The sequence below is a fragment of the Watersipora subatra genome, chromosome 10 (assembly GCF_963576615.1).
Source record: "Watersipora subatra chromosome 10, tzWatSuba1.1, whole genome shotgun sequence".
NCBI classification, from domain to species: domain Eukaryota; kingdom Metazoa; phylum Bryozoa; class Gymnolaemata; order Cheilostomatida; family Watersiporidae; genus Watersipora; species Watersipora subatra.
In genome coordinates, this window is record NC_088717.1 from 30,412,661 (window position 1) to 30,897,099 (window position 484,439).

The 484,439-nt window shown below is 37.4% G+C and overlaps 9 protein-coding genes and 1 long non-coding RNA gene across 14 annotated transcripts; 5 read left to right on the plus strand and 5 right to left on the minus strand.

The window, feature by feature from the left end:
* Window positions 1–17,481: 17,481 nt before the first annotated feature.
* On the plus strand, window positions 17,482–135,372 carry LOC137406656 (cilia- and flagella-associated protein 337-like). The gene is made up of 23 exons (XM_068093263.1): window positions 17,482–17,826; window positions 34,844–34,984; window positions 38,732–38,853; window positions 48,171–48,279; window positions 48,764–48,915; window positions 56,070–56,255; window positions 64,014–64,204; window positions 66,105–66,323; window positions 68,530–68,678; window positions 69,551–69,702; window positions 69,976–70,078; window positions 77,815–78,001; window positions 89,191–89,205; window positions 90,550–90,604; window positions 100,638–100,749; window positions 110,062–110,224; window positions 118,598–118,749; window positions 118,870–119,014; window positions 119,160–119,288; window positions 119,487–119,668; window positions 125,076–125,200; window positions 132,612–132,656; window positions 135,191–135,372. The coding sequence occupies exons 1-23, from the start codon at window positions 17,509–17,511 to the stop codon at window positions 135,360–135,362; spliced, it is 3,324 nt and encodes a 1,107-aa protein (XP_067949364.1). The 5' UTR covers window positions 17,482–17,508; the 3' UTR covers window positions 135,363–135,372.
* Window positions 135,373–135,430: 58 nt separating this feature from the next.
* LOC137406657 (uncharacterized) lies at window positions 135,431–173,272 on the minus strand. Of its 5 annotated transcripts, none has more exons than XM_068093267.1 (9): window positions 171,819–171,841; window positions 164,701–164,834; window positions 163,984–164,042; window positions 158,308–158,384; window positions 148,986–149,133; window positions 145,484–145,590; window positions 137,919–137,983; window positions 137,301–137,392; window positions 135,431–136,011 (listed from the first exon to the last, which is right to left on the minus strand). In XM_068093267.1, the coding sequence occupies exons 1-9, from the start codon at window positions 171,831–171,833 to the stop codon at window positions 135,848–135,850; spliced, it is 861 nt and encodes a 286-aa protein (XP_067949368.1). In that variant the 5' UTR covers window positions 171,834–171,841; the 3' UTR covers window positions 135,431–135,847. The 5 variants fall into 5 exon arrangements, with proteins under 5 accessions (XP_067949368.1, XP_067949370.1, XP_067949369.1 ...); XM_068093269.1 differs by lacking the exon at window positions 171,819–171,841 and adding an exon at window positions 172,868–173,272 and having other exon boundaries at window positions 135,433–136,011; XM_068093268.1 differs by lacking the exon at window positions 171,819–171,841 and adding an exon at window positions 170,114–170,228 and having other exon boundaries at window positions 135,433–136,011.
* A 667-nt stretch (window positions 173,273–173,939) lies between these two features.
* LOC137406395 (uncharacterized) lies at window positions 173,940–179,449 on the plus strand. The gene is made up of 3 exons (XR_010979864.1): window positions 173,940–173,990; window positions 175,353–175,510; window positions 178,602–179,449. It is a non-coding gene; the product is annotated as an uncharacterized lncRNA (long non-coding RNA).
* Window positions 179,450–184,855: 5,406 nt separating this feature from the next.
* LOC137406956 (protein FAM200C-like) lies at window positions 184,856–186,365 on the minus strand. Its single transcript, XM_068093556.1, has 2 exons — window positions 186,334–186,365; window positions 184,856–185,396 (listed from the first exon to the last, which is right to left on the minus strand). Exons 1-2 carry the CDS (start codon window positions 186,363–186,365, stop codon window positions 184,856–184,858), a joined length of 573 nt encoding a protein of 190 aa, XP_067949657.1.
* A 5,261-nt stretch (window positions 186,366–191,626) lies between these two features.
* LOC137406957 (uncharacterized) lies at window positions 191,627–193,819 on the plus strand. The gene is made up of 2 exons (XM_068093557.1): window positions 191,627–192,045; window positions 192,241–193,819. The coding sequence occupies exons 1-2, from the start codon at window positions 191,627–191,629 to the stop codon at window positions 193,817–193,819; spliced, it is 1,998 nt and encodes a 665-aa protein (XP_067949658.1).
* An 886-nt stretch (window positions 193,820–194,705) lies between these two features.
* LOC137406958 (protein crumbs-like) lies at window positions 194,706–292,620 on the minus strand. Its single transcript, XM_068093558.1, has 21 exons — window positions 285,972–292,620; window positions 285,693–285,882; window positions 272,638–272,852; window positions 267,106–267,250; window positions 262,298–262,394; window positions 258,318–258,485; window positions 257,980–258,039; window positions 249,066–249,219; window positions 242,201–242,428; window positions 240,342–240,454; window positions 234,195–234,383; window positions 223,534–223,743; window positions 222,684–222,815; window positions 219,976–220,120; window positions 211,414–211,590; window positions 208,506–208,670; window positions 207,519–207,699; window positions 205,714–205,913; window positions 198,998–199,106; window positions 195,081–195,129; window positions 194,706–194,783 (listed from the first exon to the last, which is right to left on the minus strand). Exons 1-21 carry the CDS (start codon window positions 292,618–292,620, stop codon window positions 194,706–194,708), a joined length of 9,654 nt encoding a protein of 3,217 aa, XP_067949659.1.
* A 141-nt stretch (window positions 292,621–292,761) lies between these two features.
* On the minus strand, window positions 292,762–302,049 carry LOC137406960 (fibropellin-1-like). The gene is made up of 7 exons (XM_068093559.1): window positions 301,915–302,049; window positions 299,674–299,838; window positions 299,247–299,362; window positions 298,317–298,500; window positions 295,536–295,618; window positions 295,302–295,441; window positions 292,762–292,775 (listed from the first exon to the last, which is right to left on the minus strand). The coding sequence occupies exons 1-7, from the start codon at window positions 302,047–302,049 to the stop codon at window positions 292,762–292,764; spliced, it is 837 nt and encodes a 278-aa protein (XP_067949660.1).
* Window positions 302,050–308,220: 6,171 nt separating this feature from the next.
* Window positions 308,221–311,322, minus strand: LOC137406961 (uncharacterized). The gene is made up of 3 exons (XM_068093560.1): window positions 310,686–311,322; window positions 309,051–310,599; window positions 308,221–308,980 (listed from the first exon to the last, which is right to left on the minus strand). Exons 1-3 carry the CDS (start codon window positions 311,320–311,322, stop codon window positions 308,221–308,223), a joined length of 2,946 nt encoding a protein of 981 aa, XP_067949661.1.
* Window positions 311,323–315,499: 4,177 nt separating this feature from the next.
* On the plus strand, window positions 315,500–318,655 carry LOC137406962 (uncharacterized). The gene is made up of 2 exons (XM_068093561.1): window positions 315,500–318,316; window positions 318,422–318,655. The coding sequence occupies exons 1-2, from the start codon at window positions 315,500–315,502 to the stop codon at window positions 318,653–318,655; spliced, it is 3,051 nt and encodes a 1,016-aa protein (XP_067949662.1).
* A 114,352-nt stretch (window positions 318,656–433,007) lies between these two features.
* LOC137406963 (general transcription factor II-I repeat domain-containing protein 2-like) lies at window positions 433,008–433,589 on the plus strand. The gene has a single exon (XM_068093563.1). The coding sequence runs from the start codon at window positions 433,008–433,010 to the stop codon at window positions 433,587–433,589; it is 582 nt and encodes a 193-aa protein (XP_067949664.1).
* Window positions 433,590–484,439: the final 50,850 nt, after the last annotated feature.

Here is a 484,439-nt window from a genome sequence, read left to right on the forward strand (position 1 = left end):
GTGGGATCACCTAATACCACAACTGCTGCAAAACATTGCAGCAAGCACTGTGATGCATCAATAAGCAGACATGAAATATATGGCAATTGCTATGCTGCTGGAAATATCAAGCATGGGAGTTGTCCAACTATCACAGCTGATGCAATGTGAATATATGGGACACCATTTCGATTGGGAGTTGTCTGATCATTATAATGAAAAGCTTAATGAATGAAAAACAGCATAAAACTGTTACTAAATCACGATTATTATTGATCAACACCACTTAATATGAAAGAGACTAACTAGTTACAACAATTATTAATGGATATTCAGCGAAGCAAACAACTCTATAGAGTATCAGGCAAAAATGGAGGTATATCGCCAATATTACAGGAGCCAGCCACATTAATGACTTGTTGGAGCGAAGAAGCAGCCGGCGTGCACCAGATCAGCAACCAGCCATCAATGAAAGAATCATCTACAACTCTTTATTTAGTATATTTAGTTATAGCTTATAACATCATTATAGTCTAGAAAATGTTGTATTGTAGAGCAGTAGAAAAATATAGCATAATTATTCATTAACTCAGATATTGTATTTTATGAGAAAATATCGACGAAATGGTTGTACAAAGAATGGCATAATATTATCATAGTTTCTCTTGCTTCATATAAATTAGCTAGCTAATAGCGTCTTAGAACGAGGATTACTGTAAAATTAATTTTATAATGCTGCCATTGTTAGTTTTTGAGTTATGGCCAGTTTTGTACAATTTGTTACCCGACTTAGAATATTTTTCACTTCTCATTCGCTTGTCGTCATGGAATCCCAACCACAGTAAGGAATTTTAGCTCACCGCAAGGAATCTGAAATAGAAATTACACAAAAGCTTACGCAAAGACCGCAAGTAAAACACAACCAACCAATGACATTCGACAATGGCTCAAGGACAAGTATAAAAGAGGGGCAAAATCAAGGGAAGAGAGGAGAAGCTGGCAGCGAGCCAGACGGCAAAGGGGAGCCGCAAAGGAGAAGCTGGCAGCGAGCCAGACGACAAAGGGGCGCCGCAAGGAAGAGCCAAGATAGGAGGATTAACATAAGCCCAAGATAGCCAAGGAGCCAGCAGCAACCAGCTCGCCGAGGATAGACTCAACAAACACGATTCACCCAAGAGGTGGCAAGCCAGGAAGCCATAAAGCCCTGAGAGAAGAGAGTTAACTCAGCAGCCCCTGTTTACAGTAAGAGCTACTGCTACACGCCTAACAGATACGTACTCATTTAACCTAGTAAGGCCATAACAAATAGGGCTAAGCATATTGTTATTTTTGCTTGAGCTAGTAAGCCTTGACAGAATAATTGTTATTTTGACCTTTAGAGGAAAATAGAGTTTGCAGACACTTAGAAACAAACCACTGGCGTGTTATTGTCAATTATAAGATAATTACCTGCAGATAGTTGCCTACAAAAGATAGTAGGCCTCATAATCTCAATAATACTTGATACTTGGGCTCATCGATACAGCAACGCCTTACTATCAAAACAAATTGCAAGGATAACTATAGTAGTGCCCATCTCCATTGATTGAGTTGGTATTTCAATTTTGCTTTATAGCAACGGTCTGATTTTCTGGGGCAGAAGTGCCACTTTGTCTGCGGTCAAAATTTGTCTTGGGAGAAATTGAACTCAAGGTCCAGAGGCTAACCATTACACATAGAACCATAGAACCATTGTAGTATTTCACTCAAAGGAAACTCACAAAAACGATACATTTCATATTATTATTTAAATATCAAATTATTATTATTAGCCTACTTTTTATATTCATTATTATAATAAACTTTAAATAAATATAATAAATTAAATTAAATAACAAATTTCTCCCTTGACAGTTGTCGGTCAATATATCATTGCATAACTTTGGAGTTATTTCATATCTCCTAATGCATACCATTATGTTCCATTTTTACATAGAGCCTCCCTCACAGCCAGTTCAGATCACCCTTGAGTACATATGCATATATACAGAGTAAATTACAAATACAAGTTATGATTTACAATAGTGTCATCCATCATAAATGAGCAAAAGAAGGCTCTCATAAAAATCTGATTTTTCTGCATATAACCTGTTATTTCACTTTGATACAAAACATCTTAATTACTAAACAATAATATTTTAGCAAGAAAAAAATATGACATAAAAATGAGCCAACTCTAAATTAACAAAAAGACCACAAAACAATTAAGCACATTTGATAAAATTATGCTAGTGACCATAGCTTCAACCACTTTGTAATGCTGTAGCAAATATCTTTAAAATGAAGTAAAAACCCACATCTCCTTGCATAGCTACTATAACTGACTATAACTGCTCCTTCTCTTTAGCTTTGCTATATAACAAGTATAGATTAAAAGACTATTTAGAATTGAATATCATTTAGACTGATACAAAATTGCTCACTTTTGTATAATTTGGAGGAATTGGGCTACTTTTGTACACACAACAGTTCATATGCTAAGTACACATCCTTGTAGTATTTTTACTTGCTGAAGTTTTCCTATTTCATCAACTGAATCAATAGATATATTATAAGTTTAGGATTTATTCTGCAAAAAAGTACAAACATCCAGTTACAGATTTATTTGCTTCATTTTCTCATTCATCACATATAAGCACCATCATGTCAGTGATACATCTTGAAATGGTAGTATCTGTACTTGTACTAGTATTTGTTCAATAACGTATGTATCGTCATATGACCCTATCTTCTGACTGTCATCATTCTTTCTCAATCAACTTTCAATGTTCTACAAAGTAGAGTAGAAGGTCATGAAAAAGCAATATGTTTTTTGAGAATATTAGAAAGTATGATCATGCAATTTACTTTCTCTAGCTCGATACATTAAAAATCCAACACTGAGCGTATAAGAAAATTTGCACAGAGAGACGAGGAGAAAAATGGCAGCAATTATAAACAAGTATTGTAAGTGTTTTGGCTCACCATAAATCAATAAGTTAACTTTATATGAGATACAAAAACAATTTGTAAAATTGGTTTCTCTGTAAATACAAATTTGGTAAAATTAACTCAAAAGAACCTTAACCGTAGAGCACTAAGTACTAGAGTACGGGTTGTTCATCTGTGACTGGTTGCCTACAGATTGGTTGTGTAATATGTTTAAGGTGAAAGCACTGCAAAAACAACAAAAATTGTCAATGGGATTGACAGCCTGTTTGATATTGAGTGATAATACTGAACCATGATAATCATGAAATCATAGGCGCAATCATAATCAAAGTATATACGCAGTAAGTTCGATACACCTTAATAAGGAATTTGGAACACTAATTATTAGATTTTTCTAACTGGCATTAATACAGTGTGATTGTATGTGTATCAATTCTTTGGTAATTGCATAAAAAAATGAAGCATTCAAATGAAAACCTGTTCTATTTTTTCAAAATTTGCTATTGACATTTCATCTATGGAAATGGCTTGATGATATTTTACGAATTAGAAGTAAAAACTTGACATTCAATGGAGCCAGCGGTATACTGCATTTTAAAAAAATCATGCGATGAAGTTTATTATTTACAACCGAATCCAAGGATGTGCGGAAGACGCGGTTTAGATGAAAATGACATACAATGAAGATTGATGAGTGAACAAGAGCAGATGACTTCTGTTGATTTCGCATGACAGAGAGGGGCTGGCCCACAGTTGTCACTATTTTTCTGCAAGCTTTGTAATGCTCTAATAATATTAGTAGCTCTAGACCGATGTTAAAGGAATAAAATTACCAAGCCCTCATACACCAACACTGTCACGGGTGATGCCTGTTTAGAGTAGCAATTTTATGTTGTTGAGAATACCATGGTTTAGATCATTAAAAATGTTTGAGTTTATAAATTTTTGACTTTAGATATAAATAAATTGTACTTATAGTTAATATTTACTAATATCAAATCGAATATCTTTATACTTTGTAAAATTAGAATAAAATATTATATAAAATAAACATAAAATACTGTTTATATATTCATAAAAAATATAAATACATAAATATATTTATATTCGCTATAAACTTTTGAATTTATACCAAATATAAATATTTGTTATAATTTTTTGAATTTATAACAAATATTTATGCTACTGTAATGATAACGCACTACTTTTTGATTCATATGCCAATCACCCGCATTAATAATATTATTTTATACTACAGAAAGAAAGATTGTATACCCATACCTCTGGCAGAGTCACCTGTCACTGGAATGATCGCCACAGCTGCACCTCTCATTGACAACGTACCACCTCAGATGGAGCAAAATAGAGCACATAGCAGCCATCAAGATATCTCTGAGAGGTATAAAAACAGTAACATAGCAGTTTAATCGGTAAATTTTAGATGAAATTTTCGGAGTAGAAATAGGTAGGACTTTTCACTAGCACCAGACTTGACAAAATAACTACAAGTATCTACAAACTAGGAATTCACTGATTTAAGTTATCAATTAGTTTTGATGTTGGAAATAAATTGTCCTAATGTACATAACATAGAATTAATGGTTAATGCACATAATTTTTGCAAGATACAGAACAAATCAACCTAAGCTAGGTTATAAGTATAATATTCTAAAATGTTCAAACAGTAATATAATGATTAAACTTTTGCTTCATATTTTGTGATCCAAAAGCCCTGCTAATCATTGTATGAGCTAGTTTAACCTGTTTAGACTAGCTTTAAGAAAGGAGTCATGTGTTCAACAACAGCAAAACTCTAACAGACAACTCCCAAACAGCTTGTTGAGAGAGTCTCGAGCTATTTTTGTGCCTGCTACATATTACGTACGAAGAAAAAGCGGATGACGGATTATATTTATGACGATGGACCACATTATAAATGGGAGTAGCTTACAGTATCCAGCTCTACACGTATATCAACACATATTAAAAGAAAACTACATAAAAATGTTACAAAAAGAAGAACATATACTTTACAGCTTGATCCTAGAGCAAATACACAACTAGATATTTATCGACAATTGAGGACTTACAGACGGCAGTAATTATAAGCAACTTACGTAAAATAATAAGCAAGTGTATATATATATCCAATACGGTTGACTGTCACGATGATACGGCGAGCGCAATATATTTTCCGAATGACCTGCTCAAAATTGATAGAGCAGTGATCGACAGTCTTCAACCTGAAGCAAATTGGCTATGCGATGGAGAGTCATCTAATGAGGATTCAGAAACTGCAATACGACACGCCCATAGAGCCTACTTAATCAAAACAAAGACAGCATACAGAAGTACGTAATGAATGTTAATGAACTGAGATGATGATCATTGTTGTGACATGCAGATAAAGACCAAAAACTAAACAGCATATAGATAGGAGATGATCAAAACAGATTCCTGCAAATGTTTAAGCCAGGGTCTGGCTTCACCTGAGGGCCGGTATGTGTCAGAGTTGGAAACGGTGAAAGTTAGAGTCTGTTGCAAACAGTGTAACAAAAGGCAGCAACCACGCTAGCATTAGTGTTGGAAGCACTGACAAGCCAGCTTGGGAGTCAATGTGAGAGTCAGCGGAGATAGGAATGTAGGTCAGCATGAGAAGCTACAGAGATAGGAGGCCGAAGCATCAGATATGACAGCTAGGAATGCATGATTGATTGAAGCGCTGACAGGTCAGCGTGAGAAACAGCGGGGATAGGAATGCATCAGCGTTAGATGAACTGGAGCGTTACGAGGACAGCATAATAGTAGCTTTGAAGCATTGCCACCCAGCTGCCACAAACAGCATACTAAATCATGTGCTGATAAAAATATCAAGCATATGAGCCCTTTAACGTATTCAACCATTACAACTGATGAGAGGCATTAACAAGCGTGATAGATGTACTCCCAATTATGATTATCACCATTACGCATGAAGGAGATGTATGACCATCTACGAATCAATTATAATTGTCACCACCACATACGAAGGAGAACAGTACATCACATAACTACTTGGTATTATTTTGCAGAGTGACAACAAGCACAAGCAGAGACAGATATACATCAAACCATCAACCGATAGAGTATTTACAACACTTTTATATGTATAGCTTATCTCATCATTTATTATAGATAAAATGACTTTGTGAAATCATAATATAATTGCGCATGAATTTTAATGTTATGAAAAACAAAAAAAGTTATGTAATAACTGTAGAATGCATCACATGAAATATAAATATCTCTTTTGCCTTATGTTAGATAGATAACTATACGTGTAGCTGTCTCAGGATGAGTATTATAGCAAAAGCCATTCTTTTTAATCAGCTAGTGATGGTTTTCAGGTTATGGTCATTTTTGTAGAAAATATCCACTTAGTCTCTTAGCTTATTGACTTGTTAGCTTATTGGGATTTCAACATCGTCATGGAATCCCAAAAAGATGATGTCAGATATCAGCTGTCAGAAAGGAATGCTGGTTGACATCGAAGTTGCTAAAAATAGACATTACAGGAATGTTGTGAGATACGCAAGAATGAACTCAAGCAGCCAATGACTATTGTCAACAATCAGAGAATGAGTATACCGTACAGGATGAAAATATCCGATGGATATAAAAATTCGCGATTTCGCGAGCAGTCAACTCCGCGAATTATTAAATTCCGTGAATAATTAGTTCTATGTTTTATCGCAAGGGAGAATAACTACTGCATCAAATTGAAAACTAGTCGCTAGGCTAGTTTTTCATGTAACTACTAAACGTAGGTGAGTTCCAAAACACTTTTAAAATCATTGCCTAGGCTTTGAGCTATCACCATTGCCAATGCATCACATTTATTTACAAAATTATTCAAGGTTGTCACAAGATAGGCAGAATGGCGTCATAGCGAAAATAGCCACTAGGCAGAAGTACTAAACGTAGCCGAGTTCCAAAACTTCTTTAAAATCATTGCCGGAGTTTCGAGTTTTATTGCCATTGCAGCAAACTTTACAAAATTATTCAAGGTTTTTACAAGTTATTCGGCATGGCTTCATCATCGCAAAACAGCTCTCCTAGTCTTTATACATTGAAATCAACTCGATCAATCTCGAATACCGAAGTTGAGGACGACCATGATTCTGATCTGGACATTATGGTATGTATTTGACGTGCTGTGCAGATACGTTTTTCCATTATTAACTGCATTAGTTAATTCTTTTGTTTAAAAACTGATCGCTTTCATTAAATACTTCAGCTATTGTTTTTGTACTTCCTTGACACTTGTTAAGATCTTTTTCTTTTTTGTGTGTACTGCAGATTGAGAATAAAACAACCTACTCCGATTACGAAAACTAGAGACAAGTAGTAATATTCATCAAGGCAGGAATATTGGCAGAGAAGCAACCAGTCAACCTAGACCCCTTCATTGACAACAGCTCCTTGATATCGCTGCAGCAAACATGATTAAATTATATATTTTATTTCATGTATAGATATATTATAATTTATTACAAACTTGAGTGTGCAAATAAAATTTTACAAACGATGAATGGAGTAAATATAAACAGTTTAGTCTATACTGCGGTTGTCTAGAGCAAAAAAATTAAACTGATACTCTTGATAAGTGAATACTAGCGTGTAATGGCGCTCTCTGACTAGTTATTTTGGTAATAGCAGCTCTACATCGCTGTTACTGTCTTGGGTAGATGTTAAAGACGATTCTCTTGCTACTACATGGCTGGTAAGGAAATTATCATCAGAACTCTCCTCGTAGCTTACTATTGCAAAGTTCTGCCGGCTGGCCAAAGATTTGTGCTCGTAAAGGCGTTTTTGCTCTTTTTTTTAAATCAGATATATTCTCCTCGTAAGTAGCTGCGGTCACTTCTATCTGAATTTCCAGACTTCCCTGAATGATTCGTGATCTTCTAAAAATGACATACACCACCCTTGCAATCATTGTTCTTCCGTGTATGATGAAAAATCTCTCTCTCACACTAAAACAAATAATGAATTGGTAGGGATGGAAAACATGAATATTGCGTTTTACCGAAGAACCAAAGTAAGATTCAACTAATTTAGTAAATGTGAAAAACTCATTACTTACCACAAATTGTTGGTTCATCAAAGGCCTCCAAATCTGTGAATATTCGTGAAAACTTCTGAACGCAACAAAGAATTTATAGCTTAGTACGATCCACCCGCAGTTGTAAGCTAAATAGAAAACGGAACGCGCAATGCGCACAGTCGCGCATGCGTAATGTTAACTCTATTGCTAGACGTAATAGAGTTAACTTTTCCTAGAGAGTGGCAGTTTTTAGCCGCGAATAAATTCATCCGCGAATATGCATGAAAAGACAATTTTCGCGAAATATAACTCCGCGAATAAATTCATCCTGTACGGTATAAGGAGGAGCTGGCCGCAAGCCAAGGCATGGGGAACTGGCAGCGAGCCAGAGAAAGGCAGAGCGCAACTGGCAGCAAGCCAGAGAAAGACAGAGCGCAACTGGCAGCGAGCCAGAGAAAGGCAGAGCGCAACTGGCAGCGAGCCAGAGAAAGGCAGAGCGCAACTGGCAGCGAGCCAGAGAAAAGGCAGAGCGCATCCAGCAGCGAGCCAGAGACAGTAACTTGGCAGTGAGCCAAGCAGCGAAAAGCAGAGCTCAATTGGCAGCAAGCCAAATAGAAGAAGGGGCGCATAGAAAGAGGCTAATATAAGCCCTATTAGCCTGCAGCAGATAGCCTGCAGAGGATAACCCTAATGAGGTGAATAAATTTACAACAGAGCAATTTTCCCCAGGAGTTGGGAAGCCAGGAAAACTACTAAGCCCGGAGAAGATAGAATACATTCAGCCCCCCCCCCCCTGCCAGCAGAAGGAGCCATCGCTACACGCTGCTTCACTACACACATCGCAGACACGTAACTATTAAACTTAGAAAGGCCATAACCAATAGAGCTAATTACATTTACACAAGCGTACTGTTATTTTTGCTTGCTTTGGCTAGTTAGAATTGACAGCATTGTTATTTTTGATCTGCTAAAGAAAATAGAGTTTGCAGACACTAGAGAACAAACCACTGGCACATTTTTGTTGTTATTAGATAATTGCCTACAATCAGTAGTAGGCCGTGCATCTCAATACTACTCGTGTTGAACTTTGATACTTGGGGCTCATCATTGCAATAACGAGCTACTGTCAAAACAAATTGCAACTAGGACTAAAAGGAGTGCCCATCTTCATTGATTGAGTTGTTATTTCTATTTGGCCTTATAGCAGCAGTCTGATTTTTGTGGGGCAGAAGTGCCACTTTGTCTGCGGTCAAAATTTGTCGTGGGAGAAATTTAACTCAAGGTCCAGAGGCTAACCATTACACATAGAACCATAGAACCATAATATTATTACTATCAGAGAAACACAAAAAAAACAATAGTTTTTTTTATTCTCATTTCTGAAATTAAAAATTTAAAAATTTTAAATGTTATCAACATAATTTTAATTTTGTTGATAATAAGATTAATATTTAATCTTATTTCTTAAATTTCTCCCCTGACAGTTGTCACCTGTAGCGTAAGACGTCTCGTACGCCGCTGCGTGTTAGTGATTCAGTCCAACGCAGTGCTCCCTGAATTAGGGATTGTTTTGTTACCTGTAGTGTAAAGGTGTAAGGTATAAACACACTAGGCGATATTCAGAGCGATATCGCGCTGCGTGGCGCTAATCTGCGCTAGAATTCACCCAGCATGCTCATCCAGAGCGATAACGTTAGACTTTCTCTGCACAACTTTATCGCTAGCGAGATGCATTTCGATTGGTTGGATTTTACCAGAATGCAATTTTATGGCGGGTAATTATTTCTTATCGATGTTCACCAACGTACAGCAGCAACAATTTGCTATTTTGTTAATATTGAAACATCTTCAGAACGAGCACTGAATTGTTTATAAATTTAATAATAGCACTCCCAGTCATGTGCACCATAACAAACAAAAATTACAAAAAATCCAAGTTGAAAACCAACATTTGGAATCAATCGTTGCACAGGTTGACCATCTTGAGAACGGTAAATATTTAATACATTAGGCCTAAATATAAAAAACCACTACAAAATAAATTATGTATAAAAATAGTGAAAAATATTGCAGTTAAAAATGCAATAATCGTTTTTCTTATGTCTCCTTGTAGTGTAGGCAGTGTACAATCCGTGAAAGTGAGATAGGTTTAATAACAAATGCGTAAGTTGTTTACGTTGTCGCCTAGACGGCGCCATATTGACTGACCTAAGTTTATTAACAACTCCGAAGAAACTAATGATACGGAATTTTATTGGCAGCTTGTGGGCATGCCCATTATATCGCTTGCTAGTGAATCGCTCAAGTGTGTTTATGCCATAGAGTTATCTCCCCCTAGAGTGATTACTGTGCCTTCAACTGTAACATTTTATGTATATTCTATGCATCCGCGGCTTCTAACTCTACTAATCACGTGGCTCTAATTATAATATTATGTGTTAGCTTTATCAGCTTTGTATAATATTATGAGTTAGCTTTATTAGCCTTGTATTATACTGTGTGTTAGCTTTATCAGCTTTGCTTTATCAGCTTTGTTTATAACTACGTGTCTTGTACTGAAACTTTCTCTTCTGGTCTAGACCTGCGAACAATAAACTGCGTTTCAATTCTCCAAGCAATATTCCTTACTTGAGCAACTAAGAACCAACATATTACATGGTGTCAAGAGTCTGCCTACTAGTCAATCATGGACAGTGGACTGAGGAGGCCACAGCAGCTATCATTCGAGGGAAATGTGTCCGAAAACTGGAGGATATTTGAGCAAGAATATGACATTTATGTCAATGCCATATATAATGACAAACCAGAGGCTGCCAGGGCGTATATGCTGCTCAACTTGGCAGGGCCAGAAGCAATAGAGAGAGAACGGTCGTTCACGTACAATGAAGCTATAACAGAAGATGCGGAGCATGGGATTGTAGCTGTACCTCAAGAAACAAGGGAGCAGGTAGCAACTTTAAAGCGGAAGTTCAGAGAGATCTGCAGGCCGATCACCAATGTAATCCTAGAACGCCATCGATTTAATGCGCGCAGCCAAAAGGAAGGTGAGCCGTTCCAAACTTTCTTAGCAGACATTAGAACTAAAGCTGCGCAATGTTATTTTGGAGACTTACAAGATGAGTTGTTACGTGACAGAATCGTATCCGGTATTCGTAATGATAATGTACGTAAGCAACTACTCAGAAACAGTGACCTAACACTAGCCAAAGCTATACAAACTTGTCAGATATACGAGTCTTCAGAGCAGAACGCAGCCGAGTTCAGTAAACCAATCGTAGACGTAGTAAAACGCAAATCGTATGCGCAACACCTGAGTAACAGTAACACTAACTGTAGTAGTAATCACGCTAAATCATCAACGCGACCCGGAACTGCAAGTAGTCATAACACTTCGTCATGCCGTAACTGTGGGAAACGGCACCCACCGAAACAGTGTCCAGCATATGGTCGTAAATGTAACAATTGTGGTAAACTCAATCACTATGCAAAGCTGTGCAGGTCAGGTGCAAAGCAGCCAAGAACTGTAGATGAACTCACAGAATCGTGTCATGAAGAGTTCCGCATCGAAACAGTATCACTGCCGGGTAACAATCGTGGAGATATACGAACTCATTTTACTGTCAATGACACCACGCTAGAGGTTAAGATTGACACAGGTGCAAAAGTAAATGTAATCTCGCTCGATCAAGTACGCCGTATAGGACTACACAGTAAAATTGACCGATCACGTACTAGCACGCTACTAGGCTTTGGAGGTGCTCAGACAGTAACAGTAGGATCTGTAGTTATACCGCACCCTCAGGCGAAATTGCGATTCGAAGTAGTCGATAGTGATGCCAGATGCCTACTAGGACTTAGTGATAGTATACGATTAGGACTTGTAACACTTAGTCAGGAGGTATTCGAAGTAGAGCAAAAGCCGCAGGCTCCAGCCAAGCTACTAGAAGACTATCCAGAGTTATTTGATGGCAAACTAGGTACACTGCCATGTAACTACAAGATAACGATAGATCCGGAAGTAGCACCAGTCATTCGACCTGTCCGCTCTGTACCAGCGCCTCTACATGACAAAGTAGAAGCAGCTCTAAACCGACTAGAGGATCGCGGGATTATCACCAAGGTAACCGAACCTACCGACTGGGTATCCGCACTCGTAGTAACCGCCAAGAAGGACAGTAAAGACGTACGTATCTGTATCGACCCGGGTGACCTGAACAAGGCTATCAAACGACCTCATCACCCACTTAAGACAATCGAACAGGTAGCGGCAAACATACCTGGAGCTAAGCATTTTACGGTAGTTGACGCGAAAGAAGCTTTCTACCATATACCACTAGAAGAGAGCTCGTCATACCTTACCACGTTTGGTACACCGTTTGGCAGATACCGATATCTGCGTATGCCGATGGGACTCTGCTCGTCCTCAGACGTATATCAGCGCGCTATAGAACAGCTGCTGACCGACTATCCGTGCCAAATAATAATGGATGACATTCTTATAGCTGGTAAGACTGAGGATGAACACGACTCCAACGTCAGCAGAGTAATGACACGACTGCAGGAGATAAACCTCAAACTGTCGCCACGTAAATGCAAGTACAAGACGACAGAAGTCCGATATGTAGGGCACGTACTAACTGATCAGGGACTGAAACCTGACCCTGCTAAGGTCAAGGCAATCACCGACATGCCAAGCCCAACTAATGTAGAAGAACTACAGAGATTCATGGGCATGGTCAAGTATCTCGCCAAGTTTATACCGCACCTGAGTGAGAAGACTGCCGTACTAAATGACCTACTCCGTAAAGACACAGCGTGGACCTGGGAGTCACAGCAGGCACAAGCGCTGAAAGCCATAAAAGATGAGATCGCTAATGCAACGACTCTTACCTACTATGACGTCAATAAGCCAGTGACACTTACCTGCGATGCCTCGCAATCTGGGCTGGGGGCAGCCTGTCTTCAGGACAACAGGGTCGTCAGTTTCGCTTCTCGAGCTATGACGGATACCGAGAAACGCTACTCTCAGATAGAAAAAGAACTGCTGGCCGTAAGATTTGCCTGCAACCGATTCAGAGACTATGTATTCAGAGACTTTACCGTAGAAACCGACCATCAGCCGCTCGTATCGATTATGAATAAGCCGTTATCCGCAGCGCCTAAGAGACTTCAGAGTATGTTACTACAGCTGAAGCCATATCGTCTAAACATCATATACAAGAAGGGCAAGACACTATACCTCGCTGATACAATGTCTCGCGCTTATCTACCGGACAATGACAATAACGAACACATAGACTTTGACGTACTCGCAGTAACACCGATAACCGACCAGAAGTATCTCGAGCTACAGCAAGCCACAACCAGTGATCCCGTACTCAGTAAGATAAGTGAACTCATACTGGCTAGATGGCCCAGAAAGGAGGCCAGTGTAGCCGAAGATATCAAGCCGTATTTCGCATTTCGTGATGAACTCGCTGTTGAGAATGGTGTAGTCTACAAAGGTGAGCGTGCTATTGTACCTCAATCGCTTAAAGACGACTATATCCAGCAGCTCCATCGAGGACATATTGGCATCGAAGCAACCAAGCGACGTGCCAACGACATTGTATTCTGGCCAGGCATGAGTAGTGACATCGACAAAGCACTAGCTCTCTGCAGTATATGCCAGACATCTAGAAATCACCAGCCGAGAGAACCGTTACTATCGTATCCTGTACCGTCGCAACCGTGGAGCATCGTAGCCACTGACATGTTCTACTGGAGATCGATTACGTATTTGGTGACTGTAGACTCATACTCAGGCTGGTATGAAATCGACACACTTCGTGACACCTCTGCAGCGACTGTGATTAAGAAACTTAAAGCCCATTTCGCAAGATTTGGTAGACCAGTGACTCTAATATCAGATTGTGGTCAGCCGTACAGCTCAGAGGAGTTCAGAAAGTTCATGCGAGCGTGGAATATCGAACACGTAAGATCTAGCCCCTACCACGCATCCAGCAATGGTCTGGCAGAGAAATCTGTTCAGACAGCCAAACGCCTGCTTGAAAAGACGTTCAAGGAGGGTGGAGACATCTACATGGCTCTACTTAACCAACGCAACACGCCGAGAAAGGATATGGGCTCGCCAGCTCAGAGAAACATATCTCGCCGAACTCGCACACCGATACCGACAGCCGAGACGCTCCTACGACCCACAATCATAGACTCTGAGGCAGTACAACATAAGCTGTCACAAGAGCGTGCTCGTCAGAAATCATACGCTGATCACTCTGCTGTTACACTCCCGACACTCACACCAGGTGATACCGTGCGTATGCAGACCGACAAAGGCTTCTGTGACACCACCGCCACTATTGTCGGAACAGCCAACCCCCGATCGTATGTTGTGCAGCAGAACGGCAAAACATACAGACGTAACCGTCGCCACCTGCTACACGTACCGACTCCTGATCTCGCTGATACTGTGGTTCCGCCACCACCTACTATGTCTACTACCTCAGATGACAAGCCAGGTGACCCGCCAGCTCGCTCGACACCCGCCGACTCCGCCGTCGCAACTGACACTCCTGTGACAGTGACTAGATCAGGGCGTGCAGTTGTTAAACCAGTTCGATATCGCGACTAGGGGAAGGATGTAACATTTTATGTATATTCTATGCATCCGCGGCTTCTAACTCTACTAATCACGTGGCTCTAATTATAATATTATGTGTTAGCTTTATCAGCTTTGTATAATATTATGAGTTAGCTTTATTAGCCTTGTATTATACTGTGTGTTAGCTTTATCAGCTTTGCTTTATCAGCTTTGTTTATAACTACGTGTCTTGTACTGAAACTTTCTCTTCTGGTCTAGACCTGCGAACAATAAACTGCGTTTCAATTCTCCAAGCAATATTCCTTACTTGAGCAACTAAGAACCAACATATTACACGAGCGTTTCCGGTGCCAACAAGGAGCGTTTAGGCCACGCCCCTTTTTTGTGCTAGTCAATCGTAGTGATTGACAAAACAATAACATCAGCCATGAGAATGATCATGAATTTCCACAGTTAAGATAGTAATTATTGCTCATATTAAAGAAATGATGATTATAGTTTATTACTCTAATATATGCTTATTATTTAAAGCAATTCAATACCTACATGCCTTGCAAAGGCACTGAATAGATAGTGTAAGTACATTGAGTTAGTGAGTTACTCATAGATAAGATAGAGAGTCATACTGGGGTTGTATTACATTGGTGTGATGGGAAGCTAATCGACTGCCATCCACTGAAAGTATTGACATTGTATGGTGATAGAGTGATTCATTGACACCACAGTCCACAAACAGCCCTTGCATGTAATATTAGATTTTGATACATATCAATCAAATGCATAGACTAGCTTGAAAGGATGTCCACTAGCTAGTGGTCATCCTTGCTTGATGTAAGCAAGCAAAAAGTTTGAAAGTTAGAGTGGCAAATGTTGTTATATGTTAAATAAAAATAAATCATACTTAATTATACTAAATTATAATTATTTAAAAATAAAATAGACTTTTTTATTACTTTATTTATTAAATCATTTTTTTATTGTAATCATAGCTAAACAGATTATATTTAGCCATTACTTGCTAATTATTTCACATTTAAACACTTTTGCAGTTTCATTTTTTTCCTAATTCATTTCAACGAAAAACTTCTTTCATGATATGAAATTTTAAAGTTGTAGTTGTTTGAAAAAGCTTGAAAACATTTACAGTTGTTTTTGTTTTCTCTCTTCTCTCCATTTATTTCAATTACACAAAACACTTCTCATAATATGTAGTTTGAAAGTTAAAGTGGCAAATGTTAAATATGTTAAATAAAAATAAATTATACTTAATTATACCAAATTATAATTATATGAAAATAAAATAGACTTTTTTATTACCTTATTTATTAGATAATTTTTCATTGTAATCACAGCTAAACAGATTATATTTAGTCTTTACTTGCTAATTATTTTACATTTAAACACATTTACAGTTTTATTTTTCTTCCTAATTTACATGTATTTCAACAAAACACTTCTATCATGATATTAAATTTTAAAGTTGTAGTTGTTTGAAAAAGCTTGAAAACCTTTACAGTTGTTTTCTTTTTCCTCTTAATTCTTTTAAACTGCTTAAAAATATTTTCTCATGTTATGAAGTTTAAAAGTTAGAATGGTAAATAAATGTTATATAAAAATAAATTTTCTGTCCAAAGACTTTTTTATAACTCAGGTAGTACAGCTCACAGTTGATGGCAGTCGATTAGCTTCCCATCACACTAATGTAATACAACCCCAGTATGACTATCTATCTTATCTATGAGTAACTGATTGCATTAACTCACTTACTTAACACTATCTATTCAGTGCCTTTGCAAGTCATGTAGGTATCAGGGATTACGTGTATGTCACAATTTCCGTTTCCATAATTCATTTCCATATTATTTCTATTTCCATAAAATTTCAATAATTTATTTCCATATTAATTCAATTTCCATAACATTTCCATAATTCATTTCCATATTATTTCCATTTCCATAAAATTTGCATAATTCATTTCCATAATTCATTTCCATAATTCATTTCCATAACATTTCCCTACTTCATTTCCATAGTATTTCCATAATTCGTTTCCATATTATTTCCATTACATTTCCCTACTTCATTTCCATATTATTTCCATTTCCATACCATTTCCATATTTCTAAAATAAAATTTCCATACCCATTTCCCTAAAATTATGGAAATATTTATGTTTATGCAATGATATACAGCCCCAATGGGGCTGTATATCATTGGTTTATGGAAATGGATATGGAAAAGTAAACATTTCCATAATATGTTTAGCGATTCCTGGTAGGTATTGAATTGCTTTAAATAATAAGCATATATTAGAGTAATAAACTATAATCATCATTTCTTTAATATAAACATTAATTACTATCTTAACTGGAAATGCATGATCCTTGTTTAACCCTTTTCATGGCTGATGTTATTGATCTAGTCAATCACTACGACTGACTAGCACAAAAAAGGGGCGTGGCCTAAACGCTCCTTGTTGGCACCGGAAACCCTCGTGTAGTTATCACTCTAGGGGGAGATAACTCTATGGTTTATGCACACGCTAGCGATATCTCCGCCCTCCTCATGACGCTCGCGATAAAATCGCCTAGTGTGTTTGGACCTTGATAGTGATAGGGGGAGATAACTCTATGGGCGCAACTATCCATATAAAACACTGGTTCACACTACAGAAGTTATTTTTGCGCAGCCCGCCATTTGCTTTTCCATAAAACTATTTATAGACTTAACAAAGACTTTTGCTAACACTAGTTGAAACCGTTAAATCTTCGAAACTCTTACCGGGTTTCAAAAGCGGAAACAGATTATTGAAAAAGATTGCATCTGCGGGTCAGAAGTAGTGATTGTATAGTGTAAGCATCGTTTGCTTACGATGCCACCTGGAGGAGATGCAATACCAACTAGGAGGCCAGTACGGCCAAGTTCTGCATCTGCTAATCTACAAAGCCACGAATCATTTAAAAGTGGATTGTTCGATAACAAAAGACCATCAACAGCCGCACCTGTTGAGAGACCAAAAACAGGTGTACCAAAAGCACATCACTGGCGCGGTGGATCTGAAACAGCTGACATTGAAAAAATCAAGTTGCAACGTCGTCCGACTTTGTCAACATTAGAAGGATTAGATGAATCAGATGTTCCAAGAACTGGTACAAATAATGCAAGTGCTGGAGATTTGCTCAAAAGCAAGGTTAGTATCAAAGCTCTTGACTACAGTGCGATATTAACGTATCGTTGCCTAGCAACGGTGCTAATTTCGGTCTATACCAATTACCACAGTTAATGATTAGAACAATATTAAAGAGGTACGTGTAGAATGTAGATCCTAATTGCTAGTTTTGCTTTGTCTTGTGCAAAGACGTTGAGCTATTATGTAATTAGTGAAAAATGAACTAAAGTAAATCAAGTAAATATCGAAATGTTTATTTTTGGAGAGATTCCTGCGCAAACATCCCAATAAACATTAATACATACATAAATAAATCAAATTATAGTCCAATCTCGCTCACTAGCATTCCTTGTAAAATGCTAGAGCATATTGTTCCCCACTATCTAAATGTTGCTCATGATAAAGTACTGCACAATCGCCAGCATGGTTTCCGCTCAGGTTTCTCATGTGAGACACAGCTCTACTCTACTTATCATGACTTGGTTAAGATCGCTGAGACTCGGTCCTGTACCCATGCTGTTGTCCTTGCTTTCAAAAAGGCGTTTGATAAGGTGCCACGCCGACTGATTGTTTAAAAAACGACAAATCGAAGGACTTAATCCCCAAATAGCAAATTGGGTTCAAGATTTTCTAACAAACCGCAACCAAGCTGTAGTGCTTCGAGGAACATCATCTTCTCAGCTCCCAGTAACTTTAGGAGTCCGGCAGGGCTCTGTCCTGGGACCCACACTGTTTCTTATTTATATCAACGACCTGCCTGCAGCTGTGAAATGCAGAGTCAGTCTGTATGTGGATGATACGCTGCTTTACTCGGAAGTAAATTTTGCAGAAGACCAAAGAAATTTTCAATCTGATATTGATGCAGTCTATGATTGGTCAACTAAATGGAAAATGCCTTTTAACTCAGCCAAGTGTGAACTGATAGTATTTGAAAACTTGGAGCAACAGCAGCCACAATATTTACTGGGTGATAGGACTCTTACATGTGTTGATACTGTAAAATATTTTGGTGTCACCTTACAGTCTAGCCTACGCTTTGATGCACACATTACTGAGAAAACCAACCAAGCTTCCAAGGTTTTTAGATGCATCAAACACACTATATGATGCACTATCACAGTCTAAACAACTTGCTTATACAGACTTGTGTCGTCCTGTGCTGGAATATGCTTGTACAGTATGGGATCCGAGTGACAGACATACAGTACATAACTTGGAAATGGTTCAAAACCGAGCAACACGGTTCATAGCCAATCTTAAAGGTGGAGATAGTGTCAGCAATGCCCGCGAAAAGTTAGGTTTACAATCGCTTGAATCCAGAAGAAGACATCAGAGAGTAGCTTTACTGATGAAGATTCTATCACATAAAAGTGAGCATGATGTGTTAGCTTCTGCTTATGATGAGCTTACTACTGACAGAACGGATACTGCCATAATCACACGTGCTGCTGCCCGTGGTAAACCAACATCAATATATGCCGTGACTCGTCTTTTTCATAACAGTTTCTTACCCAAAACCGTTAGACACTTAAGACTTAAATCTCAGACTGAAACAACTCAGCCTAATGCTGGAATCTAGGTGAACCACATTTTTACTTCTGATGCACTTTCTCAAGGCCCCTGGGGCTAATTACAAGTGTACTATTACTATCAAGTAAGTATCGAGTAAGTACAATAAATGTCGGCCTTCTTGGAGTTTCTCTCGCAGCTGCATTGATAAACAAGTCAGTTTATACCTTACCATCAACTTAATAATGTTTATTGTTTAATAAATTTAGCTGTAGTATTGGCAATTAATATAGTGAAGATTAAAGAAATATGTAATACGTGCAAGTTGGTTCAATTTAGCCATTATAAGATGTTTACAAGCAAATGTCAATAATTTAGATACATAATCGCTTCATTGAATATATGAAGACGGCTTTTCATCATTTTCTTAACCATCGAAAATATATAAGGTTGATTAAAGTCACGCACCTTTTAGCAAGTATAACACATTGCAAATCAATATTGCTGACTGAAATGCACCATAACATAAGGTATTGCGATGTAGTAAAAGGCCTACCACCACTTAGGTGAAAGAACAACTTTTGATCAGATGGGGGCTCCCTGAAAAGGGCCTGGGGATAAGAGCACAGGCTACAGCTGTACATGCACTGGCGAGTCAAGCAGCCCTAGTTGATTGGTATGGCTAAAATGTGGTGAGGGTTTTCGGAGTGGTGCCTTGGGGCAAGCCACAACAGCCTCTATAGAACAGCGGAGTGTAGGCGCTTAATCTAGAGGCCAAGATGCCTTTAAGACTAGAGGCTAGATGGCATTCTGGCCATCTAGCCTGGATTATGGCTGGCGATCTTGTACAAAATGAGGCTCTGGGTTGCCATTTGTAGGGAGGCGGAGTACAGCTCTCCCTCAACTCTGTTTCGGTGCGGATGGACCTTCGCTGAATAGAGTCATTGTGTGTAGCTAGCTTGTCATGCTAGTTGACATAGCAGCCACAATGGGTGCACCAATGAACACGCGTATGTTGGTGACAGCGGAGTGCACGCGTCTTGCTGCTAGTAAAGTTGCAATGCTTACAATTGAGTGCCATGTTGAGTAGTGCATATTAGTGAGTTAACACGGGCTTATATATGCGACCAGGTTATTCAAGTTATGATGTAAGCCAACTGATATCGGAAGCTAAAGTGCTTGCTAGAATAAGGCCAGAATGCACCAGCTGAAAGGATTATAAGGCACCCCCTGCTCTGGAATCACAAGCAGAAAATTCCACAAAAGTAGAGAAGGAATATTTATTAATTGTTTGTTTTGTTATTAAATTTCTTCTCCTATTGATTAATGTATTACAATTTATGTATTACAAGTTTACAACAATGTATTATAACAATGTATTACAACAATGTAGTACAACAATGTAGTACAACAATGTAGTACAACAATGTATTACAACAATGTATTACAACAATGTAGTACAACAATGTAGTACAACAATGAATTATAACAATGAATTACAACAATATATTACAACAATGTAGTACAACAATGTATTACAACAATGTATTACAACAATGTATTACAACAATGTATTACCACAATGTATTACAACAATGTAGTACAACAATGTAGTACCACAATGTAGTACAACAATGAATTACAACAATGAGTTACAACAATATATTACAACAATGTAGTACAACAATGTAGCCAAACTTTTAAATTGCATATTTACCTGTAAATAACGTCTGTTATTTTAAAAAATGACCGTCATTTCGACCTAGATTGTTGACCTAAATGTTTCAACTACTTGTACCATATGTTGAGTTTGTTTCTGCTCACTTTTATAAACAGATGTTCTTACGTTTGAGTCAGTCAGAGACATTTGGTTAGCATGATGAGCAATACTATGATATTATAACAAATTTATTCAAGTATAACACACCTTCTTTAGTAACTTAGTTTGAATCAAAGGGTTGTGCTGGTTTATAAACAGTCTGCTATCGGCTGCGATACAAAGAGTCTGTACTGTGCTGGCTGTGATGTAGAGTCTGAATTGTCGGCAACAGCCAGGATTGCGCTGTTATATATATATACAGTTGGCTATCAACTGTGATGTATAGATTCTGTATCAATGGCTCTTGCTGGTGTTGCGCAGGTATATATACAGTATGCTATCGACTCTCACTCTGGTCATGCCAAAGTGTGGTTAATCATTGAAGGTGTCTCGGCTAGTAGAACCAAGCATCAGTTTCTGCTTGGCATGGTTCGGGAGTTGCCCTGATTTTATTTTAGCAGCAACTTATGCTTTTACCAATGAAACATGCTCTCTTCTCAGCTCTATTCATCGGTGATGGTTGTGGAACTCCAACAACAACAATTCAATAAAAGTGAGATGTAGTTAATATAATACTTTATGTATCTTCTAGTTTCATGGTTTCTTTCATCCTTTCCTCAAATAGTTTTTATTCCATGGGCACTGTAGGAAATTAAAATTAGGAAACCTAGGATTTGCTAATTGATCAGTTGCTTCTAAGGGTTCTATTAAAAATGTGCACATATATAGTAAGTAGTATGCTACAGGGGGGTTCTGGGCCACTGTAAACTTGATGACCTTTGCACTCATTAACCCCATTTTTATTGGGTTCAAAAAGATAAAATATAAATTATAAGCAAAAATTTGCAGCAAAAATCTGACAACAGGGGACACACCTATCACTTTGTATTGCGGGCTCAAGATGAATAAATTACAATAAATGATAAAGATCCCATCAACGCCTGAATTTATATCAATGGACTTGGGTGAACGAGAAGTCTTAATGATGTTTATGTATTTTTTTACTGAAGCTTTTTTTTTTAACTGCAAGATCGTGAACTGAGACTAGGAGAGCAAAATTATGAACCCAATGAAAGTCGGTTCATTTTAGAAAATGAGCCTAAAAGTTTTTGTAAATGGAGCACACCTTGACCCGCAGTACTTCTTTTAAGATATGAAAGAGAATGTCATTTACCGCCTGAACTTACAGATCAGTGTGTACTAGTGTTGAGAGAGATCGCTAAAAGCTGTGGTATAAATAATTATAAAAAGATGAAGCCACCCGACTCAGGCTATTGCTAGTTTTAGACGAGGATGTACAACCTCATCACTTGGTTGAAAAAATATATAGATTAAGTAAAACTGAATTGGAAACAATCTTTTTAAAAAACACAGGCTATATAACACTTGATCAAATAAGACTTTATAGACGATTAATAGACGATTATGGGATGAAAAAAGTATTAAAGTTGAAACATTTATAAAAATTGTGTAAATATAAAGAATATTTACGTAAATTTAAAGAAAATTGTGTAAATTTAAAAAATATTTACGTAAATTCAAAGAAAATTGTGTAAATTTAAAAAATATTTATGTAAATTCAAAGAAAATGTGTAAATTCAAAGGATATTTACGTAAATTTAAAAAATATTTGCAGTAAATAGAGAAACTGCAAAAATTTTATTACAGCCCCGCTGGCTATGAAAAGGGTGTTTTAGCCTCTAGCAAGCTACGCAAAAAGTTTCCTGAATTTTCAAAACAACAAATGCAGCATTGATTAGATAGACAACCGATATATCAAATTTATAAACCTAAACCAAAGACTGTTAAATATCCTCATTATAATCAAAACAAACCAAATCATACTCATCAGTTGGATACTTTATATGTACCCAACGACGGAAAGTACTAATAGGCTTTAACTATAATAAATATCACTTCTCGCTATAAAGAAGCCAAACCTATAAAAACAAAAACTGCCAACGAAGCTTCAAATGATATACAAAAAATATACTCTAGATCTCCGCTAAAATATCCAAAAACTATCATGTGTGATAATGGTAGAGAATTTATGGTCTCGTTTATTAAGTTGACGAAAGAACACGACACTAAAATTCAAAGGTCTTTAGACAAGAAAATAATAGCATTTGCAGAGAGATTTAATAAGACTTAATCAGAAAAATTGTTCGCTCACCAATAACATGAAGAAGTCAAAACTAAACAAACTAATCACGAGCGGGTCTATTGACCCGCTCGCGATTAGTTGATTAGACCCGATGTTGTGGATGCTATTAACAAAGAAGAAACTAGAATGATACATATGAAACCAGTTGATGCTATAAAACTGGAGAGTGTGCAACAACCCGAATATAAAGATGAAGATTTTGAACACGATGAGCTACCTATGGATTCGATTGTTCGATATTTATAGAAACCCGGAGAAGAAGCTAGAGATAACAGATATTACATATAGAGCAACCGATCAAATTTGGTCTACAGATGCGTATTTGATTGATAAAATAAGACCTGTTGATGATCAACCCCCATTTTATACCTTACAAGGTATTGAAGACAACACATTTGCGAGAGAACAACTTCAAATCATACCTCACGTTACAGAAGATCTCAAAATTGAACTACAGTAATTTTGTATTTTAAAATATAAAATTATATAATTTATAATATATAAATTATTAATAACACTCGGTAGTCCATTGTTTTGCAACTATTTATTACAAAGGTACTTGCCGCCATTTCTGAACCCGACATCGCGAGGCTTTCTGGTTTAAACTCAATGGGCCCATTTTTAAAACCCATTTTTGTCAACGCGTGATGAGATCCTTCTACTCCCACCGCCATTAAAACTCCATTATATAAAACATTAACGCCATCTTTTAACATATCTTTCGCCGTCATTTATTATACTATATCACATTATTTTCTGTTTTGCTGTCGTGACTGGAGGATGTGAGACTTGTGGTTGCATAGGTTGTGAGACTTGGGGTTGTGGTGTTATCATTTTAAAACTTTGCCGTAGTGTATACGCTATGCCAGCTACAATTACTCCTTGTAAAATATACATTTTGTATGTTGGCTCATCCTCACTAGGATTGGACGCGAGATCTTTAAGCTCATCACTAGTATTTTTGAGTTTCACCCGATTCGGTTTTTTTTTTCTATTTTTTGATGCTTTATTTTGCAACTTTTGGTAGTCTGTATCAGAGGTGGGCAAAGTTTTTTCTCAAAGAGCCAATTTTCAAAGTTGCAAGATTTTTGGGAGCCGCATAACATCTGTATTACAGTATAACATTTCATACTGATAATACAAGCTTGGTGGTGGTATTGTAATTAAATTTATTAGAATACTTTTACAATAGTATTGAATAATGCTGAAGTAAGCCTAAAGAGCTTTGTATAACTTGAAGTTTAGTGAGATTTATAGAATTGTTGATGGCTGCTCATTATCTCTTGGTAGTCTGGCTCTCTACTGCAGCATGCTATTCTTAGGAGCCGACACAAATGATTTTGGGTCTAAGTGGATCTCAACTTGCTCTTGATATTATTCATGTATGAAATTGCTGATTTACATATATATGTGGCAGCAAACACAGTGTACAACCATCTTCCTAGTTGAGCAAGCTGTGGATATTCAGCTTTTGTTGAAGCTTTCAAGTAGAACCCCTTCTCAATTTCATCTATATCTGTACCTTTGAGGTTACACAACTCCAGTTGCAGAGATGAAGCATTAACACTTTTCAATGGCAAATGAGTAACCCACTCTCCATTAGGCTTTGCTTTCTGAGGTGCTTTTATGAGTTGTATGATATGTTTCAAAGATTGAAACTGACTAAATCGATTGCTAAACTCTTGTTGCAGCTTTTCTATAAAGTGAAAGTACTCAGCTGTACAAGACGCCATTTCTTCATTGTCATCTAAAAATGCTTTTAGAGCAGGAGGTTGAAGCGTATCACCTTGCACATCCACCAGAAACAACTCCAACTTATGGGAGAAGGCTTGAACAGCTGGTAGTGTATTAATGATAGTCTTGTTCTTCTCTTGAAGCTTGAGGTTCAAATCATTCAAATGGCGACAGATGTCAACAAGGAAGGCGAGGTCACTCATATCTTTAGAAGAGCTCATCATCTCATGAAACTGTCTTGCAATTAGGCTTTTGCATGTATTTAAAAATGAGGTTAGCTCCTGCCGAATACTCCACAACCTTGACAGAACATTTCCCTTTCTTAGCCATCTAATGTTATTTTATGTTAGCAAATCTTCACTAGTGGCATCGCTTTCTTTGAGAAACTTTCTTAAGTTTCTGTGTCTGAGTGCTGATCGACTTCTAAGGAATTTGATCATCTTCATAGCCTTACACTTTAGTTGTTGAAAGTGATCATTTAGTTTTCGGCATAGAACAGTTTGGTTGATGATGCAATGGAATGCTAGCATTGATGGCATATCCTTCTTCAATCTAGCTATGACACCTTGCGCTCTTCCAACCATGGTTGGAGCGCTATCTGTTGTTACAGATATGCATTTGTGGAGAGTTATCTTCATATTATCAAGTCCTTTAACGAGGGCATCATAGATAGCCTGGCCATTGGTTCTCCTTCTAATTCAACCAAATTAAGGAGCCCCTCCTTCCTTTCTTTACTGTCAAAGAATATGTAACACAGGGTATAGGACTAAAGAATTATACTATGCTTTATAAAGAAACATGCTGATGCTGTATAAAGAAGCATGTAGTATAAATGTATGGGTTAGTATTTTGGAAACAAGTATCACAAAATAGGTGCATCGTTTTATACTTGGAGTTATGTTTTCTTTTTACTGTCTTTTAGAATGCACTTGTATGATTTCAGCTTGCAACTGCATGGTAAAACGACATTACCAGTTGTTAGTGTACACACAGTAGCCTACATACCTTACAGAAACTGCTAATTGAACTAAACCCATTATATCAGCAGATTCATCAATAGCGATTGGAAAGGAATCTGCCTGGTCTATATGGTTTAGGAAAGTCATACTGAGATAATCATAAATGCTTTTAATTCTACTAGTAGCAGCTTTCTTAGAAAGTGGTATTGCCTTGACTTTACTAATCACATCACGTTTATCTGGAAAAAGTAGTTCCATAGCCTCAACCATGCATTATTTACAATTTCAGCATGAGAATAAGGAAGCATTTCTTTTGCTGGAATCTTTGACACTCGTAGAGGAGCTTCTGTAGCACGTTTATCAGCAGCTATGAAATAAGCTAGTATATTTTCTAAAAAATTTAGTGATTTCCAAAGTTTACTTAATTTTTGATGTCTAGCTACAGATCCCAATAGAAATGTAGTAGTAAACTCTCTATGTTTCGTCTCATGATGTCGTTTGACGTTGCACAATAGACATTGCGGTTTGCCATGCCTAAAAATGAACCCATATTCCAGGGTCCACTCATCTTGGAATTATCTTGTAGATTCGTTTAGATTTCGTTTACTTTGTGAAGTTCCCATTGTAAGTCTGGAAATGGTTCGTTTTGTTAAAGATGTCATTGTGACTCCCACTGCATTAATTGGCTTAATTGCAAATGACATGTTCGACTAATGGTGCGTTTACACTGGCCGATTTTGTCACCGATTTTGTCGTGCACAGACAAATTTGATGAGTCGGTGTCGGTAGGTGTGAACAGAAAAATCGGTGTCGGCACCGATCTGAAAGTCGGTGTCGGAGCTACCCAGCAGTGCCCGGTTGCACCGACAAGTCGGACGCTCATCAGCCAATCAGAAGCTAGGAGCCTCTAGTTAAATGAGCCTAGGCTTTAATGACAGTGCTAAGTTTATGAAACGAAAGGGCTAGGTTTAATGAGAGGCTAGAAGACTGTCATTAAACTTTCCATCGTTCTCTTTTTAATAGTGAACCAGCATGGCTAGCAACGATGTGAACGCGAGAGTACAAAAAAATCAAGTTTTTTTCTTTAATTTAAATTAATTAAAAGTGAATAGCCAGTTGTACGACTACTACTAGTTCTACTACTAGTACTACTGTAAATACAACTGGGGGTCCTCCCATGTTTTGTGACGATTCTGACGACCCGACGACAGGGATATTTAAAAAGTGACAGACGAGACGACCATTTACCAATGTAGGTGACGAGGATTGCGTAAATAGGATTACTAAAGGTACGGCTGCACGTAACGAATTTTTCGTTGGTTCGGAGTTCTGGCCGAAATCACGAAAAACGCAGAATTAATCGGTCAAAATTCACAGAATTATTTGAGCTGTGCATGCCCACCAAGTTCGTCGACGAACGCTTTTAACAGATTAAACAAATTATTAGCGAGCACAATTCTAGCGGCTTTAGCAATTAGTATAGTCCAAGACATGTACCGTGACACACAATAAAAATACGAAAGCATTTCAACATAGAACACACGATAAAACTGTCTAAGTCGCGCTATTTTTAGTTAGCGAACACGACTTAATCAAATTTTAAGATATATGTAGTCCGAAAACATAATGCGACACACAAGAAAATTATTACAGAAAGTTATCATAGTAAATACGATGCAACTGACTTGTTTGCGCTAGAGATGTCGACATTCTCTACCGCAAAACTTTTGCTGCTAAAAAGGAAATATAATTAAAAAATAAACAAATTGTAGCTATAGCGTCCAAACAATAAATGCATTCAATAACGCAATCTAAGCAGTTGCATCGTGTGTACTATGTTGATTTGCACTTATACTTTTACTATTGTGTGTCATTATACGTCTCTTGGACTATACTAATTGCAAAAGCTGCTGAGATCGTGCTCGCTAGCACGATTCTAGCAGCGCAGAATAATCCTGTGTGTTTCAATCATTTCGTGATTTTGGTTAGAACCAACGGAAATTTTGTTACGTGTTGCCGTACCGTTACTAACTTATTATTTGTTCATAAATCACCACGGTCAACCGAAACTTCACTAGTTTTGGTTTGAAGCATCTGGCCCAGCATTTATAGACTGCCAAATAATTAAAGCAATGAAATGCCACGACATTGACAGCAAATCCGTTTCCAAGTCTGTGACTGACAGTGATTATTAAAGGCAATCTCGGTCTATTTTCAGTACAAGAAATATAGCTCTAAAAACCTAAGACGGCTGTCACTCTTCGCGGAGTAATCAGCAACGCTCCCAAACATCACTAATATGTTTGTGAAGGTCGCTGGTTGAGCCATGCTTTTGGTTAGCAGAAGTTTAAACCTAGCGAGTTTCAGATTTTTAACGCAACCCAGTGCCACCAGTATAGATATTTGTATTAAAATAACGAATGTGAAGAAAGAGGTTGTTTTGGTTACCAATTTGAAAAAGGTGACAGTGATTTTAAAAGTGACGACAGTGATTTTAAAAGTGACGACAGTGATTTTTAAAGTGACTATTCTGACGACAGCTTTGTGTGGTAGGACCCCCACAACTGTAAAGAAATTTGCCGGTCCTTACTTGGCACGATTTAGATTATGTCATACAGAAATACATTGCGTGTGATTTCATTCAATGTTTTATTAGCGAAGGAAATTCACTAGCTGAGGAGCGTACGGCCATTTGCTCTGTCTACTAAGTGAGCGTTGCTCCCTTATATACAATAAAATTGCCCGTTCCGGCCAACGGGACCGAGTGAGAACACCAGCTAGCAATGTTTAAATGGCCAATAATTAGGCCCGCTAGTGCGTTGATATGACAACATAAACGACGACAATTGATAGCATAACGAGTAACAAGGCCAACAATAAAAAGGCAATAAAGAGAGAATAAAAAGGACAACTCATATAATAAAATATTTACAGACATATAAAATATATACAAACAAATAATTACAAGAAGTGTAAAGTGTTGGCCCGGCGTCCATCACACTACTACTACCACAAATATACATTCACCATTCAATCTTCTTCATTATTCATTTTATTTATTATAATTACTCGAACGAAAGAACTGTACGTACAGTTCTTTGCTCGGATTTTCATTGCCTCATCATTCATTCATTGCTTGGCATTCAGTAGTTGCTTCTAGCAGTAGTAGTAGGAGCAGTAGTAGTAGTGTAGTACTAGTATATAATTTTCCACATCAAGCGCGTTGATTTTTATGTGTACTCGTCTTCGTGTGGTCGGGTGAAGGTCAGAACGGTGAAACGCTGTGATTGGCTGTTGGTACCGACAAAAATCGTTTGATCGTTGCAATGTAAAGTGGGAGTCGGTGTCGGCACCCATACGTGAAATGTCGGAGGTACCTGTCTGAGTCGGGGTATTGGCACCTAATCGGAGTCGGTGTCGGCCAGTGTAAACGCACCATAAGAGATAGCATCTCATGTAAGCCAGCATTATGAAATCATGATGAAATTACTTACTGATGAACATTTCTAAAGCATTCTAATTTTGTCCTCATTAGGTCAGCAACAGACGTTATTACAACGGAAAAGCTACATGTGCATGATGCCATGAACTATGACTCATAATGCATGTGTAGGCTATATATAATGCAGTAATAGTGCACATTTAAATAAGCCTAATATGTCACAATGCATGTAGTTTTTGTACAATATATTATAAGAATATTTTATACACGTCAAAAAATTTGAATTTTCAGAGTTGAAAGAGCTGCAACAAAATTTGCAAAGGGCTGCATGTAGCTCTAGAGCCGCACTTTGGCCAGCCCTTTTCTATATGAGTAGTCATGTAAAGTTACATTTGTCTCCGCCATTTTATTATACCATGAAAAACCAAAAACAAAAAAAGATTGAAATCCAGCCGTATAGCGAGCAGTTTTCGATGCGAGATTAAAACTCCCATGGCGTTCTAGATATGATCCTGCCAAAGATATGACTGAAAATCAAGGACTAAATTTAACCGTAGAAGATTATTATGAATCGCAAGAAGTTGATCATGTAGCGTCTGGAGTTAGTTACGAAAAATGGAAGATGAAGGGTACTGCTGATTGAGAAATGCAATATTAGCAGTCAAATGGCGCGGCAGTAGTAAAAAGGCTAGTATACATGTTAGTAGTAGTAAAAAGACTAGTATATATAATAGTAGTAGTAAAAAGACTAGTATATATGTTAGTAGTGGTAAAAAGACTAGTATATATGATAGTAGTAGTAAAAAGACTAGTATATATGATTGTAGTAGTAAAAAGACTAGTATATATGATAGTAGTATTAAAAAGACTATTAAATATGATATCAGTAGTAAAAAGACTAGTATATCTGATAGTAGTAGTAAAAAGACTAGTATATATAATAGTAGTAGTAAAAAGACTAGTATACATGTTAGTAGTAGTAAAAAGACTACTATATATGATAGTAGTATTAAAAAGACTAGTAAATATGATATCAGTAGTAAAAAGACTAGTATATATGATAGCAGTAGTAAAAAGACTAGTATATATGATAGTAGTAGTAAAAAGACTAGTATATATGTTAGTAGTAGTAAAAAGACTAGTATATCTGATAGTAGTAGTAAAAAGACTAGTAAATATGATAGCAGTAGTAAAAAGACTAGTATATATGTTAGTAGTGGTAAAAAGACTAGTATATATGATAGTAGTAGTAAAAAGACTAGTATATATGTTAGTAGTGGTAAAAAGACTAGTATATATGATAGTAGTAGTAAAAAGACTAGTATATATGATTGTAGTAGTAAAAAGTAAAAAGGTTTTTCATTGCACAAATCTGTATATTACCTGTGTATCACATACTGAAATTCGAAAATGATTGGCAAAAAAGAAGTTAGAAATGATTTGAAATCGAAACTCAACCTGCCAATTACAAACAACACATAAAGGTAAGCTGGGTTTATTTACAGACATGGCAGCTTACATCATACTAACACTCTCTCTATTTTTCCCTTTACTCCTGCACAGGTCATTTCCTATATTGGTAAAGGTTCATGACATTTCACATGTTTTTAACCCCATGAAAACGTGACATTACATATACAATATATATTACATATATATTTTAGTATTTTTTATTTTATTTAGTTTTTTCAAATCAATCCTTATTTTGTTTAGTTTTAAATAGGGCATTAGCTTTAATTGCACTATTTGCTGAACTAGCTAACATCAGGTGACCCTAGAAGGGGTCGGTGGCCCTAGAAGGGGTCGGTGACCCTAGACGGGGTCGGTGGCCCTAGAAGGGGTCGGTGACCCTAGAAGGAGTCGGTGACCCTAGAAGGGGTCGGTGACCCTAGAAGGAGTCGGTGACCTTAGAAGGGGTCGGTGACCCTAGAAGGGGTCGGCGCCCCTAGAAGGGGTCGGCGACCCTAGAAGGGGTCGGCGACCCTAGAAGGGGTCGGCGACCCTAGAAGGGGTCGGCGACCCTAGAAGGGGTCGGCGACCCTGGAAAGGGTTAGCGACCTTCGAAGGGGTCGGCGACCTTAGAAGGGTTCGGCGACCCTAGAAGGGGTCGGTGACCCTAGAAGGGGTCGGTGACCCTAGAAGGGGTCGGTGACCCTAGAAGGGGTCGGTGAAATAGGATGTGTTAATATTTTGGTTTTGAAAAGTAAATGTTGGAACGAGTTAGCTTCGTGTGTCAGCTTTGATTGCACATTAAAAATACCTTTTTCATGTGAATATTTATTTGTTTAATTAGGTTTTTATATTATTCACGATTCACATAGTTCTACTACAAAAGCATTCACCATACCCTACACTCGCTCTACTGTACGTGCAGTGGCAAGTGTGCCTTCGGCAGCACATGCACCGCTTGGAAAGATGAGAGAAAGAATTCTAACTTAGATAACGGTCAGTCAGAGAGCCGGAGCATTCGGCCATTGTCTGCATTGGATTGTGTGACTCCTAACCAGTCTGTGAGCAGCTGCTACAGTGCTACAGTTTCCTATTGCTTATCTGCTTGTTTTGTTTGCAATCGCTTATTCCTCGTAATCATCTCTTCTATCCTACAAACAGGCAAAGAGTACAGTCAGTCATGTACTCCTGCATCAAATACAAGTCTTTGAAATATTTCTAAAAAATGAGTCACAAGCAATGCAGCAGATTTTACTCTTTTTGCATAAGAGTAAAATAGCTTCATTTTTTGTCTGATATATTTTTAGTAATTCAGAAGTGAAAGCATGCTAATACATGATAATAAAATTGTCTGTCCCACAATGCATTGGATAAATAAAGTCGTACAGTAGACACTCCTACTACGTACTGTCATAGATAATCCATTCCAGGAAGGTTTAGTTTATAAGAATTGTACGTTATATGAACAGTAAAGTACATGTATATTGTCTAATCCGTTCTAAGATCTTCCAAAATGTACTCCTTGGGCCATGCAAAGAAAACTACACTTGACTTTTTAATTCAAATCATGAACAGTAACTGTAGTATTAATGGTTTGTATCGACAAGTTTTTTATTTTTTTTATTACTTTTGCTCAGTTTATGGGTTCATTCATGATAACCGTAATTTTACAAAATGTCAAGGGGAGCGCACACCTTTAATGTCCTTTTACTCCGTTTCTCTTCATTTTCCCTAGACACCGAGGCCTATTCTGCAAGGAAAAAATATTGCAAGATATTTCATGTCTAAAAGTAAAAGAAAAGAATGGCTTTACTACACGTATTAAGAGCGGGTGTCTTTCTGGCCGTCCGTCGTCAGGGTTCGAGGTTAGGATGAAGGATAAGATTGCTTTCGACAAAACTAAAACCCGTGATATCAAGCTTGGTATATCGACACTCGGACACCTACACCGATATATAGCCTTTAAGTATTTATGAATAATTGCGCAGCTACTATTGTCTGTGCTTTTTCAACACACCTGTTGATCTCTAACGATGAACTAGATCGTCAGGTACTACATAGTATATATAATAGAAAAAGCCCTACGCATACGTCGTTTTTCTCTTTGAGTGTGGAAAAAGATCAATATTTTTAGGGCGAATGAGATTCTCACTGTTTGAATTGAATTTGAGAGTTTGCATCGACTCGACACTTTACTTTATGTGAAGTTTTATACGTTGTGTGAAGCAAAAACTTTACATAAATTCTTTACGCTATGTGGAATTTACTTCATAGAAGGTAGCCTATAAGTTAGATATAGGTAAATGTAGGAGGTATATGTATGTTATAGGAGGTATATGTATGTTATAGGAGGTATATGTATGTTATAGGAGGTATATGTATATTATAGGAGGTATATGTATATTATAGGAGGTATATATATATGTTATAGGAGGTATATGTACGTTATAGGAGGTATATGTATGTTATAGGAGGTATATGTATGTTATAGGAGGTATATATATATATATATATATATATATATATGTGTTATAGGAGGTATATGTACGTTATAGGAGGTATATGTATGTTATAGGAGGTATATGTATGTTATAGGAGCCGCTATTGTACATCCATTGCTTGATTTACTAGTTGCCCTACAGCAGACAATATTTTTAAAATATAATCCTTAGCTGCTGTATTGTTTAAAATATAATCCTTAGCTGCTGTAATGTTTAAAATATAATCCTTAGCTGCTGTATTGTTTAAAATATAATCCTTAGCTGCTGTAATGTTTAAAATATAATCCTTAGCTGCTGTAATGTTTAAAATATAATCCTTAGCTGCTGTAATGTTTAAAATATAATCCTTAGCTGCTGTAATGTTTAAAGGTTTCACAGTTCTGATTGGATGACCAATAATCTTTCTGCATCATTTTGGTGTTGCTGCCTAAATGGCAGCGCTCGGTGTTGTGTCCCTTGGAAATTGTGTCACGACAGCCTTAGACCCACATAAAATGTTTTCTAGGACTTTACAAAAGCGTTATAACTTCTTTTCTTCATGAAATGGCTTCTCTCCCCTAACACTATATACTATTAAAGCGTGGTCTCACGAGCACCGAACCGACGTAGAATCGGTTCGGAGGCTGTTTCGGTTTGGTTTGTGGCACATGTCACACGGCATCCGAAGTCACTTCGCTTCCTAGATACCATACGTATAGAAACAGGACACTGTTTCATTGAAAGTTTTTATGTATTTGAGTTAAATATTTCTATTGTAAACAAAAGACTTTGAGGAACAATTATAAATTATAATAACACAGCAGATTTATCAGAAAATCATTCAGCTGCTAAAAATAAATCACTCGATGCAAAGATTTTGCCATCCCTTCCCATCAACATAATCATATTTTTTATTAACATATGAATGTTTTTCTATGCTGAGTACATAACAAACAAAAACGGTCCTTATCATAGCACTGTGGTTTTACATAAATAAATCAGTCAACGATACTTCATCAAAATGAATATGACACATTACTTATATTCTATACAAAAGAAAATCACAACCATTATCTTACATTTATGCAAAACTTAAGTGCAACATCTTACATTTATGCAACACAATCACAAGTCCGTGTAACCTTGTCGTAAATTGTTTCATGTTGTTTATTTAACGAAATAAAAGTATCGTCCCATATCTTTTTTAACTTTGCTCACACGCATGTAAGGAGAAATGTGATGCGTGCTCGCTAGAATTTTAACCAGCCAATAAGAGCAAGGGTTCGGTCAAGAAATTTCGAGCAGGATTAAAATGGTTCGTTTCGGCCAGAAATGTTTTTGGCCGAACAGTTTACAGCTGACAGCGACGTCGTTTTGCGCCATTTAGTTCGTTTCGGCTCTCGTGGGACCACCCCTTTAGGGTCTCTCGTATATAAGAGACACCGGCGATTTTACTAATTGCTATTTTATTTTTGACTGCAGATAGAGGAGAAGATAAATATTGACACTCTAGAGCTGCTCAAGCAAGCCTTCCAGGAAGCTGATGAAGATGGCTCAGGAGAACTCGACCTTGATGAGTTTAAGATACTGTTGAAGAGCAAGCTGAATCTCGCTGGAACAAAAGTTAGTAGTTAGTAGTAGTTACGGCTTCTTATAAGTTAGTAGTTCGTTATAATAGTTTTGATTCATCAGCTCCAATGTGGATTATACAAATGGGCACATGGGTGACACATGTGCACATGTGTCACACATTTGTGACACTAAATATCACATGTGTGACATCAAGTATCACACAAGTGACATCAAGTATCACACATGTGACATCAAGTATGCACATGTGTGACATCAAGTATCACCTTGTGACATCAAGTAGGCCCATTTGTGAAATCAAGTATGCACATGTGTGACACCGAGTATCACACGTGTGACACTGAGTATCACACATGTGACATCAAGTATGCACATGTGTGACACTGGGTGTGCACAGGTGGGAAACCAAGTATGCACTTATGTGACACCAATGAAACGCATGTGCGTTGTCAATGAGGATATGTGCCAAGTCAAGTCCGCTTATGCCGACATCAAGAAATGCTTAATTAACTTCTCTATAATGAGCCACAATAAAATTGAGTATCACAAGGTTTTCATAAGAAGAAATAGTTTGTGTATTGGTCCAATGTATATAGTGAAATTAAATCAGTGATTTAAAGGGTATCTTGTGGTGTGTAGCAGCATTCCTCGTGTTTTATCATAGATCTATTAACAGTTGGTGGTGTATTGCAAAAAGCTCTGAACATGAAATAAAGAAGGGAGCTAAACTCCGGCTTTTTATAGGAACTCGGTCTACAACAGCTCGATTCCAATCTAGCTGTTTCTTTGTGAACTAATCAGCAAAAAGAAAAATAATGCGCATAAAAATGTAATGTTTATATATTTTTAATTGCTTTAGATACCACATTAACTAAATAATGAACATAATATTTTGCAGCGCTGGCTAACAATAGGTTTGAGAGTGAAATAGGTGAGTTTCAATCAAAATCCTTTTATACCAACAATTAAAAAAAGTGAGAATTCATATTATATAACGATACTTGCATTTTTACGTATTAATTTATTTACAAAAGTTTGTAGGTGTTATTATAGTGTCTTGTGGTAATAGTTAACAAAATTGGTCGACCTGGGTTATGGGATATTTATATCATATGTAGACTACTACGTATATCACTTGAATATGCATGTTATCTGTCTGGCAGCAGGGGACTCTACCCGATGGCTCACTGAGTCTTAGCATGAAACATTGTCAGGTATTTGTCCTCTCTTTGTTCTCATCTAAAGAATATGGACATTTTTATTTTAGATAGTACCCTTGGTGGTGACAAACCGGTTGACCGTGTGATTTTTTTTCATAGACTAATTGGTGTTATTGCTATTCCTACAACTGATTGGTTGTCACTTTTCGGCAGCAAATACTGTTGCTCATTGTTGGTAGTAGTGTGGTGTGGAGTTAGAAGGTTGTAGTCTGCAATCCGACTCTCTGGTCTCATTGTGGTATCTATTCATCGACCCTGTCATGGTTTTAGCCCTGCGCTTGCTCGAGGAGTGCTGACAGACATTTGGGGGTCCTCCCATGTTTTGTGACGATTCTGACGACCCGACGACAGGGATATTTAAAAAGTGACAGACGAGACGACCATTTACCAATGTAGGTGACGAGGATTGCGTAAATAGGATTACTAAAGGTACGGCTGCACGTAACGAATTTTTCGTTGGTTCGGAGTTCTGGCCGAAATCACGAAAAACGCAGAATTAATCGGTCAAAATTCACAGAATTATTTGAGCTGTGCATGCCCACCAAGTTCGTCGACGAACGCTTTTAACAGATTAAACAAATTATTAGCGAGCACAATTCTAGCGGCTTTAGCAATTAGTATAGTCCAAGACATGTACCGTGACACACAATAAAAATACGAAAGCATTTCAACATAGAACACACGATAAAACTGTCTAAGTCGCGCTATTTTTAGTTAGCGAACACGACTTAATCAAATTTTAAGATATATGTAGTCCGAAAACATAATGCGACACACAAGAAAATTATTACAGAAAGTTATCATAGTAAATACGATGCAACTGACTTGTTTGCGCTAGAGATGTCGACATTCTCTACCGCAAAACTTTTGCTGCTAAAAAGGAAATATAATTAAAAAATAAACAAATTGTAGCTATAGCGTCCAAACAATAAATGCATTCAATAACGCAATCTAAGCAGTTGCATCGTGTGTACTATGTTGATTTGCACTTATACTTTTACTATTGTGTGTCATTATACGTCTCTTGGACTATACTAATTGCAAAAGCTGCTGAGATCGTGCTCGCTAGCACGATTCTAGCAGCGCAGAATAATCCTGTGTGTTTCAATCATTTCGTGATTTTGGTTAGAACCAACGGAAATTTTGTTACGTGTTGCCGTACCGTTACTAACTTATTATTTGTTCATAAATCACCACGGTCAACCGAAACTTCACTAGTTTTGGTTTGAAGCATCTGGCCCAGCATTTATAGACTGCCAAATAATTAAAGCAATGAAATGCCACGACATTGACAGCAAATCCGTTTCCAAGTCTGTGACTGACAGTGATTATTAAAGGCAATCTCGGTCTATTTTCAGTACAAGAAATATAGCTCTAAAAACCTAAGACGGCTGTCACTCTTCGCGGAGTAATCAGCAACGCTCCCAAACATCACTAATATGTTTGTGAAGGTCGCTGGTTGAGCCATGCTTTTGGTTAGCAGAAGTTTAAACCTAGCGAGTTTCAGATTTTTAACGCAACCCAGTGCCACCAGTATAGATATTTGTATTAAAATAACGAATGTGAAGAAAGAGGTTGTTTTGGTTACCAATTTGAAAAAGGTGACAGTGATTTTAAAAGTGACGACAGTGATTTTAAAAGTGACGACAGTGATTTTTAAAGTGACTATTCTGACGACAGCTTTGTGTGGTAGGACCCCCACATTTAACCTTTTCACGGCCACCCATGTACAAATTTAGCTATCGGCCTAGTGCCAGCCATTTTACTGAAAGTTGCTGATATTGCTTCATATGCTGATATGTATACATTATTTTTTTCTATTTCAAACTCTAAAACATTTTCGTTACATTATTTATTTTTTCAACATTTTTACCAAAACTGCTATGCAAAGAATTCAATGGAACTATACTTTGTGCGATGATAAACCTATGTAAAGCTACGGTCGCGTCGGAGTTAAAATGATCTTCCACAATGTTCCTTACCCTTACAAAACTATTACTTTCACCCCTATCAGAGTCAGTGCTGCTACTTTAATTATTTGTATAATCACAAAAATCTGCATCTGAATTGGCTATAATGTCATCAACATAAGTAATTACATGTCTTCTGACTCGCGTAGTACTTAACAAAACTTACACAAAAAATGTTCGTTTTTATGTTGGAAATTCTCAAACAAAGATTTTAAATTTCTTCCATTATTTTAGGCTAATTTTGTAGTTTGAATCTTCGGACAACACTGTCAATATCATATAAGCCCTAAAGACCGTGGGTTATGTTGTCAACGAATAATAAAATTAAGTTACTACGCAATTGCTGGGAAAGTCGCAAAAATGTGTCTATGGCACTCGACCATAGAAAACGCATAAATGCGTCTAAGGCATCGAAAGGGTTAATGACCTTGCATTGGAAGGGGTGCTTGAAGTTGTTCCAAGTAAATATAATAGGCTTCCATAGTTTATTTTCTAGTAACTGCAGATATGTGCTAACTCACACTAAGATTGTTGAGCCATTACACCTTCTGACACGTTCCTAGGACTAATTTTCTGTGGGGTATATTTAGGATCAGCAGATTGATGCACTATTTTACAAGATAGACTGGTCGTCCGATGGCAACATCACTTGGGATGAGTTTTGTACATACATGCAGCTCGAATATGCCGAGAAAGAAGACTCATACCAAAGGTTAGGTTTGTTTGGAAATATATTTAACAACACATGTAGGCGTGTGAAAAGCAATTATTTAGTCCATAAGCTGGAAATGATCTTCCACATACAGCTTTCAATGCCTTGTATGGCTTAATCGATTAGCAGTTGGTTCAAAGACGAATCCTATGAAAGTATATACTGGCGACATATTGTTAGTGTTACCCGAGTGCATCCTCGAGTTACTAAGACCCTGCTATATGATTCTTTACAATGTTTCACGATCTTACAATTGCTTTACAATGTAGAACACAATGTTTTGGCCCTCTCCATACAACATACCGTAAAACCTTGTAAAAATTGAACGCCACCTCAAATTGAACGCCACCTCTATTTGCCCGCCTCTATTTGACCGCCGCCATGAGAGAAGGGTTGAAAAATAGAGCGCCACCCTCTACTTGAACGCCACATCCATTTGACCCCCACTTTTACTATCTTTGATCTTTATGAAGCCATAATATCAAGTTATTAGTAGAACTGTCCACAACACCGTAATAGTAATGATTCGTTTACATTAATAACAATCAACTCTGTTGTTGTTCAACTCCAAAGCTATTCGCTTTTTTGTTAAAACTCTGAAAGAAAACCATGAAATTAAGTAATAAATGTCTCAAGCTAATAGTAGATTTATGTTTAACGCGGTGTTGATACCTCGAAGTACATATGTAAAAAATGGTTTGCAAGTTTTGGACCAAAAGTTACGTTTAGCGAGCAAAGCATTTACGCCCGTTGCATTTGTGCTAAAGCCAATGAGTCAAGGTTTTGCTCTGCCAAAAATCGTTGTGACGCTAATATCGACTAGTTCAGCAGTGCAAAAGAAGAGTTGAGGTCAGATGACATTGTGGACAGTATTGGCCAACCAGAAGATGTTCGGTCAATCGAAAGCAACAATCAGAATGCAGCTATTTGAGCAAACGATGCAAATATTTACGTTTTAAAAACATTAATTTCTGTTCCTGCATGTAATAAAAGGATGGTTTGTTTATGTTACTTGTTCATACCTGTATTTGTATCATCTGATAGATTGTCATATAACCATAGATATATATATACCTAAATTGGCCAATAATAGCTATTCCCATCGGTTGCCTTGTCAGACTTAAATAGCACGACGTAATGTCACTGTATTGAACCTCACGCTTGACTGCACTGCTGTTTACAATGAATCTAATGGGAAGAAGGTAACAAAATTACATTTATTTTCACATAAAAACCTTCTTGGATACATAATCCAGTAAACTAAAGCAATTCTATGATAATATCTTATAACCACCATAGATTAAAACTATAAAAGCTATGAATTGTTGCACACAAATCATGAGCCATCAGGGCTTTATTTGCAACCCTCTCCTATCCCCATTCTCTCTTTTCCCCTTTTCCGAAGAAGAAGTGAGAAAGGAAAAAGAGAGAAGGGGAAAGGAGAGGGGGGGCAAATAGCCAACCCACCCAAAGAGCCAGACCCTGGCTAGGTCAAAGACTAATATCATGTTGAACTAAACATTACTAAGTACAGTAATACTTCAACTTACGAGTGCTCCAACGTACGAGAAACTTGAGATACGAGCCAGCCTTTAAGCAAGTTTCAGTACTAACATACGAGCCATGTTTGAGATACGAGCACATGATTCAGTTGCCAAATATGCCGAAGGTGTTTTATGAGAATAGCATCACTCTGTATTTTTCAACTACTCAGGTTTATACTTTGATACTGCATTTTTGTGCGCGATTTTCAGTGCAGAATTACACTGTATGTGAATTAAAAGTACTCTGCGTTGACTGAAAGTTTGTCAGTAAAATGAAAGATGATGCAAAGAAAAAGCAAATGATAACAGTTGATATTAAACAGAAAATTATTGAAAAATATGCGAAATGTGTATGCGTGATTGAGCTAGCTCAGCAATATGACAGAAATACATCCACAATTATCAAACAGAAGGATTATATTCAGGGCATTTAGTTCGCAAAAGGACTAACCATAGTTTCTAAACGGCGCAGTGATCTTCACGACCGCTGATGGAGAGACTGCTCAGGCATTTAATTGGATAAAAGATAAACAATTGTTTGGTGACAGCGTAACTGAAACGATGCTACGTGAAAAGGCTGGTGCTATCTATCAAAACTATAAAAATAGACATTCGGACAAGTTGGCTAGTGGTCGTGCATTAATCTTTTGTGACGACACCTGTGTTCGTCCTAATCGCAACATGTTGAAAGGGTGACAAAGGCGAACGTATTTAGATAGATTTATTTTAAGACGGCCGGCTAGTCGTGAAAGCAAAACAAAGGAAAAATTAGCTAACCAGCGAGAAACTTTAAACTACGAACGCCAAAGAAATTTTAATTACGTCAAGTTAAAAATGAAAGTTTGCTTTTAGGTTTGCTTCTGAGTTTGTCTTTTAAGACATTGATAAAATTCAAATTTATCAAAGACAACTGTTGTAAGGAAGGATAACTTATATCTCCCTCCCTCGCAAATGCTAGCATTAGCTGCTATTGTATGTATTTAATTTTACATTTTAAATAATCACATTTCCTTGTATTATTTTTTAATTGTTGCTTTTTGAAAGCATGTGGTAAATTATGACAATAACCAACATGTTCTTTCTGTTACAATATCTTGTTTTGAGTGTTTTATTTGCATTTTTAGAGTATGGAAACCAAGCAATATATATTTAATTGTTCAATATATAAATAAATTGCACCAACATGCGAGTATATTAATATACGAGCTCAGTCTCGGAACGCATTAAAGATGTAGTTGCGTCAAAATTTAAGTTGATCTTAAAAGAAAGCATTTTTTTTTCTCTATCAGTTGATATGTTGTTTGTTGTGTTACGCGATCGCATTGCCAAGATATTTGAAGATTAAAACCGAAAAAATCTGATCACCGTAAAAACGCTCAGGCCACAAAAACGTGCCCAGCCTCGCCAAAAATGATGTCACGCGTTTGGCAACCTCTCTCTATCTCTCGTATTCACATCGGCTATTTGCGATAAAAGTCTAGTCTTACGCGGCTCTATTGGCATATATCTTATTTTGTATTTGCTCGTGTTGGCTAGAATAAAATTTTAAATCCTGCTACAGATGCATTATTATGAATGTTTAAAAGGCCTCAAATAACGAAAATTGAAAGTTTGTTCTACTTACTTTCTCCAAATGTTGTGTAAACATTTGGGTACCGACTACCAATTCTACCGGTCTACGGTAATTCTGTCTAGTCACTTTATGTAAAACGCGATCTTTGTATCAGCACAGTTCTGCAGCTACCCATATAAACGATATACAGCCTCCCATAAGCCCCGCCCACATTATGTCGCCTATTACCTATTGCCTACGTACTAGTTTCTTACTACTAGCAAGCCACCTCTTTGAAAAGAATATAGACAGGGATAGAGTTTTAAGGATGAGAAGTCTGCTGCAAACTGGATTTGAACTCACATTCTCCAGTTCTGCGGACACCCATATACCATATCCGATTCACTACAATATTCTGCAAATCATGTTTTGCGTTATCTTCAACAATATTATTTTATTATATAATTTTTACAAGCAAAAATATTTTCATCTCGGCATAAAGCTTTTATTAAAAATATTCATCAAGTCGTGGCCACTCACAAAGTATTAGCTGATACAATAAGACAAATTCATCTACTGCAACAAACTCAAACAAAACATCATCCAGCACGCATTCAAGTCTTGCTTTCTCCTTTATAGCAGTTTCCACACTGACAAAGCTTCTTCGGCTGGTGGGACGACATAAACATTCTGTAATCAGTAAAACAAGTAAATGTAAACAAAGTAGATGCAATAAATATGTCATTCATAGATATGTCATTCTAAAGCGTATCTATTGACAGCTTCCAAATTGGGAGTTAAATAGATTGCGAGTGTAATTTTAAAAACGAATAAACATTTAATAAAGGCAAAAGTACGCCAAGCCAACGATTCGAAGCTTTGGTTCTGGAAATTAAAGATTTGCAATGATCAATCGATTTTACCCACTTCCTACGTGTGAAAATAATTTGTAATCATGACTCTAATTTACCAAAGAAAATTCGAAAAAAATATTATAGCTAGGTAAAACGGCAGATAAGCTATGAAACGATGATTGGAGATAGCAAAGAATTATCATTTTATTAATTAGTATATGTATTTATGACTATAAAAAATATTACATTTACTAAAGTATAGAAGACTCTAAGTTAATTTACCTCCATTCTGTCTTCTTCTGCAGCAAAACGCTGCTGACGCCTGTCAGCTTTGGCCATAGGCTGTCTACTCTAATCTTTTACTAAACGTTGCTCAGATAACTCTGAGTAGCGGTCGCTCGAACTTGAAGCCATTTTAAAACTATGTATAACTTAGTAATTGTTGAAACGCGTTGAATCAGTAACGATGAGCATGAATTCTCTAGCGATGAGAATCTTCGAGATCACAGACAACGCGTTTTACGAGTGATAACATTTATTACGGTCTATATAAAAATTTCGCGATCGTGATTGGCTAACGAAGCGACCTCATATTTATCGCTCGTGGTTTCGTTTCAGAAAACAAGCTAGTGACGTCACGAAATTGGCACCCGCTGGAACGTGAGCTTTTTAAAAGAGGGCCTCATTCAAACGCATATATCTCTGGACAGGGTTGGTCTACAAAGACAAAAATGGCATCAAATTGTAGCTGATGTTTTAGCCTTTTATGGGTCCTAATTTCATTTTTGACGCAACTACATCTTTAAGCTCGTAAGTTGAAGTATGACTGTATAAGTTTTTAGCTTTTAAGAGCTTGTAATCACCTTCTCATATATTTCACACCTACAACACAACAGAGTAAGACATGGTGAATCTTATGATGCCAAATAACTGCAATTCGAATTTTGTTGCAAGTCAACCTTTAACTTGCTTTTGCATATTGCACAAATAACTTGGTATTGTCCTTTCGTGACTGGCTTCTTAGTGGTGGCAATTAGTGCTAGCCTGGGAAAGTTTTTCACCAATCCAGCACTACTAAGCAACACTCTTGTCGCTTTCTCGCTGTGGTTGCAAACCTCAATCACCACAGGCGAAGACAAAGTCAAGCCACCCTGATTCTTACCTGTGATTAGGGAATTCGTTGCTTGGTTTACATCAATGTTGGTAACATCCACGATGCAAGTGATACAATCATTACACTTCAGCTTTGGTGACCTAGCCAGTTACATAGCCAGCTGTAAAATAATCATTCTGTCTCATTTTTTGACTTCAGACATACTTGTATACTCATCATAGTTAGTCATGTTTAGTTCAACATATTAGTCTATTTACCTAGCCAAGGTCTGGCTCTTTGAGTGGGTGGGCTATTTCCCCTCCCCTCTCCATTCCCCTTCTCTCGTTTCCCCTTCTAACTTATTCTTTGGAGAAGGGGAAAAGAGAGAATGGGGATAAGAGAGAGTTGCAAATAAAGCCATGATGGCTCATGATTTGTGTGCAACAATTCATAGCTTTTATAGTTTTAATCTATGGTGGTTATCAGATATCACAGAATTGCTTTAGTTTACTGGATTATGTATCCAAGAAGGTTTTTATGTGAAAATAAATGTAATTTTGTTACCTTCTTCCCATTAGATTCATTGTAAACAGCAGTGCAGTCAAGCGTGAGGTACAATACAGTGACGTTCCGTCGTGCTATTTAAGTCTGACAGGCTTTTTCCCTATTGGCCAATCTAGGTATATATATCTATGCATATAACTCATTAATTTGCAGATTTATAGCCTATTGTTTGATAGCATCATTGTAATCTGATCTTACAATTGGTCCACGCTCGTAACTCCTCTTCTATTTATAGCCTATTGTTTGATAGCATCATTGTAATCTGATCTTACAATTGGTCCACGCTCGTAACTCCTCTTCTATTTATAGCCTATTGTTTGATAGCATCATTGTAATCTGATCTTACAATTGGTCCACGCTCGTAACTCCTCTTCTATTGCGCATAAAACTTAGTTTTGGCTGCAGCTTGTAGCAAATATATCAATGAGTTTTTATGCAACATTGTTAATTCTAGACAGCATAAAAATATGTCTTGAAATTTAAAAGGAAATAAAAATTGAAAGCTCTAACAAATTGCAAAGCAAGGCACAGGCTATATCATAGCAGATTAATTGCAAGCAATAGATACCAACTGGTAAATAGATACATTTTATCAACTGGTAAAGATATTTCCCGGTTTTTCGCATATTTATTAAGAGTTCACTGACGAGTTGGAGGTAAGTTAGCAGATTTATTGCATCCAAAAGGTTTAATATCGCTCCACGGAAAAGAGAGGGAAAATATACATGTATTTGACATTCCCTTCACCCATAATAGAGCTAAATTTATTTTCCGAAAATTCTGACGAGCCATTTGAAAAAATACTCCGCCAGCCTCTATTTGAACGCTGCCTCCAATTGACTGCCGCTACAGAAGAAGGGCTGAAACATTAGAGGTTTTACAGTATTTTTCTCCATATATTAACAAAAAGTTTTCTCGAAATTCAATTTGGCAGTCGATGTGCTGAATACATTGGAATAATGAATATGCTAATATGCTATTCATCAAAATCCCTCCCACAATGCATGAAAGAGATACGATGCTCGATCTCTTTTTCAGTTCAGCGTTATTCGTTGTTAGTTGTAGTGAAAACGAGACTGGAAACAGATCGGTGATGAAATTTTAGCCGTTGAAAAAATTGAAGTTCAAAAAAATAGTTAAAAATACTAAAAATTAGCTTTAAGAATAGTTTAAGCAGTAAGCTAAATTTATTTCAGTTGAGTTCAACGTTTATGTCATACGTCTGCCTCAAAGGTAAGAGACCCCTGCAGTACGTACTGCACATCGTACATTGTAATGATACATTTTATTGCAGATCATAACCACTAGATATTATAAAGTTACTGTAGGTGACTAGTTACTAAGGTCAACATATTATTTTGTTGTTTTAATATGTACAGTACGTATATAAACTTTCGAAGATTTTTATGAGGGAGTGTTTGCATTAGATAATTCCTATGGGTGGCAAGACCTTTCTATACAATGTTTGCGTCTTACCATGCCAACACTGAAATGAATTAAAATCATATGGCAAGGCTTGACTCTATGTTTAGCAGTTGATCGCAGTTCCTGACTGTCACTATCACTGCGTTTCCATGACCCGCATAATTCGCAAATTAGAGCCAATCCGCAAGTTATCCGCGTCATGGAAACGGCATAAATCCGCAAGCTATCCGCATAAATTCGCAAGCTAAGCGAGTTTTGCGATCCTCAAAACTTGATCGAATCCATCGTGCTTGCGAATCATGGAAACGGTACTTGCGGCCTCTTCAGTTGGTTTCACACACTCATTCTGTAAGTGCTACTGTAATTCTTCTACAATTGCCAGTTGTGCATGATGAGTATCTGGGTTCTTCAGACATACCTCATTTGCATGCCTTGAGAAGGGAAACCAATCATAATTGTGGGATGATCATTATCTTTCTTACATTAGCAACAGTCGTGTATATAAAATCTCTGTATTACCTTATAGGCACATCATACGAATAATAAAATCTCTGCATTACCTTATAGGCACACCATACTAGTATTAGAATCCCTGTATTACCTTATAGGCACATCATACGAATAATAAAATTCCTGTATTACCTTATAGGCACATCATACGAATAATAAAATCCCTCTATTACCTTATAGGCACATCATACGAATAATAAAATCCCTGTATTACCTTATAAGCACATCATACGAATAATAAAATCCCTGTATTACCTTATAGACACATCATACGAATAATAAAATTTCTGTATTACCTTATAGGCATATCATACGAATAATAAAATCCCTGTATTACCTTATAGGCACATCATACAAATAATAAAATCCCTGTATTACCTTATAGGCACATCATACGAATAATAAAATCCCTGTATTACCTTATAAACACATCATACGAATAATAAAATCTCTGTATTACTTTATAGACACATCATACGAATAATAAAATCTCTGTATTACCTTATAGACACATCATACGAATAATAAAATCCCAGTACTACCTTATAGGCACATCATACGAATAATAAAATTCCTGTAAATTATCTAATTCATTCCAAGATCTTCCCAAACTCACCCGTTTGGTCCTTTAAAAAGGAAAAAGAGTAGACTTAACTTTTTAATCCAATGACTGTATCATAACTGCGGTATTATTGGTTTGTATCAACAACTTCTCCTTATCGCTCTCACTCGGTTTACGGTCCATGATTACAGTAAATTTACAATAACTTAAGGAGAATGCACACTTTCCATGTCAATTTACATCAAGTTTTTTTGTTATTCTAGAAAGCAGAGCATATTTTGTTTTTCTGTTATTTTAAACAGCAAGGCCTATTTTGTAAAAGGAAAGCAGTAAAGATGCTTTAAGTAAAACAAAAATATAGCTTTTCTATAACCAAATTGGTGTCTACCTATTCGTCCCGCTATCCGTTGAAAATGTCGACGGTTATGCTGAAATATAGCTTTTGACGATACTCCAACTCGTGACATTCAGGTCAGTAGATCGGCTTTGTAATATCTGCACCGGTCAATCGCCTGAATAATTGTGCAGTTGCCGGTACTTTTCTGTGCTAGACTGTCTCAACTAACTCAACTAGACTGTCAAGGTACTGGTGTGGATAATAGAGATAACACTACAATGTTTTCTCTCAATTGCGGCAAGATGAAAAGCGATATTTGAGAGCTGTAACTTTGAATTTTTCTCGTTGCACAAAAAAGTTACATGAATTCTTTACTTAATGTGGAATTTACATTGTAGGAGGCATACGTTATAGGAGGCATACATTATAGGAGGCATGCGTTATAGGAGGCATACATTATAGGAGGCATACGTTATAGGAGGCATACGTTATAGGAGGCATACATTATAGGAGACATACGTTGTAGGAGGCATATGTTATAGGAGACATATGTTATAGGAGGCATACGTTATAGGAGGCATACGTTATAGGAGACATATGTTATAGGAGACATATGTTATAGGAGGCATATGTTATAGGAGGCTTACGTTATAGGAGGCATATGTACGTCATAGCAGGCATACGTTATAGGAGGCATACATTATTGGAGGCATACGTTTTAGGAGAGTCTACTATTTGTATTGACAAAATCTATAATGGTCATAAAATACATTTTGAAGCGCTTTCATTATTTGCTGCCTTAAACCGCTTGAGTGCGTCAAGTTGAGTCAAGAGCAGCACTGCAGGTCACTATAGGTGTTCACATGTTTCTTTTAGGTCTAAAGATGTCATGTTTCACCTTCCAGCGAAGACAGAAACCATGCCTCATAGAGACACCATACTCAAGATTACAGACACCGATGGAACCTTCATAGCATGCAGCCAGGTTTGCTCTCAGTTAGTCTTTGTTCATGATGAAACTAGACAAAAATTCTAAAACCTTTGTCACGATTAGCTGTAAAGTTATTATATTTGTCTGCTGGCCGTCCGCTCTCCATGATGTCAACCTTAGATCAGATCAGTAACATTTCATGCGTTTGGTTTTGTTATTGACAGAAACAAACGGTTGCAGGAAATTTATAGTTTGTCTATTTATTGCCGTCTGATGCTAGTTTTTGATAACGAGTAGAATATTTCGGCACTGACTTTCTTCCATGAGCAACATTTGAGAATAGGATCAGCATCCTGCTGGTGCAGTATCTCTTCCTCTTCATAACTGTATGCTCATGTGTTGACATTTCAGCTGTTAAGTATCTACAATTAGATGTTTTTTACTAGTCTACCCGGATGAACCTATGAACTATGGCTGACAACCTTACATCAGCCAGTTACATTTGCTTGTGTGTAATCATATGGAATTTTAATTACAGGATGGGATTGTGTCATTCTGGGACGAGGGCTTGAGGCTAAAAAGAACGCGTAGCGTGGTTCCCAGTGACCTTGCTGTCAAACAGACCAAACAAAAATGGATTACTGACTTTTCTATTATGAGCCAGTATAACAAAATCATCATAGGAACAGGGTGCGTCCTTGTCTTAACTAATAATGCAGGTGGCAGACAAATCATCATTTTTACCTTACACTGGTCCTTTACTTCTATTCCTTCCTAAGGAAAAGTATTGGTTATTGATCTCGAGGGGTAATGGTTATTGATCTCGAACCTGAGAGAAGCCCATAAAACTGTAACTATGTGGTTTGCTAGCCTGTCTAGTGTAAAGGTACTGTTTATATTTGTCCATTGGTCTATAAAATAATACTTTTGCAGCAAGTTCACCTTTCCTTGAAAACTTTGCTAATAGCAGATTATAATTCCTCTCATATATCTTACCACGTAAGAGTTGTCTTCCCCTCATACCTATCACTAATACTGAGTTGTCTTCCGCTCATTAGCCTTACTAATGAGGAGTAGGGGATTATATTCTTACTACTGTATTCCATTCCTCACATGCTCACTAATGTGGTGCTACTTTTTTCCTACACCATTCTAAAAAGAAGATAGATTTTTTTCATAGAACTATAGATCTTACTTTCTCACTTACTTCTAATACGAAACTATTTTTTGTAACGATCATACTGATTACCTTCGGCTGATAAACTGACTGTCAGACTTTTAGTTTTTGTTGCCGAACTTGTGGACATGCTAAATCTCTCTAACTAGTAGGCTCGCCTGAATTATTTCTACTAGCTCTACCATCGGTGCTTTCTACTTGCTCTACCATCAGTGCTTTCCACTAGCTCTACCTTCAGTGCTTTCCATTAGCTCTACCATCAGTGCTTTCCACCAGCTCTACCACGAGTGCTTTCCACTAGCTCTACCATCAGTGCTTTCCACTAGCTCTACCATCAGTGCTTTCCACTAGCTCTACCATCAGTGCTTTTCACTAGCTCTACTATCAGTGCTTTCCACTAGCTCTACCATCGGTGCTTTCCACTAGCTCTACCATCGGTGCTTTTCATTAGCTTTACTATCAATGCATTCCACTAGCTCTACCATCAGTCTTTTCTATTAGCTCCACCATCTGTGCTTTCTACTTGCTCTACCATCAGTTCTTTCCACTAGCTCTACCATCAATGCTTTTCACTTGCAATACCATCAGTGCTTTCCATTAGCTCTACCATCGGTGCTTTCCACTAGCTCTACCATCAGTGCTTTCCGCTAGTTCTACCATCAGTGCTTTCCACTAGCTCTACTTTCAGTATTTTTTCACTAGATCTATCTTCAGTGCTTTCTCCTAGCTCTACCATCAGTCCTTTCTACTAGCTCCACCATCTGTGCTTTCTACTTGCTCTACCATCAGTTCTTTCCACTGGCCCTACCATCAGTTCTTTCCACTGGCCCTACCATCAATGCTTTTCACTTGCTATACCATCAGTGCTTTCCACTAGCTCTACCTTTAGTGATTTACACTAGCTCCACCATCAGCGCTTTCCATTAGCTTTACCATCGGTGCCTGCCATTAGCTCTACCATCGGTGCTTGCCATTAGCTCTACCATTGGTGCTTTTCATTAGCTTTACCATCGGTGCTTGCCATTAGCTCCACCATCAGTCCTTTCCATTAGCTCTACCATCAGTTCCTTCCACTAGTTCTACCATCAGTGCTTTCCACTAGCTCTACTATCATTGCTTTCCATTAGCTCTACTATCATTGCTTTCCACTAGCCCTACCATCAGTCCTTTCCATTAGCTTTACCATCAGTGCTTTCCACTAGCTCTACCATCAGTCCTTTCCTCAAGCTCTACCATCAATGCTTTCCACTTGCTCTACCATCAGTGCTTTCCTCTTGCTATACCATCAGTGCTTTCCTCTAGCTCTACTATCAGTGCGTTCCACTAGCTCTGCCATCAGTGATTTCCACTAGCTCTGTCTTCAGTGCCTTCCACCAGCTCTACCATCAGTGCTTTCCACTAGCTCTACCTTTAGTGATTTCCAGTAGCTCCACCTTCAGTGCGTTCCACTAGCTTTACCATCAGTGCTTTCCACTAGCTCTATTTTCAGTATTTTTTCACTAGATCTATCTTCAGTGCTTTCTCCTAGCTCTACCATCAGTGCTTTTCACTAGATCTATCTTCAGTGCTTTCTCCTAGCTCTACCTTCAGTGCTTTCCACTAGCTCTACCTTCAGTGCTTTCCATTAACTCTACCATCCGTGCTTTTCTGACCTTTTTTGCAAACTGGCTTAAGGAGTGCAAAACATTACCTTTTCAAGCTGTAAATTAAACATCTCATTTGAAACCAGAAACGTTTGATTTTTTGTGGAGCCATATCGCTGGCCTAAAGCAACAATGACTATTATTTTTTTAGTGTTTTCGTTTTTTAAACACGTTTTCAATTGCTCAAGGCTGTCAAACCTGATCACGGATGTTAGTTTAGGCTACGCTTTTAGCAAAAGATATACGATCATTTGGTATTTCTGTTATGTTCCTGTATGAGTAATAGCACAAAATGTGGTTTATTCACTCTCATAGTATGTATTGCACTGTTGCCTTCCAGACCTAGTTTATATAAGCCTGAGCTATGGCTATGTAATAAATAGCTAAACAAAAGCATTACTTGTATTGGAATATTTAGCTATATTAGAATAGATAGCGCAAAGTTAGCTTGACTTAAGCTTTATGATGGCAATCTAACACCTCCTTACTAGTCTGGAGATAATATGAACAGACGAAACGTTACGGATAAAATTGTGTTTGCTGTCTCCTTCTAGATGATCTATGTGGATTATTTGGTTCATAATCACTGAGTAGAGGATGTCTAAGATGTCTAGGATTTGGTCTCTTTGGTTGACGCACTGGTTCTTCGGGAGGTACCGGGATAGGTAGCCTCTCACTATTTTTATCTGATGTTTGAAATACATGTATATCTCCAGAGTGTAGGTCTTCTTCTGTGCTAAATCTAGGTTGTAGTTGTTCTACATGTCTTTTCCATGTAGGTCCGCGTGGCCATACTCTAACATTAACACTTCGCTGGCCGTAGACTTTAGTCACTAATGCTGGAACCCATCGAGGCTGATTAGATCTTCTAGGCCCACAGTATAACGCATAGTATGGATCTCCAGCTTGATACCTGTGAATCTTGTTTACTGTGTCATTCAGAAGCTGTGTATTTTTATATTGTTTTCCTTGAGCCAAATGGGCTGGTGATGGAATAATTGTGAAAATTTTGCATCGGATTTGCCTTTCATGTAGCAGTTGGCTTGGTGAATATCCAGTCTCTAAAGGTGTTCTTCTATAATGCATCAGGAATTCTAATAATGCTGCATTAGGTGGTAGGGTAGACTTCCTCAAAGCTTGTTTAAATGATTGCACCATTCTCTCAGCAGCTCCATTTGTTGCAAGATGATAAGGAGCTCCTGATAAATGTGTAATTCCTCTTTCTTTGCACCACTGGTGAAACTCTTCTGATTTAAAGGTAGTAGCATTGTCTGTAACTAATGTGTGTGGATAGCCAAAGTGTGAAAAATCTTGTTCTAAAAGATCAGTAGTTGATTTGGTCGATGTAGAACTGGTCCTGTGAATGCAAGGATATTTAGTGTCAGCATCTGTGAGAACTAGCCAGTTACTTCCCATAAAGTTGATAGCATGATCTAAGTGTAAACGACTCTATGGTTTCTCTGGTAGCATCCACGGATGTACATGATACTTTGAAGGCAGTCTCTGATTTTCAGCACACGATGTACACAACTTGCTTGTCTCCGCAATGTCAGCATCAATTCTAGGCCAGTATACTGCTGTGCGTGCTAGCTGCTTCATCCTTTGTATCCCAAAATGTCCGAGATGCAATATCTTCAGTACTTCTTTTTGTAAGCTGGTAGGAATTACTACTCTGTTTCCATAGAGTAGACAACCATTACACACATATAGTGAGTTTTCTAACTTTTTAAATTCTTTGATTTCAGAAGTATTTGAAGTTGCTTCCTCTCGGTGTGGCCATCCTTCTGTTGTATATCTCATGACTGTAGAGATATCAATGTCTTTAAAATATTCCTTGACTATTACTCCTGGATCTGTAGGGTTAAGTTGAGCTCCAATAGTTTTAATAGTGCAAATGATGTCTACGTCAGCATCGTCTTCCTCTCTGTCAAACTCAACATCTGGTCCAACAGGTAGCCGACTAAGAGCATCTGCATTCCCATGTTTGTTAGTCTTTCTATATTCAATTTCATATTCATATTGACTGAGTAAGAAAGCCCATCTTGCTAGTCGGTTAGCAGCAGGTGCAGGAGTTCCTTTGTTAGGTGCAAACATAGATGTCAATGCTCGATGGTCAGTAACGATGGTGAATTTTCTGCCATAAAGAAGTTGGTGAAACTTCTTCAACGCAAATATGATAGCTAGTGCCTCTTTTCGAATCTGACCATATTTTTTTTGGGTCGCCGTCAATGTTTTAAAAGCATGCATAATAGGTCTTTCACTATTATCCTCATATCTGTGAAATAAGACAGCTCCAATTCCTTTTTCGAAAGCATCACATGCTATTCCTATAGGCAGCTTCGAGTTGAAATGTGTAAGAACTGTGTCAGCAGTCAGCAGTTGCTTTAGTTGAAGAAAACTGGTTTCCTGTTCTGCACTCAACTTCCACTGCACATTTTTTCTAGTTAGCTGATGTAATGGTTCTGTAATCGTTGATAGGTTAGGTAGGAATTTGCTGTAGAACTGTACTGATCCAAGGAATGAACGTAAACTGTTTATGTTAGTAGGTGCAGGCATCTGTTTAACAGCATCTGCCTTTAGTCTTTTAGAAATTCCTTTTCTGAAAGGTTATGACCAAGATATTCTACCGAGGGTTGAGCAGAATGGCATTTTTCTTTACGACATCGTAAACCTTTCTCATTCAGTCTTGCAAGTAGTTGTCGCAAATTCTGTAAATGACTTGTAGCATCAGTACCACTAACCAGTATATCATCTAAATATACAGCTACTCCTGGTAGATCAGCTGTCAATTGTTCCATTATCTCCTGAAAATATCCAAGTGCTGAACTGATTCCAAACGGAAGTCTCATCTGTAGTAGTACTCCTTTTTGAGTGCTAAGAGCAAGCTTTTTCTGACTGTTTGGTCCCAGGGGAATTTGGTTGTATGCATCAGCTAGATCAATTTTAGTATATCCGTATCCTCCTCTTAACTTGTTCATCAGGTCTTCGTGTAGAGGTATAGGCTGTCGGTGAGTCTCTAATTGTGGATTGACTGTTTGCGAGTAGTCTCCACATACTCAGATTGATTTTTGATGACTGTTAGAAAGTTGTGCTTTCCTGACCGGAACTACAGGCGTACCAAATTGATTAAACTGTACTGGTTTCCAAGTTCCTCTTTGAATTCCAGTTTCATAGGCTAGATTTAATTCATCTTGAATAGCAAATGGCACAGGTCGAGCTTTGTGAAACACTGGTTTTTCATCTGCTTTGAATCTTATTTCTAGCTCGTAATCCTTTAGACTGCCTAGATCGTTGTTAAATAGATCAGGAAATTCATTGCAGAGTTGCTTGCAAGATTGTTGTAGACTTGTGTCAGCTGTTTCCTGGTCTACTACTTTACAAGTCGTAGTAGTTTGTTGACTGAGCAGGTTGTCTATTGATATCCCCAATAGTTTGATTGCTCCTCTTCCTATCAGGTTGAGATTTGGAACCCGGCTAACTACAAAGTTTAAAGCAATATGATTTCCCTTTACGGTTTTAGTATTCAGCTGGCACTGTCCAATTACTTCAATCGGTTGTTTTGAAGCAGATTCGTAGTTTGTCGTTGTTGTAGAGAGTACAGGTTTTCCAAGTGTACACCAAACTTCCTCAGTGGTGAAGTTGTCACAGGCTCCTGTATCTAACTCCATCTCTACGATCTGTTCCTCTATCTCAATACTCTTTTGAAGTTGTTCCATATGTATTCTTCGAATAGTTTTAAGCTATTGTTTTGCTGTAGATTTCTGTGCTATAGGCCTTTTATTAGTAGTTGCTTTTTTTTGGCAGGCAACTCCTAGATGTCCTAACTTCTGGCGAAAATTACATGTAGCAGATCTGTATGGACATTCCTTAGCAGTATGTGTAGTTTATTGCATCTGTAGCAATTGAAAGTTGTCTGTCTTGCTTCTTTGTATTTTGAAGTTCCTGTTGGTGTCTTAGTTCTATGATCTGGTTGTACCTTGTTGACTTTTTGTTGCTCTCTATATACGGTTTCCTTGGCTATTTTGGCTGCATCCTCTGTTTCTGTCGCAATTTCAATAGCTCTTCTAAAAGATAGCTCAGTTTCTTTTACTTTGGACAGTGCTTTGAGCACTGCTTCATTATTTACTGAGCAGACAAACCGTGTTCTCATAGCTTCATCTAATGGATCATCAATATTAGAAAAGTCACATGTGGTCGCTTCCTGTCTAATTCTATTCGCTAATTCATGAATAGTTTCTCCAGGTTTCCTTTTCATAGTACTCCAGAATTTATATGGCTCGCGCACTAAAAATCGTGTGGGATCATATTGTTCTTTTAAGAAGTTATCTACTTCCTCCATGGTAACTTCATTTATAAGTTTTTGAGTCTCCAGTTGGCCAGCCATGTTGCTTATCTGTTTGTAGAGAACAGGTGACTGATTAATTAAGAACACGTTAGCTTTTCTCTCTTCAGGTATTGAGTGAGCTGCTACAAAAGTGTCATATCGCTTCATGTAATCAGTCAATAGTTCGGTAGCTGGATCATCTTCTGAAAACTTGGGTAAGGCTGCCGATGGTGCTACCTTACCTGCTGTTTCGGTTTGACCTTTCACCAGTAGTTCCATGAGTTTCCTATTTTCTTCCAGATAAGCTTGTTGTTGTTCTTGATGAGTTGTAATTACTTCAATTAACTTATCCACTTCCGAAGACATACTTGTATACACTGAGAATGCTGTATAGGTTCCGGGTTATATTCTTGTAAGAGTCTCAGTTGTACTGCTCAAGAATATCCCGTCCTTGTCGCCAATAACTTCTGCTATGTTCCTGTATGAATAATAGCAGAAGATGTGGTTTATTCACTCTCATAGTATGTATTGCACTGTTGCCTTCCAGACCTAGTTTATATAAGCCTGAGCTATGGCTATGTAATAAATAGCTAAACAAAAGCATTACTTGTATTAGAATTTTTAGCTATATTAGAATAGATAGCGCAAAGTTAGCTTGACTTAAGTTTTATGATGGCAATCTAACAATTTCCTTTTACAGAGACAGAGAAATACAGTTTTTTGAGTTGTCTTCCTTTGAACCTTACTGTCAGATCAGTCTTCTTGAGACTGTTCCTCTCCACATGGACTTCTGCTCGACTGGTACAGAAGAGTGCATCATTCTTTATGGAGACACTCATGGATGCGTCAACATTCTGTCTATACGAGGTGCTGGCGAGTGTCTCAGGTTGGTGTCACATTGTTTTGTTGTTTTCTAATACCATTGCCTGGAAGGTCTACGTGACCAAACACAAATTCGATTCTTTCTTGGAATAACAATTCACAAAGAAGCTTCGATCAACTCTGTGGAGTATGTTATGAAGCAACAAAATTCATCAGTTTATCAGGAGCTTTGGCCATGAAGTCATGTTAAATGAATAGTAACAATAGTAATAATAATGATGTAGCTAAGGTTATTGAGGCTAATGCTGACATGGAAACACAGACTACCGTAAAACTTCTAACTGAACGCCACCCTTTTTTTGAACCCCACCTCTGTTTGACTGCCACTTCGACATTCTGTGATCTTTACGAACTCATAATAGAAGGTGATCAGTAAAAAAGTGTCCATGAAATCGTACTAACAATGACTCATTTATATCAATAAAAATTAATTCTTTCTTTGTTTCTGTTCGTATCGAACTCTGTTTTTAACTTCAAAGGTTTTTGCTTTTTTTTGTTAAACTCAGACAGCAAGGCCATAAAATAATTAGTCCTTACCTCAGGCTTATGTAGTTCTTTGTTTAATTAGCGCGGTCTTGATACTTCGGCATATGTGCAAAAAATTTTCATTCACAATGGGCTGTAGCCTGTAGCTTTGCCAGTTTATTATGACCACGAGCCAGGGGCCTGTAGCCATCATATACCGCGCCATTGCCACCGGAAGCGAAGTACCAGCTAAACAGCTGGAGATATGGGACAGGGAGCTGGACATTCTGAACCGCATGCGACAATCTCTCCAAATCCCACCAGATTTAGTACTGGAAGCTTGAGTGGCCCCTCAAAACTATCCAAGATGGTGTGCCATCGGCTGTGCGGGAAACCACCGTGTGGCAGACACATGCCCACTTTGGGGTGGGTAGGACAACAAGCTGCTTCCACCTTACTTAGTACTGGCCAGACCTGACAACTGTCAGGAGGCAAGTAAAAAGCTGTGAGGTGTGCCAGGCTGGCAAATACGGTAAAACTAGGGCAGCCGGTTGGAAAAAGGCTATGCGCAGGCAGGCCCTGGCAAAAGGAAGCCATCGATTTGGTCGGACCTCTCTCCACCACCTGAGATGCAATAATTGGTTGTTGGTACTCATCGACCACTTCACTCATTGGCAGGATGTCCAGGCTCTGCCGGATGCCACAGCACCGGTGGTGACAAGCGCACTTGATGAGAGGGCGTTTAGCTACCTGGGTTTTCTAGAACAGATTCACAGAGATCAGGGAGCACAGTTTAAAAGCCGAATAATGATTGAACTGTGCCAACTCTGGAATGTGGTGAAAACGCACATCACTCCGTACCATTTTTAGGCAAATATGATAGGAAAGAGGAATAACCTCCGACTAAGGGATCTGCTACCAGCATTGCTGTTCGCTCGAGGACAAGACGAATAGGACACACTGCTTCTCCAGCTGATGAAAGCATACTGAGGCGTTGTCCACTCTGCTAGCGGTGAAACAGCAAGTATGCTGGTGCTGAAGGGAACTGAGGTTTCCAAACCAGTTGGAGTTGGTTTCCTCACCAGCTGAGTTTTTCCCAACCAGTGAGCAAGCAGTAGGAGTTCAGAAAAAAAACTGCACAAGGTCTTATGGCAAAACCAAATAGAACCTCAACAAGAAGACAGGTAAGAGCACATTCTGTATTCGCCAGGCGAACCGGTCTAGTTCATGAAAAAATGCAGGAAATAGGGAGAGAACACCAAGCTGCAAGCAAAGTTTTTGGGGCTGTGCCAGATCCTTAAAGCCTGGGCCAAGCATATGCGTATATTAGAAAGACAGGGGAAACCATTCATACAGAGTGAGGCAAGACTGAAACCCTACCTCGCCTGCCCCGAAAAAACTTGGGCAAGCTGCAGCCACATTAGAATCCGGAGGGAGTCATGCCAAACCGATATGTTGCATGGCAACATGTCTCATGGAAGCAAGTGCTGCAGTAGCAAACCACATCTCCACCAAGTGAGGTCGACGTGGTGGTATACCTAGTAGACCGGATGAAGTTGGAACAACTCAAACAGGAGCAAGGGTGAGACCCTCAGTGACAGATGGTCAACTGCTCTCTGACCCTCACCACTGAGGAACGATTGAGTCTCAGTCAGCGAGGAGAGAATTTACGGCCTATGCTAGGATCGCGACAAAATGCGAAAGCATGTTCCTCTTCCGCCTCAACTCGCAGGATCCCCACGAATTAGCCAGGTTTTAGAATTTTGGTCCCAGTGGTGGGGCACGCACCAGCTAGCCATTCATTACTGGGGCGACAGCATGATAGAGCTCGACAGCTGGCTTAAGATGCAAATGATTCGCATAGGGCAGCCAATGATACGCTGGTTTTTTGAAAGAAGAAACAATAGACACAGTGGGATTCATCTCCCACTGTGTCAATAGACACAGACACTCATCTCGAGGGAGAGCCAATTGGCATTCCCCCGAGATGAGATCGGAGATGATGATCGCCAATTGGGAGGAGTATGTGATAGAGACCAACCCGAGCCAGAACAATCCAAGCTGACCATAGCCAGCCCGGCCCACCTGGAAGGCGGTCTTGCTACCTAAAAAAGGCACCGCTCGCAAGCTATCCAGCAGAGCGCATTTGCGCCTGTTTGTATATTGTTGCATGCTTTATATTGTAACCATATAAACTAAGCAGATCTTTGTATGTAAATCTCAATGTTTGTCTGACTGTTCGTTCGTCTATCTTGCTATGGCGATAGTTGTAAGAATGATAAATCTGCTGCGAACTTGATTTGAATTCACAACCTCCAGTTCTTCGAACAACTATTTATTTAAAACTTTACACTGTCTGACTTGCTACACCATGGAATAAATTTTGCACATACTTGGAACACCTGGCAATCTTTCATGGTGTCACACTAAACAACGCAGTTAGCTTAGTGTGTAAAGCCATACCAGAAACAAAATCTGTGAATCCTTACCAGAAGAAAAATACATGCCTATAAGTTAAGAAAATGTTTTAATTCAGATAACCAACAAGACAATTGCAATCAGTATAGATGTGTAGTAAGCACTGCAGCTGGTACAGTATAAATTAAACAGAAATAAACACAATAAACATAAATAGCACAGATCACAGAAATAAACAAACACCTTGATTTAAAAGTTAGAATGGTAAATGTTGATGTTGATTTAAAGTAAATTTTCTGTACAAAAGTCTTTTTTAATTACTCGTGCAACGCCGAGCATCCAGCTAGTAGTATATACAGTGAAACATGGATAACTCGCCCTCGGATATAGCGAACACATGGTTAACTCGACTGGATTTGCTTGGTCCGTTCCCACGCAATGATAAATGGCTCTATATAACTCGAATTCAACACTGTTATAACGAACTGTTTTTTGCCCAACGGCTACCGAAACGGTTGCTATCGCTTTAGAAAATCACTTTATTCCAAGCCATAGAGGTAAACCTCAACTTTTCGTAATTCATAAGCGTCGTTATTACCTCCATCGGCAAAATATTTTTGTCAACGACTGTTCTAAAGGTTTGGTGAAATTTGATTTATACTGCTATACGATGAATACCACGGGCTAGCCGGGTCACGAGCGCAAGGATTTTCGCCACGCACATACAAAACAAAAACAGCATGTTGTTTTTGTTTTGTATTTGCGTGGCGAAAATCCTTGACCCGGTTAGCCCGTGATGAATAGTTTTCCGACGTTGATTCCGTGTTGAATTAACGTCGGAATGTTGAATGTTCAAAACGTCTTAAAAATGGTTGAAATCAAACGTATACTTTGTCTTAGCTAAAAAAACTATTCATCGTTTGACCTAAACACAAAATACGTGTGTACATTCAATAAGTATCCATTCAAAAAGCGTGAGTGATATACAATGTACCGTAAAACCTCGTAAAACTTTTAATTGAACTGCCTCGGAGTGTTGCTCTTAACGAATCCCAGGTAAAGTAAGGTAATCTTTCCATAAACTTCAAGAAAGATCGGCAAAATTGATCGTGGGTAAAATGCTCAAAAGAAAAAGATGTCTTTTCTTTGAGCGTTTCAGCAACGATCAAGTTTTGCCAATGTCAATCTAAAAACGTCCTGGCAATAACATCACCTCAAACAACAAACCAATCTCAAGTGATAGAAAAATCTCTATACTTTTTGATAAAAACGTTTTAAACTTTACATTAGAAGCATTTAATTTGAAACAAGCCATTTGTGCTTTTGATTTATATTATAGTTTGTATATGTTCATGTATCTACTAATAAATAAGTAAATACATGGACTTGTGACAGTGTTCTGATAACTTGAACACTCTGATAATTCGAACACTTTTGCTCGGTCCCTTGAAGTTTGAGTTATCCGAGTTTCACTGTATTTAGAAACTCAGAGTGCATTGAGTTGTTTATTCATGTGGATCTACTAAAGGTGACCACACAAAAGGTGACCACACTAAAGGTGACCGCACTAAAGGTGACCGCACTAAAGGTGACCGCACTAAAGGTGACCACACTAAAGGTGACCACACTAAAGGTGACCATACAAAAGGTGACCACACTAAAGGGGACCACACAAAAGGTGACCACACAAAAGGTGACCACACAAAAAGTGACCACACTAAAGGTGACCACACTAAAGGTGACTACACTAAAGGTGACCACACTAAAGGTGACCACAGGAAAGGTGACCACACTAATGGTGAGCACACAAAAGGTGAGCACACAAAAGGTGAACACACAAAAGGGGACCACACTAAAGGTGACCACACAAAAGGTGACCACACAAAAGGTGACCACACTAAATATGACCACACTAAAGGTGACCACACTAAAGGTGACCACACTAAAGGTGACCACACTAAAGGTGACCACATAAAAAATGACCACACAAAAGGTGTGACCACACAAAAGGTGACCACACAAAAGGTGACCACACAAAAGGTGACCACACGACAGGTGACCACACTACAGGTGACCACACTAAAGGTGACGACACTAAAGGTGACGACACTAAAGGTGACCTCACAAAAGGTGACCACACAAAGGTGACCACACTAAAGATGACCACACTAAAGGTGACTACACTAAAGGTGACTACACTAAAGGTGACCACACTAAAGTTGACCACACTAAAGGTGACCGCACAAATTCTTTACAATACTCTGGTGCGCTGTTTGGGCTATTATTGATATTTAAAAACTAATTTAGGGGTACACAGAACCTGGCCAGTTCTTGCAGATTCAGAGTAATCATGATGGTTCTATTTTGATGCAGTTATGTTGCCTTTCATTTAGAGTGCAGCTGAAAAGGATTATGATCGTTGTTAAATTTTTGAATTCAATTTATGAATAGCATTTTCCCCTTGTATGTCAGCTCGTGCGATTGAAATGAATATCGGTGATATTTTCTTATCACTGAAGTTGCATATTGTACTATTTATTGTGCATGGTTATTTAGGATCTATTTATCTGCAGGTGTGATTACTGCCATTAAAGATGTGGTTGCGTCAATTTTGAGTTGATCTTAAAAGAAAGCATTTTTTTTCTCTATCAGTTGATATGTTGTTTGTTGTGTTACGTGATCGCATTGCCTAGATATTTGAAAATTAAATCGAAAAAATCTGATCGCCGTAAAAACGCGCAAGCCACAAAAACGTGCCCAGACTTGCCCAAAAAGATGTCACGCGTTATACAACCTGTCTCTATCTCTCGTATTCACATCAGCTATTTGCGATAAAAGTCTAGTCCTACGCGGCTCTATTGGCATATATCTTATTTTGTATTTGCTGAAGTTCGCTAGAATAAAATTTTAAATCCAGCTGCAGATGCATTATTATAAATGTTTCAAAAGCATCAAATAACGAAAATTAAAAAGTTGTTCTACTCACTTTCCCCAAATGTTGTGTAAACGTTTGAGTACCGACTACCAATTCTACCGGTCTACGGTAATTCTGTCAAGCTAACTATGTTGAATAAGGTCTTTGTATCAGCACAGTTCCGCCGCTACCCATACTAACGATATACGTACAGCCTCCCATAAGTCCCGTCCACCTTATGTCCGTCGCCTATCCTTGGGGCGGGGCTGTATATCATTGCCTACACTTGCTACTAGTTTCTTACTACTAGTTTCTTACTACCGTAAGTAAGCAAAGGAAAGGATATACATAGGGATAGTGTTTTAAGGATGAGAAGTCTGCTGCAAACTGAATTTGAACTCACATTCTCCAGTTCTGCGGACATCCATATACCATATCCAATTCACTACTATATTCTGCAAATCATGTTTTGCATTATCTTCAACAATATTATTTTATTATATAATTTTTACAAGCAAAAATATTTTCATCTCGGCATAAAGCTTTTATTAAAAATATTTATCAAGTCGTGGCCACTCACATAGTGTTAGCTGATACAATAAGACAAATTCATCTACTGCAACAAACTCAAACAAAACATCATGGTTTATGCAGCACAGCTTCAAGTCTCTCTTTCCCATTTATGGCAGTTTCCACACTGACAAAGCTGCTTCGGCTGGTGGGACGACATAAACATTCTGTAATCAATAAAACAAATGCAATAAATATATGTCATTCATAGATATGTCATTCTAAAGCGTATCTATTGAAAGCTTTCAAATTGGGAGTTAAATAGACTGCGAGTGTAATTTTAAAAACGAATAAATGTTTAACAAAGGCACAAGTACGCCAAGCCAACGATTCTGGAAATTAAAGATTTGCATTGATCAATCGATTTTCTTCACTTTCTACAAGTGAAAAGTGAACACCTAAAGTCAAATCATAAATCTAATTTACTAGATAAAACTGCCACAGAAAATTTGAAGCAAATGTAGCTAGGTTAACCAATAAAAAATTATAAAACGATGATTAGTGATAGCAAAAAGTTATAATTTTATTAATTAGTACATGTATTAATGAGTACTAAAATATTACCTTTAGTATATTCATCAATCTAAGCCATTGTATAGCTAGATGCTAAAGATTAAAAAGAAGCTGTCAAGAACTCACTGTACATACGTATTTCTCATGCGCAGGAAATTACATTTTAGCCTCAAACATGGAAATATAATCTGAATGTAAACTCAACAGGAAACTCTATAGGAGACTCAAAGTAAAAGATAAGTTTATCTCCATTCTCCGATCTTCCTCCGTAGAACTTTAACAACCTGATGCCAAGAAAACTCGAAGTCACCTTCGCAGTAACTTTACAGCAATTTTACAATTACATGTATGTTGTTCGCCAATAAAACGTGTCGATCGAGTAATTCATTAAAGTAACGATGTTAATTAATTTAGTAAATATCGATGTCCATGCGATTTAATAATAGAGTAAAATCCCTAAATTTGAGATCACAGGCAACATGTTTTACGAGTGATAACATTTATTACGGCCTATATAAAAATTTCGCGCTGATAATTGAGGAAGCAACCTCATATTTATCGCTCGTGGTTTCTTTTCAGATATATTGCTTGTGACGTCACGAAAGAAGCACCCGCTGGAACGTGAGCTTTTTAAAAGAGGGCCTCATTCAAACGCATATATCTCTGGACAGGGTTGGTCTACAAAGACAAAAATGGCATCAAACTGTAGCTGATGTTTTAGCCTTTTATGGGTCTTAATTTCATTAAATCGAATTTTTTGACACAACCACATCTTTAACTGCAAAGCATTTTCAGCCTAACTTCCTCTCACATGAACCGTTTAGTTTCTATTCAAAGTCTAAACATTGTCGGTGATTTCCTATTCAACTTTTACATCTACAGGACTTGGAAGAAAAGACCAAAACAAAATGGAATTGCTACAATAAGTTTAAATGATGCAGCGAGAGGCAACCCCAATGTAGACTTTATCAGCTGGAAAGTGCATGGGGACTGGGTACAGGAGTTGCGCTACTACCATGACATTAGACAAGTCATCTCCTGTTCTAACAGCACAAATACAGCCTTTGTTATTGGTCAGTCACTACATTCTAGAAGATGTTGTTGCTCAGGCTAATTCCTACCTCTTTGTATAAAGTTACAGTTGACCCTCTACATACAAAGTTACAGTCAAACCTGTACATACAAAGTTACAGTTAAACCTCTACATACAAAGTTACAGTCAAACCTCTACATACAATGTTACAGTCAAGCCTTTGCATACAAAGTTACAGTCCAACCTCCTCACACTTTTACAGCCAAGCCTCTACATACAAAGTTATTTTGGTCGGCTTTATATGTTGAAAGTATTGTATGCTGGATGAAATCTTCTTAGACATCACTGTACCTTTACCTAGACATCACTGTACCTTTACTTAGACATCACTGTACCTTTACTTTGGCATCACTGTACCTTGTAAACTTGCTCTTTGGTATTATTTCATATTTTTCCGTACTTTTTATTTTAGTTTATAAAATTGATAAATTTTGAGATTCTTCGAACGTCGTTCGTTGGAAGTTGCTCGATGTTGGCATCATACGTTCAAATAGTCGAATTAACCTGGTCGTAACTCGAGGTGTAGCTGTAATATTAGTGTTCGATATCAGCAGACTATGGCTAGAGTGCCTCACAACGCTACTTCTGAGGAATTAATTTGTCTTGGCCGATTCCCCATACTGCATTGTCTGCAAATATGCACATCAAGTACAAGTACAGTTACTTTCACTAGCTAGAAATCAGAACAGGTAAAATGCAACTCTTCATTTGGTACAGAAGCCAAAAACATATCAATACATTCAAAATTCAACAATAATTCGTCATACGCAAAAGATTCAATAAAATCTGACACCTTGAAGCTGTGAACACAGACAATCACCTTGATTTATGAGCCTATTCTAAAAAAAACCATTGAACCTAATGTTGATAACACGAACATCGAGACTAGACCATTGAATCTCATGTAGATAACACGAACATCGATACTAAACCGTTGACCTCATGTAGATATTACGAAAATTGAGACTAGACCATTCGGCATACAGACATTTATATTTCCTGTTTATTACAATCTGTAATTCTTAACTCTCTTGCAGATGCCAATTTCTTGCCAGTGCTATGATTTTAGTGGCTACTACAAAGTTGCCACATTTGATCTACCAAATACAACCGTTTTTAAATATGTACATTGTAAACATTCGATTGTATATATAATGTGTTAGTCTAGTCAGGCCTAACTAGTAGTTAGTTAGTCTTATAGCCACCAGTAGTCTCTTAAACAGTTTCTAGTTTTGTAGCAGTATTGACCTTTATGTTGACCTTTACGGTTATTGATCAAAGAAGTTGGTTTCTGTTGGGCAGAACTGCGCATCTATTTGATTGATTTTGGCTCAAACTGTTGTTATTGTTCATTTTTTAGAAACAATGATACGCGTGGTAAAATATAATGATGTAGTTATGTAAATGCCAGAATTATGACTAACTATCCAGGTTTCATTCAAAAGAGCATCACTGAAATTTATAAGACGTTGAAATCCTCACCAAGTCTGCCCCTTTATTTGACCAAGTCAAATTTTTATTGGTCAATTTATTAATCATCATTATACTCGGTTGATCTGCCATAGCCGTATGCTGCCAATGTTAGGGTTTCAAGTCAATTACTGACTTTATTAGCGTGCCTGCCTACAATTTATCTATGTTGGAGTTGTTGTTCCAGCTGTTGAATGCTGGAGGCTTCAATGCCTAACTCTTGTCTAATAAACATTACCTTCTTTCATGCTCCACTTCCATTTTAGCCCTAGTTTGCTTTTTTCTTGCCTGTAAACGTGTGCATCTGTTGACAGGGTGCACCTCAGGCAGCACCAATGTAGAAGGTGTGCATCTGTTGACAGGCAGCACCTCAGGCAGCACCAATGTAGAACGTGTGCATCTGTTGACAGGCAGCACCTCAGGCAGCACCAATGTAGAAGGCTCGTTAAAAGATATCAAAGATCAAGGCCCCCAGTCGAAATCAGACCAGACTCGGTTGATAAAAAAAGATGATGCGTCATACTTTAGCCCTAGGCACCGTCTAGAAACTGATCAGAGTGCATTCAAAGTCTATAAAGGAGTAAAGACATTTGCTTTCTCTAAGTCTAGGAATGTCATTGTAACGGGAGGTGAGTCAGTAGAAACTTGGAATAAGATTTATGACCGTTCTGTCCATCTATCCTTTTGATTTTCGCTTACACGTATATTTTTAGTTACTCATTATATGTAATAAGTCAATTGCTCATAGCTACAGTGAATGGCTGGCTGTAAGGGTGTTTATAGCTACAATGCATGACTGGCTGTAAGAGTGTTCATAGCTACAGTGCATGGCTGGCTGTAAGGGTGTTTATAGCTACAGTGCGTGGCTGGCTGTAAGGGTGTTCATAGCTACAGTGCATGGCTGGCTGTTAGGGTGTTTATAGCTACAGTGCGTGGCTGGCTGTAAGAGTGTTCATAGCTACAGTGCATGACTGGCTGTAAGGGTGTTCATAGCTACAGTGCATGGCTGGCTGTTAGGGTGTTTGTAGTTACAGTTTTATACACTAGCTAGATTATAATCAAGGACACCTTTAGAGTGTTGGCTAGGTCAGGGGCTGACCTGAAGCTGCACTCAGTCAGCAGTGCTTTTATATTACAAGCTCATAAGTTTTCATGATGCCAATGCTAGGAGAGCCCATGTATTTCAGTTATGAGGCCATTCTTTGTCATTATGCTCAAGGAATTTTATTGCGTATAGTCATTGGGTTACTATGTTTTTAGAATTAGATTCGTAATAGTTTGTATTCCCTTCAAATAATATTTCTCAATTTGTTTCCGTAAAACTAGGTGTCAGTTTGTCTTCATAAAGTTGGGTGTTGGCTTGTTTCCATAAAGCTAGGTGTTGGCTTGTTCCCCTAAAGCTAGGTGTTGGCTTGTGTCCATAAAGCTAGGTGCTGGCTTGTTTCCATAAAGCTAGGTGTTGGCTTGTTTCCATAAAGATAGGTGTTAAAAGAGAGAAAGAGCTAGAGTAAAAAGATTTTCACCTAGTTTCTTAGTTTCACAAAAATCACAATTCACTCAATATTTATATCTGAGGTATTAAGACTTTCATTGTATTAGGATGGTTGTAGCCTGTCTTGACAAACTGTTGTCTTTGCGGAGTTGTTCCCCCATCGAGCCGGCGAGCAACATAACAGCTTGTCACAAGACGTACTGCACCTGACGTATCAGCTGCACTGAAAGGGAGTTGTTTTCTTCTGTCTATGCAGCTTGGCTGCGATGTTATCGCGGTCGCTCCATTGGTAATCATAACGGATTTTGCGCAAAAATGTATGTATAAAAAAAAAGATTACAACGCTTAACCAAAGACCAGTCTTTGTTGTAAACATTAGTAAAATTTAAAAATAAAATAAATTGAAAATAAAATCCATAAGAACAAATAAAACTGACTGATACAAAAATAGAAATAAAACTGACTGAGCGCACAAATAACGACATGTTTAGTCGCTGTTGTTGCCCAAGTTCTCAAGTTCTACTAAAGTTTACCGCAGAGACTGGTCGCTGGTTAAACGTTGCACTCTTATTTTTTTCTACGTCAATTTTTGCGCTAAATCCGTTATGAGTACCAATAGAGCGGCCGCCATAACATTGCAGCCAAGCCGCATAGACGGAAGAGAACAACTCCCTTTCAGTGCAGCTGATGCATCAGTTGCAGTACATCTTGTGACAAGCTGTTGTGTTGCTCGCCCACTCGACGGGGGAACAACTCCGCAAAAGCAACAGTTTGTCAAGACAGGCTAGGATGGTTGGTGTATTAGGCTGAGATACTACTAGCATGACTACTACCTGCTGAGATACTACTACCATGACTACTACCTGCTGAGATACTACCACCATGTGTGCTACCTGCTGAGATACTATTACCATGACTAAGCCTACTACCTGCCGAGATACTACTACCATGACTACTGAAGTACTACTGCCATGACTACTACCTTGATAAATAGCGGGGTAGTAGGAACTCTCCAGTTTCATATTGGTTTATGAGCATATTAAGTGATACTGACTTTGATACTTGAACGCCATATTACTGTCGACACCGATGTCAAAAACTGTTTAGAATTAGAATTTCACTTTTGCCTTCTGCCTTCATCTTATTTTTAAATTACTGTAAGAGGCTGTATGTTTGCGTTGAAGCTATTCTGTTATGTTATTTAGTGTTCACACGAAAGATCAAATCTGTTTAACATAAAACATTGAAGATGGTAAAAGATATTTTGTAGTCATCAAAAAATGAGTTAATTAGCGTAAAAACAACAAAACCATCCTGCCATCTCTTAATCATGTCTTATGCAGGAATGGACAGGATCGTGCGTATGTGGAACCCTTATGTGTCCAACAAGCCAGTTGCACTACTACGGGGCCACAATGCGCCCATTTTCTACCTTTTCATTGCTTCTGAAGAGAATCGTGTCTTCAGTATTTCTACTGATAAATGTGTCAAGGTTAGACAATCCATCAGTAATCACTCTTCGGATTTCTAGGTGATGATTCACTTATGATCTTGAGGTACACAAATCCCTTTTTGGTGACTTTTGTTAATTGGTAGAAGCTATTATCTTGTCTCCTGGTTCATGTTGCTTATAAGGTAAGTTTTCTTTTTCCTGTGATATACACAAATTAACTTGAGTTTACCATTGATAAATTTATATCAAGTGAGTGTCTCAATTGCGTGCAGGAAAATACTTGTTGTATAGAGTCTTTGTATCATCACGGACACATTGTACTTGATGTATAGTCTTTTTATAATCACGGACACATTGTACTTGTTGTCTAGAGTCTTTGTATCATCATGGACACATTTTACTTGTTGTATAGAGTCTTTGTATCATCACGGACACATTGTACTTGATGTATAGAGTCTTTGTATAATCACGGACACATTGTACTTGTTGTATAGAGTCTTTGTACCATCATGGATATATTGTACTTGTTGTATAGAGTCAGGTATGTTGAACCTGCACAACTAGATAACAATTCAGATAACAATGAATTAGCAATTTAAAAGTATGCAGTAATCTTTCTTTCTCTAACGAAAATTAGAGAACAATTTGCGTTAGAAATTTCGTTTTGTAATTCGTTAGAATTTTCGTTCTTTAATTTGTTCTAACAAGTTTTTTAACGAAAATTTTAACGAATTTTCATTAAAAAATTTGGTGAAATTTTCGTTCAATTGCAGTTTTCTCTATTTTAATAGATCCGAGAAGGGTAATTAGTTCACCATAAATTAGACAACTAGAAATAGCTGTAGTATAGACCGTAGTACAAAGATTACCAATATGTATTTCACTGATGATAGACTGTTTTGCTGTTGTAGATCTGGGACATACAGGACCAGAATTGCCTGCTGACTGTTAGACCAAAAGGTCATAAGATACGGGGAGATCTTCAGGCGTGCCATTACTCTCCATCTAATAAGTCTCTTGCTGTGGCAACAGATCAGATGGCTTTGCTCAATCTCAAACTCAAGTATGCTGAGTTGATATGTCTTCTAGCCTAATCATAAAAACTTCTATAATTTCATTACAATTATCATGAAGGGGCTCACCATTGTGAGTCAAATACTCCATGTCTACCCTTTATGCATACCTCTATGCACACCTCCACGCTTACGGACTTTGAAGACACCCATGGTAATGGACATATTTATGTATTTGCTGTAGACAAGCATGGTGAGTTACTTTGTCGTATGGCTGTTGTGCGGCTATTTTGAGCTTAATGTCACCTGTTTTCTATTGTCAGGCCTGTCTTACACGCTGACATTGTCACCACACACAAAGAGCCTGTAACTTCTGCCAAGTACAATGATGCGTTCAGACAAGTTTTGACATGCTCAGAGGGTTCGGTATGTAATCTGAGTTCTATCTATCCATCTCCGTTTTGCTGAGTGTTTTCTCTTCAATATATTTCTAGGAACTTTAAAAACTGGTAGTATGCGTTGGGCATCGCTTGTTCCGATTAAATGGAAGGCTTCAGGTTGTAGTTCAACTTCAAATGGATTGTTGATGATAATCCATAACTTCACATGAAGTGATTCATGATAATCCATAACTTCGCATGAAGTTATACATGATAATCCACGTGAAGTGAACAACTGCTCATTCAGCCTCATCAAGCGCTGAGAAATGAAAATCCATTGCTTACTTATTGCCTCTCAACTAGCCAGACCTAATCATAAAATTTACATTGTAATTTTTGGCATGTTTTTTAAATACTAACAATTATGCTAGTACTAGCTGAATTCTTGGCCGTTACCCGGGTAATGAAAAAGTCTTTGGACATTACGACATTTACCATTTTAACTTTTAAACTTATCATGAGAAAAGTGTTTTTTTGTGCAGTTCAAATGATTTAAGAGAAAAAATTTATTTTACAATTTGAAATAATTTAAAATTTCGTATCACGAAAAAAGCGTTTTGTTGAAATAAATTAGGAGACAAAATAAAACTGTAAAGGTGTTTAATTGTAAATGTGAAATCATTCGCAAGTAATAGCTAAATATAGTCTTTTTGCTATGATTAAAATCGTTTTAGTGTTGGCATCATAAGGCAAAAATATCGCATAGACGTGTAGAGTGGTGTAAAAACCCATAGTAATTATCTAATGCAATCACTGCCTGGTAAAATTCATCAAAATCATCATAAGTAAAAATAGTAACAAAACAATACGTTAACCTTAGTAACTATAGTTACCTACAATAACTTTAGTGCATTTTGAGGATATGATCTGCAAGAAAATGTAACATTGCAATGTACTACGTGCAGAGTTCATACCTTCGAGAGAGACGTATAACATAAACACTGACTCAGGGCTGATACTCCCCCCTAAAAGACCCATTAGGTTCGGCCCAAAATCACGTTTTAGGAGGGGTTTTCAGACCATGGGGCACTGTCAGCGAATTTGCTACTTTAGCGAGTTTTCCACAGCCAAGCTAGTAAAAGGGCCCATGCTCATTAAGGATTTATTCAGCCAAAGTAATACCAAGAACTTGCACTGAAATTCCAGTCTTCATTTTAATGCAGATTGCATTAAAATCTGCATGCTTGCTGACGGGAAAGGAAGGGAAAAGAGACAGTCGACACTGCATTATCTTAGCAACCCTTTAGCAGTATACTCAGAATGAATCATATGATATTTCTTTCATTGATATTCATTGTTTTCCTTTGTAAATGAAAATGATGATCTGATGGTTGATGTTTGGAATCAGTTTTATTAACCATTTAGCAAGCATAGCGACAATTTGTCGTTTTGCGATACTGACGCTAGTGGGCAGAGCGACTATAATGTCTCTACACGAACGGTTGTTATAAATTGATTTATGGTTAGCTAATTGCCTCTTTTAGTTTAATTTTTTACGAATAGTAAACTACAATATATTGGTCTCTGTTAGCAACAAAAAATAAGCCATTTGCCAAAGAAAGAACGATCGTTTTTGCAATACTAAACAAACGAAAAATCAGAAATAAAAACGTATTTAAATAAAATTGGAAATTTTGTTTGTAGGTGTTTTCTGCTTCATTTATGCATGAATCATAAATCATATTGGATGTGTAGCAGGGCGTGGAACCTGGGCGCCCTTTAGGTAACTCCCAGTGTTTAGGGGGTGTATTTCAAATTGACCAATCAGGTGATTGGGGGTACAATATCTAAATTCAAATTGACCAACCAGGTGATTGGAGGTACAATATCCAAGTCTGGACCTATCCAGGTGGGTGTTTCTTTCAGAGTATCAGCCCTGGGTACGCTGAATCTAATTTATATGCATTTAGTTTATTAAAACATACTTGAAGGAAGTTTCAGCATATATTTTTGTAAACATCAAGCTTTTATATAACATTTTATCCCTTATCTGTTTGCGAATCTATTTTTACCTTAGCGGATAAAGCTGAACTGAGATAGCGGCAAAATAGCATATTGATATTTTTGTTTATTTTGTCGTAATCAGTACAACAGTCGCCAAATTTTAACATTGAGAAAAATGATTGTTGATATCGTATGGCGGCAAATAAATTTGCCCTAGTATGGCAAAGACAAAAGAAGCATCGTACATGTATTTCATTGTTTGCACAATCTAGCAGGAAATATGGATCACATGATCAGATTACGACTAGATGATTAGACCAGGCTGAAATGAAACTGTAAAGTAGCGAGCATTTTATATTTGATACGGGCTTTTCGGTAGAACCCAAAGTGTCTGTCATAAACTAGTGCTACTATACATTTTATATTAAGCCTTTTATTGGCCTTTAATTTCACCTGATGACATCACATGCCAAAACAATAACCACAATGTTTGAGTACGTCATCGAAATAAAAAAATTCCAAACTACAGCGTTTTTAAAATTGCTGCGATTAACTGTTCGTTTTTGAGCTTTGAATAGCTTGTAATTAGAAGTGCCTCGATTCTAAATTCACCAGCCGATTCACATACCGATCCGATATACCGATCCGATATACCGATTCTTATTGAATAATAATGCGGTTCAGATACCGATTCAGATTTTCTGTGTTGCATAGATAATTGCTCATTTTATTTTGCAAATACAATACAAAGAAAATATAAATATTAACGTTTTGATTTGTTTGTATTTATAGAAAAAAGATATATATATATATATATCTCTTATATATTTATATATCTCTTAGATATATATATTCACAAACTGACATACCGTGCACGCAGTAACAAAACAGTCCATGTTTCCTGTAATTTGCAATTACATTTAATAATTGTAGTTACTGTTAATGGCACAGCTCTCTTTCTGTGATAATGAACTCTCTCTTCTATTGCTGAACGAACTGCTGCGCCTGTAAAAGTTCAGAGCAAATTAATGTTTCTTTTAATCACCGTTAGTGATTAAATTCTCTCAGTGAGAAGTCTCTTTCTTCTATCACTATCAATGTAGCCAATTGTACTGAAGAGTGACTCACTTGCCACAGACGATGGAGGACAGGCTAAAAACCGATAGGCCACTAGGGTTATTTTGTATGATACATTGTAGCGTCAGGATGATAAAGAGAGAGAGATAGATAACGTTACGCATCAACTGCTTAAATTACTTTTGAAATGCTAGTAAATAGAACTATTACACTGCATTCTCATTTTCCATTTTCATTATTTTGTTCGTGATTGGCCACAATTAATCTTATCGCCCTAATTGGAAAATACCACACTTTGTGATTACGTCCTGACTAAAGCAAAAAGGTTCCTCAGCTGTGTTGATGTAGATCAGACTATAGTATGAAATAAATTGTGTGACAGGCCCGGAATTCATTAGGTAAAAGTAAGGAATTTGCAGTTGAGGATTTTTATTAATGTACATGTAGCAGGCTAAAATACTGTTTTCTGTTAAATAGTTGATCTGTAAAAAGTATTTGAAATTCCAGACTTTTTAAAAAAAGGTCGGCCGATACTGATTCAGATACTTAATACCCATATCGGCACCGATTCCGATACCAAAATCGGGGCAACTCTGCTTGTAATCACATTTCCACATATTTTGCCCCTACAACATAGCAGAGTAAGACATGGCGAGCCTTTTAATAGCAAATAACTGTAATGTGAATTTTGTTGCAAATAATCCTTCAACTATTATGCTGAATTTCAACTTTTTATCACTAAAGTTTTATCACTTATCAGTTTCTCTCTTCGCTTTCACTATAACTTTTAACATACCTGTTTAAAACTTTGTTCAACCTAATTCGGCAAAAAATCCCGAATGATGCTGTTTTTGCAATAAAGTGGATTTTTGTTAGCAAGTTAAAGGTTGACTTGCAACAAAATTCACATTACAGTTATTTGGTATCAAAAGATTCACCATGTCTTACTCTGTTGTGCTGTAGGTGCAAAATATGTGGAAATGTGATTACAAGCTCTTAAAAGCTCAAAAACGAAAAGCGGCCGTAGATTGGAATCTCATTATTTCGATGACGTAACCACGAAATTTGGTTATCGTCTTGTCACGTATGTTCTCACGTGAATTGAAAGGCCAATACAAAGCTCAATATAAAACTTATCGTATTACTAGTTTATGACAAACACTTCGGGTTTTACCGAAGACCCCGTATCAAATATAGATGCTCGCTACTTTACAGTTTTGCTTCGGCATTATTCAATTGTCAGGTCGTTCTCTGATCATGTGACCCAATACTTCGCAAATAATTTTTGCAGCATTTTTCGATTATCACAGGTGACCAACAAGCTCATCATGATTATCAGACAATGATATGTACTCCTTCGAGCTAAGGTTGAAAAATTTAAGGATTTTTTACGGTAAATTATAAGATATCACTGCTAAAAGTGACAGCATTACAATGACGATAAAACAGACGCATAATATCAATAGACGTAGTTTTATTGAATGCGTGAAGTATATTTGTGAAAATACTTTGATGAATAAGGTTGCAAGAAAGTGTAAACAGAAACCATCTCTCACAACTACATCACATTTGAGCCGTTTTGGAAAGGGAATCCAAACTATGGCGGTCTCGTTTGGCTGCGATTTTCTGTTTGTTTTTGAGCTTTTGAAAGCTTGTAACCACCTTTCCACATATTTGGCACCTACAACACAACAGAGTAAGACATGGCAAATCTTTTCATTTCAGATAACGGTAATGTGAATTTTGTTGCAAGTCAACCTTTAAGGAAAGTTGTCTGACCACCTACTTTCTGTTTGAAGGGATTGCAACTCCAACTTTGCTGCTAGTTAAAGAAAAAAGATTACTGTTTTTTTATACATGGTCATCGTGTCTCTTTCAGGCATGAAAATATTTTTGGTGAACAGCATTTCGGTGTCTTTGCTATTTTGTCGTATGTAATAAGCACATTGACTGCCAAATTTGAACTCTAGCAAAAAATTTATGAGTTCGTCTGGTGAAATAAAATTCGTATGGTGAGGTGAAAAGATCGTCACGTTCCACTTGGTAAGGTGAAAAAGATCTGGGTAATATATCAGGGTAATCGTATCTTGAGGGTGCGCTGTATAGATAAACAAACATGAGGAATATGTTTAGCACATAATAATTGACTAGATATGAATCAACAACAGTTCTCATGAACAGTGAGTGATTGACTGCCTACATACCTGTTGTAAATGATGGATCATGCTCATGCCTTGCTTTTCATCACATAATAATGATGTCATCGACTGTTAACCGGAACTTACAATATGGCTTGGGGCTCAGAATCTAAGTTTAGCGTAGCTAAGTATCTTTATTGACTGTTTGTTTTCTGGAGTATCATTAGCCTATACATACACTAGCTGCATTACCCGTGTTCAGGAACAGATTTACGTAAAGCAATAGTTTTATTGGGAGTTGTCTTTCATATTGTAAAACAACTCCAAATATGCAATCTACTGAAATTTTTGTGCTGATCAGACTGCATACACATATGCAGTTGTGCATGTCAATAATGTTGGAGAGACCAATGGAAATATGCAATGTGTTCTACAGGTAGTCTACAATACATCAGTCTCGAACCACTCAAATCGGAGTTGTCCTAATTTTGTACAGAACTGATAATGAAATGGAAAAGTTTTACATATTTTAAAAAATTCTAGAAAATATTTTGCTGTTGCACTGCTTAGCTATCGCCAGCTTTTATTGAATTGAGACTTCTGTATGCTTGAAACACTAATCATGACTCACCAGTTCTTCGTCTATAGCCTGTGTTTTGACATGGTATATACAAACTGTGCAGCAGTAATGCGGTTGTGTTGATAAATTTATTATCAATAAAATCTACTATATAAACTACATATATGGCCTCTCGCCTTTTCAACGTAAGGCGTTACATCTTGAGCATTTTTGGACATTCGTCCCATAAACCCCCTGCTCGGAGGTTTCTGCACGTCTGGCCGATGTAGCGGCTGCTCTGAGCCGTTGGAGTAACTGCTGGGGTCGGTTTAGTAATCCTGCATTTCTAGCGGCTGCAGCATCTATTCTGGCCTGCTCTCGATGTACCCGTGTTTGTTCGGCGGTTTCTGCTCTTCTAGCAGCTGCAGTTCCGTTTCGTTGTGGGCGTAGCTGCGTTTGCTCTGCAGTTTCTGCTCGTCTTGCTGCTGCTTCGCAAATTCGATCTCTCTCTACGGGAATCAATCTGTTTTTGCGTTTGGGCAATAGGCTTTTTGGAAGGCATCGTACTGCTTCAAGCATTTCTAACATCGAATGAGATGGTGTGCTTTTTGTAATATACGCTGCTCGCTTTCTTCTCACTGCTGTCTATCGCCAGGCTCGGAGTGCCCGTGCAAGTTCTGTAGTTTCTGTAGTTCTCGTAGCTGGAGAAAAAAGTAAAAGTAACTCAGCTGCGGAAGGAAATGAACATGTTTATTATCACAAACAGTGGCAAATCCAACGTTTTCAACCCTTTCACTGAAGTAGACTCCCTCATGCGTTTTCTATGGTCGACCGCCATAGACACATTTTTGCGACTTTCCCAGCAGTTGCTAGTAACTGAATTTTATTATTCGTTGATAACATAACCAACGATTTTTAAAACTTGTATGAAGTGACAGTGTTGTCCAAAGATTTCTCTATAAAATTAGCCTAAAATTTAATTTTAATTCTTTGTTTGAGAATTTCCAACTTAAAAACGAAGATTTTTTGTGCGAGTTCAGTAAATGCGTCCGAGTTAAAAAACAAATAACTACTTATGTTGATGACACATGACAGATAATTAAAATGCACAAAATATAGATACAACGATTTTTTGTATAGCAGTGCTTGTTAACGTGTTGGCAAAATGAAATATATAACCAAAACAAACAGTATAGATGGAGATTGAAATTGAAAAAATATCGTATACATATTAAGCAATATCGACAAAATGCCTGGCAGTAGGCCGATAGCTAAATTTGTACACGGACGCAAGTGAAAGGTTTATGTAGTGGAAGTGTGACAATTCATGGACAATACAACATTGATTAAGAAATACCTACCTTTTTTTATGTAGAAAGTAGAAATGTAGTGGGTGAGAACTGAGTATTATTGTGTAAAACCGATGAATAGGTTATGTATAGAGGCATGTATTAACCGTCGATTCCCGTTGCCGCGCCCTAGATACCTAGTAGCGGGTAATAGTCGGAAAAGTACGGTACTCTATAAGGCGGACACACAATCAATCACACACACACACAGACAACGATTGCCGTTTATATAGTAGATGTGTTTCTTTCTGCAATATCATTAGCCTATATGTACACCTGCGTTTCTTTCTGCAATATCATTAGCCTATACATACATGTGTTTCTTTCTGCAATATCATTGACATATATGTACATGTGTTTGCTTCTGTTTTTGTTGATTTGTGGCTATTAGACTGGACGCAGGCAAAATTGGCCACTTTTCTCTTAATGGCTGTCAAATTTTGTATTTCGCAACGAAGAGGTCCTGCTAGGATTATCTTCAAATAGAATCTCAACAGATTTTGGCCATTCCCCTATCCTTTGGTCATCCTCCAGTTGCCACGGATCCACAATTTTCCTTTACACCCACTTTTATTAATTAACCAATTCACCGACCTCACATTATCTGTTGACAAACAATTATTGGTAAGGTATATTCATTGGCATCAACATTTAGATTGTGAAACTTTGGGACTTCGAGACTGGAAACAGCGTTTTTGACTTTGGTGAAGCACATGGAGATGCTGCCATAACATGTTTAGACTTTGATACGACTGGCAGACGATGTCTCACGGGAGGTCGTGACGGTGCTATCAAAATATGGAACTATAACAACGGGCACTGCCTCATGACTTTACGCAACCGTAAGTTTCCTCCTTGCTAACTTTAGAGCCAGTCCTGTCTTTACTTGACCTGTAGTGGAGTCATTCTTTCATGTGTTACTAAACAAGAAATACAAAGTACATATATTATATATCACTTATGATCAAATGACAGGAAATAATTGGCGAGGTTTCATCGCATTCTTATTGGTTATCTTGGTACTTGCCACACAAATTTACAGGTAGATAGCTAGCTTCATATTCATTATTATCATATTAAGTGCTGGAGTTATTTGATGATATCCAACACTAAAATTTATTCATCTTCATAATGGATGGTAATTGAGAGAGTTGATGCTGATTGTCTATCAGCATCCCTCAAACCGCAGTCTTGCTTCAAAGTCTTTGTCTAATGACCGAGCTACTGTTGTCTAAACCCTAGCCTGTTTTGACAAACTGTTGTTTTTGCGGAGTTGTTCCCCCGTCCGCGGGCGAGCAACACAACAGCTTGTCACAAGACGTATTGCACCTGATGCATCAGGTGCACTTATAGGGAGTTGTTCTCTTCCGTCTATGCGGCTTGGTTGCGATGTTATGTCGGTCGCTCCATTGGTAATCATAACGGATTTCGCGTAAAGGTTCATGCAGGAAAAAAAAAGATTACAACGTTTAACCAACGACCAGTCTCTGTTGTAAACGTTAGTAGAATTTAGGAATAAAATAAATTGAAAATAAAATCTACAAGAACAAATAAAACTGACTGATACAAAAATAGAATTAAAACTGACTGAGCGCACAAATAACGACATGTTTAGTCGCTGTTGTTGCCTAAGTTCTCAAGTTCTACTAAAGTTTACCGCAAAGACTGGTCGCTGGTTAAACGTTATAATCTTATTTTTTCTGCTTAAATTTTTGCGCAAAATTCGTTATGATTACCAATGGAGCGACCGACATAACATCGCAACCAAGCCGCATAGACAGACGAGAACAACTCCCTATAAGTGCAGCTGAGGCATCAGGTGCAGTACGTCTTGCGACAAGCTGTTGTGTTGCTCGCCCGCGGACGGGGGAACAACTCCGCAAAACCAACAGTTTGTCAAGACAGGCTTTCTAACCCCTCACATGTCATTTTATTAGTATCACAGATTAGATGGTTCATTAACCGTGCATCATTAAGCGTGTATCATTAAAGATGTAGTTGCGTCAAATTTAAGTTGATCTTAAAAGAAAGCATTTTTTTTTCTCTATCAGTTGATATGTTGTTTGTTGTGTTACGCGATCGCATTGCCGAGATATTTAAGGATTAAAACCGAAAGAATCTGATCGCCGTAAAAACGCTCAGGCCACCAAAACGTGCCCAGACTTGCCCAAAATGATGTCACGTGTTAGGCAACCTGTCTCTATCTCTCGTATTCACATCGGGTATTTGCGATAAAAGTCTAGTCTTACGCGGCTCTATTGGCATATATCTTATTTTGTATTTGCTCATGTTGGCTTGAATAAAATTTTAAATCCTGCTACAGATGCATTATTATGAATGTTTTAAAGGCCTCAAATAACGAAAATTGAAAATTTGTTCTACTCACTTTCTCCAAATGTTGTGTAGACATTTGGGTACCGACTACCAATTCTACCGGTCTACGGTAAATCTGTCAAGTCACTTATGTAGAACGCGATCTTTGTATCAGCACAGTTCAGCAGCTACCCATACTAACGATATACAGCCTCCCATAAGCCCCGCCCACATTATGTCGCCTATCCTTGGGGCGGAGCTGTATATCATTGCCTACACCGTCTACGTACTAGTTTCTTACTAGTAGTATTCTTACCGAATACTACCTAAGTGAAATAAGCAAGCCACGTCTTTGAAAAGAATATAGACAGGGATAGAGTTTTAAGGATGAGAAGTCTGCTGCAAACTGGATTTGAACTCACATTCTCCAGTTTTGCGGACATCCATATACCATATCAAATTCACTACAATATTCTGCAAATCATGTTTTGCATCATCTTCAACAATATTATTTTATTATATAACTTTTACAAGCAAAAATATTTTCATCTCGGCATAAAGCTTTTATTAAAAATATTCATCAAGTCGTGGCCACTCACATAGTATTAGCTGATACAATAAGACAAATTCATCTACTGCAACAAACTCAAACAAAACATCATGGCTTATGCAGCACGCATTCAAGTCTCTCTTTCCCCTTTATGGCAGTTTCCACACTGACAAAGCTTCTTCGGCTGGTGGGACGATATAAACATTCTGTAATCAGTAAAACAAATGCAAAAAATATGTCATTCATAGATATGTCATTCTAAAGCATATCTATTGACAGCTTCCAAATTGGGAGTTGGATTGCAAGTTGAATTGGAGATTGCGAGTGTAATTTTTAAAAAACGAATAAACATTTAATAAAGGCACAAGTACGCCAAGCCAATGATTCGAAGCTTTGGTTCTGGAGATTAAAGATTTGCAATGATCAATCGATTTTACCCACTTCCTACGAGTGAAAATAATTTGTAATCATGACTCTAATTTACCAAAGAAAATTTGAAAAAAAATTTATAGCTAGGTAAAACGGCGGATAAACTATGAAACGATGATTGGAGATAGCAAAGAATTATCATTTTATTAATTGGTATATGTATTTATGACTAAAAAAATATTACATTTACTTAGGTATAGAAGACTCTAAGTTAATTTACCTCCATTCTGTCTTCCTCTGCAGCAAAACGCTGCTGACGCCTGTCAGCTTTGACCATAGGCTGTCTACTCCAATCTTTTACTAAAAGTTTCTCAGATAACTTTGAGTAGCGGTCGCTCGAACTTGAAGCCATTTTAAAACTATGTATAACTTAGTAATTGTTGAAACGCGTTGAATCAGTAACTATGAGAATGAATTATCTAATTACGAGAATCTTCGAGATCACAGACAACGCGTTTTACGAGTGATAACATTTATGACGGCCTATATAAAAATTTTGCGCGCATGATTGGCTAACGAAGCGACCTCATATTTATTGCTCGTGGTTTCGTTTCAGATACCTTGCTTGTGACGTCACGAAAAAGGCACCCGCTGGAACGTGAGCTTTTTAAAAGAGGGCCTCATTCAAACGCATATATCTCTGGACAGGGTCGGTCTACAAAGACAAAAATGGCATCAAATTGTAGCTGATGTTTTAGCCTTTAATGGGTCTTAATTTCATTAAATGGAATTTTTTGACGCAACTACATCTTTAAGCGTGTATCATTAAGCGTGTATCATTAAGCGTGTATCATTAAGCGTGTATCATTAAGCGTGTATCATTAAGCGTGTATCATTAAGCGTGTATCATTAAGCGTGTATCATTAACCGTGTATCATTAACCTGTATCATTAACCGTGTATCATTAACCGTGCATCATTAACCGTGCATCATTAACCGTGCATCATTAACCGTGTATCATTAACCGTGTATCATTAACCGTGTATCATTAACCGTGTATCATTAACCTGTATCATTAACCGTGTATCATTAACCGTGTATCATTAACCGTGTATCATTAACCGTGTATCATTAACCTGTATCATTAACCGTGTATCATTAACCGTGTATCATTAACCGTGCATCATTAAGCGTGTATCATTAACCGTGTATCATTAACCGTGCATCATTAACCGTGCATCATTAAGCGTGTATCATTAACCGTGTATCATTAACCGTGTATCATTAACCGTGTATCTTGCTTTCGGCAACCTTTTCAGTTGTTTATGGTGGATCACACGTGACCATGGTAATGCCTTACTGAAACTCTAATTTTTGTTATGTAGCTGTTTTTAGTATAAAATAATCACCTATTCTTTATACAATCGTTGAACACATAGCTGAAGAGCCTACAGTTTACAACATTAAAAACTAGTCAAGACTATTTCCTGTTGACCTGAAGCATTTTAAGAATAAAACTCGCGGAATGTCTACAATAGATGTATGAGAAAGATAATATTACAATTAGCTGCCATATTGATGTCTACAATAGATGTATGAGAAAGATAACGTTACAATTAGCTGCCATATTGATGTCTACAATAGATGTATGAGAAAGATAATGCTACAAGTAGCTTTCTTAATTAGCGCCATATTGGCAGAGAAATGTCAAAAGCCACATTTATGTAATTAAAATAAAAAGTAATCAAAATGAAAAACAAGCTTATAAGTATTCATGATAACACTAATTATAATGATACTAATAGTAATATTACTAATAATAATCTTTCCTATAAAAAGAACCGTGCGCGTTCATCTATCAGAAGCCAGAAGAGGATGTTGGGAAAAAGACTATCATTAGTGCCTCTGATGTTAGTGCCCCTGATGTTAGTGCCCCTGATGTTAGTGCCCCTGATGTTAGTGCCCTGATGTTAGTGCCCCTGATGTTAGTGCCCCTGATGTTCGTGCCCCTGATGTTAGTGCGCCTAATGTTAGTGCCCCTGATGTTAGTGCCCCTGATGTTAGTGCCCCTGATGTTAGTGTCCCTGATGTTAGTGCTCCTGATGTTAGTGTCCCTGATGTTAGTGCTCCTGATGTTAGTGCCCCTGATGTTAGTGCCCCCGATTATCTGTCATGGCACATTGGATTTCCAGGGTATTATGATTAATCGTCTTTGCTATAAAAATGTAGTGTCCGTCCATCTGATGCCATGCTTAGAGGTGAAGACAAATATTGCATCACCTAGGGATTGAACTCAAACATTAGGCTTAGCAGCCAGAATATGTAATATGCGCGCTGCTATCTGCCTATCTGCTATCTGCCCCGCTCGTCCACCTTGCCGTACCCTAGGACACTTATGTATTCGCGGCATCTAACTTTCGCGTTTTCGCGGTGTCATCCTCTCGCGAAAGTTTCATGTGCGAAACTAAACTATCATAACAAACGAGCGAAAAAGCGAAACTAAATAGCTTTGTTCATTGATACTGTATAATTGAATTTTATAACGACATTTATTTTAACGTTTTTAACGACCACTATAGCATCGTTAAAATATAAACCGACAAAATAATTTGACTGTCAAAATTTATTATGGTATTATTTTGCAATTATTTAGGATTATTTTCCCATTAGGAATGATTTATAATGATAGGAATTTGATGTCAATGCACATGCATTAGTTAGCGTTATCGTTTGCTGGGGACATCAATCAATTCAGTGAGCACCGTGTGTTGAAAGAAAATAAGACACATGCACTGACACTCGCAGTACTACACAAGCAGCATGACTCTGGAAAGGTTTGGATTCACCACTGACACCTCTTCAATAACTTGTAATTTTTTGAGATTTGTTTTGTTTTAAGTGATGTGACTGACGAGGCGTTTTTAAATTAAAATAGGCAAAACATGACCGCAGTTAATACGCTCAGAAAAAAAAACATCTTTTCCTTTTGAGCGTTTTAACAAAGATCAATTTTGCGGATTTTATTTTAAGTTGATTCGGAGGCTTTTACGCTTTCGATGGGACACGGCCAAGCGGGTGATTGATAAAACTTAATCTTTTGCAAACCTTTATAAAAGTCATTAAAGAATAGAGAAAGCATAATATTATTATGCTTTATTAGTTATCTTGAGGTGTTGACTGATGTTCTAAAAAAAGAATCAAGGAGATTGACCCCCTAGAAGCTGAGATATAGACAGCCAAACACAGGTCTACCTAATAAAGAATCAGAGGAAAACCCTTCGAAAATCCCGAAAACTGTGACGTATAAAATCGACTTAATGGTCATGTGCCGGAGTTGCGCACCCTTACCGCCGTTACTTATAATGATTGTTTTGGCTACGAGATGTGAAACGCTTCTCGCGATAGTAAATAATTTACATACTAGCTCTGGTTTCTCAGGAAAATCATCCAAACATTGTGTGGTAAAGGCATTTGCCCACAACCCCTCGCCATGATTTTTTAAAGCAGAAGAGCAGATTTTGACTATTGTGCTTCAAATTTTAACTCGATCTCCACGGATATGCTCCGAAGATCATCTGTTCAACGAACGGCGCGTGTATAGTCTATATGCGATATCCGCGATTGCAGTTTGTTTAGAATAAGAAATAGGAATGGGACTTTTTGTTCCCTTCATCATTTTTCTACTGTGTATCTACTGCAGCATTCAGTTGATTTTCATGATTATCGTCACTATTAACAGACTGGAAGTTCACTACAGCCATAATCTTAAAAAGACTAACTTGACCGTGCTGCTCTTGCTATAAGAAAAGAAAACGATAACTTTTGCTTTGATTTTTCTATTGATCTATTATCTTATCTATGATTATTTTTTATGATTTATATAATATTCATAATGCATATTATACAAAATAATAATATAACTGCGTATAGAATAAATGATGTAACTAATATAATTTGTAGAAAATTCCAAATGATAACCGAGATTGATGATTGATTTAATTGATTCTATTTATTAGCTATAGTTAAAAAATCTGAACAACGCTAAAGATGAGTCTGAATAGGGAAGCTAAGTAGGAGAACAACAAAACTGAGCTGAACTAGCAAGATAGCGAAATGTTGCGAAATAATAGATGCGTGTAGTTATTTTATGCTAAAACTAATCTACACGTCAGAGGGACTGGTTCGGTATTCTAGGAGCGATGATTGTTAGGCCCAATTTGATTGTTCTATACTTCCAGGGATTAAACCAATTAAAACGCCGTGATTGTTATAGGAGAGCGTATTAGTTGGCTTAATTGACCAATGACACACAAGTCGATTTCATACGTCATATATTGATGATTACCAAAACACTTTTGTTTTTTGGTAGACCTGTGTTTGGCTGGCTATATCTCAGCTTCTGGTTGGTCAATCTCCTTGATTCTTCTTTTAGAACATCAGTCAACACCTCAAGATGAATAATAAAGCATAATAATATTATGCTTTCTCTATTCTTTAACAAAAATATTTTGCCTCTGATGATGATGATAATAATGATGCCTAAGAACTACTAGAAGTTGATGTTTGTCTCTATGGCTTGGAATGAAGTGATATTCTACAGCGATAAAAATCGCGTCCATGGCCGTTGGGCAAATAACTTTTCGAATAAATGATGTTGAGGTCGAGTTATCTGAAGGAATTTATCATTGCGTTGGAACTGACCAAACAAATCCGTTTGAGTTGACCTTGTGTTTGAGATTAAATGTTACATTTTATCTGAGGGCGAGTTTTTCGAGTTGGACTGTACTTACCGTAAATAATTTCCAAAAAGTTGGGGCGGCTCAGCCGGCCAGCTGCCCCAGTGAAAACTGGCCTGTTGATAGTCCAAGAAACAAATGGCAGCAAGCGATCAAATTGCATTATTGACCTTGCCCACACCATTCTACCTGCGGTTCACAATTACAAACTAGTCGCAAATTGAATTTTTTTATTGGTGAACCGAACCTGAGGAATATAATTATGTTTGTTCCACTGCATTTATTTTCACATCACTATATTTTCGCACTCATCAGAGCTGCGAAATTAAGTTGCTTCGAAATTTTACTCTGTGAGCTACTCACGAAACTAAATACTAGCGAAATATAAGTGTCCTAGGGTATGTAAGAATAATTAGGCAGATATTCACTACACTTGCTGATCTATCTCGGTGTACTGGGCTGCCAGGGTATGAGGGCTAATCTTAACTATAGTAATATACCCTACAGGATAAAAATATTCGTTGGTTATAAAAATTCGCGATTTCGCGAACAGTCAAATCCGCGAATTATTAAATTCCGTGAATAATTAGTTCTATTTTTAATCACAAGGGAGAATAACTATTGGATCAAATTAAAAACTAGCTGCTAGGCTAGTTTTTAATATAAATACTAAACGTAGTTGAGTTTCAAAACATTTTTAAAGTAATTGCCTGGGCTTTGAGTTAACACCATTGCCAATGCATCACATTTCTTTACAAAATTATTCAAGGTTGTCACAAGATATGCAGAATGGCGTCATCGCAAAAACAGCCGCTAGGCAGAAGTACTAAACGTAGCCGAGTTCCAAAACTTCTTTAAAATCATCGCCGGGCTTCGAGTTTTATTGCCATTGCATCAAACTTTACAAAATTATTCAAGGTTTTCACAAGTTATTCGGCATGACTTCGTCATCGCAAAAAAAATCTCTTCGAGTCTTTTTACATTGAAATTAACTCTATCAACCTCTAATACCGAAGTTGAGGACGATCATGATTTTGATCTGGACATTATGGTATGTATTTGATTTGCAGTGCAAATACGTTTTTCCATAATTAACTGCATTAGTTAGTTCTTTTGTTTAAAAACCGATCGCTTTCATTAAATACTTCAGCTATCGTTTTTGTACTTCCTTAACACTTATTATTATTTTTTCTTTTTTGTATTTACTGCAGATGGAGAATGAAACAACCTACTCCAATTACGAAAACTAGAGACAAGTAGTTATATTCATCAAGGCAGGAATATCGGCAGAGAAGCAACCAGTCAACCTAGAGCCCTTCATCGACAACTCCTTGATATCGCTGCACCAAACATAATTAAATTATATATTTTATTTCATGTATAGATATATTATAACTTATTACAAACTTTAGTGTACAAATAAAATATTTCAAATACAAATAAAATTTTACAAACGATGAATGGAGTAAATATAAACAGTTTAATCTATATGGCGGTTGTCGAGAGCAATAAAATTAAACTGATACTCTTGATAAGTGAATACTAGCGTGTAATGGTGCATGCTCTCTGACTAGTTATTTTGGTAATAGCGGCTCTATATCCCTTTCACTGTCTTGGGTAGATGTTAAAGGCGATTCTCTCGCTACTACATGGCTGGTAAGGAAGTTATCATCAGAACTCTCCTCGTGGCTTACTATTGCAAAGTTCTGCCGGTTGACCAAAGATTTGTGCTCGTAAAGGCTTTTTTGTTCCTTTTTTCAAAACAGATATATTCTCCTCGTAAGTAGCTGCGGTCACTTCTACCTCAATTTCCAGACCTCCCTGAATGATTGGTGATCTTCTAAGAATGACATCTACCACCCTTGCAGTCATTGTGCTTGCCTGTATGATGAAAAATCTCTCTCACACTAAAACAAATAATGAAGCTGTAGGGATGGAAAAAATAAATATTGCGTTTTACCGAAGAACCAAAGTAAAATTCAAGGAAGTTAGTAAATGGTTTTGAAAAAACTCATTACTTACTGCAAATTGTTGGTTCATCAGAGGCCTCCCATCTATGAATATTCGTGAAAACCTCTGAACGCAGCAAAAAATTTATAGCTTAGCACTATCGACCCGTAGTTGTAAGCTAAATAGAAAATGAAACACGGAATGCGTGCATGCATAGGGTTAACTCTATTGCTAGACGTAATAGAGTTAACTCTTCATAGAGAGTGACAGTTTTCAACCGCGAATAAATTAATCCGCGAATATTCATGAAATGGCAATTTTTGCGAAATTTAACTCTGCGAATAAATTCATCCTGTAGTGTATAATTACAATATGTAATAATACTATAACTCAAAACGTTTGTCCGAAGCCATCATTGACAGTTGGGGAAAAAAATTGCGCTGTTTGACGATTCAAACAAGATTCAAATTCGCAACTTTCAGACTGATAAATTGCGACTAGCAACTGCATCGCTCAACTGCGTGCTGAAATCTCTGAACAATTGTATGTAGTTATTACGTTAAACAATCACTCACGGCGTACCTACTGCCTGGGTGCGAGTTATTTTTGCTATAATGAAAGCTGCATTATAGCAAAAATCGCTGCACCAAACATAATTAAATTATATATTTTATTTCATGTATAGATATATTATAACTTATTACAAACTTTAGTGTAAAAATAAAATGCCTACACCGATTCATGAGTTCGGAGGATTCATGAGTTCGCCTAGGATTCATGAGTTCTTCTGTCGGAAATCACAGCTGATGGCTGGGAAAGAGATTGAATACTAATTGCACCATTCATCTTGCTGCATCATGAAATAATTACGCATTTAGTTACACATTCAGGGCTGCCTTTATATTACAAGCTCATAAGTTTTCATGATGCCAATGATAGGGGAGCCCATGTATTTGAGTTATGAGGCCATTTTTAGTCATGATGCTCAAGGAATTTTATCTATTGATTTATTTATTTATTTAAGGAATGATATTTATTGCGTATGGTCATTGGGTTACTATGTTTTTTAGAATTAGATTCGTAATAGTTTGTATTCCCTTCAAATAACATTTCTCAGCTTGTTTCCGTAAAACTAGGTGCCAGTTTGTCTTCATAAAGCTAGGTGTTGGCTTGTTTCCGTAAAGATAGGTGTCGGCATGGCTCCGTAAAGCTAGGTGTCTGCTTGTTTTCGTAAAGCTAGGTGTCGGTTTGTTTCCGTAAATTATTATTACACATGCGGACCTCCTGTATACTCTGTATACTTATAATAATGCTAAAGTTTACACTGCATTTATCCATTTACCTTCTATAGATAACTCTCAGTGTTTGTCTGTCTGTCATTCGTGTGTCTGGTTATATTGACAAAATTATTGGAACAAATAATCCACTTCACACTGAAATTGAACTCACTACCTCCAGTTCTGCAGCAGGCGTACTATCCATTATACTACGCATTAAACTGGTGGTACGATGGAATAATGGTCCAAATCGTATTTATAACACCTGCCAATCTTTAATGCTGATTGGTTAAAATAGCACGCTTCAATCTTGACGCGATCTTTTTTCCCAACGCTTGCTTCAGAAGGATGGACACGGCTCTTATTATAGTAGAGGTTTAGTCTGGCTTAAGTTACTAGCTTCAGCTACTAGCTTAAGTTACTAGCTTAAGTTACTAGCTTAAGTTACTAGCTTAAGCTACTAGCTTAAGTTACTAGCTTAAGCTAGTAGCTTAAGTTACTAGCTTAAGCTACTAGCTTAAGTTTCTAGCTTAGGTTACTAGCTTAGGTTACTAGCTTAAGCTACTAGCTTAAGTTGCTAGCTTAAGTTGCTAGCTTAAGTTAGCCAAATTTATTGAGTAAAGGAACTTAGCTTATTAAGAATTACTTTTCTATGCACAACCATTTTTATAACCTGTGCAACGCCGGGCATTCACCTGGTTATTCATATATTGAAGTTAAGGAATGTCTCAAGCTGGTAATATATGAAAGCACTCGTACGTCAAGAGATAGGAGAGTGGCTAGTACTGTTTCATGTCATTACTTGATAGTCATATTACAGTGTCTTTCTCTTTCAGCCTCCAGTTCACGAGGTTTGTGCTTTTTCATGCTTGCAGCTATTATAAAAAAGCTTCATAACTTTGGCTTTTGCCCTTAGCTAACAGTCTTTAAATTCTATTCAGTTTCACGTCTAGCATCTAGAGACAATAATATGCGTTGTTGCATGTCATCTGTGCACAGCTTGCGCAGGGATGACATTTCTTACAAGCAGCTTTTTCTTACCTTAGCTGCTTTGAGTGATACAGTACCTGTAGTTAATAGTGATGCAGTGACTGTAGGTAATAGTTATACAGTGACTGTAGTTAATAGTGATACAGTACCTGTAGTTAATAGTTATACAGTGACTGTAAGTAATAGTGATACAGTGACTGTAGTTAATAGTGATACAGCGAATATAGTTAATAGTGATACAGTGAATGTAGTTAATAGTGATACAGTGACTACAGTTAATAGTGATACAGTGACTGTAGATAATAGTTATACAGTGACTAGTTAATAGTGATGGTGACTGCAGCTAATAGTTATACAGTGAATGTAGTTAATAGTTATACAGTGACTGTAGTTAATAGTGATACAGCGACTGTAATTAATAGTAATACAGTGAATGCAGTTAATAGTTATACAGTGACTGTAAGTAATAGTGATACAGTGACTGTAGTTAATAGTGATACAGCGAATGTAGTTAATAGTGATACAGTGAATGTAGTTAATAGTTATACAGTGACTGTAGTTAATAGTGATACAGTGACTGTAGTTAATAGTGATACAGCGAATGTAGTTAATAGTGATACAGTGAATGTAGTTAATAGTGATACAGTGACTGTAGATAATAGTTATACAGTGACTGTAGTTAATAGTGATAGTGACTGCAGCTAATAGTTATACAGTGAATGTAGTTAATAGTTATACAGTGACTGTAGTTAATAGTGATACAGCGTCTGTAGTTGATAGTGATACAGTGACTGTAGTTAACAGTTCAACAGTGACTGTAGTTAATAGTGATACAGTGGCTGCAGTTAACAGTGATACAGTGACTGCAGTTAATAGTTACACTGCATGTGACTTAGATATAATCTAAGTCACACTTAGAACAATTATGTGCTTACATATAGAGAAGAAATAGATAGAATAAAGTTGATTTGCATTCGCATCTGTATAGCAACCCATATATTCCATTACTCAGCATAGATGTATCAGCTCTCCTAACAGCATGCTATTAGTACATGTAATTACTTCATGCCATTACCCGCATTTATCAGCCAGTTTTGGCTTGTTGACCTCCACACCCTCTTCTCATTGCTCTTACTATTTTATGTTGGACAGAATTTTTCTTTGTTGACTCATCTTCATCTTCTGAGGAATTTGTTTTCTTTCAGGTGAAGGGAATGATGAGATCTGTGGCCTGACTTATGTGGAAATGAACAAAAACAGGTAAATAATGGTTCCTGGTTATCTACCGATGATGAGTTCTCTAACAACTTCACTTGTTCTCAGTATTTAAATCATGCACACTCTCTTGTATCGGCATACACTCTCGACATACACTCTCGGCATACACTCTCGACATACACTCTCGACATACACTCTCGACATACACTCTCGGCATACACTCTCGACATACACTCTCAGCATACACTCTCGACATACACTCTCGACATACACTCTCGACATACACTCTCAGCATACACTCTCGACATACACTCTCGACATACACTTTCGGCATACACTCTCGGCATACACTCTCGGCACACACTTTCGGCATACACTATTGGTGTCGGTGTCAGTATCGGTGTCGGCCAACTGTAACTGTGTTGGTCAGTCAAGTTTCATGTAATAAAATTTGTGTCACATGGTGTAATGAACATCGTGTCACTTGGTGTAATGAACATTGTGTCACATGGTGTGATGAACATTGTGTCACATGGTGTAATAAACATTGCGTCACATAGTGAAATGAATATTGTGTCACATGGTTTAATAAACATTGTTTTACATGGTGTAATAAACATTGTGTCACATGGTGTAATAAACATTGTGTCACAGGGTGTAATAAACATTGTGTCACATGTGTAATAAACATTGTGTCACATGGTGTAATAAACATTGTGTCACATGGTGTAATAAACATTGTGTCACAACTCGTCTATCCGGTAAGGTTTATCTGGTAAAGTTGAAAACTCTGTCAACTCTACCAGATAAACAAGAACCGTTTAAGATAAATATATGATCCATTATAGCGTCTAATCCGGACACCATAAGAAGCTCAAATCTACATATCAATTGTTTGCGCAATCCCTTGAAGATGGAGTGTTATTTCTGCGTAGTGTGTTTTTAATATCATTGTCGAACAAGCAGCAGTGTTCCTGCCACTATTGTGAGTTTGAGTTACAGGCGGTGCTTGTTTAGTAATGATAATTTGTTTCAAAAACCTCGTCGATAAACGAATTTGTCATTAAACAGGTTAGGCCATTTTGTCATCATTCAGCCAAAAGGTGACTTTAACTTTTTCTTTTATTTATACATTAAAGCGCTATTTACTGTTTAGGTAGTATATTAAAGTCTTATTTAATATTTTAGACAATTTTCAAGATTTTAAATCTTAGGTTAGACTAACATGTCGGAAGAGAATGGGCCTGGCCATTTTGTCATTATTCGACAAAACTTACAGGAGTGTACTATCATATGCACAGTAGTGCACTATCATACGTACAGTAGTGTACTACCGTACATACAGTAGTGTACTACCTACCATACAGTAGTGTACTACCGTACGTACAGTAGTGTACTACCGTACGCACAGTAGTGTACTACCGTGTGTACAGTAGTGTACTATCATATGTATAGTTGTTTACTACCATACATACAGTAGTGTACTACCGTGTGTACAGTAGTGTACTATCATATGTATAGTTGTTTACTACCATACATACAGTAGTGTACTACCGTATGTACAGTAGTGTACTATTGTATGTACAGTATTGTACTATTGTATGTACAGAAGTGTACTACCGTAGGTACAGTAGTTTACTACTGTACGTACAGTAGTGTACTATCGTACATACAGTAATGTACTTCTGTACGTACAGTAGTACACTACTGTATATATGATAGTGTACTACCGTACATACGGTAGTGTACTACCGTACGTACGGTAGTGTACTACCGTACGTACGGTAGTGTACTACCGTACGCACGGTAGTGTACTATCATACGTATGGTAGTACACTACTGTTTGTACGGTAGTACACTACTATACATATGATAGTACACTACTGTAAACACGGTAGTACACTACTGTATGTACAGTAGTACACTCTTGTATGTTCTACACTACTTTCTTTACAGTAATACACTACTGTACGTACAGTAGTTTACTACTGTATGTATGGTAGTACGCTGCTGTACGTACAGTAGATTACTACCCTATGTGCAGTATTTTTAATGAAGTTAAAGCTGATTCAGCTACTTTAGCTACTTTGGACGTACTTGTAGTTAGGGGTAATATCGAGGCTAGCTAACAAGTGTAGCCTGGTGAAGGGCAAAAACCACTCATCAGGTATCTATGCTATATTACTGTATGGTTTTTGCAGATAATAGTTGGTAGCCCTTTTACCTAATCTTTGCAAGTAACACCCTAATCCTTCCTACAGTATTACTCCATATTTATCTCAATAGACACACTGAATCATATCTGCAGGTCATATCCTATAATTAGATAATGCTTTATAACCATTCGACTTAACGACATATCTCTTTCTCTATCTTCCCTCTTTTATTTCCACTTACTATCACTCTCTCAACGTGTACACTCTGTCGACCTACTATCTATCACTTGCAGCTTTCTATCATCTTTAATTAGATATTCATGGACTTTTGATCTTGGCCCTTTAACATAATTAATAAAATCATTTCACTATCTGTCTTGGCCCATTGACGTTGTTGATAAAATCATTAAACCAAATGGTATAAAATAAAGGTATGAGTATATGGCTAAACAAATTTTTGTCACTGGCAGGAAGTCAGTAAGGAGTTCATGTTTTGGAAGTGCACAGTGTTCCGTAAATCCCAAACTATGGAACAGTCTCACTCTCTTTTCTGCTTCTCGCCTCTCAATCCACTGTTGTCTCTCTTTCCTTAGTCTATTCTTTTTATCCTCTCTATTCTGTCTGATCAAATCCAACTCTTGCCGATATGCCTCCTCATTTTCCCGCTTCAACTCTCACTTATCTACCACTTGAAGTACCTCAAAAATCTGGCCTCTATTGCATCCTCTTTCGGTCTTCCACCTTAGACCTCATTATTTGCCACATTACCTTTTCCTTCTGCGCTTAAGAATCCAACATATCGTGTCCGTCCACCTCCATTCCTATTACTCTCTTGAATACCTGAATGTCCCTCTATGTGATTTTGAAGGATGTAACTGAGTCCACCATGCTCATTTTGTACATGTGCTTTTGCTGGCAACTAATCGCCCTTGCTCGGCTTCTACATTCTCTGTCAGGTCCCTTCTGCCATCACTCTGCACACCTTCATCATCCTCAACTATCACTCAGGTGTTATGGTGAAAGGGTATCACTGATGCCCTCTGCATCTTCCAGAAAGGAAGATGGCAAAATATCTGACATTTCACTTGCTAACTGTGGTTTAAGGTAAGCATCGTCCTTTAGTCTTTCAAAGTTGAAGAATGGTCTCCCACTAGAGGCTCATCCAATTACCTTCCTAGATAAAGGTACATCATTTTTTGCATTCAGTTAACATATTCGCCTATTTGGTCGCAATATAATTGGCTACTAGTGGTACGTTGTAATATGAACATAGTTTGAGGGCTGGTATTTGTAACATGACCATAGTGTGAGTGCTGGTACTTGTAATATGAACATAGTGTAAATGCTCGTATTTGTAACATGAACATAGTATGAGGGCTGGTACTTTTAACATGACCATTGTGTGAGCGCTGGTACTTGTAATATGAACATAGCGTTAATGCTGGTACTGCTCACATCAACATAGTGTGAGGGCTGGTACTTGTGATATGAACATAGTGTGAGTGCTGGTATTTGTAACATGAACATAGTATGAGGGCTGGTACTTGAAACATGGCCAGTGTGAGTGCTGGTACATGTAAAATGAATGTAGTGTGAGTGCTGGTATACTTGTAACCAGTGCTGGGTAATTGGCCAATTTGGCGAACCAATTAGAATACCAAATACTGGAAAATATCATAACCAAATACCAAATAAAATGCCAAATACTTGAAAAGCTCAGAGCCAAATACCAAATAAAATATCAAATACTCACAATTTTGTAAATCAAATAGTACCACTGGGAAATTTGAGAACCAAATACCAAGTGAAATACCAAATACCGGCAATTGTTCAGACCAAATGTCAAATCAAATATTTATACGTGAAATTCACAAGACAAAATACCAAATACTGGCAATTCTTGAAACCAATTTCTAAATCAAATAGTAATTCTTGGAAATTTCAAAACAAAATACCAAACAAAATATCAAATACTTGGAAATCTCAGTACCAAATACCAAATAAAATAGGGATAATGGGAAATTTTATATTAAAATACCAAATACATTACCAAACACTGCAATTTCTCAACATCAAATATCAAATCAAATAGTTATATTGTGAAATTTCCGAATCAAATACCAAATAAAATACCAAATACTGGAAATTTTAGAAACCAAATATCAAATCAAATAACAGTAGGCTACTGGGAAATTTCAGAATCAAATGATGTAAAATCTTACGGAGCCGACTTTAAATTGAATAATGGGAAATGTCAATTCAATATCAACATCATTGCTAACTATGCTAAATATTAAATACTGGAAAGTATCAAGACCAAATTAACTTTTTTTGCAGACTGAATTATCAAATTTTTTGAAAATCACTGATCACGTTCACATCCAACAACTCTGCCCATATAAAAATGTATACATTATTTATTACGTATTTATGTTACATTCAAATTGAAGCAATATAATGTAGACAAAAAATCATTTATGGTTGACAGTAATTTTAAAGGTACTACATTATTCATAGTATGTTCAAATTTAATAAAGATAATATTGAGAGAAAATCGAGACAAATACAAAATGGCTTATTGTGATTGCGAGTTCTAAAGAATAAAATACACTATTATATCAAGGTACCAAAAACATTGGAAACAAATAAAATATTTAAAATCAATTAAAATTCTTGTATGCCAAATAAAATATCAGATACTCACAATTTTGTAAATCAAATACCAAATCAAATAGTACCACTGGGAAATTTGAGAACCAAATACCAAGTGAAATACCAAATACTGGCAATTGTTCAAACCAAATACCAAATCAAATAGTAAATACTAGGAAGTCACAGAACCAAATATCAAATAAAATAGTAATACCGGGAAATCTCAGGACCAGATATCAAATAAAATACCAATTACTAAAAATTCTTGAAACTAAATACCAAATCAAATAGTAATACTGGGAAATTTCAAAATCAAATACAAAATCAAATACTAAATACTGAGAAATCTAAGAAGCAATTACCAAATAAAATACTAAATACTGATAATTCTCGAAACTATATACCAAAGCAAATAGTAATACTGGGAAAGTTCAAAATCAAATACAAAATCAAATACTAAATACTGAGAAATCTACGAACCAAATAACAAATAAAATACCAAATACTGGAAATTCTCAAAACCAAATACCAAGTCAAATAAATATAGTAATTAGTATTTGAATTTGCAAATAGATCTATTTGGAATAAAATCAATTACCCAACCCTGCTTGTAACATGAATGTATTGTTAGTGCTGGTACTTGTAACATGAATGTACTGTGAGTGCTGGTACTTGTAACATGAACATAGTGTGAGTGATGGTTCATCTTTTAACATGAACATAGTGTGAGTGCTGGTATTTGTAACATGAACATAGTGTGAGAGCTGGCACTTGTAACATGAACATAGTGTGAGTGCTGGTACTTGTAACATGAACATAGTGTGAGTGCTGGTACTTGCAACATGAACATAGTGTGAGTGCTGGTACTTGTAACATGAACATAGTGAAGCTGTATCATAGTTTTTGTGAGGAAAGAAATTGAAGGTGGTGCAAACAAATTTGACTTGAACTGGAAATGTTTCTGTTTGTCTGTTCGCTCTTCTAGCTCTAGAAATGAAATTTTAAGAATGAAAATTCTGCTTCGAACTAGATTTGAACTCACCAACTTCAGTTCTGCAGACAGGTATTTATTCAATTCACTATGCTGTCGAACCGGCTATACTATGAAGTATATTGGGCACATCCTTATTACACATTCTAATCTTTCATGGCTTTATGTTCAACACTTCTGCTAGCGTTATGCTACCTGAAGTGTTGAACTAGAAGTGTTGAACTAGCGTTATGCCAAAAGAAAATGTGGTCCATACACGAAGAAAAATTCTTAAACTCACATGGCCAAGACTATTGCAATCAGTATAGAGCTGTAGTAGACACTGCAGCCGGTACAGTATGAATTACACAGAAATAAACATGGTACACCAAAATAAACACAGTCTACAGAAATACACATGGTACACAGAAATAAACATGGTACACAGAAATAAACATGGTACACAGAAATAAACAGGGTCCACAGAAATAAACATGGTACACAGAAATAAACATGGTTCACAGAAATAAACATGGTACACAGAAATAAACATGGTACACAGAAATAAACATGGTACACAGAAATAAACACAGTCCACAGAAATAAACATGGTACACAGAAATAAACTCAGTCCACAGAAATAAACACAGTCCACAGAAATAAACACAGTACACAGAAATAAACATGGTACACAGAAATAAACTCAGTCCACAGAAATAAACACAGTCCACAGAAATAAACACAGTCCACAGAAATAAACATGGTACACAGAAATAAACACAGTCCACAGAAGTAAACATTGTACACAGAAATAAACACAGTTCACTGAAATAAACACGGTACACAGAAATAAACATGGTGCACAGAAATAATCACAGTCCACAGAAATAAACATGGTACACAGAAATAAACACAGTCCACAGAAATAAACACAGTCCACAGAAATAAACACAGTCCACAGAAATAAACACAGTCTACAGAAATAAACATGGTACACAGAAATAAACACAGTCCACAGAAATAAACACAGTCCACAGAATTAAACACAGTCCACAGAAATAAACATGGTACACAAAAATAAACACAGTCCACAGAAATAAACACAGTCCACAGAAATAAACATGGTACACAGAAATAAACTCAGTCCACAGAAATAAACACGGTACACAGAAATAAACACAGTCCACAGAAATAAACACAGTCCACAGAAATAAACATGGTACACAGAAATAAACTCAGTCCACAGAAATAAACACAGTCCACAGAAATAAACACAGTACACAGAAATAAACAAAACACCTTCATTTAAAAGTTAGTATTTAATAAATCTTGTATATGTTGATTAAAGAAAATTATCTGTGCAAATTTTTTTTTACTACTCATGCAACACTGTACATTCAGTAGTTGAAGATAAATTATAAAAATATCAAATACTGTATAAAAGTTTAAAAAAAAACAAGTTGTGCTGCTTCAGGTCACGTAATCTAAACAAGACTAGCTCTGTATCATTATCGCTGCCTCTACCCTCGCACTATTCATTTCCTGTCATGTCAAAGCAATACTTCATCTCACCTGCATCTAATCTTAAGGCCATTTGACAATAAGACATATTTTACTGATTGCTAGTTCATTCACTTTGTATCTTACATGTAATTATTTATAATACGTTGTAGTATACATAGTTAGTGACTATGTATTATATGATTCTGTGTAACTATTAGTTACACACAATCATATAATACATTTGTTTTTATGTTATATGTACATACTTGAAGGGTCATTGTTAGTGGCTGTGTAACAGGCTGTGTATCATTGTTAGTGGCTGTGTAACAGGCTGTGTATCATTGTTAGTCGCTGTGTAACAGGCTGTGTATCATTGTTAGTGGCTGTGTAACAGGCTGTGTATCATTGTTAGTGGCTGTGTAACAGGCTGTGTATCATTGTTAGTGGCTGTGTAACAAGCTGTGTATCATTGTTAGTGGCTGTGTAGCAGTAACAGTGTAGCAGGTTACAAAATACTGTACTTTATATTTCCATAAGAACCTTTACATCAACATTGTCAGTCTCGAAATACCCAGCCATTATGGGAATGAATTGACTTGGTATGATTGAACATATTTAACACATAGTGGTAGTATTTCCTGCTAAGAGTCTGTGATTAACCGAGTGCTAGCTGGGCATTCCTTGCGCAACTGAGTTATATATTTTAGCTAGCTGAATGCCTGGCATTGCCCGAGTAATAAAGTCTAGACAAATAATTTATTTTTGTTCAACGTAAACAGCATTTACCATTTTCATTTTTAAACTTCAGATCATTGGAAAAGTGTTTTATGTGCAGTTCAAATGAGTTAAGAGAAAAAAGAAAACAACTGTAAAGGTTTTTAAACTTTTTCAAACAACTGTAACTTTTAGATTTCTTATCAGAAAGAAGTGCTTTGTTTAAATATAGGAGGAAAATATTAAACTGTGACATATTTCTAGTGAACTTTTAATCAAAGTTTTATCACTTACGGTATCTGTTTGCGAACCCGCTTTTACCATAGCTGATGACGATGAACTGAGATAGATTCACCAAATTTTAATTTTGAGAGAAATTAGTACGGCGAGGATGAAAAGGCATCGCGTTTTATGGAGGTAATAGAGTTTATGGAGTTTCAATTAATACGCCATTTAACACGTGCAATCGAGAACAGGGTGTATACAGTATATAGTAAGAGCTTTGAATCGTAAGAGCCTTCATAGACTTGTGGTTAGACAATTGGATTACCAACCATTGGTCTGGTTATTTGTGAGTTCAAATCCTGCAGAATGCGAGCTTTTAATTCCAAGTTTTTATATCTACAACTGGACATATGGAAGTTCATACAGACACACAAACTTTGAGATTTACATACATAGGTGGCCAGTTTTATTCAAGTAACTCGCTGTTGGTAGTTTAGTTGAATCTCTTAGTTAATCAATTTATCCAGTTGTTGAAATTGTAAACTGTGAGGGTCTCTCTTGTTCCCAAATTACCAAGGTATAGACACAGCATGCTGTATGATAACAAGGTATAGTAATACACAGCATGTCGTATGATAACAAGGTATAGACACAACATGCTGTATGGTAACAAGGTATAGACACAGCATGCTGTATGATAACAAGGTATAGACACAGCAGGCCGTATGATAACAAGGTATAGACACAGCATGCCATATGATAACAAGGTATAGACACAGCATGCCGTATGATAACAAGGTATAGAAACGGCATGCCATATGGTAAAAGACATCAGTATAATAGAAGATTGTTGTGTGATAACATCATTTCTATTTTTTTAAATCAAGTGGCCGTGAAAGGTAATGTTTTCACTGCACTTTCTATGCAACTACATGTTTGACACGTCTCTAGGTGCTACGATAAATCCCTAAATGTTAGAATATGAGTCATTTTGACAGCTTGCTGCCACTATATGGGGTTTAAGGTAGCATCTAGTGTGACTACATAGCTACGCACAGGTGTCCCATGACTAGCTATGCTGCGAATGCACAGTTTTATTATTTGTACACAAGACCCTTATGAGCTCGCTGCGTGTCCATGTTTTATGAGATATTTCTGTTCGCTCAACTTTTGTGCTTTCGAAGCCCACATGTACTTCTTATCACCCTCCGGGCCCTGACAGTTTGTCACTGACAGAACTGTCCAATCACAAATTTTTAGCTTCTCATCTTTTTATTTTAGTTCAGGAGGCATTGAAAGGTTAAATAACTTCTTATCTTTGTGTTTGTTTTCCACTGGCAAACCCTTTGTCTATCAGCTCTTGCAGACAGTAGATTCTGTTAAACTTATTCGCCTTTCGTTTCTTTCTTTGCTTGTACTTTTGCATCATGTTTGACCCTTGACCCTTAGCTTGACTCTAAGCTAATCTTGTCTTTTACTAATACTCATACCTGCGAGTTTTTTATTAGCTATTTAGATAGAAAATCTTCATTTTACACATAGCATGTTTCAATGTCTTAGGAGTTGTCAGCTCTTAAGTTAGATAACTCCTTTCTGTAAAACGATGATTTTGTTTTGATTTCGTTACTATGAAGCCTAACCCTTGCCATGTAAAAAAAATTGTCGAGCCTCAGACATTTAATCACTTCTTGCTTTTATTTTCACCAATTAAATAGTTAAATTGTTGACTAAAACTTGAATTAATTTGGAAGGTGATACAATCATTAAAGGGCTATATGAAATACAGCTACTGGAAAAAAAGACCATTGTGTAATGACACCATTTAATAGCTGGCAATTTGTAATGCTTTCTGTAGGTATGTTGTGGGTGTTGGTTGGGATCGATGCATCAATATATATATTGACGAGCCTAATGACACTGGACTCCATCAGCTCGTTGATCCTCAAGATCGCTGGGAAGATGATAAGGTAATACTCGTTTACCTTAAGTCATCGTTACTTTTGACAATGTTGCTGAAACATACCGCAAAACCTCTATTTGAATGCCATAGCACTGTATTTTTTAACCCTTTCCTTATAGTGACGTTGTATTAGAGGGCACGTTCAAGTAAAGGGTGGCACTTTATTTTTTGACTAGCTTTTCAGATTTTTGGGAAGATAAATTTAACCCTTTTGCAGGTGCCAGTATTTTTTCTAATCCGTTTTTCATATATGTCGACGTATCAGACCAAACTAAACAAAGAACTACATTACCTAAAATATATTAGCCGGATATAGTTATTAATTATTTTGATTGTGTTGCTTTCAGAGTTTTAAAGAAAAAAAGCATATATCTTTGGAGTTATTAAACGGACTTCGACACGCCATATAAATGACCGCTATAATGTCGTACAGTGTTACTGAGAAGTCTTCTAATCGTTCATCAAAACGCTTTAATTCTTCAGATCAGGTTTTAAACCACATTATGGACAAATCTTAAGACAATGGATCGAATTTAGACCTTAGTAACTCTGAATCAGAGGGTAGTTCTGATGATTGTGATGATCGATCTTCTCAGGTACACCGTCACGTAAACCATCTAAATCACAACAGCGAAAACGAAGTAATTGATCGTTATTGATGTAACCGGGTCATTATTAGCATGATTTTGTGGAAACTTCTACTGATCATTTTCTATTATTGGTTTGCAAAGATGAAAGAATGTTAAAGCACATCAATTACATAAATTTTTTTTCATATATTTCAATACATCAGTCTTGGCTTTCGAATGAGCTATTGTTTGACATTGTGATACAGACGTTGGTCGGTGCTTATAGGAGTTCCCCAGAGCTCTACCGCCGAAATGTTCAACAGTATAGACTCGAAAATTGTGACGTCACAATTTTCATATACGGTGTTGTGTGCTCTTACCCCTTATTTTATTGCTTACCGCTTATATTTATCAACTGCGATAATGACACTAGTGTCAGGCGAAGGTAGGACAACTCCAGAGAACCAATGAAGATGACAAATGAATCAGTGTCATTAGTTCTCCATGTACAGATTATTTCTGTGATGAATAACTCAGATTCCAAGCGCCATATTATGTTTCCCGATGATGATATTATGCACTAGCCCTCTTATTTTATTGTGATGTTGAGGGTCGCGACTGAGGCTAATTAGTTTCAAGCATTGTGTGATCTCGCGAAAGTGCGATTGACATATAGTCCAAGGCCATGCAACCGCAGGTCACAGTTTAATCGATGCGATTTCATTACCTTCATAGATATATAAACCTAGATTGGCCATTAGGGAAAAAGCCTGTCAGACTTAAATAGCATGACATAACATCATTGTATTGTACCTCATGCTTGACTGCACTGTGGAGCCAATGAGGAGAAGGTGACAAAATCACATTTATTTTCACATAAAAACCTTGTATACATAATCCAGTAAACTAAAGCAATTATGTGATAATATCTGATAACCACCATAGATTAAAAGTATAAAAGCTATGAAATGTTGCACACAAATCATGAGCCATCAGGGCTTTATTTGCCACCCTCTCCTATCCCCATTTTCTCTTTTCCCCTTCTCCAACGAAGAAGTGAGAAGGGAAAAAGAGAGAAGGGGGAAAGGAGAGGAGGGGTGGCAAATAGCCAACCCAACCGAAGAGCCAGACCCTGGCTAGGTAAAAGACTAATATCATGTTGAACTAAACATGACTAAATATGATGAGCCTGTGAAGTTTTGATCTGATCAGGGAAATGGAATCAATGGCTTTCTTAGCTAGAGCTGGAACGAGACCAAGGAATGCAGGGTCGGACCAGACTCAGGGTCAGCAATGAGGGCCAAGATCTGGTCAGACCGGGTCAGCACGCTCGATTTTTTGATTCATTTAAGTTTAAGAGATAGTTCTATTACAGCCTAATGTTGTGACATCTATGACCTAAGATAAAAGAAACCATTATCACACCAATCATTATATTTTTTGGCTTAGTTTATAGATGCAATTTACATTTTATGGCTAGACATTGGTGGATCAATGCTATTCAATGGTTGATAGATTAATGGCATGATTTGGCTAGTGTTTTTATTACAGATTTTATTTTCAACTGCTATTATAAGAACAACAAGAAAAGATTAGTTAAGAAATACTTTACAAATATAGAAATAGATAACCCAGCATAGCGGAAAGCAAAAATCCATCACTTCCCTAAAACTTCTGGTATTAGTGAAAAAACTAAAAGTAAAATAAATTTGCTGTAAATGCCTCAATAGTATTGCGGTGAACCCTTCTTTGTAGCTTAAAGGTTGACTTGCAACAAAATTCACATTACAGTTATTTGGTATCAAAAGATTCACCATGTCTTACTATGTTGTGTTGTAGGTGCCAAATACGTGGAAATGTGATTGCAAGCTCTTAAAAGCTGAAAAACGAAAAGCCGCCGTGGATTGGAATCTGTTTATTTCTCTGACGTAGTCATTACAGTTTGGTTATCGTCTTGTCACGTGATATTCTCACGTGAATTGAAAAGCCATTAAAAGCTCAATATAAAACTTATCGTAGCACTAGTTTATGACAAACACTTTGGGTTTTACCGAATACCCCGTATCAAATATAGATGCTCGCTACTTTACAGTTTTGTTTCGGCATTATTCAATCGTCAAGTCGTAATCTGATCACACGACCCAATACTTTGAAAATGATTTTTGCAGCGCTTTTCGATTATCACAGGTGACCAACAGGCTTGTCATGATTATCAGACATGATTATCAGACATCAGACTCCTTCGAGCTAAGGTTAAAAAGTTTAACGATTTTTTACGGTAAGTTATAAGATATCAGTGCTAAAAGTGACAGCATTACAATGACGATAAAACGGAAGCGTTAGAACAATAGACATGGTTTTATTGAATGCGTGAAGTATATTTGTGAAAATATTTTGACGAATGAGGTTGCATGAAAGTGTAAACAGAAACCATCCTGTAACAACTACTTCCCATTTGAGCCATTTTGGAAAGCGAATCCAAACTATGGCGGTTTCGTGTGGCTGCGATTAACTGTTCGTTTTTTAGCTTTTAAGAGCTTGTAATCACATTCCCATATATTTCACACCTACAACACAACAGAGTAAGACATGGTGAATCTTATGATACCAAATAACTGTAATGTGAATTTTGTTGCAAATAAACCTTTAACTTGCTTTTGCATATTGTACAAATAACTTGGTATTTTCCTTTTGTGACTGGCTTCTTTATGAACTTCCAGACCACCGACATGTTGATTATTTCTTGCCGAAAAACGTTGTGAAACCTATAGTCCAAAGACTATTGTCGCAGACGTAAAAATATAGTCTTGACTCACCTTGTTTTATTTCGCCTGGTTTTTCCGTGCTTGAACTATATGCGACTCCATTTCAATCGCACTTAAAAAGCGATATACAGCCGCTGTTGTTTAGCCATAAACCTACCCATGTCTTTGTATAGGAAGACCCGAGGGTCGGGTAGCCCGACCCGGGCACTTTTGACCCGGTGGGTAGAGACCAGACGAGTTACCCGTGCCAGCTCTATTCTTAGCTTCATAATGCGCCCTAATCGAAATATATTCCTTTGCTATCTCACAAGCTAGGCTACTAGCTTGATGATTACACTTAAACAATAGCATGATGTTGAATCTCAGCAACTTCTCCATGGTGGCAATTAGTGCTATCCTGGGAAAGTTTTTCACCAATCTAGCACTACTATGCAACACTCTCGTTGCTTTCTCACTGTGGTTGCAAACCTCAATCACCACAGGCGAAGACAACGTCAAGCCACCACGATTCTTAACTGTGATTAGGGAATTCGTTGCTTGATTTACATTAAAGTTGGCAACATCCACGATGCTAGTGATACAATCATTACACTTCAGCTCTGGTGACCTAGCCAGCTACATAGCCAGCTGTAAATAATCATTGTCTCATTTTTGACTTATGACATACTTGCATACTCATCATATTTAGTCACATTTAGTTCAGCATGATATTAGTCAATTTACCTAGCCAGGGTCTGGCTCTTTGAGTGGGTGGGCTATTTGCCCACCTCTCCTTTCCCCCCCCCCTTCTCTCTTTTCCCCTTCTCACTTCTTCTTTGGAGAAGGGGAAAAGAGAGAATGGGGATAGGAGAGGGTGGCAAATAAAGCCCTGATGGCTCATGATTTGTGTACAACAATTCATAGCTTTTAAAGTATTAATCTATGGTGTTTATTAGATATTATCACATAATTGCTTTATTTTACTAGATTATGTATCCAAGAAGGTTTTTATGTGAAAATAAATGTAATTTTGCCGCCTTCTTCTCATTAGCTCCATTGTAAACAACAGTGCAGTCAAGCATGAGGTACAATACAATGACGATACTTCGTGCTATTTAAGTCTGACAAGGCAAACGATGGGAATAGCTATTATTGGCCAATCTAGGTTTATATATCTATGATTACCTTTATCAACGACAGTACATTTATTGAAGCATAATTAATTAACCCAGAATGTGTGTTTGTATTGGTCGGCGTTAACACGATCACGGGCATTGTTGATTATCTAGAATCTTAGTTTATTATTAGCGCTCTCTGGGTTTAACAGTACCGACTGTCACAAAAAAGCGCAGCCTCAATGGCAGCGAAAGGGATCGACTACCTAAGACTAAATAATAATTGTGACATCACATTGTGGGAATGTGGGAACCACAACCAATTGTTTTTATTGCAGGACATACTTTTAGCACTCTGTTTTTCATAGTTCTATTATTCTTTGTGTATTGAGTATAGGCTCATTCGAAAGCCAAGACTCTGATGTATTGAACTATATAATAAAAAAAATTATGCAATTTATGTGCTTTAAAGTGGCAGTCAAATAGAAGTGGCATTCCATTAAAGGGTGGGCGCTGCGTTTTTCAACCTTCATTTTCTTATAACGGCATTCTATTAGAGGTGGTGTTCAAGTAAAGGTGGTGTTCACGTAGTGATTTTATGGTAGTTTATTAGCATTGCCGGCTCACTTTCAAGTGTAAAAGAAAAAAGAATGTGTAAATCAGCCAGCACAGTGTTTTGTAATCATAGAGAACTTCACAGTCATTGGCTACCGGTACATGATGCCTGCCATGTGATCATGGGGAACTCCACAGTCCCTCGCCACTGGTACATGATGCCTGTCATGTGATCATAGGGAACTCTGCAGTCCCTGGCCACTGGTACATGATGCTTGTCAGGTGATCATTGGGAACTCCACAGTCCCTGGCCACTGGTACATGATGCCTGTCATGTGATTATAGGTAACTCTAGTTCCTGGTCACTGGTACATGATGCCTGTCATGTGATCATAGGGAACTCTACAGTCCCTTGCCACTGGTACATGATGCCTGTCATGTGATCATAGGGAACTCTACAGTCCCTGGCCACTGGTACATGATGTTTGTCAGGTGATCATAGGGAACTCCACAGTCCCTGGCCACTGGTACATGATGCCGTCATGTGATTATAGGGAACTCTAGTCCCTGGCCACTGGTACATGATGCCTGTCATGTGATCAAAGGGAACTCCACAGTGCCTGGCCACTGGTACATGATGCCTGTCAGGTGATCATAAGGAACTCCACAGTCCCTGGCCACTGGTACATGATGCCGTCAAGTGATTATAGGGAACTCTAGTCCCTGGCCACTGGTACATGATGCCTGTCATGTGATCAAAGGGAACTCCACAGTCCCTGGCCACTGGTACATGATGCCTGTCATGTGATCATAGGGAACTCTACAGCCCCTTGCCACTGGTACATGATGCCTGTCATGTCATGCAATTCATTTTGGCCTTCCTTAATTATTTGTGCCCTCATACACAGCTGACTTGCTGAAAGTACACTACAACACGCGCATGACCTGTAGGAGCTCATAGCTGTAGGGCCATTGAACTCTGCGCGTTGTTTGTGATAAACATTTGAGAACATTTTAAGTTGCACAGACACCAAAATCTTTCATTTTCTCTGATATTCTACTGAGTTAACTATTATGGTTAGCCTATGTTCTTAAAGATAATGGTGATAATCATCATGTCTAAAGGTAGGGCCACACGAGACAAAATTCTCTTGAAATTGGCGAAATTTGGACGAAACGATTCGTACGAATTGACATTTGGACGAATTCGTCCATCGTTGGTTGCGCACGATGAACGAATCCTGAATTGAACGAAACGTCAGAAATTCTTATGAATCGTTGTTTGATTGGTCGGTTGAAAAGGTTAGTTGAATGTTGAAGGCCGTTTTCTTTTGCACATGTTTGGTCAGATCTAAAAAAGATAACGATTTGCGAGTTTCTAGCCCACAGTTCCTAACTCGGTTTGAAAACTGTGTACTGTGTTGGCGATTATATGTAATCAGTAGTACCATGGACGTAATGGATTTATTTAATAGAAATATAACTGTTTTGTAGCTAGACTAATATTTGCTGAAAAGTCAGGTTCCAATATGTATTTAATAGAAATATAACAGTTTTGTAGCTAGGCTGATAATTGCTGAAAAGTCAGGTTCAAATTTGTATTGTAATTAGGAGAAAAAGTAAAACGGTTTTGTGGGCAAGCCAAAACTTGCTGTAGTCATACAAAATAACCGTTTTGCAATGTAGTACATACGTAATAGTTCGTAATAATATTATCAATGTACAAGCTTTATTCAAAAGTATACTAAAAACCATTTACAACAACAGCCTACTGCAACTACTCAGTGCAACTAGCATTAGCAGTTTTGTAGTTGCGTAGAAACGACCTTATTAACGCGCAGTTATATTGTAGGCCCCGAAATTAATTTACGTGTACATTCCGCAACCGATTTTAGGAATTAGGAATTGCGACTAGAAACTCACAAATCGTTATCTTTTTTAGATCTGACCCGCATGTTTGTACTGAAGCAAATGATTGAAACGGAATCGGCTTCAATTTATCACCGCGTTATGATTGGCTAGTTAAAAGTTAGTTTCGTACGAATCCGTGGTGGGGAAACTCCGTGTGGCAGGTCAGAAATTTCGTACGAATGGAATTTCCCAGATTAGTTGAAATTACACGATTCGTGTGGCCCGGCCTTTACTCTGCTGTGTTGTAGGTGCAAAATATGTGGAAATGTGATTAAAAGCTTTTAAAAGCTCAAAAACAAACAGTTAATCGCCGCCATCACAAGAGCGCCGTAGATTAGAATCTCTTTCCAAAATGGCTCAAATGGGACGTAGTATTACAAGATGGCTTCTGTTTACAATTTCATGCAACCTCATTCGTCGAAATATTTTCACAAATATACTTCACGCATTCAATTAAACCATGTCTATTGTTCTTACGCGTCTATTTTATCGTCATTGCAATGCTGTCACTTCCACCACTGATATCCTATAACCTACCGTAAAAATTAGTTTAAATTTTCAACCTTAGCTCGAAGGAGTACATATCATTGTCTGATTAACGTGACGAGCTTGTTGGTCACCTGTGATAATCGAAAAATACTGCAGAAACTATTACTGAAGTATGGGTCACATGATCAGATTACGACTAGACGATTAGACCAAGCCGAAACAAAACTGTTAACTAGCGAGCATCTATGTTTGGTAAGGGCTCTTTGGTATAACCTGAAATGTTTGTCATAAACTAGTTTCTACGATAAATTTTATATTGAGCTTTTTATTGGCCTTTCAATTTACGTGAGAACATCACATGACAAAACAATAACCAAACGTACTGACTAAGTCAGAGAAATAAACTTAATGATATATTTGGGTTTGTATGCTGACATATCTACAGCAATAGATGTATGCTGATATATCTACAACGATAGATGTATGCTGACATATCTACAGCAATTGATGTATGTTGACATATCTACAGCGATAGATGTATGCTGACATATCTACAGTAATATATGTATGCTGACATATCTCCAGCGAAAGATGTATGCTGACATATCTACAGCAATTGATGTATGCTGACATATCTACAGTAATAGATGTATGCTGACATATCTACAGTAATAGATGTATGCTGACATATCTACAGCAATACATGTATGCTGACATATCTACAGTAATATATGTATGCTGACATATCTACAGCGATAGATGTATGCTGACATATCTACAGCAATAGATGTATGCTGACATATCTACAGTAATATATGTATGCTGACATATCTACAGCGATAGATGTATGCTGACATATCTACAGCAATAGATGTATGCTGACATATCTACAGTAATATATGTATGCTGACATATCTACAACGGTAGATGTATGCTGACATATCTACAGCAATATATGTATGGTGACAATTTACAGCGATAGATGTATGCTGACATATCTACAGTAATATATGTATGCTGACATATCTACAGCGATAGATGTATGCTGACATATCTACAGCGATAGATGTATGCTGACATATCTACAGTAATATATGTATGCTGACATATCTACAGCGACAGATGTATGCTGACATATCTACAGCAATAGATTTATTTTGACATATTTACAGTAATAGATGCATGCTGACATATTTACAGTAATAGATGCATGCTGACATATTTACAGTAATAGATGCATGCTGACATATCTACAGTAATAGATGCATGCTGACATATCAATCAAATCAACGCAGCAAATTTCCTGTTTAAGAAACACTGGTGGACAGAGTATGTATCTAGCATACTAATCACTTTTTATTGATGAAAAAAGATGTCTCAATTTCATGATATTTGTTTGCTAAGTTTCGAGCAGTGTGTGACTGTTTTAAGTTTATCATTGACTTTTTATTAAGGGTTTTCATGTTGAGAAGAAGCGAATACATGGCCAATTTCAAACAGCCGAAAAACGTAAGAGATTTTTATTGTAATTCGACAGAGATTGTTCTTTAAGAGGATTGGAGTAGCTAAAATCATTGATTCAAGTGTGCTTACATACATGTAAATACAACTATAGCCCCCCGTGGCATTGGGTAGGCAAATCCAAATTTAGAGCAAGGTATCATGTTACATTAAACAGGTTGAAGGTTTCGGTTTCTATCATTACTTGTGTCGTGATAGATTGTTACGCCTGCCAATGAAGCGCAGAGAATAACGATTTGCACAATTATTCCTGAATATTTATTGCAGTCGATTTGTTTGCCGACTGTCACAAGTTTGAATCTCATAAAAATCACCTTTTTTATCTCAACCAATGATGCGGCCTTTAAGCAGATGAACGAACACCTCTCTTGTTATCGTGAAGATGAGCTTGTACACCCTTTCCCTGTCTTTGCAGCGGAATGGACACAATGAAGACATATTATCCATAGCCTTCTGCCCACCCAACCTTCTAGCGACCTCAAGCTATGATGGTGAAGTTATAATATGGAACATGGTGTCCGGCCACATCTTTTGTCACCTCTGGTCACCAGCAGACCCAACCTATGTCACGGATGCATGTGGGTTTATCTTCGTTAATACATTGTTTTTAATGTGCGAAACATTACGTTACATTCAAGTTGAAGATTCATCAATAGTTTTCCAATCGTCAAATATGTCTGATGGCACTTTGTGTGAAAGTAGATACTGTAAAATCTCTATCTGAGCATCACCTTTATTTGAACACCACCTCCAATAAACCGCCACTTGGACATTCTTTAATCTTTAATTGACTCACAATAGAAAGTGATAGAAGTGTTCGAAAATGGTCATAATAATGACATTCAAATAGAGGTTTTGTGGTAACTTATTTTGTGAAGTAGTAAACTTTGCAGTTAGTGCGCGGCTGTTGCCGAAACTAGAACTTTGTTTGATGATTTATAACGGCTATTTATTGTTAACCTCCTGCATGCTCTTTGTCGATAAATCTTTCTTCTTGTCCCTATAATAATATAGTTATAATATACGTATGTCGCTATCTATATAGCCCTACCTAAATTTACTTTAGCCTATGCTCCCTCACGTTTCACTCATTAGACTGTTAGTTCACGCTTGTTCTCATCACTTGCTGCTGTTGAATCCTTTAAATTAAATATGTTGACACTTGCTTTAGCTGCCGGCCGAAGTCAGTCGTATTGTAAGTACTCACCCGCGGGTATAAAGCCTGACTGGCTTTTCTTGTTTTCTAACACACTATGTCTAGTCTATACTCTTATTCTTTAGCCATTGTGGGAGATGATAACTCTTTATGCAACTGTCTCCTCAGGTTCTTTGCATTATTTACACTAAAGATAATTCGGCATCACTGATGAGCTGATACACCATCCTACTCAAACCGCAAATTCGTGAATGGCTGTTTCATGGTCATAGTGGTGATATCTATCTATCTAATGGCTGTTTCATGGTCATAGTGGCGATATCTACATATCTATCTAATGGCTGTTTCATGGTCATAGTGGCGATATCTACATATCTATCTAATAGCTGTTTCATGGTCATAGTGGCGATATCTACATATCTATCTAATGGCTGTTTCATGGTCATAGTGGCGATATCTACATATCTATCTAATGGCTGTTTCATGGTCATAGTGGCGATATCTACATATCTATCTAATGGCTGTTTCATGGTCATAGTGGCGATACCTACATATCTATCTAATGGCTGTTTCATGGTCATAGTGGCGATATCTACATATCTATCTAATGGCTGTTTCATGGTCATAGTGGCGATATCTATCTATCTATCTAATGGCTGTTTCATGGTCATAGTGGCGATATCTACATATCTATCTAATGGCTGTTTCATGGTCATAGTGGCGATATCTACATATCTATCTAATGGCTGTTTCATGGTCATAGTGGCGATATCTACATATCTATCTAATGGCTGTTTCATGGTCATAGTGGTGATATCTACATATCTATCTAATGGCTGTTTCATGGTCATAGTGGCGATATCTACATATCTATCTAATGGCTGTTTCATGGTCATAGTGGCGATATCTATCTATCTATCTATCTAATGGCTGTTTCATGGTCATAGTGGCGATATCTACATATCTATCTAATGGCTGTTTCATGGTCATAGTGGCGATATCTACATATCTATCTAATGGCTGTTTCATGGTCATAGTGGCGATATCTACATATCTATCTAATGGCTGTTTCATGGTCATAGTGGCGATATCTATCTATCTAATCTTCTTTCTTTTATTTTCTTTTTACACATACAGATAACTCTATATGTGTAATATATACATGATTGTATATGTTTATAATATACTGATACTCTATATGTGTAATATATACATGATTGTATATGTTTATAATATACTGATACTCTATATGTGTAATATATACATGATTGTATATGTTTATAATATACAGATAACTCTATATGTGTAATATATACATGATTGTATATGTTTATAATATACTGATAACTCTATATGTGTAATATATACATGATTGTATATGTTTATAATATACTGATAACTCTATATGTGTAATATATACATGATTGTATATGTTTATAATATACAGATAACTCTATATGTGTAATATATACATGATTGTATATGTTTATAATATACTGATAACTCTATATGTGTAATATATACATGATTGTATATGTTTATAATATACTGATAACTCTATATGTGTAATATATACATGATTGTATATGTTTATAATATACATATAACTTTATATGTGTAATATATACATGATTGTATATGTTTATAATATACTGATAATTCTCTATGTCTAATATATTCATGATTAGACGTTTATAATATACTGATAATTCTCTATGTGTAATACAGTCAAACATGGATAACTCGAACTTCAAGGGACCGAGCAAAAGTGTTCGAATTATCAGAGCATTCAAGTTATCAGAGCACTGTCACAAGTCCATATATTTACTTATTTATTAGTAGATACATGTACATATACAAACTATAATATAAATCAAAAGCACAAATGGCTTGTTTCAAATTAAATGCTTCTAATGTAAAGTTTAAAACGTTTTCATGAAAAAGTATAGAGATTTTTCTATCACTTGAGATTGGTTTGTTGTTTGAGGTGATGTTATTGCCAGGACGTTTTTCAGATTGACATTGGCAAAACTTGATCGTTGTTGAAATGCTCAAAAGAAAAGACATTTTTTTCTTTTGGGGTTTTACCTACGATCAATTTTGCCGTTTTTTCTTGAAGTTTATGCAGATTACCTTACTTTACCTGGGATTCGTTAAGAGCAACACTCCGAGGCAGTTCAATTAGAAGTTTTACGAGGTTTTACGGTACATTCTATATCACTCACGCTTTTTTAATAGATACTTATTGAATGTACACACGTATTCTGTGTTTAGGTCAAACGATGAATAGTTTTTTGTAGCTCAGACAACGTATACGTTTAATTACAACATTTTTTAAGACGTTTTAAACATTCAACATTCCGACGTTGATTCAACACGGAATCAACGTCGGAAAACTATTCATCACGGGTTAGCCGAGTCACGCACTCAAGGATTTTTGCCACGCACATACAAAACAACATGCGATTTTTGTTTTGTATGTGCGTGGCGAAAATTCTTGCGCGCGTGACCCGGCTAGCCCGTGCTATTCATCGTATCGCAGTATAAATCAAATTTCACTAAACTTTTAGAAAAGTCGTTGACAAAAATATTTTGCCGATGGTGGTAATAACGACGCTTATGAGTTACGAAAAGATGAAGTTTACCTCTATGGCTTTGAATAAAGTGATTTTCTAAAGCGAAAACAACCGTTTTGGTAGCTGTTGGGCAAAAAAACAGTTCGAATTAACAGTGTTGAGTTCGAGTTATCTATAGCAATTTATCATTACGTGGGAACGGACCAAAGGAAATGTTCGAATTAACCATGTGTTCGAGCTATCCGTGGACGAGTTATCCATGTTTGACTGTATATACATGATTGTATTTGTTTATAATATACTGATAACTATCTATGTGTAATATATTCATGATTAGACGTTTATAATATACTGGTACCTCTTTATGTGTAATATATACGTGATTAGACGTTTATAATATACCTGTGATTTTATGTTTGCTGTTTCTTTAAATATAGACTTACAAAAAATTTCAGTAAATTTTACCAGAAAGTGTCAGTATCTTTCTATCATTTGCGATTGCCTCTGATGTAATTTGACTGCCAGGATGTTTCAATATTAAAATTGATAAATCTTGAATGCACTCAAAATGCTCAGATGAAACACAAGTGTAGCTACAACATGTATAGCTGCAAAGCAACAGACAGAATAGAGACGTGCAATGCATCAACCTGAATTCAGTAGCCATAGCAGAGCTGTCAACACTCCCCGATTTTGTTGGACCCTCCCGGAATTGAGATTACCCTCCCGCAAAAATAAAACCTCCTGTAAAACTTCCGGATTTATGTTTTGTGCTCTAGAACACATGTGTCATCATGTCACGGGCTAGCGGGCCACATGTGGCCCACCACATCATTTTATGTGGCCCGCAAGAGCTCAACTCATTCACACCCGACGGAGTTAACTCCCGTATTTATAACGTTGCTAGGTTATAACCCATCGTGAGTTAACTTGCCTCTGAATTTTATCTATTCCTTGTATCGCTATTTTTAAATTACAGAAGAATATTTGTGATTAGTTAGAAAAAAAATTTTTGGCTAATCAAACAAACGTACAAATATGCGTCAATGATGTCTATAGCAAAAGTTATAACTAAAACACTACACCTTTTTTTACATCTAACTAAACCGAAAATCATCGAGGTCACTTTAAATTTTATCGTTCGTGATCAATTTTTTCAACTTCAGAAGTGAATATGCCAATTCAGAAAGGGTAAGACAGTGAAAAACTGCATAAATCAGATTAGAACATTATTTTTAATGTTTCAAAGTTCATATTAACTTTTAATTTTGTCAATTTGAATCGTTATGCTCGAATGAAAATGCATTTTTTAGGCTGTCAGCCGTAGTCAGACTAAAGCTGTCATTCAATCTCGATAGGATCATATTGATTCTTAGAGCTGCCTATGAAGTCTGAAAAGTCAAGAACAGAGTTACTGAACATATTTTTATTATTTGAAACATGTTTATGACAGTTTCTTTGAGTTATATTGGCATGTAGATTTGCTATGCTTTGGCTTGAAGACCATTTCATAGAAGACTACTCGTCTCCTACACCATTCAGCATTGTACCTGGTGATAATTCTACCTCATGCTAGCTCTGGCCAACCCCTTTAGCAGCTTTCATTGACATTATATTTTTAATAAGTGTTGTTAAAGACAATCTTAAGAAACAGTTTTATATTTAGAAAACTGATTTATAATGTCAAATTTGCTGTTAGAACATGGGCCCCATCGGGAGCCAAGTGTGCTAGATTTGCACCATTTTTACTAGTTACACTATAAAATTTCCCAGGGGAGAACCCCCGGACTGTTACTGAATTTGTATATGGCTGTGCTTGAGCTAGTATTAGCTCAAGCACAGCCATAATTATACAAACAAAACAAACTATGTTTACTAGAAAAATACTTCATAATATGCAAACCACACTTAGGCACATTGAATAAAAGAAATGAATTGACTTCTAATTGCAGACATGCTAGGAGTTATCTTCTAGGTTACACTTAACATTAAATTACATGATTAACACAGTGAGCCCATTTCTGACATTTCAGTACATTCGGTAAAGCTTTTCGTTTCAGTACAACCGCGTTTGATGAGTGCATCGCACGAAATAAATTTGTAGCGCAATTACTAAAAGTTTACTTTCTTCGTAATATTTTTTCAAAAATATATATATAGATTGTTACATATAGAGTTAGTACAAAATAAATCTACATGTTTGTAACAATAGAAATATAACAAGTACGTAATAAGCGCTAACTCTATATTAATAACTGGTTAAAGATGTAGTTGCGTCAAAATTTAAGTTGATCTTAAAAGAAAGCATTTTTTTTTTCTCTATCAGTTGATATGTTGTTTGTTGTGTTACGCGATCGCATTGCCAAGATATTTGAAGATTAAAACCGAAAAAATCTGATCACCGTAAAAACGCTCAGGCCACAAAAACGTGCCCAGCCTCGCCAAAAATGATGTCACGCGTTTGGCAACCTCTCTCTATCTCTCGTATTCACATCGGCTATTTGCGATAAAAGTCTAGTCTTACGCGGCTCTATTGGCATATATCTTATTTTGTATTTGCTCGTGTTGGCTAGAATAAATTTTAAATCCTGCTACAGATGCATTATTATGAATGTTTAAAAGGCCTCAAATAACGAAAATTGAAAGTTTGTTCTACTCACTTTCTCCAAATCTTGTGTAAACATTTGGGTACCGACTACCAATTCTACCGGTCTACGGTAATTCTGTCTAGTCACTTTATGCAGAACGCGGTCTTTGTATCAGCACAGTTCTGCAGCTACCCATATAAACGATATACAGCCTCCCATAAGCCCCGCCCACATTATGTCGCCTATTACCTATTGCCTACGTACTAGTTTTTTACTACTAGCAAGCCACCTCTTTGAAAAGAATATAGACAGGGATAGAGTTTTAAGGATGAGAAGTCTGCTGCAAACTGGATTTGAACTCACATTCTCCAGTTCTGCGGACACCCATATACCATATCCGATTCACTACAATATTCTGCAAATCATGTTTTGCATTATCTTCAACAATATTATTTTATTATATAATTTTTACAAGCAAAAATATTTTCATCTCGGCATAAAGCTTTTATTAAAAATATTCATCAAGTCGTGGCCACTCACATAGTATTAGCTGATACAATAAGACAAATTCATCTACTGCAACAAACTCAAACAAAACATCATCCAGCACGCATTCAAGTCTTGCTTTCTCCTTTATAGCAGTTTCCACACTGACAAAGCTTCTTCGGCTGGTGGGACGACATAAACATTCTGTAATCAGTAAAACAAGTAAATGTAAACAAAGTAGATGCAATAAATATGTCATTCATAGATATGTCATTCTAAAGCGTATCTATTGACAGCTTCCAAATTGGGAGTTAAATAGATTGCGAGTGTAATTTTAAAAACGAATAAACATTTAATAAAGGCACAAGTACGCCAAGCCAACGATTCGAAGCTTTGGTTCTGGAAATTAAAGATTTGCCATGATCAATCGATTTTACCCACTTCCTACGTGTGAAAATAATTTGTAATCATGACTCTAATTTACCAAAGAAAATTCGAAAAAATATTATAGCTAGGTAAAACGGCGGATAAGCTATGAAACGATGATTGGAGATAGCAAAGAATTATTATTTTATTAATTAGTATATGTATTTATGACTATAAAAATATTACATTTACTAAAGTATAGAAGACTAAGTTAATTTACCTCCATTCTGTCTTCTTCTGCAGCAAAACGCTGCTGACGCCTGTCAGCTTTGGCCATAGGCTGTCTACTCTAATATTTTACTAAACGTTGCTCAGATAACTCTGGGTAGCGGTCGCTCGAACTTGAAGCCATTTTAAAACTATGTATAACTTAGTAATTGTTGAAACGCGTTGAATCAATAACGATGAGCATGAATTCTCTAGCGATGAGAATCTTCGAGATCACAGACAACGCGTTTTACGAGTGATAACATTTATTACGGTCTATATAAAAATTTCGCGATCGTGATTTGCTAACGAAGCGACCTCATATTTATCGCTCGTGGTTTCGTTTCAGAAAACAAGCTAGTGACGTCACGAAATTGGCACCCGCTGGAACGTGAGCTTTTTAAAAGAGGGCCTCATTCAAACGCATATATCTCTGGACAGGGTTGGTCTACAAAGACAAAAATGGCATCAAATTGTAGCTGATGTTTTAGCCTTTTATGGGTCCTAATTGACTTTTTGACGCAACTACATCTTTAAATCATCGAATTAGACCAATTATTTATATTTAAACTACATTTGATTGGCCAAGCTTTCCATATCTTGCCATGACATATTACGCTCTAGAGATATTTGTCATTTGGCTTATCAAGCTAGCACAGGAAGATTTTAGGCCGGACAAATGCTGCTTGACAAGACCTTCCTACCCACCTCTCTCTATGTCAATTTCACTCTGTCTTTTTGAGTTTAAATCTCAAACATTTCAAACCACAAAGACAGCCTGCTGACTCTGGAAACATATAGTGCTGAGATATACTGCTGACATATACTGCTGACAGATGCTGCTGACATACTGCTGACATATACTGCTGAAATAAACTGCTGACATATACTGTTGACATGTACTGCTGACATATACTGCTGACATGCACTGTTGACATATACTGTTGACATACACTGTTGACATATACTGCTGACATATACTGCTGACATATACTGCTGATGTATGCTGTTAACATGTATTGCTGAAATATACTGCTGACATATATTGCTGACACACTCTGCTGACCTACACTACTGACATATACTGTTGACACGTACTGCTGACATACACTGCTGACATATACAGCTGACCTACACTACTGACATACACTGTTGACATATACTGTTGACATATACTGTTTACATACACTGCTGACTTATATTGCTGACGTACTGCTGAAATATACTGCTGACATACACCGTTGACATATACTGCTGACATATACAGCTGACATATACTGTTGACATATACTGTTGGCGTAGACTGTTGTCATATACTGCTGACAAATACTGCTGACATATGCTGCTGACGTATACTGTGACATATACTGCTGACATACACTGTTGACATACACTGTTGACGTATACCGTTGGCGTATACTGTTGACGTATACTGCTGACGTATGCTGCTGATGTATATTGCCGACATACTGTTTACATTTACTGTTGACATATTCTGATACCATATTCTAGTGAATGGAGATGGCACGGTAAATCAAGTCATATTCATGAAGACTCGTGCATACAACAAGGATGCCGCATCTCTCATAGCCTCAGGACCAAGTGGTTCCATACACTTTTGGAATGTTTTCCAAGGAGGTCATCTTTTAGCCAAATTCAAAGGAGTAAGTAGCAAGAAGCTCATTTGAGAATGATTTTTGAGAATAGAGGTTTTGAGAGACGCAGTCTAGCAAGTATATGGTTATCAAGATGCATATTCTTTCTCTTCACCTGGTTTCTTACAGAGCAAGCACTCGGCTGTCATGATTACCACCCTTATACTGAATGGTGGAGACCAGGTATTATACAGCGGAGACAGTTATGGCTTTGTGCACTGTTGGAACGTCAGCAGCTATGCCTTATTTGATAAAGAAACCAGCCCCCCAGAGTGTAAGCCTTCTGTTCCATCTGTTACAGTTATAGCTTTGCATCCTGTTATAAACCACTACTGGATGAGCCACTACTAACCTTGGACATACAGTATCTTCTGCTATAGTCACCATATGATTCTAGTCTTCTATGTTATCCGTTGCAGTGATCACCATGTGGCGGGCTCATGTGGAAAACATAAACTCTCTAGACTTCATAGATGAACATAAATTGCTAATAACTGCTTCAAGTGACTGCTCCGTTCGTCTATGGAACAAGGATGGTGACTACATAGGTAGGACAGCTATAAAACCATTGGTGTTATTGAAAAAGAGAAATTAGTTGCAAGATATTATGTTTGTGGATAGCGCAATCAGACTCTTTTGAATGTTTGTATCAGCTAGCTGGTTTGGAATTTGGATATCAACCTTAAAAATTTTCTTGTTTTCGTCTCTCGAATCATTCTAGTAGTTGTCAACTTATGCCACCCTAGGAACTTTTGGGCAGCCCGAACCATGGGATATTTACAACATGAGCACCTGGCAGCACCCGATGGCGCCATTCGATGTGCTTGTTGATCCTATGTCCATGCCTGAGCATGAAGTCATTAAGAAAAAGGCGAATACTCATCAAGTCGTACATGAGGACTCTGCTGCCAACTCTGATGGAGAGGAGGTCTGTCACATTGCACCAAACACTAAGAGATTGCAAGCTCTCTGCTTTAAATCTATTTTTCCTCACCATGTCTTCTCTAGCAACTCTAATCTCGTCTCTAGCTCTTTCGCTACGCAATAGTTTTCTCGTTCTGATAGAATTAATTTATGCTGAGACATTCTTGCTAATGTACACTAGTTAATTTATGCTGAGACATTCTTGCTAATGTACACTAGTTAATTTATGCTGAGACATGCTAATGTACACTAGTTAATGTACACTAGTTAATTTATGCTGAGACATTCTTGCTAATGTACACTAGTTAATGTACACTAGTTAATGTACACTAGTTAATGTACACTAGTTAATGTACACTAGTTAATGTACACTAGTTAATGTACACTAGTTAATGTACACTAGTTAATGTACACTAGTTAATGTACACTAGTTAATGTACACTAGTTAATGTACACTAGTTAATGTACACTAGTTAATTAGTTAATTTATGCTGTAAAAGATAGACTTTCTGTTACAAAGTTTCAATGTAAAGGTTTTTGGAATCAGCAGAAAATTCTGCACAAGAATCGTTGCATTTGACAAACTAAAGCCACAACTTCTGTTCTGTCTAGTTTAGTGAAGCCACAAAAGAAAAACGCTGTCGTTTTCGCAGTTTGACCAGAATGCAAACCCTCATTCTATAATATAAAAATATAGATATCAGAGATATCTGAGGCCCAATGTTGAAAAATTTTCATCTGCAGAAATAGGTTTAGGTCGCTGCTCATAATTTTTTATCTCATCCATCCTAAACCAACAATTAAAAAAACTATTGACTTCAATAATAGGCTGTGAATTGACTTCAATAATAGGCTGTGAATTGACTGCAATAATAGGCTGTGAATTGACTGCAATAATAGGCTGTGAATTGACTGCAATAATAGGCTGTGAATTGACTGCAATAATAGGCTGTGAATTGACTGCAATAATAGGCTGTGAATTGACTGCAATAATAGGCTGTGAATTGACTGCAATAATAGGCTGTGAATAGGCTTCAATAATAGGCTGTGAATAGACTTCAATAATAGGCTGTGAATTGACTGCAATAATAGGCTGTGAATTGACTTCAATAATAGGCTGTGAATAGACTGCGATAATAGGCTGTGAATTGACATCAATAATAGGCTGTGAATTGACTTCAATAATAGGCTGTGAATTGACTGCGATAATAGGCTGTGAATAGACTGCGATATCAGGCTGTGAATTCTGAGTAAAAATAAAAATAACTGGCTAGTTTTTCTGTTACAATGATAACCCAATATTCTAACATTGGTGTGATAAAATTTTGAGGGCGATTTCTGTGATTCATAATTAATGTTTTGTATAGGTACTGAGGTCAGCCGTTATAAAGGCTTTATTGGCGAAAGGGTTGATATGACAGATTGGTTAGGATATTCAAAATTGCTAAGATGGCATTGTCTGCACTATCACAGAGCTCTTAGGTACAGTGGGACCCTGATATACGGCGTTACCATATACGTTACGCATATAAATTACATTTTTTTAATTATATATTTCAATACATCAGAGTCTTGGCTTTCGAATGAGCCTATATTCAATACACAAAGAATAATAGAACTATGAAAAACAGGGTGTCAAAAGCACGTCCTACAAAAAAAACCACTTGATTTAGGTTCTCAAAATGTGATGTCACAATTATTATTTAGCCTTAGGTAGTCGATCCATTTCGCTGCCATTGAGGCTGCGCTTTTCTGTGACAATCGGTGCTGTTAAACTCAGAGAGCGCTAATAATAAACTAGGATTCTAGATAATCACCAAAGATCGTGCTAACGCCCGACCAATACAAACACATGTTCTGGGTTAATTAATTATGCTTTAATAAATGTACCGTCGTTGATAATGGTAATGAAATCACATCGATTAAGTTGTGACCTGCAGTTGCGTGGCCCTAGGACTACATGTCAATCGCACGTTCGCAAGATCACACAATGCTTGAAACTAATTAGTCTCAGTCCGCGACCCTCAACATCACAATAAAATGAGAGGGCTAGTGCATAATATCATCGGGAAAACATAGTATGGTGCTTGGAATCTGAGTTATTTATCATAGAAATAATCTGTACTTGGAGAACTAATGACACTGATTCATTTGTCATCTTCATTTGTTCTCTGGAGTTGTCCTATCTTCGCCTGACATTAGCGTCATTATTGTAGTTGATAAATATAAGCGGTAAGCAATAAAATAGGCAGTAAGAGCACACAACACCGGACCTCTTCCTGACCTCTGACCTGACGTCTGACCTCTTCCTAGGTGTAAAGTATATTCACCGCTATCGGTATCAACTAGTCCGACCTCTTCATAGGTGTAAAGTATATTCACCTCAATGGGTTTCAACTAGTATGACCTTTTCATAGGTGTAAAGTATATTCACCTCAATTGGTCTCAACTAGTCTGACCTCTTCATAGGTGTAAAGTATATTCACCTCAATCGGTCTCAACTAGTCTGACTTCTTCATAGGTGTAAAGTATATTCACCTCAGTTGGTCTCAACTAGTCTGACCTCTTCATAGGTGTAAAGTATATTCACCTCAATGGGTTTCAACTAGTCTGACCTCTTCATAGGTGTAAAGTATATTCACCTCAATTGGTCTCAACTAGTCTGACCTCTTCATAGGTGTAAAGTATATTCACCGCTATCGGTATCAACTAGTCCGACCTCTTCATAGGTGTAAAGTATATTCACCTCAATGGGTTTCAACTAGTCTGACCTCTTCATAGGTGTAAAGTATATTCACCTCAATTGGTCTCAACTAGTCTGACCTCTTCATAGGTGTAAAGTATATTCACCTCAATGGGTTTCAACTAGTCTGACCTCTTCATAGGTGTAAAGTATATTCACCTCAATTGGTCTCAACTAGTCCGACCTTTTCATAGGTGTAAAGTATATTCACCTCAATTGGTCTCAACTAGTCTGACCTCTTCATAGGTGTAAAGTATATTCACCTCAATTGGTCTCAACTAGTCTGACCTCTTCATAGGTGTAAAGTATATTCACCTCAATTGGTCTCAACTAGTCTGACCTCTTCATAGGTGTAAAGTATATTCACCTCAATGGGTTTCAACTAGTCTGACTTCTTCATAGGTGTAAAGTATATTCACCTCAATGGGTTTCAACTAGTATGACCTTTTCATAGGTGTAAAGTATATTCACCTCAATTGGTCTCAACTAGTCTGACCTCTTCATAGGTGTAAAGTATATTCACCTCAATTGGTCTCAACTAGTCTGACCTCTTCATAGGTGTAAAGTATATTCACCTCAATTGGTATCAACTAGTCTGACCTCTTCATAGGTGTAAAGTATATTCACCTCAATTGGTCTCAACTAGTCTGACCTCTTCATAGGTGTAAAGTATATTCACCTCAATTGGTCTCAACTAGTCTGACCTCTTCATAGGTGTAAAGTATATTCACCTCAATGGGTTTCAACTAGTCTGACCTCTTCATAGGTGTAAAGTATATTCACCTCAATTGGTCTCAACTAGTCTGACCTCTTCATAGGTGTAAAGTATATTCACCTCAATGGGTCTCAACTAGTCTGACCTCTTCATAGGTGTAAAGTATATTCACCTCAATTGGTCTCAACTAGTCTGACCTCTTCATAGGTGTAAAGTATATTCACCTCAATTGGTCTCAACTAGTCTGACCTCTTCATAGGTGTAAAGTATATTCACCTCAATGGGTTTCAACTAGTCTGACTTCTTCATAGGTGTAAAGTATATTCACCTCAATGGTTTTCAACTAGTCTGACCTCTTCATAGGTGTAAAGTATATTCACCTCAATGGGTTTCAACTAGTCTGACCTCTTCATAGGTGTAAAGTATATTCACCTCAATTGGTCTCAACTAGTCTGACCTCTTCATAGGTGTAAAGTATATTCACCTCAATTGGTCTCAACCAGTCTGACCTCTTCATAGGTGTAAAGTATATTCACCTCAATTGGTATCAACTAGTCTGACCTCTTCATAGGTGTAAAGTATATTCACCTCAATGGGTTTCAACTAGTCTGACTTCTTCATAGGTGTAAAGTATATTCACCTCAATGGTTTTCAACTAGTCCGACCTCTTCATAGGTGTAAAGTATATTCACCTCAATGGGTTTCAACTAGTCTGACCTCTTCATAGGTGTAAAGTATATTCACCTCAATTGGTCTCAACTAGTCTGACCTCTTCATAGGTGTAAAGTATATTCACCTCAATTGGTATCAACTAGTCTGACCTCTTCATAGGTGTAAAGTATATTCACCTCAATTGGTCTCAACTAGTCTGACCTCTTCATAGGTGTAAAGTATATTCACCTCAATGGGTCTCAACTAGTCTGACCTCTTCATAGGTGTAAAGTATATTCACCTCAATTGGTCTCAACTAGTTTGACCTCTTCATAGGTGTAAAGTATATTCACCTCAATTGGTCTCAACTAGTCTGACCTCTTCATAGGTGTAAAGTATATTCACCTCAATTGGTCTCAACCAGTCTGACCTCTTCATAGGTGTAAAGTATATTCACCTCAATTGGTTTCAACTAGTCTGACCTTTTTTGGTTTTATCACACATATATTTTCCCTCTTGGCTAGTCTATCATTACACCTAGGTACCCAATTCTGTGGGTGGTTATCTGTGCCTGTCTCTCTACAAGCTTGAGAGTTTTAATACTCAGAACCCAGTAATTTTAACCAAACATGAGTAAGGTCAGCAGTATCATGATGAAACTGGTCAAAACATGGTTATCTGCAGGTTAAACTTTAGTCACTTCAGATAGCAATATGGAAAACTGGTCAATATATTAGTGTGTGTTAAGAAACACACTATAGGATATATAATGTATGCATATGGATGCTTCATAATATTGTGTTACTACCCGTGTTGCCCGGGTAATAAAAAATTCTTTGGACAAAAAATTGATTTGTATTTAATATATAACAACATTTTCCATTTTAATTTTCAAATTACATATCATGAGAGAAGCGTGTCGTGTAGTTGAACTACATATCATGAGAGAAGTATTTTGTGTAGTTGAAATAAATTAAGAGAAAAATCAAAACAACTGTAAAAGTTTTAAAGTTTGATCAAACAACTGTACCTTTCATGCTAGTAGCCTGGCATATTGCCAATGGAACATTTTGGCATATTGCCAATAGAACATACTACTAAACAGCTTAATAAAATGGGCTTCCAATGGCGGTAAGCAATGACTTTTCATCTGCATTGTTTTCCGGCTTCAGCTATTCTAATAATAGCTATAGCCGGAACGACAGAAAGATATACGACCTACGACACAGGAACATACTTTAAGAAGTATATATATAGATTCATGAGTAAATGGCTAGTTTGATTCTGAGTATTGTATCCTAGGAGATCCAAAGGGAGATTCAAGCAAGACTTAATCATGCTCAGCAAACATTCCATGTTGATGATAATACAATAGCCCAGCAGCTCAAGGAGAGGTCCTTTTCCGCTCCCAAGAATATTGGAAAAAGGTAATTAATTACACAGACCCTTTTTATTCTCATCAGACATCCTCATGTAGTATCACAGCATTTGTTGTAGTCGTTATTATAAGTAAATTGTTTCAGATTTTTTATATCAAACATTTTAGTAATCTACGAAAGCTGAGTTCTGTTCTATCTAGAGACAGCAATGAGCATCTAGAGACATCAATGAGTAGTATATCCACAGTTAAAATGAGAACCATTTTGAATAAACATTTTTCTTAAAATTTTTTTGATTTGCAAAGATGCTGGATTTAGGAAAGTTTGTTGTACTTTAAAGTATTAGAACAGTTTGTAAGAAGTTTGAGATAATAACAGGGACATTGTAAACCTGTGACAAAATAGCAGAACGTTAAAAAAATCTAAATTTTGGTTTATTTACTGAGTTTCCTTTTTAGTCTGGTGGCCAGAGGGCATTATCGTGTCTACAGGTGGCAGACGACAGACAATGGGGTCTATGGTAGCTTGACACTTTTAACATGTTTCTAATTTATTCATTATTAATTTAGTTTCCTACCGCTATTTTAGTTGATATGCTAAGAGTAATTGGCCATTAAATGGTTAGTAGTTATACAAAAATAAATTTTTTCTTACGCCGTGTGCAGTCAGTCGGACCAGCTAATCAGAGCCGTAGACCAACATTTACATCATGTTGTAGTTCGGGGTATTAAATCACCCCGATATCAATTAGGTTTGTAGACAGTTTCCTGTCTCGCCGAGCGACCATGGGCGTTTGTAGTAATGATCGAAAACTTTAATTTACTAATTATACCGATTTCCAAAACTAGCTGTCATGGATTACTTATAATTCAATATAATCAACTACCACATTCTAATAGATAAAAGGTTGTTCAACACACTAACACGTTCAACACTGCATCTTTATGGCACGTCTGATTCTACAAGTGAAGCCGATGCCAGATACAGGTTGTTTTTATCAAGGGCATCTAATGCAAAAAAACCTTCAGCCAAGAGGGTTCTCTCCGTTGGCATTTAATGAGGGTCAATTACTAAGCAGCAATACAGCAGTGGGAAATTCAACCATTAATGGTGCTCCCAGATCCCACAAACCATGTCTGGAGTAAAGACGATGATGAGATTTCTGGGCAATACTTTCCTGATGGGCAAAGAGCTATTCCTAGGCAGCTTGTCCACTGGACCAGTTGCTCATGCGAAAGGAGTTTGCACAAATCTATGCGGCTTTGTAGAGTGCAGTAATTAGACCTGCACGATGTTTCGGTTTGATTCGGTGGTTGCCGTTAGTTTATATTTAATTGAGCCGAATGTTTAATTTTCTGACATCGGACAAAACCGAAAACACTGGTTAACCGGTATGAGTTCGAGGTGCGGTTTCGGTTTCCATATCATAAAAACTGTGCCTGCGTGCTTGGGCAGTTACACGGAATCTTCCATGGAAATTGACACTACTTTCTCTCGAAAAGTTTTTTAATCTTTACATATGCGTAGATATCACATCCATTCTCGAAAGCTATTTATCCCTCCCGCTGCCATAAACGCTTTTATGCGTTTTCTAGGGTCCACTGCCATAGATGCATTATTGCGACTTTCCCAGCAATTACGTAGTAACCTGTTTTTATTATTCGTTGACAACATAACCCACCGTCTTTAAGACTTGTACAAAGATGACATTGTTGTCCGAAAACTTCTCTAGAAGAATCAGCCTAAAACAACGAAGCAATTTTAAACTTTCTAACCTAAAAACAAACATTTTTTGTGTGAGTTCATTTTTGTGTACCGCAGGTGAGTCAGAAAACAGGTAATTAGTTATGTTGATCACATTATAGCCAATTCAGATTTTCGTGATCATACTGATAATTAAATTAGCAGCATTGTATCTGATAGTGGTGAAAGTAATAGTTTTGTAAAAGTAAGGAACATTGTGGAGAATCGTTTTAGCTTCGCATCAATCGTAGCTTCACATAGCTTTATCATCGCACGAAGTATAGATCCATTAAATTTTTGAATAGCAATGTTGGTTAAAATGTTGTCAAAATAAAATATGTACTATAACAAACATGTTCTCGATAAAGATTGAAAAAAAATACTGTATACATATCATGAAGCAATGTCGGCAGCTTTCGGTAAAATGGCTGGCACTGGGTAGATACTTGAATTTGTACATGGTTGGCAGTGAAAGAGTTAAATTTCATTACAAAAATTTGAAGTTAAGGTTCATGAAATGAGGATGTTCATGTTGCCTCGGTGTCAGGTTAACCGCAATCAATTGTGACATCGTTTGACACCGTGGTGAGTCCTCATGGGTTTCGGTTATAAACGGTGTTCGATTGAAGTTGAGGTCGATAACCGAATTGGCATGGGGAGACAAATCGTGCAGGTCTAGCAGTAATGAAATGACTGACGAGATTGAGAATGGTAATCAATTAGATGGTGATGATGAGCTTTAAGATTATAATTATGTAATAGTTTTATTAAATACTTTGCAATATGATTTCTAGAATCAGTTAACAGTTTTTGGTGTATCATGATAAACAGACTATGTACTTTGGTAAACATGCTATATAATAATCATACAAAGTACTAAGACACCCATACAAAGACATGATATTAATTAATCATCCAGAAAGGTGGTTGTCATCGAACATACTGCACCATACATTCCATCATACTGGTTACATTCAACTATTCAACCATACATGGTTTCAAATTACCGCATGGTTTTAACATGCTACTAGTACAATAAATCTAAAGTTAAGCCAGAAGTTTCGCATATAAATTTCAGATAAATAAAAAAGAAATAACATGTATCAACGGAAAGTACTAAGATAAGCATAATAAATACTTTATGCTTGTCACGTGCTGCCCAGCAATATGATAATTTCATTTAAAAGATTAAGTTTACATTACATTCGTTAGTTAGTCTGCGCGTCACAACCAGTGTACCCAAGGAGGTATACAGTATAGCCTGTCAATCAGTAGTTGTACAGGTATCACTGTAATGTGTATGAAGAAGGTTTCTGGCAGATCAGTGGCTAAGGTGATGGCAAGAAATGTTTGTCATATCGAGTCCCTGGCGGCCGACTACAATGTAAAGAATCACATCCATTACAGACAGTGAGTTCAAAATACAAAATGATCATATAGACATATAAGAGCTGACATACATTTATGGTGCAATATTTATTGATCATACCCTTCCCGAAAAACGATCTATCAAAGCATATAGCAATAAATTTAAAACTTGAATATAGGAAGAGCTACAAGACTGATTTGAACGTGTACGCAATGTGCATAGCCCTACATAAAAGTAATAGATGTACCCCCTTTAGCTTTAACCACAACAACACTTAGTTAACTCATACATCGCATACTTCTGTAAGGTAATAATTGATATGTGAGCGCTATAACAATACAATATAATACAATTAATTAAAATACAACAAAATATGTATTAATATATATAATATCACACAACATAATGCAATGTATCAATTCGATAACACAATTCAAATCAGTTCAATACAACATAATACAGCTATTATAATACAAAACACCAGAATATAGTGTAATAACACAATAATACAGTACTGATAAGTTCTGCATGACAAAATATAGTAACTGACCAAACCATCAGTTAAATAACAATCATACAGTTGCATGAAGGTACTACACTTTGTGTTGATATTGGTTTGACGTTTCAAAGAGCAACACAGTCTCTCCAATTTTGTAAATAGGCGAGCTAAGTCTTAATAAAAATCAGCAGAGGCATGCTTTATTACAAATAGTCCAGTATTACTGGTTTATTAAAAAAATACCCAATCTAGGTATTCTATTTATGAAGCCCAATAATATAAGTAGCTTATAATGTCATGTAGCGCTACCGTCTTAGCCTAAAAATTAAACAAATTGAATTAAGCTATTGAGTGTATGAAACACTGAGTGGCTAAAGACACAGCAACAATACCTACGACAGAGAGTAGTTTATTGTATAGTTTGTAACCAATATGTAAAATATAGACTGAGAAGTTTGACTTGAGAGTTTGATTCATTATCAACACCTATCATTCATTGACCCAACTGACTACATTGAACAGTGAAGGAAACGCAAGATTTTCAATAAAGCGATGCATTTAATCTTTGATTGATAAATCGTTTGATTATTTATCGAAGTATTAAGTAAATGAGTTTGCTATCATCTCACCTTAGTTTTTTGTCAGGGGTTTGATATTCTTTGCAACTTGAGAAGCTCTTAGTTATTTCGACTCACTAGCAATCTTCCTCAAGCATTCAGTGTGGCATTTACATACGACTAACACTGCGAGTTGCGATCTGACTGTAGATGGTGCTCTACATCTCATAAAAACTTTGGATTATCGCTTCTTTCCCTTAGTAAAGCTTCGTTGACTTCTTAGCATGTAAAACTTGATTATAATGAATTATGTAACCGATAATAGCTAGCAGTGGTAATCAATTTAAATAGAACATAATAAATTTGCGCTACTACTAACCAACGTAGACGGCAGTTTCTAACAGGGAACAGCGGAAAAAGACTAAGGGCACAAATCGGTCAAAGCAAATACGCCGTATTAAACAAATGCATAGATTTATGCTTACCTAGCTGATTGGCTGATTTGGCTAAGCGCGCATGGCGCAAGGGAAATCTCATTTATGTATTTCTACCCATCTTTTAATGGCAAATAATCACTGCTTGACAAGAATAATTCCAGTAGGTATGGTAAAAAGGTTATGAGATGCTTTATTCTATCCATTAAACCTAAGATTCGTTTTACCACATTGTCGTCCCACCTTGGCAAAAAATGACACAAAAATGCCCTGTGGCCACCAGACTATTTAGCGGTAGTGTAACGACACACCTACATATTAGAGTTGCCCCGATTTTGGTATCGGAATCGGTATCGGTGCCGATATGAGCGTCAAGTATCTGAATCGGTATCGGCCGATCTTTTCTTAAAAAATCTGAACCTGCCGATACTTTTTACAGATCAACCATTTAGCAGAAAACTGTATTTTAACCTGCTATACTAATAAAAATTCATCAGCTGTAAGCTTCTTACTTTTACTTAATGAATTTCAGGCCTGCCACACAATTTATTTCATGTCTATAGCCTGATCGACACAGCGAAGGAAACTTTTTAGCCAGAACGTAAACAAAAAGTGTGGTATTTCCCAATTACAGCGATAGGTTTTATTGCAAGCAATCACAAACAAGATAACAAAAATGGGAAACAAGAACACAGTGTAATATTTCTATTTACTAGCATTACGAAATTAATTTAAACAGTCGACGCATAAAGTTATCTATCACTCTCTTGATCCTGACGATACAATGAATCGTTTGTATTGTACAAAAAATGGTAACCCCAGTGGCGTATCGGTATGTAGCCTGTCCTCCAACGTCTGTTGCAAGGGAATCCCCCTTCAGGACGCTTGGCTACATTGATAATGATGGAAGAAAAGAGACGTCTTACTGAGATCATTGAATCACTAACGGTTTTTAAAGGAAACATTGATTTGCTATGAACTTGTACAGGCACAGCAGTTCATCTAACAATAGAAGTGGGACTTCGTTATCACAGATAGAACTGTACCACTAACAGTAATTACCTTTATTTACAAATTACAAGAAACATGGACTGTTTTGTTACTACATGCACGGTATGTCAGTATGTGAATATGTATATATTTTGTTCCATAAATGCAAACAAATAAATACAATAATATTCATGTTTTCTTTGCATTATGTTTGTATTTGCATAATAAAATGAGCTACTCTCTATGCAACACAAAAGATCTGAATCGGTATCTGAATCGGATTATTTTTCAATTACGATCGGTATATCGGATCGGTATCTGAATCGGCTGGTGAATTTAGAATCGGGGCATCTCTACTACATATGGTACTGCAATGTCATATTGGCAACATTATGGAGACAGTCGTCTCGCTCTTACTCTTTCGTGATTCAGTGGCACCGTTTGGAATTGAAATACTGGTCCAATGCACTATCTTTATGCTATGGAAATGGCTTTAGCGACCAATAGTGGCGCATTTGTGCATCTACGTATGTTAAGGACACAACCTTGACATAAGGTGATGCACGACCATCGCTCAATCATAGCGCCCTATGGAAATATCTGCTTGTCGGCCCAGTGCATTATTTTGCTCGAGCACACCAAAGTGAGGATGACACAACTGTTTGCCAGAGTGAGGGTGATACAACAGTTGGCCAGAGTGAGGGTGATACAACAGTTTGCCAGAGTGAGGGTGATACGACTGTTTGCCAGAGTGAGGGTGTTACGACTGTTTGCCAGAGTGAGGGTGATACGACTGTTTGCCAGAGTGAGGGTGATACGACTGTTTGCCAGAGTGAGGGTTACACGACTGTTTGCCAGAGTGAGGGTGATATGACTGTTTGCCAGAGTGAGGGTGATACGACAGTTTGCCAGAGTGAGGGTGACACGACTGTTTGCCAGGGTGAGGATGACACGACTGTTTGTCAGAGTGAGGGTGTTACGACTGTTTGCCAGAGTGAGGGTGATACGACAGTTTGCCAGAGTGAGGGTGACACGACTGTTTGCCAAAGTGAGGGTGAGACGACTGTTTGCCAGAGTGAGGGTGACACGACTGTTTGCCAGAGTGAAGGCGTTACGACTGTTTGCCAGAGTGAGGGTGTTACGACTATTTGCCAGAGTGAGGGTGATACAACTGTTTGCTTAAGGGCATTGCTGCGTCATATGGAAGTGTGTCGCTACACTACTGCTGTACGGAAACTTCTTGGTGTTTTTTTGTATTGAAAGTGTTATTTAATCTCATAAATAAAATTCTGCAATGTTAGTGCACAAATACCAGGCGATATGTGACAAACATTTATCGTTAGTTCTGTTTTATTCATTCGAAGATGTGTCAGAGAGTATTTGTAGTTGTGATATCCTGTTATTTATACCTTCTGCTTCTTACAAATATGCGCATCATCCTATGACTTTTGTTTCTACACGGAGAGCTGTCAAGCTGCAGTGGTTGACCCTGTGTTGAAATAGAAATGAGAGTGTAACTCGACGGTTTCCAAGAGATTCAGGGTTGCTGTGTCAGACATTGATTATTCATGTTTAGAGTCACTCAACAAGAGAGTTACCTTATTGTTTCTCATGCCTGTCAACTTTATTAATACCTGATCCGAACACCTATAGACTGGTAGGGTATCTCATGGTATGCTGGGATATGATATGGGTTATGGTATGCTTGTCAAGGGTTATCGTATGCTTGTCAAGGGTTATCGTATGCTTGTCAAGGGTTATCGTATGCTTGTCCAGGGTTATCATATGTTTTTAAAGAGTTTTAAACTTGTTATCATTGATTGGAATTACACAAATTGATATCTTTCTATTGGCATTGTTTCTTCAGTCGCAGAGCCACCAGCGCATATGACCCAAGACACGGGGGTATCAGGTAACTCTCTTTATAAATGATTTCTATCAAATTTTCCACTTAATGCTCCTGTCTTTCAGCACCGTTAAGTTTGTTAGACCTTTACCTTCTTTTGAATTGGGTAGCATCACTCTTTCTCACATCTCTCTTGTTTCTACATCTTCATACCTCTTGCTTCTCTGACTCTCATATTCTTATCGTCAACCTCTACCTTTTAATACCTCATGTTTCTCTTTCCGCAATGTAATCAACCCTTCTAAATCAGGTGAACTACTAACCTTTATCTACTGTAAAACCTCTAATTGAACGCCACCTCTATTTGAATGCCACCTCTAACCGCCACTACAGGAGAAGAGTTGAAAAATAGAGCGCCACCCTCTATTTAAATGTCACCTCCATTTGACCGCTACTTTTACTATCTTTGATGTTTATTGATCCATAATATCAAATGATCAGTAGAAAAGCGTCCACAAAATCATATTAATAATAAATCGTTTACATTAATAACAATCAATTCTCTCATTGTCCAACTCTTGTCCAAGCTTTTCGCTTTTTTCGCTAAAACTTTGAAAGCAACACCATAGAAATAATCAATAACGGTCTCAGGCTAATGGTAGTTCTTTGCTGGATGCGGTATGTCTACTTCGAAGTCGCCTACATATATAAAAAATGACTCAAATTCACGATGGTAGATGAACTTTCAAAGCAACGCTATAGTAGTAATAATTGTCTCAGGCTAATAGTGGTTCCTTGTTTAATGCGGTCCTGATACTTCGAAGTACAAGTAATTGTTTTGTTGCCGATTTTACTGGACTCTAACATTTTGGACACTTACAAGGAACACTTTGGTATTCCAAATGATGTCCGAAGCGGTGAAAGTAAAGGAAATGGCGACGATATTTTTCTAATGATTCTTATAAAATTATTACAATATTTAATTGTAAGAATAGTTATTCGATTTTATAAGATTTAGTTATAGGAATAATCATTCGAATTTACAAGATCGAAGTGTATAGTGACCGATGGTGTGCAATATGTTACTGTTATTTCTTTTCTAAAGTATTTGTTGATGGTACTACGGCTGTGCCCAATTTTGCGGTACTGCTAAGCCGTTTTTAATATCTGCAAAATTAAGTAATAGGCCTACATTTTCTTATAGATACACATTTATTTCTATGACAACCAGCTAAAATCTGTTTAGATTTTTAAATTCAGCATAATTCTTTTAGGTATAAATACAGAAATATAAATATCACGACATCTTGATATTGGTTGCTATGACCTGGTATGCTTTGGTTGCTATATACAGCCCCTAGCTATATATTTATATATTTACATGTATATACCGTGCTGTTGAAAACGCTCGTGTTGTTGGAGGTACTGTTATTACTCTAGGGGAAGATAACTCTATGGATGGAACTTTGAAAGCAACGCCATAGAAATAACTACTAACTGTCTCAGGCTAATAGTAGTTTCCTTGTTTAACGTGGTCCTAATACTTCAAAGGACATGCATATAAAAACCGGTTGGCAAGTTTTGGACCAAAGATTACGTTTAACGAGCTAACTTTTACGCGTTGAATTGGTGCTAAATGCACCGCATGAAGGTTCTGCTCTGTCAAAAGAATTGTTTGAACACTAATATAGACTTGTTCAGCAGTGAAGAATAAGAGTTGAGATATTGTGGAAGGTATTGGACAACTAGAAGACGTTTGTTCCATCGACAGCAACAAACAGAACGCAACTATCCGACCAAATATTTTTGTTTCTGCATGTAATATAAGTATGGCTAGTTTGTCACTTGTTAATGGTTATATATCTGTATCATTTGATAGATTATTGTTGTATAACTTATAAATATGCAGATTTATAGTACATGTAGTATGTTATTTAATGGCATCCTTGCGACTGTCTTAACACCGCTTACAATGGGTCGATGCTCATAACTCCACTTGTATTGCACATGAAAAGCTAGTTTTGGCTGCAAACTGTAGCAAACATCAATGAGTGCAAACAGCTCTCATGCAACATTGTTAAATATAGATAGGTCAGTCCCTCTTCCGCTTCTTGTCAAGTCTGGACATAAATTAATTTTCAAAGTTCAGACAGGATGTACCCAAATCCTGACGGAAAGTAACATCCTATATATAACACAAATAATACAGTCTGCACTGCAGTCATATAGGCCTACCAATCTTTTTATTTTGACACGATTGTCATGTTTCCTCTCTCTCTCTCTCTCTTGGGTTGTGGTTTCTGTAGAGATTATCTATGATTACTCCGATTATTCTGTTTCTTGACTAGCATATTGGTTCGCATGATGTCCACTAGCCTTTTGCCCCATGATTTTCATGGCACTGTGTATGTTGACCACACAAACAATATATTATTTTAGATGTATGAATAAAAAAGCAAACTGTGATTTCCATATGTTAAACAATTTTAAAGATCTCACTATCTCGCATGCTGTAACAAGGCTGTTAGATGTATTCATCGTTTGAGAGCATCACCTCGGCACCTATTCAGCTACATTTATTATATCTTTTCTTTATTCAGACTGAGACACGAAAAGCTGAAGCACACTGCGGTGGACAGAGGAGGCCCGAGTGAATACCAAATGCTCCGATGCTACGACCTTGCCAACTGCCCACAGCCTGATCCTCCACAACTTAAAATTAACAAAAGCAATCCATTTGATTTTTATGCCGCTGAAGATGTCGGGGCTTAGTAAGGTTTCCGTCTAACCATCTCGGCTACTCGATAAATATCATAGATCAAGATAAAACAAGACTTGCATCACTCCATATCTGCGTACACTTTCACAAACGACAAGTGCTGAATGAAATGTTTTTTGTCACATGTTTAAATGTTTGTAGTATTTATTTTTCTGACAAAGTTATGTAACATTGCTGCTGCCAGATACCTTTATGAATAGTAACTCCATAGACATCATTGGCAATGAAATTCCAGAACACCTGACCGTCCAACCAACTGTGATACAAATGTTTAATACTGTTATACCCAATACCCATTTCTGTGCATTGGATTTTGCTATATTTATTTTTGATATTTGTGCTATTGTGAGCCGCGTGACAAAAACATTGAGAAGAACTGCAAGTATAAAATAAACTTGATGTTAGAAAAGAGTGTTTGTACCAAAGCTTCTAATTTGTTAGCTGGAAGCTTATAACGTTTAGGCTTTTAAGCATGCGATTACTTGGTAACAACCAAGTTTTGGGTGAAACTTCTCTCTTCCTGTGGCTGTAGAATAACTCGCTCAACGACAAAGCCTGGTTCCACACATATCATCTTCTTATATCCATCATCATCAAAGTCAGACATATTTCTTGCCTTCTCCGCCCAAGGATTCCACACAACTAAAATAATAAAAGTAATCGTAAAATAAAGCTAGTCAATTCGGTGTTGAAGGTTTGCAGAACATGCAGATAGAGCAATCTTGAACCTGCCTACAACTTAGCAAAGATGCATGCATGTGCTGCAGCTCGTGAATGTATAAAATTAGCATATCACTGTCTACATGACATACTGCGTATCTGGTATCTGATAAGCTTCAACAACCTGTGTGTGAATGGGAGCCAACAAGGAATATTTGCTATGGGATTCCATATTTATGGAAACAGCGAGTTCCCATAACCAGGTACCCTGGTAGTATAGTGTGACGTGAGAGATCGGCAAGTGTGATGATAAAGCACAGCGACTCATGACATCTTGCTTAGTAGACTCGGAGCCGTACAGCTTCACAGAGTAATCAGAGATGCTTCACAGAGTCCCACGCCTAATGTAAGTATGCGGGAGCCCATTCATTTCCAAACAAACAGGCCACACCCACTATTTTTATATAAATTATAATGGAGAGATCCACAACATTGACAAACTGTTGTTTTTGTGGAGTTGAGAGCAAGGTAAGAATATCACATCAAAGATCAGTATTTCGATTAGGTTTGTTTGAAAACGAGTGTTTACGTTTCCAGTTGTTGTCGCAGGACTCTTAAGCTATATGGTTCTGGGTAGACTGACTTGCCATTACCCGCACTAATCGACCGCTTTTTAGCTTACTGCCAGCTTAGCAGTATGCCGGAAGGTAATGCTGGAAGGTGATGCCGGAAGGTGATGCCAGGGGTTTCTTTCATTCTCAACCAGATCTAATCATTTTCAATAGCTGGGCGTTTAACAGGCTCCTCAGGAGCCAGAGAAAAATTTGAGCTAGCTGGCAGAAGGCACGGAGCATGTATGTGCCAGGTTTGGATGAACTCTAACAAAACAAGTAGAAACAGCGGTCAAGTCGGCTATTAGGCAGACATACAATGAAAAAGTGAGTCATTATTATAGACTTAATAGCTACTGAAGTACACTCATGGAAAAAGACATCAATTAATTCTTGTCACTTATGACTTCATAAAATAATTCTTGCGTTACAGAAATAAAAATGGTACGATCCCTGGTGTTTCCTTGATTCAAATTACCACTTGTATGAAATTTTCATATATTAAAACCTTCATGTGTTGCAGTAAACCTATACATACCGTAAAACCTCTATTTTAGTGACATGGCGCTCTATTTTTTAAGCATTCCCTTTTGTGGGATTCTACTAGAGGCTACGTTCAAAGAGAGTTCAGTGAGAGAGAGATAGATGAGAGAGACATACCGGTATCAGGTAGACCATTCTTGCTCACAATAACCGTAGATCCATCAACACACCCGAAGACTTCTTGAGTTGCTGGAGTTGACTTGTATATCCTGGAAGAAAGAAAAAGCATTATAAATTTCCGCTAGTCATCATTAATGATATTCAAAACAAGCTTGTCATGTTGCGGCTGAGGATGCAGGATATTACCTAGAAGATATGCTGTCCTTGGGCACTGCAATCGCGAGGAAAATACTTTAGCATAAGAACATTATTAGAGAGTATTATAGTTATTTGCTGAGTAAACTGAGTAAACATGGACAAATGAATGTAGTGAGTTGATATGAGAGATATATAAGAAAGAGGCAGCAAGACAGTCAGTAAACTCAGATAAATGGACAGAACGCAAACCCGCTGAGTCATCCTGCAGGAGGCAAAATGAGAAGGAAGGAAGCAATATGAGAGTTGTCGTCCGAATAGCTGAGCAAAGCTGCATTTGAGTAATATTGAAATGCTCAGCAGGAATAGAGGCCAAGAGTATTACAAATAGAAGATAAAGAAATGGATAAAAAAAAACGAAAATGTCAGTGAAGCAAATATGAGAAATGGCACAGTAAAATAAAATGTGATGAATCTTACCTGTCTATTCCATTCACCACCTTGAGAAGTGAGTCACTTTCAGTGAACTCCTCGCCATTCTTCAGCTAAAATGATTCAAACCATCCTGTTCATCAACAGCTAGTTCGTTGTAGGATGCTTAGTAACTATTGATACTGAACTGATATGACTGAACTGATATGACTGAACTGATATGACTGTACTGATATGACTGAACTGATATGACTGAACTGATATGACTACTGATATGACTGTACCGATATGACTGTACCGACATGACTGTACCGATATGACTGTACCGATATGACTGTACCGATATGACTGTACCGATATGACTGTACCGATATGACTGTACCGATATGACTGTACCGATATGACTGTACCGATATGACTGTACCGATATGACTGTACCGATATGACTGTACCGATATGACTGTACCGATATGACTGTACCGATATGACTGTACCGTTATGACTGTACCGTTATGATTGTACCGTTATGACTGTACCGTTATGACTGTACCGTTATGACTGTACCGTTATGACTGTAATGATATGACTGTACCGATATGACTGTACCGATATGACTGTACCGTTATGACTGTACCGTTATGACTGTACCGTTATGACTGTACCGATATGACTGTACCATTATGACTGTACTGATATGACTGTACCATAGATATATAAACCTAGATTGGCCAATAAGAGCTATTCCTACCCGTTGCCTTGTCAGACTTAAATAGCACTACGTAACGTCATTGTATTGTACCTCACGCTTGACTGCACTGATGGTAACAATGAAGCTTATGAGGAGAATTTGACAAAATTACATTTATTTTCACATAAAAACCTTCTTGGATACATAATCCAGTAAACTAAAGCAATTCTATGATAATATCTGATAACCACTATAGATTAAAACTATAAAAGGTATGAATTGTTGCACACAAATCATGAGCCATCAGGGCTTTATTTTCCACCCTCTCCTATCCCCATTCTCTCTTTTCCCCTTCTTCAAAGAAGAAGTGAGAAGGGGAAAAGAGAGAAGGGAGAAAGGAAATGGGGGGGGGGGGCAAATATCCCACTTACTCAAAGAGCCAGACCCTGGCTAGGTAAATAGACTAATATCATGCTGAACTAAACATGACTAAATATGAAGAGTATGCAAGTATGTCTTAAGTCAAAAATGAGACAGAAAGATTATTTCACAGCTGGCTATGTAGCTGGCTAGGTCACCAAAGCTGAAATGTAATGATTGTATCCCTAGCATCGTAGATGTTACTAACTATGATGTCAACCAAGCAACAAATTCCTTAATCACAGTTAAGAATCGTGGTGGCTTGACTTTGTGTTCCCCTGTGGTGATGGAGGTTTGCAACCACAGTGAGAAAGCGACGAGAGTGTTGCTTAGTAGTGCTGGATTAGTGAAAAACTTTCCCAGGCTAGCACTAAGTGCTACCATGGAGAAGTTGCTGAGGTTCAACATCATGCTATTGTTTAAAGGTTGACTTGCATTAAAATTCACATTAAAGTTAATTGGTATCAAAAGATTCACCATGTCTTACTCTGTTGTGTTGTAGGTGCCAAATGTGTGGAAATGTGATTACAATCTCTTAAAAGTTAAAAAAACGAACAGTTAATCGCAGCCACACGAGAACGCCGTAGTTTGGATTCGCTTTCCCAAACAGCTCAAATAGGACGTAGTTGTTACAAGATGGTTTCTGTTTACACTTTCATGCAACCTCAATCGTCAAAATATTTTTATAAATATACTTCACACATTCAATAAAACCATGTCTATTGCTCTTACGCATCTGTTTTATCGTCATTGTAGTGCTGTCACTTTTAGCACTGATATCTTATAACTTACCTTAAAAATCGTTAAACTTTTTAACCATAGCTCGAAGGAGTACATATCATTGTCTGATAATCATGGCGAGCCTGTTGGTCACCTGTGATAATCGAAAAATGCTGCAAAAATTATTTTCGAAATATTGGGACACGCGATCAGATGACGACTTGACGATTTAATAATGCCGAAACAAAACTGTAAAGTAGCGAGCGTCTATACGAGGGGCGATCGTAAAGTTCCAGGAATTGTCTCAGTACACAAAAACCGTTAATCGTAATTACCTAATTTAAACTGTCCCCTTCAAAGTAATTGCCTGAGCTTGCTATGCAGTTGTCCCATTTGTGTTTCCACTGATCCATGCAATGCTGGAAATCACTTTCGGTGAGGCTTCGGAGTTGTCTCGTCACATTTTCTTGAATAGTTGGTATGTCGTCAAATCTTTCACCTTTCATTGTCAATTTGATTTTGGGGAATAGGTAGAAGTCACTGTTGTATAATCGAGCTGGTGGGCCGCAGGCTACGCTAATGCCCGAGGTCATGGTAGTTACAGGTAGTTACGAGAGGTCACGGGAAGTACGAGAGGTTACGGGAAGCACGAGAGGTTACGGGAAGTACGAGAGGTTACGGGAGTATAAAGGAGTCGGAGGATTGAGAGAGCTTCCTTCTTTGCATCAACCGCATGTGAGTACACACCACCGTTTATATAACAGTCACATGGTGCTAAATCAGGTGAATAAGGGGGATGGTCAAGCACAGTCACCTTATTTTTTGCCAAATACTGACGTACCATCAATGAGGTGTGAGCTGGAGCATTGTCATGGTGTAGGTACCAGTCACCTGAGAGCCACAAATCTCGACATTTCCTTCTGATACTGTCTCTAAGTCTTATCAGAATGTCTTTGTACACATGCTGATTCACAGTTTGACTATGTGGCAGAAATTCAGAGTGTACCACACCTCAAATGTCAAAAAATGTTATCAGCAGCGTTTTTACATTTGAGCGAGACATTCTAGCTTTTTTAGGCCTAGGAGAGCCAGGGGATTTTCATTGAGAACTTTGTGATTTGGTTTCTGGGTCATATCCATAAACCCAACTTTCATCCCCCGTCACAACTTTTGAAATAAAGTCAGGATCTTGTGTTAAAGCATATTTTAGTTCGATACAACAGCTAACTCTTTTTTCTTTTTGGTCGTCAGTGAGCAGTTTGGGTACCATCTTTGCAGAGATCCTTCTCATGCCTAAATCTTCAGTGAGAATAAGATGACATGTACCATAAGAAAGCCCACTTTCTGCTGATATTTCCCGTATAGTCAATAGCCTATCTCCCATCACCTGCTGCCTCACAAGGTCTGTGGCAGTTGTGGTCCTTGAAGTTGCCGGTCTGCCCATGCGGTCATCATCTTTAGTACTTGTTCTTCCCTCTCTAAATCTTTTGTCACATTCATAACAGGCTGCTTTCTTAAGGGCAGAGTCTCCATAAGCTGTCCGTAACATTTGGAGAGTCTCAGCACCGGACTTTCCAAGTTTTACACAAAATTTTACAAAAACGCGTTGCTCTTCTACTTCGTTCATTTTCGAAAAATCCGACAAACGATAAAAAATGACCTTGACATTGCCTACTATAACTTCATTGCGGGTGCTCTGACAAGCGTAAAACTTTGGCTATGGCGAAATCCCATGCTGCTTAGCAACATGGAACAATCAAAACAACTGCACTTATATTTGTCTTATCAAAGCAACTGGTCTTATATTTGACTAGGAAAACGATTCCGGGAACTTTATGATCACCCCTCGTATTTGATACAGGGTATTCGGTAAAACCCGAAGTGTTTGTCATAAACTAGTGCTACGATAAGTTTTATATTTAGCTTTTTATTGGCTTTTCAATTCACGTGAGAACATCACGTGACAAAACGATAACCAAACTGTAATGACTATGTCATCGAAATAAAGAGATTCCAATCTACGGCGGCTTTTCGTTTTTGAGCTTTTAATTGCTTGTAATCATCTTTCCACGTATTTGGCACCTACAACACAACAGAGTAAAACATGGTGAATATTTTGATACCAAATAACTGTAATGTGAATTTTGTTGCAAGTCAACCTTTAAGCTACAAAAATAGTCCACCTCAATACTATTGAGGCATTTACAACGAGGGCATCCTGAGGAACTTAAAAGCGCGTCTAAGAACCTTCAATCCAGCAAATTTATTTTATTTTTAGTTTCTTTCACTAATACCAGAAGTTTTAGGGAAGTGATGGATTTTTGCTTTCCACTATGCTGGGTTATCTATTTCTATATTTGTAAAGTATTTTTTAACTAATCTCTTGTTGATTATAATAGCAGTTGAAAATAAAATCTGTAATAAAAACACTAGCCATTAATATGCCATTAATCTATCACCCAATTGAATAGCATTGATCCACCAATGTCTAGCCATAAATTGTAGATTGCATCTATAAACCAAGCCACAAAATATAATGATTGATGTGATGAGGGTTTCTTCTATCTCAGTTTATTGATGTAACAACATTAGGCTGTAATAGAACTATCTCTTAACCTTAAATGAATAAAAAATCGTGCTGACCCGGTCCGACCCGATCTTGGCCCACAATGCTGACCCCGAGTCAGGTCCGACCCTGCATTCCTTGGTCTTGTTCCAGCTCTAGCTAAGAAAGCCGTTGGTTCAATTTCCATGATCAGATCAAAACTCCGCAGGCTCATCATATTTTGTCATGTTTAGTTCAACATGATATTAGCCTATTCACCTAGCCAGGATCTGGATATTTGAGTGGGTGGGCTATTTGCCCCCCTCTCTTTTCTCCCTTCTCTCTTTTCCCCTTCTCACTTCTTCTTTGGAGAAGGGGAAAAGAGAGAATGGGGATAGGAGAGGGTGGCAAATAAAGCCCTGAAGGCTCATGACTTGTTCGCAACAATTCATAACTCTTATAGTTTTAATCTAAGGTGGTTATCAGATATTATCATAGAATTGCTTTAGTTTACTGGATTATGTATCCAAGAAGGTTTTTATGTGAAAATAAACGTAATTTTGTCAAATTCTCCTCATAAGCTTCATTGTTACCAGCAGTGCAGTCAAGCGTGAGGTACAATACAATGACGTTACGTCATGCTATTTAAGTCTGACAGGCTTTTTCCCTATCGGCCAATCTAGGTATATATATCTATGGACTGTACAGATATGACTGTACTGATGTGACTGTACTGATATGACTGTACTGATATGACTGTACTGATATGACTGTACTGTTATGACTGTACTGATATGACTGTACTGATATGACTGTACTGATATGACTGTACTGATATGACTGTACTGATATGACTGTACTGATATGACTGTACTGATATGACTGTACTGATATGACTGTACTGATATGACTGTACTGATATGACTACTGATATGACTGTACTGATATGACTGTACTGATATGACTGTACTGATATGACTGTACTGATATGACTGTACTGATATGACTGTACTGATATGACTGTACTGATATGACTGTACTGATATGACTGTACTGATATGACTGTACTGATATGACTGTACTGATATGACTACTGATATGACTGTACTGATATGACTGTACTGATATGACTGTACTGATATGACTGTACTGATATGACTGTACTGATATGACTGTACTGATATGACTGTACTGATATGACTGTACTGATATGACTGTACTGATATGACTGTACTGTTATGACTGTACTGATATGACTGTACTGATATGACTGTACTGATATGACTGTACTGATATGACTGTACTGATATGACTGTACTGATATGACTGTACTGATATGACTGTACTGATATGACTGTACTGATATGACTGTACTGATATGACTGTACTGATATGACTGTACTGATATGACTGTACTGATATGACTGTACTGATATGACTGTACTGATATGACTGTACTGATATGACTGTACTGATATGACTGTACTGATATGACTGTACTGATATGACTGTACTGATATGACTGTACTGATATGACTGTACTGATATGACTGTACTGATATGACTGTACTGATATGACTGTACTGATATGACTGTACTGAAATGACTACTGATATGACTGTACTGATATGACTGTACTGATATGACTGTACTGATATGACTGTACTGATATGACTGTACTGATATGACTGTACTGATATGACTGTACTGATATGACTGTACTGATATGACTGTACTGATATGACTGTACTGATATGACTGTACTGATATGACTGTACTGATATGACTGTACTGATATGACTGTACTGTTATGACTGTACTGATATGACTGTACTGATATGACTGTACTGATATGACTGTACTGATATGACTGTACTGATATGACTGTACTGATATGACTGTACTGATATGACTGTACTGATATGACTGTACTGTTATGACTGTACTGATATGACTGTACTGATATGACTGTACTGATATGACTGTACTGATATGACTGTACTGATATGACTGTACTGATATGACTGTACTGATATGACTGTACTGATATGACTGTACTGATATGACTGTACTGATATGACTGTACTGATATGACTGTACTGATATGACTGTACTGATATGACTGTACTGATATGACTGTACTGATATGACTGTACTGATATGACTGTACTGATATGACTGTACTGATATGACTGTACTGATATGACTGTACTGATATGACTGTACTGATATGACTGTACTGATATGACTGTACTGATATGACTGTACTGATATGACTGTACTGATATGACTGTACTGATATGACTATCTTGATCTGAGTGTACTGAACTGATTATATGTATATTGAACGTCAATTTTCAAATCTTAACCAGTGTTACTCGTAGAGCAGTGTAATAGCAAGTGTTTGTATAAATAGAGATGATGCACTGAAGCTTAGAATGTAAAACTGAAAAAACTAAACATTCAGACATACACAACAGAAAAATGTTGATATTAATTGTTAGGCTTATATAATGCTTACACTAAAACACAGTTTGCCTATTTTTACTAAAACTTGAATCTCAGTAGTCTTAATTTTGGTTTGTCATATTTTGATCTAGTACTTTCAGTCACTGCTTCTCAATGGAATATTTGTCAAAGATGCATTACATAGTTATATGTAAATGCATTACATAGTTATATGTAGATGCATTACATAGTTATATGTAGATGCATTACATAGTTATATGTAGGTGCATTACATAGTTATATGTAGATGTATTACATAGTTATATGTAGGTGCATTACATAGTTATATATAGCTGCATTACATAGATATATGTAGATGCATTACATAATTATATGTAGATGCATTACATAGTTATATGTAGATGCATTACATAGTTATATGTAGGTGCATTACATAGTTATATGTAGATGTACCACATAGATATATGTAGATGCATTACATAGTTATATGTAGATGCATTACATAGTTATATGTAGATGCATTACATAGTTATATTTAGATGCATTACATAGTTATATGTAGATGCATTACATAGTTATATGTAGATGCATTACATAGTTATATGTAGAGGGCAAAGGCTAAACATTATGAATTAAGAAATGAAGTGGCATAGCAACCTTAACAACACAGAATAACTTGGACAGCCATACCATCCTGGTAATATCAAGGCGATGATGATGTAAATTAAAAAGAAAACGGTGTTATGAGGTAGTACGAGGCACGAGACATACCTTATCAATGTACTTGAGACTTTGAAGGTTAGATACAGTGACAGTCTCAGCATCGTCCACTTTGAGATAAGTGTGCAGCAGAGTGGTAAAATCAAACACTTTGCTATCTGTAAAATAACATTTTACACAAACTCCGGTTATGGTGGTGGCGGTTGATTCAAAACCCAAATACTTTGAAATCTAATGTGAAGTGAAACATCTTATTACACATTTTATTTACGCAAATGATTATGAAATTTACAAAGGTGAAACGCGCTTGATGAGACTTTTGAGCCCCACAGAATCAACAGTCACTGAAATATCGACATATTTAGCTGTTGGCGCTCATCATATAAGAGAGTTCCAGCCATAGAATTATCTCCCTTTAGAGTGATAACAACACAAGCGTTTCCGGTGCCAACAAGGAGCGTTTAGGCCACGCCCCTTTTTTGTGATAGTCAATCGTAGTGATTGACTAGATCAATAACATCAGCCATGAGAATGGTTGGACAAGGATCATGAATTTCCAGTTAAGATAGTAATATGGAAATGAATTATGGAAATATCATGGAAATGAATTATGGAAATGTTATAGAAATAAAAATTGTGACATACACGTAATCCCTGGTACTTACATGACTTGCAAAGGCACTGAATAAATATTGTTAAGTAAGTGAGTTAATGCAATCAGTTACTCATAGATAAGATAGATAGTCATACTGGGGTTGTATTACATTAGTGTGATGGGAAGTTAATCGACTGCCATCAACTATGAGCTGTACTACCCGAGTTGCCCAAGTAATAAAAAAGTCTTTGGACAGAAAATTTAGTTTTATATAACATTTACCATTCTAACTTTTAAACTTCATATTATGAGAAATTATTTTTAAGCAGCTCAAATGAACTAAGAGGAAAAAGAAAACAATTGTAAACGTTTTCAAACTTTTTCAAACAACTACAACTTTTAAATTTCATATCATGAAATAAGTGTTTTGTTGAAGTAAATTAGGAAGAAAAATAAAACTGTAAATGTGTTTAAATGTAAAATAATTAGCAATTAATGGCTAAATATAATCTGTTTAGCTATGATTACAATAAAAAATTATTTAATAACTAAAGTAATAAAAAGTCTATTTTATTTTTAAATAGTAATAATTTAGTATAATTAAGTATAATTTATTTTTATTTAACATATAACAACTTTCAAACCTTTTGCTTGCTTACATCAAGCAAAGATGTCCACTAACTAGTGGACATCTTTGCTTCAAGTTAGTCTATGTATTTGATTGATATGTATTGAAATCTAATATTACATGCAAGGGCTGTTTGTGGACTGTGGTGTCAATGAATCACTCTATCACCATACAATGTCAATACATTGTATGGTATATCATTATATCATCAGTATATCATTGGAGTAACTGATTGCATTAACTCACTTACTTAACACTATATATTCAGTGCCTTTGCCAGTCATGTACATGTAGGTATTGAATTGCTTTAAATAATAAGCATACCCTACAGGATGAATTTATTCGCGGAGTTATATTTCGCGAAAATTGTCTTTTTATGCATATTCGCGGATGAATTTATTCGCGGCTGAAAACTGCCGCTCTCTAGGAAAAGTTAACTCTATTGCGGCTGGTACTAGTTATCCCTACGCATGCGCACACCGCGTGTTCCAGTGTATATTTAGCTTACAACTGCGAGGCGATCATGCTATTCTACGGTAAACTATTTTTGCTGCGTCCAGAGGTTTTCACGAATATTCATCGCTTTGGAGGCCTTTGATAAGCCAACAACTTGTGGTAAGTATGAGTTTTTACATTTACTAATTTAGTTGAATTTTACTTTGGTTATTCGGTGAAACGCAATACTACCGTATTTTTTTCATCCCTACTGCTTCATTATTTGTTTTAGTGTGAGAGAGATTTTTCATCATACACCGAAGAACAATGATTGCAAGAGTGGTAGATGTCATTCTTAGAAGATCACCAATCATTCAGGGAGGTCTTGAAATTGAAGTAGAAGTGGCTGCAGCTGCTAACGAGGAGAATATATCTGTTTTAAAAAAGGAACAAAAACGTCTTTACGAGCACAAATCTTTGGCCAACCGGCAGAACTTTACAATAGTAAGCCACGAGGAGAGTTCTGATGATAACTTTCTTACCAGTCATGTAGTAGCGAGAGAATCGCCTTTAACATCTACCCAAGAAAATGACAGAGCTGCTATTACCAAAATAACTAGTCAGAGAGCACCATTACACGCTAGTATTCACTTATCAAAAGTAGCAGTTTAATATTATTGCTAGATAACCGCCATAATGACTAAACTGTTCATATTTACTCCATTCATCGTTTGTAAAATTTTATTTGCATTTGAAATATTATATTTGTACACTCAAGTTTGTAATAAAGTATAATATATCTATACATGAAAGGAAATATATAATTTAATCATGTTTGCTGCAGCGATATCAATGAGTTGTTGTCGATGAAGGGGTCTAAGTTGACTGGTTGTTTCTCTGCCAATATTCCTGCCTTGATGAATATTACTACTTGTCTCTAGTTTTCGTACTCGAAGTAGGTTGTTTCATTCTCAATCTGCAGTAAACACAAAAAAGAAAAAAATATTAACAAGTGTTAAGGAAGTACAAAAACAATAGCTGAGGTATTTAATGAAAGCGATCAGTTTTTAAACAAAAGAATTAACTAATGCAGTTAATTATGGAAAAACCTATCTGCACTGCAAATCAATTACATACCAAAATGTCCAGATCAGAATCATGATCGTCCTCAACTTCGGTATTAGAGATTGATGGAGTTGATTTCAATGTAAAAAGACTAGGAGAGATTTTTTGCGATAACGAAGCCATGCCGAATAACTTGTGAAAACCTTGAATAATTTTGTAAAGTTTGATGCAATGGCAATAAAACTCGAAGCCCGGCGATGATTTTAAAAAAGTTTTGGAACTAGACTCTGTTTAGTACTTCTGCCTAGTGGCTATTTTTGCGATGACGCCATTCTGCATATCTTGTGACAACCTTGAATAATTTTGTAAAGAAATGTGATGCATTGGCAATAATGTTAGCTCAAAGCCAAGGCAATGATTTTAAAAATGTTTTGAAACTCAACTACGTTTAGTATTTATATTAAAAACCAGCCTAGCGGCTAGTTTTTAATTTGATGCAGTAGTTATTCTCCCTTGTGATTAAAAATAGAACTAATTATTCACGGAATTTTATAATTCACGGAGTTGTCTGTTCGCGAAATTGCGAATTTTTATAACCAACGAATATTTTCATTCTGTACGGTACTGAGCTTTTTATTGGCCTTTCAATTCACGTGAGAACATCACGTGACAAAACAATAACCAAATGGATTGACTACATCAGAAAAATAAACAGATTCCAATCTACGGCGACTTTTCGTTTTTGAGCTTTTAAGAGCTTGTAATCACATTTCCACATACTTTGCACTTACATGTACAACACAGCACAGCAAACTGTTGAGTTGTCCTACCTTGATTAGTGACTGAGAGTGAACAACTCAGACCATTGGTTTTGGAAATTGTAACATCATAAATGAGCTTGAATTTATAATTCCACATAGCCTCAGAGATCTCATTGTTGATGAGAATGAAACGTGCACTGCATCTGCCATCTGCAATCTATAAAAAATAACCAGTTTGTTTTTAACAACATTGAAATTGGAACAAAGGCACATAAATGATGACAGTAAAATGGTATTAACCGTATTATACATGATCTATACATAAATCATAACCAAACTACGCATTTAGTTTTTGTCAGATGCACCTTGGCTAAGTAGCGACAACTTAAAAATACACAATGTAATACAGTAGACACTGTCACAGCGTAAATACAGTAGACACTCTTACGGCGTAAATACAATAGACACTCCTAAAATGTAAATACAGACGACACCCCTACAATGTAAATACAGTAGACACTCCTACAATGTAAATACAGAAGACACCCTTCAATGTAAATACAGAAAACACCCCTACAATGTAAATACTGAAGACACCCCTACAATGTAAATACTGAAGACACCCCTACAATGTAAATACAGTAGACATTCCTACGGAGTAAATAATCCGTTCCGAAAATGTTTACATTATAGGGAACTGGTGGTGCTTTCCGGCTTTGCCCGGACATTAACAATCAGCTTATAAACAATGAAAAGTAATGATAGTTGCCTGCCACTTGCTATTAGCCTGGCTCGATGACAATGGAAAATTTGAGTAAGCTTACTAAAGAGAGCTATTTGTCTCCGTGATGTTACACAATCACCCTGCGTTGTACGTAAAGCCAATGGGCAATTGCTCCCATATACCAACAAATATCAGCTAGCAATCAAACCAATATCTGTGGCCTAATTAGTACGGCCTCGAACTGGCGCACGGGAGGGTCTGAGATTAATCTTCTTCGATACGGATTCGTTATTCCAAGATTTTTATAACTATCACCTGAGGGACACACACACCAACATTGAAAAACATATATATAAATATATATATATATATATACAGTCAAACATGGATAACTCGAACTTCAAGGGACCGAGCAAAAGTGTTCGAATTATCAGAGCATTCAAGTTATCAGAGCACTGTCACAAGTCCATATATTTACTTATTTATTAGTAGATACATGTACATATACAAACTATAATATAAATCAAAAGCGCAAATGGCTTGTTTCAAATTAAATGCTTCTAATGTAAAGTTTAAAACGTTTTCATGAAAAAGTATAGAGATTTTTCTATCACTTGAGATTGGTTTGTTGTTTGAGGTGATGTTATTGCCAGGACGTTTTTCAGATTGACATTGGCAAAACTTGATCGTTGTTGAAATGCTCAAAAGAAAAGACATTTTTTTCTTTTGGGGTTTTACCTACAATCAATTTTGCCGTTTTTTCTTGAAGTTTATGCAGATTACCTTACTTTACTTGGGATTCGTTAAGAGCAACACTCCGAGGCAGTTCAATTAGAACTTTTACGAGGTTTTACGGTACATTCTATATCACTCACGCTTTTTTAATAGATACTTATTGAATGTACACACGTATTCTGTGTTTAGGTCAAACGATGAATAGTTTTTTGTAGCTCAGACAATGTATACGTTTAATTACAACATTTTTTAAGACGTTTTAAACATTCAACATTCCGACGTTGATTCAACACGGAATCAACGTCGGAAAACTATTCATCACGGGCTAGCCAAGTCACACACTCAAGGATTTTCGCCAAGCACATACAAAACAACATGCGATTTTTGTTTTGTATGCGCGTGGCGAAAATTCTTGCGCGCGTGACCCGGCTAGCCCGTGCTATTCATCGTATCGCAGTATAAATCAAATTTCACCAAACTTTTAGAAAAGTTGTTGACAAAACTATTTTGCCGATGGTGGTAATAACGACGCTTATGAATTACGAAAAGATGAAGTTTACCTCTATGGCTTTGAATAAAGTGATTTTCTAAAGCGAAAACAACCGTTTCGGTAGCTGTTAGGCAAAAAAACAGTTCGAATTAACAGTGTTGAGTTCGAGTTATCTATAGCAATTTATCATTACGTGAGAACGGACCAAAGGAAATGTTCGAATTAACCATGTGTTCGTGCTATCCGTGGACGAGTTATCCATGTTTGACTGTATATATATATAGACTACCCTAGGACACTTTCTTTTCGCTAGTATTTAGCTTTGTGAGTAGCACACAGAGTAAAATTTCGCTGCAACTTAATTTCGCGGCTCTGATGAGTGCGAAAATATAGTGAATATAGCTGTAAAAATAAATGCAGTGGAAAAAAACAGATTACATTTCTCAGGTCCAGTTCGCTAATAAGAAAAAAAATTCAATTTGGGACTAGTTCGTATTTGTAAACCGCAGGTTGAAATGTGTGGTGAGATCAGTAATTCAAGTTGATCACTTGCTGCCATTTGTTTCTTGGACTATCAATGACATCTAAGTCCCTCCCGCCGTGACTTTCACACTCGAGTCCGAGAAGAAGAAAATAGATAGGTAACAACCAACTTCACAACCAAAACTGTATAACCCTTTCGCTGCCATAAAGGCATTTATGCCGTCTTCTAGGGGCCACTGCCATAAACGCATTTTTGGACTTTCTCAACAATTGTGGGGTAACCTGATTTTATTATTCGTTGACCACATAACCCACGGTCTTTAAGTTTAATGAGGTTGACAGTGTTGTTCGAAGATTTCTCTATAAAATCAGCCTAAAACAACAAAGCAATTTTAAACTTTTGTTTGAGAATTTATAATCTAAAAACAAACATTTTTGTGTGAGTTCATTAACTACCGCCCGTGCGAGTCATAAAACAGGTAATTAGTTTATGATGACATTATAGCCAATTAGGATTTAGATTTTCGTGATTATACAGAAAATTAAAGTAGCAGCACTGTCTCTGACAGTGGTGAAAGTAATAGTTTTGTAAGATTGTTCTTCAATTTTATGACTTCACCTACCAGACTTTCATCCTCATCAGTTACAAATTCGGTGACTAAACTGGTATCATCTTAATTTGCTTTGCCATGCTGCTCAGTCAGTGTATTAGCTATAATGAGTTTACCAGAAATTTCCCATTGAGCCCAACCACAGACAAAAATTGCCTGCATTTCTAATATTACGATTTTATTGCGGTTATCAATGAACAAAGCTATTTAACTTCGCGTTTTCCCTCGTTCGTTATGATAGTTTAGTTTCGCTCATGAAATTTTCGCGAGAGGATGACACCGCGAAAATGCGAAAGTTAGATGACGTGAATACATAAGTGTCCTAGGGTAGCTGTGATTCTAGCGCTGCCCTAGGTATTAAAATCAGTTTAGAAGTAATACGAGTTGCCTGGCACATTGCCAATTGAAAATTTGAGTAAGCTTACTAATGAGAGCTATTTGTGAAGTTACGCAAAGCTGTTGGATATTTGCTCCCATATAGCGACATGTATCAGGTAGATAACAAATCAATCTCTGTGGCCTAATTGGTACGGTGTTAGATTGGTCAACGGGAGGGTCCATGATCCAATCTTTTTTGGTACGAATTCTTTATTCCAAAATTTTAATAGCTATAGCCGGAGGGACACATGCACACAAAATTTGAGAAATATATATATAGATTTACATTATACGAACAGCAAAGTACACTGTACATGCAAACTGCCTAATATGTTTCCAGATCTTCTTAAAATCACCTTTGGCACTTACAATTGAAAAAAATAAATTAAAGTTTTCAATTTATTTAATTTAATGGCTGTACAGTAACTGTGGTATTATTGAGTTATTTATATTGACAGCTTTTCTATTTTTTATCAGTTTCACAGGGATCATCATAATGGCAATTTTAAATAAAATTTAATGGGAGCGCACACCTTCAATGTCAACTCACACCAAATTTTCATATAATTAGCAAAGCTTACTCTTCAAAAAAATCATTAAAAACATTTTATATGATAGAAATAAAGTAAAACAAAAATATATTTTTACTATAGTAAGAACAGGATCTGTCTGTTTGTCTATCCATTGCCATGGTTAGATAGTTGAATAAAAGATAACTTCCAACTCATGACATTTAGATTTGTGCAGCAACACTGCACCAGTCAATCGCCCTTAAAGGTTGACTTGCAACAAAATTCACAGTTCAGTTATTTAGGATCAGAAAGTTCACCGAGTCTTACTCTGCTGTGTTTTAGGTACAAAATATGTAAAAATGTGATTACAAACTCTTAAAAGATCAAAAACGAACAGTTAATCGCAGCCATCACAAAAACGCTGTAGTTTTGGAATCTCTTTATTTCGAAGATGCACTCAAACATTGTGGTTGTTTGACACGTGATAACGTGACATTATCACGTTATCACGTTATCAATTTCACGTTATCACGTGAAATTAAAAGCCAATAAAAGGCTCAAAATAAAACGTCAATAGCACTAGTTTATGCTAGTACTAGTTATGCTAGTACTAGTTTAGCACTAGTATCAAATATACATGTAGACGCTCGCTACTTGACAGTTTCGTTTCAGCCTGGTCTAATGAGCTAGTTTAAATCTGATCATGTGACCCATACTTCTTGCCAAACCGCGTGAACAATTTCTGCAGCATTTTTCGACTATCACAGGTGACCAACAGGCTTGTCATGTTGATCAGAAGATGATATGCACTTTTTCGAGCTAAGGTTAAAAAATTAAACGATTTTTACGGTAGGCTTTGAAATATCAGTTCTCAAAGTGACAGCATTACAATGATGATGAAATAGACACGCATATGGACAAAAGACTTGGTTTTATTGTATACGTGAAGTATATTTGTGGAAATATTTTGACGAATGAGGATGCATGAAAGTGTAAACAGAAGCCATCGAGCTCAAATACGTCCCATTTGCGCCGTTCTGGAAAGGGATTCCAATCTATGGCGTTTTCGTGAAGGCTGCGATTAACCGTTCGTTTTTTAGCTTTTAAGAGCTTGCAATCACATTTCCACATATTTTCCACCTACAACACAGCAGAGTAAGACATGGTGGGCCTTTTGATACCAAATAATCGTAATGTGAATTTTATTGCAAGTAAACCTTCAAGTGCTTCCAGGAGATGTGCAGCAACTGATTCTCTGTGCTTTATTGACACCTGAAAATCTCTCTCAGCGAATTTGACTGCAGGGTACTTGTGCATATATAGTAGACTAGCTAGATGCCCTGGTGTTAAAAATCAATGTATAAACAATGAGAGGTAATGAAAGTTGTCTGCCACTTGTTATTAGCCTGGCAATAGACAGGCTAATAGCAAATTATCCATTGCCAATGGATGTTTTGAGTAAACGTACTAATAAGAGCCAGCTCTTCTCATGATGTTACACCATCACGTTGCGTTGTGATGGAGAGCAGTAGCGTATAGAGACATACATGGATAACATAGAAACATGGATAACTCGCCCTCGGATATATCGAACACATGGTTAACTCGAATGGATTTGCTTGGTCCGTTCCCACGCAATGATAAATGGCTTTATATAACTCGACCTCGGCAACGTTAACTCGAACAGTTTTTTGCTGAATTCACAAACGTGGTTTCCGTTCAATTTATTTCGAACAAGTTTCCACTAGTCGCGGAGCTGAGTCTACTCTGCTTTCATAATGAACGTGCTTTTTATACGCGTATAGTGTACATATAATTTCCCCCGTACCGTATAATGGAACCGAAAAAGAAATCGTATAAAAATGATTGATAGGGTCGCTAAGACGTTCGCTTAGTTACAGCCAAGCTATAAACGTTAGAAGGTATTAGCGATAAAAATTTAATAAAGATAGACACAGCATGCAAAAGACATATTGTAACAGTGATTATATGCGGATACATAAAGATAAAATGTCACAAATAGGCTCGTGGCTTGGCATCCGCTACAACAGACATCCGCTTTACGATGGCATCAAAAGCTATCAGCATTATCAAAAAGAGAAAATCTTCCAAAAAGTACAGTGTCAACATGGATTAAACAAAAAGAAAGAATAAGATCGTTATGTGACCAAAATTCATCAAGGCTAAAAGATCGTTCAACGTCGCACGATGATTTGGATGGTGTATTATTGACTTGGTTTAGACAAGTACGCAGTGAAGGCGTACCTATCGATGGGCCAATTTTGTTACAAAAGGCTAACAAGTTTTTAAGGACTAAAATAACTGTTTAAAATCTATTTCTACAATAAGTCACACTGTTGATCTTTGTCAAAAAAATACCTTGTCACAGACAACACTCGATAAGTTTTTTAAATGAAACAACTGATCAGATGCAAAGCATGCTTTTTTGCATTGGTCATAAATGTTTACTTATGTCCAGTTTTAAAAATTATCAGAAAGAATAGATATTTTTCTATTGGGCTGAGATTTGTTTGCAGTTTTAGGTGATGTGACTGACAAAACGTTTTAAGATTAAAATTGGCAAAATTGATCTCGAGTAAAACACTCAGAAGAAAAAATGTCTTCTGAGCGTTTTAACCGCGATTAGATTTTGCCAATTTTGATCTGAAAAAGTTCTGGCAGTCATATCACCTAAAACAACATACAAATCTCAAGTGTATAAAAATATCTATTTTTTCTGATAAATCCTTTAAAACTCTACATCAGATGCCTTTTAACTTACAACAAACAACCTATACTTTAGTTTTATATATATACATGTAGTTTGTATATGTATCTACTGATAAATACATTCACTTGTGACTGTGCTCTGATAACTTGAACGCTCTGATAACTCAAACACTTTCGCTCGGTCCTGTGAAGTTTGAGTTATCCACGTTTCACTGTATATCGCCTAATTCATTCATCAAACTTGTGTGGCTGAATTTGTAAGGTATCGAAAAGCGAATTGGAGGCTCCAAGATCAAATTTTCTGCAATATGGATTCTTTATTCCAAGGTATTAATAATGGCTATAGCTGGACAGACACACATACACAAATTTTGAGAAATATAGATATAACCCTATAATGCATGTTGTTTTCTATCCCCAGTGCTGCAGGAGAGAAAGGGATGTTTTCTATCCCCAGTGCTGCAGGACAGAAAGGGATATTTTCTATCCCCAGTGCTGCAGGACAGAAAGGGATATTTTCTATCCCCAGTGCTGCAGGACAGAAAGGGATATTTTCTATCCCCAGTGCTGCAGGAGAGAAAGGGATATTTTCTATCCCCAGTGCTGCAGGAGAGAAAGGGATGTTTTCTATCCCCAGTGCTGCAGGAGAGAAAGGGATATTTTCAAAACTGACTGCGAAAAATGTGGTTATTCAAATTAAATTTGGGATCTTACACCAACTTGACACTTTACGCTATATGGATTTTTTACGTAGTACAAAGCAAATATTGTATGCAAATTTTTTATACTATGTAGAATTTAGGTTAGAGGAAGTCTACTTTTTAGGAATGTCGGCTGTACCTTATATGCATACACACTACCAGGTTTTAATATTAAGGCATTCTGAAAATCAGGGTTGCAACGCATTAGAACTATACTGCGCCATTGCAGTGCAATACGCTGTAACTTTACAGTGCATTACAACTTTCTAATGTACTGTAGGCATTTACTGTTACTGCAGATCCACTCCTACTGCTAATTGCCCACTGTGACCACTGCATATTGTCAACAGCATTCACTTTTCATTACCTGAGACTCAACAATTTATGCAAACTGTTACTGCACATTACTTCAAACACTTGCAGTTTCGTGTAATGCAACTGCACATTAGTATGAGGCTGATACTGTGGATCAACTGACACTTTCTAAAGTACACACTTGTCAGATGTTATGTTTAACAGCTCATGAATTTGTGCCAAAACTGAATTTAAACCAAAACTGTCATGTGCAATTTTTATCGTTTTTATTAGGTAAATCAGCCACGCTGATTCCGATTTTTTAATCAACATAAAGATTGGTCCACTAACCTTTGAAGTCATTTAGGCTTCTTTAAAGTGTTTCAATATCCGTTTCGAAAACAACACAATTGGCATTACAAGCTCCGCCCATAAATATATAACAAAACCTAGCTTTTTCAGGAACGGAAATTAGGAATGTTTAGTCCGATTTAGAATAATAGAGATGGGTGTCTTAAAACCCAATATTATCTAAATCCAGCCTGTAAAATAATCTGTCTTTTATGAAAGGTGTATAAACTATTTAAAATTGCTCGTAGTTTGTTACATGATGCTTGAATAGGCTGAACGCCGAGAAAAATGAGCTCAAAAAGCGAGGTTTTATCAGCGTTATTATCGTTATTATTAGCGTTATTATTAGCGTTATTATTAGCGTTGTTATCGCGCTTTTTTAAATATGCAATGATAAATAGCTTATCTACCTTTCAAAAAAGACAGATTATTTTTAAGGCTGAATTTAGATATTGATGGATTTTAAAATACCCATCTCTATTATTCTAAATCAATTTAAACATCCCTACATAACTTCTGTTCCTAAAAAGCTAGGTTACGTCACGTATTTATGGGCAGAGCTTGTTGTGCCCACATCGTGTTGTTTTCGAGACCGATATTAAAATGCTGTAAAAAAGCCTTCATTACTCTGAAAGTTAGTGGACTAATCTTCATTTTGAATACAAAATCGGAATCAGCGTGTCTGATTTACCTAGTAAATACGATAAAAGTTGTACGGGACAGCTATGGTTTAACTTCCTCATAATTTCAGAATAGGGCGTAAGACATTAACTTTCTGATGAAATTGGGGCCACTCTATTGTATGCTCATTAACATTATATTTCAAATCACAATTGATTATCATCTCAATCATATACAACATGCTAATCAATGTTTGCCCACTCATACTCAAGGTTGAGCAGCATTACCGCCTTACAATTGTGTTGTGGTTGCATCAAAGTCAACTCAACACTTGATTCTGTGATGAGTTTTCACAAAAAAGTGCTGTGCATGTATGTACAGTGTAATGCAGAAGTTCCTACTGAATTTAGCACTGTGAAATGTACACTGTGCAGTAGGTAATACCGTCACAGTACCGATACTGCCTACCGTATATCGAAAAATACTGTAGTTGTACTGCATGTATACTGCATAATGCACAGTATTAAAAGAAAGCACGGTAATTATATGCATGGCTATGACTCGCTTTCTACTGCACTGCTAATGCAACTAATAGATATTCCAACAAGAGGCTGCTGCATCTGTAATGCATTTTATTTGTGTGCCTCGGTGAGTACTTATTACTGACCAGTTATGATTTTTTGTGATAGTCACAGCCCTGCTAGAAACTAGACGTTTGACTAGCGGATTGTATAGTTTGGAGCAGCTGCTAAGAAACAGACCTTTTTAGAGTACAAGTCCCACATAGAGATTCTCGCAAAGCCGTGTTGAGGACCAAGTTTCCACGGTCCGAACTGAGCTGGTCAAAAGAAATGTGAGCAAAATTAATCAGAGCTAGAATCCTGCTAGATAAAGAAGCGGCCTCTGCTCTATAGAAGCACAGCAACAAGGACAAGTACAAAGTATGGTACTGAACACTAATCTAGTATGGTACTGGACACTAATCTAGTATGGTACTGGACACTAATCTAGTATGGTACTGGACACTAATCTAGTATGGTACTGGACACTAATCTAGTATGGTACTGGACACTAATCTAGTATGGTACTGGACACTAATCTGGTGCCGTCACTAATCATTGAACCGTAATTACTAATTACTATATATAATCTAAGTTATGTTTATTCTGACCTGTTTATTCTGTACAAAAAACAATCTTTTAAATATTGTAACTGTTGCAGCATTGACATACTCAGACGGGTGGTAATCGCAATAAAAAACATTGTCATTAATGTAGAGAGCTTTTGGAAAGCTAGGCAAACCACTGAGTCCATTGTATGCCTTAAGCCTGGTTCCCATATACGTCACAAAGCACCAGCAATAGCGCCGCAAGCTATTAGCGATGAAATGGAAACCTATGGGCCGGGTGCCGCCGACGACGGCCGGTAGTTGCCGGCAGCAATGTAATAGTTTAGCGCTGTTCAAATTTTGCAAAAGGCCGAAGGCAAAACCTTCCCGAAATGCACTGTACGTGTGAAGGTCACCATTATAGAAACGGCATGGCAAGTGAAAATTTTATTTGATTACGGAATTATGTTTAGCGATGTAGCTTTTATGTGAACAGATGCCGCCAAACCTAGCGTCGCAAGCGTTTTGCTGCGTAAGTTACTGCCGGAGTCTCGCAATCAATATGGGAACAAGCAGGGCCGTATCCTCCTAGGGGCAGTACCATTTTTTGAGGCTAAAAATCCTGGAATTCACGTCATTTTTACTTGATTTTAACGCATTGGCTGGGGAAATGACCAAAATGTTGTTTATCGGTTGCGTGGGGAAACGACATTTATGACGCTTTCGGTAGACGTTTATAAAGCTGCCATCTAGTAACGTTAAACAAAGGATATGAATGCTAGTAAGTTTTAAATATCATCAACAAGATATCAGTCGATAAATTACAATATGAAACGATTATCCGAAAGGCATTGCTTTGTGCTAAAAGCTAAAGAAATCGTGCCTCCTTGGAAAAAAATAAAAGTTGGAAAAACCAGTCAACAGCGGCTTGACTTTACGGTAAAATAAAAGATTATTTGATCCTGCGATCGTTAGTGATTTTGTGTGTGATCAGAATAAAAATAATTTAGATGATAGAAGTGATGTAAACTTTTTAGACTTTTATTATACTTGGAATATACAGAGAAAAACTATCGTTATGGTTGCTCGACCGACAACGTTATAGCGTTGGACTCTACCAAAAAGAATGCTTCCAAGCATTTCATACAGAGACAATTGTACATGGTTGCATTGTTTGTAGTAGATACGTAAATGAATGCTTATGTACAAAATATTTTGGTCATAAAATAAATTTATGTTTGAGCTATGCATGTAACATGCATGATTTAAGTTTGTGCTATGCATGTAACATGCATAGCTCCAACTTAAATCTACTACTATTTGCTCAGTATTATAGACTATAGTATAAGTGCGTTATTTTTAACATGGTGCTCTATTAGTTTTACTTTTTAACTCTACAATATTATTAAATTAAATTATTTCATAGGAGACTACTCGTCTCATACACCATTCAGCATTGTACCCAGTGATAATTCTACTCCATGCTCATGCTAGCTGTGGCCAACTCCTTTAGCAGCTATCATTCACATTATATTTTAAATGAGCGTTGTTAAAGACAATATCAGCAAACAGTTTTATGTTTAGAAAACTAGATTATAATGTGAAATTTGCTGCTAGAACATGTGCCCCATCAGGAGCCAAGTGTGCTAGAATTGCACCATTTTGACTACTTATACTAAAAATTTTCCAGAGGAGGGCCCCCAGACCCACTCTCACCAAGAGGGCGCTCGGCACCCGTCCCGGACTCTACCCGCAGTGCCATTCTCAAACAGTGGATACGACCCTGGGAACCAGGCTTTACTTAATCTGCTAAAATGTACACGAATGTCACATCAATCAATTAGTGCTGATTGGCTACAACTGTAGGGTACCACAGTTTGATTGGCTATAACTGTAGGGTACCGCAGTTCAAGGTTCGCAGACAAATAGAACTGCCGATTAATTATCCTTTGGTAATTCAGCTTACTTCAGCATAAAAGGCAAAATTTTACAGAAACTGCTCTCTACCACAGCATCACATCATTGCATTTATACGTACAGATGAACTATCTTTAGGGAGCCTGATCATTGCACTTATACATACAGATGAACTATCTTTAGGGAGCCTGGTCATTGCATTTATAAGGACAGATGAACTATCTTTAGGGAGCCTGATCATTGCATTTATACGTACACGATGAACTATCTTTAGGGAGCCTGGTCATTGCATTTATAAGGACAGATGAACTATCTTTAGGGAGCCTGATCATTGCATTTATACGTACAGATAAACTATCTTTAGGGAGCCTGGTCATTGCATTTATAAGGACAGATGAACTATCTTTAGGGAGCCTGATCATTGCATTTATACGTACACGATGAACTATCTTTAGGGAGCCTGGTCATTGCATTTATAAGGACAGATGAACTATCTTTAGGGAGCCTGATCATTGCATTTATACGTACACGATGAACTATCTTTTGGGAGCCTGATCATTGCATTTATACGTACAGATAAACTATCTTTTAGGAGCCTGATCATTGCATTTATACGTACAGATGAACTATCTTTAGGGAACCTGATCATTGCATTTATACGTACAGATGAACTATCTTTAGGGAGCCTGATCATTGCATTTATACGTACACGATGAATTATTTTTAGGGAGCCTGATCATTGCATTTATACGTACAGATGAACTATCTTTAGGGAGCCTGATCATTGCATTTATACGTACACGATGAACTACCTTTAGGGAGCCTGATCATTGCATTTATAAGGACAGATGAACTATCCTTAGGGAGCCTGATCATTGCATTTATACGTACACGATGAACTATCTTTAGGGAGCCTGATCATTGCATTTATACGTACAGATAAACTATCTTTTGGGAGCCTGATTATTGCATTTATACGTACAGATGAACTATCTTTAGGGAGCCTGATCATTGCATTTATACGTACAGATGAACTATCTTTAGGGAGCCTGATCATTGCATTTATACGTACACGATGAATTATTTTTAGGGAGCCTGATCATTGCATTTATACGTACAGATGAACTATCTTTAGGGAGCCTGATCATTGCATTTATACGTACACGATGAACTACCTTTAGGGAGCCTGATCATTGCATTTATACGTACACGATGAACTATCTTTAGGGAGCCTGATTATTGCATTTATACGTACAGATGAACTATCTTTAGGGAGCCTGATCATTGAATTTATATGGACAAACGAACTATCTTTAGGGAGCCTGATCATTGCATTTATACGTACAGATGAACTATCTTTAGGGAGCCTGATCATTGCATTTATACGTACAGATGAACTATCTTTAGGGAGTCTGATCATTGCATTTATACGTACAGATGAACTATCTTTAGGGAGCCTAATCATTGCATTTATACGTACACGATGAACTATCTTTAGGGAGCCTGATCATTGCATTTATGCGTACATGATGAACTATCTTTAGGGAGTCTGATCATTGCATTTATACGTACAGATGAACTATCTTTAGAGAGCCTAATCATTGCATTTATACGTACACGATGAACTATCTTTAGGGAGCCTAATCATTGCATTTATACGTACACGATGAACTATCTTTAGGGAGCCTGATCATTGCATTTATACGTACACGATGAACTATCTTTAGGGAGCCTGATCATTGCATTTATACGTACACGATGAACTATCTTTAGGGAGCCTGATCATTGCATTTATACGTACACGATGAACTATCTTTTGGGAGCCTGATCATTGCATTTATACGTACACGATGAACTATCTTTAGAGAGCCTGATCATTGCATTTATACGTACACGATGAACTATCTTTAGGGAGCCTGATCATTGCATTTATACGTACACGATGAACTATCTTTAGGGCGCCTGATCATTGCATTTATACGTACAGATGAACTATCTTCTGGGAGCCTGATCATTGCATTTATACGTACAGATGAACTATCTTTAGGGAGCCTGATCATTGCATTTATACGTACACGATGAACTATCTTTAGGGAGCCTGATCATTGCATTTATACGTACACGATGAACTATCTTTTGGGAGCCTGATCATTGCATTTATACGTACACGATGAACAATCTTTAGAGAGCCTGATCATTGCATTTATACGTACAGATGAACTATCTTTAGGGAGCCTAATCATTGCATTTATACGTACACGATGAACTATCTTTAGGGAGCCTGATCATTGCATTTATACGTACACGATGAACTATCTTTAGGGAGCCTGATCATTGCATTTATACATACACGATGAACTATCTTTTGGGAGCCTGATCATTGCATTTATACGTACACGATGAACTATCTTTAGAGAGCCTGATCATTGCATTTATACGTACACGATGAACTATCTTTAGGGAGCCTGATCATTGCATTTATACGTACACGATGAACTATCTTTAGGGCGCCTGATCATTGCATTTATACGTACAGATGAACTATCTTCTGGGAGCCTGATCATTGCATTTATACGTACAGATGAACTATCTTTAGGGAGCCTGATCATTGCATTTATACGTACACGATGAACTATCTTTAGGGAGCCTGATCATTGCATTTATACGTACACGATGAACTATCTTTTGGGAGCCTGATCATTGCATTTATACGTACACGATGAACAATCTTTAGAGAGCCTGATCATTGCATTTATACGTACAGATGAACTATCTTTAGGGAGCCTAATCATTGCATTTATACGTACACGATGAACTATCTTTAGGGAGCCTGATCATTGCATTTATACGTACACGATGAACTATCTTTAGGGAGCCTGATCATTGCATTTATACGTACACGATGAACTATCTTTAGGGCGCCTGATCATTGCATTTATACGTACAGATGAACTATCTTCTGGGAGCCTGATCATTGCATTTATACGTACAGATGAACTATCTTTAGGGAGCCTGATCATTGCATTTATACATACAGATGAACTATCTTTAGGGAGTCTGATCATTGCATTTATACGTACACGATGAACTATCTTTAGAGAGCCTAATCATTGCATTTATACGTACATGATGAACTATCTTTAGGGAGCCTGATCATTGCATTTATACGTACACGATGGACTATCTTTAGAGAACCTGATCATTGCATTTATACGTACACGATGAACTATCTTTAGGGAGCCTGATCATTGCACTTAAGATAATCAGATTACAGTTTTGCTGATTGTCTCTAGACAAATGTTTGTATCTAGTGTATGTACAACATTATTTCTAGGTTTCTATATGCACTGAATTTATACTTCATCTATATAATATTATATAGACAGGAGAGTTTAATTAGGTAACTACTTACGGAAAACCACAGGAATTCCACCTCTGATAGCTTTTCCGTTCTCAAAGAGCGACGTTGAGCTGCGAGACACATGAGAGTAAAAGAATGTACATGGAAGTAAGAGAAGGGGGAGGTAGCAGAGTAATTAGCTTGCTCACCCTTTAAAGGATGTTTTGTTCCTATTTGAGTTGAAATACCTACTGAATCATCATATGCACATAACCATGACCCCACATGACCCTATATCCTTTGTAAACAGTAATGGCTTTCTAGAATTCCCCATAGCTTTCCTATAATGTTTTGGGGAAATAGCCCCATAACGTTATAGGGCTATAGCCCTATAACGTTATGGGGCTATAGCAATGACAATCAAAATGAGCTTGTGATCAGACAGCACGATAATTCTAAGATGTCATGAAACATCTCTTGTTACACTCTCATCTCAGCAAATTTTACCATTTAGAAAAAATATACAAATTTTATAGCAAAGTAACGGTATTATAAGCTGAGAGCAAACATGAATGGTAAAATAGATACATTTGACTTTTAACCACACAGACTGCAGATACCAAAATACATTGAAATGGTGAATCGCCACAGCCATAAAAACCCGGCATTCATGGCCATATGAAAAGAATTACTTTGAGGATATGCATACACAGCAAAACTAACTTTTCGTTACTTTTCCGAAGGCTGTAGCAAACTGAAGGTGTAACTCTCAACAAGAAAAAAATATACCTGAGAAAAAGTCGCTCTTTTCCCCCACATATCCATGATATGACTGTTGCCCCAAACATGTGTATCACAACTCTGTTGTCATCATCTAAGTTAAGAGTTACCATGTCTACCTCATCAGCCATGGTACAGGCTTCCTACAGCCGATCAGAAAACACGGTCATTTATAAGCATTATACAGTGATTACATAAACAAAAGCATTATACCTCCTTGCGTGATCAAAAACTTGCTTAAAGGCATCAATGAACAACTAACAGATTGAGGCTGTAAGACTGGCAATGATACTGGCTGTCTTTACCTACATGTATATTGCAAAAATTATCATTGCAGAAATTTAAAGAACAGAAACCATCAGTACAACTTCAAGCGAACAGCAGGATCTGAACATTTCCAAACATGTATTATGCAATCAATTTAAAAAGACATTAGAAGTGCACAAGCAAAATTGAGTACAGATCTTTTGAAATTACTAATGACCTAGAACTTATAAACTGATTATACAAAGAAAACAATAAAACGAAAATAAAGAGCTTACTTAAAAGGCAAGAGTTGATCAGTAATTTTAATTACCATGATGACAATGGAATCGGTGATAAAATAAGTGTTGAACTTTAGTACAGGAAAAATCGATCAACATCTTCGTTTTGTTTTATACTTATCAGTAAGCTCTTGAATAAACTCTTGGTATAAATTTGCGTTATTATTCAATTCTTTGTCCTTCTCAGCATGAAATCCTTCTTCCACTTTGAGCCCATCATGAATGAGAAACATTCTGTCAAGAACATGAAAGGTAGCACCAGACATGTAAAGTTCACATATTAAACTCATACGATTGTAGCCAAACTGTTTGAACCGTTCATCATACTTGGGATGAGAGTCAGTTCTCAGAATAATGAAAGGCTCCCAACCAGGTACATATGGAACCTGATGTGCATCTACTGCCCGATCATTGTCTTTTTTTTGCCGCTCAAGCCAACTGGTATACTGTGTTGGACCTTGGCATTGAGGACATAACATAACATAAAACGGTCTTACTTGATTAGCTTGAATTTCTTTCTGCAAACGCTCCATTGTCCATTGATTTACACGAACATGATTGCTTTCAAACACTGGCACAACTAAAGCTGAATTTCTTGATTTCGCAATTTTCGGATGATTGTGTGCATAGTTCATAAAGATCTCATCCAAATTGAGAGAAGGCAATATGTCAATGTCTACCACAAATGAATGGGAGGTAGTCACTCGAGAAAGTGCGATATTCCGCAAATAGTTGTTAGGGTATGGCAAGTCAGAAAGAGCATAGTTCAATTCGGGTTGTTGAGCTCGGAGCTCATACAGTCTATTATGTATGCTTCGCTGACTGCAGGTTGTAGCAGTTGGATACAGTATTTGATCATAATTAATGTTGTTGATGTGAACTGTATGCAATACAGAGGTTGGTACTACGATGAATATTGAAATAGATTGGTGACCAGCACATGGACCCGTAAGAATATGCGCGAGTTCGACCAGAGGAGTGATGTCACCATGGGTCCAGATTGCTACCGAAATAGGAGATTGCCATACAATGAGAGTCATCTGTAAGTGGTAAAGATTCTTCAACGACGTATGCGTGACAAGAGAGATGCTGTGATCTGACTGAACTGTTCCATATTCTTGGGATACAAAGGGTCCGTAAATGACAATATTTCCACCAAGTGCAAAAACCTTCCGTAAGATGGGAATGTGTTTGTCTCTTACGCTTGAGCTCAACAGTTTGTAGAATATGAATACCACAATAGCACTAGCTATCAACACATAGATCCGTTTTCTAAGCATAGTTAATAGCTTCATGGTCATTGTAAGATGGTCTTTAGCAGTCTTGACAACACTAAGTAATCGTTCAACATGATGAGCTGCAAAATTATTAGACGTTTATGGGAAGTTTACAAAATGAGATATTAGAATATTTGGTATATGGGTTTGTACCATTAGACAGCAGATTTAGTTCTACAACAATAAAAAAACAGATTGTCAATATTGGGCTGACAGAGCTATTTGATATTCTTAACAGTATGTTACGTGATGATACTACAGCTACATTTTTTTCAATAGTTTTTGTCTTAATTAACATGTTAAAAAAGAACTTTCTGCCATTATTCAGTTTGTGAACCAGAAGACAACAAGGATAATTAAACCATACCTGGCGTTTAAAAACATCAAAAATAAGCTCCTTACTTCATACAAATATTTATTGAATACATAACATTTTAATAATATTTACTTTTTGTTTGTCTAGAGCGAGAGCATATTGCTGTAAAATACTTACAGCCGCCAGCAACAGCAAACGTAATAATAATAATACTAACAGCAAACGTAATAGTTCAACGTAATAGTAATAGTCGACGTAATAGTTGACAAAATAATAGGGTTACAGTTTATGTAACTGAAGCTGAAGAATGATGTTTACCAACATCCACATGATGCATTAGAGTCTACACTACAGAAGATCTTACAACGCATAAATTACCAGCTTTGTGTTATGAAATCAAGTATCGATACATTATGACAAATAATTAAAAATGAAAATCTAAAGTAGGATTGATAGCAATTCTTGCAATATCTTGCATTACCCGAATAAAGAGGCAATAACCCAGAATGCCACTAAACAAATTAAGGGACCATTTTATTACAATTAGCCAACACACAATTTTGATAGCATGCGACAAATAATTGAAGAAAGTGGTATTATTTCAAATACGAAATGTCACAATAAAAAGGTTTGGTAACACGGACGGCATTTGGAGATTCATTTATAAAAGACATGAAAGAATCAAAGATAAAGAGCATGACGAAGGCTGTAAAGAATTGGATCCTAAGGCATAATTATAGCCTATTCATAAGGCATAATTGACTAGTTATAATTATAGCTTATTCATAAGGCATAATTGACTAGTTATAATTATAGCCTATTCATAAGGCATAACTGACCAGTTATAATATTAGCCTATTCATAAGGCATAATTGACTTGTTATAATTATAGCCTATTCATAAGGCATAATTGACTAGTTATAATTATAGCCTATTCATGAGGCATAATTGACTAGTTATAATTATAGCCTATTCATAAAGCATAATTGACTAGTTATAATTATAGCCTATTCATAAGGCATAATTGACTAGTTATAATTATAGCTTATTCATAAGGCATAATTGACTAGTTATAATTATAGCCTATTCATAAGGCATAATTGACTAGTTATAATTATAGCCTATTCATAAGGCATAACTGACTAGTTATAATTATAGCCTATTCATGAGGCATAATTGACTAGTTATAGTTATACCCTATTCATAAGGCATAATTGACTAGTTATAATTATAGCCTATTCATAAGGCGCAATCGACTAGTTATAATTATAGCCTATTCATAAGACATAATTGACTAGTTATAATTATAGCTTATTCATGAGGCATAATTGACTAGTTATAATTATAGCCTATTCATAAGACATAATTGACTAGTTATAATTATAGCCTATTCATAAGGCATAATTGACTAGTTATAATTATAGCCTATTCATAAGGCATAATTGACTAGTTATAATTATAGCCTATTCATAAGGCATAATTGACTAGTTATAATTATAGCTTATTCATAAGGCATAATTGACTAGTTATAATTATAGCTTATTCATAAGGCATAATTGACTAGTTATAATTATAGCCTATTCATAAGGCATAATTGACTAGTTGTAATAATAGCCTATTCATAAGGCATAATTGACTAGTTATAATTATAGCCTATTCATGAGGCATAATTGACTAGTTATAATTATAGCCTATTCATAAGGTATAATTGACTAGTTATAATTATAGCCTATTCATAAGGCATAATTGACTAGTTATAATTATAGCCTATTCATAAGGCATAATTGACTAGTTATAATTATAGCCTATTCATAAGGCATAATTGACTAGTTATAATTTAAGCCTATTCATAAGGCATAATTGACTAGTTATAATTATAGCCTATTCTATTCATAAGGCATAATTGACTAGTTATAATTATAGCCTATTCATAAGGCATAATTGACTAGTTATAATTATAGCCTATTCATAAGGCATAATTGACTAGTTATAATTATAGCCTATTCATGAGGCATAATTGACTAGTTATAATTATAGCCTATTCATAAGGCATAATTGACTAGTTATAATTATAGCCTATTCATAAGGCATAATTGACTAGTTATAATTATAGCCTATTCATAAGGCATAATTGACTAGTTATAATTATAGCCTATTCATGAGGCATAATTGACTAGTTATAATTATAGCCTATTCATAAGGCATAATTGACTAGTTATAATTATAGCCTATTCATAAGGCATAATTGACTAGTTATAATTATAGCCTATTCATGAGGCATAATTGACTAGTTATAATTATAGCCTATTCGTAAGGCATAATTGACTAGTTGTAATTATAGCCTATTCATAAGGCATAATTGACTAGTTATAATTATAGCCTATTCATAAGGCATAATTGACTAGTTATAATTATAGCCTATTCATAAGGCATAATTGACTAGTTATAATTATAGCCTATTGGAAACTGGGTAAGCAACTGCTTTACAGACTAACTTTGGCAACTCATCAGTCACGGCTAGTTGTATGCAAGTGTCATGGCCTTTGCTTTATTAAACTTTTATGTAGATACAAGAACAGGCAATATTAAAAAACCGACCGAAATAAAATAATATGTACATGTAATGTATAATATTGATGTTTTTTTTAAAAACTATAATAGGTTGACTGTGTGACTGGTGACTGTGTTGACTACTTTAGCTCAGCTGCAAGCATCTCAGCTAAAGTAGTCAACACAGTCACCATTGGTGGGCTGAGCATTTTTAGTTGAAAAATTGAAATTGGTACAAAAGGAAGAGTATAAACCTCATTGTTCCAGCTTCTAAACATTTGCTCATGAGAGGTCCACAGCGGCTATTGAAAAAACAGCTATAGAAGATAAGTCAAGTTCAGTTGCAATGAAAAAATTCATTCCTGCGATAAGAACCACCAGCAAGATGTTTTTCCTCTTTGCAATATCTATGAACATTGAAGATAGGCAAAAGTGGTTTTACGTTTGCAAAAGGACTGTTATGCGGTTTACTTGAGGAATTACTAGAACAATTACTGTACAGTGCCCTAGCCAATGTATTAGCATTGCATCAGCCTTGTAGCAGCCTTGCATCAGCTAACACAGTCATTATAGAATTAAATCACATCACTCGTCGCACCATAACGCACACTTGATTGTGTAAAAATTTTCTTTAAAGAATGGTGTGCCGTTTAATATGGTGCATACTGTGTGTGCACTAAGTCACGCACAGGGTGACACCGAGTCACAAACAGCTTTTACTAACTTTTACCAACCGAGTCACCAAGGCTTTTATTTCAACTGCCGTTCAGGCCGTTCGTTATTTCAGGCCGTTCCATCTATGGACTGCCTGATTCTTGTTTGACTGTCGAGACTTACAGCAGTGCGGGACTGAGAAAAGAACAAGGCGATGAGAGTTTATTTTAACTTGAGTTATTTTAACTTTGTCATTAATATTGTTTTATGATTTTGTTAATTGTGTATTTTAATGGTTGACAAAGAATTTTTTAGTGAAAAATATCAGTATTGCTTGTAATAATGTAATGGCTTTGATAAGCCCGGCTTTTCTAATCGCTATGTGTTGCTGTATGGAAATATCATGAAAACAACATACCTACAGGGAATGCAGCCAGATCACAAGATAAGCAAACAATACATACAAGCAGAAAAATGCTCAGACATCAAAAGATCCAATAATTAGAAACGGCAGAAAAAATTAAATTAAAGCCTTCAAAATTGAAGGAGCACCAAGAAACTACCAAAGAAACATTAGAGGCGAATCAAATGATTACACCTATACATATCTGTCCTTCTCTGCCAGACATGACCTAGATACCAAAAGTAAGTCACGAGCTCCACCCTACACGTCTACATCATTTACACTAGCTGAAGATTTACGCAAACAAAATATCTTCGCACAACTGACAAAGCATTGAACCTGAACACTCAACCTACTGCACAGACTAGCCTTCCCGCATGCTAGATATCTATAAAAAAAAACAGCCCGATGACTCCGCCTCCTTCCAAGGGCCTGCTTAGGCGCTTTTCACTCTAGCTGCTGAAGAGCCTCTCTCCATCGCCTGCCTGTGGAATCTTTTTCCTCCACCACATGCCAAAACTGTTTAGCTATGTCACAACTCTCATTTGACTGTCGTGACTCCAAGCCATACACAGGCCTGCCAACTCTCACGCATTGCGTGTGAGACTCGCGCAATCACATCAGAGAAAAAATGAAAATGAGTGAGAAATGCGTGAGATTCTTGCCCCAATTTCCACAATTTTATATATACTATCATTGATACAGCAAATGCCCTAAAACCAAATCTCAAACATTGCCTTACTCTTGGGTTGGCAGGCCTGGCCATACAAGACTAAGCAAACAAACATGGACGACTGTTCGAACAAGGATGTAATTTTCCTTACCTATTCTAACCTTTTGTCATTAATATTGTTTAGAATTTTCTTAGTTGATTATTTTAATTGTTTGGCTTACAGAATAAAGAAGTAACTTTTACTGGTAAATACCAGTATTGCTTACAATAGCTTAACACCTTCACTAGTACCTGAACCAGTAATAATCAAATTAGTTTTCACAAGCAATACCAAAAATGCACAAACTGAACATACGATAGTCGAAATAAAATAACATGACAAACCAATTTTAACAATGGTGTAGAGTGTGGATTCGGATTCGTTATGCATAACATACTATATCCATATCTACCCATCCAGCTATCATCTAACTACCCATCACATTGTTCAGCTATCATCAAATCAGCCTAGTAATATGGAAGCCAACTTTCATGGAAAACCAATGCAATGAAGCAAGGATCGGCCAACTACGAAGTCAAGAACTACAATGGAGCGTGGAGACATTGGTTTTAACCTCAGCGCAACTTTATATATATAAATATTTAATATATAAATAGCTTAAACCCTTCATTAGTGCCCGAATCAGTTCTAATCAAATTAATTACGGACCATTACGTATAACATAATTTCTTCCCTAACCACCTAGGATAACTGGTGGGCTAGTACGGATGATATATCGACTGAATGAAGTTTGTATAGCCAAACCGACGCATAGCTCGACCACGGGCTAACCGAGTCACGCTCTCATGGATTTTCGCCACGCACATTCAAAACAAAACAACAGTTGTTTTTGTTTTGTATGTGCGTGGCGAAAATCCTTGAGTACGTGACCCGGCTAACCCGTGTGCTCGACGCAGTTTGCCAACGATAGTCTTATCCGGACGAGTATAACTGGAGTGGCTCAGAACCTAGTCACGTGACGGGGAAATTTTCTGTTTTTGTCTAATATTTAATCTCATGCCAAATCTTACTAATTTTTTCGCGATTTATATTTTTTTTTACATTTCTCTATTTTTCTATACATTTTCCAAATACCTCTCTGTGTACAATAATCTTATGCAAGATTCTGCAACTATTTATGCACATTTTTGCATAATAATAAAAACCATCGGTTGTCACTTCACAACCATAGCTGACATAAGAATAGTAGAGTATTGTGTCACCCGCGTTAAATTTTTTTAAAAAATGACCATACTAATAATTACTAACTTGGAATCTAAATACTCAATCAATTCAGCTTGCATATATATATACACTATATATATATATATACTCAGCTCAATCAACGATCTTATTATCCTCTTATAGAAATCATATTATTGTAGCCACTATCAATTTTATTCTCAATTATCATATTATACCACATTATATTAGCTTTAATTTTTAATTATGAGGTCAACAGAACAGTATTTTCTCATGAAAACCTCAATAAATAATATTCACAAACAAACAATATCTTATCTTATATTTCTTAACAGTGTTGTATGGAAATACTTCGAAAACAAGATACCAGCAGGGAATGTAAAGATACATTAAAAGATTAAACATCAATCTTGGAAACTGCTGCGTCAACACCACGTCAAGACCGCCAAAGGAATTTGGGATACAATTACATCTACCAACCATGACCAAGCACAACCAAAGATAACTGAGCTTACCCTGAGTCAGCACTTTTCCATTACATAACACAGCGCCAATCAATGTTATGCAATCCCAGTTTCAAGACACAGATATAGCGCTAATCAGATGACGGCTCAGAGACAGCGTTCCCTCCAATGGACTTACTCCTACAACACAAAGATATAATACGAACATTATACGTACCGTCCTCAGGCTATCCTGAATGCCTATAAAAGCTAACAATTTCTAGTAGCTCATCCTCTTTTGACAGTGACACTTGTAGACGTACAAGCCGAGCTTAAGAGCAGATACAGCTAGCTGTTGGCGTAAGAGATTATTTTATTTAGTTTTCACCGCTTGCTATCTATCTTATATTCTAGAATTTTGCTACTTGTGTATTAGGCTTTGGTTCATAATAATAAAAGATATTCTGATTGCTATACCAAACATCTGAGAGTTAGCATAGTTGAGGCTTGCACAAAGATCTGGGTCAGGTACCATACTCACGCTCTTTGCAACCATTGAATAAGCAAGGCTGCTTGCCTAGCCTAATTAACCACAACAAGCATAGTTTAGATTGAAGTAGAACTTGTGGTTATTAATCATTGATGTTAGTGTGGTATTCAGGTAAGGCAAATTACCTAAAAAACCATATAACAACAGTATTGGGTTATTAGTAGTGGGTTATTGCAATATTGCTGTGATAGAATATAGCATTGTGGCCAGTGTCTAATATTAATCATGATACATGATTAAATCCAACTGGGCATGTGCAAGACATGTGACAAAAACAGAAAATTCCCCGTCAAGTGACCAGGTTCTGAGCCACTCCAGTTATACTCGTCCGTCTTATCCATTTAACTAAAAATCCTTGGAAGGGCAAAGGTCATTCGCGAGTACAGAAATCCGGCCGACGCCATTTTCAGGTAGCGTATGAGTTAATTTCATTGTGTTCAATGTGAGAAAGAAATCTAATTTCAGATTTAACAGCTATGGAAGATCACGAATACACTGCTAAATCAAAGGAACAGACTACTGAGATTACTACTAATAATTTATGTAAGAGAGAGAAGGGTGTAGGCGCACAGTGCTATTGCTATTCCATGAACTGCAAAAACTGCAATAATGGACTTTTAAAGGAAAAAGCATGACATTTCACAAGTGAGTCACTTCTACTACTAGTTATATTACTATTGCTCAAGTCTACGACTACTACTAGTTGTGCTACTATTAGTTAGTACTGCCACTAGTTAGTTCTAATACACTAGTCACTGGGTGAGTGAGAGCCGATCAATGTCACTACTGAGTGTACGAGTTTGACTGTATTTTGTCGGTGATTAGATAAATTTATAAGCTAGTGAGTGAAATGTTCTTCTTTCAGAACGAAGGTTTTTTATTATTCAAATTTGGAATTTTTTTTATATTAATTATCTTGGAATTTCAAACCATTAGGTTATTTCTAAATACATGTATTTATATTTGAAGGAAATGTCTGTCGTGCCTATAATATTGTGATGTGTGGAGTTTAAAGAATTTACTCACTTGAACACCACACTAACATCAGTGATTAGTAATTACCCTGTCTCACTTTATCCAGACTATGCGTTTATGATTAATGTCTCAGAAGGCAAGCCGCCTTATTATGGATATCAAGAGTTGCAAGTTCAATTTATAAGACTTGACCCAGATTTTAGTGCAGGTCTAAATATGCTGATAATCAGATGTCAGTGTAGCAATAGAAGTACTCTTTATTCTCATAAACCAAAACCTTAATACACAAAAAGCACAATTCTAAAATAAAGCAAAGCAACAATAAGTAATAAAGCTAAGTAATAAAGTATATCTTAAGTCGACATCTAGTTGAATCTGCTCTTAAGCTCTGTCTTGTACGTCTACAAGAGGTCACAGTCAAAAGAGAAAGAGAAAAGGGATGAACTACTATAAGTGTTCCTATTTATAGGCATTTGATTAGCCTGAGAGTAGATGTATAAGGGTTAAGGGTTGTGTCTTTCGGTTACTGTGGTTGGTCATTGAGAGATCACTGTCTTCTAGTACGTCGATGGAAATTCAGCAGATTAATGAGATGGTATATTCAAATTATTTTGTCAATGTCCGGCGTTTAGCTGGAAGGAGAATGAATTTCAGCTTCACTTGGCGGTTGATTCTTCTAAGTTTAGAGTTCTTAATTAGCTGGTTGCTGCATTTGAATTATTGAACTTTGGATGCCTTCAGGAGTCTTGTTGTTGGTGTGGCTTGCTATCTGTACATCCCGTTGTGTGTATTGTGTGTACAACTTCTTGGCTTAATCCATTCTTTAGCAGTGTCTTCGTATTTCCAAGCAACAGCATAATGTATGTAAATCCAGTAATCTGTTCCATTCCGTGTCCGTATCCAGTTTTAGTGAAATGTCAATATATAACAATATCATTTATTGTTGTACCTGGATATAACTAGCAGTAAGGAGATAAGGGTAATAATACTATTGTTATTAACTAACTACTACAGTTTCTTTTTAATTTTTAGATTTCCAAAAAAGCAACTAAAAACTCTCGTTATTTACATTGGCATCGCAACCGCAGAAGAGTGAATAAGCCTGATCCTTGAGCACTTATCTGCAACGAACATTTCAATGATCCATGTTTTGACAGCAGGTTAAAACGTTCGACTGAAGTCATTTAAAGGTAATATTTTTTAATGTTGAATGATACTTTTCAATGATTGAATTTTAAACCATATTGTCAAGCACAGTGCTGCTAGGTTGCTCAACTTAAGTAGATATATCTAAAAAGAATTTAGAGACCTCAAACAGCACGCAAAACAGTTCTGGGACATCCTCGTTTTTGGGATTTAAAGATGTGGTTGCCTCAAATTTGAGTTGATCTTAAAAGAAAGCATTTTTTTCTCTATCAGTTGATATGTTGTTTGTTGTGTTAGGCAATCTCATTGCCAAGATATTTGAAGATTAAAATCGAAAAAATCTGTTCGTCGTAAAGACGCGCAGGCCAAAAAACATGCCCAGACTTGCCCAAAATGATGTCACGGGTGAATTTATCTGTCAATATATCTCGTATTCACATCGGCTATTTGCGATAAAAGTCTAGTCCTACACGGCTCTATTGGCATATATTTTATTTTGTATTTGCTCATGTTGGTTAGAATAAAATTTTAAATCCAGCTACAGATACATTATTGTGAATGTTTCAAAGGCCTCAAATAACGAAAATTGAAAATTTGTCTTACTCACTTTCTCTAAATGCTGTGTAAACATGTGAGTACCGACTACCAATTCTACCGGTCTACGGTAATTCTGTCAAGTTAACTGTAGAATAAGGTCTTTGTATCAGCACACTTCCGCGCTACCCACACTAACGATATACAGCCTCCCAAAAGCCCCGCCCACATTATGTCCGTCGCCTATCCTTGGGGCGGGGCTGTATATCATTGCCAACACTGAAAACTAGTTTCTTACTACCTTTGAAAATAATATACATAGGGATAGTGTTTTAAGGATGAGAAGTCTGCTGCAAACTGGATTTGAACTCACATTCTCCAGTTCTGCGGACATCCATATACCATATCCAATTCACTACAATATTTTGCAAATCAAGTTTTGCATTATCTTCAACAATATTATTTTATTATATAACTTTTACAAGCAAAAACATTTTCATCTCAGCATAAAGCTTTTATTAAAAATATTCATCAAGTCGTGGCCACTCACATAGTTTTAGCTGATACAATAAGATAAATTCATCTACTGCAACAAACTCAAACAAAACATCATGGTTTATGCAGCACACATTCAAGTCTCTCTTTCCCCTTTATGGCAGTTTCCACACTGACAAAGCTGCTTCGGCTGGTGGGACGACATAAACATTCTGTAATCAGTAAAACAAATGCAATAAATATATGTCATTCATAGATATGTCATTCTAAAGCGTATCTACTGAAAGCTTTCAAATTGAGAGTTTCATAGATTGCGAGTGTAATTTTAAAAACGATTAAACGTTTAACAAAGGCACAAGTACGCCAAGCCAACGACTCGGAGCTTTGGTTCTGGAAATTAAAGATTTGCATTGATCAATCGATTTTCTTCACTTTCTACAAGTGAAAAGTGAACATCTAAAGTCAAATCATAAATCTAATTTACTAGATAAAACTGCCACAGAAAATTTGAAGCAAATGTAGCTAGGAGAACCGATAAAAACCCATAAAACGATGATTAGTGATAGCAAAAAGTTATAATTTTATTAATTATTACATGTATTAATGAGTACTAAAATATTACCTTTAGTATATTCATCAATCTAAGCCATTGTATTGCTAGATGCTAAAGATTAAAAAGAAGCCATCAAGAACTCACTGTACATACGTATCTCGCACGCGCAGGAAATTACATTTTAGCCTCAAACAGGAAAATATAATCTGAATGTAAACTCAACAGGAAACTCTATAGGAAAGTCAAAGTAAAAAATAAATTTACCTCCATTCTCCGATCTTCCTCCGATCATTGGTAGAACTTTTGCTACCTGATGCCAAGAAAACTCGGAGTCACCTTCGCAGCAATTTTTACAATTATATTGTTCGCCAATAAAACGTGTCGATCGAGTAATTCATTAAAGTAACGATGTTAATTAATTTAGTAAATATCGATGTCCATGCGATTTAATAATAGAGTAAAATTCCTAAATTTGAGATCACAGCCAAAGCGTCTTACGAGTGATAACATTTATTACGGCCCATATGAAAATTTCGCGCTGATGATTGGCTAAAGAAGTGACCTCATATTTATCGCTCGTGGTTTCTTTTCAGATACATTGCTTGTGACGTCACGAAAGAAGCACCCGCTGGAACGTGAGCTTTTTAAAAGAGGGCCCCATTCAAACGCATATATCTCTGGACAGGATTGGTCTACAAAGGCAAAAATGGCATCAAATTGTACCTGATGTTTAAGCCTTTTATGGGTCTTAATTTCATTAAATCGAATTTTTTTACGCAACCACATCTTTAATGTCAAACGCATAAATTATGCTGTCCTTTTTATCGTGTGTTAACTGTGTAAATGTTTTTTTCATTTCCTAATTGTTGTAATAAAACTACATAATACCCCTGCAAATCATAAATTCCAAATTGATAGCAATAACTTGCAATTTAGAACACAAAACATCTTTTTGAAACAAAAAAAATCAAAAACATCGATTTAAATTAAAAAAATTCAAATAAATCAATATAAATCGATTTTTTTGATTTAAAAAAAATCATCGATTTTTAACAACCCTGCCTACAACACAACAGAGTAAGACATGGTGAATCTTTTTATATCAAATAACGGTAGTGTGAATCTTGTTGCAAGTCAACCTTTAAGTCTTATGCCTAAGATGGGTTATGAATGACTTCCAGTGAAAATTGCCACATTTTCATTTTACATAGCGATATGGTAGCATTTTGAGCTGTTTTATTTTCGCTTATTTTATTAGTTGTATTGTTGTATATTGAGGGTACTATTGTTTATGTGAATAAGACATTCATTTTTGTTGATTTTATGTAATTGTTATTATTGATGCTTTTGTTTAGATGGTTGGAATAATAATCCTACTGTTGCTCAGTTTAAGGCTACCTTTCGCAAACTTATCAGCAAATGTGGTGCAGAATCAAATGCTAGTAAGACAGGTAATGTTACTGCTCAACACGAGATTCTCATCATACAGGCTACTCCAGAAGTTGATCAGTTTGTGGAGCTCAATGATTTCAGATGTCAAATTTCTGTTATAGGTAACAGTAATGTCTATATATGTAGCCGGCTACATTGTGCAAAAGCTAACTTAAGTGCTGTCATGACATTGGCCGTCAGTTGCTGGTTACCACTAAGTCAAGTATCCAGTACCGACATCTCTATACTCTACTCAAGCTACAAAACAATGGAGGATTGGTGCGTCCATCAGATGGTGTCATCAGGATCCTGGTAGTTGCAGATCAATACTTTCGTATTAATACAAAGCCAGATTCACTCCATTGTTTGGTGTATTTTATCAGTAGTGTAGGATCTAGTGATGTGTTATGCTTTGGGAAACACCTTACGGATACGGCAGATGGCATATCCAACCACTGCGTCATTGATGAAAAACCTTATTCAGTCGTTTTATGATCTCCGACAGCATCATTATGCTAAAATCCTACACTCAAACTGCAAGGTGCATCTTTGTGGCATACAATACTAAAGTAGTACTTTTTAAAGGCCGGTAACAATGTAATCACTGTAATATTCGTCTGCAGCTGTTGTTGTGTTGTTATTCCTAATCTGATTTAGTTCTAAGAAACTCTGATGCACCTTGGCTCAATATCCAGTGCTATACAAATCTCATTTTACCCAGTTTTTGTATGTATAAGATTAATCATCTGATTACACTAATTCCTGCATTTCCTTGTTTGCATTATTTTGATTATCCTCAAATACAACTGTTTTAAATTTCCGTTTAGTTGTTGCAGTAGTTCATTCCATATTTTACAGATACTGTATTATACATATCATACATTCATAAGCTATTATCACTTAAATCTTGAAAACAGTTTCTGTTTTGGCAGCATACCTACCTATGTATTGTTTTTATCGAAATACTTCATGTGCTAAGTTTTTCCTTATGCATTTATGCATATGTAATATAAATTTTAATATAATGGAACAACTGTTATTTGCCTGAATATATCATTTGCTGGGTTTATGCATTTGTAATACAACAGTTTGTATGAATAACATGGTCCACGAAAATCTATTTTACATCTACTTATCATTTGATATATCCCACTCCATATGTTATAAATAGGTTTTCTTCTATAAGGGCACTCTAAACGTTGTGTAGGAGGAGTTTTCATTAACACCCAGCTGGAAAATAACTATTCAACATGTAAATTTCTGTCACTTTTCACCATTTGTTTGCAAACGAAACTAGTATTCGATTAGCTCTCCAATATGGCGCATACGTTACGTATTATTATTAACGTAAAAGTCACGTGATTGCCATTCCAGAGGTTTTAAGTTCAATGGCCTTATCAAACGTAATTTTCCTTTTTAAGTCCGAACGCATTGCGTTGAAAAAAAGATTACACGGTAGTTGCTAAAAATTTAAGTTGAAAGCATAGCGATGAAGATCTATGAAAGGGATATAGTAGCTTGATAAATAAAGATACTGAAGCAGTCCTGCCAACCCAAGAGTGGGCAATGCGTGAGATTTGGTTTTGGGGCAATCGATGTATCAATGATGGTAAAAGCTAATTCCCATCAGAAAAGTCGTGCGCCCTAGGCATGCGGTATATACGGTAGAAATATCCCATCAGAAAAATCTTGCTGTTGTATATGCAAGCGTCTCTCGGGTACCTGACTATGTTACAGGAACTTAGGTTAACGACGGTGGCTACTCCATTACAATGTATGCTGTATATTCGTTCGGCAATTTAGGCGATCTCTAAGAGTACATAGAAGAATATGAGCTGAGACAGACGGTGAAATATGTGGTCAAGCAGCAAGACAAGAGCTTTACTGTTCTACTCAATGCCGGTACGCTTTAAAACTGTGGTTACTTACAAGTTTAAACATGTATACAAACATATATATACACATGTATATATATATACACATGTGTATATATATATGTACGACGCAAATACTAAAAGTTTACTTTTTCCGCAATAATTTTTCAAATATATATGTATATATATTGATAATGGTCATCAGGCCTATTCGGGATGTCAGTGAAGCTTTAGTGACGATTTTCTTGCATGTATAGCAAGCGCGATTGATCAGCTTTTTGTTTTTATTTAGTGATACTACACTAGGTTTTTCAGTCTAGGTTCTAATAGCGTAGGAATCATTGGACCCTTGAAGGATGACGCAAAGTAATGTATATATATAAATAGTTATATATATATCAAGGTTTATATAATGGCTTATATATAAACAAACTTTGCTTGTTTGCGGTGCTCTAATTTTCTGTTTAATCAATCTTTTCAGCGCAGAAAGTTTTGCGAAGAGGTCAAGGCCTTTCATTGGCAATATCCTAGGTACGATTGTTGGTTTGAAGATAATGTTATGCAAACATGGCCAAGATATCGACATAAGGAAGAAATAGCCATACAAAGTTCAAGCGAGTGACAGCAGATCTACGTGTACCAGGGTATGGCGTACTGCACTCAAGATAGATGTCAATAGCAATGCTAATTTTCTACATGTATCAGACTAGTCTGTTATTCTCGCCAAAATTTTATGTACTGCGTTAATATAGGAAATCAATTCCTACTTTTTGTTGTATCGGCGTAATCTTGATATCTGCTTTACTCAGTAAAGCAATATTTAAAGCAAGGAATATTTATTTAACTGTGTTGCAGATGGGATTTGTGGCTCATGTGCAGAACAACAGGTTGAGTGAGCACCAGGAACCTATGATATCGTTATCAACAACTACATCTTCTTACTGGACAATATCTACAAATGTGTTTTTTTGCATATACATATACAAAATCAATTACTTTGAAAAGAATATGCAGGTTAGGCCAGCATAACTGACACAAGATCTGTTTTATATTCACGTTGTCTTAGATATCAAGAGGAAGAGCTCATTTATTACCTCACTCATACAAAAGCTTAAAATAAATTAAATTGTCAATAAATCTATAAACAAGTATTGGTATATCTCTCAACATGTGTAACACTAGAAAAACATGAAAAATATTAAACATATCACCCTGATGGCTTCTGGTGCTAATCGGCCATGATAAAAACATAAAAAAGCACCTTCGTTATCACACAAATACAAAATATATACAGAAACAATACGTGTTGACACAAGCAGATTGAAAACTTCATCGTGATCATATATAACAAGTTTTTACATATGCCATATAAATTTTGCATCATGTATGTAAATAAAAAAACCTAACCTAAAGGATCACACCTTCTACGTTGCCATTCGTGATCCACAGCGCCAGTGAAAGGGTCCAAATCTGTGCGTTTCATAATGCACCGACGGTGAAACCACTCATTGCAATTGCTACACAGAACCATCTCTCCACCGGGTGAGTCCAAATCGATGTTGTCATGAGGCCTTCGACATGTGCAGAATAGCTAAAATGAACAGTTTGGCTTTCTAACAGAACGCATTAAAATGAAAAAAATTACTTTATTCTAAATTATATTATTCACTATAAATCATAAACTACTACCTACGAGGTTTTAACAATTGCAATTGTTTTACCAATTTTTAACAATTTTAACAAACCTCGCTATTCTCTCATAAAACTCAAAACTGATAGCGGCACCTCCAGACCAGCTATTGACTTTTCCACAAACCAATACATTGTGTATATAAAGTTTTTATTTGTAGTCCAATTGAAACACCCCTTCCACCAAGAACATGCAGTAAACAGCTGAGTGGAAGTTTTTAAGGATAATTGAAACACCCAGGTGTTTTGTCAAGTTTGCCATTTATACCAAGGAGTTTGTTGGAGTTGGCGAAAATTAGATGTGATTGTTCGCATGGCTGTATCAATGATTTCTTACCTTGTCACGGATGGTGTGGGTCCTGGTACATCTGACCTTTGGTGGCAGTTGTAATCGAGGGAACCGGGTCCAATCATTCTGCTGGAGGCAGGTCACAACATGTGCCCTGAGTTTCTGCTGATCGAAAGCAGTTATGCGGAGGTTAGTTCCAAATAAGGTTTCAACCAAGTACATAACTGCAAATAGGCCACAATCGGTGGAGCCGTTTTCTGCTTGACCTGATTCAACCATCACTGCCAACTCCTCGCCAGGATGTTTCCTAAGCTTTCAAAGAGACAATCGTTAAGCAGTTAGACATTTTCCTCCACAAACTGTAGTGGTAGACTTGGTTGTTATCCAACAGAAACAATGGTTTTCATACGACATTTCATTTATTGCAAGTAAAAATTTCAATGGGTAAAAATTATAATGAAAGAAAAACATAATGAGACCCATTACCTAGACCAAGAAATTATTTTGGACAGTACCCAGAAATTATTTAAAGCATAATAAAAATGGCAAATATTTATTAGCTGACGGTGCTATTTTGTTTATTAAGGCAGCATTCCTCTATTTTACTTACTGGCTATGGCGCATTTGCGCCATAGCCAGTAAGCAAGATCTTTTATAGCCCCAAAGATTGTCAGAATTTTCTGATATTTTAATGAATAGCACTAGCATATTATCCGTGGTTAGTTAGCTTTACACCAAGCTGAAAGCAAACTTCCATTTATCTGTCAGCTTGATATTAAAGGAATTATTTCAATCTTTGCATTAACACCTTTCCACTTTAATAGCCTAATGGCTTTATCTTGTTGTATATTCACTCACCACAACTTTACTCACCCATAGCATGAAAAAAAATCCTCTCATTTACACCCTTCTCCATCTTTATTTAGCTTTTCCTTAGCTTTATCAATGAGCTGAGAAAGCTACATAATCCTGCAAGCTTGTGGAATCTGGCTTTCTTAGCCCAAGTTCCTGTAACATAGTCAGACGCACAAGAGACATCTGCATATACAACAGATCTAAACACAAACTGTATGCTGATGCTCAATAATTTCTTGATGATTTTATACAGATAGTTCAGTCAATGCAGATAGGAGCCAAGTATGCATGGAAGCCAGTCCAAGCTTGTATTCACCTATCTACACGATCCGTACTCAACATTTGTGATGACGTGCTTGACAACATGTAGTTCTTACTCACTTCCAGGTTGACACAAGTCTGTTTCGTGAACCTTTTCAGCTCGGTAAGATGTGAAATTCCTGTGCCAACAGCTAGAGAATTTAAATATGCTCTAAAACTGATCACTGTGGCACAGTATCTCAAACCGACCAAAACATTTAACTATGTAGAAGATAAACAAAAGTACTTCGGAGATTTATTGCCACCTACCATAGAAGTACCAACTGCCGATCCTCAGCTCATAGATATACCTCAGCCTTCACGTGAGGAATTCAGCGCCGCAGAAAAAGAGTCGTTATTATATGTAGCTGGCTATTGTCTACAGAGTTTGCTAAAGTTGAAGCAAGTATGTGAAGATTGTTGCGCCCGCCGATGTAACACATATGGTGCTCTACACAAAGGGTGGGCAAAGTTTTTTCTCAAAGAGCCAAATTTCAAAGTTGCAAGATTTTTGGGAGCTGCATAATATGGTATCAGTATAACAATTCATACTGATAATACAAGTTTGGTAGTGGTTGTAATAAAACTTATTTATTAGAATACTTTTACAATAGCATTGAATAATGTTGAAGTGAGCCTAAAGAGCTTTGTATAACTTAAAGTTTAGTGAGATACATGGAATTGTTTATGGCTGCTCATTATCTCTTGGTAGTCTGACTCTCTACTGCAGCATGCTATTCTTAGGAGCTGACACAAGTGATCTTGGGTCAAAGTGGATCTCATCTTGCTTTTGAAATTATGTATGAAAATGCTGATTCACATATATATGTGGCAGCAAACACAGTGTACAACCATCTTCCTAGTTGAGCAAGCTGTGGATATTCAGCCTTTGTTGAAGCTTTCAAGTAGAACCCCTCCTCAATTTCACCTATATCTGTACCCTTGAGGTTACACAACTCCAGTTGCAGTGATGAGACATTACCACTTTTCAATGGCAACTGAGTAACCCACTCTTCATTAGGCTTTGGCTTCTGAGGTGCTTTTATGAGTTGTATGATATGTTTCAAAGATTGAAACTGACTAAATCGATTGCTAAACTATTGTTGCAGCTTTTCTATAAAGTGAGTGTACTCAGCTGTACAAGACGCCATTTCTTCATTGTCATCTAAAAATGCTTTTAGAGTAGGAAAGTGAAGCGTATCACCTTGCACATCCACCAAAAACAACTCCAACTTATGGGAGAAGGCTTGAACAGCTGGTAGTATATTAATGATAGTCTTGTTCTTCCCTTGAAGCTTGAGGTTCAAATCATTCAAATGGCGACAGATGTCAACAGATGTCAACAAGGAAGACAAAGTCACTCATATCTTTAGAAGAGCTCATCATCTCTTGAAACTGTCATGCATTCAGGCTTGTGCATGAGTATTCGGCAGGAGGTTAGCTCCTGCCGAATACTCCACAATCTCGACAGAGCATTTCCCTTACTTAGCCATCTAATGTTATTGTATGTTAGTAAATCTTCACAAGTGACATCACTTTCTTTGAGAAACTTCTTCAAGTTTCTGCGTCTGAGAGCTGGTTGACTTGTGAGGAAGTTGATCATGTTCATAGCTTTACACATTAGTTGTTGAAAGTGATCATTTAGTTCTCGGCATAAAACAGTTTGGTGAATGATGCAATGGAAGGCTAGCATTGATGGCATATCCTTCTTCAATCTAGCTATGAGCCCTTGATCTCTTCCAACCATGGCTGGTGCGCCATCTGTTGTTACAGATATGCATTTGTGGAGAGGTATCTTCATCTTGTCAAGTCTTTTAACGAGGGCATCATAGGTAGCCTGACCGGTGGTTTCTCCTTCTAATCCAACCAAACTAAGAAGCTCCTCCTTCATTTCTTCACCATCAAAGAATCTGCAACACAGGGTATATGACTAAAGCACAATCCTATGCTTTATAAAGAAACATACTGATGCTTCATAAAGAAGCATGTAATATAAATGTGTGGGTAGGTCACTTTGAAACAATTAGTATAAAACTAGAAATTCCACTGTCATACAGCCCACGACCAAAGAGATATTGGAAAAAAAAGGGTACTGATGGTTAAGAAATGCAATATTAGCAGTCAAATGGCGCTGCAGTGCAGTAGGATAACTGCAATGGTAGCTGTAATGTACTGGGCGTGGGTGATATTGTATACAACAAACAGCAATAACGAAAGGAAAAGATTATATATGTTTATATTTTTCCACCTGCAATAGGAGAAATGCGATATTGACCACTATTAGAAGTAAAATGCACTGATATTATTAGAATGCGCGTTATTTTTTCGTAAAATGCGCACGACTTAATGGTTCTATTCTCTGTCGCTCGGCGTTTCGTTTGCCGGTCTTAATTTTGATAAAAGTGAGGCTTGGCCAGTTTTAATAACGATTTTCGGCCAAATTAATCTGTTTATTTGTGAATAATCCAATCAGATGGGTAAGTTTTAAGATACTGTCGACAATTTACAAAGACTTGATAACATATTTAAATAGGCTTATATGTGTTTTGTATCGTTATTATACTTAAACGACTCTACAAAACGATGGTTAAATTTGTTGATGAGATTTCAAACAAGGGTTTGCGACGTTATTGATGAATAATTTTCGTAAGTTGAGTGCACATGCATTTATCATAAAAACTCTCAAACGTTCGTTTCGCTCGTTTGGTCGTGGGATAAGAGAACATTTTCTACTTGGAGTTGTGTTCTCTCCTTCTTGTCTTTAAAACGCACTTGTATGGCTTCAGCTTGCAAATGCATGGTAAAAATGATTACCAGTTGTTAGTGTACACACAGTAGCCTACATACCTTACGAAAACTGGTAATTGAGCTACATCCATTATATCAGTAGATTCATTATTGGCAATTGAAAATTAATCCGCCTGGTCCATATGGGTTAGCAAAGTCATTCTGAGATGATCATTAATGCTTTCAATTCTACCAGTGGCAGTTTTCCTAGAAAGTAGTATTGCCTTGACTTTATCAATCACATCATGCTTATCTGGAAAAAGTGTTTCCATAGCCTCAACCATGTTTTCTTTTACAATCTCAGCATGAGAATAGGGAAGCATTGCTTTTGCTAGAATCTTTGAGACTCGTAGAGAAGCTTCTGTAGCGCGTTTATCAGTAGCTGTGAAAGAAACTAGCATATTTTATGAAGAAATTAGTGATTTTTGAAGTTTATTTAGCTTTTGATGTCTAGCTAAAGATCCCAGTGGAAATGTTGCAGTAAACTCTCTGTGCTTCGTCGCATGATGTCTTATCATATTCGTCTTTTTGTTAGCGGAGGTCGTTTCCTGGCACAATAGACATTGCGGTTTGCCATGCCTAAAAATGAATGCATTTTCTAGGGTCCACTCATCTTGGAATTCTCTTGTAGATTCGTTTCTATTTCGTTTACTTTGTGAGGCTTCCATTGTAACTCTGGAAATGGTTCGTTTCGTTGAAGATGCCATTGCTACCCCCACTGCATTAATTGGTTCTATTGCAAATGACATGTTCAACTAAGGCACAGCATCTTATATAAGCCAGCATTATGAAATCATGATGAAATGTTTTCCTGATAAATTCTGTAGCATTCTATTTTTGTCCTCATTAGGTCACAATGGACGTTATTACATCAGAAAAGCTACATGTACATGATGTCATTATGACTCACAATGCATGTGTAGGCTATATATATAACGCAGTAATAGTCCACTTTGAGATAAGCCTAATATGTCACAATGCATGTAATTTTGACATATTTGGAAGTGATAGTTTCAACTCACGCTGTGCTGTAGATTGAGCATGAAAATGCCTGATACAAATTTGTTACATTTCTGTATGAATAATAACCCAAGATGTGGTTTATTCACTCTCATAGTAGGTATTGCACTGTTGCCTTCCAGACCTAGTTTATATAGGCATTACCTATGGCTATTTAATAAATAGCTAAACAAAAGCATAACTTGTATTAAAATATTTAGCTATAGTAGAATAGATGGTGCAAAGTTAGCTTGATTTAAGCTTTATGATGGCAATCTAACAAAACAATGGTTTTGTAAAACCATTATTGTAAATGTTTCTGATTTGCAGGCATTTGCACTGGCATGGTACAATAAAATTAGGTAACAAGCTGTGTGCATTACGCAAATGTTGACTGCAGATCTGTCTGTGGTCTGCCTGATCGCATTAGCACTTCTCTGGTTATTGTCAGATCATGGGTGTGTGTTTGGATAGGGTTGGGCTCTTAAGGCCAGTTTTCTTGACCAATGGGACGTGACTTTATGGTGTACTGACACATTTTAAACTCTTACCGCCTTGAACCATCCACTCAGCCTGCTCAGTCAGTTTGGACTATTCAGTTAGGCAACAAGCATTTTGCTGTCTGTTGAAAATGTGTTTGACTAAATATTTTTGCTTATAGTGCGATTCATTTTATGGTCATTTTGAGAGTCAAGATTTAATAGTAAAGGAGGCAAAGGTGAGTAGTGCATATGTCTCTTTACATTTTATATTTCAACTGCATACACTCATCTACATTTTTGCTTGTATTGAATGTTGTTTTAAAAGTTTTGCATGTGTGATTTTGCATAAGTGTGATTTTTGCAATGTAATTTTAGACTTCACGGTGACGTTGGTGTGGTGTTAGTGTCAGTAACATTGTGAAGTAAAGTACCCCACACTCCTCAGTAGAGATCCAAGCCTTCTTAGTTGCAAACAGTTTAACAGTTAGTCAAAGTCTAGCGAATACCAATTCGGTATATCAATGAAAGAGTCTTAGTTACCATTTGGAAGTTTGAACAGCGTTCTAAGATAAGCATATGCTTTTGGAGAATAGTAATACACGGTAATAGCAAATTCTTTGATTTTTTTACTGTAGACGACTTGGATTTTTGTTTTTGGCTTTCATTTTCTTCTAGCTCTTGCAAGCAACCATCTATTAAGTCAAGCTTAGCGCTTTCGACTTTATTTGGTTTTTCAGTAATGCAAACAATTTCTTCTGAATTCGTGTGGTGTTTTGAAGCCTTTGAAGCTTATGGCAAGCTGCTGGTAAGCTACTTAAAATTATGGCCTGGACTAGCAATGAACAAAGCATTAACATTGCGTCGCAAAGAATGTGACTATTTGAGTAGGACACAAAACTGACCTGTGATGCATTAGATTGCCCAGTGTAGTATATTTCATAGGTCTATGGTATGAGCTCGGAGTATGAGCTAAGATTGCGTTCCAAACACTGGGTAGCTTTTTGTGGTACTGATTTGTTATCAGACAAATCCTTACCTTTTCTTTATTATCAACACTCATGGCCACACTTCTAACACAGATCTTGTAAGGAAATCAACTAACGATTACAAGTGTGTGTTGATAAGTGCTTTTGAAAGAGACACAATGTGATAAAGCCATATCATCTAATGAACATGGGAAAAGCCATGTCTGCTACTGATTAGAAAGCTTGCCAGCAAAGAGCTTCTACATATCTTGGTAAGGGTAATTTGGTCGTGGATATGTAGAAATGCTGCAGCAACAAAAGAAGGTCACTCCTAAAAGGGGAAAACTCAAAAAGAAAAAGTCTGTGTCAGCATTACAGGCATGCCAAGTCAGATAAATTGCTGGTAAGCTTTACCAACAGCGTGAAAAAGGACCAAACTTGTTTTAAAGTAACAAGGCCAAAAAGCTCATCAAAAAATAGGGGTTAAAGCTAAAAAAAGAAGGTTCATAAAATTGACAGCTGAAGAAAATTTTGATTACACTGTGTGGATTTGAAGTGTGGGGGTACAAAAGTTACATAAAGGATTGATGGAGGCAAATGTGACTTACACGTGTGTTCTAATCAGGTGTATCTAGTTAAATGAGCTATTGTTTTTATCTTCCTCTGTGCATATGTGTTGCTTGTGTGTGCGTGTGTGCATGCACGCATGTGTATGCGTCTGTGTGTGTATGCGTACGTGTTTGAATGCGTGTGTGTACATGCATTCATGTGATCTTGTGTACGCGCTTGTGTATGTGTGTGCGCATGTGGATGTATGTACGCGTGTGTGTGCACTGTGGGTTTATGCTAATGTATGTGTATATGCTTGCGTGTGTGGGTAACTGTGTTTTAGAGCCTCTGCAAAGAGACGATCGACTAAGAAAGTTGCAAGTCGAGTTAATAATGGACAACTATACACTATTATCATATTGCGGTGGATGTCAGCAGAACACTAGCATCAAGTGTTTTGGCTAAGAGGTCAACAGTAAGTTGCATACACGATCAAAGGATATCCAGTAAATCAAAGGAAGCTATTCTAGTCATATGGATATCCAGTAAGTCAAAGGAAGCTATTCTAGCCGTATGGATATTCAGTAAGTCAAAGGAAGCTATTCAAGTCATTGATATCCAGTAAGACAAAGGAAGCTATTCTAGTCATATGGATATCCAGAAAGTCAAAGGAAGCTATTCTAGTCGTATGGATATTCAGTAAGTCAAAGAAAGCTATTCTAGTCATATTGATAACCAGTAAGTCAAAGGAAGCTATTCTAGTCATATTGATATCCAGGATGTCAAAAAAGCTATTTTAGTCATATGGATGTCCAGTAAGTCAAAGGAAGCGATTCTAGTCGTATTGATATCCAGTAAGTCAAATGAAGCTATTCCAGTCGTAAGGATATCCAGTAAGTCAAAGGAAGCTGTTGTAGTCGTATGGATATCCAGTAAGTCAAAGGAAGCTACTCTAGTCATATTGATATCCAGTAAGTCAAAAAAAGCTATTCTAGTCGTAGTGATATCCAGTAAGTCAAATGAAGCTATTCTAATCGTATTGATATCCAGTAAGTCAAAGGAAGCTATTCTAGTCATATGGATATTCAGTAAGTCAAAGGAAGCTATTCTACTTGTATGGATATCGAGTAAGTCAAATGAAGCTATTCTAGTCGTATTGATATCCAGTAAGTCAAAGGAAGCTATTCTAGTCATATTGATATCCGATAAGTCCAAGGGAGTTATTGTAGTCGTATGGATATCCGGTAAATCAAAGGAAGCTGTTCTACTTGTGTGAATATCCACTAAGTGAAATGAAGCTATTTTAGTCGTATTGTTATCCAGCAAGTCAAAAGAAGCTATTCTACTTGTATGAATATCCAGTAAGTCAAAGGAAGCTGTTCTACTTGTATGGATATCCAGCAATACAAAGGAAGCTATTCTAGTCGTATTGATATCCAGTAAGTCAAATGAAGCTATTCTAATCGTATTGATATCCAGTAAGTCAAAGGAAGCTATTCAAGTTGTTTTGATATCAAGAAATTGAAAGGAAATTTTTATATTATAATATCCAGTAAGTCAATGTACGTTATTGCAAACATACAAATATCCAGTAAATCAGAAAAACCCTTGCAGTTGCAAGGATGTTTTGTGAGTCAATTGACGCTATTGCAGTTTTGTGGTTATCCAATTCGTCAAAGAAAGCTAATCCAGTTGGAAGGATATCCAATAAGTTGAAATAAACTATTGCATTGCCATTCCTGTACCGATTGTTATTTAGGTAGGCCAATAGAAGCAGGGGTCTCAACTACTCGGATTTAATCCGAATTGGTCGGATTTGAAGTTCAAAAGCAGTCACTCGGACGGATTTTGTCCAATAAAGGTTTATGCTCGGATTCCTTATAATCTGCTAGGATTTTTCAACCACTTACTCGGATTTTCTTGTTTACATTTCTTATCAGCTTAATCCCTGTGTTAAAAGAGATAGAAATTCATCAAAAATTTTATTTAAAGAAGTTTAATTAATTAGCAAGACGTCTTTGTCTTTGACAAATAAAGAGAAATGATTATTTGAATCGCTAAATTTTATAACCTAACTTCTGTAACTGATAAAGGGTGAATCAGGAAGGTTTAATCTTAATATACCCGTATGATACGAATGTGGGTAACTCGTTGTTGAATCGATAGTTATATATAGTAATAATCACACAGTTCAAATGAAATCTTACGTCTTTGGCATACGCTAAATGCTCATTTTTTACGATCGCAAGCTAAAGCTAGTCTGAGAAATACATGCAGCAGAATTAATGCTCAACGTAAGATGAAATCTATCATGCGTAACATGCATGTTATCTACAAAGCAACTTAGTGTGCAGAAAAATGGCTGCTGCTTCTCCCTTAGCGGTCAGCAGCGATAGTGAAGAAGGGGTTGTTGTTGAGGCTGCCCCACCATCTAAAAAACCTAAGAAGCTTGCTGGCAGCAAAGCATCTGCCAATTTACTTGCTGAGCTCAATGAAAGTTGTCCTAACACGTTTAAAAAGCACTCTGAATATGAACTGTGTTGTTTGGAATGCCGATCAGTTATTAACATTCGAAGAGGGGGAGCCAAAGATGCTAGGAAACATACCAATACCACCAAACATATCAAGGCAGTAGAACGAAATAAAAAGCAGAATTCTTTGGATATGTATGGCTTGAAAAACAAAGAAGATAACAATGTAATAGAATCCGAGGTCATGCTAATTCAGATGCTTACCATGAAGAATGTCAGCTTTGTTGCTTGTGCTGAGGTTGCTAGGTAGGTACAACATAGTTTATCTGAGAGTAGTTAGTAAGCACTCTTACATGACAGTGATTCTTTCCTCACGAGTTGTATATAGTCTAGGTAGCTTATTATTTTTCATAATATATTTTCTTTTTCACTTGTAGTATTGATGGAATATTATTCTAACAATAATAGACTACATACTGTACATTGTTATACATTTTACAGGGGATTAAAATCTGTATGCTCTGACAGCAAGATAGCCAAGTCAATGATGTGTGGAGCTACTAAAGTGGCACAAATCACAAAGTGCATTGGAAATGATTATAATACTCAGGTCATTGCAGAGCTGAAGCTTAAGCCTTTTACTCTTATGATCGACGAAAGCAACGATTCTGGTGAAAAGGTATTAGCAATTCTGGCATCTTTATATGATGAACCTACCAAGACAAATTCCACAAGGTTTGTTCAGCTGGTCAAATGCTCAGATGCCTCTGCTAATGGCATATTCAAGCTCGTGGACTCATTCTTTAAAACTCATGGTGTGATAAAATGGACTAATGTTGTTGCCTTCCAGAGCGACAATTGCAATGTGATGAAAGGCAAACACAAAGGTGTGATAAGACTCATTAGAGACCAAAATCCAAATGTGGTAGACATGGGTTGTATTTGTCATCTCTGCAATCTCTGTGTTAAAAAGGCCAGTCAAGCTCTACCATTTTCCGTAGACGACCTTTTGGTAGATATTCATTACCACTTTGACAACAGCATGCCCAGAACAGAAGAACTGAAAAGCTATTTTGCAGCATACCCAGATCTTGAATATAAGAGGATGCTAAAGCATTGTTCTACTCGCTGGTTGTCAATAAGGCCCTGTCTAGAACGGCTGCTGGTATTCTATGAACCCATAATGAAGTACTTCATAGATTGTAAGGAGGCCGAGAAGCGAGGAAAGGCAAAGAATATAAAAGAGATCCTCACTGACCCGGTGACAAAGCCACTGCTGTTCTTTTTGAGTGATACGCTGAAAACTGTTGACAAGTACAATGTACTCTTCCAGAATGAGCAGTTTATACTTGATAGAGGTTATGAGGCAACCCTGTCTCTGATCAAGGACTTACTGGGTCGCATTCTCCCTCCAGAAAAGATTCGACCATATCTGCGACATGATCTCTCCCAGATTGATTTGAGTAGTTTCCTAGAACCATCAGAGTTTGCCATCAGTACTGATTGTAGGATAGAATTGGAACGTATCTATGATGAAGACACCGAGACCGAACACAAGGTACTAAATTACTGCAAGGATTGGATACTTGCATTTTTTACCAAGCTCCGAACCACCTTTCCAGTTGACCTACTAAAAGCCTTCAGTGTCCTCAACCCACAAACCATTTCTGAGAATCGCAATGTCATTAAACTATTTATTGATCTGTGTAAGCTGATAGGAGCACCAGTGCCAGAAGACCTTAAAACACAGCTGAGGATGATGCTTTGTGATGAGTTTGACACAGCCAAGGATTGTATACCGTTCTGGATTCACATGGCAGAGAAGTATCCAGCTGTGCAGTTAGCCATGAGCTATATTCTAGCTTTTCCCAATAGCAACGCAGGTACTGAAAGGCTATTTAGTCTATTAAAGGCTGTACACACACCAGTACGCAATAGTCTTGCTATAGAGACAATAAATGCGATCCTACAAATGAAGGTCAACAAACGATCTCCAGCCACGGAAATTGACAATAAAGATGAATTGTTGAAACGTTGCAAAAAAGCTACAATGGACTATAACAGATTGCACAGTTCCTAAATTTCTTTGCCTGTATAGCGATTGTTCTTATTGTTCATACGTCATTAAGTGCTACATCCCACTCACTTTCTGTTCTTCATCAAGTTGAAAGCCTTCATACCAATAAAGCTTTTGAACTCAGGTAAGAAGTTCCTTACCAAAAAAATGTGAAGTATTTGCTTGGATTTTTTTTCTGGACAGGTTGAGACCCCTGATAGAAGCGATGTCGAGCACATGGATAGATACAGACCGCACTCACGCGAAGCTTTTGGCTCCCCTTTCGTCACGCACGTAAGCTCACAACTTCAGATAGAATTCTGGGAGGAGTACACCACCTGGTTTTTTCAATCAATCTGCTCTCTTCATCAAACCGCTTTTGACATATACTAACACCATTCTACACATGTCTTTTCGCTCTGTCGATGGAGGTAAAAAATTTTACAAGAACATCGGTACAAGGTCATCTAGTAGTACTATTAATTTCTATAGTTCCATTAGTTGGTAGCTCAGTTTGTTTCTAATTCTTACCACATTTTTTAACTTAATACATATTTCGATTGTTAACAAATTTTGAACTTAGTATATGATTTGATTGCTAACAATTTTCTTACCTACCTACGCATGCCAATGGTCACGGCTTTGTAAATTGAATACAACTAAAAGCATTTAATTTCTACCATTTTAGATAGATTAATAAATTATTTATTGCCAAACAAACTTGACATCGTTTGGTAACAATATAACAGAACGATTCTGATGATTGATTTGATTGAGTATTGGCTTGATTATTATTGCTGGTTTTGTATTGCTATACTAAAGAAAATAACCAATTATTTAATAAAAATATGAATGAACATAGAATGCATTAACGTAACGGCATAAGGATAAATAAAACATCACATTCATTTCACTCAGGAAAAGAGAGTAGCCTTCGTTTATCTTCAGCCTGTTTGTTATGTTTGTAGAAATAAAACGGGTTCCGTGCCTGAAAAAAAGCCAACTGTGGTCAACATTCATACAATCAACAATAAGTATGACAATAATCATCATATTAAATTAATGTTTGAGTAGGATCAATAATTTATATAGCAAGCGGCTCCGGTCTTTAAATTTGATCAACAGTTGAAAATAATGGCAGACATTTGGAGTTGGACATTTTTTGGCAAAGAAAATTCTGAAGAAGCTGTTATAACCACATTAGTAGGCATAGTGTACTTTCATGCGTGTTTAATATGAGTGAGCTCTCAGTAATTTACATATCTTAGCATATCATGTGACAAACCTTGGCCTTATGAAGAGTTGGCTCCTGCTTCCAAGTTAGATTTCTTTTGCTACAAACCGATAGCACATTGCAGAATAACGACTTGGATATGAAAGCTACAATCACCAGCCAATATAAACGCTATAGAGTATGACGCACATGCAGAAATAAACGAAATCTTATAGATTACAACACAAAATTTTGGCAATGTCAACAAGAATATTTACAATCAATTTTTGACGTTGTAGTTTTATGTATACTTCCAAGTGAGGTTGCTGTAAATAATTACTACGTAATTATGATGTACTACGCTAGCTTTGACCAAATGGTTTGAGTTTCCGTACAGGTCACTGGCAGTCGTAGTAAGGGCTTACAATCTTAAACTGTTTTCTTTAGAAAATGAATACTGCAGATTAATTGGCTTCGACTACTGAAACACGTATCTGCCAAAAGATAACGAAAAGACCATTACGCTTATTTAGTATAAAAGACAAAATGTCTACCTCATTAAACTCATTACGACCTGTTACATGATCTGTTACATGTAGCCCCAAGGATCGAGTTACTTCACCCTATGGCGCCTTACAGTGCCTCGCGTTGCGCGTTCACAACTCGAGTTGTACAACTCGAGTTGCCGTGTTGTCCAACTCGAGTTGCCGAATTGTACAACTCGGCCTGGGTTTATGACCTGGAGTTGTGTTACCTATACGCAAAACTAACACGGGTTCGTAAAGAAAGCAAAGCGAGTAATTAGGGTGTCTCATTTACAGAAATTTAATAATAATTTAAATATGTATACATATTTAAATTATATATATTGGCGAGATTTGCGCATATTCATTTCTATAAATATAAAGAGACAAAAACAATTGTAGAACGTAAAAAGCAAACTAAGAACAATCTATATGAGAACCGAGCAGCGAAATTTTTTTCCCAAACAGGTTTACAAACGGCAGTAAAATTTTGGCTCATGATTGGCTTTAGTAATTGAGTTTTAGTAATCAAAACTTACATCATTACATGGAAAGTCAATAATTATAATTAGAGAAATACACAAAATTTCAAAATTTTATTCAAAATGGCTTAAATTAATGAGTTTTAAGTGAGCGCCTCTTACGTTTAAACAGCACTTTTTGAATGATAACATCAGTTTTGCTACGTTATTTAGAATTTTGTGTTTCTTTCTAATTATAACTATTGATTTCTATTGTAATGATGTAAGTTTTGGTTACTAAAACTCAATTACTAAAGCCAATCATGAGCCAGAATTTTACTGCCGTATGTAAACCTGTTTGGGAAAAAGAAATTCGCAGCCAGCCGGGCAACTTCTTTTTCAAATGAAAAAGAGTCATCTCTCTAGAATCTGACAAGAAACTGAATGAACACCGAAAATGAACATAGAAATTATTTCAACGGCGTTTAATGATGCACAAAAAAAATTCCATATAGCTAGAGAAAATAAAATGATGAGATGTTCTCAAGCCGAGTTGTTGAACTCGAGTTACTGTTGAAAGAACTCGGCTTGGGTTTTGGTGAACTCGAGTTGTGCAACTCGAGTTGTACAACTCGAGTTATATTTACAAACTCGAGTTGTACAACTCGAGTTGCACAACTCGAGTTGTGCAACTCGAGTTGCAAACTCGGCACAGTATAATTCTAATAATTCGCTATTAGCTCTAGTTTTACAGTACATACAGATCAATTTCTATTAGCTAACGGGTGCCTATTGATATACCATTGTTAATATAACCAGATCTACGGTTATTCTACCGTAATACCACTATATTGCACCTTACTTTTGAAAAGTCGTGTTGCGCGTTCACAACTCGAGTTGTGCAACTCGAGTTGATCAACTCGAGTTGCGAACACGCAACGCGAGGCACTGTAAGGCGCCATATTCACCCTAATACTAGTCATTCACTTGTACTGCACTACACTAGTCATGTACTCATAATGCACTACACTAGTCATACACTCGAAATGCACTACACTAGTCATACAGTCGTAATGCACTGAACTAGTCCTACACTCGTAATGCACTGCACTAGTCATACACTCGTAATGCACTACACTAGTCATACACTCGTAATGCACTACACTAGTCATACACTCGTACTGCACTAGTCATACACTGGTACTGCATTACACTAATCATACACTCGTAATGCACTACACTAGTCATATACTTGTACTGCACTACACTAGTCATATACTCGTAATGCACTACACTAGTCATACACTCGTACTGCACTAGTCATACACTGGTACTGCATTACACTAATCATACACTCGTAATGCACTACACTAGTCATATACTTGTACTGCACTACACTAGTCATATACTCGTAATGCACTACACTAGTCATACACTCGTACTGCACTGCACTAGTCCTACACTCGTAATGCACTACACTAGTCATATACTCGTAATGCACTACACTAGTCATACACTCGTACTGCACTGCACTAGTCCTACACTCGTAATGCACTACACTAGTCATATACTCGTAATGCACTACATTAGTCCTACACTTGTAATGCATTGCCTCCAGGCTCCTTGTTTTCTTAATTCTATTTTCAATGCCTCTCCTATCGCTAATGTTACATGTTACAAACTTTTGTGGTACTTTTCATCTCTATAGCATTGAAATAAATGGTTTCAATTGTAGCATGTTCAATTTTTCAAAGCAACTCAAACTTCCGATTCAAGGGAGGTATTTTGGAAAAATCGTATCAACAGCGGAGTACTGCGTAGGATGTAAACATCAATATTGGTATTATTGCGTTAATCTTTGCAATTGGAGGTTGGATTTTCTTCGTCTTTATTTGTGACATCCTTACAGCAGTCCTACGCAGCTCTGGTTTCAGCGAGCGTGTTTTAAAAATATTTTAAAACACATTTATTTTAAAATGGCAAAGCATATAAATACTTTATAAGTTTTAAAACACAATATTTTAAAATGTCATAAGGTGTGGGAAATTTTTCTTTCAAACTCGGAGTTATTTTCTAAAATGATGAACGCTCTGTTCGCAGACGAGTTAGTTATCACAATGCTCAACCTAGTAATAATGGTCAAATTTTTTAAACATTTTTTAAAGATAGATGACCAAAGAGAAAAGAACACGGCTGCGTACAACCATGGCAGAGGCCGCAAATAATCATTGTGAATTTGAAGGGACCGACATCAACTTCGAATTTGAAAGAACAATTTCCCACACCAATTGACATTTGACCTTGGACGCATTTAAATAGTCTCAGCTGCGATACAAAATATGCGTCCTGCTGTAGAAAAAAGCCCAACAGGCTGGTATCGAAAACGCGGAGTTGTGCGACAACAGCTTCGTAGCATGTAAACTCGTCAGCTACGAGCAATTGGGAGTTGTTTGACCACTCCTGCGTATGATGTAATTACGTCCTCCTTATTCCTATGATCACAACCACAACGTCGAAGCTCAGAAATTCGTAGCATGTAACACTAGTGTATGACTTGGAGAAAGCTCCAGCAAATGAAGATTTTCGTCAATGAAAGGACCAAATGAGCATAATTTTGCAGTCATTCGCTATAATATGACAAGATTTTTTTTATTGCCAGGTGTTGAGAAATCGTTCACCGATGAAAGTTACAAAGTCATTCATTTAAAAAACATTTTAGATTTACTAAACCTTTCGAAATCTTGCAAATGTGGCATGAAGCTGCATGGCCAAAGCTGCATGACCAAAGCTGCATGGCCAAAGCTGCATGGCCAAAGCTGCATGGCCAAAGCTGCATGGCCAAAACTGCATGGCCAAAACTGCATGGCCAAAACTGCATGAGTAATTACAAATGAATGTGCAATGCGTCTCACCTAAAATCTTCAGTATACCCTCATTAACAAGCACACGAATGTTAGCTAGAAGCTGTAAAATAATAATCTGGAGAAGGGGAATTGAGGCAAACCTGTCAAGAACAAAAGCTATAATAACCCCAATCATCAGTAGAAAAACTGCGAGAGCGCTGGCGATGGCAGCTATGACTGATCCAGGAAGCCTATGATGATGTGATAAATCTACAAGAGAAAAAGCTTACAAATAAAAATGACTAAAATTAGTTTTGCAAGAAAATTGTTTCTCTGTGAACCGCTCCGCACAAAACACTAAAAAGCTTATGTAAGTACACAAATATGTTAATATACAATGGGAATTACCCTCTCCTGTACATATAAATATTTACTCGACAATATTATCGTCACAGCGACTACATACTATATAAGGACAATCATCCTGGTTGGATAACAACATTTATATTAACCAATTATACTCAACGGATATTAACCAATCAGAAATATTATACCTAACTACATCCCTTTTTCACACACACACGCGCACTGAGGAATGGCGCCACGATAATCTACTACGTACATTTATTATATCCTGGATTATATGGTTTAATCACACTACTTCACATCATCATGACTGAAGGTGAGCAAACATCAACAAAAATACATATATATATATATATATATATATATGTGTAAACTGTGAAGCTTAAAGTTCCTGTTGGACCGTTTGAGGTCAGAAACAATTTGGTAACACCATGTTGTTAAGCAGAATCTTTCATGCTGAAACAGAATGTTTTAGATTTTTTAAAACCTCAATTTTCTTTCAACTGATAAAAATGTAAATGAATATTTGGCCACAGCTAGAAAAAGCTATGATCTGGACCAGCCATTTCATGACAGATAAATGTGTGTAATTGTTTAAGGCAGCTGATTGAAATAATGGTGTTCGATACTTACTTTTAGAATACTAATGCAAAAACTTATAGCGAAATCTCTCAGTAAGCCTACTTAATAAGGTTGAATCATTGTTGAGGCAGATGAAGGACCCCTTCACTAAAGTTTCCTTTTATCATTTCTAATAATCACTTGCTCAATGAACTTATACACTTTTGAAAATATAAAATATTTTTGCAGTGTGCAGACGAACATTAGCATTTAAGGTCAAACCATGAACTAGTTCTACTACATCATTTTCTGCTCTCGTGCGTGATTGTTGATTAAAAAGTACTTCACAGCAAAAAAAATTATAAAGAAGTCTATTGCAAAAGTTCTTAACATTTGTACAGCTGGACAAATCCTGAAACGTATTCAGCTCATCACTTTACATAGAGGAAGTTTGTAAACGCTGCTATTATTGTCTTTACATTAAGGGCCATACCGAATTTGTATTCCATCTATAAGCTTTCTGAAGAATGCCGTTTTACTAGTTTAATTTGTGTAGGTATAGAACTGGAACAGACCAATGGTAAGTACTAATACCTGCTATCTACCTGCTATCTAACTGCTATCTACCTGCTATCTACCTGCTATCTACCAGCTATCTAACTGCTATCTACCTACTATCTAACTGCTATCTACCTGCTATCTACCTGCTATCTACCTGCTATCTACCTGCTATCTAACTGCTATCTACCTGCTATCTAACTGCTATCTAAATGCTATCTACCTGCTATCTACCTGCTATCTACCTGCTATCTAACTGCTATCTACCTGCTATCTAACTGCTATCTACCTGCTATCTACCTGCTATCTAACTGCTATCTACCTGCTATCTAACTGCTATCTACCTGCTATCTACCTGCTATCTACCTGCTATCTAACTGCTATCTAAATGCTATCTACCTGCTATCTACCTGCTATCTAACTGCTATCTACCTGCTATCTAACTGCTATCTACCTGCTATCTAACTGCTATCTAAATGCTATCTACCTGCTATCTAACTGCTATCTACCTGCTATCTACCTGCTATCTAAATGCTATCTAACTGCTATCTACAACTACTGTAAATGAATATCTGCTGGTATAATTTCAACCTACTAGCATAAGTTTACTCAACTTTATTATAGTATGTTATTCTTAACGCGAACACAGTTGTTATGTTTGTGTAGAGCACTATGGTGAATTTAATACTTTTAATTTATTCTGCTCGAATTTATTGCTAGTGGTTATGATAGTTACTGATAATTTGAGACATCTACTCACACATATATGATTTATAGTTTTAGACATCTACTCCACATGTATATAATTTATAGTTTAAGACATCTACTCCACACGTATATAATTTATAGTTTAAGATATCTACTCCACACATATATAATTTATAGTTTAAGACATCTACTCCACACATATATAATTTATAGTTTAAGACATCTACTCCACACATATATAATTTATAGTTTAAGACAACTACTCTCACAGCGTTTTCTCCTAAACAGATTATTATTGCGAGTTGGTTATGTAAGAGCTGATTACCTTAGGACACTTAAGTATTCGCGGCATCTAACTTTCGCGTTTTCGCGGAGTCATCATCACGCGAAAAATTCATGCGCGAAACTAAACTATCATAACGAACTAGCGAAAATTCGAAATTAAATAGCTATGTTCTACACAGGCCTGTATTCACTGGTTTCAAGTTGGGGGGCTAATGTTAGATGACTAGTTATGAACATCTGGGGTGTGGAGAAGGAAGGGGGGGGGGGTGCTGTAAGCTCCCAACAGGTTTCTCTTATGTAAGGCCTCAGCCGGGCCTCTCACATGAAGTTTTAAAAAATTTTATTGGCAAGTATCAACATTTTTCTATTTTTTGAGATTTGCTTTGTTTTAGCTGATGTGACTGACAAAACGTTTTAAAATTAAAACAGGCAAAACTTGTATGCAGTTAAAAAGCTCAGAAAGAAGACATCTTTTTCTTTTAAGCGTTTTAACAAAGATCATTTTTGCCGATTTTATTTCAAGTTCATTAAGTAGGATATGGGCAAGCAGATGTTTGCTAAAACTTGATATTTTGCAAACCTTTATAAAAGTCGTTAACAAGAATATTTTGCCGCTGATGAAGATAATAATGACGCCTAAGAACTACTAAAAGTTGATGTTTGTATCTATGGCTTCGAATAAAGTGATATTCTACAGCGATAAAAACCTTTCTATAGCCGTTGGACTATGAAATTCCTAAAAAGTTGGGGCGTCTTAGCCGGCCAGCTGTCCAAGGGAATACGGCCCTGTAGTTCATTGATATCCACAACAAAATCGTGATATTAGAAATGCAGATAATTTTGTGTGTGATTGAGCTCATTGGGAAATTTCTAGTAAATTCGTTAATACACCGAATGAGCAGCATGGCAAAGCAAATTAAGATAACAATTTTTTTTGGAAAAGCCAAGACAAACGAAGAAGATGATGATATCAGTTTAGTCACCGAATTTGTAACTGATGAGGATGAAAGTCTGGTAGGTGAAGTCATACAATTAAATAATACTTATTGTAGTGATGAATTTTACTGCCAACCAAAAACGATAACAACCCTCACCAGGTCCAACCATGTTATACAGTTCTGGTTGTGATGTTGGTTGTTATCTATTTTCTTTTTTATGAGACATGTACTGTATTTGATTTTTTTTTAAATTTGAAATATTGTGAACTCAAAACGTGCCATGGCCATCGCTTGCTATAAATACTTGAGATCTAATATTGGTACTATATCGGTCACGACGGAAAGGACCGAGACGTCATTGATAGTCCAAGAAACAAATGGCAGCAAGCGATCACGTTGAATTATCGATTTCTGCCATACATTTATACCTGCGGGTTACAAATACAAACTAGTCGCAAATATAAAAACTTTTTTTACTAGAGGACCGGACCTGAGGAATCTAATTTGTTTGTTCCACTGTATTTATTTTCACATCACTATATTTTCGCACTCATCAGAGCTGCGAAAATAAGTTGCAGCGAAATTTTACTCTGTGTGCTACTCACGAAACTAAATACTAGCGAAATATAAGTGTCCTAGGGTATGTAGACATTTTGTTATCCATATCAGATTTAGGTTCAAAAGTTTAAACAATCAAAAGCTCTTTATCAGGCTCCGATCTAAATAGTTGAATACATGCTGCTGCATCTGTAGAAAGCTACTGCAAGGTGAAAGGTCAGAAAAAGCTGGACGATGATAAAGACATCTGTAACAGCAGGTACTATGTAAATACTCGGCATTGCAATGGTAATAAAAGTTTTTGCACAAAAAATCATTTTATTTGGCATACAACATTTTCCAATCTAACTTTTATATGAAGGTGTTTATTTATTTATATCTTTGATTATTTGTATATTTGGCCAGTGTGTTTGAGCTGGCTAACACCTACTTTTGTCTTTTCCACACCATCAGTACATAGAAAAATGGCGCATTACCCATTTTTTAGGGTCACAGGTTTCCAGTAGACATATCAAACAGAAATTTTAAACAATTTGCAATATATAAAGAATTTGGTTGCTGTACACAGCACTTATTATATGAAAATGAAAATAGAAATTCTCTAAAACTTCATACCATAAAAAATGTTTTGCGTAGTAAAAACTAACTTGGAGATAAAATAAGACAACAGTAAATGTGTTTAGATGTGAAATAGAAAGTAATGGCTAGATAAAGTCGGTTCTACTACGATTATTATAATATATAATAATCTTTTGTAATAATTTTTGTAATATATATATATTACAAAAAGCACACCATCTCATTCAATGTTAGAAATGCTTGAAGCAGTACGATGCCTTCCAAAAAGCCTATTGCCCAAACGATAAAACAGATTGATTCCCATAGAGAGAGATCAAATTTGCGAAGCAGCAGCAAGACGAGCAGAAACTGCAGAGCAAACGCAGCTACACCCACAACGAAACGAAACTGCTGCTGCAGCTGCTAGAAAAGCAGAAACCGCCAAACAAACATGGGTACATCGAGAACAGAATAGATGCTGCAGCCGCTAGAAGTGCAGAGACTACTAGACCGACCCCAGCAGTAACTCAAACGGCTCAGAGCAGCCGCTACATCGGCCAGACGTGGAGAAACCTCCGAGCGGATGCAGCGGCGACAAGAACATGATGCACTAGCTACAACAGCTGCTCACCGAGCTGAATTTTCGGAGCGGATGAAACGGAGACAACAGCGAGATGCACTAACTACAGCAGCTGCTACCAGGCGCCGTGTATGGACAGAAAACTTTGCGCTTGACTACAGTCATGCAACACAGTATAGGGTTGAATTTTTTTTATGGGACGAATGTCCAAAAATGCTCCGGATGTAACGCCTTACGTTGAAAAGGCGAGAGGCCATATATGTAGTTTATATAGTAGATTTTATTGATAATAAATTTTATCAACACAACCACATTACTGCTGCACAGTTTGTATATACCATGTCAAAACACAGGCTATAGACGAAGAACTGGTGAGTCATGATTAGTGTTTCAAGCATACAGAAGTCTCAATTCAATAAAAGCTGGCGATAGCTAAGCGGTGCAACAGCAAAATATTTTCTAGAATTTCTTAAAATATGTAAAACTTTTCCATACTGCCAGTTTGAACGGCGTCAGTTACGACTGATGCATTGTAGACTAGCTGTAAAACACATTGCATATCTCCAATGGGCTCTCCAACATTATTGACATGTACAACTGCATATGTGTATGCAGTCAGATCAGCACAAAAATTTCAGAAGATTGCATATTTGGAGTTGTTTTACGGTATGAAAGACAACTCTCAATAAAACTATTGCTTTACGTAAATCTGTTCCCGAACACGGGTAATACAGCTAGTCGTGGTCTATAAATACAATGAGATTAATCATAAAAAAGAAAGGTTGTGGATGCAAACCAATAATAATGAAGTTATGTTTAAGCCCACAAATAAAAAATTAATTCAAGTTTTTCCTTTTTGCATGGCCAAAAGGGGTGAGTTTGGATAAATTTTTGAGCAGACTAGGCAATTTACATGTATTTTACTGTTCTTATAACATAAATTCCCTATAATGTAAACCTTCCTGGAATGGATTATTTACGTTGGAGCGCCTGTATTTTAGACTCACTATGATGTAATGGTAATGAATAACGAGTTTATTTTAAACTCTTTGACAAATAAAGCTTAGCGCTGCGTTTAACTTGGCAACATATTTCAGCAGCGGGCTGCCGAATTTTGGAAATTCAAATCTTACCGCACGCGTATGCAAAGAAAGAGTTGTCGTTCCCAGATTAAAATACAGAGTTAATTTTCAATGGTGCAAATGGCAATGAAAGCGATGTGTTGCGAAAGGAACTCGTATTGAGGCCGATCACGGATGTGGCTCACTGCACAAAGAACTACATAACACTGAGGCAGTCCGATCCGTAATACTTTAAAATAAATGTAACTGTATTGTGCGATGACTATCTAGCTGTGCTCATAGGCAGCATATGTGTATACGAATGTAGAAGTAATTATTTGAAGAATTATATAACGGAAACAATTTGAATGAACATATACAAAGCTTTCTAAGTAGTGTGACTTTTAACTAAACTAAATGTACATAAATACTGGGCAGTCTTGTAGCCTCAAACATAGCGTTCATTGATACTTGCATTAAAAAATAACTCTATTTGAGTACTGACATTGCTCAGCATGTTTACCCGCAGGAAAGTTTATTGGAATTATGACAGAGATCGGGCATCATGATACGGTGTTGCAGAGTTAACCTTAATAAATAGTCATTCGCATAGAAAAAAACTCATAGAAGTGTCTTCAATATTCAGTAAAAACGACACGTGTGTGGATGGAAAAATGCGAATACAATGTTGTAAAACTGCCTACCTGGACTTGTGTCTAAACTCTCACAGTTCGGACCAGATGCATACTCAGGACATCTACACTCATAATGCGCGACCTTGTCAATACAGGCTCCACCGTTATAACAAGGCTGATTTGCGCAATCATCAACATCTACTTCACATAAGAGTCCTTTGTAGCCTTGCTCGCATATGCAATGAAAGTCTTCACCTTCATCTACGCATCTAAATATCAGAAAACCAGGTATGGCAATCAGATTTTATATTTTCTCAAAGATGCTATCTTGTTCGTAACCTACATCATGTACATCTAGAACGGTCTGTTCACATGTATAACAACAAAGTCTAGTATATAAGGTCAAAGAACTTGAAGTTTGGGTAAAATTTGGAAATTTCGTTGAACTGTAGAACAGCATTAATTCTTGCAGAACTTTTGGAAACACATGTGCATATTTATTTGATGAATGGCTGATATGGAATTTCCCTTTAAATTACATAATTCATAAATGATGTTGTGTTTAACTATAAAATATGGAGTAAGGTTAGTCATGTCTATAAAATGGTACTTATATGTAAGCGTTTGAATAAAAATGTTTCACCCTAACAAGTGTGAAAGTATTTTTTTCCTATGTTAACTGCATGAACTTTATTTAATAAAGGTCATGTTTGAGGTTAATAAAATATTAACAGCATATCAAGCAGGAGTACTTTACAAACACTATTCCATGTATTTGCGAGATTCCACCTCCAATTTCAGAAAGACCAACATTTTAAAAGAAAACTAAAAGGATTATAAAAAACAAATACACAACAACAGGACTAAATAAATCCAAAAAAGGTTACTGAATTTACTAATTTACCGAATTCTGTGGGTATATATTTGTACCCGCTCTCCTTGAATTTACTGAATCTTACGGTTATATATTTGTACCCGCTGTCCTTGGGAGTTACTGAATCTTATGGTTATATATTTGTACCCGCTGTCCTTAGACTTACTGAATCTTATGATTACATATTTGTACCCGCTGTCCTTGGATTTACTGAATCTGAAGATTATATATTTGTACCCACCCTCCTTGGATTTACTGAATCTTATGGTTATATATTTGTAACAACTGTCCTAAGATTAACTGAATCTTATGGTTATATATTTGTACCCACTGTCCTTGGATTTACTGAATCTTATGATTGTATATTTGTACCCACCCTCCTTGGATTTACTGAAACTTATGGTTATATATTTGTACCCACTGTCCTTAGATTTACTGAATCTTATGGTTATATATTTGTATTATATATACAAATATATAACCATAAGATTCAGTAAATCCAAAGACAGCGGGTACAAATATATAATATAATATATAACCATAAATATATAATGTAATACATAACCATAAGATTCAGTAAATCAATGGACAGAAGGTACAAATATATAACTATAAGATTCAGTAAATCTACGGAGAGTGGGTACAAATATATAACCATACTATTCAGTAAATCCAAGTACAGTGTGTACAAATCTATAACCATAAGATTCAGTAAATCCAAGGACAGTAGGTACAAATATATAACCATAAGATTCAGTAAATCCAAAGTCAGCGGGTACAAATATATAATCATAAGATTCAGTAAGTGCAAGGACAGCGGGTGCAAAAACGTGCAAAAGTTTGAAAGCTATAGTCTAACTTAGTCAACACTGGACCCGTATCACAGCCACTAGCACTGCTCATATTATAGACAAGAAAAAACATGCCAATTTGATTAAAGTGCGGGCTCAAGCACATGTTTGCCAGTTGTCCGCGTACGCACTAATAGACTAGCACTCACTTTCCATGCATGCAAGGCGCACTTTTACAAGACCTTATGTGCTTCTGGCAGAATACTCCAAAGTATCTCTCAGAGCACTCGCATGTAAACTTGTTGACACGGTTAATACAAATGCCAAGATTCTGACAAGGGTGGCTGCTACATTCATCAACATCATCCTCACATAAGTCTCCTTGGTAACCTGGTGAGTATTGAATGATATTTATAGAGAAATAGATTAAGAAATTCCAAAGTCAATAGCCTTTTTTATTATCATCATCGCCATCTTCATCAATACTAACAAAGCAGTTATGATAACACTGATGATAACACTTATGGTAACGCTTATGATAACGCTTATGATAACGCTTATGATAACGCTTATGATAACGCTTATGATAACGCTTATGATAACGCTTATGATAACACTTATGATAACACTTATGATCACACTTATGGTAACGCTCATGATAACACTTATGATGGAACTTATGATAACCCTTATGATAACACTTATGATAACACTTATAAAAACACTTATGATAACACTCATGATAACGCTTATGATAACGCTTATTATAACACTTATGATTACACTTACGATAACACTTATGACAACGCCTATGATAACGCTTACGATAACACTTATGATGGAACTTATGATAACCCTTATGATAACACTCATGATAACTTTTATGAAAACACTTATGATAACGCTTATGCTAACACTTATGATGGAAGTTATGATAACACTTATGATAACACTCATGATAACTCTTATGATAAAACTTATGAAAACACTTATGGAAACACTTATGATAACACTCATGATAACACTAACACTTATGGCACACACAGAGATAAGCTTTGTAAAATAAAACAAAGCGTTCAATGCATGTGAGACATAAGGTTGTCGATAAATAAAATGCAACTTTTCATTTATGAATATATAAATATTGATATATATAAATATGTATATAGTATCGGAGTTCAAAGCTACAAATGTACCTTCTGTGCATATGCACTCAAAACTCCCTAGATCCACATCTATGCACTCAGCATTATTTTTGCATGGTGCACTTTTGCATGAATGCACTTCATGCTCGCAATGATGGCCAATGAAATGCCTCGGACAATGACACTGGTACGAGTCTTTCGAGAGTTTGCATATACCTGTGCATATATAAAAAGAAGAATGAAAAAAGATTCAGTCACCATAACCCAGAATAAAAAATTTATGGATAGCCAATGTGACCATAAAAAGCTAATATGACCGCAGACAGCTAATGTGACCACAAAAAACCAATGTGACCACAGACAGCTAATGTGACCACAAAAAACCAATGTGACCACAGACATCTAATGTGACCATAGAAAGCTAATGCGATAATAGATAGCAAATGCGACCATGAAAGCCTACAAAGCATTATTATAACTTAGTTTTGGGCCTCAATAGTCGGCTAACAATAAATAATAATTCTTGGCTTATTTGCTAAACTTGACAGGCTTTTGCTCCTTGCCTTGTGTCAGGTTGTCTTGTGTCAGGTTGTCTTGTGTCAGGTTGTCTTGTGTCAGATTGTCTTGTGTCAGGTTGTCTTGTGTCAGGTTGTCTTGTGTCAGGTTGTCTTGCGTCAGGTTGTCTTGCGTCAGGTTGCCAACAGTATATTGTTTCAAGACTCATTATGGTTTCAAAGAACAACTGCCTTTCAAACACCCACCTTTGAGCATCTGCACCTTCGAGCATCTGATTTCATCCCCCCAGCAGTTTATGTCTCTGTTTTACAGGAAGCGCTAACATTAAAGATTTAACATTAAAATGCCAGCGGCTGACAACCAACAAATTGCCAATATATATATAATATATATATATAATATATATATAATATATATATATATACTAATATATCTAGTGGAAATTTTCTGACCAAAGAAGTCTCAATGCCGAGAAGGCAGTGCATATAGAATTTAAAAGAAGATAAGAATTTTGACTATTATATTTACACTACTAATAGTTTTGTGTTGAAAAACATTCATCAGGTGACATTCATTTATGCGCAGAAGCTTATATATACGTAGGAACATACAAGCTAGGTAGTGATCTTATAATGAGGCATGCAAGCACTGTAAATTCACAAATTGACTGCAGTAGTAAAAGTGCGAAGGCTTGTATTAAAATTCTAAACAATAAAAATGGGGTGAGAAAAGCTGATCTAATGGACACTCGGTAGGTTGTCTGCAATCACAGCAATTACTGCAATTATTAGTTGTAAGTTGCTCAAACCATACCAAGAAGCAATAAACAAAAGTGGATATAGCCACCGACTGATATATAGAAAGAATAACAACAACAATAAGCAAAAGACAAGAAAACGAAACATCACTTGGTATAATCCTCCGTTTAATAAAGAAGTCAGAACCAACATAGGGAGACAATTTCTTAAACTAATAGCAACATGCTTTCCTCCAACGAGCAACTTACACAAGATCTTTAACAAAAACACTGTGAAGATTAGTTATAGTTGCATGGAAAGCGGTAAAGGTATCATTAACAACTGCAATAGCAAGACAATACCATCAACCAAGACTGGGAACAATATAAACCCAGGCTGTGATTGCAGACAACCTACCGAGTGTCCATTAAATGGTCAATGCTTTACTGAGCAAACTATATATCAAACTACAGTCAGCACAAATAACAATAAAGAGACTTACATCGGATTAACTGAAAATACGTTTAAGAAGAGGTATGCGAACCACAAGTCTTCCTTCATCAATACCAACATAAGATCAGCAACCAGGTTAAGCGAACATGTATGGTCCCTCAAAGAGAAAAACACATCATGCATACCATCAAATGAAATATTATCCACAGATCAGCAGCTTACAATAATGCTGCAAAGAAGTGCGAACTGTGCCTGTAGGAAAAACTCTACACTATATACAAGCCACATATGGCAACACTGAACAAGAAATCTGAAATGGTATCTGGGTGTAGAAACTCAAGTACATTTTTACTAATAAACAGTTAATAGATTAGCTTTTCTCACCCCATTTTTATTGTTTAGAATTTTAATACAAGCCTTCGCACTTTTACTACTGCAGTCAATTTGTGAATTTACAGTGCTTGCATGCCTCATTATAAGATCACTACCTAGCTTGTATGTTCCTACGTATATATAAGCTTCTGCGCATAAATGAATGTCACCTGATGAATGTTTTTCAACACGAAACTATTAGTAGTGTAAATATAATAGTCAAAATTCTTATCTTCTTTTAAATTATGCTATATATATTATATATTTATTTCATATATATATATATCATATATATATTAATGAAACTAATAAATATATATATAAATACATACATTATGTATCTATATATATATTTCTCAAAGTCCGTCTGAAAATCGTCTGTTGGAAATCCGGCTATAGCTATTATTAAAAAACCTGAGCTGGACAACAATGCAGACTCAAAGTCATGGCTTACCGTCATTAGAAGCCTAACCTTATTAACTAGCTTAGTGGAGTTTTCCATTGGCAATATGACAGGCTACTAGCTTGAAAGGTACAGTTGTTTGACAAAGTTTTAAAAACTTTACAGTTGTTTTTATTTTTCTCATGATATCTAGTTTGAAAGTTAGAATGGCAAATGTTATAACCAATACAAATCAATTTTATAAATACAAATTAATTTTCAGTCCAAATATTCTTCTATTACACGGCAACGCCGAGTGGTACAGCTAGTATGATTATACAATTGAAATATAGATCTATATTTTTCAATGTATGTGGATATGTGGATATGTGTGCATGTGTATCCCTCCAGCTGGCACCTCCAAAAAAGTACACCTAATCGAGATTCAGTCAAATATAGGAATCTCTAAGAAACAAACAGCAGAAGTCAACTGGCTTACCTCCATTTTGGCAAAGATCTTCAACACACATTATGTTATTTTGGCAGTGGTGACCATCCCAGCCAGCAATACATTCACACCTGTAAGCGTTGACCAGATCTACACACTTGGAGCCATGTAAGCATGGATCACTTTCACATTCGTCTATGTTCATGTGGCAATGATGCCCAACAAACCCTGAAAAACACCGTAAATATCAACTGGTGCAACATGGAAAGGTTGCAGTATTAAGCCTTAAATTTTATGGTACACATGCATTTGATATGAGATCTATTAAATATCATAACATCAAGAATGTGCCAAGAAAAAAAGGAAAACAACCAGAAGATGATAGACGATTACCAATTTACAAAAATGTTTAAAGACTGGATCATCAAGACTTACCATGAACAGTGAAAGTTGAACCTTAAAATGATGAAGGCCAAATGACTTACGCAGTTGCCTGTTTTTAAAGGTTTACTTCCAACAAAATTTGCATTACAGTTATTTAGTATCAAAAGATTCACCATGTGTGTTGTGGCCACTTGTGGGTGCAAAATATGTGGAAATGTGATTACAAACTCTTAAGAGCTCAAAAATGAACAGTTATTTGCCGCGATCACGAAACTGCTGTAGATTGGAATAAATTTATTTCTCTGATGTAGTCAATTCATTTGGTTATTGTTTTGTCACGTGATGCTCTCACGTGAATTGAAAGGCCAATAAGAAACTCAATATAAAACTTCTCGTAGCACTCTTTTATGACAAACACTTTGGGTTTTACCAAAAAGCCCGTATCAAATTTAGATGCTTGCTACTTTAGTCTTGTTTCGGCTTGGTCTAATTGTTTAGTTGTAATCTGATCATGTGACCCATACTTCCTGCCAAACAGCACAAACAATTTTTGCAGCATTTTTTGACTATCACAGGTGGGGGTCCTCCCATGTTTTGTGACGATTCTGACGACCCGACGACAGGGATATTTGAAAAGTGACAGACGAGACGACCATTTACCAATGTAGGTGACGAGGATTGCGTAAATAGGATTACTAAAGGTACGGCTGCACGTAGCGAATTTTTCGTTGGTTCGGAGTTCTGGCCGAAATCACGAAAAACGCAGAATTAATCGATCAAAATTCACAGAATTATTTGAGCTGTGCATGCCCACCGAGTTCGTCGACGAAACGCTTTTAACAGATTAAACAAATTATTAGCGAGCACGATTCTAGCAGCTTTAGCAATTAGTATAGTCCAAGACATGTACCGTGACACACAATAAAAATACGGAAGCATCTCAACATAGAACACACGATGTAACTGTTTAAGTCGCGCTATTATTAGTTAGCAAACACGACTTAAGCAAATTTTAAGATATACGTAGTCCGTAAACATAATGCGACACACAAAAAAATTATTACAGAAAGTTATCATAGTAAATACGATGCAACTGACTTGTTTGCGCTAGAGATGTCGACATTTTCTACCATAAAACTTTTGCTGCTAAAAAGGAAATATAATTAAAAAATAAACAAATTGTAGCTATAGCGTTCAAACAATAAATACATTCAATAACGCAATTTAAGCAATGGCATCGTGTGTACTATGTTGAATTGCACTTATACTTTTACTATTGTGTGTCATTATACGTCTCTTTGACTATACTAATTGCAAAAGCTGCTGAGATCGTGCTCGTTAGCACGATTCTAGCAGCGCAGAATAATTCTGTGTGTTTCAATCATTTCGTGATTTTGGTTAGAACCAACGGAAATTTTGTTACGTGTTGCCGTACCGTTACTAACTTATTATTTGTTCATAAATCACCACGGTCAACCGAAACTTCACTAGTTTTGGTTTGAAGCGTCTGGCCCAGCATTTATAGACTGCCAAATAATTAAAGCAATGAAATGCCACGACATTGACAGCAAATCCGTTTCCAAGTCTGTGACTGACAGTGATTATTAAAGGCAATCTCGGTCTATTTTCCGTACAAGAAATATAGCTCTAAAAACCTAAGACGGCTGTCACTCTTCGCGGAGTAATCAGCAACGCTCCCAAACATCACTAATATGTTTGTGAAGGTCGCTGGTTGAGCCATGCTTTTGGTTAGCAGAAGTTCAAACCTAGCGAGTTTCAGATTTTTAACGCAACCCAGTGCCACCAGTATAGATATTTGTATTAAAATAACGAATGTGAAGAAAGAGGTTGTTTTGGTTACCAATTTGAAAAAGGTGACAGTGATTTTAAAAGTGACGACAGTGATTTTAAAAGTGACGACAGTGATTTTAAAAGTGACTATTCTGACGACAGCTTTGTGTGGTAGGACCCCCACAGGTGACCAACAGGCTTGTCATGTTTATTAGAGGATGATATGCACTCCTTCAAGCAAAGGTTAAACGAATTACACAAATTTTTACGGTAGGTTTTGAGATATCAGCGCTCGAGTAAGAGCATTACAATGATGATGAAATAGACGTGTAAGAACAATAGACATGGTTTATTGAATGCGTGAAGTATATTTGTAAAAATATTTCGACGAATAAGGTTGCATAAAAGTGTGAACAGAAGCCATCTTTTTGTGCTACGTCCTATTTGAGTCGTTTTAGAAAGGGATTCTAATCTATGGCAGTTTTGTGATGGCGGCGATTAACTGTTCGTTTTTGAGCTTTTAAGAGCATTTAATCACATTTCCGCATACTTTGCACCCACAAGTGACCACAAAACACATGGTGAATCTTTTGATACTACAACACAGCAGAGTAAGACATGGTGAATTTTTTGATACCAAATAACTGTAATGTGAATTTTGTTGCTATTCAACCTTTAAATAAACAAGAAAGCGCAATTGTATAAAGTCATTAGCTAGAAAAACTATTTCCATGAAGGAGATTTCAACAATCGTAACATTCCTTGTAGGCTAGGTGGATTTCACAAGCTTCATCTAGCAAATGCAGTTTTGGTGCTGCAGTAGGTGCTCTCAGAATATAAACCTCCTATAATGTAAATTCCCCAAAACGTAAATAATTTATGTAAAGCTTTTGTTTCGTATTATGTAGGAAATTCCATGTAACATAAAGTATGAAGTCAGTGCAAGTGCTGAAATTTGGTTTAAATATCAATAATCTCGTAATTAGCCTCAAAATATCACTTTCTCTCTATTATATATACTAGTATCTTGGCAGCCTAAACCATCGTGAGAGATCGGTAGGTGTCGGCAGGCGTGCTGATAAAGCATGACAAATAATTAGCTGCACAATTATACATAAATACGTAAAGGCAATCGATTGGTGCGGGTGTTAGAGTGTCGGTATACTAATCCAAATGTCACGAGTTTTGCGTATAGAAAATGATAGTGAACTGACATAAAAGGTGTGCGCTCTCCTTAACTTATTGGCATAAAAGGTGTGCGCTCTCCTTAACTTATTGACATAAAAGGTGTGCGCTCTCCTTAACTTATTGACATAAAAGGTGTCTGCTCTCCTTAACTTATTGACATAAAAGGTGTGTGCTCTCCTTAACTTATTGACATAAAAGGTGTGTGCTCTCCTTAACTTATTGACATAAAAGGTGTGTGCTCTCCTTAACTTATTGACATAAAAGGTGTCTGCTCTCCTTAACTTATTGACATAAAAGGTGTGTGCTCTCCTTAACTTATTGACATAAAAGGTGTGTGCTCTCCTTAACTTATTGACATAAAAGGTGTCTGCTCTCCTTAACTTATTGACATAAAAGGTGTCTGCTCTCCTTAACTTATTGACATAAAAGGTGTCTGCTCTCCTTAACTTATTGACATAAAAGGTGTGCGCTCTCCTTAACTTATTGACATAAAAGGTGTGTGCTCTCCTTAACTTATTGACATAAAAGGTGTGTGCTCTCCTTAACTTATTGACATAAAAGGTGTGCGCTCTCCTTAACTTATTGACATAAAAGGTGTGTGCTCTCCTTAACTTATTGACATAAAAGGTGTCTGCTCTCCTTAACTTATTGACATAAAAGGTGTCTGCTCTCCTTAACTTATTGACATAAAAGGTGTCTGCTCTCCTTAACTTATTGTAAAATTACCTGAACCATAAAGTGAGTGATAATAAAAAGAAAAAGGAGAAAAGCTGTTGATACAAACCAATAATACTACAGTTACCATACAGTCATTAAATTAAAATGTAAAATTAGTTTTTTTCATTTCAAAGGGGTGAGTTTGGAACGGATTAGGCTATTTCCATGTATTTTAATGTTCATATTACGTAAAATACCTATAAAACCCTATAACGTAAACGTTCTTAGATTAGATTGTTTACATTTAGGAGCGTCTACTGTAGCTATGTTTATGTTGGCTTATATTACCTTTGAGTCCCCTACCATCATCTTTCTTATCAAGATACAATCTACTAGTATCAGATTTTTAGTAGAGTGCTCCATGCATGGTCAGTAGTTTATGAGTTGCTATATCTGTTTCCTTTATTATGCCTGCTGAGTATCTTATTACTGGCAGTGTGTAGGTATTTATTGCCATGACTTGATTCCTGGCATTGAGCGGCTTCGTAGGACCTGCCAAACGCGTTTCTTGTATTCGGTAATGGCTTTGTGACTTACCTCGGCTTCATGATTGATGTTACTTTGCATAATCCTTAAATACTTGCACCTCTCACAGAGTGCTCAGTCAAACCGAAGTAAGGAAGTAATAAGTATTACTACTTACCCTACAGGACGCGGAGTTAAGTTTCGTGCAAATCGCCTTTTTTATGTACATTCGCGGGTTAATTTATTCGCAGATTAACGCAATCACTTTCTATTAAGAATTAACTCTTTTGCAGCTAGCAATAGAATTAACCCTTCGCAGGCGTACATCACGTGTTTAGGTTTCTATTTAGCTTGCAACTGTGAGTCGATCATGCTAAGCTATAAACTTCTTGCTGCGTCCAGAAGTTTTCATGAATACTCATCGGTTTGGAGGCCTTCGATGAACCAACAACTTGTGGTAAGTAATGAGTTTTTGCAAAACCATTTACTAAATTAATAATTGGACTTTACTTTGGTAAAACGCTATATTAACTTTTTCCATTCCTACCATTTCGTTATTCATTTTAGCGTGAGAGAGGAGCCCAATAATCTGCACAACCCATTTGCAGTAAAGCTAATAAACGCAGACTGCGCAATGGTTGGTCATCTGCCCTGTGAAATAAGTAGAGTAAGCAGCTTTTTCATCCTACACAGAGGCACAATGACTGCATGGGTGGTGGATGTCATTCCTAGAAGATAACCAATCATTCAGGGAGGTCTTGAATATGAGGTAGAAGTGACCGCAGATGCTAACAAGGAGAATATATCTGCTTTAAAAAAGGAACATGAACGTCTTTGCGATCAAAAATTTTTAGTCAACTGGCAGAGCGTTGCAATAGTAAGTCACAAGAAGAGTTCTGATGAGCTAGTATTTACTTATCAAGAGTATCAGTTTAATTTCATCGCCAGACAACCGCTATATGGGATAAACTGTTTTTATTTACTCCATTGATTGTTTGTAAAATTTTATTTGTATTTGAAATATTGTATTTGTACACTCAAGTTTGTAATTAATTATAATATAACTATACATAACTAGAAGTTCCCCTGTCATACAGCCCACAACCAAAGTGATAATGGATAAAGAAAGGGTACTGCTGGTTGAGAAATGCAATATTAGCAGTCAAATGGCACTGCAGCGCAATAGAACTGCAATGGTAGCTGCAATGGCAGCTGTAATGTATATGGTCTTATTATGTACAACAAACAGCAATAATGAAAGGAAAAATAATGCAATAGTGCAATAATGCAATAGGAGAAATGCAATATTAGAAGTAAAATGGCAAGCTGCTGTGTAATATACACAGGTGGGGGAAGGGACTGTATATCAATGGTCATAGCAACCAATATTAAGAAGTTGTGATATTTATCTAGATTTCTGTGTTTACATGTATATCTAAAAGAAAGTATGCAGAATTTAAAAATCTAACAGATTTTAGCTGGTTGTCATGGAAACAGATGTATACCTATAAGAAAATGTAGGCCTATTACTTATTTTTGCAGATATTAAAAACGGCTTGGCCGTACCGCGATATTGGGCACAGCGGCAGTATCATCAACAACATATTTAGAAAAATAATAACAGTAACATATTGCACACCACCGGTCACTATATACTTCGATCTTGTAAATTCGAATGCTTATTCTTATAACTAAATCTTATAATAATCTTATTAAATCGAATAATTATTCTTACAAATAAATATTGTAATAATCTTATAAGAAACGTTAGAAAAATATCATCGTCATTTCCTTTACTTTCACTGCTGTGAACATCAGTTGGAATACCAGAGTACTCATTATAAGTGTCCAAAAAGTCAGAGTTCGGTAGACTCGGCAAAAAAGAAACAATTACTTGTCAGTACTTCTACGTTTATTACAGAAACCTTCGGCAATTGGACAATGCAATAGACTGGTAAAATGTGCACGTTTTTCTCGTGAAATGTGCTAGTAAAGTTCTAGTATCTGTGTCGCACAGCTTTATTGGCGTTTTGCTTACCGGTCTTGATTTTGATTAAAAAAGGCTTGTCAGGTTTTAATGGCGATTTCAGGCCAAATTAATCTGTCTAGTTATGTATTATCCACTCAGATGGGTAAGTTTTAGGATATTGTCTCAACTTTTGCAAGACTTGGTAACATATTTAAATTGGTTTATATGTGTTTTGTGTCATTATTATACTTAAACAACTCTACACAGAAGTGGTTAAATTTTTTGATGGGATTTCGGTACAAGGGTTTGGTTACGGCCATTGATGGATAATTTTTCGGGAGTTGTGCGCGCATATGCATTTATCATAAAGCTACCAAACAATCGCTTCACTCATGTTTTGTCTTGGGAAAATATCTCTATATAAATATCTCTAAAAATCCTTAAGGATGCTAAGCTATAAAATTTTGGCTTCATCTAGAGATTTTTATGAATGTTCATCGATTTGGAGGCTTTTGGTGAATCAACAACTTGTGGTAAGTCGTGAGTTTTTTCAACGTAAAGAACTACAGGAGATTTCTTTCGATGGTGATTCCGTGCACAATTCCGTATAAATTGTGACAACCTTGAATAATTTAGTGAAGAATGGTGCATTGGCAATGGGGTTAACTCAAAGCCCCGGCGATGATTTTAAAAAAGTTGGAACTCGGCTACGTTTACTACTTCTGCTTGGCGACTAATTTTTAATTTGAGGCAGTAGTTATGCTCCCTTGTGTTTAAAAATAGAACTAATTATTCACGAAACTTAATAATTTGCGGAATCGTCTGCTCGCGAAATCGCGAATTATTAAATCCATTGAAAATTTTCATCCTGTAGGTTATTTCTTCCTTGAGTTAGTTTGGTTGAGCACTCTGTGAGAGGTGCGACAATATTAGCTGTACTGCAGAGCTCATCACATTTGTGATTTGACAACTTTGGTATCAGCACATTGACTTTAGGTGCAGGTCAAGTCTGTGAGGCAACTTAGTGGTTTCATGGCAGAAAGTCAACTCTCATTGACAATGGGACTTGTCTCCCTTGCCGGCTCTGAGTTTCACTGAAGAGGCTTCAAGAGCCAAAACAGCACTGTCTGTAGCATGAGTATTTATATCTATACTAGCTGTGCTACCCGGCGTTGCACGGGTAATAAAAAGTCTTTGGACAGAAATTGATTTGTATTTAACAGATAACAACATTTGCCATTTTAATTTTCAAGCTACATATCATGAGAGAAGTGGAGCTGAAACGAATTGAGAGCGAAAATAAAAACCACTGTTAAGGTTTTCAAACTTTGTCAAACAATTGCAACTTTCAAACTTCGTATCATGAGAAAAAGGTTTTGTACAGGACAACTGAATTAAAGATAAATAAAACAACTGGAAAGGTTTTCAAACAACTATAGGTTTAAAATTTCATAACGCATAACAAAAAAGAAGTGTTTTGTTGAAATAAGTTACAAGGAAAAATAAAAATGTAAAAGCGTTTAAATGTAAAATCATTAGGAAGTAACGGCTAAAAACAGGTATATAGTTTCGCTCTGACTACAATAAAAAATTATTCGGTATACAATAATGATTACAGATCGTTTCAGTGTTGGCATGCGAAAATATTGCAAGCTATAGACGTACATAGAGTGGTATAGAAACCCATAGTTCATTGAACGTTACGAAAAACCGAAAACAGAAAAGTTATTGTAACAGTTGCCATAAGCCTTTGCTATAAGCCTTTGCTATAAGCCTTTGCTATAAGCCTTTGCTATAAGCCTTTGCTATAAGCCTTTGCTATAAGCCTTTGCTATAAGCCTTTGCTATAAGCCTTTGCTATAAGCCTTTGCTATAAGCCTTTGCTATAAGCCTTTGCTATAAGCCTTTGCTATAAGCCTTTGCTATAAGCCTTTGCTATAAGCCTTTGCTATAAGCCTTTTTATAAGCCTTTGCTATAAGCCTTTGCTATAAGCCTTTGCTATAAGCCTTTGCTATAAGCCTTTGCTATAAGCCTTTGTTATAAGCCTTTGTTATAAGGTTATGAGACTGTTAATAAGACAATAATATTATCTGCTGACCTGGAGGACACCTACAGATGTAGCCATTGATTTTATCATGACAAACGCCACCGTGTTCACAAGGTCCACTGTAGCACTCGTTTATGTTGACCTCGCAGTAAACTCCCTCAAAACCCGCCAAACATTGGCAGTTGTGTGAGTTTACCTGAAAAGAGTGGATCCCAAATTATCCCTCTTAGCTATGAGTTTTGTTAGTGCAAAATGAACAGCTACATCAAATTATTTTATTACATGTTCATTTGACTCATTTTACATTGTATACAGATGCTCCCCAACTTACGAATGAGATACGTTCCAGACGGTCGTTTATATTTATACATAAGTTGTCTCAGACTATCTCAGACTGTCTCAGACTACAGCTTGCGCAGTGCTCATGGGTAAAAAGTTATCATTATTTTCACAAAAATCTTGTTTTTCAAATAGGTAAGCGTAAAAGTTTTGCAAAAATTGTTGGGATGCTAATATCAACCAGTTCAACAGTGCAGAAAAAGAGTTGAGGTCAGCAAACACTTTGGAAGGTATTGGACAGCCAAAAAAAATGACATCGTTAAATACGAAAGCAACAATCAGAATGCAACCTGCCTAGCAAATGATGCAAACATAGGTATTGGTTTCAAAAATTTTAACTTTTTTTCTGCATGTATCATAATTATGGGTTGTTTATGTAACTTACATGCATGTTTGAATATATATATTTGTAGCATTTGATAGATTGTTGTGATTATATCTATACTAGCTGTACCACCCGGCGTTGCCGGTGTAATAGAAGAGTATTTGGACAGAAAATTGATTTGTATTTAATATATAACAACATTTGCCATTCTAACTTTCAAACTACATATCACGAGAAAAATAAAAACAACTGTAAAGGTTTTAAAACTTTGTCAAACAACTGTACCTTTCAAGCTAGTAGCCTGGCATACTGCCAATGGAAAATTCTACTAAGCTAGTTAATAAGGTTAGGCTTCTAATGACAGTAAGCCGTGACTTCGAGTCTGCATTGTTGTCTACCTCAGGTGTTCTAATAATAACTATAACCGGAAAACCTACTGACGGATCCACAGACGGACTTTGAAAAATATAGATATAAGATATATATTTCACAAATTATGTTTTGTGTATGTATGTCGTATGTCTGACTGCATTCCGGCTATAGCTATTATTAGAACACCTGAGCTGGACAACAATGCAGACTCAAAGTCATGGCTTACTGTCATTGGAAGCCTAACCTTATTAACTAGCTTAGTGGAATTTTCCATTGACAATGTGCCAGGCCACTTGGCAATGGCCAGCCACTTGCTGGAGAGTTGCCTGCCAGCAAGTAATAAGCAAATCTCATCACTTCTCATTGTTTATAAGCTGATTTTTAATACCTGGGCAACACCGGGAGGCACAACTATTAACTTATAAACTTGCAGCTTTATGGCATATTACTTGATAGCATTCTTTCGGTTATGGTATATAGACTCTGCTTACAAATAATCGACGCTCATAACTCCTTTTCTATTGGACATAAAAAGGAAGTTTAACTGCAAGTTATAGCAAACATCAAAAAGGGTGATGAGCTTTAATGCGACATTGTTAAATATATAAATAAATAAAAAGCCAGTTATAGGGTAGCGTCTGTACGCACAACTCAATTCGTATCCACCGTTGTTCCTAACACAAATTTTCGTAAGTAGAGTAGCATCTGCATACTAAGTGAATACTTTAAAAGCCACAGCTAGCATTAAACACAGTGAACACAATTGCCATCAGCAGATGCTAGAACCTGTTTACAGATTACCGAAGAATAAAATTTGGCTTGAAAAAAGAGCAAAAAAGAGTTCCTGTAATACAGATTTTCTGAACATCACTATATACTTCTAAAATTAAATAAAATATTGTAAACAGCAAGTAGAAATCTTTTTTGCCTGTTCACAGCAGTGGCAAAACACCGATAGTATGGTCATGCGCATGACATCTGTAATAAACGATAGCACCGTCAAGCCCATGACATCCGTAATAACCAATAGTACCGTCGTGCGCATGACATCCGTAATAACCAATAGTACCGTCATGCTCATGACATTCGTAATAACCAATAGTACCGTCATGCTCATGACATCCGTAATAACCGATAGTACCGTCATGCTCATGACATCGGTAATAACCAATAGTACCGTCATGCCCATGACATCGGTAATAACCAATAGTACCGTCTTGGGCATGACATCCGTAATAACCAATAGTACCGTCGTGGGCATGACATCCGTAATAACCAATAGTACCGTCATGCTCATGACATCCGTAATAACCAATAGTACCGTCATGCCCATGACATCCGTAATAACCAATAGTACCGTCGTGGGCATGACATCTGTAATAACCAATAGTACCGTCATGCCCATGACATCCGTAATAACCGATAGTACCGTCATGCCCATGACATCGGTAATAACCAATAGTACCGTCATGCCCATGACATCGGTAATAACCAATAGTACCGTCTTGGGCATGACATCCGTAATAACCAATAGTACCGTCTTGGACATGACATCCGTAATAGCCAAATGTACCATCATGCGCATGACGTCCGTAATAACCAATCTGATGCATTTACGTGAGCAGCAACGAAATATTAAAGTCTAGCAAGCTAAATTAATGGTACCAAACACTTGCCTTCCTATATCGACAAAAAAAACTTCAAATGGCTAAATCAAGCTTACCTTATCCAAGCAATCAGCTCCATTGAGGCAAGGTTGGCTCTCGCACTCATTGATATCTATCTCACAATTTAGACCCGTGTAGCCATCCAAACATAGGCACATGTACTCATTTATGTCATCGATGCATGTACCCTACTCAAATGAGAAAAAGTAAAGTATTGAGTATAACACTGAATGAATATTAAGAGTTTTTTATTCATTTGCCAAGGACTGCAATGAGGAAGTTTTTCAATTTAACTAATTTTTTATTAGCCAGTAAGATTGTTTATCAGTACAAAGTTCAACTCAAACTATATTCCTGAAAAAAATTTGACAAACTGTCAGAGAGAGTTTCACAAATTAACATTAAACCACCCAATCTATTTACTAGTCAGCTACGTATGAATGACACATAGTATCTCTACTAACCAGCTATGAATGACACAGAGTATCTCTACTAACCAGCTATGAATGACACATAGTATCTCTACTAACCAGCTATGAATGACACATAGTATCTCTACTAACCAGTTATGAATGACACATAGTATCTCTACTAACCAGCTATGAATGACACAGAGTATCTCTACTAACCAGTTATGAATGACACATAGTATCTCTACTAACCAGCTATGAATGACACATAGTATCTCTACTAACCAGCTATGAATGACACATAGTATCTCCACTAACCAGCTATGAATGACACATAGTATCTCTACTAACCAGCTATGAATGACACAGAGTATCTCTACTAACCAGCTATGAATTACACACATTAAAATAAATAAGAATGTTGATGAACCAAATATCTCTTGGTTGAAGAATTTGGAGTGTACATAAATAACACGTAGGGTTTATTGAGTTTTACCTTGTTAACACAGGGTTTAATCTGACACTCATCACTGTTAGTGTGACAGCTGCTACCTTCGAATCCAGGCGCGCATTCACAGGTGAAACCATCTATTAAATCTGTGCATATTCCATGGTTTTCACAGGGTAAGGAATAGCACTCATTGATGTTAATCTCACATAACAGCCCATCAAACCCTGGATTGCAGTGACATTCAAAGCTGTTTACCTAAACAAGTAATAATTGGTGTAGGTATAATCATCTAAAATTGTTGAGTACATATGGTATGCTAATACTAAACATTCAGGAGAGAGTTAGCACTAGACCAAAATTACTAGAGTTACAAACCCTAGTTTTTCTAGTTAAGAAACAAGGTCATTTTTCTGGATCTCCACAATTTCAGCCTGTTAGTGGCAGTTGGTGAGTTTACAAACCAATTGCCACTAATAGTGATTGCCAATGACAAGCCATGCTCACTACTCTGATGACTACTCTTGTGTTCGAGAACATAAAACACGAAAGTAAATGCTGTGCAGAAATTTCCAAATCGGCATGAAAATGGGCCATTGCTGAATAAACAGTCAGGCTTCTGGGCAAAAATTGAAACATCTGTTGTTGTCCAGAAGCCTGCCCTTGCCTGTCCTTGCCTGCCCTGGTAAACATACTCTCAATTACTCTAGCCTACTACAATCCTTTATCATAATTTTATCAGCTACACTGAAATGCCACATTTGTACAACTGGACTGACTGATAGATAGACTATTATAGAACTAAGCCCATAGTAACAAAATAACACTAAAATTTGACACAAAAGGTCTGTCCGGGCACATAATGAAACATTGTACGTAGTAGCCAGTAATGGTTACATATATTTTTACAGCAAACTTAAGATATGATTGCTTCTCCCTTGAACCTCTCTAGATTGTTCTACCGTACCCTGATAGTTGTCAGCTAATGTTACCGCATCTTTATTTCATTGTTGAGACAAGTCACAGAAATCAAAGGCTGGAGTTTATTTTCAGGTTATTTACATGTATAGTCAACTATTGTTTTCTACTGAGCCTCCAGTAGTTGACAAAAAGATATCATTTTTAATAGCGCAAATATCACTCTAGAATACTTGTATTCCAAGGAAAATATCAAATACAGGCATACCACATTTTGCTTGTTTTATGGAGTCCAGACTACACTCTAAATCACAAATATACATGTACATGTACTAGCTGTGCTGCCCGGCAGTGCCCGGGTAATAAAAAAGTCTTTGGTCAGAAAATTGATTTGTATTTAATATATAACAATATTTGCCATTCTAAATTTCAAACTGCATATAATGAGAAGTGTTTGGTGTAATTAAAATAAATTAATAGAGAAAATAAAACCAACTGTCAAACCAGTTGTCAAACAACTGTAACTTTCAAACTTCATACCATGAAGAAAATGTTTTGTGCAGGTCAAATAAATTAAAAAAAATTAAACAACTATAAAAAGGTTTAGATGTAAATGTGAAATAATTAGCAAGTAATAGCTAAATTAAGTCTGTTTTGCTACGATTACAATAAAATATGATTTGGTAATGATGCAATTAATATGAACTGAGAGAACAAAATAAAAATCCTGAATATGTTGAATTAATAATAATAATTCTTGCATGGAAGTGCGTGTATATAAAAGGTTACTGTTGCACTAGAAGCTATCAATTAAAACTTTGAATGCGACGATACTAGCAATAAAAAGTCTGCACAGAAAATTGATTTGTATTTAACATATAACAGCATTTGCCATTCTAACTGTCAAACTACATATCATGAGAAAAGTGTTTTGAGTATTTGAAAGAAATTAAAAGAGAAAATAAAACAACTGTGAAGGTTTTCAAACTTTGTCAAACAACTGTAACTTTTATACTTCATATCGCGAGGAAAATGTTTCGTGCTGGTCAATAAAATAAAATGGTCATAAAAGGGTTTAGATGTAAAAGTGAAATAACTAGTAACATGTAATAGCTAAATTAAATCTGTTTTGCTATGATTACAATAAGAGATGATTTGGTAATGATACAGCTAATAAAAAATGAGAAATAAAAATAAAAATTATGAATATTTTGAATTAATAATAAAAATTCTTGCATAGAAGTGTGTGTATAAATAAGTTACTGTTCCACCGGCAGTTATTCATCAAAACTATGAATACGACGATACTGGTACGAGGATATGTAAAGATGAGACGTTGTGTCTTTGTCTGACCAAACAGTGAGTGAATCACTGATTCACTTTCTACTCTACTGATCACCTTTGTACTCGAGATAATACAAGTGTCCTTTGAAAAGTATTAGCCTTTGCCGCAGATTTAACAATTGAAGTCGAAAATAGAAGTTCACAAGAACGCAAAAAAAGCATCGTGTTTCATAGAGTTAATAGATTTTAATCGCCAAATTTTAATTTCACGAAATTCTATAGTTGATATTTTTTGCCAAAAACAAATTAGCCCTAATACGGAGAGCACAGAAAAGCATCCCATTTCATAGAGCGTAGAAGAGTTCATAGAGTTGTAATTAACACATCATTTTTGGTGTGAAAACGGAAAACGATATATACATTATGTACAAAGAGAGAACAATTGCATGAGCTTCCGTGGTCTTGTGGTTAAAGTGTCCAATTGTAAATCCGCGATCGCGACTTCGAGAGTTGAAGTTCAGCGTAGGGTGGAATTTTAAATCAAGGGTTTAATAGCTATAACTGGACATGTCGAAAACCAATAGACATACTTTAGAAATCTATTATAAAAATGGCAAAAAGTGTGTGTGCTAGTCCACCTTATACAGTGTCTTTACCTTTTCTCGATTCGGTCGTACGAAGCAAAGTGAATTATTTTAAGTGGTAAATAAATTATAGAGCGATTTTTCCTTTTTTTGATTCCGTCATACATGTACAAAGCGAACTAAATTAATATGAGTAGTAAATAAATCAATAAAATTGAAACTTTTTTACTACTCATTAAATAAACTAATGAGTATTAAATTACATGTAATTAATATTTACTGCCAACGCATACGAGAAAGGTCACGTGAACGTTTGTTTTTCCGGCCACATTGACAAGTTGTTTTTGCGTCAAAAATTACCTACTAAATTTCTACTTCAAAAAGGTAGAAATTCTCATTCAATGGTGAATCTACTATATAAATGGCAATCGTTATGTGTGTGTGCGTGTGATTGTGTGTCCGCCTCATAGAGTACCGTACTTTTCGGACTATTAGCCGCTACTAGGTATCTAGGGCGCATTAATGGGAATCTCCGGTTAGTAAACGCCTTTATACATAACCTATTCATCGTTTTACACAAAACACGTCATCTCTGGTTAGGGCGCGCCTCTTTACGGTGCCCAACGACACTGGTGCGTTTGAAACAGCAAAGTTGCTGCCGTGTTAAAAAGCACCGTCTTGAGTTCTGCGGCCTATACAAAGGTGCCTATACAGCTATACAAATGCACTAATCATTAAATAAAATAAATTAATGAATAGTAATTTACATGCGATTAATATTTAGTGCCAATGTGTACCGAGAAGGTCATGCGAATGTTGGTTTCTGGCGGTCACTGGAAAAAACACAGTTCTCATCTAATAAATTTCTACATAAAAAAGGTAAGTGCTTCTTATTCAATGTTATATTATCTATGAGTTGCCACACTTTCATTACCCTAGGACATTTATGTATTCGCGGCATCTAACTTTCGCGTTTTCGCGGCGACATATTCTCGCAAAAATTTCATGGGCGAAACTAAACTATCATAACGAACAAGCGAAAACGCGAAAATAAATGGCTTTCTTCATTGATATTCACAATAAAATCGTCATATTAGAAATACAGGCAATTTTCGTGTGTGGTTGGCTCAATGGGCAATTTTTGCTAAACTCATTATAGCTAATACACCGACTGAGCAGCATGGCAAAACAAATTAAGATAATAAGTTTTTTTGGAAAAGCCTAAACAAATGAGGAAGATGATGGTATTAGTTTAGTCATTGAATTTTTAACTGATGAGGATGACAGTCTGGTAGGGAAAATCATAAAATTGAATAATAATTATTGTAGTGATGAATTTTATTACCAACCAAAAGCAATAACAACCCGGGGCCATGGCCACCGCGGCACCGCGTGCTATAAATACTTGAATTCTAATATTGGTACCACATCAGTCACTGCGACAGGGACCTTGACGTCATTGATAGTCCAGGAGACAAACTGCAGCAAGCGATCAAATTGTATTATTGATCTCGCCTACACGTTTCTACCTGCGGTTCACAAATACAAACTACCGTACTTTTCGGACTATTTGAGCCATGCAGCTTATAGGTAAGCCTACAAGGGTGCGGTTAATCACTGTGGCTTATTCTGTGGCTTTTTCTTTCACCGCTAGGGCGCACTAACAGGAATCTCCAATTAGTGCGCTTCTAGCGGTGAAAGAAAATACGAAACAATGCCTCACGGTACTGTCCCGTTAGGCACTAAGTTAAAAAGCGTCGGATAATACGAAACTGTGCCAGTGTGCACTGTTCCGTTTTAAATGCACAGTACTTAGTTCTGCGGCCTATAGTAAGGTGGGGCTTATGTATTGTTTTATTATCGTTTTTTTGGAAAATAAAGCAGATGCAGCTTATATAGAGGTGCGATTTATAGTCCGAACAGTACGGTAGTCCCAAATTGAAAAATATTTCGTACCAGTGAACTGGACCTGAGGAATCTAATGATGTTTGTTCCACTGTATTTATTTTCACATCACTATATTTTCGCACTCATCAGAGCTGCGAAATTAAGTTGCAGTGAAATTTTACTCTGTATGCTACTCACGAAACTAAATACTAGCGAAATGTAAGTGTCCTAGGGTACATAATAACCTTTTCACTTGCGTCCATGTACAAATTTAGCTATCGGCCTACTGCCAGCCATTTTGCCAATATTGCTTAATATGTATACAATATTTTTTCAATTTCAAACTCCATCCAGAACGTTTGTTTTGGTTATGAATTTCATTTTGCTAACATGTTAACAAGCACTGCTATGCAAAAGATTTGTTGCATCTATACTTTGTGCATTGATAAAGCGATGTGAAGCTACAAAGCAAAACGATCCTCTACAATGTTCCTTATTCTTACAAAACCATTACATTCATCGCCATCGGAGTCAGTGCTGCTATTGCTATTTTAATTAGCTGTGTAATCACAAAAATCTGAATCGGCTATAATGTCATCAACATAAGTAGTTATTTGTTTTCTAACTCGGACGCCTTTGATGAACTTACACAAAGATGTTCATTTTTAAGTTGGAAATCGCCAAACAAAGATTAAAATATTAATCTTTAGGCTAATTTTATAGAGAAATCTTAGGACAACACTGTCACTACCATAAAATTCCTATAGATCGTTGGTTATGCTATCAACGAATAATAAAATTCAGTTACTAGCAATTGCTGAGAAAGTCGCAAAAATGTGTCTACGGCGGTCAACCATAGAAAATGCATAAATGAGTCTACTTCGGTGAAAGGGTTGAAAACATTGGATTTGCCACTGTTTGTGATAGTAAACATGTTCATTTCCTTTTGAGTTACTTTTGTTTTTTTTTCCAGCTTCGAGTACTACAGAACTACAGCTACTACAAGACTTGCATGGGTACTGCTACTGCGTTTTATCTACTAAATTTTTACATCGAAAAGGTTAGTACGTTTTATTCAATGTTGTATTGCCTATGAATTGCTACACCTGAACTACTTAATAACGTTGGATTTGCCACTGTTTGTGATAGTTCGACAAGTTCATTTCCTTCAGCAGCTGAGTTACTAATTTTTTTCCAACTACGAGTAGGCCTACTGTAACTTACTACTACAGAACTTGCCTGAGTACTCCGAGGGTTGCGATAGGCAATGGTGAAAAGAAAGAGAGCAGCCGGTATCGACTTACTGTCACCCTACTTTAGCCATGACCAGCTGTACGTCGCCTGCTAAAAAGTAGGCACAAGCCGAAAACTGTTTGTTCATACACCCGACAGAAAAACAAAAGATGTCTATCCGCAAGTGTTGCGTTGAACTAACAGTGTGTTATTGTTATGTCATGCTATGTTCTTAATGTTCTGTTATATCACATGCAGCATTTTCTAACATATTTTTCAGTATATATATATTTTCATGCAGTCGCTCTTCTTATTGTATCTCATACAAAGGCTATCATGTTGACGTTATGTTTTATTATTGTAAGATGCTAATGCTGTATCTGTCTTGACATTATACTGTCTGTGCTGTTATACCCATAAATTTTATCAACACAACTACATTACTGTTGCACTGTTTGTATATGCCATATTAAAACACAGGCTATAGACAAAGAACTGGTGAGCCATGATTAGTGTTTTAAGCATGTAAAAGTCTCCATTCAATTAATGCTGGCGATAGCAAAATATTTTGTAGAATTTTTTAAAAGATGCAAATTTTTTAATACTGCAAGTTTGAAGAACTTCAGTTTGCCTAGCAATGTCAATTTCATTATCAGTTCTCTGTACAAAAATAGGACAACACCAATTTGAGTGGTTTGAGGCTGATGCATTGTAGATTAGCTGTAAAACACATTGCAGATTTCTATTGTTCTCCCAAACATTATTGACATGTATGACTGCATATGTGATTTAGTTGTTATTATCTGTATCAGGGGGATTTACTAAGGTTAAACAGTTGTTATCTGTAACAGGAAAAATGACTAAGGTTGAGCTGTCCGGTTGTGGTACTTGAATCAAATCTTTACAGTTGCATCTAATTGTGCTACCACACTTATTCCTAACTTTATATGATTTTGGTACATTGTCAATTGGGGTGATAGCTTCAGCATCTGTCTTTGTGTCTCTTACCAAAACTTTCTGAGCTACTGATAGAAGTAGAAACTCGCATACACGATGGCACTGATCAAAGTCGGCTTTACTACCTATTCTAATTTGGGCTTCTTTTGTCATAAGCACTGCTGGATTGGGGAATTTGGTCCTTAGAACCGATGGAAGTTTAGGCACAGTTGCATAAAGTTTACGACCCATCAGAAGTTTTGCAGGTGAGGACCTATTTTCTCATGGTGATGATCTATCGGCAAGCAAAACTAGATAAGGATTCCTCTCCTAACAGCATAGCTTTTACAGTTTGGATGGCATGTTCAGCAGCGCCATTGGCTGAGGCATGTTTTGGGAAGCTGATGACAAGAGTAAATGTGTACTTTACTACATGTACAAAACACGTCATCTCTGGTTAGCGCGCGCCTCTTTACGGTGCCCAACGACACTGGTGCGTTTGAAACAGCAAAGTTGCTGCCGTGTTAAAAAACACCGTCTTGAGTTCTGCGGCCTATACAAAGGTGCCTATACAGCTATACAAATGCACTAATCATTAAATAAAATAAATTAATGAATAGTAATTTACATGCGATTAATATCTACTGCCAACGTGTACCGAAAAGGTCATGCGAATGTTGGTTTCTGGCGGTCACTGGAAAAAACACAGTTCTCATCTAATAAATTTCTACATAAAAAAGGTAAGTGCTTCTTATTCAATGTTATATTATCTATGAGTTGCCACACTTTCACTACATAATAACCCTTTCACTTATGAGTAAAGTTGTACTTTACTCATGTCATCAGCTTCCCATCATGGTAGTTTACGAATACCTGTTCGACTTTTGTGAACTAAGAGTTCATCAACCAGAGATAAGTTTGATCTGTTCTCAAAATATGGGCGTAAAAGTTTTTTCTTGGCTTAAATATGTTGGCCACAATGTTTTCATATAAGACATTACCTGTGACAACACCTCATCCGCAATTTGCTGTTTTCTCAGCTCACCTAAGTTGCCAGATAAAGCATACTTTCTCAAGGCCTCTACAGTATGCATTTCAACATCAGCGTCAAACACAGCATCACAGGCAACGAGCGAGGAACTCGAGCGAGACAGAGTGTCTGCAACATGATTGGACTTTCCACTTATATGTTCAACTTGTATGAAAATCTCCAAAGTCGTATCTTAAATCGCTGAATGCGTGCAGGCATTTTGTCAAGTTCAATATCATTTAATAGTGGTACTAAAGGTTTATGATCCGTTTATACTGTTACTGCTATTTCGATCATATAATCTCGAAGCTTTTCGCATGCCCACACAATACGAAGAGCCCCTTGCTCAATGGTTGCATAGCAATTTTTTGGTATCTGAGAGTGATCGAGATGCTGCGGAGACTAAACACATTTCGCCTGTAGGTTGGAGTTGTAGCAACACAGCTCCTAAGCCATTTTGACTGGTATCAGTTTGGAGCACTGTAGGGTATGTAGGATTATAGATGGCAAGCTCTACTGATTTGCTAAGTTCAGCTTTTATAGACCTTTCTTGAGCCTCGTCCTAGTAATATGAGGTGTTTTTACACATTAAGTCACATATTGGTTGTCTCAATTCCCCTAGTAGTGTCATAAACTTGATAACCTGATTTGCCACATCCAAGAAACTACATACATCACTGACATTTCTGAGGTTTTTGAAGTCACGAGCTCTCTGCACCGAGACTGGGTTTCCTCTTATTCTGTTAGCAAATATGATATACCCTAAAACTTAATACTTCTACAAGAAAATTCCCGTTTTGTTTCACTTAGTGTCCAGCATTACACATTCGTCTCAATACGCTGCGAACACGGCGATCATGTTCAGCCATGCATACAGCATCCATATGTACAATGACTCCACTCAGGCCTTTATACACTTTAGTTACTACTTTGCAATAAATTTCATGGCTTGAAAAAAGACTGAATGGCTACCTGTTGAAGGTGAAACAGCCAAATGACGTGAGAAACAAGGTTAGCAATTTAGTGTTTTCTTCTGGTAGATAAAAGCACAGTTTTCTGCCAATGAAATTTGGTAAAACCACGAGTTCGCATCTAGTTTTGTAAGCGCTGCGCCTCGACCCAACTTTATTAGGCTTGCTTTTACATAAGACATAGGGTAAACCTCATGACGTATGACCTTATTCATCGGCGTGTAATCCAGACATACATGCACGGTACCATTGGGCTTAAGGATCACTACCGTAGGTGATACCCAATCTGTCGGCTTGTCAACACGAAAGATCATCCCTTTATGTACCATTTCATGCAGTTCAGTTTCAACTTTATCTATTAGCAAGTAAGGTACTGAACATGGCACGTGTATCGCATATGGTGAATTACAATTGCACTGAAGCTCAATCTCAACCTCCTGAGTAATTTTTCCAAGGCCTTCAAATAATACTTAAGACCACATTTTAATTTATTAGTATCTGACAAAATTTTATCTAACTCACACGTACGTTGCAGCAAGCCTAGGTTGACACATGCGCCTCTAATAAATTAGGCTTTAGGCTGATCTACCACATAAAAAAATTTCCTTACCCTTAACTGATAAATAAGTATCAAAGCAACCTACTACACTTATGCTAGAATTCCCTAACTAAAAATTCATCTGATGGTTCTAACACATTGTTATGGCACAGGGCCTTAGGAATTATTGAAACGTCTGCACCTGAATCCTGTTTGGACTTGACTTTGTGTATCTTACTTATTCTGATGGGTTTCATACATGTCTTGTTGTTTTGACTGTCACCCACTTCTCCTAGAAAAACTTTATCTATGTCGCCCACTACAGAAGCATCCATATCAACTGCATACACAAATTTTGGCTTACTCAAGCAACACTGAGCAAAACTTCCTATTTTGTTGTACTTCTTACAGCTGGCATGCAGAGCAAGGCATTCGCCTCTTGCGTGTAGACGGTAACCACGTTTACATAAACTGTCATTGTGACTGCTACGCTGAACCGACTTTTTCACCTCATCTGTGGAAGAAAGTCTTCTGCTCGCTAAGCTCCTTAATGTTTTGTCAACTTGTTCAGCTTGAGGAGCCATGTGAATAGCAGCTTTCTCTGTTAACACATCAATGTCCATTTTTTTGAATTTCTTGGCTCACAGATTTATCTAGGATTCCAACAACAATACGATCCCTCATTTGTTCTGATTGGTTTGATCTGAACTCACATTTACTGGCAATCTCATTTAGGACAGGTACATACTGTTCAACTGATTGTTCATAAATAATACACCGATGGGGTGAAAAGTATTTGTCGAGAGCTTCCTTTACTGACGCATAACTGTCTTTCTGCTGTTCACCGAGGCTTAAACTGTTAAATATCCTTTCACTATGTATGATTCCCCATGCAATAAAGCAAACTGTTAACCTGGTAACATCCAGACTCATCTCTGAGCTTACTGATTACTCCCATAACTTCTCTTAATGCTTTATCCACTCCGACCAATTTTCTGGTACAAAGTTAAACTCTGCAGGTGAGTTAAACTTGGCCATACTGATACAAAAACCAGCCGCTGTCTTGCGTGAAGTATATCTAATTTGTACTGAACACCGTGTTGTAAGATTTTGATAGTGATATACAGACAAGTATGAGCAACGTTTATCTCTTAACAAGTTTACAACATAAACAGATAAAGGCAAAGGAAACTAGTGCAACAGCATTCTCCTAACGAATAACGATAACTTCAAAGATAATTTGGAGGCAATAGATACAGTAACTTGACTCCCTACTGCCATAACCTCTTGAGAGAATGATAGCAATGACCAGCATAATTGACACTGACCTGATCTATGCATTTGGAGTTGTGTTCACAAGGCAGACTAGCGCACTCGTCTAGATCCACCTCACAATTGATACCAGTATACCCAGCTCGACACTCACACGTATAGGAATCTATGCCATCAATGCAGTGGGAGTCATGCTTACATGGCTGATCTAAGCAGTCATCAATATTGTCTTCACAGACCTCTCCCTACATAATTCTCAAACATTAATATAATCTCTGCAGAGTAAACCCTCTAATGTGGTAGACGCAAATATCATCAGGCATTTAGTGCTTGGCCCGTCTGGCTGGCATAGCTATTAAGAGAATTGAGTTTTCGATTATAACTCAAACAAAATTAGGTTGCACTACTTATTGTGACACTGCATTGGAATCTGCATCATTTTTGTACATTACAGGATTCTTTAAATTTCTTTCGATTTGTTTGGGTAATTGCTTGAAAATATAAAAAACCTTGTTGTTGTTGAGTGTTGATGTTTTAGCTGACAAGATCGATTTATCTTTCTTGATTTGCCAACAACAACATATTTGCTCAAAAACAATGATTTCATTGATGTTTACATGCAGTCGAATTAAAAAGTTTTGATTGAACTACAACAAACATTGGCAGAGTGGCAAGATGCCTTCATTTTTATTTATCTAAACGCTTACGAACGCCTAAACAAATTGCTTCCTCTATCATGCCTGTAGGGGCAGATGAAAAGTCTTTATAATGCCACTGTCTATAGGGCCAAATGAAAAGTCTTTATTATTCCACTGTTCATAGGACCATATAATAAATCTTTATAATGCCACTGTCCATAGGGCCAAATGAAAAGTCTTTATAATGCCACTGTCCATAGGGCCATATAATAAGTCTTTATAATGCCACTGTTTATAGGACCATATAATAAGTCGTTATAATGCCATTGTTCATAGGGCCATGTAATATATGTTTATAATGCCACTGTCCATAGGTCCATGTAATAAATCACTAGGTACATTTGTGTGTGTGTGTGTGTGTGTGTGCGTGCGTGTCAGTTTGTCCAGCTTTAGCTATTGAAATTAATAAATAAAACATCCATTTCATGCTGGATTCGACCTCAGAACCTTTCGTTCGCCAAGCAGATATTTACCAATTAAAGACGTGGTTGTGTAAAATTTGAGTTGATTTAAAAAAAAGCGTTTTTCTTTTTCTATCAGTTGATACATTGTTTGTTGCATTAGGCGATCTCTTTGTCGAAATATTTGAAAATTGAAACCGAAAAAATTTGATCGCTGTTAATACGCTCAGGCCAAAAAAACATGCCCAGACTTGCCCAAAATGATGTAACGGGTGATACAACCTGTCTCTATCTCTCGTATTCACATTGGCTATTGCGATAAAAGTCTAGTCCTACGCGGCTCTATTAGCATATATTTTATCTTGTATTTGCTCATGTTGGCTAGAATAAAACTTTACATCCAGCTACAGATACATTTTTATTAATGTCTCAAGTGCTTCAAATAAGGGAAATTAAAACGTGTCATATTAGCTTCTTCTAAATGCCGTGTAAACATGTTAGTACCGACTACCAATCCTACCAGTCTACAGTAATTATGTCAAGCAAACTATGTAGAATATGGTCTTTGTATCGGCACAGTTCCATCGCTATCCACACTAATGATATACAGCCCCCAAAAGCCCTGCCTACATTATGTCCATTACCTATCCGGGGGAGTAGGACTGTATATCATTGCCCACACTAAACACTAGTTTCTTACTAAGCAAGCTGCGTCTTTGAAAAGAATATCTGGTGAAACCAACTACATCCCTAACAGTCATGTACATTGTATAGTCGACTGTCAACATTGTCGAGTCATTATTGGTATCAATTTATAGAAAAAAATTCACTGGTCACATTTGATTAGTTGATTCAAGTACTAAACAAATGGTTGATTTATGAAAAATTGCTTGTTCATGCACCTCTGATTACACTTCATAAATCCATCAATCAGACAAGATTTCAGCACAGGTTGCAACGGGGCTATGATATATTCAATGTTCTGAAAATCATGTTTTGCATTATCTTCAACAATATTATTTTATTATATAATTTTTACAAGTAAAAATTTTTTCATCTCATCTAAAGTTTTTATTAAAAATATCCATCCAAGTCGTGCCCATTCACATAGTTTCAGGTCATATAATAGGACAAAATCATCTACTGCAGCCAAATCAAACAAAACATGGTTTATGCAGCAAACATTCAAGTCTCTCTTTCCCATTTATGGCAGTTTCCACACTGACAAAGCTGCTTCGGCTCGTGGGACCACATAAACATCCTGTAATCAATAAAACAAATGCATTAAATATATGTCATTCATATATATGTCATTCTAACGTGTATCTACTAAAAGCTTTCAAATTGGGAGTTGGATAGATTGCGAGTGTAATTTTAAAAATGAATAAATGTTTAACACAATGTTTAAGCATAAGCATGCCAAGCCAACGATTCGAAGCTTTGGTTCTGGAAGTTAAAGATGTGTATTGATCAATCGATTTTCTTCACTTTTTAAAAGTGAGAAATGAACATCTAAGGTCATAAGGTCATAAGGTCTAAGGTCAAATCATAGATCTAATTTACTAGCTAAAACTGCCAAAGAAATGTTGAAGCAAATATAGCTAGGTGAAATGATAAAAAACTATAAAATGATGATTGGTGATAGCAAAAAGTTATAATTCTATTAATTAGTAAATGTTTCCATGTGTACTAAAATTACTACATGCAGTATATTCATCAATCTAAGCCATTGTATTGCTAGATGCTATGGAATGAAAAGAAGCCGTCAAGAACTCACTGTACATACGTATCTCGCATGCACAGGAAATTGCATTATAACCTCAAACAAGGAAATATATTATGAATGTAAACACAACAGTATATCTATAGGAGACTCAAAGTAAAAGATAAATTTACCTCTATTCTCCTATCTTCCTCTGTAGCACTTTAACCACCTGATGCTCAGAAAACTCGGAGTCACCTTCACAGTAACTTTACAGTAATTTTTAAAATTCTGTTGTTCGTCAATAAAACATGTCGATCGAGTAATTCATAAAAGTGCTGATGATAATTAATTTAGTAAATATCGATGTCCACGCGATTTAATAATAGAGTAAAATTCCTAAATTTGATATCACAAACAACGCGTTTGACAAATGATAATAATTATTACGACCTATACAAATGTTTCGTGCTGATGATTGGCTAATGAAGTGATCTTATATTTATTGCTCGTGGACTCTTTTCAGATGTATCACTAGTTACGTCACAAATAAAGCACCCGCTGGAATTTGAGCTTTTTAAAAGATGGCCTCATTCAAATGCATACATTTCTGGACAGGCTTAGTCTACAAAAACAAAGATATCATCAAATTGTAGCTGATGTTTTAGCCTTTTATTGGTCTCAATTTCATTAAATCGACTTTTTTGACGCAGCCACATCATTAAGCTACGCAATGGGCATTGGGCGATGTATGTCACTATGTGGGTAAAAATATGCATACTGTGCTGCATTACACAAGTCATTAAAGCTTGCTCTCACAGCTTTTATTAGTAAGTTCACTAATAAGTTTACTAACCAGTTTACTCAAGTTAGCCATCGGCAATGTGCCAGGCTAATGGCAAGTGGCAGGCAACTACTTCACCCATAACTGTTTCTAAGCTGATTTTTGATACCTGTGCAATGCCAGGCATTCCGCTAATAGAAATATGAAGCTAGTGAAACTTGGATTAGATTTCTTCAACTCATTTTGGTTGATATAACTTATTTAAATATTTGTATTTATATTGTGAGCCAAAAAACAAAATCTATATTTAAAATTTTATTGTTAATTAGCACAACTGGCCTTACCACAACACAACCATCCTTACCATTTTTATTCTTCCTCCTCTTTGTATTGTCTTTACAATCTTCATCTGATAACTATTGGATAGCATATATTTATTATCTGTTGTCTTAATTCGATTAAAACAATGCATTTTTCTTTTCTTCCCTCGCAATACTACCTCTATATCTTGTTTTTAACAAATCTAGATACAGTAAAACCTCTAATTGAATGCTATGGCGCTTTATTTTTCAACCCTTCTTCTGGCGGCGGTCTATTTTTAAATGGCTCATAAGAATTTTCCGAAGATAAATTTAATCCTATTATGGGCAAAGTGAATGTCTATATTCTGCTCCCTTTTTTTGGTGGAGCGATATTAAACCTTTTAGATGCAATAAATCTGCTAACTTACCTCTAACTTGTCAAATATCTTTTAATAAATGTGCATCGAGAAACCGACAAATACTTCTACCAGTTGATATCTATTGCTTGCAATTGACCTGCGATGATATTATAGCCTGTGTCCTTCTTTGCAATTTGTTGAAAATGTCAATTTTTATTTCAATCTAAATTTAGAGGCACAATTTTGTTTTACATTGTTGGATAAAAGCTCATTGCACTCTTTGATATGTTTGCTACAGTTTGCAGCCAAAACTAGCTTTTAATGTGCAATAGAAGTCGAGTTATGAACATCGATCTATTGTAAGCCGTGTTAAGATAGCTGCATTAAGGATGCAATTAAATAACATGCCATCAATCTGCATTTTTATAAGTTATACAATAATAATTTATCAAATGATACAAATATATATTCATGAGCAAGTGACATAGACGAACCAAACTTGTATTATATGCAGAAACAAAAAATATCGTTTTAACAAAACTTTAAACAAAACTAACAAAAATATTGCTATCAATTGCTCGGATAGCTGCGTTCTGATTGTTGCTTTTGATGGAACAAACATCTTCTAGTTGTCCAATACCTTCTACAATATCTTCTGGCTTTAACTCTTTGTCTGCACCGCTGAACTAGTCGAAATTAGCATCTAAACAATTTTTCGGCAGACGAAACTTTCACGTGCTGTATTTAGCACCAATGCAACGCGTAAAAGTTTGCTCGCCAAACCATAACCTTTGGTCCAAAAAATTTTAACCTGTTTTTTATGCATTGCCTTCAAAATATTAGGACCGCGTTAAACAACGAACTACTATTAGCCCAAGACAGTTAGTAATTATTTTTATGGCGTTGTTTTGAAAGTTTCAATGAAAAAAACCAAAGCTTTAGAATTGGACAACAAGAGAATTAATTGTTATCGATATAAACAATTTATTATCAATACAATTCTGTGAACACTTTTTTACTGATCAGTTAATACTATGGGCTCGTAAAGATCAAATAATGTCGAAGTGGTGGTTAAATGGAGGTGGCGTTCAATTGGAGAGTGGCGGTCTATTTTTCAACCCTTTTCTCAGGGTGGCGGTCAATTGGAGGAGGCATTCAAATAGAGGTGGCGTTCAAATAGAGGTTGCGTTCAATTAGAGGTTGCGTTCAATTAGAGGTTTTTCGGTAAACAGTTTTTACCTTTATCTTTAGTCTTTATCAAATCCAAACAAACGATTGTTACCTGCATCTCTAGTTTCTATGAAATCCAGATATACGATTGCTACCTATTCCAGTTAGCCGACTAAGGTCATGAATAACTCCCTTCATGTTACGAAGGTACTTGTTTAAGTAGGTGCCACTGTCATGACACCAAATAATGATTACCAAGAATATAAGATAAGCTTTCCATGTTAGACATCGGCACACAAACAGCCTAGTGAGCCCAGCCTGCAATTGACAACCCGGCATGACCCACAACATTGGAATTATCTCTTTCTGACCAGCCTGGATGTTTGTAAGTTATCACAAAGTTTGTGCGTCTTGACAACACACCACACCATGTGGTAGAATACCTCACACGCTTATGGCTTATTTGGCAGCCATTCTAATGAAATTGCTGCCAAATACGCAGTAATTTCATTAGCATTATTTGTTCAGCTTATGAGTTTATAAAGTTTATAAAGCTCATTTTCTTTCACACCACATTTTTATCTGTACTTCATAAGATTCCATTCTAATTTTTATGTTTTAGATTAAACCTAATGGTTTGTACTAATGTTCTTACTCTAATTGTAATGCCAAGTTCTCAAGTTAATTTATGACTAGAACATTGTTGATAATATTATCGGTTATTCACAGGAAAAAAACAATAAATATGAAATTAAATCCATAAAAGAGCAATAAGACGTAGACTTACAGTGAATCCAGCAGAGCATTCACATTGGAAATGGTTTATTCCATCAAAGCAGAGGCCTCTGTTGAGACAGGGGTTGCTGGCGCACTCATCCGTATTTACATCGCACTGCACACCTGTTTATTAACATACAAAAAATTATGGTATGGTGGGTACATGTATGTTGTGGATGCCTAATGAATTTGACTAGTCATTATGGTAAAAGCAACAATTGGCTATAAAAAGTACTGAGTCACTGAGTACTGCATGACTATGGCCATGCATGAATGAGACTGAATAACTACAGTGCATGAACACAAAGAATGCATGAGTGAGACTGAATAACTACAGTGTATGAACACAAATAATGCATGAGTGAGACTGAATAACTACAGTGTATGAACACAAAGAATGCATGAGTGAGACTGAATAACTACAGTGTATGAACACAAACAATGCATGAGTGAGACTGAATAACTACAGTGTATGAACACAAAGAATGCCTGAGTGAGACTGAATAACTACAGTGTATAAACACAAAGAAAGCAGGAGTGAGACTGAATAACTACAGTGTATGAACACAAAGAATGCCTGAGTGAGACTGAATAACTACAGTGTATGAACACAAACAATGCATGAGTGAGACTGAATAACTACAGTGTATAAACACAAACAATGCATGAGTGAGACTGAATAACTACAGTGTATGAACACAAAGAAAGCATGAGTGAGACTGAATAACTACAGTGTATGAACACAAAGAACGCATGAGTAAGACTGAATAACTACAGTATATGAACACAAAGAACGCATGAGTGAGACTGAATAACTACAGTGTATAAACACAAACAATGCATGAGTGAGACTGAATAACTACAGTGTATGAACACAAAGAAAGCATGAGTGAGACTGAATAACTACAGTGTATGAACACAAAGAACGCATGAGTAAGACTGAATAACTACAGTATATGAACACAAAGAACGCATGAGTGAGACTGAATAACTACAGTGTATGAACACATAGAAAGCATGAATGAGATTGAGTAGCTATAATGTATGAACACAAATAATGAGGGAGAGTGAGAGAGAGTCGAATATGCAATATTACCTAATCATTTGCCGTGAATACGCAGGCAAGTAGCCCATCAATAGCTGATCATTAGTTTCGGTCATTTTGGTCTTCGTATTTTTTGACATAGTATTTAAATGCGTTTTGAAATGTTTGGCTGTAGTTGATGCCAATTATATAAACTGAAAATCATTTTTAACAGTTTTCTTTTCATAATTCCTTAGCAAAAACTCTTATCAGCCTTTTTCTGAGTAGCAGTGGAATCATTTTTGGCCAGCATAGAATTGCATAAATTTTACCACACTATTTTACAACCCAGAAAATTGCATGAATGACAGGTTAGAGTACCTGAGTCTTAAGGAACAAGTCTTAAGGAACAAGTCTTAAGGAACAAGTCTTAAGGAACAAGTCTTAAGGAACAAGTCTTAAGGAACAAGTCTTAAGGAACAAGTCTTAAGGAACAAGTCTTAAGGAACAAGTCTTAAGGAACAAGTCTTAAGGAACAAGTCTTAAGGAACAAGTCTTAAGGAACAAGTCTTAAGGAACAAGTCTTAAGGAACAAGTCTTAAGGAACAAGTCTTAAGGAACAAGTCTTAAGGAACAAGTCTTAAGGAACAAGTCTTAAGGAACAAGTCTTAAGGAACAAGTCTTAAGGAACAAGGCTCACTCAAGTTAGGAAATGTGCAAAAAACTATTGGAACAAGTTCAATAAGGTCACATTAAATTGCTCAAATTGCAACAGGTTTAATAATTGTCCTGCAAAGCGATACAATAGGCAGTGCAATAATTAGAAACTAACATTAAACAAATACCTACAAATCCAGGTGAACATTTGCAGTTATACCCATTGATCTCATCAATACAGACAGCCAGGTTATCACAGGGCATGCTGCCACACTCATCCATATCTATCTCACAGTTGTAACCCTCAAAGCCTGGCAAGCACTGGCAGGCATATGAATCAATGCCGTCTATACACTCTGCCTTGTTCTCACATGGCCATGAGAAACACTCATCTATGTTGACTTCACAGTCATTTCCTAAATACAAACATGAAAATAAGCATTTTTGGCCATTAAATTATGCTGAAACATTATAGGTTGGGTGAAATGATAAATGAGAATCAAAGTAGTATACCAAGTACAATTTAAATGATGAAGCGGAACATTAAAAAATAGTACTCCTGTTAGGTTGTTGGATGTCGAGCGGTGGGCGACTGACGCTTATCATCTAGCTTAAATGTTATATGCTGTGACTGGTGCTTTACATAGGTTTAACGGTAACACGTTGTAATTTATTGCTTGCCCTTTATCTAGTAAACCAAACGTCTGCTACTCAAAATAGTTCTCTTACTGCAGTTCCTGTAGTAGTAAGGCTGCGCCGTACATGGTTGCACACAGAATGTATACTTCTATACTTTTTTTTAACATGATATGAAATAATATATACTAGAAATTCCACTGTCATACAGCCCACGACCAAAGTGATATTGGAAAAAAGAAAGGTTACTGATGGTGGAGAAATGCAATATTAGCAGTCAAATGGCACTGCAGTGCAATAGGATAACTGCAATGGTAGCTGTAATGTTATGGCGCCTTAAAGTGCCTCGCGTTGCGTGTTCACAACTTGAGTTGTACGACTCGAGTTGCACAACTCGAGTTGTGAACACGCAACGCGACTTTGTGAAAGTAAGGTGCAATATATTGGTATTACGGTAGCATAACCGTAGATCTGGTTATGTTAACAATGGTACATCAATAGGCACCCATTAGCTAATAGAAATTAAACTATGTATGTATGTACTGTAAAACTAGAGCTAATGGCGAATTATAGTGTGCTGAGTTTGCCACTCGAGTTATAAAACTCGAGTGGCAAACTCAGTTTGCCACTCGAGTTATAAAACTCGAGTTATATTTACACAACTCGAGTTTGTAAATGTAACTCGAGTTACACAACTCGAGTTCATCAAATATCCAGGCCGAGTTCTTTCAACAGCAACTCGAGTTCAACAACTCAGCTTGAGAACATGGAACAAGAAGCGCTGTAAGGGGCCATACTAAACAACTCATCATTTCATTTTCTCTAGCTACCTATTTTTCTATTTGGAATTTTTTTTGGTGCATCATTAAACGCCGTTGAAATAATTTCTATGTTCATTTTCGGTGTTCATTTAGTTTCTTGTCAGGCTCTAGAGAGATAACTCTTTTTTTATTTGAAAAAGAAGCTGCCCGGCTCCAACATAGATTGTTTTTTAGTTTGCTTTTTACATTCTACAATTGTTGTTGTCTCGTTATATTTATAGAAATAAATATGCACAAATATCGCCAATATATATAATTTAAATGTGTCTATATACTTAAATTATTATTATTAACTTTCTGTAAATGTTCTGTAAATGAGACCCCCCAATTACTCACATTGCTTTTTTTTACAAACCCGTGTTAGTTTTGCGTATAACACAACTCGAGTTCATCAAAAACCCAGGCCGAGTTGTACAACTCGGCAACTCGAGTTGTACAACTCGAGTTGCGAACACACAACGTGAGGCACTGTAAGGCGCCATAGTAATGTACTGGGTGTGGGTGTTATTATATACAACAAACAGCAATAATGAAAAGAAAAGATTATGTTTATATCTCTCCCCCTGCAATAGGAGAAATGCAATATTGGCCAATATTAGAAGTAAAATGCACTGATATTATTAGAATAACCAATATTATTAATATAGTAATAATAGAAAACCAATGCACAATTTTCTTTACATTTCAAAACGTCATAGCTAACAATATCAAGAAGTTGTGATATTTATATAGATTTTTAGAAAATCTATTTAAAAAAGTGTTTGGTCATGACAAACAGCAATAATGAAACGAAAAGATTATATGTTTATATCTCTCTCCCTGCAATAGGAGAAATGCAATATTATAAGTAAAATGCACTGATATTATTAGAATGGGCAAGGCCAAGCATGGTGTCACACACAAAGGCAATTTTTTTTTTGCCTTTTGCAACTTAGCGAGTAAACATGTTCAGACATGTGGAAACACAAAAGTTTTCATAATGAAATCTTCTCTCATGAAGATATTGGGCATGCAAGTAGGATTTTACTGTATGATGTGTGACGCGCGGGACAATTGATCATATCCTCTCAAACTTTGCAATTCATTCTGAAATAAATTTTGGTTTCATTTTATAATCAATACAAGAGTGGATTTTCTAGCCCAGGTGTTTTTTCCGAGCAAATGCAAATTTCTCCTTATAATTCAGGCGAGCAAAAATTAGTTTGTCCCGCGCGTCACAATTTTAGTGCATTTAGTTGCAGCCTGTTCTCCCTAAGCTATCTGAGATGAAAAATTCTTATCAATAATTCGATTTTAGGCTGCTATAGCTTAGCCAAAGTCACCAATTTGCTGAAAATACTGCAAGTTTCTGTTTTATAGGTACAAGGAAGTATTTGTGACGCGCGGGACATTTTTAATAACATGGTGATGTCTGGCTTTGTTTGGGAGTTCTCTTTGATACCCTGGCATGTGAAAGTAATGCTAGATACTCCAAGTTTAAAAGCCAGTTTCTTTGAGAAAAATAATGAATTAGAATTATTTTATGATCTTTTGTAACTCAGAATCTGGAGCGTGTCAATATTAGCCTACACTTCTGATACACACACCTAGTGTGCAAATCACGAGGTAATCTTTGAACCGAATGTTTATTTTTAAAGCACCGTCACAAAAATTCTCTTTCACTCACGCATTGAATTTTCAGTCAGAGAAAGTAGGTTTCTCTTCTAGATATGGTAAGACTTTTGTCTGAACTGGCATGTATTCTAATGACGGCCAAACTTCTGTTAACATCAAACCACACTTCCTGTCCACAAGCAACGAAAGCTTCGGAAACACCTGCTGAACTACATGTTGAGTGACGTCTTTGAGATTTTCAGTAAGGAATATCTAGATGTCAAGGTGAGCCCTAGTAAATTTTAAAAGTTGGGCCCAGTAAATTGCAAGCCAGTTTCTAGACATGATCAAATTGTCTGTGCTTACAAATACTGCGAAAATGCGGAATCAGCTCTACTGGGACTACGGCAGACCAGTGTCTGTTCTTTGGAAATGCCTACTACTGTTCACAAGCTACTGAAAAGAACTGTGTGTAACATGGAAAATGAATCATGTGTAAAGAGGGAATGTGACTCTTGTGGCGCCAATCCAATCAATAGTTTGGTTGTTAGCGCTAAAGAACATTTGAATTTCTATCAGTGGAGAGATGGTGAAAACGGCTTCCTAAGCAAGCTCGAAGATCTGATGCCATCGTCTGACTTGCTTATGCTGCTGAAATACCAACAGACATCACTTTCCCTTCATATGTACACTTCCAACCGTCAACACTAATCAATCAGTTACCTCAAACAGAAATTGAAGAATGGGGCAGTGATTATTCACAAAAATATCAGTGAGAACTTCAACTGTAAGCAAGCAACCAAAATCTAAAGCACCTACTAAACTACAATAGGGGTGACAGTATTTACTGTCATGATTTATTATAAGCTAATAGAGTCCTAGCCCAAAAATGCTGTGCAATAGCTAGTAATAGCCTAGAACACACTAAGGATGCTGTTTACACGTTCAATAGAGAACTTGTGAAATTTCTGAAAGCAGAAAATATTAATTGGCAACATATTCATTATGTAAGTGATGGACCCGCTTCGCAAATCAAAAATCGGCTCACAGTTCAAAACTTGATTGGCCATAAGGAAGAAATGGGTATGCCAGCTGACTGGAGTTTTTTTGAGACATCGCATGGCAAAGATACAGTAGATGGTGTTGGGGAAAGCATCAAACCACAGGTTCTAATGACAGTATATCGAGGAAGGTTTGTCGTAAACTCGGCAAAGTCATTTGCAGAAGCTGCAACAATAATAACTTCAAATCAGTGAAACCAATGATGATTTTATACATCTCAGAAAATATGATCACTAAAACAGCAAAAATCTGCAAAAAACGCTGGTCCACTGCAACTCCAATTCATGGCATTCGATCTTGCCATCACACAGCAATTAAAGAAGATGGTGATTTTACTCTGATTGAATGGTGTTCTTCCACTTGGCAGCCAGTTCCATTCACACCGAGCAGCAAACCTAATCAAAAGGTGACCACAGGAGATACTTCACAAACATTGACTCAGTTCTTACCACAGACCCTGGTCGCAGTGGCCTATGCCTCTGAAGTCAGCATTGGAGAAATTCTCACAGGGGAAGCTAATGAAGGTAGCTACACTATAAAGTACATACACCGTGCATGCAAGCCGTTCACATGGCCAAACCTCGACGACATAAGAACCACCCACAGGAATTTTCTTCTTAAAGTATTTCCAGTTATTGTGCCAGCAGCAACTACCAGGTCACTGAAACACTTTGTACTAGAAAATAAGGCAATCATAATAGCAGAATATTTTTTCAAGAAAAAATAGTTTACTGCATGAAAGTCTGACAATCTTCAAGTTATATGTGTTTTATGTTTAGATAAAATAAATACCATATGTAGCAATTTTAAACTATTGGTTGGTTTAGCACGAGTATATTCAATGTTACAACTGCAACTCATAACAATTTGTGGTACAACAACTACAAAACATAGAAGAACGCTTAATTTTTCATAGTTGTTACTTTTGTCCCGCGCGTCACAGTCCCGCGTGTCACAGGTGGTAGTCTTCTTTCAAACTTTACAGAATCACTAAACTTTGGCCTGAAAACAAAATGGTATGCATTCCTAATAGAAGGACAATAGAGCTTTGATCCTGTCAAATAATAATGTTGTGAGTCCAAAATTTCAGAAGATTTTTCCAATTGCACAACGAGTAGTTTTTTATGCAAAATTATGGTCCAGCTTTAATGGTTCATAATTTGTTAATGCAATGCATGACAAAGATGAAATCTCCTTCAGTGATAGTTGATGTCAAGTGCTTTCTCAAACAGTATGAATGGCACCAGAATTTCGCATTTGAGCTGAGAAGTATGCGAGGAAGCGTTCAAATGTCCCGCGCGTCACAATCCTGCCAAAAACGGCCTTACCCAAATAACCAATATTATTAATATAGTAATACAGTAATAATAGAAAACCAATGCACAATTTTGTGTACATTTCAAAACGTCATAGCTAACAATATCTAGAAGTTGTGATATTTATATAGATTTTCAGAAAATCTTTTTAACAAACCTATTTAGAAAAAATAATAACAGTAACATATTGCCCGTCATCGATGTTGCTAGTGTGACTATAACACTTCAATAGTCATCCAAACTTATAATTAAATATTGTAATAATCTCATAAGAATCGTTAGAAAAAAATATCATTGTCATTTCCTTTACTTTCACTGCTTTGGACATCAGTTAGAATACCAAAGTACTCAAAAGTTTCCAAAATGTCAGTTACTTTGAGATCGGTAAAAAAGAAACGACTTTAGTACTCCTACGTTAATTACAGAAATCTTCGGCAATTCGCCAATGCTATAGACTGGTGAAATGTGCATGTTATCCTTTCGTAAAATGCGCACGACTTAATGGTTCTATTCTCTGTCGCTCGGCGGTTCGTTTGCCGGTCTTAAATTTGATAAAAGCAAGGGTTCGCAAGTTTTAATAACCATTTTTGGCCAAATAAATCTGTCTATTTGTGTATAATCCTCTCAGATGGGTAAGGTTTAGGAAACTTGTCGACAATTTTTAAAGACTTAATAACATATTTAAATATGTTTTTATGTGTTTTGTATCGTTATTATACTTAAACGACTCTACACAAAAATGGTTAAATTTGTTGATGAGATTTCGGTACGAAGGTTGCGACGTTGTTGATAAATAATTTTCGTGAGTTGAGTGCACATTCATTTATCATAAAAACTCTCAAACATTCGCTCTGCGCGTTTGGTCATGGGATAATATTTAAAAATATATGTTTTTTCCGGTTAGGGATTATGCCTCTAGAAGTGCTCCTTCCTGCCGCAGCTGCAGCAGAGAGAGGGTCTGCGTAAAGCTGCTTCTTTGGTAGGGCTAGTTTATTCTCGAAACCATTTGACTTTCTGGATCGGTAATTCTTTGTTCATGACCCTGACAGAAGTGTGGATGGGCTGGTATCATCCTACTCTTATTTGTAGGTACTCGTTGCCAGCCCTCGTTGCCAGCCCTTGTAATATAATTTAGTAAAAACTGGTTAGCTGATAAAATGAGTAATCTTTACTAAAATAAGAGCAGCATCCAACCGTATGTCCGTATGACCGTATGTCTAAAACATTCTAAAAACTCCGTCTAAAGATTGCTCCCCACAAGAGTTGAATTTGGAGACTCCAAGTTACAGTCCTGCACTTTAACCACTACACCTCTCAGCCACTTCATACATTGATTATGCATATGCTGTTTACTCATTATGATCTCTCACTGTGCATACGACTGCAAAGTGTACTAGGATTTATGATAGAACATATTAATTACATGTATCTGCGGTATACAAAATCAGTCAGGATGCTCAAAATTCAACAACCCTCATTGACATCCAACTAATCGTCAAGCAAAATGGTGTTCTTCCAATGTACTCTGATGTACTGTAATTGATATTACTAGAGAAACAAATGCACCTACTTTAGAGGTACATGGTTTAACAACACATGCTAAAACATATGACCTGGTCGCATACCTTCAAAGCCACTTCGACAGATACATTTCCATTCATTTTCACCATTCTTGCAAAGAGCGCCATTATGACAAGGTATGCTCAAGCATTCATCTATGTCCTGCTCACAGTGGACACCATCGTACCCTGCTCTGCAGTGACATTTGTAGCCACCAACCTAAGCACATACATATCATGAAAAAGGATTATATTTCAACTTTTGAAAGCACATGCAACTATATGCATATCGTGTGGCCAATTTCCTAGTCTCTCCTTCTTTTTCAAGTCATGTTAGAAAAGATGAGAGATGACCCTGCCATCCAGTTAACTTTAAACAAACAACTTCTAAAAAATAGGAATTATTTAAGTATTGATAACACTTTCCACCACTTGAAGCCCAATTCATTCACCTAAATGCAATGGTTACTTTGATCCCTTTCTGTAGACAGACTAGTGGACAGCGCATAATGTCACCTTAATGCTTCTTATGAAAAGTGATACTACTCACACAGATTTATCGAGCATATATCTTCAAGTTACACAATTCAACAGTACATTGCACTAGTTTTTGCACTATCTCAAAGACACTGGCTACGGTTTGCGCTGTGTGATGACTACCGTTTCATATGTAACACCGTTGCTCTTATGAACTAGTGCTTTGTAATATGTTTCTTCATTTCCGCTGGAATATCCTTCAAAAATTATAAAAGGATTTTTCAAAACAACAAATAAAACAATTTTGCCAAAAAAACTTAGCAAGTCAAGTACACATGAAAGGCTAAAATTGCAAACTAATTAATAACTAGGTTAATGATTAACGGGAGACCAACATTAAGATATAAGCCCGTAAATACATTGAGTATAAACTGATGTATAGGATTTGTCCATGCATATTAATGAAACGGCTCTCTATTTGTCATTACCTATGTACACTACGACACTTGTACAACTCATTACAACACTACTAGCTCACTGTTGAGTAGTGTGACCTGATTGAAGGTTTGTTTAATCGAGTTTAACCAGTATTGGCAAACAGCATATCAGAACAAAATAAAATATTAAAACCTTTGGTTAAAAAATAATTGGGAAGCAAAGTTTTAACCCAACTCTTACAAAACAAAAGCGTTGTGTTATAAGACTTGATGATTTGTATTTTGAAATTACTAATTTAAAAAAATGAGTGCTATTTTAAGTTTTGTAGAGAAAAGTGACCAGGATTAAAAACTACTCCTGTTGTCAAAAGACAGCAACAGCGCTATTGGCTTTAAATGTTTTTTGCATATCTCAAGTGACATGAGAAATGTGAAAAAACAAATAGAGATAATAATCACCTATAATAATAATCAAGATAACAATCTTATAAAGATAACAGTAACATATAATAATACTTATAATAATACTTATCAAGATAATGATCACATATAATAATACTTATAATAATACTTATCAAGATAACAATAACATATAATAATACTTATAATAATACTTATCAAGATAATAATAACATATAATAATACTTATAATAATACTTATCAAGATAACAATAACATATAATAATACTTATAATAATACTTATCAAGATAATAATAACATATAATAATACTTATAATAATACTTATCAAGATAATGATCACATATAATAATACTTATAATAATACTTATCAAGATAACAATAACATACAATCACTCTACAGAGCTCCTAAAAGCGAGACTCTGTAGAGTGACTATATGCAAAAATTGCAGTTCTGCATCGAATTTCCAATAAAAAACTAAAAATGCCAAGTGGTAAAGGTTACTACGAGTAGTTTTAACCACGATTCAGGTTATCAATTTCAATCTTGAAACATCCTGGCCATAAGATATCCATCAAAATTATAATATAAAAAACAATCGTAGATGATAGAAAAAAATGGATACTTTGTAATAAAGTTTATTAAAATTTCGTGCAAGTTCATCTTTAACGAATAAACTTTTCAAAACAGATGGAAGCTTGGTTCAGTATCACCAACATCAGTATTATCAATAGTATTATCAATAGCCCACCCACTTCCACTATCACCAAAACAGATGGAAGCTTGGTTCAGTATCACCAACATCAGTATTATCTATAGTATTATGAATAGCCCACCCACTTCCACTATCACCAAAACAGATGGAAGCTTGGTTCAGTATCACCAACATCAGTATTATCTATAGTATTATCTATAGCCCACCCACTTCCTCTATCACCAAAACAGATGGAAGCTTGGTTCAGTATCACCAACATCAGTATTATCTATAGCTCACCCACTTCCTCTATCACCATTTATAAAAGAACCTGCTGGTTCTCTTTATTGCTCCACAAGATTAAAGACAGTGAGTGCAAAGCAATAAGATAAATATATATATATTGATAATATATATGAATACATGTGATCAGTGGGTGCGCATGCAACGGAACAACATGCAGGAAACCGCCAGCACTCTCTGCCTTTTGCATTTTTCTTGCCTCTTTTGTAGATACGCTCTGTAGTTAGGCTCCGTCCCTCGATTTTATTGGTCCATCAATCAACTTGTCTGTTCTTCTGCTCCTCAGTGGAGGCTCTGGGGCAAGAGCAGTTGAGATCAGAGCCGGTGGTGTTGTGTTCTAAACTCCCGCTGCTACAACCCAAACATGGCGAAGGCTCAATCTTTTCTAGATAGCTTATGGGCCCATATCAGAATGGCAGTGATAGGACCAACTCTTGCCAGCAACGATTATTCTCCAACAGCTAGCGGGCTCTTTCCTTCTACAGCTGATAGAGGGCTTTGTTGGCTGTTGGCACACCTAAGTGACGGGTCAACCTGTCGGTGCAGGACTCAGCTCGTGTCGGAATTTCCTCGCTCGATCTCTCAGTTGAAGCGGGTGACACTCGGTCCAGACCATAGATGTCTTCTTCTTAGAAGGCAAACTTGCAGCTCATTTCTTGGGCAATCCAGGCTGGCGTACAGGTCGTACAGAAGTGAACTGCAATAACTGAGTTGGCTTAAGCTCCGATAAATCAACTCTTCTTTTCTTTTTCTCTTCTTTCTTTGCAGTCTTCATTGGGTACAGGCCTGTTCACACTGACCAACTTAGCTGCCGGCTTTCAAGGTTAGAGTGGGGGAAATCTTCATAAAAAAGAGGTCAGTCAGCCATTCCCTGACCTACAGAAAGGTAATTTACTTGGCTTCATCCAATAGGTAGAGCACATCTTCACACCCAGCGTTGTCATGTGTCTTTTGATGTGACACGACCAACTCACAGAAAATAGGTTACATAGCCTCCGAGTTGGTTTCATGGCTGAGACCGTTGTCCCAATGAGCTCGGTCTCTGATAAGAAATAGATACAGGCCGGCTCAAACAACTCAGTTCTCTCCCCTTTTTTACCCAGTCTAAACACTTGTGAATATTGAGGAGTATCTCTCTCAGTTCACTCGGCGGGTTGCTCAACATCTCCTTGAAGGAAGTGTTCCGAGCATGCATCATCTGGTTGTTCACAGACAGAGTGTCAACCAGATGTATCGACAAAAATGTCTTTGTGTGAAATAGATTCCCTCATGGAAGCAGATCAACTAGAGCACCTCGTCCAAGCTAGACGAGACACTGATCTGACACACAGATGTACACTCCTCATTTGAGCAAAACAAACCCACCAAGCGTTCCTTCTCCCTTGTTTCCCTAAACTCTAACAAGCTCAGAGTGTTTACTGTCTTACTGGTTGAGCCATGTTAACAGGTTTGTTAGAAAGTAGATCAGTATCTGTGGCTTTGGGATAGAGATCAGTGTATCTCCAAGAGACCGAGCTCGCTGTAAGGGGCAGAAGCAAATGGCCCTGGTAATCTCCTGAGATTGCTGCCTTTTCTCGGCAACTCTAGTCCTACGCTATGGGCTCACTGGATTGGCTGCCAATGCTGATAACCTACCCAATCTCCACGCCGATCTGGATACCATGTGATCTGAGCTGGTCGAGGTTTGTGCTGAGTAACTTTGGGTGCTTTTTGCTTAAGAGCCAGACCAACGAGGAGACTCACAGGCAGAACTTACTCCCACAGAACATCGCACTTCTATCCTTCCAGCTGCCTTTGAAGCTCTTTTAGCCAGGTCTGAAGTTCTGGGCTAAACTTTAGGCATGTGGTAACTTTTTTCTTACGTTTTGCCAACTCTAACTCAATAGTTAACTTGGCTTGAACCTCCTGCCTCTTGGACATGGCCTCTTTCCTATTAGTGCCTCTCCGAGGTTCCATGCTAGCCTGTGCCATCCCTAGCCTTTTTAAGCAAGCGTGAATAGGTTTCAGCCGACTCTCGTTCGGCACAGAAAACTGGCCCTGATGCCCTATCAGAAAATTGAGATTGAACCAGGCATTGATGACGGGGTACAGCGCTACTAACTTGGCCTGGAGCTTCGGGCCATCTCCCCTCTTCCATCTTTTATGCAGGAGCCAAACCTAGTCCCCTGTTGCAAATAGTGAAAGTTCATCTTTGTCGAACTGCATGTACCTTTTCCAGCTTCTTCAGCATCACCACCACATTCTCATATGAGATCTAGGCCTCATTTGATGGTGAGCTGAACACCAGCTGGGGAGGCAGGCGCAGCTCTCGTCCGAGCAGCAACATATTTGCTGTCTCCCCTGTTCTAAAATGCGGTGTACCCGGACTCGCGCTTATCAGTTGAAGTGGTAAGACGCTATGTAAGTTTTCTACACTCGCCAGAGTTGGCACAGCTCGGTCATCAGCTGACTCTCGAACTGTGTTCATTTGTTGGTGTGGATCTGCAGTAGCAGAACACCTGTTCATCCAACGAACCAATGGGCGTGGCCTCCAGGAAGACCAGAGCATCTTGCCATGGCCTGATGGCTGTTGGACAGACCGGGCAACACAGAAGCTGGCTATAGGGAGATGTTCCGTCTACACTACCCCAATTGGTCATAGCCTAAGAAATGACCGAGTTTTGTGTAACTGCTCAGGTTCCTGTCTTCCCTGCTTCAGCTGAGTCAATTCCTCTGCTCGAGCGATCGCATGGAACATGGCAAACTTGATGACGACGACAAGTACATGGTAAGCAGTTTACATTCACGCCAGCTCCTTGTCGTGAATGCATGGGCCCATGTAACTGACGACCTCGCACGCGGTTTTGGCTACCCCTGACACAGCCATTGGGCTATCCTCAAGTCTTTCCAACAAGGTCTGACCCTCTATGGCAAGCTCCCTAAGAGTCGATCCTTCAGCCCTCATCTTGCACTGCTGGCAGTCCTTACAGGTCAGTCGGTTGAGCTTATTAGCATTCAGTACTAAAGTCGGACTCGGTGTTCCAGTGTACTGAAATTCGTCTGGGATTTCTAGTCACCTGGTTTCAAGGCTCCTTCCGCCGGCAACGCCATTGGAAAAAAGCATTGGCCAACTCAGCCCAGGGTATGGCTCAGCTCAGTACAGATGCCGAAGTTACGTGCTTCTTAAGTTTTTTATGGTTGTCTGCTTTTCTTTGCACCAAGTCCTCTTCTCATTTTTGCCAGGTAACAGTTGCAAAGACATGCTGCAGTAATGAAACTACGTATATACTGCTGGTAGTAACTTACTGTACCTAGAAATCTACTGTTCTCAGAGTCCTTTGAGGGTCAGCCATTCCCAGACCTTCTGTGTCTTTTCTGGGTCAGTAGATACACCCTTAGCACTAAAGACACAGCCTAATAACAAACCTTTAGCTGGAGTAGCTCACATTTGGACGGATTCAGCTTCAGCCCAACTTACTTCAAACACTAGAACACTTCCTTTAACTGCTGCAGATGAGTGTCGAAGTCAAGAGTAATGACGATGCTGTCATCTAAGTAGAGCAGCAACATCTTCAAATGCAAACCATGTAGCGTACATTCCATTAGCTTCTAGAAAGTGGCCAGTGTAGAGGTAAGACCAAATGGCAAAAGCCTTTCACTTTCAAAGGGTAGCAAACGCCGATTTCTCCTGTGCATCGGTGTACAAGGACACTTGCTAATAGACACTGACCAGGTCTAGTAGCCTAGTATATTTACTGAAACGCTTCCTGCTAGACAAAGCATTAAGGCTGTCATTGATTTGAAGAAGGGGTAAACGCCATGCTTGGTGAAGACCTTCAAGTAGTAGCTGCAGAACAGCCACTTCTTCAACCATTCTTTTTCTTAACCAAAAACAACGGAGAGATCCAGACACCTGCAATTGGTTCGATGAGGCCTGGCATTTGCCTCTTTCTTTGGTCCCAACCTGTGTGGAGGCCAAACCAAAAGGGTCGGGTTCTCTCCTTCAGTAGGATAGAATGCTCCAACTTGGAGGTCCATTCCACATCTCAATCGCTGGTGCTGAATGTACCTTGGTAGTGTGTCAGCAATCGTGCTCGCTACTCCGCCTATCCCGGCTTTGTGCAGTTCCTCCGAGCTGCCACAAACAGGTCCTCTAGATGGGCTGGCACTCCTAACTCCAGCGTACTCTTACTCGGAAGAACCACATCCAAGCCAAAAGGTGGTGGTCCACGTCATCCATCTAGTGATCCTCTACTCCCAATAAGTGCCAATTGTGATGTCGGCGCAGAAGTGTAGATGATGGTCCTGAAGGTTGAAGTACCACGTGAATACACCTGTTTTCAGGCCAAGCCATGTTAAGATTGTAGCATTTTGTGACCCATCCGAACAGCCCTCTATCATCTTTAACAGACAGTATATCCTTGTAGTCACTCGAAATCCACCATACACCTGTGCAGACACCATCATGACCCATAGTACCTGGACTTTATTGAGCAACAACGGGCTGTCTCTGTCATTACAGGTCAAAAGCCAACTATTCATGCAGACCACGGGCTACTGAAACTCCATCCCGCACTGATGCGCCACCACAAAGGGCATACCTAAAATGGCATACTTGCTGATGTGATCGACCACAAACACCTTCACGGTCTTTACATCACAGAGCCATATGGGCAGTCACATGACAACGTAAAATATCAGCCGGGTCCTACCGGCCATGAAACTGGGACTGTCATTCTCCTTCAACAAGACCCTCACGTTTTGAGAGAGCTTGTCAAACATTTGCTTATTCAGCAAGCTCATTGCTCCCCCGATGTCAATCACGAACTGGACAGGCTACCCTTTCAATTTCCAGAGAAGAAGTAACTGATAAAGTGGGGCCTGTCCAGCGCTTGTACCCTGATCCGTTCTGAAAAAATCATGGTCACAACACTCCTGAATCTGCCGGAACTTCTTTCTGAAATGTCCTCTGAGTCTGACAGGCAGGTGAGCAGCGAGTCGACTCTATGGCCTTTGAGGCAGGTTTCCGACTACGTGCTAGCCGGTCCCTCCAGACTCAGTTCTGAGGCTAACCTCCTAGATTTGATTCAGATTTTAGAGTCACCCTCCAATTTAATACAGGGCATGTTGCCATATCGGACTCGTCCTCCAGGCGCTCGAGGTTCAGTTTCTCCAGAGCCTTATAGCAATTTCAAAAAGCTATGATTGGAGTCTACTCCACCGCCCTCTCAGCCAGTGTGGTAAGTGCAGACTTTCTCAGTCCCGGCTCTCTATTACTCCTCGAGCTTTTCCAGGATGAAGCAATTCTGGGCTGAACATCTTCAACCGGCAACATGTCAAGCTAACCTTGAAGACAGGCTTCCAACACGGCACAGGCAGAGTTCCTTTTGCTGGAGAGAGATTGGTTCGGAGGCCTTACTGCAATCAGTGGTCAGCCCTAATGTTGATGCCTATCACCATTCTCCGGTGTTGAGGCATTTTTGCTGGGGCAGTCCCTACAGTCGTGCCCCAGGCATCCACACTCCAGCATTGTAGGGGTTTCTTCTCGGTGACCTTCTGAGGCTGACCCTTCTCTTATGGCAGCTGCTGGACCTGCTTTGTTAGTTGCTGCGTGAGCAGTGATGGCTGACAGTCAGTTTGGTTCTGGACCGCTGCAGTTCACTCTTTCGAAACCTCTTCCATTGACCTCATGTCTGCAAACTATTGTCCGGCTTCACCTGGAGGAACTCCCTCCCAGCTCGGACCCCATCGGTCAATGTGAGAGTCGACACTGCTAGCAGGTGTTGCTGTAGCCCTGCGTGATGCATGGTGCTGCAGAACAGCTTCTTGACATGTCTAGTCTATACAGCTTGGGCAAGTCTCCATAAGCTACACAGACTAGGCGCTCTACCTGACAGGTATGTTCCTATTCATCTGGCGTTAGTCTCAAGACTGCTCGTGAGAGAGCTTGCAAATCGATGGAGGGCAGCATAGCACTTGGTCAGTTATGGCTCACCATGATCAGAGTTGCCTCGCATTGAACACTCTGTCCTAAGTGCTCTCCCTCTCCCGGAGGTCTGTCACTGCTTATGGAGCTAGAACCCATGATTCCACTGCTGCCACTAATGTAAAGGAAACTGCTGGTTCTCTTTACTACTCCACAAGAGTAAAGACATCGAACGCAGAGCAATAAAATATATATATATTTCAAGAATATATATGAATACATGTGATTAATGTGTGGGCGCATGCAACAGAATAACACGCAAGAGACCATCAGCGATCTCTGCCTCTTGCATTCTTCACATCTCCTTTCATATATACGTTCTTTAGCTAGGCTCCATCCCTCGCTCTTATCAGCCCACTAGTCGCTTTGTCCGTACGCCGAGTTGGCTCACCTACGGCTGAGTCTCCTGCTGTGTAGGAACTTGGCCTGGCTATAACGACAATCCTGGAGTTGGCTAGGCAGTCGGCCCTGTTTTCTGTGCTTGTGCTCTGCCATTACACAATGTTACACCTTGATGAGCATGGCTTTGTCATAAAGTATTAAACTCTTATGTTGAAGCTTGTCTGTAGTGACTCTAGTATCTCTGTATATTAATTAGGTTAGTCTGCTTACAATACTCTGTTTTCACCATCAAATCAAATGAACATGAAACTGACAAATACAAACTGTGTTCATGTTACCGACCTGATCCTCACAAGAGGCAGCATTACGACAGGGAGCACTCTGACACTCATCAATGTTCACCTATAACATGAACACTAACATTTAAGAAGATGAGATTAACAGATTGATAATAAACACAGACAGATGCAACTTGACAACAAAATCAAGCTAAATAATTTAATTTCTTGTCAAGACTTCACAATGCAAATTAATGGGTTACGTATCTCTGCATAAAATCTCACTTTGCGACATCATACATTGTAAATATGAAAAATTTTGCGTTGCTATATGTAAAAGAAGAGGTGAAAAGTGTAGGAGCTATAAAAGAATAAAACTACAAATAATGTAGACATACTGACCTCACAGTATATATCCTGAAAACCATGCATGCAGTCACAATGATAGCCATTGACACCGTCAATGCAAAGTCCATCATTTTGACATGGATTGGATGAGCACTCATCAATGTTGACTTCACAGAATGAACCTTTAAAGCCAGGCACACACTTGCAGTAGAAGGTGTTCTCCTGCATACACAGTCATGCAATTGATAGTTTTAAATAACTTTGCAACAACAGCAAAACAACAAGAGCGCTAGTATTAACCTGTAAAATTCAGATACATATTTATTTTAATAAATCCCAGTTGTCTTGGTGCGTGTGGGTTTGGTAGTCTGCAAAGACGCTGTTATTTTATCCAAATTTCACACACAAATGCGCCATGCCATCTGCTACATTAGGTCGCTAAAAATATTTGGTTTCACAACATCATCTGGTTTCTGAGAGCCAGCTTTTTAAGCACGTGGGGTGGCTGATTGAATATAAAAAAATACTGGGAATAGCTAGATGCGTAGCGATGTTTATGCTAAACCAGCTGATCAGATCTGCAAACCTAAATCTAGAATATTTTTAATACAGAGACATTTTGTGGCAGCAATAGCAGTTGCGTCAGTCTGTTTCTAGTAGCGCTCAGTAAGAAGCTGTCGTTAATGATGGTAGCAGCAGTGAATATTTCTACACCTAGTACCTTTATATAAGTTGATTTTAACGGCTTGCTATAATCGATTGCATAATTTATTATATTGGAGTATCCTATCTTAATAAGCCGATAAGCCTTGCTAATGGAAAACATCCTATAATTGAACGTTTTTGTGATCTGTGAGGCACTATTTACAAAGAGCCTGAGTGGTCCATTGCAAACAAATCAAAGACATCGCAACAACTTTGCATTGTTAAATCATTTAAATATGACAATGAATGCTGATTGAGGTTTGGTAGTGAACCAAAATATCATAATGCTTCGCTAGTAGAAATCTCACGCCATAATGTAGAAACCAAGGTGAGACAATAGAAAACTGACTCCAACCTTCAATAAATAGTTCAACAATTAACCAATCAAGAAGTAAATGCATTGCTTCATTAAAAATTCTGCATTATCTACAAGAAACCATTTATCTGCCAAGACGATGTAGTTTGTCGTTTGATTACTGTTTGTTGGTGTGTAATGTAGCCTACTATATGATTTGAGTACTATCACCACAATTAGGTTGCTTGAAACAGCTTAGTTGAAAAACTATTCAGCCATAATAACACTGCTGCAGAAAACTGTAAAGGAAGTCCACTACTACCGCTCCTTTAAAAAGGATAACTGTAACATAGTACATACACAAACCGCTTCCATCATAATTAAAAATCAGTAAATCGAGCTCCCGATATTGTTTAAGCTATGCAGAGCAAAACTGAATCTTTCGGAGACTTTTTTCAGTATGATAAGTGTGGTGATGATCTCCAATAAGCACGCAGCACGACTTACATGAATGAGCAAATGTGTTAAAATGAATTCACTCAACTCATGCAATACAAATATTTAAAAAAAAGGTGAAGAAAGTTATGCAATTCAGAGAATCATCAGAGAGAGAAAGAGGGAGAACTCAGAGAAAGATAGGGAGAACTCAGAGAAAGGGAGAGAACGCAGAGAGAGGGAGAGAACTCAGAGAGAACGCAGAGAGAGGGAGAGAACTCATAGAGAACGCAAAGAAAGGGAGAAAACTCAGAGAGAGGGAGAGAACTCAGAGAGAACACAGAGAGAGGGAGAGAACTCAGAGAGAGAGAGAAAACACAGAGAGAGGGAGAGAACTCAGAGAGAACTCAGAGAGAACGCAGAAAGAGGGAGAGAGAGGGGGAGAGGAGGGAGAGAGAGGGGGGAGAGGGAGGGAGAGAGCGAGAAAGGGAAATAGAGAGGGAGGGAGTGGGAGAGAGAGAACTCAAAGAGAGGGAGAGAGAACTCAGAAAAAGAGAGAAAAAACTGAGAGAGAGGAGAGCTCAAAGAGAGAGACAGAACTCAGAGGGAGAGAGAGATAACTCAGAGAGAGAGAGAGAGAGAGAGAGAGAGCTCAGAAAGAGGGAGGGAGAAAAAGGAGAGAGAGGGAGAAAGAGGAATAGAGAGAGGGGGAGGGGAGAAAGTATTACATCACAGTAACTTAGGAATCGAACTAGAGAGAGAAAGTATTACATCACAATTACTCAAGGTATCGAACTAGAGGGAGAAGGTATTACATCACAATTACTCAAGGTATCGAACTAGAGAGAGAAGGTATTACATCACAGTTACTCAAGGTATCGAACTAGAGAGAGAAGGTATTACATCACAATTACTCAAGGTATCGAACTAGAGGGAGAAGGTATTACATCACAATTACTCAAGGTATCGAACTAGAGAGAGAAGGTATTACATCACAGTTACTCAAGGAATCGAACTAGAGAGAGAAGGTATTACATCACAATTACTCAAGGTATCGAACTAGAGGGAGAAGGTATTACATCACAATTACTCAAGGTATCGAACTAGAGAGAGAAGGTATTACATCACAGTTACTCAAGGTATCGAACTAGAGAGAGAAGGTATTACATCACAATTACTCAAGGTATCGAACTAGAGAGAGAAGGTATTACATCACAATTACTCAAGGTATCGAACTAGAGGGAGAAGGTATTACATCACAATTACTCAAGGTATCGAACTAGAGAGAGAAGGTATTACATCACAGTTACTCAAGGTATCGAACTAGAGAGAGAAGGTATTACATCACAATTACTCAAGGTATCGAACTAGAGGGAGAAGGTATTACATCACAATTACTCAAGGTATCGAACTAGAGAGAGAAGGTATTACATCACAGTTACTCAAGGTATCGAACTAGAGAGAGAAGGTATTACATCACATTTACTCAAGGTATCGAACTATAGAGAGAAGGTATTACATCACAATTACTCAAGGTATCGAACTAGAGAGAGAAGGTATTACATCACAATTACTCAAGGTATCGAACTAGAGAGAGAAGGTATTACATCACAATTACTCAAGGTATCTAACATGACAAAGAAGCAATTACAATGCACAGAAACCAATGAGACTTACATGACACATTTACTCACGAGTTTCTCTTACGCGCAAATGATAGTAACCTCATAAGTTGAGACAAGTCACAATAACAGAATTATAATATGACACACAATTATGGATGCACATGACTACAAGGAGTGCAGTTTAATGTCTTGTCCTTGAATGAAGAAAATTATAATTTCTATTTATAAAAAGCTTAATTTCCCCAGTTTAAATTCAGATGTGATAGGCGCATTCCAGGCAAGAATGTTCCAGATGTGATAGGCAAAAAACCATCAACTATTTTTATTGATTGTATATAGCTGCCAGTGTGAAAGTAATTATGTAATGTTTGTAGGCATTTCTAGGTACAGTTGAGTGAGTCTCATAAACGATACAAATCATAAACATTACCTAATCTTCTTCATGAAGCCCACTTGCTTAAGAAAACCCTGTCTGACTATTCTATGTTACCAAAGGAGTCCCAAAAATGTTATGCGACAATAATAAATTATAAAATGACATGTTAACATATTTGCACTCACAAGCAACACAAATATAGAATGTCATGTTTACATATTTGCACTCACAATCAACATAGGTATAGAAAGTCATGTTTACATATTTGCACTCACAAGCAACACGAGTATAGAATGACATGTTTACATATTTGCACTCACAAGCAACACAAGTATAGAATGTCATGTTTACATATTTGCACTCACAAGCAACACAAGTATAGAATGTCATGGTTACATATTTGCACTCACAAGCAACAAGAGTATAGAAAGTCATGTTTACATATTTGCACTCACAAACAGCACAAGTATGGCATGTCATTTTTACATATTTGCGCTGGCAAGCAGCGCAGGTATACGTGTAGAATGTCATGATATGTAGAGCTGTCCTCAAATGTAGGCCCATCAGGAACACTATTTATGGAGCAAGTTTTACTTACTCCATCTAGGCAGGTACCATTGTGACAATCTGCCTCTTCACAATCATCAATGTTCACTTCACACACATCGCCAAGCCAACCAGCTTGACATTCACACCTACAGAAAATTGAAATAGGGAAATCTTATCCCTGTGCGCCTCAGCAAGGATGGAGTCTCCTTATGGCTAACATGATAGTGAGCTAACCGATAGATAGCAAACCAGAAACGATTATTAATGATGCTTGTCAAAAGATCTTCTTAAGATGCAAGTTTCAGTGTTAATTAACTTGATAAGTGAATACTACGTCTAAACATGGCCTAAAAATTACTTTTTACCCAATATCATTCTATAATATTCAGTATTGGTCATGGCCTAAACATTACTTTTTACTCAATAGCATTCTATAATATTAAGTATTGGTCATGGCCTAAACATTACTTTTGACTCAATAGCATTCTATAATATTAAGTATTGGTCATGGCCTAAACATTACTTTTTACTCAATAGCATTCTATAATATTAAGTATTGGTCATGGCCTAAACATTACTTTTTACCCAATAGCATTTTATAATATTAAGTATCGGTCATGGCCTAAACATTACTTTTTACTCAATAGCATTCTATAATATTAAGTATTGGTCATGGCCTAAACATTACTTTTTACTCAATAGCATTCTATAATATTAAGTATTGGTCATGGCCTAAACATTACTTTTGACTCAATAGCATTCTATAATATTAAGTATCGGTCATGGCCTAAACATTACTTTTTACTCAATAGCATTCTATAATATTAAGTATCGGTCATGGCCTAAACATTACTTTTTACTCAATAGCATTCTATAATATTAAGTATCGGTCATGGCCTAAACATTACTTTTTACTCAATAGCATTCTATAATATTAAGTATTGGTCATGGCCTAAACATTACTTTTGACTCAATAGCATTCTATAATATTAAGTATCGGTCATGGCCTAAACATTACTTTTTACTCAATAGCATTCTATAATATTAAGTATCGGTCATGGCCTAAACATTACTTTTTACTCAATAGCATTCTATAATATTAAGTATTGGTCATGGCTAAACATTACTTTTGACTCAATAGCATTCTATAATATTAAGTATCGGTCATGGCCTAAACATTACTTTTTACTCAATAGCATTCTATAATATTAAGTATCGGTCATGGCCTAAACATTACTTTTTACTCAATAGCATTCTATAATATTAAGTATTGGTCATGGCTAAACATTACTTTTGACTCAATAGCATTCTATAATATTAAGTATTGGTCATGGCTAAACATTACTTTTTACTCAATAGCATTCTATAATATTAAGTATTGGTCATGGCCTAAACATTACTTTTTACTCAATAGCATTCTATTATATTAAGTTTTGGTCATGGACTAAACATTACTTTTTACTCAATAGCATTCTATAATATTAAGTTTTGGTCATGGACTAAACATTACTTTTTACTCAATAGCATTCTATAATATTAAATATTGGTCATGGCCTAAACATTACTTTTTACCCAATAGCATTCTATAATATTAAGTATTGGTCATGGCCTAAACATTACTTTTTACTCAATAGCATTTTATAATATGAAGTATCGGTCATGGCCTAAACATTACTTTTTACTCAATAGCATTCTATAATATTAAGTATTGGTCATGGCCTAAACATTACTTTTTACTCAATAGCATTCTATAATATTAAGTATTGGTCATGGCCTAAACATTACTTTTGACTCAATAGCATTCTATAATATTAAGTATTGGTCATGGCCTAAACACTACTTTTTACTCAATAGCATTCTATAATATTAAGTATTGGTCATGGCCTAAACATTACTTTTTACTCAATAGCATTCTATAATATTAAGTATTGGTCATGGCCTAAACATTACTTTTGACTCAATAGCATTCTATTATATTAAGTATTGGTCATGGACTAAACATTACTTTTCACTCAATAGCATTCTATTATATTAAGTATCGGTCATGGCCTAAACATTACTTTTTACTCAATAGCATTCTATTATATTAAGTTTTGGTCATGGACTAAACATTACTTTTACTCAATAGCATTCTATAATATTACGTACTGGTCTTTTCACTCAATGAAAATTGCATCTATTTATTACAATATAATCGTGATATTTTATTATTTTTAAGATTTGGATGCGTGAAGAATAAAAACGAACTTGGACACCAAAGTATTCTTGATACAAGTTCCAAGCTGTGACAGATGGCCGTGAGCTTTTTTTTAGCAAAACAGACACTATATATGGCCAGTCTGGCTATTGGCCAACATGTAAACACCAGACAAAGGGTGCTGTTGCTAGACATTTTTGCGCGTAGTTTGTGTAGTTGTGTAGTACCATGGAATGATTAGCAGCCTTGGTAGGTAACCATGCAAGGCTGCTAATCATGGTTGTAATCATGATTAGCTGCCTTGCTAGGTAACATACAAGATAAGCGGGACAACTTTTTGTACTAATTTATGGCCCTTGATGGATCTGCCTTCACAGCATGAGAGCTTTGCGCAGCCACTGCACAATTGCTGTTTCCTTGCTGCGAATCTGCACTGGCTTTGCACTGATGAGTGTTCAGTGATTTCAGTGCGAAGACGCCGTTTCCATGATTCGGAGATAAGGCAACTCCAAAGTACTGCGCATCATTGAGACATAGTGCATGTATGGCTGTTAATTATGATTAAAGCCATGATTAGCACACTTGCTGGGTAACCATGTATGGCTGTTAATTATGATTGCAGCCATGATTAGCAGCCTTGCTGGGTAACCATGTATGGCTGTTAATTATGATTACAGCCATGATTGGCACCCTTGCTGGGTAACCATGTATGGCTGCTAATCATGATTACAGCCATGATTAGCAGCCTTGCTGGGTAACCATGTATGGCTGCTAATTATGATTACAGCCATGATTAGCACCCTTGCTGGGTAACCATGTATGGCTGCTAATCATGATTACAGCCATGATTAGCAGCCTTGCTGGGTAACCATGTATGGCTGTTAATTATGATTACAGCCATGATTAGCACCCTTGCTGGGTAACCATGTATGACTGTTAATTATGATTACAGCCATGATTAGCACCTTTTCTGGGTAACCATGTATGGCTGCTAATTATGATTACAGCCATGATTAGCAGCCTCGCTGGGTAACCATGTATGGCTGCTAATTATGATTACAGCAATGATTAGCACCCTTGCTGGGTAACCATGTATGGCTGCTAATCATGATTACAGCCATGATTAGCAGCCTTGCTGGGTAACCATGTATGGCTGTTAATTATGATTACAGCCATGATTAGCACCCTTGCTGGGTAACCATGTATGACTGTTAATTATGATTACAGCCATGATTAGCACCTTTTCTGGGTAACCATGTATGGCTGCTAATTATGATTACAGCCATGATTAGCAGCCTCGCTGGGTAACCATGTATGGCTGCTAATTATGATTACAGCCATGATTAGCAGCCTCGCTGGGTAACCATGTATGACTGTTAATTATGATTACAGCCATGATTAGCACCCTTTCTGGGTAACCATGTATGGCTGCTAATCATAATTACAGCCATGATTAGCACCCTTGCTGGGTAACCATGTAAGGCTGCTAATTATGATTACAGCCATGATTAGCAGCCTTGCTGGGTAACCATGTATGACTGTTAATTATGATTACAGCCATGATTAGCACCCTTGCTGGGTAACCATGTATGGCTGCTAATCATGATTACATCCATGATTAGCACCCTTGCTGGGTAACCATGTATGACTGTTAATTATGATTACAGCCATGATTAGCACCCTTGCTGGGTAACCATGTATGGCTGCTAATCATAATTACAGCCATGATTAGCACCCTTGCTGGGCAACCATGTATGGCTGCTAATTATGATTACAGCCATGATTAGCACCCTTGCTGGGTAACCATGTATGGCTGCTAATTATGATTACAGCCATGATTAGCAGCCTTGCTGGGTAACCATGTATGGCTGCTAATTATGATTACAGCCATGATTAGCGCCCTTGCTGGGTAACCATGTATGGCTGCTAATTATGATTACAGCCATGATTAGCAGCCTTGCTGGGTAACCATGTATGGCTGCTAATTATGATTACAGCCATGATTAGCACCCTTGCTGGGTAACCATGTATGGCTGCTAATTACGATTACAGCCATGATTAGCAGCCTTGCTGGGTAACCATGTATGGCTGCTAATCATACCGCAGTCAAAGCGGTTTCCACAAGTACTGTAAAAGTCTGCGCCACATTTATGCATGCTTCATCAAGATTCAAGCAGCGGTGGTATAGTATTACATTAATCGCCTTGTACCAACATCTTGTAAAGTGTGCTAGCATAAACTTTTTCTTTCCTACCAAAAAACTATTCGTTAAATTTATCTATTTTCAGTGTCATTTGTAAAAAACCTAATAATGCATGCTTAGCTTTTCGAAAAAGGACTTTGAAATAATAATTTTTAGACCATCAAGTTCAAAAGGTAAGTGATGTTAAACTAGTTGTATAGCGGCATAGCTGTTTTCCGTAAATATTTTGTAAAGATCGCAAACCTGTTTGCAACTTTTCATTTCTTCAGAATATTGATCAAACCTGGTATTTGATTTCAATTGCACAAAAATGTTATTAAAACACAAATATGTAAGACTATCTACTACAGTTGATGCAATAGAATTGTGTTCGCAGTTAACCTTTAAATATACATGTATTACAAGATCTTCTTATGGATATATTAGATAAATACTCATGGAGGCTAGCAAAGCTCACCTAAATTCATCTACTCCATCGATGCAGAGGGCTCTGTTCCGACATGGGTGGCTGTGGCATTCATTAAAGTTTATTTGACATCGTTTGCCAACCCAGCCGGGTCTACAGTTACACAGCCAACCATTTACTTCATCATCACAAATGCCTACAAACAGACATCTACTGGATTGTCATGCTTTGAATAGATTCAGGGTTTTTCCTGTCAAAATCATAGAAACAGTAAACTGCGGACTGATTCGTTTCGCAAAACTTGTGCAAATGCATTCGCAGCGAGACTTCTATTTGAAGTCACAGAAATGCTCACTGCTGATGCCTTCGCAGCGAGACTCCTATATGAAGTCACAGAAACGCTCACTGCTGATGCCTTCGCAGTGAGACTTCTATTTGAAGTCACAAAAACGCTGATTGCCGATGGATTCGCAGCGAGACTCCTATTTGAAGACACAAAAACGCTCACTGCTGATGCCTTCGCAGCGAGACTCCTATTTGAAGTCACAAAAACGCTCACTGCTGATGCCTTCGCAGCGAGACTCCTAATTGAAGTCACAGAAACGCTCATTGCCGATGGATTTGCAGCAAGACTCCTATTTGAAGTCACAGAAACGCTGATTGCCGATGCATTCGCAGCGAGACTCCCATTTGAAGTCACAGAAACGCTCACTGCCGATGGATTTGCAGCGAGACTCCTATTTGAAGTCACAGAAATGCTCACTGCCAATGGATTCAAATCGATAATACCTAGTTAAGCTCTCCCCAGTGGATATAAAAAAATTCAGTGCATCTCAATACACCACGCAAGTGTATTCTAACCCAGGTGTGTTAGAATTGCCAATGATAGGTTGCTCATATGACAATGTTGAAATAATTATATACTTTTTTATTAATTTTATTACATTGTTAATTGAATAAATAATGAAATGTTAATTAAATAATTGAAATTGCTGTGCGCTATTAAGCTTATTCGGTTTTATTTATAGCTTTGACCTTATATCTTGAATACTTTCTTTATGAGCAATCTTTATGAAAGCAGACACTCATCAAACTGTCTATTCATTAAAACTTTGTCTTATTAATCAACATATTATATACCGATTGTACAAATTCCCATTACACTAGTTTCGACCTCTTCCTAGACTTGACTCTTCCAGCATAGAAAGTTGTGTTTACTAAAAGTGATTGTCATTTATGTGACCTTTGAAGTAATAACTGTATAGCGAGTACAGTAGTAAGTTCTGTCAGTCGCTGTTTTGCAATATTGGGAGATATTAGTATTATTAACAATAAAGAAAAATCTGTTCAGGTATCCTGGCTGACTTAGTGCAACAAGTGTTTCAAGGTTTGAAGCATGAATTGAAAAATGATGGTGAGCCGGAGGCGAGTCTCCTTTAACAAGTTCTGTTTTGAGGAGTACATCGCTAGTCTTGGAAAAAGCGATCAAGTGCAATTCCGAACGGTTAACACATTCGTCGGCAGAGGTTTGCTCTGAATGTAATTGAAGCATTGAAATCCAGTGATTATGAATGCTTTTAACCAGCAGAATTATGTGCAATGGCTTGTTCATAAATCTATAACAAAAACAAAAGCAAGTCATAAAGCTGCCTAAACAATTTATGAGGTAAAGTAAAAAGCCTACCATAAAAAAACCTATTTTAACGCCATGGTGCTCTATTTTCCAATCCTTCCCCTATAATGGCGTTTAATTAGGACAGTCGTTCAAACAAAGGGTAGAGCTGTATTTTTCGACAAGCTCGACAGAATATCGGGAAGATAAATTTAACCCTTTCACGTACGATGTAATGCTAATATCGCATATACATGTACTTTACACTTTCCTTCGGGTGGATCGATATTAATGGCGTAAGCCTTAGCATTTTTGCTAAACTGTTTTTCATATACGTCAACATATCAGATCGAGTTAAACAAAGCACCACTTTATTTATAAAATGTTAGCATGGTACTGTTATTAATAATTTTGATGGTGTTGCTTTCAAAGTTTAAAAGAAAAGGGCTGTAAAGTTTTGAAGTTAAAAATGGCCATTACGCTTTTGATTTTTAAAGAGATTTTTAACGTTTTAACATTACAATATGCCAACAGCTGCTAATATGTCATATGGCATTTCTGAAAAGGTTTATCAGACACTTTGCAGTCTTCAGGTAAGATTGTACACCACACCATGGATAAATCTGAAAACAATGGATGTGATTCAGACCTTAGAGACTTCGACTAAGAGTGTAGTTCTGATGATTGTAAGGATCGATCTTCTCAGGCATGTCACTAAACTCATGACAACCAATACAGCAAGAATGAAAAAAATAATTGTTATTGATGCAACAAAGTCATTATTAGTACTATGTAGTGGATTCTACGCTTTTTTATTATGAGTTCTTAAAAATAAAAAACTGTCAAAGTGGCGGCAAATAGAGATGGCGTTCAAATAAGGGTGGCGTTGTATTTTTCAACCCTTTTTCTATACTGGCATTTTATTAGAGGTGGCGTTCAAGTAAAGATGACGTTCAGATAGAGGTTTTACGATAATTTTTTAAGTGCAACAATATCTCATGAGTTGTTCAGAAGAATTACATGTATTTACTATAAGAAACAGTTAAGTATTGTCAAAAATACTAGTTTTTTTATTCTATGCACTATATAGAGGCAACACACATGCAATATACATCTGTTATGCAGCTAAATAGCAGGCTGGATAAAAAGCAGTTTTATATATCACTAGCTGCATTACCCGCCTACAGTAACAGATTCACGGGCAGCATAAGGTTTATTGAGAGTTGGCTTTCATACTGTAAAACAACTCCAAATATGCAGTTACATCTCCCTCTCTCCATCTCTCCGTCTCTCCCCTCTCTCTCTCCCCCCTCTCCCTCTCTCTCCCCTTCTCTCCCTCCCTCTCCCCCTCTCCCTCTCTCCCCCCTCTCCCTCTTTCTCCCTTTCTCTCCCTCTCTCTCTCCCTTAGTTCAACGCAACACTTGCGGATAGACAACATTTTTGGTTTTTCTGTCGGGCGTATGAAGAAACAGTTTTTGGCGCGTGCCTACTTTTGAGCAGGTGACGCATAGCTGGTCATGGCTGATGCAGAGTGACAGTAAGTCGATAGCAGCTGCTCTCTTTCTTTTCACAATAGCGTATCGCAACCCTCGGAGTACTCGTGAAAGTTCTGTAATAGTAAGTTACAGTAAGCCTACTCGTAGCTGGAAAAAAATTAGTAACTCGGCTGCTGAAGGAAATGAACATGACCCACAATCACGAACAGCGGCAAATCCAACGTTATTAAGTAGTGGAGATGTGGCAATTCATATACAATACAACATCGTATAAGAAACACTTACCTTTTTGATGTGGAAATTTAGTAGGTGAGAAATGCGTTTTTCCAGTGGCTCCAAGAAACAAACGTTTACGTGACCTTCTCGGTACACGTTGGCAGTAAATATTAATTGCATGTAAATAACTACTCGTTAATTTATTTTATTTAATAAATAGTACATTTGTATAGCTGTATAAACACCTTTGTATAGGCCGCAGAACTCAGGAAGGCGCTTTTTAACACGGCAGAAAATTTGCTGTTTAAAAAGCGTGCTAACCGGGGATTTCGGTTAATGCACCCGAGCGGTGAAAGAAAAACAACAGAATCGCCACACCTTTATATAAGCCGCTTGGCTCAAATCGTCAGAGAAAAGTAGCGGCTAATAGTCCATATTACGAAATTACGATATTTAGTATTCATATTAGTTCGGTTGGCTTCGTTCGACCGAATGGAAAAAGAAAGACCGCTCTATAATTTATTTACTGTTACTACACATATTAATTCAGCTCGCTTCGTACGACCAAAATTCGTACGACGATAAAAGGAAAGACCGCTCTATAAGGCGGACAATCAATCAGATACACAGACAACGATTGCCGTTTATATAGTAGATAGAGAACAGCGTTTTTCTAGTGGTTGCAAGAAACAAATGTTCACATGACCTTCCCGGTACACGTTGGCAGTAAATATTAATTAGATGTAATTTATTACTCATTAATTTATTTAAAGAGTAGTAAATTTTATTTAATTTACTACTAATATTTACTACTAATTTAATTTTACTACTTACTCGTATTAATTAAGTTTGCTTCGTACGATCGAATCGAAAAAAAGACCGCCATATAATTTATTTATACTGCTCATATTTGGGAGTTATCGGTGACTCAATATATCGAGAAGACAACTCATACTATTAGCATATCAGTATTTATCGTCCATCCCTACGATGAATAGCGGGTTACGTATTATAATAGAGGCGTGTACTAACCGGAGATTCCCGTTAATGCGCCCTAGCGGTGAAAAAAACCACAGAATAGACACGCCCTTATATAAATGTAGCGGCTAATAGTCCAAAAAGTACTGTACTCTATAAAGCGGACAGACAGATAGACAACGATTGCCGTTTATATAGTAGATGTGTAAACTGAACTGCAGGAACCAAAGAAAGATCAAATATACAGTTGGCTCTATGGATAACAGTTTACTAGAGCAAAGTTTTAGCTGCACCCAAGCTCTAGAGCTGCCAGTTTTACATAGCAGATTTAAAGCTTGTTCAAGGCTATATAAATACCAGTTCTAGAAAGCTTACAAAAACTTAACCTAAGAAAGGCCCCGAATATACAAATACAGATTCAGAGAATGCATATAAAACTCAATCAAAGGCTCCTAGATGCAAGTTTTATTTAGTATAAAGCTGGCCGCAGACTTTTCGCATGACACACCTCAGATTAATAGGGAAGATACTGTAAACTTTAGAATATAAAGGAATCTAAGTTCAAACTATTTTCTCAGCCCTTTGACCTTTGACATGGTAGCTGAAGACGGTCCTGACCATGAGAAGTCTTATCAAGTAGAGCTGATAGAATTACAATAAAATGCTGATTTGATGAGAGCATATACTAATAATGATTCAGTAACTTTTTATGAGAAATATTTGAAAAGTATCCAAATCTAGATCTGCATGCTAGAAACATGCTAGTCGTTAGCTACTCGTTTAACCGAACTGGCTACTTTTGACAGAGCATGTTTCCTTTTTGATAAGATAAGCTTTTGAAATTGGTATTCCCTTATAATACAGAAAAAATTTCTAGAAAATTGCCAGCCGACTATTTTTCCTTGAAATATTTTATACAAGGAAACAAAACAAGCAACTTTTCATCTGCTCGGCATGAGAACTAATGAAGCAGCTCCCAGTGAAATCACTTTAGTTTACAAGTTGGTATATACATCTAGTTGAAAGATTGAAGAGGTTAAGATAAGAATTCACTCATAAAAATTGTTCTTTGTCTTTCAAGTCTTGTTCTAATTATTATGTTAAATTAGACCAAACCATATTTTTTGTTTTATTATATTATATTCATCTAATAAATCATTCAAGTAGGTTCCAGAATTGTTTTTTGATTATTCTAATGCATAAATTTTTACATTGCGGTTGTGATGATGTCACAGCTTCTAACATAAAATGACAAAAGACCTGAATAGTTGCACTTCATACCGTCATTGAGACAAGGAGTGCTGATGCACTCATCAATGTTCCGTTCACAGTTAACTCCAACATATCCTTCTAAGCATATACATGTATAATCGTTCACTCCATCCACACATTCTCCATTGAGACATGGGGAGCTGCCACATTCTTCTATGTTAAACTGGCAGTGAGATCCCTCAAATCCTAGTTTGCAATCACACTCGAATCCATCTATAAGGTCCCTGCATAATCAACCCAAAATATTCAGTAAGAGAACATTTACCAAGGCTCAGGTGACCCTGACTTATGTTACTAAGGCTCAGGTGACCCTGGTCTATGTTACTAAGGCTCAGGTGACCCTGACTTATGTTACTAAGGCTCAGGTGACCCTGGTCTATGTTACTAAGGCTCAGGTGACCCTGACCTATGTTACCAAGGCTCAGGTAACCTTGACCTGCGACACCAAAGGTCAGCTGACCCTGACTTACATATATGTTACTAAGGCTTGGATGACCCTGAGCTATGTATTCATCAACTCGAGCTTGTTAAGCGGCGATCTATATTTCTTGTTCTTTCCATGCCTCAAGCACTTGCAAGCACATTCAAGCACGTGCAAGCACATGCAAGCACGTGCAAGCACATGCAAGCACATGCAAGCACATGCAAGCACAAGCGAGCACGTGCAAGCAAGCACATGCAAGCAAGCACATGCAAGCATGCACATTCAAGCACGTGCAAGCACATGCAAGCACAAGCGAGCATGTGCAAGCACATGCAAGCAAAAGCGAGCACGTGCAAGCAAGCACATGCAAGCAAGCACATGCAAGCATGCACATGCAAGCACATGCAAGCAAGCACATGCAAGCAAGCACATGCAAGCACAAGCGAGCTTGTGCAAGCAAGCACATGCAAGCAAGCACATGCAAGCATGCACATGCAAGCAAGCACATGCAAGCAAGCACATGCAAGCAAGCACATGCAAGCACATGCAAGCAAGCACATGCAAGCACAAGCGAGCACGTGCAAGCAAGCACATGCAAGCAAGCACATGCAAGCATGCACATGCAAGCAAGCACATGCAAGCAAGCACATGCAAGCAAGCACATGCAAGCATGCACATGCAAGCAAGCACATGCAAGCAAGCACATGCAAGCAAGCACATGCAAGCAAGCACATGCAAGCAATCACATGCAAGTCTGACAAGTTTGTGTATTCTCTTGAACCCTGGTATACCAGCTATATCAATGTAAAACAAACAATACTGAAGGAATATGCAAATATTTGGGTTTAATGTGTTTTCTATAGATCCTTCTTCCAAAGGTAATCCAAACACTTTTATCTTAAACAAACTCAACCAAATTTGTATGTATGACCTTTGTATAATGAAATTATTGAATCCTAAAATGCAAACATATTCAACATATAACTTAGTTCGAACAAGTCAATGGCGGTGCACATACAGCAGTGTTTACTCAATCATCAATATGCCTAGTTCTTTTAATTAAACATGCCTTGCTTTGTAGTGGTTGCTGTATCCGCAAACACCCATGATAAGGAGTTGCCTTTTGTCAATTGTTTTTTAACAAGTGAAATTATTCTATTTGAAAATTAATCTACTTAGAAGTGCAATGAAAGGTCCCAAACTAAATGGCCTGTACAGCAGATATGTTCATGTATAGAAATTAATGTGAATATTTGCTATTTGACTGAAGTTATCCTAATGAAATCATAACAGAAATTGATTACCCATGAACATTGTTATGGTATGGATACCAAAAACACATCTGTTAAAGAAGAGGAATAATGAAACAATGATCGTGGGAGAATTGAAAATGCAGTGTTCATTGCTTAAAGAAACAGATGAAATATGTTTTATTAATGAGAGAAGAATAATTCAATGGTAGACCTCATGCTGTGGTACTAACGAGAGGTAGATCTCATGCTATAGTGTAGTGGAACTCACGCTATAGTAGCACCACGAAAATTGTCATAGCGTGTTTTTTCATCATGATGTATTGGGTTAGCTTAAAGTTAGAAAATAAATGATCATAAGATCATATTCCCTATGCAAACAAAGAGTTGCCTGATTCATGCCTTTGTAAATAAATTTATGGATAAAATTTACAAATTTTACTTATGAGCACAACTCGATGTTAATGTGAGCTTCATATTTTTGCAAAAACCATGCGTTATAAAGAAACTATATAGTGGTTAACGAAATAACTGCGCTCTTCCGAACATGCGTATTAGCCATGAACCAACTTGTGCCAGACTTTTACAGCGTTAATTTAGATAAGTACAATTTGAGATTGAAATCTGTAAATTACAGTCTCTACTTGCCGCATTTGCTATCAATTATACAGGGCAAACTTCGATTGTTTTTTCTACACGGGCCAGAATGCATAGATGCAATTTGCATAGAGGCAAAAGGCATCTATGCATAGATGCATAGGTGTATGAGTTATCAGGATTAGCAAACTTAGCAGAAGCAACTTAATCAATTTCTTGCTAAGTATCATGGTGATTTTTGATGATAAATGAAAGATGAGAATGAAACAACCCCCTGTTCTGAATTTTTATAGTGTTAACGTGTGCGATAAGTTCTCTAAGAACTCATTTTTTATACCATGTAGTAATTGCTAGTTGGAACAACATTCTTGGAGTAATATCAGGTCGAGCTGTAGTTGCCTGGCCAATTGAAAGTCAAACAGCAACAGGTATTTGGCTGAAAATAAACTGATTAACTACATAGGTGAGACGAATGGGTTAAACAGCAACTGACTAACTACATAGATGAGACAAGTGAGCTAAACAGCAACTGACTAACTACATAAATGAGAAAAGTGAGCTAAACAACAACTGACTAACTACATAGATGAGACAAGTGAGCTAAACAACAACTGACTAACTACATAGATGGGACAATTGAGCTAAACAGCAACTGCCTAATTAAATAAATGAGACAAGTGGGCTAAACAGCAACTGACTAACTAAATAGACGAGACAAGAGGGCTAAACAGCTACTGACAAACTACATAGATGAGACAAGTGGGCTAAACAGCAACTGACTAACTACATAGATGAGACAAGTAGGCTAAACAGCAACTGACTAACTACATAGATGAGACAAGAGGGCTAAACAGCTACTGACAAACTACATAGATGAGACAAGTGGGCTAAACGGCTACTGACAAACTACATAGATGAGACAAGAGGACTAAACAGCTACTGACAAACTACATAGATGAGACAAGAGGGCTAAACGGCTACTGACAAACTACATAGATGAGACAAGAGGGCTAAACGGCTACTGACAAACTACATAGATGAGACAATTGGGCTAAACAACAACTGACTAACTACATAGATGAGACAAGAGGGCTAAACAGCTACTGACAAACTACATAGATGAGACAAGAGGGCTAAACAGCTACTGACAAACTACATAGATGAGACAAGTGGGCTAAACGGCTACTGACAAACTACATAGATGAGACAAGAGGGCTAAACAGCTACTGACAAACTACATAGATGAGACAAGAGGGCTAAACAGCTACTGACAAACTACATAGATGAGACAAGTAGGCTAAACAGCAACTGACTAACTACATAGATGAGACAAGAGGGCTAAACAGCTACTGACAAACTACATAGATGAGACAATTGGGCTAAACAACAACTGACTAACTACATAGATGAGACAAGAGGGCTAAACGGCTACTGACAAACTACATAGATGAGACAAGAGGGCTAAACAGCTACTGACAAACTACATAGATGAGACAAGAGAGCTAAACAGCTACTGACAAACTACATAGATGAGACAAGAGGGCTAAACAGCTACTGACAAACTACATAGATGAGACAAGTGGGCTAAACAGCAACTGACTAACTACATAGATGAGACAAGTAGGCTAAACAGCAACTGACTAACTACATAGATGAGACAAGAGGGCTAAACAGCTACTGACAAACTACATAGATGAGACAAGTGGGCTAAACGGCTACTGACAAACTACATAGATGAGACAAGAGGACTAAACAGCTACTGACAAACTACATAGATGAGACAAGAGGGCTAAACGGCTACTGACAAACTACATAGATGAGACAAGAGGACTAAACAGCTACTGACAAACTACATAGATGAGACAAGAGGGCTAAACAGCTACTGACAAACTACATAGATGAGACAAGAGGGCTAAACAGCTACTGACAAACTACATAGATGAGACAAGAGGGCTAAACAGCTACTGACAAACTACATAGATGAGACAAGAGGGCTAAACAGCTACTGACAAACTACATAGATGAGACAAGTGGGCTAAACGGCTACTGACAAACTACATAGATGAGACAAGAGGGCTAAACAGCTACTGACAAACTACATAGATGAGACAAGAGGGCTAAACAGCTACTGACAAACTACATAGATGAGACAAGAGGGCTAAACGGCTACTGACAAACTACATAGATGAGACAAGTAGGCTAAACAGCAACTGACTAACTACATAGATGAGACAAGAGGGCTAAACGGCTACTGACAAACTACATAGATGAGACAATTGGGCTAAACAACAACTGACTAACTACATAGATGAGACAAGAGGGCTAAACGGCTACTGACAAACTACATAGATGAGACAAGAGGGCTAAACAGCTACTGACAAACTACATAGATGAGACAAGAGGGCTAAACAGCTACTGACAAACTACATAGATGAGACAATTGGGCTAAACAACAACTGACTAACTACATAGATGAGACAAGAGGGCTAAACGGCTACTGACAAACTACATAGATGAGACAAGAGGGCTAAACAGCTACTGACAAACTACATAGATGAGACAAGAGGGCTAAACAGCTACTGACAAACTACATAGATGAGACAAGAGGGCTAAACAGCTACTGACAAACTACATAGATGAGACAAGTAGGCTAAACAGCAACTGACTAACTACATAGATGAGACAAGAGGGCTAAACAGCTACTGACAAACTACATAGATGAGACAAGTGGGCTAAATAGCAACTGACTAACTACATAGATGAGACAAGTGAGCTAAATAGCAACTGACTAACTAAATAAATGAGACAATTGGGCTGAACAGCAACTGACTAACTACATAGATGAGACAAGTGGGCTAAATAGCAACTGACTAACTAAATAAATGAGACAATTGAGCTAAACAGCAACTGCCTAATTAAATAAATGAGACAAGTGGGTTAAACAGCAGCTGACTAACTACATAGATGAGACAATTGAGCTAAACAGCAACTGCCTAACTAAATAGATGAGACAAGTGGGCTAAACAGCAACTGACTAACTAAATAGATGAGACAAGAGGGCTAAACAACAACTGACTAACTAAATAAATGAGACAATTGGGCTAAACAGCAACTGACTAACTACATAGATGAGACAAGTAGGCTAAACAGCAACTGACTAACTACATAGATGAGACAAGAGGGCTAAACAGCTACTGACAAACTACATAGATGAGACAAGTGGGCTAAACAGCAACTGACTAACTAAATAAATGAGACAAGTGGGCTAAACAACAACTGACTAACTACATAGATGAGACAAGTGGGCTAAATAGCAACTGACTAACTACATAGATGAGACAAATGGGCTAAACAGCAACTGACTAACTACATAGATGAGACAAGTGAGCTAAACAACAACTGACTAACTACATAGATGAGACAAGTGGGCTAAACAGCAACTGACTAACTAAATAGATGAGACAATAAGGCAAAACAGCAACTGACTAACTACATAGATGAGACAAGTGAGCTAAATAGCAACTGACTAACTACATAGATGAGACAAATGGGCTAAACAGCAACTGACTAACTACATAGATGAGACAAGTGGGCTAAACAACAACTGACTAACTACATAGATGAGACAAGCAGGCTAAACAGCAACTGACTAACTACATAAATGAGACAAGTGGGCTAAACAACAACTGACTAACTACATAGATGAGACAAGTTGGCTAAACAGCAACTGACTAACTACATAGATGAGACAAGTGGGCTAAACAACAACTGACTAACTACATAGATGAGACAAGTGGGCTAAACAACAACTGACTAACTCCATAGATGAGACAAGCAGGCTAAACAGCAACTGGCTAACTACATAGATGAGACAAGTGAGCTAAATAGCAACTGACTAACTACATAGATGAGACAAGTGGGCTAAATAGCAACTGACTAACTACATAGATGAGACAAGTGGGCTAAACAACAACTGACTAACTACATAGATGAGACAAGCAAGCTAAACAACAACTGACTAACTACATAAATGAGACAAGCAGGCTAAACAGCAACTGACTAACTAAATAAATGAGACAAGTGGGCTAAACAACAACTGACTAACTACATAGATGAGACAAGTTGGCTAAACAGCAACTGACTAACTACATAGATGAGACAAGTGGGCTAAACAACAACTGACTAACTACATAGATGAGACAAGTGAGCTAAACAACAACTGACTAACTACATAGATGGGACAATTGAGCTAAACAGCAACTGCCTAATTAAATAAATGAGACAAGTGGGCTAAACAGCAACTGACTAACTAAATAGACGAGACAAGAGGGCTAAACAGCTACTGACAAACTACATAGATGAGACAAGTGGGCTAAACAGCAACTGACTAACTACATAGATGAGACAAGTAGGCTAAACAGCAACTGACTAACTACATAGATGAGACAAGAGGGCTAAACAGCTACTGACAAACTACATAGATGAGACAAGTGGGCTAAACGGCTACTGACAAACTACATAGATGAGACAAGAGGACTAAACAGCTACTGACAAACTACATAGATGAGACAAGAGGGCTAAACGGCTACTGACAAACTACATAGATGAGACAAGAGGGCTAAACGGCTACTGACAAACTACATAGATGAGACAATTGGGCTAAACAACAACTGACTAACTACATAGATGAGACAAGAGGGCTAAACAGCTACTGACAAACTACATAGATGAGACAAGAGGGCTAAACAGCTACTGACAAACTACATAGATGAGACAAGTGGGCTAAACGGCTACTGACAAACTACATAGATGAGACAAGAGGGCTAAACAGCTACTGACAAACTACATAGATGAGACAAGAGGGCTAAACAGCTACTGACAAACTACATAGATGAGACAAGTAGGCTAAACAGCAACTGACTAACTACATAGATGAGACAAGAGGGCTAAACAGCTACTGACAAACTACATAGATGAGACAAGAGGGCTAAACAGCTACTGACAAACTACATAGATGAGACAAGAGGGCTAAACAGCTACTGACAAACTACATAGATGAGACAAGAGGGCTAAACAGCTACTGACAAACTACATAGATGAGACAAGTGGGCTAAACGGCTACTGACAAACTACATAGATGAGACAAGAGGGCTAAACAGCTACTGACAAACTACATAGATGAGACAAGAGGGCTAAACAGCTACTGACAAACTACATAGATGAGACAAGAGGGCTAAACGGCTACTGACAAACTACATAGATGAGACAAGTAGGCTAAACAGCAACTGACTAACTACATAGATGAGACAAGAGGGCTAAACGGCTACTGACAAACTACATAGATGAGACAATTGGGCTAAACAACAACTGACTAACTACATAGATGAGACAAGAGGGCTAAACGGCTACTGACAAACTACATAGATGAGACAAGAGGGCTAAACAGCTACTGACAAACTACATAGATGAGACAAGAGGGCTAAACAGCTACTGACAAACTACATAGATGAGACAATTGGGCTAAACAACAACTGACTAACTACATAGATGAGACAAGAGGGCTAAACGGCTACTGACAAACTACATAGATGAGACAAGAGGGCTAAACAGCTACTGACAAACTACATAGATGAGACAAGAGGGCTAAACAGCTACTGACAAACTACATAGATGAGACAAGAGGGCTAAACAGCTACTGACAAACTACATAGATGAGACAAGTAGGCTAAACAGCAACTGACTAACTACATAGATGAGACAAGAGGGCTAAACAGCTACTGACAAACTACATAGATGAGACATGTGGGCTAAATAGCAACTGACTAACTACATAGATGAGACAAGTGAGCTAAATAGCAACTGACTAACTAAATAAATGAGACAATTGGGCTGAACAGCAACTGACTAACTACATAGATGAGACAAGTGGGCTAAATAGCAACTGACTAACTAAATAAATGAGACAATTGAGCTAAACAGCAACTGCCTAATTAAATAAATGAGACAAGTGGGTTAAACAGCAGCTGACTAACTACATAGATGAGACAATTGAGCTAAACAGCAACTGCCTAACTAAATAGATGAGACAAGTGGGCTAAACAGCAACTGACTAACTAAATAGATGAGACAAGAGGGCTAAACAACAACTGACTAACTAAATAAATGAGACAATTGGGCTAAACAGCAACTGACTAACTACATAGATGAGACAAGTAGGCTAAACAGCAACTGACTAACTACATAGATGAGACAAGAGGGCTAAACAGCTACTGACAAACTACATAGATGAGACAAGTGGGCTAAACAGCAACTGACTAACTAAATAAATGAGACAAGTGGGCTAAACAACAACTGACTAACTACATAGATGAGACAAGTGGGCTAAATAGCAACTGACTAACTACATAGATGAGACAAATGGGCTAAACAGCAACTGACTAACTACATAGATGAGACAAGTGAGCTAAACAACAACTGACTAACTACATAGATGAGACAAGTGGGCTAAACAGCAACTGACTAACTAAATAGATGAGACAATAAGGCAAAACAGCAACTGACTAACTACATAGATGAGACAAGTGAGCTAAATAGCAACTGACTAACTACATAGATGAGACAAATGGGCTAAACAGCAACTGACTAACTACATAGATGAGACAAGTGGGCTAAACAACAACTGACTAACTACATAGATGAGACAAGCAGGCTAAACAGCAACTGACTAACTACATAAATGAGACAAGTGGGCTAAACAACAACTGACTAACTACATAGATGAGACAAGTTGGCTAAACAGCAACTGACTAACTACATAGATGAGACAAGTGGGCTAAACAACAACTGACTAACTACATAGATGAGACAAGTGGGCTAAACAACAACTGACTAACTCCATAGATGAGACAAGCAGGCTAAACAGCAACTGGCTAACTACATAGATGAGACAAGTGAGCTAAATAGCAACTGACTAACTACATAGATGAGACAAGTGGGCTAAACAACAACTGACTAACTACATAGATGAGACAAGCAAGCTAAACAACAACTGACTAACTACATAAATGAGACAAGCAGGCTAAACAGCAACTGACTAACTAAATAAATGAGACAAGTGGGCTAAACAACAACTGACTAACTACATAGATGAGACAAGTTGGCTAAACAGCAACTGACTAACTACATAGATGAGACAAGAGGGCTAAACAGCTACTGACAAACTACATAGATGAGACAAGTGGGCTAAACGGCTACTGACAAACTACATAGATGAGACAAGAGGACTAAACAGCTACTGACAAACTACATAGATGAGACAAGAGGGCTAAACGGCTACTGACAAACTACATAGATGAGACAAGAGGGCTAAACGGCTACTGACAAACTACATAGATGAGACAATTGGGCTAAACAACAACTGACTAACTACATAGATGAGACAAGAGGGCTAAACAGCTACTGACAAACTACATAGATGAGACAAGAGGGCTAAACAGCTACTGACAAACTACATAGATGAGACAAGTGGGCTAAACGGCTACTGACAAACTACATAGATGAGACAAGAGGGCTAAACAGCTACTGACAAACTACATAGATGAGACAAGAGGGCTAAACAGCTACTGACAAACTACATAGATGAGACAAGTAGGCTAAACAGCAACTGACTAACTACATAGATGAGACAAGAGGGCTAAACAGCTACTGACAAACTACATAGATGAGACAAGAGGGCTAAACAGCTACTGACAAACTACATAGATGAGACAAGAGGGCTAAACAGCTACTGACAAACTACATAGATGAGACAAGAGGGCTAAACAGCTACTGACAAACTACATAGATGAGACAAGTGGGCTAAACGGCTACTGACAAACTACATAGATGAGACAAGAGGGCTAAACAGCTACTGACAAACTACATAGATGAGACAAGAGGGCTAAACAGCTACTGACAAACTACATAGATGAGACAAGAGGGCTAAACGGCTACTGACAAACTACATAGATGAGACAAGTAGGCTAAACAGCAACTGACTAACTACATAGATGAGACAAGAGGGCTAAACGGCTACTGACAAACTACATAGATGAGACAATTGGGCTAAACAACAACTGACTAACTACATAGATGAGACAAGAGGGCTAAACGGCTACTGACAAACTACATAGATGAGACAAGAGGGCTAAACAGCTACTGACAAACTACATAGATGAGACAAGAGGGCTAAACAGCTACTGACAAACTACATAGATGAGACAATTGGGCTAAACAACAACTGACTAACTACATAGATGAGACAAGAGGGCTAAACGGCTACTGACAAACTACATAGATGAGACAAGAGGGCTAAACAGCTACTGACAAACTACATAGATGAGACAAGAGGGCTAAACAGCTACTGACAAACTACATAGATGAGACAAGAGGGCTAAACAGCTACTGACAAACTACATAGATGAGACAAGTAGGCTAAACAGCAACTGACTAACTACATAGATGAGACAAGAGGGCTAAACAGCTACTGACAAACTACATAGATGAGACATGTGGGCTAAATAGCAACTGACTAACTACATAGATGAGACAAGTGAGCTAAATAGCAACTGACTAACTAAATAAATGAGACAATTGGGCTGAACAGCAACTGACTAACTACATAGATGAGACAAGTGGGCTAAATAGCAACTGACTAACTAAATAAATGAGACAATTGAGCTAAACAGCAACTGCCTAATTAAATAAATGAGACAAGTGGGTTAAACAGCAGCTGACTAACTACATAGATGAGACAATTGAGCTAAACAGCAACTGCCTAACTAAATAGATGAGACAAGTGGGCTAAACAGCAACTGACTAACTAAATAGATGAGACAAGAGGGCTAAACAACAACTGACTAACTAAATAAATGAGACAATTGGGCTAAACAGCAACTGACTAACTACATAGATGAGACAAGTAGGCTAAACAGCAACTGACTAACTACATAGATGAGACAAGAGGGCTAAACAGCTACTGACAAACTACATAGATGAGACAAGTGGGCTAAACAGCAACTGACTAACTAAATAAATGAGACAAGTGGGCTAAACAACAACTGACTAACTACATAGATGAGACAAGTGGGCTAAATAGCAACTGACTAACTACATAGATGAGACAAATGGGCTAAACAGCAACTGACTAACTACATAGATGAGACAAGTGAGCTAAACAACAACTGACTAACTACATAGATGAGACAAGTGGGCTAAACAGCAACTGACTAACTAAATAGATGAGACAATAAGGCAAAACAGCAACTGACTAACTACATAGATGAGACAAGTGAGCTAAATAGCAACTGACTAACTACATAGATGAGACAAATGGGCTAAACAGCAACTGACTAACTACATAGATGAGACAAGTGGGCTAAACAACAACTGACTAACTACATAGATGAGACAAGCAGGCTAAACAGCAACTGACTAACTACATAAATGAGACAAGTGGGCTAAACAACAACTGACTAACTACATAGATGAGACAAGTTGGCTAAACAGCAACTGACTAACTACATAGATGAGACAAGTGGGCTAAACAACAACTGACTAACTACATAGATGAGACAAGTGGGCTAAACAACAACTGACTAACTCCATAGATGAGACAAGCAGGCTAAACAGCAACTGGCTAACTACATAGATGAGACAAGTGAGCTAAATAGCAACTGACTAACTACATAGATGAGACAAGTGGGCTAAACAACAACTGACTAACTACATAGATGAGACAAGCAAGCTAAACAACAACTGACTAACTACATAAATGAGACAAGCAGGCTAAACAGCAACTGACTAACTAAATAAATGAGACAAGTGGGCTAAACAACAACTGACTAACTACATAGATGAGACAAGTTGGCTAAACAGCAACTGACTAACTACATAGATGAGACAAGTTGGCTAAACAACAACTGACTAACTACATAGATGAGACAAGTGGGCTAAACAACAACTGACTAACTCCATAGATGAGACAAGCAGGCTAAACAGCAACTGACTAACTACATAGATGAGACAAGTGAGCTAAATAGCAACTGACTAACTACATAGATGAGACAAGTGGGCTAAATAGCAACTGACTAACTACATAGATGAGACAAGCAAGCTAAACAACAACTGACTAACTACATAGATGAGACAAGAGGGCTAAACAGCTACTGACAAACTACATAGATGAGACAAGTTAGCTAAACAACAACTGACTAACTACATAGATGAGACAAGTGAGCTAAACAACAACTAACTAACTACATAGATGAGTAGTATTTTTCCCCCTAATTTATTTCAACGAAACACTTTTTTATGATATGAAATTTAAAAGTTACAGTTGTTTAAAAAGGTTTGAAGACCTTTACAGTTGCTTTATTTTTCCTTTCGATTCATCATGAGACAAATCTTTAAAGTTAGAATGGTAGATGTTGCTATATGTTAAAAGTAATTTTTTTCTGTCCAGACTTTTATTACATAGGCAACGCTGGGCATTCACCTAGTAGACTTATATATACATGTATGTCTTTGGACTACCTCTACCATCATTAGTCATAATGGCTTATGCACAGTTATCATGATTCTTGATTGACATTTTAAGGTATAGTAGCGTTACAGAACAGACAGGAATCAATACAGGTGGAGGCTGGGCTGTCAAAGCCAAGGCCTTTAGTTCAGCATTACTAATTGGCCACACAAATGTAAGAGATTCACTTTAAAAAGCCTAAATATAATGAATCAGCATTTCAAAAACCAACCTGCAGTGTGCTCTATTTTTACAAGGGCTGGGTGCACAATCATCGACATTTTTTTCGCATCTCTCCCCGATAAAGCCATCAATGCATTCACAATGAAAGGCGTTGTCAGCATCCTCACAAATGCCTCCGTTTACACAAGGCTCTTCCTTACAATCATCAATATTTATTTCACATGTGTCACCTGTCCAACCTGTCAAATAACACATCAATAAATATTTTTGGCTATCAGTCATAAGTGTCTCAGAATTTGAGAAGTTCATCGGCGTAATAATCACGTACCAGCAGAGCAATGGCATCTGAACTCATTGGGCATATCAATACACACTCCACTGTTTTGGCAGGGTTTCGATACACATTCATTGGTGTCTTTCTCACATAGGGACCCCTCGTATCCAGCTGAACACTGACATTCAAAATTCTCTTCACTGTTCAAGCAAACTCCGTGAAAGCAAGGATAAGATTCACAGTAATCATTGATGAGCTCACAATATTGGCCATGAAAATCTGTTGCGCAGTCGCAAAAGAAACCAATTACACTGTCCTTACATTTTCCATTGTTTAAACATGGCTTGCTTTCACATTCATTTATATCCGTTTCACATCGTTTTCCAGTGTATCCTTCAAGGCATTCACACAAATAGGAATTAAGCCTATCAATACATCGTCCTTTTTCTTTGCACGGAGAACTATCGCATTCATTGATTTCAATGCTGCAGTGACTACCAGTCCAGCCACCTACGCATTGGCACTGCCACCCATTTGGAAGATCTATGCAGTCTCCAAAGTTTTCGCAAGGTTGACTTAGACATTCATTTACCACAATATTACATTGAATGCCTGACCATCCAGGAGAACAATGGCAGGTGTAATGATTCACTGCATCGTAACATGTTGCACCATTACTGCATGGGACTGAGTCACACTCATTGATGTTATGTTCACAGAGCACCCCATCAAAACCTTCAGCACATGTGCATTGGAATCTATTTATATTATCAATGCAAGTACCATTATTTTTACATGGATAGCAAATGCACTCATCAACATTAGTTTGGCAATACTCGCCACTCCATCCTGATGCACATATGCATTCAAAGCTAGCGAGTTTATCAATACAAGTCGCTCCATTTTGACACTTTTGCATGTCGCCATCATTTTCACAATCATCAATGTTGAATTCGCAAAACCTTCCGGTAAATCCTAAAATGCATACACAGCTGTATCCATTATCTTTGTCAATGCATTGGCCGCCATGCTCACATGGATTGCTTAAACAATCGTTGAGGTTAATTTGACAGAAGACTCCAGCAAAACCGGTAACACATGAACAGATGTAGTACGCAATATTATCTTGACATGCTGCACCATTTAAACATGGATTAGATGAACAGTCATCAATATTTATCTCACAGTGTGTGCCAGCAAATCCATTAGAACAAAGGCAATAAAAGTCATCAAAAAGATCTCTACAAGTTGCTCCATTGAGACAAGGTTTTTTTTCGCATTCATCAATGTTTACTTCACAATGTTGTCCGGTATAACCGTTCATACATTCACAAAAAAAAGTGTTTTGAAAACTTGTGCATGTAGCACCATTTAAGCAAGGAACTGAAGAACATTGAGGGTATAATACTTCACAATTGTTGCCCATAGTGGCAGCATTGCACTCACAATTGTAACTATTTACTAAATTTGTACAAGTCCCACCATTGGTGCATGGATTACTCTCGCACTCATTAATTTCAACTTCACAGTTTATTCCTTCAAATCCAGCATCGCACTGGCATTCATATGCTCCTACCTTGTTGATGCATTGACCTCTGTGAGAACATGGCTCTGAATCACACATCACTATTCTTAGAGTACAAGTGGAACCAATCCACCCAGGCTGGCAAGTGCATTTGAAAGCGTCACCAATGAGATCCGTACAATTTCCACCATTTTGGCATGGATATGATTCACAACTATTGATATTGGCTGTGCAGTTAATTCCCTGCCAGCCTCTATTGCAATGACACAATCCATCAATACATGTTCCATGTTTGCATGCATGAATAGCACAAGGGTCAACTCTCATGTCACATATAAGACCAAAGTAACCAGCTGGGCACACGCATTCTGGGAGGTTACTTTCATTTATTTGGCATCTGCCATTGTGTTGGCAATGCAAATAGCCTTGAAGACGATTGTGCTGATTACATGGTTTAATTGATATCTCACAGTTTGGGCCTGCAAAAAATTCTGTACATTCACAATGATACTGCCCAATGTCTTGGTGACAAATCCCATTATTTTGACAAGGATTACATGAACAGAAATCAATCTCAATCTCACATCTAGATCCTTTAAAATTTTTATGACAACTACATTGATAGCCAGCAAGCAAATCGTAACAACTGCCTTCATTCAAACATGGTGAAACTGCACACTCATCAATGTTATATTGGCAATGAGAACCAGTCCAACCTTGCTGACAAGTGCATTGATATCCTGCAAGTTGTCTCTCACACTCACCGTTGTTGAAACAAGGCTCTGACTGGCAATAGTCAATTTGACGCTCACAAAACCTTCCGGTCCAATGAAGATCACAATGGCAAAAAAAATTTTCATTGTCAGCAAAACATTTTCCATGTTCTGTGCAAGAATGTTCACTGCATGGATCTAGCACAATTTCACAGATTGTTCCAGAAAATCCTGCAGAGCAGAAGCACTCAAAGCGATTCAACATATCGATGCAAGTTGCACCATGACTACAAGGTTCCGATTCACATTCATTTATCTGGATACTGCAATCTCTACCAGTCCAACCCAATTTGCAAAAGCAGGCGAAGCTTGCATGTAAATCTATGCAATCGCCATTGTTCATACAAGGTTTATTTTCACAATCATTAATTTCTTCCTGGCAGTAGATACCTTGATATCCAAGATCACAATGGCATTTAAACCCATATTCCAAATTTTCACACTTTCCCTTAGGCGAGCATGGTGAACTGAGGCATTTATTGGTTGCAGTAGCGCAGTTATGACCAGAAAAGCCATTTTGGCAATAGCATCTGTAAGTCTGTCCTAAATCTTGACACGTTCCATCATACTCACAAGGTGAGCTTTCACAAAGATCTATGTCAATACTACAATCATCACCTGTGAACCCATCTACACATTCACATACAAAAGCTGCATGTTTACTTTGAGGTAAAATAGCCTGTCTGGGGAGCAAAGAATTAAAATCTAAAATATTATTTATAGAAGCATTATGCATTTGAGTGTGTGAGTAGCTACTACCACTTTCCAGTAATTGAGATGGCTGAGAATAATTTGAAAGAGACATGCTTCGTTTCTTATTAGGATGACTTAGCCCAAGTGAGTCTGCAAGCATAGTTGAGATGCATAGGCCTTTATTATTACACAGTGATTGATTTGAATCCATGCATTCACTGCCTTCACAATGCTTCCCAATAAAACCTGATAAACATCTACAAGCATACGAACCAAATGTGTTTTCACAAACAGCATAATTTTTACAGGGATTCCCTGAATTGCATTCATTTATATCTGCTTCGCAGTAAATTCCAGTATATCCAGAACTACAGAGACAACTGAAGCCTGCCACATTGTTTTTGCAGCTCGCCCCATTTACACAAGGCCAACTTATGCATTCATTGATGTCAACTTCGCAGCGGGGTCCATCATATCCTAGTTGGCATTCGCATTTGAATCCATCTATCAAATCTAAACACACCCCTTCATGGTCACAGGGGAAATTTTCACAATTGTCAATGTTGATCTCACATTGGTTACCAGTGAAACCTTTCTGGCAAAGGCAATAAAAAGCATTAATTCTGTCAAGACATGTGCCATTGTTGTGGCAAGGACTACTATCACACTCCATTATCATGACTTCACAATATTCTCCCAGCCAGCCAGGGGCACATTTACAGCTAAACATAGCTACACCATCAATACATGTTGAGCCATGTTGACATTGATTGTGGTGGCAATCATCTATGTTGTGTTGACAAAGTCTTCCAGAATAACCATCTAAGCATCGACAGTGGTAGACATTAATTCCATCAACACATGCCCCTCCATTTTCACACTGATGATCTACACAGTCATTTATATTTTCACTGCAAAAGTATTGTTTGAATCCATCTTGACATTTGCAAGTAACTTTTGTGCCATCCATGGTACATAAACCATTGTTCATGCAAGGTTTAGAAACGCATCCATCAAATAGCATCTCGCATTTGCTACCGTAGTACATAGAGAGACATGAACAACGAAACCCATTAACAGTATCAGTGCATTTGCCGCCATTGAGACATGGATGGTCATCGCATTCATTGATTTTGAACTCGCATTCATTTCCGGAATAACCATGATCACAAATACAATGGTAAGAATTAATTTCATCAATACAAAATCCCTGAGCGCCACATGGGTCACTTATGCATTCATCAATTTCGTCCTCGCAATAGGTTCCTGCAAAACCAGAGTCACAAAAGCAGCTAAGGCGAAGGCCTTTGGATGAACAACGACCACCATTTTGACAAGGATATAATTGGCATTCATCAAAATCAAGCTCACAAAGCTGTCCGACAAACCCAGGCTCGCATATGCATTCGAATTCAATGTTAGACAATGTATGGCAATGACCATATTTGCAGCGGTTAGGCACACACGGGTCCTCCTCAACATCGCAATACCAGCCTAAATACCCTGTAGGACACAGGCATGTCTCATAAAAAAAATCCTCTTTCTTAACAAGTGAACACATTCCTCTGTTAACACAATGCTGATTGGATATGTGTTCACATGCTGAAAGCCTAGTTTCACAATGGGGTCCATAGAAACCACCTTGACAGTGGCATGTGTAGCCATTGACAAGGTCACGACAGTGACCATTATTCAAGCAGGGACTTGAAATACAATCATCCATGTTGATTTCACAGAGGCTTCCAGTCCAACCTGAACGACAAAAACACTGGTAGCTGTTAATTCCATCAACACATATGCCATGACTACATTTATGAACAATGCAATCATTAATATTATTCTGACAATTCGAACCAGTGTAACCATCCGGACAATTACAGAGCCATGATGCTGAAGCTTCTTTTTCGGCTTGTAATACTTTACAAAAGCCACCATTATTACAAAAAATGCCATAACATGGATCAACATTGTCAGAACAATAAGTTCCAGTAAAACCTACCGTACAATTGCAGATGTAAAAACCAATCATATCAATACATTGAGAGTTATGTGCACATGGTTCTGAGCTACACTCATTTATTTCTAACTCGCACGAGGCTCCTGTATACCCTGTAGAGCAAAGACACAAGTAGCTGTCCAGCATACTGATACAAAAAGAAGCGTGATGACAGGGAGAATGCAAACAATAATCTACTCGAAAATGGCAATGCCTTCCAGTGAATCCTATAGAGCACATACAACTGTATTCATTAATGCCATCAACACAACTACCAGAATTATAGCAAGGCTGGGAGTTGCATTCATCGATGTTGGATTCACAATGCTTTCCAGCAAATCCATCAGTGCAATGACAGATGTAACGGCCTACGAGATCTTCGCAATCACCTCCATAGAGGCAGGGGCTACTTTCACACTCATTAGTATTAAGATCACACTTTTTGCCTGAAAACCCATGCTTACAAATACATTTAAAGTCAGCAACCAAGTCAATGCAGCGAAAAGCATTTTGACAAGGCTCTCCCAAGCAATCATTTATGTTGCTATGACAGCGTTTTCCTTGCCAGCCAGTTTCACAAATGCATTTGAAATCATTTACAAGATCTAGGCAGGTTCCATCATTCAAACATGGCTTCGAGCTGCATTCATCGATATCTAGCTCACAACGTCTACCTGTGTAACCGGCGAGACATTCACAAACAAACTGATTTACTTGATCAAAACATTGCCCACCATGAGAACAAGGAGCGCTCTCACATTCGTCGATATTCTCTTCACATTGAAACCCACTAAAACCATTTAAACACTTGCAAAAAAATTGGTTAACTTCATCTAAACAATCGGCAGCATTTAGACATGGTGCAGATGCACACTCATCTTCTTCAACCTCGCACCAATCTCCAGCAAAGCCATCAAGACAAATGCACTCAAATGCATTGATCATGTCTTTGCATATGCCATCATTGCGGCAAGGAGTGGATAGACATTCATCTATGTCTTCTGAACACCTTACACCAACAAAACCAGGTGTACAGAGGCAGTGATATCCATTGACAAAATCATCACAATCACCCCCATTCATACAGGGCTGAGACACGCATTCATCAAAGTTGACTTCACATAATTTTCCAGTGAATCCTGCAGGACAATCACACTTGAACTGACCAACAAGGTTTCGGCACACACCATGATTACTGCAAGGTGTGCTAGCACAGAGATCTACAATTGCATTACAATGCTTGCCAGTGTAGCCTGATTCGCATTGGCATCTGTAACTTGCCACCAGATCTATGCAAAAAGCTTGATTAAGACAGGGTGTACTCGAACATTCATCAATGTTGATTTCACACAAGCGACCAGTAAAGCCAGCTTTACAATGACATTTGAAGTCATCTATGTGGTCTTGGCATGTTCCTCCATTAGCACATGGCTGGCTGAAGCATTCATTGATGTTGACATCACAAAATAGACCTGAATACCCGTGAAGACATTCACATGTGAAGCCAGAAGGAGAATTTGTGCAATGCCCGGTAATTCCACATGGATTGGGAAAGCAGTGATTAATTTCATCCTGACATAAATGATTAGTGAATCCAGGTTGGCAAACACAAATGAGGCCATCATCTGAGCTGACGCAGATGCCCTTGTTCTGACAAGGACTGCTGGCACACCAGTTGATGGATTTCTCACAGAGGATACCTATGAAAACAAACATGTTTTTGTATTCCACAGAATTTAATAAATAATCTGGATTACTATTCATTTAACTGTTCCAAATTAATGAGCAATGTAAACTTGCTAGCAAAATTTGTTGATAGACCAAGCTAATAAAAATACCATATCTAATTAAAGGGAGTCAATGATAGCACTCTAAAAAACAGCATTGCAGTCTTGCAAAAGGAATTGCTTATGAGTGTATTGTAAGAGGTGAATGATGCTAAAAATACTCTGTCAGTTAGATGCTGCTTGTTATGCAGTGCTGGATGCTGCTTGTTATGCAGTGCTGGATGCAGTGGTAGTATCGCTAGTGCAAATTTTGCAGTGATAGCTGCGGTAGGAACTCTTGAGAATATATTGCGGTTTTACGATACAACTTTAAAGGTCGACTTGCAAAAAAATTTAAAGGCTCAAAAACGAAAAGCCGCCGCAGATTGGAATCTGTTTATTTATCTGACGTAGTCATTACAGTTTGGTTATTGTCTTGTCACGTGATGCTCTCACATGAATTGAAAGGCCAATAAAAAGCTCGATATAAAACTTATCGTAGCACTAGTTTATGACAAACACTTCGGGTTTTACCGAAGACTTCGTATCAAATATAGATGCTTGCTACTTTACAGTTTTGTTTCGGCTTGATCAAATCGTCAAATCGTAATCTGATCAGGTGACCAAATACTTTGCAAATAATTTTTGCAGCACTTTACGATTATCACAGGTGACCAACAGGCTGGTCATGATTATCAGACAATGATATATACTCCTTCGAGGTAAGGTTAAACAATTAAATGAATTTTTACGGTAAATTATAAGATATCACTGCTAAAAGTGACAGCATTACAATGACGATAAAACAGACACATAAGAACAATAGACATGGTTTTATTGAATGCATTAAGTATATTTGTGAAAATATTTCGACGAATAAGGTTGCATGAAAGTGTAAACAGAAACCATCTACCACAACTACATCACATCTGAGCCGTTTTGGAAAAAGAATCAAAACTATGGCGGTCTCGTGTGGCTGCGATTAACTGTTCGTTTTTTAGCTTTTAAGAACTTTTAATCACATTTCCACATATTTTGCGCCTACAACACAACAGAGTAAGACATGGTGAATCTTTTAATATCAAATAACTGTAATGTGAATTTTGTTGCAAGTCAACCTTTAATGAGAACACAATAAAAAAAGCATAATTTCATAGAGATGGTAATAATGTCTGACTCCCGCGAAGAGAGTTAGAGCACGAGTTTGATTAATTGATGATAATTAATGGAGCTGAAATGCTGAATCAATGCTGAAGCTCTCAATGTAATCCAGTTATGTTTTCAAATTTCTAACACCAAATGCAGTGAGATTTTTGGACAATGTGCAGTACAGACACTTGGAAAGCCAGCAGAGTCAGTTAATGCACAGTATCAGGTTTGTACTAATTTGCAGTTGCAGTACACATGCGGTTTGAAGTTTTGAAGAATCTCCATTCACAGTATGCATGAAGTGTTGAGTTTCAGGTAATGTGCATCATGGGCAATTCGCAGTAGATGCACAGTTGCAGTAACAGTAACTGCCTACTGTGCAAAAATTCAAATGCACTGCTAAAATACTGCATACTGCACTGCAATGGCACGTCACAGTTCTAACATGCAACAATTCAAACAGGCACACAGTGAACACAACCCTAGCAGACACACGGTGAACACAACCCTAACAGACACACAGTGAACACAACCCTAACATACATGCAGTGAACACAACCCTAACATACATGCAGTGAACACAACCCTAACAGACACACAGTGAACACAACCCTAACATACATGCAGTGAACACAACCCTAACAGACACACAGTGAACACAACCCTAACATACATGCAGTGAACACAACCGTAACAGACACACGGTGAACACAACCCTAACAGACACACAGTGAACACAACCCTAACAGACACACAGTGAACACAACCCTAACATACATGCAGTGAACACAACCCTAACATACATGCAGTGAACACAACCCTAACAGACACACAGTGAACACAACCCTAACATACATGCAGTGAACACAACCCTAACATACATGCAGTGAACACAACCCTAACAGACACACAGTGAACACAACCCTAACATACATGCAGTGAACACAACCCTAACAGACACACAGTGAACACAACCCTAACATACATGCAGTGAACACAACCCTAACAGACACACAGTGAACACAACCCTAACAGACACACAGTGAACACAACCCAAACAGACACACGGTGAACACAACCCTAACAGACACACAGTGAACACAACCCTAACATACATGCAGTGAACACAACTCTAACATACACACAGTGAACACAACCCTAACAGACACACAGTGAACACAACCCTAACATACATGCAGTGAACACAACCCTAACATACATGCAGTGAACACAACCCTAACAGACACACAGTGAACACAACCCTAACATACATGCAGTGAACACAACCCTAACATACATGCAGTGAACACAACCCTAACAGACACACGGTGAACACAACCCTAACATACATGCAGTGAACACAACTCTAACATACATGCAGTGAACACAACTCTAACAGACAGAGTGAATAAGAATTAGGACTAAAAAAATACAGAATAGTACTTTCTCGCTCTAAATTACCAATGGTAGAAAATCACTTACCTGTTTTGGAGGAAAGACATTGGCAGGAAAAAAAGTCGACTCCATCAATGCACACACCCCCGTTCAAACAAGGACTACTGGCGCAGTCATCAATGTCAACTTCACACAGTTCTCCGGAATAACCATAATCACAGATGCAGCTACCAATCAGAAGGTACATGTATATAGCTATTATACTTGTCAGAAAAAGTTGATATTTGAAAGATGATGAATAATCAGGAGCAACCTGCTCACCTGTATCCTCCAGACAAGTCTTCACATACAGCACCATTCTGGCAAGGGTGACTTTCACATTCATCAATATCAACTTCACATTTCTGCAAATAAATACAGCATTATTTATATTATTTATATTGAAATTTAAAACAAGCGCGTGTGTGTTTATATGTAATATACATGTAATATATACTAGGTAAATACCGGTGTTGCCCAGGTAATTAGTCTTTGTACAGAAAATTTATTTTTATTTATCATATAGCAACAGTTACCATTCTCATGATAAAAGTGTTTTGTGCAATTTAAAAAAATTAAGAGAAAAATAAAACTGTAAAAATTTTCAAACTTTGTCTAACAACTGTAACTTTCAAACTTCGTATTATAAGGAAAATGTTTTGTGCCGGTCAAATAAACTAGGATACAAAATAAAACAACTATAAAAGTGTTTAAATGTAAATGTGAAATACTTAGCAAGTAATAGCTAAATTAAGTCTGTTTTGTTACAATTACCATAAAATTATATATTATATTTGGTAATGATACAATTATTACAATCTGAATAAAAAGCAAAATAAAAATCCTGAATATGTCAAAGTAATAATAACAATTCGTGCATAGAAGTGTGTGTGTATAAAAAGGTTACTGATTCAGCAGAAGCTATCCATCAAAACTTTGAATACGACGATACTGGTGCCTTTCGATACTGGAGAAAAATGAGATATCGGACATCTTTGTCTGGTACTTTGTCTGACCAAACGGAAAAGAATGTAGAATGTGTTTTATATATATATATATATATATATATAAAACACATTCTACATTCTTTTCCGTTTGGTCAGACAAAGTACCAGACAAAGATGTCCGATATATATATATAAAACACATTCTACATTCTTGTGGAATTTCACAAGAATGTAGAATATACAATCCGTATTCTACAAAGTGGATTGTATATATATATATATATATATATATATATATATATATATATATATATATATATATACTCATGCTACAGACAGTACTGTTTCGGCTATTGAAGCCTCATCAGTGCAGCTCAGAGCTTAGGCAAGGGACACAAATCCCATTACCAATGAGAGTTGACTTCCTGCCACAAAACAACTAAGTTGCCTCGCAGACTTTAAGAAAGTCAATGTGCTGGCACCAGAGTGCTCAAATCACAAAAGTGATGAGCTTTGCACAAAGGCTAATAGTGCCGCACCTCTCACAGAGTGCTCAACCAAACCGAAGTAAGGGAGCATATATATATATATATATATATATATATATATATATATACATATATATATATATGTATATATGTATATATATATGTATATATGTATATATATATATATATATATATATATATATATATATATATATATATATATATATATATATATATATACGAGCCCATTTCTGATATTTTGGCACATTCGGTAAAGCTTTTCATTTTAGTACAATTGCGTCTGAGGAGTGCTTCGCACGAAACAAATTTGTAACGCAAATACTAAAAGTTTACTTTTTTCGCAATAATTTTTCAAATATATATATATATATATATATATACAATCCACTTTCTTTCACCTGTTAGCCCCGGAGATTTCAAAAGCTATGTGTGGTGATGCTGGACCATGTTGGGTACAAACCAGCTGTGGATGTTAACAATGCAATGATATTTGTGTGAATCTTTGTGAATCTAAAACTAATCTAGCAGTTGCGCAGCCAAGCTGATGAAATGAATAACAGAAAAGGTTTATTCACAGCTTTTAGAAATAACTGAAGGAAGTGAGGGCTGAAACTTCTCTTACGACTGTAAAGTGCACAATAACATAAATATTATTCAATGAATAGAAAAAACATACTATATGCATGCGTAAGCCTCACACAACCAACCAATAGCTAATACTAATGAGAAAGACACTCCAAGGGCCCAGCAGTATCTTCCTTTACTACATATTGTATTTAATTATATGTGTATTAAATGTTTATCTCTCCAGAGCTCGGATATTCTTTGTAATTTTATATGTAATTGATATTCTTCACTTTTTCAGGTCTATATGTGACAGCAATAGCGCAGCGCCAGATAAATGCTGATTAGGAATACTTTGCTCTTGTGCTTAAATGTGCTTAAGGAAACGGACAAAAGAGACAGTCAACTAATAGTACCAAAATACACAGTCAACTAAAAGTACCAAAATACACAGTCAACTAAAAGTACTAAAATACACAGTCAACTAAAAGTACCAAAATACACAGTCAACTAAAAGTACCAAAATACACAGTCAACCGAAAGTACCAAAATACACAGTCAACTAAAAGTACCAAAATACACAGTCAACTAAAAGTACCAAAATACACAGTCAACCGAAAGTACCAAAATACACAGTCAACTAAAAGTACCAAAATACACAGTCAACTAAAAGTACCAAAATAGAACGTCAACTAAAAGTACCAAAACACACAGTCAGCTAAAAGTACCAAAACACACAGTCAACTAAAAGTACCAATTCATAGTTCAGTTTAATAGTTCAGTTGCTCAAGTATTAGCTTAGAAAAATAACTAATGAATCAAAAGATGTTGAAATAACAGGGCTCTAAAAAGTATGCTTAATGATATCCTTTTACAATGTTCATGGTAAATATGTGATCAAAAAATAAATAGTAAGCTCAAGGTTGAAATAAATGATAAAAACAACTCAAAAACAAAACATTACAATAAAGACTACTTTATTCAAATAAAGACTACCTAAGTACCCTCACCTTCTCAAAGAAAGACTACCTAAGTATCCTCACCTTCCCAATGAAACCATTATGGCAAACACAGATGAAGAGACCCACTTCGTTGATGCAAGTACCAGCATTCTCACAAGGAGTGGAAAAGCACTCATCGATGTCATGGTCACATATAACACCATCAAAACCGACCTGAAAATACAGATATGCACATGCATTAACAAGTTTACAAAACAATAACAAACTTGCATAATGTAATTTCAACATATCAAGAAAAGGCTGATCAATGACAAACCACAATGTTTTTTGTGAAAAGAGAGAAATCTAATGCGAATGACTCTTCAAACTAAATTATGCTTCCACGAAAGTAAATGTTTATTTTTCTTGTAATATAATGCAACGAACTTGGTAGGTAATTATGTATTATACATTTGCATAATATATGGGCATGTAGTCATCTTGTGAAGCTGCTGCTGCCAAGCACAACAATAGTAAAACAATAGTATTAATTGTATCATTACTAAATCAGCTTTTATTGTAATCGTAGCAAAAGACTTAATTTAGCAATTTCTTGCTAATTATTTCACATTTATATTTAAACACTTTTATATTTGTTTTAATTTGTTTCTTAATTTATTTGACCTGAACAAAACAGTTTCTTCTTGATATTAAGTTTGAAAGTTAGAGTTGTTGGACAAAGTTTGAAAACCTATGCAGTTGTTTTATTTTTTCTCTCAATTTGTTCAAACTGCACTAAACACTTTTCTCATGGCATGAGGTTGGAAAGTTAGAATGGTACCTGTTGTTATATGTTAAATAAAAATCAACGTTTTGTGCAAAGACTTTAAGTACCCGAGCAACACCCGACGTTCACCTAGTACAGCTATAAATTTTTCAAAACCAAAGGTACAATAAATATATTAAATTTATAAAACTGTATTTGCTTTTAGTTTAAATTATTTTCATATGCTTCTCTATAAATAGACTAACCTCACACTGGCAGTCCCAGTATGGAGCCTCATCAATGTCATGACATATTCCATGAGCTGAACAAGGCCTTCTTTCGCAAAGACTATATGTTTCCTGACAGGCTGGTCCTCTATATCCTGTGTCGTAAAATGATGAAAAAGATGGACTGACAGCCTCATGAAAGGTCTTGCTCAAAAAACCTGGGGTTTATCGTTGTGTGAAAAAATCAAGATTAAAAGCACAAATTCTGAAAAGCTCTTTTCAACGTTATGCAGCATCCGATCAGTTCTTAAACAAAATATAATTGAAATAAGGATATCATCCAACAGACTACACAGAAAAAGCAACAAGGATTGAAAATTGATGGCAAATAGATGGGAGAGTAAGATATAGCTCAAATACATATAAAGCCTAAAAAATTTGCTAATTTGGTAACATTAATTATAACCACAAGAGTAAGAATATTGTAGAAACCTGGAGGGCATGTGCATAGATATCCAACATCCATTGCGATATGACAGGTACCCCCATTTTTGCACGGCTTAGAGTCACATATGTGTTTTTTACAGCCAGCCATTGTCCATCCGGCTTCACATTCACAGTGGTAACCACCCTATCGACAAACAGGAAAGTGCTGCAGCACCAGCAGCGATATTCATGTTTTTGCACCAAGGAATCTACTTGAATGGTTTGAATACTTGAATAAAGTTCTGCTCAGGCCTTTTTTTATCCAGCAATAATGATTGCAAAGCTTGTCGTAAAGCTAGCAAAGCTTTCCCAAAGCTAGCAATGTACTCCTCAAACAGAACAGGTTAAAGTGGACTCGCTTTCAGGCCCCAGTAGCTTTTTCACTCACACTTCATATGTTTGTTGCACTAACTCAACTAGGATACCTGATCCAAATTTTCTTTATTATTAACGATATTAATATCCCTCTCTATTTCAAAACAGCAACATAATTTACTATTTGCTATACAATTATTACTTCAAAGATCACATGAATGACCATCGCTTTTAGTAAAAACCTTTTGTTCAAGTAGAGGTGAGTCTAAAAAGAGGTGGGAAACAGTGCAGTGGAAATCTGTATTCAGTTATTTAATGAATAATGTAATAAAATAAATAAATATGTACATATAACTATCTCATCATTTTAATTTGAGTAACTTATTGTTGGCAATAGTAGTTAGTATATATCGGCATGGAAGTGTGATGGAATGCACTGAAGTTCTTTACCTCCACAGGAGCATTTAGTTTGATATTTATTATCAATTTGAATCTATCCGCAGTGAGTTTTTCTGTGACCTCAAATAGCGGTCTCACAGCAAATTCCTTCGCACAAGTTGAGCGAAACAATATGGCGTCGAATCCTTTTGGAATTTACCATTTCTATGATTCAGAGTAGAAAAAACTCGGCATCCATTCAAAGCATCAAAATCCGAGCTATCTATGATACGCTTAGAGAAGCTTTATATAAATATTCAGCTAGTGCCTTCAACTACCAAATCAAAAATATAAATGATTGAATTTTTTAAAAGATGAAATAATCTGTATATGAAGGATCAAAAACTGTTGAGTTTGACGACTTAAAGGCTGATTAGCTTTTATTTATTATCCTTGCCCAACTTTTTGAATTTAATTTTTTAAATTTTGCAAAATGTTTACTTTCAAAGACCATCTTTCTGGAATTGATGAAAATGCATGAACTAATTATTGTAAGCTGCTGTTTATTTTTTACAGATTATCAACCAGTAGTTAGTTTCAATAAGTGAGTGATATTAGAATACTATTTAATTTGACTAAAATAGTAAAGAGGAAAAAGTAGGAAAGAGACTAGCTATTGTAGATCAGTAAGCAATTCTATCATGCAGTATCTGTAAAAATATATTTTAGAGAGACAATACAATGCCGGGAAGAAACTATTAACTCTATAATTAGAATTCATTATATAGAGATAACACCCAAAATGACATGGATTAACCAAAGTATAAAGAAAATTTCTTCAACTTTCTCATATCTTTGAAGTTAAAAGCACCTGGTAGAGATGTGCTTTTTGGCTTACCTTTTCAACAAAGAGACATAATTGCCAAAGTCTATCTGTTTTTCTCTCATACTCAATTAAGTTGAGTGTCAACTACCTTGAAATTATTTCTGATTTTCAAAAAACTGTATCCTGGATTAAGTTTGCAGTTATGTGGTATTTTCGATTTCTTGGACCAATACACTAAAAATCTAACCATGTTGATGTATTTGATTATGTTTACCCTGAAGAAGAACCTAGTCTTTGTAGTTGCTGTATGTACAAAAATAATACCGTGGCTCTGCTCAATGATACTGGTTTGCCAGATAAGCCAGTGTTATTCATGTCGTCAAGGAAGCATTGAATGATTCATGTGATGTTTTTGCCAGCATCGTTGAGTTAGAGTGTGAATGATATTGACAAAACAAACTTACCGACATGTGGATATTATAACTTTAATTTCTGGTGTTTTGAAATACCTCAATTTTTACTTTACTCATATTCATTTGAAAACTATTTAATGTCTCTTTCGCTCTTCTTCACTCTCTCTTTCCGATCTCTCTCTCTCCCTCCCTCTCTTTTCCAGTTATGTGACAGTTCCTTCTTCTCCCATATATTTTTAATTAGGTTTGATTAGTGTCTTGTGCAGCCCTGACCACCATATTTCCCTACCTTGGCTGGGATTCCACATTGCCCAGGTGCGCTGCTTTCTTTTATTATAGTAACAACAACAATAAATTCCGTGTCATTCAGACAGTTCATGATAGGTCTGTGCATGAGGGGATCTAAAGGACACTGTTCTGTCATCCCTGAGAAATCTTGTTAGCTGGTTACAATGCTCGATAAAGCGCTCCAAATCCGATTCTTATCCTGTATAACTGGGTCTCTATCAAATGTTTTTAGCTAGACTGTTGTAACCGTCTGTGGGTCATATACCTCGCTGAGATCATGGTAGAATTCCTTCATAATATTGCGATCAGCAGCAAATTGTACATTTCTTGTGTTTTCTTCCTATCAATGTAACTTCAGGTTTCTGGTACATTGCTGGAGCTTGTTCCTTGCTGTTGAAAGTTTTCCCTTGTTTGCTCTGGTGCAAACAATTTTCTGAACCTATATTGGTGTCTCCTGGATGGTCTGCCAAAAACCTCACATGCTGCATTGAAAGTCTTTGAAGATGTGATTGTGCCAAATCTTAGTTGATTTTAATAAAGTATCGATGTTTTTCTATCATTCGAAACGTTGTTTGTTGTTTCAGTCAATCTCACTGTCAAAATATTTGAAGAATAAAATCACCAAGAATTGATCGCAGTAAAAATGTTCCAAAAAAGATGTGCCCAGACTTGTCTAAAATGATGTATATAATGAGACAGCCTGTCTCTATCTCTCGTATTCACATTGGCTATTGCGATAAAAGTCGAGTCCTACACAACTTTTTTGGCATATATTTTATTCTGTATTTTTTCAAGATTGCTACAATAAATTTTTAAATCTAGCTACAGATACATTATTACCAATATCTCAAATGCCTTAAGAGTCATTACACATTTGTCATACCAGTTTCCTCTATATGCTGTGTAAACATCTGAGTACTGACTACGGTTCTGCCAGTCTACGGTAATTAGGTCGAGTTAAATTATTTTATTGCCGCTTTTGTATCAGCCAAGTTTTCAGTTGCTACCCATGTCAGAAGCTAATTACAAAATAAAATAAGCAGGCCGCATCTTTGAAAAAACATGTTTGAATATATGGCGAAACCAACCGCATCCCTAGAAAAGTCATTCATAGTCAATGTTAGCTAGTCATTATTAGTATCAATTTGTAGAAAAAAAGGTCACATTTGATTAATTGATATGAGTACATAACAAATGGTTTTTTGAGTTGACCAAAATAGCTAACGCAAAACAATGTCAATATGTTTGAAATAAATTAACGCACCTATTCTGACAAAGGGTTAATAAAGCCATTCTTGCACCTGGTTGACATTTTGCGACGTGGACTCACTCGTATTCAATTGGTAGTCTGAAGCAGAATTTTTTTGAGTAGCTCTTAATATTTGGTCCATTGGAATGGGGTCAAGCTATGAAAAATTACCCGTCAATACAGCTCTGATTACACTTCATAAACCTATCTATCAGAAAAGATTTTGGAACAGGTGGCAACAGGCTTATGATGTATTCAATATGTTCTGCAAATCATGTTTTGCATTATCTTCAGCATTATTATTTTATTATATAATTATAACCAGCCAAAAACTTTCATCTCAGCAAAACATTTTCATTAAAAACATCCATTCAAGTCGTGGCCACTCCCTTAGTTTCAGCACATATGATAGGACAGATTACTTTACTGCAGTAAAACTCAAACTTTTTACGTCTCGTATCTGGATATTCCTCTTCAATTTTGGTCCTAAAACAACAACTCTCACTATGTTGTGTATGCAGGTTGGTAGTGATCTCCACTCTGCTCTTGCAAAGCCTTCGGAGTATGTCCAGAATACCAATGATTTGTAGGGGCATTAGTTCCTCTGTTTTTTCATACCATGTTGTATATCACATAAACCTGCAGCTTTTCAGATGGTTTCACACACTCCACATCTGGATACTTGGGTACTAACAAATATTATTAAACTTTTATTATCTTCAGATAATTTATTGAATGCCGCTTGGAAGCGATATGACATCTAGTAAAGTTATCAGCAATAAAAATACAATTAGCCACAAAACTTACTTTATAAGGTCTGTAATCTCCTGCACGTCTGCAACACACTTTAGAACAGCCAGAAAAAAAAATGCCACATATTATACATGTAGTTTGTGCAGCACACATTCACATCTCTCCTTTCCGTGTAAAGCAGTTTTTGAACTAACACAACTGTCCCACTGGTGACACCACAAAAACATCCTGTAATCGATGAAACGAATGTAACAAATATCTGTCATTCACAGAGATGTCATTCTATCGTGTTCTATTCTACTGTATGCTTAGTTAGATAGATTGAGAGTGTAAAATTACAAAAAAAAAACAATTGTTTAAAGAAGCATTAGTACGCCAAGTCAACCACTTGAAACTTTTTTCTGGGAGTCAAAGATGAGCATTGATCAACCCATTTTTCTCACTTTTTACAAGTGAAAAGTGAACATAAATTCTAATCATAAATCAAATTTATTAGCTAAAACTGCAAAAGAAAATTTGAAGTGAATATTATAAGTGAAATGATAAAAAATATATAAAACGATGATTGGTGATAGCAGAAAATTTTAATTTTATTAATTGATACTCATGATTAGTGAAATTATTATTTTTAGTTTAGTATATATATAGGAAACTCAAAGCTAAAAATGAATTTACCTCCATTTCCCTATCTTCCTCTGCAGCATAACGCTGCTGATGCCTGTCAGCTCTGACAATAAGCTGTCAGCCCCAATATTTAACCACCTGATGCTAAAAAAAACTCTGAGTCACCTTCGCTGGAACGGGAAGCAATGTTAAAATTCTGTTGTTTGTTAATTCAGTAAATCAATGTCAATTAATTCCGTAAATCAAATAACGACGTCGATGCCCGATCTCGTAATTTAGTAAAATATTCAATGACGAGAATCTTCGAGATTACGGACAAAGCGTTCTTTTGGCAATAATATTTATTATGACCTATATAAAAATTTCGTGCTTATGATTGGCTAAAGGAGAAATAGTATATTTATTGCTCATGAACACTTTCACATACGCTGACTGACTACACACGTCATGAATAAAGCACCCGTTTGAATCTGATCCCATCATAAAATTATCTCATTCAAACGCTTATCTTTCTGAACATGGCTAGTCTACAAAAACAAAAATGACTTCAAACTGTAGCTGTTGTTTTAGCCTTATACTGATTTTAGTTTCATTGAAATGACCTAAATGGTGCAATCACATCTTTAAAGTCTCCCATTAACCAGTTATATCCCCTATTACCTTGTGCCCATCCAACTTTTCGTTTATGTTTTCTCCTAGGCCTTCTTGAATTTTGTCTATTAGTTGTCTTCCCACATTTCCTTTAAATTTTCCCTGTGGTCATAGAACAGACCATGTTGTGGTCTGCACAGCAGCATGCACCCTTGTGAACACAGTTGTCCAAAAAATTTCACCAGTTCACTTGCTTTGTAATTACATAGACCAGTATGCGTCAATGCTTGAACTTTGGATGCAGCCATGTCTGTGTATGTTGATCCTATGTTCGAAGATGATGTTGGTGATGGTGAGATCATGATCTGAGCAGAAAAGAAGTAGAAGTTCACTATTAGAATTGCATTTTCTTAGACCTTGACATCCGATAGCTCTTTGTCAACTCAGGAGATCACATCCAACTCTTGCATTAAGGTCACCTGCAAAGAGTAGTTCATTTGCGACAGGGATGTTTTCCATCATGCATCTGAACTGATAGTAAAAGTTTTTGGTTTCATTAGAATTTGTTTTAGTGGGAGTATGGACGCTTATGATAGACAAGTACGCATTTCTTTTTAGTGGCGGGCACAGAGCATCATCCTTTCGCTCCCTGCGATTGGGTCTGGTCCATCCTTTTAACAATATCAAAGCTAACTTCTGCCTCTCTTTGCGCATGGTTCTTCTCTGCCACTCCAGTAGAATGTGTAGCCACTGTCCACCAAACTCCCTGAAAGCGCTTAGACGGGTCCCACAGATGCTATTATATCAACCTGGTATTTTTTGCCAATGGTGCATCTGTCATTTTTGGTCGATTTGAGCAATCTCTAACATGAAGTATCCTTAACATTTTATTCTGCATCTTTTAAAATGGGCTTTTCATACTTCTGGTTGCTTTCTAGCTGACTTTTCATTGGGAGCCAGAGTGTGAGCTCTCAATTGCGAACCTTTTCAATCCGTGCGACGTTAGAGACGGTATTATTATTGATTTGTGCCGTTTCAATAAAACTGCACGCAAAATTTATCAAAGAACACTAGCTTTTGCATTAATGGAATCCTTCTCTAGGCAGTACAGAGATGTAATCCAGCGGGTAAAAAGGAGTTCACACATGCTGGCATCTTTGGTCTGCTGCAACAGCTATAACTAGAAGATAAGTTCACTCATCCCCGCCTTTGAGTGTGGCTAGTGCCAACATTCTAGGAAGTTTATTCAGACTCTTTGTCGGGTATTTCAAGTTGTTTCAGTAAGATATCTTATTAGATACACTTTCTCTAATATGATACTGTTCTCATCTATGACAGATGCCACTTTTGGATTACTTTTGTATTTTTCTGTAAAAAATGAGTTTTATTCTTGTAAAAATCTGAACAGCTGAACATTATTGATGTCACCAAACTAAATTCTGACTGATTAATACTTAAACTTTACTTTTTCAATTAATGCAGTAAAGGCTTAATTGTAAGATGTAAAAATTGGTGTACCTACAAAAACCATCAGATTTAAGAACAAATAAATTCATTTTGAGTGCAAATGAACAAACTCTAAACTAGTTTAACAATTTGAAATGCATGTCAAAATCAGAGGTGTACAGTATGAAATTATAAATACAATTAAAACAATTATACAGGTAGAATCACCTGGTAGGTTTGACGAATCTCACATGTGGAAGCAACCAATTTGAATGTCTTCTACCTCTCATCAAAAGAGCGAAGCAAATAGACAGACAATCACAATAGCCTTTGCCAGGTGCATTAAGCATTAATATTGACAAAATTGATAAAAAATGAATGTCTTTTTAAAGAGACTCATGATCTCCAAGAAAGAATTTCTAGAAAAACTATCAATGCTCGACTCTGATGCGAGCGTTGGCATTAATATTGCATCAAGCAACAACTGTCACTAATCGTCGTTTTTTACTTTAACAATGGGACATATACATGTCATCTACTATATAAACGGCAATCGTTGTCTATCTGTGTATCTGTCTGTCCGCTTTATAGAGTACCGTACTTTTCCGACTATTAGCCGCTACTTTTATATAAGGGCGTGTCTATTCTGTGGTTCTTTTCACTGCTAGGGCGCATTAACGAGAATCTCCGGTTAGTACACACCTCTATTATAATACGTAACCCGCTATTCATCGTAGGGATGGATGATAAATACTGATATGCTAATAGTACGAGTTGTCTTCTCGATATATTGAGTCACCGATAACTCCCAAATATGAGCAGTATAAATAAATTATATGGCGGTCTTTTCTTCGATTCGATCGTACGAAGCAAACTTAATTAATATGTGTAAGTAGTAAAATTAAATTAGTAGTAAATATTAGTAGTGAATTAAATAAAATTTACTACTCTTGAAATAAATTAATGAGTAGTAAATTACATCTAATTAATATTTACTGCCAACGTGTATCGGGAAAGTCATGTGAAGGTTGTTTCTTGCAACCACTAGAAAAACGCTGTTCTCTATATAGTAGATAGTTGAAATTGAACATAAGACGGAGTCTATATATTCTGAACAATAGAATGTTGCGGAGGTTGACTCACAACATTCATAGGAAGAGGAACCGTCAATAACATTGATTTATGGGCTGCAACCACGTCAACATGAACTAAGCTATATTTAGAAAGCGGAGGTAGTCTAGAATCTTGATATTCTACCAAACGACATTGTCAGTCTAATTCAACATCTTTTCTGTAAGTTACTAAGTAAAATAACGCAGTACCAGACTGCCAGCCGTGACACTCCAAAACCTCCCCTTATGTCACCCTTACTCCACCTGCACGTTTTACCAGAAAACACCGTAGTGCCAGACTACACCAGTAGGGTTACTCACGAGTCACCAAGACTCAGAAAGATTCTTAACAATCCTTTCTCTCTACGACAGCACAGAGTCACAAGCTACGCGAACGGAGCTTGGATTCCCAATGACAACATGGCCGTTTTTTACTCGTCCGGTGGCGCATGCCCACGAACCCTTCCGAGCTATCGGCGGGCACCACGTGACTACTAACTCACATTTCCCCCAGCTTTTAAGAAGCTACCAGCTATCCCTCATAGTCATCCAAATACTGGGGACGCCGTCGCTCTCGCTGCGACCGCCTGAGCATAAACGGTTGAAGCTCAGGTTCATCAGGATCTAAATCCCTGGACGGAACCCCAGCAGTCTGAGGCTGCCCATCCATGTTTTGAACTTCATCCTCGGCAGTCTGAGGACCGTCCTCCACATCCCCCTCCGAGACCTCAGCCACCTCACAGGGATGCAGCTGAGGCGGTGGGGGAGCAGCAGAACCGCGTAATCTATCTAGATTAGGCCGGCCGTCTTCGACCAGTTCACGGATGCCGTTTTCCCTACTACGGTCAGTGCCAAACCGCCGTTTGCGGACATCCCTCACATGCCTCGGCATGCCATCCATGCACACGTTGTGCTTTGAAACGACTCCGGTAATCACTCCCGGTGCCCACTGCCTAGTGCACGACGGAGTCGAGGGTTTCACCCACACCTCATCGCCGACAGCAAACTTGCCTTGACTGACCTCATCTAACCCGCGTAGATTCACGTCAAAAGGCACTCGCCATGAGTATCGATACAGATTATTCGAGGGTACCGAACCCCCATCTGTACCCTTGCGAGGCGTGACATTATACCAGAACGTCGCCTCCTCGGGGCTAATTCTTCCCCTCTCGGCAATCCGCTTGATTGTCCGGTGATTCCTCTCAACGATTTCGTTGCCACTCGGGGCGTAAGCGGCACGACGTCTCAGAGAAATCCCCCACTCGTCAACGAACTGTGCAACAGTTGCTGACCTAAAACGCCATGGAATTGTCCATTAACAATTCGTCACACGGCCCTCGCTCAATTACGATCGTGCGTAACTGAGCCACGATGTGCGCTGCCGTCTCACTTGGCAAGCGGCGCCAGATAGCGAAACGTGACGGCCCGCAATCAACCATGGACAGGAACACCTGGCCGCCATAGTGAGTCACGTCTATGGCCACCCGGCACCAGTTCCCCTCGACAGCCAAGCTGCCTGTTTCCACGAGGTTCTCACCTCTCGGAGCCGGGTCAATGCGCTGACAGGCCTCACAGCCAGCCAGCTCGCGTTTGACCTGCTCCTGTGTCAAGTCACTGCGTACTTGCTGAGCAAGGTACAGTGTTCTCTCGACACCCAGATGGTGAGGCAAATGAGCCGCCCACACAGCATCCCCGAGGGTCTCGCCGGTGAAGATGGCAGCAGCCATGCTCTCGGCCTCGCCTCCACTCATCCCACGATGCCCGAGCCACTTCTTGGGCACCCTCGTCATCCTATCCGCCTTGTTTTCCACAGTAGGTACAAGACGCATAGTGACCGATAAGCCGTACTCGGTGATCGTATCACGGATCACCCCCAGCCGACGCTTCACCAGCATCTCTGCAGCACCTTTCGTGCGAACACGATTGCGCCCGTCAATTGTATTTGACATCCAATTGACAACTGTGAGAGAGTCAACCGCCAAGGTGAAGGTCTTGAACACCCACGCAATAGCCAGGTTAACACCTCGTCCCACAGCTTCCAATTCGGCAACATTGATGTGCGAATGGTCTGACTCCTTCCTCAGCCACGACGCATCCTCAACAATGCTGCGATCAACCTCGATTGCCACACCGAGGCCCAGAGAGCTAGCATCTGTCCACACAACGACCAAACCGTCCGGTCTTACGTGCCACGGACCCCTAACAGGGTCCTCCTGGCATACCCTTGTGTAAAGCTCACTAGCTAGCGAGCTGACCTCTTTTTCAACAGGGGCATCCCAGGCTCCGTTGCATCCCAGCCGCTTCAAGAAGCTGCAATAGGGCCGCAACCACCCAGCCACTGGGTAATGACCGACAAGTCGGCCACAAAACGAGAAAAGCTCTCTCTTAGTCAGCCCAGCTGGCTCAAGATGAATTTCGGAGAGTGCAGTTCCCCTCGACATCTGCAAATGTCCACGAGCATTTCCTTTCAGAGAAATGCCCAACAACCGACCTCCATCAAGGCCCTCCGGCTCTTTCGTCACCAGTCCATACTTAGCAAGGTGCTTCCTCAGCTCCTCCACGCCAAGCACAGACTCCTGCACCACTATATCGTCGATATAGTGGTCAGTCCCTCGTCGAACCCGCTCGTCGAGCGAAAGAACCTTGCCTAGGATTTTGGTCATGATCCTAGGCGCACACGAAAGCCCGAAGCCTAAACGTGTCAGCGCATAAGGGACCCCCTTATACTTCACGACCTGGTATTTCCACAGGTCCTCCGAAACATGGATTTGTAGGTACGCGGACTTGAGGTCAACTACCCCAAGTCTGCCACGCAACTGTCTCCACTTTCGGATTTTCTCGCCGCACACAGCGACCGCGTCACCTCCCGTGTGACTCTCGACAAACGCGTTCAGCTCACGGTAGTCCATGACTGGCCGCACCTTGTCCTTCGTTGGTTGGAACACAGCCAAAAGGGGATAATACCCTCAATGGGCCGACTCCACCTTTTCAACCAACCTTTTGAGATCCAGCTCTCAATATCAGCACAGTACCGCTCATGCAGGTTAGGTGCCCGAGTACACTTGTACTCCGCGACCCGGGTCTGCAATCCTTTCGGAGATTCCCCGGACCACCGCCAGCTAACGGTCCATCGGCCTTGGGCAAAAGTGACAACAAAATCGGGGTCGTCGACTCGCAGTGACACCAGATCACCACCCAACCCCGACAACGGTGCCACCCCTGCCACCCCGCATGCGCCGCCAGCCCCAGTATCCTGCCGAGCAGGTACTCCACAGCATCCATTCTGATAGGGTTTCCCCCACCTGACCGAATACTTCGCATCACTTCCTCTACGGACAGTGACGCCTCCCATGTGGTCAATGACGTCGCCACCCAGCAAGCAGTCAACTCCAAGATTGCACAGCTTGTCCATAACGAGTGCCGTAACGCCGAAACAGTGTCCCTGTACACCGACGACCACCCGACACTGACCCTTCACATGAGACGCCTTACCATCCGCTGTCAACAGCGGGTGGCTCGGCCTAAGTTGGGTTGAGCCTGTCAACACCTGCGGACTTACCAGAGTCCTCTCGCTTCCAGTGTCAACCAGACACTGAAAACCGCAACCATTCAGAATTGCTTGAACGACCGGCATACGACTGCTCGTCGTAGGCTCGCCAGTCGCCCCGGACAGCCAAGGACTGTCCCGCAGTACACTCTTACTGCTTGCATGTGACCTCCAGCCTCCCCCTGTCACGCCAACGCCACCTCGGGTCCCCCTGATGTTATGGGACCCCTCGTAAGCCTGGCTTACACGGTGTCCATATGAGAGGATGCGGCGCCCCGAGTTGCATCCTCCTGATGAAAACCCGGCTCATCCTCCGTGAGCCCTGCCGCCGCCCCAGGCGGTGGCCGTACAGGACAATCCCGTACAAAGTGCTCCGTGCTGCCGCACCGGAAACACCCGACCCTCTTGCCAGAAGAGGTCTTTTTCGCCCCCGTACCAGACGAAGGCCGCTTAATACGTGGGCAGTCCTTCACCCGGTGTGGACCCCCACATCGAAAGCAACTGTCTTTGCTTCTCGGCTGCTTGCTAGAAGCAGCCCCCAACTGCTTGCCAGAAGCAGTCACCGGCCAGTTACCAGAACTGGCCGCTGAGCTAATTGTTGAGGGGCGACCCTCAACAGCTCTCCGGGAAACCAACTTTCCCCTCACTCGGTTCAGCACTGAACCAAAGTCAGCAGTATACGCCTGATCGTGCGTAACTGCCCACTCGTAGACTGACTCAGGCAGCCCTTCATAGAACTTGGTCCTAAAAACCAGGTCCTCCAGCGTCACCCCCAGTCTACCGCCGAGCCGCTCCAAGCGGTCCAGGAACACGTCAACTGTCTCCCCGGATTCGAGTCGACAGCTGACAAAGCGACGCCATGCCTCCTGTCGAGGCATGGCGTACTCGGCAGTCAAAACTGCCTTCACGACATCCCACTGGGATGCGTTGCCCACCCTCATGCGTCCATGCACTCTGGCAGCAGTGCCATCGAGCATGTACGCAATCAGCGTGCACGGAGCAATGTGCTCCAACTCACACAGTCGCTCGTACTGCGAGAGCCATGCGGTTACCTCAACCGCACCATCACCGGCAAATGGCTGCATCTGCCGGCTCAGCCTTTCTAAAATAGGCCCTCGTGCCTGGTTCATCAGATTCGCTAAAAAAGCGGCATCTAAAACCAGCGGCACTGTTACAGCGCCCGCGGCGCCCTCGGGTGGCTGACCACCTCCGCCATCAGTAGATGGCTCAGCCTTTTGGCTGCTCCCGGGCGCGCTCATGGCCCGCTCGTGCTCACCTCAGCCCAGCTGAGTGGCACCACCTAACAACAAGGCAAAGTAAATACAAATATATAGGCCGAAATAGCTTGTAAGTTACTAAGTAAAATAACGCAATACCAGACTGCCAGCCGTGACACTCCAAAACCTCCCCTTATGTCACCCTTACTCCACCTGCACGTTTTACCAGAAAACACCGTAGTGCCAGACTACACCAGTAGGGTTACTCACGAGTCACCAAGACTCAGAAAGACTCTTAACAATCCTTTCTCGCTACGACAGCACAGAGTCACAAGCTACGCGAACGGAGCTTGGATTCCCAATGACAACATGGCCGTTTTTTACTCGTCCGGTGGCGCATGCCCACGAACCCTTCCGAGCTATCGGCGGGCACCACGTGACTACTAACTCACATTTTCTACTATTGCATCTCAGGCTAGAACTTCCAGGTTTAAGGAAAGATCCAATAAGATTGTTACCACTGGCAGGGCGTCTCTAACTAAACTGAGGTGGGAGATTCGGAGGACAAAAAGGTATTCTTTTGGAGTTCGGACTTCCAACGCGGTGGACGCACTGGGATCGAGATCAACTCAATAACGCTATTTGAATTATAGGAAATTTGAACTCAAGGTACTTTGAATAATTACATTGATTGCATTTATCAGTAATGTGATTGATTGAGATAGCTACGCTAGGTTTGATATAGTGTTGTTATAGCATTGCCTTAGTTATAAAAGCAGTAAAAGGAGCTATAACAATATCATAGACTTTGCCAACATGTTAACAAAACACTGCTATTCAAAAAATTAATTGTATCTATACTCTGTGCATTGATAAAGCGATGTGAGGCTACGAAGCGATCCCCTACTATGTTCCTTATTTTTACAAAACCAATACTTTCACCACCATCAATCAGAGTTAGTGCTGCTATTGCTATTTTATTGCTAATTGCTATTTTTGCGTAATCACAAAAATCTGAATCGGCTATAATAACATCAACATAAGTAATTATTTGTTTTAAACTGTAATTAAACTGTTTGCTTTTAAGTTGGAAGTGCTCAACCAAAATATTAAAATTAAATTTTAGGCAAATTTTATAGAGAAATCTTTGGACAACACTGTCACTACTATAAAACGCCCTAAAGATCGTTGGTTATGTTATCAACGAATAATAAAATTAAGTTACTAGCAATTGCTGGGAAAGTCGCAAATATGCGTCTACGGCGGTCGACCATAGAAAACGCATAAATGAGTCTACTTCAGTGAAAGGGTTAAAAACGTTGGATTTGCCACTGTTTGTGATAGTAAACATGTACATTTCCTTCCGCAGCTGAGTTACTTTTACTTATTTTTCAGCTACAAGTACTGCAGAACTCCAGCTACTACAGAACTTGCACGGGTACAGTTACTGCGTTTTACCTACTAAAGTTCTACAGCGAAAAGGTTAGTACGTCTTATTCAATGTTGTATTGTCTATGAATTGCCACACATCCACTACTTAAAAACGTTGGATTTGCCACTGTTCGTGATAGTAAACATGTTCATTTCCTTCCGCAGCTGAGTTACTTTTACTTTTTTCCAGCTACGATTATTACAGAACTACAGAACTTGCACGGGTACAGCTACTGCGTTTTACCTACTAAAGTTCTACAGCGAAAAGGTTAGTACGTCTTATTCAATGTTGTATTGTCTATGAATTGCCACACATCCACTACTTGAAAACGTTGGATTTGCCACTGTTCGTGATAGGAAACATGTTCATTACCTTCCGCAGCTGACTTAGTTTTACTTTTTTTTCAGCTAGGAGTACTACAGCTACTACAGAACTTGCACGGGTACTCCGAGCGTTGCGATAGGTGACGGTGAGAAGAAAGCGAGCAGCATATATTACAAAAAAAGCACACCATCTTATTCACTTTTAGAAACGGTTGAAGCAGTACAATGCCTCCCAAAAAGCCTACCGCTCAAACGCAAGAACAGATTGATTCCCATAGAGAAAGAGACCGAGTTCGCAAAGCAGCAGCTAGACGAGCAGAAACTGCAGAGCAAACACAACTACGCCTACAACGAGACAGAATAGCTACTGCATCTGCTAGAAGTGCAGAAACTGCAGAGCAAACACAGCTACGCCTACAACGAGACAGAATAGCTACTGCATCTGCTAGAAGTGCAGAAACTGCAGAGCAAACACAGCTACGCCTACAGCGAAACAGAATAGCTACTGTATCTGCTAGAAGTGCAGAAACTGCAGAGCAAACACAGCTACGCCTACAACGAGACAGAATAGCTACTGCATCTGCTAGAAGTGCAGAAACTGCAGAGCAAACACAGCTACGCCTACAGCGAAACAGAATAGCTACTGTATCTGCTAGAAGTGCAGAAACTGCAGAGCAAACACAGCTACGCCTACAACGAAACAGAATAGCAGCTGCTAGAAGAGCAGAAACCGCTGAACAAACACAGGTACATCGAGAGCAGGCCAGAATAGATGCTGCAGCTGCTAGAAGTGCAGAGACTGCTGAGCCGACCCAGCAGTGACTCCCACGGCAAGATACACTAACTACAGCAGCTGCTTGGCCGCCAAAACCTACCAGGCGCCGTGCATGGGCAGAAAACTTTGCACTTGACTACAATCCTACAACGCAGTATAGGGCCCATCAGAAATTTTTTATGGGACGAATGTCTAAAAAATGTTCCAGATGTAATGCCTTACGTTGGAAAGACGAGAGGCCAGGCATATGTTGCAACAATGGGAAAGTTCGCCTATGACCACTCTCTGAGGATATTCCACCTGTATTGACTCACCTATTCCAAGGCGCAAATCCTGATTCTGAACATTTTTTGGGGAATTTACGAAAATATAACAGCTGTTTTCAAATGACATCATTTGGAGCTAAAACCATTGATGAGCCTGGATTTAACCCAAGTTTCAAGGTCAAGTCTACCATCTGATTGGATCCTTGCTTCAGATACCGGGTGAGCAACCACAGTTCCTGCAAATCTATTTCATGGGTGACCAGCAGGCAGAGGCAGAACGTCGGCGTGGTATTGTTGAAGGAGTGCGATTAAATGTAATCCGTGAGCTGCAGGATGTTCTACACGAGCAAAATAAATATGTGCGTGATTTCAAAACTGCTCGGGAGAGGCTGCCTGAAAACACGGATGACTTGCGAATTGTCATTCATGCTGACAAACACTCTGTTGGAGAGCATGAAAGGAGATTCAATGCTCCTGTCATAGATGAAGTTGCCATTCAAATAGTTGGACAGCAGTTTGAAAGGTGGGATATTGTTCTGCAGTTACGTAGCAATGAACTGCAGAGGATATCTGAGACGCACAGAGCATATGACGCCCTGCAGTATCCACTCATTTTCTGGCGAGGTGACGATGGCTACAACTTTCAGCTGCGACAGACTGACATTCGCACAGGAGAGCCAGGTACACGAAAGGTTTCTGCTATGGATTTTTATGCTAGCAGACTGATGGTTCGTGATGGTAGCTTCAACTACATTCACAGGTGCCGAAAGCTGTTTTTGCAGTTTGCAGTAGATATGTACGCTAAAATTGAAGCTGAAAGACTTAGCTTTATCCGCCACCATCAGAGACGGCTAAGAGCTGATGACTACATCCACCAGCGTGATGCAGTGACTGATGATCACAATGCAAACCAACTAGGTAACATGGTGATTTTACCTTCATCTTTTACTGGTAGCCCGCGCTACATGCATGAGCGTACACAGGAGGCCATGACATATGTGCGACATTACGGCAGACCAGACCTCTTCATCACAATTACCTGCAACAGCAAATGGGATGAGATTTCCAATGAATTGCTGCCTGGTCAGCAAAGCTATGACAGACACGATGTGGTTGCAAGAGTGTTTCACCTAAAACTAAAGCAACTAATGGATTACATCACCACTGGTGCAATATTTGGCGCTGTGAGATGCCATATGTACACCATTGAATGGCAAAAACGTGGACTCCCTCATGCACACATTCTAATTTGGTTATGCGATCGCATCAGGCCAGAACAGGTTGATTGTGTCATTTCTGCAGAAATACCAAATCGAGTGGAAGACCCTGAGCTGTTCGAAATTGTCACCAAGCACATGGTACATGGTCCATGTGGCCAGCTAAACCCCGGTTCACCCTGCATGAAAGATGGCACATGTACCAAAAAGTACCCTAAGGCTCTCATTAAAGACACAGTTACTGGCATAGATGGGTATCCATTGTATTGTCGTCGTTCCGCTGATGATGGAGGTTTCACCAAACAACACACATTGCGAGCTGTTGGAGAGGCCTACGACATCACTTTAGACAATAGATGGATAGTGCCTTACTGCCCTTTGCTGTCCAAAGTATTCAATGCACACATCAATGTCGAATTTTGCAACTCAGTGAAATCTATCAAATACATTTGCAAATATGTCAATAAGGGTAGTGATCAAGCAGTGTTTGGCTTGGAAAGAGATGGAGCACAGGTTGATGAAGTAGCTCGCTATGAGAGTGGACGGTACATCAGTGCAAATGAAGCAATGTGGCGCATCTTCAGTCTCCCTATTCATGCACGACACCCGACTGTCCAGCATCTGAGTGTCCATCTTGAGAATGGCCAGAGAGTGTATTTCACTGAAGCAAATCTTCAGCAACAACTTCAAGAACCACGTGACACTACCCTTACCGCCTTTTTCAAGCTTTGTACACTTGATGATTTTGCCAAGACGCTTCTCTACTGCCAATTGCAAGCCTATTACACCTTTGACGCATCCACAAAATGCTGGAAGAGACGAGTTCATGGAGCTGCTGTGCCTGATCATCCTGGCATATATCAAACTGATGCCCTAGCACGGGTATACACTGTTCACCCTAACAATCGTGAATGTTTTTTTCTTCAAATCATGCTGCATCACGTAGTTGGCCCAATGTCCTTTCAGCATTTGAGAACTGTTGAAGGTCATGTCTGTGCCACTTTCCATGAAGCATGCAGACGTTTGGGGCTATCGGAAGATGATGTACAGTGGAGGGAGGCCTTTGAAGAAGCTGCAACTGTACGGTCACCTGCCCAACTGCGCAAGTTGTTTGCTATTATGTTGAGCACCTGCCAGATTTCTCACCCTCTTCAGCTGTGGCAAGAGTTTAAGGAACATTTGGCTGAAGACATCCTGTTTCATGAGCGACAACGGCTTCAGGATCAACAACTGCAGTTCACAGATAGAATGTTCAATATTGCTCTTATATTTATTGAGGACCAAGTGCTTGAGGTCACAAACAACAACCTCTCAGTTTATGGACTTCCCAGGCTTGTTAGAGTGGAGCAACCTGTTGTTTGCAGGGAAATATTACGCGAAACAGCATATGACCGTGAAGAGCTCCGTCGCCATGTTGAAACCAATGAACCGCTGCTGCTGGAAGAGCAAAGAGCTGCATATAACACAGTTTTGGAGAAAATTGAACAAAACAGTGGCGGTATGGTGTTTCTTCACGCACCAGGTGGGACCGGCAAAACCTTTGTCACTAATCTTATATTGGCGAAAGTACGAGAGTCTGGAAAAATTGCTTTAGCTGTAGCTTCATCTGGCATTGCAGCTACCTTACTCCCTAATGGCTGCACTGCCCATTCAGCACTGAAACTGCCTCTTAATTTGGCCAGAACTGAGAATCCTGTTTGCAATGTCAAAAAGAACAGCGGAACTGCCCAACCTCTGCAACGATGCGTTCTTATTGTGTGGGATGAGTGCACAATGTCGCACAAGCTCGCATTTGAAGCTCTAAACCTTACCCTAAAGGACTTGCGTGAAAATAATAGACTTTTCGGTGGGGTAACTCTTTTACTTTCTGGAGATTTTTGCCAAACATTGCCTGTCATACAAAGAGGCACACCTGCTGATGAGATAAATGCATGTATCAAATCATCATTTTTGTAGCCGTCTGTTGTGCAGCTGCATTTGACACGAAACATGCGTGCCGCTATTCATGGTGACGAAACAAGTGCACATTTTGCTGCTGGACTGCTGCGTATTGGTGAAGGGCGTTTGCCAGTCAGTGCTGAGGATGGTTTGGTGTCACTTGATGGCTACAGCACTTTTGTGGATTCAACCGAGCAACTTCAGGAGAACGTTTACCCTAATCTGCGACAGAGGTTCCAAGATGTTGATTGATTATCTGAGTGAGCTATTCTTTGCCCCCGGAATGATGCAGCTGCTGCCATAAACTCACAGCTTTTAGCCCAACTACCTGGCAATTCAAAAACCTTCACTTCTGTTGATACGTCGTTGACTGATGACGCTGCTGTAGAATATCCTGTAGAATTCTTAAATTCACTGGACTTGCCCGGACTTCCTACTCATAAATTGCAGCCAAAGATAGGAACACCGATCATGCTTCTTCGCAACCTCAATCCTCCAAAGTTATGTAATGGCACTCGGCTAATTGTTACGCAAATGTTTTCGCACGTAATTCAGAACCAAAATCATTTCAGCATCTGGTAGAGGAGAATACGTTTTTATTCCAAGGATCCCAATTATTCCAACCGATCTACCATTTGAATTTAAAAGGATTCAGTTCCTCATCAGAGTCTGCTGTGCTATGACCATCAACAAGTCGCAAGGTCAATCCCTCAAAGTAGCTGGTATCGACTTACTGTCCCCTTGGTTTAGCCATGGCCAGCTGTATGTTGCCTGCTCAAGAGTAGGCACAAGCCGAAAACTGTATGTTCATACACCCGACAGAAAAACAAAAAATGTTGTCTATCCACAAGTGTTGCGTTGATTAACATTGTCTTATTGTTATGTCATGCTTGCATTAAATTAACATTATGTTATTATTGTGTCATGCTATGTTCTTCATGTACTGCTATACCTACCTATTATCTACATGCAGCATTTTCTAGCATATTTTTCAGTATATATATATATATATTTTCATGCATTTGTTTTGCTTATTGTGTCTCATAAAAAGGCTATTGTGTTGGAGTTATGTTTTATTATTGTAAGGTGCTAATGCTGTATCTGCCTTGACATCGTACTGTCTGTCCTGTTACACATGTAAATTTTACTGATAAATTTTATTAACACAACCACATTACTGCAGCACTGTTTGTATATACCATGTCAAAACACAGGCTATAGACGAAGAACTGGTGAGCCATGATTAGTGTTAGAAGTCTACATTCGATGTAGAACTGTAGAAGACATGTATAGTGCATGTAGAAGTCTCAATTCAATAAATGCTGGCGATAGCTTAGCAGTGCAAAAGCAAAATATTTTCTACATTTTCTTAAAATATGTAAAACTTTTCAATACTGCCAGTTTGAACAACTTCAGTTTGCCTGGCAATGTCAATTTCATTATCACTTCTGTACAAAATTAGGACAACTCCGATTTGAGTGGCTTGAGACTGATGCATTGTAGACTACCTGTAGAACACATTGCATATTTCCGCATGCATGACTTATTGCATGCACGACTGCATATGTGTATGCAGTCTGATCAGCACCAAAAATTCAGTAGATTGCATATTTGGAGTTGTTTTACAGTATGAAAGACAACTACCAATAAAACTTGCTTTACGTAAATCTGTTCCCGAACACGGGTAATGCAGCTAGTTGAAGTATATATAGCACTAGCTGCATTACCCGCCTACAGTAACAGATTCACGGGCAGCATAAGGTTTATTGAGAGTTGGCTTTCATACTGTAAAACAACTCCAAATATGCAGCTACATTTCCCTCTCCCCATCTCTCCCTTTTTCCCCTCTCTCCCTCTCTCCCCTCTCTCTCTCTCTCCCTCCCTTTTCCCCATCTCCCCCTCTCTCTCCCTCTCTCTCTCTCCCCCCTCTCCTCCTCGCTCTCCCTCTCTCTCCCCCTCCCTCTCTCTCTCCCTCCCTCTTCCTCTCTCCCTCTCTCTCTGTCTCTCTCTCTACCCCCTCTCCTCCTCGCTCTCCCCTTCCCTCCCTCTCTCTCTCCCTCTCTCCCCCCTCTCCCTTTTTCTCCCTCTCTCTCCCCCCTCTCCTCTCTCTCCCCTTCTCTCACTCTCTCTCCCTCTCTCCTCCTCCCTCTCCCTCTCCCCCTCTTTCTCTCCCTCTCTCTCTCCCCGCCCCCCTCTCCCTCTTTCTCTCCTTTAGTTCAACGCAACACATGCGGATAGACAACATTTTTGATTTTTCTGTCGGGCGTATGAAGAAACAGTTTTCGGCGTGTGCCTACTTTTGAGCAGGCGACGTATAGCTGGTCATGGCTGATGCAGGGTGACAGTAAGTCGATAGCAGCTGCTCTCTTTCTTTTCACAATAGCGTATCGCAACCCTCGGAGTACTCGTGAAAGTTCTGTAATAGTAAGTTACAGTAGGCCTACTCGTAGCTGGAAAAAATTAGTAACTCGGCTGCTGAAGGAAATGAACATGACTCACGAACAGCGGCAAATCCAACGTTATTAAGTAGTGGAGATGTGGCAATTCATAGACAATACAACATCGTATAAGAAACACTTACCTTTTTGATGTGGAAATTTAGTAGGTGAGAAATGCGTTTTTCCAGTGGCTCCAAGAAACGAACGTTTACGTGACCTTCTCGGTACACGTTGGCAGTAAATATTAATTGCATGTAAATAACTACTCGTTAATTTATTTTATTTAATGAATAGTACATTTGTATAGCTGTATAGACACCTTTGTATAGGCCGCAGAACTCAGAAAAAGTGCTTTTTAACACGGCAGAAAATTTCCCGATCAAAAAGCGTGCTAACCGGGGATTTCGGTTAATGCGCCCTAGCGGTGAAAGAAAAACAACAGAATCGCCACTCCTTTATATAAGCCGCTTGGCTCAAATCGTCAAAGAAAAGTAGCGGCTAATAGTCCATATTACGAAATTACGATATTACGATTTCAACTATCTGCTATATAGAGAACAGCGTTTTTCTAGTGGTTGCAAGAAACAACCTTCACATGACCTCCCCGGTACACGTTGGCAGTAAATATTAATTAGATGTAATTTACTACTCATTAATTTATTTAAAGAGCAGTAAATTTTATTTAATTCACTACTAATATATATATTAATTTAATTTTACTACTTACACATATTAATTTAAGTTTGCTTCGTACGATCGAATCGAAAAAAAAAGACTGCCATATAATTTATTTATACTGCTCATATTTGGGAGTTATCGGTGACTCAATATATCGACAAGACAACTCATACTATGAGCATATCAGTATTTATCGTCCATCCCTACGATGAATAGTAGGTTACGTATTATAATAGAGGCGTGTACTAACCGGAGATTCCCGTTAATGCGCCCTAGCGGTGAAAAAAACCACAGAATAGACACGCCCTAATATAAAAGTAGCGGCTAATAGTCGGAAAAGTACGGTACTCTATAAAGCGGACAGACAGATACACAGATAGATAGACAACGATTGCCGTTTATATAGTTGATAGAGAACAGCGTTTTTCTAGTGGTTGCAAGAAACAAATGTTCACATGACCTTCCCGGTACACGTTGGCAGTAAATATTAATTAGATGTAATTTACTACTCATTAATTTATTTAAAGAGTAGTAAATTTTATTTAATTCACTACTAATATTTACTACTAATTTATTATTACTACTTACTCATATTAATTAAGTTTGCTTCGAACGATCGAATATGTTAAAATCTTGCCACAATCAATACTCATAGAGGATCTATTCTTCAGCCCTGAACCCTTGTATATAGTACATATCAATCAATTTATCTTTGTATAAGCTATCCTGCATTACTTATTTAAAGTCATCCTCTCATGTAAATTTTCTTTTAACTTTTACACAAATAATCTCAAACTAAATATGAATTGTTCACTACTATCTTGCATTCAGGATTCTTCTACAGTTTCCGTTTTATTGGATAATATGCCTGCAAATAGAGGCTTTTTGTTATCAGCAAAATAAAAGATTACTAACTAACTAACGATCGAATCGAAAAAAAAGACCGCCATATAATTTATTTATACTGCTCATCTCATATTTGGGAGTTATCGGTGACTCAATATATCGAGAAGACAACTCATACTATTAGCATATCAGTATTTATCGTCCATCCCTACGATGAATAATAGTAGGTTACGTATTATAATAGAGGCGTATAATAATAATGCGCCCTAGCGGTGAAAAAAAACACAGAATAGACACGCCCTTATATAAAAGTAGCGGCTAATAGTCGGAAAAGTACGGTACTCTATAAAGCGGACAGACAGATACACAGATAGACAACGACTGCCGTTTATATAGTAGATATATACTTGCAATATAAAGCATATATTGAGTGTGATGTGATGAATTGACAATGCAAATATACCTCAGTATTTATACAGATCCCATGTGGTTCACATGAGCTACGTATTTGCTCATTGTCACACTCATCCACGTCCTCTGTGCAACGTTCTCCCATCCATTGTGCCTTACACACACACACGTGGACCAATGGCCTCAGCCTATAACATACCAAATTGACCAAGTACAAAATGTAAAGGTTTACATTTGGAACCATACACATATACATGTACTGTAGTTATGTTTGAGTTACAATAGGTAAAATATATGTATAATTGCTGTTAAGAAGAAGCTGTGATGGCAGCTTGTAATTTTTCACATGTAAACTGTGGTGCACGGTGTGTGGCGCAAAAGAGGAAGATATTGTGGATTTAATAAAAATGATTATATCCTGAGCTCTATTTCGTTAGCATTTATTAATAGCAATATCATAGGATTGCTGCTTAGAGCAATAATTACTATCCAATGCTAGCTATCACCAATGGTAGCCATCACCAATGCTAGCTATCACCAATGCTAGCTATCACCAATGGTAGCCATCACCAATGCTAGCTATCACCAATGCTATCTATCACCAATGGTAGCCATCACCAATGGTAGCTATCACCAATGGTAGCTATCATCAATACTAGCCATCACCAATGGTAGCTATCACCAATGCTAGCTATCACCAATGGTGGCCATCACCAATGCTAGCTATCACCAATGCTAGCTATCACCAATGCTAGCTATCACCAATGGTAGCCATCACCAATGGTAGCTATCACCAATGGTAGCTATCATCAATACTAGCCATCACCAATGCTAGCTATAACCAATGCTAGTTACCACCAATAGTAGCTATCACCAATGCTAGCCAACACCAATGCTAGCTATCACCAATGCTAGCCATCACCAATGCTAGCTATCACCAATGCTAGCCATCACCAATGCTAGCGATCACCAAAACTAGCCATCACCAATGGTAGCTATCACCAATGCTAGCGATCACCAATAGTAGCTATCACAAATGATAGCCAACACCAATGCTAGCTATCACCAATGCTAGCTATCACCAATGCTAGCTATCACCAATGCTAGCTATCACCAATGGTAGCCATCACCAATGGTAGCTATCACCAATGCTAGCTATCACCAATACTAGCCATCACCAATGGTAGCTATCACCAATACTAGCTATCACCAATGCTAGCTATCACCAGTGCTAGCCAACACCAATGCTAGCTATCACCAATGCTAGCTATCACCAATGGTAGCCATCACCAATGCTAGCTATCACCAATGCTATCTATCACCAATGGTAGCCATCACTTATGGTAGCTATCACCAATGGTAGCTATCATCAATACTAGCCATCACCAATGGTAGCTATCACCAATGCTAGCTATCATCAATGGTAGCCATCACCAATGCTAGCTATCACCAATGCTAGCTATCACCAATGCTAGCTATCACCAATGGTAGCCATCACCAATGGTAGCTATCACCAATGGTAGCTATCATCAATACTAGCCATCACCAATGCTAGCTATAACCAATGCTAGTTACCACCAATAGTAGCTATCACCAATGCTAGCCAACACCAATGCTAGCTATCACCAATGCTAGCCAACACCAATGCTAGCTATCACCAATGCTAGCCATCACCAATGCTAGCGATCACCAAAACTAGCCATCACCAATGGTAGCTATCACCAATGCTAGCGATCACCAATAGTAGCTATCACAAATGATAGCCAACACCAATGCTAGCTATCACCAATGCTAGCTATCACCAATGCTAGTCATGCCAAATGTTATCAAAAACGTAGTTTCAAGAATCACTAACAATATAAACCAATTCGTACATCTCAGTGTTTCGGAGTAATCAAGTGTTCTAGGTTAACTGACAGCAAAAAATATAACATTAACAGTAGAAGATAACGTTACAGGTTGCGGCTTGAATATTATTTTTGTGTAACTTTGAGCAACCATTGGGTTTATCAACATTTTTAAATTCTTAAAATGGGCGGAAATATTTGTGAGTTTTACAAAATATCAACCAGATACAGATATGACGCTTGTAATTATATTAAAATTGCTTGTCTTTTGAAAGAGATTGTCTAAATATTTTCCATTTAATTTTCTTATTCACAAAAGCAAAAGCATGTGTTAATACATTAATATTAGTTGAGACAATTTCAACTCCTACTAAGAATTGTTACAGACATTTTTAAAAATCTCCAATTTGTGTAAAGGAGGAATTTCTTGCTAGTGCATTCCGCAACTTTTACACACAAGCCAGTTTATATAATTTTATACATGGTGTTAGCATGTATAAAATTGGTAATAGAATAGTGTTTATCCTAGTCATACCACACGGCACAACATCTCTAATTTGGGATTTCCTCTGGAAAAGCCCACATCCAGACACCACTTATTTGGGTTCTAATGAACCTCTAATGCCTGGTTTTCATATCGATTGCAAGACATCCGTGGTAATCTTGCGCAACAAAACATTTGCGACACAAAGCTCGGCGGCTTCTGCTTGCATAAAGCTGCATTGCTAATAATGGGATAAAATATTTGTGCTCACCATCCCGTTTCGAGAATGCTGAATTTTACCTGTACAGGGCATTTCGAGAAGGTTTTGCTTGCGGCTCTTTGCGAAAGTTGAACAGCGCTGAAATTTTGCGTTGACCGCCGGCAACTGCCGAGGATGTAAGTTCACATTTCGCTGCTGATAGCCCTGCGATGTTGTCACCAGTGTTTGCGGCGTGTTTGAGAACCAAGCTCAAAGGTCAGGAACCCAAAACCAACTGAGTGCAGAGCTAGAGAGAAACTTATTTTAGCCCAAATACTGCGACTTCACCAAGTATGAGTCTTCGTCTCCAATAAACTGCTTTATATAACATCTATCCCAAATATAATCCTATACAGGGTTGTTAAAACTGTTCAATGGGAGCTTGGCCGTGTAAGCATATGTCGTAGCAACGGACATTATAAACTCGCTTTCTACTTTTTCCATGATCCCTGATACTTTAATATACAACAATATAAAAAGCCATATAATAAATTGAGCATGTTTATACTAATTACGAGCCAAATGCTCGGCCTTGCATGGATAATAAAAAACAGTGGTATGTAAAGCCTGGTTCCCATTTCGATTGGAAGACTCCGGCGGTAACTTGCACAGCAAAACGCTTGCGACGCTAGGTGGCGTCTGTCCACATACAAAACTGCATCACTAAACATAATCTCGTAATCAAATAAAATGTTCGCTCGCCATGCCGTTTCTATAATGGTGACCTTCACCAGTACAGTGCATTTTGGGAAGGTTTTGCCTGCGACCTTTTGCAAAATTTGAACAACGCTAAACTATTGCGCTGCCGCCGGCAACTACTGGCGGTCCACGGCGGTAACCGGCGCGTAGGTTCCCATTTTACCGCTAATAACCTGCAGTGCTGTCGCTGGTGCTTTGCGACATATATGAGAACCAGGCTTTAGGTAGTTGCCACTGACTAAGCTGAATAATTCAGCATTAGAAAAATTAGCGAATTGGCTTATTAGTAGTGATATAAGCTAGTAAAGTAACTTAAGCTTGCTTATATTGCTAAACTTTCTATAATAAAAGCCATGAAGCCAGATCATGTGACGTCACGTATCACACAATGTTGTTATGCGTATTTTAAACCAATTTAATAAATATGTGCACAATTATTCCATTGTATAGCAAGTAGGTATTGTGGCTTAGTGAGTTAGCTCACCTGTTTGCAGACCTGGAGGTTTGAAAAGAGAGAAATAGATTTATTGTTCATAAAACTATATAGCTATAACTGAATATAAAACAATAGACCAACAAACAGACAAACGACAAACATTAATATTTGTATATACAGAAAAATTAATTAATAAAAGCATTATAGATAAGCGCTAAATATAACTAACGACTTCAAATGTCAAACCCATTGGCTAATTGAGATTTGGCTGATAAGTTCATTATTGAGAAATCGAATGTGTTGTCAGAAAAAAAGTTAATTTATTGTTGTGACATTTCAAAATGTTGATTTCATTAGTTTACAACAGTGCCTTGAATTTTTTCCGTGTGATATATAAAATTTTTAAGGATGTGTTTGAAAAACCAAAAATTTCTTTTTTCTTAATGTCATTAAATATTAGGAAAAATTTACATAAGAACATTTGCCGTTGCTTTTCTATTGATAAAATTAATTGAATTTAAGACTTTATCTATCATGGAATATTGTGACGAACTGTATGTGTGAGCCGAACCAAGTCGAACTCGGTCCAATCAAGTAGAACAAGAGGCAGGGCTACCCGCTATATAAACCTGAACATTTGCAGTAAAGAGTCACAGCTGCCTGCGCCTATATCATTGACTGTTGCATGATTTTCACTAGGACCACTTATGATTAAAGCAGAATACATGTATATATTGTTCACACTGAGTCTTATGTTGGAGTAGTAAAGAGCAGTTGGATTAAGACGATCCCAAACAAACCCCACCACGAGACTCATACTAGATTACTGGATGAACTTTCTGCGGCCTTCAAAGTAGCAGTAGACAGAAACCCAGATGACACGGGTTAGGGCCTGCCTGAAAAACGGCAGCACTTCTCCTACTGGAAGAACTTCCTGGCAAAAGGAAGAAACCGAGAAAGAGCTGTGTAAAACCCTGCCTGCAACGACGAATTCAGTAAAAGAACTGCCCTAGAAAAAGGGTGGAAACCTACTGAAAACCCTGCCAGAAAACATGGCCAATAGAAGGGCTTGAAGCACTGAGCAAGGATCCATCCGGCTAGTTGAGGTACTAAAACGGGAAACCTCAGGAGCCGGCACCACGATTTAAGACTCCCCAGTACACAAAAAAAGGGAAACGTGAAATATGTTATTGCTCGCTTCCTGGATGTGGCCGACGCTAACCAGTACACAGGAGCAACGCTGTTGCACCTCCGAGAGGCACTGGGTGAACAGGCCGAGGACTGTCAGCGGGCCAAGAATCTGGAAGCCGTATTCAATGCCCCTTGGGCAAAATTCCGACTGTCTGCCAGACAGGTGCTAAGCCGGCTCAACGCCCTCAGACGGGATGAAAAACGTTGCTTCAGGAGCATGCCATAGAGGTGGAAAGGCAGGTGCGCATCGCATACGAAGACCTACCAAACCCCCGCCAAAACATTATGGCCTTGGAAACATTCTGCAGATCACTAGAGGACATGTTGGCCGTACATACACCCGCACTAGCAGACCCTGTACGGGCCGAGATTGATTACCTCCAAATCCAAGGAGGCAAACGCAAACCTGCCGCATCTTCGGTGCAAGCCCTAAAGGGAGAACCTCCTGGCCAAGTGAACTCGGCCGAAACCGACATCATTGGCCGACTAACCAGGCTAGTTCAATCTCTTACGGAAAAAGTGGCACCGCTTCAAGAGCAAGTCCACACTTGAACAGAGCAAAAACCAGCCAACTACCCTTTGCTGGGGTTGTGGCTGTCCAGGGCACGTTCGGAAGAACTGCCCTCGCTAAACAAAACGGGTTTCAAGAAACGAGGGGGGCCACAGCAGTAGCTCCGGCTGTGCCAAGGCCAAACAACCCCGGAGATGTACCTAAGCCACCTGGGATTTGGTGAACACTGTTGGATGGTCTTAACCAGCAAGGACTAAACTGAGAGAATTTCATACACAGGAAAAGTCTGTGAAAACACAAAGTTATTATCAGTCCTTATGCGAGGCCAGTTCCAACGCTTTTCCGATTCATGATGCCGTCTACGCCTCTCTGTGCAAACAACAAGGACACAGCCAAAAACATAGGGGAGTCACTACCAAATCCCCCTGCCAAAGACTAGCAAATTAGTTCCACAGGGCGAGACCATCAAAAGCCTGCCTTCAAAGCTGCAGGGCCGATACCTCCTCTACCTCAAGAACAACAACTGATGGGGCCACCAGTCAACTCAGGACGACCCCAAGGACCAACTACGGCCCGCTACAAGGAGATGATACTCCAGAAGACAACCCGGAGGATGCCATTATGGTGCAAGCTCTCAGCCGACCTCACTCAACCAGCTATTTCCTTTCAGGAAGAGTGGAGGTTGGCCCGGCCAGGGACAGAGGAAGTTTTTGTAGTCAGTCGCCTGAGTGAGGATGCCATATTGGGTATGCCATTCCTCATGGCCCACTAATGCTCCTCAAGTTTGAACTGAGTGGTTCGAGTGGATGGCAGGCAACTAGTCTGAACAGACCGGCACGGACGGCTGTTACAGAGCAAAGTGCAGGTGGTCAGGGGAGTGGTGGTGCCAGCCTGGACAGAGATGGCATAACATTGTCCCATCACTGCAAGATATTACAGTCCCATGGGGCTAATCGAATGATTCACATATGAACCCGCAGAGGCAAGTAGCCTAAATTAGCCCGGACCCAGAAGACAGGTTATCACCCAATGTTCAAAGAAGACGACCCTTTATTGTGTGAAGCTGGTCCAACTTCAACCAATGGAGTGCCGGTTAACCTTGAGGAGATATTTCAGGCAGCGCGGCCGAACTACAAAGGAAAAGGCCAAACTGCGAGGTTGGCCTCCATGCTGAGTCGATATGCCACCGTGTTTAGCACAGCCGACGACGACGTAGGGAGTACCTCCAAAGTGGAACACTCCATTCCGCTTAGAGAGGGTACTCGACTGATCGGACAACCACCCCACAGACTAGGACCAGAAAAGGAGGCGGAGGCCGAAAGGCAGGTTCAGAACTTACTCAAGAGAGGTCTTATCGAGCCAGCTGGAGGGGCTTGGAGATCCCCCGTAGTATTCGTTCGAAAGAAATAGAAGTGGCACTTCTGCATAGACTACCGGGGCATGAACGCCGTCACCGAGCAGGATGCCTACCCCCTACCCAGGATCAAAGACAGCCTAAATGCTCTGTCTGGCAGACGATACTTCAGTACGCTCGGCCTGGTGAGTGGGTATTGGCAAGTGCCCCTGGATGCAGAGGCCCAAAAGAGATCGGCTTTCTCGACCCCATCTGGGCTGTGGAAATAGAAGATGTTGTCCTTCGGGCTGAACTTCCAAAGGCTCATAGAACGCGTCTAACACGGTCTCCACTAAAGGACGCTGTTGTTATACCTCAACGACATCATAGTCATTGCATCAGATTTCAACATTCTCCTGCACCGACTCGATTAGGCCTTTCAGAGTCTCCGCAGGGTTGAACTGAAGTTGAAACCCTCTAAATGCGAGTTACTACAGTCCCAGGTACGCTACCTGAGCCACATAGTAAGCAAAGACGGAGTCTCCTCAAACCCTGATAAAGTCCAAGCAGTCGCAAAGTGGCCAAACCCGTGCAGAATTAAGGAGCTCCAAGGGTTCCTCAGGACAGTCAGCTACTACCAACAATATATTCCAGAGTTTGCCATGATAGCACACTCCTTGCACCGGTTGACGGCGAAGGGAGAAACCTTGAGATGGATGAAGGAGGAACAGATCGCCTTCAGCAAACTGAAGGACAGCATCAGCTCCGCCCCAATCTTGGTCTATCTGGTCCCCAAATACAGTACATTCTAGATACAAATGCTAGTGAATGCGGGATAGAGGCCGTGCTGTCTCAAGTGCAAGAGGGCTGCAAGAAAGTCATCGCCTTCTACAGCAAAACTCTCAACCCCTCAGAACGCAATTACTGCGTCACTCGACGAGAGTTGCTCGTAGTTGTCAAGGCAGTAAAGCACTTCCGGCCCTACCTGTATGGACAAGAGTTCCTTCTACGGACTGATCATGCATCTCTCCTGTGATTGTGTAGGAGGAAAGAACCCTCGAACCAGGTGGCCCTGTGGCTCGAGATCCTGGCGGAGTTTCGATATACCCTGGAGCACCGGTCAGGAACCAGGCACGGGAACGCAGACAGACTGAGTAGGCAAACCTGCGACGACTGCCGACAATGCGTGAGCATTGAACAGAGAGACGGAGGCCCATCACAAAAAGAGTTGGCTTAGGAACAGGGGCCGTTGGCCACATGGGTACAAACCAGTTGCCGAGATAAAACTCCCGCTCTAGACGGAGCGGGATTGACCTTGGACAATGTCGCACACCCCGAGGCGCCAACTGGTAGCTCGCACTGGACTCTCGCCCCAACCGTGGAGGCTCTACGCCAGAAGACCCTGACAGAAGGCGGCCGTAGATCTGGTCAGGCCACTCTCGGCCACTCCAAGAAGAAACAAGTGGCTGCTGATCCTCACAGACCACTTCACTCGATGACAGGATGCACTGGCACTGCCCGACGCCACGACACCGGTGGTCGCAAACGCTCTGGACAAACAGGTGTTCTGTTACCTAGGGCTACTAGAGCAGATCAACATGGACCAGGGGTCACAGTTCGAGAGCCAATTAATGGCCAAGCTGTGCCAACTCTGGAATGTAGGGAAAACACATACTACCCCATAACACCCACAGGCTGCAGAATCGTAGAACCGAACAACCGTGGGCTTGGCAATTCCCTGTAGGCATTACTGCTAACCCGAAGGCAGAACGAGTGGGACCTGTTGCTCCCTCAACTGATGAGGGCATACCAAGGCACCCCACTTCGCAATCAGAGAAACAGCCAATATGCTGATGTTGGGACGGGAGCTGAGGTTGCCGGACCAGCTAGAAAGTCACCCTCCATCAGCTGAGTTTTTCCCTACCCACGGGCGTGCACTAAGAGTACAGTCATACTTCAACTTACGAGGTTAATGCGTTCCGAGACTGAGCTCGTATGTCAATTTACTCGCATGTTGGTGCAATTTATTTATATATAGAACAATTAAATATATATTGATTGGTTTCCATACTCTAAAAAAGCAAATAAAACACTCAAAACAAGATATTGTAACAGAAAAAACATGTTGGTTATTGTCCTTACGTACTACATGCTTTCAAAAAGCAACAAATAAAAAATAATGCAAGGAAATGTGATTAATTAAAATGTAAAATTAGATACATACAATAGCAGTTAACACTCGCATTTGCCAGGGAGGGAGATATAAGTTATCCTTCGTTACAACATTTGATTTTGATAAATTTGGATTTTATCAAAGTTTTAAAAGAAAGACAAACTGAGAAGCAAACCTAAAAGCAAACCTTCATTTTCAACTAAACGTAATTAAAGTTTCTTCGGCGTTCATAGTTTGAAGTTTCTCGCTGGTTAGCGAGAAATTTTTCCTTTTTTTCGCTTTCACGACTAGCCGGCCGTTTTAAGATAAACCTATCTAAGAACGTTTGCCTTTCTCGCCCTTGCAACATGTTGCGATTAGGACGAAAACAGGTGTCATCACAAATGGTTAACGCACGACCATTAGCCAGCTTGTCCGAATGTCTATTAAACAGTTTGGATAGATAGCGCCGGCCTTTTCACATAGCATCGTTTCAGTTACGCTGTCACCGGCCAATTGTTTGTCCAATGCCATCAGCGGCCGTGAAGATTGCTGCACCGTTTAGAAACTATGGTTAGTCCTTTTGCGAACTAAATGCCCTGAATATAATCCTTCTGTTTGATCATTATGAATGTATTTCTGTCATATTGCCGAGCTAGGCAATCATGCATACACATTTCGCATATTTTTCAATATTTTTCCGTTAAATATCAATTGTTATCATTTGCTTTTTCTTTGTATTATCTTTCATTTTACTGGCAAACTTTTGGTCTACGCACAGTACGTTTAATTCACATAATTCTGCACAGAAGATCGTGCACAAAAAACACGGTACAACAGTATAACCTGAGCAGTTGAAAAATACAGAGTAATGCTGTTCTCATAAAACACCTCCGGCATACTTGGCAACTGACTCAAGTGCTCGTATCTCAAACATGGCTCGTATGTTAGTGCTAAAACTTGCTTAAAAGCTGGCTCGTATCTCAAGTTTCTCGTACGTTGGAGCACTCGTAAGTTGAAGTATTACTGTACAGCGAACCAGATGGAAGTGAGACAGGAGGACCGAGAGGAGTTCCGCTGTAAGACCCAGGCAACTTGGTATGCCTCACGAACAACCGTCGATGACGGGGGAGAACCACAAGCTACAAGCGGAGTTTGTGGAACCATACCAGGTCCTGAAGGTCTGGGACAACCACACCTATCTGGTAGAGAGGCAGGGCCAGTCTTAGCCTGTCTTGACAAGCTGTTGTTTTTGCGTAGTTGTCCCCCCGTCGAGCGGCGAGCAACAACAGCTTGTCACAAGACGTACTGCACCTGATGCATCAGCTGCACTTATAAGGATTTATTCTCTTCCATCTATGCGGCTTGGTTGCGATGTTATGTCGGTCGCTCCATTGGTAATCATAACGAATTTTGCGCAAAAATTTATGTAGAAAAAATAAGATTATAACGTTTAACCAGCGACCAGTCTCTGCGGTAAACTTTAGTAGAACTTGAGAACTCAGGCAACAACAGCGGCTAAACATTTCGTTATTTGTGCGCTCAGTCAGTTTTATTTCTATTTTTGTATCAGTCAGTTTTATTTGTTCTAATGGATTTTATTTTAAGTTTATTTCATTCTTAAGTTCTACTAAAGTTTATCACAAAAACTGGTCTTCGATTAAACGTTGTAATCTTGTGTTTTTTTTTTACATAAATTTTTGCGTGAAATCCGTTATGATTACCAATGGAGCGACCGACATAACATCGCGGCCAAGCCGCGTAGACGGAAGAGAACAACTCCCTATAAGTGCAGCTGATGCATCAGGTGCAGTACGTCTTGTGACAAGCTGTTGTTGCTCGTCGCTCGACGGGGGGACAACTACGCAAAAACAACAGCTTGTCAAAACAGGCTAGGCCAGTCCTCAATCCAGAGTGAAGAGAGACTTGAGCCCTACCATGCCTGTCCAGAGAGGCTGGGGCAGGCCCCAGCCACCTTGGAGCCAAAAAGGGGCCCTAACATGAAGGGAGCCCAACCTAGCAGGCCACTCGGAACCCGCCGTATTGAAACTGACTGACACGGGGGTCTAAGCGCTATTAGAGAAGACTTTAACGGAAGACGAGGACGAGGTATGCTGGGTGGCTGCCGAGAGAACGAAAAGAAAAAGGATCGAGCCACCCTCTCCAGACTTGCTCTTTTCTCACGGCTAGGGCACTCAGCGCGAGCAGGCCCATCGGAGAGATAGAAACAGAGGGAGAGTCCTTCCACCAAAAAACCTATAATAAGGACAATCAAATATCTGTCTGCCCGGACTATTGTGCAAGTAGAAGAGCAGGCGCAGAGAGGAAGTTGCAGAATTTGCTGGTATACAACAAGCAACCAGCGGATCAAATTCCCCATGATTCAACACTATGCAGTGTTTGTGTGCCCTTGCGATTGGCTACACATGTCACGAGACCAAGTGCTGAGCCACCACGCAACACACTAGCCGAGAGACATCGACCTAGTGGTCTACCTGGTCGATCAGGATCAAATCTATCAGTAGAATATGCGAGGCTCCATACCAATAGCCGCATGCACCCCTACTACCAAAGGGAAAATGTGACGCAGCCCACGCAGAGAAGCACAGCGGCCCGCGATACGGCCCCGTTCACCAGCCAAGACACGTCCTGTTGTGACAAGACTAGGTCAGAGAACTCAAGACCAACCCACCCACCGCCTTCTGGCCGAGGTGGTGGGCAAAGCACTCGCTAGCCAGGCGCTACTGCAAACCCAGCGTAGCAGAGCCCGGTTGTTATCGCAGGATGCCCAGAACTGGAGGAAGGTCACACAGGGAGAAGTTAGAGGGCCAAGAATGCCAGCTTCTCCTAGCGGAAGTGGAGCACCTCCGCTATGGTGCCCGCCATAGCTGAGGCGCTCCATAGAAGTGTGTTTAGTTTACTAAACACATACTTGAAAAAAGTTTTATTATGTATTTTAGTAAACTTCCAACTTTCAACAAAATCGTTAAAATTGTGAATCATGTTTATTATAACGAAGACCGGATACAGATAACTCGCCTTGGCAAGCTCAGCAATTTGTAATAACATATATGATCAGCTTGAGATAAATTAGTGTTGATATCGTGGGGCGGAACAAATTTACCTGAATGAAAAAAAGACTAAGAAAGGCCATGTTACATATACTTAGTTCGTAAAATATTCCTTAACAGAGGTATCGTAACGCGTGGACGCAATGCTAAAATAATAGCTAAAGCTGGACACTCATACACACATATACACAAACTTTGAGAAATATATATATATAGATACAGTCAGTTGAAATAATTATTACAAATATCAGAAATATAAATGCTTTCAATCAAAGCATAAAGTTTTAGAATTATTAAGCAGACTGTTTGGAAGTATTGCAACATATGCAATGCTAGAATACTTAGCTTTGGCTTCGTGATATTTCCAAACAATATTCTATATATTATTAGTTTGGTTTTTTATTGCAGCCAAAATCAATGTCATATAAATGTATGCAACCTATTTGTTTTTTGAGCTTTCATTAGTAGAAAACGAGAATTTGTTCAAATTACTTCATAGCAGTTGTAAATGTAATTGCTACTGGCATATCCAATATTTGCCGTGTACTTCTCATCAATTAATACTTCTCACCAAAAGCTCTTATTGTACCCTTAATACCTAGTCGTACAATTACTACAAAATCACAATTGTAACTGTTCACATGGTTAACTAATCACATGGTTATGATTACCAAAAAGTTTACACATTCTCTTAATCGATCAGATTAGACCAAAAATCTATAAATGTGAGTGTAGCAAAAGTATACAGTATCACTCACACTTGAATACACACAAAAGTATAGAGTATCCCTCACACTTGTATACACACAAAAGTATACAGTATCACTCACACTTGTATACACACGAAAGTATACAGTATCACTCACACTTGTATACACACAAAGGTATACAGGACCACTCACACTTGTATACACACAAAGGTATACAGTATCACTCACACTTGTATACACATAAAGGTATACAGTACCACTCACACTTGCAATAAAATTAGTACTGTACTGCCAAATTAGCTTCTCATTAACTCTTTCGCTACTGCAAGCCGATGTATCGGCTTTCGCAGTCTTATAAGTGCTGACCGTAAGTCGATGTATCGGCTTATCAATAGGGTTTCCCTTTTCTTTTCAGTACGAAGTCCAAACCTTAGATAGACCAATCAAATTTTGTCTTCAAAGAAGCAACCTTGTTGCCAATCACGTGCAACCAATAAAAAAAAATTTGGTTCAGCAGTTCCATTTCTAATTATTTTTCAAAACAGTAAAAAGATAATATCGTTGTCGTCATGGCAATGAGAAAAACACCGCGTTCGTTCAACGCAAATAAAGCGTCAGAAACTTTGTGAAAGCAAAATTCACTAAACACTTTCATAGTTATCTTGTAGAGAAATTTGTTTTGAACAAGATACATTTTCTAGTAAAATAATATCTGTTTTGATTCTTGAGATATTGCTTAAATACGAACATTATATCGGCCTTTCAAAAATCTGTTTGAATTAATTTGGGCAGATTAATCGTTCAGCCAGAATTTAATGCAGTAGTGAAAGAGTTAATACTTAAAGAAGCACTTTCAAGATATTTTACAAATAGATCTTACAACCGAATTGTACAGCAAACAAACAGCAAACTCGGTAACGTTAATAAATAGATTAATCTTTCATGGAAACAGTTGACATACTTTATGTCAGTATCCTGATTGTCTTTGAGGCATATGTAGAATTCATTTCGGTGTTGTCCAACACACTTTCCATTTTCACACTCGTCATTACAATCAAATGTTTCGGCATCTACATGAATAATTTGCAATATCAATGTAGAGGAAAACTAGAAAACGCATGACCAAAGTCTTTAGCAAAGTATGTAACCTATTTTGTATCGGGAAGCCTTAATCAGATATTGCATAATACATGAGGAAGCTTTCAGCAACAATGGCTGAGATTGTTTATAAAGCTAATGCAAACCACGACAAACCATGACATGTTCTATACGATGATTCAACTTTTTAAGTTACCTCTCAGCTTCCCTTCGAAGAAGTAATATCGGTCATCATTGTTGACATCATTCCCTGACATCTTCAGCAAATGTTTCTCAATGTCATGCGGTCCATAGCTGCACCTAGGCTCAACAAAAAGACTTGAAAGTCTCACAAGTTCATTGAAACCTTCTGACTGGATCAATATGCTTGAACATAAACCGATGTAATTGCAATTTTTCTATCCAAAACCAAAGAAAATTTTGTTGACTGGCTATACTGCTGGTCAACTGATATTACATAATATGAGTTAAAATAGTGTCTAGAATGCCTGTAGGGGTTCTTGGCTAGCACCACGCTTTAACTCTAAAACAGCTCTGCTAAGATATTAAGATAATTATCTCAATATATCTTAACAAAACTGGTCTTTGCTTTCTCTAACTGAAAACAAAATATTATGATGAGATAGTTATAAATAGATGTGAAATTAAAATGCCATCAGTCAACCTTTAAAGCTCTGGTTAAAAACCTGAAACATGCTGTAAAGTGATCATTCAACTTTATGATTTAAAACTTTAGCATACAACTTCACATTTGTTTAGTCATTAGCTAGCAAAAAATACTAAATTATTGGACAATGCAGTTGTAGTTTAAGATTAATAACAAGTTTGGAATCTTCGCTCCATATCATTACTTTTTGACCCTCATCTAAAAAGCTTCCACCATCTTCCGCTGATTTTAAAAGCAATCTTTGTTCAGTGCTAAAACTAGTGAGACACTATAAGTTTGGAACAGAAAACAGAAACTGCTGAAACTGTGAGTTTATGGTTAAATGTAAAACTAGAATTACAACGTAGGCTCAATGACTGTTATTGAAATTATTTAGTTCTTTTAACAACAAAATTGGAAAAGTGATTCATTATTGCATCTGCCCAAATGTTAAGACAAGTTTAAAAATGGCCCACAAACTAAATGGAGCTGACATAAGCAAGTTGCTATTGAACACCTGCGCAATATAGACAGTCACACATATTCAGCATTCAGAAAATCGCTTGCACAGGTACAAAAATCCAGTTTGATGACGTACTACCCTGAAGTTTATGCATCTGTCCATAAAAAACAAGTAGACATTGTTGTAAGCCTCCCTAAAATAGGTGACTGTACATGTAGAATATGTAGAATACTACCGATCGCTCAGGAGAATCCTTCTCAAACTATTTGAGTCATTTTCCCAACCTCTTTTTCTGTGGCAAGTCGGGTCACCTGGTAAACATCTAGAATAATCATCGCATTTTGACGAATCTTTTACATCCACATCAGTCAAATCATCTGCGCATTGGCATTCATACCTAACAGGGAAACAATGAATATTAATGTTAATACTACCTGATCAGGAAACTAATCAACAAGGTCACTTATAATTATAATTGTTTAACAGCAAACAACATTATTTTTCAGCCTTGTGTTTTCTAGATAAATGATAACTTCAAATTTGCTTTTTTCTGACGTAAATAAAAAATACTATACTCTGCTGTTGGAAATCCAAAATTTGAAATTTTTTCCTTAGTAAAAGGTGTTTTCCTAGAGATAACTGCTACCCGGAAACAATTCCCTTTTCAGAAATTTCTGTTCGACAAAAAGCTTTGTTCTACTAAACTACCTGATTAACCTAATCTGCATATATAAATCTCAGGGTTTGGGAGTGATTAACCTAATCTACATACATAAATCTCAGTGTTTGAAAGTGATTAAACTAATCTACATATATAAATCTCAGTGTTTGAAAGTGATTAAACTAATCTACATATATAAATCTCAGTGTTTGAAAGTGATTAACTTAATCTACATATATAAATCTCAGTGTTTGTGGGTGATTAAACTAATCTACATATATAAATCTCAGTGTTTGGGGGTGATTAACCTAATCTACATATATAAATCTCAGTGTTTGTGGGTGATTAAACTAATCTACATATATAAATCTCAGTGTTTGAAAGTGATTAACTTAATCTACATATATAAATCTCAGTGTTTGAGGGTGATTAACCTAATCTACATATATAAATCTCAGTGTTTGGGGGGTGATTAAACTAATCTACATATATAAATCTCAGTGTTTGAAAGTGATTAACCTAATCTACATATATAAATCTCAGTGTTTGGGGGTGATTAACCTAATCTACATACATAAATCTCAGTGTTTGTGGGTGATTAAACTAATCTGCATATATAAATCTCAGTGTTTGAAAGTGATTAACTTAATCTACATATATAAATCTCAGTGTTTGAGGGTGATTAACCTAATCTACATATATAAATCTCAGTGTTTGGGGGTGATTAACCTAATCTACATATATAAATCTCAGTGTTTGTGGGTGATTAAACTAATCTACATATATAAATCTCAGTGTTTGGGGGTGATTAACCTAATCTACATATATAAATCTCAGTGTTTGAGGGTGATTAAACTAATCTACATATATAAATCTCAGTGTTTGAAAGTGATTAACCTAATCTACATATATAAATCTCAGGGTTTGGGAGTGATTAACCTAATCTACATATATAAATCTCAGGGTTTGGGAGTGATTAACCTAATCTACATATATAAATCTCAGGGTTTGGGAGTGATTAACCTAATCTACATATATAAATCTCAGTGTTTGAAAGTGATTAACCTAATTTACATATATAAATCTCAGTGTTTGTGGGTGATTAACCTAATCTACATATATAAATCTCAGTGTTTGTGGGTGATTAAACTAATCTACATATATAAATCTCAGTGTTTGAAAGTGATTAACCTAATCTACATATATAAATCTCAGTGTTTGGGGGTGATTAACCTAATCTACATACATAAATCTCAGTGTTTGTGGGTGATTAAACTAATCTGCATATATAAATCTTAGTGTTTGAAAGTGATTAACTTAATCTACATATATAAATCTCAGGGTTTGGGAGTGATTAACCTAATCTACTTATATAAATCTCAGTGTTTGAAAGTGATTAACCTAATTTACATATATAAATCTCAGTGTTTGTGGGTGATTAAACTAATCTACATATATAAATCTCAGTGTTTGGGGGTGATTAACCTAATCTACATACATAAATCTCAGTGTTTGTGGGTGATTAAACTAATCTACATATATAAATCTCAGGGTTTGAAAGTGATTAACCTAATCTACATATATAAATCTCAGTGTTTGAAAGTGATTAACCTAATCTACATATATAAATCTCAGGGTTTGTGGGTGATTAACCTAATCTACATATATAAATCTCAGGGTTTGTGGGTGATTAACCTAATTTACATATATAAATCTCAGTGTTTGTGGGTGATTAAACTAATCTACATATATAAATCTCAGTGTTTGGGGGTGATTAACCTAATCTACATATATAAATCTCAGTGTTTGTGGGTGATTAACCTAATCTACATATATAAATCTCAGTGTTTGGGGGTGATTAACCTAATCTACATATATAAATCTCAGTATTTGGGGGTGATTAACCTAATCTACATATATAAATCTCAGTGTTTGTGAGCCTATTATTCTGTGAATAATTGTTTCCAGCTATAGCTATTAAAATCTTGGACTAAAAAGCTCACATCAAGCTGGATTTGAACTCGAGGATTGCATACGCAAGTTTGTAAACCAAACATCAAACCAAACATCTAACCACAAATCTAGGAGAGCTCTTATGATTCCATCACTATTACTATATGTTGTATACAATTTTCCCAATTTCATACACTGAATGCAGTATTAATAGATACTTTGTGCTTACGGGTTACGATGGCCCCGCTATTTTGCCCTCGCCATACTAAGCCGAATTTGTTTCTTGCCATACGATATCAACAACAAAATTTCTCGAAATAAAAGTTTGGCGTTTTTTGTGTACTGATTATATACATGTATGTTGTTAAGAGATATACATCATTCGCCATCTCCGTGCTGCGTTGTCCGTTACAGTAAAAATAGATTGGCAGTTCAATAATAAAATTGTAATTAAAAGTTTGAAGTTTACTAAAATACATACTAAAACTTCTTTTAAATATGTGTTTAGTAAGCTAAATTGATTTAAGTTAGATCCTGTGTTTATGTTACAAGTCTGTCTCGAAGGTAAGAGCTCTACACAGTATGTTCTTCGTGTAGTACATTGTAATGTTACATTTTCTTACAGACCATAACCACGAAATGCCCTAAAGTTATTGTAGGTAAACTACTGGATAGCTACCAAGGTTAATATATCGTTTTGTTACTATTTTCTAATGGTGATGATTTTGATGATTTTTACCAGGTTTATGATATTAGACTAGCTGTGCTACCCGGCATTGCCCGGGTAAAAAAAGTCTTTGCACAGAAAATTTATTTGTATTTAACATACATATAATAACATTTGCCATTCTAACTTTCAAACTATATATCATGAAAAAAGTGTTTTGTGTAGTTGAAATAATTTGAGAGAAAATAAAAACAACTGTTAATTTTTTCAAACTTTGTCAAACAACTGTAACTTTTGAACTTGATATCATGAAGAAAATGTTTTGTGCTGGTCAAATAAATTGAAAAAAGAAACAATTGTAAAAGGGATTAGATGTAAATGTAAAATAATTAGCAAGTAATAGCTAAATTAAGTCAGTTTTGCTAAAATTAAAATAAAAGATGATTTGGTAATGATACCGTTAATACAAACTGAGAAAACAAAATAAAATTCTTGAATATGTTGAACTAATAATGGCAATTCTTGCATAAAAGTGTGTAAGTATAAAACGGTTACTGTTCCACCAGAAGCTTTCCATCGAAACATTGAATACGATGATACTAAAAAAGTATAACAGAATATAGTAGTATTTTGTAGTTGAAATTTTATTAGAATGATCAGTCCGCAAAGAATGGTTGAATAAAAAATAATATTGATAATAAAGATTGGAAACTAATCAAGTAATATTAACAGTGATAGGAAAATGAATAATGTTTAAACTTCAAACACGATACTCAAATTGAGTTTAAAAGAATGCAAGTTGAAATAATAACGACGATGAAACAAACCTTAAAAACATATTATAAACATCCAAAGTTATAAGAAGTTTATGAATATAATAAGATAATGTAAATTTATATATCTATCTATATCTATCTATCTATCTATCTATATATCTATCTATATATCTATATACAGTCAAACATGGATAACTCGAACTTCAAGGGACCGAGCAAAAGTGTTCGAATTATCAAAGTGTTCAAGTTATCAGAGCACTGTCACAAGTCCATGTATTTACTTATTTATTAGTAAATACATGTACATATACAAACTATAATATAAATCAAAAGCACAAATGGCTTGTTTCGAATTAAATGCTTCTAATGTAAAGTTTAAAACGTTTTTATCAAAAAGTATAGAGATTTTTCTATCACTTGAGATTGGTTCATTGTTTGAGGTGATGTTATTGCCAGGACGTTTTTAGATTGACATTGGCAAAACTTGATCGTTGTTGAAATGCTCAAAAGAAAAGACATTTTTTTCTTTTGGGGGTTTACCCACGATCAATTTTGCCGTTTTTTCTTGAAGTTTATGCAAAGATTACCTTACTTTACCTGGGATTCGTTAAGAGCAACACTCCGAGGCAGTTCAATTAGAAGTTTTACGAGGTTTTACGTACATTCTATATCACTCACGCTTTTTTAATAGATACTTATTGAATGTACACACGTATTCTGTGTTTAGGTCAAACGATGAATAGTGTTTTGTAGCTAAGACAACGTGTACGTTTAATTACAACCATTTTTAAGACGTTTTAAACATTCAATATTCCAACGTTGATTCAACATGGAATCAACGTGGGAAAACTATTCATCACGGGCTAACTGGGTTACGCCACGCACTCAAGGATTTTCGCCACGCTCATACAAAACAACTTGCGATTTTTGTTTTGTATGTGCGTGGCGAAAATCCTTGCACGCGTGTCCCGGCTAGCCCGTGCTATTCATCGTATAGCAGTATAAATCAAATTTCACCAAACCTTTAGAAAAGTCATTGACAAAAATATTTTGCCGAAAGTGGTAATAACGACGATTATGAATTACGAAAAGATGAGGTTTAGCTCTATGGCTTTGAATAAAGTGATTTTCTAAAGTGATAACAATCGTTTCGGTAACCGTTGGGCAAAAAAACAGTTCGAATTAACAGTGTTGAGTTCGAGTTATATATAGCAATTTATCATTACGTGGGAACGGACCAAAGAAACCGTTCGAATTAACCATGTGTTCGAGCTATCCGTGCGCGAGTTATCCATGTTTGACTGTATATATATATATATATATTTCTCAAAGTGTGTAAATGTATGTAAATATAAAAGTGAGGAATAACTGATACTTGTAATCTTACACGATAAATCTTACAGTAATCTTACAAATTCTTGTTGTAAAATGTGAAATTAATTATGAATTACTAATTAGTTAGGTTTAGAGGGAAATATGTGTAAGCTAATACACCTAGCTGTACAACCCGGCGTTGCCCGGATGATAAAAAAGTCTGTGGACAGAAATTTGATTGGTATTTAACATATAACAACAGTTGCCATTCTACCTAAAACAACTGTAAAAGTTTTCAAACTTTGTCAAACAACTTTTAAATTTCATATCATTAAAAAACATTTTTGTGCAAGTCAAATAAATTAAAAAAAATAAAATGACTATAAAAGTGAAATAATTAGCAAGTAATAGCTAAATTAAGTGTTTTGCTACAATTACAATATGAGATGATACAATTAATACAAACTGAGAAAACATAATAAAAATTCTGAATATGTTGAATTAAAAATAACAATTTTTGCATAGAAATGTGTGTATAAAAGAGTTACTGCTCCAACAACAGCTATCCATCAAAACTCTGAATACGGCGATACCGGTGTGACAATATGTAAAAATGAGATAGTGTAGTGTCTTTGTCTGATCGTGACATAAGGTGAGAGAATTTAGATTCTAGAGGCTATTCCTACTCGAGATAATACAATTGTCCGCATGAAAAAGTATTAACCTTTACAGCAATTTAGCAATTGAAGCCGGAAATGTAGGTTCACAAAACGCAAAAACAGGCATCATGTTTCATAGAGTTTATAGAATTTAGTCGCCAAATTCTAATATCGAGAGAGTCTTTTGTTGATATCGTTTTGCCAACAAAAGTTAGCCCTAATACGACGAGGGCAAAAAAGCATCGCGTGTCATAGAGCTAAAAAAATTCATAGAGTTGTAATGATTACGCCATTTTTGTGTGAAAATGGAAAACGATGATCAGCTTATGAATTGAGGTGCACTAACCCGAGTTTCCAGTTAATGCGCCCTAGTTGTGGAAGAAAAAACTACAAAATAGTCGCAACCTTATATAAGCCGCATGGCTCAAACCATCAGAAAAAAATAGCGGCTAATAGTCCGAAAAGTGTGTTGCTCATATTAATTCAGTTCGCTTTGTACAACCGAATCTAAAAAAGGTAAGACCGCTCTATTATAAGGTGGACAAATATCTACACACACACAAATATACCGACAGATTTTTTGCTGTTTATATAGTACTACTAATTACTATAGGTTTCTATACCACTCTATACGATATTTTGACTTATGATGCCAACACTGAATGCAACATACATTTAAACACCTTTACAGTTTTACTTTTACCTCTAATTTATTTCACCAAAACACTTTTTTTATGATATGAAATTTAAAAGTTACAGCTGTTTGAAAACTTTTACAGTTGTTTTAGTTTTTGCTCTTAATTCATTTGAAATGCACAAAAACACTTTTCTCATGATATGAAGTGTAAAAGTTGGAATGATGAACGTGGTACATGTTAAATAAAAATAAGTTTTTCGTCAAAACGTTTTTAATACCCGGGCAACGCTGGGCATTTAGCAACTTTAATATATTTGTCAATCTTTGGCAAGAGGAAGAGTATCTTGTACATCAAGAGCTCATAAGTTGCTAAGGAAAACAGTAAATGTCAAATAAATTATTTGCAGGCCTTTAAATGTTATCTATAAAAACAACCAATAATTACCAGAAATTAAATTATCATACATTTACATTGCAGCTTACAATGTTGGATGTCTGAATGATAGTACCAGATACCACATAGTAGTTATTTCTTAGTTGGTTACCCAGTGCAGCAGCCCATTGATGAACTATCTATACTAGAAGAACTTGTGAGCCTGATGTGTTTTCTTTGATGGCTAAGTTGTTGATTTTTCTTTCAGTTGATATATGCAGCTAGACCAGGGCATTTTTGCAAATATTTTGCTGAATATTCTAACAATGCAAAAACTAGCGTTCAATATTAATTGTGCATATTTTCCACCACCAAAAGCTATACGGTCTGTTGCAGCATTAAGAGCATCTGAATACTAGGCTGATAGTTACAAGCTGATATATCATATTCTTCAATTCATCGCTAACAGAATATACCCTTTTAAAGAAGACAACTCCAATATAGCCATGGGGGAAATTTATGTGAGGAAAAAGGTCTATTAGGTTTTAAGTCTGATCTGCAATCCATTTTTTGTAGTGATGTCACATTAAAAATTCATTGCTCAACACACCTCAGCTGGCGTGGAAGAATGGGCTTGTAATATAGTATAGCTAAGACTTTCATCCAACAGGACGCTAACATTAACTCAAACTGCTCAACACACCTCAGCTGACGTGGAAGAATGGGCTTGTAATATAGTATAGCTAAGACTTTTATCCAACAGGACGCTAACATTTACTCAAACTGCTCAACACACCTCAGCTGGCGTGGAAGAATGGGCTTGTAATATAGTAAAGCTAAGACTTTCATCCAACAGGACGCTAACATTAACTCAAATTGCTCAACACACCTCAGCTGGCGTGGAAGAATGGGCTTGTAATATAGTATAGCTAAGACTTTCATCCAACAGGACGCTAACATTTACTCAAACTGCTCAACACACCTCAGCTGGCGTGGAAGAATGGGCTTGTAATATAGTATAGCTAAGACTTTCATCCAACAGGACGCTAACATTAACTCAAATTACTCAACACACCTCAGCTGGCGTGGAAGAATGGGCTGGTAATATAGTATAGCTAAGACTTTCATCCAACAGGACGCTAACATTTACTCAAACTGCTCAACACACCTCAGCTGGCGTGGAAGAATGGGCTTGTAATATAGTAAAGCTAAGACTTTCATCCAACAGTTATTAGGACGCTAACATTTACTCAAACTGCTCAACACACCTCAGCTGGCGTTGGAGAATGGGCTTGTAATATAGTATAGCTAAGACTTTCATCCAACAGGACGCTAACATTAACTCAAACTGCTCAACACACCTCAGCTGACGTGGAAGAATGGGCTTGTAATATAGTATAGCTAAGACTTTCATCCAACAGGACGCTAACATTAACTCAAACTGCTCAACACACCTCAGCTGACGTGGAAGAATGGGCTTGTAATATAGTATAGCTAAGACTTTCATCCAACAGGACGCTAACATTAACTCAAACTGCTCAACACACCTCAGCTGACGTGGAAGAATGGGCTTGTAATATAGTATAGCTAAGACTTTCATCCAACAGGACGCTAACATTTACTCAAACTGCTCAACACACCTCAGCTGGCGTGGAAGAATGGGCTTGTAATATAGTATAGCTAAGACTTTCATCCAACAGGACGCTAACATTAACTCAAACTGCTCAACACACCTCAGCTGACGTGGAAGAATGGGCTTGTAATATAGTATAGCTAAGACTTTCATCCAACAGGACGCTAACATTTACTCAAACTGCTCAACACACCTCAGCTGGCGTGGAAGAATGGGCTTGTAATATAGTATAGCTAAGACTTTCATCCAACAGTTATTAGGACGCTAACATTTACTCAAACTGCTCAACACACCCCAGCTGGCGTGGAAGAATGGGCTTGTAATATAGTATAGCTAAGACTTTCATCCAACAGGACGCTAACATTTACTCAAACTGCTCAACACACCTCAGCTGGCGTGGAAGAATGGGCTTGTAATATAGTACAGCTAAGACTTTCATCCAACAGTAGGACGCTAACATTTACTCAAACTGCTCAACACACCTCAGCTGACGTGGAAGAATGGGCTTGTAATATAGTATAGCTAAGACTTTCATCCAACAGGATGCTAACATTTACTCAAACTGCTCAACACACCTCAGCTGGCGTGGAAGAATGGGCTTGTAATATAGTATAGCTGAGACTTTCATCTAACAGGACGCTAACATTTACTCAAACTGCTCAACACACCTCAGCTGACGTGGAAGAATGGGCTTGTAATATAGTATAGCTAAGACTTTCATCCAACAGGACGCTAACATTTACTCAAACTGCTCAACACACCTCAGCTGGCGTGGAAGAATGGGCTTGTAATATAGTATAGCTAAGACTTTTATCCAACAGGACGCTAACATTTACTCAAACTGCTCAACACACCTCAGCTGGCGTGGAAGAATGGGCTTGTAATATAGTAAAGCTAAGACTTTCATCCAACAGGACGCTAACATTAACTCAAATTGCTCAACACACCTCAGCTGGCGTGGAAGAATGGGCTTGTAATATAGTATAGCTAAGACTTTCATCCAACAGGACGCTAACATTTACTCAAACTGCTCAACACACCTCAGCTGGCGTGGAAGAATGGGCTTGTAATATAGTATAGCTAAGACTTTCATCCAACAGGACGCTAACATTAACTCAAATTACTCAACACACCTCAGCTGGCGTGGAAGAATGGGCTGGTAATATAGTATAGCTAAGACTTTCATCCAACAGGACGCTAACATTTACTCAAACTGCTCAACACACCTCAGCTGGCGTGGAAGAATGGGCTTGTAATATAGTAAAGCTAAGACTTTCATCCAACAGTTATTAGGACGCTAACATTTACTCAAACTGCTCAACACACCTCAGCTGGCGTTGGAGAATGGGCTTGTAATATAGTATAGCTAAGACTTTCATCCAACAGGACGCTAACATTAACTCAAACTGCTCAACACACCTCAGCTGACGTGGAAGAATGGGCTTGTAATATAGTATAGCTAAGACTTTCATCCAACAGGACGCTAACATTAACTCAAACTGCTCAACACACCTCAGCTGGCGTGGAAGAATGGGCTTGTAATATAGTATAGCTAAGACTTTCATCCAACAGGACGCTAACATTAACTCAAATTACTCAACACACCTCAGCTGGCGTGGAAGAATGGGCTGGTAATATAGTATAGCTAAGACTTTCATCCAACAGGACGCTAACATTAACTCAAACTGCTCAACACACCTCAGCTGACGTGGAAGAATGGGCTTGTAATATAGTATAGCTAAGACTTTCATCCAACAGGACGCTAACATTAACTCAAACTGCTCAACACACCTCAGCTGACGTGGAAGAATGGGCTTGTAATATAGTATAGCTAAGACTTTCATCCAACAGGACGCTAACATTAACTCAAACTGCTCAACACACCTCAGCTGGCGTGGAAGAATGGGCTTGTAATATAGTATAGCTAAGACTTTCATCCAACAGGACGCTAACATTTACTCAAACTGCTCAACACACCTCAGCTGGCGTGGAAGAATGGGCTTGTAATATAGTATAGCTAAGACTTTCATCCAACAGGACGCTAACATTTACTCAAACTGCTCAACACACCTCAGCTGGCGTGGAAGAATGGGCTTGTAATATAGTACAGCTAAGACTTTCATCCAACAGTAGGACGCTAACATTTACTCAAACTGCTCAACACACCTCAGCTGGCGTGGAAGAATGGGCTTGTAATATAGTATAGCTAAGACTTTCATCCAACAGGACGCCAACATTAACTCAAACTGCTCAACACACCTCAGCTGGCGTGGAAGAATGGGCTTGTAATATAGTATAGCTGAGACTTTCATCTAACAGGACGCTAACATTTACTCAAACTGCTCAACACACCTCAGCTGACGTGGAAGAATGGGCTTGTAATATAGTATAGCTAAGACTTTCATCCAACAGGACGCTAACATTTACTCAAACTGCTCAACACACCTCAGCTGGCGTGGAAGAATGGGCTTGTAATATAGTATAGCTAAGACTTTCATCCAACAGGACGCTAACATTTACTCAAACTGCTCAACACACCTCAGCTGGCGTGGAAGAATGGGCTTGTAATATAGTATAGCTAAGACTTTCATCCAACAGGACGCTAACATTTACTCAAACTCAAAAGATGATCACAAACAAATTTTTACATGGTTGGAAAATTCTTTAAAATTTGATACCAAATTATGCAAATAGATCACACCGCAATTTCAGCAATTTGAAATATACATTGTTCAACTTTTTGTAACTACAGCTTTTAAAAAATGGAAAAGCTAACACAAATTGATAGTATAGCATATAGGGAGGATATTTAATAAAAATGTATAAACCGTGTCAGTTTGACCTTTACTCACTTTAAAGTGGTATCATTATCTTCTAACTTATGCATCAGCGGCAAAAAATCTCAAGGAGCAATAAAAACTCCTTTCAAAGAATTATTTCGTTATTGATTTAGCATTTCTACATACAATAATAGTTTTGATGTTCAGGCGACTCACTATATTAGTGACTGCTTTAGATAGGATAGCAACTGGTAAATCTAAAGGTTTATGGAAATGTAATCATCTGTCTTCGATATTCATAGAAAGGTAATTTATATTATGACCGTTACAACATAAATTACTAGAGTAGACAGATGTCAAGCGAGACAAGGGTACAGGAAGGCAAGTTCTGCAGCTACAATTACCCTAACAGTTTTTCAAAACTCTTTGCATTTGAATGAAGAAAAAGTGCTAACTTCCTTTTTTATGAACATAAAAGACTGCAACAGATGTGTTGGAGATAGGAGAATTTTCGACTCTTAGAAGAGCTTCTTAACTAATGACAATGCCATATTAAACTTGGGTGAGGTGAAAATACTTGGCTTGGCTTGAAAATAGTCATAGCACAGGATTATGAACAAGTAGTTTCTGCCACTTTTTATGCATACATTTCAATCACAAAAGCCACTGATAGCAGGCTTATACGGTGTCCTTAAAATAACATATTCAGTTATCCCACGAACAAACGAGCAGAAGCGAACTATGAGAGTTTTCATGATAAATGCATGTGACACAACTTGCAAAAATTATTCATCAACAATGAGACAAACCCTTGCCTTGAAATTTCATCAACAAATTTAACCATCGTTTTGTAGATTAGTTTAAGTATAATAACGATACAAAACACATATAAGCCTATTTAAATATGTTATCAAGTCTTTGTAAATTATCGAAATTCTCTTAAAACTTACCCATCTGTTCGGATTATACACAAATAGACAGATTAATTTGGCCGTAAATCGTCACAAAATGCTTGAAAAGCTTGGTTTAAGTAAAGTTAAGACCGGAAATTGGAACGCCGAGCGACAGAGAATAGAACGATAAAGTCGTGCGCATTTTGCGAAAGAATAATGTGCACATTTCACCAGTCTATAGCATTGTCGAAGGTTTCTGTCACTAACGTAGGAGTACTGAAATCGTTTCATCTTTGCCGCTTTCAAAGTATCTGACTTTTTAGAAACATTCGAGTACTTTGGTATTCTAACTGATGTCCAACGCAGTGTAAGTAAAGGAAATGACGATTATATTTTTTCTAACGATTCTTATGAGATTACGATATTTAATTATAAGTTTGGATATTATTCTTGATATTGTTAGCTATGACGTTTTTAAATGTAAACAAAATTGTTTATTGGTTTTCTATTATTAATGTATTACTATATTAATAATATTCATTTGGTTATTCAAATAATATCAGTGCATTTTACTTCTAATATTGCATTTCTCCTATTGTGGAGGGAGAGATGGAAACATATAATCTTTTCCTTTCATTATTGCTGTTTGTCATGACCAAACACTTTTTTAAATAGATTTTCTAAAAATCTATATAAATATCACTTCTTGATATTGATAGCTATGACGTTTTGAAATGTAAACAAAACTGTACATTGGTTTAATATACTATTACTATATTAATAATATTGGTTATTCTAATAATATCAGTGCATTTTACTTCTAATATTGGCCAATATTGCATTTCTCCTATTGCTGGGGGAGAGATATAAACATATAATATTTTCCTTTCATTATTGCTGTTTGTTGTATATAATGACACCCACACCCAGTACGTTACAGCTACCATTGCAGTTATCCTATTGCACTGCAGTGCCATTTGACTGCTAATATTGCATTTCTCAACCATCAGTACCCTTTCTTTTTTCCAATATCACTTTGGTCGTGGGCTGTATGACAGCGGAATTTCTAGTTTTAGATATGTTAGAAAGCAAAAACTTAACCCTTTCGTGGGCGAATTTTCAAAACTAAATCAGACTCCCATGGGCAAATTAATTTTCCAAAAAATCAATTTTTTTCCAAAAGGTTCATACACTTTTCTGTGTGTTATTATGTGCATATCTCTATGTTTAAAGGTCCATATGTATACATGTTAATGTCCATAGGCATATATATATACAGTATATTATAAACAAATAAAAATGTATAACATAAAATATATGCTTTTCATAATAATTGTCTATTTACGAATGATATTTTCGAAAGCATTCTTTTTTACAAAGGCCCACATCACAGTCTTTGCACCATGTACTTATTCGTTTAACAAAGAGCTCCCACAAAAATGTACTTCCTGGATTGACAGGCTCAAAAAACTTTTCAAAATACTCTACTGGTTGAGCATCTACTGGAGTAAATACTGGGCCTGTCACTGCTACAACCTGCTGAATTGTAGGAGATTTATCTCTGTTTATGTTGGTTATATTCTTCTAAGCACTGGCATCACTTCTACTCACATCCTCATCATTACTGCTACCAGCCTTTTCATCACTGTCACTTCCAGATGTAAAGTCATTACAATCACAATTAAATCCTGATTCACTGTCATCTCTTGCTACTAAATCTAAAAAGTCACAGTCATCTCTGAATCTCTTAGTAATTTCGGTACTAGTACTTGCTTTATGAGAATAATCCCGGGAGGTTCTTTTAGAAGTCGCCATGACGGTAAACTAAAGTCAAACTCTCAAAAAATTCGGTAAATAAAAGTTAAAACCGAAGCAAGAAAAATAAAAGTTGATAAATTATTTAGAACAATTTTCTAATTTTTTTCGAAAGTTTATTTATTCATCACTGCTAAAAACGATCGTTTTTTTTTTAACCTTGAAGTCAATTTTTGAGGCTAACTGAAACTACTATATCTTAGCTTGCTATTGGTAAAAAAAGTAAACAAAAAACGGCATTTAGCTAACCAGAAACGGCAATAATAAAATACGTTACCGAAACGACAAAAACGTCGCACTGCCCATTAGCAGCCGTATCGCAAAGCGACAAAAACGTCGCACTGCCCACGAAAGGGTTAAGGTAATATGATCTGGATGCTGAACTGCCATACCAGACAGATGATGAACATACAGTGGTGATAAAGATAATGATGAACATACAGTGGTGATAAAGATGATGATGAACATGCAGTGGTGATAAAGATGATGATGAACATACTGTGGTAATAAAGATGATAATGAACATACAGTGGTGATAAAGATGATGATGAACATACAGTGATGATAAGGATAATGATGAACATACAGTGGTGATAAATATAATGATGAACATACAGTGGTGATAAAGATGATGATGAACATAGAGTGGTGATAAAGATGATAATGAACATACAGTGGTGATGAAGATGATGATGAACATACAGTGGTGATAAAGATGATGATGAACATACAGTGGTGATAAAGATGATGATGAACATACAGTGGTGATAAATATAAGGATGAACATACAGTGGTGATAAAGATGATGATGAACATACTGTGGTGATAAAAGAACTAGAAGAACACCCAATAAAGTAAACACTACAATGAACACTACACTGTCTACAATGACACACACCAGATCTTCTCTTTTAATTGGTGATGGCGAACAAACTGAAGGTTCCCCATAGCTGATTGTATAGATTCTATGGATGTAGTTATATAAGTAAAACATCTAATCATTAGACTGATGTATTACTCAGTTGTGTAAATATTCTTTTATCGCATTCACCCTTTAATATTATAATGCTCTTGTTATATTTCAGAACTAAATTTGTAATAGCTATGCTGTACTCTACATAATACATACGTGTATATATATTCAATAATCTGTTGAAACGATGTCCATGCTCAATGGTAACTTCCGTGAAGGTTGTCTATAACGTCCATGAGTTACAATATTAAAATGTATTAATTTCCTTCAGTTATAAAAAAGAGTTTAAAAAGGTTCTACTCGTCCACCCAGAAGCCAGCTGGAAAGTGGGCTTAGAAAACTACTTGCATGGCTTTTGGATTCCAACAGGTTTCAGCTACTTGCACCATTTACTTATTAGGTGCGAATAGTGGGCTAGTTTCTGTAATCTCAAATGTAATGTCCATAGGCTGGAAAATCGCTGTTTTTAAAAACTTTTGTTCATGAGCACTTTGCTGAAGATATTGTCCATGAAGAAGGCGGGATTTGGCAGATACAACAACTTTTTGATAACTTTTGCAAAACATTTATTGCTAGGCAGTTTGATTTTAAAAGATTAAATAATCAAAACTATTTAAAATGGCAATACCTTAGGGTTCTGTTCAAAATATACGAGGTCTGATCCAAAAGTTCCCGGAATGGAGTATACACTTGCTTAGTTGCACGATGGGAAAACCCATTGCAGCGTTTGCTGGGAAACATCTTCGGAGTGTTGTCACAAAACTTCAGGTTGCTATGACAACGTGTTCTCACATGAGCCGACGATATGTCAAGGTCTGTCAGGCGCTTTCAGTGACTTTTTAAAAAATGTATCGTCATGTCTAATCAATCGGAACCGTGTATTTGCATTTAATTTTGTGTGAAATTAGAGAAAAAAAGTACTCAGACAGTTGAAATGTTAAATATTGCTTTTGGAGATGCTGCTCTAAAGAAAACACAAATTTTTGAGTGGCACAAATGTTTTTGTGAATGTAGAGACAGCACTGAAGATGATGCGAGGTCTGGCAGACTAGCGTCGGCAAGAACTTGCTCGTCAATCGACATTGTGAGCTCACTAGTCATGCCAGATCGATGTTTAACCATTAGAGAGATATCTGGAGAGACTGGACTTGGTTTTGGAACTGTCCATAAAGCTTAAACTGACAATTTAAACATGAGATGAGTCGCAGCAAGATTCGTGCTACGCTTGCTAACTGATGAACAAAAGGAGCTCAGGATGCACGCTTGCAACGATTTTAAGAAAGCTCTCAGGAATGATCAAAACTTCATTTCGAAGGTCATAACATCCTTGTTTTGCTTGATTTCACACAAAATTTATGGCTAATACGCTGTCCGGTTTATTAGACATAACTATAAATTTTTTTAAAACACCGGAAGCACTTGACAGACCTTGACATATCGTTGGTTCACACGAGAACGCGTTGTCATAGTAACCTGAACTTTGTCACCACGCTCCGGAGATGTTTCCCAGCATACGATGCAATGGGTTTTTCCATCGTGTGAATATCCACCTGTATTTATCTCCAATCTGGGAGTTTTTGGATCAAACCTCAGATAAGAAATTACATTGATGTGAGTTCTTGCAATGAAACCAATTGCAGAATGGCAGGAATCTCTAACATCAGCTGCTCTATGCATATTAGCGCAAGTAACTATGTGCAAGTAACTAACTTGCTTTCTTGAACATGTTATAATATTTGCAGCTAGCATGAGTGCTATCGATGTCCAAAAAGCTCTGGTTCGACCAAAAGGCTTTTAGGTGCTATTGCAATGGCAAGACATGTAGCTACATCAGAGTTGGAATTAGTGCTGGGCATGGGTAGTAATACTCGTTGAACTCGCGGGTTTATCTTCTCTCGAGTATCGGGTAATAGAGATTTTGGGTATTCCGGTCCTTCGGGTTCGGGTTTTGACTGTCGAGTTCGGGTTTTGGTACACGGATCCATCGGGTAGTGTGAACAAAAACTCGGTCTACTGCACCCTACGGTCTTAGTCTGGGTCCACAGGGCATTTCTGTGTCATTTTTGCTAAGGAGGCACGACAATGGGGTATAACGAGTGTTTAATTTAATAGATAGAATAAAGCATCTCATACCTTATTTACCATACCTACCGAAGATATTGTATTCAAGCAGTGATTGCTTGTCATTAAAAGGTGAGTAGAAATACTTCAATCACATTTTATTTGCGCAATTAGCCAAATCGGCTTCGTAAACAAATCTATGCCTTTTTTAATATGGTGCAGGTTTGCTTTCACCAATAACACATAGGTCCTTAGCCTGTTTCCGCTATCGCCTTGTTAGAAACTGCCATCAGCTTCGGGTAGTAGCAGTGAAAATTTAATAACTCTGTTTAAATTGATTACCACAGCTAGCTATTATGGACTACATAATTCATTATAATCAAGTTTTACTAAGCCAACAAGCCTTACTAACAGAAAAAGCCGATAATGTAGTTTTTTATGAGATTTGGAGCACCATCTACAAAAAAATCAGAGAGGTTAATATAACATGCTTAAGTATTAAGCTACCATAGACCCTATCTTCTGCCACCTTTTGACACGAAAATTCCTGTGGCCCTAGACTATCTTGACTGTTTAACAATCTGCCTGTTAACGCTGCGAGTACGAATGTCAGTCGATAAAAACTGAAAAATGATAAATAAATTGAAAAGAAGTATAATCGCTTTGTAAATTTGAAAATACATCTGTTTAGAAAATTTAAACATAAAATCCATATCAACAAACCCGATACCCGAAAAACCCGTAGGCAAAGAAATACCCGAGCCTAGCACTACTAGCTACCCGATACTCGAAAAACTCGAACAGAAGGGGGTGGGTCTAAACCCGTTGACAAAGAAGTACTCGTGCCCAGCACTAGTTGGAATCCTTTCAAGCAGTGGTTAATAGAACGGGCTCCAAAAATGGAGAGCTTTAGTTATAGCATATGGGTCGAGATCACTGAAACCATGGTGAAGTCGCAAACCACGAAATTGAGTTATCCGACTTTGAAGTTGCACTAACTGAATTTATAATATTGGTAACGATTTTTGTAACACGTGCATCTGGACCAATCAAAGAGTCATCTTTCTGAATCTGAAGTCAGTTTAGCCAATAGCAGTCTTTACCTTCGGAAAAAAAACCTTAGAACCGTTGCTATGCTAAACAGGAAGTACTGAAAAATGCCGTCCAATAAAAGTAATCGTTTCCTTTTTGCTGATGTTAAATATAACTCTGACATTTTGGACACTTATAATGAGTAATTTGGTATTCCAACTGATGTAAAAAGCAGTGAAAGTATAAAGGGAATGAGGATGATATTTTCCTAACGATTCTTATAAGATTATTACAATATTTAATTACAAAAATAATTATTCGAATTTACAAAATCGTAGTATATAGTGACCGACGGTGTGCAATATGTTACTGTTATTATTTTTCTAAATATTTTGTTGATGATACTACGGCTGTGCCCAACTTTGTGGTACTGTCAAGCCATTTTTAATATCTGGAAAATTAGGTAATACAATTTTTTATAGATATACTTCTATTTACATGTATATGACAACCAAGTAAAATCTGTTTAGATTTTTAAATTCAGCATAATATTTTGGATATAAATACAGAAATCTAAATAAATATCACAACTTCTTAATATTGGTTGTTATGACGTTTTGAAATGTAAACAAAATTGTGCATTGGTTCTTGTTTCTCAAACTTTAACACCAGTTTTCTCAGAACTCTGTTTTTGCACTAATGGTAAACGTGCATTCAGTTTATTGACCATAAAATCTGCTGTAATTAAGCTAGAATCAACATTTCCTTTGCAAAATAACTGAGAATTTTATCTTTTTGCTAGTGTAGATAACTCTAAATCTTACAATCTTGACATAACCATGGTTTCTGTGATCATGAGCCATATTGCTTTTTAGGTATCAAACCATACAAAAGATTATCATTTAACGTTTGAATCTAATAACCAATCAAACAAACATAATGCATATACATGTATTATTTCATGATCCCTTAGAATTCATTATACAGCTTTGAAGACAAAAGTAGAGTTCAGCGTACCACTATGCACATGATAAGAGTAGCCAGAGAAATAAATATAGAGCAAAATGCAATTAAGGAATAGCAAGCCCCTTGTGGTGTTCACATGAGGAGAGATTCAACATTCACTAAGTTTCCCTATACGGTTGTAGCATTGTGATAAGTTTTGTGTTTATATAGTACTTTGCAAGCCAGATTCAGTATGCTGTAGTCTAGTTATAGATCATATCAGTGCTCTTTAGCTTCACGCAACTTTTTAAACTTGGTAAGCAAACCATTTAAGATTTCCAGGGCGAGATGATGTTTGGTTACATGGCCACTATTTACCATAGTAGCAGTTTGCATGTTTTTTCTATATATTTATATATGTTTCATTTGTATATGTTTTATTTATATATATATATATCTATATATATATTTCTCAATGTATGTGTGTTGGTACGCATTCCGGCTAGATATCTCAAAACTTTGAAATTAAAATCACTCGCTGTGACGGATTTGAACTCAAGATATATCCAGATGAAAATCTTTTTCGAATGCCCTACCACTGAGCTAGAACACCATAGCAATAAGTAAGTTTTCATATAACACATATATCTTGCGTGTGGTAATCATTTTAGCTTTGCGTCCATGAATTTTGATGCTCATTTTCAGAAATATTTTGGGACCTGAATATATGCAACGCGATGTTTATTCCTATTTTTCGTTAAAGCTAATACCGTATTTTATCTCAAACTTAAATTTTTTGTTTGATTATATACGTTACCAAAATATATACATTGAATCGAAATTTCGTAGTTTACATGCTTTCTATTTACAGTCATACTTCAACTTACGAGCTTATTGCGTTCCGAGACTGAGCTCGTATGTCAATTTACTCGCATGTTGGTGCAATTTATTTATATATAGAACAATTAAATATATATTTATTGGTTTCCATACTCTGTAAAATGCAAATAAAACACTCAAAACAAGATATTGTAACAGAAAGAACATGTTGGTTATTGTCCTAACTTACCACATGCTTTCAAAAAGCAACAAATAAAAAATAATGCAAGGAAATGTGATTAATTAAATTGTAAAATTAAATACATACAATAGCAGCTAACACTAGCATTTGCCAGAGAGAGAGAGAGAGAGAGAGATATATATAAGTTATCCTTCATTACAACAGTTGACTTTGATAAATTTGAATTTTATCAAAGTTATAAAAGACAAACTTGGAAGCAAATCTAAAAGCAAACTTTAATCTTTAACTTAACATAATTAAAATTTCTTTGGAGTTCATAGTTTGAAGTTTCTCGCTAGTTAGCTAATTTTTCCTTTGTTTCGCTTTCACGACTAGCGGCCGTTTTAAGATGAACCTATCTAAGGACATTTGCCTTTGTCACCCTTTCAACATGTTGCGATTAGGACGAACACAGGTGTCGTCACAAAGGTTTAATGCACGACTACTAGCCAACTTGTCCGAATGTCTATTTTTATAGTTTTGATAGATAGCAACGGCCTTTTCAAATAGCGTCGTTTCAATTACGCTGTCACCGGCCAATTGTTTATCTTACATCCAATGCTTGAGAGGTCTCTCCATCAGCGGTGGTGAAGATCGCCGCGCCGTTTAGAAACTACGGTTAGTACTTTTGCGAGCTAAATGCCCTGAATATAATCCTTCTGTTTGATAATTGTGGATATATTTCTGTCATATTGCTGAGCTAGCTCAATCATGCATACAAATTTCGCACATTTTTCAATAATTTTTCGTTTAATATCAATTGTTATCATTTGCTTTTTCTTTGCATTATTTTTCATTTTACTGGCAAACTTTCGGTCTACCCACAGTACTTTTAATTCACATAATTCTGCACTGAAAAGCGTGCACAAAAACACGGTACAAAAGTATAACCTGTGCAGTTGAAAAATACAGATTGACGCTGTTGTCATAAAACACCTCCGGCATACTTGGCAACTGACTCACGTGCTCGTATCTCAAATATGGCTCGTGTGTTAGTGCTAAAACTTGCTTAAAAGCTGGCTCGTATCTCAAGTTTCTCGTACGTTGGAGCACTCGTAAGTTGAAGTATTACTGTATTTTACATCTACATTTATGTTGCTACTAAGTTATTCCAGCTGCTCATAAGACTTTTCCAGCTAAATTTTGTTTTTTGGATATTTATTTAGTACGTTACATTCCACAATCATTAAATACGAACAAAGATTTTGTTCATATTTTATGATTTTATCTCGTTTACAGACATAATTTACGCTATTTCTTTTAGTTAAAATTAAACCATCTTTTGTCTATAAGAATGTTTTTCAATTTAATGTTTATTTAATGTTATTTAATGTTTATTTTAACAGCGATATAGTATATTAACAATCACAGTTTCCTTCTCTCAACAGGCGATCAAGGCGAACTTCGCTTATCACGCGTTCCACAAAATTTGCTATCAGTGCTCACTTTGCGTATTAGCTTTCACATCTATCCTTCTAAACCTAACCAATTACATTATCTTATTACATCTATAAACTTCTTATAACTTTTGAAGTTTATAATATAAGTTTTGAAAGTTTGTTTCATTATCGTAATTATTTCAACTTGCAATTTTGAAACACAATTTTAGTATCGTGTTTGAAGTTTAAACATTCATTTTCCAACACTGTTATTATCACTTAGTTTCCAATTTTTATTATTACAATTTGTAATAATAATTTTTCAATCCACCATTTTTGGCAGACATTGTTCTAATAATACTTTAACAACAAAATACTACCATATTCTGTCATATTCTCTTTTTAATCCGTTAAATACATGTATTCTCTAAAGTTACACATTGCCTAATGCCTGCAAAGAGAAGATCCTACAATGATTCAACAGAGGAAAGAGAAGAAAGACTTAGAAAATACAGGCTGAGGGAAGCGGCTGCTAAAGTCTTGGAAGCTGAACAGCAAAAAAACGAACGTTAATGAAAATGCTAGGGAAAGAAGAGCACAACTTCAAGCATCACAGACTGAAGAAGGTGGGGCGGCGACAGACTGAAGCGCGTGATCGAGAGAGGATTGCAACTGTAAGATATTTGGAGACTGACGAAAAACGCGCTCGAAGACAAGCGTGTAATAGAGAGAATTGCAACTGTAAAATCTTTGGGGCTGACGAACAACGTGCACAAAGACAAGCATGTAATCGAAAAAGGATTGCTGCAAGAAGATGTACATCTTGGCAAGAAAAGTTAAATGCAGGATTTTTTATGACTGCTCCTTTAACTATGACAGTAATTTTTTTGCTTATTAGAAAAAATGAATAAAATTTGTCGCCATTGCCAAGCATTCAAGTGGAAAGATGAAGCTCCAGCCATGTGTTACGCCAATGGAAAAGTCAAAACAATGATTACTTGCTGAACACCCTGAAACATTGAAAAGTTTAATACTTGGAAATAGTGCATCATCTCGCCACTTTCTTTCTAATATTCGGAAATATAACAATTGTTTTCAAATGACATCTTTTGGAGCCTCAAGAGAAATTCGGGAGCAAGGTTTTATGCCCACTTTCAAAGTGCAAGGACAGATTTATTATTTGCACGGATCTCTTTTGCCAGCTGAAAACGAAAGCAACAAGTTTTTGCAAATTTTCTTCATGGGCAATTCTGATGACGGAAGTGAATCAAATATGTCAAAATGTCTCAGGTATCAGGCATAACATTTTCCAGGATTTTCAAGACTTTTCACCGTTACAACTTCATTCAGGAATTTAAACCATCCATGGAAAATCTAACAGATGACAGTTTGAAAATTGTAATTTGTGCAGACAGGCGGCCAGCTGGCGAACATGAACGAAGATATAATGCACCCGAATTAGTCCAACCATCAATTGTTATTGTAGGACAGGACTTTGATAAGAGATATCATGTTGCACAAAAAGCAATCAGGACTTCCAAGAGTTTCTGAAACACATATAGGTATATCCTACGATGCGCTACAGTACCCAATCATATACTGTCAAGGACAAGATTGATATCATCTTACAATTAGGCAGGTGGACCCAAACACAGGTAATGAAGTACAAAGGAAGACAGCATCTGCCATGAATTTTCATGTTTTTAGGATAATGATACAAAACACAGGATCAAACCACTTATACAGATGCAGACACCTGCTCCATCAATTTCTGACAGACATGCACTCAAAAAGTGAAAGTGAAAGATTGGCTTCTTTGGTTATGTCTAATATAAGCCAATATTTCACTTTCAATTTTGGTTGTCTAATATAACACTTGGAGCTGACAGTTACATTCACCTAAGAAACGCTATGCTAAATGATGACGCACAGAACATTGGCCAATTAGTCATTCTTCCTTCTTTCTTTACTGGTAGCCCTCAATACTTGCATGAGTATGTCCAGGATGCTATGACGTACCCTAGGACACTTATATTTCGCTAGTATTTAGTTTTGTGAGTAGCTCACAGAGTAAAATTTCGAAGCAACTTAATTTCGCAGCTCTGATGAGTGCGAAAATATAGTGATGTGAAAATAAATGCAGTGGAACAAACACAATTATATTCCTCAGGTTCGGTTCACCGATAAAAAAATTCAATTTGCGACTAGTTTGTAATTGTGAACCGCAAGTAGAATGATGTGGGCAAGGTTGATAATGCAATTTGATCGCTTGCTGCCATTTGTTTCTTGGACTATCAACAGGCCAGTTTTCACTGGGGCAGCTGGCCGGCTGAGCCGCCCTAACTTTTTGGGAATTTTTTACGGTAAGTACAGTCCAACTTGAAAAACTCGCCCTCAGATAAAATGTAACATTTCATCTCAAACACAAGGTCAACTCAAACGGATTTGTTTGGTCAGTTCCAACGCAATGATAAATTCCTTCAGATAACTCGACCTCAACATCCTTTATTCGAAAAGTTATTTGCCCAACGGCCACGATCGCGGTTTTTATCGCTGTAGAATGTCACTTCATTCCAAGCCATAAAGACAAACATCAACTTCTAGTAGTTCTTAGGCATCATTATTATCATCATCAGAAGCAAAATATTTTTTGTTAACGACTTTTATAAAGGTTTGCAAAAGATTCAGATTCAAAATCACCCACTTGGCCGTGTCCCATCGAAAGCGTAAAAGCTTCCGAATGAACTTAAAATAAAATCCGCAAAATTGATCTTTGTTAAAACACTCAAAAAGAAAAGATGTTTTTTTTCTGAGCGTATTAACTGTGGTCATGTTTTGCCTATTTTAATTTAAAAACGTCTCGTCAGTCCCATCACTTAAAACAAAACAAATCTAAAAAAAACTACAAGTTATTGAAGAGGTGTCAGTGGTGAATCCAAACCTTTCCAGAGCCATGCTGCTTGTGTAGTACTGCGAGTGTCAGTGCATGTGTCTTATTTTCTTTCAACACACGGTGCTCACTGCATTGATTGACGTCCCCAGAAAACGATAACGCTAACTAATGCATGTGCATTGACATCAAATTCCTATCATTACAAATCATTCCTAATGGGAAAATAATCCTAAATAATTGCAAAATAATAACGTAATAAATTTTGACAGTCAAATTATTTTGTCGGTTTATATTTTAACGATGTTATAGTGGTCGTTAAAAACGTTAAAATAAATGTCGTTATAAAATTCAATTACACAGTATCAATGAACAAAGCTATTTAGTTTCGCTTTTTCGCTCGCTTTTTCGCTCGGTTGTTATGATAGTTTAGTTTCGCACATGAAACTTTCGCGAGAGGATGACACCGCGAAAACGCGAAAGTTAGATGCCGCGAATACATAAGTGTCCTAGGGTATGTCAGACAACAAGGAAGGCCAAAATCTATTAATAACATTAACATGCGATCCAAAATGGACGGATATCAAAGAAGCTCTCATAGATGGATAAGCATTAAGCGGCTCATGACAGACATGACATTGTAGCCAGAGTGTTTGGACTAAAATTTAAACTACTGCTCAACTTGCTAACAAAGGTAACAAATTTTGGCGATGCGCAATGTTTCCTTTATTCAATTGAATATCAAAAATGAGGTCTGCCTCATTGTCATCTTCTTCTATAGCTGGTAACTTTTGCTAGAAGTCAGTTATAGAGCGGTTAATTATCACATGCTGGTAATATCTGCCCATGCCTCGTTGTAGAAAAAACAACTTATAGATCTAGAACATTGAACTAAATATAGAAGCGGCCATCCTTGACTTAATCGACAAATAAAGCACACTATTACCACCATTACCTTGATGCTGAGTATAGAAATGACAGAAGAAGCACTTGTGACTAAAAATGAACAGTATCGACTCTGTGTATGCAAAAGCAACATACAAAGAATAGAACCAATACTCGTAATACTGCTGTCTAGCATCTACATGTACACATTTGTCAGGGCAAAGTTTCCAAGAACATATGATGAAGATAACATGTGCATATATACATGTATGCTAATAAGATTGAGCCATGTGTTTGCAACCTATTGTGCGTGTGACTATGTAAAAATTTACACATTCTCGTAGTCCTTACATTGGTCCTGTTGAAAACGAGGTCTATGGCTTCATATATTCCAATGATGACATTTTCTTGTTTAAGATATATTTTGATATATACATAGTATATAGTTCATAGTACATAGTATATGGTACATAGTATAGTGAGACTAGCTGTACTACCCGGCATTGTTCAAGAAATGAAAATTTTTTAATATTTTTGGACATAGGTCATTTCATAACATTCAGATTGGTAAACCGACGCTGATCGATCACCTTTATGCATTTATGAACAATTGCGCGGCTACCGATTCTCTGTTTTGTCAACACATCTGACGATCTATCATGATGAACTAGAATGTCATGGAAGTTGTACGTATAATAGATATAACGCTGTACGCGCGTCATTTTTGTCTCACTAGTGTGGCAAGATAGGTTATCATTCAAATTGAATTTGAGAACTCGCCCCGACTTGACACTTTACGTTGTATATGGAATTGTTTACGTAGTACAAAGCCAAAACTTAACATAAACTCTTTACGTTATCTGAAATTTACATTATAGGAGGTATGCATTATAGAAGCGTCTAATATACCCCATGATCATACAATTAACAATCTTTGGTAGGTATTCTGTAGATGTATCTTGGAAATTCAGAGTACTTCTACACTTGATGTTTTACTAGACTACAGTAGTTAAGTAGTTAAGAGAAAATTGAGGTGACACCTTGATAGCTAAGAGGAAAAACAACTAAGCATTCGTCTCTTATACAATACTTAAATATAATACATAAAGATAATAGTATAAATACAGTTGTATCTTGGGATATGAATTTAATTCGCTCCAGACCAGAGTTCAAATTCCAAAAGACTTAAATTGTACGCTATTACATTGTATTTAAAAAAGGAACTAAATGTAATCCATTCAAAGGATTTACGACACTCCGAACCCACTCCATAATAACTCCAAAACTATTATAATGTACGTACACAGTACATTATAGTTTTGAATTTAATGGAAATACAAGAGACAGGGCTCATGTCTAAAGGTATCACTCAGTAAATAAAAACAATTGATAATGACTCTTGATTATTGATACGTCACAAGCACAAGCATAAGTGTAATGTGTAAAATGGGCGATAAAAGGTACTCACATTGAGGTGAGGGCATAAGTGGCATAGTTATGCCACTCTCTCTCGCAAGCAACCTTGCATATCTTAGTAGTAGCAGGAACTGGAAGGTGTAGAGTAAAGGGAAGCTTTGATTTGTTGACACAACCCATGACCATACCTTCCTCATCACTAGTAGAAAGCAAGGTGGACCTATTCAGCAGTTCTGAAATGGTAATACAAAAAGAACAATGAAACGAACTGATGCATTGAATTTAAACAAGTCGACAGTGATGTAGAACATAGGTACAATAACAAAAACCGATTGATAATAGTAAATGAATAAATCTATTTAAGGCTACCATATCAAAAGCACTATAAGTAGAGTTCAGATTAAAACAGGTATCCCCATGCAAGTACTAAACCATTAAATCATATTCTGGTACTAGTTAAAATTAATGCCCTGCACTCCATGAGTAATAAAGGAACAACTCATAAACCCTACTAAATTGCCTTAGACTACACTACCTGCAACTGTTTAAAAGCTGTTTTCATTAAGCATGTAATGTCGAGCAGTCACCTAGTGAGACCAGCTTCTAAGCGTTGCATGTGACGCAACAACGCTCAGCACATTTTAACCGATGTAATGAATATATTCACCATTGTTGACCATTATGCTCGGTTGAATGTCATATTCTAATGGATAAGCTCAATGCCCTCAAAGCCCCTCAATGCCCTCATAGCCCTTCAATGCCACTCATAGCCCCTCAATGCCCTCATAGCCCCTCAATGCCCCTCATAGCCCTTCAATGCCACTCATAGCCCCTCAATGCCCTCATAGCCCTTCAATGCCACTCATAGCCCCTCAATGCCCTCATAGCCCCTCAATGCCCCTCAATGCCCCTCAATGCCCCTCATAGCCCTTCAATGCCACTCATAGCCCCTCAATGCCCTCATAGCCCCTCAATGCCCTCATAGCCCCTCAATGCCCTTCATAGCCCTTCAATGCCACTCATAGCCCCTCAATAGCCCTTCAATGCCACTCATAGCCCCTCAATGCCCTCATAGCCCATCAGAGCGGGTCCGATCAAGTCTTCTGCATAGAGGACTTTTATTTTATATATATATAAATATATATATACATGTATATTTGAGAAATATATATATATATATATACATGTATTTCTCAAAGTCTGTTCGTGTGTCGTGGTTCCGATCAAATCCTCTGCATTAAGGATTTTTATTTTATATATATATATTTCTCAAAGTTTGTCCGTGTGTCGTCGTCGGAAATCTGGCTATAGATCTTAAAATCTTGGAATAAATATTCCATACCGATGAGGACTCAATCTCGGACCAAGCCGTTCACCAGTCTGACGCCTTGACCACTAGACTACGGAAGTCGAATTGCTAGCCTGCCAATATAAGTCATTATATCAGAGCAAAACCTAACTGCTTTGCGTATGACGCGGGTCATAGCATAACGACACGAGCTGTTCGCTCACATTATTAAACTGGCTAATAGCAAAACTCTCACTACTTCTCATTGTTTATAAGACAAAAACTTTTCTCATGATATGTAGTTTGAAAGTTAAAATGGCAAATGTTGTCATATGTTAAATACAAATCAATTTTCTGTCCAAATACTCCTCTATTACACGGGCAACGCTGGGTGGCACAGCTAGTGTATATATATATGAAAAAGTAGAGAAATATCTCTCTCTTGGAGAAGCGATTGAAAAATGCTGGGATGTAAGAACAACTGTAATCCCAATAGTCATTGGGGCACTGGGCGCAATAACACCGGCGCATAAAATGTGGCTTGCCCAGATACTGACGGCATTCAACTCAGATGAGTTGCAGAAAAGTGTGCTATTGGAAACAGCTAAGATCTTGAGGCGAGTGCTCAAACGCCCAGGTCTTTGGTAGGAGACCCGAGTTAGAGAAGAAACTACCACCCATACGGTTTAACCGGGGTGAGAAAACAATACTTACATATATACTTACATATATACTTACATATATATATCGTATATATATATACATGTATATATATATTTCAATCGGCTATGTATGAATTTCAATCGGCTGCTCTTACAATGGACCTTCGCCCTGATGATGAGGAAATGGATTGGCACACGAAACCTCTTCATGGTGCTTACCACCAACAAATATCTAAGGTTGGCGATCTTCACCAGACATATATGCGGCTGAGCAAAAGAAACCTAACGGCCAATACAGAGTCGCTAATCATGGCAGCCCAGGAGCAAGGGCTCCAAACAAGGCAACTCCGAACAAAAATCTATCACACTAGAGACGATCCTAGATGAAGCCTGTGCAAAGATTCATCTGAGACCATCCAACACATCATCAGTGGATGCAAACAGCTAGCAGGAAATGCATACACTGATCGGCATAATCATGTCGCAGGTGTTGTGTATAGAAGTCTATGTGACGAGTATGGCCTTAATAAACAACACTAATGGGAAACTCCTAGTAAGGTCAATGAAAATGACCGCGCTAAGATCCTCTGTGACTTCTACATCTGGACTGACAAGCATGTCCTACCAAACCAACCAGATATAGTGATGGTGGACAAGGAGAACAAGAGGGCTACTATAATAGATATAGCAGTACCCAATGACTACAATATAGACAACAAAGAAAAAGAAAAGGTAGAGAAATATCTCCCTCTTGGAGAAGAGATTGAAAAATGCTGGGATGTAAGAACAACTGTAATCCCAGTAGTCATTGGGGCACTGGAGGCAGTAACACCAGAACACGGAGTAACAGCAGTAACACCAAAATGTGGCTTGCTCAAATACCAACAGCAATCAACTCAGGTGAGTTGCAGAAAAGTGCGCTACTGGGAACAGCTAAAACCTTGAGGCGGGTGCTCAAACTCCCAGGTCTCTGGTAGGAGACCCGAGTTAGAGCAGAAACTACAACTCATACGGGTTAACCGGGGTGAGAAAACAATTTTTTTATATATATATGAACAAAGTTATTAAAAGTTGAAGGCTTATAAGCTGATGTTTGTGTAGTCCTAAATAATTGAACTGAGTTATCATCTTTTTAAAGGTTTTTAATATGTAGGGATACAGAGACTCTAGGATACCCTATCAGGATCTAAAAGTATTGGTAGAAATTAAAGCCATAAAACCTCTATGTGAGCGGCACCTTTATTTAAATGCCACAATATAGGAATAGTTGACAAATGAGTGTGACCTTTTAATTGAATGTCCCCTCTAATAGGACCCCGCTTTGACATTTTTATGTTGGATTGTTACGAACCCATAATTGATAGTGATCAGTGGCTATCAGTGGAAAATTCTCCACAAAATGGTACAAATAACGAGTAGCTTGCATCAATAACAATGGATTATTTCGTTGTTGTCGTGGTTGCCTTGATTATAGTGACAGTATGCCAGAGAGAATCGATCCTCAGAATCATCATAACACTCTGATTTGAAGTTACTAAGGTATAAATCTGACTCATTATACTCCAATTTATTCATAATGTGGTTTAAAAACTGACCTGAAAACATTAAAACGTTTTGAAAAATGATGAGAATACTCCTCAGTAGCAGCTTATGACATAATAGCAGTCACTGTTATGACATATCAAAGTCTATTTTCTAACTCGTTTTTCGGTTTCTCCCTCAAAACTCTGGAAGCAACACGATGGCAATAAGTAATAATTGTATCAGTTTAATGATTTACTCAATGTAGTTTCTTGTATAACTTGGTCTAATACTTTGGTCTGATACTTTGGTCTGATACTTTGGTCGGATACTTTGGTCGGATACTTTGGTCGGATACTTTGGTCTGATACTTTGGTCTGATAATTTGGTCTGATACTTTGGTCTGATACTTTGGTCTGATACTTTGGTCTGATACTTTGGTCTGATAGTCTGGTCTGATACTCTGGTCTGATACTCTGGTCTGATACTTTGGTCTGATACTTTGGTCTGATACTTTTGTCTGATATTTTGGTCTGATGCTTTGGTCTGATACTTTGGTCTGATACTTTGGTCTGATACTTTAGTCTGATACTTTGGTCTGACACTTTGGTCTGATACTTTGGTCTGATACTTTGGTCTGATACTCTGGTCTGATACTTTGGTCTGATACTTTGGTCTGATACTTTGGTCTGATACTTTGGTCTGATACTTTGGTCTGATACTTTGGCGTACATAAAAAACTGCTCACCAAAAATGCTGATGCTGACAGCATTAATGTGGCTTTGCCCAAAGGAGAGTTCAAAATATAGGCAACATTAGCATCATTTTACGCATAAATTTATCTTTCCAAAATGCTGACCAGCAAGTTGAAAAATAAAGTACCAAACTCTATTTGAACGCCACCTCTATGTAAAACACCACTATAGTAAGAGGGTTGAAAAATACAGCACCATGGCACTCAAATAGAGGTTTCATGGTAAGATTTAAAGCAATATAAAATGATGCATGGATCAATTCACTAGAAATGAACGAAGCTTTTGAACAATCGATTGTCAGACCATAAGGAGGACAAACCATGCAATGCGATAATACCTAAACAGAATACCATATTTTGCAGACTATTTATACTAATTCTATTTTTTGTGAACTGTGAGAGAAAAAGGAGCAGACCATCCCTAAGAGCACTAAGTTGTATCCATTTATGGTGTCAAAGCAATCTAAAAATAAAATAATAATTGGAATGATATTCATAGTTATTTTGAGAAGAGATAAGCAGCTGAATGTATATATTTATAGAAAGAAACAGGCCAAGAAGACATCATTACATGTAGGCAAAACAACAGGAAAGTCCTGGTAAAAGAAACAGGCCAAGAACACATCTTTACCTGTAGTCAAAACAACAAGAAAAGTGAAATACCAAAACAGAGACTATGAAAATGAACTGCATAGTTTAAATCCCTACATATTGACATGAAGTAATCTACATATTTAGGGTGAAATTTAAAAACTGAAATACAAAATTTTACACTTGTATCTGTCAAACTTTCACAGTACTAAGTGAACTTGTTTAGACATGGTTAGCAAGTATACTTACCAAATGGCTTGATTTGAATGTGACCCTCATAAGTCTCTGCCCTACCTCACTACTATTACTACGGCTACAAAGCACCAAGCCAATTTTTGCAGTTAACTTTTGTTAGGTTGATCATGCCAACATGTCGGTTACAGGTGAATGCTCAATTTTTAAATTATACATAGCAACTCAATGTAGTGATTATTAACAAATTACTAACGGTCACACCTTCTGGGAATTAACTCATATGTCAGTTTACTCGTGTCTCAAGGCACTATTTCCTATATAAAATAACCAAGTACAAATTTATCTGTTACCTTACTATGAAAAAACCTCATAAAACAGGATATTACGGCAGAAACCATGTTATTATTTTATTTTAATAATATTATATATTGTCATTATGTAATATATATTGTCTATATAATATAGATTAATCTATATAATATATATTATATTATCGAAAAACTTGTTTTTATTGTTGTAATTCAGAACAAAAAGTAACAAATACTTATTTAGTTATTAAAATCTGCATTAAAATGTAATATTACTATGTACACTACAGTAAGTTATTACCTTCAAGACAGACGTAGTGAGGAATGTTAGTCTGAGAGCAACTTCAACAGGTTTGCGTCTACACTAAACTTTTGTGACGTTATGTAACAGAAACTTTGAATTTAACATAAACGAATTTAGTTTGCTAAACATATACTTGAAGCTGAGTTTTAATCTATTACTAAATTTACTTTAATTTTGCCGTTTTGATTTGCTATTATCCGTTTCTGGTTTGGCGCTTTTTGCCTCGTGTTCACTATACATTTTAGCCAACCTTCTAAAAACCTTTTTAAATTGATTCAAGGGGAAGGACTGAGCGACGCTGTTAAAAAAATCTACCTTTCGCATACTTAGCTATATAGTGGCCATCAAGAACTTGCTCGCATGCTCGTATCTCAACGATTACGTGTATGTCAAGGACGAAACTTGCTCCAAACCATGCTCATATCTTGATTTTCTCATATATAGGGATACTCATATGTCAAGGTATGACTGAAGTAGTTTCGTTGAAACTCACATATCTTAATTAAATGATAAAATTATCTCTCTGATCCATTTATACTGAAGAACTGAGGTACACCAAAGCAAGGGAAACAGTCAATAAAAATGACTATTCATTCTTGTAATCAAATAAATTTACCAAAATTAGCAATGCTCAGGCTATGCTCCGGTTAGGTGAGGTTGTTGTTGCTGATAATACTGAAGTTTGCAGCAAATACTAAAGATTCTATTGTCCTCAGGTACCATGTTAGAAATATCTAAACGCTTTTGCCACATTCTCATGTTTTTAGATGCAAGTAGTCACCAAGTTGCATTTGAATGTCCTTGAGGAATATATACTGGGGATTTGACATAAGTAGACAGTAAAATGATATGATCAAGTTTTACATACTAATCCACATCGTCATATTTGAATACGTGTATGCGTTGCTTCTCAATAGCTCAATAACTAACCAATGCGAATACATTATTATTTATGATCTAGAACTTTCAGTAATTGGCAACTCTTTTCATATTTCCCTAGTATTTTATGCAATCTTACAAACAAAATAGTAATGACTAACAAGTGTCAATTTACCTGTAACTTTGTAGACGGCGAGTGCATTTCGACCACCACATGTTTGTGTATGATCATCAGAACAATGGCTACTGCAAGCTCCATTTTCAACCTTAGGATATAGACCATAATGGTAGTCACAGTGACACTCATCCCTGGCAATTAACATAGTGGTGTTACACAACTCTGGACTTATTCAAGGTAATTAGATTGACTATTTTAAAATGTGGAAAACTTTTCTAATGCAAACTAGGAATTGTATTCTAGTACTAGCTGTGCCTCCCGGCATTGCCCGAGTATTAAAAATCATACGAATGAGAAGTGATGAAAGTTGCCCACCACTTGCTATTAGCCTGGCAAATTATCAATGAAAAATTCCAGTCAGCTAGCTCTAGGGTTCTAATATCAGTAAGCCATGACATCGCGTAAGCATTGTCCAGCTAAGCTATTCTACGGTATTAATAGCTACAGCTGGAAGGACACACATACACACATACTTTGAGAAATATATATATAGATTGAAAATCAGCAAAAACATTTGCAACTACCAAAAAGTAGTTGAAAATGTTTGTTTTTTACTAGACGTGATTGACTAAGGAGCCTAGATATCAATTTAAATGCATTTGTATATATATTATATATTCACGACATATAATATATATATATATATATTAGATCTAACATATATTATATATAAAATATACCCTACAGGATGAATTTATTCGCGAAGTTAAGTTTGGCGCAAATTGCCTTTTTCATGCATATTCGCGGATTAATTTATTCGCGGCTGAACACTGTCACTCTCCATTAAGAGTTAATTATATTGTGGCTAGCAATAGAGTTAACCCTACGCATGTGCACACCACATAAATTAAAATTCATAAAATTTAGTAAATGAGCTTTTTCAAACCCATTTACTAAATTAGTTGAATTTTACTTTGGTTCTTCGGTAAAACGCAATATTTATTTTTTCCATCCCCACCGCTTCATTATTTGCTTTAGTGTGAGAGGGAGATTTTTCATTATAAACGGAGGCACAATGACTGCGAGGGTGGTAGATGTCATTCTTAGAAGATCACCAATCATTCAGGGAGGTGTTGAAATTGAGGTAGAACTACCCGCAGTTGCTAACGAAAAGAATATATCTGTTTTAAAAAAGGAACAAAAACCTTTTTACGAGCACAAATTTTTGGCCAACCGGCAGAACTTTGCAATAGTAAGCCATGAGGAGAGTTCTGATGACAACTCCCTTACCAGCCATGTAGTAGCGAGAAAATCACCTTGAACATCTACCCAAGACAGTGACAGCGCTATAGAGCTGCTATTACCAAAATAACTAGTCAGAGAGCATTATTACACGCTAGTATTCTCTTATCAAGAGTACCAGTTTAATTCTATTGCTAGACAACCGCCATATGGACTAAACTGTTTATATTTACTCCATTCATTGTCTGTAAAATATTATTTGTATTTGAAATATTTTATTTGGACACTCAAGTTTGTAATAAATTATAATATATATATACATGTACATGAAATGAAATATATAATATAATCATGTTTGCTGCAGCGATATCAAGGAGTTGTTGTCGATGAAGGGGTCTAGGCTGACGGCTTGCTTCTCTGCCAATATTCCTGCCTTGATGAATATTACTACTTTATCTCTAGTTTTCGTAATCGGAGTTTGTTGTTTTATTCTCAACTTGCAGTAAACACAAAAAAAAAAAATATTAATAAATGTTAAGGAAGTACAAAAACAATAGCTGAAGAATTTAATGAAAGCGATCAATTTTTAAACAAAAGAATTAACTAACGCAGTTAATTATGGAAAAACGCATCTGCACTGCAAATCAAATACATACCATAATGTCCAGATCAGAATCATTATCGTCTTCAACTTTGGTATTAAAGATTAATGGAGTTGATTTCAATGTAAAAAGACTAAGAAAGTTTTTTGCGATGACGACCCCATGCCGAATAACTTGTTTAAACCTTGAATAATTTTGTAAAGAAGTTTGATGCAATGGCAATAAAACTCAAAGCCCCGGCGATGATTTTAAAGAAGTTTTGGAGCTTGGCTACGTTTAGTACTTCTGCCTAACGGCTATTTTGGCGATGACGTCATTCTGCATATCTTGTGACAACCTTGAATAATTTTGTAAAGAAATGTGATGCATTGGCAATGGTGTTAAATCAAAGCCCCGGCAATGATTTTAAAAAGGTTTTGGAACTCAACTACATTTAGTATTTATGCCTAGCGGCTAGTTTTTAATTTGAGGCAGTAGTTATTCTCCCTTGTGATTAAAAATAGAACTAATTATTCGCGAAATTAAATAATTCGCTGAACTGACTGTTTGCGAAATCGCGAATTTTTATATTCATCTAATATCATTCTGTAGGGTATTATATAATATATTATTCATACACCCTAAGACACTTATATTTCCCTAGTATTTAGTTTCGTGAGTAGCACACAGAGTAAAATTTCGCAGCAACTTAATTTCGCAACTCTGATGAGTGCTAAAATATAGTAATGTGAAAATAAATGCAGTGGAACAAACATAATTAGATTTCTCAGGTTCGGTTCACCGATAAAAAATTTTTCAATTTGCGACTAGTTTGTAATTGTAAACCGCAGGTAGAATGGTGTGGGCAAGGTCGATAATGCAGTTTGATCACTTGCTGTCATTTGTTTCTTGGACTATCAAGTGGCCCGTATTCTCTGGGGCGGCTGGCCGGCTGAGCCGCCCCAACTTTTTGGGAATTTTTTACGGCTAAGTACAGTCCAACTCGGATAACTCGCCCTCGGATAAGATGTAACATTTCATCTCAAACACAAGGTTAACTCGAACGGATTTGTTTGATCAGTTCCAAAGTAATGATAAATTGCTTCAGATAACTCGACCTCAACATCATTTATTCGAAAAGTTATGTGCCCAATGGCCATGGACATGGTTTTTATCGATGTAGAATGTCACTTCATTCCAAGCCATAGAGACAAACATTAATTTTTAGCAGTTCTTAAGTGTCATTATTATCATCATCAGCGGCAAAATATCCTTGTTAACGACTTTTATAAAGGTTTGCAAAAGATCAAGTTTTACCAAACACCCGCTTGGCCATGTCTCATCGAAAGCGTAAAAACCTCCGAATGAACTTAAATTAAAATCCGCAAAATTGATTTTTGTTAAAACGCTAAAAAGAAAAAGATGTCTTTGTTTTAGCGTTTTAACTGCGGTCAAGTCTCGCCTATTTTAATTTAAAAACATCTTGTCAGTCGCATCACAAACAAAACAAATCTCAAAAAAATAGAAAAATTTTGATACTTTCCGATAAAATTTTTTAAAACTTCACACGAGAGGCCCGGCTGAGGGCCTACATGAACGAAACCTGTTGGGGGCTTACACCGCCCCCCTCCACACCCTAGGTGTTCATAACTAGTTGCCTAACATTAGCCACCCCAACTCACAACCAGTGAATACAGGCCTGACTATCAATGAACAAAGCTATTTAATTTCGCGCTTTCGCTCGTTCGTTATGATAGTTTAGTTTCGCTCATGAAATTTTCGTAAGAGGATGACTCCGCGAAACCGCGAAGGTTAGATGAGGCAAATAAATAAGTGTCCTAGGGAATTATGAATGTATATATGAATATATCTTGTATGAATAATTAATATATCTTCATATATTGAAAATGTCATCAAATGAGAAAAATACATGAGTAAAAAGGTGGAAGGTTTACAGGATTATCAGAAATAATATCCTATATATCACATTGTAATCATTTACTGTCATCATTTGCTAGAATAAGGAATGTGTTAGTAGTCCAAACGTAACGCTCACCCAGCAGACAGGCCAAAATATAAATAGCCTTTTTTCTTACAGAGCTCGTAGCACACAAGTGGAGTCATGAGTCCCTTGGCTATCATGTGTTCCATATGATGAAGTTGCATGTAATCACGATAGCAGCCAACATATGCATGAGCAATTTCCTGGGCCAAATCTATCACGAGACACATGCAATTCAGTTTGTAACCTTAAAATATTAAAGTTGGCGAAAATGAATATGTATATAAGCAGCACATGAAAGTTTATATACAGTCTATATACAGCCTATATGCCTATACATATACAGTAGTATTTCAAACTTTTCGTCATGAATCATAATCTAAGGTTTTAGCATCATCCCTGAGTAAATCTATTTGATACTTACTATTATCCCAGTTTGAGGTATTTGTTTGGAAATTTAAACAGCACCTTCACTGAAGTGTATGTGTTCCATTACAAACTGTTAATGAAAAGTACCTGTGTATATTGTATAAGGGCATCATACTCGGCAAGGAATTTAAAGTTATGTGACTGTTAGTGACATCTTGAATGCCTTAGTTTTAATATGCATTCCTAGAAAGACTAATACTGCAATGTGCAAGTCAAATTGAATAGAGAAATAGCAGTCTCATAGGTGATTTATTCACTTTTTGGAAATAACTAATACTGTCATTGATGCAAGTTAGCTGTGTATGTCGCTGATTTACCTTGACATAAGCGTACAGATAAATGCAGTGTAATACTGCCAAGACTATTGTAGTTGTCCGCCGTGTAGAACCTGTCTGAGGAAGCCACTGACTTTAGCAATTCTTCGTTGATATCGTCTCCTACTCCGATCACCATTAATTTTATACCACTGCTTTTAAGCACTTGCGCTTCCCTTGTTAGTCTATCAGGGTTTTGAGGTACTCCATCATCAGTTAACAGGACTGCTGCAATAATTATTTGCACATTCAGGAACTTTAAAGGTAGACTTGCAACAAAATTTACATTACAGTTATTTGCTATCAAAAGATTCATCATGTTTTATTCTGCTGTGTTGTAAGTGCAAAATATCTGGAAATGTGATTACAAGCTCTTAAATGCTAAAAACGAACAGTTAATCGCAGTCATCACAAAAACGCTGTAGTTGGAATCCCTCATTAAAACGGTTCAAATGGGAGTGGGTGGTTGAACACATTGTGCTTCTGTTTACACCTTCATGCAACCTCATTCATTGAAATATTTTCACAAATATATGTAACACATTCAATAAAACCTTGTCTATTGTCCTTATGCGCATCTATTTCATCATCATTGTAATGCTGTCACTCTGAGCACTGATATCTCAAAACCTAGCATAAAAAATAGTTTAATTTTTTAACCTTAGTTCGAAAAAGGGCATATCATCCTCTGAATTACATGATGAGCCTGTTGGTCCCCTGTGATAGTCAAAAAATGTTGCAGAAGTTGTTCCCGCCATTTGGCAGGAAGTATGGGTTACATGATCAGATTACAACTAGATGATTAGACCAAGCTGAAACGAAACACTAAAGTAGCGAGCATCTTATATTTGATACAGGCTTTCCGGTAGAACCCAAAGTGTTTGTAATAAACTAGTGCTACGAGACATTTTATATTGAGCCTTTAATTGGCCTTTCACTTCACCTGATAACATCACGTGTCAAAACAGTAACCACGATGGGTTGAATACGTCATTGAAATAAAGGGATTCTAACCTTTGGCATTTTTATCACGGCTACGGTCAACTGTTCGTTTTTGAGCGGTTAAAGATGTGGCTGCGTCAATGAATGCGTCAACGTTTAATGAAGTTAAGACCAATAAAAAACTAAAACAGCTACAATTTTATGTCATTTTTGTCTTTGTAGACTAACTTTGTCCAGAGATATATGAGTTTGAATGAGGCAATCTTTTAAAAAGCTCAAATTCCAGCGGGTGCTCCATCCGTGACGTAACGAGTGATACATGTAAAAAAACTCCACGAGTCCAATATATAAATTTTTATATAGGTCATAGTAAATGTTATCATTCGTAAAACGCGTTGTCTGTGATCTCGAAGTTAAGGATTATACTCTATTAATAGATCGCATCGACATCGATATTTACTAAATTAATTAACTTCATTAGTTTAATGAATTACTCGATGGACACGGTTTATTGACGAACAACAGAATTGTAAAGATGCTTTATGTTACTGCGGGGGTGACTCTTGAGTTTTCTGAGCATCAGGTGGTTAAAGTTTAGGACAGACAGGTTATAGTTAGAGCTGAAATGCGTCAGCAGCTTTATGCTACAGAAGAAGATAGGAGAATGGAGGTGAATTTGTCTTTTACTTTGAGTCTCCTAGTATAGATATACTGCTGTGTTTACATTCAGATTATATTTCCCTGTTTGAGGCTAAAATGTAATTTCCTGTACAGGCTTGCAAGATACGGATGCACAGTGAGTTCTCGATGGCTTCTTTTTAATCCACAGCATCTAGCAATACAATGACTTAGATTGATGAATATACTAAAGGTAATGACTTTAGTACTCAAAAATACATTTACTAAATAATGTAATTATAACTTTTTGCAATCACTAATCGTTTCATAAGTTTTTATCTTTTCACCGAGCTATGTAGAAAGTGAAGAAAATTGAATGATTAATGCACATCTTTAACTTCCAGAACCAAAGCTTGGAATCGTTGGCATACTTATGCTTTTGTCAAACATTTATTCATTTTTAAAATTACACTCACAATCTATCCAACTCCCACTTTGAAAGCTTTCAGTAGTTATGCGCTAAAATGACATATCTATGAATTACATATATGTATTGCAATTGCTTTATTTATTAGAGGATGTTTATGTGGTCCCATCAACGAAGCAGCTTTGTCTGTGTGGAAACTGCCATAAATAGGAAAGAGAGGCTTGAATGTGTGCTGCATAAATCATGACGTTTTGTTTGAGTTTGCTGCAGTAAATGAATTTGCCCTATTGTATGGGCTGAAACTATGTGAGTGGCAACGACTTGGATGGATATTTTTATTAGTTTTATGCTGAGATGAAAAATATATTGCTTGTAAAAAATTATATAAAATAATATTGTTGAAGATAATGCAAAACATGATTTTCAGAACATAGAATACATCATAGCCCCGTTGACACCTGTGCTGAAATCTTGTCTGATAGATGGATTTATGAAGTGTAATCAGAGCTGTATTGACAGGTACTTTTGCATCGCTCGACCATTTGTTTAGTACTTGAACCAATTAATCAAATGTGACCAGTGAATTTTTTTCTACAAATTGATACCAATAATGACTCGATAACGTTGACTTCACAATGTACATGACTTTTAGGTATGCAGTTGGTTTTGCCAAATATTCTTTTAAAAGACGCAGCTTGCTTATTTTACTTAGTAACTAGTTTCTATTGTGGGGGGCGACGGAACTGTGCCGATACACAGACTTTATACTACACTAGCTGCATTACCTGTGTTCGGGAACAGATTTACGTAAAGCAATAGTTTTATTGAGAGTTGTCTTTCATACCGTAAAACAACTCCAAATATGCAATCTACTGAAATTTTTGTGCTGATCTGACTGCATACACATACGTATGCAGTTACACATATGCAGTTGTACATGTCAATAATGTTGGAGAGCCCATTGGAGATATGCAATGTGTTTTACAGCTAATCTACAATGCACCAGTCTCGAACTACTCAAATCGGCATTGTCCTAATTTTGTACACAGAACTGATAATGAAATTGACATTGCTAGGCAAAGTGGCGCTCTTCAAACTGGCAGTATGGAAAAGTTTTACATATTTTAAGAAATTCTAGAAAATATTTTGCTGTTGCACCGCTTAGCTATCGCCAGCTTTTATTGAATTGAGACTTCTGCATGCTTGAAACACTAATCATGACTCACCAGTTCTTCGTCTATAGCCTGTGTTTTGACATGGTATATACAAACTGTGCAGCAGTAATGCGGTTGTTGATAAATTTATTATCAATAAAATCTACTATATCAACTACATACAGTCAAACATGGATAACTCGTCCACGGATAGCTCGAACACATGGTTAATTCGAACATTTCCTTTGGTCCGTTCCCACGTAATGATAAATTGCTATAGATAACTCGAACTCAACACTGTTAATTCGAACTGTTTTTTTGCCCAACAGCTACCGAAACGGTTGGTTTCGCTTTAGAAAATCACTTTATTCAAAGCCATAGAGGTAAACTTCATCTTTCGTAATTCATAAGCGTCGTTATTACCACCATCGGCAAAATATTTTTGTCAACGACTTTTCTAAAAGTTTGGTAAAATTTGATTTATACTGCGATACGATGAATAGCACGGGTTAGCCGGGTCACGCGCGCAAGAATTTTCGCCACGCACATACAAAACAAAAATCGCATGTTGTTTTGTATGTGCGTGGCGAAAATCCTTGAGTGCGTGACTCGGCTAGCCCGTGATGAATAGTTTTCCGACGTTGATTCCGTGTTGAATCAACGTCGCAATGTTGAATGTTTAAAACGTCTTAAAAAATGTTGTAATTAAACGTATACGTTGTCTGAGCTACAAAAAACTATTCATCGTTTGACCTAAACACAGAATACGTGTGTACATTCAATAAGTATCTATTAAAAAAGCGTGAGTGATATAGAATGTACCGTAAAACCTCGTAAAACTTTTAATTGAGCTGCCTCGGAGTGTTGCTCTTAACGAATCCCAGGTAAAGTAAGGTAATCTGCATAAACTTCAAGAAAAAACGGCAAAATTGATCGTGGGTAAAACCCCAAAAGAAAAAAATGTCTTTTCTTTTGAGCATTTCAACAACGATCAAGTTTTGCCAATGTCAATCTGAAAAACGTCCTGGCAATAACATCACCTCAAACAACAAACCAATCTCAACTGATAGAAAAATTTCTATACTTTTTCATGAAAACGTTTTAAACTTTACATTAGAAGCCTTTAATTTGAAACAAGCCATTTGTGTTTTTGATTTATGTTATAGTTTGTATATGTACATGTATCTACTAGTAAATAAGTAAATATATGGACTTGTGACAGTGCTCTGATAACTTGAATGCTCTGATAATTCGAACACTTTTGCTCGATCCCTTGAAGTTCGAGTTATCCATGTTTGACTGTATATGGCCTCTCGCCTTTTCAACGTAAGGCGTTACATCTGGAGCATTTTTGGACATTCGTCCCATAAAAAAAATTCAACCCTATACTGTGTTGCATGACTGTAGTCAAGCGCGAAGTTTTCTGTCCATACACGACGCCTGGTAGCAGCTGCTGTAGTTAGTGCATCTCGCTGTTGTCGCCGTTTCATCCGCTCCGAAAATTCAGCTCGGTGAGCAGCTGTTGTAGCTAGTGCATCATGTTCTTGTCGCCGCTGCATCCGCTCGGAGGTTTCTCCACGTCTGGCCGATGTAGCGGCTGCTCTGAGCCGTTTGAATTACTGCTGGGGTCGGTTTAGTAGTCTCTGCACTTCTAGCGGCTGCAGCATCTATTCTGGCCTGCTCTCGATGTACCCGTGTTTGTTCGACGGTTTCTGCTCTTCTAGCAGCTGCAGCAGCAGTTCCGTTTCGTTGTGGGCGTAGCTGCGTTTGCTCTGCAGTTTCTGCTCGTCTTGCTGCTGCTTCGCAAATTCGATCACTCTCTACGGGAATCCATCTGTTTTTGCGTTTGGGCAGTAGGCTTTTTGGAAGGCGTTGTACTGCTTCAAGCATTTCTAACATTGAATGAGATGCTTTTTGTAATATACGCTGCTCGCTTTCTTCTCACCGCTGCCTATCGCCAGGCTCGGAGTGCCCGTGCAAGTTCTGTAGTTTCTGTAGTTCTCGTAGCTGGAAAAAAAATGTAAAAGTAACTCAGCTGCGGAAGGAAATGAACATGTTTATTGTCACAAACAGTGGCAAATCCAATGTTTTCAACCCTTTTACTGAAGTAGACTCCCTCATGCGTTTTCTATGGTCGACCGCCATAGACACATTTTTGCGACTTTTCCAGCAATTGCTAGTAACTGAATTTTATTATTCGTTGATAACATAACCAACGGTCTTTAAGACTGTTATAGTAGAGACAGTGTTGTCCAAAGATTTCTCTATAAAATTAGCCTAAAATTTAATTTTAAATCTTCGTTCGAGAATTTCTAACTTAGAAACGAAGATTTTTTGTGCGAGTTCATTAAATGCGTCCGAGTTAAAAAAAAACAAATAACTACTTATGTTGATGACACATGACATATAATAAAAATGCACAAAATATAGATACAACAATTTTTTGTATAGCAGTGCTTGTTAACATGTTGGCAAAATGAAATATATAACCAAAACAAACAGTATAGATGGAGTTTGAAATTGAAAAAATATCGTATATATATTAAGCAATATCGGCAAAATGGCTGGCAGTAGGCCGATAGCTAAATTTGTACACGGACGCAAGTGAAAGGTTTATGTAGTGGAAGTGTGGCAATTCATAGACAATACAACATTGATTAAGAAATACCTACCTTTTTTATGTAGAAATGTAGTAGGTGAGAACTGCGTTTTCCCGTGACCGCAAGAAATCAACGTTCGCGTGACCTTCTCGGTACACGTTGGCAGTAAATATTAATCGCATGTAAATTACTATTCATTAATTTATTTTGTTTAATGATTAGTACATTTGTATAGTTGTATATGCTGCCGAGTTCAGAACGGTGCTTTTTCACACGGCCGCAATTTTACTGTTCCGAACGCACCAATGTCGTTGGGCGCCGTAAAGAGGCGCGCTAACCAGATATGACGTGCTCTGTGTAAAACTATGAATAGGTTATGTATAGAGGCGTGTAGTAACCGAAGACTCCCAGTAATGCGCCCTAGATACCTAGTAGCGGCTAATAGTCCGAAAAGTACGGTACTCTATAAAGCGGACAGACAGATAGACAGATAGATAGACAGACAGACAACGATTGCCGTTTATATAGTAGATAGTTTGCTTGACATAATTACCATAGACCGGTAGAATTGGTAGTCGGTACTAAGATATTTACACAGCATTTAGAGGAAGTTAATACGAAACAAGTTTTTAATTTCCCTTATTTGAGGCATTAGAGACATTGATACTAACGTGTCTGTTGCTGGATTTAAAATTTTATTCTAGCCAACATAAGCAAATACAAGATAAAATATATGCCAAAAGAGCCGCATAAGACTAGACTTTTATCGCAATAGCCGATGCGCATATGAGAGATAGAGACAGGTTGTATCACGCCTTGTACCATTTTGGGCAAGTCTGGGCATGTTCTTTTGGCCTGAGCGTTTTTACCGTGATCAACTTTTTCCGATTTTAATCTTCAAATATCTTGACAATGAGATCGCCTAACACAACAAACAACATATCAACTGATAGACATAAAAATACTTTTGTTAAAAATCAACTCAAATTTGAGGCAACCACATCTTTAAGAGCTTGTAATCACATTTCTACATATTCTGCACCTACAACACAGCAGAGTAAGACATGGTGAACGTTTTGATACAAAAAGAACTGTAATATAAATTTTTTTGCAAGTCAACCTTTAAAGGGAGCAAAAATAAAATTCAAAAAAAAAATTACCAGAGACTAGACATCAACTTTGACAGCAGTGAGACATGAATTTTACCATCTAACAATATCTAGTGATTACATTAACATTTTTATGCAATGAAATCTGCTTCAATGTTTTATTTGACCTGACATAAATATCTGATTTCAACACACACTTTTATGCAGTTATCACAACTTTTAAAGAAAGCAATTAAATGATACACAGCTTGGTTTGGATTTCCATATCATAGTTTGCCAATTGATTGTTTCATAGCCTACATTGGAACCTCTGTTCACAGCCTACATGCGGCGGAACCTCTGTTCACAGCCTACATACGGTGGAACCTCTGTTCACAGCCTACATGCGGCGGAACCTCTGTTCACAGCCTACATACGGTGGAACCTCTGTTCACAGACTACATACAGTGGAACCTCAGTTTAGAAGTTTAGCGATTCATTCTTGAAGCCATTTCGTAAGTAGAAAATGTAATAACTAGAAACTGGTTTTACCGTACGAATGCTCAAATGTTTCAAACCTCTGCAGAACTCAGATATAGCATTTTTGCAAATTATACATACATGTAAATGTGAAAATCGGTAACAAATACATGTTAGTACTATAGAATTATATGCGCTAGAATAATATTACTACATAATAAATAGAAAAAGTTAACAAAAAATAACGAATAAAAGCTATGAACTAAGCGAAAGATAATAAACTAATAAAAACTAAGTTTCTTTATTTACCTTTGGCGTTGGCCGTCTAGACGAGGCTATGAGAAGACCACCAGAAGGTGGAGGATGGCGGTTAAAAGAGGTGATTGTTTTATTGTTGTTTTGGTTTTACTTCACTCAGAACACATGGTTTATAGACATAAGTAGAAAGATTTATTTACATCAGAACGCACGTATAAACTTTCATTCTACAGAAAACATAACTTGAATTGGTAGAAAAGAAGGTTGTCCCAAGTCTGTACCGCAATATATAATAACTCAAACTTATACACCAAGCGAAAACAAAACAGTTATTGTCAGTTAATGATTTTCACTAGCAAGAAAACTGAATGGCCTTTTGCATTTAGAAACATCTTTTGTAAGTCGATGCAAAATTTTACCAAAAAAACTTTCATAGCTTGAAAACTTTGTATGTAATCGTAATCTTTGTATATAGAGGTTTCATTGTACTTGTGTTAAATATTCAGATTTTGTGGTGGTTGAGCTTACCAATATGAGGCACATCTTTGCGGGCGCCATTGCGTTCCATAAACACTTCTTGTTGAAGCCGAATGAGGGCACTAAACAAGTTATCTCTCTTGTCAGCTGAGGGGTCAAACTCATAGTCCAACATCACCAATTTTAGCAGATCAACAAAAGACTCTTTATGTGGATAGATTACATAGTCATCAAATTCGACGATGTGCTCTACCTGATAAAGAATGCATGGTCTAATACATAATATGATGCATTCTTCATAAAGTATTCAGAGGTGTACAAAATATATTTGCGTGTACATGCATGCAGTATTGTTAAAAGAATTACACCAGAAGTAATAACTGAAATGCTACTAAAGAATGTGCAAAAACATGTCATATGAAATGCTACTAAAGAATGTGCTAAAACATGTCATATGAAATGCTACTAAAGAATGTGCTAAAACATATCATATGAAATGCTACTAAAGAATGTGCTAAAACATGTAATTTGAAATGCTTTATCAATAAAGTCAAACCATCTTTTTCAACCTGAAGCATGGATCATGCCTGTTGTAATAAAACTTTAGCTTTTTTCAAACTAGCCAGAAACCTTAAAATATATAAAATAATAACAGTCCCAATGCAATAGTCCATCATATATAATTTTACGCGCACACAAGTATGCACGCGCACACACATGTATGCATAAGGACACGCACGCATACGCATAAGTACACGCGCACAAATGTATGCACGCACACACATATGCATAGGTCCACGCGCACACATGTATGCACTCACATACATGTACATACGCATAAATACACGCGCGCACATGTATGCACGCACACACGCGTACACATACAGACACACACATGTATGCACACACATACACACACATACACGCATGAACACAAACACACACATGCACACACGTGTACACATACAGACACACACATGTATGCACACATGTATGCACACAGACACACGCGCATGCGCACACGCATACACATACAGAGACACACACATGTATGCACACACGCATGCACACAGACACACATGCATGCACACAGACACACACGAAGACACAATGATGAAGCCCAGTCCAATAATGACCTAAGATTACTTATACATACCAATTTTTTGACCCATAACATAACATTTGAGTGAATAATTATCTCGGAATAAGATGTAACTTCCAAAAAATAACGCCTGAAAGTTCTCGAAACATAAACGATTTCTGTAAACATAACAGTTTGTAAACATTTCCGTTTTGTAAACATTATAGTTTTGTAAGTAAAAATAATCATCACGATAAAAGCAAAGATAAAACACAAAGACAATAAAAATACATAGATATTAAGTAGATGAAAAAATATTCAACGCAAGTTTAAAGTATGTTACTCTGCTGATTTCCATAACTCACTCTAGCAACAAAGCTGACCTCAAGCTAAGAAAAACTGACCTCTTACACTTCTATTCAAATGTCTCTTTCTCGTAAAGTAAGAATAAAAACCTCATTTTACTAATTATAACTTCATTAAGCTTTACATATAATTTAGAATTTTATATTTTGTTTGCCACAGTTTTTTAAATAATGCTTCTGTTTTAATGCTACATGTATTTGTAATTGCTTGCTAAACAACAAATTGCAAAAGAAAATGCAGCAAACTGATAAAAGATACAATGTATTCTTGCAAGAATATTTGCTCTAACATAGTAGATGGTTTTGACATACGACAGAAATATCAGAAAAAGATTAACTCTGCATGTTAATGTTCGACTGAATATTCTTTGACTACAAAAAAGCACCAGTGAATCATAACAGGAAATGAGTTGTGATTATTTCACTTCTCTGACTACTTTAAAGGTTGACTTGCAAGGCAACACAGCACCTACAACACATCCCCTACATACGACACAGCACCTACAACACAGCACTTACAACACAGCACCTACAACACAGCACCTACAACACAGCACCTACAACACAGCACCTACAACACAGCACCTACAACACAGCACCTACAACACAGCACCTGCAACACAGCACCTGCAACACAGCACCTACAACACAGCACCTACAACATAGCACCTACAACACAGCAGAGTAAGACATGATGAGTCTTTTCATACCAAATAACTGCAATGTGAATTTCGTTGCAAGTCAACCTTTAAATAACATTGGCTGCTAAGGCTATCTATAAAAATAAGGCCTACGTTGACCACTATATCACAGTATGTTAGTTTACATACTGTGATATAGTGGCGTATATTGTTATCACAAACAAGCACCAATGTATCGCGGTACGTACCATGATGCATTGGTACTTGTTTGTGATAACAGTATTCAAACTATCACAAATCAACATGTTTACATTGGTAAGTAGTCCGCGACGTAGTGTTATCAAGATGAACATTGTGAAATACTAGTCCCATATATGCATAAGATATTACCTACCATAATATGTCTAAGATATTACCTACCATAATATGTCTAAGATATTACCTACCATAAAATGCCTAAGATATTACCTACCATAATATGCCTAAGATATTACCTACCATAAAATGCATAAGATATTACCTACCATACTATGTCTAAGATATTACCTACGATAATATGCGTAAGATATTACCTACCATAAAATGCATAAGATATTACCTACCATAAAATGCCTAAGATATTACCTACCATAAAATGCATAAGATATTACCTACCATAATATGTCTAAGATATTACCTACGATAATATGCCTAAGATATTACCTACCATAATATGTCTAAGATATTACCTACCATAAAATGCATAAGATATTACCTACCATAAAATGCCTAAGCAATAACTTAAGATATAAACTAACCTCGAACTTCTCTAAAGTAGTGATTCATAAACCTACTTGTGTATATGACAAAAAGCTGAGGCTTAGTCTAACGCTGTGCTCTCCATAGCTGAGTGAGTTGATGATATCAGCTATGAACTTCATCTTCACCCGAAACTGATGACTCACTTCAGAAGATGCGACCCGATTGTATGGATTAATATCAATGACAAAAGCTACATCTCCTCTTAGATTGTGGCAATCTGCATGTACATATTACCATGTATATAGAAAAAGATTAATGCAATATCTACAAAAGACATGTTAGTTGTAATTTATTCAAGGGAAATCAAAAGTCCTTCAGCTAACCTTTATAAAACTTAAAATGTTAGAAAAGAACTGAGTGTATCTGGTTGATACTGGACATTCTCAGATTAGACAGCTGAGCAACTCAAAGGTGACAAAAATAAGGTGGATACAACGCTGCTATACGAAAATCTTCATCAGCTAAACATCATAGGCAACAAGAATAAAATGCTAAAACTGATGTCAGACACAATATAACTGCTGAATATGCCTGGATTGAACTAACCAAAATGCCCAACTCCAGTGTCATATACTGCAGAGCTGACTTCATTTCCACAGTGTAAGTAGCGCTGATCGACTGCCTGAAAAAAATTGCTATGCCAGCATTAGAATGTGTTAGAATATAAAGATAGAAAAGCTAATTTATCAATAAATGGTGATAAAGGTCAACCGAACCCTGCATAAATGACCTGAACTCAACTTTGAATGTTCTACATTTTGCTTAAAACCTCTAACAGCTGCAATCACGAATGCCATGTAAAAGTTAAGCTATAAAATGCTTGCAGAAATTTGTAAGGTTTCAAGAACTGACTCGGTTAGCAAAAACCAATGTTGTTAAGATTATAGATGCAGCTGAAAAAGGGAATGATAAGAATGCATAAGAATGCATGTGTGATAAGAATGCATCAGCAACTAAGTACAATTGATGCATGATTGATGGAAGGGTGTATATTACATGTATTAAAATGCAAATGGTTATCTGGGTAAACCTTAGTTTTATGACAAAGAGATTTACAGTTTGCATAGATATTTCTGTGGCCCTAATTAACTTATCCAAACCAAACTTTCGGATATGTTATGTTTTTTTATTAGTTCAACTCTATATTCAAAAACAATTTTTATTACATAGGTTTGGGTATATTTAGTGAAGTAAAGCCGCATAATAAAAATTACAATAAACTGTATATTGCTGAGTTAAGATTGATTATATTTTTATTAAAACTGCTAATAAAATGTTAAGGTGTACATTTCAGGCATTAATCGCAGTAATATTTTTCGTGTAGGTGAAGTCTGCTCCATTCATATACTTTATCATTGATACAAGGTCAAGTTGAGATTTAGTGATGCCTTCTGACCAGTTAGTTTGGCCTGGTGGTGGTACTTGCATCGCCACTCCGTTTGTCGGGATGACTTGTTTTAAAGATGTGGTTGCGTAAAAAAAGGTCAATCAAATGAAATTAAGGCCAATAAAAGGCTAAACATAGGCTACAATTTGATCTCATTTTTGCCTTTGTAGACAAACACTGTCCAGAGATATAGGCATTTGAATAAGGCCATCTTTTAAAATGCTCAGATTCGAACAGGTGCTTCATTTGTTATGTATATAGTGATACATTAGAAAAGAGACCACGAGTGATAAATAAAATTATCTGCACGAAATTTTCATATAGGTCATAATAAATGTTATTGCTAGTAAAATGCGTTCTCTGTGATCTCGAAGTAAGGGAAGTTACTCACTTACTAGATCGCTCATAGACTTCGATATTTACTGATCTAATTGACATCGTTAATTTACTGGAATCACTGCCGTGACACGTTTTATTGACAAACAACAAAGTTGTAACAATGCTTCCAACTCCTGTGAAAGCCACTCAGAGTTTTTTAAGCATCTGGTGGTTAAAGTTTTGGGCAGACAGCATATGGTTAGAGCAGACAGGCATCAGCAGCGTTGTGCTACAGAGGAAGATAGGAAAATGGAGGTATATTTATCTTCAACTGAAGTCTCCTATATATATACTGTTGTGTTTACATTCAGATTATATTTTCCTGTTTGAGAATATAATGTAACTTCGAAAGTGGGTGGAGTGAAACGGATGCACAGTGAGTTCTTGAAACAAAATGAACAATGATGATTGTTAAATTAACGGCATCTTAATCAATCTATAGCATCCAGCAATCTAATGGATTAGATTGATGAACAAGTGTTAAATATACTAAAGGTAATAATTTAAGTACTCATGAATACATTTGCTAATTACCAAAACTACAACTTCTTGATATCACCAATACGCATTTCATAACTTTTTTATCGTTTCACCTAGCTATAATATTTGCTTCAAGTTTTCTTTGGCAATTTTATCTAGTAAATTAGATTTACATGTATGATTAGAATTTATTTCCACTTCTCACTTGTAGAAAGTGAAGAAAGTCGATTGATCAAAGCTCATCTTCAACTCCCAAAAACAAAACTTCGAATTGTTGGCTTGGCGTACTTATGCTTTTGTCAAACATTTGTTCATTTTATAATTTTACACTCTAAATCTATCTTGCCTCCAAATTGAAAGCTTTCAACAGATACACGTTAGAACTAGAGATGCCCTGATTCTAATTTCACCAGCCGATTCAGATACCGATTCGATATACCGATTCTTATTGAAAAATAATCCGATTCAGATACCGATCCAGATCTTTGGCATTGCACAGATAATTGTTAATTTTATAATGCAAATATAAATATAATGCAAAGAAAACATAAATATTGATGTATTATTTGTTTGTATTTATGGAAAAAAGATGTACATGTATATACATTCACATACGTACTGCCATACCGTGCATCTAGAAACAAAACAGTCCATATTTTTTTTAATCTGTTATTAATAATGGTAATTACTGTTAGTGGTACAGCTTTATCTGTGATAATGAAGTCTCTCTTCTACTGCTGAATAAACTGCTGCGCCTGTACATGTTTAGAGCAGATAAATGTTTCATTTAATTACCGTTCAATTGTCTCAGTAAGACGTCTTTATCTTCTATCACTATCGATGTAGCCAGTCGTACTGAAGAAGGACTCACTTGCCACAAATGATGGAGGACAGGCTAAATACCGATAAGCCATTGAGTTTATTTTAAGCAATACAAACGATACATCATATCGTCAGTATCAAGAGAGGGATAGATAACTTTATGCATCGACTGCTCAAATTACTTCCGTAATCCTAGTAAATAGAAGCATTACACCGCATACTTGTTTCTCATCATTGTTCTTTTGTTCGTGATTGGCTGCAATAAATCATATCGCTGTAATTGGGAAATACCACACTTTGTGATTACGTCCTGACTAAAGCCAAAAGATTTTTCAGTTGTGTGGATGTTTATTAGGCTATAGACATGAAATAGATTGTGTGACAGGCCCGGAATTCATTAGGTAAAAGTAAGGAACTTGCAGCTGATAATTTTTTATTAGTGTAACAAGCTAAAATACGGTTTTCTGTTAAATAGTTGATCTGTAAAAAGTATCTGAAGTTTCCGATTTTTTAAGAAAAGATTGGCCGATACCGATTCAGATACTTAACACCCATATCGGCACCGAAACCGATATTAAAATCGGGGCAACTCTAGTTAGAACGACAGCTATGAATGGCATATACTTATCACATTTTTTTATTTATTATAGGATGTTTATGTGGCGTCACCAGTGGAGCAGTTGTGGCAGTGTGAAAACTGCCATACACAGACAAGAAAGACATGAATGGCGCTGCACAAACCATGATATGTTTTATTTAAGTTTGCTGCAATAGATTAATTTGTCCTATTGCATGAGCTGAAACTACGCGAGTAGCCACGACTTAGATGGATGTTTTTAATAAAAACAGTATGCCACGATGAAAGTTGGTTTGCTTGTAAAAAATATATAACAAAATAATATTGTTGAAAATAATGCAAAACATGATTTGCAGAACAGATTGAATAGCACCTTTGCTGAAATCTTGTCTGATAGTTGAATTTATTAAGTGTAATCAGAGCTGTATTGACAGTTAATTTTGCATAGCTCGGCTCAATTCCAACGGACCAAACAATAAAACCTCAAAGATTTTTATGCTCCACATTACTGAGTGAAAACAGGTAAACCTATATATCCGCCGCAAACTGACAACCAGGTGCAAGAATAGCTTTATTAACCCAGATTGCCTAGGGGTTGATTGATTTCAACGAAATCATGTTCTGATAGCTAAAAGAACTAGTAAAAATAATTATACCACATACTTTCACGAGTTCAGAAAGGCTTTGCCAATCTATAAGCATTGACTCCATGTGCAACTCAGGATTTTAGCGAAGTTTAAATTTATGTATAGGGCACAAAATATAAACGACGCATGATCAAAATATTTGTTATGGAAGAGAAACCAATTGTATGTTGAAACAGATACATTTGAGTTGTTGAAAGCGTACAGCGATTTGATGGTAATGCTGTATGTTAGGCATGATGCAGCATATGTTATTGTAGAGTACATTAATTACCTGTACTGGAGGACAAGCTTGCATACAATTGACGTCAGAGACCATGCCATAAGATCCAATAGTAGATGTACAATAGCAATCCAGTGTAGGTATAGAACTTGAAATCGGACTGATAGCAGCTAGCCTATAAATGTGAAACAGTCAGTATATATCTTTATAAAACTTTAAAAGAGAACTGTCTGCGGTCAGAATAGAAATTTTGCCTAAATAAGCTGTACAATCACAATGACTACAAGTAAAATACTCCTGGTTGAGGTTGTATTTCCTCAGTTTCTGAAAACAAGTTTACAAGTTGAGAAAAATACTTAGCATAACTGAACAACACAATAACTTATGGTAAAATGTGAGTTTGCTGTTTTACATATCATTGCATTTGGTAATGATATGTAGAAAGGTTCAAACAAAGTTGAGCTATCCCAAAACACACAAAGGAGAAGAAAAGTGGAATGAGTTTGGTGAATAAGTCAGAAGCAGCTTCTACATAATGTAATGGCAGTGTTGCAAACCCTTACATAAAAGCTGTTAAAGCAGCTGTAAGCTGTCTTTTGCTGTACTCTAACTTAGCAACTAGGTTGCATGAGTTCATGGTTTGTAAGGTCTGAAGGAGAAAGCAACTTTCATTTTGACTTGGTTTCCTGTTTGAGTTTTTGCTTGCATGTTCTCTTGCATTTGCGGAACAGAGCAACAGTCTATTATAACTTATGACCCTAAGTCACTCCAGTGATGTCACTCTACTGGCTGCATCATTACCTTTAACTCATATTTGCCAACTATCTATTGCTGACTATGTTTTGCTATCAGCAGGCTTGCTGATTGCTTGCATAAGTTGCAAATAGGTTTTGATGCTAAAAATTTATGCAAACAAAATTCTTTGAAAAAAGTTGTTTGCATCTAATTCTCATTGGGTTAGTTGCAACAAATTACAGCTTATCCGTGAAATCAATGACTAGGTGAAAGTTATTGCTAAAAGCACTTTTCAAAGCAACACTTACCACCCAGCAAGTCTTTGAAATGTTTATAGCCAACAATAATGGCGATTATGAGCAATTAATCTGATTCGTCCTTTTGAACCTTTACTTTGTTAATGCAAAAACCTGCTAGTGTGGAACCTAAATACCTAATTGAAAAAAACAATTTGGAAAAAATAATACTGAGATGAGATATATACAGGTAAAAATATTGCATCGATGGAAAAATAAAAAAAGCAATATTAGCAGTCATTATACATTGTGATGAGAGCCAGCCAGTCCTGTGTCCAAGGCGATTCATCGGCAAGGCTGGGCATCACTCAGCTCGGCCCACCTCCACCAGGAAACCAACAAAGAACCAGACACAAAAGGGTGGCTCGTAACTAACCAGAAAACCTATATAAAGGGACACGAAGCACGAAACAAGCGGAATATTGTGCCTTATACGTGGAGATGTATGAGCTTTGTTGTACTCATTACCATATGCAAATACATATACTATTCTTGATTACAACTGCAGTTGATAGAGTTTAGTGTTGTGTGTCGTAAGAGAGTCTTTCAGGCTTCCTTTACAGCATGGGTTCCTAACCAGGAAGGAATTCTCTCAGAAGGAAATTTGAATATACATGTACAATGGGGAATAGAGAGGTGTCTGATGTGATGAATTTTTAATTTATGTTCTGCAGTGCCTAGTAGTATGCTATCAGGGCTGTATTGTTCATTTTTAGGATGCCTCTGCCAATATCTTGAGTAGCCTCCTTAGGCTAATTATGAGGGCTGTAGGCCCGAACGGCCGGCAGGGTGGGTTCGGAAGGAGTGCAACGCCCTACCGAATATCGAAAAGATTTTACAGAACAAGCACAAGAAACCATATTTGAGAGCAGTTTCAATTGTATTAATGCAACTTATACAAGCAAGCATAATACTAAAAATATTTTTCAAAAATCATGAAAATTGTTGTGTATCACCTTCCATACAAATTATTGAATACATGTCATGTGGTATGTAAACTTGTGCCCGGGGTAAGAAAGAAAAATATTATGATTATTGATTAAGATTTGATGATAAACACTAAACAGCAAATCTATAAATAAAGGACTAAAGATTATTTAAAATTGAATATTAGAAGGTTTGTGATTCTACTGAGAAAAAATAATGGTAGAAAAATGAAACTAACTTAAGCTATCTAGATCTATAATTAGAGCACCAGTCACTGAGTGACTCAAAGTTCAATGTGATATCCGAGTTCTTTCCTAAAGATTATCTAAATTTGAAGATGGAAGATTTTGAATATAACAAAGTTAGAGATTCTTCTCACGCCTTGGATGATCAGGTTTGGTGCTGATGGTACTTCCCTTACCCATGGATAAACAGATTCAACGGGTGAGCATAAAATAAAAACTATGCAATAAATATTTCCATGCAAATATAGATAATAACATACGAGCTCAACTAACGAGCTCAATACGAGCTCGTAGCTCACTAAACAAACAAATCATAGACATATAATACGTGACTAGAGCTTGTCAAGCAGATATTGAAAAAAGAATACAAAATCACGAAATATTTAAATCAGCTGTTACATGTATGCAGCCTCAGGAAATCCTGAGTTGATTTTTTTGCAATGAAGTAGATGTTTTCACATAAAGATAGTGTGAAAAAAATTAGCAAGCTACTCGATATATGAGCAATAAGAAGAAAGTTCGCCGCAAATTTCTTGTTTTCTTGAAAGTTTCAAGATAGTTCTAAACACGTCTGCTTCGCACAGCGTCGATATAACAATAATAATAAAGAAAACATTTCAGATATCATTTGCAAATTGTAATCAGTCCAGAGACTATCGTCAGAATATTTCGTAAAACTGCAATAAGGCTAGTAAAGCCAACCAAGAATTACCCTACATGATCCCATAAGTAATTGGCTTCCCATAACTATCAAAATATTCATCTAAAGTGGAAGTAAATATTTTGAAGATCAGAATTTGTGGTAGTCGTCAAAGTCAAAACTCTTCTTCAGTTCAACAGCGTCTAGCACATTTAAACTTAATCGTTATCTTGTGGATATATATGTTAAATATGTGGGTCCAGAACAGACAAAAACGAAACGTCTGTTTTCCGTTCCCTTCTCAGCACTAAAAAATGGTGTCAAAATGGATTCGCTAGGTTTGCAACCACTAGTAATATCCTGAAAATGGGCTCCGTACGATACGTTTGCACCTTTCGTCCGAACATTGTCGACACTAAACAACAAAAAAATCACCGTTTGGCCGTTTTGGGTGCTGAAATTTTGCCCCTGCACAGCAGAGGCTGCCCCATAGAACAATACGGCCCTGTATAGTATATAGGGGTTCAGGCACACTTTGCACTCAGTGACCTTTGCACCCATTGACCCCTAGTTTTACCCCGAGTTTGAAAAAATATAAAGTGAGATTGCTCATTAAACAAGTTTTGTAATAAACAAGCATGGATAGCAAGATTGTAAATGGCACAGAATTTAAAGCAACCACCGAGTCAATAAGCGAACTAGCTACATTAAATCAAACAACTCTTTATACCATCATATCAGTCAACCCCGAGCCAACTGAATACAATTTGTATATAGTCACAATTTGTAATGATAATACTAACGAAGAACTAAAAGTTTTTATGCCAAAATATATACATGTAGCTGACAACGCTACGCCTGACAAGAGATTTGTATACAACAAGTTGCAACAAAAATCTAATAACAGCTGACACACTTATCACTCTGTATTATGGGCTAAAGACTGAGTTAGAAATTTTTTTGAAGATTTATTGTTATTATTAATAGGACATGCCAACAATCAATCATATGTTATATCCAAATCCATTTCCTCCGTCACACATGAGTGTATAGCAGACTCTATACTCCGTTCTTCATCCATTAGATCCGACTCTTCTCTCCTTAGAGTCCTTAGTTCAGAGATATTCCTAGTTTCTTAACATAAGTTCAGAAATATGCTTTCTGATAGTCATCCCTTTTTTGCTATGAAAGCACATTTCTCCATGAGTTGTGCTCTCTTTTACGCCTTTCTAAGGAATCTATACTTATACCTGTAGCTGAAGCTTCATGTGATAGAAACTCTGATTCTTTTTCTATACGGGCTAGTCGATATTGTTTATCCCCCTCTCCTTTCCCCCTTCTCTCTTTTCCTCTTCCCCCTTCTCTCTTTTCCCGTTCCCCCTTCTTCCTTCCCACTTCTTCTTGGGAGAAGAGGAAAGGAGAGAGGGATAGGAGAGGGCAGGGGTAAATAAAGCCCTGATGGCTCATGATTTGTGTGCAACATTTCATAACTTTTATAGTTTTAATCTATGGTGGTTATCAGATATCACAAAATTGCTATAGTTTACTGGATTATGTATCCAAAAAGGTTGTTGTTTCTGGATACAACATTAAGTGCTCATTTGTAAGTAGATAGAGTAATATAGTATACTTAAAGATGTAGTTGCGTCAAAAATGAAATTAGGACCCATAAAAGGCTAAAACATCAGCTACAATTTGATGCCATTTTTGTCTTTGTAGACCAACTCTGTCCAGAGATATATGCGTTTGAATGAGGCCCTCTTTTAAAAAGCTCACGTTCCAGCGGGTGCCAATTTCGTGACGTCACTAGCTTGTTTTCTGAAACGAAACCACGAGCGATAAATATGAGGTCGCTTCGTTAGCCAATCACGATCGCGAAATTTTTATATAGACCGTAATAAATGTTATCACTCGTAAAACGCGTTGTCTGTGATCTCGAAGATTCTCATCGCTAGAGAATTCATGCTCATCGTTACTGATTCAACGCGTTTCAACAATTACTAAGTTATACATGGTTTTAAAATAGCTTCAAGTTCGAGCGACCGCTACTCAGAGTTATCTGAGCAACGTTTAGTAAAAGATTAGAGTAGACAGCCTATGGCCAAAGCTGACAGGCGTCAGCAGCGTTTTGCTGCAGAAGAAGACAGAATGGAGGTAAATTAACTTAGAGTCTTCTATACTTTAGTAAATGTAATATTTTTTATAGTCATAAATACATATACTAATTAATAAAATGATAATTCTTTGCTATCTCCAATCATCGTTTCATAGCTTATCTGCCGTTTTACCTAGCTATAATATTTTTTTCGAATTTTCTTTGGTAAATTAGAGTCATGATTACAAATTATTTTCACTCGTAGGAAGTGGGTAAAATCGATTGATCATTGCAAATCTTTAATTTCCAGAACCAAAGCTTCGAATCGTTGGCTTGGCGTACTTGTGCCTTTATTAAATGTTTATTCGTTTTTAAAATTACACTCGCAATCTATTTAACTCCCAATTTGGAAGCTGTCAATAGATACGCTTTAGAATGACATATCTATGAATGACATATTTATTGCATCTACTTTGTTTACATTTACTTGTTTTACTGATTACAGAATGTTTATGTCGTCCCACCAGCCGAAGAAGCTTTGTCAGTGTGGAAACTGCTATAAAGGAGAAAGCAAGACTTGAATGTGTGCTGGATGATGTTTTGTTTGAGTTTGTTGCAGTAGATGAATTTGTCTTATTGTATCAGCTAATACTATGTGAGTGGCCACGACTTGATGAATATTTTTAATAAAAGCTTTATGCCGAGATGAAAATATTTTTGCTTGTAAAAATTATATAATAAAATAATATTGTTGAAGATAATGCAAAACATGATTTGCAGAATATTGTAGTGAATCGGATATGGTATATGGGTATCCGCAGAACTGGAGAATGTGAGTTCAAATCCAGTTTGCAGCAGACTTCTCATCCTTAAAACTCTATCCCTGTCTATATTCTTTTCAAAGAGGTGGCTTGCTAGTAGTAAGAAACTAGTAAGAAACTAGTACGTAGGCAATAGGTGATAGGCGACATAATGTGGGCGGGGCTTATGGGAGGCTGTATATCGTTTATATGGGTAGCTGCAGAACTGTGCTGATACAAAGACTGCGTTCTACATAAAGTGACTAGACAGAATTACCGTAGACCGGTAGAATTGGTAGTCGGTACCCAAATGTTTACACAACATTTGGAGAAAGTGAGTAGAACAAACTTTCAATTTTCGTTATTTGAGGCCTTTTAAACATTCATAATAATGCATCTGTAGCAGGATTTAAAATTTTATTCTAGCCAACACGAGCAAATACAAAATAAGATATATGCCAATAGAGCCGCGTAAGACTAGACTTTTATCGCAAATAGCCGATGTGAATACGAGAGATAGAGACAGGTTGCCAAACGCGTGACATCATTTTTGGCGAGGCTGGGCACGTTTTTGTGGCCTGAGCGTTTTTACGGTGATCAGATTTTTTCGGTTTTAATCTTCAAATATCTTGGCAATGCGATCGCGTAACACAACAAACAACATATCAACTGATAGAGAAAAAAAAATGCTTTCTTTTAAGATCAACTTAAATTTTGACGCAACTACATCTTTAATAGGATTTGTGCGCAACATCTCATAACTTTTATATTTTTAATATACTGTACGGTGGTTATCAGATATTATAACAGAATTGCTTTAGTTTACTGGATTATGTATCCAAAAAGGTTTTTATGTGAAAATAAATGTCGTTTTGTCACCTTCTCCTCATTAGCTACATCGTTAAAGGTGGACTTGCAACAAAATTCACATTACATTTATTTGGTATCAAAAAATTCACCATGTCTTACTCTGTTGTGTTGTAGGTGCAAAATATGTGGAAATGTGATTACAAGCTCTTAAAAGCTAAAAAACCGAACAGTTAATCGCAGCCACGCGAGATTGCCGTCGCTTGCATTCTCTTTCCAAAACGGCTCAAATGTGACGTAGCTGTGGTAGATGGTTTCTGTTTACACTTTCATGCAGCATTATTCGTCGAAATATTTTCACAAATACACTTCACGCATTCAATAAAACCATGTCTATTGTTTTTACACGTCCAATTTATTGTCATTGTAATACTGTCACTTTTAACAGTGATATCTCATAACTTACCGTAAAAAAATCGTTTAATTTTTTAACCTTAGCTCGAAGGAGTAAATATCATAGTCTGATAATCATGACGAGCCTGTTGGTCACCTGTGATAATCGAAAAGTGCTGCAGAAATTATTTGCGAAGTATTGGGTCACATGATCAGATTACGACTTGCCGATTAGACTAGGCCGAAACAAAACTGTAAAGTAGCAAGCATCTATATTTGAACGGGGTCTTTGGTAAAACCTGAAGTGTTTGTAATAAACTAGTGCGACAATAATTTTATATCGAGCTTTTTATCGGCCTTTCAATTCACGTGAGAACATCAGGTGACAAGAGAATAACCAAACTGTAATGACAACGTCAGAGAAATAAACAGATTCCAATATGCGGCGGCTTTTTTGTTTTTGAGCTTTTAAGAGCTTGTAATCACATTACCACATACAGTGAAACTCGGCTAACTCGACCTTCACGGGATCGAGAGAAAGTGTCCGAGTTACCAGAGCGTTCAAGTTATGAGAACACTGTCACAAGTGCATGTATTATTATATTTATCAGTACATATACAAACTATATATAAAGCAAAAGCATTGATTGCTTGTTGCAAGTTAATGGACTTCTTATGTAATGTTTTAACAATTTTTATCAGAAAGTATAAATATTTTCCTTTTATTACTTGAGATTCGTTTGTTTGTTTTAAGTGATGTGATTGCCAGGACGTTTTAAAATTAAAATAGGCAAAACCTGATCACGGTTGAAACTCTCAGAAAAAAAGACATTTTTCTTTTGAGCGTTTTAACAAAAACCAGTTTTGCTGATTTTTCTTAAAGTTTATCTGAAGGTTACCTTGCTTCTCCTTGCTTGCGGAGGGGTATTCCCAAGCGGATGGTCGATCAAATTTGATTTTTTGCAAACCTATAGAAAAGTTGTTAACAAAAACATTTTGCCGATAGTGGTAATAATGACGCCTAAGAACGACTAAAAGTTGTTGTTTATCTCTATGGCTTGGAATAAAGTGATATTCTAAAGCGATAACAACCGTCCAGCCGTTGGGCAAACAAACTGTTCGAGTTAACCAAGTTATGGTCGAGTTATCTAAAGCAACTCATCATTGCGTGGGAACAGACCATGTGTAACCATGTGTTTGAGCTATCTGAGGGCGAGTTATCCGAATTCCACTGTATTTGGCACTTACAACACAACAGAGTAAGACATGGTGAATCTTTTGATACCTAGTCTTTTGTTCAGACATGTGGAAACACAAACTTTTCATATTGAAATCTTCTCTCATGAAGATATTGGTCATGCAAGTAGGTTTTTCCTGTATGGTGTGTGACGCGCGGGGCAATGGACCATATCCTCACAAACTTCTCAATTAATTCTGAAATAATTTTGCTTTCATTTTATAATCAATACAAGAGTGGATTTTCTAGCCCAAGTGTTTTTTCCAGGGAAACGCAAATTTCTCCTTATAATTCAAGCGAGCAAAAATTAGTTTGTCCCGCGCATCCCAATTTTAGCGCATTTAGTTGCAGCCTGTTCTTCCTAAGCTCTTTAATAAAAAAAATTTCCTATCTAAAATTCGAATTTGGGCTGCTATAGTTTAGCCGAACTCGCCAATTTGCTGAAAATATGGCAAGTTTCAGTTTTATAGCTACATGGAAGTATTTGTGACGCGCGGGACATTTTTAATAATATGGTGATGTCTGCCTTTGTTTAGGATTTCTCTTTGATACCCTGGCATGTGAAAGCAATGCTAGATATTCCAAGTCTAAAAAGCCAGTTTCTTTGAGAAAAGTAATGAATTAGAATTATTTTATGATGCTTTGTAACTCAGAATATGAAGCTTGTCAATATTAACCTACTTTTCTGATACACATACCTATAGTGTGCAAATCAGGAGGTAATCCTTGAACCAAATGTGTACTTTTAAAGTACGGTTACAAAAATTCTCTTTCACCCAATGCATTGACTTTTCAGTCAGTAGAGAAAGTAGGCTTCCCCTTATAGATACTGTAAGAATTTATTTCTGAACTGCATGTATTCTAATGACTGCCAAACTGCTGTTAACGTCATGCCACACTTCCTGTCTACAAGCGACAGAAAGCTTTAAAAACATATGCTGAACTACATGCTTAGTGACACCTTTGAGATTTTTAATGAGAACTATCCAGATTTCAAGGTGAGCCCTAGTAAATTTAAAGAGTTGGGCCCAGTAAATTGCAAGCCAGTTTCTAGACATGATCAAGTTGTCTGTGCTTGCAAATACTGCGAAAATGCGCAGTTAGCTCTACTGGGACTGCCGCAGGCCAGTGTCTGTTCTTTGGAAATGCTTACTACTGTTCACCAGCTACTGAAAAGAACTGTGTGTAACATGGAAAATGAATCATGTGCAAAGAGGGCATGTGACTCTTGTGGCTGTTTCAATCGATAGTTTGGTTGTCAGCGCTAAAAACATGTGAATTTCTATCAGTAGAGAGATGGTGAAAACGGCTTCCTAAACAAGCTCGAAGATCAGATGCCATCATCTGACTTGCTTGTCCTGCTGAAATACCAACCGACATCCCTTTCCTTTCATATGTACATGTACACTTCCAAACATCAACACAAATCAATCAGTTACCTCAAACAGAGTTTAAAAAATGGGGCAGTGATCAATCACAAAGACTTAAGTGAAATCTTTAACCGTAAGCAAGCAACCAAAATCCAAAGCACCTATTACACCACAATAGGGTGACAGTAAAATTTCACTGTCATGATTCATTATAAGCTGGATAGAGCCCTAGCCCACAAATGCCGTGCAATAGTTAGTGATAGCCTAGAACACACTAAGGATGCTGTTCACACGTTTAATAGAGAACTTGTGAAATTTCTGAAAACAGAAAATATTAAGTTGCAACATATTCATTATGTAAGTGATGGGTCTGTATCGCAAATCAAATATCGGTTCACAGTTCAGAACTTGATTGGCGATAAGGAAGAAATGGGTATTCCAACTGACTGGAGTTTTTGTGAGACATTGCATGGCAAAGGTGCAGTAGATAGAGCTGGGGGAAGCATCAAACAACAGGTTTTAATGGCAGTATATCGAGGATGGTATGTAGTAAACTCGGCAAAGTCATTTGCAGAAGCTGCAACAATAAATTTCAAATCTGTGAAACCAATGAAGATTTTATAGTCTCACAATATATGATCACTAAAACCGCAAGGATCCGCAAAGAACGCTGTTCCACTGCACTTCCAATACATGGCATTCGATTTTGCCATCACATAGCAAAAAAAGTGTACTGTGTTTTTAGCATAACTAAAAAAGGGGATGATGTTACTCTGACGGAATGGTGTTCTTCCACTTGGCAGCCAGTTATATCCACACCGAACAGCGAACCTAATCAAAAGGTAACCAACCACAGGAGATACTTCACAAACAGTGACTCAGTTCTTAAGACAAATGCTGGCTACAGTGGCCTATTACTCGGAAGGCAGCATTGGAGAAATTCTCACAGGGGAAGCTAATGAAGGTAGCTACACTATAAAGTACATACACCGTGCACACAAGCAGTTCATGTGGCCAAACCCCGAGGACATAAGAACCACATACAGAAATTTTCTTCTCAAAGTATTTCCAGTTATTGTAGCAGCGGCAACTACCAGGTCACTGAGATACTTTGTACTAAAAATGAGCCAATAATAATGGCAGATAATGATGTTTCTAAGAAAAAAAGGTCAACTGAATGAAAGTCTGACAATCTTTAAGTTTTATGTGTTTTATGTTTAAATAAAATAAATGCAATATATAGTTATGTTCAACTATTGGTTGGTTTAACACAATTATATTCAATGTTCCAACTACAACTCACAACAATTTGTGGTCCAACAACCACAAAACATAGAAAAATGCTCAAATTTTCATAGTGTTATTTTCGTCCAGCGCGTCACAGTCCCGCGCGTCACAGGTAGTAGTCTTCTTTCAAAACTTACAGAGTCATTAAACTTTGCCCTGAAAACAAAATGGTATGTATTCCTAATAGAAGGACAATAAAGTTTTGAGCTCGACAAATAATAATGTTATGAGTCCAAAAATTCAGAAAATTTGTCTAATTGACCAAAGAGTAGTTTTTCATGTCAAACTATGGTCCCGCGCGTCACATCAGCTTAAATGGTTCATAATTTGTTAATACATTGCATGACGCAGATGAAATCTCATTCAGTGATAGTTGATGTCAAGTGCTTTCTAAAACTGTATAAATGACACCAGAATTTCACATCTGAGCTGAGAAGTGTATGCGAGGAAGCGTTCAAATGTCCCATGCATCACAACCTTGCCAAAAACTGCCTTACCCTCAAGCATTAAGTACAATTCAATGACATAAGTCATGCTATTTAAGTCTGACAGGCTTTTTCCCTATTGGCCAATCTAGTTTTATATATCTACTAGCTGCATTACCCGCCTACAGTAACAGATTCACGTGCAGCATAAGGTTTATTGAGAGTCGGCTTTCATACTGTAAAACAACTCCAAATATGCAGTTACATCTCCCTCTCTCCATCTCTCCCTCTCTCCCTCTTTCCCCTCTCTCTCTCCCTCCCTCTTCCCCCTCTCTCCCTCTCTCTCCCCCTCTCTCTCCCTCTTTCTCTCCCTCTCTCTCCCCCCCTCTCCTCCTCGCTCTCCCTCTCTCTCCTTTTCTCCCTCTCTCTCTCTCTCTCCCTCTCTCCCCCCTCTCCCTCTCTCTCCCTTTCTCTCTCTCTCCCTTAGTTCAACGCAACAATTGCGGATAGACAACATTTTTTGTTTTTCTGTCGGGCGTATGAAGAAACAGTTTTCGGCGTGGGCCTACTTTTGAGCAGGCGACGTATAGCTGGTCATGGCTGATGCAGGGTGACAGTAAGTCGATAGCAGCTGCTCTCTTTCTTTTCACAATAGCGTATCGCAACCCTCGGAGTACTCGAGAAAGTTCTGTAATAGTAAGTTACAGTAGGCCTACTCGTAGCTGGAAAAAATTAGTAACTCGGCTGCTGAAGGAAATGAACATGACCCACTATCACGAACAGCGGCAAATCCAACGTTATTCGGTAGTGGAGATGTAGATGTGGCAATTCATAGACGATACAACATCGTATAAGAAACACTTACCTTTTTGATGTGGAAATTTAGTAGGTGAGAAATGCGTTTTTCCTGTGGCTCCAAGAAACAAACGTTTACGTGACCTTCTCGGTACACGTTGGCAGTAAATATTAATTGCATGTAAATAACTACTCGTTAATTTATTTTATTTAATGAATACTACATTTGTATAGCTGTATAGACACCTTTGTATAGGCCGCAGAACTCAGGAAAGGTGCTTTTTAACACGGCAGAAAATTTGCCGTTTAAAAAGCGCGCTAACCGGGGATTTCGGTTAATGCGCCCGAGCGGTGAAAGAAAAACAACTTAATCGCCACACCTTTATATAAGCCGTTTGGCTCAAATCGTCAGAGAAAAGTAGCGGCTAATAGTCCATATTACAAAATTACGATATTATGAAGTTACGATAACTAGTACTCATATTAATTCGGTTGGCTTCGTTCGACCGAATGGAAAAAGAAAGACCGTTACTACACATATTAATTCAGTTCGCTTCGTACGACCGAAATTCGTACGACGATAAAAGGAAAGACCGCTCTATAAGGCGGTCAATCAATCAATCAATCACACAGACAACGATTGCCGTTTATATAGTAGATGATTATAAAAGATAACGCTCACGTACCTTGTGGGTTTGTGACTCACTTGGTAAAGTCACAAGGTAAATCTTTGAGATTTCAACTTAACAGAGGGAGAGACTGTATGAAACAATTTTATAAAGAACTAAACGAAATTGATTGTCTAGTAAAATCCATCCCAGAAACCCATATTATAATAACTCGGCAACGAAAACAAGAATTTCACAAAGCTACCACTTGTTGGGTATGTAGAACATCTTTCGACAGAGATAAGGCTGATATGATTAGAGACCATGATCATGTGTCTGGTATTTACCGAGGACTGGCTTACTCCAAATGCAATGTGAAACTTAAAGTTTTAAATAAAATTGTAGTTGTATTTAACAATTTTAGAGGCTATGATTCTCGTCTCATAACCAAAGGTTACAATGGAAAAGAGGCTGTAGATGTCCATAGTCAATACGGATAAAAAGTGTAGGTCAATGACCATTAACAAGAGATTTAAGTATATCGACTCGCTACAATTTTTAAACAATAGTCTCGAAGGATTGGTAGCTAATATCAAAGACTTGCCCCATTTGAAAGCGGCTTTCCCAATTATTTATACGCGTATATGAACTCTTTTGATAGATTTAAAGAAACGTCTCTATCTCCCGAAAAAGCCTTTCAATCTTCTCTAAACGGATACACCAAAGTTAAAAAATCTGATTATATACACGCTCACAAAGTATGGTAACAATTAAATGTTAAAGATTTGGGTGAGTATCACGACTTGTATTTAAAACTGATGTTGCTTACAAATGTGTTTGAAAGCTTTCGAAAGCTAGCATTGGACGATTATAAACTCGACCCTTGCCATTACATCACATCTCCTTCTCTAAGGTGGGATGCTTTGTTAAAAAGGACTAGAGCTGTTGGATGATGTAGACATGTACAACTTTTTCGAGTCGGGTATTAGAGGAAGGGTATCAACTTGTGAATCTCTATGATATGTCAAAGCTAATAATCCTTATCCTTAACCCTTTTGTTGCCAAAGATGCATTTATGCGTTTTCTAGGGTCAAGTGCCACAGACGCATAATTGCGACTTTTTCAGAAATTGCGTAGCAACTTCATTTTATTATTTGTTGACGACATAACCCACGGTCTTTAGGACTTTCAAGATATTGACAATGTTGTCCGAAGATATCTTTATTAAATTAGTCTATAATAACAAAGCAGTTTTAAACTTTTTTTTGAGACTTTGGTGAAACTTTTTACTAACCTAAAAATGAACACTTTTTGTGTGAGTTCATTAAGAACCATGCGCGAGTCAGAGAAGGGTAATTACTTATGATGATGACGTTACAGCCCATTCAGATTTAGATTTTCATTATTATACAAACAATTAAAGTAGCAGCAGTGACTCTGATAGTAGTAAAAGTAATAGTTTTGTAAGTGTAAGGAACATTGTGGAGGATCGACTTAGCTTCGTAGCGATCGCTTCACATAGCTTTATCATCGTACAAAGTATAGATACATTGAATTTTTTGCATAGCAATGTTAGTTAAAATGTTGGCAAAATAAAATATGTTACGAAAAATGTTCTGTATAGTTTGAAATTGAAAAAATGTTGTATACATATCATGAAGCAATATCGGCAATGTTCGGTAAAATGGCTTGCACTAGGCAGATAACTAAACTTGTACATGGATGGCAGTGAAAGGGTTAAAGACTATGACCCAATGCAGTTAAACAACTATATATTGTACGTAGATATGAACAAATTGTACGGAGGGGCAATGTCTAAAATGCTTCTTACTCATGGATTTTAATGGGTCAAGTCGCTAGAAAAAGTTGGTGATAATGAAAGTTATGTCGCTGAAATAGATTTGGAGTATCCTAAAGAATTACAAAATGAATGCAATGACTTTTCAGCGGCCCAAGGAACGATAATCCCCACAGAGTATTCCAATTATATGACATCACTAGCTGAACAATATGAAATTCCAATGGGTAAAATTGAAAAGCTTATACCCAATCTAGCAAATAAAAAGAATTATGTGGTATATCACTCAGCTCTCAGAACTTACCTAGACATGGGTTTAATAATAACAACAATACATAAAATACTAAAGTTTAAAGAATCGGCGTGGATGGAGCCGTATAATAAACTTAATACCTGTAGGCCTTAAAAGAGAAGCCAAGTCGGATTTTGAAAAGGATTATTTTAAATTGATGAATAAGTCGATATTTGGCAAATCTATGGAAAATATTATAAATAGAATAGAGGTGAAGTTGGAGACTGATACTAAACGAAAAGAAAGGTGGATTAAAAACCTTCGGTTCAAGTGCACCAAAGAGTTTAATAATAAACTATCATTTGTACTACTCAACAAATCTGTTGTAATATTAGACAAGCCCGTATACGTTGGTCAGGCAATATTAGGCATTTCAAAACTCTAATGTACGATTATTTGCATAACAATATTCAAAAGCGATATCCAAAAGCGAACCTGTTGTATACGGATACCGATAGTTCTGTAATATTCGTACAAACTAAAGACTTTTATCAGGAACTAAACTTGACTGAACACGATACGAGCAATTATCTGAGCGATCACCCTCAAAATGGTTTGGAAAATAAAAATGTGATAGGTCTGCCAAAAGACGAGGGAGGTGGTAAACCAATTTCAGAATTTGTAGCTTTAAGATCTAAATCGTATTGTGAAAAGTATGAGGATCAAGACATGAAAAAGCATAAAGGGGTAAAAAGTACATTATCAAAAATTGGAATTTTAACAAATATAAAGACTGCCTAGTTTCCGGAATACCCGGTAGCTCCTGTCGTATAACTTCAACACAACAAAAACTACATTCTATTGCTACCAAAACTATAACGAAAAAGACTGTGTCAGCTTTGATAATAAAAGATATTATACAAACTCTATAAACAGTTGGGCTCATGGACATTGCAGAATATAATAAATGATGATACTTGCGCTAATAACAATGCATCTGCTAATGCATAAAAAAGAAACTCTAGATGAGTGAGTCGCGATTGGATGCAAACGTATAGTAAACGGCAGAAGCGATAAATAAGCAATATCCTAGTCTCGAAGGAACGGCTCCTCCGGATCCACTCTTTAGAATGGACGAATCGCTTTTCAAAGAGAATTAAAAACTATAATGAGTGAGAGAAGGTCTTTATACAAAAAATACACTAAAGCGGTTAACGCGTGTAAAGGAATTACAAAAGTATCTAGTATGATATTTGTAGGTAGTTCAACAGCTGGTGTTGTTTTAGCTAGTACAGGTATAGTGATATTGCCCGCTATACCCCTAGGTATTGTAGGGGCTATATTTGCAGCTGGAACAGCAGCTATGGAAGTCCCAAAAAAGGGGCTAGAAAAAAATGAGACAAACGATCAGCCATCTATCAAGGAACGAGTGCTACCTATATATAATTCAGCGCTTTCTAGGGTTTCTAGCACTATAAACGATGGTGTTATATGTAAAAAGGATTCACAGAGATTATGAAAGATAAAGATGTGGTACATCAGTCAATTAGATATGCTAGAAAAATGCATTACCTAGCGAAACTTTGGGTATTTTAGAAGAAAAAAAAGGAAGAACTTTTAATAGCTGTAAGTAAAATGTAGTTTTATCCTATAATTTTTAATTATAAAAATTTTAAATTCCCCCAGTCAGTAATAACTTTTTAATTTCATGGACCTGTGGCGCAGCTACAACTTGAGGTTTTGGAGCTACAACTTGGGGCTTTGGAGCTACAACTTGGGGTTTTGGAGCTACAACTTGGGGTTTTGGAGCTAAAGCTTGAAGTTTTGGAGCCACACCTTGGTGTTTTCAAGCCTGAGGATCAGATTTTCTACCAACCCCATCAAAATCTTTGGCTATTCATAATTTACCATTAAAACCCGCTACGCTGTTGCTAACCGCGTCTAAATTCATACCAGAAGGTATCATGTACAAGCCTTTAGCCTTTACAAGCCATAACAAAATTAATTTTTCCTCTTGTTTTACTCAACCCGTTTTCAAAGTTTTTTATTGAATCGTGCAGCGACTGCTTCTCGTAAATGAGATTTTTGACTAATGTTAAAAACTCCTTTTGCGATTCCAGAAATGAACCGTCTTGTTTAGCCTGTACCTGCGCGTTCAATAAACAATAAACGTAAGGTCTAATGCTATCATTAAGTCTAACTATTGCAGGCGATGTGAATCACTTACTATGGTCAGGGACAACTCGGTTATAATCAAATGGGTCTTGAGTTACCGAAATCATTTTAGCACCCACACTTGAATTCCACTCCGGAAACTGATAAAAGTTCCCTCATACACCCCCACTCCGACGCACATACATATTAGTCTTATCTCTACTACTTGATGGATATTTTGGATACGGTTTGTGGCTCCCGCCTAGATCAGCCAACTGTTTTTGTAGAGAACCTAGTTTACTATCACCATCTAAAATGATAAATCCAAGACCTCTGGCGAGTTGATCAATCTCAGGAATATCTTGAGCTCTAACATTAAACTCGTCTAATAACTTTTAACATTCCATCTTATTATAAGGATTGCTATAAGGATCAAAATTATTGTCACCGGGATTTATTATCTCCATTTGTGCCAAATTCTTTTTAGTTTGGTACAAGACATGAAAGTTCATGACGGCTTTGGTTAATTCTAAACCTCTAGTTAATTGATCTTTGCTCACTCCTCACAAAGCAGTAGCGCAATATAACGCAAACTTGTATTGTTGAAGGTAGTATAACATGTTATCTTTGTACATACTATTAACATCATTAAAACTTTGTATAGACACAGGCCTCGGAGTAATGTCTACAAATTTTCTTTTAAAGCTTTAAAGCTATATTTTATTGTGGTTATCAACTACGGTGACAATATTTAAATCGTACATGTGAATAGGATAATTACTAGATAGTTGTCTCATTTATTTAATAAATGACTACAGTAACCTTACATAAAACAGGTTTACTAGATTTGGATGTTCCTATAAATGCGCATGAAATAAGTTTATGATACATTACTTTGTTCCAAAATGTCTACAATATTATGCAGACTACAGAATTTGAACCTGTCGGCGAAAACAAAATTACGATACCACCTAGATATTATACTCATCAAAACCTCAGAGGACTTACAAATGGTAAATTTAAAATTGATCCAAACACTTTGAAGGTTACGTATGTGGGAACCCTGACTACTGGGTTGACCAAATTGATCAAAAATGACTTTATTTAGCTAACTCCATTGACATTGTATATGTACATAGATGGAATCGATACTTCAATACATCGTCTTTGGTTTAGGTTTATAAATTTGATATATCGGTTGTCTATCTAACCAATGCTGTATTTGTTGTTTTGTCGATTCAGTAAACCTTTTGCGCAGCATACTAGAGGCTAAAATACTCTTTTGACGCTGATAGTGCTAGTGATTAGTGCTGGTGATTTGTGCTTGTGATTAGTGCTGGACTTAGTGCTGGAAATTCGAGCTCGCGATTAATGCTAGAATTAGTGCTAGGGATTGGTGCTTGTGATTAGTGCTGGTGATTAGGGCTGGTGATTATTGCTGGGGATTAGTGCTAGGATTAGTGCTGATGATCAGTGCTGGTGAATAGTGCTGGTGATTAGTGCTGATGATTAGTGCTGGTGATTAGTGCTGGTGATTAGTGCTGAGGATTAGTGCTGGGGATTAGTGCTGGGGATTAGTGCTGGGATCAGTGCTAAGGATTAGTGATGGGAATTAGTGCTGCTGGTGTTGGTCTACTAAGCTGAATGTTAAGAGCTTAAGTCTTGTTGAAAGCAATATTTCATCTTCAAATCTACCCCTGGCTTCTGACGAATGAAAAAACAGTGACCACTCTTATTATAGTAAATATATATATTTTATTTTACTTCATTTTAGATACATTGAAAATTTTTTGCTTTCTTTGTTTCAGCATATAGAGCATGATGTGTATGAAAAATAAACAAATTGATTTACATTGAGATTGTGCTCCCAATAACTTAATGTAAAATTATCGTAAACATTGACAATAAGCCAAGTGAACGTGATAAGAAAAGAGCTCACCTAAAATTGAGTGCAGCCATAGGTGCGTTCTCCTTTTTACAGGCTTCTATACAACTGATAATAGTGACTGTATTCTCTTTCATGTCAAAAGGCTTTTCAAGCTCCCTGCTATAAGGCAACTCCCTAAAGCAACCTATGTAAGGAGTTCTATCCAAATCTGTAAAGAGCAGACAAGCAAGTAAATGGTACGCAATGGACAATGCTTGGGCATTTCATATTAAGCACATGATTAGGGTTGAAAAAGATTCAAAGAGTATGTTTTAGTATTTTCTACTCTTTGCCATATTATAATTGTTTCTCCTTGAGCTTTCATGGATTTTTTGACATATATATATATGTATATTTATTTATACTTTTGTTTCATTTTAGATTTAAAGACATATTTTCTTTTTATAATTATATTTAATGATGCTGCATTAAAGCTCATTGCACTTATTGATATATATGTTTGTTACAGTTTGCAGTCAAAACTGGCTTTTCATGTGCAATAAAAGAGTTGTTATGAGTGTCAATGCATTGTAAGCCGTGTTGAGATGACAGCAAAGATACTATCAAATAATATGCTATAAATCTGCAAACTTATTTCTTATATAATAATACTCTATCAAATGCTACAAATATATATATATATATATATTCAAGAACAACTTTCATAAATGAACCACACTTATCATACATGTACATGCAGAAACAAAAATGTTTGCATCGTTTGCTAGGCCAATTGCCTTCTGATTGTTGCTTTGAGGGAAACGAACATCTTCTGGCTGTCCAATACCTCCCACAATGTCTTCTGACCTCAATTCTTCTTCAGCACCGCTGAACTAGTCGATATTAGCATCTAAACTAGTTTTTAGTGGAGCAAAACTTTTACGAATTAAAGTTCGCGCAAGAAATGATAAACTTTTAGTCGCATGCGCACTAAGCACATCTTTTAGCCTAAAACTAGTTGATTATATACTATCGTGAATGTAAACTATTTTTCACATATGTATCGAGACCAAGTTAGACAAAAAAACTACTATTAGCCCTATACAGTTTTTAATTATTTTTATGGTGTTGCTTTCAATGTTTTAACGAAAAAACCGAAAAGCTTTAAAGTTGGAAAACAGACTTCGATACAAACAGAAACAACAAAAGAATTAATTGTTACTGATGTAAACCGAGTCATTGTTAGTACGATTTTGTGGACACTTTTCTATTGATCATTTTCTATTACGGGTTCCTAACGAGCAAATAACGTCATAGTGGCAGTCAAAAAAGAGGTGCCATTTCATTAAAGGTGGCGTTCAGCTAACGGTTTAAAGGTAATTACATTATGTACATTTACATGTATATTAATTTTGAGGTGAGGCATACATTAATAGCTACATTTTAGTATGTGGCGATTCAAGGTTCAAGGGTCCTTAGACAAGACCCTTGCTTGTATAATGTCTACAACCTCTATGATGAGTGCAATAACCAAAGCCATGCCGGCTCGGATGTCGCCTGGTCAAACAAGGTCCGCGCTGCCTGTAGCTGAACCAGGATAAGGCAGTGAAAAATGGGCTACTGGTTCAAAACGGATGAAATGGACTCGAACTGATAACACGGACCTCATGCAGTGCTACTTTATGAGTGAACCTCAAAAGTGGGGCTACATGGGAAGGATGCGTCAACTGTGAATAAACATGCGCCCTGAATTGCCACTAACCGCTAAGCAACTTGTAGCCCAAAGGAGTAACATAATCAAGCGGCACCTCTAATCGGAACTTGAGGTAGATGAAATTAGGGCACAGTTCACCCAGGTAACCTCGACCAACGAGGAGTGCATATCAACACACACTGTCACACATACACGATCATGTGTTGATTCACAGGTTGAAGAAAACATGCACTTGGACCTTGACCCAAGGGTGAAAGAGCTTGCGGAAAATATCATCAACAAGATGCCAGCTGCTAATAATTATGGAAACAGGGTACCACTACGAAGAGTTAGCAAGGCCATACCTAAGAAGCTGTTAGAAGACATTAACTTGGCACTGGAGTCGATTTCAACTGGATCAATCAGTGAGACTAATGCCCTAATCTACAGTACAGCAACTGTCATCTTGGAGGTGATGGGTATTAAGCCACTGCCAACAAGGCTTCAAGCAACTCCATCCTGGCAGCTGAGGTTACAAAATAAGATCAAAGACTTGCGCAAGAAAGTTAGTAGGCTCAGTGAGAGATCTAACCACAGTTTGGAGTGTCCAAAAAGGGAAGCCACAATAGAAGCTCTAGAATCTGCCAACCAGCAGCTAGTAACACTCTCGGCACAACTGAAGCGGTACACCAAAGAACGGGATAGCAAGAGAATGAACAAACTGTTCACCAATAATCCGTCTAGAGTGTATTCCCAGTTCGAAGGTGAACTGCAGAGGCCAATGTCTGAGCCTCCCCGATCCAGCACTTCAAAGTTCTGGAAGGACATCTGGGAGAAAGAGACTACTCATAACACCACTGCATATTGACTGAAGAGGCTTAAAGAGAGCCATCAACACACTGTAGCTCAGCAAGGACTCACCATCAGCGAACAAGACATCAATTGCAGAGTGCAGCGCATGAAGAACTGGGCAGCACCTGGCCATGACATGATTCAAGCCTTCTGGTTAAAGAAATTGACATCACTTCACACTAGAATGGCTAAGCAGATGGAATGCCTAATAAAACAAGGTGACCATCCAGAATGGCTGACCAAAGGACGAACTGTACTTCTGATAAAAGATCCAAAGCAGGGGCCGATTCCCAAGAACTATCGTCCAATAACGTGCTTGCCCACCACCTGGAAATTGCTCTCAGGAATAGTTGCAGACAAACTGGAAGAGCACATGAGTCACTATATGACCAGCGCTCAGAAAGGAATTGGGCGCAACACCCGAGGAGCCAAACATCAGTTACTGGTGGATCGGACGGTCTGTCAAGACAGCAGAAGGCAAACCAATCTTGCCATGGCTTGGATTGACTACAAAAAGGCGTATGACTCAATTCCCGATAGTTGCATACTTGAGTGCCTCAGTATGTGCAATGTTCACCCTGCTCTTGTGGCATTCATCAAGATGTCAATGACCAAATTGAAGACGGAACTGGAGGCTAATGGCAAAAAAGCTGGCGAGTGTAAAAATCAAGCGAGGCATCTATCAAGGTGACTCCTTATCACCGCTGCACTTCTGCATATGCCTAAACCCTCTAAACATTGATTCGCTAATACACCTCACTCAGGTATACAGCAAGAACATTGGAATGACCTTCGGTATTGAGAAATGTGAAAGGCTAATTCTTAAGAAAGGCCATTCTATGCTCACAGATGGCCTAAGAATGCCAAATGGTACCATCAAAGATATAGAAGAAGGGTACAAGTACTTAGGGATTATGCAAAGCAACATCAACCACGAAGCCGAGGTATGTCACAAAGCAATTACCGAATACAAGAAACGCCTTCGGCAGGTCTTACGGAGCCAGCTCAATGCCAAGAACCAAGTCATGGCAATAAATACCTACGCACTGCCAGTAATTAGATATCCATCAGGCAAAATAAAGTAGACTGAGGAAACCATCAAAGAGACAGATATAGCAACTCGTAAACTGCTGACCATGCATGGAGCACTCCACCCAAAATCTAATACTACTAGTTTGTATCTCGATAGGAAATATGTTGGTAGGGGACTCAAAAGTGTGCAGCAGACAGTGAAAGAGGAGGAGCAAAGCGTCAAAGCATATGCAGCCTCCATGGCCACTTCAGATAAGTTGCTAGCTGAATTTTAATCGGCTGCTCTTACAACGGACCTACACCCTGATGATGAGGAAATTGACTGGCACACGAAACCTCTTCATGGTGCTTACCACCGACAAATATCTAAGGTTGGCGATCTTCACCAGACATATATGTGGCTGAACAAAGGAAACCTAACGGCCAATACAGAGTCACTAATCATGGCAGCCCAGGAGCAAGTGCTCCCAACAAGGCAACTCCAAACAAAAATCTATCACAATAGAGACGATTCTAGATGCAGACTGTGCAAAGATGCACCTGAGACCATCCAACACATCATCAGTGGATGCAAGCAGCTAGCAGGAAACGCATACACTGAGTGGCATAATCATGTCGCAGGTGTTGTGTATAGAAGTCTATGTGATGAGTATGGCCTTAATAAACCACAACACTGGTGGGAAGCTCCTGGTAAGGTCAATGAAAATGACCGCGCTAAGATCCTCTGGGACTTCTACATCCGAACTGACAAGCATGTCCTAGCAAACAAACCAGATATAGTGGTGATAGACAAGAAGAACAAGAGGGCTACTATAATAGATATAGCAGTACCCAATGACTACAATATAGCCAGCAAAGAAAAAGAAAAGGTAGAGAAATATCTCCCTCTTGGAGAAGAAATTGAAAAATGCTGGAATGTAAGAACAACTGTAATCCCAGTAGTTATTGGGGCACTGGGCGCAATAACACCGGCGCATAAAATGTGGCTTGCCCAAATACCAACAGCAATCAACTCAGATGAGTTGCAGAAAAGTGCGCTATTGGGAACAGCTAAGATCTTGAGGCGAGTGCTCAAACTCCCATGTCTCTGGTAGGAGACCCGAGTTAGAGCAGAATTTACCACCCATACGGTGTATTCGGGGCGAGGAAACAATTTATATATATATATATATATATATATATATATACTGTTATGCTTACATTCAGATTATATCAGCACCTGTTTGAGACTATTATAGTGTGATTTCCTGTGCCCGCCGTGCTTGATACGAAATAAAACGATGTTGATTGTTAAATTGAATGCTTCATAATTAATTTATAGCATCTAGCAATATAATGGCTTAGATCAAGGGTCCAAATCTGCTGAAATCTTGTCTGATAGATGGATCTATTAAGTATAATCAAAGCTGTATTGACAAGTACTTTTGCATAGGTCGACCTAAATCCAATGGACAAAATAGTAAAAGCTCAAAAAATTTTATGCTTCATGCTACTAAGTGAAAACAGGTAAGTCCGCAAACCATCAACCAGGTGCAAAAATGGCTTTATTAACCCTTTGCCAGGATCGGTGGGTTAATTGATTTAATAGAAATTGGCGTTTTGTGTTCACTATTTCGGTCAACTCATGACACCATTTGCTTAGTACTCGAATCAACTAATCAAATGCAACCAGTAACTTTTTGTTCTACAAATTGATACTAATAATGACTAGATAACAATGACTATACATCTCTTTTTTAGGGATGCAGTGTGTTTCGACATATATTCGAACATAATATTTTCAAAAAGTTTATTTAGTGCAGTGCATCCTCAGAATACGATTACCCGGATATATGATTTTTTCACCTTACGAAGTTGAACATGGTAAAATTTTCACCTCATTATATGACTTTTATTTCGCTATATGAATTCAAGAGAATCTTCCATAAGTTCAAATTTGGCAGTCGGTGTGCTCATTATGTACATCACAATAACAAAGTGGTCAAAATGTGGTTTGCCAAAATCATTTTCACAACGTTTAGAAGAGACACGTGACACTGTGTGAAAAGTACAAAAGCAAGAGAAAGTATTCAATTTTAGCGTTATATCCCCTTTTACCATAAACTTTTATTCAGCCTACATATACATGTATAACTAAAAATATTTATATTTAATTCGTTAGCTATGGAATCTGAGACCGATACAAACGTTACAAGATGAAGGAAAAATGGTTTCCTATCAACAAAGTTGGAGGTCACAAATAAATAGAAAAAAGGCACCCGTATTGTTTATATTGCCGAAGAATATGGTCGCAACCAATCAACAATTGCAATTATTAATAAAAACAAGAACTCCATTAAAGCAAGCACAAGGAGGAGCTTTCGACTGACCACTTGAAGGAGTTGAAGGCCAAGCACGGGATCAGCATTTAAGAGGAGCAACCACTTAGTGGTGTCGAGGAGGTAGAAAAGACAGAAAAACCTACACTGGCAGAAAAATTTCAAGTGTTTAATTTACTAATGTGGACTGGTACAGGAAAACAATACTGTACAATGCATGTGTGGTGTGTTTTTCGTGTTTTAATCATTTCATTTATGTTTTATTTTGTTTTGATTATGTCATTTTGACTTTGTTTTATTTTCTTGTTTAACCATGCCTTTGCAGGCGGGCCTGTTTTCTAATACGTAAATACAAATCTTCATATATATGTGACTCATATGTAATTAACTAGCTACTCAAAATAGTTGACGCATCCACATTACTTTCTAGAACTTACTAAAGCCCTGTCCTCTAGGGTATACATATGTACAAACTTCTGCATGTATGGTTACATTGATTTTTGTGCACATTTCATACATGATAAACTAATGTACAACCTTCTTTAGATCCTTTTACAAACATTACCTAGCTAGCAAAGTTTTGCGTTAACCAGCATTTATGGTGCACCAGCAAGCATCATCTTAAGTAAGGGATCAAGTAGGCTATATTCTATATTGCACCAAGTTAGCTTACTTTCTCAGAGCACTCTCTGCACCAGTAGGAAAGCTGTGTCTTCCTGGCCATTACTGCTTCTCAGGACCTGAAAAGGGCCTTTTCAGGATGTTTGCATTGTATAATTACAATGGTCTCTATTATATCCCTACATACAAATTTTTTACTATGCGATGCCAAACCTGGAACGGATCAACATCGTATCCTGAGGATGCACTCTAACTAGTTTCCGGTGTGGGTAGCAACTGATAGCTTTGCCGGTACAAAGGCCGCGATGAAATAAGTTAACTAGATGACCTGTAATTACCATAGACTGGCAGAATCGTAGTCGGTTGGCACTCAAATGTTTACACAGCATTTAAAGGAAACTGATATGACAAATTTTCAATTCCATCATTCGAGGCGTTTGAGACATCTACAATGAAGCATCTGTAGCTAGATTCAAAAATCTACCGTAAAAATAATGAGCAAATACAAAATAAGATGTATGCCAATAGAGCCACAAAGGACAAAACTTCTATTGCAATAGCCGATGTGAATACGAGAGAGAGACAGATTGTTTCACGATATACATCATATGTGCATCTTTTTTGTCTGAGCGTTTTTACCGCGACCGATTTGGTTGATTTTAATTTTCAAATAGCTTGAAAATGAGGTCGCCTAAAACAACAAACAACTCAACTGATACAAAAAACGATACTTTCTGTTAAATTCAACTAAAATTTGACGCAATCACATATTTAGATTAGACTTGCTAATTATCCTTATCACAAACTTAGTCACCTACACATTGTCCATTTGCTGTATTGTAGTATTGGGATTTATTGCCAAGGCTACATCGCAATTAGCCTGTCCTTAGCATAATGACAATGTAACTACAAAAACGTCCTGTTAGTGAGTATTGCTCTATTGTTTAGTTTATTAACTGTTTACTACGTTAAAAATTGAACATGGTTTTATATAAGGCAATTGTTTCACTGCCATATGTACGAACTTGAAATATGCATCATTAAATTTTAGAGCCATGGAGTGAAATAAACAAAAGAAGTCTTCTTGTAAGAGTATTTGCACCAGTGTACCCTACAGGATGAAAATATTTGATGGTTATAAAAATTCAGGATTTCGCGAACAGTCTATTCTGCGAATTATTGAATTCTGCAAAAAAATTAGTTTTATTTTTAATCACAAGGGAGAATAACTACTGCCTCAAAATTAAAAACTAGCCGCTAGGCATACATCATACTAATCATAGTTGAGTTCCAAAACCTTTTTAAAATCATTGCTGGGACTTTGAGTTAACCCCATTGCTAATGCATCACGTTTCTTTACAAAATTATTCAAGGTTGTCACAAAATATGCCGAAAAGTAGCCGCTAGGCAGAAGTACTAAACGTACCCGAGCTCCAAAACTTTTTTAAAATCATCGCCGGAGCTTCGAGTTTTATTGCCATCGCATCGAACCTCTTCACAAAATTATTCAAGGTTTTCACAAGTGATTCGGCATGGCTTCGTCATCGCAAAAATCTCTCCTACAGTCTTTTGACATTGAAATACATTCCATCAATCTCTAATACCGTAGTTGAGGACGATAATGATTCTGATCTGGACATTATGGTATGTATTTGATTTGCAGTGCAGATACATTTTTCCATAATTATCTGCATTAGTTAATTCTTTGTTTAAAAACTAATCGCTTTCATTAAATACTTCAGCTATTGTTTTTGTACTTTCTTAACACTTATTATTATTTTTTCTTTTTTGTGTTTACTGCAGATTGAGAATGAAATATAACCTATTCCGATTACAAAAACTAGAGATAAAGTAGTAATATTCATCAAGGCAGGAATATTGGCAGAGAAGCAAGCAGTCAGTCTAGACCCCTTCATCAACAACAACTCCTTAATATCGCTGCAGCAAACATGATTATATTATATATTTCATTTCATGTATAAATATATTATAATTTATTACAAACTTGAGTGTACAAATAAAATATTTCAAATACAAATAATATTTTACAGACAATGAATGGAGTAAATATAAAGTTTAGTCCATATGGCGGTTGTCTAGCAATAAAATTAAACTGGTACTCTTGATAAGAGAATACTAGCGTGTAATAATGCTCTCTGACTAGTTATTTTGGTAATAGCAGCTCTATATCGCTGTCACAGTCTTGGGTAAATGTTAAAGGTTGACTTGCAACAAAATTCACATTACAGTTATTTGGTATCAAAAGATTTGACATGTCTTACTCTGTTGTGTTGTAGGTGCCAAATACATGTATGTGGAAATGTGATTACAAGCTCTTAAAAGCTCAAAAACGAAAAGCCGCCATAGATTGGAATCTCTTGATTTCGATAACGTATCCGCGGAGTTTGGTTATGGTCTTGTCACGTGATGTTCTCGCGTGAATTGAAAGGCCAATAAAACGCTCAATATAAAACTTATCGTAGCAATAGTTTATGACAAACACTTCAGGTTTTACCTAAGACCCCGTATCAAATATAGATGCTTGCTACTTTACAGTTTCAGCTTGGCCATTCCGTCCGACAAGTCAACATATGTGTACATGTCCGAGTTGCGATCATAAAAAATGTCAAATTCTGAAGAGTTAAGACCCTAGCGTTTCGAGCCTGACGCTCTATCTGAAGAAGATCCTCAACAGAATCAAACCTCCCAGCAAGTAAGCACCGCCACTAGCCAGCTCTTATGTGCCTAGCTAGCTAGTAGTAATAGTTTTAGCTATAGAGTGATAGAACGAATATTATTATATATACCTGCATATGATTTTAATGATGATAATTATCGCTTCATATTGCGAAAAAATAATTACAGATTTTTCTCAAATGACAACATTAACAATTTTAATATTTAAATCTAGTGCTGCACTGATATACTGTTGGATAACATCGACCTGATGTATTAGCTATGGTTGCATAGACATATCTGTTTATTTCTTTAGGAGCTAATACCACCGGCTACAGAGTGGTGTGTCTGCAAGCGTTGTCAAGACATCCCATCTCTTCCTGAATGTTTGTGCTGCCATGATGCTGAGTTTGCGCATCGTCTCCATGACCGCGGGGAGCATGAATGCCTGTGTATGCATGCTGGTGTGGACGAACTTGTGGCGCCTGCACCCCTTGAGTTGGGGGGAATAATTGCCTACGATATCATAGTTAGTTGGATTTTCATCTAATGCCAACAACTCCAAAGCAATGCTAATGTGTCAAGCTTTATCTACAATTCTTGTGTTACACATTTAACGCATCGGTTGAACACACATATTCTGATCTCGTGGAACACAAGGAGAATTGTTATATTCGGCTTGTACACTTACTACAGTAGAGAGTGTATTAGTTTTATGATTTTATTAAATAAAGATCGAGATTATTTTGATGATCAGCAATTATTGTTTTTCAATAATTGTTTTGGTAGCTAATCTATTCCGATTTGGAGAGCCATTGCCAAATGCTCGGAAAAGGTTGTGTGCATACCGCAATCTTGTGTTTTGGTTTATGCCGCAAATCTTGTTTGCAAGTCTGCAAACTTTTCTTCATCATCCGTTGGTGGGAAAAGAGCCCGAATCTTAAAAACCAAGCAGGCAGGCAGAGGCCGTCGCTCACCGCAACAAATTTGCGGCATAAGCCAAAACACGAGCTTGTGGTATGCACACAACCTTTGTAACAACATCCGTTGTAATGGACCTCGCCCTCAGGCCGTGGGAAATTAGATTGGACTGGCATCGCTTGAATCCTTCCAGCTCCATGGCGTTAGAGCTGGTGGTCTCCGTTGACTGCAAAGTAAAAAAATTTATGACCAACAATCACTTTCACATTATTTGAATGAATTATTTAGCTAGATCAGCAACTTCATGTTTATGTATTGATAACTACTAAAAATTTGGGTTTCTGTCAGGCTGTGAAGTAAAAACTGTCAGTTTTACCTTGACAAAATGGCTGCTGACTATTAAACCGCAGCTCTGAACCATCATAGTGTAGGCCCCGTATAGTGTGCAATGCCCCGGACTATCGCATCTACCGTCACCTGCCAAATCAAGCTCCCAATCGATTGCTGCCATCAATCCCTTGTTATGCAGGGTGTACTGCTCAGGAATACACTGTAAAATATTGTAAAAATTCATTATACAAGATTAATTTGTATCATTATCATTAGTCTAAGAATGTAGAATCCTCTTCCCCCTTTTTGTGTTATATTATGATGAGGATCACAATTTTAAATTATAATATATTTCGCTTGAAGGATGACATATTTTCTTTTCAAGAAAAAAATTGTTTCTAAATGTTGTTATTCAATTAGAGTGCCTAGCTTTTACTCACATTTTCCAAGTTTATGGGTAAATATTAACACTCACACCATGTAAGTATTCTCTTTGTTGGTAGAGGCAAACGCTGTGGCTTGGTATCGCGATGTACAGGAGCGACAGAAAACGGAGGTTCTGCGTAAGGCATCCGCCAGAAAAGTGTGATGCAGCTGCCAGCAGGGGGTTGATACGTGAGCTCTGTTCACCCTGGCAGTTGTTTCCCAAGTGTACGATTGGTGACTGGAGGCACATGTAACCTTGAACTCTACCCATCCGCCTACACGCACCATCGTGAATGAGCAGGGGAGGGCGCAGGCGTGGCAGTGAAATAGTCGCTGGAGTGCTGTCACACTTACTATTATTTTCTCCACTTTGAAGGAGGATTCGGGTCTGAAATCACAACACAATAGTTAACTTGCAATAAGATTTGTACAACATCGTTTCCTGTTATTATATCATATTTGCTTGATCAGAAAAATAATAAATATATAGCCATGCAATCATGAAACAGATTTTACAAAACCTTATCAGAATCCATGATATTGTAAACATAAAAATGTGAGTAATAACTCTATGGATATTCTTTATATTTTGTCAAGTTTGGTTAAGTTCAGCTCTATATTACATATAGTTGGAGAGCGTTTGACGCTGGCCAACATAGCGCTCAAACTCTTCCCAGTCTTCAGTGGTTGGCACAAACTCTTCATTGTCTAATACTAATAATAATCATCTAATAATATTAATATGCTATTACCGATGATACCAGAAAATGACAACAACTATTTTATATAACATATCTATAAGTGAGTGGGGTTAAGAAATTTGGCGAAATTAATCGTGAAACTTATAACATTATTTTATCTATTATAGATTAATATATTACGTTTTGCAGATAGATATGCAGTATGAAATAGTTTTGTTATTATAACAAAAATAACATACGTAATTAAAAAGATAAAATACTAATAATATCATTGTCACAGATTCTGAGTACTGTATATAGTATACATGTAGTATAGTAAACAAAGTAATAGCATGACAATAGCTATTGCACAATACACTGATGAATCATACAGTAGTAGTTCAGTGGATTATGAGTAGCCCTCTATATATGTAAATGTACATGTTTTGACGAGTAATGATCATAAATTTAGAATATTGCTTTATTACTAGATTTTTCCTGAATGGATTTTCTGGAATTTTCTAGAATAATTGTAAAAAGGTATAAATAGTCTGACTGCAGCTAATACAGGGGAGTTCATAACAATTCAGTTTACAGTGTACATGCCTACAAGTTAGCAATAAAGGATTATTTTATACTCTCACAGCAATCTTCGGCATATAGACACTATATTACTTATACATAGTTAGCTGCAATATTACACCCGGACGTCTTAACTCTTAGCCTTGTGCAGACATCAGGATACAATCACAACACCAGATATCTCGAACTTGTCACATTGCATCACCACTTTGTGACAATCATATTACAATTAAATGACATTAATATTGTAATATTAAATATAGATCAGTACAGTAGTATTAGGAGAATATTAGAAAATAGCCCGAGTTACTACTACTAATACAAGTAGTTCATAAAATAAATTACTCACGTGCTTTGGTGACATGTGGAGTATGCAAACAGGTTAGAAAACATGTCGTCTTTGAAATGGTGAAAACAAAGGTAAGAGTAAGCAGGCGAATAAATAAAGTTTGTCGCTTCCAGCTTCACCCAGTTGCTCCACGCCTGGTGATGATCTGGTCTTTTCTCTGCTCTTGGCCAAGAAAAAAGGTGCTACTCAGCTTGCCAGCTGCACAAACACGATGTGGCGCGTTAGACATTATGACGAATTGAAATTAACAAGTTTAATACGAGAAAGTGTGTCTGTTATTTGCGATAGATCAAACTTGAACTGAAACTAACATTATCTGATCATGTGACTTACAATTCCCGCCATATGGCGCGAACAATTTCTACAGCATTTTTTGACCATCATAGCAGACCAAAAGGCTCATCATGTTTGTCAGAGGATGATATGCAATCGTTCAAGCTAAGTTTAAAAAATTAAACATATTTTTATGCTAGGTTTTGAAATATCACTGCTCAAAGTTGCAGCATTACGATGCCGATAAATTAGACGCGTAAGAACAATAGACATGGATTTTATTGCAAGCGTGAAGTATATTTGTGAAAATATTTCGACGAATAAGGTTGCATGAAAGTGTGATAACCTGTTGCTAATGTCCTTCTTAGCAATGTTACCCTTAGGGGGCTTGTTCTGTTTAAGCCAAAGTTTGTTGAACTGTTCTTCTACTACAAGATTTAATACCGCGATAACGAGACAGAGGTTGTATTTAAGAACAGTATATTTAACGATCTATATTACTTAGCGAAAATGTATAATAAAATATGAGCGTAAGAGTATCAGTATGAATGTTTGAACGAAAGACTCCTCACAAACAAGATGGGGTTCCCTTATATAGGAGAATATGACTTGCATAAAATATGTGTGGCATGAGTCAAACACAAGATACAAAAAGGATGCAGAATAATATTTACACAATTAATGTTGTTCCAGGCGCACAGACAAAGATAAGCAAGCGGATGCGAACAGATCATTAGCGTAGTTGGAATGTTTATGGAGGCTGACACGAATGGTGACACAGACAGTCTTGGCAGCAAAAGATGTTGGTCTTGTAGTAATTGTCAAATTTCAAATGATGAAATGTTATAGAAATGTGTTACGTTCTTATCTTTTGTGTATAGTAAAATAACAACTTGATGTATAAAAGATATGTAGCTCTGACATGAGAGTTGTTCTGACATCGGTATGTAGAAACCGCAGCTAGGCAGAGGCAAGATGAAACTAGGTCATAGTCAAGATCTTACAAAAGTGTAAACAGAAACCATCTCGCACAACTACGCCACATTTTAGCCGTTTTGGAAAACGAATCCAAACTAAGGCGGTCTCGTGTGGCTGCAATTTTCTGTTCGTTTTTGAGCTTTTAAGAGCTTTTAATCACATTCCCACATATTTGGCACCTACAAAACAACAGAGTAAGACATGGGGAATCTTTTTATACCAAATAACTGTAATGTGAATTTTATTGCAAGTCAACCTTTAAAGGCGATTCTCTCGCTACTAATGGCTGGTAAGGAAGTTATCATCAGAACTCTCCTCGTGGCTTCCTATTGCAAAGTTCTGCAGGTTAGCCAAAAATTTGTGCTCGTAAAGGCATTTTTGTTCCATTTTTAAAACATATATTTTTTTTCTCCTTAACAGCTGCGGTCACTTCTATCTCAATTTAAAGACCTTCCGGAATGATTGGTGATCTTCTAAGAATGATGTCTACCACCCTTGCAGTCATTATGCCTCCGAGTATAATGAAAAATGTCTCTCTCACACTAAAACAAATAACGAAGCAGTAGGGATGGAAAAAATAAATATTGCGTTTTACCAAAAAACTAAAGTAAAATTAGACTAATTTAGTAAATGGTTTTGAAAAAAACTCATTACTTACCACAAATTGTTGGTTCATCAAATGCCTCAAAATCTATGAATATTTGTGAAAATCTCTGAACGCAGCAAAAAATTTATAGCTTAGCAAGATGGTCCCGTAGTTGTAAGCTAAATAGAAACCGAAACACGCAATGTGCGCATGTGTAGGGTTAACTCTATTGCTAGACGCAATGGAGTTAACTCTTTATGGAGAGTGACAGTTTTCAGCCGCGAATAAATTAATCCGCGAATATGCAAGAAATGGCAATTTTCGCGAAATTTAACTCCGTGAAAAAATTCATCCTGTAGGATATATGCGTTCCATCAATCAAAGCAAGTATTAGAATGAATCACCACTTTGGGCCCGAGTTTATTCAGGGAAATGTTTTTCCACAAGATTTTTTTCGTATCACTTTCACTTAGTTAATGGTTAATGATTACGAAAATTTTACATAAAGTTAAAGAGAGCACACACCTTAATGTCAATTTAAATCACTATTTTTTAGCTTTTTCTAGACAGCAAGGTCAATGCTGGAAAGAAAGAAATATATATATTTAGTATTATAAAACTGATGTCTGTTGGTTCATCCATTTTTCTCGAAGATAATGTCATAGGTACAAAAAATGAAATATTGATTTCAATGAGACAACTGGTAACATTCAGAATGGTAGACCGACACCTGCACCAATTGACCGCCTCAAAGTATTTTTAAAAAATTGTGCAGCTACTTACTCTGTGTGCAAGACTGCGAGGGTACCGGTATAAATAATAGATACCCCAATACATCATTTTTCCTGTCCCAAGTGCGACAAGATTGAAAGTAGTATTTTTAAGAGAACGGTTGTACCCTTGTTATTCAAATCAAATTTAGGAACTTGCACCGACTTGGCGATTCACATTATAGGAAATTTCTCACATCACAAGAAGCAAAAATTTTACACAAATTCTTCACACCAAGTGGAATTTACGTTATAGGAGTGCCCACTGTAGTGGTAAATAGTCTAAACGTTCCTCTTATACCTTAAATAACAGTTTGTGCCCAAGTGGTGGATTGCTAAATATAATTGTTAGCAATTATTGTAGTAACAAAACAAGAAGTAGCAGTCTACCTTTGCATATATTTTGGGATGTAGGACATTGCGCAGGAAAACAAGCTTGAGCTGGTTGATGTTGATAAATTGTGGTTTACACCACCAGCTTTTAAATGTTTTAACTAGTAGCAATTGCTCAGTAGGTAACAAAATCGCAATACTCCATATGATAGATCCATAATAACAAATAAATACCAACCTAAAAGCTCACGATGTGTCTGTTCGTGTTCCGGCATCACGAGTCTAATATAACCTTTACATGTGCTTGATCTAGTGACACATGACTGTAAAATGTCATCATAGACCAAATCTGTATTGCAGAATACCTCTATTTCTGAATTCTCATCACAAAGCATATACCTAAATGTAAACCAAATGCAAATAAATGTAAAGTATCGCCGGATATAAAAATGCCTAATACAGTACAACCTCCACTCTGATATTCTTTGATCTTTTCGAACCCATTACAGCAAGTGATCAGTAAAAAGCATCCTCAAAATCATACTAATAATTAATCGGTTAGGTCAATAACAGTTAATCATTGTATGGCTTCTGTTCGTATCGAAGTCCGTTTTTCAACTGCAAAGTTTTTCAGTTTTTTTTGTTAAAACTTTGAAAGTAACAACATAGAAATAATTAATAACGGTCTCAGAATAATAGTAGGTCCTAACGTGTTTAACGCGGTCCTGATACTTCGATGTATGTAAAAAATGGTACGTATTTACCACGGTGTATGAATGACTAGATTTAGACTAAAAGTTGTGCTTAGCAATGCAATTAAAAGCTTATCATTTGTGCAAAATGCAATGCATAAGTTTTGCTCTGCTCCAACGATTGTTTGAACGCCAATATCAACTAGTTAGCAGTGCAGAAGAAGAGTTGCGGGCAGAAAACATTGTAGAATGTATTGAACAGCCAGGAGATGTTCGTTCGTTTCCCCAAAAGCAACAATCAGAAAGCAATTGGCCTAGCAAACGACGCAAACATCTTTGATTCTGCATGTATTATAAGTATCTTTCATTTATGTCACTTGTTCTTGAATATATATATTTGCAGCATTTGATAGAGTATTATTATATAACTAAAAAGTTTGCAGATTTATAGCATATTATTTGATAGTATCTTTGCTGTCATCTCAACCCGGCTTACAACGGATTGATGCTCACATCTCTTCTTCTGTCACACATAAAAAGCCAGTTTTGGCTGCAAACTGTAGCAAACATATCAATGAGTGCCATGAGCTTTTATGCAACATCGTTAAACATAGTTATAAAGTTTAGAGTGAAATAAAAAGATTAAAAGCACCGACAAATTGCAAATCAGGGCACAGGGCCACAGGCTTAAATATCATCATAGGTTAATAGCAAGCAATAAATATCAACTGGTAAAGGTATTTCCCAACACATACTTATTCAGAGATCCTTGACAAGTTAGCAGATTTATTGTATTCAAAGGGTTAATGTTGCTCCGCTCGTAGGTAAGGGCAAAACATAAGCGACATTCGCTTCGCCTGTAAAAAGTCTAAATTTAACTTCCATAAAATTCTGACGAGCTATTTAAAAAATATAATACCAGCCTCTATTTGGACTTGGGAATTCATTTGACGCCACTATAGGGAAAGGTTTGAAAGGGTAGAGTGCCATGGCGTTCAAATATAGGTTATACAGTAAATTTGCAAATGCAATGCATAAGTTAACAGATATCGTATCCTACCTATCACAATGGCAACAGTGTTGAAATCTGTGTAGGCCATCTACTGGCAAGAATGACGGGCACTTCCTCATACCGTGAATTCCGGTAGGACATCCTTAAAAAAGGAATCAACAATGTAGGTACTGCACTTCTAGTAATTCATTGTACGATATCATGCAACTATAATTTATATCTTCAAAATTTACCTTAATTTTTAATCTTACCTCGATCTTGTGCAACTTCACAGGCTAGAAAACACTTGATTATGATGACAATAGACAACAAGGAATGGCTCGTCTCCATGTCTACAAGATTCAGGATTGGAGTTACAACCACAATATATCGTGTTACAACCATAAGAAATCGTGGTCGAAATCAGCCAACCCTGCATTCGAGCCGGCCCTTAAACTGGGCAAAGCTCAACTCAACTCGACCAAGCTAGCAACCAAGCTCTGGACACAGAAAGGGACACAGCTTGCCTAATGAAGACATATCAGAAGCATAAAAGTGAGGATCATCTTTTCACCTTGTACAAGTAAGAGCTTCGCTGTCTTTACACTGCATGCAAATCATAGATCTATAAACCTAGATTGGCCAATAGGGAAAAAACCTGTCAGACTTAAAAAGGATGATGTAACGTCATTGTATTGTACCTCACGCTTGACTGCACTATTGCGAACAATGAAGCTAATGAGGAGAATTTGAAAAAATCACTTATTTTCACATAAAAACCTTCTTTGATACATAATCCAGTAAACTAAAGCAATTCTGTGATAATATCTGATAACCACCTTAGATTAAAACTGTAAAAGCTATGAATTGTTGCGAACAAATCATGAGCCATCAGGGCTTTATTTGCCACCATCTCCTATCCCCATTCTCTCTTTTCCCCTTCTCCAAAGAAGAAGTGAGAAGGGGAAAAGAGAGAAGGGAGAAAAGAGAGGGGGGCAAATAGCCCACCCACTCAGAGAGCCAGACCCTGGCTAGGTAAATAGGCTAATATCATGTTGAGCTAAACATGACTAAATATGATGAGCCTGTGAAGTTTTGATCTGATCAGGGAAATAGAACCAATGGCTTTCTTAGCTAGAGCTGGAACGAGACCAAGGAATGCAGGGTCAGACCAGACTCAGGGTCAGCAATGAGGGCCAAGATTGGGTCGGACCGGGTCAGCGCGCGTGATTTTTTATTCATTTAAGGTTAAAAGATAGTTCCATTACAGCCTAATGTTGTGACATCAATAATCTGAGATAAAAGAAACTATTATCACACCAATCATTATATTTTGTGGCTTGGTTTATAGATGAAATCTACAATTTATGGCTAGACATTGGTGGATCAATGCTATTCAATGGGTGATAGATTAATGGCATGATTTGGCTAGTGTTTTTATTACAGATTTTATTTTCAACTGCTATTATAATCAACAAGAGATTAGTTAAGAAATACTTTACAAATATAGAAATAGATAACTCAGCGTAGTGGAAAGCAAAAATCCATCACTTCTCTAAAACTTTTGGTATTAGTGAAAGAAACTAAAAATAAAATAAATTTGCTGGATTGAAAGTTCTTAGACGCGCTTTTAAGTTCCTCAGGATGCCCTCGTTGTAAATGCCTCAATAGTATTGAGGTGGATTGTTTTTGTGGCTTAAAGGTTGACTTGCAACAAAACTCACATTACAGTTATTTGGTATCAAAATAATCACCATGTTTTACTCTGTTGTGTTGTAGGTGCCAAATACGTGGAAATGTGATTACAAGCATTTAAAAGCTCAAAAACGAAAAGCCGCCGTAGATTAGAATCTCTTTATTTCGATGACGTAGTCATTACAGTTTGGTTATCGTCTTGTCACGTGATGTTCTCACGTGAATTGAAAAGCCAATAAAAAGCTAAATATAAAACCTATCGTAGCACTAGTTTATGAGAAACACTTCGGGTTTTACCGAATACCCCGTATCAAATATAGATGCTCGCTACCTTACAGTTTTGTTTCGGCATTATTCAATCATCAAGCCGTTATCTGATCACATGACCCAGTACTTCGAAAATAATTTTTGCAGCACTTTTCGATTATCACAGGTGACCAACAGGCTCGTCATGATTATCAGGCATTGATATGTACTCCTTCGAGCTAAGGTTAAAAAGTTTAACGATTTTTTACGGTAGGTTATAAGATATCAGTGCTAAAAGTGACAGCATTACAATGACGATAAAACAGACGCATAAAATAGACATGGTTTTATCGAATGTGTGAAGTATATTTATGAAAATATTTCGACGAATGAGGTTGCTTTAAAGTGTAAACAGAAACCATCCTGAAACAACTACATCCCATTTGAGCCGTTTTGGAAAGCGAATCCAAACTATCGCGGTCTCGTGTGGCTGCGATTAACTGTTCGTTTTTGAGCTTTCAACTCATTCGCACCCGATTAATTTCTAGGCGATTAGCCGCAGATATCGATAATTTTTCAGGAAGCTGCCGTAATTCAAATTACTACTACAAGAGGCAGATTTGAGATAATTTACTCATTCACATTTCACAAGAACCAGCCAAGTCTCTTCTTTCAAAGTACATTAAATTAATATAGACAACTCATATCCCTTTTATGTAGATTCGTGTCTCAAAGAAGGTAGTTTCAGGAAATCTCCAATTTCGAAAAAATTCTCACTTGCTGAAACAAAGTTAGATTTGCACCATAAAAGTTGCAAAATATACAAAGTTTGACTGAAATTACTTATTTATCACATAAAATACATAGTTATGAGTATTATTGATACATATGCAGTTAGTCATGAACATGAAAATCATGAAACTCTAACTTTTCCTCTCGAGTATCATCATTCAAACAAAAGCATAGCAAATCTACAGTATATGTCAATATAACTCAAATAAAACGTCATGAAAATGTTTCAAATAATAAAAATATGTTCAACAACTCTGTTCTTGACTTTTCAGAATTCATAGCCAGCTCTAAGAATCAATTTGATCCTATCGAAACTGAAGGATAACGTTAGTCTGACTGCGGCTGGCAGCCTGAAGATTGCATTTTTATTTGAGCATAATGAATCAATTTGGCAAAATTAAAAGTTGATAAAAACTTTGAAACATTACAAATAATGTTTTCATTTAATTTATGCAGTCTTTCAATGTCTTACCACTTCTGAATCTGCATATTTACTACTGAAGTTGAAAAAAATTATTGCGAACGATAGAATTTCAAGTCAGCGTGGTGTTTTCCAGTTTTGGTAGATATTGAGATGGGTGTACTAACTTGGTTATAACTTTTGCCAGGGACGTCATAGAGGCATAATTTAACGTTTGTCTGATTGGCCAGAAATTTTTCTTTCTAACTAATCAGAAACTATTTTTGATAACTTGAAAATAACGATGCAAGGATACGTTAGATTTCAGACGCGAGTTAACTCGCATTGGGTGCTCAGCAACGTTATAAACAGGCGAGTTAACTCGCGCCTGGGTGCGAATGAGTTAAGAGCTTGTAATCACATTTCCACATATTTGGCACCTACAACACAACAGAGTAAGACATGGTGAATATTTTGATACCGAATAACTGTAATGTGAATTTTATTGCAAGTCAACCTTTAGACAATAGCATGATGTTGAACCTCAGCAACTTCTCCATGGTAGCAATTAGTGCTAGCCTAGAAAAGTTTTTCACCAATCCAGCACTACTAAGCAACACTCCCGTCGCTTTCTCACTGTGGTTGCAAACCTCAATCACCACAGGCAAAGACAAAGTCAAGCCACCACGATATTTAACTGTGATTAGGGAAATCGTTGCTTGGTATACATCATAGTTAGTAACATCCACAATACTAGTGATACAATCATCACATTTCAGCTTTGGTGACCTAACCAGCTACATAGCCAGCTGTAAATTACTCATTCTGTCTCATTTTGGACATAGACATACTTGCATACTCATCATATTCAGTCATGTTTACTTCAGCATGATATTAGTCTATTTACCTAGCCAAGGTCTGGCTCTTTGGGTTGGTGGGCTATTTGCCTCCACCTCTCCCTTCTCTCTTTTTCCCTTCTCACTTCTTCTTTGGAGAAGGGGAAAAGAGAGAATGGGGATAGGAGAGAGTGGCAAATAAAGCCCTGATGGCTCATGATTTGTTCGAAACAATTCATAGCTTTTATAGTTTTAATCTAAGGTAGTTATCAGATATTATCAAAGAATTGCTTTAGTTTACTGGATTATGTATCCAAGAAGGTTTTTATGTGAAAATAAATGTGATTTTGTCAAATTCTCCTCATTAGCTTCATTGTTCACAACAGTGCAGTCAAGCGTGAGGTACAATACAATGACCTTACGTCATGCTATTTAAGTCTGACAAGGCAACCGATGGGAATAGCAATTATTGGCCAATCTAGGTTTATATATCTATGATGCAAATACATATTATTATTATTGACTACAACTGTGCAGTGAATCGAGACTGGTGTGCTACATCTTAAAGATGTGGGTGCGTCAAAAAGATCGGTTTAATGAAATTAAGACCAATAAAAGGCTAAAACATCAGCTACAATTTTATGTCATTTTTGTCTTTGTAGACTAACCCTGTCCAGAGGTATATGCATTTGAATGAGGCCATCTTTTAAAAACCTTAGATTCCAGCGGGTGCTTCATTTGTAACGTAACGAGTGATACATGCGAAAAGAGCCCACGAGCGATAAATATAAGATCTCTTCTTTAGCCAATCATCAGCACGAAATATTTATATAGGTCATATTAAATATGTGATTGCGTCAAAAAGGTCGATTTAATGAAATTAAGACCAATAAAAGGCTAAAACATCAGATACAATTCGATGTCATTTTTGTCTTTGTAGACCAATCCTGTCCAGAGATATATGCGTTTGAATGAGGCCATCTTTTAAAAAGGTCAAATTCCAGCGGGTGCTTCATTCGTGACGTAACTAGTGATACATCTGAACACAGTCCATTAGCCAATCATCAGCACAAAATTTTTATATAGGTCGTAATAATTGTTATCACTCGTAAACCGCGTAGTCTGCGATCTCGGATTTAGGGATTTTACTTTATTAAATCGCATGGATATTTACTAAATTAATTAACATCGTTACTTTAATGCAGGGGTGGGCAACGTGCGGCCCGTGGGCCACGTGTGGCCCGCAACCTCATTATATGTGGCCCACTTGACCTTTCAGGATATCTGGAAATTTTTGCATATTATTTCACATTGTGCTCAACATACCAGCATAGAGCAAATAAATGTTTCGTTTAATTACCGTTAGTGATTCAATTATCTCAGTGAGACGTCTTTATCTTCTATCACTATCGATGAAGCCAGTAGTACTGAAGGCTCACTTGCCGCAGATGACGTGGACAGGCTAAATACCGATAAACCACTGAGGTTAATTTATGCGATACAAACGATACATCATATAGTCAGGATCAAGAGACAGATAGATAACTTTATGGGTTTATGCATCGGCTGCTCAAACTACTTTCGTAATGCTAGTAAATAGAAACATTACACCGCATTCATGTTTCTCATGATTGTTCTTTTGTTCGTGATTGGCTGCAATAAATCATATCGCTGTAATTGGGAAATACCGCACTTTGTGATTTTGTCCTGACTAATTTCGATATTAGAATCAGGGCAACTCTAAAAATAATTATAATCATTCTGGTTCGTAATACTTACTATGACACACATACAGCCAGAGGTCAAAAAAAGGAAAGTAGATTTACAGAACAAACAGTTCAATCCAGACTGGGAATGGAAATATTTTGTGGCTGATGTAAGCGATAATGCCATTGCTTGATATGTAAAGACAAGATAAGTGTGAAGAAGGAATATAATGTCCGAAGACACTACAACAGCCGCCACAATGACTATGATCGAATGCAAATGCCAGAGGGGAGAAAAACTAGAGCAAAAACTCTTAAAAGCTCTCTTTTTCAACAACAGCAATTCTTTACCAAGCATAATTTGGAAGCTAAGGCAGCTACCTAGGCTAACATTTCAGTATGCAACATCATGGCAAAACGTGGAAAGCCATATCTTGATGGTGAAATGGTTAAGGAAGCTATTCTTGCTGCTGTTGAAAATATATGTCCAGACAAAGTTAGCCAGTTTCAATCAATCAGCCTTTCAAGAAGAACTGTAACACGACGCATAGAACATATCTCAGACGACTTACATGCACAACTAATGAAAGAGCTTACAAAAGCAAGCTATTTTTCACTAGCGCTTGACGAATCGACTGACTCAGCCGACACAGCACAGCTTGCTGTATTTATTCGGGCTTACACTGAAGATGGTTCTATAATAGAAGAACTTGCAAAGCTCTGCTCCATGCATGGCACTACTACCGGAAAGGATATATTTGAAGAAGTTAAAAAATGTATTACAGAACTGCAATTACAATGGAAGAAGTTAGTAAGTGCAACTACTGATGGTGCACCCTCCATGACTGGGTTCTGTGGTTTACTCAAGGAAAAGTTGCAAAAAGAAGGATTGCCCATGCCAATGACTTTCCACTGCATTATACACCAGCAGAATTTATGTGCCAAAACACTGCAGATGGCTGATGTTATGGCTACTATAAAAAAGCAGTGAATTTCATTAGATCTAAAGGGCTCAAACATCACCAGTTTCAAAGCTTCCTGGCATCAATTAACAGAGAACATGAAGACATACCCTACTTCACTGAGGTCAGATGGTTAAGATGTGGTGAAATGCTGAGAAAAGCTTATGCATTACAAACGGAGATGAAGATATTTCTATTGGAAAAGAATTACCCAATAGACCACTTTGGCGATCACGATTTCATAAATGATTTTGCATTTTTGGTTGACATGACTGATAAGCTTAATACACTCAACATGAAGCTTCAAGGGCAAGATATGTTAATTTCTGATCAGTACCATTGTGTTTCAACCTTCCAAACCGATCTTAAACTGATCATGCAGCCGATGAAAAAAAGGAGAGACCCCTCACTTTTTAACATTGTCCAAAAGAGTTGGTATTGATCACAGTAGGTACCTGGAAAATTTGAATATTTTCCTTGACAGAATTCCTTGACAGGTTTGGTGATTTCAAAAAGTATGCGGATGAAATTGTATTTTTTAGCCACCCTCGACTTGCCAAACCTATTGATATGCCAATTCCTTTGCAGAAAAAACTTATTTCATTGAAAACAGATCCGATAACAATGGAATGTTTCAGAATAGAATCTGGCTTATCCATTTTACAGAGCTACACACGTCTGCCAAAGGACACCTACCCTAACCTCAAAGAACATGGAATGAAATTTCTGTCAATGTTTGGTAGCACCTACCTCTGTGAGTCCTTATTTAGCCAAACGACATACATCAAAAATAAATACCGGACCAGGCTGACAGACAGTCATCTATGTGATATCTTACGCACATCCATAACAAACTTCAGGCCAAGATTGAAAGAAATAGCTGCCAAAAGCCAATGCCAAATTTCCCACTGAACATTAACTCATTAAGCATATTATTACTCATTCTTGTACGTTTTTCATTCACATATTGTATTAAAATATTAAATATTTCGTAATAAAATATAGTATTAAATACAAATATTCTGTCATAGTATTCTGGTATTTATGGTAATTACAGCGCATGTGTGCTTTGGCAACAATAATAATTGGCCCTATCATATCATTGCAAGATGTGGCCCACCATATATTTCTTAGGTTGAATGTGGCCCACAGCCGAAAAAGGTTGCCCACCCCTGCTTTAATGAATTGCTCGATCGACACATTTTATTGACACACAACAGAATTGTAAAAATTGATGTAAACATACTGCGAAGGTGACTCCGAGTTTTCTGGACATCAGGTAGTTAAAGTGCTATGGGGAAGATAGGAGAATGGAGGTTAATTTATCTTTTACTTTGAGTCTCCTATAGATATACTGTTGAGTTTACATTCAGATTATATTTCCCTGTTTGAGGTTATAATGTAATTTCCTGCACGTGCGAGATACGTACAGTGAGTTTTTGACGGCTTCTTTTTAATCCATAGCATCTAGCAATACAATGGCTTAGATTGATGAATATGCTAAAAGTAATAATTTAAGTACTCAAGAATACATTTACTAATTAATAGAATTATAAATTTTCGCTATCACCAATCATCGGTTTATAATTTTTTATCGTTCCACCTAGCTATATTTGCTTTAAAGTTTTCTTTGATAGTTTTAGATAGTAAATTAGATTTATGATTTGACTTTAGATGTTCACTTCTCATTTGTAGAAAGTGAAAAAAATCGATTGATCAATGCATATCTTTAACTTCCAGAACCAAAGCTTCGAATCGTTTTTTGACGTACTTATGCTTTTGTAAAGATTTATTCATTTTTAAAATTACACTCGCAATCTATCTAACGCCCAATTTGAAAGCTTTCAGTAGATACGCGTTAGAATGACATATTCATGAATGACATATATTTATTGCATTTGTTTTACTGATTACAGAATGTTTATGTAGTCCCACCAGCCGAAGCAGCTTTATCGGTGTGGAAACTGCCATAAATGGGAAAGAGAGAATTGAATGTGTGCTGCATAAACCATGATGTTTTGTTTGAGTTTGCTGTAGATTAAGCTGTCTTATTGTGTCAGCTGAAACCTGTGCAGAAATCTTTTCTGATAGATGGATTTATGAAGTGCAATCAGAGATGCATGGACAGGCACTTTTGCATAGCTCGACCATTTGTTTAGTAATTGAATCAACTAATCAAATGTGACCAGTGATTTTTGTTTCTACAAATTGATACCAATAATGTCTCGATAACATTGACAGTCGACTATACAATGTACAGGAATTTTAGGGATATAGTTGGTTTCGCCACATATTCTTTTCAACGACAGCTTGCTTATTTTACTTACGGTAGTAAGAAACAAGTTTTTAGTGTGGGCAATGATATACAGCCCCACTCCCCAGGATAGGTGATGGGCATAATGTGGGCGAGGCTTCTGGGGGCTGTATATCACTAGTGTGGGTGGCGATGGAACTGTGCCGATACAAAAACCTTATTCTACATAGTTCGCTTGAAAAGTTTTTTGTAGACCGGTAGAATTGGTAGTCGGTAGTAAGTTTTAATTTTCTTTGCTTGAGACCTTTGAGACATTGGTAATAATGTATCTGTAGCTGGATTTAAAATTTTATTCTATCCAACACGAGCAGATACAAGCCAAAATATATGCCAGAGCCGCGTAGGACTAGACTTTTATCGCAATAGCCGATGGGAATACGAGATATATAGACAGGTTGTATCACGCGTTACATCATTTTGGGTAAGTCTGGGCATGTTTTTTTTGCCGGAGCATTTTTACCGCAATAGAACTTTTTCGATTTTAATCTTCAAATATTTTGACAATGAGATTGCCTAACACAACAAACAACATATCAACTGATAGACAAAGAAAAATACTTTCTTTTAAAATCAACTCAAACTTGACGCAACACCATCTTTAAAATTTATTGCTCGTAAAACGAGTTGTCTGTGATTTCGAAGATTCTCGTTGTTAGGGAGATTAATCTAATACTAGTTACGCACATCGACTACTAGTAGATTCTAGTAGCTACATGTATCAACATATTTATTTTACATTAATCATCAGACACGCAGACAGGTTATGGTTAGAGCTGATAGACGCCAGCAGCGTTATGCTGCAGAGGAAGATAGGAGAATAAAAGAAGATTTATCTTGAACTTTGATTATCCTATACATTATTCTAAGCTAACAGTAATAATTTTAGGAGTCATGAATACATCTACTAAGAGTTAAAATTATAACTTTTTGCTATCACTAATCATCGCTGCATAACTTTTCATTTGTTTCACAGCTTTTTATCATTTCTCTTAGCTGTAGCACTTTAGCTAGTAAACTCGATTTATGATTAGAATTTATGTTCAGTGTGTAAAAGTGAGGAGAATCGATTGATCAATGCTCATCTTCAACTCTCAGAAACAAAGCTTCGAATTGTTGGCTTGGCGTATTTATGCTTTTGTTAAACATTTATTTGTTTTAAAAATTACACTTGGAATATATTTAACTCTCAAATTGAAAACTTTCAGTAGATAGGCGCTAGAATGATATATATATATATATATATATATATATATATATATGAATGACATTAATTACATGTTTTAATTTTGCTGGATGCTTATGTTTACAGGTTATCTAACAGAGCAGTCGTGTCGGTCTGGAAACTGCCATAAATGGGAACGAGAAACGCGAATGTGTGCTGGACAAATCAAAATATGTTTTGTTTGAGTTTGCTGCAGCAGATTTATTTGTCCTATTATATGAACTGAAACTATGTGAATGCCCACGACTTGGATGGATGTTTTAATAAAAACTTTGTGCTGTGATGAAAATTTTTTGGCTTGTAAAAATTACATAATAAAATATTATTGTTGAAGACAATGCAAAACGTGATATGCAGAACATATTGAATACATTATAGCCCTGTTATTATCTGTGCTGAAATATTCTCAGATAGATGGATTTATGAAGCAAAATCAAAGCTGTATTGACAGGTACTCTTGAATAGCTCGACTCAATTTCAACGGACCAAATAATAAGTTCACAAAATTTATGCTTTAACCTACTAAGCGGAAACAGCTGAGTCCACACACCACCAAGCAGGTGCAAGAATGGGTTTATCAACCCTTTTTCAATATCGGTGGGTAAATTGATTTCAACGAATTCGACGTTGTTTTGCGTTCACTATTTCGGTCAACTCATAAAACCATTTGTTATGTGCTTGAATTAACTAATCGAATGGGATCAGTAAAATTTTCTACAAATTGATACTAATAATGACTAGATAACGTAGACTAAACATGACTTTTTAGAATGCAGTTGGTCTCGCCATATATTCAAACATATTATTTCCAAAGATGGTGGCGTGCCTAGTTTATTTAGTAGCTAGTTTCCGGTGTGCGTGTAGCAACTGAGAACATAGCTGATACAAAGGCCGTAATGAAATAAGCTAACTCGACGACCTAATTACCGTAGACCGGTAGAATTGGTAGTCGGTACTTAAATGTTTCCGCAGCATTTAGAGGAAGTTAATATGACAAGTTTTCAATTTCCCTTATTTGAAGCGTTTGAAACATTCATAATTATGTATTTGTAGCTGGATTTAAAATTTTATTCTAGCCAACATGAGCAAATACAAAATAAAATATGCCAATAGAGCCGCGTAGGACTACACTTTTATCGCATTAGCCGATTTGAATACGAGAGATAAAGACAGGTTGTATCAAGCGTCACACCATTTTGGGCAGTTCTGGGCATGTTTTTACGCCTGAGCGTTTTTAGCGCAATCAAATTTTTTCAGTTTTAATCTTCAAATATCTTGACAATGAGATCGCAATACGCGGAAAACAACGTATCAACTGATAAACAAAGAAAATTACTTTTTTAAATCAACTCAAATTTGACACAACCACATCTTTAGGAGCTTGTAATCACATTTCTACATATTCTGCACCTACAACACAGCAGAGTAAGGCACGGTGAACCTTTTGATACCAAATAACTGTAATATGAATTTTGTTGCAAGTCAACCTTTAAGGAAAACAAAAATAAAATTCAAAAAATAATTACCAGAGACTAAACATCAACTTTGACAGCAGTGAGACATGAATTTTACCATCTAACAATATCTAGTGATTACATTAACATTTTTATGCAATGAAATCTGCTTCAATGTTTTATTTGACCTGACATAAATATCTGATTTCAACACACACTTTTATGCAGTTATCGCAACTTTTAAAGAAACCGGTTAGACACAAGTTTTAGAGACAGGTTGTATCACACGTTTTATCAATTTGGGCAAGTCTGGGCATGTTCTTTTGGCCTGAGCGTTTTTACCGCACTCAAACTTTTTCCGATTTTAATCTTCAAATATCTTGACAATGAGATCGCCTAACACAACAAACAACATATCAACTGATAGACCAAAAAAATACTTTCTTTCAAAATAACTCAAGTTTGACGCAACCACATCTTCAAAGGTGTCTTTCAGGCTATCTTTACAATATATTTGTATGATTGATTTAATACTGTAAGATTTATTTACTTTAATAGAATGTAAAACAGCGAAAGAGCTGTGCGACCTGAGGTGCATCAATATCAATTATCGATGTTTTTAGAAAAAGGATTTTTAGTTTTTATCGGTAAAAGGTAGTTCTATTATATGAGAACAATTTAAATTGTCAAAATGGACAATTTTCTGAAGCATTAGAAATGTTCAAATATCAATTTTTGCAAACTTATTTGTTTTGGGAAACAACGACGAAAAGTTGACAATTGACAATTTAAATTTGCAGAGCTATTTATTAGCCATTTACTAAGAACTATTCTTAATGCTGCTACAACAGTGAAATATAAGAACACTCATGAAAACAAATGGGAGAAATAATTATTTGTTGAGAATGTTAACATCAGTTACAGCATGGCTCAGTGCCTAGTTGAATAAGTTGCCAAACTTGAAAACGAATAGATTTGGATGGCTTACAAATCATTTATTAAAATGTTTAACTAAAACTCTGATTTTCTGTAAAAAGACAAATGTAGTAGAAGGGTCTGAAGTTTGATTCGAGCCCTGCAAGCAAAACAAACCCAGCACTTTATCATGAGCTGCACATGGAAAAAGTGGAAGGCAACATGGAAATACGCTTAAAGCTCTTGCAAGGACACATGTAGATTTGCTTTCATATGCATTGAGACTGGCCAATGCTGCAAAACAATAAAACAACTTTTCATATTCATGTGACACTTGATCTGGTAAAGCCAAACTATGTATGCTGATAACTGAAATTAAAATTCTCTACTGTTTACTACCACTGTCTCGTGTTCCTGACATAAAACCTTGGTCTTTCTATACATGATGTCATGACCCTGTTTTATGCTAAAGTGTGATGTTGAAACATGCAGATAGTCCATTGAGATTTTAATTTTGTATAAAAAAACTTGCACTAAAACATCGAAAAGACCATTTGAATGTTGCAAGCAACTAGATAACTAGATATGCCAGTTGAAATTTGGATTTTTAGGATGAAATGATAGTGCGCAATGAGTTCACTGAAAGCACAACTGAAATGAGTTCACTGGAAGCACAACTGAAAAGAGTTCAATGAAAACACAACGAAAATGAGTTCACTGAAAGCACAACTAAAATGAGTTCACTGGAAGCACAACTGAACTAGTTCACTGAAAGCACAAAAGAAATGAGTTCAATGAAAGCACAACTGAAATAAGTTCACTGGAAGCACAAAATAAATGAGTTCAATGAAAGCACAACTGAAATGAGTTCAATGAAAGCACAACTGAAATGAGTTCACTGGAGGCACAACTGAAATGAGTTCAATGAAAGCACAACTGAAATGAGTTCAATGGAAGCACAACTGAAATGAGTTCACTGAAAGCACACAAAAAATGAGTTCAATGAAAGCACAACTGAAAAGAGTTCAATGAAAACACAACTAAAATGAGTTCACTGGAAGCACAACTAAAATGAGTTCACTGGAAGCGCAACTGAAAAGAGTTCACACAAAGCACAAAAGAAATGAGTTCATGAAAGCACAACTGAAATGAGTTCAATGAAAGCACAAAAGAAATGAGTTCAATGAAAGCACAACTGAAATGAGTTCAATGAAAGCGCAACTGAAATGGGTTCACTGAAAGCACAAAAGAAATGAGTTCAATGGAAGCACGACTGAAATGTGTTCACTGAAAGCACAAAAGAAATAAGTTGACTGGAAGCACAACTGAAATGAGTTCACTGGAATCAAGACCCCACTCCAACAACCTGCTACTTTGGTCGAAAGGATAGTGACAGTGGCATACTAGGGTTTACCCTCTGGGCACAGGGAAACCACAATTTCTGACATTCTCACTAATACACTAAGGCACTTATTAGCAGTACCTATCCCAACCTTGGCCAATCAATTCAGTGTCCCTAGGCGGCCCATGCGTCAGACATGTAGATAAAGGATGTGCTAAACATTGCTCAAGACATTGCTCATACATAAAAAACTGCAGAGGCTGGGCCCTCAGATGGCTGAATTGCAAGCCAACCGACACAGGCGCATGAACAGACGCCCAAAATGGAGCCCATACAAAAGCCCCTCGAGTGTTGGGAGTGTGGCCAAGAGGGGCCCCCTGCAGGAAACAACCCAGAAGTTTCAAGCAAGAGGGTCGGGAATTGAGGGCAGTCTGCAGTAGTTCGGGAACCTGCTGGCTAAAAATCAGCACCCCCATACAAGGCACAACAAAAATCACATCTCAAGGATACCTGGACAAAACACATGGAGATTTACAAACTTCAGGTAATACTTGCCAGCAACCAGGAACTGAATGAAAGTTTGAAGGCAAGCTTTAAAAGTAAGATGAGGTGCTGATGAAAAAATAAGAGCCTGGAGAGTCAGATTTGCCACCCAGAAGCCGAGAGAAAGCCTACCCACAAGAGCTTGGACAGAATCGGAGCACCACAGAACAATCACTTAACCTTGCTAAAAGACGAAAGCTGCTCGGTGACAGCTCTCCATACTCGCTGAAAAACTGGAGAGACAGGAATGCATGGCAAGAAATTTAAAGAAACTCCATCGGTCTAGCTATTATTACCTGGACAGGTAGAGGCCAAGCCGGTACTGTTCTTTATAGATACCAGTTGCAGTACCAACCTTATCAGTAAACATGTGTTTGACCAGCTACCCGAAAAGGTCAAACAGCAACTTGAGCTGTGTACAACAATTGAACAACTGGCAGACAAGAGTAGACTACCCTTTTATAGAGTGACATGATAATCTGCCCGTTTCTGGGATATAAAGTTTGAGGAGACTTGTGGTGAGCAAGGTTGGTGAGGATGGGATTTTGGAAATGCTGCTCTTCATTGCGCATGGATGTCGATTGAATTTTGGTCAGCCCACTATATCCATTAGAAACTTGGTCCTGCCTTGCGTAGATCGCAATGGGCGATTGCTATAGAACAGCTGCAACTAGTCAGAAGCAAAGAGGTAGAGCAGCCCATACCACAAAGAGGGCTTACAGAGTAAGAAGCCATACAACCCAGACAAGAGGTCCCTCCAGGTGACCTCCCATAAGCCCATATTAGAGGGGAAAGTGTGGAGTCATGTCAGAAAGAAGTAATAGAAGCAGGCAGATCAGAAAAGGGAACGCCTTTTCTCGTTGCTCACGGATGTTGGGTAGACTTTGGCCAGCCCACCCTATCTATCCAGGACTTGGTACTGCCTTGTGTAGATCATTGTGGGTGATTGCTGTGAGACAAAGTCCAGTTAGTCAGAGTATGGAGGTAGAGCAGGCCATACCAGAAAAATAGCTTGAAAAGCCGGAAGCCCTACTACTCAAACAGGAGGTCTCTCCGAGTGACCTTTCTAATACCCCTATTGAAAGAAGTGGGAAGGAAATCATGAGTTAGTGAAAGAGCTCTAAGAGGGCATACGGCTTTGCAGTGAAAAGAAGCGAATCTGCTTTGGGGGCAGTAGGACCTGAACCCGAATACCCCTCTGGATGTCATATCGGTGAAGAGAATATGCAGAAAAAACGAATCTTGAGAAAAGGCCGTTTCGAACATTGCTGTTGATCTCTCCTGGAACAGCCTTGTTATAAAGGCAACATGTGTGCCCACAAAGGAAGGACAGAGACCCGGATCACAGAGAAGAGCCCGGGAAAACCCAGTCAGATTGGTCCTTAGTAATGAGTTTTCAGACAAGAGTTTTCTGTTTTGAAGGCAACAAAAAACCCTAGAAGGTAAAGGAACAAGGGAAAACAATAGTTCTCTTTAGATCGATCACCTGGATCGAGAGCCTCCGGATGGGGAGTACCCGAAGCCCCATAGATGCAGCATTATAGCGAGTTCCAAAGACAGTCACACTATCTTCCTTGAAGAGAACAGATCAGAAGCGGAAATGAAGGTCAAGAACAGCACCGAAAGCAGTACTAAAGCTGCGCGTGTGTCTAGAACGCGTAACCTTGGCAGAGGCAGACAAGGTGGACCAGACCGTCATCATGACAGACGTTGTCATGTATCGGGTTTGCCAGTTGGTCCCGAGCAAGCAGAGTCTTCGAATACCCATTAAGCAACACTACCTCAGGCTGTACCGCCTTTGTGGATACACCAGTGCACGCATAAACTCTGTATATTGCCATTAGTTGGCCTAACGGTGCAGACAGTCGGCCAAGGAACACTGGATTTTTGAAGTGGATGAAGGCTCCCATGAAGTGCTTGCAAGAGTTGCTATATAAAAATGGATACTGCTGGCTGTTTTGTTATATTTTGCAGAGAAAGTGTGAAGGCACCCTGAAAAATTTGGACTTGAAAGTTGACTTGCATCAAAATTCACATTACAGTAATTAGGCATCAAAACACTCACTATATCTTACTCTGCTGTGTTGTAGGTGCAAAATATGTAGAAATCTGATTACAAGCTCCTAAAAGCTAAAAAATGAACAGTTGACCGCAGCCATCACGAAAACACAGTAGATTGGAATCCCTTCCCAAAAGGACTCAAATGGGACGTAGTCGAACAAATTGCTTCTGTTTATATTTTCATGCACCTTCATTCGTCGAAATATTTTCACAAATATACTTCACGCATTTCATCATCATTGTTGTTAAGCTGTCACTTTAAGCACTGATATCTCAAAACCTAACCTAAAAATTTGTTTAATTTTTTAACCTTAGCTCGAATGATTGCATATCATCCGCCGATGAACAAGGCGAGCCTGTTGGTCACCTCTGATAGTCGAAAAATGCTGCAGAAATTGTTTGCGCCATTTTGCAGGAAGTATGGGTCACATGATCAGATTATGACTAGATGATTAGACTAGGCTGAAATGAAACTGTAAAGTAGCAAGCATCCATATTTGATACAGGCTTTTCTGTAGAACTCCGATAGAAATGCTTGTCATAAACTAGTGCTACAAAACAAGCCTTTATAATTAGCCTTTTATTGGCCTTCAATTTCATGTGATAACATCACGTGTCAAAACAATAGCCACAATGTTTGAGTACGTCATTAAAATAAAAAGGTTCCAAACTACGGCGTTTTTGTGATGACTGTGATTACCTGTTCGCTTTTCAGCTTTTAAGAGCTTCTAATCAAATTTCCACATATTTTGCTCTTACAACACAGCAGAGTAAAACATGGACAATCTTTTGATACCCAATAACTATAATGTGAATTTTGTTGCAAGTAAACCTTTAAAGGGAGATGTAAGAGAACGACCTTGACATTCAAGTGACCTTGACCTGTAAAGAATGCGAGAACCTACGAAGATATACGAGGTCCTTGTCCTAAATTCCAGCCGTTTTAGAGATTCCTTGAGATACTCTTGAGCTTATTGACACAGAGGTATATATCTATGCTAAGATTATACTACACTTTGAGTTGCTCACCTCCACAACAGGTTTTTGCAACAGCAGAATCATTTTGAGTAAGGGGTACATAAAGTGCCAGCAAAATCTACCCAGTCCAATGATATACATGTAGCTGATAATTTTGTTCCCCACAATGTTTTGATTGTTGAATGCATTGAAACTATCTCTCTTACTAGCAATAAATGCAATCTCGTTTTAATATTCAGCTAACAATTTCAAATCCAAAGTGGTGACTGTTATAGGGGAGAGTGGGGCACATTGCAACACGAGGCACATTGAAACACGCCTCAAATTCTTTGCTTGTTTACATAACTTTGAATTTTTACCTCACTAACTAAAGAGCTTTCTAGTTCATCTGATGAGATATCTTGATTGTGTGAAATGAAAAAAGCAGCAATTGTTGGGATGAGTTGGGATGAACAGTTGCAACATGTCTTGAACTTGCTCCTTTATTTTTATGGAGGGAAACTGCTAGAGATGCTTTGAAGTTTAAACTCTCAAATTTCTGGCCAATATTGATATCACGACTGCAAATGCTAACATATAGACAGAAAGTTTGTTTGTTGTGATTGTTAAACACAGTGTTGTAAAGTTCATAGCCAACCTTGTTCTGTATGCGTAGTTCATTATATGTGTAGCCATTATCTAATCATATGTTGAGGGCAGGCCTGTTTTTCATTACAAGCTTTCTTGTGCCTAGCTATTCTCTTTGACCTAGTTGAACTTGCGAAGGCCCCCTCTAAGATATAAATACTCTGCCTGTATAGATGTGTTCATTCTTGTAGACAATACAAAACATACTGTAATCTTCACTGGGTCTTTCTATGAATATCAACTAGCTCGACTTTGCACCAGCATACACATTGCACCAGCAAGCACATTGCACCAGAACACACATTGTACCAGCATATGCATTGCACCAGCAAACACAGATGCACCAGCAAGCCTCATCTTCAATTAACAGTCAAGCTGTTAATCTCTCAGATTGCACCAGCATCTCAGGTTGTACCAGCATCGCAGTGCCCCAGCACTAGGCATCACAGAGCCTCAGGTAGTTCCATATCTTTGGTCATTTCCACTGGTCAGGAACCAAAGTGGTATTTTCCCCTTAACAGGGCAGCAACAAGTTAAGAGTTGCGATACCTTTCAAACAGAAGATCAGAGATCAGACTGCCCCTCAGCCTACTAACCTAAGTCCACTTCAGGTGCTTCAACGTATCCCCTACCAGAGCACGTTGACACCAATTACGCAATTGGTGTGTCAACGTGATATTTCCTTTGTGATATTTTTCCCAAAGTATACAATTACAACCATACCTGCCAACTCTCACGCATTGGGCATGAGACTCACGCAATCACCCCAAAGAAAAAATGAAAATGCGTGAGAAATGTGTGAGATTTTTGCCCCAATTTCCACAATTTTATATATACTGTCATTGTTACATCAATTGCCCCAAAACCAAATCTCACGCACTGCCCCACCCTTGGGTTGGCAGGCGTGATTACAACTAACATAATTATCATTTGGCATGCATATGTAAAACATATTTTGCATCCTATGTGATTATCTAAATCTTATTCCATCATTTTAGTAAGACTTTATAGCCGAAAATATATTTTGTTACGAAGTGCCCCACCCTCCCCTATGCCTAGTACCAATCGTGTTATCATATCGCTTCGTTTGTTACAAATATGAATTCTAGTCCTGGCCAATTAAAATGTTTTAGAACCAGTTACAACCAATTAAATTTATTACGAAGCATGAAGACACCAGATTCGACAGATGTTAACAAAACACTTCAATTGTTGAAATACGAATATATATATAGCGTAGTTCAAAAAAGCACAACCAAAACGCAGACGAGTTTTCCACTATGATACACGTGACTGGCCCAACGGTTTAACCCAAGTTCTGACCGAGCCGATTCAATCGGCGATCCGGGCTGATTTTATTTTGACTGAGTTGATCCAATCGGCTACTACAGAATTTTTCTACCGGGTCTATAATTTCTCCGTTTAGCTCACAATTGTAATATTGTAAAAGGACTTAACCAGCCTTTATTTGCCACCATCTAAACCACAGGTGTCAAACACATGGCCTGCGGGTCACAAGTGGCTCGGGATGTCATTTTATGTGGTCCGTGGAGCTTAATTAATGATTCGCGCGAGACGGAGTTACTACCGTATTTATAACGTTGCTAGGGCACCCCAACGCTAGTTATCTTGCCTCTGAAATTTATCTATTCCTTGTATCGTTATTTTTAAAATACATAAGAATAACTTTGATTAGTCAGAAAGAAAATTTTTGGCTAATCAAACAAACGTACAAATATGCCTCAATGATTTCCCTTGCAAAAGTTATAACTAGAATACTACACCCATTTCGACATCTATCTAAACCGAAAATCATCGCGGTCGCTTTAAATTTTATTGTTCGCGATCAATTTTTTTCAACTCCAGAAGTAAATATGCAGTTTCAAAAGGGAAAGACAGTGAAAGACTGCATATTTCAAATCGAAGCATTATTGTTAATGTTTCAAAGTTTTTACCAACTTTTAATTTTGTCAATTTGAATCGTTATGCTCGAATAAAAGTGCACTTTTTAGGCTGACAGCCGTAGTCAGACTAAAGTTATCATTCAATCTCGATAGGATCATATTAATTCTTAGAGCTGCCCCTGAAGTCTGAAAAGTTAAGAACAGAGTTACTTAACATATTTTTATTATTTGAAACATGTTTGTAACAGTTTATGTAAGTCATATCGGGATGTAGATTTGCTATACTTTGAAGAATAATACTCTCAAGGAAAAATTCGAACTTAGAGTTTCGTGATTTTCATGTACATGACTAACTGTATATGTATAAATAGTATTCATGACTTTGTATTGTATGTGATAAATAGGTAATCTTAGTCAAACACTATACTTTGCAATTTTTGGTGCAAGTCTAACTTTGTTTGAGCAAATAGCAAATAATTTTTTGTTTTTGCTGCTTACATATTGATTCTGTGTTGCTGTCGCAATTATTTAGTGTTTGCAGGTTTAATGTGTATATGCAAACAACATCATGTTCTTAGCAGCTCAGAATTTTTGATTTTACTGAAAGTATGCCCATGTAATGGGTATTGTGTAATTTTTCTGATTCTTTTTCCAAAACAAGTGTTCTGTATGATTTGCTGTGCAACTGTTCTGTTTGCAACTTCAAGTAATAAAGTCAGAGTTATGTAATATCAAAGACTAGTTAAAGTTATTTTACATAATTCGATTACATTTCGTTACAATTACAAGTTACATCTGGCCCTTTGAGGACGGCCATTACGCTGATGTGGCCCTCGGTGAAGATGGGTTTGACATAGCCTGGGCATGGCTCTCGTGGGGATTGGGAGAGATTGCTCTCTCTCTCAATCCCCCATAAAAGCCATGCCCAGGCTAGGTTTGACACCCCTGATCTAGACTATTACATACATACGAGAAAATAGGTAAAGGTTTCATTTGCTTTTATTTCGGAAAGAAGATCTCTTAGTTGCGGAGCTTACGACTATAATAGTCTGTGGGCCACAGGACATTTTTGTGTCATTTTTTGCCAAGGAGGCGCGACAATAGGGTATAACGAGTTTTAGGTTTAATCGATAGAATAAAGCATCCCATATCTTATTTACTATACCTACTGGAGATACTGTTGTCAAGCAGTGATTACTCGCCATTAAAGGGTGAGTAGAAGTACATCAATAAGCTTTTTTTGGGCCATGCGCAACCAGCCTAATCAGCTACGTAAACATACATCTATGTTTTTTTTAATACGAGAAGTATTTGCTTTCACCGATAGCACGTAGGTCCTTAGTCTGTTTCCGCCATCGCCTTGTCAGAACTGGGGATTCGTTAAGAGCAGCACTCCGAGGCAGTTCAATGAGAGGTTTTACGGTACATTGTATATCACTACGTATATCTCTCACGCTTTTTGAATGGATACTTATTGATTGTACATGTGTGATGGATTTACTAAACTCAATTATTTCTAATAGCCTTATGCATCAAGCTGTTCTGGGATTAGCATAGTAATATTCAAGCCAGCTTTAATGAACAGCCAATGGACTATCACATAACACTGTATATAAGGATATGTAAAGCATTTTAGACCAAGATGGGTAAGAATAAGTAACAAAGGAAGATACGCTAATGAGACAGAAGAACCGCACAAGATACTGTCTACAAGCGACGAGACTATACCTATATGGACATTTGTGGATTACTATATATGGACATGTGTGGATTATTTGAACATCAATTCATCTCTGTGCAGCTTTAGCTTGCGTAATAAAGAGCCATACTCATCATTCACCAGTCATCTTGCTTGCAACAATTACAGTTGTGCATGAGAGCTAATACTCTTTCAGTATAAGACAACTTGTAACCAGAACCCACTTAGTAGCGATTGCAAGTGCCGTAAGTCGCTGTATTAGCAAGAGGCAAGCGCAAAAATTCACTACACATGTATTCTGTGTTTAGTTTAGATCTAACGATTAATAGTTTCTCTGCGTGACATGATAGTGCTTTAGCTAAGACAACGTATACGTTTAATTACATCAATTTTTAAGACGTTGTAAACATTCAACACGTTTTAAGACAATTATTCCGGTGGTGAGTAATATACAATGTGCCGTGAAACCTCTAATTGAACTGCCTCGGAGTGCTGCTCTTAACGAATTCCCAGAAACTGCATAACTTGTTCTTATCAACACATTCATACACATTTAAAAACTTTCCACATGATAATGTATTGTGCCTGCGAACATGAAATAAGCCTTTTGAAAAATCGCTATAAATTGGCTGTGCTAAACTGTGATTATTTAATGGTGGTTGAAGTCATCGGTGAGCTTATGATCTATTCTTGACACATGTTCTGGCAGAAAGGGTCAGGAGAGAATAGGAAATTTGTTAAATTTGGCTGCTTTTTGAGCACTAAAAGCATTAAAAAAAAACTTACTGGCATTGATAGTCTGTGCCTTACACAGTTTTTCGTACAGTGTAGATGCATTTTCCCTTCCGAGTAACCCTCTTTGATTTAGCGTCACCACCTTATATGGCACATAATGGGTCTAATATTTGACTTGAGCCTGTCTTTGATCGTTCGGGATGAGGCTCATGGGAGTCTTGACAGGAATCTGAGGCTTCAATACTCAGATGTGTAGATGTACTTGGCTATAAAAATACAACATAAATTTAGGAATGAGCCTATAGTCTATAATTCCCCAGTCAGAGTCTGTAAATTCAGTTTTCCTTCAGCTTGTTTAGCTAGGAAAACCTTGACAAACGTATGAAAAAGAATGCAGCTTGTAGTTTGAGAGCATACTAGGGAGGTCATCGAAATGCAGCAGCAGTTGGGAACGCAGCTGAAGGATGAACTCCAGTGTGATCTTATTCAATACTTCAGTATTGAAACTTAGTTAATTTTCAGTGAGAAAGCTGGTAGGGACGGGCAGTCGGGAAGCTATGACGTATGTCTCACTTGATAGGTCAATAAACTTACTTGTTGTTCAGACTGTGCCCTCTATAAGTATCTTCTAAGGGTGAACCTAATTTAACAAGGTTGATGTGCTTGAATATGTGAGTACTCTACAAAACATTTCAGCTGTAGGGCCAACCTTATTTTGGCTAACCCGAACACAAACTATGGTCAGGGTTGGAGTTACAGCCAGTTATGGTTGGTGTCGATCACAACATAACATCAAATCATATTCATATAATTCTACTATATATTATAAATTCATATAGTAATTTACTGGAATCTAGTAGGCAAATTCCATGACAAGTAAGCAGTAAAAAACGTTAATAACTTATTGAGTTTAGTCTCAGCGTTTCCTCATGTTAGGTCTTCAGTTCAAATCATGTTGATTAGCCTTGATTGATAGATGAACCATCATGATCATCAAATTCAAACGAACAAAGCAGCAGGTTGCAATGGAATATTTAACCACATCACATGTAAAATCTGGTCTGTCATGACATCTGTTAGTTGCTTGGAATGTAGTGTCAGTGAATAGTGATTGAATCATCATATTGATATGGGCAATATGAACATCGTTCTTGATATTCAATGACGATGAGTTAAGGGCTATCATCGTGAATGAACGAGGTCTTTGGTTTGATCATAAAAATAATTAACCGGCTTATTTAGCAATAGTTGTAAATGGTTCCAAATGTTTGACCTTATAATGGTCAATGCGTCCAGTTACCGTTTTTTTTGAAGTGATAGTACTGCTAAATCATTTCAAAAATTCATTTGAAGTTAGTAGCTCACGCAGTGCAGACAGAGCATGCTACAAACTTGGGCCGCCAGTACTAAGCAAATTAGGGGATTATGACGTTTTGTTACAATTATCCAATCACAGTCTGTGAAAATCCTTGTCACAATGACACCAGTGATTGACTTGTTTATTACACCTCTGCTCTTTGATGAGTATGTAATTTAAGCATGAAAGTATATAAGAAATGACATTACAAAGTGCAATGTGCAAACAGACAATATATAAATATATATAAATGTTGGGGAACTCTTTGCACGCATCATATTTGCACGCTCATATCATAATTGAGTTACTCTGCTCCCAGACTAAATAGCACCATCCCAACACATGAGGTCTTGCATTGGCAGAATACAGTCTAAAATCATACCAAATAATGTCATCGTCGACATTGTCATCGACGACGACGTCATCGTCGACATTGTCATTGATGATAAACGATGTCATCGTTGACATTGTCATCGACAACCTCGTCATCGACATTGTCATCGACGACGTCGATGATGATGAACTCTTTACTAATAAAATAAAATATGATATATACAATAATTAAACAAAAGCCTCTTTTTGCAGGCAAAGATGAAATGAATTTGGATGGTTCAATTATAGTACATATTGACCTGAATAGATTGTAATATATTATATAGCAGACAGTAGTAGACAATATTATATACAATTGAAATAAACGTCTTTATTTTGATTGTTCACGTTTGGCAATGTTGACTGTTTGGCAAAACTTTTCTATAATAAAGATTGTATTGAGTGATACTTTAATATACAATTGATATTTGCAGGTACTGTTAACCCAAGCATCAGATGCTTGGGTTAACAGTATCTGACCCAAGTGTTAGACGGCCCTAGACGCCGTAAAGTGTTAGTCGAGTTAACACCTGACCATGGCTTTAATTTTATCATCTGTTGTTGTGTGTGTCTTGAACATTAATAGAGTGGTGTAACAAGTGTATTGTTGCTGAGTGTAATATCGACTGACCCAGTCAATAACGAGTCAACACCGGTATACATAAAATATGTCGCAATGCTGATGCAATACAAGGATATGACGAATACAACAGGAAGTGTAAGTAAGGGCAGGTAATTACTAAGTACAACATACATTGTGCACATAACTTCAATACAGTGTGAACATGAGACGACAGGTGACTTGCAGGAAGTCTATTATGGCGTCCCAAATATTTTTTGTTGGCTGTGTGTGTGTGATATAGCATCTTTGTAATCCACACATATATGGAGGTAAGGTGAGCAGATTCGTCTTCTCTTAACCAAGTGCAGGTTGGACTGTAACTCAATCCTGATCTGAATTGGAATAATTGGAGTCTGCTTTGGCCTGTTAAGAGGTCACATAGAGCTCCAAGACTTTCTCTTTCGGTGTTCAGTTGTATTGGTTGTTTAAAAACATGATCTGAGTGCAGATTTGAAAGAAAGCCGTATGGGCATGTCCCATCTCTGATTACATGTCCATTGTCGTTTCCATTCGTTTTTACACAATTATTGACTTATATCTTTGATATATCATTTAGGAATATTTCTTTGAGTGGCACTGAACGATGAATTAGTTTTCTGATGTATGTTGTGATAGCTGCTGTTATTAGGCTTTTTGGGTGCTAGTGAGCTTATCCAATTGGTTAGGTTTTACCAATCCTCTCACAATCATCATTCTTTCTTTCATGTATAGTAGTTTAATTGAAGGGATGTTAATCAGTAGGTGTAGGGAGGCGCCAGGCAGGTTGTAATGAGTTCCTAAAAGAGCTTGATGTATGAGTAAAGCGAGATTTTGGGGTTGATGTCCCAGAGTGAGGCCCCATAAAATGCTTTTGGCAATATAACTTGAGTAAATATTTTCCTTGCAGTTTCACAGTTGAGGCCAGCGTACATGAATGGTTTCAGCATATTGAATCGCTGTGTTAGACTTTTTGTGCTGGACCAGCGCTGTTTTACAAGGGAGAGTTGATGGTCAATGGAAATACCTAAAACTTTTGATGTGGGAGACAGCTGGATAGAGTTCAATTTCATGGTGGGGCGAGATGGTCTCATTAAACACCATGATTTCTGTTTTTTGGTAGTGGACTTGCAGTTTCCATTGCGCCATCCATGTTTCTATAATGTGGCAGTTGTTTTTCAGCATTCCTTGTGTCTCTGAGTCATCTCTTGCAGTTATCAGCACAGTGCAGTCATCTGCATACTGGAGAGATGTTCCTTCAACTTCAGATAGCATATCTTTCACATATATAATGATTAATAGGGGAGATAAGACACTTCCCTGTGGTAGGCCTATATTGCAAGGCTGTGCTGGGTAGATGTAGTTGTTTACATTGATGTTTATTTGGCGATCTGTAAGGAAGGAGTTGGCTAAACCAAGGAAATTGTCATGAATTCCAAACTCTTGTAATCTGTATAGCATCCCATGATGTGAAACTGTGTCAAATACTTTCTGGAGGTCTAAGAAAAGAGCGGCACATGTTAATCTCTTTTTCACGCTATGTAGCTTTGGTGAGCAGGTTGAGGAGGTAAAACTGTGTACCTCTGCCCTGCCTGAATCTATGTTGAGTATTTGGAATGAGAGACCAAATGTTCAATTAACGAGCGTAATCTCCGTTTCAGAATTTTTTCGAGCGTCTCACCAACACAAGAGCTGAAATTAATAGGACGCTATGACCCTGTTTCTATGTAATTCTTTTTTTCTGGTTTTTGGAGAAAGATGACTAAATTACAGTTGTTTCATGCCCATTTGTGAGTTTTTATTACCTTGTTGAAGAGACAGTCTAGCGCTATTAGGAAAAGGTTTGTTCCTTGTTTGAGCATTTTTTGATGGATACCATCATAGTCCGGACTTTTCCCTGATGGCTTAAGCTTATGGTGGCCTGTCTGATTCCATCTATGGAAATGGTGCTATTGGACTGACTCACATGTTCATTGTATGTAGTGAACATGTGTTCTGCTTTGGATTTGTCGTCCCGGAGAACTTCATCTTGTGATCCAAGAATATCCCCAACATTGTGTTCATCTTTCTTGTAAAATGTAGATTTAAAATTCTTTCAGAAACTTTCAGAACTGTGATCATTAAGTCTGCTAGCTTTGCATTTTAGGTGTTTTTGTTGGGCACTCGATAGCTCACTTTTAAACAGTTGTTTAATTGCTCGTTGCTATTTTCATAAGAAGAACGATATTCGCACCGTGACCTAGCTTGTCAAAGTTGGGAGGACAGCTTGGAGAGCTTTTCATTTTAGGACTTATTGTGTTTGTTTGTTTTTGCTGACGGGACATGTAAAATTTTAATTTCAAGCAAAGTTTTCTTTAGGACTTACAACATGACAGTTGCATCAGACATTGTGGAGAAGTTAGTAATGTGCTGCTCACACATTGTTTCTTGGGTGCAACTGAAGGAATACCAATCGGTGTTGTTCCATTTGTATATGGTCTTTTTCTCGGTCGATGGTAAGCATATATGCTTACCAAAGTTAAGACAAAGTACAATTTGATAGCCATGCTAAAGATGTGGATCTTCTAGAAAATGGAGACACCGTAGTATTGCAACCTGTTGCTCTCATTCAGAAAGTGTGGACCCTTGCTCAGGTCACCCAACGGTTAGACAAAAGGTTTTATGTAGTGCAGCCTGAGAATGGATCTCTCATTCGCCGCAACATAGTAGACTTACGGAAAGTCCCATCTCCTACCCAGATACACACACCTGGCGCGATGGTCTCAGAAAGGCCAACACCACCAAGAGTAGAAAAAGACAGCTCCGAACAAACTAATCCACTACCATCTAGCACAATGGTCTCAGAAAGACCAACACCACCAAGAGTAGAAAAAACAGCTCTGGACGCAATAATCCACCACCAACTGATTGTACCGAAGCACCTCCAGTGACCTAGGTTAAGAGAACTCGATCTGGAAGAATAATTACATTTCCGATGCGCCACCCCTGTTTTATATTACTTCATTTACATATTACCCTGCACCGTATTTACTTCACATGACTAACACTAGTCATTTAAAAGAGAGAAGATGTTGTGTCAGTTGCTAATTACTTTTATTAGATACTATAAATAGACTATCACACATGCGCATCAGAACATGCACAAGGACCATTCTTACAAAGAAAGAAATCAATTAGATAATCTTTTAGGCCTGGCCAGGCAAAGACTTTGTAATAATATACTAAAGCCACAACTGGTATTTAACTACATACCTATGAAACCACCATAGCACATTTGAGCTACCAAAATAATAGTTTCCGTTTTACTCGTTTTGCTTGTGAAAGTTATTATCAAGAAAACGATCGTTACTGCTACTCTGAATATGGACAAGGAAGACGTCTTAGGTCATTTAGATTCTGATGGCAGTGATTTAAAGCCGACTGAACTGGTGATGATTACTTGAAAAACCTTTCTGAATCAAGAATGTGAGTAAAATTATTTAGTTTTTCATTTGTTGGTGTTCGTAATTCATTATAGTATTAGTCGCTGTGTGCACTCGAAATTAGACATCAAACTGAATTTTCAACCTGTAGTCAGTCTAGGCTGTGGGTCAAGGCAGTTTATCTTGTATTTCCATGGGCACCTTTTTTCAGTGGCAACTTTTTGCACTTACTAGATAGATTTGCTGGTGTGGATTTTATATCCGATGAGTTGCCATGCCTGCCATTCCCACTATAATGAGAATTTTCCAATTTGAAAAACTTCAGTTTTCTCCTTTTACGCTAAATTGTAATTGGCTCTTTCCAAAGTGAGCCACGGTTTATCTATTGATTACAAAGGTCAAGGTAAAAATATTGCCCGCTTTAGTTTATTTTTCTTGTCATACATGCATGGTTTGAGCTGTGACATGGCTTGTGAGCCCACATAAATAGTACTGAAGAAATTAATTTAATAATATCGCCTGAGCCCACGAGTCAAACACTTAATCCAAGTTTAGACAGCTGAAAAATACTTTTTAAAAAGCCTGAAAGGTCTATTCCAATTAGTGTATGACTTCAACTTTTCTGCAGGAGCTCTCAGATTCACAGAGCATGCTATCAGAAGCTGACTAACAACAGCGAGGTTGAGCTTGCTAGGAAAAAACACAGTGAGGCGAATAAGCATTTTTTTAGACTTATGATAGTTTAGCACTGAAACATTTAAGGTGAGATAATGTGACTTATAATTATTCTATAAATAATTATTATGTAATTTAAGTACATAATTAATACGTATTAAAATCTTAATGGAATGCTGACATGGTAATCTGTCTAAACCAGTAGTGGTCGCAACTGATCGAGATGCTTGTATCCAGTCTGAAAAATAACTAAATTTCTATATTTTGATGTTCCAAGTTCAGCACGCAAACATTTAAAGATGTGATTGCTTCCATTTTTGATAGGTGTTAAAAGAAAGTATTTTTTGTTTATTAGTTGATATGTTGTTTGTTGTGTTAGGCGATCTCGTTGTCAAGATATTTGAAGATTGAAATCGACAAAGATTTATCGCGGTAAAAAAACTCAGAAAAGAAACATGGCTAGACTTGTCCAAAATGATGTAACGAGTGATACAACCCATTTCTATCTCTCATATTCACATCGGCTATTGTGATAAAGGTCTAGTCCTACGCGGCTCTATAGGCGTATATTTTATTTTGTATTTGCTCATGTTGGCTAGAATAAAATTTTTAATCCAGCTACAGATACATTATTATCAATGTCTCAAACGCCTCAAATAAAGGAAATTGAAAACTTATCGTATTAGCTTTCTCTTAATGCTGTGCAAACATCTGAGTACCAACTATCAACTTTACCGGTCTATGGTTATTATATCAAGCAAACTACTAAGTGAAATAATGTCTTTGTATCGGTGCAGTTCTGTCATTACCCACGCTGGAAACTAGTTACTAAGTAAAATAAGCAAACTGCGTCTTTGAAAATAATATGTTCGAATGTATGGTGAAACCAACTTCATCCCTAAAAAGTCATGTATAGTCGACGTTTTCGAGCCATTACTGATATTAATTTGTAAAAAAAATTCACTGATCACATTTGATTAGTTGATTCAAGTACTAAACAAATGGTCGAGCTATGCAAAATTATCTGTCAATACAGCTCTGATTACACTTCATGAATCCATCCATCAGACAAGATTTTAGCACAGATGGCAATGAAGCTATGATGTATTCAATGTTCTGCAAGTCATATTTTGCATTATCTTCAACAATATTATTTTATTATATAATTACTACAAGCCAAAAAAATTTTCATCTCGGCATATAGCTCTTATTAAAAATATCCATCCAAGTCATGACCACTCACATAGTTTCAACTCATATAATAGGACAAATTAATCTACTGCAGCAAACTAAAGCAAAACATATCATGGTTTGGGCAGCACCATAGATATATAAACCTAGATTCGCCAATAATAGCTAATCCCATCGGTTGCCTTGTCAGACTTAAATAGCATGACATAACGTCATTGTATTGTACCTCATGCTTGACTGCACTGTTGTTAACAATGGAGCTAATGAGGAGAAGGTGACAAAATCACATTTATTTTCACATAAAAACCTTCTTGGATACATAATCCAGTAAACTAAAGCAATGATGTGATAATATCTGATAACCACCCTAGAATAAAACTATAAAAGGTATGAATTGTTGCAGACAAATCATGAGCCATCAGGGCTTTATTTGCCACCATCTCCTATCCCCCTCCTCTCTTTTCCCCTTTCCAAAGAAGAAGTGAGAAGGGGAATAGAGAAAAGGGGAAAAGGAGAGGGGGAAAATAGCCCGCTCACTCAAAGAGCCAGACCTTGGCTAGGTAAATAGACTAATATCACGCTGAACTAAACATGACTAAATATGATGTGTATGCAAGTACGTCTTAAGTCAAAAATGAAACAGAATGATTATTTTACAGCTGGCTATGTAGCTGGCTAGGTCACCAAAGCTGAAGTGTGATGATTGTATCACTAGCATCGTGGATGTTACCAACTTTGATGTAAACCAAGCAACGAATTCCCTAATCACAGTTAAGAATCGTGGTGGCTTGACTTAGTCTTCGCCTGTGGTGATTGAGGTTTGCAACCACAGTGAGAAAGCGATGAGAGTGTTGCTTAGTAGTGCTGGATTGGTGAAAAACTTTCCCAGGCTGGACTACCATGGAGAAGTTGCTGAAGTTCAACATCATGCTATTGTTTAAGTGTAATCATCAAGCTAGTAGCCGAGCTTGTGAGATAGCAAAGAGATATATTTCAATTAGGGCGCATTATAAAGCTAAGAATAGAGCTGGCACGGGTAGCTCGTCTGGTCTTGACCCACTGGGTCAGAGGTGCCTGGGTCGGGCCACCTGACCCTCGGGTCTTCCTATACAAAGACACGATTAGGTTTATGGCTAAACAACAGCGGTTGTATATCGCTTTTTAAGTCCGACTGAAATGGAGTCGCATATTGTCCTCGCGCAGAAGGACCAGACGAAATAAAACAAGGTGAGTCAAAACTATATTTTAACGTCTGCGACAATAGTCTTTGGACTGTAGGTTTCACAACATTTTTTGGCAAGAAATAATCAACACGTCGGTGGTCTGGGAGTTCATGAAGAAGCCAGTCACAAAAGGAAAATACCAAGTTATTTGTACAATATGCAAAAGCAAGTTAAAGGTCGACTTGCAACAAAGTTCACATTACAGTTATTTGGTATCATAAGATACACCATGTCTTACTCTGTTGTGTTGTAGGTGTAAAATATATGGGAATGTGATTACAAGCTCTTAAAAGCTAAAAAACGAACAGTTAATCGCAGCCACACAAGACCGCCGTAATTTGGATTCGCTTTCCAAAGCGGCTCAAATGGGACGTGGTTGTTACAGGATGGTTGCTGTTTACACTTTCATGCAACCTCATTCATCGAAATATTTTCACAATAATACTTCACGCATTCAATAAAACCATGTCTATTGTTCTTACGCGTCTGTTTTATTGTCATTGTAATGCTGTCACTTTTAGCACTGATATCTTATAACCTACCGTAAAAAATCGTTAAACTTTTTAACCTTAGCTCGAAGGAGTACATATCAATGTCTGATAATCATGACAAGCCTGTTGGTCACCTGTGATAATCGAAAAGTGCTGCAAAAATTATTTTCGAAGAATTGGGTCACGTGATCAGATTACGACATGACGATTGAATAATGCCGAAACAAAACTGTAAAGTAGCGAGCATCTATATTTGATACGGGGTATTCGGTAAAACCCGAAGTGTTTGTCATAAACTAGTGCTACGATAAGTTTTATATTGACCTTTTTATTAGCTTTTCAATTCACGTGAGCACATCACGTGACAAGACGATAACCAAACTAATGACTACATCAGAGAAATAAACAGATTCCAATCTATGGCGGCTTTTCATTTTTGAGCTTTTAACAGCTTGTAATCACATTTCCACATATTTGGCACCTACAAAACAACAGAGTAAGACGTGCTGAATCTTTTGATACCAAATTACTGTAGTGTGAATTTTGTTGCAAGTCAACCTATTAGCTACAAAGAAGGGTCCACCTCAATACTATTGAGGCATTTACAACGAGGGCATCCTGAGGAACATGAAAGCGCGTCTAAGAACCTTCAATGCAGCAATTTTATTTTATTTTTAGTTTCTTTCACTAATACCAGAATTTTTAGGGAAGTGATGGATTTTTGCTTTCCACTATGCTGGGTTATCTATTTCTATATTTGTAAAGTATTTCTTAACTATTCTCTTGTTGATTCTAATAGCAGTTGAAAATAAAATCTGTAATAAAAACACTAGCCAAATCATGCCATTAACCTATCACCCATTGAATAGCATTGATCTACCAATGTCTAGCCATAAATTTTAAATTTAATCTATAAACCAAGCCACAAAATATACTGATTGGTGTGATAATTGGTTCTTTTATCTTGGTTTATTGATGTCACAACATTAGGCTGTGATAGAACTATCTGTTAACCTTAAATGAATAAAAAAGGGCTGACCCGGTCCGACCCGATCTTGGCCCTCATTGCTGACCCTGAGTCTAGTCCGACCCTGCATTCTTTGGTCTCGTTCCGGCTCTAGCTAAGAAAGCCATTGATTCCATTTCCTTGATCAGATCAAAACTTCACAGGCTCATCATATTTAGTCATGCTTAGTTCAACATGATATTAGTCTTTTACCTAGCCAGGGTCTGGCTCTTCTGGTGGGTGGGCTATTTGCCCCTCTCTCTTTCCCCCTTCTCAATTTTTCTTTGGAGAAGAGGAAAAAAGAAAATGGGGATATGAGAGGGTGGCAAATAAAGCCCTGATGGCTCATGATTTGTGTGCAACATTTCATAGATTTTATTCTTTTAATCTATGGTGGTTATCAGATATTATCATAGAATTGCTTTAGTTTACTTGATTATGTATACAAGAAGGTTTTTATTTGAAAATACATGTGATTTTGTCACCTTCTCCTCATTAGCTCCATTGTTAACAACAGTGCAGTCAAGCATGAGGTACAATACAATGACGTTACATCATGCTATTTAAAGGTTGACTTGCAACAAAATTCATATTACAGTTATTTTGTATCAAAAGATTCGCCATGTCTTACTCTGTTGTGTTGTAGGTGTCAAATACGTGGAAATGTGATTACCAGCTCCTGAAAGCTCAAAAACGAAAAGCCGTAGATTGAAATCTGTATATTTATCTGACGTAGTCATTCGTATGTTCTTACGTGAATTGAAAGGCCAATAAAAAGCTTAATGTAAAACTTATTGTAGCACTAGTTTATGACAAACACTTCGGGTTTACCGAAGACCCGTATCAAATATAGATGCTCGCTACTTTACAGTTTGCTTTCAGCATCATTCAATTGTCAAGTCGTAATCTGATCTTGTGACCCAATACTTCGCAAATAATTTTTGCAGCTCTTTTCGATTATCACAGGTAACCAACAGGCTCGTCATGATTATCAGACAATGATATATACTCCTTCGAGGTAAGGTTAAAAAGTTTTACGATTTTTTACGGCAAGTTATAAGATTTCAGTGCTAAAAGTGACAGCATTACAATGACGATAAAACAGACGCGTAAGAACAATAGACATGGTTTTATTGAAGTATATTTGTGAAAATATTTCAACGAATGAGGTTGCATGAAAGTGTAAACAGAAATCATCCTGTAACAACTATGTCCTATTTGAGCCGTTTCGGAAAGCGAATCCAAACTACGGCGGTCTCGTGCAGCTGCGATTAACTGTTCGTTTTTTAGCTTTTAAGAGCTTGTGATCACATTCCCATATATTTCACACCTACAACACAACAGAGTAAGACATGGTGAATCTTATGATACCAAATAACCGTAATGTGAATTTTGTTGCAAGTCATCCTTCAAGTCTGACAGGCTTTTTCCCTATTGGCCAATCTAGGTTTATATATCTATGGGCAGCACACATTCATGTCTCTCTTTCCCATTTATTGCAGTTTCCAGACTCACAGCTGCTCGGCTAGTGGCATCAGATAAGGTGAGATAATGTGAGTTATAATTACTCGATAAAATAATTATTATGTAATTTAATTACATGAATAATAATTATTAAAGGAATGCTGACATGGTAATCTGTACGAACCGGTCGTGGTGGCTACTGATCGAGATGCTTGTATTCAGTTTGAAAATAACTAAAGTTCCATCTAGCCAGGCATAACATTTAGTCTTGTTCTTGTTTATCAAATGGAAAAAGCATGCATGCATTCACTCTAGTTTATTGCTCTGAGCTGACTTAGTGATAGGGACTTCCCGAGTCAATGTTGTCCCGGTATTCATTTAGACACATGAAAAGAGTCGAAAATCTGCGACTCATGATATACCTTGTCAAGATGAAGATTAGCACCCAAAGAAAATCACAAGATCCAATTCTGCTGTCCACTTCTACGCATCAAGACCTACACTGACAAGACCTACATGATTTCTTCAGTTGCTTTGACTATGATAAGCGACTTATAAGCAGTGCCCTGTACTGTTTTGCAGTTCAACTTGTACTGGTACAGTACTAATGATTGGCATCACATCAGATGACAAGCAGCTTTGGCCCCCACAACAAATTTAAACTCACATTGACATGTTCAAGCATGGTTGCATGTAATCATTTTGCGAGTGGTGCACCTGCTTACATATGCAGATGGATTGAAGAATGCTGCTACCATCAAAGAGAGAGAATGTATATTTTATGGAACTATGATCAAGATGCGATTGCTTTGGGTTTACCTATCATAACATGTATTATGACAAGTATATCTGCATCACGCTCAATACATGAGTGCGTAAGTGATGAAAATGTTGATCAATCTAGACAGAAGCAATTATGGAGATTGTTCAACACTTATGTGCATGTAACTATGGTACCTTTGAAACTTTTAATGTAAAGAGACATGCAAACAGCTGTGCCTCTGACTGTAGTTTTTGGATATTTTAGCCTAGGTCCGCTGAAGACTGCAGAGCTAGAAACCTTCTTAGAGGACCAGTTCATATTTACATATGGCGGGCATTGTCAAACTACCAGAAATGCAGTGACTCCAAACTATTGAGGATAGGGGGGCCATCATTGTAGATTCCATGGTGCCTATCCAAGCTCTGACTGCCAGTGCTATATTTTCAACATTCCATCAACTTGCTGACACCATTCTTGATGTGCTTATTGCTGATGCTTAGAAGTACAAGGCTGCTTGTGTGGATTTTGTGATCGACAAAAGATGGCGAGAAGAGAATCAATCAAGGGGAGTAAGTAAAGCAAAAGGTGATAAGAAACTACGGAGCTCTTTTAAAAGCTGTGAAGATATCAGAATAAAAAGCAGGAAGCAACAAGGAATTGATATTTTTTACATTCGTTGTTTCACACTAAAAGACTGTAGTCAAGCGTGATACCCTGATACACTACAACACCAAGATCATGCTACCATCTTAGTATTCACTCTTTTTTTCAACCCATCCCAGACCACCCCAACCCAGTACATTGCACTCAGAATAACATGGGACTAGTGAAAAAGAAAATACACCTATGATAGTAGAGCAGGAATATAAACTTATCTTTCAGCTTTTTCCTTTCAGAGGGTGGACTACTCAAACAAAGATGTTTCATAGTCAGAAATTTATGCTAAGTTCAATTGTAATGTTTTTACACTTATGTGTTTGCACATGTCTGAGTTGGAGAGCATTTTTAAAATGGAAGGGGGAACTCCAAGTTTGCTTAGAAAACCTTACATATCAGACAAAGAAAACTATTTTATAATCTCAAAAATTAAGAAATGCTTTCATTTGAGATTCGGTGAGTCAACTTTCAGCATTTCTTAACCTCATGCCAAAGATGCAGCAAGACTGCTTGTTTCACCGTCTTGATCAGTCTGTGAATGAAACCCTAGTCAGAGTGACTAAACTTCAATATGAGACAGCCAAACATTATTCAACCAGATCGTTGATATTGGAAGAAGAGAGCATTCCATGTGAAATTGCTCAAAAAGTACTAAACATTTGGTACTAAACATACTTAACTTTGATGAGAGTTCAGACTTGTTATGTTATTATGCCTGTTATGAAAAGTATTGTAACAAACTCGTTATAGAAAGAGCTGAGAAAAGACATGAGAAGAGACAGAAAGAATGTGATACAGCAGAATGTGATACAGCTGAAACTTGATATTTGTTACTTTACAAATTCATGATGACTACTCCATGATGATGGTACTTAAGTATGAAAAAAAAAATTTTCATTTTTATCTGCATATTTTGTGAGCAGCAAAACTAACTCTTTGCAGTATACACGACGTGTTGTAGTCTACAATTTGGGCATTAATGTATAGCTAAATTACAAGTCTGATCCTTCCTTGCTTTTTGCATTTGACCACACAAACTACGCTTGATATGGCCTGCTTTATTGTGCAGAGATGACTAATCTGAAAGTATCGCATAGCAAGGTGTATGAGGCTTTTATGAAGAAAGGGTATTTTACTTATCAATCACGACATCATTGTCCATTTAGCTCTATCGCTTGTGATCAATCTATTGAGCAAACAGTTAAACGAGACTCAAAGTCTCACGATGGAATCATAGGGTTTACCAGGTAGTCATCGGCCTCTCAACGCTGGACTCTATCTCGTCCGGAATGAACAGCTGTACACACAGACACGTAAAAAGATGCTAGTGCTTGATAATTCGGATGCAGCAAGTTACGAGATGCGTGAAAAGGCATGGACGGCTGATGAGGAAATGAAGGAAGTCATGAAAGACTCATAACAGCAAGAATAAATCCGTTTGTGTTTGAAACCACCAAGCTAGTACATATTACCAGTGGTGCGAAAGCCTCCATTGAAGAGAAGCAGGATCTTGAAATGGCAAATGTGATTGGAGAGAAACAGCTTTCAGAATTTGTTCAGAAGAGGCTAAGCACCCAAGAAATTGATTTTAATGCATCCATCAAGTCAAACAAGCTCAAAACCTTCACCACATTACCATCAGCTAAGAAGAAATCAAAAGAAAAATTCTTAGAGTGTTTGCACAGATTCTTTGAGAATTTGTTAGTGATCTGCCAACAGCGCAACTTGGATTTGAGAAAAGTGTTATCATTCTCTCTTGGCAACATCAGCTGGTCCCTGACTAACTCTGATGGCTCTATATTGAAGAATGCTAAGTCGGCTCTGATGGCTGCTTTTGAGAAAGATGTTGACAATCAACCATCAATCTATGTTAATCAGGATGACCTAAATTCAGACCCTGAAAGCTCCTCCAACTTTTGGCATGGTTGCAAGTCAGCTTTTGCAACAGATAGTTAATATTGCAAGCGTGTATCACACATGCCGTGTGGGTTTTGTTTGTGACACATACCCTGATATCTGCATTAAGTGAGGTGAGAGAAGTCGTAGAAGTGTGAAAGAGAGGCATAAGGTTGCTGTGTTTTGTCTGAACTAATCAGTGCCAAAATAGTCGGAATTTTTAGCAGATAGCTCAAACAACACTGCCCTAGTGAAATTTTTGAAGGGTACTTGGAGTAGGTCAACTGTTAAGCAGAAACTAGATCTTGTAACAGCTTTTTCTCAAGAATGCCACTTGATCAGCTATGACCTTGATGGATCAATTGCTGTAAGCCAAATAGATAGTTTGACATCAGACCACGAGGAGGCAGATACCCGCATGTTATCACATATCGCAAAGATAATGGAAGACAAACCCAGCTCAAAGGTTCTAGTCAAGTGCCAGGACACAGATGTTTTCCTAAGCTGTCTATCTCTAGTGGATGAGCTGCCATCACAGGAACTCATTTACTGCTGTGGTAAGGAGCAGTTGAGATATAAAATCAAAGGCTGTCTGTCTACAGTCCTCACACCCAAACAATGCAAAGCACTGCTCGGGCTCCATGCTTTAAGTAGAGACGACAGTGTAAGCGCATTCTAATCCTAAGGGAAATTAACTTTCTTCAAGCTCCTAAAGAACAATCCTGAATTATGTAACACACCGAAATCCCTGGGAACAGATTTTAAAGTTGATGGTGCAATAAGAGAATCTTTTGAGACATTCATATGCGACTTATATGGTGAAGAGACAAATTCCATCAATGAAGCACGGCATAAGATCTTCTGGTCACCGTCTCCCACAGCACAATCAAACCTACCACCCACACTAGATGAATTAAATTTCCATATATCTAGGACCACTAATCAGGCCGCAGTATCATACTTGCCAACTCTCACGCAATTGCCCCATGCTTCGCGCATCTCACGTTTGTGTCACGCAATTGCCCCTTTTGCCCAATCAAACCTGTTTTTGCCCCAATCTTCAAGTAGTAATCCTATACTTACTACTAATAAACAACTATGTATAAACCTATTTGTGGCATTCTCATCTATCAATAACCTCCATGACATGTGGTTTCCATATGGAGTTAAATTATCTTTCGCTGTGGGGTTTTTATACGCTATAAAAATTTACCCCACTCGTCAAATCCTCGCGTTTCCATTGCCCCTAGCCTGTCTTGACAAACTGTTGTTTATGCGGAGTTGTTCCCCCGTCGAGCGGGCGAGCAACACCACAGCTTGTCACAAGACGTACTGCACCTGATGCATCAGCTGCACTGAAAGAGAGTTGTTCTCTTCCGTCTATGCGGCTTGGTTGCGGTGTTATGGCGGTCGCTCCATTGGTAATCATAACGTATTTTGCGCAAAAATTTAAGTAGAAAAAAATAAGATTACAATGTTTAACCAAATACCAGTGGTTATTGTAAACATTAGTAGAATTTAAGAATTAAATAAATTGAAAATAAAATCCATAAGAACAAATAAAACTGACTGATACAAAAATAGAAATAAAACTGACTGAGCCCACAAATAACATGTTTAGTCGCTGTTGTTGCCTAAGTTCTTAAGTTCTACTAAAGTTTACCGCAGAGACTGGTCTGTGGTTGAACATTGTTATCTTATTTTTTCAACATAAATTTTTGCGCGAAACTCATTTTGATTACCAATGGAGCGACCGACAACATCGCAACCAAGCCGCATAGACGGAAGAGAACAACTCCCTATAAGTGCAGCTGATGCATCAGGTGCAGTACGTCTTGTGACAAGCTGTTGTGTTGCTCGCCCGCTCGACGGGGGAACAACTCCGCAAAAACATCAGTTTGTCAAGACAGGCTACATTGCCCCCAAAATAGACTCTCACTCCTTTCCCCACTCCAGGGTTGGCAGGTCTGCGCGATATGGAGAAGAGCCAAGCAAATCATCATCAATGCCCCATCTCCCTAGCAACATGGATGGTTTATGGAAGGTGGAGAGTTTAAAGCTAGATGGATGACACAACAACCAGCACCTCCTGATGTGCTCGTGGACATGTTTTGTCGATGCAAAACTGGGTGCCAGTCTCATTGCTGTAAGTGCAACAATACAGATCTCAAGTGTACGGACATGTGCAGATGCAGCTGCTGTAGCAATAGAAATAAAGAGGATGGAGATGAAAGTAGTGGATGCAGAAAACTCAGATGACTGTGAATTAGAAGGTTAGTATTTGAGTGATATTGTTACCAGAGGTGTGCTTCATGATTGATTAGAATACATATATGTCATACTGTATAAAAGACTGACTAATTGCGATTTCACTTGCATAATAAAGTACACCGTTAATACTTAATAAGCATTAATGATAAATATATGCATACTAAAATATTATATATACATGGTCTGAGTCTTTAAAAATAGTTTTCATTTTGTTTTGCAGATCTGTAATGATATAGGAGTTGCGGAATAACAAGGACAAACTGTAAAGCTGCCACAATATCAACAAACTGGGAATACATGATATTATATAATACAATTGAAATATTATTCTAATACTTGAATAATAAATATTTTAGTGTTATCAGAATTGATTTCAACTTAGGTTATTGCTAGTTATTTAGTATTTATATGCCATTTTCATTATCACTTTGTTGGTAGAAGAACATAAAACATTACAGACATTTATTTAGTTAAAATAATATATTAACTATAATGCTCAAAAATGAACAATCTGAGAGGTGTGGAAACCAAATATTTGAAATCAGCTCGAAGTTTTGATCTAGATGCCACTCTTATCACACAGCTGTAAAATTTGGAAAACAGTATGCTATCTGAATAGATGTCAGACACATGGACAAGTTTCAATAAAAATAAAATCAGTATTGGTGTAGGTGGGAAAATTGCTTGGATACTCGTGTGAAAATAGAATTAGTCTCCATCGCATTTGCATGCAATATTCGAATTTTCAATGTCAACTTTTGCATGCAGTTTAGTGTCTGCTCTGAATTACAATTTCAAATTTTATCTATAGCTGCATACAAAAGTTCACATACTGGTGTTGTATGCTCATGGTAGGTCTTGCAGGGATACGATGAGCTATGGCCGATTTACCCTAATTCATAGATTCTTTCATCTATACAACATTAAACGGCAACCTCAGCGAGGAGAGCAAGGCTTTGATCCCTGGTACAAAGTGCGAAACCTACTTGACCTTCTAAATCGCTGCTTCAAACAATATTCTGTTACTATCAGCTTGTTTTATTGATGATAATATGATAGGGATGGTAGGCATGCGCAGCAGTAGCATTTACGTTCAGTATTTGCCAAATAAACACTACTCAAAATTCGGTATAAAAATTCCAGCTATATGATAGTAGGTCAGGCTATGTGATGCACATAGAACTTTATTCCGGCAGGGACTTTGACATTCCATGTGAAAAGAGGCAATCGATTACAGTTGGCAAACATTTATTGACTAGTTGCAACACATATAACAAAGGCTATCAGATGCTAATCAAAAGGTGATGCCTACCTACACGTCCAGGAGTCCAAGTACATGAAGAGTGGCTCTGGTACTATCTTAGCTTGTGCTTATCGTGATACGGCGTCTTAGCGCTAGCCTGCGTTGCTGGTCTCTACTGGCACAAAGCCCATCGTACTTCTTGTAGGGCTCATGAGCAGAACATACCCGTCATGGTTTTGCTTTTCATTAAAGGTATGTGTGGGGCAGACCTGAGCAATAAGAAGGTTTATCATATTGCAGCCAAGTGTGCAGTGCAACACATAGATGTTGGATGAAAGTTGCTTGGAATTTAATAGACATTACGCTTTGTAACTGCCATGATTTTTTCAAGCTGAAAAACCCTTACACAAAGATGGACATCACCAACTTTTTGTCTGAAATAGTTATGTAGTTAGTATGACTATTGTCAATAAAGAAGACAAACAGGCAATTGCTGACGGTCATCAACTAACTCAGGCTCCAAGAAAAGGGTAAGTGATTGCGGTGTCTGTTTCAATCAGTCTGCCAAAGTCTGTAAGCGATCCCGCACCTGGGGTGCAGCGTGCAAAATGGGCTGTCATTTAGGTTGCTCTAATTAATTTAATTAATATTCATTATATTACAATATAATTATATTTTATTAACTATTAATTTATTGTAATTTTCTGTCTATCTAGTGCAGTCTGTATACTGGAATATTATCAATATGTTTTCTTTTCTTATTTTTAACTTCATCAGTTTAGAATAAAACTGCATTAAAATGAAAAATGATGAAGATAATTCCTAAAAATTTTGTGCAGATGATCTTCACACTAAATCTTACTTGTTTCTGTAAAAATGCATTCAAGAGAAGAAGACAACCCTTGCTTACAACTCCTTTTACAATTTCCATTCTTCAAATTTTACAAAGTTGTCTCCCCATAATTTATGGTCAAAGATAGTGTATTTAATGAACGTTTACAACCTACGTAGATTATGGTGTAGTTGGATTCTTCATTTATTAGCTTTCACAAAATGTATGCATTGTTCAGGTTTAATTGACAACTTTTTGTTTTATTGGGGACTAGCTGTACTACTCTGCTTTGGCCTGGTAATAAAAAAGCATTTGGACAAAAAATAGATTTGCATTTAACATAATAACAACATTTGTCATTCTAACTTTCAAACTACATATCATGAGAAGAGTGTTTTGTGTAGTTGAAATAAATTAGGTGAGAAAAGCAGCTGTCAAGGTTTTCAAACTCTGTCAAACAACTGTAACTTTCAAATTTCATATCATGAAGAAATGTAAAAATTTAAATGAATTAACAAAAGTAAAACAACTATAATTGGGTTTAAATGTAAGTGTGAAATAATGAACAAGTAATAGCTAAATAGTCTGTTTTGCTAGGATTACAATAAAAGTTTCTTCGGTAACAGGTTTAAGTTTACTCTCATTGGTAATGGGATTTGTGTCCCTTGCCTAAGCTATGAGCTGCGCCGATGAGGCTTCAATAGCCGAAACATTACTGTCTGTAGTTATGAGTATATATATATATATATATATATATATATATATATATAAAACATTGTTTCCTCACCCCGGTTAACCCGTATGGGTGGTAATTTCTGCTCTAACTCGGGTCTCCTACCAAAGACCTGGGAGTTTGAGCACTCGCCTCAAGATCTTAGCTGTTCCCAGTAGCGCACTTTTCTGCAACTCACCTGAGTTGATTGCTGTTGGTATTTAAGCAAGCCACATTTTATGCGCCGGTGTTATTGCACCCAGTGCTCCAATGACAACTGGGATTACAGTTGTTGTTACATCCCAGCATTTTTCAATCTCTTCTCCAAGAGGGAGATAAGTCTCTACCTTTTCTTTTTCTTTGCTGTCTATATTGTAGTCAATGGGTACTGCTATATCTATTATAGTAGCCCTCTTGTTCTCCTTGTCCACCACCACTATATCTGGTTTGTTTGATAGGACATGCTTGTCAGTCCGGATGTAGAAGTCCCAGAGGATCTTAGTGCGGTTATTTTTATTGACCAGGAGCCTCCCACCAGTGTTGTGGTTTATTAAGGCCATACTCGTCACATAGACTTCTATACGCAACACCTGCGACATGATTATGCCGCTCAGTGTATGCATTTCCTGCTAGCTGCTTGAAACCACTGATGACGTGTTGGATAGTCTCAGGTGCATCTTTGCACAGTCTGCATCTAGGATTATCTCTAGTGTGATAGATTTTTGTTTGGAGTTGCCTTGTTGGGAGAACTTGCTCCTGGGCTGCCATGATTAGCGTCTCTGTATTGGCCGTTAGGTTTCCTCTGTTCAGCCTTATGTATGTCTGGTGAAGATCGCCAACCTTAGATATTTGTCGGTGGTAAGCACCATGAAGAGGTTTTGTGTGCCAGTCAATTTCTTCATCATCAGGGTGAAGCTCCATTGTAAGAGCAGCTGATTGAAATTTACCTAGCAACTTATCTGAAGTGGCCGTAGAAGCTGCATAGGCTTTGATGCTTTCTTTTTCACTGTCGGCTGTACACTTTTGAGTCCCCTACCGCCATCTTTCCTATCGAGATACAATCTAGTAGTATCAGATTTTGGGTGGCGTGCTCCATGCATGGTCAGCAGTTTACGAGTTGCTATATCCGTCTATTTGATGGCTTTCTCAGTCCACTTTATTATGCCTGATGGATATATTATTACTGGCAGTGCGTAGGTATTTATTGCCATGACTTGGTTCTTGGCATTAAGCTGGCTCCGTAAGACCTGCCGAAAGCGTTTCTTGTATTCGGTAATGGCTTTGTGACGTACCTCGGCTTCGTGGTTGATGTTGCTTTGCATAATCCCCAAGTACTTGTACCCTTCTTCTATATCTTTGATGGTATCATTTGGCCATTATGGTATATATACCATATGGTGTATATACCATTATATTATATGCAATGGTATATAATGGTACCATGATATACCATTACATGTATATATATATATATATATATATGTATGTACATGTATGTATGTTTGTAAGTATGTACATACGTATGTACATCTGTATGTATGTAAATTTATACGTTTGTGTGTACATATGTATGTGCGCACATACGTATGTACGTATATGCGTGTTTACATACGTACGTACACACACACACTTTTAACTAAGAAATAGAACAGACATATCAACAATGCCAAAATTTTTTAAATTGCATTACAAGTACATGTAATGATTGGGATGCAGATCCATGTTCTCATTTTATGGTCTTCAAGCAAAATATATAAATTTATCTTGAGTTATTGGGAATCATGGTGATTTCAACTGCTGTTCATTTGCATCAAAGCAAAAACTGTTTTATGAAGTTAAAACCATGATTTTACTGAGTCATGAATCAAAAATTGGGCGCATGGACTTTTGAAGGTGTTAGTCTTATATATACAAACACATGTTGATAGCTGAGTATTTTATATGTGACTAGCTGTGCTCCCTGGCGTTGCCCGGGTAATAAAAGTCTTTGGACAGAAAATTGATTTGTATTTAACATATAACAACATTTCCCATGCTAACTTTCAAACTATATATCATGAGAGAAGTGTTTTGCGCAGTTGAATCAAATTAGGAGAAAAATCAAAACAACTGTAAAGGTTTTGACACTTTGTCAAAGAACTGTAACTTTTAAGCTATTAGCCAGGCACATTGCCAATGGAGAATTCAAGTAAGCTGCTTAATAAGCTAGGCTTCTAATGGGGGTAGGCAATGACTTTGCGTCTGCATTGTTGTCCAGCTACAGCTATTCTAATCATAGCAATAACTGAAATGACAGACAAATATACGACAGATGACACACAGACATACTTTGAAAAATATATATATATATAGATGGGCAGCCTGTCGCAAATAAGTTATACTCAATTGTCAATCAATATATCAGCATCACATTGAAGGTGGCTGTCTATACTCTATAGCCTATTATTATGGTCCACTTTAAAATGGAGCCTCTTTCGCAGCTGATTGAGATAATGTTTTCAGGGAAACTGCTTGATTGTCTCTACATCATAAATTTACTACAGCTATTACAGTGTAACTTATCATGAGAATAGTACAGCGTTTGTTGCCGGTGTTGAGGAGTTGTCAAATCGTTATTAAAACAACTCTGATCTGATCAAGTTACATGTATATCAGGCCTATGGCTAGTATGTACAGATGTTGTAAGTGGTGGCAGCAGATGGAAGCTAAGGTGTAAAAACCTTTAGTCTTGACCACGACTATGCCACAGTAAGCCCTGGTTCTCAGGCGACGAGTTGTGCTGTTTGACGACTAAATTGTTTCTAAAAAGATGGTTGGCTCAATTACGTGCTAGTGTTTCTATATATTTTTGTTGAATATATACCCAAATAAATTAAATTATGATGAATTGTTTACCCATTACCTCCACATGTAAAATGTAAAGAAGTTTTGGCAATCAAATCGTAAAATTGTTTCATCAGTGATCAAAACCTGGAAAATTAAACATAATTATACAAAAGCTTTCATCTACCAGTCATACCTCAAATATGTTAATTTTATTGCATTATGCACACTTGGGTGTACTAATAAATCAATTATATGGTTATTTCCCAGGATGCTGGCAAAACATTGATAGACAATAGATAGATTGATAGACAAGAAATAGTTTGATAGACAAGAGATAGATTGATACACGGCAGATAGATTGATAAGAAATAGATTAATAGATGACAGATAGATTGGTAGATGGCAGATAGAGTGATAGCCAAGAGATAGATTAATAGATGACAGATAGATTGGTAGACGGCAGATAGTGTGACAGACAAGAGATAGATTGATACACTGAGGTAGATTGATATACAAAAGATACTGTAGATTGATGAACGAGAGATAGATTGATGGACGAGAGATAGATTGATGGGTGAGAGATAGATTGATGGATGAGAGATAGATTGATAGACAAGAGATAGATCGATAGAGGAGAGATAGATCACTAGACAAGGGATAGATCGATAGAGGAGAGATAGATCACTAGAAAAGGGATAGATCGATAGAGGAGAGATAGATCACTAGACAAGGGATAGATCGATAGAGGAGAGATAGATCACTAGACAAGGGATAGATTGAACGCGTGGTGGTAGAGAATCTTAATACAGAAATCTCGCAAGTCGACTATTGTATCTATTGTCGACTATTGACTGTACATTTGACTATACTATACTTGATTTATAGTATACTATACTCTTGACTATACATACATTCTCGATGTACAATTTAAAGAAATTACACTAATTTTGTAGTCACTACAGTTCATTTGCTAAATACAGTCAAACATGGATAACTCGGCCACGGATAGCTCGAAAACATGGTTAATTCGAACGGTTTCTTTGGTCCGTTCCCACGTAATGATAAATTGCTATAGATAACTCGAACTCAACACTGTTAATTCGAACTGTTTTTTGCCCAACAGCTACCGAAACGGTTGTTATCGCTTTAGAAAATCACTTTATTCAAAGCCATAGAGGTAAACCTCATCTTTTCGTAATTCATAAGCGTCGTTATTACCACCATCGGCAAAATAATTTTGTCAACGACTTTTCTAAAAGTTTGGTCAAATTTGATTTATACTGCTATACGATTAATAGCATGGGCTTGCCGGGTCACGCGCGCAAGGATTTTCGCCACGCACATACAAAACAAAAACAGCATGTTGTTTTGTATGTGCGTGGCGAAAATCCTTGAGTGCGTGACCCGGCTAGCCCGTGACGAATAGTTTTCCGACGTTGATTCCGTGTTGAATCAACGTCGGAGTGTTGAATGTTTAAAACGTCTTAAAATTGTTTTTATTAAACGTATACGTTGTCATAGCTAAAAAACTATTCATCGTTTGACCTAAACACAGAATATGTGTGTACATTCAATAACTATCCATTCAAAAAGCGTGAGTGATATGGAATGTACCGTTAAACCTCGTAAAACTTTTAATTGAACTGCCTCGGAGTGTTGCTCTTAACGAATCCCAGGTAAAGTAAGGGATTTTTCTTTGGTAACTTTTTCTTGAAGTTGCATAAACTTCAAGAAAACTCGGCAAAATTGATCGTGGGTAAAACGCTCAAAAGAAAAAGATGTCTTTTCTTTTGAGCATTTCAACAACGATCAAGTTTTGCCAATGTCAATCTAAAAAAACGTCCTGGCAATAACATCACCTCAAACAACAAACCAATCTCAAGTGATAGAAAAATCTCTATACTTTTTGATAAAAACGTTTTAAACTTTACATTAGAAGCATTTAATTCGAAACAAGCCATTTGTGCTTTTGATTTATATTATAGTTTGCATATGTACATGTATCTACTAATAAATAAGTAAATACATGGACTTGTGACAGTGCTCTGATAACTTGAATGCTCTGATAATTCGAACACTTTTGCTCGGTCCCTTGAAGTTCGAGTTATCCATGTTTGACTGTACTCATTCTTATAGTATTTTCACTTGCTAAAATTTTCCAATTTCATAAATTGAATCAGCAGATATACTACAAGCTTGAGATTTATTTTGCACATACAAGTACAAACATCCAGCACAGGTTGAATTGTTCAACTTTTTCATTCATCACATAATAGCACCATCATGTCTGTAGTACATCTTGAAATGGTAGCATTTGACGTTCAATGGCACATTGTCATAAAACTTTCTGCTGGTTGCCACCACCCTCACCCATTCGACAGCAATTCTACAAAGGAAAGTATGAGGACATGAGAAAAGCAATACGCTCTAGAAAATATTGGAAAATATCACTATCTGATTTACTTAGTCAAGCTTGATATATCGGGAACCCAACACTGAGAGTGTGATTAAAAGATTTACTTCGAGTGACAAGGAGAAAGATGACAGGTACTATAAAAGATGTTGTTTCATGACTCACCATAAATTGATAGGTCAGCTGTATGTAATAGCAGTATGCATATTGCTATTACTATGCTATTACTTCAACGACAAGCAAGTACTGTTAAAAAAACAGCATAAAATTATTGTAAATTTTCGATAAACTACAGGCTACATGAGAATAAACCTTTCGGTTTTAATAAACAACTGATCTTTATTTGCAGCAACAACAAATTCATGTCCAACAAGCTCATGGAAAGCCGCCATATATGATGTACCAAACATGGCCACTTTCACTGGACTAAAACTGTGTATAAAAAGGTGCAGACAATAGGATTCGCTACTCTATTCAAAGTTGATAGTAAGATTACGAGAATCATCAAATTTCAAGCTTTGCCTATGCTGCCTGCCTAACACATTGAAGAATGTCGGACCAGGTTGGCAAACAGAAATAGCAAACAGATGTAAAAATTTGGCTGAGTATATCAGGTACACATTGACCACATCGATTACGTAGCCACCCACTTCGTGGTCTCTGTTTATGAGTCATACAAGAAGCAACGAGGTGGGTTCAACCACAGGGCATTTACCATTGGCGCCCAAAATCTCTACAAATCTATTACAGAACTATGAGGATCTAAATTGGCGGTAATCAATGTGAAACTCATATCAGCTAAGGAAATCACAAAAATGGCTTAGAAACATCTAAGGTGGTTCAGGGAAAGCTGATAAAGCTACGAAGTGATTATGACCAAGGTAATACGACTTCCAGCCTAATGGGGATATGTAGTTATCTTGTCTGTCAAGATTATTTTGAACAACAAAAAATTGATTTTGTTAGAAACGACAACATTGTGGTTTCAATTCGACCAAACTCTTCTCTCCAAAAATCATTTAATCAAGACACGGTATGAGAAGCTACTAACAGTCGGCACTGGTTGGTACCATCATTGAACTCGTTATTCGCTACAGCTTCAAATTAGTCCTAGGATTATGTTACAGTTCTGATCACGAGACATGGTTAATGGAGTTACAGATTGCTGGAAATCTGATGTTCGATAGATCATCCTGCAGACTGATCCTTGACCAAACCCCAAACCCCACTGATCAGTAGATACTTCTTGTTGAGGTCTGGCAACGCTTATCTTGACGCCAAAGCTCAGTTGAAGGAAACAATGACTACGAAGTTGCTAGAGCCTTTAGAAGGAAACTTGAACAGTGGCCAAAGATTCCTTCAAAAGACAATCTTGCATTGCGTTGTTTTCAGACTTTTTAGGTCAGTGTGCAAGTGCTGGTGAGTCTATTCCAGAGTTACTGATGCTCAATGACAGCCAAGAGAATGAAAAGATGAGTCAAAAGTTACCCGATTGGATGAGACGTAGCTGGGGCAGAACCATAGTAGAACACAAAAGGAAGGAAAAAGAGTACCCCAAGTTTCAGCACTTGGTTAAGTTCGTCAGAAACGAGGCTGAAATAGTGTCAGAGCCAATTTTACAGTATAATGCACCACCAGTTAAATCTGTGGCTAAAGAGCCAAAAAAGGCAGTTCATCATAGCTATAAGGCTACTGTCAAAGAAACTAGGTTCAACTGCATTCAATGTAATAAGCATAATCACAAAACGTCAGAGTGTGGTCGCCTTCTTGCTATCCACCATGAAGAGAGGGTGCAGTTTTTGAAAGACAGACGCCTATGCTTTTCATGATTTCTTCCTGATCATCAAAGTAAAGACTGTAAGAACAAAAGTCAATGCCAGTTTTGCAAGAAACCTCATCCAACTATTCTCCATCAAGAATGGAGAAAAGACACTTCCCAAAGTACGCAAACTAAGAAACAAGCTCAAGATTCTTGCTCTTCTCAAGAGACCATTGACAAAACTGGCAACAAGGAGGTAAAAGGAGTTAATAGTCATGCTGTCACCAAAGGAATAAATGGTATGCTTAGCATGGTGGTACCGGTGTTTGTATCGGCACCACACTTACAAAAAGAGGAGCTTGTTTATGCATTGTTGGGCACACAGTCCGATGCATGTTTTGTATCAAAGGAAATAGCTGAAGCTCTTAATCTGGTAGGAAAAAAAGAGACTAACTATGGGAACATTGCATGGTGAGACAGTTAGGCATGTGCCAAAGCACCAAGGCTTGCGCCTCCGGGCCTAAAGCTCTGATTCTCAGATAAGAATTGATGCCTACCAACAAGAAGAGATACCATATAACAAGCTTCAGATTCCTACTCAAAACCACGCTAATAAGCTCCAGCACTTAACAGAAGTAGCCAACCAGTTCTCCCCAGCTCTCAATATTCCAGTAGGCTTGCTCTTGGGCATCAATTGCTCCGAGGCACTAGCACCTTTGGAGTACATAATAGGAGATCCTGGCGAGCCTTTTGCTGTGCGTACATTGTTTGGATGGACATTGTGCGGAGGGAAAGAAAATGGCATGTTACCTGTTCAAAATGTCCACAACGTCAAGGTAAATCCAAGCCCTATGTCAGGGCATTCAGTATTTAGTGATACTCAGGGTGGTCAAGCAGTGTCACAAGACGATCTAAAATTCATTGATGTCATGAAGACTGGAACTGTCCAAAGAGAGGATGGATATCTTCAAATGCCTCTTCCATTTAAAGAACGGCCAGTGTTACCTAATAACAAAGGTATGGCTCTGAAACGCTTAGAATTTCTGAAGAGAAAGTTTAGAGGAGATCAAGCTTACAGAAACAAATATTCAACAGTGATTGATGACCTAATCAGAACCGGTCAAGCAGAACCGGTTGATATGGCACATGTTACTACTCTTGGTGAAGTGGGGTATATGCCGCACTTTGGAGTAGTTCACCCACAAAAAGGCAAGCTTAGAGTAGTGTTCGATGCAAGTGCCAAATATCAGAACACATCGATCAATGATCATTTGTTATCTGGCCCTGGCCAGATAAATAGTCTACTGGGTGTTCTCTGCAGATTTAGGAGAGAATCAGTGGCAGTAAGTTGTGACATAGCAAATATATTTTACAACTTTTATGTAGATAAAACTGACAGAGATTTTTTACGATTCTTGTGGGTTGACAATGAAATGAACATAGTCGAGTATCGTATGGGGGTAGCTCTATTTGGGGCTACATTTTACCCGAGAGTGGCTTCCTTTGGGTTGAGGACTATTGCTCAGAAACACATGCATGATATGCCAGCTGCAGACATGAATGATATGCCAGCTGAAATTTGTGCTACAAGACTGGTATGTCGATGATGGCATTACTAGCGTGGCTTCAGAACAAGAAGCCCTTGAGCTTATACAGAACACTACCAAAATTTGTGCAAACGCAAACATACGGTTGCACAAATTTACCAGCAACAGCAAAGCAGTCTTAGCACAACTTCCAGAAACTGAAATAAACAAAGACCCACAAGGCATAGATTTGTTCGGTGATCTGCTGTCAACAGAACGCACACTCGGAATGGAGTGGTGCACAGAAACGGATTCATTCCAATTTATTAACAACTTGAAAGAAAGGCCAGCCACTCGAAGAGGAATCTTATCTATGACCTCTCAAATATACGACCCACTTGGACTACTTGCTCCATTTGTTTTGCAAGGAAAAATCCTAATGCAGAAAGCTTGCCAAGAGCAAGGAGCTTGGGATGACAAGGTAAGCACAGAGCTAGAGTCGAATTGGAACCACTGGATCAGCCAGCTACAACAACTGAGTGGCATACAGATACCAAGATGCAAAAAGCCTACAGGGTTTGGAGCAATAAACAGAACTGAAATTCACCACTTCAGTGATGCTAGTTTAGAAGGATTTGGAGCTTGCTCCTACCTTCGTATTGTTAATGACAACAACGAGGTTCACGTTTCCCTGTTGCTAGGAAAAGCACGGGTAGCACCTTTGAAAGCTATGACAATTCTCCGCTTTGAGTTACAGGGTGCTGTGAAAGCAGCAAGACTTGGTCACACTCTTAAAAAAGAGCTACAACTCACAGTTGATGCACATTTCTATTGGACAGACTCCAAGATCGTCTTAGGATATTTATCCAAGAGTAAGATGAGATTCCACATGTTTGTGGCAAATAGAATACAAGAAATACTGAACCTAACCGAAGTATCTCAATGGTATCATATACCAGGTAAACTTAACCCAGCTGACCTGGCGTCTAGAGGGCTGCCAATCAAACAACTGCCACATTCAGTATGGCTAACAGGTCCCCTCTTCTTGAAAGAGGTAGACATCAGCAGCTACTTAACCAGGAGTAATCCTTCTGTAGCAATCAATGACCCAGAAGTGAAAAAGGAAAAGACAGTTATGAAAGTAAGCACTGATAGAGATTTCCTAATTACACTTACCAACAAGTCAAGTAGCTGGTATTGCTTAGTGCGATCTATTGCTAATGCAAAGAAGATGCTGCGTGAGAGGTCTTGGAAAAGGCCGCTTTTCCTTTGTGAGGATCTAGAGACAGCAGAAAAGCTGCTTATTAGAGCTGACCAAAATCAGCACTACAATGCTGAAGTCAAACTGCTAACAGAGGATAGACCAGTTCATAAGCAAAGCAAAATTCGAAAGTTGACTCCATGTCTGGATGATCATGGAATGATGAGAATGAAAGGACGCGCTCAGGGGTCACCACTGTTGACCTTTGATGAGAGGAATCCAATAATTTTAGATGGAAGCTCTCACTCAGCAAAGCTAAATGTAAGACACTTCCATGAGAAAACTCACCATCAGGGTAGAAGCTACACCCTAGGTGCAGTCAGACAAGCAGGCTTCTGGGCGACGGAAGCTTCAAATCTTGTGAAAAGCATGTTGAATAGCTGTGTAAAGTGCAAAAAGATAAGAAGACAAGTAGAAGAACAACAGATGGGTCTCTTGCCTCGTAAGAGGACTGAGCCAATTCCTCCCTTTATCAATGTAGGAATGGACGCTTTTGGGCCATTCATTGCATGAGAGAGACAGTCCGACATAAAACGTTGGGGAATAGTTTTCACATGCATGTACACCAGGGTCATACACACAGAAGTATTAGCTGACTTTAGTACTGATAGCTTCTTACAGGCTCTGAGATGCTTTCAAGCAGTCAGAGGACCTGTAAAAACATTCTTTTAGGCACAAATTTTATAGGAGGAAAGAACCAGCTGGAAAATGAACTCCTCTCCATGAGAGACTCCGAACTGAAGCAGTATCTGACCGCTAATAAAATAGAGTTTCACACTAACACTCCTGGCGCTAGCCACCAAGGAGGTGTATGGTAGAGGCAGATACGATCCATAAGAGCCATACTAAATGGCATGGCTGGTAAATTTGCCCAAAGACTGGACACAAACACTCTGAGAACTTCTCTATATGAGGTATGGCGACGGTAAACAGCAGACCGTTGTCTACTGACGATCTATCAAAGCCTGATGAAGTGGTTCTTACCCCAAACCACTTGCTTACTGCTAAGTCCTTTTAACTACATCCTCCTCTTGGAGATTTCGATCAAGAGGAAATATACGGCAGGCAGATGTACAGGAAATCACAAGTTGCTGAAGAGTTCTGGGAACTTGGGAAAACCCAGTACTTAACCAAAATCATTCAGCGCTCAAGGTGGGAGCGCAAACGAACAAGTGTCAAGGTGGGAGACGCAGTAATCGTGGTGGAGGAAAATGTCCCCAGAAATTCATGGCGAGTAGGTAGAGTTATAGAAGTCAAGCTAGGGGCTGACGACCTAGTTAGGAATGTTGGCATCAAACTAGCTAACTCCAACCTCGACAATCTAGGTAAACCTTTGGCTTCGAGTGTTGTTTTGTATCGACCTGTGCGAAAGGTCGTCGTAATAATGAAAGATTAGGTCGACGAACATTTTATACTTATGTTATAGAAATATTATTACTCTGTAGTTTTCCTTTATGCTTCTTAACCTAGTAGCATACTGTTAGTGCATTTTTAGTAGTATATTGCATACTACATAACCAACATGTTTTTTGTGACAAGACACAATATACATTTTGCCACGCCTTTACCTTTTATATTTTATCTCAAATAAATCATATACTCTTCTAACCACACATATTTCTTAGTAGTAATTCTGCATGTCTTGCCGAGTGCGATGCGCCCCCACCTGCGAGTGTAAATTAAAATTTAGGTGGGAGAGTGTTGTGACTCTAAAGTCATCACTGCCAAAACAAATAAAAAACAAGTGACATAGTAACTGGCCTATATCAGTGTCCAATCACTGGCAGCATTTTTTACCTCCAAAAGTTATGAAATTTAGGTCAGCTTGGGCTTTTAGTCCTAGTAGCACCAGTAGTACAGCAGTCAAGAAGCTATTGTTATGTCAATGCTTTCAGCTCTTGACAAATTTTACCTATTATACTCTTCACATTTATACTGAGATTACACGAATAATACTACTACACAATGGCCTTCCTTATAAAGCAATTATAGTGACATAATAGAATTAAGGCGCAAAAGGTTAGTTATTAATCAATATTATCTGAATTTTCTTTTTACTTTATACTACTAGTATTTCTTACACTGCTTGGTCATCTCTTTTAGTGACAATATTAATAGCCATCATGCTTGATCTACATGTACTTGTATGTACCAATAGGTATGCATGCACTCTATGACATATTATGTTATCATGCCTTTTTTATACAGCTTTCGCTATTATCATATTTTAGCAGTTTTATCATTTGTATACAGGTTTCACGGTCGGTCAACTAGATCTTGCAGTCTCAGATAAAGTTAACAAAGTACCCATGACCACTGACCAGTGCATCTTGCCTTGTGTTTGACTTGATGGTGAAAACATCATAAGCCTTACACTACAGTGAAACCTTGCCGATCAACAGTGCAAAGAAACAGAAAACAGAGCTGACAGTACAGTACCAGGTATCAGTCTCGCCACATCATACAACAGTAGCAGATAGCAGTCCTCTTCAACCAAAGCATCATTAGTGTATTAAATTACGCTCAGTCACATTTATATAGTATAGAAGCAACATTGGTGTATTAACTCATCATTACACCCAGTCATCACACTAACATAGAAGCACTTGTACAACCACTTGCAAGCAACAAGCAAGCAACGATTAGCATTATAGATAGCAAATAGAGCTTTGTGGTATATAGCGTACACGCGCAACCGTATGACAGGAAGAATTTAACTAATCACATAACAACAATTACTGTGCATTGCATCACATAACATTTGTGTTTTTTGTCTTAGCTTATTTGTTATTCATAGGTTTTATTGTATAAATACATACTTGCTAGACAAATCTTTAGTACAGTACAGCTAAGAATTTTATGGTTTTCATACATTATAGTAACTTAGCTTCTTGGAATGCAGAACCAGTACTATATTTTCTGTAAAACTGAGAGCTGAACTTGACCAAATTAATTCCTCACATTTTTTGCTGCCGCATTTTATATTGTGAAAAGTGATGGGACATTGATTTACAAGGCTTAAATATGTCGGGTACGGGTGGTCATTCAGACACCGATATCCAGTCAGACAGACGTGATTCACATGAGTCACAGTCACATGATCAATCAGATATATCAAACACACATAGCGCAGGTGGCGACATGCCAGCTGCAAAGTTAAATGCTGACTCAGGCATGAAAACATGATAAGAGATGATGGTGAAAACATCATAAGCCTTACACTACACTATCCACTAGCAGGGATTTGGGTTTATTGCATGGCATTGTATCTGAGGTAAAACAGGGCCCTAGCATAACAAGTATACTGGGTAATATGGGGAAGTTTTTCAGGGATTGGGCAAATTCAAACAAACAGTATCTCTCCAACTGAAACCAGATTCGCTTCCTAAAGCATTGCATACTAAACACATTCCTTATAGTGTTATAACAAAACTCAAGCAAGATCTAGACAGCCTAGAGCAAAGTGGCATCCTTTGTAAAGACAGAGAGCCTGCAGAGTAGTTGTCACCTATAGTTATTGTGAACAAGCCTAATGGAGCAATTAGGGTTTGCCTCAATCTTCAACACCTCAATCCACAACTAATCAGGTCTCAATGCATGATACCAACCAATGGAGAAATATTCTTTCGCAAATCGGGGTCACGTTATTTTAGTACTTTGGATGCCAAGCAAGGGTCTCATCAGGTGTCATTAGATGTTAAATCATCGAAACTGTTGAGTTTCCCCACTCCGTATAGAAAGTATAGGTACTTAAGACTGCCTATGGGCATCAGTGTAGCTCCGGAACTGTTCCACCAGTTAATGATGGAGGTAGTGGCAGGAGTGCCTGGAGTAGAGGTATTCGTTGACGATATTTTAGTTCATGGCAGTACACTTTGGTGAACATAATAGCAGGCTAGAGCAAGTGTTGGCCAAATTGAAAAGCACAGGCATAACCCTCAACAAAGATAAATGTGTGGTAGGTAAAAATCAGGTAGAATTTTTGGGTCACTTATTGACAGTCCAAGGTATCAAGCCACAACAAGGTAAGCAGAAAGCTATTGAAGATATGATGGTTCCTCAGAATAGAGAAGAACTAGAGAGCTACTTGGGTTTTGTCGCTTACTTGTGCAAGTTTATTGAGAATCTCTCTTAGCTAACTGTATCACTTCAACAAGTGTGTAGAAAGGATGTCCAGTTTCAGTGGAAAAAGCCGCAGATTGATGCTTTTGCAAGTATCAAGAAGTCTATTCTGCAATCACCGGTTTGGGCATACCTTGACCCTGCACCCCGTTTTACAGCATCACAGCAAAACTATTCTCAAATTGAGAAATAGCTTATAGCCATTGTGTTTGTCTGTCAGAGGTTCAAATACTACATATAGGAAGGGGTCCGATCAAGATTGACACAGATCATAGAAGCCTCTGGGGGTTGTTTCAAAAAGATGTGGGAGATCTGACTCCAAAGCTAGCAAAGATGAGGCATGAACTTTTGACTTATCCTATTGTCATGCGGTTAACCTTCAAGCCTGGTAAAGAAATGATTTTAGCCGACATTTTACCAGAGTTGTCCCACCGATGTGAAAAAAATACTGACCTGATCATTGAACCAATGGTACAAATATGTTCTGTGGTGATACGCTCAGAGAAATTTCTGGCTAAATATCAATGAGCCACTGCTCACGATGAGGAGTTGGCAATGGTTATGAGCTATATTAATAAAGGATGGCCTACAGAGCGAAAAAGCTGTGCTGGTAGAGCACTGGCCTATTAGAGTCTTCAAAACTTGCTCACTGTAGTTGATGGAATAGTTTTTTATTGGTCTCAACTGGTGATACCAAGAATGCTGCGACATGAAGTTCTTAGAGATCTATGTACATCTGGCTCACCAAGGAGTAAGCAAAACATTGCAAAAAAGCTCAGGCAACAGTGTTTTGGCAAGGGATCAGACGAAGAATAGAAAAAAAGTGACTGTCTTGCGAACAATGCAGGGAATTTTATAGAGCAGAGGCTAAGGAACCATTAATATCTACTTCGGTGCCTCAATATCTGTTCCAAGTAGTAGGTGCTGATTTGTTTATTGTTGGTGGCGATGATTGCCTTTTAGTTGTGGACTACCTGAGTAAATTTCTGGTGGTTAAATGCCTCT

Excerpts from the sequence above, each read along its gene's own strand:
- LOC137406656 (XM_068093263.1), top strand. The coding sequence starts at position 17,509 with ATGCCACCTGGAGGAGATGCAATACCAACTAGGAGGCCAGTACGGCCA. Across the intron at positions 56,256-64,013 it reads GGTGCTGGCGAGTGTCTCAG|GACTTGGAAGAAAAGACCAA; the intron begins GTTGGTGTCACA and ends TTACATCTACAG. Across the intron at positions 132,657-135,190 it reads CCAAGACACGGGGGTATCAG|ACTGAGACACGAAAAGCTGA; the intron begins GTAACTCTCTTT and ends TTCTTTATTCAG.
- LOC137406657 (XM_068093265.1), bottom strand. The coding sequence starts at position 171,539 with ATGCATAACGAATCCGAATCCACACTCTACACCATTGTTAAAATTG. Across the intron at positions 166,594-171,493 it reads CTACACCATTGTTAAAATTG|CTCATCATGTTGAACGATTA; the intron begins GTTTGTCATGTT and ends ATAATTTTGCAG.
- LOC137406956 (XM_068093556.1), bottom strand. The coding sequence starts at position 186,365 with ATGGATGTAGCTCAATTACCAGTTTTCGTAAG. Across the intron at positions 185,397-186,333 it reads CAATTACCAGTTTTCGTAAG|ATTCTTTGATGGTGAAGAAA; the intron begins GTATGTAGGCTA and ends CCTGTGTTGCAG.
- LOC137406957 (XM_068093557.1), top strand. The coding sequence starts at position 191,627 with ATGGCTGCTGCTTCTCCCTTAGCGGTCAGCAGCGATAGTGAAGAAGGG. Across the intron at positions 192,046-192,240 it reads GCTTGTGCTGAGGTTGCTAG|GGGATTAAAATCTGTATGCT; the intron begins GTAGGTACAACA and ends TACATTTTACAG.
- LOC137406958 (XM_068093558.1), bottom strand. The coding sequence starts at position 292,620 with ATGTTTGTTTTCATAGGTATCCTCTGTGAGAAATCCATCAACTGGTGT. Across the intron at positions 211,591-219,975 it reads CATCTGTAGGTGTCCTCCAG|GGTTTGTTGGGCATCATTGC; the intron begins GTCAGCAGATAA and ends GGTGTTTTTCAG. Across the intron at positions 195,130-198,997 it reads ATAGCTTTTGTTCTTGACAG|CAAAAGAAATCTAACTTGGA; the intron begins GTTTGCCTCAAT and ends ATCGGTTTGTAG.
- LOC137406960 (XM_068093559.1), bottom strand. The coding sequence starts at position 302,049 with ATGACAGAACAGTGTCCTTTAGATCCCCTCATGCACAGACCTATCATG. Across the intron at positions 299,839-301,914 it reads AATGTGGAATCCCAGCCAAG|GGTGGTTACCACTGTGAATG; the intron begins GTAGGGAAATAT and ends GTTTGTCGATAG. Across the intron at positions 298,501-299,246 it reads ACTGGGACTGCCAGTGTGAG|TTTGTTATTGTTTTGTAAAC; the intron begins GTTAGTCTATTT and ends ACATTATGCAAG.
- LOC137406961 (XM_068093560.1), bottom strand. The coding sequence starts at position 311,322 with ATGCCGGTCGTTCAAGCAATTCTGAATGGTTGCGGTTTTCAGTGTCTG. Across the intron at positions 310,600-310,685 it reads TGAGAGCTGGATCTCAAAAG|TCATGGACTACCGTGAGCTG; the intron begins GTTGGTTGAAAA and ends AGGTGCGGCCAG. Across the intron at positions 308,981-309,050 it reads GCAGCGCACATCGTGGCTCA|GTCAGCAACTGTTGCACAGT; the intron begins GTTACGCACGAT and ends ATGGCGTTTTAG.
- LOC137406962 (XM_068093561.1), top strand. The coding sequence starts at position 315,500 with ATGGGTGACCAGCAGGCAGAGGCAGAACGTCGGCGTGGTATTGTTGAA. Across the intron at positions 318,317-318,421 it reads ATAATAGACTTTTCGGTGGG|CCGTCTGTTGTGCAGCTGCA; the intron begins GTAACTCTTTTA and ends TCATTTTTGTAG.
- LOC137406963 (XM_068093563.1), top strand. The coding sequence starts at position 433,008 with ATGGCAAAACGTGGAAAGCCATATCTTGATGGTGAAATGGTTAAGGAA.